Source organism: Equus przewalskii, chromosome 31 (assembly GCF_037783145.1).
Source record: "Equus przewalskii isolate Varuska chromosome 31, EquPr2, whole genome shotgun sequence".
Lineage (NCBI taxonomy): Eukaryota > Metazoa > Chordata > Mammalia > Perissodactyla > Equidae > Equus > Equus przewalskii.
The window spans coordinates 438,935-1,015,650 of NC_091861.1; the positions used below are offsets into that span (position 1 = coordinate 438,935).

Here is a 576,716-nt window from a genome sequence, read left to right on the forward strand (position 1 = left end):
AGCGGGGCTATTCCTCTGCGGGTCTCTGCGCTCCCAGGCAGGGAAGAGAGGGCACCTCCTCCCTTCCCCAGAAGCAGGGGCTGGCACCCACTGCCTGTGAGGGGGTGTGGTTATGCTCTGTGGCAGCTCAGGAGTTGTCCCATGGACTTGACCTCAAGAGGAGTACACGTGAGTCAATGTACGTGTGAGTACAAGAGGAATATTGGGTTTTAAAAATAACCTCCCAGCCCCCAACACAGATACATAACGGTTGCAGTCTCCCAGAGGTCAGAAAGCACTGTAAAACATTTCTTATAAAAGTATTTTTTTAATAAATTGATGTATTTCAATGTTGTTAACATGATAGATAGCCCAATGCTATATCAAGGTAGCAAAAGTGAAGATTCCTGGTATTTTTTATATAAAACACTATGAATGACAGTACATTTGCATACAGCTTCACAAGAAATTATCTTCAGGTTCATGAAGATTCTGTAACAGCTGTAACACCTTTCAAACAAGGAAGATGTATGTGTATTGACTGAGTCGACAACAGAAGTCTAATAACTGAGCTGCACTCTAAGACCATACTGAAGAGAAGGGGTACAATGGCAGTATGGCCAGCGTGCTAAACAAAACCCAAGTCTTTCAAACTTAGTCAGTGAAAGAAAATAGAGCCTGTATCAAAATGACAGAGTATCTCACAGGAATAGAGCCATGAGAAAGAGACAGACCGGAACCCTGAAGCAGTGAAAGTGTTTCTGCCTGCTTCGTGCTGGAAGCAGCCGTGGAGACAGAGTCCGGCTGTCCGCGTGCTGCGCCTCCCCTTGCACGCAGCGCCGGCAGCCGGCTGACCCAGAGCCCTGCTCTGCACAAATGCTGGTGTAGGGACTCGCACGAGTGCTGTGCAGCCGAGCTCAGGCATCAGCGCTGCCTGCAAGCCCGCAGGCCACACGTTCCAAAGCTGAGGCCCCTTTCTTAGAGTTGAAAAAAACCCTTCCGGGCATCGAAAACTAACAGTAGAAACTTGCAGCTTCTGACATTCTAGCACTGTATTACTGTCCAACCCACCGTGAGAAGCATGTTTTGCTTGGTTACAACTACAAAGAATACCTGACTCATCATATTGCATCTATCTCAGGGACTAGACTTTTGATAAAGGACTTTTCTTAACACAGATCAGGTTGAGAACAAGATTCCTGTCCACCAAGGGCAAGAAAAGGCTGGTTAAATGCTAGTTAATTAAATTCCTTCTCAATTTTGAATTGTAGAGAAGAAACTGACTTAAACGAGATTTTCTAAAGTAAAGACATTTATTTCTCAACTTCAGGTAGCATCAGATTGCAAGCAATCTCATGGCCAGGATTCTACCTGCTGATGGTCAGTATGATAATTGGCCTTAGGTCACTACTTATTTCTACTAGGACCCTTTATGCTATTTTTGAACTCCAAATGCTGCAGATCAAAGTAAATACAACAAAATAACAATAAAATCATTTGTGTGCTGAGGTGGATTCTGGATAAGCACACATGGGATGCTCCTGGCTTTTCACCAGAAATGTCCAACTAATGGCACTCTTTCATGGGTGTCAACAGCCCACATGTAAATCATGTGCATTTTAATGGATTAGAAAAAAGTGGTCCCCTACATTATTAAAAAAAAATCCCAAGCAAACTGCATCAAACACTGTTCACAAACCTGGGTTTTGGTGATAAGACCCTTCTTTTAGTGAACAAATTCACTACTAGAGTCTGAATTTTGAATCTCATTTTTAGACCTAAAGAAAGTTAACTTTCATAAAGATCATCTATTCCTTTCTTCTCTGTCACATCTCTTAAAACAAGTGCTCTGCTCCCTAAAGAACTGGGAATCCTTTGTTAAAGGCCTTCCTCTCCAGAAACAGAACAGTCAGAAGCATCGTTAGGTTCAGTGGCTTCATTTTCCTCAGGTCAATGCTTAGACCCAAGGTTTATTTCCCATATAAACAGGGTGTGCTTATGTTGATAAAATGAACCAAAATCTGCTTATGGAAAAGTTAAAAATGTAGTTTACTGAAAGATATGTATCTCTACAAAGAGCAATAGCAAACAGTCCGATCTAGAAGTTTAAATAAAAGTAAATGACCTTAAAACTACCAATATATATAAAGCTGAAGTCACTGCCTTGGATAATTTATACACTGCATCCAATATTTTACGTAGGACATTCATTCTTAAGGCAGAAGAAGTGAATCTGACATGTAATGACTGGGCTCTTACATCCAAGGGCCAAACTGGGAGTAGACGTGAGTAGAAAGGTTCTCTGCCAACAAGGACTCATCTGTGGGGACAATTCCATTCTTAGAGTATGTTATGTAAGAGACACATATTTGAGAGAACAGAAAAAGATGAATTTTAGGACACACAAATATGGTTTTCAACAAGAGGTCAATGAGACGCCGCTTCCCGGGATGAGGTGAAACTACTCCCATAACAAACTGACAAACTCCAACATACGCTTTCTGATACGGTACAGAAAATGTGTGAAATATCAAAGTATCTTTTTGGAGAGTGTTACTTTAGACTCTAGTTTTCAAGGTGTAGTATAAAAGGTAGCCTGAATAGTTAAAAAGCAGTTGAATGTCAACTCACACTGCTACTCAGAGGGCTACCACATAGAACATCCCTACCCTGTCAACAAAATCCTGAGCAGGGAGGATACAATATGTATTACGATAAAAATGAAGCTCCCAACACATGTGCAAAACACTCGTTACTAGCAAGAACATCTTTAACGAAAAACATCCTAATTACAGAATCAGAGGCATCAAAACCAGACAGACACAAGAATGTGCCACCCTGCCTAGGAGATGGATATCTGGGATGAAAGTCACCGCTCAACGGGACCTCGGGGGATGTGCTACTCAGAGTGGGAGGGAGCGCTAAGAGGAACGAGGCCCAGGGCCGGGCCACCTCCCATGCAGGCTGAGGTCCCAAGCCTGCAGGGCTGTGTGTGTGCTGCTTCACCGCCCTGCATCCTCGTGCCAAAACGTTAACAACACACACAAACCCAGAGGACCATTCTTAAGCAGGTGACGGTGACTGTAACCGTGCTTGTGTGTGCCTATTATTTATGCCACAGCTCGGGGAATTGTTGGAAGTGTAGAAAGATTACCTGCCTAGTTTTTGAAGACATGAAGATTTTCTTCTTTCACGGTGGCAGGAGTCCATGCAAGATTTGTAAACAGCGATACAAAATACTGTAAACATAACTTAACAGAGCTTGTATAAAAACAGAGGAAGTAAATCCAAATTTACAAGTGGGTAAAAAAAGAGGGCCGCTTCATATAAAGTTCTCCCTCCTGCGCCAAGTGATTCTTTTGATTACAAATATAATCCTGAGCTGAAAAACTGGGATTTGGGGGAGAGCCATCTTTGCATACAAAATATCCAAAGGACGCTTACTGTTTTACTTTTCTCTCGTGATACTCAACTGCCAGAGACAGTTCTGAATGTGTGACTTTGGAGACATTTATAGCTTAGTGTGGCGCCCGGGTCTGGAGCCCGCTGCTGTGCTCGCCATGGGAGCCGATGCGGCCGCGTCCTCCGCTTCCTCCAGTTCATCCTGGAGCTCCTGGCTGACGCTGGACTGCAGGGCTGCGGGAGTGAGCCACTCCTTTGGGAGGCAACTCTGTAGGAAGGGTATACAGGAGCTGAAGTAGGCCAGTCGATTGATCCAGCGCGGAATCTCCTTCCCACAAAGAATCTGCAGAGGAGAAAGAGTTTTCTATCAGGTAGGAGGGTAAGCTTATCTGGCCCACCGCCAAGGAGTGGGGGCGGGGGAGGGAGGCGGAGGTCTAGAAAGGCCACTGCACACTGGCCTTTGGAGGTTTTTTCAGGCCTTTGGTTTACAAGCAGTTCCCAACTCAGGAGCCTGGGCCCTAGTGTCGGCCCCATTCCTTCCTTTCTGAAGACCTTGTCAACTTGCTTACTTTTGACATGTGTAAAATCAAGCTAGTTTCACTTGGCTTTCTTCTTTGATCCTCTTGATTGCTTTCAGACGCATGTAAAAGTACTTTGAACAATACAGAAGAAAAGACTCTTGTTAACACAAGATATTATTAGAGTAACAGAAGTTCAAGCAGTTGGAGCAGTCAATCTTAGATTTTTTGCTATCTGTGAGTTCTCCTTTTTCAAAGATTCTTTCCTGCTTCCCTCCAGTCTCTATCATTCCATTCTTTTTGGCTTTTTTGCTGAGGAAGATTTGCCCTGAGCTAACATCTGTTGCTTATCTTCCTCTTTTCGTATGTGAGCTGCCTCCACAGCATGGCCACTGACAGATGAGTGGTGTTCCTATGCCCAGGAACAAAGTTGGGCTGCCAAAGTGGAACGCACCAGACTTAACTAGGCCACGGGGACTGGCCCCCTATCACTCCATTTTTCCTGGCCTGCATTTTACCCCTTTCCTCTGCCCTTGAACCACTTTTGCCAAGGAGCTCATACTGGTGAAGAAGCACCTTCCCAGACGAAGACCTGGCTTTGTGACCGTTGCACAAGTGGGGCTGTGGTCAGAACAAGGCACGAAAGCCTGCTGAGCGTGACAGGCAGAAATGGGGGCCAGGAGGGATCCCTCCCAGCTGTCGATGTGCTGCAGCCTCTCGCCCGCCTCCCGCCCTCACCCTGTCCTTAGGCCCCTAAGGTCCCCCTCCCCCGCCACCCCAACTCTGCATCCTTTCCCTGTATCCACTAGTAAGAAGTGGGTCTTTAATACTGACTTTACTCTTTATTACTCTCTTTCCCTTCTGCAGCAACACTGGGCTTAGCTGAGTCCAAGCTCTGCTGTCCCTTTGGCGTTTTTGCATCTGATCCTGTCAAAGATTATGAGCATGTGATCTGGAAGTACCATCTATCTTATCTTAGTTGATGACTTCAGAAGAGGTTTCAAAGTATCTTACGTCCCCAAATCAGCTAATATGTATATAAGCCAGCACCTATATCAAGAAACATAAATTTTCTTCCTAAGGGTTCAGCCCTAAACCTTAATGGTTATATTGACATTAATATTCTCTCTCTGTCTTAACTAAAGGGCAAGTGAGATGGTCTCACCTGAGGGAAGGTGGCATGTGTTGATCATTTCTGATTAATCAGCCTGGGGGCAGGGAGAGGCAGACAGTACTTAAAAATACTTGCAGTATGTGTACGTGCTCTAGATCTGGGGGAAGCCGCAAGGACCCAATGATCCTCTCCCCATCTGCCTACTCTAAACGCACAGGCAAACAAGGATAACACTGTACTTTACACCCAAGACGTATTCAGGGATGTCTGCAGGTGAACCACGGAGCAATGACCAGGAAGACAGGTTAATTAGGAGCTAATGTGGACTACTTGACAGCCATTCCCTCTTTCCACTTCCTAAATCCTGACCTTATTCAGTAATTTACCCTCCTCCATATATCCATGTGCTTTAAGGGAAGCTGACTTCATCCCAATCCGTGGGGGTATGGCTTGATTAACCTACAGCAGAGCTCTGTCAACTAAAGCCATCTGTTTTGTAGAGAACACTTTATTAAAACACAGCCATGCCCATGCAGTTATTCATTGCCTATGCTTCCTGGGCTACAACGGCAGAGGCAGAGACGAGTCCATGAACAGTCCACAAGCCTAAAATATTTACTATATGGCCCTTTCAGAAAAAGCACGGTAATCCTCAATGACGCCAAGGTCTTTTAAACTTTCAGTCAAGATCCATTAGCAGGCCTTTCAGCATTGTAACTTGAATTTTTTTTTCTTTTTTTTTTTTGGTGAGGAAGATTGTCCCTGAGCTAAGATTTATGCCAGTCTTCCTCTATTTTATGTGGGACGCTGCCATAGTGTGGCTTGATGAGCGGTGTGTAGGTCCACACCTGGGATCCAAACCCGTGAACCCTGGGCTGCCAAAGTGGAGTGCATGAACCTGATCACTACACCACTGGGCCAGCCCCTGGGATTTTAAAAATGAAACAGATGGTAGGTAATCGCATAATTGTGACACTTGTTTTAGTTATGCATAAATGTGTGTATATACTGGGTCATGATGTAAAATCTATTTCTTACTGTGGGTAGTAGTCAAAAAATATGTGGTTTATGTAGCAAAATTATTGCTGCATTTAAGCTTCAAATTAGTAATTAATCCCTCTTCTAGGACTCTATCCCAGAGACACACTGGCAAAAATATGAAAAGAGGTATGCACAGGATTATTCATTACAGCGCTTTTTGTAAACAGCAAAAGACTAAAAATAACCCAAATGTGATCAGTAGGAAAGTGGTTGAAAACATTTTGATACATCCCCATGAGGACTAATCAGCTGTGAAAAAAAATGAGGAATCTCTCTACATACTGCTACAGCATGAACTCCAGGATACACTGTTAAGTGAAAAAAGCAAAGCAGAGGAAAGTGTGTATAGGACGTCCCTAAGCTATACTGGTGGACAGGCACAGAATAACTTAAAGACATTCCCATTCCAAAAGGGAGGACATGGAAGGAAGAAAGGAATCACTAGCTCCGAGCAATGGTGAAATCTGACTGGGCAACCTCCATTACGTTTCAAGGCCTGGGCGTCCTCCTCTGTGGCCCTCAGTTCTGCCTTGTGGAACCTTCAGGTTATCCTTTTCCCCTTCCTGTAGAACTTTGGGACTCCAAGAGCATCTGTCCTCTATCTGTCCCTTTCAGTCCAAGCTGTGCTTCTGCTAATACGACACCCTCAAAAATGCTGTGAGTCTCCTGTGTAGCCATGAGATTCACTATTAGACCAGAACTTCCTCCACAGATCTTCCCTGAGAAATCTTACTTCGATTCCTGGCTTCTGCTGAGGTGGCTGAAAGGACCAGTGAGCCACATGTTTACAATCTGCAGCAGCAGCAAACAGTGACCCAGTCCTACCCTTGGCCTTCTCTCCACAGTGAGCTTTCCTAACAGTAAAGCTCCTAATTTTAGCATCTTCTGCAATCTGGGTAGGCTGAGAAATTCCAGAATCATCAAGTGCTGATTCCTTTTTCATTGACAGTTCTTCCCTCAATTTATCTTTCTTCTCATGTTTTACTATAAGCAGCAAGAAGAACCCAGGCCACATCTTCAAGACTTTGCTTGGAAATCTCCTTAGCTAAATATCCAGTTTATTGCTTAGGTTCTGCTTTCCATATAACTGTAGGATAAAATCCAGCTAAGCTTTTGTCACTATATCACAAAGACTCCCTTTCCTCCAGTTTCCAGCAGCATGTTCCTCATCTCCTTCTCAGCCTTTGCTGGTAGCACCTTTTATACCTCTATTTCTATTAACTGTCTGTTCAAGGCAATCTAGGCTTCCTCTATCAATACCTCCTCAAAATTGCTCCAGCTTTTCTCTAGCACCTAATTCCAAAGCTACTTCCACCTTTTTAGGTATTTCTTACAGCAGCACCCCACTTCCATCCTGCTCTGGAAGGGAGTTAGGTCATGAGGCCATGACCGACATCTGCATTGACTCCCCATGGCTGCTTTAACAGATTACCAGAAACTCAGGGACTGAAAACAACTCATGTTTTTTCTCTTACAGTTCTAGAGGCCAAGGAAGAAGGGTAGAGGGCAGTGGATGTGTAGAAGCTAGACGTCTATAAACACATTTTGTTTTTTTAGATTTGAGTTTGGAACCACGGAAAGAAAGATTTTATAAAACACAAACTTAAACTGAACAAAAACACAGCCCTGTCACCCAACCAAAAAAAGGATAAATGAAACGGAGGGCCCTAACTGTGTACTGAGTTGGTGGCATAACCACACAGAAATTATTCCAGTTAACTGTGAAACACTGTTATCTCTGCTGAGCCACACTCTAAAGACAGAAAGAACTGCCACGAACTTCAACTTTCCTGTCATCACATTGCTGGTTGCACTGGTGACACGCTATTTTAAGGCTGTTTTAGGTACAGAAGGATAAAACAAACGAGTATCACGCTGTTGTTGAGAACCGGGATTTTACACCCGGGGCAGAGAATCAGACACACTGTGGATGAGCTTAACTAAAAATCCTACAGCCTGAAGCTGAAGGTGAAACGTTACCGTGAACCTGTAAAAAAACATCCTAGCTCTGTCCCTGGGAAAAAAAAGATCTAGGAACCATATCAGGTCAGTAGCAATGAGCAACCCTAATGTCCAGATTAAGGTTTCTAAATGTTTCCTATTAGAAAAAAAAAAAGTTCTGAGGTAGGCAATATATAGATGAGCCTGGAACATTCTGCCATACCAAAAAACAAAAATCAAATATTATTAGGGCCATATCAAAAGACTCAGGAACCAACTTAAAGAGGCTCCCATTCATCAAAGATAGGACAAGAATACTAACTGTACCAAACTGAAACATATCAAATATTTTTAAATCTGGGGAGGAGGGGAAATCCATAATGAGACTAAATTAAAAAAAATTGGTTAGCTTTGGGGAATGCTAGGGGACTGCGTCAGGGGCATACAGCTGTAGTCACAGCCACGATCTATTACAGTGAAAGGATACAAAACGAAGTCAGCAAGGGAAAGGTGCAGGGGCAAGCCCAAGTAGGCACAAGACTTTCAAGGTCCTCTCCTTGTGGAGTCACACAGGACACACTTAATTACTCCAGTAAAAAGTTGTGACAACAAGTGTGAAATGTCTACTAGAGCAGCTCATTAGAGAGCCAGGGTCTAGGCTCTTTATTTGGGCCTGGTCATGCAGGTACCCCCTCCTTAGCATGTACGAAAATTTTAGATTCTCAGAACCAAGTGAGTACTTAGCACAGATCACACTGTTTGAACAAACAGGCTAGGCACAGTGAGCCCCTCCTACCCACTTCGGGAATGGCGGGAACCCTCCTGTGAAGTCCAGTGCTCACATGCCATCCAAGGCCGACTTTGTAAGCAGCAGCCTCAGGCCTGTTTTGCTGATTTTTTTGCACAGTCCACCCCCTTGGCCAAGCTGTTCTTACAGCAAAAATTACCAAAGGACCCCAGGCAGCAGGAGACCAACCTGAAATACTGATGTGAGTTATAGCCTTCAGGGGTCCTGGACTTAACCAGTTAAAACAAATACCATTAACTATCAAGCTTTATTTTAGAAAGTCAGGCGGCTTCCTCCTTAAGTTTTGGTGTGAACCCTTCTGTATCTGGCCTGTGGCATCAATTTAGGCACAGCACAACTCTAGCCAGTAAACTGAAGTTGACCTGAAGGATTTTCAGGGCTGAGGCAATGTCACTGATAGTCAGGGAGCACACAAAAGCAGGAGAATCCCAAAAGGCACACTGAGTTCACAATGTAAGGGCACCCCAGGCATCGCACACATCAGGCAGTACAAGTTAAAAGGGGCCCCAACGTGCTTTCCCACTGTGAGTGAGCACTGTGGGGCCTGCTACAGACGGAATATGTGTCCCCTCAAAATTCATGTTGAAATCCTAACTCCTAATGTGATGGTATTTGGAAGTGGGGCCTTTGGAAGGTGAGGGAGGTCATGACGGCTGAGCCCTCATGAACGGCATTAGTGTCCTTATAAAAGAGAGCTGAGAGCTCCCTCACCCCTTCCACCATCTGAGCACACAAGAAGATGGCCTATGAACCAGGAAGTAGACCCTCTCCAGACACCAAAATCTGCTAGCGCGTGGCGTCCCCAGCCTCCAGAACTGGAGAAGTTAATTTTCATTGTTGATAAGCCACCCCGTCCATGGTATTTTGTGATAGCAGCCTAAACGGACTAAGACAGGGCTTTCTGCTCTAGGGTTTCCAATCTAGTCTGAAAAATGAGTTGAATCTTGGTTTCAGAGGGACTGCCGGAAGGCCGTCAGTGTCAAACAGTTCTGTTTGTCCATGACAGCAGGCTGTCAGCCTCATCAGTATGGAAGACATCTGCAGGTGTTCTATGTGGAAAGTGCAAGAGCTGGGGCCACCCTCTGCTGTCTCTTGCTCAGCACTGTCTGTTTGCTTATAGGCCTGTTTGAATTCAAAATGCTTGCAGCAGCTTAGAAAGGCAGAATGTGAGGTTTTTCTTCAGAAAGAGGAAAAAGGCAGTACAATCACGCGCTGCATAGGGACATTTTGGTCAACGATAGACTGCATATATGATGGTGGTCCCAGAAGATCAGTACCACACAGCCTAGGTGTGTAGTAGGCCACACCATCTAGGTCTGTGTAAGCGCACTCTATGATGTTCGCATAGTGACAAAATCAGTGAACAACACGTTTCTCGGAACGTATCCCTGCCATCAAGCAACACCTAACTGCTAGGAATCATATCATATTAGACATCGGTCAGGATTAAATCCCGGGTTTTCAGAAAATTTCAAAATGAGTTTATACAGCCACCCACTCCTGTATCCTGATCATTTATCTAGTGAACAGCCTAGAAAAGAGCATTCTGTTTCCGGGACAGCTGCATTTAGTAACCAAACTGCCTAACTAAGGTGCGTGCACCAGGAAAAGGGTGGGAGAAGTTGAGTTAGGCTCCTGGTCCATTGCTGCAAACCGCAACTAATCCAGGAAGTCATTAAGTGAACTGCAGTGAATCATCCCGGAGAGGGAGGGGGGAGCAGGATCCGTCAAGTGTAGGCAGAGGGGTCACAGTCCTGGTGATGTGCTTTCTCCCAACTTACAGCTTTTGGCAAAAATCACGTTAGGAATGCAATCAGTCTCGATATTAGAAATACAGAGCTGATCAGCAGCTTGATTCAGATGGTTGCAGCAGACAAAAAACTCCTTTCCTATGTAGACCTGCAAGCGACCCAGACAGTTCAGTCCACATGCATGTTTTTACAGTGTAGGGGCCCATGCACGCTGTCCTAAATCTGCATTCGTTCCAAGTAGAAGCCTATCCCCTGAGCCTATCCCTGCTTTCAGTTTAGTCCACCTCGTGCTGAGGCTGAAACACAGCAGCGTGTAGCACACAGTCAGGTTTCAGCTTAAGACTCAAGTCCAGGCGATTGGAATAGTGAATTCATGATTTCAAAGAAAGCCCAGGGCTGCTCTTTGGCAGCAGTAGAGCCAAGACTGCAGGGCCAGAGAACCAGGTTTCTAAGGTCAAGTGATAAGCAAGGCTTTCTTAAGCCCTCTGTCAGACCCACTCAAAAATACGCACATCAGGCTGAAAAAAAATCAGCAGCCTCTGTGGGTCAGAATCTGATTTTACAAGAGCTCATTAGCAACTAAAAACTGCTTTTGACAACTTTAAAAGTATACTTCCATCTGGAGATTGTCTTTTTACATTGTCTCTCTTTTTCCAAAGGCTGCAATAGGCAAAAAATCATAGTAAAGACCAGCAGTTATGGAGACATTTTCTTTTAATACTTAAATGGATTTAAATTTCCATCCATCCTACTGCAGCAAAAAGCAAGGAAGCTGGTCCCATTGACACTCTTTCTTTGCAGCGTTCCGACAAGATGAGCGCTGTATCATCTCGAGCATAAAACATTTCTATCAGATATCCACAGATGCAAGAATCATAAAAGACAAAGCCATTAAAAAATTTCCCCTTTCTTTCCCCAATGCAAATTTACTCAAACTTGTGGCAGTAAATTTAGCACTCACAGGTCCAACGTTACAGCTGTCTGGGGAGATCCTGGCTGGCATGGGGAGTGCCTCAGCAGCAGCGAGGCTAAAGACAGACGGAGTGCCCCCACCACCCGCCTGTCACTTTGCTTGGCCCTGGGAACTGGTTTAACCACTTTTCCTCTCACTTGGAGGTGACAGCATTGCAAACATTCAGCATTCTTGGCTCACTCAAAGTTCAACTTTGGGAACTTTGGGGCTTTTTCTCTTCCTGCCTGGAGGAGAGAAGAGAAGCCTAAGGTATCACGTGGGCTGCCCTTCTTTTTGTCCTGTACTTCGGCCAGTATGGCCAAGCATCCAGCGTGTCAACTCTCCTCGAACTCATCTCTCACTTTCTAATTCTACAGGTAACTTTTGACCCCTCACAATAGCCTCCATTATAAGGGGTTTACTAAAAGCTCCTTGTACCCCTCACTGTCCAGAATTCTAGTCTCCAGCTCTGTCACTAACAACCTGGGTGGGCTTAGCTAAGTCATTTAGCTTCTGAGTCTCAGTTTCTTTAACAATTCAGCACTTATATGGGGGAAAGAATGAAAACTGTGACCTATAAAGATGGCTCCAGGGACATCCAGAATAGCTCTTTGGGCCCCCAGCTGTAACACGATTTCAGGGTTAGACTGGGGCTGCGGTGGTGTTACAGGTGCTCAATAAAGCTATCAATTTATTTGGGAAAGAGGGTAAATCAGAACTAGAGGAAGGAATGATAAAGCATAAGCAGCACTGGACTAAGAGGTCAAGGTCTAATCTGAGTTCTCCATAACCACCGTGGATAAGTCATTTCCCCAATCGGGGACTGTTTCCTTGTCTGTAAAACAAGCAGACTGGATTAAGTGCTGTCTAATCTCCTGCCAGTTTTAACATTCTATGGATCTCTGAATGCGATCCCTACAAATGTAATGTCTAGGGTCGAGAAAGCTCTGAACCACCTCTCTCTTCTCTGAAAATCACTAGGTCGTCTCTACGGTATCAAAGGACCCACTAGACTGGTGGTGCTTCTCCAACCGTCAGGTTCATGTGAATCATCTGAGATGACGCTAAAAGGAAGATTCTGATTCAGTACCTCTGTGGTGGTGCAGAAAGGGTGCCTGTTTCACAAACTCCTGTGATGCTGCTGCTGCTGGTCCTCAAAACATACTTGGAGAAGCACAGCAACGGTCCAAAGCTGCATGACGAAAGCCGCGAGGGGAGAGGAGGGGGCCGGGGAGCTCAGCAGCTCTGCGGGGGAGCTCAGTGAGAAGGCAGCACATTTCCCCTTGACGCCTCTCACAAGGTCTGCAGGGCCTGATGCTGTCACTGCAGCCATTTGCTAAGAGGCAGAAAGGTGGGAAGCTGTTTCAAGTGCTATTTAATTCTCTAGACCTAGTTTTACGACCTTCTGCTTTCTTCTCTCCATTTTACTTTTTAAGGTCCTTTAATTTTGATCTATTTTTGGTCTTTTGCTTGGGGTCCAAGAATTGAAAAGACAAGTTAAGTGCCTGTGTGGTAAGCCGGTAGAACAAAATTTCAAGATAGGAGAAATGAATTACTTATTAATAAGTAAGAGCCAGGAAAAAAACTTCAAGCTGGCAACTAAAATTTAAGAGAAGAGGAATCTTAGGGGCTAAGAAGCAGAAGTTACCAAGGCATTAATTTTTTTAAAGTGAAAGTTTCAGGTTATAATAAAATTAATTAGAATAAGAAGAGACAATTATTTCTACTCACTCTCTACCCACTGCAAAATGATGAGCAGAATTATAATTTAAAACTGTGCTGACTCTCAAGTTACCAACTTTGGAAAGGTCATTCATATCAGAGAAAGAAACCTAGTACCGTATTTTACACAACACGAAGAGTCAGAAAAAAATGAATCAACTGAATATAATGGGACAGCAAGTAGGCCAGTAAATGTTATTTACTTGAAAACTTCTAGGATAAAATTTAATTTACCTCTGATAAAGCTGAAGAAAAGTGATTGCAGTTTTTATGCATCAAATGATAGGCGTTGCCTTTGTATTCTTTTCCCAGTTCTTCTACAATTTTTTCTATATCATCTTCTAGGAAGTCAGTGCTTCCTAAAACAACAGCTTCTCTTAAAGAACAAAAACAAAAACAAAAAAAGAAAGAAAAAAAAGAACATACCTGTGTGAGTTTTAGGTATTTATAAAAAGCATGCTTAAAGACTTGCTTATTTCCAGGAATATTACAATTGATTTAACAAAGCAGGGTTAATGTAATAAGACTAAAAGGGAAATGAGATACTTTCAAAATTTCAATATGTTAGTTTCTGCTTCTCTGCAATAAACTCTTAAGTACACTACTTCTGAATAATACAAATGCAAAATATGTCATTTCTTTATGAGACAATGTCATTATATTATAAATGTAATATTAGTTATTTTTACAGTTAATGTCTTAGTAGTTACATTATGGAGAACCAGCTCGAGGGTGCAAATATTCCTGCTTCATTACACTTGTCATCAAAGGGCTGGTCACTTCTCCCTTAGAAATAACCTTTTAAGCTATCTGCCACTGTGCTGCAATGAGACGAACTGTCAAATAACTGAATTTTCAAGCCTTATAAAACCAAAAAAAAACCCCAAAAAACCCCCTCAAAACAAACACCACGCCCCCCCTCCCCCTCAAAAGAAACCTACTACCTTGGAAATGCAATAGACACTATTTAATAGAAAGTAGGATTTTAATCAGATACAAGTTAAGCATCCAATAAAACTGAAAATACTTCGAAAATCCTTTTACCTAGTAGCCTTGCCAAAAGGGAGACCTAAGGAATGGATTCAGGGTGGCTATATTATAGCACTCTCGTGTGTAAATGTTTCAAATTAGTGACAGGCTAAGAGAACCATGAACTTAGTAGCGATAAGAACGTATAGCCCTACAGTGAATTTCAATATTATAACCTCATTTCACTATTTTTCACTTGGCAAGTTAGCTATTATGGGCTCAGAAGTTTCTTTAAAGCTCCTTGAACCTAAGATTCTAAATATCACTTTAAATACAAACCTTAATTAAGGAATGGAAATTTGATTATTAGCATTCAGATTTTCAGTGCTGATTACTACTCATAAGGCTCCAGAGTACAGCACATCCATACGGTTTAGCTTTATCAATACATGCAGCGCAGGCACCTTAACAACAGTTTCCTGGCTAATCATAAACAGTGTCCCTTTCACTGGGAAATGAAGAGATTTTTAATCATGTGAGGGAGGTCACAATGAAACTTTCCTCCATCTCCTCCCAAACAGGAGACTGAGGGGAAGTAAACAGTAGATATGAGTCTTTTCTAAAGCAGAACCTGAGTTATACTAAGGTAGAAACATTTCTAAAGTCGACAGAATAACTTTTATGGCTCCTGAATAGAACAACAGATTAGCTTAGACCCCTTATCTGGCCGCTTCCCATCTTTACACAATTTAGACAGACTTGGTTTTAAAATAAAGTGTCAGCAACAAAACAATGTTAAAGAAACATTTTAACTTCCTCGATTTTAATCTACAAAGTTAATTCTGTATGCCTGAAAACAAGCTTTGGCACCTAAAACAGTGTAATAAAAATTATCCTCCCTACTTACTTAAATTTAAATGTTTCTCCTAGTTCAGAAGCATTTCCTGGGGAAATTTCAAATATTCCAGAAAAGGGGTAAGGATGGCCACCATAAGCAAATTCTGAAAAGAGAAAACTCATGATTTTTAGTATTTATCACATGAAATTTAACCAGAATGCTGAATCCGCTTCAATAAATGACAAGGATAATAATACCATCTAAATAGTTCTAGGTTTATTAATGCTTTCAAGAAATCTCATTTAGCTATCACTAGTATAGAACAGTTGACACAAGAGACCTGAAACTCAGATAGTGAAAGACACTTTAAGGTAATCCTGACTTCCAGATTCATGCTGCTAACACTGGCAGAAAGAGTGAGTCTTTGCCCATCTAGCTATCACGCCAGACCCAGGAGGTGGGCAGTTCAGTGTTTTGCCATTTTCTAAATTAAAGTGATCAAATTTCAAACTTGTACTTTACTGGAAAGACTGTCTAATAACGATGAGTGTTCATGATTCCTGGGATGAAGACTCTTGGTTTATCTTTGAGTAAGAGTAAAACATTGGCAAACCTGAAAAACTGAATTCAAGTCCCCTCATTCAAGAAAAAAGAAGCTGCCAAATTAACACATGCACCCACCCACGCACACAGACACACAGACTCTCCACAGCACGTTTTTTAGCTAGGAGACAACTACTGTACTACAGTGAATGTCCGTCCAGGCTCATCAGACAAACTCTCGTCCAGAACCAAAAACGGAGAATGGTTTCAAATCAGGAAGGAACTGAAATTTCTGGCTGTAATTCTGATATAAAATACTTACATATTTAAATGGAAAAATCATAGTGGACTTATTTAAAGAACTCCAAACACATGTTTAAATTAATCTCATCACTTAAAATTTGTTAAATATAATCTTAAAAGGTCTTAGAACAAAGCATGTGAAAGAACAGGGCAGAACTAAGTATACTTATGATTCAGACCTTTCAGAAAAAAGCAATGATGTAGGTAAGAAATAAGTGTTTAGCATTCAATTTTGAAATAAACATTTTTAAATTTTTTAATGATAGAATTTTATAAAACATTGTAGATGATCAGGTTGGACACGCAAAGATTTTAGGTCTGGATTTTAACTTTCTCATTTATAGTAAGGAAAGTCAGACCCGTTTACTCTTCTGTTCAAGAAGCAGTCACTCCCTCTCAGGAATGTACTTGGCCCTAGCTTTGCTAAGCTTACCTGGACATCTTTTGAACCACGGTTTTCATTATTCCTAAATCATTCTATGAATGAGATCAATGATTAGGCAGATAAAAGAACAATGGACTAGCACAAAAGAACACGGGCTCAAGTCCTAGTTCTCTTCTAGCAGTATGATTTTCAGCAGGTTTTAACTTTGTTTTCTTTCCATCTGAAAAATGGAGACAATGCCACATGCACTTATGTATCTCACAGCAGCGTGGTCACGTGGTTCAAACCTTGATGGCACTTTGAAACTTTTAAGATACCATACAAATTCAGTTAACGAGGAATACACACACCTTTGTCAAAGAAGGGAGCAAACCCAAGACTGGGATCCCACCCGCAGCAATACCTAACCACCGAAACCCTCAGCAGGAGCTGCCTGCTTTCTGGGATTATTTAGTAGATGCAGCCTTTCAAGTAAAATGGAGCTTAAACAGCAGATATTTATAAGCAACATTTAATATGCCACACTGGACCTAGATGCAGCTAACATGGAATATAAAAAAGGACAGTAAACACCAGACTGACAAGTTTAAGTAAACGAGACTTTTCTTCTCTTAGCTAAAGCTGGTATGTAGTCTGCAGGGGTAACTGAGTAAACTGCAGTTACATATCCTGAGAGGTCACAAAGACTGCCTAGCCAAAGCAAATAAAGGCATTTCTGCCAGAGGGTGAGTTTATGATTCAAACCAATATGTTATTACAACTCTGATGAAATCGGCAACATGACCCTCTTACGCAGACCATCACTGCTTACAACTTGATCAGGAGTAGATGATCTTGCACCAAGTGGCAATTAGAACAAAGAAAAAAGATGTTGAAAACAGAGCTGCTTGGTTTGAGTGGTTCCTGTCACCTTTATCATAATAAAGGGTAATAAAGAATAAAAAGGGCTGAGTTAATGACAAATGCCATCATTCTTGAGCAAAAATCTAAATGTAATCAAGGGCAGGAGTTGCTGTGATATTTTAAAACTGCATAACTATACACTTGTAGGTCTACAAAAACAAATCTATTTCTGAAATTCCTCAGGAAACTGGTATTTCATGTTTGACATTCTCCGGCACCAACCTTTTTCCAACCAAAATGATTGTTTTTACCAGACTATTTTTCAAAATGCAAGGTTTCTTAGGAACACCAATATACATTAGAGCAAAAGTGTCATGGTATAATAAACTCAAAAGGAAAAAATTTTTTAAGATATAGTATTTATTAAAAAAGATAACTAAATGAACCTGCATTCATGTACTTTGAGTACTTTTTCCCCAAATACATTCTACTTTGGGCATTTTCCCAAAATACAGTATAAACAAATATGGGGTGATTTTCTTCTACTTTCTGCAATAACATATGGAAGTGGTTAAAAAAAAGAATGAGCTATAGTTACGATTTTGTAACTCCTTTAAAGGACAAAAACCTTCAGAAAGTATATTTAGACTGTGTGTACACGTACCTCTGCCATATACTTCAATTCCTGAATGAAAAACTCCAATTCCAATGGATGAGGTGTATTCGTTCATCCAGTACTGAGAAGAGAAGAAAAGATTCAGAAGATCCGTCCATTGACAACGCAGCTGCACACTACAGGAGCTGCTACTCCCCAAAGCCTTCACTGAATGTTGAGGCCTTTCTAACCCCACTTCTGGGTTTTCCTGACAGTTCTGAAACCCCTATGACAATGACACATTTGTTCTTATCTCTGTGCCTTTGTTTGTGCCGCATCCCACATGAAGTGCCCTCCTGGATCAAAACGAATGTCTCAATTTGGGTACAAGCACATTATCTAAGATTTAGAGCATACCCATAAAATGTAAACCTGATCAGATCGGAAAAAAACTGATACAGAAGCTCCCTTGTTAGTGACTAAAAAAAAAAAAAATCATATAACGTCTGCTTTCATATCTATTTTTCTTCCATTTTATGCTTTCCTTTCCTTCTCTGGTGTGCTCCCTGAAGACAGGGATATTTTATTCTTTTTCAAAAAACACTTATGGCATGCGTGTCCTGATTCAGCTCCAAGTTTGATAATGACAATAGAGGAATAAATAATATGAGGCACAAAGGTCAGAACAATCTTCTTACTGTTGGCAGGAAGAAAAATGTCCCAGAAAAGGTAATATCTGAACTAGGTCTTTAGAAACAAATGAGATTTCCCTAGATAGAAAATTTGGGGGGGTGAGGTAAAGGGGAATGGGGAGAGGGAGGTAACGTGACAGGAAATTATGGTGGATGACCGTGAACCTGGTTAAAAGGGTGACTGGAGAGGGTTACACTTCAAAGAAGGTAAATGAGTTACCAGCTCATTAAACAAACACTGAGGTAACACTTAACAGTGCTCAAACCTATTAGATTTCTCCCAGGTTAGAGGAGAGATAATTTGTCTTTAACTTTTCTGGGTTTATTCAAGTCTTAACGTTGGCTCTGCACTCCTAGCCAGTTTCTCCCAGACCCGAGAAAACGCACGTTCTCATACACTGCTGGAGGAAGAATACATGAGTAAGTTGTTGGGCTTTTTCCTAAACTGTACATGGAAGAAAAACCGAGCAATGACAAAAAAGAAAACTCTGAAAAAGAACAAGGGACTTTCTCACCTAGACATAAAAAATATTCATTACAACGTTATGTACGGTACTGCTGCAGGAAGAGATCCTTGTGTCTACAAGAAATTGGTATATGATAAAGGTGGTATTTAAAATTAATGGTAAAGGATAAATTATTAAAAACGTGTTGACAAAACTGCATAAAAATACATTTCACATATCAAAAATTCTAGTGTGTCTAAAAATAATACACTAGAAAAAATTTAATTAGATTGAAAAAAATCTTAGATGAGAAAAGCCAACCTAAGTAAAGCAATACCTAGAATTGGTGAAGGAGAACAGACACTCAACAGAAACATTTACAGTTTCCTACGGTGTGAAACTACATACAGGAGATCAAAAGATAAGCCACACACAGGGAGAAGAAACTTGTAACACACGTAACCAAGATTAACACAAGAATACAAATCTCCCTCTCTAGCTGATTTTATCTCGTTCCTGATTTTGGACAGGCGTAATTTGAATGGCAAGTAAAGAAAGCGAGGGATACCTTTTTTCCTGAATTTGAATTTGGATGGAGAGTAGTGACAGCGCATATAGGAGATTCCTCAAAACATTTATCTAAATCTACTTAATTTTAGAGTTTGGGCAGTAAAAGTTCAGACAGCAAGGGGTACTGCATATAAAAGCTCCATTAAAAAAAATACCCGCCAGACAAGTGAGTGATCATAGAAGAAATTAGTAGCCAACAAACATGAAAAAACAATCTTACTGGTAAAAAGAAAAATACTAATTAAGACAATAAATTACTATTCTTTTTTTAATCTATCACATTGGCAAATGTAAAAAATACTGCTAATTCTTGGTGTCGGCAAGGGTGTGAAGACAACACTGCAGAAGTGTAAATCAATGACAGTTAATAATTCCACCTCCTGGAATCTATGCTACAGAAATACCTGAACATTTGCAAAGACGTCCCAGGATATTAACCATAGTCCATAAAACTGAAAGCAATCTAAATATCAGTAGGGGAATGGTTAAATAAATTACGGTGCATCCAAATCATGAACTATCATATAGGTATCAAAAATAATGAAGTAACTCAATAAATGTGGACATAAAAAGATATCCAAGGCCAAGTCATATATATTATCTGTAGCATGATATTTTTGTAAAATAAGTATGTCCTGTGTATGTTAACATGCTAAATATGGAAACATAAAATAAACCACTACCGACTACAACTACAGGTGTGAAGTGTAGAGATCAAACTACTAACAGTTTGGGGAAGGGGAGTAGACATGGTTGGGTTGGAAGAGGAGTATAAAGGGACACTTTCACTTTTAATTCCATATATTTCAGGATTATTTTTCTAAATTTTATGAAGAATTTGTCTTACTGCTTTTATAATTAGAAAAATATTATTTTAAAGTAAAATACTATCCTCTCTTAGCTTAACAGGTTTCATTCGAACCTTTACACTACCATAAGAGAATAGGTTGTATATATACAAAACATCATAAGTACAGAATTATTAACTGCAGCATTATTTGTGTTAGCAAAACACTGGTAACAACTTAAAATGTGCACCTACAGGGTACTGGTTGAATAAGCTATAATATATTCACACAACATTTGGAATACTCTGCAACCATAAAGAACGGGGGATGCTCCTGAGGAATTGATAGGGAGTAATTTTCAGGGTACACTTGCTAGGGGGAAAAAGCAAGGTGCAAAATAAAATATATGTAGTACATTATGTATATACTTTTGTATGAGAATATCTATATTTATCTCTATCTACATCTTAAATCAGAGCCAACAAACAACGTGTGCAGGCCAAATTTGACCCATCTCCTATGGCAGCCAATGTAACATAGTCATATCCATTTGTTTTACAAATAGTCTACAGCTGCTTTCATGCTACAATGGTAGAGCTGAGTAGTGTAACAGACACAAAATATTTATTATCTCACTCATTACAGAAAAAGTCTGTGTAGGACCCCTGGTCTTAGGCAAATGTCTATTTACATATTTTGCAAAAAAGAAACAGAAGAAGAACAAATCAGGATTGCTGGGAAGATGGTGGTGTAGGATGACTCTGAACTCACCTCCTCCCATGGACACAACCAATCTACAACTACCCTCGGAACAATGACTCCTGAGAGAGAACTGGAAACTGGATAAAAGGAACCCCTACAACGAGGAATGGTACTGACTGAGGTGGAAGAGGCAGAAATTCCTTCCTAGAGAGAAAAGCCTCATTCTAGCCACAGTGCTTCATGGCCGGCTGGGAGCAATCTTAAGGTACGAAGCCTTCCTTGGAGGAGTGGTGGATCTGAGTGGGGGAGTTATGCCACAATAAGCAACTTTTGGATTCAGCACAACCGAGACAGGGGTCATAATATCTGACTCTGCCGGCTATTAACTACAACAGGGAATACCTCCAGAAAAAGCTATTGAACATAAGAAAGAAAAGCCTGCTCTTAAAGGGCCCATGCACAAATTTACCCATATTGGAAAGCAATCTAAAATCACCAAAAAGTGAGGCACATAGTTCTTTGTGAAAAGAGACTCACTTGACAGGCTCTAGGCGCATCTTGCTGAAGCAGGAAGCTGCTGGAACCACCTCCCCAGGACTGGGACATTGGTGGCAACCATTGTTGTGACCTGGTACAGGCCAAGCATGCTGACAGACCCTGGTGGATGCCACTGGAATTCCTCCCCTGGCCTGTGAGCACAGGGATCTGCCCCACCCACTAGAGCACTGATTTAATCCAGCTCAGCCAGGTCAGGCAGCCTGTCTCAGAGACTGGCCCCAGCCAAGAGTAAGCCCTCAGGCAACTTGTGGGCCAGCATAGGCGAGGTGTCTGGGACCTCTAAAGTGTGGCAAGTGTGTCCACTTCTGCGGGGCAGGGCATGTGCATGAGGGGTGGGCCTGTGTTGGTGGAGTGTGTGGGGCCTCTGCAGCGGGGTGAGTGGGTCCACTTGAGCGGGTTGAGACGCGTGCAGAGGGCAGGACTGTGTTGATGGGGTGTGTGGGCCTGCGGGCAGTGGGGCTTGTCAGCTGCAGCAGACTTGCACTTCTCAAACAGCCACATAGGGGATCGGCCCCACTTTCCAATGCCTGAAACAACTGGGTGCTCCCATGGCTGGGGCTGGCCCTACCCAGCTGCACTACCGAGAGAGCTGACAAGAACCTTGCCGGCCAGAGGCTGACAACAAGTGTAAGCCCCTGAGCATAGCAACAAGCCATGCTGGGGGCCTACTCATTTAACAGAAAAACTGCAGCAGGAATATGCTGTTAGACCTTGCAGCCAACTGTGCTGGGGCTCACCACATCCGATAAAGTCAATGAAGAGATCATAGCAACCACATGCAACTGAGCATTACAACCAACCAGCCAGGGGGGCAGTCTGGCCTCCCCAGGCACCTGCAGCAATAGAAACTCTGCCACAACAGAAGGACACATGTAGCCCACACAGGGGACACTCCTGGAACATTTGGAACTGGTGATGAGAGGGAGGCACAGTGCTGGGCCTCATAAGGCATCTCTTACACAAGGCCACCTCTCCAAGACTGGGAGATATAGCTGATCTACCTAATACATAGAGATGAGCACAGAGAAAGAGGCAAAATGAGGAGACAAAGGAACATGTTCCAAATAATGGAACAGGACAAACTCCAGAAAAAGAACTAAATAAAGAGATAATCTATCTGATAAAGAGCACAAACAGTCATAAGGCTGCTCACTGACCTTGGGAGAAAAATGGATGAATACAGTGAGAACATCAACAAAGAATTGGGAAATATAAAAAAGAACCAATCAGGAGCCGGCCCCATGGCTGAGTGGTTAGGTTCGTGTGCTCTGCTTCGGTGGCCCAGGGTTTACCCAGTTTGGATCCTGGGCGCAGAAATGGCACTGCTCATCAGGCCATGCTGAGGCGGCATCCCACATGCCACAACTAGAAGGACACACAACTAAAATATACAACTATGTACTAGGGGGCTTTGGGGAAAAAGGAAAAAAAAAGATAGGCAACAGATGTTAGCTCAGGTGCCAATCTTTTAAATAAACAAATAAATAAGTAAAAATAAATAAATAAAAAAGAACCAATCAGAACTAAAGCACACAATAATGGAAATGAAAAATTCACTAGAGGGACTCGATAGCAGAGCAGATGGTACAGAAGAACGGATCAGTGAGCTGGATGGAAGACTAGAGGAAATCACCCAAGTGAACAGATAGAAGAAATAAAAAGAACGAGGACATTCTAAGGGACCTCTGGGACAACATCAAGTGCACTAACATCCATATTATAGGTGTCCCTGAAGGAGAAGAGAGAGACAAAGGGGCAGAGACTCTATTTGAGGAAGTAAGGGCTGAAAACTTTCCTAATTTAAGGAAGAAAACAGACATCCAAGTACAGGAAGCACAGAGAGCACCAAAGAAGATGCAACTAAAGAGGCCCACACCAAGACACGTTATGATTAAAATGTCAAGAATCAAAGACAGGGGCTAGCCCAGTGGCCGAGTGGTCAGATTCGTGCACTATGCATCAGCGGCCGAGGCTTTTGCTGGTTTGGATCCTGGGGATGGACATGGCATTGCTCATCAAGCCAGGGTGAGGTGGCATCCCGAATAGCACAACCAGAGGCACTCATAACTAGAACATACAATTATGTACTGGGAGCCGTTGGAAAAAAGAAAAAAGAAAAAGGATCAAAGATAAAGAGAGAATCCTAAAAGCTGCAAGAGAAAGGCAACAAGTTACATACAAAGGAAACCCCATAAGGCTATCAGCTGACTTGTCAGCAGAAACCTTACAGGCTAGAAGAGAGTGGTACAATATATTTAAAGTGCTGAAAGGAAAAAACCTATAGCCAAGAATATCATTCAGAATGGAAGAAGAGATAAAAGCGTTTTCCAGACAAACACAAACTACAGGAGTTTATCACCAAGAAACCAGCTTTACAAGAAAAGCTAAAGGGACTTACTTAAGTGGAAAAGAAAAGACCACAAATAGGAATAAGAAAATTACCCAAAACAAACCTTTGGGGGGGCAGCCTGGTGGCATAATGGTTAAACTTGTGTGCTCTGCTTTGGTGGTCTGGGGCTCACAGGTTCAGATTCTGGGCACGGACCTACACACCACTCATCAAGCCATGCTGTGGCCGTGTCCCACATACAAAATAGAGTAAGACTGGCACAGATGTTAGCTCAGGGCCAATCTTCATCCCCCTCGCCCCGTGAAAAAAAACAATAAAATCAATGGTAAAGGCAAACATACAGTAAAGCTAGCAGGTCACCTACAAAGCTAGTATGAAGGTCAAAGGAAAAAAAGCACTAAAATTATCTATCTTCAGGATAAGAGGGTAATGGATACACACACACAAGAAAGAGGTTAAATATAATATCAAATATGTAAAATCTGGGAGAGAAGAAGTAAAAGAGTAGAGCTCTAAGCAAAAGATCAAACTTAAGAGACCATCAACTTAACAGAGATTGCTATAAATGTAGGTTATCATACATGAACCTCATAGTAATCATAAACCAGAAACCTATATTAAAGGCACAAAAAATTAAGAGAAAGGAACCCAAACGTAATACTAAAGAAAGTCATCAAACCAAAAGGGAAGAGAGCAAGAGAAGAAGAAAGGAACAGAGAACTACTAAAACACTCCAGGAAAAGGGTAAGAAAACAGCAACAAGTACATACTTATCAATGGCAATGAAAAGAAAGCTGGGGTAGCAATACTTATATCAGACAAAACAGACTTTAAAACAAAAACTGCAACAAGAGACAAAGAAGGGCACTACATGAGGAAAGGAGCAATCCAACAAGAGAACATAACACTTCTAACTATCTATGCATCCAACATAGAAGCACCTAAATACATAAAGCAATTATTAACAAACATAAAAGCAGAAATAGACAGTAACACAATAATAGTAGGGGACTTTAATATTCCACTTACACCAATGCATAGATCATCCAAACAGAAGCTCAAGAAGGAAACAATGGCCTTAAATGACGCATTAGACCAGATGGACTTACTAGATATATACAGAACATTCTATACAGAAACTGCAGAATATACATTCTTTTTGAATGCACAGGGAACATTCTCCAGGATAAGTGACATACTAGGCTAAAAACAAGTCTCAAGAAATTTAAGAAGACTGAAATAATACCAAGCATCTTTTCTGATCACAATGGTATGAAACTAGAAATCAACTACAGGAAGAAAACTGGAAAAGCCACAATTATGTGGAGATTAAACAAAATGCCACTGAACAACGATTGGGTCAAGGAAGAAATCAAGGAGAAATCAAGAAACACCAGGAGAGAAATGAAAATGCGACAGGCCAATATTTATGGGATTCAGCAAAAGTGGTTCTAAGACGGAAGTTGATAGAAATACAAGCCTACCTCAACAAAGAAGAAAAATCTCAAGTAATCTTAACAGTGCACCTAAAGGAACTGGAAAAAGAAGAACATAGGATGAAATCAGCAGAAGGAAGGAAATAACAAAAATAAGAGCAAAAATAAACGAAATAGAGACTAAAAAAGAAAAAAAAAATCAATGAAACCAAGAGCTGGTTCCTTCAAAAGATAAACACAATTGACAAACCTTTAGCTAGACTCACCAAGAAAAAAAAGAGAGAAGGCTCAAATAAATAAAATCAGAAATGAAAGAGCAAAAATTACAATGGACACCTCAGAAATACAAAAGGTTATAATACTATGAAAAGCTATATGCCAAGAAATTTAATAATCTTGAAGATGGATAAATTCTTAGAATCATACAACCTTCCAAAACTGAATCAAGAAGAAATAGAGAATTTGAATACATCAATTACCCATAAGGAGATTGAAAGGTAATCAAAAACCTCCCTCAAAAAAATAAAAGCCCAGGACTAGATGGCTTCCCTGGTGAATTCTTCCATTCAAAGACTTAGTACCTATCCTTCTCAAACTACTCCAAAAGACTGAAGAGGAGGGGACACTTTCTAACTCAGTCTACAAGACCAACATTACTCTGATACCAAAACGAGACAAGGACAATACAAAAAAAGAACATTAAAGGCCAATGTCACTGATGAACACTGACACAAAAATTGAATACGATACATTAAAACGATCATACACCATGATCAAGTGGGATTTATTCTGCTGGGATAGTTCAAAATGCACAAATCAATCAATGTGATAAACCACACTACAAAATGAAGAGTAAAAATTACATAATCATCTCAACAGATACAGAGAAAGCATTTGGCTAGACACAGCATCCATTTACGATAAAAAAACTCTGAACAAAATGGGTGTAGAAGGAAAGTACCTCAACATAACAAAGGCTATATATGACAAACCCACAGCTAATAGACTCAACAGAGGAAAACTGAAAGCTATCCCTCTAAGAACAGGAACCAGACAAGGATGCCCACTTTCACCATTCTTATATAACACAGTACTGGAAGTCCTAGCCAGAGCAATCAGGCAAGAAAAAGAAATGAAAGGGATCCAAGAGGCTGGCCTGGTAGCACAGTGGTTAGGTTTGTGCGCTCTGCTTCGGAGGCCTGGGGTTCATCGATTTGGCTGCTGGGCGTGGACCTACTCACCACGTATCAAGCCATGCTGTAGCAGGTGTCCCATACATAAAGTAGAGGAAGATGGGCACAGATGTTAGCTCAGGGCTAATCTTCCTCAAAAAAAAAAAAAAGGATTCAAATCAGAAAGGAAAAAGTGAAACTGTCACTATTTGCAGATCACAAGATTTTATACATAAAAAACATTAAAGAATCCACCAAAGAGCTTTTAGAAATAATAAATGAATATAGTAAAGTTGCAGGATACAAAGTCAACATACAAAAACCAGTTGCATTTCTATACACTACCAACGAAGTAGCAGAAAGAGAAATTAAGAATACAATCCCACTTATAATTACAACAAAATGAATAAAATACCTAGGAATAAATTTAACCAAAGAGGTGAAAGATCTGCACACTTAAAACTACAAAACATTGTTGAAAAAAACTGAAGAAGACACAAAGAAATGCAAAGATATTCTGTGCTCTTGGATTGGAAGAACATAGTCAAAATGTCCATGCTTCCTAAAGCAATCTACAGATTCAATACAATCCCTATCAAAGTCCTAATGACAGTTTTCACAGAAATAGAACAAACAATCCTAAAATTCATATGGAACAACAGAAGACTCCGAATAGCCAGAGCAATCCTGAGAAAAAAGAACAAAGCTGGAGATATCACACTCCCTGATTTCAAAATATACTACAAAGCTATAGTAATCAAAACAGCACGGTATTGGTACAAAAACAGATACACAGATCAATGGAACAGAATCGAGAGCCCAGAAATAAACCCACACATCTATGGACAGCTAATTTTGGACAACGGTCAAAGGAAAATCTCTTTAATAAATGGTGTTGGGAAAACTGGACAGCCACAAGCAAAAAAATGAAAGTAGACCATTATCTTACACCATACATAAAAATTAACTCAAAATGGATTAAACACCTGAATGTAAGACCCAAAACAATGAAAGTTACAGAAGAAAACATAGGCAGTACACTTGAATACAATGTCTGACCAGGCAAGGGAAACAACAGAAAAAATAAACAAATGGTACTACATCAAACTAAAAAGCTTCTGCACAGCAAAGGAAACCATCAACAAGACAAAAAGACAACCTAGCAATTGGGACAAGTTATCTACAAACCATATATCTGATAAGGAGTTAATATCCATAATATATAAAGAACTCATACATCTCAACAACAAAAATACCAACAACCCCATTAAAAAATGGACAAAATATGTGAACATTTTTCCAAAGAAGATATATAGATGGCCAACAGGCACATGAAAAGATGTTCAACATCACTAATCCTTAGAGAAATGCAATCAAAACTACACTGAGATATTATTACCTCACTCCCGTCAGAATGGCTATAATTAACAATACAAGAAGTATGGGAGAGGATGAGGAGAAAAGGGAACCCTCATACGCTGCTGGTGGAGTGCAAACTGGTGCAGCCACTACAGAAAAGAGTACGGAGATTCCTCAAAAAATTAAAAATAGAACTACGATATGATCCAGTTAATCCACTGCTGGGTATTTATCTAAAGAACGTGAAAACAGGAATGCCTAAAGATAAGTTATTTGTGGCACCCCTATGTTCACTGCATCATTACTCAGAATAGCCAAGACTTAGCAGCAACCTAAGTGCCCATCAAGGGACAAATGGATAAAGAAGACATGGTATATACACAATGGAATACTACTCAGCCATGAAAAAGATGAAATCTTGCCATTTATGACAACATGGACAGACCTTGAGAGTATTGCACTAAGCAAAATAAGTCAGAGGCAGAAAGTAAAATACCATATGATCTCACTCATAAATAGAAGATAAAAACAACAAACACACACTTAGATACAGAGATTAGATTGGCGATTACCAGAGGGGAAATGGGGAGGGAGGTGAACAAAAGGGGTGACTGGGCACATGTGTGTAGTGATGGATTGCAATTAGTCTTTGGGTGGTGAACATGATGTAATCTACACAGAAATCAAAATATAATTATGTACACCTGAAGCTTATAATGTCACAAACCAATGTTACCTCAATAAAAATAATAAAACAGAAAAAGAATCAGAAACTCATGATAAAAATCGTGATGTGTGGGAGATAGGTAAAAGGGAAAAAGGAGACTTCCCAACAATATCTTTAGTTTTCACATTTGAACCATGTAAATGTTTCACACATTCAAAATTAAATTTTTTAAAAAACAGCATGCTTTAAAACTGAATTCAAACAAAAAGAAATGAACCTAATTGTGTAGCAAATTGATAACTACAGGGAAAAAAAAAAGATTTAAGTAACTTTTGAACAAAGTACTCTGCCTAAATATCCTTAACGGGATATATTCTAAGGACAAAAAGAAGTGCAAAGAAATCCTAAACTTAGATTTGTTGTTCATAGTGGTACTAGTGTGTAGTAATTCTAAAACTATTTTGTATGTACTGTAGGATAGAGCAAATGAGTAAACATACGGATACTGGTGGGAATCGAAGCTGTCAATGTAGGTGAAGGGAGATACAAATATGCAGGAGGGAAAGGAGAAACCCTGTGGTGTCCGATTTTAACTAGAGGCGCCATCTGTACGAACTCATGATTTAAAAAATACGTACGTATCACCTAGCTCTGCCCAGTTAAGTAGAAGCAATAAACGTACCATCCAGATCTTGGTTTCTCTACTGAAAGGAACCAGGACTCCTTGGAGAAACAGTCGATTCCAACTTGGGGCAGACAAAGTGCAAGGTAAGAAGTGGTCAAAGAATGACGGAGAGACAAAAGTGAAATAGAAATTGGCTTAAAGGGACTTCTATTGGTCAACTTTGGGAAAATCTGAACATTAAAAAGAGTAATGATAATAATAGACTATAACATACTTAATAAAAAGATAATCTCCAAGTACGTAGTAATAGAAAAAAAGAGAAAGAACGGAAAGCTCTTCTTTACAGGAGATAGACAATAGATGTAGATTTAAGGGCAGAACTAGGTAATCACTATTTTGCAGCCCCCAGGTGATTCAGGCAAGGATCATGGACGCTAAAACCACTGCAAGAAGGCTGTTGGAGAACATTCACATGGTCTCAAAATATCAACCCCACATTTTCCTAAATTATAAGGAGAAAAAGATACCTTTACAATGGAAGAACATGACTGAATATCATCTTATCTAAGTGATTAAAGTGAGTACTGTCAATAGTTGGACAAACTGAGGTCATGTGCCTCCTGATGTGACGAAACAGGCCGTAACCCTTCCCTTCTCAGCGTTCTTGTCAAACACTGTATGTTAAACAGATACAACCATAAGGAAACACCAGCTAAGTCTGCATTGTGGGACATTCTGTAAGGAAAGTGGCTTGGTCTTTTAAAAAAATAACGACATGAAAGTCAAAAGAAACGTGGCTCTTCTTTAAAGAAGACTAAAAAGACATGACAACTAAATGCACTGAAGGAACCTTGACTGAATCCTACATTAAGAAAAAAAAGCCAAAAAGGACATTACTGGGACAATTGGGGAAAATATTAATACAGCCTACACATTAGATATTATTCTATCAATTGAAAATACCTTGGGTGTGATACTAGTACTGTGGTTGGGTAGAGAATGTGTTCTTAGGAAATACACGTTGAAGTAATTTAGAGATGAAATGCTATGAAGTTTGTGACTTACTTTTCATGTGAGAGAGAGAAAATGAGAGTGAGTGCTGCGTGGGAGAGGGTAAGAGAAAGCAAGTATGATTAAAAAACTGGTGAATCTAGCTGAAGAGTATGTGGATTGCACTCTTCTTTCAGCTTTTTTTGAAAATTTAAACATTTTCAAAATAAAAAGTTGGGAACTAAAGAGAATGATGTCCTTGCCTCCTTATGACAGAAGAGATGCCTTTCCAAGTTTCTTGCTATCCTCCTTTCTTCCCCTTTTCACAGAAAGAGAGTGGAAAATACTACGAGGTGATCATGACAGTCTGCATAAAAATGCTGCTGGTGAGGGTTGACCCCATGGCGGAATGGTTAAGTTTGCAGGTTCTGCTTCGGTGGTCCAGGGTTTTGCCGGTTCGAATCCTGGGCGCAGACCCAGTACCCTCATCAAGCCATGCTGAGGCAGCATCCCACATAGCAGAACCAGAAGAACCTACAACTAGAATATACAACTATGTACTGGGGCTTTTGGGGAGAAGAAGGAAAAAAAAAATTCAGCCAGTCTTTCTCCAATCAGTGGTTTCCTCGGCAGCCAACTTCTAGGACTTAATTGCCTTTTCCAATTGAGAAATCCCATTGCTTATACTGTTTGCAACCAATAATTTGGTCTGTATATTGCCGATGTCCTTAACACCACCAACAGGCTTTTGTTCTGGATGCAGACAGCTCTATTTTAAAGTGACCTGTTCTCTTCTCACAGTGTGACCTTCTCTTTCCAAATATAGAATATTTTCCAAAAAGAGATATATACATAATGATTTGTCTGCAATAATCAAAAGGTTTTCAACTCTTAGAAAATTGAACATTTATTTCCATGTAATGTTTAATGTGACTTAATTGTAACAACTTATCTTTTTTTTCTTTTGCTGAGGGAGATTTGCCCTGAGCTAACATCTGTGTCAATCTTCCCGTTTTTTAGTATGTAGGCTCCCAGCACAGAATGGCTGCTAACAGAGCAGTGCAGGTCCACGCCCACAAACCAAACCTGGGCTGCTGGAGTGGAACGTGCTAAACTTAACCACTAGGCCACCAGGGCTGGCCCAACAATTTACCTTTTAGTTGAGCAGTAAACAGCCTTCTGAAAGTGCTTTTATAATAAATTTGTATAACGGGAATCCAAATGTTTTATTAAGAGATGAGAAAGATTTTCACACACAAAAAAATTATACACACACAGTGACTTTTGGCCAAACGGTTAAGACAGGGTTAGACTGGGAATGCACCTGTCCGAGTGGGGATCCTGAACTCAGAAATCTCTTATCCTCTGTGCTTTCACAAATGAAAATAATCTCTTCCATGCTTAGAACTCCTGTATGGTACCTGGGTTCACACTATACTACTTTAGTCTGAAATTTCCCTGCATTCAAGACTTTATGTTCTAAAAAATAAAAGGGTATGTTTGGACACATTTTATAAATTGAAAAATCCATAAAATGAGAGAAACTTAGAGAAATGTACCATCGCAAATTTCGTCAGTCCTTTGGAGTCACTATAATGAGATCTGGTCTACGTAAGGTTTCTAAAGAATTGCTGAGCCACTACAATGAAAAATGAATACCTGATAGCTTTGCAAGCAGTAGTGTTACCCCCATTCTCAGATGGAAAGTTGGACAACCGGGTCAAGTATTTCTGCTCCAGGTCATAGGAAGCCGTTAAGTTGCTAGGAAAAGGACTTCTTAACCTAGAGATAGTCCTTTTGACAGTATTACCTGTAGCTCCTAACATTACTATTTTTCCCCCCAGGAAGGAATTAGTGTTGATATTGTTTATTCACTGTTAGCAATAACAATGAGGAACTCAGCAGTTCTTTGCTTTTCATATTTCTTTGTATTTTCTATTTCTAGAAAGGCTCCCAAACTTAAGAGTTCATTTCTTTGTAAGATTCAAGTAACTATTTACTGGTTAGAAATCTATGAATACACACGTGTATTGACCTTACAGAAATAAGAGAGATTATAAGGAATACTATGAACAACTGTATACCGACAAGTTAGATAACTAAGATGAAATGGACAAATATCTGGAAAGACACAAACTACTCACACCCACTCAAGAATAAACAGAAAATCTGAACAGATCTGTAATGAATGAGAATGAAATAAAAGAGAATGAATTAGTAATTTAAAAACTACCCAAAAAGAAAAGCCTATGACCAGACAATTTTGGTGAATCCTACCAAATATTTAAATAAGAATCTATACCAATTCTTCACAAACTGCTCCAAAAGACAGAAGAAAAGGAAACACTTCCCAGCTCATTCTATGAGGCCAGCACTAACTTGACACATACACACAAAAACATAACAAGAAAACTACAGATCAATTATCTCTTACGAATACAGACTCAAAAATACTTAACAAAATACTAGCAAACTGAATCCAGCAACATATAAAAAAGATTATACACCATGATCCAATGGGATTTATCCCAGGAATGGAAGGTGGGCTTAATATCCAAAAAATCAATTAATGTAATATACCATATCAATAAAATAGAGGACAAAAACTACATGGTCATCTCACCACAAGGAGAAAACATTTGACAAAACCCAACAGCCTTTCTTGACATAAACACTCAACAAACGAGGACTAGAAGGAAACTTCTCCCTTTAAGGGCATCTATGAAAAATCCACAACTAACATTATACTTAATGATGAAAGGCTTAATGCTTTCCCTTTAAGATCAGGAACAAGACAAGGATGCCTCTCTTGCCTCTTTTACGAAAACACTGTCCTGGAGATCGTAGCCAGGCAATCAAAGAAGAAAAAGAAAGAAAAGGCACCTAGATTGGAAAACAAGAAGTAAAATTATCTCTACTTGCAGATGACATGATCTCACATAAAGCAAAGCATAAGGAAGCCACACAAACACTGTTAACACGAATAAAGAAGTTCAGCCAGGTTCCAGGGTAATAAGATTAATATACAAAAATCAGTTGTGTTTCTATATACTAACCAGGAACAACACAAAAATAAAATTTAAAAAATTGCATTTACAGTTGCATTAAAGAAGTCTTTAGGGATAAATTTAACAAAAGAACTACATGACTTATATCTGAAAATTATAAGACATTATTGAAAGAAATTAAAGACAACCTAACTAAAGGGAAATAGAGTTCATGCTCACAGATTAGAAAACTTAATATTGTTAAGATGGCAATACTCCACAAATTGACAAGCTGCTGCTAAAAATTCAAAGGACCCATAACAGCCAAAACAATCTTGAAAAAGTTGGAAGACTAACACTTCTTGATTTCAAAACTTAGTAGAGAGCTACAGTAATCAAGACAGTGTGTTAATGGAATAAAGACAAACACACAGACCAATGCAAGAGAACTCAGTTCAGAATTAAACCCTTACATTTATGACCAACAGATCTTTGATGAGGGTGTCAAGACAATTCAGTGGGGGAAAGAAATAGCCTTTTCAAGAAATGGAACTGGACAACTGGACACCCACATATAAATGAATCAAACTGGACTCCTACCTCACACCATATACAAAAATTAACTCAAAATGGATCAAATACCTAAATGTAAGAGGTAAAACTATAGAACTCTTAGAGGAAAACATAAGTATATCTTCATGATCTTAGATTAGCTTTCTTAGATATGACAGCAAAAGCACATGTAACAACAACAAAAAATAGATAAAGCAGACTTCATAAAAATTAAAACCTTTTGTGCTTCAAAGGACACTATCAAGAAAGTGAAAAGGCAAGCCAGAGACTGAGAGAAAACACTAGCAAATCTAAGGGACTTATATCTGGAATACGTAAAGAACTCTTAAAACTCAAGAACTAGACAAATAACAATTGAAAAATGGGCAAAAGATCTAAATAGGCATTTCTCCAGAGAAGACAGACAAATCAGAACGATTGTTAGATACCATGTCACATCTACTCAGAAAACTATAAAAAGACAGATGATAACAAGTGTTGACAAGAATATGAGAAATTGGAATTCCCATACACTGCTGATGGGAATTTAAAATGGTAAGATAGCTTTTGAAGTCTGGCAGTTCCTCAAAATATTAAACCTAGAGTTATTATATGACCCAATTAATTTCACTCCTGGGTATATACCCAAGAGAAATGAAAATAAACAGCCACACAAAAACTTCTAATCAATGTTCATAGCTGCATTACTTACAATAGCCAAAATGTGAAAACCACCTAAACGTCCATCAACTGATGAATGGATCAACCAAGTGTGGTATATCATAAAAAGGAATGAAGTACTGATGCATGCTGCACCATGAATGAGCCTTGGAAGCATTATGCCGACTGAAGGAAGCCAATCACAAAAAATCACGGATTGTTTAATTCCACTTATATGAAATGCCCAGAGAATAGGGAAATCCATACAGACAGAAAGTAGACTAATGAGTGCCTTCTAAGTGGGAGGTTTGCGGGGAAACGGGAAGTGACCACTAACAGGCACAGAGTTTCTTTCTGGGGTGATGAAAATTTTCTAATGTTGATTGTGATGATGGTTGTACAGTTCTGTGAATATACTAAAATCCATTGAATTGTACAGTTTAACAGGTGAACTATATGGTATGTAAACTATATTTCAATAAAAACTGTTTAAAAAATGCTAGGAATGGAAGTAAAAGATCTACTAACTTGTACCAATTGGCAGAAGAGTGTATTTTATGTTGGCAAATCTAAATAAAAATTATTTTACAAATAGCATGAGTCTCCCCAGGACAATTTCCCTTCAAATACAATACATACTTTGTTCCTTAAAAAAAAAAAAGGAATTTGGCATTGTAACAAGACTTTCCCTCTGTTAGCAAAATGAGAACCAAGAAATTAACGAAGAAAGTTTTCATTTCCCTGTTCTTTTTATAAGAAATGGTCCAATATAAACTTTACTATGAATGAAATAAAATATACAGACTATGAGTGTGGGGCTCTCAACCAAAAAAAAAAACAAGTTAAGTGAAGAAAAAGTACTATTACCCTAAAATATTTTCTAGTAATAGAAAAGATGGTCCAATTACTTCTTGAACTCTTATCCCCAAGCAAAAACCTTTAAACAGGTTACTTCTCAAATTACAGACTGTATGCCTAATTCCAGACAGTTGCCTTCAAAACATACACAAAACAGGATGCCAACAAGCAACATGATCAAGAGAAAAAACAACTTTAAATGCAGATCTTCCTCAACTTACAACGGGGTTATGTCCCAATAAACCCACTGTAAGTTGAAAATATTGTGTTGAAAACGCATTTAATACTAATTTACCAAACATCGTAGCTTAGCCTAGCCTACTTTAAACGTGCTCAGAACACATACATTAGCCTACGGTTGGACAAAACCATCTGACGCAAGCCTATTGTATGATAAAGTGTTGAATATCTCATGTAATTGATTGAATACTGTTCTGAAAGTGGAAACAGAATGGCCGTCAGTGTAGCAGTTGTTTCCTCTCGTGATGGCGTGGCTGAGTGGGAGCTGCGGCTGCCCAGCATCTCAAAAGAGGCTTGGACTGCACACCGCCAGCCCAGGGAAAGATCAATACTCACAATCTCAAGTACAGTTTCTACTGAATGAACGGTACTGCTTTTACAGCATCATAAAGAAGAAAAATCTAAGTCAAACCACTGGAAATCAGGGACTGTCTGTATATGTATTAGGGTCAGCCACCTCTTCATATATTAACAGCAGATAGTACGGAAGAAACTTTTAGAATTTACATTATAAAGTAAATTATACGTTTTTGTTTGTTGTGGGTTTTTTCTGAATGGATTCTGAAGAAAACGGTAAATCTTCCATGGAGAGCTGGTCAGGGAGACAGATGCTCTCCAAATGTTTCTGCTCCTGTTGGGGCTTCCTAGCTCTATTATTAGAGAACACACTTGGAAGGCTCAATCTTTAAAAACTGGGCAGGCTGCATGTGGGGGACAGGCATTTGACGCAAGGTCAGCATGCCTTACCGAGTCCTTCCACCTCAAAGTCCTGCCAAGGCCATGCAGACAACACGCACGATGCCCATTTTAAGTGGAGATTTAATGAGACAACTCTAAACAAACAAAAAAGTAATGAAGACTAAGCCTTTCATTGAATAATTTCAGTTGTGAAACTGCCCTACAATAATTGGCTGTGGGTAGTTAATCATGCTGAAGTAACTGCTATCCTCTCATAGTTTAAGATTTTTTAAATTAACAGTAGTGTTTCTCAATGCTTCTCTAACACTGTTTCCATCCTTTATCATTATTTTAAAAAATTATTTACCGCCATCAAACATTTCACATGCATCTCTGGGGCAAAAACCTCCCTACAAGGCTCGCCAGAGCTGCTCAGACTCACTGTGTGGAATTCACCGTTCTGCAGAGCAGAGATTTTCTAACAGAACATACATCCTAAATATGCAACATGAAATCACAGCCAAGAACACGTATTCACCAAAAACAAACAAACAAAACAAGCTGCTGAATCAGACATGACTGGATGTTAGCAACATTTCTGTTAATTTTTCTTGGATATGTCTTCACTGATTTTGTTGTCTAAATAGTAGCAGATGCCAAAAGTTTAAAACTACATACTTGGGAAAAATGGATAATTCAGGACAATTCATCCAAAAGCTTAGCTTTTTATGTGAACTGGGAAAGGACCACTTTTATTCCTGGAGCTTGGGCCAGGGTAGGACAACCAGTGTCGAGGAGACTAGTTTACGAACCACTGCTCCAAGAGAACTGCAGAAGCTGGGACGGAGGTACAGCTCAGGACGCGGGGCCAGCCTTCAGGGAAAGTTCCTCCACAGAGGCCATGCCGTGTGAGGGAGCAATGACACAACAGCCAAGGGCAGAGCCACTAAAGGAGGCTGTCTATCCAGGTTTATCCAGTGCTGACAACTACGTACTCCCTCAGGGATTGCATGAGAAATCAGATGTTTTCATTCGATACTTTACAGCTTGATTCTTCTCAAACCCTTCCTAACACACCAAGGGAAAACAGTAAACCAGTCAGACGCTACCACAAAATATTCTCTCAAATCATGAAAAAGCAGCCAAGTTCTCATGTCCACCACCTATCTAAACCCTCTAGAATGAGGCCATCGTTCGGTCAGCTTAGTCCAAGGTGCTCTCTCCTTTAGAGTCAGTGGGAAAGCCCACAATGTTCCTCTGTTCCAGTTTAGACCACAGAGGCATTGCTGCTGTTATATTTGAATTTCACTTCAGAGATTATTACTTGGATAAAAAACATTGGTCCAAGTATCACAAATTACACAATTTGAAGCACTTGAACTATAGTGGAAAAGACACTGGGCTGAGTGTCAGGAGACTGGGGTTCTTTGCCTTGGTTTCTTTGTACATATTTGATAACTTTTTAAGGTACCCAATCTGTTTCAAAAAGTGTTTGATTCCAATTCAGATCCTGGAGCCAGAATGCCTTGGTTCAAATTCTGGCTTCACCTTTTACTAGCTGTGTGACCTGGGGAAAGATAACTATCCTCTCTGTCCTTATTTATAAAAAGGGGATAATAAACAGTATCTACCACAGAGGACTATTGTGAGGACTGAATGAATGAATACATAGAAAGTACTCAGAAGAGCGCTTGCCATGAAGTGTTAGTAGCGGCAAACATGTATACTATTGACAATACATTCGCTCCCTAAGATTTTTGTTCTACATACTGGGAAAGGGCTGTACGCATGTGCGAATGAACAAATGAGCTCTGGGCATCTGTTAATTCTCAGAGGTTTCAAGCATCTCTGGGAGCTGCTGTCCAATTACCAGCAAGAGTGACTCACTAAATTGAACAGCAAACAACGGCAGAGTTAATTCGACTCTGCTTGAAGACGCCTACGAGCAATTGCTTACGGTCTTGACTAGTGCAGATGTGAGGCAAGGTCTCTGCACGTGAGGCAGGGGTTTTATGGGACGCTTCTACATTCATGAGGGACACGAGCAGAGGGCTGCAGAACCACATCTCACTTTGCTGCTAGGACCTGACAGCCTGGTCCTTCCTAAGTCCAGAGAGATGGTACCCACACAGAAGAGGGCCACGGAAGAACCACTGACCCGCGCTTGACCACCTCTGATAGAACCAGTGTCACCGAAGTCTAGAATGCTCCTCAAAGCACTCTCAAGTATTAATATACTAAAAGGTACGAGGAAACAATTCATAGAAAGATTACCATCTTAAAAAACATGGGAAGGCAATAAACATATAAATAAGTACGAGTACTTTTGAGCACAGTCTTGCCTCAATGCAAAAATTGGCCTAAATATTTCCATCAACTACTTTTTCTTAAAGGTTTCATTTGATTCCTTTCTCTCCCCAAAGCCCCCAGGTACATAGTTGCATATTTTTAGTTATTGGTCCTTCCTATTGCGGCATGTGGGATGCTGCTTCAGCATGGCTTGATGAGTGGTGTCGTGTCCACACGCAGGATCCAAACCAGCGAAACCCTGGGCCGCCGCAGTGGAGCACGCGAACTTAACCACTCGGCCACGGGGCTGGCCTCTCCATGGACTATTTTAAAGCACTGTGCACAGAAGTGAACTGACAGTGCTATATTACAGTCATATATTAAAATGTTAACGTATTCTTCTGATAGAGAACTTTCATTAAACTTCATTTTAGTCAATGATTTGCTTTATCAATTTAATAAAATTTTATGTTTCCTGTTTGAAAGCAACAATGATGATAAATGCTATCTCCCTAGTCTGGAACTTCAAACACTTAATATAACCACTTAGGGCCTGGGCCTGACTTCCTTCAAAGGTAGCAGATAATGATCTGAGTAAGCATAAAGTATGTTTCCCCTAAAAAGCTAGAACCAGTGTTCACGCAGATTAAAGCAAGTGTTTTACTTACTTCCAACAAAAAGGTGCTTAGGGAATAGAGAAAGCATTTCAATAACTGAGTTAAAAATCCCAAACAGGGGCTGGCCTGGTAGCACAGCGGTTAATTTTGTACACTCTGCTTAGGCAGCGGCCTGGGGTTCACAGGTGTGGATCTCTGGTATGCACCTACACACTGCTCATCAAGCCATGCTGTGGTGGCGTCCCACATACAAAAGGGAGGAAGGCTGGTACAGATGTGAGCTCAGTGACAATCTTCCTCAAGCAAAAAGACGAAGATTGGCAACAGATGTTAGCTCAGGGCCATACTTCCTCACCAAAAAAAAAAAAAAAAAAAAAACACCCCAACAAACAAAAACTTCAAATAAACTGTGAATAGTGAAGACTATGGGACAGTTACTATAGTGCCTTGCATATAAAACTGTTCACACTGTTAAACTACCATATGCTATCTTTTTGCTACCACAGGATTGAGTCCTAAGTAATCTCAGGACAAACACTACTTTATAGCAAATCACATTAAAATGCTATCTATAGGGCTTTAGCATTGGTTAGTCATAAAGCAAAGAGTCAATAAAAACTCACTGAATGAACTGACTGAGGTATTCTAGTATCGTTTAAAGATGAAATTATCAACATTCAGGACGATGTCTGTTAACCTGCTTTATACCATGAGAAAGATGGCAGCCCATATAGATTCTATTCATATTATTTCTAAGAAAACGTCCAGTCTTTTCACTACCAGAGAGTATTATCTAAAATAAAACATCACTCACTTTCTAAGGCTGAAACAAAAAACCTTTATATAACAAAAAGATTTTCATTACGTTATTTATAAATTGCTGATAACATTAGGTATTAAGCTTCAATCTTTGAAAGTAATCTCTCTCGATTATAGAACACCTGCAGTAATTCTCAGTGAACAGTGTTCCACGTTCTGTAAATGTTCTGCCAGCTTCTTTTCCTCTCTTTGAGACAATGCAGCCAAACATAAACACACGCACTACAGCTACGGTAGCCACACTTTCCAGTCAGCTGCGACAGTCCCAATTTACGTCGGCAAACTATTCACCCTGTACCCTCTTTCACACTCAAGTCCCAGTTCTGATGATAAATTTTAAGGTTAGCCTAAGGCTGGCCTTCTTTTTTTTTTTTTTTTTAAAGATTTCCTTTTTTTTCTTTTTTTTCCTTTTTCTCCCCCAAGTCCCCAGTACATAGTTGTATATTCTTCGTTGTGGGTCTTTCTAGTTGTGGCATGTGGGACGCTGCCTCAGCATGGTTTGATGAGCAGTGCCATGTCCGCGCCCAGGATTCGAACCAACGAAACACTGGGCCGCCTGCAGTGGAGCGCGTGAACTTAACTACTCGGCCACGGGGCCGGCCCCGAGGCTGGCCTTCTTAAAGACTGTACTTCGAGTCTGAAAACCTCCTAAGCATTGTCCTGAACTCATGCGTGTCAGAAGCATGCACTACATGTTTACACAATAACCTAAAACCAAGGAAAATGTTGTGCTATGCATTTTGTATACAGCTAAAGTTTCCTACTCTTTATCGACTAGGCAAACTAAATTTCAAAAACAAATTATCATGTTTACCAAAGGATCTAATTTTTAGGACCCACAACAAGCTAGACACAGGATCACTGTGAATTGTTAAATTATTTAAAGGAGAATAGATTTTAAAAAGTCAAATCAACAGCGAACCAAATGCTTCTTGAATATTTTTAAGACTAAACCTATTTTCTATAACCCACAGTTTGACTCTACTAGTGATAAGAAATAGGTGGGACATTGGGGCCGGCCTGGTGGTGTAGCGGTTAAGTTCGCACGTTCCGCTTCGGTGGCCCGGGGTTTGCCAGTTCGGATCCTGGGTGCGGACATGGCACCGCTTGTCAAGCCATGCTGTGGTAGGCGTCCTGCATATAAAGTAGAGAAAGATAGGCATGGATGTTAGCTCAGGGCCAGGTTTCCTCAGCAAAAAGAGGAGGGTTGGCAGCAGATGTTAGCTCAGGGCTAATCTTCCTCAAAAAAAAAGAAAAGAAAAGAGAAAGAAAGAAAGAAAGAAATAGATGGGACAGCGTACTGTCAATTCTTGGTCCTGATACCACACCTATACCAGAAAACCAAGTTTTTGGCAAATCTCTCCTATCAGGCTCTTACTTTAGTTGTGTCTATGGCTGCTGTCAAATATTTTGGTGAAATCCTGACACTTCTTTTAAGGACGCGTACTTATGCTAGACTATCAACCTCGACTGGGCTCTAAACTGCATGAGGTCTAAGAACAAGCCTTAGTCAATTCTGTATCCTCTATGTCGCTTAGTATACCGTATCACACCTAGTAGAGCACTCAAATACTTGCTGAGCTGAAATGCAGCAAGGATTATGTAATGCTTTCCCCTCTCTCATGTTCTTAAACGTGACCTATGGAAAAGAGCATCTCCATTCTTTCACTTATTCAAGAAATATTTATTGAACGCCTCCAATGTGCCAAGTACTAGCAACACAGACGCCAACATGATGAAGTTCCTGTTCTCAGAAAGCTTGCCTTCTTGAGAGGTACCTCTTAAACTGAAGGATGCAATCCATTAGAGAATTCTGAAATCATTTCAGTGAGTGGCACCAGCATTATTTTAAATGAATGAAAAATAACGGAATAGAACTTCGAGGACATCACACATAGCAAGGTGTTTCCTGAACATTTAGTTCCACTTAATTGTGTATATAATGGGTATGATATAAAATGTATCTCTTAGTTGGTCCAGGAGAAAGCTGTTCTGGGAGGATCCCCTAAATTGCATCTCAGTTTAAATCTCATTTTAAATGTTTACTTACCAGCAAAGCTATAAATAAAGCAATTTAGACAACTCTGAGTCAATAAAATATACGCACAAGCTCCTGTGTGTCAGGGACTCTGCTAGACACTGGGGATACAATGATAATTAATCCAGTCTTTGTCCATAAGGAACTCATTAGGAATGTAAACAATCAATCACAATTTGATAAGTGTTAAAACAGAAATATGTGCATATATAGTAAATTAATAACTCATTTTTTGGATGCCACTCTCAACATGCTTTCACTTATTCTGTCTTTCATCATGATAACAGTCCACGTAAAATACGTAAATCACTTTAGGAATGTTCAGGCAAGTAATCTGCCACGGTCACATAATAAGCGGCTAAGCTGTCAACAGAGACCAGGTTTGTTAGCCTTCACCGACTGCTTTCTCTAGCACACGACTCTATTTCCTAAGAGAGAGCCTTATGTGGTCTTGATTCTCCTCAAAAGATCTTGAAGTATCCTGAACAACTTCAGAGCAAGATGGAGATTATCACTATTAATTCATTTTTCCTTACATGTTAAATTATGGTGACCCCTCATGTACCATGACAAGTAAAACAGCTATCACCTACTATTTGCCTAAATGCCATGTAAGTGTTCACCTGATCACTAATTTACTAACGTAGAGACCTCCTATTCTGGGAAATACAACTAACCCTCCTATCTGAAGGAGACAGAAAATCTAGGATACGTTCCTTTTGGAAACTAGAATTTTAACTGTACTTCAACCAGACAACTTTTTTAATACTGTGCAGCAAACTAGAAAACACAACAGATTATACTGAGAACTGCTGGTGACAACTAACATATTAAATTCTTTATCTGGCGATTCTTTTAACATATTGTTGGACAGTGACCTACCATTTATAATCACACTATGGTCTACAAACAATCTCAGGTTAAATTGTTTATTTTCAAAAAGACTTATCAATTGGTTCCACTAAGTTCAACCGGCTGAAGACAGGCTGTCAGCTCTCACTCTACAAGGAGGGAAATGGCTACACAATTAACCCCAATGTTACATGCATACTATGAGGGAGACTGTAGAGCTTGTGTCAAACAGACAATAGCCTGCTTTCAAGGCTTCAATTCAGGCACCACCTTGTTCTCTGTAGTACAACACTTCTCTAGATGGAGTGAGGGAATTCCAAAGATTAAGTGACTAAGTGTTGCAACTGCTGAAAGCATACAAATGGGAGTTCATTTAGCTTCCATAATCCTGCAAATAACAACACTAGCAGTAACAACAGCTAACACTTTCTAGCACCTATCATGTGCCAGGCACCAGTCTATGCATTTTAAGTAAATTGACTCACATGATCCTTACAATAATTCTATGAGCATTAAATATATCACTATTCCCATTTTAGAAAGGAACAGGGGCACAGAGAAGTTAAGTAACTTTCCCAACGTCGCAGCAGTAGGATACAAATCCATGCAGTATTGATTCTAGGCTATACCATGAAGAATTTATTCTAACAGATTCCAGACAGCAAGCTTGACCAAGGAGCAGAAGGTTGAGTACAGCTTCTTGCTGCCCTGCCTCAGCTGTGACTCTTTCTCACATGGATATGCTTGTAAACCAGGGAAGGTGGTGGGGGCCCTTATCTGCCACCTGATAGGCTAGGCAGATCTGCCAGGATAGCAGGGAGGAGCAGGCCCCTGGAGGGGAGCGGCCAGGCAAAGGGCTGAAACACATAAGCCATCGCTGGGGTCCAGCAACACACTTCCACACCCTCTTGCAGGCAGCAGCAACGAACAAAATGACACAGTGGAGAAAGGAACTGTTTCAGGACAAGTCCTAGGGGAACTTCAGGCGAGTCCAACAAATCTTTTTAAAGTAATTACTATGTACCCAGCTCTGTGAATAAAGGGAAGAGGAAGACACCGTCTCTGCCCTCAAGCTCACTGCACAGTGAGGAACTTAAAAATTTATGCAGCTGCTTTACTGTTTGATACCCACAGATAAAATGGCAACAGGTCAGAATGAATGGGGACTGAAACATCACAGCTCTTGCTTCCTTTCTTATTTGTTAGCCTTTTAAAAGTAATACTTTTACTTTTAAAAGTTAGCCTTTTAAAAGTAAAAGAAGTTGATTTAAAAAAACATAAACCCTCCAGCATGGTATCTTATGGCAGATGGTAAATGGAGATAATATTGAAGTGTCCCACTAATTCTCCTCAGTTCAAATGGACAAGTACTGGAAAAATATGACAGCATATTCCTTTGCTGACGAATGACACAGTAGAGGGGAAAAACTGACAAGGCAGAAGAGACTGGTGACAATTCTGAGAGAAGTCCTTGCAGAGGAGAGGATGGGAACCAGCACAGAGTGGAAGGCGAGACCTCAGACAGGGACACAGGCGATGCATTCCTATTCCATGTAATGGGAGGAAGGGCAGACTACAGGAGTACAGCGGTGGTAGAGAAAATTCTCTTCAGTTGCTCCTTTTTTGAAAAAAATGAAATAAGCAGTGAGGTCATCTGCTGAGAGAAGGACCGGGGAGAGCATGAAATACTGTAGTTGTCTTGGAGAGTGGGAAAGTCAGTTGACCAGAGAAGTGGGGAAGCACTGCCAGACAGCATTTAGGGTCCTCATGGGGTTTGTGGTCACGATTTCAAAGTGAGATTAGTCACTTTGGTTGTGTGTTTTTCTCTAGCTGTGTTCAGCTGCTGACAGTTCAATTTAACTAAGGTTGCCAGACAGTATGACAGACGGAATGATTACAATGGAAGAACACAGACTCTAACTCAGATGAGGGGAGGAGTAAACGAAGGATCATTTTAAGGAACTGGCTCACTCAACTGTGAGGGATGCTCACTATGAAACTTGCAAGGCAGGCTGGCAGGCTGGAGGCCCAGGGAAGAGCTGATGCTGCAGCTTGTCTAGAGGCAGAATTCCTCCTTCTTTAGAGGGCCTCAGTCTTTTTTCTTAAGGCCCTAACCTGCGCAGATGAGGCTCACTCACATTACGAAGGATAGTCTGCTTTACTCAAAGTCCACTGACTTAAACGTTAATCACATCTAAAAAATACCCTCACAGCAACAGCTAGACTGGTGTTTGACTAAAAACTGGGTCTGAGCTTGGCCTAGTCAAGCTGACACAGAAAACTGACCATCACAGAAATATTCAGAGGGGCCGGCCCCATGGCCAAGTGGTTAAGTTCGTGCACCCTGTTTGGCGGCCCAGGGTTTCACCGGTTTGAATCCTAGGGGTGGACCTGGCACTGCTCATAAGGCCATGCTGAGGCAGCATCTCACATGCCACAACCAGAGGGACCAACAACTAAAAATACACAACTATATACTGGGGGGCTTTGGGAAGAGAAAGGAAAAAAATAAAGTCTTTAAAAAAAAAATAGAAATATTCACAGAGAAGGTTTAGGATATAGGGGATTTTTTGGTAACTGCCCATTCATGACTTCCAGACAGCACAGTGGAAATTAACTTAGGCAGGGGTGTGAAATTACGACAAATAAATAGAGAAACATAGCACTTTCCAGGGATGGGAGGAGAAGGAGAAATGTAATGTGGTGGTTAAGGGCACAGATTGCAGTGTCAGCTCTTGGTTCAAGACTATGCTCTACCACTTACGGCAGGATTCTGAGCAGCTTCTTCAACTAAGCTTCAGTCTCACCATCCTAAGGAATAACAGTATGAGGGAATAGGTTAGAGAAATGGTGGCACACAAAAAACACTCAAATGGTTACCTGTTACTATGGGAAGACACGATATTATAAATCTCAATTCTCCCCCCAAATTATTCACAATTTAGTATTACTACATTTAAAATTTCAGTTAGTTCTTTTTTTGACACACTGATTCTAAATTTAATCTGAAAAATGAATGTGAAAAAATAAAGAAAATTTTGAAAGTGCATAAGAGAAACCTGCATCACCAGAGATCAAAACACACTAGAATATTGCAATTAAACATCTGATAATGGTGCAAGACAGAGGCAACTAAATAAATGCAGGAAATAGACTTATATATCCAAGATAACTTAGTACAAGATAAAGGTGGTATGTACCGCCAATTAACGTGGGGAACCATGGATCATCCAATAAATAGTGTTGGGATAATTAGCTTTCCAACTGGGAACAAACATGAAGATTATTTCTAGAATTTGAGAGCAGGGAAAGCCTTTCTAGGGATGACATGAAGCTGAAAGGTCATAAAACGACGACACTTTTGACCACATGTAATTTAAAATTTCTAAGGCAAAAGACACTATACCCACATTTAAGCTTAATAAGGGATTTTATTTATTTACCGTCATTTCATAATTTATATGCTTGGTCCTACTGTTCTTCATTTTTCTTTTTGTTTTCGCTCTTACACCATATGGACTATGTTTTCTCTGCTGTTTCCCCTCTAGATAAGACTTTATCCCAAAAGTACTTATATTTACATGAAAGAAAAGTTTGCACATACACTCCAATACAATTTCCCAATATCAACGAGAATCAGTTGTATCTACTGACTTGCCTCCTCCGTGTAGGTATGCTTTTACCTCCTCCCTCTCACCCAGGGTTTGGTCAGTATAAGCTGAGACAATTTTTTTAATATCATGTTCATTCTCTTTGAAGAGTCATTCTGGATACTGGCATTGTTTTCAACCATATACATATAACAGGATTTAGCTACGTTAACTGACTCTTGATGCCCATGGCTTTTCATTGACACTGTCCTCCCCATTCTTAAGTTCTTGAGTGATCTTTTAGCTCTCCAAAGCTACCTGGATACTGTCCGTGTCCTTCTGCACATGAACGACAAATTGGGAAGCTTTGGTATTCAGACAAACGGTTTCCTTTTCAATACTCTGTAGATAATGCTCCATTTTATTAGGGCTTTGGGGTCATGAAAGAGAAGTCTGAAGTCAGCTTGGTTTTGTTCTCTTCTAAGTAACTTTTTTCCTGTGTGTATCTGTAGGATTTTTTGCTTTATCCTTAAAATTTGAAAGTTAAATCAGGCTTTGGTTGAATGTCCCTAATTTTAAAAATTCTGCCTAGCACTTGATCCTTTTGGATATTGGCACTGAGTCTTCTATTCAGAGTTCTGAGAGACTTTCTAAATCTCGCCATTTCCTCTGCTGTTTTCAATCCTCTGTCCATTAACTGCTATTGTAGTTTTAAATTAGGCAATGCTTCCCACCCTCGTGGAATCTATCCTAATCCCACACTGCTCCTTCTCTGGTACTGCCTGCTCTATTTTCAATGATCCCCACAAATCTACCTGAGAATGCAAATCAGAGCGTACCCTAAAAATGTCTCGTTTCTTGCTATACACTCACTTGAGAGGAGGCACGTGGCCTCATTTACTCTTTGTACTTGCTCACCCGCTCCCTGAAACATTCTTTTCCTGACTATCCACATGGTGGACCCCTTCACCTCCCAGGAATGCCTTCTTGGGGAGGTCTTTCTTGACCGCTCGGAAACTGTGGTAGAAACTGCCCCACGCCACCCTGACCTACACTGTCCCTCCCCCTGCCTTGCTATATTTTACTTATTTCAGTTTATTCTGTTAATAGATGACTCAGATATATGAACTTGGTATTAACTTATTTAACTACCTGCATGTATTTTCTGGATAAAAATCTCAAAAACCAAAAAGAAAAAAAGATTTATTTTCATCATTGGGGGAAAAAAAGGAATATGATAGAAAAGATGCCAATTCTTCCCAAGCTAATTTACAGGTTTAGCACCATTCCAATTTTAAAAAACTTACAGACTACTAGATAAATATCTAAAAGGACCTGAAAGCAGGGACTTGAACAGGTATTTGCACACCGGTGTTCATAGAAGCATCATCCACAACAGCCAAAAGGTGGAAGCAACCCGTGTCTGTCGACGGATGAATGGACACACAAAATGTGGTCTATACGCAAAATGGAATACTATTCAGCCTTAAAAAGGAAGGAAATTCTGATACACGCCACAACATGGATGAACTTTGAAGAAACTATCAAAGTAAAATAAGTCAGTCACAAAAAGGCAAGTCCCGTATAATTCCACTAATATGAGGTACCTAGCCAAATTCACAGAGACAGAAAGTAGAATGGTGGTAACCAGGGGCTGAGGGGAAGGGGAAACGGGGAGCTGTGGTTTAGTGGGCAGAGAAAAAGTTTTGAACATTGGTTGCATGACAGTGTGAATATATACTGAACTACTGAACTAGGTACTACTGAACTAGACAGCTAAAATGGTTCAGACAGTACATTTGACGTATTCTACCACCATTAAAAAAACCCAAAAGACAAATAAAAGGATGGAATTTTTCAGAGAGCCTTAATAGCCAACAAAACTTTGGAATAATAATGAACGGAAATTCTCCCAGACATATACTAAGATATATTGTGAAATTATAATAATTAAAATCGTGTAGTAATAAGACTAGAGTCAACAATTCTGTTTCAGCAAGAATTTAGTATTTTGATAAGGATGACATGACAATTTAGTGAGCAAAGACTTTTATTTCAAATAATGTGGAGTCAATCAGTTAGTTTTTAAGTGATTCTTCTCGGGGTAGGGAGCCATCACATACACCAAAATATACTCCTGGTAAATTGAAACTTAGAATTATTTTCATGTATCTCACTTACTTTTACTATTTTTCTGCCTTTCTTGTAGTTTATTTTGGGAGTCTTCCTTTACATTCTATTAACTAACTGAGTGACACTTGAACAATAATGTTGCTTCGGAATTTAAATAGTCTTATAGAAAAATCTGACAGTCAACAAATGGAAAGTATAAGTATATTCTCTCTTAAGAAAAATTCACTTAACAAAAGAATTCACCTAAAATAGTAGGCTCTCCTTGGTATTGAAAAACTATTTAATTGGTAAGTTTCATTAAATTCTATTTTGTTAACTTTATCCACTATCACAAATGTGACCTTGGGGCTGATATACACTATGCCACTGCAATTTGAAGGGCCTGTAATCACCAACATGCTTGGACCCTTGACGTCTGAGTATTTGCCAATCATAAAAGGGTTCCATACTTTACTATTATTATTGTGGTAAGCAAGATTGGCCCTGAGCTAGTACTTGGGCCAATCTTCCTCTATTTTGTCTATGGGATGCTGCCACAGCATGGCTAGATGAGTGGCGGAGGTCCACGCCTGGAATCCAAACCCGTGAACCCTGGCCACCGAAGCAGAGTGCACCGAACTTAACCACTACACCCTAGGGCCGGCCCCCATACTTTATTTTTTGAATACTTCAAATCTTCCATTTTAAGTTACTAGGTTAATATTTATTCCATGCCAAGTCAAAGGACTGCTGAAAGAGAACACTGACATTTTCAGGTTTACAGAACACCTTTCACAGATGTTGTGGTAGACTCCGTAAGATGTCTACACCCTAGTCTCCAAAATCTGTGGATATGTTACATTACACGGCAACAGGACTTTGCAGATGAAATTAAAGTTACAGACCTTAAGATAGGGAGATTATCCTGGAATATCCCTGTGGGTCCCATCTAATTACGTGAGCCCTTAAAAGCAGAGAGCTTTCTCTGGATGGAGGCAGAGGAGACGAAGTCTGAGAAGGACTTGAGGTGCTATGGCTGGTCTGAAGATGAAGGATGCAGATGAGGAACGCAAGAGGCTTTCGACAGCTGAGAAAGGCTCCCAGCTGACAGCCAGCAAGGGCCGAGAGTGAGCCCTACAACTGCAAGCAGCTGACTTCTGGGAACAATCTGAACGAGCCTAGTAGATTTGCCTCCAGAGCCTGGCCAGCTTATGCCTTGATTTCAGCCCTGTGAGACCTGGAGCAGGGGAACCAGCCTAGCCTGCCTGGACTTCTGACCCTCAGACGTGTGAGATAACAACTCTGCCTTTTTTTTCTTTTTTTTAAAGATTTTATTTTTTTTCCTTTTTCTCCCCAAAGCCCCCCGGTACATAGTTGTATATTCTTCGTTGTGGGTCCTTCTAGTTGTGGCATGTGGGACGCTGCCTCAGCATGGTTTGATGAGCAGTGCCATGTCCACACCCAGGATTCAAACCAACAAAACACTGGGCCACCTGCAGTGGAGCGCGCAAACAACCACTCGGCCACGGGGCCAGCCCCACTCTGTCTTGTTTTAAACCACTATTTTTGGTAATTTGTTACTGCAGCAATAGAAAACAAATACATAGATTGAATTCTTTTCTTACACTAAACTAAAAAAATAAAAGATAATACCATGGATAATGTAGGAGGGCAGATTTATGACTGTTCTTTTTTTCAGTTAGACACATGGGTCACTGCTTCTATGTCAAGTGGTGGAAGTGGCACTGGCCCAAGAAACATACTTGGTACAAGAAAATTCAGACTAGTTCCTATTAACTAGTTAATCTATGTCAGAATTCAGGAACTGACAATGTTTTCAGAAAGATTATCTTCTAAGGAGTGACTAAGATCCAACTTTAAAACATAAACATTTCCAGGGCTGGCCTGGTGGTGTAGTGGTTAAGTTCATGTGCTCGTCTTTGGCAACCCAGGGTTTGCAGGTTCAGATCCTGGGTATGGACCTACACACTGCTCATCAAGCCATGCTGTGGCAGTGTCCCACATAGAAAATGGAGAAAGACTGGCACAGATGTTAGCTCAGAGGATCCCATTCGAGCAAAAGAAAAAAAAAGAGAGAGAGAAAGATTGGCAACAGATGTTAGCTCAGGGCCAATCTTCCTCACCAAAACAAACAAACAAATTTCCTCAGTCTAGTCCTACAGTGTTTACACAAAAACAAAACAAAAAACCATGTCAAAGAAGAATAAGATATTTTCCCTATCCCATTCCCATGATTCCCACCCCTCATCATTTGCTCACCCTATTCCAAGAGTCAAAGCTAAAATCCAGCAAAATACTAAGTAAAAATACAAGGGAAAAAAATACAGAAATAGGTTCTGGCACAAAGAGAAGGGGGATCAGATGACCTTTCCACGCCATTTAAGTACTGGCACCATTCCCAACAAAAATGCATCGTTAAAATCCCATTCATTCAGGAAATATTTACTTACAGAACACCTTCTAGTGACAGGCTCTGTTCTAGATGCTGGTGATAGTATGACACTATCAAAGAACTTAGTCTAGTGGGATGCACAGAATTATAACACATGCAGTGACTGAGGCACACAAAAAGTACAACACAGAAGGGCAGAGTTCACCCAAGTCTGATAAATAAAGGCTAAGCTACAGCCAGATGGAGCAGGAGGGTGCAGCTGATGAATGTTTGAGTAAGACAGTCCAGACAGAAGGACTAGCATGTGTAAAAACACTGAGGTGTGAATCAGTATAGTACAGCCTGTGCGAATAACTAAAAATTTCATTGTGTGAGTATAAAGAACGTATGCTAAGGTGGGGTGGGAAGTAGTGCGGGATTGGTAGGAGATGGGCCTTTAACAGGCAGTTAGAGGTCATATCATAAAGGATATTAGACTTTATCCTATAGAAGAATTTTAAGGAGAGGAATGGCAAAATCATTTACATTTTACAAAGATTACTTTGGTAACAGAAGAGAAGATGGTATTACAGAAGTAATACCCAAGACTGAAACTAGTGAGAAAGCTATTATATTACACAAACAGAGATAATGAGGACCTGAACTTGAGAGGCAACAGTGGATTCCCAGGTAACCAATTTAAAGATTTTTCAGAAAGTAAAATGTGACAGAAGTCATAGGTTCCCAGGTAACTGCCATTTTCAGCTCCCTGCCTGCCTTACCCACAACTCACTAAAAGGCTAGAAAAGCCAGACATGCCCTTTCTCAGCTTCATCACAGCCACGTGTGAGCCAATTCAGGACAACCTCCTGGGAAATGGGGTGGCTCTGGCAAAGCCTCTCCCCTCTACTGACAGGGTAGAGGAGCAGGCAGAAAAAGGCCCTTCTCGCCCCTGGCTCCTCCACATCTGCTGGAGGATGCTGTTGGTGCTGTGACACTCATTTTACAACTGGGAACAAAAGCCAACACGCTGAGGACAGCAGAGCAGAAGGATGGAAAGTCTTGGCCTGATGTCCCAGCTGAGCTGCTGAACTAACCCCGGAACGATTTAGCTGAGGACTTAAGTATCCTTCCAGTTTAAGCCACTGATTGTCAAGCTCTCTGCTACTTTCAGACAGATCAACCGAACTCAGAGACACAGGGCCTGGTGACTTGACCGTGAAGGGTTTGCAACAAAGAGGAATTTAGTCTTACTCCCAGGGCTCTGGCTTGGGAAACTGAGTAGAAGAAGGTGCTAGTTATCAAGACAAAATTACAACACGGGAGGTTTGATTTTGGGAGTGGGGGGAGGTGCTGGATGGAGTAAGGGGGAAGGGTCTGAAGTGGGGAAAAGAGGGAAGGGAAAAAGTGTGTTCCTGGACGTGTTGATTTGAAGACATTATGGAATCATTTAGGTGAAGCACATATTTAGATGAATCTGGAACTCTTTCAAAAAGTCTTAGAGAGATCTCCAACTGTACGGGGAGTCAGATCCTATCACACCTGCACGACATCACACTCTCCTGGAGGAGTGTGATGGAGACGGAGGGTGGAAAGGATGGAGTCCAGACAAAAGCTTCCTCATTTGAAGAGTCCTAGAAAACGCTTCTTCACTATGAAGACTCTGAAAATGTACACATACTATTAAAAATAGGAAGAAAATTGTTTATAGAATTAATCTACAACTTTATCACACTACTGAATATTTTTATTTTATAACAATTCACTAATAGCCAAAATAACCTGAAAAGGACAAAATCTGGATCTATGGCAATGAAGACCTTGTGCTAAAGTGACTGTCCCAGAGACAGTCCCAGCAACTGAAACGAATCAGAATCACCTACTTCCCTACGTATGCCAGTAAATTAGGAATTTGAATAACCTCATTCCCAAGACTTGGAAAAATAACTCCAAGACATGTTTCATTGCTGGGGGAGCACCCAAAGTACAGAGAGGAAAATAATCAGTGAGAAGGCGGCAAGCAATAATTCAGCAGCCCTATGGAAGATTAAGAAACCCTTCCACAATTACAGTGTTCCTCCATGAGAAGGCAGTTAATACAGGTGACCCTGGTACAACTATTTTGTATATGTGGCAGAGTTATGGAAGAAAAGAAATGATCAGCGGTTCCCAATCTAGTGAAGGAAAAATACAGTCCGAGCTGGAGCAGGTGACAGTTTCAGAGACAGACAGACACAAGGCTACACGGCAGAGGTCCCTATAAACAGTGATTATAAGCGTGAACCAAAGGTTGCTTTTCGCTTTACGAAGTTTGGACTTGGTAGACAGCTGATATTCCGGGCCTGTGCGGATGATAGCAGTACTCATCAAAGGCATCTCTGATGAACAGAAAGTCCAACCAAAGACAAAAGGAATCTGCCCCTGACATAAAGCAAAAATGTTTCAAACACCAAAACCGACTTGAGGAAAACGAGTATAACAGATATAAACTTGTACCTCAACCCACCGGTCTTAATTCGAAAACGTAACTCTCATCACCTCGCTCCCTACCACGAAAACTTTCAACGGTTCCCGCGGGCTCCCAAACCCGTTCAGCCCTTCATTCCAGCCCCAAGCCAATAAAAGGTCTAGTTTTGTCTCCTTTCCTCATCCCACAATCCGGTCACCCTGGACAGCTGACGTTTCCCAAACCCGACCTGTGCTTGCCTACTCCTGCCGTTCTGTTCTTGCTGATGCTTCTGCCTGGGAGATCCTAGCATCCTTGGAGTGCCGCCCCTCTCACCGCTCACAGCGTTCCCTCACCCAGCACCACGTGTAGTCTCCTCCTCTACATCTTGTTCTGCTCTTATCAAAATTATGCTATTCTGTTCTAAATTGTCACTACTCCTGCACCTCTCCTATGATATTCTGAGTTCCTTAAAGAAGACAAGTAATTCATTTCTGTGACTTCTATAGGGTCATAATTGAATAAATAATTCTAAGTTGCCGAATTAGTGACATAAAGCAAAGACTGAAAGCCCTCAAAAGGACAGACAAGAGCGAGTTTATCAGAAGTCTAATAATTCAACTATTTACCATTCTGAGAAACATTCACACGCTCCTTTTCTTCCTGTTGAGAGGAAAAAGCAGTACACACCATACAAACACGGGAATTATTCAGTAGAGAAGATAATGAATCAGACTGTGGCCTATCTAGAAATTCAAGATCCTATTTTTAGCTATCTGGGCAGGTTTAACTTACCCTTTCTCTACCTACTTTCTCTTTCACTACTTACTTTACAAAAAGTGACATAAAGAATAAGATCTTTGTTAATCAGCTAATGTTTTTAACATCTTTCAGAACACTCCTCCCTTTAAAATATACTGGTTTGAACATCATCTCTAGCTTTTCCTATGTTTACCACAATTAGCAATGATTTTTGTGATTCACAGAATACCTCAAGTGTAAAGAAGCCCATTATATGCGAAAGAATGTACTTTCAGTTTTACTAAAAAAGCCAGCTTCTCTCTTCCTCTACTTTCTCCGATTTCTTTTAGGCTATGAAACCGTGGCCCCGAGGCCACTGCATAATCTTAGTTCATAAAGGGGTTTAATAATCTAGAAGAAAAGGCAAACTGTGCTCTCGAGAGCAGAATATATCTTGAGAAATGGTTGGTAACAGTCTTCATGAATAAACAGGAAACCAAATTCAGACTGGGGGCAGGGGGCTAGAGAAACAGTAAAAGGTCAATGAAAAGTCTTGAAAAAGAAAGGTATCCAGCTGAACAGAAAAAGTTTAAATCCAGAGAACGGTTTCTTAACCAGTGACATGGGCCGAAGACCTTACAAAGTGCCACGTTCCTAGGAACCCGAGTTCCGAGGATTCTTCCCTGTAACTGTTTCCACCACGTGTCACTTTTCTCAGCATGTTAACCCAACTCCTGTCACCTCCAAGCTCACATCAGAACTCAACTCCACCCAACTCGACTCAAGTCCCCGCCAGCCTCGACGCCATCCTGACATAATTCCCGGATTACATTACGAGAATTCCTTTCTACCTAAGATGCCACACTGTGAAGTTTAAGACTTATAAACAATGCAAGGGAAGAAAAAGTTTAGAGTTGAGAATGAGGACCAAGACGCCGACCTCTAGCGCTTCTGCTTTTCTGCATCTTCAAGCCAAGAGAAATAATGATAAAGATTTTTTCATTTGCCCATCCACTTACAAAAAACTTTAAACACCGCAGGCACAGATAGCCCTTTACAAAACAAAAAATAAAAAACCCAAAGTAAACAAACCCAGGCACGCGTCTCACTACAACAGTAATTCCCTACCGGGCGTTCCAACTGCACTTCCGAGACACAGCAGCCCTCAGACTCGCCCGTGTGCTCGCGTATTCCAAAGTTGGATGACTGCACAAACGGGCTCCCCCGCCTCCGCCGCGGTCACGCCAGACGCCTGTTGCATCACCTGGGCGGCGGGCTCGCGAACCGGGGGCGCAGCGCCGCCGCCCCCTCCCCGGGCTGCCGCGGGCTCCGTCCGAGGCGGACTCCGCCGCGCTGCCGACGCGCCCGGAGCGCGGGCGCCCCGCCCCCGCCGAGGCCCATGCGGGCGGCCACGGCCGGCCTTCGAGACTCGGGCGGGCGGCAGGGCGGCGGGGGGCGAGCCGGCCCTGCGCCCGGCGCCGGCGTCCGCGGCGACCCGGTGCAGGCCGAGCCGGGCGGCCGGCAGCGCGCCCGGACTCGAAGCAAAGCCCGCCGAGTCCGGCGGCCGCCGCACTCACCATATCGTACACGTTGAGCACCACCAGCTGGTTGGCCCCCATCCTCCCGCCGCGGCCGCCGCCGCGACCTCCAGCCGCTCGTCTCCGCGGGCTGAGGCCGCTCCCGCCCCCGCCGGCGCTTCCGGGGCCAGAGCCGGGCACTAAGCGCGCAGCCCGGCCCGCGGCAGCCGACGCGGGGGCGTCGGGGGCCGGGGCGCTCCGGGCGCCGCCGACAGGACGCTTGGTGCCGACGGGGCCGGAGCGGTGGCTGGCCCGTTGCGGCTCAGGCACCTCCCCTGGGCGGCAGACACGTGGGGAAAGGCGGGGCCTGGGCGAGGGGCGGGCGCCAGGCGCCCCGGGGCGGGGCCGGCCCGGCGCCGGGGCTGAGCCCGCCTGCGCGCTGGCTCTCCGCGGCCGCACCTCGGGACCTAAGATGGCGCAGCCTCGGCGCCTCTGCAGCCTGGAGGAGCGGGGTCCCAGGAAAACTACAGTTCCCGGCATGCACTGAGGCGCCCCCCCCTACCCCCCCTCCCCCCGCTCGCCGCTCGAAGCGCGGAGGCGGAGTCTCAACAACCGGGGTCCTTCGTCGCGGGCGCGCTTCCAGCCGTCGACTACAGCTCCCAGTTTGCCGCAGGGGTCACGATCCCGCCGCACCGGGCGGCCTCGGAGACCACAGCTCCAGGCATGCCGCGGGGCCCCGAAGCCCCCGCACCGGGCCGCCTCGGAGACCACAGCTCCCGGCACGCAGTGCTTGGCATCTGCGTCCGACCTTGTGTGGTCGCCCTTGGCTGGCGGTGAGGTCGTCTGCCTTCAGTCGCTCGTCGTTGGTGCTGCTGCTGGTTCTCTCGCGTTGATCCCTATGAAGCGAACAAAATGTGGCACAAGACCAGAGTGATGACCCTGTTTTCCGAATCCCCCCTTACTTTTTTGGAAAGGGGGCATGAGGAAATACTAAAGGAAGGCGGGTTATTGGGGGGAGGGGCGTAGCAGGCGTCCAGTTAACCCTCACTGTGGAATTTTGTATTTTATGAAACTGTCCTGCTGAGATAGGAAGAGTACAGTGCTCATAGGTTAGCACAACCCTAGGACACAGTAGGTGCTTTTGCATTCCTTCAGCAAATATTTGTTGTGTGCCTGCCATATGCCAGGCAAGGTGTAGGCTCTGGCGAATACGATAATAAACAGATGGGAGTGATGCGGGGTCGGTGAGCCGAGGAGTTGAAAGAAAGATTTCTTAGACTCTTAAGATCTGGCAGTAGTGCTCTTTTATTTAGAGAATAGTATAGAATAGCATGGGGACAGGACCCATGGGCAGTCAGAGCGTCTGCGTGGGGACAGGGCCCACGGGCAGTCAGAGATGCTGCTGGCATGGGGGGCTGCTGCTGCCGCCACTGGCATGGGGACAGGACCCATGGGCAGGCAGAGCTGCTGCTGGCATGTTGCTGCTGCTGCTGCAAAGTTGGGTGGAGAGTAAGGCTAAATTTAAGGCATAGGTATGTGAGTTATCTCTTTACAAGAGAAAGAATATGTAAAAAAGTTAAAATGGTGTCAGTGCCCATAGGGTCCGGCCATTTGGCGGTCCCACAAATTTTAGGTAAGAATCAAACCGGATTGAGTAAATGGCAGAAGTCACCGCTTGAATTTTATCCTCAGCTAAAGACAAAGGAGGATTTGGGGAGGCGGGGGTCAGTTACATGAGGTTGCCAGACAGTAACCAATTTAAGTTCTTGCCTCTGGCATTAAGAGTTTTTAGAGATAAGACCATCCACCTTCTTCCTGGCACAGAGAGGGAGGCATCTTTACAGATAGAGGTTTCCCTTAGAAATGTAAATGTTTCCCAACAAAGGGACAAGCAAATTCCACTCCTCGGAGCCTGCTTCTCATCTGTAGTTTTAAAATTAACCAGCCTAAAAATCCTCATCATAAACCGTTTTAAAATTAACCAGCCTAAAAATCCTCATCAGGAGGACAAACAAAATATCGGTGATATGTGCTTTGCAGAGAAAATAGGATGAAGTGATTGAGAGTAATCTTAGGTTGGCTGCAGCGGGAAGGTCTCGGTGACAAGGTGAGGTTTAAGCTGAGATATGAATGACAAAAAGCCAGCCCTGCACACATCGGGACAAATACACTATTAAAAGGGAATAGGAGAGCTAATTGATTCAACCAATTAGGATGCTGTTCCACAGGTGCGCGCCAGAAGGTGGCTTGGATATTGGGGGTAGTGGAGACACAGACTATTACACAGATTGAAATAGTGTGGTGTCCCAAACTGGCGCCTGCCACTCTACAGGACTTGCTAATGGATTAGATAATGAGTTTGTTAGAAAGAGAACATTTAAAGATAGCTTATGCATTTTGACTTGGGAAATTGTGTGGATTTTGGTCCTATTTGTAAGATGTGGAAATTGGGAAGAACAGGTTGGGAGGAGGGAAATCAAGAGTTAAGGTTTGGTCCTGTTAAGTCGGAGATGCCTCTTAGACGTCAATGGTGTGAAATTGGCATTTGGATAAACTGGAGTCACGGCGACTGTAGATTCTAAAGTCTTGGGACTGACTGGATGACCTGGGAAAATATGTAGCTAAAAAGAAGAGGAAGGGGCCAAAGAAAAAGCTGTAGGACCCTTCCTTTAGAGGACAAGTACAGGAAGAAGAGGGACCACGGAGACAGGAGGAGAGCAAGGTAACACAGAAGACTATCAGATTCAGCAATATGGAGGGTACTGGTAGGCTCGACCTGAGAGCAGTCTGAGGAGGAATGGGACCCACAGAACATGCGGAGTGCTCTGAGAAGTGAGTGTAAGGTGGAGAGATGGACGCAACTGGAGGCAGCTCGGGGCAATAGTGGGATAGGGCTGTGTAGTCGATGGAGGGCATTTTAAAGATGAGAGACACTAAGATGTACTTGTTTGTAGGGAGAGAGAAGTTGGTGATGTGGGAGAGGGGGAGACTTCCAAGGTCAAGGTAAGAAGGGGAAGAGATCCAGGGTACAAGTGGAGGGGTTGGCCTTTAGTAGGGGGGAGGCTTCCCCCATAGAGACAGCATATAAGGCAGATGCAGGTGCATAGATGGCATAGCAGATAGGAAATGCAGATGGAGTCAGGTTAGAAGTTTCGGGGTGGGGGAAATGTTGGTGTTCTCTTCTGATTTGCTTTGATTTTCTCAGTGATTAAGAGTCAGAGAGAGGAGGAGAAGGCCGGGACCTTGATTGTAAAATAGGGAAAACAAATATACTAGGCAAGTGGGGTTGAATTGCCAGGCAGTGTCCAGTGACAGTTAAGTGCTGTGTGCGTGACTGTTACTTGACTGTCCTCAGATGGGTTGTGGACCGAGTTCTGAAATTCATTTTTGGTGTACCCAGCTGCTTTGCTTCCCTTGCCCACTATGGTCTTCGTTTCCACCTAACCCACTGACAGACCACAGGCGTGGAGAGAGGCACTCGCCACTAACCCCTCCTTTAGTCCTAGCTGCACTGCTGAGGGCTCCAGCCGCTGCTTCACCTTGCCTCTTACTCTGTACACTGCCTTTGCCCTTTGTGATCTCGTCTCCTCTCTCAGTTGTAACTATCACACGTGTGCTGAAAAGTCCAGGGCCCCCATCTCCAACCCCCTTCTCCCTCCTGAGCACTAGGCTGGCATAATCTGTGGCCCATTGGACTTCTCTACCAGTTTCTTGTTGCTGCTGTAACAAATGACCACAAAGTTAGTGGTTTAAAATAAAACACAACGCAAATTTATTATCTTACAGTTCTAGAGGTCGGAAGTCCAAAAGGGGTCTCCCTGGGCTAAAATCAAGGACTGCATTCCTTCTGGAGGCTCTAGGAGAGAATCTGCTTTGCCTTTTCATCTTCTAGAGGCTGCTCTCATTCCCTGGCTCATGGCCACATCTCCCTGACCTCTATTCCCAGTGTCCAGTCTTCTCTGACTCCCCGCCTCCCCCTTCCCTTCTCAGGACGCCGGTGATTACATTGGACCCACCAGGATCATCCAGGGTAATTCATCTCAAGATCCTTAACTAATCACATCTGCCAAGTCTGTTTTTTTCTATGTAAGGTAATATATTTTCAGGTTCTGCAGAATTGAATGTGAGCATCTCTGGGGAGCTGTTATTCTGCCTACCACACAGGATGTCCCTTGGTCACTTCAAACTCATCAGGTACAAAATAAAATTCACTGTCTGATGATGGAATGAGTTGTATTGCTCATATAATTCAGGAGGCACCAATAACAACTTATCCATCATTCATTCACTGAACGAGTATTAAATGAGTACCTTTTATATGTCAGCTGCTGTGTATCTCTAGTACATTGTGATAAAACAGACATGACGCCTGCCCTCATGAAGCTTACAAACCAGTGGAAGACAAAAAAACTAGTATAAATTTACTCATTAATCTGTAATTTAAATTGAAGGAGATAAGCCACAGTAGAGCATAATAGGGAGACTTATTTGGGGTGGTTGTTAGGAGGCAGAAACCACACCAATAATTTTAACAAAGAAAATTTAGTATAAAGAATCCTAAGTTGGTTATTGGAGGTCTAAAAAGATAGAAAGGGATGTCAAAGTATCTGAGAGGAAGTAAGTGCCAGAAGCAACACTCAACCCTGGGCCCGGGGTGGGGGACAAAGCGGCTGGGACTTAAACATTTTTAAAGCTTGGAGGAGAGCCCTGTTGAGCTGGAATCCAAAACTCTGAAGTGAGGAGTTTGGCAAGCCAGCTGCTGGTGTCTCTGAGGGGCGCAATGATGCTGGTCCTGGACGTTTTTTAAAACTTCAAGCTAGAAGTCAGCTGCCACTCCTGAAACCCCGCTGCCGCTGCTGGGGTGAAGCAGCGTGGGTAGGTTCCCGGGAAAGGCGGGGAACAGGAAGGCCTTCCTTCTTTTCCTCCTGCCCTTCTCCTCCAGTACCTGGTACTGGGGAAACCTCCCAGGGAGTGGGTGGAGAGTGGAAATGTGGTTTGCAGAGTCCTGGCCCGGGCAATTAGAAAGGCACATTTGAAACTGAGAGACAGTGGCCTTGATACAACCTCCCACAAACGATTTCTTAGGCAACCTGGAGAGAGACATAAGTTGTTCAAAGCATTATAAAGGAAAATAAATTTTAATGCCTGTTGCTACCTGAGCTGTGTTGTAGAGGTGAGCTGAGTCCAGCTATGTCTTATTTATTGTTGTATACCAAATTACCTCAGAACATAGCAGCTGAAAACATTATTTTACTGTTTCTGAGGTCAGGCCTCTGAGAGCGTCTGTGCACGCTCAGGTGGATGTTTCTGGCTCAGGTCTCAGGGAGTTGCCGTTATCTGAGGGCTTGACCAGGGCTGGAGAATCTGCTCCCGAGCATACTCGTGCAGCTGTTGGCAGGAAGCTTCAGGTGTTCACCACGTGGGCCTCTCTGTAGGGTTCCTCATGACCTCGTGGCTACTTCTCCCAGAGTGAGTGATCCCAAAGAGCATGGGAGAGTGACAGAGAAGGCAGCCACAGTGTTTTATACCCTAATCTTGGAAGTGACCTACTATCAGTCCTGCTGTATTCTGTTGGTCACACAAACCAACTCTGGAGCAATGTGGGAGGAGACTACACAGGGTGTGGATAGTAGGAAGCAAGGATCATTGAAGGCTGGCTACCGCAGATGGCCACATAAAACTGTCACCTCCACTACAGTGGCTGTCAGAATGGAGCATGGCTTGTGTGTTCCAGAATACCACTGGTCTCCTCTCGGCTCTATCATGAGAAATTTTGGGAGGTCCTCCTCAGTTCCCCTCCTGCTCCCTCTGCCCCATCCTCTGCCAGATCAGTTGCCATTGGTTGACTGCACAGCTGCTTCAGTTGGATAAGTGTCAAAAGGTGGGCATGTGGATTCTGCAGTCGATCTTCAAACACTCCATTTCCTATTTCAAAATTGCCAGCTACCTGAGGAGAAAACACTTGGAAAATTCAGAGGTTAAGGGTGCTTTTTACTTAGATGTTTTTAGTTATGAAGTGACTTTTTAAGCCATTGGTAATTGTACCAGCTTGTTGATGTGGCAGTGAAATGCAATTGTCTTTGATCGTAGTGGTTGCAGTAGCTGCTCAGATGGGTCATTGCAGTGGAGAATTATTCCATATTGGTGCTAAGATAGAGATTATCCTTGTTGAAATTTGGGCAATCAGCTGTCCTTGTGGCTGTCTCATTCTTAATTGGTACAATGTGACGGGGGGCGCACAACAGCATTGCATCCCAGACCCCATCACCAGACCAGACGTGAGCTCGGTTAGCTGTTCAGGTCATCTGTCTGAGGCTGCATGCTGGGGCTTCCACAAGATGGGCAGATAGTTGAGTAATGTCTGTGTGAGTGTGAACTGTTTCTGTCTTCTCTTCTTATGGGATGGAAAAGAATGCATTTGCCAAGTAAGCAGTTGCATACCAGATACCTGAGGCCTGATTAACCTGCCTTGGCACTGATGCCACATCTGGCACACCACCTGCGATTGGCGCTACGACTTGGTTAGATCTGCAGGAGGCTACAGTCATTCTCCAGGATCCATCCATTTTCTGCAGATAATGAAGATATGACAGAGACCAGCAACCCTGCATTCTGAGGTCCTTAGTGGTAGCACTAATCTCTGCTACTCCCCTGGAAAACGATGCTGATTTTCTAACTTAGTTGGATGTGGGGGCAGGGCACAGTTTCAGAAGATCCCACTTGGCCTTCCCACAATGACTGCTCCTCCTCCACAGACCAGGGGCCCAATGTGGGCTTTAGCTGCCAAGTATATCAATTCCAATTATACACTTGGGGACTGGGGAAAGGACCCCTGGGTGGCTCAAACCACTGTGGCCCTCATAGTTCCCCACCCTAAAGGGGGGCTTGATGACACTTTGGGTGTCAGTGTCAACTCAGACCTGTATCTAATACTCTTAAAATATCTGGTTGTTCCCTTTTCCCCAGTACAATCACTTGAAGAAATGGCCAGAGGTCTCTGGGGGAGTTGTCATGGTATAGACTTGCCACAGTGTTGCAGGGTCCTTCCTGGGGACCTGGCTGCCTCTTCAGTCAGTGGATTCTGGATCTGAAGATCTACTCACCTCTGGAGACTGGAGCAAGGGACTGTAATATTTATTAGGATAATTGCCCTCAGTCTACTCCTCCATTTTTGTTTTTGTTTTTTTCTTTAATAGGTGTTAACCGACAGCCTTGTTGGCTGCCTGACAATTTTGCCACTAACACCACTGTGTTCTATTACCTATCTCCACAACTCCCCGTGATTAAGCCCTCGTGGCCATTCCTTTCCTGTTATGGTAATTGTGGCCTCCTGGCTTCTAGATGTGGTGCCACCACCAAGCCTCTCTTACTTTGAGGCCTCATCCTCCTCATGGGTGTTAATAAACCCAGCTTTGTGACCGCCTTGCCCACTGTCACCCCTGGCTGCGGAGAATAGCCCCCACTGGAGATTTTAGTGATGCTGGTGGTCCTCTCATCAGGATGTCCTTGGTGACTGTTGTGCCTTCTGGACCCTCTCATGAGACACAATCTGCTGGGTCTTCTGGCCTCATACCATGCATCTGTTCCTGTCTCTCCACCTCCCTGAGCCTTTCCATTCCTCTACCAGCTGCCAGGACACCCATACTTTTCTTCTTTGCTGAAAGTTGACCATCATTTTTTCCAGGCTTCTGAGAGCCACCCTAGCTCTGAGTTTGCCCCATCCCTTAGAGTTCTTGCAAGAGTGTTAGTTAAATCCCGTATCCTGAGAAAATGCCCCCGAGTCAGTGAGTTCTTGCTTATCCAGTCTTAAAGACCCCTTGGAATCCAATCCCGAGCCTACTCCCCTGGCTCCTGCCGGTACGTGCAGTTTTTGTACTTCTTCCCTCCCTTATCAGGCCAACTTGTCACCAGCTGCGTTATGTTGGGATTTAACACAAGAGAGGATGTGGGGGACATGTGTTATCTTGTTGGGGAGAGGCTTCTGCAGCATCTTCCAGCCCAGCAGAAGTGGTAGCTCTTAATAGAGAGGGATGGGCCACGTCTGCCTGCCCAGAGGGTGGGGGTGGGGGGAGCAGTGGGTGTGGAGAGAAGTCTGTTCAGAGGCATCCAGCCAGATGACCCCGTCCCAGTCTTTTAGCATCCCAGTTTTCTCTACCAGGATGTCACCCTTTCCTCACTCACCTGCTTGGTTGAGTGTTGAAACATCTCCAGAGGCCTGTGATTCCCAGGTCTTCAGCCTGTTGTTCACTTGTCGCTGCCCTTCCCTTTTTGGTGATGGTGATCTCTTCATAAGCTACTACTGAGACCCTCTGGTTCTCACACTTAATCTTTGACCTCTGGCTCTGGCTTTCACTAACCTTCTGCAGGCTATCCCTTGACGACAAGCATTGGTGAGGCTGTGAAGATAAGGGAACCCTTGTGCACTGTTGGTGGGAGTGTAAATTGGTTCAGCCACTATAGTAAACAGAATGGAGATTCCTCAAAAAATTAGAAATAGATCTACCATCTGATCCACAACTTCCACTTCTGGGTATATATCCATAGGAGATGAAAACAGGATTTTGAAGAGATATCTGCAGCCCATGGTTATTGCAGCATTGTTCACAATAGCCAAGGTATGGAAACCACCTAAGTACATGTCAACAGATGAATGGATAAAGGAGATGTGGTGTGTATCTACAATGGAAGATTATTCAGCTTTGAGAAAGGAGATCCTGCCATTTGTGATGACATGGATGGACCTCATTGAGGGCGTTATGCTGAGTGAGATAAGTCAGACAGAGAAAGACAAGTACTGTATGCTATCACTTAAATGTGGAATCTAAAAGAGCCAAACTCATAACAACAGAGAGTGGAGTGCTGTTTGGGTCCCAGAGGCAGGGGCTGAGGGAACTGGGGAGGTGTTTAAGGCACAAAGGTACAGCTAGTAGGTCACTAAGGCCTGGAGAGCTAATGCACAGCATAGTGATCACAGTCAACAGCGCTGTATTATAAACTTCAAAGTTGCCGAGAGACTAGATCTTAATTGTTCTGAACACGAAAAAGAAACAATAATTATGTGATGCGATAAAGGTGTGAGCTAACGCCACTGGGTAATCATTGCAACATATAAATATATCAAATCCACACTATTGTGTACCTTGAACTTACACAATGTTGTATGTCAATTATATTTTAATTAAAAAATATATATATATAACTTAGCAGTAACCAGCAAACTTGGCTGTCTTTGTTAGCCCCATGTTTATTTGTTTGTTTTTAAAGATTGGCACCTAACAACTGTTGCCAATCTTTTTCTTTTTTTTCTGCTTTTTCTCCCCAAATCCCCCCAGTACACAGTTGCATATTTTAGTTGTGGGTCCTTCTAGTTGTGGCATGTGGGATGCCACCTCGGCGTGGCCTGACGAGCAGTACCATGTCCACACCCAGGATCTGAACCTGCAAAAGCCTGGGCCGCTGAAGCAGAGCACGGGAACTTAACCACTCGGCCACGGGGCTGGCCCCAGCCCCAGGTTTTTCAAATGCTTGCTCCACTGGACCTGCCATAGCACTCCCCTCCACCAGGACATTTCCCCGGGTCACTACCAACGAAAACTTCAACAACTGAACCGCCACCTTGAGCCAGGAAGTATTGGTGCCCCACATACCCCTCAAGATGGTGCCCTCTCTGCTTGCTGGGTGCTAAGTGAGCCGGTCCCAAATCCCCTCTGACTGCCTGTTTTCTCAGACCACTTGCATTATTACTAGTAGTAGTCCAGGGCTCCTGAGAAACAGTCACCAACGTGGAATTAAATGTGCAAGGATTTTATTAGGGGAAATATTCGTAGGAAAGGAAATAGGAAGTTGTGGAAAGTTGGGAGAGTCATCATATCCAGAGAGAGAGAGAGAGACAGAGAGTGAGTCCTCAACTGCCATGCAGTGTAAGGAAGGTTGGAAAGCCTGCAGGAGGAGTCCCATTATCTCCCCAGGATCCAGTCTGCCTGTCCCCACCGAATTCAGGCCCTGGAGGGAGGAAGCAGCCTGGGGCGGTATGGTGGGTTTCAGAGGGCCGCAGCCGTGCCCTGCATTGTTACACTCCTGCCGGAGGCCTGCAGGGAGCATTCTCAGGGCTGCCACACACTGCTAAGCGTCCCCCTAGCCTACCTACGTCAGTACCTGTGGCCTCGGGCCTCCCTCCTATGAGTGGGCAAATGTTCAGTTCGTTGTGCCAGTGCTGGATCTCAGCCTTTCTTGGCTGTTCAAGGATTCTGATCCACCAGTGACCCTCTTTCTCTCCTGGATCATCCACTTTCCCTGGCCACTGCATCATTCCTATCAATATTCAGTAACATCTTCCTGACCTCACCTCTGCCTCCAGTTGCCCTCCATTTCTTTGTTCCGTGTCGCAGAAGAAAAGGAACTCCTTGAAAGAGTTGTCTACACTTGCTGTTTCCACGTCTTCCTTTCCCATTCTTTTGTTTACAATGAAAAGAGTTTTGTTTTACCTTGGCTTTTTTTTTCTCCCCAAATCTCCTCAGTACATACTTGTATATTTTAGTTGTGGGTCTCTCCAGTTGTGGCATGTGGGAGGCCGCCTCAACATGGCCCAATGAGCGGTGCCATGTCCGCGCCCAGGATCCGAACCCTGGGCCGCCCGCCAAAGCGGAGCTCGCGAACCCAACTGCTCGGCCACTGGGTGGCCCCAAGAGTTTTGTTTTTACGCTTAAAAATAGTATAAGGTCAATGCGGTAGGAAACAATAGCAAGAAAGCAGACAGCCCCTAGAATTACACCCGTTCAAGTTTGGTGGCAATCACCCTCTCGCTTGCCTTTCTGCACACACACAGTTTTACATAGGAGAAAAGTGTGCATGCTGTTTTTCTATTGTTTCCCCTTCCCCAGTTTTGAGGGTTTTGTTTATATCCTGCCCTGTCTCCATCTCTCACACACCGCCCCCCGCCGAGGTGTACACACATACACATGCACGCAGCCACACGATGTAAACAACATGGACATGTCCTTCCCTGCTTTTCTCCATGTTCTCATACACACAGCTTTCGTTTTATAAGACCGTACTGCAAATACTTCTCTGCAGCTTGCTCTTCTCATTTAACAAAAGCTTGTGGAGGATCTTTCACACCAACTAGTACAGATTGATCTACATGGTTAATGCACAGTCAACCATTTATTCAACCATTTATTGATAGGCATTAATTCTCCTTCTAGAGTTTTGCTACAACCACTAATGATATGGTTTTATATATATATGTACACACAAATCTCAAATATCCTGATGTAGCTCAAATATCCTGATATATTTATCCCCCGATCTCACGGATAGATTCCTGAGAGCGGAATTTCTGGGTCCAAGAGAATATATATTTTTAATTTTAATAGATGTTGCCAGAGTGCTTTCCAAAAAAAAGCTGTAAGAAGTCACATTTCCCTCAGAAATGCAAGAGAATTTCCTTCCCATCTCTGACCTTCATTTCTTCCCAAGTGTTACACTCCTGAGTTTTTGCCATCAGCTGAGAAATGCAGCCTCATTGTAACTTTGGTTTGTATCTTTCTGACTGCTGGTGAGGTTGAGCATCCTTTCTGGACAAGCACCTGATTTTGGAGACAATCTGCCTGAGTTTGAATTCCATCTCTATCACCAGCTGTGTGACCTTAGAAATATTACTTGCCCTGTCTGTGTCAGTTTCTTTGTCTCTATAATGTGATAATAATATTTCCTATCATAAGGTTGTTGAAGAGGATTAGATTATTAGAATAATTCCTGGCACATGGTAAACACTGAAAAAATAGTTGTTTTAAATATGTTTATTAGCTCTTTGTATATGCTCTTCTGTGAAATGACTATTTTTTGCTCATTTTCTATTGGGTCTTTTTCTTTCTCTTTTTTCTATGAAATATTTCTATCAGATCTTGATTCACCCCTTTCAATAAAAATTTTAAAGATGTTTTTCATGTATTTTTTTTTAAAGATTTTGTTTTTCCTTTTTCTCCCCAAAGCCCCCCAGAACATAGTTGTATATTATTAGTTGTGGGCCCTTCTAGTTGTGGCATGTGGGATGCCACCTCAATGTGGCCTAATGAGCAGCGCCACGTCCGCACCCAGGATCCCAACCAGGGAAACCCTGGGCTGCCAAAGCGGAGTGCACGAAGTTAACCACTAGGCCACGAAGCCAGCCCCTCATGTATGTTATACACCATTCATATTAAGTTTAATTCTGTGTAATTTGTCACTACAATGAATAGATTATTTCTTATTTCCATTGCTGTTATATAACTATTATAGAGAAAAGGTATTGATTTTTAAATATTTGCCTCATATTGAGCCATCAAATGATCTTATTTTACTTATTGTTACTAATTTTGGGTCTCTTAGGCATATAATCTTATTATTGAAAAAGAGGAGTTTTCCTCCTTTGCCCCAGAATTTATAATGGTTATTTTATTTTCCTCTTACAATGTCAGACCTTTGAAAACAGTGATGAGTAGCAGGTATCCTGGTCTCGTTCCCGACCTTTGTAAAATGAGAAATTCTGTTTGTGGGCAACAGCTGTGCTCTGTGCCCGTGGAGGTCCATCTTTCTTGTGATCGTCCGTTTCTGATGTTTGTGCTGTGGATTGAGGCTTGTTTACCTAGCCTCCACAATCACATGAGCCTCCACAATTCTTTTTGTGTGTGTGCAAAAGAAGCCAATTTATGAGATTAAATAAAGTCCATGGAGTAAAGAACATGGGGTAGTGCACCTCCACCCTGGCTGGACCAGCGCAGTGGGGTGGAGCACATGCTGCATCCCCTGCCTCTCCTCCCCTCCCATGAATAAATCTCTTCACACACACACACGCACACGCACAGGCACACACACACACACACATGCACACGGACACGCACAGACACCGCGCAGACACACGCAGACACACACACAGACACACGCACAGGCACAGACACACACAGAGACAGACACACATGCACAGACATGTGTACGCAGACACACACACAGACACACACACACAGACAGACACACACAGACACACAGACATGCACAGACACACGCAGACACAGACACACACAGACACACACACACAGACACACACAGACACATGCACACAGACATGCACAGACACACGCAGACACACGCAGACACACACACGCACAGACACACATACACACACACACACACACACACAATCTCCTACTGGTTTCTCTTTTCTAGTTGATTGTTGACTGTTACAAATACTAATTGTTTAGAAAGCTGTGATCACATTTGGACAAATGAAGACTATTTTGACCATCAAAATCGAATTTTAAAAACTTAAAATTAAGACTTAGAGCATCAGCTTATTTTCAATATTATAAGTTGTACATTTTATATATGAATCTACCATTAGAAAAATTTATGAAATATGTTTGACAGATTATTTAAATCCACACACATTAGTCCTTTATATGTAAATTAACTACAGCTATACAAGTCTTATGAAAAGTTTTATGCAAAATAATAATATTTGACACATTTATACATTTTCAAAAATCTACTTTCATTCTTAGAAAGGATTGTAATAGCAACATTTTGGGGTTTTTTAAATTTTTATTTTTTTTAAAAAAGCCATAGAAGATTATCTAGACTACCTTAAGATAAATGCAAACACGTTAAGGATTAATCTCATAACACACAAATATATGAAAATATTTCTGTTTTGGATAATTTAAGAACATGTTTTAGATCTTGAATTTGATGATACTTACTTTGAGCTTATACTTAGTATTTCTTGGTTAAACACACTCTCAATATAAGTATATATACACACTCCTTTTATGTACATATATCCATAGTAAACAAACCTTCCTTTTTTTCTAGTTAGTCTTTTGTTTTCTTTCAGGCTTGTGAAGCGGTGCATAAATATATCGTTTATAAATCCTCATATAATGGAAATAGCTCAAAACTAGAACACTGAAGAACAGGAGTGTCAGCAGAAAGAGGAGCGAGGCGACCAGGTAGACACTTGGACTGAAACGAGAAAAAAGTCCTTAGCGGCCATTGTTCACTGTGGTTATATATTTATTTAGTCAAACAGTTTTTCAATAGCTAGCTACTATGCCATTGACAGAGAACAAAGATTAATAAGACACCTTGTCTACCCTAAAGGCGTTTACTCCTTAGTGTTTGAGGCTGACCAGGGAGGAAAATAGACAGCGTGGTCAATACAATGAGAGAAGGAGGTATAAACTTCTATGGAAGCCAGGCATCAAGGAAGGCCTTCCACTGGAGGTCACCTTCGAACCGAGTATCTGTAGGAGTTGGCTAGCTGTGAATAGGATTAGGAGTATTAGTCAATACCTGGGAGTGGAAGAAGAGATTCAGGTGGGCATAAAGTTGCAGGCTAACGGAGATGCATATGCAAAGGCATGGAAGCGTGAGAAAACCTTAAGGTCACCCCTAGACATTCTGGAGCTAACACTAGTCAGTGTGACCAGAGCTCAGGTGGCAGGAGGAATGGTTAGAGATGAGGAATGATGGGTGGTTAGAGACGAGAAAGACAGCTTTTATCAAGCTATAGAGTGTGGATTTTAGCCTAAAGGCAAGAGGAATTTCAGAGATATGATATAGAACTGTCATTTTAGAAGGATGATTCTGATTGTTGGGTGAAGAATGGAGGAATGAGAAGCATGAGTGTCGAGGAGAAAAAGCAGTTATGAGGTTTTTGTAATAATCCAAGTATGATGAGGGTCTTAACTGACTTAGTGGCTGAAGAAATGGAGAGAAGCAGATAGATCTCAGATATATTTGGAAGTTAGATTGGATTGATCCCAGTGACTGTTAAGATGAGGGGTTTGAGAAATATGATGGAATAAAGGACGTCTCCCGAGTTTTGGGATGAGATAACTGTGAGGATGGTATCAGCATTCACTGATAGAGGAAATTCAGAGGGAAGAACACTTTATTGAGGGTGTGTGTGATGAATATGGTTGGTTTACTTTTGGGCATATTGAATTTGAGGTACCCGAAGGTCAACTAGGGGTGTGTGTTTGTGTGTGTACACTATTTATTAGATCCTACTTTCAGCTGGGTGGCTCTTCACCTGGGACTCTGCACGGGTGCCTCCCATCAGAGTGGATTTATTTCTTAAGCCAAACACTGTGCTGTTTTCCCTTTGGAGTCCTGGTATCTGACTTTAGTTCTTTGTTCCCTTTAAACCATGATTATTTGTTTGCAGTATTACAGCTTCCCCAGATTCCCAGACCCCTTAGTCTGACCTTCCTCCTCTGTGGATGCAAGTTTAATCTGGTTCCAGTGAATGGTTTCCCTCTTGGAAGTTAATTAACTAACTTAAACCATCTGATATGTGCCAGGTACTATGCTGGGTGCTGGAAAAACAATGATGAGTAAAAATAGACATGGTCCCCATCCTTAGAGAGCTTACATTTTAGTGGGGACATAATCATTAATTGAATAATGAGAAAATACATATAAAATTGCACTTGTGATGAGAACTAAGTGGGAGAAGTATACAGTGCAATGAAAGCTTACTATAGCAGGATTTAACCCAGTGATTGGGATCAAGAAATGCTCCCATGGGGAAAAGATAATTGTTCTAAAATTTGAAGAATTAAATGCAAGTGGAATTGGTAAAGTTAAGTAGGTAAAGAGGGGAAGGAAGAGTTCCAGATAGAGGAAATAGCATGCACAGAGATCGTGCTATGGGACAGAGTATGGAGAAGGCTGGGGATTGAAACAAGGTTGGTGGGTCTGGAGCTGAGAAAATGAGGGGAACATGATAGAAGATGAGATTGGAGAGGTAGGTAGGGGCTAGATCATAGAAGGTCTTGTAGGCTATGTTAATGAGTTTTCACATTAAGGAAGAAATTTAAGAGTTCAGTCTCCTAAAATTAGCATTTGAAAAGATTACTCTGGCTTTAGTGAGAAGAATGAATTAGAAGAAAATAGGAATGGATGAGGGGAGATCTGTTAGGAGTCTATTGCAGTAGTTGAGACCAGAGATAATGGTAGCTTGGATTAGAGTGCTGGTGATGGGTTTGGTAAGAAGTGGATTCATTCAAGGGCAATTTAGGAGATTAAATGAATGGGAGCCAGTAACTGGATGAGCTGAGAGAGAGAGAGAGAGAGAGAGAGAGAGAGATGGAGAGACACAGAGAATGAGAAATAAACGTGAACTCTAAGTTTTTGTTTTTCGTTTTTGACTCCTAGGTGTTTGGCTTGTACAGTTGGATGTGCTATTTCCTGAGAGAGGGAACCCTGGACAGCAGGGTCACATATTGTCCAACTCCAGAGAGCACCATTCGCATTATAGCCTATGTGAATGGATTCTCCTGGAGTTATGCAAGGACAATCAACAGGACTGTGTGCAATTACCCTGATGGACAAGTTTTAGAGTGGGACAAATAATGTGATAAAAGAATGGGTGGTAACTCATGAGTTCACTTTTGGACATGTCCAGTTTGGCTAGTCTTTGAACCATCTAAGAGAAGAGGTCTAGTAGACAGTGGGCTATATGACTCTGGACTGGACTAGAGGTATGATTTGGGAGTCATGTGTATATAGACGTTAAATGAAATTATAAGTATGGATGAGCTTGCCAGAGTGAGAAGCTCAGAAGACTAGGACTGAGCCCTGAGGAAAATCAACGTTTAATGGCTTGTGAAGGAAAAGTTGAGGCTCTCTCTACTAAAGAGAGAGAGAGGCTATGGAAGTTTAGGAAAACCCATAGAGCAATATAGCAGTCAAAGGAAAAGTCAACACTGACGAAAGATCAAATAAGATGAGGACTGAGACAGATCTGTCAGATTTAGTGTTGGCCAGTTCCAGTTCAAGATGGCAACATAGGAGGCTCCTGAACCCCCTCCTCCCAAGGACACACTGATGCTTCAGCTACATACAGAAGAGTTTCCTCTGAAAGAAACTGAGGAACTAGCTAAGCAAGTCCTACACATCCAGCAAACAAGAAAAAATCCACCTACACGGAAATAGGTAGGAGAGACTGAGACAATCTTGCCATAAACCCCACCCCTGACACAGCAGCATACGACCAGGAGGGAACTCAGCTCCCAGCTTCTCCCTGAGGAGCGAAGGGTCTAGACCCAACATCTAGCACCCCAGATTTTAAGACTTCCACCCAAGGGACGAGTGCCCCAAACACCTATCTCTGACAGCCAGCAGGGCTTGGGCCCACAAGACCACAAGGCTGCAGCAAACAAACCGGCTCTGAGGACTTGCAGAGTCTAACCCCTCTTGCTGCCTTCCTCTTGCTCAGCACAGAGGCAGCAGGCTGAAATACCCATCTTCTGGTCTTTCCATGAAAGAGGCCTATTTGCTTATCTTAAAAACTGCAACCTGAGGGGCAGGCTCCTAATTTAACACAAATCTAGGGGCCAACTGCAACCCTCTCCAGACCAGGGGGGCCTTCAGGGGCCGTCTTCGCGCTGTCAAATAAAAATGGCAAGTAATAGGATATATTGGAATATATGAGGAAGCCATTTTGGTGTAAACCTAATTCGGCCTGACCTTGTCTTTCCAAAAGGGCCTGACCGAGGCGGTTGAGCATGCATTGTATATCTGCTTTAGAGATTCCCTATGGCAAGAGCAAAAGGCCCTTGAGATAAAGGTGCAACTTCCCTCCCCCTCCCAACATTGGCGTCTCCTTAAGGATTAAGCATCTTTCCTTAGGCTAGAAACTGATTGCTGCGCTCACCTGTGACCGCCCAGCTCGAGACAATAGACTTGCCTCCTGCTACGCCCACCAAGATAGCAGACCCACTACCTGCTGTGTCCATCAAGCGCTGTGCCAACAGGGCAATCTTGTGACTATTGTGGGAGGGACATTTCAATCATATGTAAGGCACCCTCTTTGGGGGTATATAATCATTCTGTACACCTCATTTCTTTGGTGCCCTTTCGTCCCTTGGGAAGAACAGCCCCGGGCCGTGGTCCTCAGATTTCAGCTCAGAATAAACTCACCCAAATTTTCATTTATAGATTGGTTATGGATTATTTTCGTCGACAGCACTCTCCCTCTGTTTCTCCCCCGGTCACTGGGATCTCCCTGAAAGGAGCTTGTGCATACATCTGGCACCCCAGCTTCTACGGCTACTGTCCAGGGGACACACCTCTTGGTTGCCCTGGCTCTGGTGCCCAGCAGAGCTTCTGTTCCCCAGTCCCACAGGACTGAAACAAACGAAGAGACTATTCTTAATTGGCCATTCCTCCAGGGCTCAGGGCAGGGGGAACAGACAAAAATGCCCATCTCCCAGTCTTCCCCTGAAAGAGGTGTCTATGCGTACATTAGAAGAGGCTGCCCGAGGGTCCCGCTTCAGCCAGCCTGCATCTGGGTGCAGACCGAGAGGCTTCTTTCTGGGACACTGGTGTCTTGGTGCAGCCTCACCTGCTAGGAGACAGTAAGGGCTAAGAAGGCAGCTTGGACAACCATGAAGGTTTGAGAGACAACCAAGAGCTGGGACAGGACTGAACAATAAGTTCATCTCCTCCATGAGGCCACTCCTTCAAGACTAGGAGAGGTGGCTGTGTTATCTAGTGCATAGAAACCAAGAGAGAGTCAAGGAAAATGAAGAAACAGAGAAAAATGTTCCAAACAGAAGAATAAGATAAAACTCCAGATATAGACGTTGATGAAATGGAGACAAGTGACTTACCTGTGAAAGAGTTCAAAATAATGGTCATAGAGATGCTGAACGGGGGTCAGGAGAACAATGCACAAACAAAGTGGGAATTTCAACAAAGAGAAAAGGTGAGAAAGTACCCCACAGATTTAATGTAGGCAAAAGCTATTCTAATGAGAGGTAATTGGTGGAGTGATAAGATAGGAAGCAGACTGGATGGATGAGGAAATAGGGATGGAATATAGGGAAATGGAGACTAGGAGTGTAGACAAGCCTTTTGAGAAGCCTGTTTTGCAAGGAGGAGAGAGAAGGTGGTAGCTGGAGGAGGGTGTGAGGTTGAAGTTTTATTTATTTATTTAAATAAAAAACTTGAGGGTGATTAAAAGCCTGTTGGAAGGACGTGGTTGAGAGCAAAGTGGAATATACAGGAGAGAGAAGGAATAATTGATTTGGAAGTTTCCTTAGAAAGTGGGAAGGACTAGGGTTAAAACCATAAGTGGAAGAATTATATTTAAAGAGGAGGAATACTATTTCTTTTGTTGTAACAGGATGGAAAGAGGACACAATGGGTATAGATGTTAGTTGCTTTATATGTTTCAATCAGAAATGGAGTTCCTGTCTGACGGCTTCTAATTTCTTTGTAAAGATGGAAACAAGCTCATCTGGTGGCTGTTAAGGACAGGTGGTCTGAGGAGGAAGCTAGTTAAATAAGGTCTGAAGCAGTTGTTATGGAGAGTGGAAACAGTGGTTGACCAGAGAAAGATAGTGAGATTCCCAGGTACTGTTGGTGACCTCTTTGAAGTTGATGATCCATCTGCCCTGTTGTGTAACTTCCTTTACCAGTATCGGGCTGCTCAGGTGTAACCACAGAGAAACTAAGTAGTTGAGGACTTGCCAGATGGGGGGCCAAATCCAGGGGAGTATTAATAAGTGGTATTGGGTTAATAGACTTTGAAATGTAAGGAAACAGGAAGCAAAAAAGGAGAAACTGAAAGTAGAAGTGGAGGTCCCAATGAGGATGAAGAAGGGTTGTTGTGGGTGTAGCTGAATTAATAAGATGGAAGTTCAGAGAAGGGGATGTCTGAATCGATGCTTTAGGAAGCAGAGAAGTTATGATAGTGGGGGGGGATTGGAATTGGCCACCCCAAGATATGTCTCTTTGGCATGAGGATTATTTTGGGCCGGTTACTTTTAAAACTGCAGACATGAAAGAAACTCTGAAAAGTAGAAGTTATCCTTTGTTGAGAGACATTTACATTTGTAAAGGAAATCTCCGTCTGTAAAGGTCTCTCCCTCTGTACCAGGAAGGAGGGGGGATGACCTTATCTCTAGAAACTCTTAGCAACGCAGAAGGCAAGAACTTAAATCTGCATAATAACCTTACTCTTGTTTACTGTACTTTTCTGGTAATCTCCCATAACTAACTCCCCCCACCCCCAACATCCTCCTTTGTCTGTAGCTGAGGAGGGTATTTAAGATGAGAGCTTCCGCCATTTTGGTGAGTTGCTCAGTTTGCCGGAGCCTCTCCCATGTATACATGTTATAAAGCTTTGTTGGATTTTCTCCTGTTATTTTGTCTCATGTGAATTTAATTTGTTGTCCGGCCAGAATGACCCAGAGTGGGTGGAGGAAATGTCTTCCTCTCCTACAATAGGAATGACAATGACAGTGTGCAGGTATGACTGTGGGAGTGGATGGCTGAAGTACAGTAGAGGAGGAGGACGCCAATGATGAGGAAAGACTGTGATGTTGGGAGGGTTGGCCATGTGGACACCAATGGTGGGACTTGATGTGGAGATGAAAACAGTGTGGCAGGGCCAAAGTTGTCAATGAATGAAGGGGAGTTTGGAGAGGACACAGCAGTGAGGACAGAGAAAGGACAGGGGGCATAGCAGATGCCATGAGCCTCAAAGGATGTATGGTTTTGATAATTTTTTTGGTTTCGTCTTAGAAAAACCAGAATAAGTAATGGTCTAGGAGTGGTAATGGCTGCCTGAGGCACATGGAGGGTGTCAGATAATAAATAGCCATTCCTCTAGAGGGCAAAGGTGAAGCAGTGTCCTCAGGGCATAGAGGGAGATAGACAGAGGGAGAGCTCAGAGGACAGTTGAGGATTTAGGTGAGTTTGCTGGTTAAATGGTGGCAATTCCAAAGGACACAGGGGAAAATTTGGGGAAGTGGTTGGGCACTGGGCCAGAAGCAAGGAAGTACTGACATCGTTGCCTCCTACAAACAGATCCTTAGTCACTGCTTACTCGTGAAAAGGGCTCTCTTACTAGGAAGGTATTCACCACCAGCTAACCCCTGCTCTGCCTCTGGCACCCTTCAGGGCTCAGGCGAGAGAGAGACTAAGCTGTAGTCACTAGTCACTAACCGAGAGCGTGCAGTGCCACCTTCCCCAGCTGCTGAAATCCAGCCGCTGGGAGGGGAGCTGGCAGACAGGTGCTGCTCCTGCACTCTCCCCTCTTTTCCCTAACTCACCAGCTCCCCCTTCTGTTGGTGGATACATGTTCCTAATATTCATCTAAATCAAACACACCAACCTAACGAGAACTTGCTGCAAAAAGGCTACGCCGGTTTCCCAAAGTCACTTAGAAACAACTCTCATTTGCAGATTATTCGCACCATTAACCTCCCATTAGCACAAAAATTGAGGAGTCAGTAATATTTAAAGTAGGGCCATAAGTAACTTAATTGTTTGTCTTTCTCTTTTGTTTAACATTTTACGAAAAGCAAAACCCAAAACACCAGGCCCAGGACAGAGAAGCAAAGTCACGTGTGGCCCGGCGTCAGCAGAGTTAGGACTGTGCTCTGCTCTCCAAAGAAGCTGGAGCCGAGTCCACAGCAATGCCTTGACTGCCTGTTTCCTGGACGCATCCGGAAGATGGCCAGCAGTCAAGGGCTGACTCGGGGTCACTGAAGCCCAGCCTGTCTCCTCCCAGTCCCCACTGCTGCCGTCTGCCATCTGCCCCTTTGGCGGAGTTGGAAGACATGTCTGATGTTGAGTGGGATGGAACAGAAGGGGACCCTAGCGGCAGTTACAGTTCTCAGGAATTCGTTCCTTCTTTATCCCTGGTATAATAGATACGTATAATTTTTAGGATGTCACATATAGAGCAGGAGTATTAGGGTATCAGGAAAATGTGTACGAAATGCTTTTCCTTTTTAGCTGCCACCCGTGTTTTTTTTTACAACTTCCCTCCGTAAAGCTCGATTAGTCTCCGGTCATTACCTGGGAATCACTCCAAAGGTCTCTATTGCAAATATAGCCGTTAGGTTACAGAAACTGCAAATTAGAAAAATAATATTAAAGATTAAACCAAGTATAAGATATTAAAAAACTCCCTCCACATCTCTATGGTAACAATCAAATCATATCTTAGTTAAGGTGTCATTTTCTTGACAAGGGAGAGAATGGACACATTTATGTAACAGCTGGGAAGACTTTTTCCTATGTGTGACTTAGGCTGCTTGCTGCAAGTTTCCACAGAGCTTGTCAGTGCAACCTCACTGTCTTCCGAACAGCTTTACGTCATTTTGATAATGGTTCCCAAGGCAACAGCAGTGATGATATTAACAATAATTAACAATAATACGTATTGACAGAAATAATAAATAGTTATTTATTGAACATTAATACTTATTGAAAATGAACACTGATTGAGCATTTGCTAGGTTCCAGGCAGTGTATCAAATCTTTACATGAATTCTCTTGGTTAATCCTCAGAGCAACCCTTCGTTTTAGATGAGGAAACTGAGGCTCAGATAGGTTAAGCTACTTGCAAAAGTTTGCACAGTTGCAAGTAGCAGAGCTAGGATTTGAATTCAGGTTTTTCTGACCAAAGGGCCTGTGATGTTCCCCTGAGGTAGGCTAACTCCTTCCGAAAGCTGAGAATGCGAGGAGCTCAGGATATGGAACTGTGTTATTTTCTCTAAAGGTACTGAGTGTCTCTCATAATTTAGCATATTGCCTGGAATGAGGCAGGATATAGCTAAATAAGCACTCATGATATGTTTTCACCTTCCTTCATGTGGAAGAAGAGAGAGAAAAGGAGCTTAATTCTTAGTGTTTGCTGTGTGCCCAGCAAAGTTAGGAAATTTTACCCGGGTACTTCATTTAATCCTCAGAATACTGTAAGATAAGTATTATTGACTCATTTTACAGATTAAAAAATAAGCTCAGAGGGACTAAGTGATTTGCTTAAAACTACATAGCTGCTAGTGACAAAACTAGGATTCAAACCAAAGTAGACTCTCTAGCATAATGCCCTCAAGGTCCATCCATGTCATTGCAAATGGCAAGATTTCCTTCTTTTTTATGGCTGAATAATATTCCATTGTATATATACCATATTTTCTTTATCTATTTATCTGTTGATGGACACTTAGGTTGTTTCCATATCTTGGCTATTGTAAATAATGCTGCAGTGAACGTGGTGGCACATATATCTTTTCAAATTTGTATTTTCGTTTTCTTCAGATAAATACCCAGAAGTAGAATTGCTGGATCATGTGGTATTTCTATTTTTAATTTTTTGAGGAATCTCCATACTGTTTCCCATAGTGGCTGCACCAGTTTACTTTTCCACCAACGGTTCACAAGGTTTTTCTTTTCTCCACATCCTCACCATCAGTGTTATCTCTTGTCTTTTTGATGATAGCCATTGTAACGGGTATGAAGTGATATCTCACTGTGATTTTGATTTACATTTCCCTGATGATTAGCCACGCTGAGCATATTTTCATGTACCTGTTGGCCATCTGTATGTCTTCTTTGGAAAATGTCTGTTCAGATCCTCTGCCCATTTTTAAACTCGATTGTTTGTTTCCTGCTATTGAGTTGTATGAGTTCTTTTCTTTTCTTTTTTTTTTTGAGGAAGATTAGCCCTGAGCTAACATCTTCTGCCAATCCTCCTCTTTTTGCTGAGGAAGACTGGCCCTGAGCTAACATCTGTGCCCATCTTCCTCTACTTTATATGCAGGACACCTGCCACAGCATGGCTTGCCAAGCGGTGCCATGTCCACACCCAGGATCTGAAGTGGCGAACCCTGGGCTGCTGAAGCAGAACGTGTGCACTTAACTGCTGCACCACTGGGCCAGCCCCATATGAGTTCTTTATGTATTTTGTATGTTAACCCCTTATCAGATACATGGTTTGCAAATATTGTCTCCCATTCCATACATTGCCTTTTTGTTTTGTTGATGGTTTCCTTTGCTGTGCAGAAGCTTTTTAGTTTGATCTATTAACGCTTGTTTATTTTTGCTTTTGTTGCTTTTGCTTTTGGTGTCAAATCTAAAGAAATCATTGCCAAGACTGCTGTCAAGGAGCTTACCACCTATGTTTTCTTCTGGGAGTTTTATGGTTTCAGGTCTTTTTTCTTTTTTTGTGAGGAAGATTGGCCCTGAGCTACCATCTGTGCCAGTCTTCCTATATTTTATATGTGGGACGCTGCCACAGCATGGCTTGATGAGTGGAGTGTTGGTCGGCCCCTGGGATCTGAACCTGTGAACCCCTGGCTGCAAAAGCGGAGCACGTGCACTTAACCACGATGCCACTGGGCCAGTCTCTATGTTCAAGTCTTTAGTCCATTTTGAGTTAATTTTTGTGTGTAGTGTAAGATAGTGGTCCAGTTTCATTCTTTTGCATGTGGCTGTCCAGTTTTCCCAGCACCATTTATTGAAGAGAGTGTCCTTTCCCCATTGTATATTCTTGACACTTTTTCATAAATTAATTGACTATATATGTGCGAGTTTATTTCTGGGCTCTCTATTCCATTCCATTGATCTCTGTGCCTGTTTTTATGCCAAATTTATACTGTTTTGGTTACTGTAGCTTTGTAATATTCAGGCATACCTTGGATGTATTGTGAGTTCAGTTCTAGACCACTGCAATAAAGCAAATATCACAATAAAGTGAGTCACACAAATTTTTTGGTTTCCCAGTGCATACAAAAGTTATGTTTATACTATACTGTAGTCTGTTAGGTGTACAATAACATTATGTCTAAAAAACAATGTACATACCTTAATTAAAAAACACTCTATGGCTAAAAAATGCTAAATCATCTGAGCCTTCAGCGAGTCCTAATCTTTTTGCCTGGACGGTCTTGCCTGGATGTTGATGACTGCTTGATCAGGGTGGTGATTGCTGAAGGTGGGGTGGCTGCGGCAACATCTTAAAATAAGACAACAGTGAAGATTGTGGCATTGATTGACTCTTCCTTTCACAAACAATTTCTTTGTAGCATGCAATGCTGTTTGATAGCATTTTACCCACAGTAGAATATTCAACATTATAGTCAATCCTCTCAAACTCTGCTACTGCTTTATCAACTAAATTTATGAAATATTCTAAGTCCTTTGTTGTCATTTCAATAATCTTCACAGCATCTTCACCAAGAGTAAGGTCCATCTCAAGAAGCTTCTTTTTTGCTCATCCATAAGAAGCAACTCCTCATCTGTTAAAGTTTATCATGAAATTGTGGCAATCAAGTCACATCTTCAGGCTCCAATTCTAGTTCTCTTGATATTTCCACCCACATCTGCAGTTACTTCCTCCACTGAAGTCTTGAACCCCTTAAACTTATCCATAAGGGTTGGAATTAATGTCTTCCAAACTCCTGTTAATGTTGATGTTTTGACCTCTTCCCATGAATCATGAACGTTCTTAATGGCATCTAGAATTCTGAATCTTTTCCAGAAGGTTTTCAACTGACTTTGCCCAGATCCATGAGGGGAGTCACTATCTATGGTAGCTAGACCCTTAACAAAATGTATTTCTTAAATAAGACCTTAAAGTTGAAATTACTCCTTCATCCATGGGCTACAGAATGGATGCTGTGTTAGCAGGCATGAAAACAACATCCATCTCATTGTACATCTCCATCAGAGCTCTTGGGTAACTAGGTGCCTTGTCAATGAGCAGTAATATTTTGAAAGGAGTCATTTTTTCTGAGCAGTTGGTCTCAAAAGTGGACTGAAAATATTCAGTAAACCGTGTTGTAAACAGATGTGCTGACATCCAGGCTTTGTTGTTCTATTTGCAGAGCACAAGCAGGCTAGATGTAGCACGATTCTTAAGGTCCCTAGGATTTCCAGTGTGGTAAATGAGCACTGGATCCAACTTGAATTCACGAGTTGCATTAGCCCTAACAAGAGAATTAACCTGACCTTTGATGCTTTGAAGCCAGGCCTTGACTTCTCTCTGGCTGTGAAAGTCCCAGACGGCATCTTGTTCCAATGTAAGGCTGTTTCATCTGCCTGGGAAATCTGTTGTTTAGTGCAGCCACGTTCATTAGTGATCTCAGCTAGATCTTCTGGAGAACTTCGGCACTTGCTGCTTCACCTGCACTTTTACGTTATGGAGACGCTTCTTTCCTGAAACCTCATGAACCAACCTCTGCAGACTTCAAACTTTTCTTCTGCAGCTTCCTCACCTCTCAGCCTTCATTGAATTGAAGAGAGTGAGGGCCTTTCTCTGTAGCAGGCTTTGGTTTAAGGGAATGCTATGGCTGGTTTGCTCTTCTATCCAGACCACTAAAGATTTCTCCATATCAGCAATAAGGCTGTTTCACTTTCTTATCATTGTGTGTTCACTGGGGCAGCACTTTTAATTTCCTTCAAGAACTTTTCCTCTGCATTCATAACTTGGCTAACTGTTTGGTGCAAGAGGCCTAGCTTTCAGCCTATCTCAGCTTTCAACACGCCTTCCTCACTAAGCTTAATCACCTCTAGCTTTTGATTTAAAGGGAAATATGGGCACCTCTTCCTTTCACTTGAACACTTAAGAGGCCATTGTAGGGTTATTAACTGGCTTAATTTCAATATTGCTGTGTCCCAGGGAACAAGGAAGCCTGAGGAGAGGGAAGAGACAGAGGAACAGCCAGTCAGCGGAGCAGTCAGAACACACACGTTGTGTGATTAAGTTCTCCGACTTATACGGGCACAGTTCATGCCACCCCAAAACAATGACAATAGTAACATCAAAGATCACTGATCACAGATCACCATAACAAATCTGATGATCACGAAAAAGTTTGAAATATTGTGAGAATTACCGGAATGTGACACAGGGACATGAAGTGAGCAAAGGCTGTTGGAAAAATGGTGCCAGGAGACATGCTCAAGACAAGGTTGCCACAAACCTTCAATATGTAAAAAACACTGTATCTGTGAAGTGCAATAAAGTGAAGCAAATAAAATGAGGTATGGCTGTAGTTTGAAGTCAGGAAGTGTGATACCTCCAGCTATGTTCTTCTTTCTCATGATTGCTTTGGCTATTCAGGGTCCTTTGTGCCTCTATAGAAATTTAGGATAGTTTTGTGTATTTCTGTGAAAAATGCCTTTGGAATTTTGATAGAGATTGCATTGAATCTGTAGATTGCTTTGGGTAGTATGGACATTTTAACAATATTAATTGTTCCAATCCGTGAGCATAGAATATCTTTCCATTTATTTGTGTCTTCTTCAGTTTCTTTCATCAACATCTTATAGTTTTCAGTTACAGATTTTTCACCTCTTTGGTTAAATTTATTCCTAGGTATTTTACTCTTTTTGATGCAGTTATAAGTGGGATTATTTTCTTAATTTCTCTTTCTGATAGTTCATTATTAGAGTATAGAAACAATTGAATTTTGTATTTAGTCATGTGTCACTTGATGGGGATTTGTTCTGAGAAATGCATTGTTTAACAATTTTGTCATTATGTGAACATCATAGGGTGTATGGCCTACTACACACCTAGGCTTTATGGTACTAATCTTATGGGACCTCTATTGTGTATGCATCCATTGTTGACCAAAATGTCATTATGTGGCACATGACTGTATTGATTTTGTGTCTTGCAACTTTACTGAATTCATTTATTAGTTCTAGCAGATTTTTGATGGAGTCTTTAGCATTTTCTATATATACTGTCATGTCATCTGCAAATAGTGACAGTTTTACTTTTTTTCCAGTTTGGATGACTTTTATTTCTTTTCCTTATGTAATTACTCTGGATAGGAATTCCAATACGACGTTGAATAAAAGTAGTGGGCAAGAGTGGGCATCTTTGTTTCGTTCCTGATCTTAGAGGAAAGGCTTTCACCTTTCACTATTGAGTCTGATGTTAGCTGTGGGCTTGCCAAATACGGCCTTTATTATGTTGAGGTACATTCCCTCTATGCCCACTTGGTTGAGAGTTTTTATCATAAATGAATGTTGAATTTTGTCAAATGCTTTGTCTGCATCTATTGAGATGATCATATGATTTTTATCCTTCATTTTGCTAATGTGGTGTATCACACTAATTGATTTGTGGATATCAAACCATCTTTGTGTCCCTGGTATAAATCCCACTTGATCATGATGTGTGATCCTTTTAATGTATTGTTGAATTTAGTTTGCTAATATTTAGTAGAGAATTTTTGCATCTGTGTTCATCAGGGATATTGACCTGTAAGTTTCTTTTCTTGTGGCATCCTTGTCTGGCTTTGTTATCAGGATAATGCTGGCCTCATAAAATGAGTCTGGAAGATTTCCCTCCTCTTGTATTTTTTGGAAGAGTTTGAGAAGGATTGGTATTAACTCTTCTGTAAAGGTTTGGTAGAATTCACTAGTGCAGCCGTCTGGTCCTGGACTTTTGTTTGTTGGGAGGTTTTTTCTTACTGATTCAATCTCCTTACTAGTAATCAATCTGTTCAGATTTTGTATTTCTTCATAATTCAGTCTTGGTCAGTTATATTTTTCTAGGAATTTATCCATTTCTTCTAGGTTGTCCAACTTGTTGGCAGATGATTGTACATAGTATTCTCTTGTGATCCTATGTGTTTCTGTGGTATCAGTTGTAACATCTCTTTCATGTCTGATTTTATTTATTTGTATCCTCTCTCCTTCTTTCTTATTGAGTCTAGCTAAAGCCTTCTCTATTTTGTTTATCTTTTCAAAAAATCAGCTCTTAGTTTCATTGCTCTTTTCTATTGTCTTTTTAGTCTCTATTTCATTTATTTCCACTCTGATCATTGTTATTTCCTTCCTTTCCTGGGCTTTGTTTGTTCTTCTTTTTCTGGTTACTTGTGGTATAAAGTTAGGTTTTTTATTTGAGATTTTTCTTGTTTTTTTAATGTGGAGAATTTCCCTTTTCATGGCTGAATAATATTCCTCCATATATATATATTTTCTTTTCCTTTATCTACTCATTCATTGATGGACACTTAGTTTGCTTCAATGTCTTGGCTGTTGTAAATAATGCTGTAATGAACATGGAGGTGCGTATATCTCTTGAAGTTAGTGTTTTGTGAAACTCTTCTGTTAATGGTGACCCCAGACTCTATGACATTTTTTGTTCTTCCTACCAGAAATTTTCTTGCTTCTTGACTTAAGTGATGTTGCCATGTCTTAGTATATTTCTTCAACTTTTTAGAGTGAAATAAAAATTTTATTCTATCTCATCATTATCCCTTTAAACAAATTCTCTGTAAATTGTTCTTCTCTGCCCCTGGATAAAATATTGAGCAGAAGTTTTCAGGTAATAAAAAGCCTAGTCCAAACTACATATAAAACTTTAGTCTTTCAAACATTGAAAACCTTCTTTCCTCAAGGTTGGGCCTGAATCGTGCTTAAGAGGTAGCACTGGGGAGATGAGTGTGGCCATTCATTTTCTTATTTTATCCTTAAACTTCCTCTTCCACTTGCTAGCTGCTGTTTCAGAACTCAGAATTGGGTACATGTAGGAGGAAAAAATCAAAATTTTATGTGGCTGAGGGCTTTTGTGTATTGGATGCCCAAATATTAGCTTTTTCTCTTGAGAGGAGAGAGCTAGGACTCCGACATCCAACACACAGAATGGGTTCTTCATACACTCTCATCTTGTAACTGGAAATGTCACCTGATGTTCCAGGATTTAGACGATATGTTCTCTGTCTGGCCATTTGCCAATCACTCCTCAGCTCCTGGCTTCCTATGGTTTTCCCCACCCATTGTCTCTATTTGGGATCACCTCAACCTTGAGTTGGGTAGGGATGACCTTTCGTGATGACCCAAGTTCAGTTTCCTTTCCTGGGGTTCATATTTGCACCCAGCTGAAAGTGCACACATTTTCTCGCACATTGGTGAAAGCCCTGTTTCCATGCACTATATCACTCTTTAGCCTTCCTATTATCAATGTACCTGTAGGCAGCCTTTTACTTTCAAACTTTCTAGATAAGAGGTAGGAATAGTCTTTGCTCCCCCGTCTTCAAACCAAGAGACCTATGTTAGTTTTCCTGAGTGGTTCTCTGAAGCCCCACTTACTTGGGTGGAGGAGGGGAAATGCACAGCATTCAGAAAACTCTCAGAAGAAATCCTCACTATTAGTCTTTCTTATGAGCTCCCAGCCTTCTCTGAAATAGCTCATTGTGGGAAGGGACCAGTTTTGGGACATCCTCTTTTCAAATCCTGCATTGATGATCAGTTTTAGGACAGGGGATAAACTGGTTTTGGGGCTTCTGTTCAAACTACAAAGTGAAGAGAATCACATTTAAATGTCCTGTTTTACTAGGTTTTCCTATTAACTTTCTATTTTTTCTCTTCATTTTTTCTTTTATTTGTGGAGCTTTCTGCTGAGTCCCTTTTCCTATCTCCCTCAAGACACCCACTTTTGTATTTTCAATTCTTTATCATCAGCTATTCCTTCCAACTCAAGGCCCAAATCAGAATTTTTAACTGTTTATCAGGCATCTTCACTCATATTTCATTGTCCCCTCAAATGCAAAGTCAAGACTCTTATCTCAGTACTTCTCTCAAAGATAAACCACCCCATTATCTATTTTGGTCAAGGAAAATTCCATAATTTTTGATCACCTAGTCTAGAAAACTTGAGACCATATCGAATCCTTCTTTTCCTTCACTTGCCACATCAGATCAACAAAATCTCTCATTTCTGGAAACATATTTATTAGACTTTCTCCTTTCTTTCTGTTCTTATTGCCACCAGGCCTTCCTTTGACCTCTTTCCTTGTTAACTTCACTCTTCTCATTTATCTGTGTACAGTGTTTTTCCCTTTATACCATTCTTTATACTATTCTCAGGCTAGTTTTCCTAGAACTGGACTTTTATCACAACACTCCCCTGGTAAAGATGCTCAAGAAGCTCTCTAGGTCATGGTTTGAAATTGACTTCAACATGATGAATTGTCGTAAATTACTCTGCTTCCTTTGTTTCTACCTTCCTCACTCAAGGTATTTTCCACCCTCCTTCATGACTCCAGGAGCCAAGCCATAGACAGGATACTATGTTCAACTCCATTCCATGATTAGTGTGGTTTCTGTCACCTGAAGGGTGGATCCTAGTCCTTTGCAATGTAAATCCTACTAATGTTCCATATTCTCCAGGAGGTTTCCTTCTGATGCTCAAAATAGCATTGATCTTTCCCATCTCTGAGTTATTATTGTGCCTATCAATAATGCAAATGATGATATTTGGAAAATATCGCATGTATTTGCTCTGATTTAACCTCCCTTGATTTGTGTGTGTACCCCCACTCCTCCTCCAACTAATTTAAGTATAAGCACCTTGAAGGCTGAGACTGTGCTGCTGTTATATTTGCATCTATCACAGCAATGGAGCATTGTAAAGTACTCAGAATGCAATTGTGAATTGACTAACCTAATCAGTGTTTAACATGAACTCTTACCTCCCACCCCCATAGAATGTCTAATGTGATTGCTACAAGATGAAAAAGTAAATATGTAAATAATAACAATAATTGGATATCTGGATGATCTCCAATTAAATCAAGAAAATAAAAATTTAATTTTGAGGAACTAATGCTAAAACTATTATAATAAAACATTTGTATTCACCTATAGTTTGGATCCAGGATCTTCACACGAAACACATACATTCCGGAATGGTCCACGGGCCAAACTAAATGGTTATGGTTAGACTTGTTGATAATCTCATATGGTTGATTTAAGTCTCCCGGCTTTCCAATAGCATAAGAAAAACAGTGCTTATAGTTCTGAACAGGAAACAAAGACAAAAACCTCAAGGTCATTTTTTGACTTTAATGAACAAGATTATATTCTCATATATTTATCTTGGAAAATTATTTAGCAATGTAATGACTATTCCCTTCTATTCTACCATTTTATTTCTGTATAGTATTTTTAGAGGCTATATTGGGTTAAAGTTTGATAAAAAGTGAAGCTTAATGAAAGCAAATGCTGTATTTATTTTTTATTTGCAAACAATAATAAATTTGGGTGTTGAGAGTACGTAAGCATATTATTTCCCTAAATCAAAAAAAGCACAAAATCCTCCAAGGATGCTTAATTTGGGGACAGACACTATTTTGGTCATAAGGTATGGATACCATAGTCAAAGTGGAGTATATTTGGGTTTTTGTCTTCTCCTAGGACTTTTATTTACCTCCATTACCACTACTGTGTCTGGGTGGGGGGTGTCTCAAGATACAAACTAGAAAGAATACTTATCTCCTGTCCCCCTTTTTAAAAGCACAGATGAAATGAGCCTATATCTTTTAAAGTCACTTTGTTAAAGCTAAGAAAACGATTGTTAAAACTTACAGATTTCTGAGCCGAGGTTCTTGTAGGTCCTGTATGCTTTCACGCCCAACTTAAAGGATTCCTCCTCAAGCACCTGCTGTCTGGGAGGCTTCTTATTGGATGGAACGAGATGCCTTGTGGGGCAATTACTCTGGATGTGCCCGAACTGTTGGCTGTCAACATCCTTCATTGTTTTCTCCACCTATCTTTTGGGGCCCAGAAGTTTGTGCTTCCATCCATCATGGATAACATTGCTCATCTCTCTGTCATGTATTCTCAGTGTGACTAAGTTCTTTCTCTAGCCTTTGAGTGAGTAACTCCTGTTTGATTTATTCAAGTGGTATTTATTTCCTGTTCTGTCCTCACAGTCTCCCTCCATGTTGACATTTGCCAGTACAATGGTGTTGCAGATACAGTATTCTTTCTTAAGTCTACTTGGTTTTGGAGATAATCAGGAACAGATCATATAGCCTCTGTATTTGGTGACATAATCTCTGGTGTATGTAATGACCCCTTGTATAGCACTCTCATTTTATCTTTATTTGCATACACTCCAGGATTTGCTCTCCTGTGTGAATTTTTTTGAAGGTGAATATTACCTTCACACTGAAAATTACTTTCCTTCCCTTCTTAGCAGGTCATTTTCTTTTATATAGGTGAATCATTCTATAATAATGTTTTAATTATAAGTCATCCCTAAAACTCTTGGTGATTTTCTTTAATTTAATAGGTGTTACTGTATATCTTGATAAACCACAAAATACAAAAAACAAGAGGCTCATTATTATTATTATTATTATTCCTTTGGACATTGAAAAACCCATTTCTGCCTTTCTCTGTGTTATTTGTGTATTTATTTATTTATTTGTATTGAGCCATAATTGACATAACATTATATTAGTTTCAGGTGTGTAATATAATGATTTGATATTTGTATATATTGCAAAATGATCACCACAATGTCTAGTTAATATCCATTACCACACAGTTATGAATACTTTTTCTTACGATGAGAACTTTTGAGATCTACTCTTAGCAACTTTCAAATACGCAATACAGTGTTATTCATTACAGTTGCCATGCTGTGCATCACATCCCTATGACTTATTTATTTTATAAATGGAAGTTTGCACCTTTTGACCCCCTCACCTATTTCATCCACACCCTGCACCTCTGGCAACCACTCATTTTTTTGATGTATCCTAATTTGAAAATACGATACATCTTTTTTTCGTTTTCTGGTGGAGGGTTCTTCCAGGTCAAAACTGGCCTGTGAACTTCTTGTTCAACCAAGTTAGTTAACACATGGGACCATGAGCTTAATTGAAAGAATACGTGGTGTATGCAGAATATGTGCAGGATCGGACCTATATCATCACAACAGAGCACTGCTAAAAGGACATATGCATCTTCTAGCATTATCTGTCTTTTTTGTATATAGACACCTGGGAATATTTATATTGTTTCTAATTTCCTACCTAGTTATTTTCTAATGAGAATGATGATACCCACTGACTGTTGTTCCTATTTTTTGGTCATACCTGATATTTCCTGTTATCACACTTTTTTTTCAATTATTCGTTTTACCCCCTTCTTTTGGAGTTGAAAGTTTATTTGATCAAGTTATGTAATCTACGAAAAACCAAATCTTCCCTCGCCTCATGAATCACCCTTTATTTCTAGGTGAGGACTTCTCAGGTTAGTGTGCCAGTCACGTCCAGAAACTCAACTCCCACCCTGAGTTAGATGTACGTAGCCAGCCATTCAGTGCCCACATTTTCTCTTTCCTTCTCAAGCTCTAACGTTAACTTGAAAGAACCTGTGAAAATGCCACTTTCGCTTATGAGTCCTTCAGTTTTTCTCCTGAAAATTTATAGTCTGTGGAGCTACTTCCAAGATTGTTTATGTAAGTGTCCTTCATCCTTGTAGGATCTGAAGGACTATGTAGCAGTCAGCGCAGCTCCACGCATCGGAGGGCTATTTCATTCCAGGTGTCTTATGTTTCAGGAAGAGAGTGCCTCTGATTGCCATGCTGAATTAGTATATGGTGACATCCTTCAGCAAGGGCAGCCTCACTTACCAGGACCTAACTAGTCTTTTTGCAGGTGCCTGCCTTCTATTATATTCAGACTCCAGACTGAATTCACCCCTTTAGTGGTGAGCTTTGTGTTTCTCATGCAGTAGAATCGAACATTTAGGGCCTGGTGTGGGCACTTCAGACTCTTTCTAGAATGTGAGAACTATTTCAATGGTTCTTAATTGTGGTCCCCAGAGCATCAGTGTCCCCTGGGAACTTGTTAGAAATGCAAAATTTGTGGCCCCACCCCAGATCTACTGATTCAGAAACTTTGGAGGTTGGGCCCAGCGATCTGTTTTAGCAAGTCCTCTGTTGATTGTAAAATGTGGGAACCACAGCACAATATTACACTGATTGAGGCAAGCTCCACGACTGTCAATTACCAGGTGACTCATTGCTTCCTAGGAATATGTTATTTTGGCAGAATCTTAGGACATTTGGGTGACCTCCATGAGATTTTGGCACATAGAGTATCACTGACACCTAATCTCAACCCCAGACTCTTGGATGCCCTTCAACAAAAAAGTCAGGACGGGGCCAGCCCCGTGGCCGAGTGGTTAAGTTCGCACGCACCGCTTCGGGTTTCGCCAGTTCCAATCCTGGGTATGGACATGGCACCACTCATCAAGCCATGCTGAGGTGGCATCCTACACATAGCACAACCAGAAAGACCTACAACTAGAATATACAACTATGTACTGGGGGGTCTTTGGGGAGAAGAAGAAGAAAGAAAAAGAAAACCAGATTGGCAACAGATGTTAGCTCAGGTGCCAATCTTAAAAAAAAAAAACAAACAGTAGGAGGGTGAGTTTTGTGTTTAACTGATTCCATTACTAGTTTAATTCCTTATGATTTTTTAATAGTGGGATAATACTCTTTATAATAGGTGGGTGACCTATAATTGATTAATTATTTGCACAAATATTTATTGAGCATGCATAGTGGATTAGTTACTGAGGATGCACCAGCTAACAAAAAAAAATTCCCTTCCCTTATGTAGCCCACATTCTGGTGGGAAACCCGTTAATAAATAGGATAAATCGGTATACTGTGTAACGTATCAGAAAGTTATAAGTGCTAATGACATTACAGAAAACAGGGAATGGGGATATGGACTGTCATGGGGTGATGTTTAACTTTTTCGACAGAGTGGCAAGGGAAGTCTTCATTGACTAGTTGATTTTTCAGTAAAGACCTGAAGAAAAGAGATAGCTAGTCCTGATGGGGTGGGGTGGGCAGTAGGTCACGTAGGCCTTGTCATAACTCTAAGTGAGATGGGAACCATTACATGGTGTTGAGCAGAAGAGTGACATGTTCTCATTTATGTTTTAGTAGGATCACCCTAGCTGCTGTGTTGTGAATAGATTCATGGTGGGCAAGGCTGAAGCAGGGAGCCCAGTTAGGAGGCTGTGGTTATAACCCAGATCATTGGTGATGGTGGCTTGGAGCACAGCAGTGGCAATTGGGGTGGCGAAGAGTGACAAAATTCAGAATATACTTTGAAGGAAGAGCCAACAAGATTTTCTGAAAGGCCAAATGTGGAGCATAAGATGACACTTAGAGCCTTTATCCTGAGTATACTGGAAGGATGGAATTTCCATTAACCGAGGTGGGGAAGAATGTTAGAGGAGTATGTTTGGAAGGTGGATGTCAGGAGCTCAGTTTCGGACATGCTAGGTTTGAGATGCTAGTTGAATGATCATCATTTTTCTTTTTTGTTGGAACATTCCCATCAGTAATCATGAGGTTATTTCTCTCAACTTATAAAAAAAATAAGACCCTCTCTTCACCCCATTGCTTTCCAGCTACTACACTATTTCTTTCTCCCCTTTACTGCAAAACTTTTCATCAGAGTTGCTGCTTTGAATTCTTTTTCTCCAACCTAATTAAACCCACTTCGGTAAGGCTTGTCTCTCACTATTCACCAAAACCAATCCTGTCAAGGTTACTTGTTATCTCCATGTTGCTAAAGTAAATGATCAATTTTCAATCATCATCATAGTTGACCTATCTCAGTTGTGGATTTGATACAGTTGATCCCTCCCTCCTTCCTGTAAGATTTGCTTTTCATGATGTTCCGAACACCACGCTCACCTGGTTTTCCTCCTGCTTCTTGGATTATTCCTTTTTCATCTCCTCTGCCCCTCCTCATTTCCCGAATCTTTAAATGTTAGAATGACTCAAGGTTTAGTCCTTCTATTTTTTTTTAAAATTAAGATTATGATAGTTTACAACCTTGTGAAATTTCAGTTGTACATTATTGTTAGTCATGTTGTGGGTACACCACTTCACCCTTTGTGCCCTCCCTCCACCCCCCCCCCCCTTTCCCCTGGTAACCACCGATCAGTTCTCCTTGTCTATATGTTAACTTCCACCTATGAGTGGAGTCATACAGAGTTTGTCTTTCTCTGTCTGGCTTATTTCGCTTAACAAAATACCCTCAGGTTCCATCCATGTTGATGCGAATGGGACGATTTTGTCCTTTTTTATGGCTGAGTAGTCCTTCTATTTTTCTATCTATACCTGGGGTTCCTAACCTCTGGGGAAGCCTATGGATTATTATGGACATCTTCTCAGAATAATGTTTATAAAAACTTAATATAAAGTAAGTTGCATTACAAGGAAAACTAGTTTTGAAGAATTATAATTGTCAAAATATTAAAAACAATATGGCAACATATTGCACATTTAATAATATTTGCTTCTTTAAATAATATTAAATAATGGGATCTAGCACCAGGTTTAATAACTACCATACTTTTCTTGGTTATGTAGGAAGCAAGTTCATTAGATAAGAATGAGGATGGGGGAAGAGGTGTTGAGATTTTAGAAGAGAGGAGAAAATATGCAATAGCTATTTATGAGAGGGGGAGAGGGAATGAACTACAGAAATACAGTTATGTTTGCTGGGTAGTGTTATGGGACCATTTAAATCATGAAATTAAAGTGAAACAAGTCAGCATGGGAAGGTGGATAGTTGAATTTAACCAGGGTTGTGATGTAGTCACACATGTGAACAGGTGAGAGGAAGGCAAAGGAAATGAGGATATATATTAATAGAGTGATACAATTATTGACTCTGGAATTTAAGCTGGATATAAAGCAGGAAAAGAGACCTGGGGGTGAATGAGGGGGGCAGGATCAGTGGGTTGAAGGTTATGTTGGGGTTGAAGGATTGTTAGAGTAGAGCTGCTGGGTTATGTTGTTGATGAAAAGTGGAGTTGGGAATACACAGGACAACACCCATCGTTTGTATATTTCTCTGTCTTGGCATGCATAGATTCCGACATAGAGGAAAGTAACATTTTTATGGCAGGGTTTACATTTTACAGGCTGAGGTACCTTATATGCCACTTTTAGTTCATGAGATACGGTTTGATTCTCCAAATAACATAAATTAATTTCAATTCAGGAAAATTCAATTGCAAAAAGTTAAAAACAGTATAGGATGGATAAGTGGCATTCAGAGATGATCTTTCAGTTACACAAGAATTGAAGCTTCAGGCATTCTTTAGAAAGACTCACTATCAGTGCTTTCACGTGTTTGTCAGATGTTTAATAATCTGCACACACAGATTTTCAGCAGAGAAAATTAAAACAAAATTGTTAGGAACACAAAAGCAACAGAAGGTCAAAGAGAAATTAAGATGAAGCATTTTTGAAATCATAGTATAATCCAATAGAAAATTTGATTTGATTTACCAAAACAAATTTAAATCCAAAGTGTTTCCATTAAGCTTTCGTTAATACCGAAATGCCAAACCAGTTACTATAAATAGACAATGTGAAAGGCAACGTTCTTCTTACCTCCGGTCCCCAGGCATCTTCTAGTGGCAGGTGCTTGTTAAGTGTAGTCATTGACTTCCATGTCTGGGCTTCATTTAAACAACCACTCTGTCAAAAGATGTTACATATATATAACATACCAATTTACCCCTAAGTATTTAATATATTTTAATGTCATTGAAAATTACATATTTAAAACTTTTTCACTATTTAAGTGTTTGCTTATATATAGAGGAACAGTTGACTTTCACATATGGACCCTGTATGGAGAGAACTTCTTCTTTTTTTTTTATTATTTTTTTTATTGCGTTATTGATAGGTTACAATCTTGTGAAATTTCAATTGTACATTAATGTTTGTCAGTCATGTTGTAGGTGCACCACTTCACCCTTTGTGCCCACCCCCCCACCCCACCTTTCCCCTGGTATCCACTAAACTGTTCTTGGTCCATAGTTTTAAATTCCTCATATGAGTGGAGTCATACACAGATTATCTTTCTCTTGCTGGCTTATTTCACTTAACATAATTCAACCCTGTATGGAGAGAACTTCTTAAACTCACGTATTCACTTTGTTTCACGTGAACAGTCAAGTAGTCTGTGAATATGACAGTTTTCTTTCTTTCTTTCCAGTCCTTACACGTTTAACCTATTTTTATTGTTTATTGTTTGCCTCGTTACAAAAATCAGAACAATGTTGTATTCTGATTTCAGAGAGAAGGCTTTCACATTTTCACTGCTAAATATCATGTTTTCTATAGTTTTTTGGTATCTACATTTTATTAGTGTAGTTACTACCTATTTATAATTTTCTAAGATTTATTTTTAAAATAATGTTACATATGGAAAATTTTTTTAATCAAATGACTTTTCGTCAACTGTTACAATAATCTTATGCCTTTTCTTCCTTATTCTGTTAATACAGTGGATTCATTTGATTTTCAAATGATATCCCAATCTTTCATTTATGAAATAAGTGAAACGATGTGTTATTTTTAAATATATTGATGAGTTTGATTTGCTAGTATTTTTTTCAGATGTTTTGTATCTATGGTCATGAGTCAGATGGGCTTGTGATTCTCTTTTCTTTCCATGTCCTCCGCAGGTCCGCCTCGATTCACAAAGTTAGTTGGAAAGTGCTCCCTCCACCCTAATACTCTGGAAGAGTTTTTAGAAGGCTGAAGGAAAATTTTCCTTAAATGTTTGGTAGACTTCATCAGGAAAGCCATCTGGGATTAGTTTTCTAATTGTCTTGGAATACAAGAAACTTTGGTAAGTTGGTTTTTCAAGACATTTGTCTATTTTATCCATTTGTCCGTTGTCAAATTTGTTGATATAAATTTGTTTATAGTATCATGTATTATCTCAGGAATCAATGCTGGTAATTTCTAAAGAGGCTTCATCATGATGGGGGGCCTCAAGGGCACAAAGCCCCACGTGGGGCTGGGAGTGCAGTGTGGTGAATGGGAGTGGTAAGGCCTTTCTGCCGTGGCCTGCAAAGTGCAAGGGCCGAAGAAGGGAGTTCACGTGGAGGGCGAGATCTGCCAGTCCTGGAGGATGGAGCCGGTCGAATGACGCAAACAAGTCAAGATGCAGCCTAGAGGGTGTCCAGATGATTTACCACAAATGTGATGAATGTCCAAAAGCCAAAGGCAGACCCGTAAATAATCAAACATTAAATACAGTGTGGAGAGAAAAGAAAATATTCACCTATAATTGCATCATCCTACTATAAACATTATCTTATTTTTTCTGATCCCTTAAGTGTGTTTTATATGACATGGCTTCTTTCTTCATAAGTGAATTTTAGTAGTCATAGAATTAATATAGAGAGAATATGTTTTTTCTACCCACAGCTGACTGGTTCTATTTTCTTTAGATAATTTACATACAGATTTAACATAGAAAGACATGTCTAATCGCATGCTAAATTCTTTTTAAATTCAAAGATGCCATACCTTCTTCATAGTGTTGTTAAAGGTGTAGTCATCCCTGCCGTGTATTTCCCACACTATGAAATTTACTCCAACATCTTCAACAAAGCCGTTGTCATCGTATCTGAAAGAAACAGCAAACACAAAAATAATAGTTTAGTGTAGAATAGAGGGGTTAAGAGCTCCAGCTTTTGAATCAGATGGGCTTAGATTTAAATCCTGTCTTTATCCCTTAACAGCTTTGTGACCCTGGGGGAGTTACTTAAACTTCAAACCCCATTTTTCTCACCTGTACAATAATAACAATACCTACTGTGTAGGTTTCCTCCAGCTCTCAGAACAAGCCTAATGGTAAGGAAGCAGAAATCTGCACTCTTTAAACAGCTGGAACCATAAGTTCTCTTCACTTTGATAGGAACCATATACTGGTAAGGTGAAGGAAGCTGAGGCACAGCCGTCGCGGCTGGTAGCAGAGAGAAGGATGGAAGGAAGTGACGAGTGGAGGAAGGGCCAACCAAGGATCCCTTGGTGTCATTTAATTGACAAATATTTGTTGAGTGCCTGTTATGTACCAGAGAATTAAACCACAGAATTCCTAGGATGACAACTGAGCTGCTGCTGATCTCCCGGGAGGAACCAGGTGGAAGAGGTGGCCGAGCGTCAAAGGATCAGCAGCATCAGTCAGTGTTGAGCTGGGGCTGAGAAGCAGAAGTTGTCATGAGCTCCCTGGAGTGACGGTCATGCACAGCCATGCTCAGAGAACACATGGTGACTTCTGCCACCAGCAGACACCAGCAGACAGTCCAGCATGGAGAGGGAGCCCGCTTCCCTGATGCAGGACTGGAGGCAAAAGCCCTATTGAGCTTTACCACAAACTCAGTGAGTTTTAAAAGAGATGTGTTACTTCAAATTGTTAAGAATCTTTTCTTTTCTGCTACTGTATGAGAATAGGGGCTTGAGACAAGGGCTAAAGTTCAGTTACTGATAAAGCCATACCTTTGCGCATCAGAGCTTGTGACTGTTTTTTTTTTTTTTTTTAAATATTGGCACCTGAGCAAACAGGTGTTGCCAATCTTCTTCTTCTTTTTTTTTTTTCGCTTTTTCTCCCCAAATTCCCCCAGTACATAGCTGTACACTTTACTTGTGGGTCTTTCTAGTTGTGGCATGTGGGATGCCCCCTCAACACGGCCTGATGAGCGGTGCCATGTCCGCGCCCAGGATCCCCACTGGTGAAACCCTGGGCCACCACAGCTGAGCGCGCAAACTTAACCACTCGGCCATGGGGCCAGCCCCTTTGTGACTGTTTTAAAAATGGTTACTTGTCTTCCTTCTCCATCAGCTATTGCCCACTTTTCGAATGAAATTGTCCCTGCACCCCTGGGATGGATATTTCACTTAGGACCTGGCTCTCAGACCGGCTGCCTCAGTGTCTGGTATATTTTTTTGATTCTTTTTCTTGTCTCTTTGTCTATTCATCAAGAATAACAGATCCTGGACAGTGATGGGGTTCAGCGCAGGCCTCCCCAGGATGTGCCACTTTGGCAGGTGGGATATTTTGAGCTGAAGGCAATCGAGATGCTGTGGGCTCAAGAGGAACTTTTACCTCCACCTTAAAGAATTCAAATTAAGGGCGTGGCCCAGAAGGAAAGTTATTACCAGAAGTAAATTTTTATGACCTATCTGTAGGGCAGGGCAAACATTTAATTATCGAGCATCTGCTCTTCTCACTGTCTCGTGAATTGCCCTCCTCCCCTCTGAAGCCCCAGGCCCCTCTCCCATTCCTTGGCTCAAGATGGCATAAATACCTCATTTTACCTTTCTATCTCTGAACCTCTCATGTATTGGGGTCTCTGATTCTCTCATGTGTGTGGGGTTCCCATATGTACGTAGTAAGTTGGGTTTTCTCCTTTTGTCTTATTACATTTTAATTATTCGACCAGCCATTAGAACCAAGAGGAGCGGGGGGAGAATTTCCCTTCTCCCCCAACAGCATCTCTTTATGCACTGCCCAGATCTCTGCCTGACTTAGAAGTCATTCTGCCTGGCTTTGCAGTCTTCTACAACTTGCTGCCACCCACTACTGGCTATGAAGAACAGTTACTGTCCCATTCTCGCAAACCAGGCAGAAAGGTTCTTTTAATTGACTTCATAATAGTTTACATCATTGTGAAATTTCAGTTGTACATTATTTCTTGTCTGTCACCACATAAGTGCTCCCCTTCACCCTCTGTACCCATCCTCCAACCCCCTTCCCCTGGTAACCGCTGAACTGTTTTCTTTGTCCCAGTACTTGTTTATATTCCACATATGACTGAAATCATCTGGTGCTTGTCTTTCTCAGACTGGCTTATTTTGCTTAGCATAATTCCCTCTAGGTCCTTCCATGTTATTGCAAATGGGATGGTTTTGTCTTTTGTTTCTGGCTGAGAAGTATTCCATTGTATATATATATACCTCATCTTCTTTATCCAGTCATCAGAGATGGGCACTCGGATAGTTTCCGTGTCTTGGCTGTTGTGAATAGTGCTGCGATGAACATAGGGGTGCATATGTTACTTTGGATTGTTGATTTCAAGTTGTTTGGGTAGATACCTAGTAGTGGGATAGCTGGGTCATATGGTAGTTCTATTTTTAGTTTTTTGAGGAATCTCCATACTGTTTTCCATAGTGGCTGCACCAGTTTGCATTCCCACCAGCCGTGGATGAGGGTTCCCTTCTCTCCACACCCTTTCCAATATCTGTTATTTTTAGTCTTAGTGATTATAGCCACTTTAGCAGGAGTAAGGTGGTATCTTAGTGTCATTTTGATTTGTATTTCCCTGATGATTAGTGATGTTGAACATCTTTTCATGTGTTTATTGGCCATCTGTATATCTTCTTTGGAAAAACGTTTGTTCACATCCTCTGCCTATTTTTTGATCAGGCTGTTTGTTTTTTTGTTGTTCAGTGTGTGTGTGAGTTCCTTATATATTATAGAGATTAACCCCTTGTCAGATATATGCTTTGCAAATATTTTCTCCCAATTGGTCAGTTGTCTTTTTGTTTTGATCCTAGTTTCTTTTGCCTTGTAGAAGCTCTTTAGTCTGATGAAGTCCCACTTGTTTATTTTTTCTTCTGTTTGCCTTGTCTGAGAAGACGTGGCATTCAAAAAGATCCTTTTAAGTTTGATGTCAAAGAGTGTACTACCTATATTATCTTCCAGGAGTTTTATGATTTCAGGACTTATCTGCAAGTCTTTGATCCATTTTGAGTTTATTTTGTGTATGACATGAGATAATGGTCTACTTTCATTCTTTTGCATATGGCTGTCCAGTTTTCCCAACACCATTTATTGAAAAGACTATCTTTTCTCCATTGTATGTTCTCGGCACCTTTGTTGAAGATTAGCTGTCCATAGATGTGTGGTTTTATTTCTGGGGTTTCAGTTCTGTTCCATTGATCTGTGTGCCTGTTTTTGTACCAGTACCGTGCTGTTTTGATCACTATGGCTTTGTAGTACATTTTGAAGTCAGGGGTTGTGATGCCTCCAGCTTTGTTTTTTTTTCTCAGGATTGCTTTAGCAATTCGGGGTCTTTGGTTGCCCCATATGAATTTTAGGATTCTTTGTTCTATTTCTGTGAAGAATGTCATTGGGATTCTGATTGAGATTGCATTGAATCTGCAGATTGCATTAGGTAGTACGGACATTTTAACTCTGTTTATTCTTCCAATCCATGTGCATGGAATCTTTCCATCTTTTTATCTCATCATCTATTTCTTTCAATAATGTCTTATAGTTTTCATTGTATAGGTCCTTCACCTCCTTGGTTAAATTTATTCCTAGATATTTTATTCTTTTTGTTGCGACTATAAATAGAATTATATTCTTGAGTTCTCTTTCTATAAGTTCATTATTAGAATATAGGAATGCAACTGATTTTCCTTTTTTTGAGGAAGATTAACCCTGAGCTAACATCTGCTGCCAATCCTCCTCTTTTTGCTGAGGAAGACTGGTACTGAGCTAACATTCATGCCCATCTTCCTCTACTTTTTTAATGTGAGACGGCTGCCACAGCATGGCTTGACAAGAAGTGCTATGTCTGCACCCGGAATCTGAACCAGTGAACCCCAGGCAGCTGAAGCGGAATGTGCAAACTTAACCACTGCACCACCAGGCTGGCCCTGAAATGCAACTGATTTTTTTAAGTTGATTTTGTATCCTGCAACTTTACTGTAGTTGTTAATTATTTCTAATAGTTTTCCGATGGATTCTTTAGGGTTTTCTATATATAAGATCATGTCATCTGCAAACAGCAAGAGTTTTACTTCTTCACTCCCTGTTTGGATTCCCTTTATTCCTTTCTCTTGCCTAATTGCTCTGGCCAAAAACTCTTGTACCATGTTGAATAAAAGTGGTGAGAGTGGGCATCCTTGTCTTGTTCCTGTTCTCAGAGGGGTAGTGTACAGCTTTTCCCCATTGAGTATGATGTTGGCTGCGGGTTTGTCATATATGGCCTTCATTATGTTGAGGTAATTTCCTTCTATGCCCATTTTGTTGAGAATTTTTATCATAAATGAATGTTTCATCTTATCAAATGCTTTCTCTGTACCTACTGAGATGATCACGTGGTTTTTATTCCTCAATTTGTTGATGTGATGTATCACATTGATTGATTTGCAGATGTTGAACCATCCCTGTGTCCCTGGTATAAATCCCACTTATTCATGATGTTTGATCTTTTTGATGTATTGCTGTATTTGAGTTGCCAATATTTTGTTGAGGATTTTTGCATCTATGTTCATCAGCGATATTTCCCTGTAGTTTTCCTTTTTTTGTATTGTTCTTGTCAGGCTTCAGTATCAGAGTGATATTGGCCTTGTACAATGTGTTAGGAAGCATTCCATCTTCCCAGATATTTTGGAATAGCTTGAGAAAGATAGGTATTAAATTCTTTCTGAAAATTTGGTAGAATTCTCCAGGGAAGCCGTCTGGTCCTGGGCTTTTATTTTTTGGGATGCTTTTCATTACTGTTTCAATCTCTTTACTTGTGATTGGTCTATTCAGATTATCTATTTCTTCTTGATTCAGCTTTGGGAAGTTGTAAGAGTCTAAGAATTTATCCATTTCTTCTAGACTGTCCATTTTGTTGGCATATAGCTTTTGATAGTATTCTCTATAATCCTTCGTATTTCTGTGGTATCCATTGTTATTTCTCCTCTTTCATTTTTAAGTTTATTTATCTGAGCTTTCTCTCCTTTTTTCTTTGTAAGTCTGGCTAGGGGTTTGTCAATTTTATTTATCTTCTCAAAGAACCAGCTCTTTGTTTCATTGATCCTTTCTGCTGCCTTTTTTGTTTCAATAGTATTCATTTCTGCTCTGATTTTTATTACTTCCTCTTCTGCTGACTTTGGACTTCATTTGTTCTTCTTTTCTATTTCAGTTAGGTGTAGTTTGAGATTGCTTATTTGGGTTTTTTCATGTTTGTTAAGGTGAGCTTGTATTGCAATGAATTTCCCTCTTAGTACCACTTTTGCTGCATCCCATGAGTGGTATGGTATGTTTTCATTTTCATTTGTCTCAAGATATTTTTTGATCTCTCCTTTAATTTCTTCAATGATCCATTGGTTGTTCAATAGCATGTTGTTTAGTGTCCAAATCTTTCTTCCTTTCTCAGCTTTTTTCTTGTAATTAATTTCTAGCTTCATAGCATTGTGATTGGAAAAGATGCTTGTTATTTCAATCTTCTTAAATTTATTGAGGCTTGCCTTGTTTCCAAACCTATGGTCTATTCTTGAGAATGTTCCATGCTTACTTGAGAAGAATGTGTATTCTGCTGTTTTTGGATGGAGTGTTCTATATATGGCTATTAAGTCCAAGTAGTCTAGCTTTTCATTTAATCTCACTGTTTCCTTGTTGATTTTCTGCCTGGATGATCTATCCATTGATGTGAGTGGAGTGTTGAGGTCCCCTACTATTATTGTGGTGTTGTTAATATCTCCTTTTAGGTTTGTTAATTGTTGCTTTATGTACTTTGGTGCTCCTGTGTTGGGTGCATAGATATTTATAAATGTTATTTCTTCTTGATGGACTGTCCCTTTAATCATAATATACTGCTCCTTTTTGTCTCTCTTTACCTGTCTTATCTTGAAGTCTACTTTGTCTGATATAAGTATTGCAACACCTGCTTTCTTTTGTTTGCCATTAGCTTGGAATATCATCTTCCATCCCTTCACTCTGAGCCTGTGTTTGTTGTTGGCGCTGAGATGTGTTTCCTGGAGGCAGCATATTGTTGGGTCTTGTTCTTTAATTCATCTCACCACTCCATGTCTTTTTATTGGACAATTCAAGCTATTTACATTTAGGGTGATTATCGCTATATGAGGGCTTAATGCTCCCATTTTATCACTCATTTTCCAGTGCTCCTCCCTTTCCTTTGTTTCTCGTCCTGTGTATCTTGGTCTACCAATCGAGTCATGTAGTTTTTAATGTGGTGTTTCTTTGTTTTCTCATCTATTATTTGTGTCTCTGTTCTGCTGTTTTGTTTAGTGGTTACCATGAGGTTTGTATTCAAAATCTCGTGGATAAGATAGTCCCTTTTCTGATGGCCTCTTATTTCCTTAGACTAAACCGATTCAGTCCCTTTCCTCTTCCCCTCCTAAGTTGTTTTTCTCCCATCTTATTCCACCTTGTGTTGTGAGTTTGTGGTTAAAATGACAAGATTATCTTTGTTTTTCATGTTTTCCTTCCCTGTATCTTCAAAGTTATACTTGAGTATTTGCTAACCTGTTCTGATGTGTACAATTTTCTGATTTTGCCTACCTATTTATCTCTGTACTCCATGCTTTGTAACCCCTTTCTCCCTTTTTTTCAGTTATGAAGGCCTTCTTGAGGATTTCTTGTGTGTGTGTGGGGGGAAGGGGTGGGTGGCTATGAACTCTCTTAGCTTTGGTTTGTCTGGGAAAGTTTTTATTTCTCCATCATATCTGAAGGATATTTTCACTGGATAGAGTTTTCTTGGCTGAAAGTTTATGTCCTTCAAAGATTTGAATATGTCATTCCAGTCTCTCCTAGCCTGTAAGGTTTCTGCAGAGAAATCCACTGAAAGCTTAATAGGGGTTCCTTTGTAGGTTATTTTCTTCTGCCTTTCTACTGCCTTTAGTAGCTTTTCTTTGTCATTGACTTTTGTCAGTTTCACTACTATATGCCTTGCAGTAGGTCTTTTTACTTTGACATATTTAGGAGATCTGGTAGTCTCTTCCAGTTTGATTTCGACCTCCTTCCCCAGGTTTGGGAAGTTCTCTGCTATTATTTCTTTGAACAAGCTTTCTGCTCCATTCTCCTTCTCTTCTCCTTCTGTAATACCTATAATTCTTACGTTGCATTTCCTAATTGAGTTGGCTATTTCTCAGAGACTTTCTTCATTTCTTTTTAGTCTTAGTTCTCTCTCCTCCTCTATCTGGAGCATTTCAACATGTCTATCTTTGATTGTGCTGATATGCTCCTCTATGATGTCCACTCAAGCATTCAGGGAATCCATATTTTGTTTTATTTCTTCCATTGTGTCTTTCATCTCTAATATTTCTGATTGGTTCTTCTTTATAGTTTCAATCTCTTTTGTGAAGTAGCTCCTGAACTTGTTGAATTGTTTCTCTACATTCTCTTTTAACTCATTGAGTTTTTTGATGATAGCTATTTTGAATTATCTGTCATTTAGATTACATATTTCTGTGTCCTCAAGACTGATTTCTGGGTACTTGTCATTTTCTCTCTGGTGTGGAGATTTAATATAATTTTTGATACTGCTAGAGGGCATGGCTCTGTTTTTGTGCATCGTGGTATTATTTGGTCACAGTTACCACATATCACCACTGAGTAGGGTTCAAGAGCTGCGTATTCTGAGCCCTCTGCATTCCACCAAGATCCCTGGCACTGGAGCCAGCGCTGGGTGGGTGAGGGGAGGGGTGCTTTCTTCTGTGTGCTCTTGGGGTTTTCTTTCTCTGCTCTCCCTATCTGCTCTCCTGGGGTGTTGGCTTGATGAGGTCACCCCTGTGTTATTTTTCACCTTGGTAGGGGCTTTCCCATAGGCTGCAAGGGCCCTCAGGGATCCTTGATGTTCCTGCTAATGAGTGTCCCCTCCCTCCTGCCTTCCCTCTTGGAGGCCACCTGCTGTCCCAGATCATAGTCTTTAGGGGAGGGAGTGGAGTTTTCTCTTACCCCATTCCACCTCCTCCGAGGGGAGCTCCAGCCTCTCTGCCCTCTGTCATATGGCTGCATGGGTCTCTCAGATGTCTTTTGTGTTGTGTGGATGTCCTCTGTTGGAGTAGGAATGTCTTTTTCATTGTATGGTGGAGATCACCAGGAAAGCTCATGCTGCCATGCTGCTGACGTCACTCCAGCAGAAAATTTTTAAGTGTCAGAAAGTGGTATCTGAGAAGCTATTTTATTTCCATCTTAATTAGGTTTTAGAAATCAGAAGGAGATGAACTCAGGTGCGACTAACTAGGGATTGGAATACTGGTGTTTGACTTCTTTCTTGGCATGGGAGGAGGGTCATAGAGAACTCTAAGCTCTCATGAGATCTCCGGACCCTCCCCACGGGAAAATGCATATGTTGTGTGGGCACACACACCATTTTGTACGCAGCTTTAGAGCTTCAGCAAAGCTCTAATTCTAGGAGCTTTGGAAGGTGCAGCATGTTTGATTGCATCTTCTGAAAGCCATCAGATTCTTGAATTATTAAGAACTAGTTCCAAGGCCATACATTTTAATAAAAAAGATCTTAATTGAACTCTGAGCTGCTGTCTTTTGACACTCATAAAAGCAGTAAGCTACAGTGTCATCTACTGGCAATTAGGATAAATTGCATGACTCACACTTTCTGGGTTAATAATAATCTTTGATAATGTTGTATTTAATTCATTGAGAATATGGGACAAAAATAGTTGCCTGTGTAAACATGGCTTATTTTCCTTAAAGTAAGATATAATACTAATTAAACTTAAGAAATTCAGAAATGTCTCCAGTTGGCAACTACCCTACAGTTTGTAACCTCCCCCCATGGCAGTTAGTTTCTGAATTGTGATGCTTTAATATCTGAGGCCTTGCTTATCCTGGAGGGACTGCCCCTCCCAGCGTTAATTAATTCCTGGAGACAGTAAACAACTATCCCAGGAGTGCCTTTCATGTGAGCCAACCAATCCAGAGCCCATACGCCCAACCACCCCCTTTATGAGCTCTCACAACCTCGGCCACTATCCACCTGCCCTAATCACTCAGAGCCAGGGACTAGACAAGTAGGGACAGCTCTTATGCCCAGAGCCCACTGAGATTATTCAAAATGGCCATTCTAAGCCTGCTTATCCTGCCTTATCCATTCCTTCCTGCAGAAAATGCAATAAAGCCTCTTGCCTCATTTTCCCCTCTCCCTCTGCCTCCTGACTGACCCTGGTGCTTCTCCATGTGGCCCTGCATGGCATGCTGTGCTTACTGTTTCTAGGGATCTGTACGCATAATAAACTTCTTCCTTCATGACAGTCATTTCCATGTCTGTGTGTCTTACCCTATCTGATTACAGCAAATGCTGAGTACCCCTAAAACACCCATAATCCCTGTTCCTGAACTCCCTGCATCATAGTAGAGCCATTATGTCTCACTGTTTCCTCTGGGGTTGCTTCTGTGGCACCAAATTCAAGTTTGGGATGGGTTGTCATGCGAGTTGAGAAAGCAAAGAGGCAGCTGGTGTGACTTATACTCCCAGCTGATCATACTTGCTTCATTCTTATTAGTGTTTGATGGTGAGTCTGTTATTGTCCTTTTGTCTGTAAAATTCTGCCCACCCTTCTTCCTGAGCCACCCTCTATAAAGGTAATGCATATATTGTAATCTAGAGACCTAGACTAATTTCCTAGTGCCCGCCCTGTCTGCCTGTTTCTCGGAGCTTAATTAGCTAGCACCCAAATTCCCTCTGATAAATACTTAATTGAATACCCAGTTATCAACTATGTATTGCTATAATTCAATTGAACTGGGCACTGAACCTTATTGATCTGACTGTCCTTCTGTAGTTAGCCTCTAATATTTGGTTGATTATCCTCAAAGAATTGGAGGCAACAAACTTTATCAAATGATTCCTGGTAGCAGAGATACAAATAAGTTACTTCTGGAAAAAGTGCTGCCACAGCAGTCTACTCTTTGACCCCAGCCTCTTCCATCTTTCACATGTCTTCTCCTCTGTCTCTTGACCTCCTAGAGACTCTTTGTCCACTGATTGCTCCCTGCTTTCTGACTACACTGCAGTTTCCTCCTAGCCTTTCTTCCTTCCCTACTCAGCCCAATCTCATGGTTGATCATCTGACCCCTCTTTCACTAGCATCCTAGATATACTCAATTATTCCCCTTGCATTCAACATCAAACCCAAACCTTGGATGTTGCAACATGCCTTCTTCATTCATGCACACACAACTCCAGAAAGTCAGCATCTGTGGGGATTTGACCCACTCACAGTATCTTACCTCAAGTGTGCCTTTGTGTTGTCCAGTAATCTTTTTACCGGTCCTTAGCTGGCCTCTCTCACGTTACCCTCAGTGACCTCAGACATCCTCCTCAAAGTCCCTCCTCAACCTTTCCCTTCTCTCAGTTTACAGATGGCCCTCCTTCCTACTTCATGTAAGTAAATTGAGGCTATGAGACATGACCTTTTTCAATCCTGCATTGCTATTTCCACATCACATACACTCACATTCATTCATTTTTACTCCTTCACCTGAGTCTCAGAGGATAAAGTGTTCTTCCCCTTTCAACCTTTCCACCTGGGCCTTTGATCCTCTTCCCCAGTTTTCTTCATGGATCTTTCTACTATAGCTTATTTTATTTTAATTAGGAAATATTTCAAATATGTAGAAAAACACAGAGAATAATGTGAAAATTGTTGTATGTCATTTCCATCCAGGCTTTATACTGTACTTGTACATAAATCATATATGGTGTTCCTCTATGGATTTGAAAATATAGATATGTGATCTCATATTGTAAGTTTCTTCCAGCAACTTTTTTTCCCACTCATTGTTGGGTTTTGAGGTGGGTCCATAGAGATTTCTAGTCTCTTGATCTCTGTTTTCCCCATCAGCATCTCCCTCCTGACCTCTCTTCCTTCCCTACCTAACCTCATGGTTGATCGTCTGATTCCCTCTTACAAGCATCCTAGTTCATTCATTTTAACTGCTGTATAGTATTCCATTGTCTAAGTATACAATGTATTCATCCAAATGTTCACCATATTTTACTGTAATTAAAAAAATCTGTAGGTAAAAGACACCATAAACAAGCATTTCAACCACTTTTCTTTTTCACATTGTTTATAATGTCTTTTAGTTACAGATTTTTTTATTGTTGTAAAATATATATAACATAAAAGTTACCATTTTAACCATTTTTAAATGTTCAGTGGCATTAAGCATAATTACATTGTCATGCTATCATTACCACCATCCATCTCTATAACTCTTCATCTTGCAAAATGGAAGCTTTATACCCATTAAATGGTAACTCCCCATTCCCCTTGTCCCCCAGCCCCTGGCAACCACCATTCTACTTTCTGTCTACAAATTTGATTCCTCTGGCTACCTCATATAAGTGGAATCATACAATATTTGTCTTTTTGTGAGTGGCACATTTTACTAGCATAATGTCTTCAAGGTTCATCCATGCATAGCATGTGTCAGAATTTCCTTCCTTTTTAAACTGAGTAATATTCCACTGTATGTATGTACCACATTTTGTTTATCCATCTTTCTGTCAGTGGACACTTATGTGGCTTCCACATTTTGACTATTGTGAATAATGTTGCTGTGAACATGATGTACAAATGTCTGTTTGAGTCTCTACTTTCAGTTCTTTTGAGAGTATACCCAGAAGTGGAATTGCTCGATTATATGGTAATTCTATGTTTAAGTTGATAGTTAACTTGATAGTTCTTTTTTCCTTCAACATTTAAAAATGTTGTTCTATTGTCACCTGGTCTCTACTGTTTCTGATGAAAAGTTAGCTGTCATTCTTGTCTTCGTTCCCGTGACTGTAATGTCTTTTTTCTGTCCAGCTGCTTTTAGGGATTTCTCTTTATCTTTAGTTTTCAGCATTTTGTTTGTGTTGTGCCTAGGAATGATGTTTTTGAGCTTCTTGGATAATATTTTTCACCAACTTTGGGTAAATTTCAGCCAATATTTCTTCAAAAAATATTTCTCTCCTGTTTTTTTCTCTCCTCCAATTGTATTTCCATTAGACTGCTTGATATTGTCCCACAGGTCATTGAAGCAGTGAATTAAATTTTTTTTCTCTATGGTACAGTTGGGATAATTTCCACTGAATTATCTTTAGTTTCACTAATCCTTTTATCTGTTTAGCACAATTTGGTATTAAGTCTATCGTATGAATTTTTATTTTTAAATTTCAGGTGCTGTATTTTTTTTTATTCTAGCATTCTTATTTGTTTTTTTCAATAGTTAGCATTTCTCCACGGAGATTCCCCATCTGTTCACCTATTCTCTACACTTTTCCTGTGACTCTTTTAACATTTACACTCGCTGTATTAAAGTGCTTCCAGCCAGGGTCTGGATCATCTGTAGTCTGCTGCTATTGACTGCCTTTTATTGATTATGGATCATTTTCCTGCTTCTTTTGATGTCTATTAATTTTTAATTTTGTACTGTATAATTTAAAATTATACATTGTTGAAACTTTGAGTTTTGTTATTTTCCTCTGAAGAGTGTTTGTTGTTGTTGTTGTTCTGGCAGGAAGACAAATCACTGATGGATCTCTCCCATCCTGTTAAGTCTTAATTTTAGGACTTGTAGGGATTTTAAAATTTTTAGTTTTTCCCTTAATCCTAGGGCATAGCATTTTGTCCTTGGCTTACTTACCAGAAATCACCCTTTTGGTTTCAACAGAAAGACTAAGGTATTTTTCAACACCTTCTAAGTTGGTGGGACTTGGACTCCACACTTTTTCTCTCAAAACAGGTAGTGCGTGAAATCTGTGCTTCCTCTCCCTTCAGATTCACGGTTCAAGAGTTAGCCAAGAATTTGAGGAAAACATTTTCTGCATTTTCCTTGCACCCTTATATGACTCACATCTTTCCAGGATTTTTCATCTAAATTTACAGTTGCTTTGGCAGTCCCAAACGTCAATGTCTGTTTCTTAAGTCCAGTAGGACTGCCACTTTCTGTTAAAGCCTTGTTCCCTCATACCCTGCCAAAAACTGGGAAGTGACATCAGAGGACAAACTTAATTAGAAATTTTCTCTCCTTTCAAGGATCATGTCTTTTGCAGTTTTTGGTGTCCAAGGTATTTAAATAATTATTTATTACATTTTGTCAAGAGTGTATGTAATTGTCATTGGGCAGAATGCATGTCAAATAAAAGCTACTTTGCCATTTCTAGAACTTCAATTATGGAAGATATTTGTCTTACTATTTTCAGGCCATTGCTTTTCTATATAAAATTTAGGACCTGCTTGCCAAATTCTGCAAAAACCCTGATGGATTTTTTATTGGAATTGCATTGAATTCATGGCTATATTAGAGGAGAATGATGCATTTATAATATGGCATTTCTCTATCAAAACATATGATACTGTTCTTTAATTATCACAGTACTCTTTTGTGTCTTTTAATAATGTTTTAAAATTTTTGCCATAAATGTCTTATACATCTTTTATTAAATCTATTCTTACTTTATTTCATTTTTTCCATTGTGAATGGAATAATTTTTCCATTCTATTCTAGTTTACTTAGCATTTACTGATGTACAGAGACTTATTTATTGTATATTGATTTTGAATTTAGCAAACTTGCTGAACATTCTTCTGAGGTCTAACAGTTATTGGCAATTTTTCTCATAAACTACATATACCTAGATTTCATTAAAAAATGCATTTGGTCAGGGAATAGGGGTGCAATTGGACCTCCCAGATACCCCAATAGCTCTTTCTGATCACTCATAACTATTTTTAATATCACAAAATTGCTATGGACTTCCAATTATATATCTCTAGCTCAGGTTATGTGAACTTCAGATGCTTCAATTTAACGTTTTATTGGAATTTCCTTCTGGATTTTACACAGACTCCTCAAATCCAAGATATCTAAAACTCAACTAGTCATCTTCTCCCTTAAGCCTACCCTTTATTTTCTGTTTTCTATTATAATGGATGGTATTACTATTTGTCCAGGTTGGGGAAGTCATAAACATAAAATTCATGAGTTCATTCACCAAATATGTATTGGTTGCTTACTACGTGCTAGGCAATGTTCTAGATGTGGGAAGATATAGCAGCGAACTAAACAGAAGAAAAGCTCTTTTCTGTAGCTTACATTACAGTAGAGGAGGAAAGACAATAAACAAGCTAAATAAGTAAAATGAACAAAAAAGACAGGTGAGGTGTGAAAGTGGTGCAGAGAGAGTTTGTAATTTTAAACACAACAATCAGCATAGGCCTCACTGAGAAAGTGACATTTGAACAAAGACTTGAAGGAGGCAAGAGAACAAACTAAATGAACATCTAGGCACTGCACTGCAGGCACAGAAAACAGCAAGTGCAATGGACCTGAGGTGGGCATACGCTTGGCTTCCTTGAGGAACAGCAAGGAGGCCATGTGAATAGAGTGGATTGAGTGAGGTGAAGCTCAACGGGAGAAAGGTAACAGGGACAGCGATCACATGGAGCCCTTTAAGTCATTGTGAGGACTTGGCTTTTACTCAGTGATATGGGTTTGAGCTTAGGAGTGATGTGCTCTAACTTTGTTTTAAATGATTCACTATTACTGCTATACAAATGCAAGAGTGGAAGCAGGGAGACCAACAAAAAGGCTATTGCAATAATTGAAGTGAGTAATAATAGCTTAGATCAGGGTGGTAGCAGTTCAAGTGGTGACAGTCAGCTTCTATATGTATTTTGAAGATAGAGCCAAAAGGATTTGCTGATGGATTGAATGTAGGGGATAAGAGAAAGAAGAGTCAGGTGTGAGTTCAAAGTTTTGACCCAACAACCAGAGGATGGGAGTGGAATCATCGAAGTGGGCAAAGGTATTGATGGAGCAGGTTTGGAGGGGAAGATCAGGAGTTTGGTTTTGGACAGGTTAAGTTTGCTACATCTATTTAGTATCTAAATGGAAAAGTGATATATCTATTCAACATCTAAGTGAATTTGTGGGCCTGGAGTTCAGAATTTTAGCAGACACTGTTAGTGCTCACCAAATATCCTTATGCCTGTTTACATTTTCTAACTCACTGTGGAATTAGACTGGGGCTGTGGCATTAGGTTCCAGATAACAGGATGTGGATAGAAGTGATGTAAACCACTTCTAGGGCAGACCCTTTAAGACGTCCCACACAATCCTCCAGTCTTCTTCCACTTTTCTTTTTTCACAGTGGTAACCTAGGAGGCCACATCCAGATGATACAGCTATGATATATCTCAGACTGTGACAGGAAAAGAGTTAAGCACTGAGGTATTAGGGTTTATTTGTTACGGCAGCATAGCCTAACCATCTTTGACCAATACAAGGTGAGATATTCAGACTGGAGATAGAGTTTTGGAATTTATCAGTATCTTGAGACATTCAGGTCTACGAGACTGGATGACATCACTAAAAGAGCAAGTTGAGATGGTGAAAAGAAAAAAAAGCATTGGGTCATTCTTGCATTAAGAGATCATGAAGAAAAGGATAAACTAAGAAATTAAAGAGGAGAGGGGCCACCCAGTGGTCAAGTGGTTAAGTTTGTACACTCCACTTCAGCGGCCCAGGATTTCACTGGTTCGGTCAGATCCCTGGTGCAGACAAGGCAATGCTCATCAGGCCATGCTGAGGTGGCATCCCACATGCCACAACCAGAAGCACCTACAACTAGAATATACAACTATGTACTGGCAGACTTTGGGGAGAAGAAGAAGAAGAAAGAAAGATTGGCAACAGATGTTAGCTCAGGTGCCAATCTTAAAAAAAAAGAAAGAAAGAAAAAAGAAAGAAATTAAAGAGGAGCTACCAGTGACGTAGCAGGAAAAGTAGGAGAATGTGTTATCTTGGAAGCCAAATGAAGAAAATATTTCAAGTAGGAGGGAATGATCAACTTCATCAATTCTTGTTAATGAGATCAAGTAAGGTGAGACCTGAGAATTGACCATTGGGTTTAGCAATATGGAGGCCATTGGTCATGCTGGCCAGTTGTGCCAGTGGAGTAGTGGGGGTACAACCTTGACTGAGAGGGATTTGGGAGAGAATAGGAGAGGAATTGGTGACAGTGAGGATAGTAGCTAAAGGGGCAGCAAGGTCAAGAGAGGGATTTTGTTTTGGTGAGGGAAAGCACTGCATATTTGTGTGATGATCCAGTAGAGAGGGAAAAGTTGATGATGTTGGGGAGAGAAGGGAGAACTCCAGGAGCAATGTTCTTGTTTTTTATGTTTTGTTTTTTTTTGAGTAAGATTAGCCCTGAGCGGACATCCACTGCTAATCCTCCTCGTTTTGTGGAGGAAGATTGGCCCTGAGCTAACATCTGTGCCTATCTTCTTCTACTTTATATGTGGGACACCTGTCACAGTATGGCTTGATAAGCAGTGTGTAGGTCCGCACCTGGGATCCAAACTGGTGAACCCTAGGCCACCGAAGTGGGACGTGTGAACTTAACTGCTGTGCCACCGGGCTGTCCCCAGGAGCAATGTTCTTAATTTGGAAAGGGTGCAGGGATCCAGTTCACAAATGGAGGGACAGGCCTTAGGTACATATACAGTTCATCTATGGTGATAGGAAGATAGGAAGACAGACAGACAAAGTTCATGGGTACAGATGCTTGAAGGTGAATAGATATGGTGGTGGAAGTTTGTGGAACCTTTCTTCTGATTGATATCATCTTTGACTCATCACATTCATTTTGCTCATTCTCTTTCCCTCACCACTCACATCTATCAGTTATCAAGCCCTGCCTATTATAATCACTAATTTCTCTCACAAATGATTCCTCTTCTTTGTTTTTGTTGCTATTTCAGCCATTTGGTTTTTTCTTCCCTGGACCATCAATACAGTTTACTACCTGATCTCCTTACTTAGATTCATTTCCCTGAAATTCATCTTCTACACGTCTCCCAGAGAAGCGTAGTTAAAGTGAATATTTGATTTGATTTGAGCATGACCAAATATGCTCTACCATAAGAATGCACAGAAAGCATTCCATGATCTGGACTTCACCTAGCTGGTTTCCCAGCCTCTTCTCCTGACACTTCATGCCTCACTTTATGCCCCAACAACATTATACTGTTTGAACTATGAATTTTCTTCCTCAAACTATTACTTTTGCTTGAAAGGCTTACCCAGTGGAATGTACTATTACCTACCCCACTTCTCCTCTCCTTTCCTCCCTTGCCTTCAGGTAAATATTCATTATCCTTTAACACTCAGTGACTCAACTCAAATGCAAGTTTTCTAGGAACATTTCCCAGAGCCCCTCTCCCTCCCATAGCTGAGTTGGATTCTTTTCTTTTGAGTTTCAATACCACTACCCATGCCATTCCTGTCTATCATTCCACTTAGCCTATTAGCTCAGATGTCGATCTAATTCATCAGACTCTTGGGCCTTTCAAAGCGGATATCCTGTCTCACTTATCTTTGAATTCCCAGGGCCTAGCACAGTAATTGGTACAAAGTTGGTGTTTAATAATGATGAATTGAAGTGAAGAGTGCAGTTCTCTGGGAAAGAACATTAAGATTTTTTACCCCAGGGGGATTAGGCACTACATAAAGCAAAAACAAAATAAACAAAGACAAAACTAGGCCTCAGTGGGGGAAGAAGCGAAGGGTGCCCGGGAAAAGTAGTGGCATGATTAGATGTCTAGAAGAAGATTGAAACTAAAGAGGATAGCCAATTAGCCTGATAACTCAGAGAACCCATGACAGAGAGTTGTGGGAGGATAATGTAAGAGGGTGAGGGCACAGCGCAGAATCTGAGAGCGGCCGTGGGTGAGGAGTTGGGGGCAGAACATGCTGGCAGAGGCCTTCTAGATCCCGATAGGGAGAGCTCTGATGGCAAAACTAGATTGGAGCACCTGATTCATTACTCTACACCTACCCACCCTGTGAAATCTCAGAAGTGGTCTTCAGCCTAAGAGGGCCCCAAAAACTGACATCTGTGACTAAAGTTTTGATGTTTTATACATAGGAATTTCACTCCCAGTACTTTATCCTAATGGCATATCGGGACAAGTGTCTAAACATGTATGTAAATGGATATTCATCACAATTTCATTTATAATAGCAAAACAATAGAAATGTGGGTCATGTATCTCATATTTTTCTATATTTTAAATTTTTTAACAAGCTGTGTAACTTTTATAATCATAAATCAAGAATAAAGTCAGAGAGGCAAGCAAACTAATACAAAATTACTTGGAAAAGCCTTCCTCATAGCATTTTATTCATTTTTTATTATAAAAATATTGTTTATAAGAATTAAGTTAGAGATACTATTTTTGAAATTTCCCCAATGTACTGTCCCTTATTTGTAATCTAGTTTCTTTCCTTGTAAGCTTTCAGTTATTACTGGCCTGTGGAAAGAAAAGTCATTTGTCACCTGAGGAAGGTCATTCCTATCAAACAGGCAGGGGTGGCTGGGAACAGCCTGGAGAGAGATTTGGAGAGGATCTCTAAAGGGCGGCATAAGAGACTGCTTGCATCCCTGAAGAGTCTCAGCTCTCTTAGCCACTTAGGTCTCAGATGCTAAGTTGTAACCTCCCTCAACATGCAGGGACCGTGGGTTGTCCAACTCTGTGTAACTAGTACTGAAAACCTAGTGTCACATATATTGGGTGCTCAAAAATATTTATTATTAAATGAATCATTAATTAGCCTTCTTTTCATATTTTTACTTTGAAACTTTCAAAGTGAGTTGAAAATTTTAGTGAGAGTATACTTACAATTGAAGCAAAGGGTGAAACTTTTCTCTGAAATCAAGTCTCAATGGACAGCCATATTCTTTCCAATTATATCTTACTCTCTAGAAAAGGAAAAATGCTTTAGTTATTTTCTATATTTGGCTGATTGACAAAATTATAATTTTCTTACCAAGTTTTTAGATGGTCGATTCCTCAGAAATGACCTGTAAAAAAGACATTTTTTGTTACTTATCTTTCCTCTTTTCAAACTTAAGAATTAAAACCATTGCTTTGTTTGGGTAAGGAGGTATCACAAAAGTCAAATAGATAATGATAATTACAAAATACTCCCCAAATATGTGGAGATTAAACAACACACCTCTAAGTAACATATGGGTCAAAGAAGAAATCAAGAGAAATTTAAAAATATTTTGAACTAAATGAAAATGAAAACACAGCTTATCAAAACTTGTGAGATGTAGCAAAAGCAGTGACTAGAGGTAAATTTATAGCAATAAATGCATATATTAGAAAACATTGATGTTAAATAGGAGTAAATACTAACTGATTCTAAATTATTGGTAGTACATTATTATAAAACTCAGTGCTTATGTTAAAAAATATTTCTTACTTTTCGATAATGTAAATAAAGTCATGCCGAAGACATTCTTTTTTATTAAATCTACAAAAAATAAAACATAATGAAGCTGTAATAGCATCATTCCTTATATAATTGCACAGACATTTAACCATTTGACTCAGTGATTCTCAGACTTGAGAGTATCACAGAATCATCATATATTGAATTAGAATCTCTGAGGTTGGTGTTTGACTCTAGCATCTCTATTTTTAAAGATCAGCTTCACAGCTGTTTCTGAAGACACCAGAATTTATAATCTACTGATTTACCTTTTATATTTGATACATGTGAAAAATTCACAGAATATCTATCAAAATGAAGACAAAGCTTTTTGGACTGTTTTATTCCTTATAAACTTTTTTAAAACATGGATTTCTAATTGTCTAGGTACTCAGTTGTGCAGATAAGCAGCTACTTTGAGGATTCACATAATTTCTGGTTAGGGTTCATGCAGACATAAGGCTATCACGTCTATGAAATGATAGAGTTTTAGTAAGTTAAATTATTCATTCAACCATTTTTTTCTGGCTGCTTCTAGTGTAACTCAGAAGGAACCCTAGTCACCACTGTATTTAGATAGATATTGGAAGTCTAGACTGCCTCTCACCCTGAACCCAAATCAGACCTCAAGAGATGCCCTCCTTCATTGACAACTCTCCTGTCAGAAGTAACTTGGACCCTATAGGTGTCCTTTGGTGACTGTGAAAACCTTAGGTCCACCACAACCTGAATATAAGATATTAGGGCAGTTTTTAGGGTTCCAGAGCAGTGGGTCATTGACCAAAAGGCCTGAAGTAAGGTCCTGAAATCTATGTTTTTTAAACATGCTTCCCAGATGATTCTGATGAGCAATCAACCTTGATAATTGCTGTCTAGACCCTGCCAGAAACAGATTGATTCAAGCTGCTTGGCGTCTCACTGAAGAAGGAAACCTGCATGCAGTGGTACTGGGAATTGATGGTAATACGTTGCTTAGCAGTTATTCTCAAATTTTAATGCTTCTACTAATCTCTTAAAAATTTTGTTAAAATAGAGATTCTGACTCAGCAGGTGTAGGACGAGGCTTGAGAGCTTGCATTTCTAAAAGTTCCTGGGGGATGCGAGTGCTGGTCCATAGACTGTACTCTAAAGAGCAAGGATGTAGGCCATTGCAGAAATAGAATGCTATAGGCTGTAAAAATGTTAGCCTTTGTGATTCCTTGAAAAGGAATTACGGGAAATGCAAATTCCTTGCTGATTGAGAGGGGAATATTTAATTATCAATCCAGCTACTGATTATTACAATTCAGTACTCAAAAGGCTATTAGCATGACAGATGAGTAGACATCTGTTTCGGATGAGAACAAGTCCTTTCATAAATAGATGAGTCAATGTTCCCCCACTCTCACCCCACTCCTAACCACAGGAAACGAATCGCGATACAGTGCTTGTCTCTGTCATCCAATTCACCTCAGTTAAACAGATTTGAGTATGCTGACCTAGATTCTCTCCCACATAGAAGGAAGAGAGCTGTGGCAAGTGGATGAGACAAAATCCAATGTGCTTTGTTGTAAATCATGGTAGGATCATTAAAAGTCACACCGTGGGATTCTCTGGATGAAACACTGGTGGTTCTGTTAGGTTTGCTATAAAAAAGTTTCCCATAGAATATGGTACAGGAAATGAGGCTTCTCTGATGTGAATGTAAGCAATTTTCTGACAGAAAAGAAATTATAACTGGTTTGAGTAGGATGGAAAACAGAGGTAAGTGAGCTGTAGACTGAAGAGCTAAGGTAATGGTGAAGATGGACACTGCCTTGTTAAAGAGAAGGTGGAGAAAATGCTGGTAATAGAGAAAGAGGTTAATTCTTTTTCCTTTTTAGTATGATTCAAGTGTAATATTTGACTTGGTGAGAAGTTCAAACAAATTTGATTTGGACAAATTGTCAATTCAATTTTTGGACACCAATGTCAATTCAATTTTGGATTTCATATGGACATGTCAGTCATTAGGCTAATATTATTACTAGTAATTACCATTTAGTTCACCATTCGTTTTAAAATGTAAGGAGTAATACGGGTCAAGTGCAAATATACTTGCCCTTTAACAGCAATGAATTTATTACCATCACAGCCAACAGCTACTTGGAACACCTAAAAGGAACCAATTTGGGTGGTGAGTTAAGTTGTTATAATTCACATGATCTAAAATATTGCTACAGCTGCAAGCAATTATATTTCTATATGATTACATTTGAAGTAAGAACCTTTTAAATGTGGCGTTTTGTTGTACTGCTCTGTGCTGTTTTCTTCCTTCTCCTGTGATCACTTTTTCTCTGTCTTTCTTCCTTCAGCCCTTAGTGCTCGCAAGGTCCAAAGTTTGGTCCTCTGCTTTCTTACATCAGTATCTCAGAGAACTGATCCAATCTCATCTTTCACTGCTTTCAGCACTTCCACAACCATGACTATTAACTCTGAACTTCCAGCATGCATCTGACTCGAGTGGCAGGTTTCTATCATATATCTAGCTATTGATTTGACTTTTTAAACCAGAGTCCTGGTTCTTCCTTGACTTAGATGACTACTTCCATTTCTACCTGGCTCCAGGACACCTTACTCACTGCTGTCTCCCCCCAACCCCAGGCTTTATAGGTGGGGTATAGACACTTGCATACTGTCTTAAACATGTCCTGTATGTTGCATATTTCCACAAGGTGAATCTGAAAAAACTCTAATACTCTCTTCTCTAAAGAAGGACTTGGGGATCAGGAGGGTGGGGATAGAAAATGATGTCCAGCCAAGTTTGATGGATTTAAAGAGTTGTCCCTATTAAACCAAGACCTTTCAGGCTTCACTTGAAAGGCATGCTCCACAGCAGGAGTTCATGGATTTTATTTCCTGAACCACCTAATCTCACCCACAGGACATTATTTGTTCTCTCAGCCATGCTACCCACAGTCCTTGCTGTCTATTATCACTAAATCTTTGTTTTCCCATCAAATGTGTTCAGAAACATGGGCCAGCCATTTATCTTTACTAAATTATCCATATAACATAAAGTGATTGACCAAGATCCTCAAATCTTTCATAGTCAGGTCCCATCATCACTTGATGATCTTATGCATAACATACCTTCTCTTCTTGGTCCTAGTTGATAGAAATCACCCCTAGCCTCAGAATCAACAATCATGGCAATGATTAAGAATATAAACAGCAGTGTGAGTACAGAGTGTGGGAACCATGAATAAGCCTGTTTTCTAGGGTACCCACTGCTATAGGGCTGACACATTTTCCCCAAGACTGGACACCTAAATAGAGAAATTCTGACATATAGCCCAAATAAAAACAATGAGTGCATTGGTTTTCTTTATTTAATACTGTTCTCTGAAGTGCAGAAACAGGACAGGACTCAGAATCAGACACAGCATATTCCCTCTAATTAGACAGAACAATTGAACTGAAACAAGAATTCTAAAGGTCTTCAACACAGAAACGTTGGTAAATAGTGCATTGGACAGATTGTAGTCCTCTCTCCCTGGGAAAATTCACCTTGGAAGGAATTGCTAAGGCCCTCTAGGTACTGGCCTTCTAGCGTGGCCTCATTGCATTCCGGTTCTTGGTGCATGGTTAAAAACTGAGATGCAGCCCTGTTGGAGCTGCCTATTCTATTTGCTACTCTGCTGCAGGCTGTGAAGACTAAGTGAGAAAGATGTCAAAAATAAAAATAATAAGATGCCAAAAATATCTAAAGAAACCCACAATGTTAGAAGAATCAAGAGAGGGGTGGGTGAGGGGGAAAGGGGCTCAGTCCCTGGTCCATTTGGTCCAGCAGGTTTTAGCAAGGGCCTAACTTCATCCAGCTGGAGAATTCTGGGGGTCTTGGTTCCATGATAGCAGAGAGCTGGGCCCTGTGTCTCTATAATGTTTATCTGGGAGGCTGATGTCTTGCTTACTGGTCGGTGTAGGAGAACAAAGAAAGGTCCCTCTGGTTGTGAGCATACCTTGTACTTGTATTAAGGTTTTGATTTTCTTGAATAGCTAGAGGACACTACCTCCACAAGGCCACATTTTCCTGTTGCCTAAAGGGCTATTGCATATTTCTCCATTCTGTTTCAGTGAGCGGGTCAATACAAGCTACCTGCAATGGACACAGGTGGCGGCTAGATTTGAACTGTCCATGTCTTGGGGTGTGCCAAGGAGGAAAGGGAAGGAAGAAAACAGTAATGTTAGGTGATTACTCTGTGACATGCACTGTTCTGGGCACTTTATGTAAGTAATCTCATTTAGTACTCTCAACAGAGTGAATAAATACCGTGAGATAGATGCCACATTTCCCCTTTGATGAAGGAGGCAGCTGAGACTGAGAGTGTTTGGTAGCTTGCCCAAGCCAGTAAGGGGTAGAGCTTGGATGTGAACTCAGGGCTGGGCAGGATAGGGTGAATAGGGATCCCTAACAAATCTATTGATCAGACAGGGAAAGTGATGGAGGAAACTATGGTGACTCAAGAAGGCATCCTGTACAGAATATCTCATATAGATAGAAAACACAGACCAAGGATGGGGCAGGAACTCGCTAGGTTGCTGTTTCTTGCTTCCTCAGCAGATTAAGCTGGACGGGTGTCCTGGTATGCACCAGGGCAGTAGGGCAGTGGTTGGTATGCACCTGCAGGCAATTTCCTGGGGAAGAGATGTGTGTCAGCAGCGCTCAAGGATGGAGCACGTCTGCCTTGTTTCAGGGCTCCCTCTAAATTCTTGGAATCTTGCCCAGTAGGAACAGGTTCCTTATGCTGGGGTCCTGAAGGTCAGGGACAATGTCTCATTTGACTTTGAATTCTTCATGTAGGTATTCCTCATTGCATTATGCCTGGTGTACAGCAGGTGCTCAATATATGTTTATTGAATGTTTGTTAGGCTGTGAAGGAGTAACGAGAGGAGGCACCCCTCAGTGTGGAACACAGACTCAAAGAGGTGGTGGTGGTGAAGAATTTGTGTTTAATTTCATAACACCCACGGTTACCTGAACGTCCCATTGCTATTTCACATTGCTGTGCTTTTGCACATGTCTCTTCCTAGAATTCCCTTTGCATCTGCCTGCTCAACTTCTGCTTACTCTTCAACAGTCATTTTATACATCACTGTCTTTTCACCTTACCCCCATCAATCAAAACTGCTCACTCTTTCCTCTGGGCTCTTTGATAACTGTGTTTCCCATGGTCTGTTAGGCTGGCTTCTGTTTATCCCTGGGGAAGGGACTCTGTCTTTTCATCTTTGTAACTCTCATTACCTGGCACACAGGCTGACACATAGAATCATAGTGAGCATGCAACACATTTTTTTGAGTGAAGAAATGATCAAACTTTCTGAATAAATAAATGCAGGATAATATGGACATGTCTGGCAGTCTTCTCAGACAAACCATATCCAACTTTAGTTTTTCTCATTAATTTCAGTTTTCCTTTACACAGTTTTGTTTATTCTCAAAAACTAATAATTTTACATTTTTGTATATGTTTATATTTCACACTTGGGATAGTAAACTCGTGGAAGGCAGAAATCTAATCTTCTGTTTCCAAAGTAAAATAATGCTAACCCCACAGTGAAACATTACAAAACACTGCTAAGCGTCGGGGTGTGGTGTCATATGGAGGTAGTGTCTATTATTTAGCTTACCACCTATGCATTATTGAAGTAAATGTTTTGATCCTCTACTCATGTCACTTACATTTTGGGATCTTGGACATGTTCTTGCATATTCACTAGGCCTAATCTGAACAAGCAGAAGACCGGTGTTCTGGTGTCTAGGAGAAACAACATATACAGGTGATTATAGAACACAAGGGAGGAAGGCATGACTGTCTTTCTGTAGAGCAGAGGAAAAGTGCCATGGACACGATGTGATTGAACCCCCAGAGGAATCCCAGAGGCCTGGAGGGTGGTGGTGGTGGTGACTGCTTGCTGCTTTCTGCTAAGGCAGCTGTGTGGGAGGTCTTACCTTGAAGTCACTCCCACTTCATGATATTCCATATTGTGGCCAGCATGGGGTTGGCACAATGGGAAATAGAAGCTAGCATCTATCAGCATTTCAACCCCCCTATTTCATTAATGCCCTTGGTCTCCAGAGGAGAGGGCTCTGTGCTGACGTCTTGTCCTGCTTCCCAATGGTATTACAAGGCCAAGGTCACAGCATCAGTTCCTTCTCTAGCCTCTACAGATTTTTCCCTCCTATTGACAACACTTTTGGAACAATAAAGAGTAAGTTATGAAAGCAGTTTTCTGAATCACATTATGTTGCATAATATCATCTGACTGGCATCAAAAGGGAGACAGACTCAGTGCCCTCTAGATTATGAAGTACACATGAATCATTCTGTTCTCAGGCAAAATGGGAGGACTCAAAAGTCACAGAAGAAATTTGGAAAGCTTTATTCACACCCTGCCCCTACTAAGGCTTTTACTTTTTGAAAAAACTGGTGAGAAACAAACAAACTAACCACAAACAAATGTCCTTTTTCTCCCAGTGTTTGTTACATTTTAATATTTACCTATCCTATATTAGATATAAAATGTAACAAGTAAGCGATACAAATAGCATATTTTTATATTTTTTAATCATTACCATATTTTGTCAATTCTGATACATTTTTTCTCACTTAACACCTTTGAAATAATAATTACAAATTATTTTTTATAATTTGAAATTATAATTATACCAGTTATGGCTTTTTTTCTGTTTGATGGAATCTTTGATAAATTTGGTAATATAGTATAGATCTGTGAGGGACACTAAATTTTCATCTTCAATTTTCTACTTGATTTTTCTTATAGGTAGATTTTTTTTTTCCTACCATGGCTGATTTCAAAGCTTTTGGTATTTTTTCTCCAGTCTCAGCCTGACCTAAAGTATCCTGGACAATTCGATGTGTATTCTATAGCAACGGAATTCTGAGCACATATCCACAAAACCAAAAGCACCTAAAGAAACCCACAGTGTTAGAAGAATCAAGAGAGAAGTGGGTGGGTGAGGGGGAAAGGGGTGAATTGAGCCTCTCTTGGCTTGTGTGTCTAAAGTAGCATTTTGTCCCTGGTCACTCTCTACCACTTCACTCTGTTTTATTTTCTTCATACACTTTTCGGGGTTATTTGCTTACTTGCTGTTTGCTTTCTCCTGCTAGACATGTGCCCAGGACAACAGCTCTATGCCTTTCTTGTTCCCCGGGTGTTTGGAACGCCTAGAAAACACTGGGTACTCAAACTTACTTGGAGTAGCAGGACACTAAAGAAAAATGGATTTTTTTCCTAGGAAAACAATGCTCTTTTTCCAGAAAATATATTGAGTGAGGACATGATGGTAACCGTATAAATGCCGTAAGACGTACTCCAAGGTTGGTTGTCTTCCTGCAGAAACTAAGTGCTTAGCTGCTGCCTTCTTCCAAGAATCAAAGGTGGTGTTTTCTGATTCTACTCATTGTTAAAGACTTCCTGGGATATTAGAGCTCTAGTTTTTTCTTAAGGATAGTATATAGGGACTTTAAAATGGGAATTACTGATAAACCTTGCTCCAAAATTGTTAAGAGTGAGCCCATTTTTTGCATCTTCAATTGGATGAATGGGAACCTTCAGATAGATCATGTTTCCATTTAATTACAAGAAGTATTCTACATTTTTATACAGAATACTAATTTCAGATCTATCCATACATTTAAAGGAATTAGAAATCTGGATATTTAAAAGGATATGAGGTCATTTAAATAAAAGAATACCTGCAAATCAATAGCCTGAATAGCATACTTAATATTGAGTAAGATCTTTTAAAAGTCATACTTAACTGCAACTTGAAGTAATCATCAACTGCTTCATAATTTACATTCTGAGAAAATGTTACTGTCTGAAAAAGAAAATTGAAAAGTTCATGTAAAGCAGGAAAACTGGGAATAAGGTTGAAGGATACTTTCAAAACAGATTTAAATCTTTGTTTAGGTAAGAAAAATAATATATTTAGGATTTTTTCCAATTTCTTTTCTTTTCTATCTCAGAAATTCCAATTATGTATACATTAGATTTACTTTGTTACATTTTTGTTATTTTTCCTTTTAATTTTATATTATCATAGTCCTTTTATTTATATTACTTCTCTCTTTTCCCTCATTTGACTTTTGCTATTGTTATATTCTTATTTTTATTTTTCATTTATATGCTGAGCATAGCAAACTTTTCATTTTCCTCTGTTTTCTAATAACCTTTGTCTCTGGACCTTTTTATTTCTTCTTTGAGGTTTTAAATTATTACAGATATCTATTGTCTGTAATTTTTGAGACTATGAGAAAATATTTTTTATTTTTTTATTAATTGCAGTAACATTGGATTATAACATTATATAGCTTTCAGATGTACATCGTAATATATTTTGAATTCTGTGTAGATTACATCATCTTCCCCTCCCAAAAACTAATTATAGTCCATCACCTCACATGTGTGCCTAATCACCCCTTTGGCCCTCCCCTCCCTTCCTCTATGGTAATCACCAATCCAATGTCCGTTGCTGTGTGTTTGTTTGTTGTTGTTTTTATCTTCTACATATGAGTGAGATGATACTGTATTTGAATTTCTCCCTCTGACTTGTTTCACTCAGCATAAATACCCTTAAGGACCATCCATGTTGTCACAAATGGCCGGATTTCATCATTTCTTATGGCTGAGTAGTATTCCACTGTGTATATATACCACATCTTCTTTATCCATTGGTCCCTTGATGGGCACCTAGGTTGCTTCCAAGTCTTGGCTATTGTGTATAATGCTGCAGTGAACACAGGGGTGCATGTATCTTTATGCCTTTGAGTTTTAAAGTTCTTTGGATAAATACCCAGCAGTAGGATAGCTGGATCATATGGTAGATCTAGTCTCAATTTTCTGAGGATACTCCATACTGCTTTCCATAGTGGCTGCACCAGTTTGCACTCCCACCAGCAGTGTACAAGGGTTCCCTTCTCTCCACATCCTCTCCAACATTTGTTATTTCCTGTCTTGTTGATTATAGCCATTCTGACCGGAGTGAGGTGATACCTCATTGTAGTTTTGATTTGCATTACCCTGATAGCTAATGATGTTGAGCATCTTTTCATACGCCTTTTGGCCATCCCTATATCTTCTTTGGAGAAATCTTTGTTCAGATCTTTTGCCCATTTTTTAATTGGGTTGTTTTTTTGTTGAGCTGTATGAGTTCTTTGTATATTTTGGATATTAACCCTTTATCTGATATATGGTTTTCAAATAGCTTGTCCCAATTGTTAGGTTGTCTTTTCGTTTTGTTGATGGTTTCCTTTGCTGTGCAGAAGCTTTTTAGTTTGATGTAGTCCCATTTGTTCATTTTCTCTTTAGTTTTCCTTGCCCGGTGAGACTTGGTACTTGAAAATATGCTGCTAAGACCAATGTCAAAGAGCGTACTGCGTATGTTTTCTTCTAGAAGGTTCATGGTTTCTGGTCTTACATTCAAGTCTTTAATCCATTTTGAGTTGATTTTTCTGCATGGTGTAAGGGAATGGTCTACTTTCGTTCTTTTGCATGTGGCTGTCCAGTCTTCCCAACACCATTTATTGAAGAGACTCTCCTTTCTCCATCATATGCTCTTGGCACCCTTGTCGAATAATAGCTGTCCATAAATGTGTGGGTTTATTTCTGGGCCCTCAATTCTGTTCCATTGATCTGTGTGTCTGTTTTTGTGCCAGTACCACGCTTTTTTGGTTACTATGGCTTTGTGGTATATTTTGAAATCGGGGGTGTGATACCTCCAGCTTTGTTCTTTTTTCTCAGGAATCCTTTGGCTATTCAGGGTCTTATGTTGTTCCACATAAATTTTAGGATTCTTTGTTCTATTTCTGTGAAAAATGTTGTTGGAACTTTTATAGGGATTGCATTGAATCTATAGATTGCTTTAGGAAGTATTGACATTTTAACTATGTTAATTCTTCCAATCCAGGAGCACGGAATATCTTTCCATTTCTTTGGGTCTTGTTCGATTTATTTCAACAATGTTTTATAGTTTTCAGTGTACAGATCTTTCACCTCTTTGGTTAAGTTTATTCCTAGGTATTTTATTCTTTTTGTTGCAATTGTAAATGGGATTGTATTTTTTTTTATGCTGGGAAAGTATGTTTATTCAAGATGACCTGTAAGGGCTGATGGTTGGAAAGTACAGAAAGCTGTTGTGTGCTTTAAAAAGGAAACACATTAATATTTTACTAAATTCTAGAGCAGGATGTATGCAAAATGCACAGTACTGAGTAATGCTCAGGCCAGCCACATCATAATGGTCATACTGCTGGAGAGACATATATGTGAAAATAGATGTCATACATATGAACATCCTCCAGCCAGAGTCTACGCAAGGCACTTTATCAAGTCCAATACGAAATGAAAGCAGAAAGTGTCAGACCAGTTTTTCTTTTTTAAATAATTCTGAAGTCAAAAGACAGAATTAGCATCTGCGTTAAAGGCTGACATTATTTTATCACATATTTGCTCTATATAGGTTTGTTGTTGCTTTGTTTGTTTCTTGAGGGATGTTATTTGAATTCTGTCTTATCGGTAGGTCTATAACAACAAAGTGTGCTGTAATAACATCTACTACATTTTGAGATCTATCCCATTTTACCAAAGTTTTTGTTTTTTAAAATTTTTATTGACTTAATAAGTTACAATCTTGTGAAATTTCAGTTGTACCTTATTATTTGTCAGTCGTCTTGTAAGTGTGCCCCTTCACCCTTTGTGCCCACCCCCCACCCCACCTTTCCCCTGGTGGCCACTAATCTGTTTGCTTTGTCTGCATTTTTAAATTCCTCATATGAGTGGAGTCATACAGAGATTGTCCTTCTCTATCTGGCTTATTTCACTTAACATAATTCCCTCGAGGTCCATCCACATTGCTGCAAATGGGACGATTTTGTTCTTTGTTTACAGCTGAGTAGTATTTCATTGTATATATATACCACATCTTCTGTATCCAGTCATCGGTTGATGGGCACTTACGTTGCTTCCACATCTTGGCTATTGTAAATAATGCTGCAATGAACATTGGGGTGCATGAGACTTTTGGAATTTCTGACTTCAAGCTCTTTGGATGGATACCCAGTAGTGGGATAGCTGGATCGTATGGTAGTTCTATTTTTAATTTTTTGAGAAATCTCCATACTGTTTTCCATAGTGGCTGCACCAGTTTGCATCCCCACCAACAGTGTATGAGAGTTCCTTTTTCTCCACAACCTCTCCAACATTTGTTACTATTTGTTTTGGTTATTTTTGTCATTCTAATGGGTGTAAGGTGATATCTTAGTGTAGTTTTGATTTACATTTCCCTGATGATCAGTGATGATGAACATCTTTTCATGTGCCTATTGGCCATCCGTATATCTTCTTTGGAGAAATGTCTATTCATGTCTCCAGCCCATTTTTTGATCAGGTTGTTTGACTTTTTGTTGTTGTGTGAGTTCTTTATATATTATGGATATTAACCCTTTGTGGGATGTATGACGTGCAAATATTTTTTCCAGTTAGTGGGTTTTTTTTTTTGTTTCAATCCTGTCTTCCTTTGTCTTGAAGAAGCTTTTCAGTCTAATGAAGTCCCATTTGTTTATTCTTTCCATTGTTTCCCTTGTCTGAGAAGACATGGTGTCCAAAAAGGTCCTTTTAATACTGATGTCAAAGAGTGCCTACATTTTCTTCTAGAAGCCTTATGGTTTCAGGTCTTACCTTTAGGTCTTTAATCCATTTTGAGTTTATTTTGGCAAATGGTGAAAAAGAATGGTCAATTTTCATTCTTTTACATGTGGCTTTCCAGTTTTCCCAGCACCATTTGTTGAAAAGACGTTCTTTTCTCCATTGTATGCCCTCAGCTCCTTTGTTGAAGATAAGCTGTCCATAGATATGTGGTTTTATTTCTGGGCTTTCAATTCTGTTCCATTGATCTGTGCACCTGTTTTTGTTCCAGTATCATGCTGTTTTGATTAATGTAGCTTTGTAGTATGTTTTGAAGTCAGGGATTGTGATGCCTCCAGCTGTGTTTTTTTTCCCTCAGGATTGCTTTAGCAATTTGGGGTCTTTTGTTGCCTCATATGAATTTTAGGACTCTTTGTTCTAATTCTGTAAAGAATGTCATTGGGATTCTGATTGGGATGGCGTTGAATCTGTAGATTGCTTTAGGTAGAATGGACATTTTAACTATGTTTATTTTTCCAATCCAAGTACTTGGAATGTCTTTCCATCTCTTTGTGTTGTCATCCATTTCTTTTAGAAAAGCCTTGTAGCTTTTGTCGTATAGGTCTTTTGCTTCCTTAGTTAAATTCACCCGGAGGTATTTTATTCTTTTTGTTTGATTGTGAATGGTATTATGTTCTAGAGTTCTTTTTCTGTTAGTTCATTATTAGAGTATAGAAATGTTACTGATTTATGTAAATTGATCTTATATCCTGCAACTTTGCTGTAGTTGTTGATTATTTCTAAGTTTTCCAATGGATTCTTTGGGGTTTTCTATATATAAGATCATGTTGTCTGCAAACAGCGAGAGTTTCACTTCTTCCCTCCCTATTTGGATTCCTTTTATTCCTTTCTCTTGCCTAATTGCTCTGGCCAAAACCTCCAGTACTATGTTAAATAAGAGTGGTGATAGAGGGCATCCTTGTCTCATTCCTGTTTCCAGGGGGATGGCGCTCAGTTTTTGCCCATTGAGTATGATGTTGGCTGTGGGTTTGTCATATATGGCCTTTGTTATGTTGAGGTAATTCCCTTCCATCCCCATTTTTTTCAGAGTTTTTATCATAAATGGCTGTTGGATATTGTCAAATGCTTTCTCTGCATCTATTGAGATGATCATGTGATTTTTATTCCTCAATTTGTTCATGTGGTGTATCACATTGATTGATTTGTGCATGTTGAACCATCCCTGTGCCCCTGGTATGAATCCCACTTGATCATGATGTATGATCCTTTTGATGAATTGCTGAATTCAGGTTGCCAAAATTTTGTTGAGAATTTTTGCATCTATGTTCATCAGCAATATTGGCCTGTAGTTCTCCTTTTTTTGTGCTGTCCTTGTCAGGCTTTGGTATCAGTGTGATGTTGGCCTCGCAGAATGTGTTAGGAAGTGTTCTATCCTCCCTAATTTTTTGGAATAGCTTGAAAAGGATAGGTATTAAATCTTCTCTGAAAGTTTGGTAGAATCCCCAGGAAAGCCATCTGGTCCTGGGGTTTTATTCTTTGGGATGCTTTTGATGGCTGTTTCAATCTCTTTTCTTATGATTGGCCTGTTCAAATTGTCTGCCTCTTCTTGAGTAAGCTTTGGGAGATTGTAGAAATCCAAGAATTTATCCATTTCCTCTAGATTATCCATTTTGTTGGCATATAGGTTTTCGTAGTATTCTCTTATAATCCATTGTGTTTCTGCGGAGTCTGTTGTTATTTCTCCTCTTTCATTTCTGATTTTGTTTATTTGAGCTTTCTCCCTTTTTTCTTTGTAAGTCTGGCTAGGGGTTTATCAATTTTATTTATCTTGTCAAAGAACCAGCTCTTTGTTTCATTGATCCTTTCTACTGCCTTTTTTGTTTCAATAGCATTTATTTCTGCTCTGATTTTTATTTCTCTCCTTTTGTTGACTTTGGGCTTTGTTTGTTCTTCTTTCTCTAATTCACTTAGGTGTAGTTTAAGATTGCTGATTTGGGATTTTTCTTGTTTGTTAAGATGTGCCTGTATTGTGATGAATTTTCCTCTTAATACAGCTTTTGCTGTATCCCATATGAGTTGGTATGGCATGTTATCATTTTCATTTGTCTACAGGTATTTTTTGATTTCTTCTTTAATTTCTTCAATGATCCATTGCTTGTTCAATAGCACATTGTTTAGTCTCCACATCTTTGTGCCTTTCTCAGCTTTTTTCTTGCAATTAATTTCTAGCTTTATAGCGTTATGATCAGAGAAGATGCTTGTTATTATTTCAATTTTTTCAAATTTGTAGAGGCTTGTCTTGTTTCCCAACTTATGGTCTATCTTTGATAATGTCCCATGCGCGCTTGAGAAGAATGTGTATTCTGCTGTTTTTGGGTGAAGTGTTCTATATATGGCTATTAAGTCCAACTGTGTTAGCTTTTTATTTAGCTCCACTATGTCCTTGTTGATTTTTCTGTCTGGATGATCTGTCCATTGATGTGAGTGGGGTGTTGAGGTCCCCTACTATTGTTGTGTTATTTTTGATATCTTCTTTTAGGTTTGTTAATAGTTGTTTTATGAACTTTGGTGCTCCTGTGTTGGGTGCATAGATATTTATACGAGTTATTTCTTCTTGATGAAGTGTCCCTTTGATCATTACGTATTGGCTCTCTATGTCTCTCTTTACCTGCCTTATCTTGAAATCTGTTTTGTGTGATATAAGTATTGTGACACCTGCTTTCTTTTGTTTGCTATTAGCTTGGAGTATTGTCTTCTACCCCTTCACTCTGAGCCTGTGTTTGTGCTTGGAGCTGAGGTGTGTTTCCTGGAGGCAACAAATTGTTGGATCTTGTTCTTTAATCCGTCTTGCCACTCTGTGTCTTTTTATTGGAGAGTTCAACCCATTTACATTGAGGGTGATATTGATGCATGAGGGCTATCATTCTGTTGTTCATTTTCTGGTTTTCCTGTGTTTCCTTTGTTTTTCATCCTGTGTGTTGTAGCCTACCCATTGACTTCTGCAATTTCTTATGCTGGGTTTTTTAGTTTTTTACTTATTTATGTTTTGTGTCTCTGTTCTGTTTTTTAGTTTAGGGGCTACCCTGAAGTTTGTATTCAGAATCTCATGTATAACATAGTCCATTTTCTGGTGGCCTCTTACTTCCTTAGTCTAAACTGATTCAATCCCTTTCCTCCTCCCCTCCTAAATTATTATTTTCATCTCTTATTCCAACGTGTGTTGTGAGTTTGTGGTTAGAGCGATAAGATTGTCTTTGCTTTGGTGATTTCCTTCCCTTTATCCTAATGCTATAGTTGAATATTTGCTATCCTATTCTGGTTCTATCTATTTGTCTCCCTACTCTGTGGTTTGTGACCCCTTTCTCCCTTTTTTTCTTTTTTCAGGTATGACGGCCTTCTTGAGGATTTCTTGTAGGGGAGGGCTGGTGGCTACAAAGTCCCTTAGCTTTTGATTGTCTGGAAAAGATTTAATTTCGCCCTCATATCTGAAGAATATTTTTGCTGGATAGAGTATTCTTGGCTGAAGATTTTTATCCTTTAAAGTTTTGAATATGTCATTCCAATCTCTCCTAGCTTGTAAGGTTTCTGTAGAGAAATGCGCTGAAAGTCTGATGGGGGTTCCTTTGTAGCTTATTTTCTTCTGCCTTGCTGCTCTGGGTATTCTTTCTTTGTCATTCATTTTCTCCATTTTTACTACTATATGCCTTGGAGTAGGTCTTTTTACATTGACAAATCTAGGAAATCTGAAAGCTTCCTCCACTCACACTTCTCACTCAATCCCTAGATTTGGGAGGTTCTCTGCTATTATGTCGTTGAGCACACTTTCTGCTCCATTTTCCTTTTCCACGCCCTCAGGAATTCCAATGATTCTTCAGTTGCATTTTCTCATTAAGTCAGCTATTTCTCTGATATTTTCTTCAGTATTTTAAATTCTTAGTTCTCTTTCTTCCTCTGTCTGGAGCCATTCAACCTGTCTATCTTCGATGATGCTAATTTTCTCCTCTATGGTGTCTACACGGGCATTCAGGGAGTCTGTATTCTGTTTTATCTGATCCATTGTATTTTTCATCTTTAGTATTTCTGATTGATTCTTCTTTACAGTTTCAATCTCTTGTGAAGTAACTCCAGAACTTGTTGACTTATTTCTCTATATTTCCCTTTACCTCATTGAGTATTTTGATGATAGCTATTCTGAACTCATTTTCACTTAGTTTACCTATTTCCAAGTCCTCAGGACATAGTTCTGTGTTTTTGTTGTTTTCCTTTTGGACTGGAGCTTTTATAAGTTGCTGGATGGCAGTTGCAGTTACACCCTGTCACCACTAGATGGGGGGGGGGTCGAGAGCTGTGCTTTCTGAGCCCTCCACCTTCAGCAGTGATGGCAGCATGCAGTGTGGGTTGGAGGAGGAGGGGCACTTTCTCTCGTGTGCAGACTGGGATTCTGATCAGCTCTTGCTCTCTGGTTTCCTGGGGCCCTGGCTTGATGGGGTCCCCACATGTGAAAGCTTTCCCCTGTTAGAGAGTTTCCACTGCACAGGTGGTGGGAGTCCTGGATGATCCCATGGATCCATGGCCCCACCCCCACTCGTTCCCTCACCCACGGCAGCGATTCTAGTCTTTAGGGGAGGGAGCGAAATTCTCTCTTACCCCGTTCCAGCTCCTCCAAGGGGGGCTCCAGCCTGCCCACCCTCCGTCATCTGGCTGCTGTGGGTCTCTGACAATCTCTGTGTTATTAGGATTCCTTTGGTTGGAATTCAGTTGCTCCTTTTGGTTGTAATTTGGAGGGGAGAGTCCCTGGGCGAGCTCACTCTGCCATGTCGCTGACATCATTCTCTGTAAATGGGATTGTATTCTTAATTTCTCTTTCTGCTACTTCGTTGTTAGTGTATAGAAACACAACCGATTTTTGTATGTTGATTTTGTATCCCGTGACTTCACTGTATTCCTTTATCGTTTCTAAAAGTTTTTTAGTGGAATCTTTAGGGTTTTCTATATATAAAATCTTGTTGTCTGAAAAGAGTGACCATTTCACTTCTTCTTTTCCAATATAGATCCCTTTTATTTCTTTTTCTTGTCTGATTGCTCTAGTTAGGACTTCCAATACTATGTTAAATAAGAGTGGTGACAGTGGGCATCCTTGTCTGGTTCCTGTTCTTAGAGGGATAGCTTTCAGTTTTTCTCTATTGAGAATGATATTTGCTGTGGGTTTGTCATATATGGCCTTTATTATGTTGAGGCATTTTCCTTCTATACCCATTTTATTTAGAGTTTTTATCATAAATGGATGCTGTATCTTGTCAAATGCTTTCTCTACATCTATTGAGATGATCATGTGATTTTTATTCTTCATTTTGTTAATGTGGTGTATCAAATTGATAGATTTGTGGATGTTGAACCATCCTGCATCCCTAGAATGAAATCCACTTGATCATGGTATATGATCTTTTTAATGTATTGTTATATTCGATTTGCTAGTATTTTGTTGAGGATTTTTGCATCTATGTTCATCAGTGATATTGGCCTGTAATTTTCTTTTTTGTGTGTGTTGTCCTTGTCTGATTTTGGTATCAGGATAATGTTGGCTTTGTAGAATGAGTTAGGAGGCCTCCCCTCCTCTTCAGTTTATTGGAAGAGTTTGAGAAGGATAGGTCGTCTTTGAATGTTTGGTAGAATTCACCAGAGAAGCCATCTGGTCCTGGACTTTTATTTTTTGGGAGGATTTTGATTGCTGTTTCGATCTCCTTACTGGTGACTGGTGTATTCAAATTCTCTACTTCTTCTTGGTCTAGTTTTGGAAGTTTTATGTTTCTAAGAATTAATCCATTTCTTCTAGATTATCCAATTTGTTGGCATATAGCTTTTCATCGTATTCTCTTATTATCTTTTGTATTTCTGTGTGTCTGTTGTAATTTCTCCTCTTTCATTTCTGATTTTATTTATTTGAGCCTTCTCTCTTTTTTGATGGTGAGCCTAGCTAAGGGTTTGTCAATTTTGTTTGTCTTTTCAAAGAACCAGCTCCTGGTTTCATTCATTTTTTCTATTTTTTCTTTTTTAGTCTCTATTTCCTTTTTTCTACTCTGACTTTTATTATTTCCTTCCTTCTGCTGATTTTGAGATTTGTTTGTCCTTCTTTTTCCAGTACTTCTAGATGCAGTGTTAGTGTTTATCTTGGATTTTTCTTCTTTGTTGAGGTAGGCCTGAATTGCTATAAACTTCCCTCTTAGAACCACTTTTGCTGTATCCCATAGATTTTGGCATGTTGTATTTTCATTTTCATTTGTCTCCAGGAATTTTTTTTTATTTCTCCTTTGCTCTTCAGTGACCCAATCGTTGTTCAGCAGCATTTTGTTTAATCTCCTCATATTTGTGGCTTTTCTGGTTTTCTTCCTGTAGTTGATTTCTAGTTTCATGCCTTTGTGGTCAGTAAAAATCCATGGTATTATTTTGACCTTCCTAAATTTATTGAGACTTGTGTTGTGACCTAATATGTGACCAATCCTGGAGAAGTTTCTGATTTGTGATTACCGTGAGGATCCTATATAATATTCTATGTATATAAAGTCTATATTGAGTTGATAGACTCTTTAGCTTAACCTGTTTCTAAAAGCTCTACTTTTTCACTCCCCTCCTCCTACATTTTATTTTTTTGAAATCATATATAATCTCTTCTTTAGTGTGTCTCTATCCATTACCCTCCTATCATTGAAATAGGTAATTTAAGTACCTTTGTCTTTTAATGTTCATATTATCTACACAGGTAGTTGATCTGCTACCTTTACTATATTTTTACTTTTACCAGTGATTTTATTGCCTTTTTTTAAAAATCTCTATTTGTGGTCATTGATTTCCCTCTCAAATAAGTCCCTTCAGCATTTCCTGTAGAACTGGTTTCTTGGTGATAAACTCCTTTAGTTTTTGCTTGTCTGGGATACTCTATCTCTCCTTCCATTCTGAATGACAACCTTGATAGATAGAGTATTCTTGCCTGTAGCTTTTTCCTTTTAACACTTTAAATACATCATGTCATTCTCTTCTTGCCTGTAGGGTTTCAGTTGAGAAGTCTGCTGATAGCTTTATGGACTTTCCTTTGTATGTCACTTGCTGCCTTTCTCTTGTCTCTTTTAGGATTCTCTCTTTATCTTTAATTTAGGACATTTTAATTATAATGTGTCTTGGTGTGGCCCTCTTTGGGCTTATCTTCTTTGGAGTTCTCTGTGCTTCCTGTATGTGGATGTCTGTTTCCTTCTTCAGATTAGGAAAATTTTCAGCTACTCCTATTTTCTGCCTCTTTGTCTCTCTCTTCTCCTTCTGGGACACCTATAAAACGAATGTTAGTGCACTTGATATTGTCCCAGAGTTCCCTTAGACTGTTCTCATTCTGTCTGATTCTTTTTTCTTTTTTCTGTTCAGCTTGGCTGATTTCCTCTAGTCTTTCATCTATCTCACTCATCTGTTCATGTGTATCACTTACTCTGCTATTGAGTCTCTCTAGGGAACTTTTCATTTCCAGTGTTGTATTCTTCATTTCTGACTGGTTCTTTTTTATATTTTTCAATTATTTGCTGATGAGCTCACTGTTTACATCCAGTCTTCTCCCAATATCTGTGAGCATCCCTCTGAGATTTTGTTTGAACTCTTTGTTGCATAGGTCACTTATTTCTGTTTTATTTAGTCCTTTTTCAGGTGTTTTGTATTGTTCCCTTGCTTTGAAAGTATTCCTTTGCCTCTTCATTATTCCTCTTTCTCTATGCTTATTTCTATGTATTAGATGGGTCAGCTATGTCTCTTGATCTGGGACAAGTGGCCTTATGTAAGAGATGCCTTTTGAGGCTCAGCAGTGTGCTTCCCTCTTGTCACTGGTGCAAATGATCTAAGAGTGACCCCTTTGTGAGCTACTTGTGTCTTTCAGCTGTGGCAGTATTGCTCTTAATGCAGCTACCGAGGGAGTCTAGTCTTTCCTTCCCTGGCCAGCTGTTGGTAAATCCAGTTTGGGGATCCTCAGCACTGTTGGCCACAAGGTCTGACAGCACACTCCTGTTGCAGTTTTCCTCTTAATTGTGTTGGTACCCAGTATAGCTGGTTGCTAGGCTCAGGGACTTACAGTTGCTATAGGCCTCAGGCCTACAAGGCTGTTGTCAGTTCTCTTAGGAGTGCAGCTGAGTGGGGCTGGCCCTAGGCATGGGACCACTCAATTGTGTCAGGCTTTGGAAGGTGGGGCTGCTCCTTTTTATGGCTATTTGTGAAGCACAGGTCTTCTGCCTCTGACAAGCCTCACCCCTACAGAACCACACACACTGTCAACACAGTTCTGGTCCGTGCACACTTCCCAACCCCCTGGAGTGTACCCAGATGCCCCACTGCAGAGGCCCCCACCTCTCCACCAATGCACCCCCACAGTTCACCTTGTTCTCACACAGGCCCTACCCCACAGAGGTGGACACACTCGCCTGCCAGTAGAGGATCAAGGCACCTAGTCAATGCAGGTCGACAAGTAGCCTGAGGGCTTGCTGTTGGGTGGGGCTGGTCCCTAGGGTGGGCTGCCTGCTCTGGCTGAACTGGATTAAATCTGTGCTCTAGTGGGTGTGGCAGACCTCTGGGCTAACAGGCCAAGGAAAGAACCTTAATGGCATCCACTGGGTTCTGTGTCAGCTGCCTGGACTAGTTCAGAGCAATGGCCCCCACTAATGTCTCAGTCTCTGGAGAGGTCCCTCTCCTCACTGAGGTGCCTCTGGAGCCCATCAGGTGAGTCTCTTTTCACCAAAGGACCATCAGCTGTCTCTCTGGTGATTTTAGGTTGCTGAGATGAGTGAGTTTGTGCATGGGCCCTTTAAGACTTAGGTATTTTTGGCTTTCATCTGATAGTGGGGGGGTATCCCCACTGCAGTGAATAGCCAGCAAAGCCAGATAGTAAGACCCTCATCTCAGTTGTGCTGAATCTGAAGGGTGCTTATAGCAATATTGGTCCCTGCTCTGGACCTCACTCCTCCAGGGAGGGCTGCATACCTTAGAGTGGCTCCCGCCTGGCCAGCTGAAAAACTCCACTGCTCCTGAATGTGGCTTTTTCTTTTCCAGCAGGGATTTCTGCCCCTTCTGCCTTAGTCTGTACTGTCCCTTGTTGTCAGGGTTCTTTTTATCCAGTTTTCAGTTTTCTATCCAGGGTAATTTTTCCAAAAATAGTTGTAACCTGATTGTGTTCATGGGAGGAGATGAGTTCAGAGTATGCTTATGCCACCATCTTGACGAAATACCTCCAGAAATTATTTGTCTGAAGCTTTCCTCTATTCTTTTTGAGTATTTTAGGGAAAAAATGTTCATTTGTCTTTTGCATATGGTCTTGTTTTTTTTTTCCCTCTGTGGCATCTTTCAACTCAATTTTCAGCATTACGTAAAGTTGCTATGTTCTTAGGGTAAAGCCATTTACAGAACATATATGATATTAGAGGCAGAAAATTGTAAAGTCCATAGTTTTAAAGTATGGTTTCAACAATCTCTATATCCCTAAATTGCTTTTTGGTAGTTCTTTGTTATATATATAACAAATATAAATATATAAAAATATATTTATATATATTAATTATATATTTAAAAAATATATATATAAACTATATATTATATATATAAATATATATATATCTTGATATATATATCTCAATTGAGAAAGATCAATTTGGTTATGGCTAATCTGTTGTGATGAAAATAGAGACTTTGGGCATCTAAAAAACCTTAGTGAAAATTCTTATTTCTGAGACAGGGTGTATTTACTCATATGCTGGATGCTAAGTGGTATGACACAAAATATACAATCTTTTGTGATAAAATTTAAGGCTGTGAAAGTAATTACATTAAAAGTAAATCTAGATCCAAGTTCAAGGAAAGAAACTAACTGTCAAATTTACACCTGACTCTATTGAATGCTATACTTTTATTAATATGTAATTATAAAGTAACTTACAAGAATGTTCTTGCACATAATTGGATTTGAAAAGTTTAATATTCTCTTTTGTGAAACATAAGGATATTCGCCAAGCTTTGCTTATTAGTTGTCATTTAAATGGTGCTCAAATTTGGGTCTGTAACTCAACCAGCACATATGTATATTATTTTAGATTTTAAACACTGAAAATAGCTACACAGTGGAACTATTTAAAAATATACTTTGTGAATGTGATCATCTATTTAAAAGCCACTTCATTATAAATAATTTAGGAATGATTTGGAGACTTCCATTTCTAGTAGTAGTGGGCTAGGTTATATGAACAAATCTCCTTCTTAAAAACAAACAAATCAAGAAACCTAAAAAAATCAGCATTTTAAAAAGTCATCTAAAAAGCATCAAATAACTTATGAGAGAATAGGGAAATGTCAGTCCAAATATTGAGGGAAATTAGGAATCTAGAGAGTAAAGCAGAACATCAGAGCCCATAATCTACTTTTCCCCTAAAGGCATTTGTCAACCTAGTCAGGAGAGGGAGAATTCTAGTTAGAGAACCAAATTGGATATCCTCTCCACATTAACCTATGTTATCAGAAAACTACTCTCTCAGGGTAAAGGTAAGTCAGGATTAAATTTGCTCTCTCATTAATTCTCCAGTGACTTTGAATCAGAAAAAGCAAGAAAGGGAAAAAAACCTGTCCTAACAACTTGTGGCTATGGCTTTGTATCCCAGAATTTTTTGCCTGGATGAGCCAGGGGATTCAAAGCAGTCTCAGAACAGTAGGGGCTGTAGATTTCTGACAGTAGCAAACACAGATCATCTCAAGATCAAGGTATATTCTTACTAGACCTCAGGGATTCATACAAGTACTTTTTCAAGTGTAATGAACAATACATAATCAAAAATAACCAAGCACACAAGGAAATAAGGCATGTATGAATAATAACAAGAATGAACAATGATGGAGGAGAAGAAATAGATGAAACACACATGTTCAGATTTCAGATATGGAACTAATAGATGCATATTATAAGACACATATGCTTACTAGTTTTGTAGGAATAAATGACAAACTTGAAAATATCTGTAGTGTAAAAGAAACTATAAAATGTGTCAGTGTACTTTTAAAAGGGACAAATAAAATTTCTAGAAATTAAAAATACTGCAATGAAATTAAACACACAGTGTATAATTTTGGCATCAGAGTAGGCACTACAAAAAAGGAGACATAGTGGGGCTGGCCCCATGGCCGAGTGGTTAAGTTCATGTGCTCTACCTTGGTGGCCCAGGGTTTCACCAGTTTGAGTCCTGGGCACAGACCTAGCACTGCTCCTCAGGCCATGCTGAGGCAGCATCCCACATAGCACAACTGCAAGGACCTGCAACTAGAATATACAACTCTGTACTGGGAGTCTTTGGAGAGAAGAAGAAGAAGAAGAAGAAGAAGAAAAAAGATTGGTAACAGATGTTAGCTCAGGTGCCAATCTTTTTTAAAAAAGGGAGAAGTAGTGAAATGGAAGATAGATAAGAAGAAATTACAAAAATGTATCCCAGAGACATAAAAGGATGAACAATAAAGAAGAGAGTTAAAGACTCATGGGGAATAGTTTAAGAAGGTTTAACATGTTTAATCATCATTATAGAAGGAGAGAAGATAGAGAAAGAGGCATAGATGATATTTGACAAGATACCTGATGAAGATAATAATCCACAAATTCAAGAGCACCAAGAAATTTCAAGAAGGATAAAGGCAAAGAAATCCACTTCTAGACACATAATAATATAAGTGCAGAAAACAAAGAATAAAATCTTTTTTTTTAAGAGGAAGATTAGCCCTGAGCTAACTACTGCTAATCCTCCTCTTTTTGCTGAGGAAGACTGGCCCTGAGCTAACATCCATGCTCATCTTCCTCTACTTTATACATGGGATGCCTACCACAGCATGGCTTTTTGCCAAGCAGTGTCATGTCCACACCCGGAATCCGGTGAACTCCGGGCTGCTGAGAAGTGGAACATGTGAACGTAACCACTGTGCCACCCGGCTGGCCCCCAACAAAGAATAAAATCATAAAAGCAGCCAGAGGGATTGGAGTTAAAATTACAAGTGACTTCTCAGCAGCAACAACGAAAGCCAAAAAACAATGGAATAATATTTTCAATGTGCTTTAAGAGAATAATCACCAAACTAAAATTCTATATCCAGGAAAAATATTTTTCAAGAATGAAAGTGAAATAAAGATGTTTTCAGACAAACAAAAACTGAGTATGTAATCACCAGGAGCCTTCCACCGAAAGAAATACTAAAAGATGTACTTAAATCAGAAGGAAAGAACTACAAGATGGAAGCACTGAAGATTTAAAAAAACGATAAAGATAGGGTATACATAGTCATGTGTCCCTTAATGACGAAGTTATGTTCTGAGAAGTGCGTTAGGTGACTTCATCATTGTGTGAACATCACAGAGCACACTTACACAAACCTGGGTGGTACAGCCTACTACACACCTTTGCTAGATGACACTAATCTTATGGGACCACCATTGTATGTGTGGTCTGTTGTCCACCAAAAGGTCATTATGCAGTACATGACTGTATAAAATTGTGATATATAGTTTATAGCTATATAAAATTGCTTTTTATTACTTTAAAATAGTAATTGTATCTAAAATAGTATAAAATTGGTGTATAAAATAGTAATAATACTGTCTAATAGTGTAAAACAAGATGGAATTAAAATCCATGAAGTAAATAATATATGAGTTGAGGAAAGATTAAAATAGTCAATTCAATTTAGTGTTGGATAAATTAAATATTCATGTCATAATTTCTAAGGAAAACTGACTAGAAATACAAACAGAATGTATAAGTGCTAAATCAGTAGAAGGTGAAAAATGTAATGATAAAATATGCAACTAAACCTAAAAAGGCAAGAAACTACAGGAAAAAGCATAGAAAAGATGGAAAAATAAAAGCACAAAATAAGACGGAAGGCAAACAGACTAAACACTCCAATTAAAAGACAAAGATTTTCAGGACTGGACAAACATAACAAAAAGTTTAGAATGTGGGGCCGGCTTAGTGGTGCTGCGGTTAAGTTTGCACATTCCACTTTGGCTTCCCAGGGTTTGCTTGTTCAGATCCTGGGTGTGGACCTACACACGGCTTGTCAAGTCATGCTGTGGCAGGCGTCCCACATATAAAGTAGAGGAAGATGGGCACAGATGTTAGCTCAGGGCCAGGCTTCCTCAGCAAAAAAGAGGAGGATTGGCAGCAGATGTTAGCTCAGGGCTAATCTTCCTCAAAAAAAATTGTTTTTTATTTTTATTTTTATTTTTTTGAATTTTTTTTGAGGAAGAATAGACTTGAGCTAACTACTGCCAGTCCTCCTCTTTTTTGCTGAGGAAGCCTGGCCCTGAGCTAACATCGTGCCCATCTTCCTCTACTTTATATGTGGGAATGCCTACCACAACATGGCGTGCCAAGCGGTGCCATGTCCGCACCCGGGATCCGAACCGGTGAGCCCCAGGCCGCCGAGAAGCTGAACATGCAAACTTAACCGCTGCGCCACCAGGCTGGCCCCCCAAAAAATTGCTTTTAAGTTCAAATATATGGTGCTCACAGGAAACATAGATAAAACATAAAGCAATAGAAAGGTTGAAGATAAAAAGATAGAGTATGGAAATACTAAGTAAAAGAAAGCTGACACAACTATATTAAATATGAAACAAAATAGACTTGAAAGCAAAAAGTATTACTACAAAGAAAGATGGTCATTTCATAATGTTTAAAGTTTCCATTCACAAGAAAGAGAACTTATAACTTGAATGCATTTAATAACTTATTTTCAAATATATAATGTAAAAATTGACAATCAGAAGGAAAATGATACCAGATGAAAATCTGCATCTACACAAAAGAATGAAAAGCACTGGAAATGATGAATATGTGTATAAATATACAATGCTTTTTAAAAATTGAAATATCTTTTAAAAGATAGTTGACAAACACCACATGATTTCACTTATTTTTGGAACATAAACTTGTGGACAAAGAGAATGGTTTACTGATTATGGGGCGGGGCACAAGGAGTGAAGGGGCACATTTATACGGGGTCTGACAAATAATAATGTACAACTGAAATTTCACAATGTTACAAACTATTATGACCACAGTAAAAAAAAAAGCTAATTGAGTATTTAAAGCAAAAATAATAGCAATGCATTGTAAGGCTTATAAAACATGTAAAAGTAAAATTTATCAACAATAGCATAAAGGCTCTGATAAGGAAAATGGAAGTACAGTGATATAAGGTTGATATATACTGTACATATAAGTATGATAATACTATATACGAAGTGATATATTTTATTTGAGGGAACACTGAGATAAAGATATGTACCACAAACCCTAAAGCATCCAGTAAAAAACCAAAACAAATAGGAATAGCTAAAAAGCCAACAAAGAAGATAGAATGGAATCACATAAAAATACTCAATCAAAAAGAAGGCAGGAAAAAGTGGAAAAATTTAAAAAGAACAGAAAACAAATAATCAAATGGTAGATTTAAATCCAACCAGATTCTAAAACTCACATTAAATGCACCCAATAGAAAGGCAAAAATGTTCAGATTGGATAAACAAGTAAGACCCAATATTAAAAAAACTTTACAGACACAAAAGACTAATATTAAAAAATGGAAAAAAATATATATTGTGCTAACATTAATCTAAAGAAGCCTAGAGTGGATACATTATCTCACAAAGTAGATTACAGAGCCAAAATTACCACCAGAGTAAAAAGGGTCATTTTATAGTGATAAAGGAGTAGATTCATCAAAGGATATAACAATTCTAAATGATTTATACACCTGATAACAGAGCTTTAAGATACACGAAGCAAGAACTTAAAGAATTGAAAGGAGGAATGGATAAATCCACAATTATACTTGGAGATTTTAACATCCTTTTTTCAGCAATTGATAGAACAAGTTGACAGAAAATTAGTGAGGATATAGAAGACTTGAACAATAAAACCTAACTGACATCTATAAAACACCTCAGCCAACAGAAGAATACACAAAGTTTTCAAGTATGCATGAAACATTTACCACAATAAACCATATTCAGAGCTATAAAACAATTCTGTATAAATTTAAAAGGATTAAAAGAAAAAATATCTTTTCTTAATATAATGGAATTTAATTAGAAATCAGTAACAGAAAGCTATCTAGAAAATCACCAAATACTAGGAAACTAAAAAACATTCTTCCAAATAACCCATAGTTCAAAAAAAAAATCACAAAGAAAATGAGAAAATATTTTGAACTACATGAAAATGAAAACACAAAATATCAAAATTTGTGGTATACAGCTGCGCAGTTCTTAGAGGAAAATTTATAGCATTAAAGTCCACAGCAGAAAAGAAGAAAGGCCTCAAATAAATGACCTAATCTTTCATATTAAGAAACTGAAGGGACTGGTCCCATGGCTAAGTCGTTAAGTTCACACATTCTGCTTTGGAAGCCTGGAGTTCGCTGGTTTGGATCTTGGGTGCTGACCCACACACTGCTCATCAAGCCATGTTGTGGCACCATCCCACACAGAAGAACTAGAATGACTTGCAACTAGGATATACAGTTATGTACTGGGACGTTGGGGAGGAAAAAAAAAAAGAAACAGAAAGAAAACAAATTAAATACAAAGTAAGTGGAAGAAAGGAAATAATAAACAATCATCAATGAGATAGAAAATAGAAAATCATTATAGAAAATCAGTAATATCAAAAGCTGATTATTTGAGAAAATCAATGCAATTATTAATCTCTAGCTAGACAGATTAGGTGAAGAGAGGAGAAGCAAATTACCAATACCAGGAATGAGAAAGTGGATATCACTACAGATTCTACCAACATCAAGAGAATAACAAGGCAATATTATGAATACCTTGTGCCTATAAACTTGACAAAGTAGATGAAATGAGCAACTCCTTGAAAGATACAAACTAACAAAATTCACTCAAGAATAAACAAATAACCCAAATAGCCCTAAATCAATTAAAGAAATTAAAGTTATAGTTTAAAACATAACCGCAAAAAAAACTCCAGGCCCACAAAGTTTCATTGGTGAACTGTATTAAACATTTAAGGAGGGGATAATACAATTTCTACACCAATTCTGAACAATGGGAGAGGAGGGACCTCTTCCCAAGTCATTTTGAATTGCCAGCATTGCCTGATACCACAACCAGAAAAAGACATTACAAGAAGACTACAGACTAATTTCCCTCATGAACAGAGAAGCAAAACTTTTAAACAAAATTTTAGCAAATTGAATCCAACAATATATAAGAGGATAAAACATCATGACCAAGTGGGATTATCCTAGGAATGAAAATCAATCATTGTAATTCACCATATTAATAGATTATAAAACCATATGATCATCTTAATATGCTGAAAAAGCATTTTTACAGAATCCAAGATCTGTAAATGACAGAAACTCAGCAAACTAGGAATAGAGGGGACCTTCATCATTCTCATCAAAGGCATATATGAAAAACCTACAGCTAATGTCATACTTAATTGTGAACGATTGAATAATCTCTTTCTGATTGGCAACAAGACAAAGATCTCCACTCTCATTTCTTCTAATCACCATTACACTGGGAGATCTCATCAAGATGGTGGCACAAGCAGACTCTGAAATTATCTTCCACGAACACAACCAGGTTACAACTATTTTTGGAGAAATTACCCTGGATAGAAAACTGAAAACTGGATAAAAAGAACACCCACAACAAAGGACAGCCCTGACTAAGGTGAAAGAGGCAGAAATTCCTGCAGGAGAGGAAAAAAGATACCTTCAGGAGCAGTGGAGTTTCTCAACTGGCCAGGTGGGAGCCACCCTAAGGTACCCAGCCCTCCCTGGAGGAAAGAGGTCTGGAGCAGGGGCAATACTGGTATAAACATCCTTCAGATTCAGCACAACTGAGGCAATGATCTTTCTATCTGGCTTTGCTGGCTATTCACTGCAGCAGCGACACTCCAGAAAAGCTATCAGATGAAAGCCAAAAAGACCTAGGTCTTAAAGGGCCCACACACAAACTCACCTAGCTCAGCAACCTAAAATCACCAGAGAGAAGGCTGACAGTCCTTTGGTGAAAAGAGACTCACATGGTGGGCTCTAGGGACATCTTGGTGAGGGGAGAGAACTCTCCAGAGACTTAGACATTGGCGGGGGCCATTGTTCTGACTTAGTCCAGGCAGCTGACACAGACCCAGGTGGATGCCATTGAAGTTCTTCCCTTGGCCTGTTAGCCCAGGGGTCTGCCACACCCACTAGAGCACAGACTTAATCCAGTTCAACGAGGGTAGGCAGCCTGCCCTAGGGACCACCCCTGCCCAACAGCAAGCCCTCAGGCTACTTGTCAGCCTGTATTGACTGGGTGCCTTGATCCTCTACAGGCAAGATCTCTACAGGAGTCTGTCTGCCTCTGTGGGGCAGGGCCTGTGTGAGAACAAGGTGAGCTGTGGGGTGCATTGGTGAAGAGGTGGGGGCCTCTGTAGTGGGGCATCATGGTACACTCCAGGGTGTTTGGAAGTGTGCACGGACCAGGACTGTGTTGATGCTGTGGGGGGTGAGGCTTATCAGAGGCAGAAGACCTGTGCTTCACAAATAGCCATAAAAAGGAGCAGCCCCACCTTCCAAAGCCTGAAACAATTGAGTGGTCCCATGCCTAGGGCCAGCCCCACTCAGCTGCACTCCTAAGAGAACTGACAACAGCCTTGTAGGCCTGAGGCCTATAGCAACTGTAAGTCCCTGAGCCTAGCAACCAGCTACAATGGGTAACTAACCATTTAAGAGAAAAACTGCAACAGGAGTGTGCTGTCAGACCTTGTGGCCAACAGTGCTGAGGCTCCCCAAACCAGACTTACAAACAGCTGGCCAGGGAAGGAAAGACTAGACTCCCTAGGTAGCTGCATTAAGAGCAACCCTGCCACAGCAGAAGGACACAAGTAGCTCACAAAGGGGTCACTCCTGGATCATTTGGACTGTTGACGAGAGGGGAGCACACTCAAGGGCCTCAAAAGGCATCTCTTACTTAAGGCCACTTCTCCAAGATCAGGAGACATAGCTGACTCATTTAATACGTAGAAATAAGCACAGAGAAAGAGGAATAATGAGGAAACAAAGGAGTACTTTTCAAACAAGAGAACAGGACAAAACCCCAGAAAAATACATAAATGAAACAGAAATAAATGACCTATGCAACAAAGAGTTCAAACAAAATCTCAGAGGGATGCTCACAGATATTGGGAGAAGACTGGATGTACACAGTGAACTCATAAACAAAGAACTGGAAAATATAAAAAAGAACCAGTCAGAAAAGAAGAATACAACACTGGAAATGAAAAATTCACTAGAGGGACTCAATAGCAGAAGAGAGGATACAGAAGAATGGATGAGTGAGCTAGACGAAAACTAGAGGAAATCAGCCAAGCTGAACAGAAAAAAGAAAAAGAATTACAATGAGAACAGTCTAAGGGAACTCTGGAACAATATCAAGTGCACTAACATTCGTTTTATAGGTGTCCCAGAAGGAGAAGAGAGAGACAAAGGGATAGAAAATTTATTTGAAGAAATAATAGCTGAATATTTTCCTAACCGGAGGAAGGAAACAGACATCCACGTACAGGAAGCACAGAGAACTCCAAACAAGATGAGCCCAAAGAGGCCCACACCAAGGCACATTATAATTAAAATGTCCTAAATTAAAGATAAAGAGAGAATCCTAAAAGCAGCAAGAGAAAGGAAACAAGTGACATAGAAAGGAAAGCCCATAAAGCTGTAAGCGGACTTCTCAACTGAAATCCTATAAGTGAGAAGAGAATGGTGTGATGAATTTAAAGTGCTAAAAGGAAAAAACCTACAGGCAAGAATACCCTATCCGTCAAGGTTGTCATTCAGAATGGAAGGGGACATAAAGAGCTTCCCAGATAAGCAAAAACTAAAGGAGTTTATCAACAAGAAACCAGTTCTACAGGAAATGCTGAAGGGACTTACATAAGCGGAAAGTGATGACCACAAATAAGGTTTAAAAAATTATCAGAAAAAAAAACCCCAAAAAGCAGGTAATAAAATGACTGGTAAAGGTAAAAATATAGTAAAGGTAGAAGACAAACTGCCTGTGAAGATAATATGAAGTTTAAAAGACAAAAGTACTTAAATTACCTATTTCAATGATAAGAGGGTAATGGATAGACACACACTAAACAAGAGATTATATATGATTTCAAAAACATAAAATGTGGGAGGAGGGTAGTGAAAAAGTAGAGTTTTTAGAAAGAGGTCAAGCTAAAGAGTCTATCAACTTGATATAGACTTTATATACATGGAATATTACATAGGATCCTCACGGTAATCACAAATCAGAAAGTGTTAATAAGTAAGCAAGTAAGTAAGACAAAAGAAATCAAGCATATTACTAAAGAAAGCCATCAAACCACAAGGGAAGAGAGCAAGAGAAAAAGAAAGGAACAGAGAAGAATTACTAAAACACCAAGAAAAAAAGTACCAAAATGGCAATAAATACATCTTTAGCAATAGCTACTTTAAATGTCAGTGGACTAAATGCTCCAATCAAAAGGCATAGGGTGGCCGATTGGATAAGAAAAGAAGACCCATGTATATGCTGCATACAAGAGACATACTTCAGACCTAAAGACACTCACAAACTGAAAGTGAAAGGATGGAAAAGGATATTCTATGCAAATGGCAAAGAAAAGAAAGCAGAGGTAGCAATATTTATATCAGATAAAATAGACTTTAAAACAAAAACTGTAACAAGAGACAAAGAAGGGCACTATGTAATGATAAAGGGAACAGTCCAACAAGAAAATATAACACTTGTAAATATCTATGCACCCAACATAGGAGCACCCAAATATATAAAGCAATTATTAACAGACATAAGAGGAGAAATGGACAGTAACACAATAATAGTAGGGGACTTTAATGCTCCACTTACACCCATGGATAGATCATCCAAGCAGAAGATCAATAAGGAAACACTGGCCTTAAAGGACACATTAGACCAGATAGACATAGCAGATATATACAGAAGATTCCATCCAAAAACCACAGAATACACATTCTTTTCAAATGCCCATGGAACATTCTCCAGGATTGATCACATATTAGGCCACAAAACAAGTCTCAATAAATTTAGGAAGGTCAAAATAATACCATGCATCTTTACTGATCACAAAGGCATGAAACTAGAAATCAACTACAGGAAGAAAACCAGAAAAGCCACAAATATGAGGAGATTAAACAAAATGCTGCTGAACAACGATTGGGTCAATGAAGATAAAAGGATAAATCAAAAAATTCCTGGAGACAAATGAAAATGAAAATACAACATGCCAAAATCTATGGGATACAGCAAAAGTGGTTCTAAGAGAGAAGTTTATAGCAATTCAGGCCTACCTCAACAAAGAAGAAAAATCCCAAATAAATACTATAACACTGCATCTAGAGGAAAAAGAAGAACAAATAAAGCCCAAAATCAGCAGAAGGAGGGAAATAATAAAAATCAGAGCAGAAATAAATGAAATAGAGACTAAAAAATAATAGAAAAAAATGAATGAAACCAAGAACTGATTCTTTGAAAAGATAAACAAAATTGGCAAACCCTTAGCTCCACTCACCATCAAAAAGAGAGAAGGCTCAAATAGATAAAATCAGAAATGAAAGAGGAGAGATTACAACGGACAGACAGATACAAAAAGTAAGAGAATACGATGAAAAGCTATATGCCAACAAATTGGATAATCTAGAAGAAATGCATTAATTCTTAGAAACATACAACCTTCCAAAACTGGACCAAGAAGAAGTAGAGAATTTGAATACACCAGTCACCAGTAAGGAGATCGAAACAGCAATCAAAAACCTCCCAAAAAATAAAAGTCCAGGACCAGATGGCTTCCCTGGTGAATTCTACCAAACATTCCAAGACGTAATACATATCCTTCTCAAACTCCTCCAAAAATTGAAGAGGAGGGGAGGCTTCCTGACTCCTTCTACAAAGCCAACATTATCCTGATACCAAAACCAGACAAGGACAACACAAAAAAAGAAAATTACAGGCCAATATCACTGATGAACATTGATGCAAAAATTCTCAACAAAATACTAGCAAATCAAATACAACAATACATTAAAAAGATCAATACATCATGATCAAGTGGATTTCATTCCAGGGATGCAGGATGGTTCAACATCCACAAATCTACCAATTTGATACACCACATTAACAAAATGAAGAATAAAAATCACATGATCATCTCAATAGATGCAGAGAAAGCATTTGACAAGATACAGTATCCATTTATGATAAAAACTCTAAATATAATGGGCATAGAAGGAAAATACCTCAACATAATAAAGGCCATATATGACAAACCCACAGCAAATATCATTCTCAACAGAGAAAAACTGAAATCTATCCCTCTAAGGACAGGAACTAGACAAGGATGTCCACTGTCATCATTATTATTTAACATAGTATAGAGCAATCAGGCAAGATAAAGACACAAAAGGAATCCGTATTAGAAAAGAATAAGTGAAACTGTCACTTTGCAGATGACATGATTTTATATCTAGAAAACCCTAAATATTCCACTAAAAAACTTTTAGAAATAATAAAGGAATACAGTCAAGTCGAAGGATCCAAAATCAACATACAAAAATCAGCTGCATTTCTATACACTAACAACAAAGTAGCACAAGGAAAAATTGAGAATACAATCCCATTTACAACTGCAACAAAAAGAATAAAATACCTGGGAATAAACTTAACCAAGAAGGTGAAAGATCTGTACACTGAAAACTATAAAACACTGTTGAAAGAAATCGAAGAAGACAGAAAGAAATGGAAAGATATTCCGTGCTCTTGATTTGGAAGAATTAACATCGTTAAAATGTCCATACTTCCTAAAGCAATCTATAGATTCAACGCAATCCCTATCAAAGTTCCAACATTTTTCCAGAAATAGAACAAAGAATCCTAAAATTTATATGAAACAACAAAAGACCCCGAATAGCCAAAGGATTCCTGAGAAAAAAGAACAAAGCTGGAGGTATCACACTCCTTGATTTCAAAATATACTACAAAGCCATAGGAACCAAAAAAGCATGGTAGTGGCACAAAAACAAACACAGAGATCAATGGAACAGAATCGAGAGCCCAGAAATAAACCCACACGTTTATGAACAGCTATTATTCGACAAGGGTGCCAAGAGCATACGATGGAGAAAGGAGAGTCTCTTCAATAAATGGTGTTGGGAAAACTGGACAGCCACATGCAAAAGAACAAAAGTAGACCATTCCCTTACACCATGCACAAAAATCAACTCAAAATGGATTAAAGACTTGAATGTAAGACCAGAAACCATGAACCTTCTAGAAGAAAACATACGCAGTACGCTCTTTGACATTGGTCTTAGCAGCATATTTTCAAGTACCATGTCTCACCGGGCAAGGGAAACTAAAGAGAAAATGAACAAATGGGACTACATCAAACTAAAAAGCTTCTGCACAGCAAAGGAAACCATCAACAAAATGAAAAGACAACCTAACAATTGGGAGAAGATATTTACAAACCATATATCAGATAAAGGGTTAATATCTAAAATATACAAAGAACTCATACAGCTCAACAAAAAAAAACCCCAAAAACCCAATTAAAAAATGGGCAAAAGATCTGAACAGAGATTTCTCCAAAGAAGATATACGGATGGCCAACAGGCGTATGAAAAGATGCTCAACATCATTAGCTATCAGGGAAATGCAAATCAAAACTACAATGAGGTATCACCTCACTCCGGTCAGAATGGTTATAATCAACAAGACAGGAAATAAATGTTGGAGAGGATGTGGAGAGAAGGGAACCCTTGTACACTTCTGGTAGGAGTGCAAACTGGTGCAGCCACTATGGAAAGCAGTATGGAGTATCCTCAGAAAATTAAGACTAGATCTACCATATGATCCAGCTATCCCACTGCTGGGTATTTATCCAAAGAACTTTAAAACACAAATGCATAAAGATACGTGCACCTCTATGTTCATCGCAGCATTATTCACAATAGCCAAGACTTGGAAGCAACCTAGGTATCCACCAAGGGACCAATGGATAAAGAAGATGTGATATATACACCCAATGGTATACTACTCAGCCATAAGAAATGATGAAATCCGGCCATTTGTGACAACATGGATGGTCCTTAAGGGTATTATGCTGAGTGAAATAAGTCTGAGGGAGAAAGTCAAATACTTTATGATTTCACTCATATGTAGAAGATAAAAACAACAACAAACAAACACATAGCAATGGACATTGGATTGGTGGTTACCATAAGGGAAGGCGGGGCAAAAGTGTTGATTAGGCACACATGTGAGGTGATGGACTATAATTAGTTTCTGGGAGGGGAACATGATGTAATCTATACAGAACTCGAAATATATTACAATGTATATCTGAAAGCAATATAATGTTATAATCCAATGTTATTGCAATAAAAAAAAAAAAAACCCATTACACTGAAAGTCCAAGATGGTATAATAAGGAAAGAAAAAGGAAAGTCACACAGATTAGAAAGGAAAACTGTATGTGTACATCAAATGATGAAATGATTACCTATGTAAAAACTAAGAAATTTACAGAAAAGCTACTTGAAATAATTAATGAGTTTAGCAAAGTGGTAGGATACATCATTGATATATAAAATCAATTATATATCTATATACTAGTGATGAACAATCAGAACAGTATCATTTATAATACCATCAAAAATATGAAATTCTTAAGGATATATCTGACCCAAAATGTACAAACTTGTACCCTGAAAAGAAGAATATACTTGGAGTACTTACACAACCTGATTTCAAGAATTGTAAAAGTACAGTAATCAAGACAGTGTGGGATTGACATCAAGATGGAACAGAATAGAGTCCAGATACACACTCACACACATGACAAATGTTTTTACAATGTTGCCAAGGCAGTTCAGTGGGGGCAAGGATAGTCTTTTCAACAAATTCTGCTGGAAGAGCTGGCTCCTTATATAAAAACTGTATCTTGGGGCTGGCCCTGTGGCTAAGTGTTTGGGTTTGCGAGCTCTGCTTCGGCAGCCCGGGGTTTCGCTGGTTTGGATCCTGGGCGCAGACATGGCACTGCTCGTCAGGCCATGCTGAGGCGTTGTCCCACATAGCTCAGCCACAGGCACTCAAAACGGATGTGTGGCTATGTGCTAGGGGGCTTTGGGGAGAAGAAGAAGAAAAAAGAAAAAAAAGGTTTCTTGACTTTTACCTCACAGTGCATGCAAATGTTAATTTGAAGTGGATCCTAGACCTTTAAGTAAGAGCTACAACTATAAAGCTTCTAGAAGGAAAAATAAGGAAAGTTTACTGACCTTGAGTTTGGAAAGATTTCTTAAATACAACCAAATGTACAAACTATATAAAAAGAAGCAATAAGTTGGACTTCATCAAAATAAAAAAGAAAACTTTTCAAAAGACATTGTTACGAAAATGAAAGCATAAGCCACAGACTGGGAGAAAATATTTGCAAAACACATATCCAACAATGGATTCATATCTAGAATACATAAAAAACTTACTACTTAATTATAAGAAGACAACCTGTTAAAGTTGGGCAAATAGTTTGAATAGACACCTCACCAAAGAAGATCTACAAATAGAAAATAAGCACTTGAAAAAGGGCTCAATGTCAGTAGTCATCAGAGAAGCATCCAGGAAGTGCTAATTAAAACCACAACGAGATATCAGTACATATTCACTAAAATGACTAAAACTAAAAAACAAAACAAAACAATAACAATAAAAAAGCCAAAATACAGATCACAGGAAGTGTTGGCAAGGATTTGTGAAGCACCTAGAACTGCTAGTGGCAATGTAAAATGCTACCAAAAATTTGGAATACAATTTGGCAGTCTTTAAAAAAAATTAAACATACATCTATCTCATGATCCGACCTTCTGCTCCTAAGTATTTACCCAGGAGAAATGAAAGCCGTGTTCATAGCTGTTTTATTAGTAACATCCCCAAACCAGAAATAATCCAAAAGTCCATTTAACAAACTGTGGATAAACAAATTGTGGTATATCCATACCATGGAACACTACTCAGCTTATTGCTGAGAACAAACTATTAATGACCAAACATCATGGATAACCTCAAAGTGATTATATTGAATGAAAGAAAGCAGACAAAACAGAGTACATATTGTATGACTCCATTTATCTATAATTCTAGCAAAAGCAAACTGATCTATAGTGACAGAAAGCAGATCAGTCACTGCATAGGGATGAGGATGGAAGGAGGGTGGATTATGAAGGAGCATGAGGAAGCCTCGGGGGCTGATGGACATGTACATTATCTTGAGTGTGGTTATTATTTCTTGGGTGTATACATATGTCAAATTTTATCAATTTGTACACTTTAAATATATGCAATTTGCCAATTATACATCAATAAAGCTCTTTAAAAAGACAATATTTGAGATAGGCAAAAAAATTCAGTAAGCAAAAGGCACACAACCCAATAGAAAAAGTAACGAAAACTTGAATTTCTTGGAAGTGGGAATCTAAATAGCCAATAAATATGTGAAAAATTGTTCAACCTCATTACTAAGAGAATATAAAATAAAATATAATACACACACATTAGTTGGGCAAAAATTAAAGTCTGACTATACCAGTTATTGGCAAGTGTATTAGTCTGCTGGGGCTGCCATAACAAAATTCCACAGACCGGGTGGCTTAAACCACAGAAATTTGTTTTCTCACACTTCTGGAGGCCGGAAGTCTGGGATCAGGGTGCCAGCAGATAGGTTTCATTACGAGGCCTCTTCTCTTGGCTTGTAGGTGGTGGCCATCTTGCTTTGTGCTCATATGACCTCCTTTGTACACACAGGGAGAGAGAGACAAGCTCTCTGGTGTCTCTTCTTATAAGGACACTAATCCTATCAGACAAGGGCCCCACCTTCATGAACTGATCTAATCCTAATCACCTCCCAAAGTCCCCATCTCCAAATACCATCACTTTGGGGGTTAGAGCTCCAACATGAATTTTGAGGGGCATGGTCAGCTCATAACAGCAAGGATGTGTAACAGCAGGATCTTTCAAAGACTATTGGGGATGTAAATTGTTTTAACTATTAAAGTTCACCATATGCATACTCCATGTGCTGATTATTAAGCTATTGTCTTTTGGCTCCAAACCCACTCCTCTGTACTCAGCTTTTTGGTACTGGGTTTGAGATTATACAAATCACATTTTTTCCTTTGCTAGCTGGCTCTCTTTTAGATCCTGCAAATATGGGGTACTGGAAGGAGTCCAGAAGACAAGAATGGGAGAAAATTTGCTCCTTCCTGTTTTTCTCATTATTTCTCTCAGTGTCAACCTGGCAATTCTTCTTCATCTTGGCAATAGCAGTTGGTATAGGAGCTAATGAGTGGGAAAACACACTCCCAGAACCGGCCTCACTCATCCTCCACTTTGAGGTACCAGCACTAACTGGCTGGTACCCCATTTCAGAGACCTGAGTTCCAGCTTCAAGGGTGCCATCTTGTGAGTTCCTGAGGCACCACCACCAGGCGATAACATTTCCTTCTCAGAGGTCTGGGTCCCAGGTCGGGGGGGTGGGGGTCCCTCCCTTGGAGTTACTGAGATACCACACCAGCTGAGCAGTACCTTCTCCTTCAAGGTATGGCTTCTAGCTCTGTGGAGGCTGTCTCCTAACTTTCTAGTCTGTAGTAACCCAAATGCCTTCTGTCTGTCCCCTCATTCCAGCCCTAGAGGTGGAATAGCCACTTCTCAATAGCCACAGAGTTACTGGCTCTGTGTAATCTCCGTGTTCATTTTTTTCTTTTCATTCCTTTCATACATCCAATTTCACTAATTCCATATATTAAATTACCTCTGCTAAGACAATTGCTTGATTTCTGTTTTTCTGACCAAAGGCTCACTGATGTGGTTCTTGGTATTGGTTACTCCCAGGAAACCAACCCACAAAGATGGGATTCTGGGATTGATTTGGTTGTGTTCTTCTCCTTGAACACAGTGCTAAGCTCTCTGCCACAGGAAAGGGATTCTATTAATTCATGGTATGCAGCAAAACATTGCACATAATCAAATTATCACCTGTGGTAGATTGTAATAAAATATTTACTGAGGTAAGTGCCTTAGGTAACCAAGTAGATGCTGAATCGAACCATTAATGGCAGTAAAGATGACTGAAAGGTTGGCTGCTTATGAGGGTACTGAAACATTTCCAGAAAGAAAATAATGTTAGATCTTTAAATCACAAGTTAAGTTCACTATTACAGAAACAGGCTTTTATGGTATTTCTAAAAGAATCTTTTATTTATGGTAGCCACAGAGTTGGCCTCACTGAAAATCAGACACAAAATTTAATTGTGCCAGTAATCAAAATAGCATGGTACTACCATAGGATTGGCAAGTACATCAATGGAACAGAATAGACCACCCAGAAATAGGCCCACACTTGTGTGAACATTTGATTTTCAATAAAGATGCCAAAGTAATACAAAAGGGAAAAGAAAAACTTTTCAACAAATGCTGAAAGAACTGGGTATTCAAATAGAAAATAACTTTGATCTTTACTTGATCAAAAGTCACCATACAGAAAAGTTAATTTGAGATGGACTTAAATATAAATGCCCAAACCATAAAGCTTTGAGAAGACATAAGAGAACTACATTTTCATGACTTAGGGATAGGCAAAGGTATCTTAAAATACAAAAAGCAATAATCATAAAGGAAAAACCTTTATCCAAATTAAAATTTCCACTTATAAAAGTCACCATTAAGAAATGAATAGGCAGAGTTCTGGTTCAAGATGGTGACGTAGGAGGATTCTGAACTCACCTCCTCCCGTGAACACCCTGAATTTACAGCTACGTATGGAGGAGTTTCCTCTGAAAGAAACTCCAAAACTAGCTAAGCAACCACTACATATCAGGTCAACGAGAGAAAAACCCACATCGATTGGGTGGGAGAGGCTGAGACATAGCCTTGCCCTGATCCTCACCCCTGGCATGGTGACCCACAATCAGGAGGGAACTCTAAACCTGAGTTTCTCCCTGAGGAGCAAAGGGTTTGAACCCCACATCTGGCACCCCAACTTTTAAGATGTTCACCTGTGAGACAAGCCCTGAAAACATCTGAAAGCCAATTGGGTTTGTATCCAGGAAACTCACAAGGCTATAGCAAACTGAGAAACAGTTCTGAAGAGCTCTCACGCACGGACTCATCCAGCCAAGGGCCCAGGCAAAGCCACCAACTGAAAGGCGCCCAGACTGTCTGTGAAAGAGGCTTATTCACTTAAAGCGTCAGCCTGGGGTCAGCCATCTAATTTAACGCACATCCAGGGAGGGGCCTACTGAACTACTCCCAAGATGGAGGCTGGTGGGCACCATCTTTGCCTTCTCCCTCTGCCTCACTCCAGGTCACTCGTATCTCCAAGAAAGGAGCTTGTACACTTGTCTGGCACCCGACTTTTGTGGTTACTGCCCAGAGGATGCTTCCTGATTGCCTGGGTCTGGTGGTCAGTGGGCTTTGTGCTGTGGGTCCTGCAGGACTGTAATGGAGGGATGAGGAGGAGGTCTTAGCAGGCTGCTCTGCCAGAGCACAGCAGAGAGGAGACAGACTGATATGCCAAGTCCTTCTGTGAAAGAGGCTTATTCGTTGATAGCCGTGGCCTGAGGGGCAGGCTTCTAATTATACCCACATCTAGGAGCTGACTGTAATCCTCTCCAGAGACCTCAGAGGGGAGATGCTGTCTTTGCAGGCTCCCTCTGCCTTGCCACAGGTCACTGGCATCTCCTGAAAAGCAGCTTGTGTACATATCTGGTGCCCTAGTTTTTGTGGCTGCTGCCCCAGGGATGCTCCTGGATTGCCTGACTCTGTTGGCCAGTAGGGCTTATGTTTTCAGGTCCCATAAAACTATTACAAATGGAGAAACAGTTCTTAGCTGGCAACTCCCACTGACCCAGGGCAAAGTGCAGAGGTGGTAGACTAAAATGTACCCCAAGTCTTTCTGTGAAAGAGGCCTATTACCTTATCATCATAGCTGTGGCCTGAGGGGCAGGCTTCTAATTAAACACACATCTAGGGGATGACTACAATCCTCTCCAGAGACTGGAGATGCCAGCAGGCATACTATCATTGTGCTCTCCCTCTGCCCTGACCCAGGTTATGGGTGTGTGTAAGAAAGGAGCTTGTATACACATCTGGTACCCTGGTTTTGTGTCTGCCATCCATAGGACACATCCCTTTATAGGCTGGCTCTGGTGGCTAGTTGGGCTTGTATTCATGGGTAGCAAACAAATAAACAGTTCTTAACTGGGTATCAGGCCAGGGCTCAGCACTGAAGGAGCAGAAAAAAACATCCATCTCCCAGTCTTCCCCTGAAAGAGTTATATTTGGATACTTTAAAAGCTGCTGCCTGAGTGTCTGGCTTCCAATCAGCCTGCATGTAGGTGCTGACTGAGATACTCCCCTCTAAGACACTGACAGGTCTGGCACACCCTCGAGCCACTAAGAATGAAGTTGCTGCTTGGACAATCACAAAAGTTTGAGAGACAGCCAAGAGCTAGGACAGGATTGAATGATAAGGCTCATCTCCTACATGAGTCCACTCCTTCAACACCAGGAGAGGTAGCTGTTCTAACCATTGCATAGAAACCAACACAGAAAGTCAAGTAAAATGAAGAAAGAAAGGAATACATTGTAAATGAAATAACAAGATCAAACCTCAGAAAAAGACCTTCATGAAATGGAGATAAGTAAACTACCTGATAAAGAGTTCAAGATAGTGGTCATAAAGATACTCACTGAGTTCAGGAGAAGAATGGATAAACAAAGTGAGAATTTCAACAAACAGAAAATATAAGAAATTACAAAGTAGAAGTCACAGAGCTGAAGAACACAACAACTGAACTGAAAATAAAATAGAGGAGTTCACAGCAGACTAGATGAAGCAGAAGAAAGGATCAGTGAACTCAAAGACAGGGCTGTGGAACTCACCCAATAAGAGCAGCAAAAAGAAGAATGAAAAAGAGCAATGATCCCTTGGGGACTTATAGGACATCATCAAGTGGAGCAATGTTTGCATTACAGGGGTCTCAGGAGGAGAAGAGGAAGAGAAAGGGGCAGAAAACTTCTTTGAAGAAATAATGGCTGAAAACTTCTCTAACCCAGGGAAAGAAATGGACATCCAGATCCAGAGAGTTCCAGAGAACATGAACCCAAAGAGACCCACACTAAGACACATCATAATTAAAATGGCAAAATTAAAGACAAGGAGAGAATCTTAAAAGCAGCAAGAGAAAAACAACTTGTTACCTAGAAGGAAGACTATCAGCAGATTTTTCAGCAGAAATTTTGCAGGCCAAAAGGGTCATATATTCAAAGTGCTGAAAGAAAAAAAATTCCAATCAAGACTACTCTACTTGGCAAAGTAATCATCAGAATTGAAGGAGAGATAAAGGGCTTTCCAGACAAGCAAAAGCTGAAGGAGCTCATCATCACTAAGCTGGCCTTACAAAAAATGTTAAAGGGACTTCTTTAAGTTGAAACAAAAAAGTGCTATTAATAACAGGAAAATATATGAAAGTATAACTCCAACTGGTAGGGGTAAATATATAGTAAAATTCAGAATGACCTAGTGTTGTAAAGGTGGTGGGTTAATCACTTGTAAAGCTAGTATGAAGGTTAAAAGACAAAAGTAGCAAAAATAACTATAGCTACAATACTTTGTTAATGGATACACAAGATAAAATGATGAAATTGTGACATCAAAACCTAAAACATGAGAGGGAGAGTAAAAATGTACAGCTTTAGATTGCAATTAGACTTAAGTTGTTATCAACTTAATAGACTGTTGTAAACATAATTTGTCTTATGCAAGCCTCATGGTAACCACAAAGCACAAACCGACAGTAGATACACAAAGGGTAAAGAAAAAGGAATCTAAGTACACCACTGAAGAAATAATCACCACAAAGGAAGAGAGCAAGAGAAGAAGAAAGGAACAAAGCAATTATAAAACAGCCAGAAAACAATTAACAAAATGGCAATGAGGACATACCTATCAATAGTTACTTTAAATGTAAATGAGTAAATTCTATAATCAAAAAACATAGAGTGGTTGAATAATAATAATAAAAAACCAAGACCCATCTACATGCTGCCTATAAGAGACTCACTGCTGATGTAAGGACACATGCAGACTGATAGTGAAGGGATGGAAAAAGATATTCCATGCAAATGGAAATTAAAAGGAAGCTGAAATAACATTACTTCTATCAGAAAAAATAGACTTTAAAATAAAAACTGTAATAAGAAACAGAGGTCAATCCAACAAGAAGATATAACGTTTATGCACCCAACATAAGAATACCTGAATATATAAAGCAAATATTAACAGGCCTAAAGGGAGAAATAGACAGCAATAAAATAATTGTAGGGGACTTTAATATCTCACTTTCATCAATGAATAGATCATCCAGATAGAAAATCAATAAGGAAATATTGGCTTTAAACAATACGTTAAAACAGTTTGTCTTAACAGACATATCCAGAATATTCCATTCAAAAGCAACAGAATACACATTCCCCTGAAACACACATGAAACATTCTCCAGGATAGATCATATGTTAGGCCACAAAACAAGTCTTAATAAATTTAAGATGATTGAAATCATATCAACCATTTTCCCAACCACAATAGTATGAAATTAGACATCAATTACAAGAGGAAAACTGGAAAATTCATAAATATGTGGCGATTAAACAACATGCTACTAAACAACTATTGGGTCAAAGAATAAATCAAAAGGGAAATTAAAAAAATATTTTGAGACAAATGAAAATACAACGTACCAAAAATTATGGGTTGCAGCAAAAGCAGTTCTAAGAGGAAAGCTCATAGTGATAAATGCCTACATCAAGAACAAAGAAAGATTAAAATAAATGACCTAACTTTAAATCTCAAGGAACTAGAAAAAGAAGAATAAATAAAGCCCAGCGTCAGTAGAAGGAAGGAAATAACAAAGATCAGAGCAGAAATAAATGACATAGAGACTAAAAAGACAGTAGAAAAGATCAGTGAAAATAAGAGGAATTTCTTTTTGAAAAGATAAACAAATCTGACAAACCTTTGCCTAGACACACCAAGGAAAAAAAGAGAGGACTCAAGTAAATAAAATCAGAAATGAAAGAGGAGACATTACAACTGATACCACAGATATACACAGGATCATAAGAGACTACTATGAACACATATGCCAAAAAATTGGACAACCTTGAAGAAACAGATAAATTCTTAGAAACATACAACCAAGACTGAATCATTAAGAAACAGAAAATATGAATGTACCAATTACTCTTAAGGACATTGAATCAGTAATCAGAAACCTCCCGACAAACAAAAGCCCAAGACCAGACGGCTTCACTGGTGAGTTCTACTAAATATTCAAAGAAGAATTAATACCAATCCTTCTCAAACTATTCAAAAAAACAGAAGAAGAAGGAAACTTTCAAACTAATTTTACAAAGCCAACATTACCCTGATATCAAATCCAGACAAGAATGCCACAAGAAAATAAAATTAGAGATAAATATTTCTGATGAACATAGAAGCAAAAATTCTCAACAAAATTTAGGAAACTGCATTCAACAATACAGTAAAAGGATCATACACAATGATCAAGTGGGATTTATTTCAGGGATGCAGCTCGGTTCAACATGCGCAAATCAATCAATGTGATACACCATATTAACAAAATGAAGGATAAAAAGCATATGATATCTCAATAGATGCAGAAAAAGCATTTGAGAAAATTCAACATCCATTTATGATAAAAACTCTCAATAAAGTGGGGATAGAAGGAATGTACCTCAGCATAATAAGGGCCATCTATGACAATCCCACAGTTAACAGGGTACTCAACAGTGAAAAGCTGAAAGCTTTTCCTCTAAGATCAGGAACAAGACACAAATGCCCACTCTCACCGTTTTTATCCAACATAACACTAAAAGTCCTAGCCAGAACGAGTAGGCAAGAAAAAGAAATAAAAAGAATCCAAATAGGAAAGGAAGAAGTAAAACTGTCACTATTTGCAGATGACGTGATATTATATATAGAAAACCCTAAATATGCCACCAAAAAGCTGTTAGAACGAATCAACAAATTCTGTAAAGTTCCAGGATACAAAATCAATATACAAAAATTTGTTGTGTTTCTATACACTAACAATGAACTACCAGAAAGAGAAAGAAAAAAATCCCATTTATAATTGCATTAAAAAGAATAAAATACCTCGGAATAAATTTAACCAAGGAGGTAAAAGACCTCTACATTGAAAACAAGAAGACTGATGAAAGAAACTGAAGACGACATGAGTTACGGAATGATATTCCATGCTCATGGATTGGAAAAATTAATATTGTTAAAATGTCCATACTACCCAAAGCAATTTACAGATTCAATACAATATTTATCAAAATTCCAATGATATTTTTCATGGAAATAGAATAGACAATCCTAAAATTTGTATGGAACCACAAAAGACCCAGAATAGCCAAAGCAATCTTGAGAGAGAAGAAGAGGGCTTGAGGCACCATATTACCTGATTTCAAACCATATTACAAAGCTGTGATAATCAGAACAGTGTAGTACTGGCATAAAAACACACACAGTGATTAACGGTACAGAATATAGAGCCCATAAATAACCCATGCATTTATGGTCAATTAATTTATGACAAAGAAGCCAAGAATATACAATTGAGAAAGGATACTCTCTTCAATAAATGGTGTTGGGAAAACTGAATAGCCGCATGCCAAAGAATGAAAATGGACCCCTATCATACACCATACACAAAACTCAACTCAAAATGAGATTAAAGACTTGAATGTTAAGACCTGAAACCATAAAACTCTGAGAAGAAAACATAGGCAGTAAGTTTTTTGACATTAGTCTCAGCAATGATTTTTTTGGACTTGACATGAAAAGCAAAGGCAATAAAAGCAAAAATAAACAAATGGGACTACATCAAACTAAACAGCTTCTGCACAGCAAAGAAAACCATCAACAATATGAAAAGGCAATCTACCAAATGGGAGAAAACAGTTGCAAATCATATATCAAGGAGTTAATATCCATAATATATAAGGAAGTCAACAGTGAGAAAACAGCCCAATTAAAAGATGTGCAGAGTATCTGAACAGATGTTTTTCCAAAGAAGACATACAAATGACCAACAGACACATGAAAAGGTGCACATCATTACTAACCATCAGGGAAATGCAAATCAATACCACAATGAGATTTCACCTCACACCTGTTAGAATGGATATTATCAAAAAGATGAGATAACAAGTCTTGGCGAGGATGTGGAGAAAAGGGAACGCTTGTGCATTCTGGTGGGAATGTAAATTGGTCAGTTACTATGGAAACAGTATGGAGGTTCCTCAAAAAGTTAAAATAGAACTATCACATGATCCAGCAATTCCACTTTTGGGTGTGTATCAAAGGAAACAAAAACACTTTCAAAAAGATATATGCTCTTCTATGTTCACTGCAGCATTATTTAGAATAGCCAAGATGTGGAGGCAAGCCAAGGGTCCATTGATGGATAAATGGATGAATAAAATGTGGTATATGTACACAATGGAATATTATTCACCTGTAAAAAGAAGGAAACCTTCCATTTGTGACAATATGGATGGACCTTGAGGGCGTTGTGCTAAGTAAAATACGTCAGACAGAGATAGACAAATACTGTATGATGTCCTTTATATGTGGAATCTAATTGAAAAGAAAAACCCAAACCCTCACAAACTCATCTACAGAGAACAGATTGGTCGTTACAGAGGTGGGGATGGGGGGTTGGCCAAAAGGGTGCAGGTGGTCAAAAGTTATAGACTTCCAGTCACAAAATAAATAAGTCCTGGGGATGTAATGTACAGCACAGTGAGTATAGTTATAATAACACTGTATTGCATATTTGAAAGTTGCAAAGAAAGTAGATCTTAAAAGTTCTCATCACAAGAAAAAAAATTGTAACTCTGTGTGGTAATGGGTGTTAGCTAGGCTTATTGTGGTGATCATTTTGCAATATGTACAAATAGTGAATCATTATGTTGTACCCCTGAAACTAATATAATGGTATATGTTAATTGTATCTGAATGTAAAAAAAAGGAGTTAGATTAATTAAGGTATTCAAAAATAATTTTTAAAATTTCAAAACTAACTTTTGGTGTAAATATCACTATGAAACCAGCTAGAAGCATTTAAACTTTTCAAAATTAAAGTTATCCACTTTTGTACATGGGTGTTATATTCTGTTTTTTTTTCAAAAGTGAATGCTTAGCACCATACTAGCCAATAATTAGTGTATGAAGGTACAGTGATCCAATCTGCACTATAGAAGCAAGGCTATAATAACACATTATTTACACTACTATAATTGATCAAATCTAAGATGCCATAGGTCATAAGACTCATCCTGATTTCAGAGATGTTAAATGTCAAAAAAAATCTGCCTTCAGAATTGATGAAATATGGTGGTGGTAGTAGTAGCAACAGCAGCAGCGGGCATAGTAGGCGCAGTAACACACATACAGTGCTTACTATGTGCCAGGCGCTCTTCTAAGTCTTTTCCATATATTAACTCATTTCATCCTCATAATAATCCTGCGAAGTAAATACTATAATAGTCATAATTATTATCATTACTTTGATGAGAGTACTAAAGCACAGAAAGATTTGAAAACTTGCTCAATGTTATCAGCTAGTAAATGACAGAGCCAATATTTTATTAAAACATGGGCGAAGAAAATACAGGGAAAACGTAAAATACATAAATAAAGGGAGACTGAATCAATTTAAGAAACAAGGAGTCTATTTAACTTACTTTTCTGAGGCTGAGGTGCCCTCTCTTCCATTTCCCTGGGCTGAAGAATCGTGTAAATCTTTTCTGTTTTGTTCTTCCTCTATGCCCTTCCCCCATAACAGGCATAATGGGTATCTTTGCATCCTTGTAAAATGAATAATGCTTTTTTCTCGCTTGAGTTTTTTTGGAGCTGTTCGTAATTTTCATAAATGTTACTGTATGATGGATCTTAGATAGTTTCTTACTCAACACTGTTTTTCACTCATTATATTTTAAGATCTAGTCATGTGACCATGCAAATCTAAATCAACTTTGTTTCTAAATCTGTTTATGCCAGATTGCATTATTATTGTAATTGTGGGATTAAATTAAATTTTTTGGACTGATGAAATATGAATATAAAAGGAAACTTGAGTTAATGTTTTTCTGAGAACTAAGCTGATTGCTTTGGAAAGTTTTAGTAAAGCAAGTCATTGAAGAAATTGCAGAACTAGGTATGAGCAAGATAACAGTAAAAGACTGGAAAAAAGTTATAAAAATCTAGAACTTTGGTTGCTTTGCCAGTGTCTTAAATTCTCTTTCCCCCTCTATTTTAAAGAAACTGAGATGGGAACTCAGAGTTGATGCACTGTTAATAGGTTATGCAAGAAAGGAGATGAGGAACTCCAATAAGTGTATTTATTTCAAAGGAAAGTCTGTGGTCTTGTATTAAAAGATTGACTAATAAGTGTATATTCATTTATTTAAACTATAGTAAAATATTTCACACATATCAGTTTCATTTTTTATGATTCTCTGCTTTAACTGACTTGAAAATTAATTGAACATCTCCATTTCATTGTGTCAGTTAAGAGGCTCATTACAGTCCATGCTTAAGGAAGCTGAGCCTAGAAAGCGGAAGTGGAACAGAATACACAACATTTGAGAAGAAATTGTGGTAACATGTAAAATTCTTGTGCTATAATATTAATCAGAAAAGTAGTATACAAAATAATATATACAGTACCTTTATATTTATTGTGGTAGATTGTTTGCAAAGATGGCGGTACTAATTCCTCCCCCTCCTGCATGCATGTCCCTTTACTGTATACGTTTGCTGTTCTTCCATTAAGACATAGAGTCTATTTCCCCATTCTGTTAATCTGGGCTGGCCTTGCGAATTGCTTTGACGAATAGAATGTGGCCAAATCCAGGCCTCATGAGGCCTGTGGCTTCTGCTCTCGCCATCTTGGAACACTGCTGTGGGACTGCCACACTAAGAAGCCAGGTCTAGCCTGGAGAATAGAGGCCACCTACAGCAGAGACAAGTGCTCCAGTTGACACCCCCATACTAACAAGCCAGTGCTTGCAGCAACCACTTGACATGTGAAGGAGGCCATCTTAGATCATACTGTCCCAGAGAAGCCACCAGATGACCACAGCCTCATGTATGAACCCAGATGACACCAGCAGAACTGGCCAGCTACTCACAACCCAAATTGTTGACCCATAGAATTGGTTGTTGTTTGAAGCTATTAGGTTTTAGGGGTGGTGTTATACTACAATAGAAAGCAGATAGAACTCTGCAGAAAAGCCATGCATTAAAAAAAAAAAAAAAGAAGTGCACAACATAATTGACAGTCAAAGAGTTCTGCAAGAATGTACTCTTTTAGGGGGCAGAGAGGCTTTGGATATTGAAAGTGAAAATTGTGGCTCAGGAATTGATGACTCATATTATTATTTCTTAGAAACTTTTATATTTCTTAACATTTTCCAAGCTAAACCTAGAAAGGAAATCTGTTTTTTAAAAAATGTTAATATTATACTTTTATATTTATTAGAATCAAATGAAGAAATTTGAAAATATTAACTTACCATGGTTTTAGTACAGTATCCTGAGGCAATTTCATAGTGAACTTGTTCTTTTTGTTCTAGTATTTTTGGGCCATAAGATTCCACAATAATATACAGACCAACATTTTCTGGATAGACTATTTGGGCCCAAACTGACAGGTTCTGTCCCTTGTCCAAAAAGTAAAAAACGGTAAAAATATTATTATGAAATGCTATGTAGGGGCATTTCTCTTTTCTTTGGAAAGCTATACTTTCTGCTTCCAGTTTTAAGGGATATTCCTGTGGGTGTATTGTGCCATTTTCAAAAACATATATGAGATATACTTGACCCCATGCATTCATGGAAGTCACTGATTTTATTGTACTATTTGTCCATAAATGTAGCTTTACTGCATCTCTAATATTAATCTTGAAATAAAACATTATATTATTTTCCATTTTTACCACAATATTTCCAAAATAATCTGGAAAAAAGAGAGAAAAGTTTGTGTTATTCTAGGTAACCATAAATCCATGCTGTTTTATTTAAATGCACTTTTAACAATATAATTTCTTTTATGATGACTATTTATATACTTCAAGAAAAGTAGAGTGTGCAGGCACAAACCCCAAACCTCACATGATGCTAGAGAGCTTCTCTCCCACTTTATAGTAGAGCAGTTTTTTTTCCTGTGTATCTTTCTCCTTGCATTCATTATATCACTTTTATCTACATAGGAAAAAGAGCTGGAACTAGTGTATTAAATAATAGTGAGGATGAGCATGACAGGAGTGGCATTATTAGGAGCATTGTGTTTTGGACTGAATCGTGTCCTCCAAAAATGCATCTGTAGAAGCCCTAACTCCCACTGTGACTAGGTTTGGAGGGAGAGTCTTTAACAAAGTAATTAAGGCGAAATGATGTCATAAGGGTGGGGCCCTCGTCCAATATGACTGGTGTCTGTATAAGAGGAGGAAGAGACACCAGAGATCTCTCTCTCACTCTGTGTGCACACAGAGGAAGGGCCATGTGAGGACACAGTGAGAAGGTGGCTACTGTCTCCAAGCCAGGAAAAGGGTTCTCACCAGAAACTAACCTTGATGACACATTGATTTTGGACTTCCAGCCTCCTGTGTTTAAGCCGCCCAGTCGGTGGGATTTTGTTATGCCAGCCTGAGCAGACTAATACAATTGGGATGAAGAAATGAGGGAGGGAGGTGGCACTTCTCCAGATTCACTTTGTAAATAACAGTCAATGTTTCTCCCTTAATAGAGTCTTATGCCTACTCATAGAGGTTGATAGACAATAAGTCTCTTAACCTCTTTGGTTCTGTATTCATATCTGTAAAATGAACAGCTGGACTAGTCAATTTCCTAGTTTTATTTCCAGATACAACATTCTCTTCTAGCGGTATACTTCCTTCAATTTTCAAAAAGTAACACTTAGAGAGGACTGGCTGAAAGGAGGAAGGTGAATTCACAGAGTTAAGGAGGTTCAGAGTGTATTGTGCTTATACATTTCACATTTGGAATCTGAATAAATAAGTGACATTTTCACAAATTACCATAAATTATATTCTAATCAAGCTCCTAAATAGGAAATGCCATTTTTTTGGATCAAAATACTTTAATGAGATATTCGTGTCAACATACATTTCCTTATAAAGTTAAGCTCCCATATAGTTATAATGTAAGTAGGAATTTGACAATATAATAATGTTCATGAAATTGTTACATTGACAGGTAAGGTTAATATGAAGTGTGGGATACTTTTTAGAGTGTTTTAGTAAAAGTGCAAGGGTAAAACACCCTTAATGCTGAGGCAGCACACACGGGAACCAAACCCCAGCGTCAACATGCCTATAGCCCTTCCCGTTCCGCTGCTGTGCATGGGGCAGAGCTGGGGGCTAAAGTGAGCTGGGAAACACAGTGACTGGGTCATTTTTCTCATATAACTTAGATTTCTTTATAAATTTAATTTTGCTTAGTTTTGGCAATAAGTTTAGCCAGGTTTCCTGCATTCTTTGCCTGCTGTGCTTTGTGTGAGTGTCTCTAGGAACAACACAAGGTTGGAGGGGAGAAAAATGTGGGTGGATGATGTAATAAAATATATCTCTATATTGAATGAAAAAAATAATTGCAGGATACATACTATATGATGATATATAAAATTTAAAACCTCACGAAACACCAAATATATATAGTTTTTGGATTTTATATAATGTCCAGCTCACTTGGTGATAGGGTCCCTGTTTTCTTTAGCTGGTCTTATCTCTCGCCACTTTCTGCCTCACACTCTACCATCTACTTCACACTGGACTAATTTCAGTTCTACAACTTGCTATGTTCTCTTCCACCTCCAGGTCTTTGTGATCTCAACCCTCTATCCCGACTAATGATCTAAGTTTTCTAATATATACTCTCCCCTGGTTTCGGTTTAGAAGTCATTCCCTCCATGCTGATTTTTCTGATCTCATAAATCTGGATTAGATGGTCCTTCTATGTGCATTCCAGCACCCTTGCTTTTGCCTATCACATGCTCATTAAAAATATCATTAAGTGGGTCTGGCCCATGGCTGAGAGGTCAAAGTTCCAGGCATTCTGCTTCAGCTGCCCAGGTCTGGGGGTTTGGATCCTGGGTGCAGACCTACATCACTGGCCAAGCTGTGCTGTGGTGGTGACCCATATACAAAATAGAGGAAGATGGGCATAGATGTTAGCTCAGGGCTAATCTCCCTCAACAAAAGAAAGAAAAAAAAATTTAAGTGAATTTTGGATTAAATATGAAGTTAAAGTAAAAATTAGGAATGATTTTAAAAGTAATAAGAATAAGAACACTATATAAAGAAGTTTGTGGGATGCAGCTAAAGCTATACAGAGAAAGATTCATGGCCTTATGCTTATTTATAGCCTGAAATGCTTAGAAAACAAGAAAGAATGAATGAACTAATAATTGAACTTAAAAAGCAGGCAACATAACACCAAAGTTACAAAAAGAAAGCAGAAGTGAAGAATCAATGATGACAAAGCAGAAATTAAGGAATTAAATAAAAAAAGAAAGTAGATTTGATAAATAAAATTGAGTTCTTTTCAAAGGAACAGAAAACAAAACTAAAAACTTCTAAAAATAATAAGCAATATCTTGCAAGCGAAACTAACTTGGGGTGGGGCATGAAGAACATTATAAGTGAGAAAGAGAATATAATTATAGACACATAAGAAATTTAAAAATTAAAATGGGAAACCTTTCCAATATTCAAAAATGTAGATGAAATGAATGATTTCCTAGGAAAATACAAACTTCTAAAACTGACTCAAGAAAAGATGAAAGATTTGAATAGATCAATTAGAGAAAATAAAAATGATGAAGAGATGTGACGTTTTTGGTTGGGAAGACCTGATGTTGCAAATATGCAATCATCTAATCAATAAATGTTTATTTAATGCCTGCTATGGCTGCACACTGTTCTAGATACTTGGGAGGGATGCATTAGTAAAAAAAGAGAAATATCTTTCTCTTGTGTAGCTTACAATCCTGCAGGGAAGGCAACCAACAAACATGAAAATAAGATTGTGTTTGGTGATTAAGGCTACAGTAATCAAAACAACGCAGAGCTAGTGCGGATAGATGAGTGGAATGGAACAGCCTAGAAACTGAACCCAGTTAACATGAGGAATAAATACATAATAAAGATGGCATTTCGAATCTGTGGGGCAAATTTTCTTAATAAAAGAGTGATTTGAAGGCAACACCAGCTTCCACTGGAAAAAATAAAAATAAAAAATAAAATGAGATTCCTAGCTTAAGCTAAAAATAATTCTAGGTGAATTCAAGATTGAAATATAAAAATTAGAATAATAAAAGAAAATATAGTACAATTTTTTTTAATTGGAAAGACTTTTCAAATTATGGTATTACGTCAGAAGTCACAAAAAATTTTTTAACAAATTTGACTGCATAAAAACACAAATTCTAAATACCAGAGTCCCTCCAAAAAGGTACAAGAAATTACACACAAGAGAAAATATTTGCAGTATGTGTCAAAGATAAATGGCTAATATATATTATAAGTAAAGAGCATATCAATATCAATAAGAAAATAACCCAATGCAAAAAATATTTAAACAGCATGAATTCACAATCATAGAACATGACCAATAAACACATAAAACTAGATATAACCTCTAATTATAAAATGTGTAATAAAATGAGAGTTATATATTTTTCTTCTTACTATGGGTAAATGTTAAGCAGACTGTATGAAAACATACATTTTCAAATACTTTTTGGGAGAGTTTAGACTGTGACAACTTTTTCTGGAGGACAATTGGAAAGGATTTATCAGCTTTTTAAATATTCAGAGCTCTGATTCACGAATTCTATATCTAATAATTTGTATTACAGGAATACTTGTACAGGTGTACAAATATATATGTATATAAGCAGATTCTCTGCAGCATTATCTGTAATAGTAAAAGAGCTGAATCCTAATATCTGTTTATCCAAATATATATATTCTTATTAGCTTAAATAATAGTGTAGATAAACAATGGAATACTAAGCAGCAAAGTGGCATTGTTTTTATATGTATTAGATATATTGTTTTGAAAATATGCCTATTGTGTTTTGAATTTGCTGTTTTGAAAGTCTCAATGAATTCACAGGAAGTTGTTAATAGTGGGTTATTTGAGAAATGGGAATGAGGGCTGAGGGCCTTTAAATTCCTATCTCATACACTTAGGAATTGTTTAAACTTTTTGTTGTTGTTGTTAGGAAGATTCACCCTGAACTAACATCTGTGCCAATGTTCCTCTGTTTTGTACGTGGGACGCCTCCACAGCATGGCTCATGTGTGGAATATGTCCGTGCCCAGGATCTGAACCTGTGAACCCAGGCTGCCAAAGTGGAGCATGTGGAACTTTAACCACTCGGCTAAGGGGCCAGCCCCTGTTTAAACTTTTCATTTCAGTATTTCTGAATGGCCTTCAGTAGAGCATTCAAGCTTTAAGGTCCTCTAAAATCTATCCCCAATTTATCATTCTAACCTTATCTCCTTATCATTGTGGCCAGTGACACAACTATGACCCTGCTTCTCTCTTGCTTAAAACTCTTGAGAATTCCCTAGGGGCCTTAGGAGAAGGTCCAACTTCTTCACATGGTTTATGAGGACTTTCATAATCTTGACTCTATTTCTCCAGAAGAGACTCCTCCCTTTCTTCTGGAGAACTCCGTTTCAGCCGTTTATCCTCTCTTGAGTCCTGAAACGTATCCTGTCCTCTCTGTCTCAGGGTCATTGGGCACACCATTCCCATCATTGTCTTCACTGCCTAACGAACCTCTACTTGCTCGGCAGTAGATCTCAGCTTAGACACCACTTCTTCGAGGAAATCTTCCCTGCCTCCCTGCCCCCAAATTTGGGTATGGTACCCAACCTATGTGTTTCTATATTGACTTTGTTATAGAATTAAGCATGTTGCTTTTATTTGCATGTTTACTTGTCTTTATCCTCTGCAATTTTGTAAAATCTGAGAGGGTGGGAATTGTGTCCAATTTACCATTCTATCTCCAACCCTGTGGAAAGGTGACTTGACTTGTTCATGGGTTTGAATACAGGTCTACTTAACTCTACATAACTTAACTCTAACTCTCAACCTGTTATAAGTTGAATTGCATCCCTTCAAAAGACATGTTGAAGTTCTAACTCCCAGCGCTACCTCAGAATGTGACCTTATTTGGAAATAGGGTCATTATAGATGTAACTGGTTAAGATCAGGTCACACAGGAGTAGGGTGGTCCCTGGTGTCCTTATAACAAGACAGCATGTGGAGACACAGAAATTGCTATGTGATAACCCAGGCAGAGATTGGAATGATGCAGCTGCAAGCTGAGGAATGGCAAGGTTTGACAGCGAGCCACCAGAAGCTAGGAAGAAGCAAGGAAACATTTCCCTTAGGTTTCGGAGGGAGCACGGCATTGCCAAAACCTTGAATGTGGACTGCTAGCCTCCAGAACTGTGAGACAATACATTTCTGTTGTTTTAAGCCAGCCGGTTTGTGGTACTTTATTATGGGAGTCCTAGAAAACTAATACAACGCTTATGCATATGTCAGTTACTTAGTAAATATCTGCTGACTGACCAAATGAACTTCTGAAAAATGAACTAGAGTTTGCCATTTTGCCATGTGAGATCAGAGTTACCATTAGTAGAATTCATAAGCTATCCATTTTTATTTATTTATTTTTTTGAGGAAGATTAGCCCTGAGCTAATATCTGCTGCCAATCCTCCTCTTCTTGCTGAGGTAGACTGGCCCTGAGCTAACATCCATGCCCATCTTCATCTACTTTATATGTGGGACGCCTGCCATAGCTTGGCTTGATAAGCAGTGTGTAGGTCCACACCTGGGATCCGAACTTGCGAACCCTGGGCCGACGAAATGGAACATGTGAACTTAAGTGCTGCGCCACCGGGCTGGTCCCCAAAAGCTATCCATTTTTAGTTGATAAAAAGTGCACCTTTACCTGTCCAAAACACCATACATTAGTGTACTTAAAATTGTTACATCTTTATAAGGAAGATGTCTATTATGAAATCTAGAAAAATCTTTTCAGAATAAGAATACCTCACCTGTAAAAACATCATGAATAATGCTGTTATCTGACAATCTTGATAGATTTCCAGATTCTGTAGGTGTCTGTAAAACTCCAGTAATGGTGAGATTGTGGTAATAATAGTAGATCCTATGTTTGTCCCATAGTATGAATTCTGGCATTGCTGAATACAGAAAACGTGGAATTAAAAAGCTGTCAATAGCGACATCTAATGCAAAGTCTTGGTGTGCCCATTCTTTGGAATCTTCGTTATATATCACAAGGTAAACCTTTTTGCTAACTGTACATGTAACGCAGTAATTTAATAACAAGGCAAGTTCCAAAGGGTGCGCCGTATACTCAACATTGTGTATAGTCAGAGTAGTAGCTGGTGATATATTTAGAAGTTTTTTCAGGTTTTCAGTAGTTATTATTTTGACAAATTTAAGACCAGTATATCCAAGATAAACTTCATTTTCTGTCCAGATTGCCATGCTGCTTCTTCCTCTTTTGGCCTGTGACAAAATTGAAAATAATTAGAAAATCTTTGATGGGACAGCCCTAACAATTTCTGTCTTCTAATTTGCTATATGGGAAGAGGAATCCATCATAAACATATTAGATGAGAATTCCAGGGAGCCCCAGCTGTGGAATGAGTTTTCACCCACCCACAAGCTCTTTTCCATAGGTCTTCACTTAGGGCTTGGATGTAGGAAGCCAAAGTTCTTGGGGCAGGGCAGGAGAGCTGAGAGATCCCCCTGAGGCATTCAGAGCCTCTCCCAAATATAAAGCAATAACCTTCTGAAGATAGGGAGGAGGCGGGCAGCAAGGCAGCAAAGTTGAGAGAAATCCATCTGCATTCTGGATTCTCAGCTACCATACCCAGGAGAGTGGGACAGGAGAACTGAGAAAAACTCTCCTGAGACATGCTTGGCCTCTACCCAGAGCTACCCAAAGCAGTTTACTTGCCAAGATTAGGGGCAGGGAAGCAGGAGAGAGAGAGAGATTTCCCAAGGCACAAAGATCCAGGGCAGATGAGAGAGGAAAGAGAATTCCTCAGCAATCAAAGCTAGCAGTGACAGCTCTCCCAGAGTTTGGAAAGCTGGTGGCTCAGTTATAAAGTATGAAGAGATCTCTAGAATCTTGTCAGTGCTAAGATCCCAAGCATGGCCAAAGAGAAAAAAACTATGATAAAACACTGAAGGATCTAGTGGAAAAGATGGGCAACATGAGTGCAGAGATGGGAAATTTCAGCTGAGATATGTAAATGATAAAAAAGAACAAAATGGGCTGCTGGCCCTGTGGTGTAGTGGTTTATCTCACGCACTCTGCTTTGGTGACCTGGGGTTTGCAGGTTCAAATCCTGGGCATGGATCTACACCTGCTCATCAAGCCATGCTGTGGTGCCATCCCACATACAAAATAGAGGGAGATTGGCACAGACGTTAGCTCAGTGACAATCTTCCTCAAGAAAAAAAAGAGGAAGACTGGCAATGGATGTTAGCTCAGGGAGAATCTTCCTCTTCGAAAAAAAAAAGAACAACAAAATGGAAATGCTAGAAATAAAAAAATATGATATCAAGAACAGAGAAATTATTAGATAGATTTAAGAGAAAGCTGGGAAAAGCAGTGGAAAAGAGTGGTGAACTTGAAGACAGATTAATAGCATGTATACAAACTTAAATACAAAGAAAAAACCAGAGCAAAGAAATAAACAAGTCACCTAAGATCTGTGGAACAATATTAATTGGTCTCATTTATGTGTTTTAAATCCTAGAAGGAGAGGAAAAAGAGAATGGTGCAGAAGAAATATTTGAAGGGATAATGTCTAAGAATATCTCCAAATTAATGAAAGATGTAATTCTAGAAATCCAAGTTCAGTTGAACCTCAAACAGGATACATACAAAGGAAATCACACCTGGATACATAATAAAAGTGCTGAAAACCGAAGATAAAGAGCCAATTCTAAAAGCAGCTACAGCTAAGAAGATATTATATATATGAGAACAAAGACATGAGTAATGGCTGACTTCTTACCAAAAATGATGGAGGCCATAACATAATGGAATGATGTCTTTATAAATTGCTTTAGAAACAACAAAAAACAACAAAAATCGCCTGTTATCTTATACTTCCTGTATTCTGTGAGACAGTCCTTCAAAAATGAAGGCAAAAAATAAAGACACTTTTGTACAGACAAATGCTGAGAGAATTTGCAATATGGGAAATTTTAAAAAGGTTTTTCAGTCTGAAGGGAAATGAAATCAGGAGGAACTCTGGATGCGCAGACAGAAATAAAGCATACCCAGGAAGATGTATATAACAGATTTATTTTGCTATCAGCTCATCTATATATCTATTTATCTTTATGACAACTGACTTTTTAAAGCAAAAATATTAACAAATATCAATAACTATTTTGGGATGTATAGCATATTTAGAAGTAAAATATGAGACAAGAGCACAAAGGGTGGGTGGGGTATGAATGGAATTGTGCAGTTCTAAGGTTCTTACACTGTTGTGAAGCACATATTATTTGGAATTAGATTCTGATGAATTAAAGATGATTATTATAAAGCCAAGTGCAACCACTAAAAAATGGCTTTGAATAAAAAATCAATATAGGAGACAACATAGAAATACTGAAAAATACATGATTCATCCAGAAGAAGACAAGAAAGGAGAAACAAAGGAACATAGAAAAAGTGAGATTAATGGAAACAAATGCCAGAATGGTAGACTTAAACTCAACCATAGCAATAGTCATATTAAATCTAAGTGGGCTAAATACTACAATTTAAAAGCAGGAATTGTCTCACTGGAGAAAAGGCAAGTGCAGTTTGTAAGAAAGGTAAAGTCACAGGTTGATAGTAAAAAGATAAACATACAGCATACAAACACAACACATAAGAGAGCTGGCACAGCTGTGTTATTATTATACATAGATAAATAAAGCCCAAACGAAATATCACTTCACACACGCTAAAAGAGCTTCGGTAATAAAGATTGGACACACTAAAGGTTGGTGAGATGTGGAACTAAGTGAAAAAAGCTGCTATAAATATTTTATAATGTCTTAATTACTACAGCTTCATAATAAATTTTGATACATGGTAGAAGCACTCCTTTGCTACCCTATGCCCTCCAAATCCTCAGCTCTTTATCCTTTCACATGTATTTTAGAATCAGTTTATTTCGTTCCACAAAGTAACATTGGGATTTTCATTGGAATTGCATCAAATCTATAGATAAATTTGAGAAGAAATGAAAATTTTATAATATTGTGTTTCTACTCATGAACATAACTATTTATTTAGTTATTAATATTTTTGATAATATTTTATTTTTATCTCCACCGAGATCTTGTACCTTTTTAGTGACATTTATTTCCAGATATCTGTAATTTTTTTTGTTCTATCTTGAATTTCTGCATGACTTTTAGAATCAGCTTCTCAATTTCTATAAAAATCCCATGGAGATTTAATTGCTGTTGTGCTGAATTTCTCAAGAACTGACATTTTAAGAGTATTGACTCTTCTCACCCATGACATGATATATGTCTCCATTTAAGTCTTATTTCACTCAGTAATGTTTTATAGTTTTTAAGTGCATAAATTTGCACCTCTTTTTGTCAGACCTATCCCTAAGTATTTAATATTTTTAAATTATTGTAAATAGTATTTTTGAAAATTTAAATTTATGATGGTTCATTTGTATGTTTGTGTATTTCATAGACAAAATTAAATGGTTTTTATATTTCATATAGAAATTTAGTTGATTTTTTTATATTAATCTTGCATCCTGCAATCTTGGTAAACATACTTATTAGCCTTGATAGGTTTTGTATAGATTCCATCAACTTTTCTACATCTAATAATGTTGTTTTGTGAATAAAGACAGTGTTACTTCTTCCTTTCCAATATCGACGCATTTTATTTGTTTCTTGACTGCAAGAACTGCCAGTCCAATGTGGAATAGATGTGGTGTGAGCAGACATTCTTGCCTTGTTCTTATTTTAAGTGAGAAAGGCAAGAAAGAAGCAAAGGAACAAAGAAAAAACGATGCTAACAGAAAACAAATACCAAAATGGTAGTAGACTTAAACCTAACAGCAGCAATAATTACGTTAAATCTACGTGGACTAGATAGTCTCCTGTCATCACGTTAAATCTACGTGGACTAGATAGTCTCCTGTCATCACGTTAAATCTACGTGGACTAGATAGTCTCCTGTCATCACGTTAAATCTACGTGGACTAGATAGTCTCCTGTCATCACGTTAAATCTACGTGGACTAGATAGTCTTCTGTCATTACGTGCAATGTCAGCTACAAGTTTTTCATAAACGTCCATGTTAAGTTGAGGAAGTTCTCTTTTATTTTACTGATTTTTAAAACTAATTATGTATGTTGGATTTTGTCAAATACTTTTGACAAAATTGTGTTGGATTTTTTCAAATATTTTTGTGGTCATCTATTGAGATGATCATACGGTTTTTCTTTTGTTGTTTTATAATATGGTGAATTACATTGATTGATTTTCTGTTGTTAACCACCCTTTCATTGCTAGGATAAACCTTACCTGGTCATGATGTGTTTTCCTTTTTATATAATATTGGGTCTGGTTTTCCAAAATTTTGTTTAGGAGCTTTAAATCTTTGTTTAGAGAGATATTGGTCTATAATTTTATATTCTTGTGATGTGTTACTGTTGGTTGTGGTGTGAAATAATGCTGGCCTCATAGAGTAAATTGGGACCTATTACCCCTCTTTAATTTTCTGAAAGAGTTTAGATGTGGTGTCATTTATTTTTTAAATATACGGTAGAATTCACCAGTGAAATCCTCTTGACCTAGAGTTTTCATTGTGGGAAGGTTTTTAAAGCTTTTAAAAAATAAATTCAATTTCTTTAATTGATATAGGGGTATTCATGTTATCTATTTCCTCTTAAAGAGGCTTTGGTAGGGGCTGGCCGGGTGGCACAGGGTTAAGTTCACAAATTTTGCTTTGGTGGCCCAGGGTTTGCTAGTTCGGATCCCAGGTGTGGACATGGCACCGCTTGGCAAGCCATGTTGTGGCAGGCCTCCCACATAGAAAGTGGAGGAAGATGGGCACGGATGTTAGCTCATGGCCAGTCTTCCTCAGCAAAAAGAGGAGGCTTGGCAGCAGATGTTAGCTCAGGGCTAATCTTCCTCAAAAAAAAAAAAAAAAAGGCTTTGGTAGTTTGTGTCTTTCAAGATATCTGTCCATTTGATTTATGTTTTAAAATTTGCTTTAAATTTGTTTTAACTTTGTATTTAATGTTATTTATAACATTCTTTTATTATCTTTTTAATAGCAGTAGACTTTGTAGTGATTCCACTTCTTTCCATCCCAATATTGGTCATTTGTGTCTTCTCTTTTTTTATCCTTAGTCTGACTAAAAAGTTATCAATTTTATTGACCTTCTCCAAGAACTAGCTTTTTGGTTTTACTGATTTTCTTGCAGTTTTTCTGTTTTCTATGTCATTAATTTACCCAATGATTTTTTTATTATTTCCTTTCTTCTATTTATTTTTGGTTTAATTTGTGTTCCTTTTTTTGCAGTTTCTTAATGTGGAAGCTGAGATCATTGATTTGCGACATTTCTTCTTTTCTAATATAGGGGATTAATACTATAAATTTTCCTCTAAGTATCTCTTTAGTAGTACCCCACCAATTTTGACATGTTCTGTTTTCATTTTCTTTCAGTTCAAAAACACTTTCTAATTAGTTTTGAAAATTTATCCTTTGACTTATAGATTATTTAGAAGTGTGTTATTTAGTTTCCTAATATCTTGGGGGATATTGCAGATATCTTTTTGTTATCATACCTAGTTTAATTCCATTGTTGTTAGAGAACATACTTTGTATGATCTGGATACTTTTAAACATATCAAGACTTGTTTTATGGCCCAGAACATGAGCTATCGTGGTAAATATTCCATGTACATTTGAAAAGTATGTGTATTTTGCTATTGTTGGCTGTTCTGTACATGTCAATTTGACCCAGATGGTTGATAGATAGTGTTGTCCACGTCTTCTACACCCTTACTGATTTTCTATTTTTCTATCAACAGAACACTGTCAGTTATTGAGAAGTGTTGAAGCACTTGACTATAATTGTGGTTTTACCTGTTTCTCCTTCAAGTTCCACATTTTGCTCCATGTATTTTGAAGCTCTGTAATTAGGTTCATAGACATTTATGATTTTTATGTGCTCTTGATGAATTGTTATTATGAAATGACCCTCTTTATCCCTGGTAATATTCTTTGCTCTGAAATATACTTTAATACTAATACAGCTCCTCTAGCTTTCTTTCTTTTTTTTTGAGGAAGATTAGCCCTGAGCTAACTGCTGCCAATCCTCCTCTTTTTGCTGAGGAAGACTGGCTCTGAGCTAACATCCGTGCCCATCTTCCTCTCTTCATATGTGGGACGCCCACCACAGCATGGCTTGCCAAGTGGTGCCATATCCGCACCCGGGATCCAAACCAGCGAACCCCAGGCCACTGAAGTGGAACATGTGCACTTAACCGCTGCACCACTGGGCTGGCCCCAACCTCTAGCTTTCTTTTAATTGATGTTATCATGTACACTTTTGTCTATCCTTTTATTTTATGCTATTGTGATTTAATGTTTAAATGTTTCTTGTAGGCACCATCTAGTTGGGTCTTGCTCTTTTTAATCAATCTGATCATTTCTGCCTAACTGGAATGTTTGGGTCATTTACATTTAATGTGATTATTTATATGGTTAGGTTAACCCTATCATCTTGCTACTTGTTTTCTACTTGTGTCAGCTTTTCTTTGTTTCCTTTTCTCTTCTTTTGGATTAACTGAATATTTTTTATGCTCATGTAGATATAATTTTTATTTTGTCATTTTAGTGGATGCATTAGGGTTTATAGTACACATCTCTAATCTCTCACAAATCTGTAAGTGCATTATACCACTCTAAATGTAGTATAAGAGCATTACAAAAATATATTTCCACTTTTTCCGTCATACTTTTTTTTTACATATATTAACTCCACACTATATTGTTACTATTTTTGTTTAAACAATCACTTATCTTTTAAATAGATTTAAATAATAAGGGAAAACATTATACATGTAATCTTATAGTTACCATTTCTAATGACTTTCACATCTTTGTTTAGATCCATATTTCCTTCTGGTATAATTTCGCTTCTGTTTGAAGGGCTTGCTTTAACCCATTTATTCCTGTGGGTCTGCTGGTGATGAATTAACTCAGCTGTTGTATGTGTGAAAAAGTATTTTGCCTTCTTCTTTGAAAGATATTTTCATAGCTATAGAATTCTGGTTTGACAGGTTTAAAAAATATTTTATTTATTTTTTTTCTGCTTTATCTCCCCAAATCCCCCCTGGTACATAGTTGTATATCTTAGTTGCAGGTCCTTCTAGTTGTGGCATATGGGACGCCGCCTCAAAGTGGCCTGATGAGCAGTGCCATGTCTGCGCCCAGGACCCGAACCAATGAAATCCTGGGCCTCCGCAGCGGTGCGTGCGAACTTAACCACTCGGCCACAGGGCCGGCCCCTAAAAAATATTTTAAACATGTTGCTCTATTGTCTTCTCACTTGCATTGTTTCCAGTGAGAAATCTGATGTCATCTTTCTTCTTTTGTATGTAACATTTTTTATTCTTCTGGCTGCTTTTAAGATTTTCTCTTTATAATTAGTTCCAAGCAATTTGATTATGTGCCTTGGCATAGTTTTCTTCATATTTCTTGTGCTTGGGGTTCACTGGGCATCTTAGATCTTCAAGTTTTACTTTTAATCAAATTTAGAACATTTTGGCCATTAATTTTTCAAAAAAAATTTTTTCTGTCCCTCCTCCCCTCCTTCAGAGATCCCAAGTACCTCCATGTCAGGCTGCTTGAAATTTCCCAATCACTGTGATACTCGTTTCATTTTATTTTTTTGGGTGAGGGGGTGTTTGTTCTCTCTGTATTTCACTTTGGATAGTTTCTACTGCTATGTTTTCATGTTCATTAATCCTTTCTTCTATAATGTCTTCTGGTAATGCCATTTAGTGGCCTTTTTTTTTTAAGGTCTCAGACATAGAAGTTTAAATCACTAGAAGTTTGGTTTAGGTATTTTTTGTATGAAATATTTTATCTCTACTTTATGTGCTCATTTTTTCCTGTAGCTTTTGAATATGTGAAATATATCTGCTAATTCTAACATCTGTGTCAGTTTGGGTTCAATTTTGATTGGTTTATTTTTCTCCTCATTATGGGTCATATTTTCTTGTCCTTTCTATGTCTGGTGTTTTTGATTGTATGACAGAAATGTTGAGAAACGACTCAACTGTGTTGAGTGCTGAATATTTTTAAATAAATGTTCTTGAGTTTTGTTTTGAGACGTAATTAAATTACTTGGAAACAGCTGGATCCTTTTGGGTCTTGTTTTTAAGATTTGTTACATGGGACCAGAGAAGCATTTAGTCTAGTGACAATTATTCCTCAGTATCGAGGCGAGAGCCTTCGAGCACTCTACCCAGTCCTCCATGAATCGTTCTCCGTGTTTTCAGTCTGGCTGGTTAGAACAGGTACTATTCCCATCCCTGTGTGACCCAAGAATTCTATTCCCTAGTCCTTTCAGCTGGTTCTTTCTCCACACTTGAATAGTTTCCCCTCACATATTAGTATTCTGCTCAATGCATGAGGGGAACTCTTTGCAGATCTCTGAAATTCTGTGTGGAGCTCTTTTATCTCTGATATTCTGCTTTGCAAACTCCAGCCACCTTAGTCTCTCCTGACCATCAGCTCTACTTCCTCAACTCAGGGAATCTGCTGGATTCCGCCTGGGTTTCCCACTTCACTCTTCTATGATCTGGGAAATTTCTAAAGAAATTAAGTGAGGCAATTTCAGGGCTTGTCTTGATTTCCAATGTCTCGAGAAGCATTGTTTCATACATTCGTTCAGTTTGTTTTGGTTGTCATTATTTCATGCAGGAGGGTAAATATATAGTTTTTGTTTTTTATTCAATCTTGACCAGAAGTGGAAATTTCTAATATAAGCATTAAATGCTATAAATTTCCCTCTAAGCACTGCTTTAGTAGCATTCCACAAAATTTGATATCTTATATTCTCATTTTCATTCAGTTAAAAGATTTTCTAATTTCCTTTGAGATATTCTATTTAACTCATAAATTATTTAAAAGTGTGTTGTTTAATTTCTAAGTATTGGGGTATTTACAGATATATTGCTGCTATTGACTTCTAGTTTATTTCAGTTGTCATTAGAGAACACACTTTATATAATTTAAATTCTTTTAAATTTGTTGAGGTTTGTTTTATGACATTATATAGTCTATCTTGGTAAATATTCCATGAACACTTGCCAAGAACATGTAATCTGCTGTTAGTGGGTAGAATGTTCTGTAAATATCAATTAGATTCAGTTGGTTAGTCAGTTCTTCTATACCCTTGCCTAATTTCTGCTGTTATCTTCAACTATAACTACAGATTTGTCCATTTCTTCTTTCAATACCATTAGTTTTAATATGTTGTATTTTCATTTTCATTCAGTTAAAAATGAATTCTAATTCCTCTTGAAACTCTTTGCCCAAAAGGTTATTTAAATGTGTATTTGTAAAATTTCAAATACTTGAGGGCTTTCTACATCTTTAAAAAATTGATTTCCAGTTTATGTTAAAATCAGAGAACATACTCTGATTTCTAGTCTTTTAAATTTGTTAAAGTTTATTTTATGTTCCAAAATATAGTCTATCTTGGTTAATATTCCATGTCCACTTGAAAAAAAATGTATTTTCTACTGTTGTTGGGTGGAATATATTCTACAAATATCTATTAGGTCAAGTTGTTTGAAGGTTAATACTAATAATATTTCAGGGCTCAGCAAACTTTTTCTGAAAAGGACTATATAGTAAATATTTTAGCTTTTGGGCCACATAGTCTCTGTTGCAAATTTTCCTCAGTGTCATAGTGTAAAAGCAGCTAGAGATAATACAGAAACAAATGAGCATGGCTATGTTCCAATAAAACTACAAAAAAGTGGCAGGCTGGATATGGCTGATGGTGACAGTTTTCTGACCCGTGGTATTGTTTATCCTCATATATCCTTGCTGATTTTTTAAATTTTCATTATTTTTTACTGAAAATGGAGTGTGGAAATTGTCTAATAAATTTTTGGATTTATCTGTTTCTCTTTTCAATTCAAATAATATTGGTTCATGTATTTTGAAGCTCAGTTGTTAGGTGCATACACAGTTAGTATGGTTATGTCTTTTTGATGAATTGACCCTTTTATCATTATATAATATCCCTCTTTTATCCCTGATTGCTTTCCTAGTTTGTCTGCTATATTAATAAAGCCACTCCAGCTTTCTTTTAATTAGTGTTTGCATGATTATATCCTTTTTCAATATTTTACTTTTAATCCAACTACATTGTTATATTTAAAGTGGGCTTCTTAGAGGAAGCATACAATTTGGTCTTTTTTTAAAAAAATCCAATTTGACAATCTCTGCCTTTTAAAGATTTTTATTTTTTCCTTTTTCTCCCCAAAGCCCCCCGGTACATAGTTGTGTATTCTTCGTTGTGGGTTCTTCTAGTTGTGGCATGTGGGACGCTGCCTCAGCGTGGTCTGATGAGCAGTGCCATGTCCGCGCCCAGGATTCGAACTAACGAAACACTGGGCCGCCTGCAGTGGAGCGCGCGAACTTAACCACTCGGCCACGGGGCCAGCCCCGACAATCTCTGCCTTTTAATCAGTGTTCTTGGGCCTTGTACGTTTAATAAAATTATTGATATATTTTTATTAAGCTCTGCCATTTTATTGTTTTCTGTTTGTATCCTCTGGTTTTTGTCCCAGTGTTTCCCTTTTCTGCCTTCTTTTGGATTATTTAAATTTTTTTTTAAGTATTCAATTTTAACTTATCTATTAGATTATTTTACTCTATCTTGTCTAATTTTTTTGTAGTTGCTCTATGGGTTACAACATATGCACTTAACTTTTCACAGCCTACTTAGAATTAATACTTTAACATTTCAAGTGGAATGAAGAAATCTCACTACCCTATAGGTCCCTTTACCCTTCCTCATTTATATTGTAATTGTCATATGTATTATATCAACATACATTAAAAACCCCACCAGAAAATATTATATGTTTTAAGTTTTGCTTGTACCTTTTATACATATTTTGAGGAACTTAAGGTTATAAAAATAATCTCTTATATTTACCTGTATGTCTATCATTTCTGTTGCTCTTTATTCATTCCTGAAGTTTTAAATTTCCCATTTCCCTTCCACCTGATAAGCTTCATTAGGCACTTACTTCTTTTAAAGCAGGTCTGCTGGTAACAAATTCTCTTTGTTTTCCTTCATCTGAGAACATCTTTATTTCTGTTTAATTCTTGAAAGACATTTTTTTCTGGAAAGAGAATTCTAGGTTCTTTCTTTTTTTCAGCACTTTAATAATATTGCTCCATTGCCTTCTGTCATCTGTGGCTCCTCATGAGAAATCTGCCATGACTTGAGTAATTCTTCTCTTATATATGATGTGTCATTTTTCTCTGGCTACTTTCAAGTTTTTTTTCTCTTTAGTTTTCAGTAGTTTGATTATGATTTTCATAGCAATTATCTTGTTTGGAGTTTGCTGAGCTTCATAACTCCGTAAGTTTATATCTTTTGCCAAACATGGCAAGTTTCTAGACATTATTTATTCGGATATTTTTTCTACATGATACTCTTTCTCCTCTCCTTCTTGGACTCCAGTGACATGAATGTTAGACTTTTTGGTATCATCCCACAGGTCTCTGAGGCTTGATTCAATTTTGACAAATTTTTTCTATTGTTTAGATTGGAAAATTTCTATTGATGTAACTTCAGTCTTATTGACTGTTTCCCCTGTCATGTCATCTCCATTCTGCTCTTGAGTGCATCTAATAAATTTTTATTACAATTATTCTATTTATATTCTAAAATCTCTGGGTTTTTTTTTCTTCTTCTCCCCAAAGCCCTGCAGTACATAGTTGTGTATATTCTAGTTTAGATTCTTCTGGCTCTGTCATGTGGGATGCTGCTTCAACATGGCTTGATGAGTGGTGCTAGGTCCGTACCCAGGATCTGAAATGGCAAAACCCTGGGCCACTGAAGCAGAGCATGCAAACTTAACTACTTGGCCACAGGGCCAGCCCCTAAAATCTCTGGTTTTGATTCACAAAGTAGTTTAAAAAAACTTGTTCTTGAGGATAGTTTCATTGAATATATATAATTTTAGGTTGACAATAACTTTATCTCAGTTATTTGAGTATTTCACTATCTTCTGGCTTCTATCAATCCTGTCTCGTTTTATTGTGTTTGTTTGTAATTTGTCTTTTCTGTCTGGATACTTTTAATATCTCTTGTTAGTCTTTGATACCCTGCAATTGCATTATTTTGTGTCTAAGTGGGTTTCCTTTTTTCCTATATCAATTGGGATTTATTAGTATTTCTGGATTGAGGATTGATACCTTTCTTTTAGTCTGAAATCTCAGCTGTTTACCATTTTCTCTAATCTTTTATTTTGGACTTCTGGTTTAAATATATGTTGGATCTCCTCTTTTCTGTTTTCTCCTTCATCTCCGTTACTCTCTTTTTCTTGTTTTCTATTCCTTTTTCTCTCAGTTTTTCATTTTGTTTAATTTCTTATCTAATTTATAATGCATTAGTTATTTTTCTTGTATCCAATCTTCTATTTAAGGTGTCAATTGAATTTTACATTTCAATTGTTATTAGTTTTACCTAAGTTTATTACATAAAATATAATAAACATTTATTTTTACATTTTAAAAAATTTGAAATATAATCCACACAGAAAATAGACCAAATAGAAATAAACATAGCTGAAAGATTTATCACAAAGCAGTAGGCTGCGTATGACTATATAGATTAAGAAACAGAATATTATCAGAACTTCCAAACACCACCCATGCTGTCTTCCAATCGCTGCATCTTTTTTTTCCAGGATAACTACTATCCTAAATTTTATGGTAATGACTTCCTTGCTTTTAGTTTTACTCATTGCTTTGTCATTTGATAGATTCCTTTTTCCTTATGTTTTCCATTTATTTAAACACATTAAAGATATTTTATATTCTGTCAGTTCCAATGCCTGATTTCCTTACAGGAATGATTCTGCTCTTTGTTGTTTCTGCTGACTCTCTTGGCATCTTGTTTCTTCATTTGTTTTGCTATTTTTCAATGTGAGTTTAATTTTGTCAGAAAGTTATTCGTGGAAAATTTTCAAAGCCTAACTTGAGGGTTTATTTCTCCCTAAAGAACTCATGTTTCCTTCTGCTTGGTGCTAGGCTTAATGTCTTTTTAGAACCACATAAGTACTGTGAATTTGGGCCCCAAAGTACATGTGGGTTGGCTTCCGATCATGAATTCCAAAGACAGACTTTTTCTCTCCTTCTAAGAGTTAAAGCTGGGGCCGGCCCAGTGGCGCAGCGGTTAAGTTCATAGTTCTGCTTTGGTAGCCCAGGGTTCGCCGGTTCAGATCCCTGGTGTGGACACGGCACTGCTTGGCAAGCCATGCTGTGGCAGGCATCCTACATATAAAGTAGAGGAAGATGGGCACGGATGTTAGCTCATGGTCAGTCTTCCTCAGCAAAAAGAGGAGGATTTGCAGCAGATGTTAGCTTAGCGCTAATCTTCCTCAAAAAAAAAAAGAAAGAGTTAACACTAAGACAGACTTAATTATATAGGGAAATTTTTGAAGCTTCTTGTTTTAGGCAAAAATTATTACCAGATGCCCTACCTTGCTCAGGCCCAAAAGTTTGTCTCCAAGTACCAGAAGTCTAAATATCTAGAATCAGCATATGGCCTCAGGGCAGCTGAGATTTTGGAATTTGCTTCTGCCTCTGGTTTAGTGCTCCAGGACTCCCCCTTCCACTCTGGATTTCCCTTACTTCTGTATAAGATCAGCTATGTGCTTAGAAGAAGGTTTAACATTTTTATGCAGCATCTTAGGTGTTTTGTAATGTGATAGCATCAGGATATCTTATTCACTATATTGTCAGAAATGAAAGAGTTAATTCATATTTAAAAGCACATAGAGTCTTTGTTTGGGGAAAATAAGTTTTGAACTTTTTGCCCATTTCAAGGTAAAACAAAACTCTCATAATATGACTAAGTGACTCGGCAAAATAATATACAAGGTTCATTTTATCCTCTATTATTGGAGGTACAGCTCTGTAAAGAGATCTCTGAGAAGTTAGGTCTGGAAAATAAAGCTATTTACAACCATAAATAAAATAACTCTGTAAAGTGTTGCATAGTATAGTCTGATATATCACTGAATCAAATAGAATGGTAAATATATCTAAATGTGTAGGTATAATATACATATGCATAATCTTTTACTAACCTTCATTAAATATCTGACCCAACACCATTTTCTTGATGTAATGCCAATAATTCCACCATCAGGAAGATCTACATTTCTTCCCAGTCTCGTAAATTCATGAAAACTTTTTACGTAAAGAATACCATTTATTAGAAAAAATATTCCATCCTGTGATAGGTTCATATCAGACACACTGTGTCTCTCATCGTCAGTCAGAATGTTTGGAGGCACTCTGACTCTGGTCCAAGTCCGGAATGAATCATTTGTTTGAAAGGTCTCCATATCGGCTACCACAACGACAAATGAAAGAACACAATCATACCAGTCTGCCATTAACTGACTACCACGTGGTGAGGAGATCGGTAAAGAACCAGGGATCTCAGGGATGGTCAACAAAGGAACAGTCAGCAAGAAAAGAAAATCTGCAATGAAGCAATCTTGAAAAGCCACTTGATTTCCTCTAATCTCCTTTAGCATGTCACCTGCTGTCATTGGTACTGAGATATGCCACGTCCTAAGAAGAGAAAAATAGAAAATATAAGAATAAAATGGTCTCTTTCTCTCTTCTCATCCTTTTGCACAGTACTGAATTTATCATCTTTTTACAAGTTTTTATTTTTATCAACATAAATCTGGGTAAAACAAAGCAAATAGTACTAAGATGCTATTATTGCCCCATTTCTCCTCATTCTTCACTCTTGTTCCCAAAGGAAAACAATATTGACTCTTAAGCTCTTTCTTCTGTGATGTGTCTCCATATTCTCAAATAAATATTCTTATATTGCTCTCAATATATAATTTTTATACATTATCTATGGGCTTCTTATATGACAGATGAAGATGTTCTCTCATATAATATACCTACCCGTACATCTTTTCCTCTTCTCTCAAACTAATATGACAATGTTTAGCTAAATCTATAGTGTTTACATTGTTATTACTATGTAAATATTTTTTACTACTGAGCCAGTTATTATACTATGATTACCTTTTCTTTCATATTTATATTTATTTATAATAGTTCCACTGGAGTTAATAATTATTTCATTTTGGAAACGTGTTTAGTTTTCTAAGTTTTCTATTAGGTAATTAAGATGGCACTCCATAATATTTTCCATGTGGTACATGCAGAGGCAATCTAGCGCTTGTTTCCTGGGATTTCCCTTCATTACTCTCTGGATTGAAGCCACCATTTACTGGATCCAATGCTTTGATCTTTCTTGTTTTGCTAAAGCATATTCTTGAGTACCTCTCTGTGAATGGGTAGATGAACATAAATCTTTTGAGACCCTAAATATGCAAAAATATCTTTATTTTATACACTTGCTGGATAATTTGGTTAGCTGGAGACTTCAGAACTTTGAAGGCATTTTCTCCAGTCTTTTTGTATTTAGGTTTACTACAGAAAAGTCAGATGACACATTGATTCTTGTTATTACTTAAATGGGTTGCCTTTCTATAAGTTTTGAAGATCTTCCTTTTTTCTTGGTATTCTAAAATTTGACAGGACTCGGTCTATCTTTTGAAGTGGACCCATAGAGAAATTTGTGAAAACAAACACTCTGATATACATCTTAGAAGTTATGAAAAGTTCTAAGGAGAGTTTCTCAGCAGGGAAATCCAGGATACATCAGGCTGTAGGATGTTCTGTAAATGCTTCTTGAGTTTCCTGTTTCCTCAATGAATACATATTGGGTTGGTGGTGCTGACATTTTACCCACTCAGAATGAGATCCTGCCAGGTCAAGAGGACCCCATGTTGGGGCAATTGTAGAGTTGTTATCAAACCTCTATGCCCTAAACCATGCCTTCATGAAATTTGGTGCATTTACTGCTTTTTTCAAGCCATACCACTGACTCTAACATTGGTTTCAAGGATAATTTTTTAAATCACCGGTACCATTTTGTTACATTGTCCACTGGCTATATAATAATCTCTTATATGCAGCGACACTACAACTAGGTATTGGTGGCTATTTTGTTTGAATAGATAATTGGTTATCTACATGGCTTAGGATGGACCCGCATTTAAGGCCTGGCCAGGGTATACTGAGCTTTTCAATTGTCTATGTCTATCATTTTGTTTTCAAATCTTTGACATTTTTTTTTTACCCTGACTAAACTTCTCAAATTTTTTTCTTACTTGTTTCCCATTTTATAGCCTTTTAATCTTCTTTTATGTTTATATCTTCTCCCATTTCTGTGAAGATGCTATTTATACTCTTTTGAGAAGGTTTCTTTTGCTCCCTGCTGTGTGCTGTTTCCTTTGAGTTCCATCGTTCTCTTTACTGATTGAGGTCTCTGACATTCATGCTGGAGGCCTTCTCTGTCTGCTGGTCCTTGGCTGTCCACTGCGTTTAAGAGAAGCAATAGCAAGCTGTGAGTCAGCTTTCAGGGGTACCTCTTACTCCCCTCGGGCCCCACTGTGCTTCTCTCCACCTGACTGCAAATTTGTGTTCTTTCAAGTAGGTCTGATCAGTTAATCCAAAGAAGAATCCACTTCTATCTTTCCAGGAGGATGTATGGCAGGTTTCCGTATTCAGGGAGCAGGCTAGAGGACAGGAGTGAAGGCACGCTGAGGTGTTCTCATCACTTTACAGTTCCCTCCTGCAAGCTCTTCATTAATGGAATTTCTGTGCTCCACTAAGTCAGTTACCAGCTCTCTCTCTGCTTTCTGTCCTCTGTTCTTGCTTCCCTCTCCATTGTTTGTCCTCATAGGCATGCAGTTTAAGAATTTTTCTCTCAGTCATATTAGAAAGATTATGGGAGAAAATAGAGATAAATAAATGTATTTTATCTGTCATGTTTTAATTTATTTTCTCTAAACTGAATTTCATTAAGTCATGTTCTGCTTAGGAACTTCAGTGGCCCTTTAATTATATCCAGGAGAAAATTTAAACTATTCCAAGTGATTTTCAGGGAATCTTCATATTTTTTCCTATTCAGTTTCACTTGCCATATTATATTTCAGGGGTGTTCTTTCTTTTTGCCTTTGCAAACTGTGTGCACTTTTCCCGTCTCTTGGGGTCCCCATTCCCTCTCCTCCGTCTCTATATTCTACTTGTCCTTCAAGTCCTGCCCAAGAATTCTCTCTTCTATTTTGCTTTCCTGTTTTACCACGCAATATATCTTTTCTAAGCACATATTAGTCAATCATGTGGATGGCATTTTATGGCATCCAATGCAACATTTTTTTTAATGGACCTTTGATATTCTCTACATACACATATTTTTTTATATTTCTTTAAACTATATGTTAAACTATATTAGACTATATTTCTTTAAATTGTGTGTGTGCATCATATAGTCTTTTGTATACGAATGTATTATATACACAAAAAATATATATACAGAAGACTATATGATGCACATACACAGTTTAAAGAATAATACTAAGATGAACACCTGTGTACTAATACCTAGATCAAGAATCAGAACATTATCAATACCTTGGAAATTTCTTGTGTGTCTCTCCTTCTCCCTAGTCCTACCTGCTTACAGGTAATCACTGACATGATTTTGTAGTTGTATTTGTGTTTACATTCCTGTGCTTTTTAAAAACTAGTTTTGCCAAATGTAGGTTTTACGAACCAATATAGAACTGCAAGGAAAAATAGAAAAATTCAGTAGGGGACTCCAAACCCTTCTATCAGTAATTGACATATCCAGCAGGCAGAAAATCAGTAAGGACACAGTTGAATTGAACAGCACCATCAACTAACTATATCTAATTGACGTTTAAAGAATACTTAATCCAACAACAGTAGAATACACATTCTTCTCAAGTTCATGTGGAACATTCACCAAAATATACCATATCCTGGCTCATAAAACACACCTTAAGAAATTTTAAAAAAATTGAAATCATACAAAGTATGCTCTAAAGACACAATAAAATTAAACTAGAAGTTAATAACAGAAAGATAGCTGGAAAATCTCCAAGTATTTGGAGATAAAACAGTACACTTCTAAATAATACATTAGTCAAGAAAGAAATTGCAAGCGAAATGTAAAAATATTTAGAACTAAATGAAAACACAACTTATCAAAACTTGGCTGCAGTGAAAACAGTGCTTAGAAGGAAATTTATAGCATTTAATGCATAAATTAGAAAAGAAGAAAGATCTAAAATCAATAACCTAAACTTCCACCTTGGGAAACTAGGGAAAGAAAAAGCAATATAAACCTAAAGCTAGTGGAAGAAAAGATAATAAAAATTAGAGCAGAAATCAGTAAATTGGAAAAGGAAAAACAATAAAGAAAATTGATGAGACCAAAATCTGGTTATTTGAAAAAATCAATAAAATCAATAAACTTCTATCTGGACTAACTAAGAAAAAAAGAAAAATCTGGAGATAATTTACTAATATCAGAAATGAAAGAGGGGCCATCACTACTGATCTCATTGACATTAAAGAATAATAAAGGAGTACTATGAACAATTCTATGCCCACAATTTGATAACTTAGATGAAATGGACCAGTTGAAAGACACAATCTACCAAAATTCACATAAGGAGAAATAGATAATGTGAATAGGGATATATCTATTAAAGGAATTGGATAAATAGTTAATAACCTTCCAAAACAAAAAGGACCAGGCCCAGATGGATTCGCTGGTGAATTCTAGCATTTAAGGAACAAATGATGCCATTCTCTATGATCTCTTCCAGAAAAGAGAAGCAGAGGGCATATGTCCCAACTCATTCTATGAGGCCAGCATTACCCTACTACCAACGCTAGATAAGGACATTAGAGATAAAGATACAGACAGTGTAAAAATAATTATATACCATGACCAATTGAGATTTATTCCAGTTATGAAGTGTGGTTCAACATTAAAAAATCAATTAAGGTAATCTATCACATCAACAGGTTAAAGAGGAAAAAGTGTACAATCATATCAACAGATGCAGAAAAAGTATTTGACAAAATCCAACTGTCATTCATGATGAGAACTCTCAGAAAACTTGTAACAGAAGGAAACTTCCTCAACTTGATAAAGGAGCATCTACAAAAAACTTAATGGTGAGAAATTAGAAACTTTCCTCCTAAGAACAGGAACAAGGCAAAGATATCTCCTCTTACCACTCCTTTTGAGCATCATACTATCATACTGGAAGTGCTGGCTAACACTTTAAGATAAGAAAATGAAATAAAAGGTATACAAGATGGGAAGAAAGGAATAAGAATGTTCTTTGTTTGCAGGTTACATGATTATTTATGTAGAAAATTCTAGAGAAGATACAAAAAAAAAATCCTGGAACTGATAAGCAATTATAGCAAGGTTGCAGGTTGCAGGATACAAGGTTAATATAAAAGTTAATTCCCATTCTTTAAAAAACCAGTTTACCACATATATATATTATTGAACAATTTATTATTTAATTTTTCAAGTTTTTGCACTTTATATAAATGGAATCATACTGTATTTTTCTTCCATGACTTGTTTTCAGTATTGTTGGTGAAATTCATTTATGTTGATTTGTGTCACTGTATTTGATTCATTTTTCACTGCTGTATAATGTGTATATATATATTGATATTAGAAAATGCTGCTACAAATATACTTTTACATGTGTTCTGGTTTACCTGTGTGTGGGTTTCTCTAGGGTATAACTGACATTGAATTGCTGAGCCATTGGTATGTGCATCTTCAACTTTGCCAGATAATGTAAAATTATCTTTCAAATTGATTGTGCTAATTTACACTTCTACTAGCAATGTATGTAATATGCAATTGTTACATATTACTATGGACTAAATGTTTGTGTCCTGCTCAAATTCATATGTTGAAATCCTAATGCCCAATGTGATGGGGATGCCCAACAGGTGGGGCCTTAGGGAGGCTTAAGTCATGATGGTGGAGCCTTCATGAATGGGATTTATGCCCTTATAAAAGAGGCCTGAGAGGGCTCCCTAGCCTTTTCTGCCAAGTGAGGATACAAAGAGAAGTCTGCCACCCAAAAGAGGGTCCTCACCCAACAATGCTGGCACCCTGATCTCAGACTTTCAGCCTCCAGAACTGTGACACATACATTTCTGTTGTTTATAAGCGTTTATTAGTGGTTCTTTTGTTACAGCGGCCTGGATGGGTTGAGACACATTTTCACCAACAATCTCTAAAACATTAATATATTTATCAATCTGGTGTGTGTGAAATGGATCTCATTGGGCTATTACTATTTTCCTTTGATTATTAATGAGGTTGAACATCATTTCACGTACTTATTAATGAGTTGAGTTTATCAAATCTTTATTTTTATAGTTTGAGCTACTTTCGATTTATTCTAGAAATCTTTTTCTACCCTGAGACAATAAAGACATTCTTCTATTTCTTTCTAAAAGTTTTTCAGTTTAGCCTTTCATTTGTATGCTTTCTGAAATTATTATTATTCATATGAGATTATTTTTATGTAAGATATGAAGTAAAGAACAATTTCATTTTTAAGTAAAGCTTTATTCTGTCCCTATTGAGATGATCATGTAGTTTTACTCCTTTAATCTATTAATGTAGTAAATTACTTAAAACGTTTAAAAATATTACACCAATCTTGCATTTCTGGTATAAACCAACTTGATCATATGTCATATCTTTTTTCATATATTGTTGGATTTAGTTTTCTAATATTTTATTTAGGATTTTGCATCCAGGTTCATGAACGAAATTAGCCTATAATTTTCCTTTCTCTTATACTCCTTGCCTGAATTTGGGTATGCAAACTTCATTTTGCTGTTTAGGACTTGAATTATTTGTTTGTGCTAGTGCTCTTTCCCCTCCTTAAAGATTGTTAAATACTGATTGTCTCTTTTTATTTAGAATATTACTCAACTTCTACATTTCCTTTTGAGTCACTTTTGAAAATCTGTATTTTTCTAGAATTTTTTTTTCCATTTAAGTTCAAAATTATTGGTCTGGAAGTGTTCATGCATCTGTTACATCTCTAATCTATGTTCCTTTTAAAACACCTAGATTGGTCTTTCCACAGTTTTTGCATTGCTGGTTCACGCATATCCTTTATGTCTCAACTCAATGCCACCTCTAAGATGCTATCTAAATGCGTTTCTCTCTATATTATCACCCAGTGTATTTCCTTCATAGTTCTTGATACAGCATAATGTTATCTTACTTATTTATTTACTTGTTAATTATCCATCTTCCATATTATAATTTCAATTAGAAGAAACTTAATTCTTGAATTCCAAATTAGAATTTGAATATAGAAGGTAGGCATCTTGACTATAACCCTAGTTTCTAACAGTGGCCTGATATAAAGTAGATGTATAATAAATATTTGTTCAATCAATTGTGAAAACCTGTTGGCATATGTGTTGCCAAAAAAACTAAGGTAAATCTATACTCATTCTGTATGTAGTTATCATAAAGTTGCATTTCTGAATAAGTCTTCTTGCTAAAAATGGCAAACAGCTTTTGTGTAATGTCCAAAAGTTTATTTAATAGTTCTACGCATATTGGCATATAAGCTTGAAACTATATATTTATTTGAATATAGTGGAAAATTGTGTTAGTTCATTATGTTTGTCTTAGGAGACTGATTTTTACCCACAATGTTGGCGATAATTAACTCACTATGCTATTATTAATTTAGCTCTAATTAACCCAACTGGGTTAAAAAAAAACTATGCAAATATTCTTAAAAGGAACACAGCTTAAAAAGGAAATACATGAAAATATATTTCTTCATGAAAAATGTATTTATAAGTAAGATAATGTGACTTACAGCAGTTCAAAACAATGCAAAATCTCAATTTGTTGAGCAGAATGGATTCCCCAGCTGATAAGCTTTTAAGTTATCTCTACCTTTTTTTTTTGCTTGCAAGATATTCTTTAAAAATTGAAATTTAAAAAAATTTCAGCTTTATTGATGTATAGCTAACAAACAAAATTGTCAGATATCTAAAGTGTACATCACGGTGATTTGATATACATACATATTGTGAAAGTATCCCCCTCCCCAAAACCTGGTTAATTAACACATCCGTCATCTCACATATTTATGTGTGTGTGTGTGAGAGGACATTTAAGTTCTGCTCTCAGCAAATTTCAGTTACACAATACAGTGTTATCAATAGTCACCACATTTTACATGAGATCCTCAGACCTTGTTCATCTTATCCTGAAAGTCTGTACCCTTTTGCCAACCTCTCTGTATTTCAACCTCCTGTCTCCCTCAGTTCCTGGCAAGCCCTTTTCCACTCTCGGTTTCTCTGAGTTTGACTTTTTTTAGATTCAGCATGTAGGTGATACCATGCAGTGTTTATTCATCTTGTCTTTCTCTGTCTGGCTTATTTTACTTAGTAAAATACCCCCAAGCTCCATCCATGTTGTTATAAATAACGAGATTTCCTTCTTTCTCATGGCAGAATAATATTCCATTGCATATATCTATAATATCTATATTCTTCTTATCTTCTTTATTCATTCATCCATTGATGGACACTTACGTTGTTTCCATATCTTGACTATTATGAACAATGCCGCAGTGAAAACAAAAGTGCAGATACCTCTTCATCATCCTGTTTTCATTTCCTTTGGATATATACCTAGAAGTGGGATTCCTGGATCATATGATAGTTATATTTTTAACTTTTTGAGGAACCTCCATACTGTTTTCCATTGCACCAATATACATTTCCACCAAGAGTGCACAAGGATTCCCTTTTATCCACATCTCCGACAACACTCGTTAACTCTTGTCTTTTTGACAATAACTGTTCTAACAAGTGTGAGGTGGTATCTCAGTGTGGTTTTGATTTGCATTTCCCTGATGATTAGTGATGCTGAGCACCTCTTCATGTACCTGTGGCCAGTTGTATGTCTTCTTTGGAAAAATGTCCATTCAGTTCCTCTGCCCATTTAAAAATTGTATTGTTTGTTTGTTTTGCTATTGGGTCATATGAGCCTTTTGAATATTTTGGGTATTAACCCCTTATCAGATATTTGATTTGCAAATATTTTCTCCCATTCTGTATTTTACCTTTTCATTTTGTTGATGGTTTCCTTTGCTGTGCTGAAGCTTTTCAGTTTGATGTAGTCCCACGTGTTTATTTTTGCTTTTGTTGACACCGTTTTTAGTGTCAAATTAAAAAAATTGCCAAGACTGATGTCAAGGAGGTTACTGTATATGTTTTTTTCTTGGAGTTTTATGGTTTCAGGACTTATGCTCAAGTCTTTAATCTCATTTTGAGTTGATTTTTGTGTATGGTATAAGATAGGGGTCCAGTTTCATTCTTTTGCATGTGGCTGTTCAGTTTTCCCAACAACACTTATTGAAGATACTATTCTTTCCCCATTGTATATTCTTAGCTCCTTTGTCGTAAATTAATTGACCATATATGCATAGGTTTATTTCTGGGTTCTCCATTCTGTACCATTAATCTATGTTTCTGTGTTTATGCCAGTACTAAGCTGTTTTGATTACCACAGCTTTGTAGTATAGTTTGAAATCAGGAAGTGTGATGTCTTCTGCTTTGTTCTTCTTTCTCAAGATTGCTTTGGCTATTTGGGGTCTTTTGTGGTTCCACACAAATCTTAAGATTGGTTTTCCTATTTCTGTGAATGGAATTTTGATAGAGCTTGCATTGAATCTGTACATTGCTTTGGGTAGTAGGACATTTTAACAATATTAATTTTTTCCAGTCCATGAGCACAGAGTATCTTTCCATTTATTTGTATCTTCTTTAATTTCTTTCATCAGTGTCTTAGTTTTCAATATAAAGGTCATTCACCTCTTGGTTAAATTTATTCCTAGGTATTTTGTTCTTTTTTATGTAAAAAAGGTTGTTTTCTTAATTTATCTTTCTGATAAGACATTGTTAGTGTATAGAAACACAACAGACTTTTGTATATTGATTTTGTATCCTGCAACTTTACTGAATTTGTTGATTAGTTCTAACAGTTTTTTGGTGAAGTGTTTAGGGTTTTCTACATATAGTATTATGGCATCTGCAAATAGTGACAGTTTTATTTCTTCCCTTCTCATTTGGATGCCTTCTATTTCTTTTTCTTGCCTCATTGCTCTGGCTAGGACTTTCAATACTATGTTGAATAAAAGTGATGAGAGTGGGGGCCGGCCCTGTGACTGAGTGGTTAAGTTCATGCACTCTGCTTTGGCGGCCCAGGGTTTTGCTGGTTTGGATCCTGGGTGCAGACATGGCACTGCTTGTCAGGCCACGTTGAGGCTGCATCCCACATGCCACAACTAGAAGGATCCACAACTAAAAATATACACCTATGCGCTAGGGGGATTTGGGGAGAAAAAAGCAGGAAAAAAACCCCAATTTGCAATAGTTGTTAGCTCAGGTGCCAATCTTTAAAGAGAAACAAAAAGTGATAAGAGTGGGCATCCTTGCCTTGTTCCTGATCTCAGAGGAAAAGCTTTCAGCTTTTCACTGTTGAGTATGATGTTAGCTGTGGGCTTGTCATAGATGGCATTTATTATGTTGAAGTATGGTCCCTATATAGTCCACTTTATTGTGAATTTTTTTCATGAATGGATGTTCAATTTTGTCAAATGCTTTTTCTGCATCTATCGAGATGATCATATGATTTTTATCCTTCATTTCATTAATGTGGGGTATTACTTTGTTTGGTTTGTGAATGTTGAACCATCCTTGCATCCCCGGAATAAATCCCACTTGATCCTGCTGTATGATACTTTTAATGTGTTGTTGAATTTGGTTTGCTAATATTTTGTTGAGAATTTTTACATCTACGTTCATCAAGGATATTGACTTGTAATTTTTTTTCTTGTAGCGTTCTTGCATGTTTTTGGTGTCAGGGTAATGCTCGCCTTGCAAAATGACTTTGGAAGTATTTCCTCCCCTTCTATTTTTTGGACAAGTTTAAGAAGGATCGGTATTAATTCTTTAAATATTTTAAAGAACTCACCACAAACTATTCTTAAATGAACATACATATGCAAACACTTTACATAGTCACGCTAGTATTTCTATAGAAAGAATTCTTAGAAATTGGAATAAGTCACAGATTACATATATTTAAAATATACCTATTGCATAAATCTCCCTCCGAAATATTTTTAACCAATTTATATTTTAAATTTACCTGTTTTACCAATTTACACTCCAAATATTTCCCTCTCCCTCCCCAAACCTACATCTTCTCCTTCTTTCTTCTCCTTCTTCACCTCCCTCTTTCTGCTCTCTTTCTAATGTTTTTCTTCTCATTGCCCTTCTTTCTTTGGTTATATTACATTGGTTAGGATTATAAGGACAATGTGGGAAAACAAGTAAAAAAGGGCATACTTTTATTGTTCATGACATTAATGAGAATGTTTCATGTTTCACCAATTTATTTGTTCTTTTTTACTGTTAGTCTTATGTGTATATTTGTTTTAAGTTAAGGAAAATTTCTCCGGATTTTTTAAAATCAAGAATGGATGTTAGGGGCTGGCCTAGTGGCACAGCAGTTAAGTGTGCATGTTCCACTTCTTGGTGGCCTGGGGTTCGCCAGTTCAGATCCCGGGTGTGGACATGGCACCCCTTGGCCTGCCATGCTGTGGTAGGAGTCCCACGTATAAAGTAGAGGAAGATGGGCATGGATGTTAGCTCAGGGCCAGGCTTCCTCAGCAAAAAGAGGAGGATTGGCAGCAGTTAGCTCAGAGCTAATCTTCCTCAAAAAAAAAAAAAAAGAAAGAATTGATGTTGGATTTAATAAAAAGTTCTTTTCACACCTGTTGTGACAATTAGGTAGTTTTTCTCCTTTAATCTATTACTATGGTAAATTAAATTAATTTCCTCATGTTGAAACATCTTTGCATATGTGATCATGTTCTAGAATTTCTTTAAAGTAGTGTTGATTTTAATATAGTAATATTGTATCTGTATTAAAAAGAGAAATTGATCTAATTTTATGCTCTATATGCCCAATTTTTAATATTAGGGTTACGCTAGTCTTATGTAATGAATTGGAAAGATGTCTATATTCTTAAACATATGGAATAGTTTAAATAATATAGAGATTGTTATTTTATGCCTCTAGGCTTAGAATTTGTTCACAAAACCATCTGGGCTGGGTGCCTTGGAGAAAGAGATTAATTTTCTTACCATTTTCACTTTTATGTAACTTTAAAAGATAAAGACTTTCTAAAAAACAAGTGACATCAAAGTCACCACATAACATTTAAAAAATAATTCCTTAATATAGTCAAATATCTAGACAGTCTTTAAATTAAATATCTTTTAATTTATAGATTCCTCCACCTTTTGTTCTTTTCTTGCCTTGTAATTTAGTTTTTGAAGGAATCAGTTTACTGAGGTAATATTTTGAAGTATTAAACAATGTTCTTTTTCCCTTTCCCCTTCTCTGGCTACTGTCATACCAGCCAGGCTGACAGTATGATGCCCAAGGCTGTGCCTTCTGACAAACAGCATCAGAGGCTTCATAACGCAGGGTGACAACTTTCACTAAAATAGTCTAGCCAATCACTCAAAAATAAAACAACAATAAGAAGCCCAAGAGAGGGCAGTATCTAGTGTTGCTAAAATATATTATTTAGATGACTGGTTTTCAACAAGTAAAAAAGACATGCAAAGAAACTGAAAAATGTGATCCAAACAAAGGAAAAAAGCAGGCATCAGAAACTGCCTGTTAGAGGGACCAGATGTTTAATACAACAAAGATTTCAAAGTAGCCAATATAAATACGTTCAAAGAACTGAAGGAAAACATGCCTGAAGAAGCAAAGGAAGGCACAATGTCTCATCAAATAGACGTATCAAGAAAGAGCCAGGAAAGGTTAAAAACAAACAAAACCATGGAAAACATGGAAAAAAATGGAAGCTGTGGAGTTAAAACTATGATAACTGAAATGAAAATTTCACTAGAGGGGCTCAACAGTAGATCTGAAATGTCAGAAGAAAGAACTACTAAGCTTGTAGGATAATAGAGATTATGCAATACAAAGAAGAGGATGAGAAAAAAAATGAAGAGGAATGTATGAGCCTCAGAGCAATGTGGGACGTCACTAACTGCATCAACGTATGTATAACTGGAGTGTCAGAAGGAAACGAGAGAAAAAGAGGAGCAGAAAATACGTGAATAATAGCTAAAAACTTCCCAAATTGGATGAAAATCATTCATCTATACATCTAAGAAGCTCAACAATCTCCAAGTATGATAAATACAAAGAGTTCCACATGTATAGATTATCATAGTAAAATGCCAAAAGCCAAAGAAATGGAAAATCTCAAAGAAACCTTCCCCTGACTTCTCACCAGAAACAGTGGAGGGCAGAAGGCAGTGGGATGACATTTTCAAAATGTGGGGAATAAAATGTCAACAAAAAAATCCTACAACCAACAAAACCATTTTTCAAAAATGAAGTAGAAAGTAAGACCTTCCTAGATGCACAAAAAGGAGAGAATTTGTCATAGAGTACCTGCCTTATAAGAAATACTAAAGGAAGTTCTTCAGGTTGAAAGCAAGTCACAGGCCAGCCCCAGTGGCCTAGTGGTTAAGTTCTGTGCACTCCACTTTGGCTGCCCACATTCCATTCCCGGGCATGGACCTACACCAAACTCGTCTATCAGTGGCCATGCTGCGGTGGCAACTCACATAAAGAAAGACGAAGATGGGCAGTGGATATTAGCTCAGGGCGAATCTTCCTCAGCCAAAAAGAAAAAGAAAGCAAGTCACAGAAGACAGTAATTCAAATCCACGAGAAAAAACAAAAAGCATTGGTAAAGGTAATTATATAATTATAAAAGACAGTATAAATGCATATTTCTTCTTTTTTCTCTTAATTGACTTAAAAAGCAACTTTATAAAACAATATGTATTCAATTATATTATTGAGCCTATAACATGGAAATGTAATATATTTGCTAATAATTACACAATGGAGAGGCTATATTGGAGAAAGGAAATGACAAGAGATGGTAACTCAAATTCACAGGAACAAATGGAGAGAACCAGATATGGTAAATAAGGACATTAATATAACAAATACTATACATATATACTGGCTCTCCTTTCTTCCTTCAGCTTCTTTAAATGACTTAAATAAATTACTTAAAATAATAATTATAACAATGTATCATTGGGTTTATAGCATATATAGATGTAATACGCATAAAAATAATAGCAAAAAAGAGGGGTAAGGAAATAGAGCTATATAGGAATACATTCCTATATGTCACTGGAATTGTTAGTATAAATCTGAATTAGATTCTGATCATACATATGTGGTCAGCCCTGGAGGGTAAACTAAGAAAATATTTCAAAAATATAGTGAAAAAAAACAAGGTAATTAAATTATTACACTAGAAAATATTCACTTAATGCAAAGGAAGCAGTAAAGGAGGAATAGAGGAACGAAAAAGACACGAGAAATAAGGAAAAATAAAGTGGCAGACACAAATCCAACTATATCAGTAACAATATTAAATATGAATAGACTAAACAGTCCAATCGAATGGCAGAAATTGTCAGAATGGATAACGAAAGAGGATCTAACTCTATGCTGTCCACAGGAGAGACATTTAGGTTCAAAAATACAGTGGAAAGTAAAAGGATGGAAAGGCAACCATAAGAAAGCTGGAGCGGCTGTACTAACATCAGATGAAATAGACCTTAAGACAAAAAGTTACAGAAACAAAGAGGAACATTTTATAATGTCAAGATGGTCTGTCCATCTGAGAAGTATAACAGTTATAAACATAGTCATCTAACAACAGAGACCCAAAATGCATGAAGCAAAAACTGAACAGAATGAAAAGAAAAATAGACAATCCGACAACAATAGTTGGAGACTCCGGTGTACCACTTTCAGTATGGATAGAACAACTCGCAGAAGATCAACAAGGAAATAGAAGAAGACCACTATAAACCAACTAGACCCGAGGACACCTGTAGATCAGTCCACACAACGACGGCAGCCCATACGTTCTTCCTAAGGGCGCATGGAAAATTCTCCAGGACAGACCACGTGTTAGGCCATAAAACAAACCTCAATACATTTAAAAGGATTGAAGTCATACAAAGTATTTTCTCTGATCATGAAGAAATTAAATTAAGTATTTTCTTTGACAATAAATTAATAAGCTGGTACCATAAGACTCAGCAATTTCACTCCTGGGTATACACCCAAGAGAAATGAAAACATTATCTTCACATGAAAACTTGCATATAAATATTCATAGCAGCATTATTCATAATAGTCCCAAAGTGGAAACAACCAAAATGTCTATCAACTGAAGAATGAATAAATAAAATATTGGTGTATCCATATAATGGAACGTTATAGGACAATAAGAAGGAATGACATTCTGATAACATGCTACAACTTGATGAGCCTTGAAAACGTCATGCTAACTGAAAGAGGCCAGTCACAAAAGAACGTATATTGTATGAGTCTCTTGATGTGAAATGTCCAGAATAGGCAAATCCATAGAGACAGAAAATAGATTTGTAGTGCCAAAGGGTTTCTTTGTGGGTTGGTAAAAATGTTATAGAATTAGAAAGTGGTGATATTTGCATAATTCTTTGAATATACTAAAAAACATTGAATTGTGCACTTCAAAAAGGTGAATTGTGTGGTATATGAATTATATTGCAGCAAAACTGTTAAAGATAGAAAAGAAACAAATAGTGCCTTTAACTCTCCTACCTTCCTGCTAAATCAGACAAGGCCTGTAGTTTGGTTTTACAGCAGCTGTTTATCCCACCTCCTTACCCCGCAAAGTTTTATAAAGTCAGCAGAAATATTAGCTCCAGATTAACTGTTTTAAAAATATCCTCTCTCTCTGAATGGTGCCCTTTACCCATGAACTGATCTTGTGCGTCCACCAGAATTCACCTGCTTTCTCAGGCATGTCTGAAGCCCTCGTATGTGTTGCCTCTCTGTTTGGAATGCCCCCCCACCATTGGCTAACTTTGGTTTCTTTTCAGTAATGCAGATGTCACTTCTTTAGGACAGTCCTCCTCGATCCCTCCAAGCCTCAGCCGGCACACTCTCTATGTATTCCGTCGCACCTGGGCTCAACTCTGTCATAACATCTGTTTGCTTACTTGTCTCCCTCACTAAACTGTCAGGCCACTGAGGGCAGGAGTTGTATCTTGCAGCTGTGAACACCTTGCCCTGCGCCTAGGTGCTCAACAGGTGAAGAAAGGCTGTCTAAACCCCATGAGAACCTGCAAACTTCAACAGCAGCACATTTTACTCCTCAGGTGGAATTTGTGGGGGGGTGGGGTGGGCACACTGATGATGGTGATGATTGTGCCATTAGTTATACCACGGTGTCTCACTTTTATGAACCAGCAGAAAACAATATGATTGCCAAGATTTGCCACTATCCTGAATGAGGCTGTTGGATTGAGGTTTAGCTACTAATACAAATTGCAACTATAATCCAGGAGTCTGACTGGCACTTCCTGAATTGGTAACTAGTTCTCATTATCACAATTTTTTTTGTACATCATAAAAGAAGCTACTGGAAAATTACATATAAGATGTTCCATGAAATTCAACTAGGGCTTTAAAATTTTTACTTTAAGTTTCTGATTGTTACTTTACAGGTTAACTTTATATTTGAAATTTAAAAGTTAAATACCCATTCTTCATTCTTGTATGTGGAAAATAAACTTTTCTCCTCAGAATTGTATATATGATAGGTGTCTGTCCCAAAGTAGCCAACTGCTTGGTAAGTATTATCGAATTCTGTAAAAAAAAAAATCTATTTGATACATTTTACTCTTTTTATGGCCAAAATTATTCTGTAATTACATCATGTTATATTGAATTTATTATTTTAGTTAAGACATTATTTACATTTATAAATTTACCACATTTTCAAGATTCAGGTTTGTTTTTTTCCTACCATATAGCCTCCCCCCCATTGGAACTTTATGAATTATAAATAAGTCTAACATGTCAAAAATACTGTGCACAATCAGAATCCTGAATGAATTGAGACTATAGGAACACTTTAATAAATACCCTTAGTTTTAATCTCAATGAAGTACATAGTGGAGTTTCTAAAACTAGTCTGCGAGAATTATTTCTATGTGAGCCTGCCTTCAAAACAACATACTTTTTCAAGGCAGATTTCAAATGATATCTGGACGCTTTAACAAAAATTCTCTTCATAGATAGATAAATCTGACATACTCCCTCTTTTTCCCATGAGATTTAATTTGAATTGACTGGAATTATCCCTAATAAGGTGTTTTTAGAATAGGGGCAATGGTTTCATTATGGGGCATCCCCAGAATGAAAAATCAGATAATGAGAGCCAGCCTGGAATTCTGCGGCTTCCTTCTGCCCTAACCCTCCAGTGACGCTCTTGCTTAATTTCCTAGAAATATGCTAACCACTCACAAAGGAGCCTTGGAGATCGCTATGATGAGTGTCAGTTAGAGTAGAGTTGGGACTATGGGATTGTCTAATAGGAAGATTTAACCTATTTTTGAGAGTGGGGATGATAGTTAGGGAAGGCCTCCCTGAGAATACACATTTAATGATTTTGATGAAGAAATATAGCTTTGCCTGGTAAATTATAAATAATAGATTTTGTTTTTAAAGATTGGCACCTGAGCTAACATCTGTTGCCGATCTTCTTTTATTTTTCTTCTCCCCAAAGCCCCCCCAGTACATAGTTGTATATTCCAGTTGTTGAGTGCCTCTGGTTATGCTATGTAGGACGCTGCCTTAGTATGGCTTGATGAGCGGTGCCATCTCCCGCCCAGGATCTGAACCAGCAAAAACCTGAGCTGCCGAAGTGGAGCACACAAACTTAACCACTCCGCCACAGGCTGGCCCCAATAATAGATATTTTAACCTTGTTTCTGAAAATCTTATTCACTATTCAGATTTTAAATACAACTTTATTTCACATAACTGCAAAGGAAAACAGTAAATGAAGCATTCTTAATGTAGCACAGAATAAGATGGAAATAAAATATAAGTAACACATACAACAAGGTGATAGAAAAAAGGATAGGACAAGAAAAAGTTAAGACAATCACGTAAACAAGCTTAAAAACATTTTTCCATTAAGAGGGTAATTCATGGTCATTAAAAACAATTTTATAAATATAGAAAAAAATCACCACATAGAAATTATCAAAAATATAAAAAACACACTTAGTATGTTTTCTTAGGATTACTGTTATATATTCATGTTAGATAACCTGAAGTCTATATAAACTTTATTTGCAGTGATAGCATGATATTCCACTGAGTGAATTTTCATCATTGACTTAACACTCCCCTATTAAATTTAGGTAGTTTTTTCACTATTGTAAATATTATTGCCATGGACATCACCAGATATACAGTCTTTTCCACAGTTAGGTCTATTTCTTTTGATTAGATTCTCGGAAGTGTGATTACTGGGTCAAAAGTTATGAACACTTTAAAAATTCTTGATAAATATTACTAAAATGATTTCTAAAAGGACTATGACAATTTATTTTATTACTAGTAATCTATGACAGAACAAATATCACAATGCTAGTGCCAAACTTTGTATTATTATTTTTAAAAGTATTTTTCTAGTTGTAGCATCAATATATGGTTATACATGTTGTTAAATTTAATAAACATTTTTGGTCTTACTTGATTTTTCAGCAGCATTTGATATGTTGGGCTAATCTCCATTTTTGAAACACCCTCTTACTTGGCGTCCATGTTACCATTCCCTCCTGCTCTATTGGACGTCCCCAAAGCTTGACCCTAGACTCTCTTTGTCCCAGTGCTCTTCTCATAGTATATTCTCTTCCTAGGTGATCACATCCAATCACACGGCTTCAAGTATTGTCCAATCCTATAGAAGTCCTCAAATTGTATAGCCCAGATCCCAGATTTTATATCTAGTTTAAGATCCATGAATCTAATTAGATTCTTAATCTTGACTTCTGGTTGTCTGGCAAGCACATCAAACCAATATGTCCCAAACTGAACTGCTTCCTGGATGCCCTGCCTCCCAAACCTGCATTTGTAAATATTTGTTGAATAAATAAAGGAGAAAAAAATCTCACCACCAAGAAGAGAGTATAGCTCTTTTACAATACAGCTTTGAAAGAGTCCTTACACAATGAAAAGCACTTACACAATTCAGATAGAATGAACAAGAGTTACAAAGAGTCTGAGAGGGGAGAGGATTATTATGAGTGAGAGACCAAAGCCAAGATAATGGCTAGTGTGTAGTAAGTAAGGCAGAGACAAGTCCAGAAAAAGCTTAGAGAAAAGATAGGTGGGAGCCACATCATGGTAAGCATTGTAGTTCTGGGAAAATAATTTGGATCTTATTCTTAGTACAAATATTGGCAAATATTGACAGAATTTTTAAATAGAATTATAACTATTTTATTTTGAAATAGTTTGACTCACAAGAAGTGAGTCAGCTTTCCCCAATGACAAGAGCTTAAAAACCTTAGTGCATTGTCAAAACCAGGAAATTGATGTTGGTACAACACTATTAACTCAGGTACAGACCTTACTAAGATCACACCATTTTTTTACGGGCAGTCTTTTTGTTTTTGTATAGTTCTATAAAATTTTATCACATGTGTGGTTTCATGTAAGCATCACCACAATCAGAATATAGAACTATTCTACCACAGAGAAGAAACTCCTTCATTTCACCCTTCACAGTCACAGCTGCCACCGAATCTAAGTTCCGGCAGCTACTTATCTGCTTTCAGTTACTACAGCTTTGTCACCTCTAAAGTCTTATATAAATGGAATCACACAGTATGTGACGCTTTAACATTGACTTTTTAACTCAGCATCCATCCAAGATGTTAGGTGTATCAATAGTTAATTCCTTAAACATAAGAGCTAAAACTATAAAACTCTCAGAAGAAAACAGAGGAAAAGCTTCATGACGTTGGATTTGGCAATGATTTCTTGGAAACGACTCCAAAGGCACAGGCAACAAGAGGAAAAATAGACAAATTGGACTTCATCAAAATTAAAAATCTTTCATGCATCAAAAAACACTATTAACAGAGTAAAAAGGCAACCCACAAAATGGAAGAAAATATTTGCAACACACACATGATAAGGCATTGATATACAGAATACATAGAGATCTCCTAAAACTGAACAACAACAAAAACAACCCAAATAAAAACCAGGCAAAAGACTTGAATAGCATTTCCCAGAGAAGATTATAGAAATAGCCAATAAAGACATGAAAAGATGCTCAGCATCACTAATAATTAGGGAAATGCAAATCAAAACCATGATGAGGTACCACTTCACACCATCAGGATAACTATTATTAAAAAAGCAAAATAGATGGCTTCACTGGTGAATTTTATCTAACATTTAAAGAAGAATTAATGCTAATCCTTCTCAAACTCTTCCAAAAAGTTGAGAGGAAGGAACACTCCCAAACACATTTTATGAGGCTAACATTACCCTGATACCAATGCCAGAAAGAACACTACCTGAAAAGAAACTACAGCCAATATCCCTGATGAATATAGATGTAAAAATTCTCAACAACATACTGGGAAAGCAAATTCAACAGCATATTAAAAGGATCATACACGATGATCATGTGGGATTTATCCCTGGTATGCAAGGATGGTTCAACATACACAAATCAATAAATGTGACACACTACATTAATAAAATGAAAGACAAAAATAATATGGTCATCTCAGTAGATGCAGAAAAAGCATTTGACAAAATTCCACATTCATTCATGATAAAAACTTTTTCTGTGTTTGAGGAAGATTGGCCCTGAGCTAACATCTGTTGCCAATCTTCATCTTTTTGCTTGAGGAAGATTGTTGCTGAGCTAACATCTGTGCCAATTTTCGTCTATTTTATGTGAGATGCCGCCACAGCATGGCTTGATGAGCTGTCCATGCTGCACCCAGGATCTGAACCTGTGAACCCCAGGCCACCAAAGTGAAGCGTGCAAACTTAACCACTATGCCACCGGGCCAGCCCCCCAATTCGTGATAAAAAAAATCTTTTAATGAATTTGGTATAGAAGCAATGTATCTCAATATAATAACGGCCATATATGACAGACCCACAGCTAACATCATACTCAATGGTGAAAGGTTCAAAGCTTTTCCTCTAAGATCAGGAACAAGACAGGGGTGCCCACTCTAGCCACTCCTACCCAACATAGTACTGGAAGTCCTAGACAGAGCAGTTAGGCATGAAAAAGAAATAAAAGGCATCCAAATTGGAAAGGAAAAAGTAAACTGTCTCTATCTGTAGATGATATGATTTTATATAGAGAAAACCCTAAAGACTCCACCAAAAAACTGTTAGAACTAATAAACGAATTCAGTAAAGTTGCAGGATATAAAATTAACTTACAAAAATCAGGTTTCTATACACTAACAAAAAATTATCTGAAAAAGAAATAAAGAAAATGATCCCATTTACAATATCATCAAAAGAATAAAACACGTAGGAATAAATGTAACCAAGGAGGTGAAAGGTCTCTACTCTGAAAACTATGACATTGATGAAAGAAATTGAAGAAGATACAAATAAATGGAAATGTATTGCATGATCATGGATTGGAAAAATTAATATGTTAAAATGTCAATACTACCCAAAGCCATCTATAGAGTCAATGCAATTCCTGTCAAGATTCTGATGGCATTTTCTACATAAGTAGAAAAAACAATCCTAAAATTTATATGGAACCACAAAAGACCCCGAATCACCAAAGCAACCCTGAGAAAAAAGAAAAAAGCTGGAGTCATCACACTCCTGATTTCAAGCTATGGTATAAAGATATAGTCATCAAAACAGCGTAGTACTGGCATAAAAAGAGACACATAGATCATTGGAACAGAATGAAAAGCCCAGAAATAAACCCAAACACACATGGTCAACTAATATTTGACAAGGGAGCCAAGAGTACTCAATGGAGTAAAGATAGTCTCTTCACTAAATATGCTGGGAAAATTGGATATTCACATGTAAAAGAATGGAAATATACCCCTATCTTACACCACTCACAAAACTTAACTTGAAATAGATTAAAGCTTTAAATGTAATTCCTGAAACCATAAAATTCTAGAAGTAAATAGGAATAAAGATCCTTGACATAGGTCTTTAGTGATATGATACCTAATGCACAAGCAACAAAGTAAAAAGTAAACAACTGGGACTACATCAAACTAAAAAGTTCAGCACAGCAAAAGAAACAATCAACAAAGTGAAAAGACAACATATAGAATGGGAAATACATTTGCAAGGCATATATCTGATAAGGGGTTGATATACAAAATATATAAAGGACTCACACAACTCAGCAGTAAAAAAACAAACAATCCAATTAAAAAATGGACAAAGAACCTGAACAGACATGTTTTCAAAGAAGACATACTTGTGCCCAACAGGTACATGAAAAGATGCTCAATAGCACTAGTCATTAGGGAAATGCAAATCAAAACCACAATGAGATAACATCTTCTATATGTTAGAATGGCCGTCATCAAAAAGACAAGAGATAACAAATGCTGGTGAAGATGTGAAGAAAAGGGAACCCTTGTGCACTGTTGGTGGGGTTGTAAACTGATGCAGTCACTATGGAAAAGAGTATGGAGTGTCCTCAAAAAATTAAAAATAGAAAAACCATATAAGCCAGCCATTCCACTTTTGAGAATATATCCCAAGGAAACAAAAAGACTAATTTGAAAAGATATCTGCACCTCCACGTTCATAGCAGCATTATTTACAACAGCCAAGATATGGAAATGACCTAAGTGTCCACCAATGGATGAATGGATAAAGAAGTTGTGGCATATAGGTACAATGGAATATTATTCAACCATAAAAAAGAAGGAAATCTGCCATTTGCCACAAGATGGATGGACCTCAAGGGCATTATGCTAAGTGAAACAAGTCAGAGAAAGAAAAATACTGTATGATCTCATTTATATGTGGAATCTAAACAAAAACAAAACCAAAACCAACCAAACTCACAGAAAAACAGACCAGATTGGTGGTTACCAGAGGCAGGGCGTGGTGGGAGGGGAAATTGGAGGAAAGTTATCAAAAAAGTTATAAACTTTCAGTTATAAGATTAATAAATACCAGGAATGACATCAAGAAAACGTGATGACTATAGTTAATACTGCTGTATAATATAAATGGAAGTCATTAGGAGAGTAAATCCTAAGACTTCTCATCACAAGAAGAAAAATTTTCTCTTCTTTTACTTTTCTTTTAACCATTTCTATATAAGATGATGGACATTTGCTAAATGTATTGAGGTGAGCATTTCACAATACATGTAAGTCAAACTACTATGCTGCCCACTTTAAATTTATACAGTGATATATGTTAATTATATCTCAATAAAACTGGAAAAAATTTAAAACCAAAGTGAAAAAAAGAGTGACATCAGCAAGACAGCAGACTAGGAGTTCCTCTCAGAAAAACAATAATTAACAACTCTCCATGGATGAAAATAGCTCTGGGAGATCTCCAGAGTACAATTAAAAAGCTGCAGCAACCCAGCAGGGTACAAAAATTGAGGTTAGCACCAGAAAAGTGTAGGAAGCATTCTAATTGCATTACTCCAACCTGCAGGCCAGCACAGCTCAGTGCCAAGAGGAATCCCCTCGGCTACAACTCCCTATGAGGGAAAAGCTGCAGGGGAGCCCCAGCAGCCCTCACTGCCACCACGGGCTTCCACAGCCTTCACCAATGTGAACAGCATATAACAGCATAAATCTGATTTGGAAAGGGAACTATACAGACAAATACGGAACAATGTAACAATGCAATGGCTGTACATAAATGACTTTTACCCCTAATATAAAAGTTAAAAGAGAAAAATTTGTTAATGGATGCACAGCATAAAAACAAGTAAACTCTGACTACAAGAACACAAAGGGTGGGTAGTAAAAGTATAGTTTTGTTTGTGACTGAAGTTAAGTTGTTATCAACTTAAAATAAGCAGTCTAACTACAAGATATTTTATATAGGCCTCAAGGTAATTACAAGCAAAAAACCCTATAATGGATATACAAAAGATAAAGAGAAAAGAATCAAAGCCAAGCACAACAGCAACAAAACATACCAAATAGCAAAGGAAGACAGCAGGAGAGGAAGAGAGAAACAACAGAACTGCCAATCAGACAGAAAATCACCAACAAAATGGTAATATGACGTCCTTACCTATCAATAAACACTTAAATGTAAATGGACTAAACTCCCCAATCAAAACACATAGAGTGGCTGAATGTATATATAAAAAACCCAGCCCCAAGATCCAGCAATATACTGTCTACAAGACACTCATTTTAGATTTAAAGACACGCATAGGCTGAAAGTGAAGGGAGGGAAAAGATATTCCATGCAAATGGTAAGCAAAAGAAAGCAGGAGTGACTATACTTATATCACACAAAATAGACTTTAAGTCAAAAACTGTCTGTATAGACAAATAAGATCGTTATATAATGATAAAAGTGTCAATTCAACAGGACAATATCACAATTATATATGCACTCAACATTAGAGAACTGAAATATGTAAAGCAAATAATGACAGGTCAGAAGGGATATACTGTAATAATAATAGGAGGAGTCCTCAATATTCCACCTTCAATAACGGATAGAACATCCAGACCAAAAATTAAAAAAAAATAAAATAAAAACCAGCTCACTTGAACAATACTATAGACCAAATGGACCTAACAGTCATATATAGGACTTTCCACTCAAGAGCACAAGAACACACATTATTCTCAAGCGTGTATTCTCCAGGATAGATCACTTGTTAGGTCATAAAACAAGTCTTAAAAATTTAAGAAGATATATTCTTCTTAAGAGGAAAATAATTCCATGTATCTTTTACAACCACAATGGAATGAAACTAGAAATCGATAACAGTAAGAACACATGAAGATTCACAAATAAGTGGAAATTAAACAACACACTCTTGAACAATCATTGATCAAAGAGGAAATCAAAAGGAAATTTAAAAAATGTCTGAAGACAAATGAAAATAAAAACAAAACATAACAAAACGCATGGGATGTGTCAAAAGCAGTACTAAGTTCAAGATGGCCCTGTGAGCAGACGTTGAACTCGCCTCCTCCCATGAACACAACCAGGTTACAACAATTTTGGGAAGAATCACCCTGGATTGAAAACTGAAAACTGGATGAAAAGAACCCCCATGACAAGGGACAGTCCTGATGAAAGCAGAAGAGGCAGTAACTCTGGCAGGAGAGGAAAAAGGCCACCTTTGGGAGCAGCGGAGCTTCTCAGCTGGCCAGGCGGAAGCCACCCTAAGGTACAAGCCCTCCCTGGAGGAGTGAGGTCTGGAGCGGGGGCAATACTGCTATAACCATCCTTCGAACTCAGCCCAACTGAGAGGGGGTTCTTACTGTCTGGCTTTGCTGGCCATTAACTGCAGCGAGGACATCCCAGAAAAGCTATTGGCCGAAAGCCGAAAAGATCTGGGTCTTAAAGAGCCTACGCACAAACTCACTCATTGCAGCAACTTAAAATCACCAGAGAGAAGGCTGACTGTCCTTTGGTGAAACAAGACTCACCTGGTGGGCTCTGGGGCCATCTTGGTGAGAGGAGGATCCTCTCCAGAGATTGAGACATTGGTGGGGGCCATTGTTCTGAGCTGGTCCAGGTGTGCTGATATGGACACCGGTGGGGGCCATTGAGGTGCATCCCTTGGGCTGTTAGCCCAGAGGTCTGCCACACACACTAGAGCACAGATTTAATCCAGTTCAGCCAGGGCAGGCAACCCACCTAGGGACTGGCCCCACCTAGCAGCAAGCCCTCAGGCTACTTTTCAGCCTGTGTTGACTGAGGGCCTTGATCCTCTACAGGCAGGCAAGGGTGTCTGCCTCTGTGGGGCAGGGCTTGTGTGAGGACCAGGTGAACTGTGGGGGGCATTGGGGCAGAGGTGGGGGCCTCTGCAGTGTGGTGTTGGGGTACGTTCCAGGGGTTTAAGTAGCGTGCATGGACCAGGACTGTGTTGACAGTGTATGTGGTCCAGTGGGGGGTGAGGCTTATTAGAGGCAGAAGACTTGTGCTTCACAAATAGCCATAAAAAGGATCAGCCCCACCTTCCAAAGCCTGAAACAACTGAGTGCCTCCATGCCAAGAGCTAGCCCCACTCAGCTGCACTCCTAAGAGAACTGACAACAGCCTTGTTGGCCTCAGGCCTATCACAACTGTACGTCCCTGAGCCTAGCAACCAGCTATACTGGGTACCAACCCAACTAAGAGGACAATTGCAATAAGAGTGTGCTAATAGACTTTGTAGCCAACAGTGCTGAGGCCCCTCCAAACCGGATTTATAAACAGCTGGCCAGGGAAGGAAAGATCAGATTCCCTGGGTACCTGCAGTGGGAGCAACCCTGCCACAGCAGAAGAACACAAGTAGCCCACAAAGGGGTCACTCCTGGTTCTTATGGTCTGGTGACGAGAGGGAGGCACACTGCTGGGCCTCATAAGGCATCTCATACATAAGGCCACTTCTCCAAGATCAGGAGACATAGTCAACTCACCTAATACATAGAAATAAGCACAGAGAAAGAGGTATAATGAGAGACAGAGGAATAATTTCCAAGCAAGGGAACAGTACAAAACCCCAGAAAAAAGGACTAAATGAAACAGAAACAAGTGACCTACTCAACAAAGAGTTCAAACAAAATATCATGAGGATGCTCACAGATATGCGGAGAAGAATGGATGAAAACAGTGAGTACATCAGCAAAGAACTGGAAGATATAAAAAAGAACCAATCAGAAATGAAGAATACAATACTGGAAATGAGAAATTCACTAGAGGGACTCAATAGCAGAGTAGAGGAAGCAGAAGAACGGATCAGTGAGCTAGATGAAAGATTAGAGGAAATCACCCAAGCAGAACAGAAAAGAGAAAAAAGAATTAGACAGAATGAGAATAGCATAAGGGAACTCTGGGACAATATCAAGTGTGCTAACATTTGGATTATAGGGGTCCCAGAAGGAGAAGAGAGAGACAAAGGGGCAGAAAATTTATTTGTCGAAATAATAGAGGAAAATTTTCCTAACCTGAGGAAGGAAACAGACATCCAAGTTCAGGAAGCACAGAGAGCTCCAAACAAGAGAAGCCCAAAGAGGCCCACACCAAGACATATTATAATCAGAATGTCCAAAATTAAAGACAAAGAGAGAATCCTAAAAGCAGCAAGAGAAAGGCCACAAGTGACATATAAAGGGAAGCCCATCAGGTGGTCAGCGGACTTCTCAGTCAAGACCCTACAGGCGAGAAGAGAATGGCACAACATATTTGAAGTGCTAAAAGGAAAAAACCTACAACCAAGAATACTCTATCCATCAAGGCTGTCATTCAGAATGGAAGGAGAGATAAAGAGCTTCCCAGACAAGAAAAAATTGAAGGAGTTTATCACCTAGAAACCAGTTCTGCAAGAAATGCTGAAGAGACTTATTTAAGTGAGAAAGCAATGACCACAAATAGAGATAAAAGAAAAAAATTATTTAAAAAACCCAAAACAACAACAAGAAAAAACAGGCAATAAAATCACTTGTAAGGTAAAAGTATAGTAAAGGCAGCAGATCAACTACCTGTGAAGATAATATGAAGGTTAAAAGACAAATGTACTAAAATTACCTATTTCAATGATAAGAGGGTAATGGATAGACACACACTAAACAAAAGACTATATATGAAGTGAAAAACATATAATGTGGGAGAAGGAGAGAGAAAAAGTAGAGCTTTTAGAAAGAGGTCAAACTAAAGAGTCTATCTACTCAATATAGACTGTTATATGCATAGTATATTAAATAGGATCCTCATGGTAACCACAAACCAGAAACCTATAACAAGCAGGGAAAAAAGTAAGACAAAAGAAATAAAATATATTACTAAAGATAGCCATCAAACCACAAGTGAAGAGAGCAAGAGAAAAAGACAGGAACTGAGAAGAACTACTAAAATACCCAAAAAAATAAGAAAAAGAGACAAAACGGCAATAAATACATGTTTATCAATAGCTACTTTAAATGTCAATGGACTAAATGCTCCAATCAAATGCCATAGGGTGGCCAACTGGATAAAAAAAACAAGATCCATGTATATGCTGCATACAAGAGACACACTTCAGACCTAAAAACACTCACAAACTGAAAGTGAAAGGATGGAAAAAGATATTCCATGCAAATGGCAAGGAAAAGAAAGCAGGGGTAGCAATACTTATATCAGACAAAATAGACTTTAAATCAAAAACTGTAATAAGAGACAAAGACAGGCACTACATAATGATAAAGGGAACAATCCAACAAGAAAATATAACACTTGTAAATATCTACGCACCCAACATAGGAGCACCTAAATATATAAAGCAATTATTAACAGACATAACAGGGGAAATAGACAGTAAGACAATAATAGTAGGGGACTTTAACACTCCACTTACACCAATGGATAGATCATCCAAACAGAAGATCAATAAGGAAACACTGGCCTTAAAGGACACATTAGACCAGATGGACTTAGTAGATATATACAGAACATTCCATCCAAAAACCACAGAATACACATTCTTTTCAAATGCCCATGGAACATTCTCCAGGATTGATCACATATTAGGCCACAAAACAAGTCTCAATAAATTCAAGGAGATCGAAATAATACCATGCATCTTTTCTGACCACAAAGGTATGAAACTGGAAATCAACTACAGAAAGAAAACCAGAAAAGCCACAAAAATGTGGAGATTGAACAAAATGCTACTGAACAACGATTGGGTCAACGAAGAAATCAAAGAAGAAATCAAAAAATTCCTGGAGACAAATGAAAATGAAAACATGACATGCCAAAATCTGTGGGATACAGCAAAAGTGGTTCTACGAGGAAAGTTTATAGCAATTCAGGCCTACCTCAACAAAGAAGAAAAGTCCCAAATAGACAATCTAAAAGTGCACCTAAAGGTACTGGAAAAAGAACAACAAACAAAGCCCAAAATCAGCAGAAGGAAGGAAATAATAAAAATCAGGGCAGATATAAATGAAATAGAGACTAAAAAAAAAAAAAAAATAGAAAAAATTAATGAAACCAAGAGCTGGTTCTTCAAAAAGATAAACAAAATTGACAAACCCTTAGCTAGACTCAACAAGAAACAAAGAGAGAAGGCTCAAATAAATAAAATCAGAAATGAAAGAAGAGAGATTACAACGGACACCTCAGAAATACAAAAGATAATAAGAGAATACTATGAAAAGCTATACGCCAACAAATTGGATAATCTAGAAGAAATGGATAAATTCTTAGAAACACACAACCTTCCAAAACTGGACCAAGAAGATGTAGAAAATTTGAATAGACTGATCACCAGTAAGGAGATCGAAACAGCAATAAAAACCTCCCAAAAAATAAAAGTCCAAGACCAGCTGGCTTCCCTGGTGAATTCTACCAAACATTCAAAGAAGACTTAATACCTATCCTTCTCAAACGCTTCCAAAAAATTGAAGAGGAGGGGAGGCTTCCTAACTCCTTCTACGAAGCAAACATTATCCTGATACCAAAACCAGACAAGGACAACACAAAAAAAGAAAATTACAGGCCAATATCACTGATGAATATCGATGCAAAAATCCTCAAAAAAAATCGTAGCAAATCGAATACAACAATACATTAAAAAGATCATACATCATGATCAAGTGGTTTCATTCCGGGGATGCAGGGATGGTTGAACACCCGCAAATCTATCAACGTGATATACCACATTAACAAAATGAAGAATAAAAATCACATGATCATCTCAATAGATGCAGAGAAAGCATTTGACAAGATACAGCATCCATTTATGATAAAAACTCTAAATAAAATGGGTATAGAAGGAAAATACCTCAACATAATAAAGGCCATATATGACAAACCCACAGCAAATATCATTCTCAATGGAGAAAAACTGAAAAAAATCCCTCTAAGAACAGGAACCAGACAAGGATGCCCACTGTCACCACTCTTATTTAACATAGTATTGGAAGTCCTAGCCAGAGTAATCAGGCAAGAAAAAGAAATAAAAGGGATCCACATTGAAAAAGAAGAAGTGAAACTGTCACTCTTTGCAGACGACATGATTTTATATCTAGAAAACCCTAAAGATTCCACTAAAAAACTTTTAGAAATAATAAAGGAATACAGTCAAGTTGCGGGATACAAAATCAATGTACAAAAATCGGTTGCGCTTCTATACACTAACAACGGAGTAGCAGAAAGAGAAATTAAGAATACAATCCCATTTATAAGTGCAACAAAAAGAATAAAATACCTAGGAATAAACTTAACCAAAGAGGTGAAAGATCTGTACACCGAAAACTATAAAACATTTTTGAAAGAAATCAAAGAAGACACAAAGAAATGGAAAGATATTCCCTGCTCTTGGATTGGAAGAATTAACATTGTTGAAATGTCCCTACTTCCTAAAGCAATTTATAGATTCAACGCAATCCCTATCAAAGTTCCAACAACATTTTTTACAGAAATAGAACAAAGAATCCTAAAATTTATATGGAACAACAAAAGACCCCGAATAGCCAAAGAATTCCTGAGAAAAAAGAACAAAGCTGGAGGTATCACACTCCCCAATTTCAAGTTAGACTACAAAGCCACAGTAACCAAAACAATATGGTACTGGCACAAAAACAGACACACAGATCAATGGAAAAAAATTGAGATCCCAGAAGTAAACCCACACATTTATGGACAGCTAATATTTGACAAGGGTGCCAAGAGTATACGATGGAGAAAGGAGAGTCTCTTCAATAAATGGTGTTGGGAAAACTGGACAGCCACATGCAAAAGAATGAAAGTAGACCATTCCCTTACACCATGCACAAAAATCAACTCAAAATGGATTAAAGACTTGAATGTAAGACCTGAAACCATGAGACTTCTAGAAGAAAACATAGGCAGTACGCTCTATGACATTGGTCTGAGCAGCATATTTTCAAGTCCCACATCTGACCGGGCAAGGGAAACAAAAGAAAAAATGAACAAATGGGACTACATCAAACTAAAAAGTTTCTGCACAGCAAAGGAAACCATCAACAAAATGAAAAGACAATCTAACAATTGGGACAAGATATTTGCAAACCATTTATCAGATAAGGGGTTAATATCCAAAATATACAAGGAACTCATACAGCTCAACAACAACAACAAAAAACCCCCAACAATCCAATTAGAAAATGGGCAAAAGATCTGAACAGAGATTTCTCCAAAGAAGATATACGGATGGCCAACAGGCATATGAAAAGATGCTCAACATCATTAGCTATCAGGGAAAGGCAAATCAAAACTACAATGAGGTATCACCTCACTCTGGTCAGAATGGCTATAATCAACAAGATAGGAAACAACAAATGTTGGAGAGGGTGTGGAGAGAAGGGAACCCTTGTTCACTGCTGGTGGCAGTGCAAACTGGTGCAGCCACTATGGAAAGAAGTATGGAGTATCCTCAGAAAATTAAGGATAGATCTACCATATGATCCAGCTATTCCACTGCTGGGTATTTATCCAAAGAACTTGAAAACACAAAGGCATAAAGATACTTGCACCCCTATGTTCATTGCGGCATTATACACAATAGCCAAGACTTGGAAGCAACCTAGGTGCCCATCAAGGGATGAATGTATAAAGAAGATGGGGTATTTATACACGATGGACTACTACTCAGCCATAAGAAATGACGAAATCCGGCCATTTGTGACAACATGGATGGACCTTGAGGGTATTATGCTGAGTGAAATAAGTCAGAGGGAGAAAGTCAAATACCATAGGATCTCACTCATAAGTAGAAGATAAAAACGACAAAAATAAAAAAACACATAGCATTGGAGATTGGACTGGTGGTTACCATTGGGGAAGGGGGTGGAGGGAGGGCAAAAGGGGTGATTAGGGTCACAGGTGAGGGGATGCACTATAATTAGTGTTCGGGTGGTGAACATGATGTAATGTATACAGAATTCGAAATATGATGTACATCTGAAAAAAATTAAAAAGAAAATAGAAAGGCATCATGACATACCACTTTGTAAAGTTGAAATATAGAAGGAGATGAGGAAAAAACTTGTATTTCTTTTTCACTTTCAAAGTTCCTATATGTTGCGCACCAGAAAATAGACTCTGCTTGTGTTCAAAAAAAAAAAAAAGCAGTACTAAGAGGGAAGTAATATATGCCTACATCAAAAAAGAAGAAAGATCTCAAATAAACAACTTAACTTTACACCTTGAGGAACTAGAAAAAGAAGAACAAACTAAGCCCAAAGTGAGCAGAAGGAAAGAAATAATAAAGGTCAGAACAGAAATAAATCAAGTAGAGAACAGAAAAACAATAGAAAAAAATCAAAACTAAGAGTTGGTTTTTTGAAAAGATAAAATTGACAAATCCTTAGCTAGACTAACTAAGAAAAAAGAAAGAAGACACAAATAAATAAAATCAGAAATGATTGAGGAGACATTGCAACTGATGCCTCAGAAATAAAAAGGATAGCAAGGGTCGATTATGAACAATCATATGCCAACAAACTGGATAAACTAGAAGGAATGGACAAACTCCTAGAAACATACAACCTCCTAACAGTGAATCAAGAATAAACAGAAAGCCTGAACAGACTAACAAATAAGGTGATTGAAGCAGTAATCAAATGTCTCCCAACAAAGAAAACCCGGGACCAGATGCTTCATGGGTCAGTTCTGGCAAACATTCAAAGAAGAATTAATACCAATCCTTCTCAAACTCTTCAAAAAACGAGAAGAGGGAACACTTCCAAAATCATTTTATGAGGCCAGCATAACCCTGATGCCAAAGCCAGAGAAAGACATCATAGAAAAAGAAAACTACAGGCTAATATCTCTGATGAACATAGATGCAAAATCCTTAATAAAATACTAGTAAACCAAATTCAATAGCACATTAAAAGGATTGCATACCGTGACCAAGTGGGATTTACCCCTGGGATGCAAGATGGTTCAACATATGCAAATCAATCAAAGTGATACATCACATAAACAGAATGAATGATAAAAACCATATGATCAGCTCAATAGATGAAGAAAAAGCATTTGATAAAATTTAGCATCCATTCATGATAAAAAGTCTCAACAAAAGAGGTGTAAGAGGGACTTAACACAGTAAAGCCTACTCTATCTCATCTCCACAGCTAGTGCTAAAATCAGTGGGGAAAAACTCAGAAGTTTCCCCTCAAAGACCCAGTACAAGGTAAGGATGCCAAATCTTGCCACTTCTATTCAACCTGGTAATGGAAGTCCTAGACAGAGCAATTAGACAGGAAAAGGAAATAAAGGGTATACAAATCAGAAATGAAGAAGTAAAATTATCTGTTTACAGATGACATGATGATATATGTAGAAAACCCTAAAGAATTAACAACAACAAAAACCCTGTTAGAACTAGTAAATGAATTCAGTAAAGTTGCAGGATTAAAAAAAATCAACATTCAAAAATAAGCTGCATTTCTATACACAAACAATAAACTATGTGAAAAGGAAATGAAGAAAATAATACCATTAACAACAAAAAGAATTAAATACTTAGGAATAAGCTTAACCAAAGATATGAAAGATCTGTACACTAAAAATCATAAAATATTGATGAAGAAAAATAAAGAAGACATAGATAAATGAAAAGACTTTCCATGTTCATGGATGTAAGAACTAATATTGTTAAAATGTCCATACTACTCAGAGTGGTCTACAGATTCAATGCATAGAAAAAGCAATCCTAAAATTCATATGAAACCACAAAAGACCCCACATAACCAACACAGTCTTGAGCAAGAAAACAAAGTGGGAGGCATCACACTTCCTGATTTCAAAACATATTACAAAGCTATAGTAATCAAAGCAGTATGGTACTGGTATAAAAACAGACTTACAGACCAATGGAACAGAGTAGAGAGCCTAGAAATAAATCCACACATTTATGGTCAATAGTGAACATACAATGGCAAAAGGATAGCCTCTACAGTAAAGGGTGTTGGGAAAACTGAACAGACACATGCAAAAGAATGAAACTGGACCACTATCTTACATCATACACAAAAATTAACTCAAAATGGATTATAGACTAGAGCATAAGACCTGAAACCATAGAACTCCTACAAGACAATAGAGGTGGTAAGCTCCTTGACATCAATCTTTGTGATGATTTTTTGGGTTTGACACCAAAAGGGAAGGCAATAAAAGCAAAAATAAACAAGTGAGACTACCTCAAACTAAAAAGCTTCTGCACAGCAAAGGAAACCATCATCAAAATGAAAAGGCCAAACACAGAATGGGAGAAAATATTTGCAAAGCATCTATCTGATAAGGAGTTAATACCCAAAATATATAAAGAACTCATACAACTCAATAGCAAAAAAGCAAAAAATCCAATTAAAAAATTGGATGATTTGAATAGACAAAGAAGACATACAGATGGCCAACAGGTACATGAAAAGATGTAGAAGGACATCACTAATCATCTGGGAAATGCAGTCAAAGTCACAGTGAGACTTACACCTGTCAGAATGGCTATCATCAAAAGGATACAAGGTAAGTGTCGGCAAGGTTGTGGAGAAAAGGGAACCCTTGTGCACTGTTGATGGGAATGCAAAATTGGTACATACCTTACGGAAAACAGTATGGAGGTTCCTCAGAAAATTTGAAATAGAACTACCATATGATTTAGCAATCGACTTCTGGGTATATATCCAAAAGAAATGAAATCGGTATTTTGAAGAGATATTTGTACTCCCATGTTCATTGCAGCATTATTCATAACAGCCAAGATATAGAAACAATCTAAGTGTCCGTTGATTGATAAAGAAAATGTGGTGTGTATATATATACACAATGGACTATTATTCAGCCTGAATAAAGAAGGTAATCCTGCCATTTGTGACAACATGGGTGAATCTGGAAGACATTATGCTAAGTGAAATAAGCCAGACACAGAAAGATAAATACTGCATGATTTCACTTACATGTGGAATCTAAAAGTTGAACTCATAGAAGCAGAGAGTAGAATGGTGGTTGCCAGGGGCTGGGGAAGAGTGAAATGGGGAGACATTGATTAAAGGGTACAAAGTTTCAGTTACGCAGGAAGAGTAAATTCTGGAGATTTAATAACAGCAATGTGACTATAGTTAACAATATTGTATACTTGAAATCTGCAAAGAGGGTAGATCTTGTGTTCTCACTACAAAAAAAAAAATGGTAACTATGTGAAGTGATGGATATGTTAGTTTGATTGGGGTGATCATTTCACAGTGTAGTTGTGACATATGTGTATATATGATCATTTCACAGTGTATATCAGAACATCAAGTTGTACACCTTAAAAATAAACAATTTTTGTCAATTATAGCTCAACAATCTGATCGAGAAAGTAACAGAAAGTAAGTGTTCTTGAGGTTATGGAAAAACTGGAACCCTTGTGCACTGTTGGTGGGAATGTAAGATGGTACAGCTGCTATAGAGAATAGTATGGCTCTTCCTCAAAACAAGGAGAGAATTACCGTAGAATCCAACAATTCCACTTCTGGGCATACACTCAAAAGTTTTGAAAGCAAGGACATGAACAAATATTTGTATACTGATCATCATGGCACCATTTCACAATAGCCGAAAGATAGAAGGAACCTAAATACCCACTGATAGATGAATGGGTAAACAAAATGTGGTACATATACACAATGGAATAATATCCAGCCTTAAAAAAGAAGGAAATTCTGACACGTGCTACAACGTGTATGAACCTTGACAATATTATGCTAAGTGAAGTCAGTCAGTCACAAAGGGACAAATACTCCATATTCCACTTATACAAGGTATCTGGAGTAGTCAAATTCTTAGAGACATAAAGTAGAATGGTGTCTGCCAGGGGCTGGGGGAAGGAGAAAATATGGAGTTACTGTTTAATGGGTACAGAGTTTCAGTTTTGCAAGATAAAATTATAGACATGGATGGTCGTGACAGTTGCACAACCATGAGAATGTACTTAAAGCCACTGAGCTTAAAATAGTTAAAATTGTAAATATTATTTATGTGTATTTTACACAATTGTTTAAAAAGTACATTCCCCTAAAGGTCTAAAGAATCCTGGAGTGGGCCTGTTAGGCAATACTCCAGGATGACACTGAAAGAACATGCAGTTGTCTTTTTGCTTTATTTCTAAGTTTTGGATATTTTTTCTTAATAGATATAAGTTCCCAAGAGATTTCTCCCTTAAAGGTAAAAGAAATCAAGGAAAACACTTAAGATTCGAGTTAATATCAGCTCTGCATATATGTTTATTAAAATATTTGTTTATATATATAAAATTTTATATATGTAATTACGAAATCCTGGTTAACTGTCTCATAAAATTCAGAAGACAGCATTGAATTCTAAACAATAGTATATTTCTTATTAAAAAAAGTTTAAAACTTATGCTTACTTTTACAGTGATTTGCTACAAGAAATTAATAGGAAGAAAACTGATTTATAACCAAATACCCTTTATAACAATAAATCACTGTTAGAAAAACAAATCCTGAGGCAATGATTAAAGCCAGGAATTATTATAAATCCAAAGAGATTAAACGCAAACTTACATTACATCTCATGTTCTCCATACTAAAATAGGTTATATCTTTGAAGATTTGGCTACAGTTTAGAAATGTTTATTACATTATTTATTCAAATTATGACATTTTAGTTTATGTAATATTTAACCAATGATAATCACACCTAGATTCTTGTTTTTCCCATAATTCTATTCCCTTACTTTTTATTAACTAAAAGAGGGATACTTATCTTTATTTCATAAATATCATTTTACATTTGTACTTCCATATGAACACCATTTGTTTCATGGTAAGTACTCCATCCTGGAGATATTCTTCAAGGACCTTCTCACTTCCTATTCCAATTTAGAGATAGGCTTTCTAGACCTGCTCCCCAAAAAGCCATACTAGGATTTCTCATCACACACCTGAGTTTGTTACACCGTGTCATGAAGCCCCTGGCTTCCTCTTCCTTGGGTTCACTTTTCATTTTGCTAGAGTACATTTTTGAACTCGTTTTTGCCAAAAAGATACATAAGTCATTTAGTGGGCATCGGCCTTTTGTTTAGCTGAGCACCTGAGCCCCCTTCATATTTGGAGATTCCCTGCCTCCTGAGTTTTGGTGCAGGCAAGGCTTGCCTTCCACTGTAAAAAGTGACAGAGGAGAAAATACTCATCTCCCTTGCCACATGTGAGCTAGAGCAGGCACACCCTGCCTAGGCGTGGCCAATCTGACGCTCCCTTTAAGAGCCTTGAGCGTGGAGCAATTGTTGCAGAGAAGTAGAAAAAAAGGGGACTTCGCTTAGGTGACAATAGTGGTGGCAATGGCTTCCAGATTCTGGAGGCAGCAGCGCTAGTGTATGGCATCCATGCCCGGTGCTAGAGGTCAGAGGGCCAGTTGCAGTGCCGAGCACAGGCAGCGCCATCCATACTAGTTGCTCCAGTGGCGTGACTTTGGCTGTGGCATTGGAGCTGGTCCTTCTCAGTACCCACCCATTTTACAAGCCTTCTTGGCAATTCTGTGAACTACCCAAAATCTTTGCAAGAAGTTCCTTTTATCCAAAAGTAAAAGTTCGTTTCTTTTTATTGCTAAGTCACATTTCATTGTACGTGTGCACCACAGTTTGTTTATTCATCCATCCTCTGAAGGACATTGGGGTTGTTTCTAGTTTTTGGCTATTACAAATAAAGCTGCTTTGAACATTTGTGTACAGGTTTCTGTTTGAAGATAAGTTTTCATTTCTCTACGTCCAGGTCTACAATAAATAATCAGAAATGAGATTGCTGGATTATTTGGTAAATATGTGTTTCAATTTTTAAGAAACTGTCATACTGTTTTCCAGCGTGGCTGTAGATTTTACATTCCCTCCAGCAATGTCTGAGAGATCCAATTGCCCTGCATCCTTGTTGGCACTTGGAATGACCAGTATTTTAGATGTTAGCATTCTGATAGGCATGTAACCATATCTTGTGTCTTTAATTTGTATTTACTTAATAGCTAACAAAGCTGAACTGCTTTCACAGGCTTATCTGCCATCCATATAGCCTCTGTCATGAAGTATCTGTTCTAATTGCATAGTTTTAGAGCATTTTTTGTATATTCTGGCTACCAGTTCTTTGTTGGATATGTGATTGCAAATATGTTCCACTAGTCTGTGACTTGTATTTTCATCTTCTTAAAGGGTATTTTGTGGAGCAAAAGTTAAAGTTTGATGAAGTTCAATTTATTGATTTTTTAATGGACTGCACTTTTGGTGTCATTTCTAAGAACTCTCTGCTTAACTCTAAGTCATGAACATTTTCTACTATGTTTCTTCTAAAAGTTTTATAGTTTTTTGTTTTATGGGTTGATCTATTAAACATTTTAACATTTTGAGTATTATGTAACAAGACTCTGACTCTTATTTAAATCTTTCATGTTATCAAACTGTTTAGGTTCAGAATACATATCCTAGGTCACTTTTGTGGGTTGTGGTCCAAACAGTAATTTAGTTTATAGAGCTTCTGCAGTGCTCTTTTGGTCTTCTTGATTCTGTGTTAATAAGAATACAGGACTCCACCCTGTAGGCTCCACAGCACCACCTGGGGAGGGGAAACTGTGTTGCCTTGTTACTGCAGGGTAGGGATTAAAGTCAGAGTCCTGCCCAAAGGTGCCACAGGGGAGGGGCACTCTTCGCTGCTTCTTTGCATCATTACTGCAGGGTAGAGTTGACTTGGAATTCCATCCACAGGCTCTGCAGGGGAGGGGCCCCACCTATTACTGGGGGCAGGGGTGGAAGTCAGAGCTGCACCCACAGGGGCTACAGGGCCCTCATTTAGTGTGTGTGTGTGTGTGCGTTTGTGTGTGTGTGATGAACAAATGGAAGTGAGAATTAGTTTTGCCTTGTTGCTGCAGTGTGGAGATGGAAGTCAAGAGTTCTGCCTGCAAGCACTGTGGGAGAGGGACACTGCCTTATTATTGCAGAGGGGCGAACGTCAGATTTCCACCCACAGGTTCTTCAGGGGAGGGAAACCTCCTCATTACTGCAGGGGAGGGGGAAAACAGGGTTCTGGCCAATAGCTCCGCTACTGCAGCACCTGTTGTAGTGGGCAACAGGAGAAAGTCTAGCTTTTTTTCGTATGATGGTCATTTAAATAAAAGGCAGGTATGTTAACAGGTTTCTGTCTTTCTGGGCCAACTTTTCCCTGGCCCTTTGGCTAGAGAGTTCAGGCCTTTCTTGGGGCTTGTTTTCTTCTGTGCTTTCTTGCATAGCTAAGATTTTTTTTATAGGGAGCAGAAGTTACTGGAACCATCAACTGGGGGAGTGCTTAAATAGTAATTTTGACCACCTGTGGGAGGCTGAGTGTGAGGATGATAAACTCCATGTGGTCAGATTCTTAGAGAAAACTCCACCAGGTTCTCACAGTGAAGATCTGAGAAAGACCCCCTCCTGGCTCTGGCAGGGGAAGGGGAACAGTAATCCTTGTGAAATATACCCAGAACCCTTTCCATAACAAAGGCCTACTCTCCACGAAGAAAGACTTTACCAGATCCTTGTCCCAAGCCATAGGGGAGGGCATTCCTCTCACTCCCAATCCCTCTAGACTGTCTCACATAAGTTGGGGGGAAAAGGCTATACAAGAAGAAACATTTGTGAAGGTCACATACCAGAGACACAGGCCCAGTAAAAGACTGGCATTTAACTGGGAGATTATACAAGGCTCCTGCTCATTCATAACTTACCACCACATCAAAAGGGCTTCAGTATAATAACAGTAGATCGCAACTTAAAGAGCTGCAAGACACATACTCTGTCTGAGGAGGGGGACTTAGGGAAGCCTGAAGTCAAAAGGGGAGACAAAAACAAGAAGCTTAAAGGAATTCGAAGCTTCTGGCACCTATAGCTACAACAAACAGAGCCAAATTCCTAGCCACATTAATATAAATACTAGATGCCTATTTACCTCAGTTTCTATCACCCAATACAACATATCAGGCTTTCAACAACAACAACAACAAATTCCAAGTATACCACAATGCAAGCAAAACTATAGTCTGAAAAGAAAAAGCAAGTTTCAGAACTAGAATCAGATAAGACACAGATATTGGAAGTATCTGATAGGGAACTTAAAATAACTATGATTAATATGTTAAGAGAGCTAATGGAAAATTAGACATGTAGGAAGAGATGGGTAATGTAAGCAGAGTGATGGAAATTCTAAGAAAGAATCAAAAGGAAATGCTACCAATCAAAAACAGTGTCACAGAAAGGAAGCATGTCTTTCATGGGCTCATTGGTCGACTCTACAGACCTGAGGAAGGAATTAGTGAGCTTTAAAGTAGGTCAAGAGAAACTTTCCAAACTGAAATACAAAGAGAAGAATGAAAAAATAGAACAGAACTTCCAAGAACTGTGGGATGATTTCAACAGGTACAATATATACACAACTGGAATGCCAGAAGGAGAAGAAAGAAGGGAGCAAAGGAAATATTTGAAGTAAATTAATGGCCAAGAACTTTCCAAAATTAATGACAGACACCAAAACACAGATACTCACACAGAAGCTCAGAGAACACCAAGGAGAACAAATGCAAAACAACTCCTCTAAGGCATACCATGGACAAACTGCAGAAGACCAAAGGCAAAGAGAGCATCTTGAAAAAGCACCATACCTATAGATGAACAAGAATAACAATTAAAACAGATTTATTGTCAGAAACCATGCAAACAAGAGAACAGATGAGTCAAATATTTAAAGTGTTCAAAGAAAAAAACTCCACCAACCTAGAGTTCTATATCCAGTGAAATTTTCCTTCAAAAGTGAAAGAGAAATAAAGACTTTCTTATAAGTCAGACAGAGAAAGTCAAATGCCATATGATTTCACTCATAAATAGAAGATAAAAGCAACAACAACAACAACAAACATATAGAGACAGAGATTGGGTTGGCGGTTCCCAAAGGGGAAGCAGGGAGGGGAGGGTGAAAGGGGAGACTGGGCACCTGTGTGTGGGGATGGATGGTGATTAGTCTTTGGGTGCTGAACCTGATGTAATCTACACAGAAATCAAAATACAATGAGGTACACCTGAAATTTATATAATGTTATAAACCAGTGTTACCTCAATTTAAAAAAAGAAGTAGAAAAAAAGGGAGACCTTCTCGGCAAACAAAAGACAAGGAAATTTCTTACCACTAGACCTTCCCTGCAAGAAATGTTAAAATATTTTCTTCAGACAGAAGGAGAATAATAAAGGTTGGAAACTTGGATCTACACAAAGAAAGAAAGAGCATTAGAGAAGGAGTAAACAAGGATAAAGTAAAATCCTTTCAGGGCCGGCCCTGTGGCCTAGTGGTCAAGCTTGGCGTGCTCCACTTTGGTGGCCTGGGTTTGGTTCCCAGGTGCAGACCTACACCACTGGTTGCTGGCCATGCTGTGGCAGCGACCCACATACAGACTAGAGGAAGACAGGCACAGATGCTAGTTCAGGGAAAATCTTCCTCAAGCAAAAGGAGGAAGATTAGCAACAGATATTAGCTCAGGGTGTCTCTTCCTCAGCAAAAAAAAAAAAAAAAAAAAATCCTTTCTTTTTATTGAGGTAAAGTTCACATAACATAAAATTAATTACTTTAAAGTTTGCAATTCAGTGGTTTTTAGTACATTCACAACGCTGTGCAGCCACTACCTCTATCTAGTTCCAAAACACTTTCATCGCCCTAAAACAAAACCCTGGACTTATTAAGCCATCACTCTTTTTCTTAAATTAATCTAAAAAAACAATTGTTTCTTTAAAGTAACAATAGTAACAATGTATTGGACTACTATACTATGTGGATAATTAAATGAATGTCAGCAATGTCACAAGGTGCAGGAGGGAAGAATTGGGAATACTCTGTTATAAGGTATCTGAACTACAGTAAAATGAAATAGTGTTACTGGAAAGTGTACTTAGATTAGTTTAAAACGTACATTGTAGAGCCAGCCCTGGTGGTCTAGTGGTTAAGAATTGGCACTCTCTGGGGGGCTGGCCCCATGCTGAGTGGTTAAGTTCACGCTTTCCCCTGCAGGCTGCCCAGTGTTTCGTCGGTTCGAATCCTGGGCGGGGACATGGCACAGCTCATCGAGCCACGCTGAGGCAGTGTCCCACATGCCACAACTAGAAGGACCCACAACTAAGAATATACAACTATGTACTGGGGGGTTTTGGGGAGAAAAAGGAAAAAAATAAAATCTTTAAAAAAAAAAAAGAATTGGCACTCTCACCCCTGTGGCCCAGGTTCGTTTCCCAGTCATGTAACCACATCACCCATCTGTCATTTGTCATACTGTGGTGGCAGCTCACATAGAGAACTAAACTAACAAATAGGATATACAACTCTGCACTAAAGCTTTAAAAAAAATATACATTGTAAATTCTGGGGAAGCTACCAAAAATTTTTTTAACCAATATAATTGATGTGCTAAGAAAGGAGATAAAATGGAATCATATATAATGCTCAATTAAGATAAAAAAGGCAGCAAAAGAAGCCTCTGGCAATGAATAGAAAACAAGTATAAACACGGTTGATATTAAGCCAAATATAGCAATAATCAGTTTAAATGTTGATGGCATAAATCAATCAGTTAAAAGGCAGAGATTGGAATCAGCCCAGTGGTGTATTGGTTAAGTTTGCGTGCTCCACTTCAGCAGCCCAGGGTTCACAATTTCGGATCCTGGGTGCAGACCCAGCACCGCTCATCAAGTCACACTGTGGTGGCATCCCACATAAAATAGAAAAAGATTACCACAGATGTTAGCTCAGAGCCAATCTACCTCGCCAAAAAAAGTAAATAAAATAAATAAAAGGCAGATTGCCAAAGCTAGTTAATAAAAAACCAGACAAGGTGCAACTATATGTAGTCCACAAGAAACCTGCTTTAAATATAAAGACTCAGATAGATCAAAAGTAAAGGAACAGAGACAAAATACTATGCTAAAACTAATCAAAAGAAAACTGGAGGAACTATACTAATTTCAAACAAGGTCAACTTCAGAGTGAGGAATATTATTAGGGACAAAGAGAGGCAACACATCAAAATAAAGAGGTTAATTCTCCAAGAAGATATAACAATTCTAAACATGAATGTAGCTAAAATCAGCACATCAAGGCAAAAAGTGATAGAACTGAAAGAAGAAATAGAAAAATCTACTATTATAGTCAGAGACTTAAACATGCCCCAGTAGTTGATAGATTCAGCAGGCTGAAAATCAATAAGGATATCCACTTAAAACTATCAACAACTTAATCTAATTGTCTAATACAGAACACTTGATCCAACCGTAGTAGAATACACAGTCTTCTCAAGCTCACATAAAACATTCACCAAGATAGACCACATTCTGGGCCATAGAACATACCTTAACAAATTTAAAATAATAGAAATTATATAAAGCATGTTCTCAGAGTATAACAGAATTAAACCAGAAGTCCATACAGAAAGATAGTTGAAAAACCCCAAATATTTGGAAGTTGACACACTTTTAAATAATGTATGGAGCAAAGAAGAAGTCTCAAAAAAACTTAACATTAAAAAATATTTAAAACTAAATGAAAATACCATAGCAAATAGAATCCAACAATGTATGAAAAGAATTATACACCATGACGAGGTGGGATTTATTCTAAGTATGCAAGGCTGGTTCAACATTCCAAAAATCAATCAGTGTAATCCACTACAACAGACTAAAGAATAAAGATCATATGTGCACAGCAAAGGAAATCATCAGCAAAATGAAAAGGCAACCTACTGAATGGGAAAAATATTTGTAAATCATATATCTGATAAGGAGTTAATATCCAAAATATTTAAAGACTCATATGACTCAATAGGAAAAAACCGAACAATCTGATTAAAAGTAGGCCTAGGATCCAAATAGACATTTATCCTAAGAAGACATACCAGGGAAGATGGCCAAGAGGTGTGGGAAAAGATACTCAATAGCATTAATCATCAAGAAAGTGCAAATCAAAACCACAAAGAGATACCATCTCACTCCTGTTAGAATGGCAATCATCAAAAAGACAGGAAATGCAAAGTGTTGATGAGGATGTGGAGAAAAGGGAATCCTGGTGCACTGCTGGTGGGAATGTAAATTGGTGCAGCCGCTATGGGAAACAGTATGGATGCTCCTCACAAACTTAGAAATACCATATGATACAGCTGTCCCACTACTAGGGTACTCATCCAAAGAATATGAAAACACTAATTCAAAAAGATAACGCACCCTCTTGTTCACTGCAGCATTATTTACAATAGCCAAGCTGTGGAAACAACCCATGTGTCCATCAAGGGATGAATGGATAAAAAAGATGTGTATATATATACAATGGATTATTATTCTGCCATAAAAAGAATGAAATCTTGCCATGTGGGATCGCATGGGTGGACCTTGAGGGCATTATGCTAAGTGAAATAAGTCAGACAGAAAAAGACAAATACTACATAACAATACTTGTATGTGAAATTTAAAAAATGAGCAAACAAAACCTACTCAAGCTCATAGATGCAGAGAACAGACTGGTAATTTCCAGAGGCAGGGAGGTGGGATGGAGGTGGGTGAAATGGGTAAAGGGTGTCAAAAGGTATAACCTTCCAGTTGTAAAATAAATAAGTCCTGGGGATGTAATGTAAAGCATGGTGACTACAGTTAATAATACTGCATTGCCTATTTGAAAGCTGTTAAGAGAGTGGATCTTAAAAGTCCTCATCACAAGAAGAGAAATTTTTTTGTAACTATGTATGATGACGGATGTTAACTAGACTTATTGGGTGATCATTTTGCAATACAGTCGTGTGCCACATAACTACGTCTCAGTCAATGAGAGACCACATATCCGATGGTGGTCCCATGAGATGAGTACCATATAGCCAGGTGTGTAGTAGGCTATATCACCTAGATTTGTGTAAGTGTACTCTGTGATGGTCATACAACGATGGACTCACCTAACGATGCAATTCTCAGAAGGTATCCCCATCGTTAAGTGACACATGACTGTGTGTGTGTGTGTGTGTGTATATATATATATATATCTCAAATCATTATGTTGTATAGCTGAAATAAATATAATGTCAATTGTACCTCAATGAAAACATAAATAATTTTAAAAACCCAAAACAATCTGCAGGTAAATTTCACAGTTAAAAACAGATTCTCAATAAAATAGGAGATCAAACATATCCGTAGGCAGGAATACAAATTAGAAAGCTCATGATTTACGGATCTCTGCATGCTGTAAACTCTCAAAAGGAATCATGCTTTTTTTAATAGTGTTTTTTGCCTCATCAGAATTCTTTGAATATAAAAGATCTAGTACATTTAACTCTGGTTTGAAATACACAAATTCTAAAATCAAACTTGTGAAAAGTAATCTATTTTAATATATTGGTTACCCCAATTATAAAAAAAAATCATATGATCATATCAATTGATACAGAAAAAGAATTTGACAAAATTCAACACCCATTCATGATAAAAAAACACCAGGAAACTAGGGATAAAGGGAAAATTCCTCAATTTGATTTAAAAAAATCTACAAAACACCTGGATTCTTTCTCCCTAAGTTTGGGAATAAGGCAAGGATGTCCTCTGTCACCACTTCTATTCAACATTGTATTGGAAGTCCCAGCTAGTAGAATGAAACAAGAAAAGGAAATGAACTGTATGCAGATTGGAATGGAAGAAATAAAACTGCCTATATATGCGTATGATATGACTGTTAAGGTAGAAAAATCACAAAGAATTGACAAATACCTCCTGAACTAATAGATGAGTATAACACAGCCACAAGATACAAGGTTAATATACAAATAAGTCAACTGCTTTGCTATATAGCAGCAATGTACAATTGAAATTTGAAATTAAACAAATAACATTATTTACAATACCACCCGCAAAATGAAAGCTTAGGTATAAATCTAACAAAATATGTACAGGACCTATATGCATAAAACTACAAAATATTGATGAAAAAATAAAAAAAGTCTAAATAAATGGAGAGATGTCCTGTGTTCACGGATTAGAAGATTCGATAGTGTTAAGATGTCAATTCTTCCCAACTTGATCTATACCTTCAGGGCAATCTCAATCAAAGTCCTAGCAAGCTACTTTGTAGATATCAACAAACTGATTCTAAATTTTAAATGGTGTTATGTGTTGAACTGTATCTTCCCCAAAAAGACATAATGGAGTTCTAACCACCAGAGCTTCAGAATATGACCTTATTTGGAGATAGGATCTAATAGGATACTAATTAAGTTAAAATGAGGTCATTAGGGTGAACTTTAATCCAATATGACTATAATCCTTACAAAAAGGGGGAATCTGGACAGAGACAGACAGGTTTAGAGAGAAGACAACGTGAAGACACACAGGGAGAACACAGCCATATAAGAGCCAAAGAGAGAGGCTTAGAACAGATTCTCCCTCACAGCCCTCAGAAGGAGCCAAACCTGCTAACACCTTGATTTTGGACTTCCAGCTTCCAGAACTGTGAGATGACAGATTTGTTTAATCCATCTAGTTTGTGGTACCTTGTTATGCCAGCCCTAGAAAACTAATACATACGGAAAGGCAAAAGATCGAGAATAGTTAACACAATACTAGAGAACATCAAAGATAGATGACTCGCACTACCTTATTTCAAGACCCACTGTAAGGCTACAGTAAGCAAGAGTATGTAGTACTGGCAAGAGAACAGCTAAACAGCTCAAAGAAACAGAATAGAGAGCCTAGAATTAGATTCACACAAATACTGTCAACCGATCTTTGACGAAGGAGCAAAGGCAAGTCAATGAAGAAAAGAGCCTTTATAACAAATTATTGCTGGAACACTTGGATGTCCATATGCAAAAAAATAACCTAAACATGGATCTTATATTTTACACAAAGATTAACTCAAAATGGAGAATAAATATAAATATAAAATGCAAAACTATAAAAATTTTTAAAGGAGACAGGAGAAAATATACATAACTTTGGATTTGGTGATAAAATTTTAAATATAATCCCAATAGCACTATTCATGAAAGAAAAATATTGTTAAGATGAATTTTATTAAAATTAAAAACTTCAGCTCTGCAACAAATACTGTTAAGATCGTGAAAAAACAATCCATAAACTGAGAAAATATTTGCAAAATACATATCTGATAAAAGATATTTATCCAAAATATACAAAGAATTTTAAAAACTCAACATTAAGAAAACAAACAAAAAAATTTCAAATAGGCAGATACCTCATCAAAAAAGATATACAAATGGCAAAGAAGCATATGAAAAAGATGTTCAACATTGTATGTTATTAGGTGGTTGCAAACTAAAACAATGAGATGTAACTACACACCTATTAGAATGGCTAAAATTTTTAAAAATTGGCAATACCAATTACTGCCGAGGCTGTGAAGCAACAGAAACCCTCATTCATTGATGGTGGGAACGCAAAATGGTACACCCATTTTGGAAAATAGTGGCAGTTTCCTACAAAACTATATATACTTTTACCTTAGGATCTAGCAACTGCACTCAAGTATTTACAGAACTGATTTGAAAACTCACGTCCACACAGAGACCTGAATGCTTATAAAGGTTTTTTCATAACTGCCAAAAACTGGAAGTAACCAAGATGTCCTTTAATAGATGAATGGGTAAACAAATTTTGGTACATTCATACAATGGAATATTGTTCAGTGATAAAAAGAAATGGACTACCAAGCCATGAAAAGACATGGAGGAGCCTTAAATGCATATTGCTAAGTGAAAGAAGCCAATCTGAAAAGGCTACATACTGTATGATTCCAACGATATGAAATAGAAGAAAGTGCTAAAAACCCCTCCACAATGATGGAAGTATGTCAAAGGGATACAGGAGCCAACTGAAAGAGCCCTCAATAAATAGTGCTGGATTATAACACAAAGTATAAAATAAATATCCGTGAGTCCACACTAATATACATAAATGATTGAATAAATAAGTAGATCAAGGACGATAGACAAGTCTGCTACGGAGAAGAATTCCAAACAATTTATATAAATACTCTGTCCTTAAGAAGGTGGAGCACAGCTGCACAAAGTGACATTCTTCCAAGGAGTAAAGAATGGAAAGGGAGAATAAAAGAGTGACTTTATGGGAGAGGATCACTACCTCCGGCCAGGGATGAGGAGTGACGTTAACAGTGGTAAGTCGTATTGATAGTATGTACCCTGCATACGGTGTGATGACAATGGCACTGTAACTCTGTGGTCATCTTCCCAAAACACATAACTCCAGTCTAATCATGAGAAAAATCTCAGACAAATCCTAATTGATTGGCATTCTACAAAATATCTGACAGTAATCCTCAAAGTTGTGAAAGTCATCGAAAGCCAGGAAAGACTGGAAACTGTCACAATCAAGAAAAGCCTAAGTAGACATGACACCTAAACATAATGTGCTATCCCGGATGGGGCTCTGGAACAAAAAATAGATATTGGGGGAAAACGGAGAAAATCTAAACAAAGTCTGTCTCCTCGCTTCCATTGCTGCTATTAGGAAATCATCTTTCAGCCTGTTACTCCTTTGAAAGTGTCTTAGCCTGGGTTCTCCCAGAAAACACAGCCTGCGATAAGGGCTTATATGCTGGTAGTTTACTTTTTTAAAGTGATACCAGAAAATAAGAGTGGAAAAATGTAAAAGAGAAATCCAGTTTTTAGGTTGTTACCATTGTAGGCCACTATAACTCATTCTCACTGGGCCCCTCTGAGGAGCCATGCAGAACATGTCTAAAAATTGTCCACAAAGGAACAAAACATGCCTCAGAATTAGCTTCACAAAGGAACGAATGGCTCCCCTCCCTCACTGGTCACAGGTATCCCCAGGGCTTGTTAACTCCCTTGCACTTCCAGGTTGTACACATGTAAGTGCAGAGCAGGTTTCCACACGTGGCCCAAGACAGTGACAGAGAGGACCTGACACAGAAAGAAAGAGACTCGCGGTACAGCTGAAGTGGGACACCATCAGGCAACAAATGTGCGAAGATGGTTGTCCCAGCAATGGCTACATTAAAAGATGTGTGGCAGGTTACAAGGGGTGTAGAATACATAAAGTAATCCATCTTTTTTCCTCTGGCTACTTTTGAGAATTTTCTTTTTCTCTTTTGCTTTCTGTGGTTTCATTATGAAGTATCTAATGTGGATTTCTTTTTATTTGTTCTGCCAGGAATGATCTTCTTGATGAATCTGTAGATTGGAGTCTTTCATCAGCTCCTGAAAATTATTGGTCATATCTTTTCAAAAATTGTTGGTGCCTCATCATTTTTCTCCTTTTCCTGTGGAGTCCCAAATAAACATGTTAGACTTTCTCACTCTATTTCCTTCTGGGATTCCACTTCACTGTATATTAGACCATCTCACTCGTATGTTGTCTTTTACCTTCTTATCCCTACATTCTATTTTTTTATTCTCGGTGCTGTTTGGCACAAGGACTTTGACCAGCTTCCAGAAAGACATTCTTTTCTTTTCTTTTCTTTTTTGCTGGGAAAGATTTGCCCTAAGCTAACATCTGTTGCCAATCTTCCTCTCCTTTTTTTCCTCCCAAAAGTCCCAATACATAGTTGTATATTCTAGTTGTAAGTCCTTCTAGTTCTTCCATGACAGCTCATGGCATGGCTACTGACAGATGAATGCTGTGGTTCTGCGACCAGGAAATGAACCTGGGCCGCTGAAGCAGAGTGTACCAAAGTTTAACCACTAGGCCATCGGGGCTGGCTCAAAAAGACATTCTTTCTAAACTTGTATTCAACTCACCCACCATTGAGTTCTTCGTATCAATTATTGCAAATATTTATTTGGCTGTTTAACAAAGCTTCTATTTTACTTTTACAGTTTCCTATTACCTGGAGATGTTTTCATGCTTATTGTTTATTAAACATAATAACCACAGTAGAACATAAAACCAGTGTGGAAAATCTAAATACTCTGTTTTTACTATGTTTAACAAATAAAAGCCAAGCATGAAAATATCCAACTATTTATCTTCACTTGAAATTATCAGGGCAATGCCTTGTTATTTATTTTGCTTCATATCTAGGCTTCTTGAAAAAGTTCTTTTTTTTTTCCAAGAATACACATGCTTTTTTTAAAAAAAAAAAAAGATTGGCACCTGAGCTAACAACTGTTGCCAATCTTCTATTTTTTATTTTATTCTTTTCCCTAAAGCCCTCCAGTTAATAGTCGTATATTCTAGTTGTAGGTCCCTATGGTTCTGCTGTGTGGGACGCTGCCTCAGTGTGGCCTGATGAGCGGTGCCATGTCTGTGCCCAGGATCTGAACCAGTGAAACACCGGGCTGTCAAAGGAGAGCGCATGAACTTAACCACTTGGCCACAAGGCCAGCCCCAAGAGTTTTTTTTTAATTAAAAATATAGGGTTTATATTTCCCCATCTTGCCTTCATTCCTTTAAAAATTAAACTATTTTAGAACAGTTTTATATTCGCAGAATTATTGCAAAGAGAGTAGAGAGTTCCTGTAGACACCACACTCAGTTTCCACTATTATTAAGACGTTATACTTGTATATTTGTCACCATTACTGAACCAATATTGATACATTATTATTAACTAAAGTCCATACTTTATTCAGATTTCATCAGTTTTTCCATTAAGGAATATTTTTACTTTGAAAAAGACTAACAAAATTGATAAATCTATGACAAAACAGCTCAAGATTTAAAAAAAAAGGGCAAAGGCACAATATCTAATACTAAGAAGGCATAAAAGGATAGTAACACAGACAGGTGCTCCAAACATTAAAAACAAATGAGGTTATATTATAAAAAAAATTTATGCCAAAAATTTGAAAATTTAGTTGGAATAAAAATATTTCAACAAAAATGAACTTATAAGAGTGACTGAAGAAAAACTAGAACAACTAAATGGTCCTAGAACCAATAAAGAAATCTTGAATTTGGAATGGAAAAATTTCTAGAAATAGGAGTTGTAAAATGAAAAAAATGCTAAACAGTAACATGAAAAAGTGAAAATATACAACGCACTGGTGAAAGTAGGTATATAGCCTAATTAAGAATACTCTAATGCTGTAATATAGTGGTGTGTTAATAAACTCTAGTAAAAAACTTAAAGAACGAGTGTTTAAAATAACTATAGCTACAATAATTTGTTAATGAATGTACCATATAAAAAATTGTGACTTCAAAAACAAAAAAGGGGAGAGTAAAAGGGTAGAGTTTTTGTATGTGATTGAAGTTAAGTTGCCATCAGCATAAAATAGACTGTTATATCTATAAGATGTTTTATTCAAGCCTCATTCACAAAAGATAAATTCACAAAAGATAAATAGAAGGAAATCAAAGCATACCCCCATGGAAAATCATCAATTCACAAAAGAAGGGAGCAAGAGAGAAAGAAAGGAGCCAGCAAACTACAAAACAGCCAGAAAATAATTAATAGGATGATATTAGTGTCATTATCTATCAATAATTACTCTAAATTTAAATGGATTGAATTCAACAATCAAAGGGCATAGAATGGCTGGATGCATTTTACAAAAACAAGACTCAACTATATGCTACCTACAAGAGACTCGCTTTAGTCTTAAGGACACACAGAGGCTCAAAGTCAAAGGATGGAAAAAGATATTGCCTGTAAGTGGAAACCAAAAGAGAGCAGGGGTAGCTATACTTATATTAGACAAAATAGACTTTAAGCCAAAAACTGTAACAAGAGACAAAGAAGACCATTATATGATGATAAAGGGGTCAATTCATCAAGAAGATATAACAATTGTAGATATATATGCACTCAATATCAGAACTCCTAAATATATTAAGCAAGTACTAACAGATCTTAAGGGAGAAACAGATAAAAATATAATAACAGTAGAGGACTTCAATACTCCACTTTCAACAATGGGTAGATCATCCAGACAAAAAATAAATGAAGGAGCGTTGGACTTGAACCAGACTTTAGATGAAATGGACCTAACAGACATATACACACATGCCCTGCAAGAGCAGCAGAATGCACATACTTCTCAAAAGCACATAAAACATTCTCCAGGATATATCTACAATAGGTCAAAAAACAAATTTAAGGGGCTGGCCCCTTGGCCAAATGGTTAAGTTTACATGCTCTGCTTCAGTGGCTTAGGGTGTCACCACTCCGGATCCTGGGCACGGACCTACACACCGCTCATCAAGCCATGCTGAGGTGGCGTCCCACATAGCACAACCAGAGGCACTCACAACTGGAATATATAGCTATGTACTCAGGAACTTTGGGGAAAAGAAGAAGGAAAAAAAAAAGAAGATTGGTAACAGATGTTAGCTCAGGTGACAATCTTTAGGAAAAAACAAATTTAAGAAAACTGAAAATTGAAATCATACCAAGTATCTTTTCCAACCACAATGATATGAAACTAGAAACCAGTAACAGGAGGAAAGTGAAAAAATTCAGAAATATATGGGAATTAAACAACACCCTCCTGAACCAATGAATCAAAGAAGAAATCAAAATAAAAATCAGAAAACATCTTGAAACAAATGAAAGTGGAAATTCAACATAACAAAACCTATGGGATACCTCAAAAGCAGTTGTAAGAGGGACATTTATAGTGATAAAAGCCCACATTATGAAAAAAGAAAGATCTCAAAGATTAGAAATTAAGATCAGTAATGCTTAAAGTGTTTAATTACCATTAATTTATTTTATTCCCTCTAAAGTCAATTGCCAAAAAAACAATTAATTGACTGGTTGTCATTCTGATTTACCAGTCCATCCCTTGACTCATTAAGACGTAGACAGTCCCATAAGAAACTAAAACTGCTTAATTTATATTTCTCTTCAATACATCTTAATTGTAACAGAAGACAGAACTTTAATGTTGAAAAAGGTAAATTTGTAGCAAATAAAAGAAAGGACTTATTTATCTACTGCGTTGCACCTTTAGGAACTTCATTAGTCTCCAAGTGGTAAAGGATTCAGTAAGGGACTGGACTTCAAGATAGATGCTCAGGGAACTCCCTTAAAGCACTTTAATGGCCAGCCTCCTCATGAACAACGAGGTTCACAGATAACATGGAGGGTGCTCAATAAGAATTCTAAGGAGAGATTTATAATTGTAGAGATTGAGTACAAGTTCAAAATCACCATTACAGCTAAACAATTTAATGGATAATTAAAGTGTATTTAGTTAGTTCTGGGCCCTTAAAATAAATTATTCACAGCCCTTAAAAAAGAAATGTAGCATATTATTTTATGTATGATAATAATAATGTTTCCACTTACTAGTGAAGGCTCATTTGCATTCCATAGCAACTCACTAGGGTCTGCATTTTCTGGATCGTATATCCATATAACGATAACCTACAAAAGAAAATGTGTTTGCATTTCTTTACATTTTGGACAAATGTCATTTTTAGTTATGGCAAAACATAACTATAACAATGTTTTTATTTATTTTAAAACTTTTGATTATACCGTTTTAAAAAATCAAAAGCAATATGTGTTGTTTTTAACGAGTGAGACAATCCAAAGATACATGGAGGAAGAGTTAATAATATCCCGCTACACTCCTGAGGTAGCTACCGTTAAAACTTCGTATGAATGCCTGCATTTCCTTCTCTACTCTCCCAGATACAGCGCCCCACCCACACTCACACACTCCTACAAAAGTGAAAGCACACCACACATGTTGTCTGTAACTTGCTTTTGTCACTTGGTACACGACGGCCATGTCAACAGATGTAGATTGGAAGCTTTTTTCTTATTTTTTCTTGAATAGACAATTTATTCACATAATTAAAAACAAATTAAAGATGTAGTGAAATTTCTCTTACCCTGTACTCCATTACTTAGTTCCCATTAGTCTACTGTACCACATGAGTAACTACTATTAGTAAATTCTTGTTTATATTTCTATCAAGTTTTTGTTTAATTAATAAATATGTGTTTTCCTCCTTTTTATATAAATTCTAGCACACCAAACAAATTTTTTCAAACATTACATTTTTCACTTAAGGTTATATCTTAGAGATATTTACATATTCTCATTAATTTTTCACCTGTGTATTATTCCAAATTACGAAGGAACCATAATTTATTTAACCAGTAACCTACTGATAAACATTTGTTTCCAGTCCCTCGCCACGACAATCAACGCTATAGTGAACAACTTTGTACAAATATCATTTTTTGCCTTGGCGTTTTCCTAAAAGTGGAATTGTTGAGTTACAGAGCATATGCACTCATAATTTTATACATATTGATAAATTTTTCTCCATAGCACTTGCGCCAGTATACCCTCTCACCAGCAATGTAAGAGATTTCTTCTTTCCTCACAGCCTTTCCCACCTAGTGTGTTATCTTACATTTGGATATTGTCAGTCAGATGGTGACAAACGGTACTGTGACGCAGTTTTAATTTGCTTTTCTTTTATTATAAGAAAGTTTGAGTAGCTTTCCATATGCCCAAGTTCCACTTGTATTTCCTGTCTAATTGTTCATTTCCTTTGACCGTTTCCCATTTTTCTATTAGGTTGTTAGTCTTTATTTATTAATTTGTGGAAGTTGTTTATGTTAAGACTTCTATATTTATATGTTTTATATCTTGCCCTGGGTGGTGGTTACATGGATTCTTTAGGGTTTTCTATATATAAGATCATGTCGTCTGCAAACAGTGAGAGTTTCTTCTCACTCTCTATTTGGATTCCTGTTATTCCTTTCTCTTGCCTAATTGCCCTGGCCAAAACGTCCAGTACTATGCTGAATAAGAGTGGTGAGAATGGGCACTCTTGTCTTGCTCCTGTTCTCAGAAAGATGGTGTTTAGTTTTTCCCCATTGAGTATGATGTTGGCTGTGGGTTTGTCATATATGGCCTTTATTACGTTGAGGTAATTTCCTTCTATGCCCCTTTTGATGAGAGTTTTTATTATAAATGGCTGTTGGATCTTGTCAAATGGTTTCTCTGCATCTCTTGAGATGATCATGTGGTTTTTATTCCTCATTTTGTTGATGTGGTGTATCACATTGATTGATTTGCAGATGTTGAACCACCCTGTGTCCCAGGTATAAATCCCACTTGATCATGACGTATGATCTTTTTGATGTATTGCTGTTTTGGGTTGCCAATATTTTGTTGAGGATTTTTGCATCTATGTTCCTCAGAGATATCGGCCTGTAGTTTTCCTTTTTCGTGTTGTCCTTGTCAGGCTTTGGTATCAGAGTGATGTTGGCCTCATAGAATGTGTTAGGAAGTATTCCATCTTCCCTAATTTTTTGGAATAGCTTGAGAAGGATAGGTATTAAGTCCTCTCTGAAAGTTTGGTAGAATTCCCCAGGGAAGCAGTCTGGTCCTGGGCTTTATTCTTTGGGGTGCTTTTGATTCCTGTTTCAATCTCTTTATTTGTGATTGGTCTATGCAGATTATCTGTTTCTTCTTGATTCAGCTTTGGGAGGTTGTATAAATCTAAGAATTTATTCATTTCCTCTAGATTGTCCATTTTGTTGACATATAGTTTTTCATAGTATTCTCTTATAATCCTTTGTATTTCTGTGGTATCTGTTGTTATTTCTCCTCTTTCATTTCTAATTTTATTTATCTGAGCTTTCTCTTTTTTTTTCTTTTTAACTCTGGCTAGGGGTTTGTCAATTTTATTTATCTTCTCAAATAACCATATCTTTGTTTCATTGATCCTTTCTACTGCCTTTTTTCTTTCAATAGCATTTATTTCTGCTCTGATTTTTATTATTTGTCTCCTTCTGCTGATTTTGGACTTTGTTTTTCTTTTTCTAATTCAGTTAGGTGTAGTTTGAGATCGCTTATTTGGGATTTTTCTTGTTTGTTAAGGTGAGCCTCTATTGCGATGAATTTCCCTCTTAATATGGCTTTTGCTGCAGCCTATATGAGTTTCTATGGTATGTTTTCATTTTCATTTGTCTACACATTTTTTTTATTTCTCCTTTAATTACTTCAATGATCCATTGTTTGTTCAATAGCCTGTTGTGGGGTGTGCACATCTTTGTCCCTTTCTCAGCATTTTTCTTGTAATTAATTTCTAGCTTTATAGCATTATGATCATAAAAGATGCTTGTTATTATTTCAATCTTCTTAAATTTATTGAGGCTTGCCTTGTTTCCCAACATATGGTCTATTCTTGAGAATGATCCATGCTTACTTGATAAGAATATGTATTCTGCTGTTTTTGGATGGAGCGTTCTATATACGCCCATTAAGTCCAACTGGTCTAGCCTTTCAATTAATACCACTGTTTCCCTGTTGACTTCCTAGCTGGATGATCTATCCATTGATGTGAGTGGAGTGTTGAGGTCCCCTACTATTATTGTGTTATTATTAATATCTTCTTTTAGGTTTGTTAATAGTTGCTTTATGTACTTTGGTGCTCCTGTGTTGGGTGAGTAGATCGTTATAAATGTTATTTCTTCTTGATGGAATGTCCCTTTGATCATTATATACTGCCCCTTTTTGTCTCTCTTTACCTGTCTTATCTTGAAGTCTACTTTGTCTGATATAAGTATTGCAACACCTGCTTTCTTTTGTTTGCCATTAGCTTGGAGTATCGTCTTCCATCTCTTCACTCTGAGCCTGTGTTTGTCATTGGAGCTGAGATGTGCTTTCTGGAGGTAGCACATTGTTAGTTCTTGTTCTTTAATCCATCTCGCCACTCCATGTCTTTTTATTGGAGAACTCAATCCATCTCCCTTTAGGGTGATTATTGATGTATGAGGGCTTAATGCTGCCATTTTATCTCACATTTTCTGGTTCTCTTGTATATCCTTTGTTTCTAGTCCTGTGTATCTTGGTCTAACAGTTGAGTTATATAGTTCTTTATGTTGTGTTTCTTTGTTTTCTCCTTATTTATTATTTGTGTCTCTGTTCTGCTTTTTTGTTTAGTGGTTACCATGAAGTTTGTATTCAATATCTCGTGCATAAGATAGTCCATTTTCTGATAGCCTCTTATTTCCTTAGAGTAAACCTATTCAGTCCCTTTCCTCTTCCCCTCCTAAGTTGTTTTTCTCACATCTTATTCCATTTCATGTTATGGGTTTATGGTTAAAATGACAATATTATATTTGTTTTTGGTGTTTTCCTTCATTTTTTCTTTAATGCTATACTTGAGTATTTGCTATCCTGCTCTGATTCTGTCCACCTATTTATCTCCTTACTCCATGCTTTGTAACCCCTTTCTCCCTTTTTTTTCTAGATATGAGGGCCTTTTTGAGGATTTCTTGTACGGGGGTGGGGGGGTCTTGTGGCTACAAACCTCCTTAGCTTTGGTTTGTCTGGGAAAGTTTTTATTTCCCCATCATATCTGAAGGATATTTTCGTTGGATAGAGTATTCTTGGCTGACAGTTTTGAATATGTCATTCCAGTCTCTCCTAGCCTGATAGGGGTTCCTTTGTAGGTTATTTTCTTCTGCCGTGCTGCTTTTAGTATTCTTTCTTTGACTTTTGCCAGTTTCACTACTATATGCCTTGCCATAGGTCTTTTTACATTGACATATTTAAGAGATCTGGCAGCGTCTTCCACATGGATTTCCATCTCCTTCCCTAGGTTTGGGAAGGTCTCTGCTATTATTTCTTTGAACAAGTTGTCTGCTCCATTCTCCTTCTCTTCTCCTTCTTGAATAGCTATAATTCTTATGTTCCATTTCCTAATTGAGTCAGATATTTCTTGGGGATGTTCTTCATTTCTTTTTAGCCTTACTTCTCTCTCTTCCTCTATCTGGAGCATTTCAATCTTCAATTATGCTGATACACTCCTTTATGAAGTCCAGTCGAGTGTTCAGGGAATCCATATTTTTTTATATTTTCCATTGTGTCTTTCATCTCTAATATTTCAGATTGATTCTTCCTTATAGTTTCAATCTCTTTTGTGAAGCAGCTCCTGAACTTGTTGAATTGTTTCTCTACATTTTCTTTTAACTCGTTGAGTTTTTTGATGATAGCTGTTTCGAATTCTTTGTCATTTAGATTACATATTTCTGTGTCCTCAGGACTGATTTTTGGGTACTTGTCATTTTCTCGCTTGTGTGGAGATATAATATAATGTTTGATATTCCTAGAGGGAGTGGCTCTGTTTTTTTGCATCCTGGTGTTATTTGGTCACAGTAACTGCTTATCGCCACTGGGTGGGGGTCAAGAACTGCATATTCTGAGCCCCCTGCCTTCAGCTAAGATCCCAGGGGCTGGAGCTGGCACTGAGTGAGTAGGGGTAGGGCACTTTCTTCTGCATGCTCTCGGGGTTTCCTCATTCTGGTCTCACTGTCTGCTACCCTGGGGTGTTGGCTTGATGAGGTCACCCCCGTGAAAGCTTTTGCCCCAGTAGAGGGCTTCCCTCTAGGCTGCAAGGGCCCTTAGGGATCCTTGATGTCCCCATGAAGGAATGTCCCCTTCCTCTTCCTTCCCTCTCGGAGGCCGCCCACAGTCACGGATCACAGTCTTTAGGGGAGGGAATGAAGTTTTCTCTCATCCCATTCCACCCCCTCTGAGGGGGGCTCCAGCCTCTCCGCCCTCTGTCGTATGGCTGCGTGGATCTCCCCGATGTCTTTTGTGCTGTGTTTGGATGGCCTCTGTTGGAGTATGAGTGTCTTTATTGTTGTATGTTGTAGGGGAACGATTACTGGGAAAGCTCACTCCACCATGATGCTGATGTCTGTACACGTGTTTTAAGAGTTTTTTATAAATTGGATCATATTATACACATTTTCCACATCCTCCTTTTATCACTCAAGTATACACCATTGAAATTCCCAGTGTCAACTCTTATAATGTCTGAATATTCTATGATGTGGTTATACTGTAATTTACAGATCAGTTTCTCTAATGATGGAGATTTACTACAGATCTAGTTTTGTTTTGTGGTTTTTTTTTTTTTACCACTATTACAATGCTGCATATTACAGATCCTTTTTCATATGGCCTTATGTACTGGAGGTTTCACTTCTGTGGAGTAGATTCCGAGGAGTGGTATTGTTGATCCAAGAGTATACATATATGTTTAATTTTAATAGATGTTGCCAGATTACTCTCCAAAAATTTGATCAGGCTGTAACTTCACATTTTTCACCGGCACAGTTTGAAATGTACCCTTTTGCCCAGATCCCCTCTAGCAATAGCTATTTTCTCTTGTTTGAGTTTTATCAGCATGATGAGTGGACATTTCATTGTTAATTTGAATTTTCCTGAGGTTAAGTGAATTTCAGCATCTTTTCATGTTTGTTAGATTTGCTTTTGTGTGCATGGCGTTTTCACATTTTTCAATTGACACGTGCCATTTTCTTCTCCTTTGTGAGAGTTCTTTGTTTTGCTTGGACTTCAGGCACACAGATTCAGAATCAGAATAACCACAATCCTTAGCTCATGTCACACTGTCATTATTGGCACGACCCTCTTTTATGTAATTATTTAAATTTTAAATTAGTAAAATGAAAACCAGGACCTCACCACCCTACTCAAGAACTAGAACCTTACAAATATCTTTACCTGAGTATTCCTCCTCTTTCTGGTTCCCTGTTTCTGCCCAGAGCTACTCACTTTTCTGAATTCTGTGTTTTTGATTAATATAGGGTTTAGTTTTTGGCTATTTTTTAACTTGATCATCCCATACACAGCCCCCTAGGACCTGATTTTTGTCTTTCAACATTATGTAACTAGGATTTATTCTAGTTATTGCCCATAACTTATCTCATTCATTTTCATTACTATTTAAAATTCCATCATGTGAATATACCACAATTTCTCCCTCCTCCTATTAATGGGTATTTGGGTTCATTCTGTTTGAGAGGGATAGATTTTATGAGCAGATCTATTATGAACATTTTTGAAAATGTCTTGATGAATGAGTGCAAGAAGTTTTCTTGAGTATATACTTAGGACTGGAATTGCTGTGGTGCAGACTATGTGTAAGATAATGCAGAATCATTTCTCAAAATGGCTATACCAACTTACATCCAAACCATCTCTGAACACCAGGGATATTAGCTGTTTAGTGTAAAATTTATGTAAAATTTTTTCGTAACTATTTCTTGTCTAAACTAACTTTGTTTATGGTACTTTTGGGATATGAAAGTTTTTAATTCTCACATTTTCAATTATGACTATCTTCTTCTGTGTGTGTGTGTGAGGAAGATGGTCCCTGAGCTAACCTCTGTGCCTGTCTTCCTCTACTTTGTATGTGGGACACCACCACAGCATGGCTTGATGAGTGGTGCAGAGGTCCTCACCTGGGATCTGAACCTGCAAGCCCTGGGCCATCAAAACAGAGCCTGAAAACTTGTCACTGGGCCAGTCCCTTGACTATCTTTTTATTTATAGTTTCCAATATTGAATAAGATTTCCCTTGAGTCTATATGGAACAGCTTCAAGACTCTCCCCTCCACCCCACAATTTTTTATTTTGCATTTAAGTCTTACATGCCAATTGAAATTTATTTATTTTTGTATACAGTATGAAAGAGGATTCTACTTTCATTTTCTTCCAGGAGGATAGCTTATTATACTATATTATTCCATATTAACGTTAAGATATTTTTTCAATCAAAAATTGGACTCTGGATTCCAATTAAAAACTTAAAAAGCTAGATTTTTTTAAGTCATTCAAAATTCCGAAAGTAGCTCTTGATACAGCTTTCTTGTTAAGCTTATTCTTAAGTGTTTTATAGTCTTTATTGCTATTATAAATTTACAATATTGTACATTTCTTTTTCCTGTCTTATTATTTACACTGTTATATTCAAGCCTAAATTAAATAATAATGGTGATATTAGGTATATCTGTCCAGTTCCTGATTTTAATTGAATTAGAAGTATTTCACAATTTATAATAATGATTTTTAGTTACTTGGGAAGTAAATTTTTTATTAGAATTAAGTGGTTCCCTTCTAAACTTATTTTACTTAGTGTTTTCATTAGGAATGGTTGTTGAATTTTTAAACTTACAGATATGATCATTTATTTTTTTCTTTCATGTGTTGATGTAATGGATATTGTTGTCAGTTTTCCTAATAGTGAACCAGTGTTGCATTCCTGGAAGATACTGGCCCTTTTCAGTTTGTTCTTTTAGCATATTGCTGGATTCCATTTGCTAATATTTTATGTAGAATTTTTGCACTTATATATACAAGTATATTGGTTTACGTCTTCTTCCTTTCCTCCCTCCCTTCCTTCCTTTCTTTCTTTTTCTTTGCCTACTTTTGGTATTAAGGTAGTGTTGGATTCAGGAAATGAATTGGGGGAATTTTCTATCTTCTTTAGGATTGGATGAGGCTATATTATTAGGTATATATGATATCATAATTTGTTTATCTTCTTTGTAGATTTTTCCTTTATTATGAAGTAATTTCTCTCTTTATATCTGTTAATATCTTTTGGGTTTCACATATCTTTTAGTTTATATTCATATCATCACTCTAGTTTCCTTTTGATGGTGTTAACCTGTTTGCATCCTTTCTTTCCAAATTTTGTGTTACTCTTTGTTTTAACTAGGCAACTTTTATAAAAGTCAGATTTCTGGAGTTTTTGTCATTTAATAGGTGAATTTAATCCAATCACATTTTCATTACTGATCTAATTTAAGTGATTTCTTAATCTTATTTTTGTGTTCCTATATTCTATGTTTTAATTTCTCTTTATTTCATTTTTCTTCTTATTGCCTCCTATTAAGTTGCTAGCATTTTAAAAATTGTTCTTCCAGAAGTCTACTTTTTAGAAACTATGCATTTATTTCTATTACTTTAATGGACAGCCTTAAATTTTTACATGCATTTTTAATGTAGGCTAAAGTTAATCAGTATCTTATCTTGAATATTTATAAGGATCTTAGACAATTTCAAAAGCAAATCTCCCTTTATTTTCCATTCTTTGTTGGCTAATATTTTAACTTCACTTTGTTTAAGAAAAAACATTAGTCATTATTGAAGTATTTTGATTGTGAATACTTATTTAGATTTATTAGCATATTATATAGTTTACTTTCTCACCATTATTTACTGCATCCTGTACTTTAGTTTTTCAATCTGAGAACTCATGTCTTCAGTTGTGAAAGAGTCTTCATAATTATACCCTTTCAGTATTATCTCCAATTCCTTTTCTTCCCCCTTTTGGAACTCCTATTATGTGTATGATAAGCTGTCTCAGTCCATCTTCTATGTCTCTTAACTTCTCTTTGGATATTTTCCATCTTTTCACTTTTATGTGTTGCATCCTGCATGATTCACATTCCAAATGACTAATTCTGCCATTTTCTCAATTGTATCTATTCTTCTATTTAACCTGTTATTGAACTTTAATTTTTAGATGCCTACTTTTTCATTTCAAGACATTTTAATAGGATGTTTTAAAATTTCCAAATGTGTAATTGTGAATAATTCCTGGTATGTTGGTTTCTATTCTTTCTTTTATCTATTTGACTATTTCAAATATGAATTTAATAATCTTTCAGATGGTCTTACTTTTAGGTTTTTTTTTTTTTATTTTAATGATTGGCCCTGTGCTAACATCTGTTGCCAATTTTTTTTCTTCTCCCCAAAGTCCCCCAGTACATAGTTGTATATGCTAACTGTAGGTCTTTCTGGCTCTGCCATGTGGGACACTCCCTCAGCATGGCCTGCCAAGCAGTGCTAGGTCTGTGCACATGATCCGAACTGGCAAAACCCTGGGCTGCTGAAGCAGAGTGCACGAACTTAACCACTTGGCCATGCGCGCCAGCCCCATTACCTTTAGTTTTGAATCATATAAATTTTCTCCATTTTCATGAGTGTGTCTATTCCAGGCAGTTGTGTTTTTTGTGGTTATATCACTTATTTTATGATTATTTTCAGAGGGTTTGTTTTCTGTGAGAATCCTGTACAGTCTTGGTTACGGAAATGGGTTTTCAATCACCTCTGCTGGGCCTTAGGTGTTTCACTGCTTGCCTTTTTGTGTTTATTACCTAGCTGTAGGTCTCCAACCTCTTGGGCTGTTAAACTTGGACATTCACCTGAGATTTTGTGTAGGTAACTCCCTGTCCATTTAAAGCCCCAAAAACATGTATCATTTCTTTACAATGACTCTAAGCCAGTGAGTGGGGCTTTATGAGTTCCTATTTTACAGACCTTTGATAAATTCTAGCTTCATGTAGGGAGGTTAGTTTCAGCTCCTCCCTCTCCCACAGATTGGAGGCTTCATTTTCTATCCCCTCACACATATTAAAACCCCTTGTCTACTAGCGATTATATTCTGTCGACTACCCTTAGTTCATAATTCAATCTTATACTCTGGATTTTAGTTCTATTATTGCTGACATCCAGGAAATTCCTTTAGTTGCTTTTAAAGTTTATACACAGAGACGTCTATATTCATGTAAAACTCTGTACTAGCATTATATACACATGTATATTTTCTAAAGGCATTTCTATGTGTTTTGAGTGAGACGGAGGTTACTCTGATTACTTGGGTCTGTAATATGTATTCTACTTCTAGAATATTCCCTCTACTTTCTATATTAAACTTCCTTATCCACTGATAATACTCTTCATTGTTTTTTTGTGCTGCTATAATTATAGCCTTAATAAATAATTCTATAATGTCAGTTGGATTTGGGATAGGAGTACATATGGACACATGGGCTCATTCAACCATCTTGATCCAATACTGGAAGTTTATTTATTATTATTATTATCTTTTTTTACCACCTCTTTTTTCCAGTAAATCACTGCTTTGAGAAAATTAAAATAGTTATAGAACTTTAATTTCCAAATATTATCACTTTATTTCAATTTTTAGAATTTTGAACGTATCTATCATACTTCTAATCATTCTCTGATCCTAATGTTAAAAGGTTTTGATCTCATGACCACTTCATAGTCTTAAAAATTACTGATAATCCCACAGAGCTTTTGTTTTATGTTTATTAGATCTACCAATATTTACCATAAAACAAATTTAAACTGGTAACATTTAAAGATATTTATAAATTTATTTTTAAAACTATGATAAATCATCACATATTAACATATCTAACATTTTTTTTTGAAAAAATAGCTTTTCCAAAACAAAAAAAATTAGTGACAATGGTTGTTTTACATTTTACATTACAAGATCTCTTTAATATCTGGCTTAACGGAAGACAGTTGGATTACCATTGTGCTCCTGCATTCAAGCTGTTGACATATGTGGTTTTGGTGGAAGTATCTGGGGAAAATCTATCCTCACACAGGTATGTGGTTGAAAGGGAAGACCTCATGGACCTCCAGAAATGGTCTGTGGAGTCCTCAAATCATTCCTTAAGTATCAGTGCTCTGAGCAAATTTTGTTGAAAATTTACTTTGGGAAATTGTTCCTCTGGTAAACATAGATAAGAGGGAAATAATATAGTAGCAATATATAAGGGATATACAAAATTTTAAAAAAATATTTTACCTGGGTTAAATTGTGAACAAAATTTCTGTTGGGAAAAAGAGGAATTGTAGTTTAGTAAACAGCATGCTAGATATTAATCTGAATATTCTACTTTCAATATGCATGTTTCTAAATCTTTGAATATTCTCTTTATATTCCATTACAGATACACAAATGATTAAATGCTAAATGTAAACAAGATACAAATGTCTATAATTAAATATAATTATTGATTCTCATGTGTCATCACAGAAGGCTGAGAGGCTTGAATCTGCTTGCTTACCTAACAATAGTACAAGCTCAGATGGCCAAAGTTGCATGACTAATCCTCTTTAAAAATTTGACATGATCATAAGAGAATACTATGAAAAACTATATGCCAACAAATTGAACAACCTAGAAGAAACGGATAAATTCCTAGACTCATACAACCTACCCAAACTGAATCAGGAAGAAATAGAGAATCTGAATAGACCAATCACAAGTAAAGAAATAGAAATAGTAATCAAAAACCTCCCAAAAAATAAAAGTCTAGGACCAGATGGCTTCTCTGGAGAATTCTACCAAACATTCAAAGAAGATTTAATACCTATCTTTCTCAAACTATTCCAAAAATTTGAAGACAACAGAATACTTCCTAACACGTTTTACAAGGCCAACATCACCCTGATCCTAAAGCCAGACAAAGACAACACAAAGAAGGAAAATTACAGGCAATATCATCGATGAAAATAGATGCAAAAATCCTCAACAAAATATTGGCAAACTGAATACAGCAAAACATTAAAAGGATCGTACACCTTGATCAAGTGGGATTTATACCAGGGACACAGGGATGGTTCAAAATCTGCAAATCAATCAATGTGATTCACCATGTTAACAAAATAAGGAATAAAAAGCACATGATCATCTCAATAGATGCAGAGAAACCATTTGACAAGATCCCACATCCATTTATGATAAAAACTCTCAATACAGTGGGTATAGAAGGAAAGTACCTCAACCTAATAAAGGTCATATTTGACAAACCCACAGCCAACGTCATACTCAACGGGGAAAAACTGAAAGTCGTCCCTCTGAGAACAGGAACAAGACAAGGGTGCCCACTTTTACCACTCTTATTCAACATCGTACTGGAGATTTTGGCCAGAGCAATTAGGCAACAAAAAGAAATAAAAGGAATCCAAACAGGCAATGAAGAAGTGAAACTCTCACTTTTGTAGATGATATGATTTTATATAGAGAAGACCCCAAAGCAATCTACAGATTCAATGCAATCCCAATCAGAATCCCAATGACATTATTCATGGAAATAGAACAAAGTATCCTAAAATTCACATGGGGAAACAAAAGACTCCAAATAGCTACAGCAATCCTGAGATAAAAGAACAAAGGTGGAGGCATCACAAACCCTGACTTCAAAATATACTACAAAACTATAGTGACCAAAACAACATGGTCCTGGTACAAAAACAGACACACAGATCAACTGAACAGAACTGAAAGCCCAGAAATAAAACCACAAATCTATGGACAGCTAATCTTCAACAAAGGTGCCAAGAACATACAATGGAGAAAGGAAAGTCTCTTCAATAAATGGTGTTGGGAAAACTGGACAGCCACATGCAAAAGAATGAAAGTAGATCATTATCTTTCCATACACAAAAATTAACTCAAAATGGATTAAAGACTTGAAGGTAAGACCTGAAACCCTGCAACTCCTAGAAGAAAATATAGGCAATACACTTTTGACATCGCTCTTAGAAGGATCTTTTCAAATACCATGTCTACTTGGACAAGGGAAACAAAAGAAAAAAGAAACAAGTATGACTTCATCAGACTAACAAGCTTCTGCAAGGCAAAGGAAACCAAGAACAAAACAAAAAGACAACCCACCAATTGGGAGAAAATATTTTAAATCATATATCCGACAAGGGGCTAATCTCCAAAATATATAAAGAACTCTCACAACTGGACAGCAAAAAAAACAAACAACCTGATCAAAAAATGGGCAGAGGATATGAATGGACATATTTCCAAAGAAGATATACAGATCTCCAAAAGGCACATGAAAAGATGTTCAGCATCACTAATAATCAGGGCAATGCAAATCAAAACTACACTAAGGTATTACCTTAACCTGTTAGAATGGCTATAATCATGAAGACAAAAAATAACAAGTGTTGGAGAGTATGTGGAGAAAAGGGAACCCTTATACACTGCTGGTGGGAATGCAAACTGGTGCTGCCACTATAGAAAACAGTATGGAGATTTCTCAGAAAGTTAAAAATAGACTGGGGCTGGCCCCTTGGCCGAGTGGTTAAGTTCGCGCGCTCTGCTGCAGGCGGCCCAGTGTTTCGTTGGTTCGAATCCTGGGTGCGGACATGGCACTGCTCATCAAACCACGCTGAGGCAGCGTCCCGCATGCCACAACTAGAAGGACCCACAACGAAGAATATACAACTATGTACCGGGGGGCTTTGGGGAGAAAAAGGAAAAATAAAATCTTTTAAAAAAAAAAAAGTTAAAAATAGAAATACCATATGACCCAGCTATCCTTCTACTGGAGAATTTTCCAAAGAACTTGAAATCAACAATTCAAAAAGACTTATGCACCCCTATGTTTATTTCAGCATTGTTCACAATAGCCAAGACGTGGAAGCAACCCAAGTGCCCACCAACCGATGACTGGATAAAGAAGATGTGATATATATATAAAATGGAATACTACTCAGCCATAAAATAGACAAAATCATCCCATTCATAACAACATGGATGGACCTTAAGGGTATTATATAAAGTGAAATGAGCGAGACAGTGAAAGACAAACACTGTACAATTTCATTCATATATGGACGATAAACTAACACACGGAAAAAGAGAATAGACTAGTGGTTACCAGAGATGAAGGGGGTTGGGCAGTGGGCATAAGGGGTAAAGGGGCATATTTATATGGTGACTGACAAATAATAATGTACAACTGAAATTTTATAATGTTATAAAGTATTATGACCTCAATAAAATGAAAAAAAACTGGACAATTCACAAATATGTGGAAACTAATGACACACTTCTGAACAACCATTGGGTGAAAGATAAAATTAAAAGGAAAATCAAAAAATATCTTGCAAAAAATGAAAAAAGAAGCACAATATAACAAAACTTACGAGATGTAGCAAAAACAGTTCAAGGAAGGAAGTTTGTAGTGATAAATGCCCATCTAAGAAAAACCTCAAATAAACAACTTAACTTTACCCCTCAAGGAACTAGAAAGAGAAGAAGAAACTAGGCCCAAAGTTAGCAGAAGAAAGGAAATAACAAAGATCAGAACAGAAATAAGTGAAAAAGAGACCAGAAAAAGAATAGAAAAGATCAATGAAACTAAGAATTGGTTTTTTGAAAAGATAAACAAAATTGACAAACCTTTAGCTAGACTAAGAAAAAAAGACAGAAGACTCAAACTACTAAAATCAGAAATGAAACTGGAGACATTACTAACAATTCTACAGAAATACAAATGATCATAAGAGACTACTATGAACAATTATAGGCCAACATTTTTGACAACCTAGAAGAAATGAATACATTCCTAAAAATATACAATGTACCAAGACTAAATCATGAGGAAATAGAATATCTGACAGACCAATAACAAGTCAGGATATTAGACCAGTAAGTAAAAATTTCCCATCAAAGAAAAGCCCAGGACTAGATGGTTTCATTGGTGAATTCTACCAAAGATTTCAAGAAGAATTAATACCAATCCTTCTCAATCTCTTCCAAAAAACTGAAGAGGAGGGAACACTCCCAAACTCATTTTACAGGGACAGCATTACCCTGATACCAAAGCAGAGAAGGACACCACAAGAAAAGAAAACTACAGGCCAATATCTCCAATGAATAAAGATGCAAAAATTCTCAACACGACACTAACAAACTGAATTCAACAGCACAGTGAAAAGATCATACATGATGATCAAGTGGGATTTATCCCAGGATGCAAGGATGATTTAACATAGGCAAATAAATAAATGTGAATACACCACATTAATAGAATGAAAGGCAAATATCATATGATCATCTCAATACATGCAGAAAAAGCATCTGACAAAATACAACATCCTTTCTTGATAAAAACTCTCCAAAAATTTGCTGTAGAAAGAACATACCTTAACATAATACAGGCAATATATGACAAGCCCACAGTTAACATCATACTAAATGGTGAAAGTTTTTCCTCTAAGATCAAGAACAAGAGAAGGGTGCCCACTCTCACCACTCCTATTTAACATAGTACAAAAAGTCCTAACTAAAGCAATCAGGGAAGAAAAAGCATCCAAATTGAAAAAGAAGAAGTAAAATTGTCTCTGTTCTCTGATGACATGATTTTGTATATAGAAAATCCTAAAGACTCCACCAAAAAATAGTTAGGACTAATCAAAAAATTCAGTAAGTGGAAGGATACAAAATCAACATACAGAAATCAGTTGTGTTTCTATACACAAACAATAAACAAGCAGAAAAAGAAATAATCCCATTTACAATAGTATCAAAAACAATGAAATAATTAGGAATAAATTTAACCAAGGAAGTGAAAGATCTGAACACCAAAACTCATAAGACACTGAAGAAAGAATGTGAAGAAGACCCAAATAAATGGAAAGATATCCAACTCATGTTAATGGATCAGAAGAATCAATATTGTTAAAGGGTTCACACTACCCAAAACCTTCTATAAGCTGCTTCTATAGATTCACTGCAATCCTTATCAAATTTCCAATAGCATTTTTCACAGAAAGAGGAGAAAAAATTCTAAAATGTGCATGGAATCACAAAAGACCCCAAATAGTCAAAGTAGTCTTGAGAAAGAATAAAGCCAGAGGCATCATGCTTCCTTATTCCAAACTATATTACAAAGCTATAGTAATCAAAACAGTATGCTACTGGCATAACATAGATACACAGACCAATGTAAGAGAATCGAGAGCCCAGAAATAAACTCAAGCATATACAGTCACCTTATATTTGTCAAGAGGGCCAAGAAATGGGGAAAGAATAGTCTCTTCGATAAATGGTGTTGGGAAAACTGGATATCCATATGAAAAAGAATGAAACTGGAACCCTATCTTACCTCACTGAAGGAATTAACTTGAAATGAACTAAAGACTTAAATGTGAGATCTGAAACTGTAAACTCCTAGAAGAAAACATAGGTGAGAAAGCTCCTCGACATCAGTCTTGGCACTGAGTTTTTGAATATGACACCTAAAGCACAAGTAACAAAAGCAAAAATCAACAAGTGGGACTATATCAAACTAAAAAGCTTCTGCACAGCAAAAGAAGCAATGAACAAGATGAAAAAGTAACCTATGGAATAGGAGAAATTATTTTGGAAACCATATACCGGATATGGGGTTAATATCCAAAATATATAAGGAATTCCTACAACTCAACAGCAAACAAAACAAAACAAAGCAAAGAAAATCCCTGCCAATCTGATTAAAAAAATGGGCAAAGCGCCTAAAGGCACATGTTTCCATGGGAGATATACAAATGGCCAACAGGGATGTGAAAAGGTGCTCAACATCACTTATCACCAGGGAAATGCAAATCAAACCCACAATGAGATATCACCTCACATCTGTCAGAATGGCTATCATCAAAAAGACAAGAAATAACATATGTTGGCAAGGCTGTGGAGGAAAGGGAACACTTGTGCGCCGTTGGTGGGAATGTAAATTGGTGCAGCCACTATGGAAAATAGTATGGAGGTTCCTCAAAAAATTAACAATACAACTACCACATGATCCAGTAATCCTACTTCTGTGTGATCTGCACCCCTATGCTCATTGTAACATTATTCACAATAGCCAACATATGGAAACAACCTAAGTGACCTTCAACAGAAGAGTGGATGAAGAAAATGTGATACATACATACTTTTACTTTTTTGCGTGGACCTTGAAGATATTGTGCTAAGTGAAATAAGTCCAATGGAGAAAAACAAATACTCTATGATCTTCCTTACATGTGACCTGGGTGAGGCCCTGGGCTCAGGTGTGGGAAAGTAGTCAGTGTAGGGTGTATGAGTCCTGTGGCATGTTGGAGTCAGGCATGGCAGCAACTGTCCCACCCATAGCTAGCAGTATCGTGGTGTGGCAGATGGAGGCCCCATCTTGGCAGGGGTAGGGCTCTTGCTCACTTCCAACCCAAGTACCTGGTGTGTCCCAGTGCAGAAGTGCAATACCCTTGGGAGTTGCCCATCTGCCATGACTTGATGTGGTAGGCTCACTCTATGGAAAATACGTGGCTTGACGATTTCAGACTCTAGGCTTGGCTGGGGCAAGATGTGTCAGTTCAATGGCTATTGAGAAGGGAAACGACAGCTGGTGGGCTGCACACATGCTGAATCACCAGGAGACTATGAGGGTCTGTACTTGGCTCAAAAGTATTCTCACATCCATGAGAGCATGACACATAAAAAACACAATGACAGGTAGAGAATGACCATGGAAGAAAGGGAAAACTTTATATATAATACTTTTAACAGTATTTTCCCCCTGCCTTTTGAACAAGAGGACTCACATTTTCATTTTGCCCTGGGCCCAACAAAGATCCAATTCTGGATGCAATGATGAAGAAATGGCAGAATAGTATACTATGGTAGTTCCCTCTAGATTGTAGGATTTTAGTCATTAAAAATTTTAGAAACAGATGATGAATTAGTGAACTGAAAGAAATATATGAAAAAATAGTCTAGAGTAAATCATGGGAGACAAAATGATGGAAAATATAAAAAGACCTGAAGAGTCAGGAAGGATAGAATGAAAAATGTGACATACATTTCTATTATGAAAATCTAAAAAGACAGAAGAGAAGCAATGAGAGAGAACAAATACTTGAAAAGATAATGACTCAATTTTTCAGAATTGATGAGAGACACTAATCTTCAGATTCAAGAACTGCCAGAAATCATAAGTAAGATAAATAAAAAGAAACCTACAATAGTGAAACAGCACAGGCAAGGATAAGTTCTTAAAACAGCCACAGAGAAAATACAGATTACCTGAAAAGATAAACCATCAGACAGCAGAGTTCTCAAGTGCAATAGTAGAAGCCAGAGGACAATTGAAAATAATTGTAAGCCTTGGGAGAAAATATAAACCAACCTAGACTTGTATTCCCAGAGAAACTATTTTTCAAGAATGAAGATAAAATAAAGACATTTTCAGAGGCACAAATACTGTGAAAATTTATCCCTAAAAAATACTCCCTTAATGAACTCTTAAAGGATATACTTCAGAAAGAGAAAGTAACGTGAGAAAGAATGTCTGAGATACCAGAAGCATTGTTCAGAAAGAAAATGGTAGACCTGTGAATAAATCTAAATAAAAATTGACAGAAAAAAATGTCTAACTTGGAGGATAAAGTAACAACTAGATAGAAACAAAATAGAGAAGAATAAGCCAAAGCAAGAAAGGGAATATTTGGAGTTAAAGAAATTGTATTTTACAAAAAGAAAGTAAAGATGTTTGCTAACTAAAGTTTGCAACACCATTTACAATAGCATGAAAAACATAAATACTTTAAAATAAATTCAACAAAATATGTATAAGACCTCTAAACTGAAAGCTATAAAACTTTGAAGAAATAAACCAAAATAGACCTAAGTAAACAGATATACCATGTTCATGAATTAAAAGACTCAATATTGTTGTTATGTCAGTTTTCTCCAATTTGATCTATAAATTCAATGTTATGTCAATCAAAATCTCAGCATTCTTTTAGTAGAAATAAGCTGATATTAAAATTTAAATAGAGAGGCCGGCCCCATGGCCGAGTGGTTAAGTTCGCATGCTCCGCTGCGGTGGCTCAGGGTTTTGCTGGTTCAGATCCTGGACGTGGACATGGCACCGTTTGTCAGGCCATGTTGAGGTGGCATCTCACATACCACAACTAGAAGGACCTGCAACTAAGATATACAACTATGTACTGGGGGGATTTGGGGAGATAAAGCAGAAAAAATAAGATTGGCAACAGTTGTTAGCTCAGGTGCCAATCTTTAGAAGAAAAAAAAATTTAAAGAGAAATGGAAAGGACATAGAACAGCCAAAGTAATCGTTAACAAGTAGAACAAAGCTAGAAGACTTATAGTGTCTGTTTTTAAAACATAATAACCATCTGGAATAATCAAGAGAGTGTGGTATTGGCATTAATGAGGGACAAATAGAACAACAAAATAGAACAAAATCCAGACATAGACCCAGATATAGACAATTGACCTTGCAACATTAGTTGACTCTTTACAAGGTAACAGAGCTAATCAATGGGAAAAGAAAAGTCTTTCAACAAAGAATGCTGTAAAAAGTGCCATATAAACATAAGAGAAAAAAATGAAACTTTTGACCCATTCTCATACCATACACAAAAAAATAAAGTCAGGTGGATCATAGATCTAAGTGGACAAGCTAAAATGACAAAGCTTCTAGAAGGAAACTTAGGAGAGTATCTTTGTATCTCTGGAGTAGACAAAGGTTTATTAGATAAGACTCAAAAAGTACTTACTGTAAAAGTGAAAATACATAAATAGAACTTAATCGAAAATTAAAATTTCTGTTTATCAAAAGACACTATTAAGCAAATGAAAAGGCATGCCATACACTGGAAGACAATATGCACAACACATATATTTGACGTAGAATTTGTATAAAGAAATACTACACATCATTAGTAAAAAGACAAACAACTCAATTAAAAACTAGATAAAAGACTTGAACATATACTTTACAAAAAACCATATAGGAGTGGCCAACAAGCTCATGAGAAGATACCCAACATCATTAGTCATGAAGGAATCCCAATTTTAACCACAATGACATAGCATTTAATTCTTACTATCATGACAATACTAAATATTGGCAAAAATATGGAGCAACTGGAATGCTCATAAATTGCAGTAAATAATTGCTTTGGAAAATGATTTGGCTTTTTCTTACAAAGTTTGATACTTGCCAATCCCCTAATCCAGAAATTGTACCCCAGATATTTACAAAAAAGAAATGAAAATCTACGTCTGCAGAAAGACTTGTACAAAAATTTACATAGCAGCTTTATTCATAAAGGCCCCAAACTGGAACAACTCAAATGTGCAACAAAAGAAAAATGGATGATCAAATTGAGGTATAATTATACTACTTAAAAATAAAAAAGAACAAACCATTGAAACATACAACAACGTGAGTTTGTCTAAAAAGTCTTATATTGAGGATAAAAGGCCAGATACAAAAGAGTGTATACATTATAACTACATTTATATAAAACTCAAAAATGGAAAACTAAGCTCAGATGATTAAATCAGAAAGAAGGCTGCCTCTGGGTGAGGGACTGTCTGTAAAAGTGCACAAGAAAACTTTTGGAGGTGATTGAAACATTCTCTAAGTGGCTTTAGTGATGATTCTATAGGTATATATAATTGTCAATCCCAACCACAAATCAAAGTACTATAACCTCACAAATCATAGCAATTTAGCAAATATTTAGCAAATGTGGAATATTTCAAAGCAGACAGAAAAAAAAGAACAGATCACCTACAAAGGAAATGTAATTATCCTGATGGTTGACAATATCGAACAAACATATAGTGGAACAATTTCTTCATAACCTGAGAAAAAATAACTGCCAAACTAGATTTACCCAGAAAAACTCTTTTTAGAATAAAATTAAAGACATTTTATGACAAACAAAATCTGAGTATTTACCATTGACAGATGACGTCACTAAACAAAATTCTAAGTGATGTACTTCATGCGGAAGAAAGTAAACCCAGATAGGACGGAGACAAAAGAGGAATGCTTCTATAAATGTATAATATGCTGATAACAATGTCAAATTTGAAAGGGTAAAAATAAACTAATAAAGCCCCATAATAAAGCCAGCCCCATGGCTGAGTGGTTAAGTTCTCAAACTCCATTTCGTCAGCCCAGGGTTTCACCGGTTTGGAGCCTGGGCACAGACATGGCACAGCTCATCAAGCCATGCTGAGGCAGCATCCCACACGCCACAACTAGAAGAACTCACAACTAAAAAAAATATAGAACTATGTACCGGGGGCTTTGGGGAGAAAAAGGAAAAATAAAGTCTTTAAAAAAAATAAAAATAAAAAAACAATATACTGGATACAATGGGATATAAGTTGAGAGAGATATAATCAGAATTAAACTATTCTAAAGATTCTTGTATTGTTTGAGAGAAGAATAAACGTATTGATTAAATTTAGACTTTATATATGTTGAAATTACTGGAGTGTCATGTTAGACAGACATAGAGTTTATAATTTCTAAACAAGTATGAAGAAAAATTGAATAAGGAATAAAGGAGAAAAGAACTGACAAGAAAGAAAATATTAACTAAGTCATGATTAGAATTAAAACATTCTAAAGATGTAAAGAGTTTTAAGAAGGTAAATAGAAAGGACATTTATTTCTACCATAGATATAAATTTAAATACATAGGTAATCACTAAAGATAAATGCACTAAACTGCCTAATTCAGGGACAAAGACTGTCATACTAGAAAACACAGCAAATCCAGTTTTACATCATTTACAAATGAAACACCTAAAATATAAGTTTATAGAAAAATTGAAAATCAAAGGATAAAGACACATGAATATATTACCATATGACAAAACAGAACATAAGGCAAAAAATAAAAAGCATTATAAGTAAGAAAAAAGGCCACTAAAAATAAAGTTCCAATTCTTCAAAAGGGCTTAATAATTTTAAAATCATATATGCCTAAAAGATAACTTCAAAATATAAAGCAAAATGTAGGTACTTACAAGGAAAAGTGACATGTCTGTCATCATGGTGGGAAGTTTTAGCACAGCTCCCTCCTTAATGGATAGATCAAGTTGACAGTGAGTCAAACACACAGAAGATTTGAACAGTGCACTCAACACACCTGGCCTACTGGACACGAATAGAATGCTTCACCCAATAATAGGAAAATATATTTTCTTTAGGTACACATGAGACACTTGTAAAATTGTCTACATGCTGGGCCAAAAATTAGATTCCAGCACTTCTCTGATCACAATACAATTAGGCTAGAATTCAATAACCAAATAATAATTTAAAAGACTCATATGGGGACTGACCCCGTGGCCGAGTGGTTAAGTTTGTGTGCTCTACTTCAGTGGCCCAGTGTTTTGCCCGTTTGGATCCTGGTCATGGACATGGGCACCACTCATCATTCCATGCTGAGGCGGCATCCCACATAGCACAGCCAGAAGGACCTACAACCAGAATATAGAATACTTACTGGAGGGCTTTGGGCAGAAGAAGGAAACAAGAAAAAGACTTTTCTTCAACAGATGCTAGAAGAAAATTTATTCCCTTAACACATATGTTAGAAAAAAAGAAAGCCTCAAGCCTACTGGGATAAATAGCCAATTTAATAACTTTTAGAAAAACAAACTCAAAGAAGAAAATAATGAAAAACATGAGTTAAGGTAAAATGGACAACAAGAGAAAAACTCAACAAAGCCAGTTCTCTGAAAAGATTAATAAAATAGAAATATCTCTAGGAGGAACAAGAAAACAGAAGGAAGGCACAAATAAAAATATAGGAAATGTTAAAGAGAGGCATAACTACAACTACCTCAAAGGTTAAACAAATATAAAAGGATATTATAGACAACTTTATGACATTAAATTGATACTAAAATTGATAACCAAAGACATGGATAAACTCCTAGAAAAATACTAACAAAAATGGATTTTACAAGAATTAGAACTCTAAAATAGCCCTATGGCCATCAAAGAAATTGAATTAATAGTTAGGAAACCTTCCGCCTCACATACACACGCATGCACACACACACACACACACACACACACACACACACAAACAAATCCAGATCCAAGGATTTCTATGCAAGTTTACATCAAATACTCAAGGAACATATGTTTCCAATCTTATACAAAATCTCTCAGAGAATAGAAAAGAATGACTACTCCTACTCACATGATGAATCTAGCACAGTCTTGACACAAAAACTAGAAAAGGATAGTATGAGGGAGGAAACCACAGGCCACTCTCACTCATGAATATGCGCACACACAAAAGCTAACAGAACAAGACCACAAACAGCGGTAGTGTAAACAGAACCCACCTATGTCTATGAACATTAGACAGTTTAAAATGATTTTAAAGTTTAAAATAACTAAAGTTTAAACAGAATTATTAAATTTATTTAATAATTATTTCTACTTATAAATAATTTATTATTATTATTATATAATATTATATAAACAGTATACAGAACCCACTAATGTCTATGAAAGATGATTCATCAAGACCAAGTTGGCCACTTCCAGAAATACAAGGTTAGTTTAATATGGAAATATTGATAACTGTTATTCATCATATTAGCATAGTAAAAGAGAAAAAACACATAACTTTTAAGTGGAAGCAGAAAAAACTTTGAATAAATTTCAACACTGATTCATAAGAAAAATTCATCACCAGTTTGGAAAAGAAGGGAACTTCCTCAACCAGGTAAAGGTCAACTCGTAGTGATGAGGATTTTTAGGCTGCTTACTTTTAAAACGGTTTATGATGAGGATTTTTAGGCTGGTTACTTTTAAAACTGCAGATGAGAAGCAGGCTCCGAGGACTGGAATTTTGCTTGCCCTTTTGAGAGACATTTGCATTTGTGAAGGAAGGGTGGATGAGCTTGTAGGGACCTGAAATTGGCCACCCCAAGATATGTCTCTTTGGCATCGGGATTGTTTTGGGCTGATTGCTTTTGATAAACTGGGACAGGGAGGGAAGCTCTGGGGAATGGAACTTGCCCTTGTTGGGACACATTTACATTTGTAAGGTAAATCTCTATCTGTAAAAGGTGCCTCCCTCTCTGTACCAGGAAGAAGAGGAGAGATGACCTTATCCCTAGAAACTCTTAATGGGGAAGGCAAGAACTTAAGTTGGTTGCTGTCTGGCAATCCCATGTAACTGATTTAGGGTGGTGGCTTCTGACCTTTACTTAATCCGCTTTGATTCTGGTCTAAAAGTCATGGGATCACCCAAAGACCAGACCCCACCTGCACTGATACCATTTTAACTTTTTTCATGTTCTTTCCTTTGTCTTGTAAAGAGATGAATCACATACCCATGCCTTATAAAATTAGCCCTAACCCTCAACTTGGGGCAGCAGCAGGAGCTCTGACTGCCCGTGGGTCCTGTCCCCATGCACCTGCTCTGCCTGCCCATGGGTCCTATCCCCATGCCAGCAGGGGCAGCAGCAGCGGCTCTGCCTGCCCATGGGCCCTGTCCCCATGCCAGCGGGGGCAGCAGAAGCGGTGGCAGCAGAAGCTCTGACTGCCCATGGGTCCTGTCCCCATGCTACACTATTCCCTAAATAAAAGGGCACTACTGCCAGATCTTGAGAGTCCAAGAAATCTTTCTTTCGACTCCTCGGCTCACCGACCCCGCATCAGTAGCCTGTAACAAGTATTACACAAAATAGGGAGAGCCTCCCTTTTGAGGCCAGGAATCAGACAAGGAGTCCTGCTATCACCCTTCTAGGAAACCGTGTTTGATGTTCTAGCCAGGCAGTAAGAATGAAAGAATAAAAGGTATATTTATTGGACAGGAATAAACAAAACCATCATTATTCACAGGTGATATGATTTGTAAAAATTCCAAGAGAATATATAAGTAAATTATCAGAATATAAGAATTCAGCAAGGTTACTGAATATGAAAATCAACATTCTGACAAATAAAAATGGCAAGCAATAGGATATATTGGAGTATATGAGGAAGCCATTTGGTATAAACCTAATACAGCCTGACTTTGTTTTTGTTTTCCAAAAGGGCCTGACTGTGGCTATTGAGCACGCATTGCATATCTGCTTAGACATTTCCCATGGCCAGAACAAAGGCCCTTGACATAAAGGTGCAACTTCCCCCCACATTAGCATTTCCTTAGGGATAAGCATTTTTCCTTAGGCTAGGAACTGATTGCTGCACTCACCTTTGACCACCCAGCTCACCAGTGACCACTCAGCTGGAGACAACAGACTGCCACCCTGCTGTGTCCACCAAGACAGCAGACCTACCTGCTGTTTCCATCAATCGCTGTGCCGACAGAGCAGTCTCACGACTACTGTAAAAGGGACATTTCAATCCTATGTGAAACATCCTCTCTGGGGGTATATAACCAGTCTGTGCACCCCACTTCTTTGGTGCCCTTTCTCCCTTCGGGAAGAAAGGCCCCGGGTCATAATCCTCAGATTTAAGCTCATAATAAACTCACCCAAATTTTCATTTATAGATTGGTTATGGATTATTTTCATTGACAATTCAAAAGTGCATTGTAAGGGCCGCCCCGTGGCTGAGCGGTTAAGTTTGCACGCTCTGCTTCTGCGGCCCAGGGTTTCACCAGTTCGGATCCTGGGCATGGACATGGCACTGATGAGGATTTTTAGGCTGCTTAATTTTAAAATGGCTTATGATGAGGATTTTCAGGCTGGTTAGTTTTAAAACTACAGATGAGATTCAGGCTCCAAGGAGTGGAATTTGTTTGCCCCTTTGTTGGGAAACATTTACATTTCTAAGGGAAACCTCTATCTGTGAAGATGCCTCCCTCTCTGTGCCAGGAAGAAGGGGGGGATGGTCTTATCTCTAGAAGCTCTTAATCAATGCCAGAGGCAAGAACTTAAGTTGGTTACTGTCTGGCAACCTCATGTAACTGACCCCACCCCCAAATCCTCCTTTGTCTTTAGCCGAGGATAAAATTCAAGTGGTGACTTCTGCCATTTACTCAATCCGGTTTGATTCTTATCTAAAGTTGTGGGACCACCAAATGGCCAGACCAAACGGTCACTGATACCATTTTAACTTTTTTACATATTCTTTGTCTTGTAAAGAGATAACTCACATACCTATGCCTTAAATTTAGCCCTAACCCTCAACTCGGGGCAGCAGCAGGAACTCTGACTGCCCGTGGGTCTTGTCCCCACGCACCAGCTCTGCCTGCCCATGGGTCCTGTACCCATGCCGCGCCCATGCCAGCGGGGGCAGCAGCAGTGGCTCTGCCTGCCCATGGGCTCTGTCCCCATGCCAGCGGGGGCAGCAGAAGCTCTGACTGCCCATGGGTCCTGTCCCCATGCTATTCCACACTATTCTCTAAATAAAAGAGCACTACTGCCAGATCTTGAGAGTCTAAGACATCTTTCTTTTGACTCCTCGGCTCACCGACCCCGCATCAGCACCACTCATCAGGCCATGCTGAGGCGGCTTCCCACATGCCACAACTAGAAGGACCCACAATGAAAATATATAACTATGTACTGGGGGGATTTGGGGAGAAAAAAAAGAAGAAGAAGAAGAAGAAAATAAAGGAGATTGGCAACAGTTGTGATGAGGATTTTTAGGCTGCTTAATTTTAAAACGGTTTATGATGAGGATTTTAGGCTGGTTACTTTTAAAACTACAGATGAGATTCAGGCTCCAAGGAGTGGAATTTGTTTGCCCCTTTGTTGGGAAACATTTACATTTCTAAGGGAAACCTCTATCTGTGAAGATGCCTCCCTCTCTGTGCCAGGAAGAAGGGGGGGTGGTCTTATCTCTAGAAGCTCTTAATCAATGCCAGAGGCAAGAACTTAAGTTGGTTACTGTCTGGCAACCTCATGTAACTGACCCCCCCCCCCCCACAAATCCTCCTTTGTCCTTAGCCGAGGATAAAATTCAAGCAGTGACTTCTGCCATTTACTCAATCCGGTTTGATTCTTATCTAAAAGTTGTGGGACGGCCAAATGGCCAGACCAAACGGGCACTGATACCATTTTAACTTTTTTACATATTCTTTGTCTTGTAAAGAGATGAATCACATACCCATGCCTTATAAAATTAGCCCTAACCCTCAACTTGGGGCAGCAGCAGGAGCTCTGACTGCCCGTGGGTCCTGTCCCCACGCACCAGCTCTGCCTGCCCATGGGTCCTGTCCCCATGCCAGCAGGGGCAGCAGCAGCGGCTCTGCCTGCCCATGGGCCCTGTCCCCATGCCAGTGGGGGCAGCAGAAGCGGCAGCAGCAGCAGAAGCTCTGACTGCCCATGGGTCCTGTCCCCATGCTATTCTATTCTCTAAATAAAAGAGCACTACTGCCAGATCTTGAGAGTGTAAGAAATCTTTCTTTCGACTCCTCGGCTCACCGACCCTGCATCAGTTGTTTGCTCAGGTCCCAATCTTTAAAAAAAAAAATTTATAAAAAAAAAAGTACATGGTATTCTGGGGCTGACCCCGTGGCCGAGTGGTTAAGTTCGCGAGCTCCGCTTCAGCAGCCGAGGGTTTCGCTGCTTTGGATCCTGGATGCGGACATGGCACTGCTCATCAGGCCATGCTGAGGCAGGCGTCCCACATGTCACAACTAGAAAGACTCACAACTAAAATATACAACTGTGTACTGGGGGGATTTGGGGAGAAAAAGCAGAAGAAAAAAAAGATTGGCAACAGTTGTTAGCTCAGGCGCCAATCTTAAAAAAAAAAAAAAGTACATTGTATTCTATACAACAGTTTAAAAAATGTAATTTAAAAAAATTGACTATAATAGCAACAAAAATATAAAGTACCTAGGAGTAAGTCCAAATAAACATGTCCAGGCACCTCTATGAAAAATTACAAAATATTATTGGCAGACATGCAAAAGGACCTAAGTACATGGAGGGTTATATATTATTCTTGAGTAGAAAGACTCTCCAAATTGATTAAAATATTTAGACAAATTATAAAAATCCCAACTAGAGCTCTTGCAGAATTTGACACACCAATTCCAAATATTTATAGGAAGGAAAACCAGGCCCAAGACGTAACAAGACTCTCCTGAAGAAGGACAAGAGTTGGGGTCAGACTGGGGTGGGTCCTTGCACTATCACTTCTCAAGATTTAAAAAATGAAGTTATAGTAATAAAGAGAATGTAGTATTTGTTCAAGTATAGAAAAACAGATCAGCTGAACAGGACAGTCAGTCCGGAAAGAAACCCACGCATACATGGAAACGTGATCTATGAAGGAGTAGGCATTATAGATAAATACATTGTTCAACAAATGAGTCTGAGAAAATGAAGTATTTCTGCAGAAAAAATAAAGTTGGATCTCTATCTCAAAGCATGTACAAAACCTAATTCTAAGTGGATTACGGACTTAATTGTAGCAGGCAAACTATATAGAACTTTTAAAACACAACACAGGAGACTAATTTTATGACCTTGGAGGTAGCGAAAGATGTTATCTATTTAAAGATAAGGGAAAGAGTGGATGAATTCACTTACAATAGTAAGGACCACTGTTATCAATAGAGATCATAAGAAGTGAAAATTTGCATAAACTAAGATAAAATAATTTCTACAAATATGATAATGTCCTAGTAATTAAAATATAATGAAATCTTAAAAATTATTATGGAACATAAAAATAATTTAAAAATGGGTAAAAATGCTCATTTAACAGAGAAGGAAAAGAATTCCTCGTGAGTATATGAAAATGTGCCCAATCGCAATCAGAGAAATGCAACTAAAAAGTGCAATGACATAATTCCACACCTGCTAGATCAGAAAAATTATAAAGATAGTAAGTGTTGGTGAGGAGCTTTCATCTACTGCCGACATAAGTATAAATTTGGACAACCTTTTCAAAACTCATTTAGGCCTTGCCTATATAGTTGAACCAGAGCATATTCTATTTTTAGGCAATTTTACTTTTAGGTCTATACCCTAGAGAAACTTTCATTTGTGTGCCTTGGATTGATACTTCCCAAACACTAATGTCCATACCAATGGCTGCAGGATCTTGTGAAAATGCAGATTATGATCCCACGGGTCTGAAATGAGGCCCGAGATTCTGCATTTCTAACAAGTTCCCAGGTGATGCTAGTGTGCTGGTCCTTGGACCACACTTCGAGGAGCAAGGCACCATGCTGCGAATAAATGCAGCAGCAGCAGAATGAGCAAAAACAGACACACAATGGAATACCATCGAGCAGTTACAATGCAAGAACTAAAGATTCTTGTTTAAACATGGACGAGTATCAAAAACATAATGTTTAGAGAAAGAATCCACAGATGAATACATACAATATCATTCAATTTAAATAACATTCAAAAACTGACAAAACTAAATGATTTAATACAATCAGTTATTATTGGTAAACTATTTTTTAAAAAAGCAAGGGCATCATTTATTATACAATATTCAGGATCGTGGTTAACTCTTGGGGGATAAATAGGATGTGATCAGGATGGACATAAAGCAGATTCTAAGGTCCTGGGAATGGGTTTTGTTTTTTGATTTGTATGATGGATACAGGGGTATTAGTTTTATTTTTATTTGTGAAATGGTATTTTTACAGGAGATAGATTGTGAACATTTTTACAACCTATGTAACAGAACAACAGCTCCCACTGATTTCTCTCTTTTGGGCTAACCTGTCTGTCCCCCCGGGTAAGTGCTTCTCCTTCTGTTTTTGCTTTTGTGTAGGGAGCATATCTGGATCAGAGCAGTCTGGAGGCCTGTCTCTTTCACCAGCTCTTGAGGCTCAGAGTGAGACTGGAAACCCATGAAACTGCCTATAAACACTTTCTTGGCAGATTCTCCTCTCTGATGGTTCCCAGGGTCACTCTCCTCAGGGAAGTAGACAGTAGCCCATTTGGAAACACAGGCAGGTTCTATTCTCCAATTCAGCTGTACCAGAAGTTTTTATCACCATATTTTCACTTTTCTATTTCTCAAGTCTTCAAAACACACAGGGGAAAAGCTGGTAATTAGCATCTCCCAAACTCCCAAAAAGGACAGAAGCCTGCCAGTGTCATGAGTACCAGAGACTCAATCCTTGCTTCTTGGTAAGACTCTGGGAAGGTGGCAGTAATTCAGAGAAGAGTGGCTAAATGTGTACTCCTGGTGGGGCTTTGCTGAAATCTAGTTATTAGAACTTTCAATCCAAAAATTGTACATAAACTGCAGAGCCATCTGACTTAAGGAACCATGTGAACCAGGATAATGACACTATCAGCAACAACCATGCTTTACTGAAGATATGAGTATTCTGACAGCTGCTGCCTGGGTCATGTGCTAGTCCTCGAATAATCACTGTGGCCAATGAAATGTGGAGTTGTAGAGTTAGTAACACACAAATCACATGAAATTATCAATTTCATCACAGAATACGGGAGGCATGGTTCCCCCAAAGGAAGGGATGTTAAGTAGATAAAAAGAACTGGGTATGTTACAGTTGTCTGGAGAGCAGAGGCCACACAAGACAGTGCTTAGAATACTGCCTTGACTATGATACTAAGAAATATTCTGATTCATTGATGCTTTTTACTTATCGAATGATTTTATAATGCAGTTAATTCTTTCTTCTTGTACCAGTTTTCCCTTCTTAATGTTCATTCACTCTTATGTTAAAACAAGTTTGAAGAGCTATCCAAGACAAGTCCTTTTGGAATACAATATATGTAATAGAAATAAAAGAGCTCTGTACTCTTAAAAACCAGAGTCACATAAAGTGCTGTCTTTTAGAAGCTGTGTTTTTTTGTGCAAATTATTTGAACTATCCAAGATTACATTTCCTCACTTATAAAAAAAGATGATAATACTTATGTTTATGTTGTTACAAGAAGTGAGAGAGATATTTACATAAAGTATGAACATGTAGAAGCAGAATATGTTCAAATAGCAGTTGCTATTGTTATTTTTACTGTTTCTTCTTCAATATTAGTTTGGCAATATATTTGAGGATATCCTGATTGGTGAATGAAAGCTTATATGGAAACTATAATGTAGATAATGAATTTGTGGTTAGTAACTAAAAGTTAAAGCTAAATACTCTTCAAAAGCATTAATTACCTTTGTATTCAATATTGCATTACTTACATAACTTTATAATACCACAGAAAGCAAGTATGAGAACTGTCCACAGATAAATAGCGTTCTTCTTCTAAGTCCTAAAAGAAAATGCAAAAGAAACTATGATATATTAAATTAACTTTAAATAAACACAAATTTGGACACAGACATAAAAGTCACAGAGGAACTAAATTAATTATCTAAAGTTAGAGGAAGTACAATGAATAAATTTCAGAATAGAACTAATAAATATTCATATAATACCAGTTCAATTCTTTAGCTACTCTTTATATTAAGAATTTATCATGATGAACCCTTAGCTAGACTCACCAAGAAAAAAAGAGAGAAGGCTTAAATAAATAAAATCAGGATGAAAGAGGAGAGATTACAACAGACACCTCAGAAATACAAAAGATAGGGGCTGGCTCTGTGGTGGAGTTGTTAAGTTCGTGTGCTCCACTGCGGCGGCCCAGGTTTCGGATCCTGGGCGCGGACATGGCACTGCTCTTCAGGCCACGTTGAGGCGGCATCCCACATCCTACAACTAGAAGGATATGCGACTAAGATATACAACTGTGTACAGGGTGGGGTTTGGGGAGATAAAGCAGAAAAAAAAAAAAGATTGGCAACAGTTGTCAGGCCAGGTGCCAATCTTTGAAAAAAAAAAAAAAAGGAAGATTGGCAATAGTTGTTAGCCCAGGTGCCAATTTTTTTAAAAAAATACAAAAGATAATAAGAGAATACTATGAAAAGCTATATGCCAACAAATTGGATAATCTACCAGAAATGGATAAATTCTTAGAAACATACAACCTTCTAAAAATGGACCAAGAAGAAGTGGAAAATATGAACAGACCAATCACCAGTAAGGAGGTCGAAACAGCAATCAAAAACCTCCGAAAATATAAGTCCAGGACCAGATGGCTTCCCTGGTGAATTCTACCAAAAATTCAAAGAAGACTTAATACCTATCCTTCTCAAACTCTTCCAAAAAATTGAAGAGGAGGGGAGGCTTCCTAACTCCTTCGACAAAGCAAACATTATCCTGATACCAAAACCAGACAAGGACAACACAAAAAAAGAAAATTACAGGCCAATATCACTGATGAACATTGATGCAAAAATTCTCAACAAAATACTAGCAAATCAAATACAACAATACATTAAAAAGATCATACATCATGATCAAGTGGGTTTCATTCCAGGGATGCAGGGATGGTTCAACATCCACAAATCTACCAACGTGATACACCACATTGACAAAATGAAGAATAAAAATCACATGATCATCTCAATAGATGCAGAGAAAGCATTTGACAAGATACAGCATCCATTTATGATAAAAATTCTAAATAAATTGCTGTAGAAGGAAAACAGCTCAACATAATAAAGGCCATATATGACAAACCCACAGCAAATATCATTCTCAATGGAGAAACACTGAAAGCTATCCCTCTAAGAACAGGAACCAGACAAGGATGCCCACTGTCACCACTCTTATTTAACATAGTATTGGAAGTCCTAGCCAGAGAAATCAGGCAAGAAAAAGGAATAAAAGTTATCCACATTGGAAAAGAAGAAGTGAAACTGTCACTCTTTGCAGACGACATGATTTTATACCTAGAAAACCCTAAAGATTCCACTAAAACACTTTTAGAAACAATACAGAAATACAGTCAAGTCGCGGGATACAAAATCAACATACAAAAATCGGTTGCATTTCTATACACTAACAACGAAGTAGCAGAAAGAGAAATTAAGAATACAATCCCATTTACAATTGCAACAAAAAGAATAAAATACCTAGGAATAAACTTAACCAAAGAGGTGAAAGATCTGTACACTGAAAACTATAAAACATTCTTGAAAGAAATCAAAGAAGACACAAAGAAATGGAAAGATATTCTGTGCTCTTGGATTGGAAGAATTAACATCGTTAAAATGTCCATACTTCCTAAAGCAATCTATAGATTCAACGCAATCCCTATCAAAGTTCCAACAACAATTTTTACAGAAATAGAACAAAGAATCCTAAAATTTATATGGAACAACAAAAGACGCTGAAGAGCCAAAGGATTCTTGAGAAAAAAGAATAAAGCTGGAGGTATCACACTCCCTGATTTCAAAATATACTACAAAGCCATAGTAACCAAAACAGCATGGTACTGGCACAAAAACACACACACAGATCAATGGAATGGAATCGAGAGCCCAGAAGTAAACCCACACATTATGGACAGCTAATATTCTACAAGGGAGCCAAGAGCATACGTTGGAGAAAGGAGAGTCTCTTCAATAAAGGGTGTTGGGAAAACTGAACAGCCACATGCAAAAGAATGAAAGTAGACCATTCCCTTACACCATGCACAAAAACCAACTCAAAATGGATTAAAGACTTGAATGTAAGACCCGAAACCATGAAGCTTCTAGAAGAAAACATAGGGAGTACGCTCTTTGACGTCGGTCTGAGCAGCATATTTTCAAGTCCCATGTCTGACCAGGCAAGGGAAACAAAAGAAAAAATGAACAAATGGGACTACATCAAACTAAAAAGCTTCTGCACAACAAAGGAAACCATCAACAAAACGAAAAGACAACCTAACAATTGGGAGAAGATATTTGCAAACCATTTATCAGATAAGGGGTTAATATCCAAAATATACAAAGAACTCATACATCTCAACAACAAAAAAACCAACAATCCAATTAGAAAACGGGCAAAAGATCTGAACAGAGATTTCTCCAAAGAATATATACGGATAGCCAACAGGCATATGAAAAGATGCTCAACATCATTAGCTATCAGGGAAATGCAAATGAAAACTACAATGAGGTATCATCTCACTCTGGTCAGAATGGCTATAATTAACAAGACAGGAAACAACAAATGTTGGAGAGGGTGTGGAGAGAAGGGAACCCTTGTTCACTGCTGGTAGGAGTGAAAACTGGTGCAGCCATTATGGAAAGCAGTATGGAGTATCCTCAGAAAATTAAGACTAGATCTACCATATGATCCAGCTATCCCACTGCTGGGTATTTATCCAAAGAACTTGAAAACATAAAGGCATAAAGATACTTGCACCCCTATGTTCATTGCAGCATTATACACAATAGCCAAGACTTGGAAGCAACCTAGGTGCCCATCAAGGGACAAATGGATAAAGAAGATGTGGTATTTATACACGATGGACTACTAGTCAGCCATGAGAAATGACGAAATCCAGCCATTTGTGACAACATGGATGGACCTTGAGGGTATTATGCTGAGTGAAATAATTCAGAAGGAGAAAGTCAAATACCATATGATTTCACTCACAAGTAGAAGATATAAACAATGACAAACAAACACATAGCAACAGAGATTGGATTGGTGGTTACCATAGGGGAATGGGGGAGGAGGGTGGGCAAAAGATGTGATATATATATATATAACATTTGGTCTTTGACCCCAGTTCCTGACATAGACTCTTAAAACTCTAGTAATTTCCAGAGTAATATGGGTGTCTGACACAAGTGCTCCTAAATCCCTTTTGTTCTAATGAGGCAATTCCGGGTGGGCTCTTGGATAGGGAACTGGTCACCAGAAAGAGCAAGCCAGGATTAGAAGCTTGGAACTTTCAGCTGAAGCTCCCATCCTCTGGAGAGAGGGGAGGGGCTGGAAAGTCAGTTAATACTACGTGATGAGGCCTCCACGAAAATCCTAAAGCATGGGATTCGGAGAGCTTCCAGGTTGGTGGACACGTGCACGTGCTGGCAGGGTCACGCGCCCCAACTCTCGAAGACAGAAGCTTCTGCACTCAGGACACTTCTGGACCTTGCCATATATACCTCTTCATCTGGCTGTTCATCTGCATCCTTTATCATATCCTTTATTATAACAGGAAAATGTGTTTCCCTGAGTTCTGTGAGTTCTTCTAGCAAATTATTGAGCCTAAGGAGAAGGCTGTGGGAATCTGGAGTTATAGCCAGTCAGTCAGAAGTACAGGTGAAAACCTGGGACTTGTGATTGGCATCTGAAGTGGGGGTGGTCTGGTGGGACTGATCCCTTAACTTGCGATATGTGACATTAACTCCAGGTAGACAGTGCCAGAACTTTAAATTGTAGGACACCCACCTGGTGTTAGAGAATTGGTCAGTATGTAACCATCCCCACCACACGCACCTGGTCACAGAAGTGTTCTCTGTGAGTGTATAAAGAAAAATGGTGAGTTTCCTGTACAGTCTTTCTCACCAATACACAATTCGATTAATTTTCTCATTTAATGGTTTTCCACCAGGGATGTTTTGCTCACCAGGGGACTTGTAGCAAAGCCTGGAGATATTTTTCATTGTTATAAGTGAGTGCTTTTGAGTGTATTTCAAAAGTCTCATATTCCTTCTTAAAGGTTGTAAGATCTGATGACACTATACATAAATAACAAAGATATTCCTATATATGCACATATTTGTGTATGCATATTTTTTACATAACATTACACATTTATATGGTTTCCAACATAGAACAAAAGGGAAAGAAATCCTTTACTTCCTCAGGAGTTGTGTTCTTGAAACTGGTAGACACTTGTAAACTCAAAAAGCCAAATTCAAATATTTTTTGCTCTATAGGGATTAAAAAATGAATTAATATTTATCTGGCCTCTCCTATATCACTGTCTACTTGTTCCCTGAAAATAATATTATTAAATAAAAAGAAGGCACAAGTTCTAAAGTTTAAAGGCGGGATTTGTCACAATGAGTCTCTAGATTAGTGGCTTTAGACACTTGTGTAGGAACCTCAGCTGTGAGGTGTGTCGACAGTACTTTGTTACTAATTAATAAAGTCCCAATTATTTAAAATGCTTTACTTTTTTTGTAAACTAGAGAGGATTCAACACCATTCTCATTTATTTGCATTCACATATGCTTTCTTGAATTGAAGACAATATAGTGGATTAAAAACAAATCTGCTAGAAATGGCTCTTAATTCTGGGTATTGTCATAAGAGTACATAACATGAGATCCACTCAGCTGGGAGTACTATTATCATTAAGGTTGTAACTGGGGCTTTAAAATACTTATTAACAAAAAGGCTAAGGTAAAAATCATATCTCATTTCATAACATAACATGTAAAAATTAGTGACATTGATAATAATTTTAAAATATCTCATTTATAGTTACAATTTATACTATATAAAACAGGTTAAATTAGGTTGAAAGCTCAAAAAAAGGCAAAATTAAATGTAACATGGATGGTTATTCAGGATTTCATATGTTGAATGTAAGATCTGAAACCATAAAATTCCTAGAAGAAAAACATAGGCAGTACATTCTTCAACATTGGTCTTGGCAGTACCTTTTTGAATATTTTGCCTCCCCAGGCAAGGGAAACAAATGAAACAATAAACAAATGGGACTATATCAAACTTAAAAGCTTCTGTACAGCAAAGGTAACCATCAACAAAATGAAAAGACAACCTAATAATTGGGAGATGATATTTGCAAATCATATATCTGATAAGGGATTAATATCAAAAGTATATAAAGAAATCATACATCTCAACAACAGAAAACACACAACTAAATTAAAAAATGGGCAGAGGATCTGAACAGACATTTTTCCAAAGAAAGTATACAGATGGCCAACAGACACATGAAAAGATGTTCAACATTACTAATTATTAGGGAAATTCAATTCAAAATTACAGTGAGATATCGTCTCATGCCAATTGGAATGACTATTGTTAAAAAGACAAGAAATAACACGTGTTGGAGAGGATGTGGAGAAAAGAGAACCCTCATATACTACTGGTGGGAATGTAACTGGTGCAGTCACTATGGAAAATAGTATGCAGATTTCTTAAAAAATTAAAAAGAGAAATACCATACAATCCAGCTATTCCACTTCTTGTTATCTATCTAAAGAACATGAAATCAACAATCCAAAGAGATCTATGCACCCTTATGTTCACTGCAGCATTATTCACAATAGCCCAGACTCCGAAACAACCTAAGTGACCATCAATGGATAATGGACAAAGAAGATGTGGTATATATACTCAATGGAATACTCCTCAGCCATAAAAAAAAAAGATGAAATCTTGCCATTTGCAACAACATGGATGGACTTTGAGAGAATTATGCTAAGTGAAATAAGTCAGACGGAGAAAGCCAAATACCATATGATTTCACTCCTACGTGGAAGATAAAAACAACAAACAAACACATAGATACAGAGACTAGATTGGTGGTTACCAGAGGGAGAGGGGGAAAGGGGAGAGTGAAAGGGATGACAGGACACATGTGTGTGGTGACAGATGGTAATTAGACTTTGGGTGGTGAACATGATGTAGTCTACACAGAAATCAAACTATAATGATGTACACCTGAAATTTATGTAATGTTATAAGCCAATGTTACCTCAGTTTTAAAAAACGATTTCATAAGTTATCACTAAAATCAACTTACTGGGCCTGTCACAATTGGTTTTATAATCTGAATACCAGGAGGACAACGCAGTTCTGTCTTGGGTGATCTAGCAATCAAAAAGGACAGAAAAGAGAAATAAGAATAGATGCAAATGAGATTAATAAAAATTCCCCTACTACTTTTTAAGCCTAAAAATTTGAATTGTATGCTAATAAGAAAAATTTTTAAATATAGCAATATTTTACTTCTATTTTTAAAGTGATTTTGTCTTTCTTTTCACATCTATTTAATGGGAAGAAATTTACATTAAATTACAGTCTCAAATCTGAATGTCCACACTATATGAATGCTTTTTTGCATGTAAATACACACATACATTGACATTCACAGCAAAAATCTTACCTTTTATTTTTCATAGAACAAGTTCCTGGCACACTCCACTCAGAAAATAACGTTCCTTCATACTCTAACTTAATCTAAAAAAAGAAAGTAAAAGAGTTCAGACAAAAAATCTGTTCTAAAATTTTCATCTCATTGTTCAGATGTAAGTTTCAATTTTCTGGGTCCTTATTATTTAAAGAGAGAATAACTAAAATTTGATTCCTTTGTAACTGTACAAAGTAATACAACAAAGGAAAAGTAACCTAACCTTTCTGGGATACTTCAGTAGTCTCTTCTGAAAAACTATGATTTTTATTTTATTTCACTTCAAAAATAATCTAAGTGCCTAGGAGGTGACTGGTACTCCAGTAGCTTCTGAGGATAAAAAAAGATAAATGAGACATGGTCCTTCACTTAAAAACAAGTAATTTAAAATTCTGAGATTCCATTATTCACACAGTACTGACTCTATCATTGTAACTTTCATCAGTCACATTTTCCTTATTTCTACGTTTTTTCCTGCTTCCACATTCTTTCATTTGTAAGTTCCTTCCTTCCTCTCTCAAAGAATACTGACCCACTTTGTAACATCATCAGTCTTAGTCTCAACATTCGTCCTCTTCTTCAGCCAAGCTGGAACCCAATTTCACCTTCTGATACTGTTACATAAACATTATTTACACATACATATGTATACTTTTTATGGAGATATACATATATAAATATTGCTTCAGTGTTTTTACTCACAAAAAGGGGACTAGAATACCAGTTGTCTCATAGATTTCATATTATAGGATTAATGACAGTGTATAAGAAGAAAAAAGAGAAAAATTCACCAGAAGATATAAAATAACCCTGAAATCAAGCAAAATCTGAAAGAATTACTAGAAGTCATTTTGGGTTTTTTTTGCTGAGTAAGATTGTCCCTGAGGCAATCCTGTTGCCAATCTTCCTCTTTTTGCTTGAGGAAGATTTGCCCTGAGCTAACATCTATGCCAATGTCCCTCTGTTTTCTATGTGGGTCACTGCCACAGCACGGCTACCAATGAGTGGCATAGGTCCATGCCCGGGAACTGAACCCAGGCCACTGATGTGGAGCATGCCAAACTTAACCACTAGGCCACGGGGCCAGCCCCTAGAAGACATTTTAAAAGGCACAAATACAGTGGTAGATTTTTAACACACTTGTTTTAAACTATAGATAAGCCTGAAAAAAAAGGTAGTATTATATATTCCTAACATAACATATATAGTCCTAAAATTAACCAATATTAAATATATTCTTTTCAGTCTCACATAGAACATTTACCAAAATTGACAACATTTACAAAAGCAGTCTTAGTCAATCTCAAAGAATTATTATCACACATATTATGCCCTTTGATATTAATGAAATAAAATTAGAGTTTCTTATAAAGTTAGCCAGAAAGATTTTTAGGATATTTATAATCTTTTTTTAAAGAGAAACTGTACTTCTGAATGGTTCATGGGATAAAGCAAAAATCACAATGGAGGGGCTGGCCCCATGGCGGAGTGGTTAAGTTCGCACACTCTGCTGCAGGCGGCCCAGTGTTTCGTTGGTTGGAATCCTGGGCACGTACATGGCGCTGCTCATCAAACCACGCTGAGGCGGCGTCCCACATGCCACAACTAGAAGGACTCACAACGAAGAATATACAACTATGTACTGGGGGGCTTTTGGGAGAAAAAGGAAAAAAATAAAATCTTTAAAAAAAAAAAGAAGCTCGTCTTTCAAAAAAAAAACACAATGGAAATTACAAAATATTTATAAATAAACAATAAAAGCATTTGATATTATCAGAACTTGTAGTGTATAGTGTAAACAGGCCCTAAAAGGAAACTTATAGCCTTAAATATATACAAAAGAAGTAAGGTGGTTTGAAAGTGAATAAACTCAGTTTTCAGTGTAAGATACCAATAAAATAACAACAGAGAAAACCCCCAAAAAACTAAAAGCTTGGATATTTTTAAAAAGGGGAAAAAATAGGGATTTACAAAAGAAAACAAATTGGGAAAGGTTAGTAGTGATGTCGTTTTTTAATCTACTCAAATTTCCTTATAAACACAGAGAGAACAAATAAGATAGCACCAAAAAAAAAAGAAAGAAAAAAACACTGGACAACGTCAGCAATGAAACTCAGTGACAAAGTATCCCTCAAAATCCCAAAATATACGTGAGTTAAACAAACCAGCTAAAACTACCAGCCTCATGTGATATCAGCATAAGGAAGCAAGAGAAAACAAACATGACAGGGCTTAGAAGAGAGCACCCACACCAGCGACAGGCATTCAGTGGAAACCATGGCGGCCAGTCTGAGGACGGCAGCCCTAAGCAAAGGGCTTCTGCCCTTTCCATCTCTAGGTGAGTGCGAGAGGCCACAATGGTGTCTGGAAGAGCAAGAGGAGGGCCCGTGAGCTCCAAAGATGCCTCCAGGACAAAGAGCCACAAAGAAGAGAGATACAGGGAAAAAGAGTCCCAACTGAGCTGGAAAGCGACAACAAGGACAAAGAGAAACGACAGATGAATGATGGAGGGAAACAGAACCTGGAGACCTCAGATACTTTTAGCCTTATTTTTGGACACTTTACCAAACAACAGAGGGGTTAACTCTAGAGCCGTGAAGTTAGAACAGTTATTTTAACCCACCCCTCCCTCCTTAAAATCAGGAAAATTAATTTCATGTGAAAACATGAGCAACAGAAAGAGAATCACAGTCAAATCTCACATAGTTAAGAAAAAGAAGAGAATAAGAAGCATAATAACATCTCTGTAAGAATATACTCAATAAATAAAGGAAAGCTATAACTGAATGTGAAGACTAGTTTTATTTGTCAGCTTGCCTAGATTATAGTACCCAGTCATTTAATCAAATACTAATATAGATTTTGTTGTGAAGGTATTTTATAGATGTAGTTTGTGCCTGCAAGCAGTTGACTTTAAGTAAAAGAGAATACCTTTGATAATATGGGTGGAGCCTCTTCCAATGAGCTGGAAGCTTTCAGAGCAAAACTGAGGTTTCCTGGAGAAGAAATTCTGCTTCAAGACTGCACTATTAACTCTTACCTAAGTTTCCAGCCTGCGGGCCTGACCTAAAGATTTTAGGCTTGCCAGTTCCCACAATCACATGAGCCACTTTCTTAAAATAAGTCTCTTAATATACACATGTATAAATTCTATGGGTTCTGTTTCTCTGGAGAACCATTGACTGATACACCTGCTATTTCAAAATGAGGCAAAATAAATAAGAAAATGATACAAGTTATAAAAGAATAATATAAATCAGAATTTGAAACTCACTAAATAAGCTATAACTCAGGAAAAAATAGAAATAAAAGAAAAAGTCATATCAGAAATGAACTAAATTAGAAGAAACACAATTGTGAAGAAACATAATAGATAAGGCCTTGAGATAAATAGGAGGTTTTTAAAAATAAAAAAGATAAAAAGTGATTCAAGAGTAAATGACAAATATAAAAGATAAGCAAATAAAATCATATGTATAGTTGGAGATTCTGAAGAAGAAAATCAGTGTTTGGAACAGAACAATAATGTTAACATTAACTATAATTCAAAAATAATATGTGAAATGAACTTGAAACAACACATTGAAAGCACACAGCTCATACCTGGGAAAACAATTAAGAATGATTTTTTAAAAAGCAACCCAGGACAGTCATTAATAAAAGCACTGGACATAAAAAGAAACCCCTTGGGGATCTTGACAAAAAGAACAAGGAAAAGAAATTAAGATTTCCACCAGACTTTTCAGAAGCAACTCTTTATGTCAGAGACAACAAAGCAATACATATAAAAGGAAATTAAACATTAGCCAATAATTTTTATATCAAGATACACCAACTTTTAGATATAAAGGCCATAGCTAAGCTCTTATGACCATAAAATAACTCAGGAAATATTGTTCCTCTGAGCCCTTCCTGAGGAATCCACTAGAAAAAGAGCTTCAGATCACCAAAATGATTGCAGAGACATCAACACAAGGACTGATACTAAGTATTAAATACGAATTTTTCTGTAGAACTATGTCTACATGCTGACTATAAAAAAAGGAATATAGTTGCTAATGACTATACTCTGACAATGTATCAAAACATGAGTGGTGGGAGAATTATGGTCAGCCCAGGTAACGGTGGCCATGTAAGGTTGACTCTCTCCATACATTTCCAAAAAAACTATGCAGATCAACAAATAAAACCAAGAAAATTCTACATTACAGCATAACAAGAAGAAGCAGCACACTAAAACCTCAAACAACCTGTAAGTGGAAAATAAACAATTTTTAGCAGAGCTCTCACTCAAGCTCTTGTCATGATCCTCTGTGGAAAGTAAGAGGGCTCCTGAGAAAAGGAGGAGAAAAGACAGGAACGAAAGGTTAGGACTGAATTAAAATCACTGACAGAAAGAGAAAGTATACCCTAAGTGCAAAAATACTGCAAAAAGACTCCTCCAAGATCAGAGCACTGACTCGGAGGAAGAGAATTAAAAGTGTGTGAGACTTGAGGTGTGAGCCTGAGAAAGGCATCACTTCTCAAGAGAAGAAGATAAAAGGAAAGAAGAGACACCATTTGGAGAGTGAGTAGTGAAGGGAAAAAGAATCAAGAGGGGGAAATTTAGGACATTACAAGTCCCCTCCCAAACAATCAAAGGAAAATACAACACCCTCAATTAAAGAAACTGCACTTTGCTATAATGAAAGAAGAAAATAAACCTTAACTAGGAATCTTTTAAACCAAACCAAGCTGCCAACCTGTCCATGTCATTCATAGATATAAGTAGTCTTTATCTATACAAACTACTCTAAGAGAATAGAAAATGAAAATCAAAACATTTGAGTCAATAAAATTGCCTTCAGGGGCTGGGCTGGTGTGTAGTAGCTGAGTTTGCACCTTCCACTTTGGTGGCCTGGGGTTGGCGGGTTTGGATCCCAGGCATGGACCTACACGCCACTCATCAAGCCATGCTGTGGTGGTGTCCCATACACAAAATAGAGGAGGACTGGCACAGATGTTAGTTCAGGGACAATCTTCCTCAAGCAAAAGGAGGAAGATTGGTAACAGATGTTAGCTCAGGGCTAAACTTTTTCACCAAAAAAAAAAAAAAATTGCCTTCAAAACATCAACCACAAAGCAGAAGAAAATTGCAAACTAACGTCCTAACTTGAATTAAATATCCCCAAACAAGAATTTGGTGATAACTGAAAGAAAAATCTTGAATTAAAAATTCACAAACTAGGAACAGAAATGAGCTGCAAATAAAAATAAAAAAAGAGTTGAACTAGGAAATGAAACAGGTGATTGTAAAGGAAATGAAGGCTAAATTAAAAGATACCCATGGGAGATTATATTTGAATGAAAATTGCATAAAAGACATTGGAGAAGGGCAAAAACAAAAAAACAGTCAAGAGAATATAAGTGAAATAAGTCAAGAAAAAAAAGGAACCAGGGAGAAAGTGATTGAAATGGAAGACAGACAAATAAAATCCAACACGTGTGTAATTGGAGTCTCTGAAATTGAAAAATAAAACAATGAAACAGAACTAACATTTAAATTTGTAACTAAGAAAACGTTTCACAAATAAAAGACGATCTGAATATATACATAAAAAGGCATCACCTGTACCTGGAAAAATTGATCTTTAAAGGTCAACTCTGAAACATATTTGAGTAAATCTGTTAGACTTTAAAGATAAAGAAAAATCCTTAAGCTTCCCAACAAAAACATCAAATAGGATACAAGATCATCAGAATTTTCTGAAGCAACATACAAAGGAAGGTAACTCAAGGAATGAAAGTATGAACCCAAGACCTTATATCCAGCCAAGCTCCCCTTTTAAGGCCACAGAAAAAACCCACTTTTAATAACAAGAATTCAGGAAATGCTATACCTAGGATCCCTTTCTGAAGAATCTACTAGATTAGGGTCAGCAAACTATGGCCTGTGTACCAAGTCCAAAACCACCTTATTTTGTAAATAAAATTTTATAATAATATGGCCACATGCAATTTCTTTATTTAGTGCATATGGCTGCTTTCATATTACAACAGCTGAGTTACGTAGTTGCAATAGAGATCATTTGATCTGCAAAGCCTAAAATATATACTATATAGCAAGTACAGCAAAAGTTTGCCAACAACTGTACTGGAGTATAGGATGAACTTCGTCAAACCAAGACATGACTCAGGTAACAGGCAAAAGGATTGATGGTGAGCACTAATATATTTGATTGTAGATAAAAGATTAACATGTGGAGATAAAGGCAAAGGATAATATATAAAGGTATATTCTAACCAAGTAGAAATAATGCAACTAAAAATTTGGGAGGAAGAAGGAGATGGATAAAGGAAAGTAGAACAAACTCATTGAATGCTGACCAGGGAATAGGTGGAAATTAAATGATACCATTAAAAAGTGAGAAACCAGATAGTAAGAAGAGTAAATAAGAGAGCAGGGCACTAAAGTTGTTCAAAAGATGCAAGTACTAGGTAACAACTAAGATGAAAATACAATCCTTCCTAAATACAGAAAGACTTTTTTTTAAAGGAGAGAGAAAATAACCAGGCAGAGAAACAGTAAATATAATGCGCATAATTATAAGATAAAATAAGAGACTTGAGAGCAAAGATAACAGTCATATAAACAAAGCAAGATGCAATACATGCTGTGTAAAAGAGGAACACTCAAAGAAAAAGGTGACCCAGACAGACTAACGATAAAGTAATGGGAGGAAACCTAGGTGACCTTGGGTTTGTCAATGACTTTGTAGATAGAACACCAAAGGCATGATCCATGGAAGAAAATTTGATAAATTGGACTTCATTAAAATTAAAAACTTCTGCTTTGTGAAAGTCACTGTTAAGAGAATGAAAGATAACCCACAGACTGGGAGAAAATATTTGCAAAACTACTCACATCTGATAAAGGACTAGTATCCAAAATATGCAAAAAACTCTTGAAGTTGGACAATTAGAAAACAAAAACCCAATTTAAAAAATGGACAAAGTGGGTGCCAGCCCCATGGCCTAGTAGTTAAGTTTGGCATGCTCTACTTTGGTGTCCCAGGTTTGGTTCCTGGGCACAGACCTACACCACTTGTTGGTGGCCACACTATGACAGTGACCCATATACAAAATAGAAGAAGACTGGCACAGATTTTAGCTGAGGGTGAATCTTGCACAAGGAAAAAGAGGAAGATTGGCAACAGATGTTAGCTCAGGGCAAATCTTCCTCAGCAAACAAACAAGAAAAATAGACAAAGGATCTGAACAGGCACCTCACCAAAGAAGATATGTAGATGACAAATATGCATATGAAAAGATGTTCAACATCATATGTCATCAGGGAGCTGCAAATTAAAACAATGAGATATGACCCCACAACTATTAGAATGATGAAAATCCAAAACACTGACAAGACTAAATGCTGATGAGGATGTGGAATATCAGGAACTCTCATTCACTACTGATGGGAATGCAAAATGGTACAACTACTTTAGAAAACAGTTCTGTAGTTTCTTCTTTATTTAAATATATCCTTGGAATATAATAATCCCATTCCTAGGTATTTAACCAAAAGAAATAAAAATATATGTCCACACATATGTACATGAATGTTCACAGAAGTTACAGTCAAAATAGCCCCAAACTGGAAACAACCCAAATGTTCATCAACAAATGAATGTATACACAAATTGTGATATATGAATGCAATGGAATACTATTCAGCAATAAAAAGGAATGAAGTACCCATGTACACAATATTATAGATGAATCTGAGAGCACCAGACTAAGTGAAAGAAAAATGACCCAAAATGGCTATATGTGATTTCATTTATATGACTATCTCAAAAAGACAAACTACAAGAACAGGAAACAGATTGGTGGTTGCCAGCAGCTGAAGATGAGAAGGGCAAGGATTGACTGCAAAGGGCATGAGAGAACTTTCTGGGCGATATCAGTGTTCTATATCTTGATTATTGTGGTGAGTATGCTATTTTATGCATTGTCGAAACTCATCAAACTATATGCTTAAAAGGAGTACATTTTATTGTATGTACATACCTCAGTAAACCTGCCTTTTACAAAAGGAATTAAAGAGATAAATAAACTAATAATCATGTATAAAAACCCCGGATAATCTTGATCCTGATTTACATAAACAAACTGGATCTTATCTGGACTCTGATTTACATAAACAAACAAAAAATGACATTTACAAGACAATTGGGGGCCAGTTCAGTGGCCGAGTGGTTAAGTTCGAGCGCTCCGCTGCGGCGGCCCAGGGTTCGGATCCTGGGTGCGGACATGGCGCCGCTCGTCAGGCCACGTTGAGGCGGCATCCCACATCCCACAACTAGAAGGACCTGCAACTAAGATATACAACTGTGTGTGTGTGTGGGGGTGGGGGGGGGTTGGGGAGATAAAGCAGAAAAGAAAAAAAAAAGATTGGCAATAGTTGTTAGCTCAGGTGCCAGTCTTTAAAAAAAAAAAAAAAAAAGACAATTGGAAGTTTGAACACTGGCTAGATATTTGATGATATTAAGGAATTACTATTAATTTGTGGTTATGATTTTGTAAAACACCTTTATTGAGATATAATTCACATACTGTACAACTCACTCATGTAAAATGTACAATTCAATGGTTTTTAGTATATTTACAGAGTTGTGCAACCATCACTATGGTAAGTTTTAGAATATTTTTACATTCTACAAAAAACCCCTGCATCCCTTTAGGGGTCACCACCTCCATACCTCCCAGCCGTAGGCTACCATTAGTATACTTTCTGTCCATATAGATTTGCCTATTCTGAACATTTCATATGGATAGAATCATATATATGTGGTCCTTTGTGTCTGGCTTCTCCCACTTAGCATGTTTTCAAGGTTCATCCATACTGTAGCATATCAGTCCTTTATTCCTTTTTATTGCCAAATAAATATATAATTATCCATTATGAGGATATACCACATTTTATATATTCATTCGTCATTTGATGAACATTTGGGTTGTTTCCACTTTTGTGCTATTATGAATAATACTTCTATTAATGTTCATGTATGAGTTTTTGTGGGGACATGTTTTCATTTTTCTTGAAATGTACCTAGAAATGGAATTGGTGGGTTATATGGTAACTCTATGTTTAATAATTTGAAGAGCTATCAGATTGTTTTCCAAAGTGGATGCACCATTTGACATTTGGCAGCAATGGACGAAGGTTCCAATTTCTCCACATCCTCAGTATTACTTTTTATTATCTGTCTTTTAGATTATAGCCTTCTAAGTGGGTATCTCATTGTAGTTTTCATTTGCATTTCCCTAATGGGAAATGGGCTTATTGGCCATTCTGATATCTTCTTTGGAGAAATGTGTATTCAGATTCTTTGTCAATTTTTTAAAAAATTGGTTTGTTTGACTTTATTATTGAATTACAATACTTCTTTATATATTCTAGATACAAATCTCTCATCAGATACATGATTCACAAAAATTTTCTCCTATTCTCAGGATTGTCTTTTTACTTTCTTGATGATGCCCTTAGAAGCACTAAAGTTTTTAACTTTGAGGATGTCCAATTTATTTTTTCTTTTGTTATTTGTGTTTTGGAGTCACATCTAAGAAACCATGGCCTAATCCAAGATGATGAAGACTTTTCTTTATGATTTCTTCTATGAGTTTTATAGTATTAGATCTTATATTTAGGTCTTCAATCCATTTTGAGTTAATTTTTTACATATGGTCTGAAGTAGGGGTCCATTTTTATTCTTTTTCATGTGGATATCTAGTTGTCCCAGCACCATTTGTTGAAAACACTATTCTTTTCCCATTGAATTTTCTTGTTGTCATTGTCAAAAATCAATTGACCATAAATATGAGGTTTTATTTTTTGGAATCTCAACTCTGTTCCATGGATCTGTTTTCCTATCATTATGCTTATCCCACAGTGACTCAATTACTGCAGCTTTGTAGTAAGTTTTGAAGCCAAGAACTGCGTCTTCCAACTTTGCTCTTCTTTTTCTAGACTGTTTTGTGTATTCTGGTTCTCTTGAATTTCCATGTGAAATTCCACATGAATTATCATATGAAATTACTACACTCACTTAGTTGTTTTAATAGGTTTTAGTGGATTCTTCGAGGCTTTCTACAATACGTCTGTAGAAGATTATGCCATCTGCATATAGGTAGTTTCTTTCTCCCTTTCCAATGTGGATGCATTTTATTTCATTTTCTTGACTAAAAGCCATGGCTGAGATCATGGTGTTTGGTTTTTTTAATTTAAGCATCCTGTCATTTTAAGACAAACACTGAAATATTTGTGGATGAAATGATATGTCTGGGATAGTTTCAAAATAATACAGAAGGGGAGAAAGTGGGTGGTAGAGTCAATGAAACAAGATTGGCCATGACCTGGTAATAATGAAGCTGGGTTTGGGGTATATAGGGGCTTATTAAGTATAATATAATAAATTCCATACTTTTTGTGTATGTTTAAATTATGCTAACCTCTATACCTTTGTGCAGGGTTAAATTTTTCCATAATAAAAAGTTTTAAAAATGTGCATTCAAAACTGAGAACAAGTTTTGTAGAAATTACCAAGTTTATATATAAATCTCTCTAACGGGGAATTTAAAATGGTATAGTCAAGTGCCTGTAGACTGTTTCCACTATGCTTACCAACTTTGAACTTTTAGGTGATTTGGGGTTATTTAAACAGAAAACTGATATTCTATTTAAATTCACATTGAGTGGAGAGGGATTTTTTTTGAGGTGTAATTGACATATAACACTATATTAGTTTCAAGTGTATAACATAATGATTCAATATTTAATACATTACAAAATGATCACCACAATGTCTAGTTAACATTAACCGCCATATATGTTAAGAAAATTTTTTTTCTTCTGATGAGAACTTTTAAGATCTACTCTCTCAGCAACCTACAATATGCATTATAGTAGTTTTACTATAGGCATCATGCTACACATCACATCCTCATGACTTATTTTATAACTGGAAGTTTGTACCTTTTGACCCTCCACAACACCCATTTTGCCCACTGCCATCTCCCATCTCTGGCAACCACTAATCTCCTCTCTGTATCTATGAGCTTGGGTTTTTTTCTTTATTTAGATTCTATATTAAGTGAGATTAATGTGGCATTTGTCTTTCTCTGTCTGACTTATTTCATGTAGCATAATGCCCTCAGGTCCATCCATGTTGTCACAAAGGGCAAGATTTCATTGTTTTTTATGGCTGAATAATATTGCATATATACATATATATATATATATTTACACACACACCACATCTTCTTTATACCTTCATCCTCCAATGGACATTTTTCTCCATGTCTTGACTATTGTAAATAATGCTGCGATGAACATAGAGGTGCACATATCTTTTTGAGTTAGTGTTTTCATTTCCTTTGGATAAATACCCAGGTGTGGAATTGCTGGACCATGTGGTGGTTCCAGTTTTCACTTTTTGAGGAACCTCTATACTGTTTTCCATAGTGGCTGCAGCAATTTACATTCCCACCAACAACCTACAGGAATTCCCTTTTCTCCACATCCTCTTCAATACTGGTTATTTTCTGTCTTCTTAATTATAGACATTCTAACAGGTGTGAGGTGATATCTCATTGTGGTTTTGATTTGCATTTCCTTGATAATTAGTGATGTTGAGCATCTTTTCATGTACCTGTTGGCCACGTGTATGTCTTCTTTTTAAAAATGTCTATTCAAATTCCCTGCCCAGTTTTTCATTGGACTGTTCGTTTTTTTGCTAAAGAATTATATGAGTTCTTCATATATTTTGGATATTAACCTCTTATCAGATAAGTGATTTCCAAATACTTTCTCCCATTCTGTAGGTTGTCTTTTCTTTTTGTTGATGGTTTCCTTTGCTGTGCAGAAGCTTTCCATTTAATTTATTTACTTATTTCAATTATTTTATTGAAATCATAAAGGTTTATAACATTGTTTAATTTGGGGTGTACATTATTATTTATCAATTTCTGTATAGACTGCATCATGCTCATGACCAGAAGTCTAATTTTTATCTGACACCATACATATGTGCCCCTTTACCACATTCACTCACCCCATACCCCCTTTCCCTCTGGTAACCACTAATCTGTTCTCTTTATCCATGTGTTTATCTTCCATATGTGAGTGAAATTATGGAATATTTGTCTTTCTCTATCTGGCTTATTTCGCGTAATATCATACCCTCAAGTTCCATCCTTCTAGTGGCAAATGGGAGGAATTTCTCTTTTTTTATAGCTGAGTGGTATTCCATTGTATATATCTACCACATCTTTATTCATTCATCTGTCGATGGGCATTTAGGTTGCTTCCATGTCTTGGCTATTGAGAATAATGCTGCAATGAACATAGGGGTGCATAAATCTCTTGGATTGTTGATTTCAAGATCTTTGCATAAGTACCCAGTAGTAGGATAGCTAGATCATATGATATTTCTCTTTTTAATTTTTAAAGAAATCTCCATACTGTTTTCCATAGTGGCTGTACCAGTTTGCATTCCCATCAGCAGTGTATGAGGGTTCCCTTTTCTCCACATCCTCTCCAACACTTACTATTTCTCGTCTTGTTAATTATAGCCATTCTGATGCGAGTGAAGTGATATCTCATTATAGTTTTGATTTGCATTTCCCTAAAAATTAGTGACATTGAACAGCTTTTCATGTGTCTGTTGGCCATCTGTATATCTTCTTTGGAGAAATGTCTGTTCAGATCATCTCCCCATTTTTTTGGATCAGGTTGTTTGTTTCTTGTTGAGTTGTATGAGCTCTCTATATATTTTGGAAATTAACCCTTTGTTGGATGTATGATTTGCCAATATTTTCTCCCAGTTGGTGGGTTGTCTTTTCATTTTGTTCATGGTTTTCTTTCCTTTGCAAAAGCTTTTTCATCTGATATAGTCTGATTTGTTAACTTTTTCTTTTGTTCCCCTGCCTGAGTACACATGGTATTCAAAAAGATGCTGCTAAGACCAATGTCAAAGAGTGTATTGCTTATATTTTCTTCTAGGAGGTTTATGGTTGTATGTTTTACAGTCAAGTCTTTAATCCATTTTGAGATAATTTTGTGTATGGTGCAAGGTAATGATCTACTTTCATTCTTTTCCATGTGGCTGTCCAGCTTTCCCAACACCATTTATTGAAGAGACTTTCCTTTCTCCACTGTATGTTCTTGGCTCCTTTGTCAAAGATTAACTGACCATAGAGATATGGTTTTATCTCTGGGCTTTCAATTCTGTTCCATTCATCTGTGTGTCTGTTTTTATCCAGTATCATGCTGTTTTGATTATTATAGCTTTGTAGTATATTTGTTTTGTTTGGGGAGGAAGATTGTCCCTGAGCTAACACCTGTTTCCAATCTTCCTCTTTTTGCTTGAGGAAGACTGTTGCTGAGTTAACATCTATGCCAATCTTCCTCTATTTTGTATCTGGGATGCCATCTCAGCATGGCTTGATAAGTGGTGCATAGGTCCACACCCAGGATCCGAACCTGTGAACCCTGGGCCACTGAAGTAGAGTGAATGAACTTAACCACTACGCCACTGCACCAGCCCCGTGAAATCAGGGATTGTGATGTCTCCAGCTTTATTCTTTTTTCTCAGGATATCTTTGGCTTTCCAAGGTCTTCCTTTTTTTACTGTAGTAACATTGGTTTATAACATTATATAAATATCAGGAGTACATCATTATATTTCACTTTCTGTGTAGACTACATCTGGTTCACCATCCAAAGGCCAATTACAATCCATCACCAAACACATGTGCCTAATCACCTCTTTTGGTCTCCTCCATACCCCCTTCTCACATGGTAACCACCAATCCAATCTCTGTTTCTATGCGTTTGTTTGTTGTTGATTTTATCTTCTACTTATGAGTGAGATCATACAGTATTTGACTTTCTCCTTCTGACTTATTTCACTTAGCATAATACTCTCAAGGTCCATCCATGTTGTCACAAATGGCTAGATTTCATGCTTTCTTACAACTGAGTAGTATTCCATTGTGTACATATAACACATCTTCTTTATCCATTCATCTGAGTAGTATTCCATTGTGTACATATAACACATCTTCTTTATCCATTCATCCCTTGAGAGGCACCTAAATTGGTTCCAAGTCTTGGCTATTGTGAATAATGCTGCAACGATCACGGGGGTGCATGTATCTTTATGCATTTGTGTTTTCAAGTTCTTTGGATAAATACCCAGCAGTGGAATAGCTGGATCATGTGGTAGTTCTATTCTTAATTTTCTAAGGAATCTCCAGACTGTTTTCCACAGTGGCTGCACAGTTTGCCCTCCCACCAGCAGTGTATGAGAGTTCCCTTCTCTCCACATCTTCTCCAACACTTATTATTTCCTGTCTTGTTAATTATAGCCATTCTGATGGGAGTGAGGTGATATCTCATTGTAGTTTTGATTTGCATTTTCCTAATGATTAGAGATGTTGAACATCTTTTCATGTGTCTGTTGGCCATCTGTATATGTTATTTGGAAAAGTGTCTGCTCAGATCTTTTATCCATTTTTGAATTGGGTGGTTAATGTTTTTGTTGTTCAGGTGTATGAGTTCTTTACATACTTTGGATATAAACCCCTTATCAGATATATGGTTTGCAAATATCTTCTCCCAATTGTTAGGTTGTCTTTTCATTTTCTTGATAGTTTCCTTTGCTGTGCAGAAGATTTTTAGTTTGATGTAGTCCCATTTGTTCATTTTTTATTGTTTCCCTTGCCCTTTCGACATGGTATGTGAAAATACCCTAAGCCCAAGTTGAAGAGGATACTGTCTGTTTTCTTCTAGAAGTTTCATGGTTTCAGGTCTTACTTTCAAGTCTTTAATCCATTTTGAGTTTATTTTTGTTTATGGTAAAAGATAATGGTCTACTATCCTTCTTTTGCATGTGCCTGCCCAGTTTTCCCAACACCACTTATGGGAGAATTTTCCTTTCTCCACTGTATGTTCTTGGCTCCCTTGCCAAAAACTAGCTGTCCATAGATGTGTGGGTTTATTTCTGTGCTTTCCATTCTGTTCCATTGATGTGTGTCTGTTTTTGTGACAGTACCATGCTGTTTTGATTACTTATAGCTTTGTAGTATATTTTGAAATAAGACAGTGTGATATCTCCAGCTTTGCTCTTTTTTCTCAGGATTCCTTTGGCTATTTGAGGTCTTTTGTTGTTCCATATAAATCTTAGGATTCTTTGTTCTACTTCTGTGAGGACCGACTTTAGGATCCTGACTGAGATTGCAGTGACTCTTTAGATTGCTTTAGGAAGTATGGACATTTTAACTATGTTAATTCTTCCAATCCAAGAGCATGGAACATCTTTCCATTTCTTCATGTCTTCTTCAATTTCTTTCAATAATGTTTTATAGTTTTCAGTGTACAGGTCTTTCACCTCCTTGGTTAAATTTATTCCTAGGTATTTAATTCTTTTTGTTGCAACTATAAATGTGATTGTATTCTTAATTTCTCTCTATGCTACTTTGTTGTTAGTGTATAGAAATGCAATGGATTTTTGTGTGTTGATTTTGTATCCTGCAACTTTACTGTATTCACTTATCATTTCTAACAGTTTTTGATGGATGCCTTAGGGTTTTCTATATATAAACTCATGTGATCAGCAAATAGTGACAGTTTCCCTTCTTCATTTCAAATTTGGATCCCTTTTATTTCTTTTTCTTGCCTGATTGCTCTGGCTAGGACTTTCAATACTATGTTAAATAAGAGTGGTGAAAGTGGGCATCCTTGTCTTGTTCCTGTTGTCAGAGGGATAGCTTTCAGTTTTTCTCCATTCAGAATGACATTAGCTATGGATTTGTCATATATGGGCTTTACTATGTTGAGGTAATTTCCTTATATATGCATTTTATTCAGAGTTTTTATCATAAATGGATGCTGTATCTTGTCAAATGCTTTCTCTACATCTATTGAGATGATCATGTGATTTTTATTCTTCATTTAATGAGGTGTATCATATTGATTGATTTGTGGATGTTGAGACATCTCCGCATCCCTGGAATAAATCCCACTTGATCATGGCGTGTAATCTTTTTAATGTATTGTTGTATTCGATTTGCTAGTATTTTGTTCAGGACTTTTGTGTCGATGTTCATCAGTGATATTGACCTGTAATTTTCTTTTTTCCTATTGTTCTTGTCTGGTTTTGGAATCAGGGTAATGGTGACTTCATAGAATGAGTTAGGAAGCTTCTCCTCCTCTTCAATTTTTTGGAGGAGTTTGAGAAGGATAGGTATTAAGTCTCCTTTGACTGGTAGAATTCACCAGGGAAAAAATTCAATCCTGGACTTTTATATTTGGGGAGATTTTGGATTACTGTTTTAATCTCCTTACTGGTGATTGGTCTATCCAAATTCTCTATTTCTTTTTAATTCAGTTTTTTCTGATTCTAAGAATTTATCCATCTACAGGATTACCCAATTTGTTGGCATATATCTTTTTGTAGTATTCTCTTATAATCTTTTGTATCTCTGAGGTGTCCATTGTAGTTTCTTCTCTTTCATTTCAGATTTTATTTATTTGAGACCTCTCTCTTTTTTTCTTGGTGAGTCTGGCTAAGGGTTTGTCAATTTTGAATTTCTTCTCCGAAAATGAGCTCTTAGTTCCATTGATACTTTCTACAGTTTTTTCAGTCTCTATTTCACTTATTTATGCTTTAATTTTTATTATTTCCCTCCTTCTGCTGACTTTGGGTGTCGTTTGTTCTCCTTTCTCTAGTTCTCTTAGGTATAGTTTAAGATTACTTGAGGTTTTTCTTGTTTGTTGAGGTTGGCCTGTATTGCTATGAATTTCCCTCTTATAACCACTTTTGCTGCATCCCACAAGAATTGGTATGTTGTATTTTCATTTTCATTTATCTCCAGGTATTTTTTTTATTTCTCCTTTGATTTCCTCAATGATCCAATGGTAGTTCAGTAGCATGTTGTTAATCTCCACATATTTGCGACTTTCCCCATTTTTTTCTTTTGGTTTATTTTTAATTTCATAGCATTATGATCAGAAAAGATGCTTGATATGACTTCAACCTTCCTAAGTTTATTGAGGTTTGCCTTGTTTCCCAACATATGTTCTTTCTTTAAGAATGTTTCAGGTATACTTGAGAACAATGTGTATTTTGCTGGCTTGGATGGAATGTTCTATGTATATATATATATATCTGTTAAGCCCACCTGCTTAAGTGTTTCATTTAAATCCACTATTTCCTTGTTGACTTTCTGTCTGGATAATCTATCTATTGATGTAAGTGGGGTGTTGAAGTACCCGACTATTATTTTGTTGCTGTTAATTTCTCCCTGTAGGTCTGTTAATAGTTGCTTTATATACTTTGGTGCTCCTGTGTTAGGTGTATATATATTTAAAAGTGTTATGTCCTTTTGGTGGACAGTTCCTTTTATCATTTTATACTGCCCCTCTTTGTCTCTCATTGTCTTTTTTATGTTGATGTCTGCTTTGTCTGATATAAGTATGGCAACACCTGCTTTGTTTTGTTTGCCATTTCCTTGGAGTATTGTCTTCCACCCCTTCACTCTGAGGCTATATTTGTCTTTAGAGCTGTGTTTCCTGGAGGCAGCATATTGTTGGGTCTTATTTTTTAATCCATCCAGCCACTCTGTGTCTTTTGATTGGAGAATTCAATCCATTTATATTTATAGTGATTATTGATATATGAGGGCTTAATACTGCCATTTTATCTTTTGTTTTCTGGTTGTTCTATATTTCCATTGTTTCTCTTCCTTTGTATTTCTCACTGCCATATCTTTTGGTGGTTTTCTGTGGAACTTTTCTCTTTTTTAAGAATAGTGACTGTGCTCTGGTTTTTTATTTAGTGGTTACTGTGAGATTTGCATAAAAGATCTCTTAGACAAGATAGTCCATTTTCTAATAGCCTCTTATCTCCATCAGCCTAAGCAGATTCCATCCATTTCCTCTTCCCCTTCTGAGTTATTGTTGCCAAAAACGATTCTGTTTTGTGTTTTTTGTGACAAAGTTAAAGTGTTTATAGTTACTTTTGATGTTTTCCTTCTTTATATCTTTTAAGTTATAATTAAGTATTTGCTACCCTGTTCTGAAAGAGAGCCACAGTTTTCTTAATTTGTCTATTTATCTCCTTGCTCAAAGCTTTATAGACATTTGCCTTCTTCTTTCAGGTACAAGGGCATCCTTAATCATTTCTTGTGGGAGAGGTCTACTGGCAATGAATCCCTCAGCTTTTGTTTATCTGGGAAAGCTTTTATTTCTCCATTGTATCTGAAGGATAGTTTTGCTAGATAGAGTATTATTGTCTGAAAGTTTTTGTCTTTCACTATTTTGAATACAGCATTCCACTCTCTCCTAGACTGTAAGTTTTCTGCTGAGAAATCTGCTGAAAGCCTGATAGGGGTTCCTTTGTTGGTTATTTTCTTCTACCTTGGTGCCCTTAATATTATTTATCATTGACTTTCACCAATTTTACTATTATATGCCTTGGAGAAGGTCTTTTTGCAATGATGTAATTAGGAGTTCTATTGGCTTCATGTATTTGTACATCTGCTTCCTTCCCTAGGTTTGGGAAGCTTTCAGTTATTTCTTTTCTTTTTTTATTGAGTTGTTGATAGGTTACAATCTTGTGAAATTTCAATTGTACATTAATGTTTGTCAGTCATGTTGTATGTGAACCACTTCACCCTTTGTGCTCACCCCCCACCCCACCTTTCCCCTGGTATCCACTAAACTGTTCTTAGTCCATAATTTTAAATTCCTCATATGAGTGGAGTCATACACAGATTATCTTTCTCTCGCTGGCTTATTTCACTTAACATAATTCTCTCAAGGTCCATCCATGTTATTGCAAATGGAATGATTTTGTTCTGTTTTGCAGCTGAGTAGTATTCCATTGTATATATGTACCACATCTTCTTTATCTATTCGTCTGTTGATGGGCACTTAGGTTGCTTCCACATCTTGGCTATTGTAAACAGTGCTGCAATAAACATTGGGGTGCACAGGACTTTTGGGATTGCTGACTTCAGGCTCTTTGGATAAATACCCAGTAGTGGGATGGCTGGATCGTATGGTAGTTCTATTTTTAATTTTTTGAGGAATCTCCATACTGTTTTCCATAGTGGCTGCACCAGTTTGCATTCCCACCAGCAGTGTATGAGGGTTCCTTTTTCTCCGCAACCTCTCCAACATTTGTTGCTATTAGTTTTAGATATTTTTGTCATTCTAATGGGTGTAAGGTGATATCTTAGTGTAGTTTTGATTTGCATTTCCCTGATGATCAGCGATGATGAGCATCTTTTCATGTGCCTATTGGCCATCAGTATATCGTCTTTGGAGAAATGTCTGTTCATGTCTCCAGCCCATTTTTTGATTGGGTTGTTTGATGTTTTGTTGTTGAGTTGTGAGAGTTCTTTATATATTATGGATATTAAGCCTTTGTCAGATATATGACTTGCAAATATTTTTTCCCAGTTAGTGGGTTGTCTTTTTGTTTCAATCCTGTTTTCATTTGCCTTGAAGAAGCTCTTTAATCTGATGAAGTCCCATTTGTTTATTCTTTCTATTGTTTCCCTTCTCTGAGAAGGCATGGTGTCCAAAAAGATCCTTTTAATACTGATGTCAAAGAGTGTACTGCCTACGTTTTCTTCCAGAAGCCTTATGGTTTCAGGTCTCACCTTTAGGTCTTTGATCCATTTTGAGTTTATTTTGGTGAATGGTGAAAAAGAATGGTCAATTTTCATTCTTTTACATGTGGCTTTCCAGTTTTCCCAGCACCACTTGTTCAAAAGATGTTCTTTTCTCCATTGTATGCCCTCAGCTCCTTTGTCAAAGATAAGCTGTCCATAGATGTGTGGTTTTATTTCTGGGCTTTCAATTCTGTTCCATTGATCTATGCACCTGTTTTTGTACCAGTACCATGATGTTTTGATTAGTGTAGCTTTGTAGTATGTTTTGAAGTCAGGGATTGTGATGCCTCCAGCTGTGTTTTTTTTTCTCAGGATTGCTTTAGAAATTCGGGGTCTTTTGTTGCCCCATATGAATTTTAGGATTCTTTGTTCTAATTCTGTAAAGAATGTCATTGGGATTCTGATTGGGATGATGTTGAATCTGTAGATTGCTTTAGGTAGAACGGACATTTTAACTATGTTTATTCTTCCAGTCCATGTACATCGAATGTCTTTCCATCTCCTTATGTTGTCATCCAATTCTCTCAGAAAGGCCTTGTAATTTTCATTATATAGGTCCTTCACTTCCTTAGTTAAATTTACCCCAAGGTATTTTATTCTTTTTGTTGCGATTGTGAATGGTATTGTATTCTTGAGTTCTTTTTCTGTTGGTTCATTACTGGAGTCTAGAAATGCTGCTGATTTATGCAAATTGAGTTTATACCCTGCAACTTTGATGTAGTTGTTGATTACTTCTAACAGTTTTCCAATGAATTCTTTGGGGTTTTCTATATATAAGATCATGTCGTCTGCAAACAGCGAGAGTTTCACTTCTTCCCTCCCTATTTGGATTCCTTTTATTCCTTTTTCTTGCCTGATTGCTCTGGCCAGGACCTCTAGTACTATGTTAAATAAGAGTGGTGATAGAGGGCATCCTTGTTTCGTTCCTGTTTTCAGGGAGATGGGGTTCAGTTTTTGCCCATTGAGTATGATGTTGGCTATGGGTTTGTCGTATATGGCCTTTATTATGTTGAGGTAGTTTCTTTCTATGCCCATTTTGTTCAGAGTTTTTATCATAAATGGCTGTTGGATCTTGTCAAATGCCTTCTCTGCATCTATTGAGATGATGATGTGGTTTTTATTCCTCAGTTTGTTGATGTGGTGTATCACATTGATTGATTTGCGGATGTTGAACCATCCCTGTGTCCCTGGTATGAATCCCATCTGATCCTGATGTATGATTCTTTTGATGAATTGCTGAATTCTGGTTGCCAAAATTTTGTTTAGAATTTTTGCGTCTATGTTCATCAGTGATATTGGCCTGTAGTTCTCTTTTTTCGTGGTGTCCTTGTCAAGTTTTGGTATCAGCGTGATGTTGGCCTCATAGAATATGTTAGGAAGTGTTCAATCTTCCCTAATTTTTTGGAATAGCTTGAAAAGGATAGGTATTAAATCCTCTCTGAAAGTTTGGTAGAATTCCCCAGGAAAGCCATCTGGTCCTGGGGTTTTATTCTTTGGGATGTTTTTGATTGCAGTTTCAATCTCTTTCCTTGTGATTGGTGTGTTCAAATTGGCTGCCTCTTCTTGAGTGAGCTTTGGGAGATTGTAGGAGTCCAAGAATTTATCCGTTTCTTCTAGGTTATCCATTCTGTTGGCATATAGTTTTTTGTAGTATTCTCTTATAATCTGTTGTATTTCTGCAGAGTCTGTTGTTATTTCTCCTCGCTCATTTCTGATTTTGTTTATTTGAGCTTTCTCCCTTTTTTTCTTTGTAAGTCTGGCTAGTGGTTTGTCAATTTTATTTATCTTCTCAAAAAACCAGCTCTTTGTCTCATTGATCCTTTCTACTGCCTTTTTCGTTTCAATAGTATTTATTTCTGCTATGATTTTTATTATTTCTCTCCTTCTGCTGACTTTGGGCTTCATTTGTTCTTTTTTCTCTAGTTCAGTTAGGTGTGCTTTAAGGTTGCTTATTCAGGATTTTTCTTATTTGTTAAGATGTGCCTGTATTGAGATGAATTTTCCTCTTAATACAGCTTTTGCTGTATCCCATATGAGTTGGTATGGCATGCTATCATTTTCATTTGTTTCCAGGTATTTTTTTTATTCCTTCTTTAATTTCTTCAATGATCCATTGCTTGTTCAGTAGTATGTTGTTTAGTCTCCACATCTTTGTGCCTTTCTCAGCTTTTTCTTGTAATTAATTTCTAGCCTTATAGCACTATGATCTGAGAAGATGCTTGTTATTATTTCAATTTTTTTAAATTTGTAGAGGCTTGCCTTGTTTCCCAACATATGGTCTATCCTAGAGAATGTTCCACGTGCACTTGAGAAGAATGTGTATTCAGCTCTTTCACAGTGGAGTGATCTATATATGTCTATTAAGTCCAATTGTTTTAGTTTTTCATTTAGCTCCGCTATTTCCTTGCTGATTTTCTGTCTGGATGATCTGTCCATTGATGTGAGTGGGGTGTTGAGGTCCCCTACTATTATTGTGTTCTTTTTAACATCTTCCTTTAGGTCTGTTAATAGTTGCTTTATGAATCTTGATGCTCCTGTGTTGGGTGCATAGATATTTATAAGCATTATTTCTTCTTGATGAAGTGTCCCTTTGATCATTATATATTGCCCCTCTGTGTCTCTCTTTACCTGTCTTATTTTGAAATCCACTTGGTCTCATATGAGAATTGCAACACCTGCCTTTTTTTCCTTGCTATTTGCTTGAAGTATTGTCCTCCACCTCTTCACCCTGAGTCTGAGTCTGTGTTCGTCCTTGGGGCTGAGGTGTGTTTCCTGGAGGCAACAAATTGTTGGATTGTGTTCTTTAATCCATTTTGCCACTCTGTGTCTTTTTATTGGAGAGTTCAATCCGTTCACATTGAGAGTGATTATTGATGCATGTGGACTTAATGCTGTTAATCCATCGCTCATTTTCTTGTTTTCCTGTGTTTCTTTTCCTGTGTGCTTTAGACTACCCATTTAATACTGCAATTTCTTATGCTGGGCTTCTTAGATTTTTCCTTATTTATGATTTGTGACTCTGTTCTGTACTTTATTTTAGTGTCTACCTTGAAGTTTGTATTTAGAATCTTGTGTATAATGTAGTCTATTTTCTGGTGGTCTCTTACCTACTTGACCAATACTGATTTAGACCCTTTGCTCTTCCCCTCCTAAATAATTATTTTCATTTTTTATTCCAACTCGTCTTATTAAATGGTAGTTAGAGTGCTAAGATCGTCCTTGTTTTGGTAGTTTCCTTACCTTTACCCTAATGCTATAATTGAATATTTGCTATCCTGTTCTGGTTCTATCCATCGGTCTCCCTAGTCTGTGGATTGTGTCCCCTTTCTCCCTTTTTTCTTTTTTCAAGTATGAGAGCCTTCTTGAGGATTTCTTGTAATGGAGGGCTTTTAGTTACAAATTCCCTTAACTTTTGTTTGTCTGGAAAAGATTTAATTTCTCCCTCATATCTGAAGGAAATTCTTGCTGGATAGAGTATTCTTAGCTGAAGGTGTTTATCCTTTAAAGCTTTGAATATATCACTCCATTCTCTCCTAGCTTGTAGGGTTTCTGTAGAGAAATCCGCTGACAGTCTGATAGGGGCTCCTTTATAGGTTATTCTCTTTTTTTTCCTTACTTCCCTGAGTATTCTCTCCTTATCATTCCTATTTGCCAACTTTACTACTATGTGCCTTGCAGTAGGTCTTTTTACATTGACAAATCTAGGAGATCTAAAACCCTCCTCTACACACATTTCTCCGTTGATCCCTAGATTTGGGAAGTTCTCTTCAATAATTTCATTAAGCACACTTTCTGCTCCATTTTCCTTTTCCATATTCTCAGGAATTCCTATGATCCTTATGTTCTTATTCCTCATTGAATCCATTATCTCTCAGAGATTTTCCTCATTTTTTTAAATTCTTAGTTCTCTTTCTTCCTCTGTCTGGCGCCATTCAGCCTGTCTATCCTTGATTATGCTCATTTTCTCCTCTATGTTGTCTACACGGGCATTCAGGGAATCCGTATTCTGTTTTATCTGGTCCATTGTGTTTTTCATCTCAAGTAATTCTGTTTGATTCTTCTTTATGATTTCAATCTCTTTTGTGAAGTAACTCCAGAACTTGGCTTGTTTCTCTATCTTCCTCTCTACCTCATTGAGTTTTTTGATTATAGCTGCTCTGAATTCATTATCACTTAGTTTACCTAATTCCAAGTCCTCAGGACTTAATTCTGTGTTTTTATTGTTTTTCTTCTGGTCTGGGGCCTTTATAAATTGCTGGATGGTAGAGGAGCGGTTTTTTCTCATGGTGGTAGAATTCAGTTGCAGTTACAGCCTGTCGCCACTAGATGGGGGTCGAGAGCGGCGTGTTATGAGCTCTCCGCCTTGGGGCAAGATGGCTGCGCCCACTGGCTTTGCTGGGGGGGAGGGGCTGTTACTCACACGCGCCAGTCTGGGTTCAGATCAGTTCTGTTCTCTGGTCTCCCGAGGCCCTTGATTTATGGGGTCCCCGCGGACAGAAGCTTTCCCCCGTCAGCGGGTCTCCACTGAATCAGCGGCAGGAGTCCTGGATGTTCCCCCGGTCGCGCGGCCCCTCCCCCGCTCCCTCCCGACCGCGCCGCAGCGATCGCAGACTCTAGGGGAGGGAGCGATGTTCTCTCCTACCGTTCCCGCGCCTCCGAAGGTGTAAGCAAGGTTTATGATCCCCGCCTTATTGGTATTGTAGGTCTCTAACGAGCTGGCATTATGTTTATTCTCTGAAATTCAGTTATTCCAATCTTTTGTTGTATTTTGGAGGGGAGAGAATCCCGGGTCAGCTCACCCCGCCATTTTGCTCTGCCCCCTTCCTCAGCTATTATTTCTTTGAAGAAACTCTCTCTTCCTTTTTCCTCCTCTGCTCCCTCTGGAATACCTATAATCCTTATGTTGCTTTTCCTCATTGAGTCAGATATTTCTCAAAGAATTCTTTCATTTAAAAAAAATCTTATTTCTTTCTTCTCCACCTGAAGCATTTCTATATTTCTATCCTCTAACTCACTAATTCTTGCCTTCATAACGTTAGTTTCTTTTTTAAGGACTCTAGATTAATTTGTAACTCATTAATTCTGTTCTCCATATCAAGAATTTCTGCTTGGGTTTTTCATATAGTTTCAATCTCTTTGGTGAAGTGTTCCTTCTGTTTATTAATTTTATACCTGAGCTCATTGAGCTGTCTTTTTGAGTTTCCTTATAACTCATTGAGTTTCTTTATGACAACTATTGTGAATTATCTGTCATTTAGATCACAAATTTCTGTGACTTCAGGGTTGGTTTCTAGAGTTCCTCATAGTGTTTGATGAGCTAATCTTTTGGCAGCACATTTGTGGTAGTATCTGGTCACAGATTCCACCTGCAACCACTTGGGGGAAGCAGCTGTGTTTCTGATCCTGTCTCATTTGTTGGAAGTTGTGCAAGTGCTGTGGATGGTCCCACCAGCTGGGAAAGCATTCACATGCAGGCTCAGGGCTGTTGCCATGCTGAGGCACATTCCCACTTGTGGGGCTTCAGTGGTACTCTGGGCTCTCGTACTGCTTGGAAAGCATTCACATGCACATATATCTGCTGCTGCCTCTTCTTACTGTCATGCCAGCTGCTGTGCTTGGTGGGTGGGGCTTCTTTGTGGAGTCTGAGCCTGAGTCATTCGTTGGGACCACAGTCACAGGGTGAGTTTTCCCACTGGCTGGGAAAGCATTCATGCCCTGGCCTTGGGCTACTGCTGCCCCTTCCTACAGTCGTGCCCTGATGCATTCCCACTTTTAGGGTGGTAGCAGTAATATGGGCACTCACACCAGCTGGGAAAGCATTTGGGCATGCACACATGGCTGCCGGGGAAGGGTACGGGGCTGATCCCCTATTTTCACCACTTCCTAGGGAACGAGTCCACCCACCTTCAGATGTATAGCTGCGTGGGTCTCTCAGGTGTCCTATTGTGTTGTGTGCATATACTCCACTGGTCAATAATGGCCATTCTGTTGTAGTTCACAGCAGGAGACATAAAGGAAATAGCTCACTCTGCCATGTTGCTGACATCACTCTGTGTCCAGAAGCTTTTTAGTTTGATCTAGTCCAACTTGTTTATTTTTGCTTTTGTTGCCTTTTCCATTTGGTGTCAGTTTTAAACAATCATTGCCAACACTGATGTCAAGGAGATTCCCACCTATGTTTTCTTCCACAAATTTTATAATTTCAGGTCTTCTGTTCAAGTCTTTAATCCATTTTGAGTTAATTTTTGTGGATGGTGTAAGACAGTGGTACAGTTTCATTCTTTTTCATGTGGCTATCCAGTTTTTGCAACACGATTTTTTAAATAGACTATCCTTCCCCATTGTATGTTCTCGACTCCTTTATCATAAATTAGTTGATTGTATAAGCACGGGTTTATTTCTGGGCTCTCTGTTCTTTTCCAGTGATCTATATGTCTGTTCCAATGACAACACCATATTGTTAGGATAACCATAGTTTTGTAATATACTTTGAAACTAGGGATTGTGATACTTCCAGCTTTTTTGTTCTTTCTCAAGATTGCTTTGCCTATTTGAGGTCTTTTGTGGCTTCATATAAATCTTAGGACTGTTTGCTCTATTTCTGTGAAAAATACCATCAGAATTTTAATAGGGATTGCATTGAATCTGTAGATTGCTTTTGGTAGTATGGACATTTTAACAATATTAATTCTTCCAATTCATGAGCAAGGAATATATTTCCATTTATTTGTGTTGTCTTCAATTTGTTTCATTAATTCCTTACAGTTTTCAGTCTATAGGTCTTCAACTTCTGGCTAAATGTGGCTAAATTTATTCATAGGTATTTTATTCTTTCTGACATAATTGTAAATGGGATTACTTTCTTAATTTCTCTTTCTGATAGTTCATTATTATGCATAGAAATGCAACAGATTTTTGAGTATTGATTTTGTGTTCTGAAACTTTACTGAATTCATTTATTAGCTGCAACAGTTTTTTGGGTGAAGTCTTTAGTGTTTTCTATATATAATATCATGTCATCTGCAAACAGTGACAGTTTCACATTTTTGTTTCCTATTTGGATGCCTTCTACTTCTTTTTCTTGCTTAATTGCTCTGGCTAGGACTTCCAAAACTATGTTGAATAAAAATGTTGAGAGTAGGTATCCTTGTCTTGTTCCTGACCTTGAAGGAAAAGCTTTCAGTTTTTCACCATTGAGTATGATGTGAGCCATGGGCTTGTCATATATGGCCTTTATTATGTTGAGGGATGTTCTCTCTGTACCCACTTTGTTCAAAGTTTTTATCATAAATGGATGTTGAATTTTGTCCAATGCTTTTCTGTATCTATTGAGATGATCATATGATTTTTATCTTTCATTTTGTTAATGTGGTGTATCACATTGATTGATTTGTGGATGTTGAACCATCCCTGCATCCCTGGAATGAATCCCATTTTATCATGATGTATGATCCTTTTAATGTATTATTGAATTCAGTTTGCTAATTTTTTGTTGAGGAGTTTTGCATCTACATTCATTAAGGATATTACCCATAATTTTCTTTTCTTGTGGTGTCCTTGTCAGGTTTTGGTATTGGGCTAATGCTGGCTTTGTAAAATGAGTTTAGAAGCACTCCCTCCTCTTCTATATTTTGGAAGAGTTGGGGAAGGATTGGTGTTAATTCTTCTTTGAATGTTTGGTAGAATTCACTAGTGAAGCCATCTGGTCCTGGACTTTGTTTTGAGGGTCTGATTACTAATTCAATGTCCTTACTAGTAATCAGTCTGTTCAGATTTTCTATTTATTTATGATTCAGTCTTGGAAGATTGTATGTTCCTAGGAATTTATCCATTTCTTCTAGGTTGTCAAATTTGTCAGAACATAATACTTCTCAGTAGTCTTTTATGATTCTTTGAATTTCTGTGGCATGAGTTGTAACATCTCTTTCATTTCTGATTTTATTTGAGTCCTCTTTTTTCCTGGGGATTCTAGCTAAAGGTTTGTCAATGTTATCTTTTAAAAAAAACCCATCTCTTAGTTTCATTGATCTTTTCTATTGTCATTTTAGTCTCTTTTACATTTATTTCAGCTCTTATGTGTGTTATTTTCTTCTTTCTACTAACGTTGGGCTTCATTTGTTCTTCTTTTTCTAGTTCCTTGAGGTTAATGTTATATTGATTGAGGTTTCTCTTGTTTCCTAATGTAGGCATTTATCACCATGAACTTTACTCTTAGAACTGCTTTTGCTGCATCCCATAAATTTTGGTATGTTGTATTTCCATTTGCATGTTTCTCAAGGTAATGTTTATTTCTCTTTTGATTCTTTCTTTGACCCACTGGTTGTTCAGTAGCATGTTGTTTAATCTCCACATATTTGTAAAATCTCCAGTTTTCTTCTTGTCATCAATTTCTAGTTTCATTCCATTGTGGTGAGAAAAGATGCTAGATATGATATCAATCTTCTTAAATGTATTAAGACTTGTTTTGTGGCTAACATATGATCTATCTTGCAGAATGTTCCATATGCACTTGAGGAGAGTGTGTATTCTGTTGTTTTTGGATGGAATGTTTTGGATACGTCTGTTAAGTCAATCTGGTCTAACATGTTAAAGCTAATGTTTCCTTACTGATTTTCTGTCTGGATGATCTATTCATTGATGAAAGTGGAGTATTAAACTCCTCTGCTATTATATATTGCTGTCTACTTCTCCCTTAACATCTGCTAATATTTGCTTTATTTATTCAGGTGCTCCTATATTGGGTACAGCAATATTTTCAAATGTTGTAACCTCTTGTTGGATTGACACCTTTACCATTATGAGCTTCTTTATCTCTTATTACAGTCTTTATCTTAAAATTTACTTTGTCTGATATAAGTACCCTAGCTTTCTTTTGTTTCCCATTTGCATGGAATATCTTTTTCCATCCCTTCACTTTTAGTGTATGTGCATCCTTACATCTGAAGTGAGTCTCTCATAGGCAGCATATAGACAGATCTTAATTTTTTATCCATTCAGCCTATGTCCTTTGATTGGAGAATTTAGTCATCTACATTTAAAGTAATTATTGATAGGTATGTGCTTATTGACATTTTGTTAATTGTGTTTTGGCTGTTTTGTAGTTCCTCTGTGTTCCTTTCTTCTCTTGCTCTCTTCCTTCATGGTTTGATGATTCTCTTTAGTGGTATGATTAGATTCTTCTGTCTTTATCTTTTGCATATCTATTCTAGGTTTTTGCTTTGTGGTTACCATTAGGCTTATATTTAACAACTTATGTTTATAATATTTTATCTTAAGCTAATAACAACTTACACTTGATAGCAGTCTTAGGTTCTATATTTTTATAATCCCCTCCCATGTTTTATGTTTTTGATATCACATTTCACATATTTTTATCTTGTGCATCACTTAACTAATTATTGTAGTTATAGGGTTTTTTTTTTTTTACTACTTTTGTCTTTAATCTTCATATTAGCTTTATAAGTGATTATTCCACTAGTGAGACTTATACTTTCATATGTTTTCCTGTTACTAATTAGCCTCTTTTCTTTTCAGCTTAAAGAAGTCCCTTTAACAATTCTTGTAAGGCCAGTTTACTGATGATGGATTCCTGTAGCTCTTGCCTGTCTGGAAAACTCTTGATCTATCTTTCAATTCTGAATGATTACTTTGCCTGGTAGCATATTCTTTGTTGGAGATTATTTTCTTTCAGCAATTTGAATATATGGTGCCACTCCCCTTGGCCTGAAACTTTCTGCTGAAAAATATGCTGATAGCCTTATGGGAATTCCCTTACATGTAACAAGTAGTTTTTCTCTTGCTGCTTTTAAGAGTCTCTCCTTGTGTTTAACTTTTGCCATTTCAATTAGATGTCTTGGTGTGGGTTTCTTTGGGTTCGCCTTCTTTGGAATTTTCTGAGCTTCCTGGACCTGGATGTCTGTTTCCTTCTCCAGGTTAGGGCAGTTTTCAGGCATTATTTCTTCGATTAATTTTTCTGCCCCTTTCTCTCTCCCTTCTCCTTCTGGGGTCCATATAACACAAATGTTAGTCTGCTAGATATTGTCCCATAAACCCCTTAAGCTGTCTTCACTCTTTTTCTCTTTGCTGCTCTGATGGGATGAGTTCCACACTCTTGTCTTTGAGTTCACTGCTCTTTTCTTCTGCTTCATCTAGTTTGTTGTTGAACCCCTGTAGTTTGTTTTTTGTTTTGTTTTGTTTTGTTTTGTTTTAGTTTGCTATGGTATTCTTCAGCTCTGTGTCTTCTATTTGGTACTTTTTATATTTTCTATCTCTTTGTTGAAGTTCTCACTGCATTCATTTATTCTTCTCTCAAGTTCTGTGAGATCTTTATGACCATTATTTTGAACTCTGTATCAGGTAAATTACTTATCTCCATTTTATTAAATTCTTTTTCTGAAGTTTTCTCTAGTTCTCTAGTTTTGAATATATTCCTTTGTATCTTCATTTTCCTTGACTCGGTGTTGCTTTCAATGTGTTAGATGAAATAACTACCTCTCCCAATCTTGAAAGAGGGGCCTCATGTAGGAGAAAAGCCCTATTGTTCAACACTGCCCTAGCTCTTGGTTGTCTCTCAAACCTTAGTGATTGTTCAAGCAGCCTATTTTATCTTTAATAGCTCCCAGTAGTTGAGGGTATGCCAAGATGTATCAGCGTCCCAAAGGGGAGGATATCATTCAGCACCTAGATTCATGTTTATTGGAAGTCAGACCCTCAGGTAGCAGCTTTTAAAGTATGCAAATAGATACAGCCCTGTGGGACCACAAGCATAAACTCCACTGGCCACCAGAGCCAGGAAATCTGGAGGTGTGCCATGGGCAGCAGCCACAAAAATTGGGGCTCCAGGCGAGGGTATAAGCTCTTTTCTGGGAGATACCAGTGAGTTGTAGCAAGGAAGAGTGAGAGCACAAAGATGGTGCCCATGGCCTATGTTCTCTGAAAGCACCTCCACAGGCCTGTGGATGTGAAGACTGCCTCTTAGTCTGAAGCTCCAGGAAAAGCAAATAGGCAGAGAGGAATTTTAAAAAAATCCTTTCCCTCAAGGAGATTCATGGGCTATTTAATGCTTAAAGTGTCTTCTGCACACTCAATATTTTCTTTATTTCTCTGAAGATCATGTTTAATATCATTTTCACCACTGGTTTTTATCATTTATCATCTCTTGCCTTTATCTACCTTCTTTGCTGATAAACAAACTCTGGCTCTCAATTTGCATTTCTGCAATGACATAACTCCACTGTTTAGGTGGCCATTTATCAATTAAAGATGGAACAGTTCTGTCACCTACATAAAAATGATAAAGGAACAGTAGAGATTTAAAAAATCAATTTTTAAAAACACTAATAAAATGGTCAATTATATAGTAAATCTGTTCAAGAAAATAAAGTGCATAAATAAATAATATTAGAGAAATAAAAATAACCACAAATAGAAATTTAAATGGTAAGCAAAGATTATAATGAAATGGATAGCAATAAATTTGAAAACAAATGCACATTTTCAAAGAAAATATAGTTTACACAGATTACTTTTTGCCTAGTTTTGAATAATGTAAATACAATGATATATATAAATATGAGAATAATATGAAGCCTATACAACTACTTTGCAAAATCTTTTGGCACCATTTACTAAAGCTGAATATAGCCATATATCCTATGGCTTATCAATTCCACTCCTAGGTATATATCCCAAAGAACTGCATACATATACTAACCAGAAGATAGGCATAAGAATGTTCGTAGCAGCCCTAATCATAGTAGACTAAAAATGGAAACATTTTTGCTTATCTACAGTAGAATGATATACATATTGTAGTATGCTAATTCAAGGACAAACTATACAGCATTGGAGCTGAACTTCAACTACATGAAACAACATGTAACGAACAGGATCAGTCAAATCTGCCAACAGGAGAGAAGAGAGTTCAGAAATCAACCATCTACATATGTAACAAAGATGATATCAGAAAAACAATAGGGACAAGGTAAGTTGTTTAATAGATGCTGGTTCGTTATATGAAGAAAGTGAGGTGAATGCCTACCTTATACTATATGCAAGATAGGCAGGCTTCAGATGAGTTTATGACCTATATTTGAAAGGTAAAAATATAAGGCACATAAAAGAAAATGTAGGGTAAAAATCTTTGTAACTCAGGGTAGGCAAGGATCTTTCTCAAATAGGACTCCAAGAAAGTATAAACTATAAGGTCAAAAAGGAAGGGGTGTGGCTCAACAAAAGTCAGCTTTTTAAAAAAAATTAAGTATCCAAGGGTAAAGTTAATGATTAGATGAAATGATAGATGATTGAAAACCAACATCTGCTTAATATTGAGAGTGGAAAGTAGACATCACTCTGTAAATTGACAAGAAAAGGGCAGAAAAATTAAATAGAAAATGGGCAAAAGCTATAAACAGGCAATTCACAGAGGACAGCCTACATAAATATGGGAAGAGATGCTCAAAATCAATAGTCATCAGAGAATTGAAAATAACAACAGCAATAAGCTATTACTATATATTAATGAGATTCGTAAAAAAAATAGAAAATTCAATAATACCTAATTTTGGTGAAGATGTGCACTGGGTGAGGGTATAAATTGTGATTGCCATTCTGGAAACAATCTTCCAGAATTTAATTAAATTAGGTGTCTGTATTCCTGATGTCCCAGCAACCATAGCAGAAAAGTTATTGCACAGATCTATAAAACGACATGTAGAAGGGCATTCATCACAGGGTTGTTTCTGGTGGCAGGAAGCCATGTATCCATCATTAGGAGAATATATAAATAAAATATACAGACACATAATATTGAATAAAAACAGTAATACCGAGAATGAAGTCTACAGCTTAGATGACCCTGCATCCTGGTTTGTGTAGGCAGTTCCAATTTATACCTGTTGTGCCAGTGTAACTATTAATAGCATAAATTTTCATTCTCAGTAGTTTATATAGAATATTGTATGGTCACCCTATCTGTATCATAACACCATTTTATGAACATAAAATCACAAAAACAGAACAACACTACCTATTTTTGCTACATACATATTTAAGGATGTTTATTGGAGAAGGAATAGGAAAATAAACGGGACAAAGGAAATGAAATAAAAAGAATGACACTGTGCTATACAACTGAGTATGAGTAACTCTGCTCTAAGGTAAAAAAATTAATACTAGGACATCAGCAACATGGTGGAGTGAGCTGTTCCTTTTGTCTCTCCCCTTTTTGAACTACAACTAAATGGTCATTCACTGACCAATGAAGGAAGCCTATACAACACAACAAGATGCCTGAGAGACACATGCAGCTATACATCTGAGAGTAGATGGACTTGCCCCCAGGAAGTGCTGGAGATAGGTGAGCATGACATGCTCTCCCCCGGTATCCCTGTGCATGCACACGAATGCTTTCCAACCTGATGCAAGCACCCAGAAAGTGTAAACATGCACCAGGGTGACCGCAGGAGGAGGCAGGGGTAACCCTTAGCCCGAACTCATAGTTGCTCTCCCAGTAGGGAGGGAGAGTCCACCATGCCCTTGTGCCACCAAGGAGGAGCCATAGCTCAGATCCCAGTGAGGAAGCCCCGCCTGCCAGGCACAGCAGCCCCGTGGACCTCAAACTGTGAACAGAGACCTCAGCAGATCTACGTGCTGGTGCAAATGCTCCTCAGGCACGCATGAGCACTCACAGTACTGCCGAGCTCCCAAAGACGGAACAGGTCTGGGCGGCTGTGGAAATAGGAGTGGCAGCTTTGAGCCCACTTAGGTTCACTTTCCTGGTGGGGAGGGGGAGCCCACCATGCCCCAGTGCTGTCAAGGAGCAGCCATAGCTTGAGACCCAGCAAAGAAGCCCTGCCCACCGAGAACAGTGGCCCCTGGAGCATAAACAGACCACAGCAAATCTACACGCTGGGGCAAGTGCTCCCCAGGGCAACACATGAGCACTCATAATGCTGCTGAGCCCCCAAAGAGGGAATGTGTCCTGGGTGGCTGTGGGAAGCAGCAGCAGCAGCTTTTAGCTCACTGGTGATCACTTTCTGGTGGGGAGGAGGAGCTCAGAGAGCCCTTGAGGTGCTAAAGAGTGGTCCTAGCTCAACGAGGAAGCCCCACCCAACGAGGATAGTCCACACAAGTGCCTGAAAGCACCCCAGGCTGGGGCAAGCAGCCATAATACCCCCACAGCTTCCAGCAGATGGAATGGGGACAGAAATTCTGCTCCTGCTTCCCCCTAGGGTAACAGGTGGAATCTGCATCCTAAGAATACCACAAACGACCCAAGAAAAGATGAGTTTGTCAAACACCATGAGAAACTGCAGCAACAATTCAGACCAAAAGGAAAATGACAATTCTCCAGAAACCAAAATTGAAGACACAGAAATATACAACCTAAATGACAGAGAGTTCAAAATAGCTGCCACAGGGCTGGCCTGGTGGTGTGGTGGTTAAGTTTGCACATTCTGCTTCAGTGGCCCAGGGTTCACCAGGTCTGATCCTGGGTGGAAACCTATGCACCACTTGTTAAGCCATGCTGTGGTAGGCATCCCACATATAAAGTAGAGGAAGATGGGCACAGATGTTAGCTCAGGGCCAGTCCTCCTCAGCAAAAAGAGGAGGATTAGCAGCAGATGTTAGCTCAGGGCTAATCCTCCTCAAAAAAAAAAAAAGAAAGAAAAGAAACAAAATAGCTGTCATAAGGAAACTCAACAAATTACAAGAAAACATGGAAAGACAATTCAAGGAGCTCAGCAATAAAATGAATCTCTTCACCAAAGAGATTGAAAGTATAAAAAGAAATCAAGCAAAAATTCTGGATATGAAAAACAATTAATGAAATAAAAAATAATCTAGAATCATCAAGAAATAGAACTGATCTTATGGAGGAAAGGATTAGTATTCTTGAGGATAAAAATGTGGCAATTCTACAGGTGGAGGAGGAGACAGAACTAAGATTTTAAAAATTGAAGGAATTCTTTGAGAAATATCTGACTCAATTAGGAAATGCAACATAAGGATTATAGATATTCAAGCAGGAGAAGAGAGGAAAAAAGGAGCAGAGAGCTTGTCAAAAAAATACTTGCTAAGAACTTCTCAAACCTGGGGATGGTTTCAGATTTACAGATAAATGAACCTAATTGAACACCCAACTTCATCAATGCTAAAAGACCTTCTTCAAGGCATATAGTAGTAAAAATGGCAAAAGTTTTGATAAAGAAAAAGTATTAGGAGCAGCAAGGCAGAGGAAAATGACCTACCAAGGAAACCCTATCAGGCTTTCAGTGGATTTCTCAGCAGAAACCCTACAGCTTAGGAGAAAATGGAATGATATATTAAAAATCCTGAAAGACAAAAACTCTCAGCCAAGAATACTCTATCCAGTGAAACTTTCCTTCAGATATGATGGAGAAATAAAAGCTTTCCCAGATAAACAAAAGCTGAGGGAGTTTTTTGCCACTAGACCTCCCCTACAAGAAATAATTAAACATCCCCTCACACCGGAAACAAAAAGGCAAAGGTCTACAAAGCTCTGAGCAAGGAGACAAATAGACAGACATGATCAGAAACCTGCAGCTCTCTACCAGAACGGGGAGGCAAAGACTCAATTACAACTTAAAACAGAAAATGAAAGAAACCATCAAAAGTAGTGATAAACACTTTGACTTAGCCACAAACTCACAAAATTAAAAACAGAAGAATTTATAACAGCAATTACTCAGAAGGAGAGAGGAAAGGGACGGAACCTGCTTAGGTTAATGGAGATGAGAGGCTATAAGAAAATGGGCCATGCCACAACTAGAAGGATCCACAAGTAAAAGTATACAACTATCTACTGGGGGGGATTTGGGGTGAAAAAGAAAAAAAAGACAGATTTGCATATTGTTAGCTCAGGTGCCAATCTTAAAAAAAAAAAAAGAAAAGAAAAGAAAATGGACTAGCTCATCTACAATATCTTTCATACAACCCTTATGGTAACCACTAAACAAAAAATCAAAGCAGGGCCACAAATCACAAAAAGAGAGAAAACTGAGATATTCTCCTCAAAAATCCACCAAAATGAAATGGCAGTCAGAAATACAAAGGAAGTGAAGCAGTGGAAACATAGAACAACCAGAAAACAAGGATAAAATGGCAGTATTAAGCCCTCATATAACAATAATCACTCTAAATGTAAATTGATTGAATTTTCCAGTCAAAAGACACAGAGTAGCTGGATGAATTAAAAAACAAGACCCAACAATATGCTGCCTCCAGGAAATGCACCTCAGCTCCAAAGACAAACATAGGCTTAGAGTTAAGGGATGGAAGACAATACTCCATGCTCATGGCCAACAAAATAAAGCAGATGTTGCCATAATTATATCAGACAAAGCAGACTTCAACATAAAAAAGACAATGAGAGACAAAGAGGGCCACTATATAAAGATAAAAGGGACATTCCACCAAGAGGACATAACACTTATTAATATATTATGTACTTACCACAGGGGCACCAAACTAAATAAAGCAATTATTAACAGACCTAAAAGGAGAAATTAACAGCAACACAATTATAGTAGGGGACCTCAACACCCCACTTACTTCAATGGACAGATCATCCAGACAAAAAGTCAACAAGGAAATAGTAGATTTAAATGAAACACTTGACCAGATGGACTTAATAGATATATATACAGCATTCCACCCCAAAACAGCAGAATATACATTCTTCTCAAGTGCACAAGGGTAATTCTCAAAGATAGACCATATGTTGGCAAACAAGGCAAGCCTCAATAAATTCAAGATTGAAATCATCCAAACCATCTTTTCTGACCACAGTGTTATGAAGCTAGAAATCAACTACAAGAACAAAACTGAGAAAGTGAGAAATACGTGGAGACTAAACAACATGCAATTGAACAACCATTGGATCATTGAAGAAGTCAAAGGGGAAATTAAAAAATACCCAGAGACAAACAAAAATTAAAATATACCAACTCTTATGGGATGCAGCAAAAGCAGTCATAAGAAGGAAATTTATAGCAATACAGGCCTACCTCAACAAACAAGAAAAATCTCAAATAGGTAATTAAAATGCACCTAACAGAGCCAGAAAAAGAAGAACAGACAATGCCCAAAATCAGCAGAAGGAGGGAAATAATAAAAATCAGAGCAGAAATAAATGAAATAGAGCCAAAAAAAAAAAAAAAACAGTGAAAGGATTAATGAAACTAAGAGCTGGTTCTTTGAGAGGCAAACAAAATTGACAAACCCTTAGCCAGACTTACCAAGAAAAAAAGAGATAAGTCTCAAATAAATAAAATTAGAAAAGAAAGAGGAAAAATTACAACAGATGCTACAGAAATACAAAGGATTATAAGAGAATACTATGAAAAACTATATGCCCACAAATTAAATAACCTGGAAGAAATGGATGAATTCCTAGACTCATACAACCTCTCAAAACTGAATCAAGAAAAAATAGAGAATCTGAATAGACCAATCACAAGTACAGAGATTGAAACAGCAAGCAAAAACCTCCCAACAGGGGTTGGCTCAGTGCCTCAGCAGTTGGGTTTGCACATTCTGCTTTGGCGGCCAGGGGTTTACTGGTTCAGATCCCGGGTGTGGACATGGCACCGCTTGGCAAAAGCCATGCTGTGGTGGGCATCCCACGTATGAAGTAGAGGAAGATGGGCATGGATGTTAGCTCAGGGCCAGTCTTCCTTGGCAAGAAGAGGAGGATTGGCAGCAGATGTTAGCCCAGGGATAATCTTCCTCAAAAAAAAATGAAAATAAATGGAAAAAAAAAAAAAAAAAAAAACCTCCCAACAAACAAAAGTCTAGGACCAGATGGCTTCTCTGGAGAATTCTACCAAACATTCAAAGAAGATTTAGTACCTATCCTTCTCAAACTATTCCAAAAAATTGAAGAAGATGGAATTCTTCCTAACACATTCTATGAGGCCAACATTACCCTGACACCAAAACCAGACAAGGACAACACAAGGAAGGAAAACTACAGGCCAATATCGCTGATAAACTTAGAGGCAAAAATCCTCAAAAAAATATTGGCAAATCGAATATAGCAACACATTAAAAGGATCATATACTACGATCAAGTGGGATTTATTCCAGGGACACAGGGATGGTTCTACATCTGAAAATCAATCAATGTGATACACCACATTAACAAAATGAGGGAATAAAAATCACATGATCATCTCAAGGGATGCAGATGAAGCATTTGACAAGATCCAACAGCCATTTATGATAAAACCTCTCAATAAAATGGGTATAGAAGGAAAGTACCTCAATGTAATAAAGGCCATATATGACAAAACCACAGCCAACATCATGTTTAATGGTGAAAAACTGAAAGCCATGCCTGTGAGGACAGGGAAAAGACAAGGGTGCCCACTCTAGCCACTCCTATTCAACATAGTACTCAAGGTGTTGGCCAGGGCAAGTAGGCAAGAAAAAGAAATAAAAGGAATCCAAATTGGAATGGAAGAAGTGAAACTTTCACTATTTACAGATGATATGATTCTATATACAGAAAATCCTAAATAATGCACCAAAAAACTATTAGAAATAACCAAAAGCTACAGCACAGTTGCAAGGTACAAAATAAATTTTAAAAAATCAGTTGCATTCCTATACACTAACAATGAAAAAGAAATCAAGAATACAATCCCATTTACAATCGCAGCAAAAAGAATAAAATACCTAGGAATAAACTTAACCAAAGAGATGAAAGACCTGTAGACTGAAAATTATAAGACACTGCTGCAAGAAATTGAAGAAGATATAGAGAAATGGAAAGATATTCCATGTTCATGAGTTCGTAGGAAAAACATAGTCAAAATGTCCATACTACCTAAAGCAATCTACAAATTCAATGCACTCCCAATCAAAACCCCCATGACAGTCTTCATAGAAATAGAACAAAGAATCCAAAATTTTATATGGAACAACAGAAGACTCCAAATAACCAAAGCAATCCTGAGGAAAAAGAACAAAGCTGGAGGCATCATAATCCCTAACTTTAAAACATACTACAAAGCTATAGTAATCAAAACAGCCTGGTACTGGTACAAAAACAGTCAAACAGATCAATGGATCAGAATTGAAAGCCCAGAAATAAAACCACACATCGATAGACAGTTAATATTTGACAAAGGAGCCCAGAACATACAATGAAGAAAGGAAAGTCTCTTTGATAAACGGTGTTGGGAAAACTGGACAGCAGCATGCAAAGGAATGAAAGTAGACCATTATCTTGCACCATACCCAAAAATTAACTCTAAATGGATTAAAGCTTTGAAACCATAAAAATCCAAGAAGAAAATATAGGTAATACACTCTTTCACATTGGGCTTAGCCACATCTTTTCCAATACCATGTCTACTTGGGTAAGGGAAATAAAAGAAAAAGTTAACAAATGGGACTACATCAGACTAAAAACCTTCTGCAAAGCAAAGGAAACCATCAATAGAATAGAAAGACAATCCACCAACTGGGAGAAAACATTTGCAAATCATTTATCAGACAAGAGGTTGATCTCCAAAGGATATAAAAAACTCACACAACTCAACATAAAACCCCAAAAAACTGATCAAAAAATGGGCAGAGGATACGAACAGGTATTTTTCCAAGGAAGATATACAGATGGACAACAGACACATGAAAAGATGCTCAACATCAGTAATCATTAGGGAAATGCAAATCAAAACTACAATGAGATATCACCTCACGCCAGTGAGAATGGCTATAATTACCAAGACAAAAAACAACAAATGTTGGAAAGGATGTGGAGAAAAGGGAACCGTCAGACACAGCTGGTGGGAATGCAAACTGGTGCCGCCACTATGGAAAACAGTATGAAGATTCCTCAAAAAACTAAAAATAGAAATACCATAGGACCCAGCTATCCCACTACTGAGTATCTACCCAAACAACTTGAAATCAACAATCCAAAGTAACATAATGTACCCCTATGATCATTGCAGCACTATTCACAGTAGCCAAGGCGTGGAAAGTGCCTATCAACTGATGATTGGATGAAGTAGATGTGGTCTATATACACAATGGAATACTACTGAGCCAGAAAAAAAGACAAAACCTTCCAACAACATGCATGGACCTGGAGGTATTCTGGTAAGTAAAATAAGCCAGATTGAGAGAGACAAATACCAGATAATTTCACTCATATGTGAAATATAAACAAACAAATGGAAAAAGAAAACAGTTCAGTGGTTACCAGGGGACAGGGGTGGGGGTGGGCACAGGGCATGAAGGGTAGCACTTGTTTGGTGACAGCCAAGAAATAATGTACAACTGAAATTTCACAATGATGTAAACTATTATGAAATAAGAAAAATTAATACTTAAGTATAGTTTGAAAAAATTAAACACTTACAGTACTTCTGGAACTAAAAATGTGGTAGTTTGGGCTGTTACTTGAATACCTGTAGAGGAAAAGGTCAAATATGAATATTAAAACTAATTTTTCCTCCAAATAAGCAGATTATATATATGGTCAGTGCATGACTGGGATGCTGAGAGCTTGACATTTCTGCCCAAGCACCTTTCTGGAAAGTGTAGTCAGAGCTAAAACTGGTGATATCAGTGACCTCTACCCACCATGCAAGGTGTGTTTGGGTTTGCTCAGTATCTGGAGACACTACAATGAGAAGTAAATACTTTCACATCTTGTTTTCATTTTTGTTTTTAGGATGAAAACTCTTGAAGAATATTGGCCAAAACTCCTTCATTTATAAACTGAGTTAAAATAGAGTGAATAAAAATTGAAAATCAAGAAAACAATATTTCTTATTTGAAACACTGAAGTAAAGAGCAAATTTCTGTGAGTCTTTGTTCATTATCATTTCTATTATGAAGGGTACTTTAATTTCTGTTGTTATGATCTATCTAAAGCTGCACAGCTCAATAAAAATATAATGCAAGCCATCTACATACATAAAAACTTATGTGTTCATAGAAATTTATGTGTATAGAGTAATCACATTAAAAGAGCAAGAAGAGGAGGCATGACATCAGCCTCATGGTAGAATGAGGTCTCTCAAAAATCTTTCCCCTCCAATATACAACGAAAGAAACATCCATACTCCAACAGATGACATCCAAACACAACACAAAAAACATTGGAGGGACCCATGCAGCCATAAGACAGAGAATAGAGAGGCTGGAAACCCCCTCGGAGAAGGTGAAATGAGGTAAGAGAAATCTTCACTCCCTCCCCTAAAGACTGAGCTTGGGACCACGGGAGGCCTCCTAGAGGGAACAGATGGGGAGGGGACGTTTGTTCATGGGAACTTCAAGGACTCCCAAGGGCCCTTGCAGCCTAGGGAGAAGCTCTCTACCAGGGATAAGCTTTTGTAGTGGGTGAGCTTATCAACCCAACACCCCAGGAGAGCAGAGCAAGAAAGCCCCAAGAGCACACAGGAGAAAGTGCCTCTCCCTGACCCACTCAGCGCGACTCCAGCCCATGAGATTTCAGTTGAAGACAGAGGGCTCAGAATACGTGGCTCTTGACCCCCATCCAGTGATGATAGGTGGTAACTGCAACCAAATAATATCAGGATGCATAAGAACCAACCCACTGCCTCTAGCAATATCAAACACTATATTAGATCTCCAGATCAGAGAGAAATGGCAAGTACCCGGAAATCAGTCCTGAGGACGCAGAAATATGTAGTCTAAATGACAAAGAATTCAAAACAGGTATTACCAAAAAACTCAACGAGGTAAAAGAGAATGTAGAGAAACAATTCAATGAGTTTAGGAGCAACTTCAGAAAAGAGATTGAAACTATAAAGAAGAGTCAATTAGAAATATTACAGATGAAAGACACAATGGAAGAAAATATACAAAATGTGGATTCCCTAAATGCTTGAGGGGATACCATAGAGAAGCGTATCAGCATAATCAAAGATAGACACGTTGAAATGCTCCAGATAGAGGATGAGAGAGAACTAAGACTAAAAAGAAATGAAAAAAGTCTCTGAGAAATATCTTACTCAATTAGGAAATGCAACATAAGAATTATAGGTATTCAAGAAGCAGAAGAGAAAGAGAATGAACAAAGAGCTTGTTCAAAGAAATAATAGCAGAGAACTTCCCAAACCTAGGGAAGAAGATGGATATCCATGTGGAAGATGCTGCCAGATCTCCTAAATATGTCAATGTAAAAAGACCTACTGCAAGGCATATAGTAGTGAAACTGGCAAGACTGAATGACAGAGAAAGGCAGAAAAAAATAACCTAAAAAGGAACCCCCACCAGGCTTTCAGTGGATTTCTCTACAGAAACTTTACAGTCTAGGAGAGATTGGAATGACATATTCAAATCATTGAAGAAAAAAACCTTCAGTCAAGAATACTCTATCCAGCAAAAACATCCTTCAGATATGATGGACAAATAAAAACTTTCCCAGACAAACATAAGCTAAGGGAGTTCATGGTCATGAGCTCTCCCCCACTAAGAAATCCTCAAGAAGGCCCTCATAACTGAAAAGGAAGAAAAAGGGGAAGAAAGGGGTTACAAAGCATGGAGTAAGGAGATAAATAGGTGGATAGAATCAGAGCAGGATAGTATACTCAAGTATAGCATTAAAGACAAGGGGAAGGAAAACGCCAAAAACAAAGATAATCTTGTCATTTTAACCACAAACTCATAACACAAGATGGAATAAGGTGTCCCCCCCCCTTAGGAGGAGGGGAAGACGAGAGGGACTGCATTGGTTTAGTCTAAGGAAATACAAGGCCATCAGAAAAGGGACTATCTTATCCACGAGATCTCGAATACAAACCTCAGGGTAAACAAAACAAACACTAAACAAAAAAGCAGAACAGAGACACAAATAACAAATAAGGAGAAAACAAAGAAACACAACATAAAAAACTACACAACTTGATTGGTAGACCAAAATACACAGGACGAGACACAAAGGAAATGCAGGAGAACCAGAAAAAGAGTGATAAAATGGCAGCATCAAGCCAACATATATTGATAATCACCCTAAACAGAAATGGATTGAATTCTCCAATAAAAAGACCAAGTGGCAAGATGGATTAAGGAACAAGACCCAACAATATGCTGCCACCAGGAAACACATCTCAGCTCCGGTGACAAACACAGGCTCAGAGTGAAGTGATGGAAGGAGAAACTCCAAGCTAATGGCAAACAAAAGAAAGCAGGTGTTGTAATGCTTTTATCAGACAAAGTAGACTTCAAGATAAGACAGTAAAGAGAGACAAAGTGGGGCAGTATATAATAATCAAAGGGACACTCCATCAAGAAGAAATAACATTTATAAATATCTATGCACCCAACACAGGAGCACCAAAGTATATAAAGCAACAATTTACAAAACTAAAAGAAGACATTAATAATAACACAATAATAGTAGGGGATCTCAACACTCCAGTCACATCAATAGATAGATCATCCAGGTAGAAAATCAACAAGAAAACAGTGGAATTAAATGAAAAGCTAGACCAGATGGACTTAATAGACATATATAGAGCACTCCTTCCAAAAACAGCAGAGTACACATTCTTCTCAAGTGTGCAAGGAACATTCTCAAGAATAGATCAAGTGTTGGGAAACAAGGCAAGCCTCAATAAATTTAAGGAGATTGAAATAATAACAAGCATCTTTTACGATCACAATGCTATAAAGCTAGAAATTACTTACAAGCAAAGAGTGGAGAAAAGGACAGAGATGTGGAGACTAAACAACATGCTATTCAACAAGCAATGGATCACTGAAGAAATTAAAAGAGAAATCAAAAAATATCTGGAGACAAATGAAAATGAAAACATACCATACCATCTCATATGGGACACAGCAAAAGTCGTATTAAGAGGGAAATTCATTGCAATACAGGCTCACCTTAACAAACAAGAAAAAACCCGAATAAGCAATCTCAAACTACACCTAACAGAATTAGAAAATGGAGAACAAAGCCCAAAGTCAGTAGAAGGAGACAAATAATAAAAATCAGAGCAGAAATAAATGCTATTGAAACAAAAAAGGCAGTGGAAAGGATCAATGAAACAAAGAGCTGGTTCTTTGAGAAGATAAATAAAACTGACAAACCCCTAGCCAGACTTACAAAGAAAACAAAAGAGAAACCTCAGATAAATAAAATTAGAAATGAAAGAGGAGAAATAACAACAGATGCCACAGAAATGCAACGGAGTATAAGAGAATACTATGATAAACTATATGCCAACAAAATCGACAATCTACAGGAAATGGATAAATTCTTAGACTCTTACAACTTCCCAAAGCTGAATAGAGAATCTGAATAGACCAATCACAAGTAAAGAGATTGAAACAGTAATCAAAAGCATCCCAAAGAATAAAAGCCCAGGACCAGACTGCTTCCCTGGGAAATTCTACCAAACTTTCAGAGAGGACTTAATACCTATCCTTCTCAAGCTATTCCAAAAAATTAGGGAAGATGAGACACTTCCTCACACATTCTACAAGGCCAATATCACTCTGATACCAAAGCCTGACAAGCACAACACAAAAAAGGAAAACTACAGGCCAATATCACTGATGAACATAGCTGCAAAAATCCTCAACAAAATATTGGCAACCTGAATACAGCAATACATCAAAAAGATCATACATCATGAACAAGTGGGATTTATACTAGAGACACAGGGATGATTCAACATCCGCAAATCAATCAATGTGATACACCATGTCAACAAACTGAGGAATAAAAACCACATGGTCATCTCAATAGATGCAGAGAAAGCATTTGACAAGATCCAACAGCCATTTATGATAAAAACTCTCAACAAAATGGGGATAGAAGGAAACTACCTCAACATAATAAAGGCCGTAGATGACAAACCCACAGCCAGCATCATACACAATGGGGAAAAACTGAATGCCATCCTTCTGAGAACAGTCACAAGACAAGCATTCCCACTATCACCCCTCTTATTTAACATAGTACTGGAGGTTTTGGCCAGAGCAATTAGGCAAGAGAAAGGAATAAAAGGAATCCATATAGGGAGTGAAGAAGTGAAACTCTCACTGTTTGCAGACAACATGATCTTATATATATAAAACCCTAAAGAATCCATCAGAAAACTATTAGAAATAATTAACAATGACAGTAAAGTTGCAGGGTACAAAATCAACTTACAAAAATCAGTTGCATTTATGTACTCTAATACTGAACTTACAGAAAGAGAACTCAAGAATACAATTCCATTTACAATTGCAACAAAAAGAATAAAGTACCTAGGAATAAATTTAACCAAGGAGGTGAAGGACTTATACAATGAAAACTACAAGACATTATTGAAAGAAATAGATAATGACATAAAGAGATGGAAGGAGATTTCATGCACATGGATTGGAAGAATAAACATACTTAAAATGTCCATACTACCCAAAGCAATCTACAGATTCAATGCAATGCCAGTCAGAATCCTAATGACATTGTTCACAGAAACAGAGCAAAGAATCCCAAAATTCATATGGGGCGATCAAAGACCCAATTGCTAAAGCAATCCTGAGAAACAAGATCAAAGCTGGAAGCATCACAATCCCTGACTTCAAAATGTACAACAAAGACATAGTGATCAAAACAGCATGGTACTGGTACAAAAACAGGCACACAGATCAATGGAACAGAACTGAAAGCCCAGAAATAAAACCACACATCTATGGACAGCTAATCTTTAACAAAGGTGCCAAGAACATACAATGGAGAAAAGATAGTCTCTTCAATAAATGGTGTTGGGAAAACTGGACAGCCATATGCAAAAGAATGAAAGTAGACCATTATCTCATGTCATACACAAAATAAACTCAAAATGGATCAAAGACTTGAAGATAAGTCCTGAAACCATAAAACTTCTGCAAGATAATATAGGTAGTACACTCTTTCACATCGAACTTAAAAGGTTCTTTTCGAATACCATGTCTTCTCAGACAAGGGAAACAGAAGAAAAAATAAACAAGTGAGACTTCATCAGACTAAAGAGCTTCTGCAAGGCAAAGGAAACTAGGATCAAAACCAAAAGATAACCCACCAGTTGGGAGAAAATTTTTGCAAATCATATATGCGATAAGGGGTTAAGCTCCATAATATATAAGGAACTCACACAACTGAACAATAAAAAAACAAACAGCCTGATTAAAAAATGGGCAGAGAATATGAACAGACATTTTTCCAAAGAAGATGTACAGATGGCAACTAAACACATGAAAAGGTCTTCAACATTACTAATCATTAGGGAAATGCAAATCAAAACTACACTAAGATACCACCTTACGCCTGTTAAAATGGCTATAATCACTAAGATAAAAATAGCAAATGTTGGAGAGGGTGTGGAGAGAAGGGAACCCTCATACACTGCTGGTGGGAATGCAAACTGGTGCAGCCACTATGGAAAACAGTATGGAGATTCCTCAAAGAACTAAAAATAGAATTACCATGTGACCCAGCTATCCCACTACTGGGTGTCTACCCAAACAACTTGAAACCAACAATCCAAAGTAACATATGCACCCCTATGTTCATTGCAGAATTATTCACAACAGCTGAGACAAGGAAACAATCCAAGTGCCCATCAACTGATGATTGGATAAAGAAGATGTGGTATATATACATAATGGAATACAACTCAGCCAGAAAAAAAGACAAATTCATCCCATCTGCAACAACATGGAAAGACCTGGAGGCAATTATGCTTACCAAAATAAGCCAGACTGAGAAAAACAAACACCAGATGGTTTCACTCATATGTGGAATATAAACAAGCACATGGACAAAGAAAACAGTTCAGCAGTTACCAGGGGAAGGGCATGAGGGTTGGGCACGAGGGGTGGAGGGGAGCACCTATGTGGTGACAGACAAGAAATAATCTACAAAAGAAATTTCACAATGACGTAAACTATTATGAATTCAAGCAAAAACGAAAAAGAAAAAAGAGCAAGAAGAAACTGAAATTGATTTTAAAAATATATTTTATTCAACATGTAATTGATATAAAAAATAACTACTGATGAGATATTTTACATTCTTTTTTTAAAAAAAGCCTTTTTAAAAAATTTTCCCTTTTTCTCCCCAAAGCCCCCCAGTATATAGTTGTATATTCTTTGTTGTGGGTCCTTCTAATCATGGCATGTGGGAGGCCGCCTCAGCGTGGCTCGACGAGCAGTGCCATGTCAGCGCCCAAGATTCGAACCAACGGAACACTGTGCCGCCTGCAGCACAGCGCGAGAACTTAACAACTCGGCCACGGGGCCAGCCCCCATTCTTTTTTTTTTTTATACTAAGTCGTTGAAATCCAGAGTAATTACAGTTACAAAACATCCCAATTTGGACTAGCCACATTTCGGAGGAGGAGGTGCGGTCCCACAGTACCAGAGGGAGGGCGGGTAGGCGGTTTGTATCTGGGCTGTGAGGCGCTCCGAGGCTCCGCAGACCTCGCTGCCTCTGTCTCTTTAACGCGAGAGGAAGCGATGCGGAGGGGTGGAAAACGGCAGAGCTGCAGATGTTACTAGAGGAGGAGGTCACGTCTGGGAAGAGGGCGCTGATAGAGTTACCAGAACCTGACCCGGGTGGCCAACTGCTGTGAGAACAACTATATACAGGCTGCAGACAAGAGAAAAGCTTTAGAAGAGACCAAAGCCTACACAACGCAATCCCTAGCTAGTGTTGCTTATCAAATAAACGCGTTGGGCAACAATGTCCGCCAGTTGCTGGATATCCAGGCCTCTCAGCTTCGGAGAACGGAGTCTTCCATCAATCATCTCACAGACTGTGGACGTTCATAAAGAGAAAGTGGCTCGAAGAGAGACTGGTATTTTGACAACAAACAAGAATACATCAAGAACGCACAAAATAATAGCACCCGCAAACGTGGAGCGCCCTGTAAGGTAGTTTTGGAAACCTATTGACTGTACCCTTCTGGATGATGTGGGCCATGGTGTCAAGCATGGAAATAACCAGCCTGCAAGAACTGGCACTCTGTCGAGAACAAATCCTCCTACTCAGAAGCCACCGAGTCCTCCCACGTCAGGCCGGGGACGCTGGGGCGGAATACTCCTTACAAAACCCTGGAGCCTGTTAAACCCCACCGTTCCTAGTGACTACATGACAAGTCCTGCTACGCTCGGAAGTCAGCATAGCCCAGGCAGGACAGCTTCTTTAAATCAGAGACCGAGGACACACAGTGGAAGCAGTGGAGGAAGTGGAAGTCGAGAAAACAGTGGAAGCAGCAGTATTGGCATTCCCACTGCCGTGCCTACACCCTCAGCACCCGCTGTTGGACCAGCAGCCCGCGGCTCAGCTCCTGGTTCCCAGTACGGCACAATGACCAGGCAGATCTCTCAACACAACTCTACCACTTCCTCGACATCTTCTGCTGCATACAGACGAACTCCGTCTGTGACTGCTCAATTTTCTGCTCAGCCTCATGTTAATGGAGGTCCACTTTATTCTCAAAATTCAATTTCTATTGCTCCACCCCCTCCCCGTACGCCTCAGTTGACTCCACAGATACCTCTCATAGGCTTCGTGGCCTGGGGGCAGGAAAACATTGCTGATAGTCCAACTCCACCCCCACCCACCTCCACCAGATGGCATTCCCATGTTTGATGACTCTTCACCTCCACAGCACCACCTCCAGTGGATTATGAAGACAAGGAGGCTGCAGTGGTTCAGTATAATGATCCAAATGCAGATGGGGATCCTGCTTGGGCCCGCAAGAATTATATTGAGAAAGTTGTGGCAATATATGGTTATACAAAAGACAAAGATGATGAGCTATCATTTATGGAGAGTACAATCATTTGTGTAATAAAGAAGAATGATGACGACTGGTATGAAGGAGTCTGCAATCAGAGTGACTGGTCTGTTCCCTGGGAACTATGTCACATCAATCATGTACTAGACTGATTAAATTCTTTTGCTTTTAAAGTAGGTTCTTACTACTCATTCATACTGTGGGACTATTATGGTTAACAGAATTGTCTTAAGATGTTTTAAGATGTGCCCATATTTTCAAGACTTGCTGTTTTACTGGTATAATTGAATGTCTGCCTATAAGCATAAATCTTGGAGGCAGTTTGTGATTGCTAAATAGCAGTTCATACAGGAGGCTGTCCATAACTGATTATGCTTATGTACTTACACATTGTTAACTTGATGACCAGCCTAAATATTCTGGGAGTGTGGGGTATAATAGTGAACAAATCATGGCTCAGATTGTACCATTACATGTTTCAGTGCAGCTTGGTTACTAACGCTATGTCAGACTAATATTAAAATCAGAAAACTTAAATGCTGGTGCTGGTCATACTTTTTGTTTAAACTCTCTCATTCTTGAAATATACTATTTGCTTAAAGCATGCATTCAAATTTATGAATTGAAATATACTTTTAAAAAATCGAAGATGCTTCCAATTTGGGTAATATTTACTTGGAGTACCCGTATTTAGGTCTCTTGAAATGAATTGAGTCTCTAAGGTCTCCATGTGAAACAAAACAAAAAAGGGTTATCTGTAATGTTGTTATTTGTACTTGAGTTTTTTAATGAGTGAATTTGCATTATAAATTTTTTCCATTCATAAATATATAAGTGAACCAAAGATTTTTGTCCTTTCCTTCACTGGTTTGCTTTTTTTAAAAAAGGAAAGAAATAAAAGATACTGATTTATTGCAGAATTATGGTTTTATTTTCTCAATATATTAACTTGGAAAAAAGTTTAGCCTTATCTCAATCTGTCCCAAAGCAATGTGACCAATTTTTGCAGATTTGAAATCTGAGATGTTTATTTACCAGTCAATCTACTGAATTCCTTTCCTAAAGTAACTTTTTCAAAGCTAAGAAAATGTGTCCAAGTGTGTACATTCAGTCCTTCAGTTTTACGGTGGACTACTGTATACTGCTGGTTCAGTGAAAGGAAATGATCTTTTCTGTATTGTTTTTGTAGAGGTGGATGCAGTTGATTTTTGAATAGACACTATTTAATCCATTACCTGGCACTAGCAACATAGATTTAAAAATAATTGGGGGAAAAGGTGGGTCATGTATTAATCAGTGAACAGGGATATACCTGACCAACAGATTTGTATTATCTTTTGACATAATTGAAATGCAACACATGCACTTTATGTGTCCCCTCTTAATTTAAGGGAGGGTTAGAGGGGTTTTTCTTATTTTGTGTCTAATTCTCTCCTGCCTAGGATATATTAAAATAGAGCACTCAAGTGTGGGTTTCTGTGTACTGAGGATTTGTTTGGATTTCAAGTTACAGTTATGTACTGGCATTACAGACTTAGCATAGTAAAATGGTAAGACTAGTGCAAAATATTTATTCCTGAAAATCAAAGACCATTATTGCTACCAAATCAATGTGACTGTTTCATGTGCATTTTGCCTTTGTTAACATGATTTCAGTATCACTAGTGATCAGCTAGCTACCTTCTTCACATTTTTTCAAGTGGAATGTTCTCTTAATTTTGTATATAACCTATTGTCTAAATTTTATGTACAGTCTTTTATAATAAACCATTCTCCTATATGAAAGTTTGGATACTGTTAAAACCTAACTAGTGTGGACTGAAATGTAGACTTCACAATTTTCTGACCTTTACTTCTATGATGAAACAAGATAAACCATTTGAATTTTAACATTATTTATTTGTGGAATGGCTTTACATGTGGATATTAACAGGGTAAGCAATACCACACATAACCATCAAGATACCTCGATTAGAATTTACAGCACAAGAATGACAGATTCAGATGGTTTAATTACATTTAAAAAGTTTTCTGAAAAACTTTGCCAATAAAAAATAATTGCCCATGGACTAGCCACATTTCAAGTGCTCATAAGTCACAGGTGGCCAGTGGCCAGTGGCCATCCTAAAGCACCACCTTAAAATTCTTTCACCTTTCCTCTGCTTCAACAATCTATTCTATGTCTACATTACACACCTAATTGCCATCAGAATGGCTCCATCTCTAAAATATTAAATCAGAGGCAATTTCTGTGTGTATGTGTGCATGGAACTGCTGGGTCATCACTATGTAACTCCTTTATCAGAATTATATAGGCCTTAATAGCATTCTGAATTCTTATTTTCAACAGAAGTCAGTCACCATATGAAACACATTTTATATCATACAGATCAAATATGAAAACACGTTCATGTATTTTTATATATCCCTATAAATTAAAATGAAAAATATTATCATCAAAGGCTTTTTTTCAAGTATGAACCACCTCCCACTTCTTATGAATCCAACATAATGCCCCTTGCATTACAGAAAGAAAGAAACCTCAGGAAAGAGAAAAATACAAGTGGCAGATTTTGTATTTTAATTTACAAAGTTAAAGTATGTAGTTTAATTTGTGAATGAAATCTGGTAAGTAAATGATAAAAATACGTTTCCCAGTGAGCCCTTTTCCCTGATCTGCTCCTTCATCAGCTTCCAACCCTAGTGGGGCTGGGAACAGGGTACGGAGGGAACAATAGCTAAAGGAGTCATATTTAATCTATTAACTTCATCACAGACAGGTATGATAACACCTTCTTATCCCTGCTTCCTTAATTATGCCACACATTTAATGTATTATTGCTGGAAGTGGACCTGGGAGGACCACAGGTGAGCAGTGTGCACACGCACCATGTGCTGATAACTATTTTTTAATGAAAAGGGCACTGTCATCTCACTCTTGGACCATAAGGATGTGTCTTTCCTATTCTCTCCATATATTCCCACTCTACCAGTTCCTCAAAATCAAAGACAATTCTTGACCTTTACCCCCTCCTTCATCTCCTTATAGATAAGTCCCTTCTTGGCTTAACTTTTTTGTCTCTCTATCCAGCCTAAAGAATATCCTCTTTGGGTAAACTTCTCTCAAATTCCCTGGTCGTCCCACTCTATCTAACCAGGAATTGGCCCTAGATAGGTCATACTCTTTGGCATTTGATAGAAGCTTGTGCTAAATCATTTGTGTGGGACAACCATATATTGCAGGAAGTACAGGATTCCAACAGAAAGTCCAAACCCCATTAAAAATATGGTGAATATATTAACATAACACAAAAAAGACTTTGAGACAAAAAGTATTTTCAGAGACAAAGAAGATCAATCCATTATAAGGGTGACCCGACAGAACTAGTGGAGCATGAGAAAACACATTCTTTTCAAGCATACATGGAACATTTATAAAAACGGATCCTCTACTAGGCCGGGAAACAAGTCTCCATAAATTTCAAAGAAGCGGTGTCATGTGGACCCTGCTCTCTGATTATAGTACAATTAACGGAGAAGTTATTAACAAAAAGATAATCACAATCTCTACATATTTGGAATTAAAAAACAAACTGTTAAATAATCCAAGGGCTATAAAAGAAATAATGATGAAAGTTAAAACTACCTAGAAGTGAATGATAATGAAAAGATTACATATCATTTCTTATGGGATACAGCAAAGCAGCACTACATGGGATATTAATACATTTAAATGTCATATTAGAAAAGAATAAAAACCAGAAACTATTAGCTAAATGTCTGGCTTAAGATGTTAAAGAAAGAGTATCAGAATAAGCCCACAGAAAATAGAAGAAAAGAAATAAAAATGAAAAAAGAAATCAATAAAATAGAAAACAAAAATATAAAGATGAATAAAACAGACAAGCTTATCAAGACTGATCAAGACAAAAAAGAGAAAGAATATACAATTAAATAACATTAATGAAAAGGGACCATAATTACAGAAAAAGTAAAACATAAACAGATATGGAAATATTCTCAATTATGTGACAATTTTGAAAAATTACATGAAATAGACATTTTAACATATATTACCAAACCTGACTCCAGGAGGAAAAAAAAGGCCAAAATGGTTCTACAGCCATTAAAGGATCTGAAGCAGTGGTTTAAAGTCTCCCCTAAAACACAGGGCTCAGGGGTTTTACATGAGTCCTATCACAACTTTCACAAACAAATTGTTCCCAGCCCCATACAAACTCTTCCAAACAGCTGAAGGGGAGAGAGTCCTCCCCAACTCATTCCGTAAAGCTAGTCTAACACCGACATCAAAACCAAACCAAGACATCATGAAAAAGAAAAATGTAGATATAAAAATCCTAAGGAAAATATCTTGCAATTGGATACAACAGGTATAAAGAGATAATAAACCCTGACCAAGGTGGATTCATCCTATGTATGCAAAGATGATCAGAAAACTCTACAAATGAAACTGACTGCACATACTAAAGAGGAAAAAAAATACAACTGTTTCAATAGATGAAAAAAATATGATAAAATTTCATATAAATTCATAATTTGGGGGGCCAGCCCCGTGGCCGAGTAGTTAAGTTCACGTGCTCTGCTTAGGCGGCCCGGGGTTTTGCCAGTTCGGATCCTGGGCGTGGACACCGCACTGCTTGTCAGGCCACGTTGAGGCGGCCTCCCAGATGTCACAGCTGGAAGGACTCACAACTAAAAATGCACAATTATGTACCGGGGGGCTTTGGGGAGAAAAAGGAAAAATAAAATCTTTAAAAAAAATTCCTAATTTTTAAAACTTAGTAAATCAGAAATGCAAGGAAACTTCCTTAACCATGATAAGAGTATCTACAGAACAGCTAAAGCAAACGGTAGCCTCAATGGGGAGACAGTAGTATCTGGAATGGGAGAAGCATGCCACTGTTACCATTTCTATTAAACATTTTATTGGAGGTCTTAGCCAATGCAATAAGAAAAATAAATTAGAAGCATGAGATTGAAAAGGCGGAAACAGAGCCCATTTTTGCAGGAGATCTAAACAGAGATACACACTGTTCTTTGGATAGGAAGATTTAATATTCATAAAGATGTCATTTCTTCCCAAAGTGCCCGACAGATTCACTGCAATTCCAATCAAATCCTAAAAGAGTTTTTCATGGTACTCGATAATCAGATTTTAAAATTTATGTGAAAGTGTAAACATTCAAGAATGACCAGGACACTTCTGGAAAAGAACAGGGAGGGGAAGACTTGCCTACTAGATATCACGACTTATGAAGCTACGATAACTAAGACATTGTGGTATTGGTGCAGCAATGGACAAACTGACCAATGGAATAGAACAGAATAGCAAACTCAGACGCAGACCTATGTTCACAAGGAAGTTTTATATGGGACAGAGGTGATACGTCAGACCAGTTCAGGAAAAGATGTTCTATTCAACGAATGGAGCTGGAAAAATGGATCTGGATTCATAAGGAAAAAGAATTGCATTCCTACCTCTTTCATCTAAGAAAACCAATTCCATTGGGATAAGAAATGTCAAAAAAAAAAAAAAAAAGATGTTAATACTCTTAGTAGAAAATTTAGGTAAATATCTCTTAGAACTTGGGGCAGGGAAGAATTTCTTAAATAAGACATCTACCCCGCAAGTGTCCCCCCGGAAAAAGCTAACCATAAAGTAAAAATTCATTATATTAAGTTTAAGAAATTTTGCCCTTTAAAAAACACCTTATTAATAAATAAAATTCAGGGAGTCTGTGACTATCTTGAGAAAAAAGAACATCTTTGTCTTCTTTAACCTCTAACTGAAGTTTAGTATTTTCTTCAATTATGAATGTAGACTAAGAGTTGGCAAACTATGTCCTGTAGGCCAAATTCCACCTGTTTGTGTAAATAAATTTTTACTGGTGCACAGTCACACCCATCTGTTTACCTTTGTTGGCGTGGGCTTTCCCCTACAGTGGCAGCGTCCAGTAGCTGCAACGGAAGATTGTATTGCCCAAAAAACCTAAAATACTTAGCTATCTGGTCCTTGACAGAAAAGTTTGGCGCCTGTGGTGTACAACAGAACGAAGTCCATAAACCCCTTGAGGTCACAGGCCATTCTGGACGATATCACCTACCATTATTTGGGTCCATTGTTTGCCAGCTGTGTGCTGAGGGCTTTAAACGTATCATTGCTTTCAGACCTCACGACAACCCCATGGGACAGCTTTTACTCACTTTATACACGAGAAAATCGAGGCTTACAAAGTCGTCAGAAGGCCACGGGCTTTTTGCTCTTTCCCACTACTTCACCGACCCTTTCCGAGGGCTACCCTCCCTCTCTATGCGACCCCTCCTTCTGTCCGTCGAGGTGCTGGATCCCTGCCCTCTGAAACCTCTGTCATGGTTTGATTTCTTGTTGGTATTGTGACATTTTAATGTTAGCGGGTAATTATAGCAAAATCTCCATTAAACAAAATTTTCTCAGAATGTGATTTTTCTGGTTAATCATCCGTATTTTAACCTATGTTGAAAGTCTTTGTAAAATATTTTGATACACTTTCCAATCCAGCGGTTACTGAATACCAAGCAAAAATCTCCGAACGTCAAAGTTTTCAATCCTCAAATCAACTCCATACAGGAATTACATTTCCTGACCCCGATGCAGCGTTTACAGTTTATAAGGCGCTTTTTCACAAATCATTCAACCACGACTACAAAATATAAACCGTCAACTACCCAGCGGTGCTCGGTTACTGCCGCCCTCCGTCACCCCGCCCCGCCCGGACCGCGCCCCAGCCCCCCTCGCCACCCGCCATGCCCCGCCCGGACTGCGCCCCCGCCCCGGCGGCGACCCCGCTCCCCTCGCCACACCCCCCCTCGCCCCGCCCCGACCGGCGCGGCGCCCCCGCCCCCCTCGTTCCCCCCCTCCCCCTCCCCGGGGGCTCGGCGCCGCTCGGCAGCTGAGGGGGCCGCGGGAGGAGACGAGCTTCAGGAGGCTGGGCGCTCGGCTGTCGCGGGGACCGCCACGGGAAGGGCCCGGCCCCACTGCGGGGCCTGTCGGGCGTAGCCCAGTCCTCCCCCCGACCCTCATTCCCCGCCCTCAAGCCCCGGAAAACTGTCGGGAGGGGGGTGCTCCGGGCGGGGCGACGCGGCGGCGGTCTGAGAGGCTGGGGGCCCCGCCCGCGCCCGGCGGCCCCGTACCTCCACAGGGCCGAGGCGCCGCAGCTCAGCCCCCACAGCAGCGCCGCCACCCCCGCGGCCGACATGGCGCCGCCGCCTACGCCCAACCGCCGGCCGCGCGCCCGGACCCCCCGCGGCTGCAGGACCGCGCGGGCGCGCCGGAGACTCGGTCCGGGGAGACCACGACGAAACCCGGCTCCAGGAGAGGCAGAAGCGGGGTGTTTTGGAGTGAAATAGCAAAACCAATTGGGAAAATCCGAGTTGACGGAGTGAAGGTGAAACTTCTCCGTTACTCTTTTAGCCCAAATCTTCGTTGTGACTCTATTTCGCAGTCCCTTCCAGGGAGCTGGCGCTCCGTAAGTGATTTTTAAGTTGAACGGAAATGTACAGTAACGTGTGCCTACTGAGCACCTGCTTTATGCCCAACACTACGTCGTGCGCTTGAGTACAAAGAACTGTGACAGCACTGGAGTTTACAAAGGGGCTTGCACTCTGTGGTAAAGCCAAGGTAAACTCACCAACGTTATCACATAGGATTACTTATCAGTTTGTCAGTAGGCAATCTGAATTCTTGAGTGCTGCAGTTGTATCTTTATTCCTCCTTACGTCATCAGTGCCAGCACAATCTTCGTTTGTAGTAGGGTCTCAGTACTTACAGACCAAATGAATCACTGAATAAAAATAGTAGTAAAGTGCTAAAATACACTCTAGGAACCATCAGAGAACTAGATTGAATATATATAATTTGGGAAACACTACCTTTAATGTGATTCTATTCCCACTTTTTCCAAAGCACCTTTACATTAGCATCAGATGCCATAGTTAATTCGTGTTGTAGCTGGAAGAGCATTAGATGAGCAGTAGGTATTCTCCAGAATCCAGCGGCGGATGAAACATCAACAGGAGTGGAATACAGAAAGGGCCTGGGCTCTGGACTCAGACTAAGTACCAGTTCAGCTCTTACCAGCGCAAGTTAACTAACTTTTAAATCCCGTAAAATATGGGTAAGATAGTATTACCTACCACACGGCTGTGGGAAGTAAGAGCTAAGTGCATTACCGTATCCGGCATATACTATATGACATCGATAATTCCTTCCTCTCTGAGCCTCTGTTACATGAGGCTAAAGTGTAACATGAGAAGGGTTAGGACTCTACTTGATCTCTAGATTTTCAGGTCTGAAGACCTCTATCTTAGTGCTTTACTTCAGTCAGCTCTGTTTGATCCCTGTCCCCATCTCTGTTCTTATTTCCAGCACTTTACTTTCCAGTTCTAAACCTATACGTTCCAATTCCATCCCATTTATATTTTGAAATTCCACACTTTGCATCTTGTACACATTACCTCATCCCTTAATTAAAAAAATTATTTAAAGACAATTTTAATAAATGAACTCTTTCAGTGAGTGAAACCGCAGACGGCGGGCACCATGGCCGCAGAATACGTCCCTTCAGCCCAGAGCGTTGCATGCCGGGAGTTGTAGTCCGACGCGCGGGCACGCACCCCCGCGCCTCTCCAGTTTGAAAAGCGGGAGGAAGGACGGGTGGGCGGGGCATTGAGGCTGAAGCGCGCTCGAAGCCTCGCCCCCGCCCTTCCGCTCGCGGGGTAGGCACTGGAGTGGCGCGGGCCGCGGGGGGGCGTGGCCTCGGCCCCGCCGGCCGCTGTTGCCTCTTCCTGCGGGCGGTACCACCGAGGCCGGCCCGCGCGCGGCAGGACTGGTCCCGGAGTGGGCTGTGGCGGGGCGCGGGGCGGGCCGGCGGAGGGCGGCGGCCGGCGGGGGCAGGGGCAGGGGCAGGGGCTGGGGCGGGGCGGGGCGGGGCCCGGCCTCTGGCTCCTTCTTCCTCTGCATGTGCCGGCGGCCGCCGAGCAGCTCCGTGCGCGCACCCCGGGCCGCTCTCCGCGGCCGTCCTCGCGTCGCCCGAGCCATGGCGTTCTCCGAGACCAACCCGGCGGCCTCCTCCCTGCCCAACGGCGACTGCGGCCGCCCCCGGGCGCGGCCCGGAGGGAACCGGGTGACGGTGGTGCTCGGCGCGCAGTGGGGCGACGAGGGCAAGGGGAAGGTGGTGGACCTGCTGGCGCAGGACGCCGACATCGTGTGCCGCTGCCAGGTGAGGCGCCGGCTCCGGGGAAAGCCGGCCGAGAGCTCGGCCCGGAGCCCGGACCACCGTCCAAACTGGGGTGTCACCTTGAGGCGCTCTCGCTGTGAGCTGCGGCGCCGCGGAGAAATGGCGGGAGGCCGGAGACCCCCGACCTGGGAACTGGGGGCTGGTGGCTCCAGGGGACAAGGCGGGTTGGCCGGAGCCCTAGGGAGATGCGCGGCGCCTGGGGAGATGCAGGTTTCTGCCCGGGGGCCGGCGCGGGGAGGTGGGGTGCGCTCCGAGGCCTGCTCCCGCTCGCGCGGGGACGGCGCGGCCCCGGAGCCTTCCGCGCTCGCCCACCCCGAGGCCCCGTGGGTCGCGCTGTTCCGAGACGCCCTGCCGTCCGGATCACCACTCCCCGGCCGCAGGCCCGAGCCGCCGGCCTCGCCTCCTGCGTTCGCTTTGCTGGCGTGAGAGCCCACCTCCCGCTTCGGACGGTTGCGTGGCTGGGGGGTTTGCTCGGTGCCGCGTCTGTCAGTGCTGAGCGGAGCTGAGTTCTGTTTGCTGGCCCCGGAGGAGGGAATCCCAGCCGTCTTAGGAGGGAGGCGGGTAAATACATGGGTGTCATATTTGTTGTTTAGAAATATTTGCAGTGTTAGGTGCACGTTCGAAGTGAACTTTCGGGAAGCAGTGGTAGTGTACTTCCTCCCTGGAGACACGTGGTTTTCAGTGTAAGCTTTCTTCCCTATTTGTCGTTTGCTTTGAAGCAGCTCAGAGGCTAGGCCTTTGTAAAAGCTTACCAGTTTCAAAATCGAAGCCGTTGGGCAATAACCACTTTCACAACAAATTGTAATGTAGTATTTGAATTAACTGCAATCTGTGCAGGTGGCGAGGATATTTCTTCTTTATTGAATATACAGGGCACAATATAATGATGCTGTGCTGTATTGTGCTAACAAGTTAGCAGGCCCACTTGATTGGAAGGTTTCTACCTAAAATTGAATACCATTTGAGCATGCAGAAACAAGGTAATCACAGGTACATAAAAAGCTAAATGCAAATATTCTGACTTATCTTGCTTTTTGCATGCAGAAGTCAACCCTGCCCTTCCTTGGCTAAGATAGCTGTTGCACCACACCACCTCTCCCTCCCTTCCCACCTTCTATTCCTTCACCCCTGTGGCAACATACAGACCTTCCTTAATAACACTCCTAAAAGTGTTGCCATGGAATTCCTGCCTTAGGAGCTGCTCCTGGAGCCCAGGCTTCACCTTCCCTTTGTCTTAAAATCAGATCTAGCCATACTGTGGGGAAAGAAGTCTGAGAATTCCTATCTCTTGCTGGGTAGAAGGGGAGAGAGCCTGAGGCATGCCTGTCTGCTTCCCTGTCGTTCTTGACATCTTCCTTACCTGGAAATGATAGTACTCAGGTTGAGCTCCATTATGGGTTGTGAGAAGGTTTTGGGGAATGTAACCATCATGGTATTTATTCTAAAAGATCCTCAATTTTAATATCCTTTTGAAACATAGTAGAGTTAGTTTGTAGAATGAAGAAGGTGTTCTTATGAAAGTAGTCTGGAAGGAGGTCATAGACCAGTCTGATCTGATGCCCTTGGAAAGTCTAGAGAGAAGTGATTAAGAAGGAGCCAAGTTTGGCTTTGAAATATTAGCTGAAGATAGACGAGAAATGTATGAGCAAACTTGTTAGGCAGACTTTCCTCACCTGTAAACTTGTGACTTACTACCTTCCTTATGTAATTCTAAAATCTGTATGTTTTTCTGGTGCCTTTTGAGAGCTCATCATTCTCATCATTAGAAGGAGTCTTATTAGTCTTGTTAGTAAAAGTAGATAAGTATGAATAGATGTAAGCGTCTCTTATGATTCACCTGGTAACTTTATATTATTTGGTCAGTCCTAATAAGCTGATAATCACGTAATGAAAGTTCTCCTAGTTTATAAAATTGAATGCAGAATGTTGAAATTCTTAATGTGTGTATAGAGAACTGGGAAAAGCCAACCTTAGGAAAGACATTTCGAGTTTGAATTGCCTTGTTTGATGATTCAAGTTTTGTTTTATTGAAAATAAAACACATAGTAGAGCTTAATACATACTTTTATATATATCATTTATCTGACATATATGATACATGTGTCATATTCATGCCATAAGCTCAAATTTTATGATTATTTCTCCAGAAGTAGTGTATACATAATGTATTCATATTTCAAGAACAGAATAATAAAATAAGGACTTTGTTCCAATATAAAATACAGGTTTTTTTTTTTTTTAAAGATTTTATTTTTTCCTTTTTCTCCCCAAAGCCCCCCGGTACATAGTTGTGTATTCTTCGTTCTGGGTTCCTCCAGCTGTGGCATGTGGGACGCTGCCTCAGCGTGGTCTGATGAGCAGTGCCATGTCCGCGCCCAGGATTCGAACCGACGAAACACTGGGCCGCCTGCAGCGGAGCGCGCGAACTCAACCACTCGGCCACGGGGCCAGCCCCTAAAATACAGTTTTTAAAAGAAAGACTGACATTGCATTTAACGGTATATTGTAATATATAATATATAAAATGCCTTTTTGGAAAGAATAGATGCAAAGCTAGTGGCATTTTCATCATCATAGCACTTAAGACGTATATTTCAGATTTAGGATTTTTAGGAGTTATTTATAACTCAGTAGATAGTCTAGATCCATAAATAAGTGTGTAGGACTTTTATAAAAGGACAACTAGTACAGATGCCTCAATTTTAAATTGATAGGTCTTTTAAGAAAGAGAAGAATTAAGTATAGGACCAACTCCAGGCACAGTTCATTCATCCGGCAATCGCCTGAGTGTCTAGGGGACCACTTAGCTCCACAATTCAAAAGCAGAAAAAGGCAGGGATTGTGCCCATGAGGAGCTTGTATTCCAGTGGACAGCTCTCTCATCAGCAAGCATGGCTGGGGTGGGGGTGGAGAAGGTTTGAAGGATGCGAATAGGAAGGCCCCTTTCTGGCAGCAGGAAAGTAGTTTTGTTAGGAAGGCTGTTACTATTTTTCCCCCAAATTCTTTCAAACTGTTACATTTTATCCCCTTTATTTTGTTGAGTAGAAACTACAGGGATTTTAGCTGTTGTGGTTTATACTAGGCCTTAAGCAAGGGCTTGTTTCTTGTTCTTGGAGAAAGCAAGTTTGGTAGTCTGGTTATAATGACGGGCATGAAGTTGCCCGTGATCAGGAATAGCTAGAATGGTATTTCTTTTCTTTGTGTTTATTTTCCAGGGTTTTAAAGTTAATATAAAGAGAAAATATTAAGCAAAATCAATTATAAAGGGAAAGTATATGCTATCACTTGTTATATGTAAAAGCTTGCCATAAAAGTAAACACAATGAAAAAAATGTTAATTTGTAGCTAGATGCTGGCATCTGCTGAAGGCTGTGAAACCTGCTATTAGTAAGTGATAAAGAAATGTAAAAGACATGCCAGCAGGAAACTGAGACTCCTCCTTGAAATAGCAGAAAAGTTGAAAGATAGTTTAGAAAGGAATAACTTCAATGTTATTTAAAACCTTGACCTTATACAGCTAAAATTATCTCCCAGACTATTTCCCACAATTTTGAAGATGGTAGAGAGTTAGCATTTAAGGTAAAGCATTCTTCCAGGTTTATAACAATTGCTGTTTCTGCCTCTCAGTGTTGCTTTTTATGTTGTTGATAGTATTTCCCAACTACGTGTGTACCACTTGGTAAGTGTGGTATGCTTGGTCAAATCTTGCTTTCTTGGATTACCGTGCTTTCCCTACTAGAACATAAGTTTTCTCGAAAAGAGGACCTGTGGAGCCAGCCCAGTAGTGGTTAAGTTTGCGTGCTCCGGCTTGGTGGCCTGGGGTTCAGGGGTTCAGATCACAGGCACGGACCTATGCACTGCTCCTCAAGCCATTCTGTGGTGGCATCCCATATACAAAATGGAAGATTGGCACAGATGTTAGCTCAGGGCCAATCTTCCTCAAGCAAAAAGAGAAAGACTGGCAGTGGATGTTAGCTCAGGGCCAATCTTCATCACACACACACACAAAAGAGCACTTGTTCCTCTTTTGTTTTCTTCCATAGCACCTAGTACTGTATGAGGCAGAGAGGAAGTAAGCAGTCAACACATATTTACTGTTGGGTGACTGGATCACCCCTAGAAATTTCTTTAAAATCAGTCGTTTCACCCTTCCCTGTAAATTATTTCACCATCTCCCTGGACAATTTAATTGACTGTTGGCATGAGTTTAAGGTGGAATCCCCAGCATTCCTTGGATTAACATTTGTAACTTAGGATTATAACTAGTATTTTTTTACATTGTACCATTGTATTCAAAGGCTGTAAGAGTTTATATTAATGTCTTATCTCTTATGTCAAAGGGAAAATAAATAATGGATACTTGTATCCTTTTTGTGTTTCCTCAGCATGTTTCAGTTGAATGTCATGTAATTCTAGTAAATAGTTTTTCTCTGGTGAGGGCAGTAGAGCTCAAAGTTTGGTTAATGAAGATGTCCCAAGTTGTTCACTCTTTGAGCCTGTGTTGTATTAGTATATAAAATATACCATTGTCTCTACTTATGAGTCATAAATTTTTAAGTTATATAAGGTCATCTCAGTGGTTTCTGATCAATATTATTCTGTTTCTTTGATTTTAGTGGGAAGGGGTGGATTAGTTGGATAGTTTCAAGTATCCCTAGGAAAACTGTTGCCTAGTACAAATCTAGAGTGAACTGGTTATATGCTTACTAGCTTACTTACTGAAACTGGATACAAATCCAGCTATAGTATCTTTTGGGGACCATGTCAGATTTGACACCGAAGATTAGTGTGGATGACCTACATACCAGTAAGTGAAGACTGGTGACTATTAGAATACTTTTATCAGTGGAAAAAGGGACGTTGAAGTATTCAGTATGGCCTGATGTAAGCAATTGAAGAGCACAGTTCCCATGGCAACTTTGGCTCCAAGATGGGATGGTTCTTCACATCGAATCAACTTTTAATTATATTTAATTCAATATAATAAAATTCTTCTTTATAAAAAAGGAGGTTCCATGAAAATTTTAAAAATAGGATTTTTGTCTGATGTCAAGCTTTTAAAACCTTTTTAAAGGGAGAATTTTATTTGTGAAAGGAAACTTTTTTGACTTGAAATCTGCAGTTCAATTTCAGTGTATTTTTTTTTTCTGCTTTATCTCCCCAAATCCACCCTGGTACATAGTTGTATACGTTAGTTGTAGGTCCTTCTAGTTGTGGCATATTGGACACCGCCTCAACGTGGCCTGACGAGCGGTGCCATGTCCGCGCCCAGGATCCGAACCCTGGGCTGCTGCAGCGGAGCGCGCGAACTTAACCACTCGGCCATGGGGCCGGCCCCCCAGTGTGTTTTTAAGAAATATCTTCATAAATGTAATAATCAGGTGAATTTTTATCAAGCATTCACAAAAAGCTGCATAACATTGGTTTATCCGTCTTTTTGGTTTCATGTTTGATCTTACTGTCTATGACCCTCGTCATCCCTGACTCTTGTTTAGTAGGTGTGTTTGTTACCTAGAGTCTAAAGCTTCTTAATTAATTAGGAGCCGAAGATCCTCCAAGGCAGTACCCCTTTCCACTTTCTTTATGAGAAATTGTTTCATCATGGTAATTTAAGGTATAAAATACAAGGTACCTGAGATTTTCATCACTTGTGTGACATTTATCTGTGTATGAAACTGGAAGCTAACTCTAATAGTGTAAGGTAAAGCAGATATGTTAGGCTTTTAAAAGATAACTGAGCAGTGTGCTTGGGTGTCTTTGCTAAAAAGAAATTCAGATACCCTGTATATATTTTCTCTTCCTATCTAGTGTGTCTGGTTCCTGTTGAATGGTTTAATTTGATCAACTTACTCGTGATAACTTAACCTGCTCTACTTGGAAATCATAAGCTAATTGCATTTATATGAATGTTTTCATAAAAAACCAGCCATCCTTCTTTATAATTATTGCCGTGGATTGACAGGTGTTTTAGTTTTGGCAAATAGTGAAATGTTTCATCTGGAAAGAGAAAGACAGGTCTTAGAGTGTTTACAAGGAAGCAGCACAGGTAATAAGCATTGACTCGAAAGACTGTTAGGTTCCTAAGAAGTTTGAAGACTCTCGACGAGAAATAGGAATCGTTTTTTGTTTCTGGAATAGTTCAAAGGCATGGGGTCTGGGCCATTGCTGCTCTCTGCTGTAAACCACAGTGGTAATGCTGACTTCTTGATTGATGTTCATTTGGAGCTCTGTCAATACACTACAGTGTTCATGTATTCAGAGCAAAAAGGACAAAGAGAAGACACAGACTGTTTCAGAAGCCCAATTAAGTGGCCTGAGAATTGCCTCTGGGCTATGGCTGTTAAACTGTTAGCCCTCAACACTTGGGCCTCTACTGTTGCTGGAGAAGAGACACCATTGTTTAGGTTTATAACGCTGTCAGGAGGCGTCCGCTGCCTTCATCTCCTTTATCACAGCAGGAACTCACTTAGCTGGGGGAGTGATTTGGAGAGGAGGAAGACCTAATAGCCACCTAACTTAAGAGTCAGGAGTCACTTTTGTCATCAGGAGACTAATTTCATGTCATTTCATTCCCTGCCAAATCTTTTTTTTTTTTTGGTGAGGAAAATTCGCTGAGCTAACATCCGTTGCCAGTCCTCCTCTTTTTTTTGCTTGGGGAAGATCAGCCATGAGCTAACATCTGCACCAGTCTTCCTCTGTTTTGTATGTGGGGTGCCTCTCCAGCATGGCTGATGAGTGGAGTAGGTCCAGACCTGGGATCTGAACCCGCGAACCTGGGCTGCTGAAGCAGAATGCACGTGGGGCCGGCCCCAAAACCTTTTTATTTTAAATTTCCCCTGGACCTTTGGAGCTTCTTAATTAGAAACTTACACATGTCAGCGTTTCCTGATCCAAATTTTTATTCTTGAGTTGGGCTTGACAGCCTCTGGTTCTGAGGAGCCATGGAGAGAAAATTCAAAACACTTGTCTTCTGACTTTCTTGAGCTTAAAATGAAATTGGGAAGAAAAAGTATACATGGAAAAACTGACAACAGTTATGAAATAACTAAATACTATTATATCATCCCTGTCCTGGAGTATTGTGTTTTAGAGTTTTGTTCTTGACAGCATAAATATTAAAATTTAGAAGTTAATCATTTTTGTATTCAGTTATGACTAGTGCAAAATGTGAACTTAGGGAGCCAACTGTATACATACTATGTTGCAATGAGTTTGTTTTGTGAATCATTTGGATTCTTTGTTGGCAGACAATGGAAAGAGACTATTTTAAGCAAAATGGGGATTTGTTTGAAGGAAGAGCAGGATGGCCAAGCCTCAGAGTGGCCTGAGACAGAGGCAGCTCCTGGGATCTCAGCACCAGAAATGGCAGCCTTTCTCTTTAGGATACTCCCTTAGGTGACAGATAGCTCTAACTCCTCGCTACCTTCATTTCTGCTCAAATTCCCAAGAGAGGGGAGCTTGATTGGCTCAGCTGGATCAGGTTTCCTCGTCTGGATCAATTACTGTGGCCGCAGGGGATGATTACCGTGCTTTGCAAAGTAAGTGGGGGATGGGACTGAATGTATAAGAGGGATAGCTGACCTAGAATTCATTTCATCCAGGAAAATAAGGAATGAGGAGACGTTGGTTCTAGGTTTCTTGTTTGTCAGTTATTTCCTAGTGTTCTCATGCACTGTAGATCTCTACTGCTTTTCTAGAGGGAAGAAGGTTTGAAGTTAAAAATGTTTTTATTATTTTAACTATAATTAAAACAATGAAAATTAGCTATCTCTGTACTGGTTTTAAAAAACTAATAGTATACACCAGAAACTGTGCTTTTCAGCTTTGAGAACATAGAATTTTAGTTCTGCTTTTTCCCCCCATCATAATGTTCTAGTCTATTTCAAGAGATATGTTTTTTCCTGGTTATTAAGAAGCTTATTTAATATTTTATTTACATTTAATCTTAATGTAAGAATAATAGTCAAAGAAAATTGGTAAAATAAATACCAAATTAGAGGATGTGTTATGACTGTGGTGAAAGCTGATTGGATTTTCTTTCATATATTTATTCTTCACTGTAATACAATTAATTTGCATTTACTTTTAGTAGTTAATATAAGAAAAAACATCATATAAGGCCTTGTAAACTTTCCTCAGAGAAACTTGCCACATAACATGCAGCCGCTTTTGGGCTCTCACTGTTTTGTGTCTTGGGATTTTAGAGGGTAGATTTCAAAATTAAAAATGTTCAAAAAATTAAGATCTCTGAGAATTATTAAGAAATATTTTGTGTCTTGATATAATTGTTCTGGAAAACAACATTAATTGCTATTCCACAGCTCTTCGTATAACAATTGAACAGATTCTGGTTTTTTGGTTAATATAAAATATGCAGCTGTGATAATTAAAAGTCTTTGGTAAATGCTGTACGAGTGACCTTGTTAAATGCTGTACGGGTGGCTTTGTTAAATGCTGTATGAGTGACTGGGATCACAAGTGTTAGGGGAATTTAGCAGAGCAGCAAGAGGTAGTTACATGTAACTGTTAATATGAATATATGATTAATACTATATCTGGGGGGATAATGTACCAAGTTTGGTTTGGGGAAATTTTGGATTGAGAAGAGAATTTATCTCCCAGCATTTATATAGTACCAGCTGGCCTCCCAGTATACTTAGGAGAATCATTAAACATGACTAAACAAATATGTCCTTGCTCCCCTTCCTGGCACACACTACATTGAGTTGCCCACATGAGAAGCAGTTCCATCACAAGTGTGAAAGCCTGCAGGTCAGAGTATCTGCCCTGTAACTCGTGGGTGGGTGTGGATGGGTGGGTGGTAGTTGGCGATGATTTCATACTGAAAGCACTTTGTTCTGCTGTCTGCTAATATATGTGACCTCTCCTTGGACCGGTATAATCTGTGTTTGAGGACAATTGCCTGAGCTCTCAAGGTGAATTTTGTATATTCCACACAATTTATAAATATTTTAGGTTAGCATCCAGATAGGCACTTTGACTTTGAAGCTTTATCTGTTGCATTTTGTGAAGTATGACTCTGTGCCAAGACTTATCTCATACATAGATCACCTTGTCAAGAAACGCCTTATGAGTAAGTAGCTCCGTGCAGTTCACCTCAGGAGTCTTTTCTGCATAGTGTGTTTCAAGGGAAGAATCTGTCATACCCCAGCTCCCCCGGAGGGCACTAGTGAACAAAGAAGCACTTATATTTTCTCCCCTAGCTCTTTAATAGGGTAATCCGGAGTTCTTCTGGGCATATTTAACCGTATTTTCACACTCAATCAGACAGAATTTAAATGAGATTTAAACCATATAGTAATCCTTAATAAGACATTGGTTATTGAGAAATGTTGGTTAATGTTTGAGTGAGTAAGCTGTTCACTAACGTGTGATCTGAAGCCTTAAGCAGCTAAATTTTTCCAGCATAAACCACCACCTGTAAACTTGGAAGAACTTAAAAGAATTAAACAATGTATCCCCCTAAAGTCATCTATCACCACTGCCTGCCTCAAACATACAAACATATCAACCATCATCTCTCCACCTGGTTATTGCCATCATTACTGCCTGTCTTGGCAAAATGTTCTCCAAGAGAGTAGGCTTTTGTTACACAACAGAAACATTGTTATGCACCACCAAGTTAATGATTGTTTCACTAAATGATTATATATCTATAAAAATAATTTTGCAGGGGTTGGCCCTGTGGTGTAGTGGTTATGTTCCATTCGCTCTGCTTTGTTGACCCAGTTCCCAAGTTCAGATCTTGGACATGGACCTACAACACTTATCACTTGTGCTGTGGTGGTGACCCACATATAAAAAAGTGGAGGAAGATTGGCACAGATGTTAGCTCAGGGCTAATCTTCCTCAAGCAAAATAATACTAATAATAATTTTGTGTAAATTAGGAGACTGACTTTAAAGGTCTACTCCAAAAATTACAGAGTAGTTTGTTTTTTATGTTAGGAAATGATAGATTTAAAAATAAACCAGTTTTACTTAAATAATAATGCTTTATTGGTTGTCTCAAAATTACTAATACTTGTCACAATTTAGTAAAAATTTATTAAGTTTAGTGATTTATAACCATTTAGAATTGAATAATTATAAGAATTACAAATTAGCATTTTCCTAGGATTTAAAGAAATTTTCATGTGCTTCATTCGCTGAAAAGATTTTTCTCTGAAAGTTTAGGGGAGGTTTCCTAAATCATAAAAAGTTGTGATAAAAAGGCTAATATTGGTATGAGGGATAGAATAAAGAAAAACTATAAAAACCAAGTAAGACTGGTCTTGTGAGTTATTTTAAAAAGACTAAGTTAACATCAGTATGTTCTTTTTGGTATGTAATATATGTTTTAGGGTTTTATCAGAATTGGTTTTAAAATTACACGTGTGTAGGGGCAGGCCGTGTGGCTGAGTGGTTAAGTTCGAGAGCTCCGCTTCCGGCTGCCCAGGGTTTTGCCAGGGGGGAGGGGTAGGAAGGGGAAGCAGAAGAAAGGGGAAGGGAAAGGAAGGGTAAGAAGAAGGAAGGGGAAGAAGAAAGGGGTAGGGGAAGGAAGGGGAAGAAGAAAGAGGAAAAAGAAGAAGAAAAAAGATTGGCAAGAGATGTTAGTGCAGGTGCCAATCTTTAAAAAAAATTACACAAGTGTGAAATAATAATAAAATATGTGCTAGGAAGTGTATTGCAACATTATTTGTAATGACAAAAGATTGGAAACAACCGGAATGCCTCTTTTATGGGACCAGTTTAGTAAGTTGTGTCCATATAAAAGGAACACAGTGCAACTATTAATGAGATGGTTCTGTTTACAAGGTTATGGAACGAGCTTCAAGATTCGTTGAGTAAAACAAGCTGCCCAGGTGTATGTAGTTTGCTGCCATTTATATACATGGAATAAAACAGTATATAAATATGTTTGTGTATGCAGAATTACCTCGGGAGGTCACAAACTGGTGGTAACTGGTTGCCTTGTTACAGGGAACTGGGCTGGCGTGGAGTGTGAGACTTCACTTTTTACTGTGCATCCTTCTGAGCCTTTTGTATCATATGCAGATGTTTCCTATTGAAAAATCAGTAGTACAAAGATTCACCTGTTCCCTTGGTGGTGTCACAGAAGGAGACAGGGCTTGACGCCGCTCTGTCTTCCTGTTTTGCCCCCGCCTGTCCTCTCGTGGACCGCAGAGCAGCGCTGTCAAGTCTCTTTAACATCCGTGACGTACACTAGTCTTCAAGTGAGGGATTCTTTGCTTTGTAGAGTGCAAAACACAGTGCAAGTAGGCATTGGCTTTGCTGAAATTTTTTTTTTTTTGCATGAGCTATGTTTCTGGCATTTCTGTGAATTCATGATTGGTGATGATTTGGTAAAAAGTAAATATCATTCATTTTGTCAAAAATGATCAAGTTAAACTAGTCATTTTCAGGAAATACAGTTTTGATTTGTATTTTTTTAATGTCCCACAAGGATATCATTAAACTTTTTGTTTGTTGCAAATATATCCTTAGCTTGTTGTTTACTTTAAAATTTTTGTTAAATATTGGGTAGAAGTTTAAACATATAATCAATTGATTTGTTTTCTCTCATGCTTTTTAAACTTTGAAATTAGGAAAATTATCTGGTCACTTAATATTCAGTCTCCTTTTACCTGATTTTCAAATTTGACTTCCTGTTTTGGTTTTGCTTGACCATTTAGGCATGAACTTGATAGAGTGGAAGTTTCACCGTAGGTCAGCAGTGCAGTTCCCTCGGCCCAGTGACTTTGTCCAGACGGGAGCAGATTGAGAGCACCTCTCACTAACCAAACCCACGAGACTGCCTCATGAGTTTAAAAATTAGAGTCTCAGGAGAAGCAATATTTGAGGGAATTACTTGGGAGATTTCCTAGTTTCAAAGTCCACGTGAGAATACAAATTTCAGGTCACAAAGTTGCTTGATACACTCCTAGGACAATGGAAATGGTATGAGTGTTTACATCAAGTTCGGGTAACTGGATAGGTTGCTTTTTGTATTTTAGGGGGTTTTTGGTTTAGATAAAATATCATGGATAATTAGATTGCTCCATGTCCTACATAGGAAACAGAAGAACAAACTAATCGTTCCCTGCACTTTTTTCCTCTTTCAAGAAGGCATATGTCCGGCGGGCCTGGTGACGTAATGGTTAAGTTTGCACGCTCCGCTTTGGCAGCCAGCCTGGGGTTCGCCGGTTTGGATCCTAGGTGCAGACCTGCGCGCTGCTTATCAAGCCACGCTGTGGCAGGCGTCCCACATATAAGGTAGAGGAAGACAGGCACAGATGTTAACTCAGGGCCAGTCTTCCTCCAAGAAAAAAAAAGGAAGAAGGGATATGCTTTCCTATTTTCTAGGAACCTGAATTCTCCAGTTTCCAGATCCTGTCAGGAAGCCACTCAAGTGTACTACAGTGGTGAAAGGAGGAAGGATGCCAAGCCGTTGTAAAGCCTCTAAAGAATGAGTTTGTGACAAATACTTGGGTTTCCTTAAGTTGACATTTTAGCAGTAAATCATTAAGTCACTTAGGAAGGAGATATGTAACTTGTCGTATTTATTGTCAGGGTCAATTTTCCCCTGTCTTATATTTCAGGGAGGAAATAATGCTGGCCATACAGTTGTTGTAGATTCTGTGGAATATGATTTTCATCTTCTACCCAGTGGAATAATTAATCCAAATGTTACTGCATTCATTGGTAAGTATAAACTGAACCGCTTGGGGATTTTCCCCTAATTGATAATAGTGTTCATTTTTCATTATCTAAACTGATTTCATCTCTCGCTAATCAAATGATTCATTGATCCCTTATTAATCTTGACCTTGATAACTTCTGGAATATACCTAACTTTGGCTATTTTACAGCTCTTTTAGATCTTTGCACTAATACTTTTTGGAATGATTACTTTGCATTTATCTGTGATCACTGGAAATCCTAATTCTATAAAGAAGTGTTAGATCATCAAATCAGTTTTTCAAACACTGTGACAGTGCACAGTAGGAGATAGAAGAGGTCTGTGTTTCATGGATTGATGCTGAGCCCTTATGATGCAATCTGATACTATTCTAGTTTTTTATTTTTAAAAATGCTAATCACAACCCACAAAATTGATTTTATGACCACTGATAGAGTGTGATTCCCCAATTTGAAAGACATTCATGTAGAGTCTACTGTGACCTGGGTTCTGTTTGCTTAAAACTACATAACTAGTTTCTTTCAAAATAATAGTTTCACTTTGTTTCAAAGAAATTTCAAATTATATTGAATGTAATTTTAGTATTTTGTATTTTGTATATTATGTTCTATTATGTATTTACATTATACTGCTGTTTAAAACTTGGAATCGTTTCTGTGGTAACTCCCTGGTAAATCAGAAGAATATTCTATTAATCAAAGTCCCTCACTCTTCTACTATTCTAGATAAAGGGTTATTATAGGTATCTGTATTTTAATATCATTATGTATGTCTCTATTATAATATAGATGCTTAAGGTTGGGATTTGTTTGTTTTCCTTTAGGAAATGGTGTGGTAATTCATTTGCCCGGATTGTTTGAGGAAGCAGAGAAAAATGTTCAAAAAGGAAAAGGTATGAAAGAACGAGTCTGCTTTGCCTGGTGCCTGGTTATTCTTTTGTAAAGTTTTATTGGGATCTCATGCCAGACAGATTTAACAAAAATGTCGTATACTTTAAAACTACAGATTATTGTAGGACAAATTTTTTAATGTCAGTTGTTACATTTTACTCATTATAATCAGTATTTTAAACAAAAGACAAACATAATAAGGGCATTGTGTCAGTCCTGATTTTTTTACACATGGGTCATCTGCAAACTTTGGTAGCTAGAATTACTATATATTGGTGAGAAAACTCTAGGAAATTTGTGAGTTCCTTTTGTCATTTGTGCTTGTTAGCATCCTCTTCTGCCCAAACCAAAAATTAGCTTAGGGCAGCCAGGAAGCCCGGAGACCCGTTCTGCACGCTGTCGGTCTTGCTTTCTGGAGGGTCTGGAGCCCCTTGGTTACTGTCACCCAAGGATAAGGAGGGTTGTTTAAGTCCCACCCTCCAAATGAGAGAGAAGCTCCTTCTGTGCCGTGCGTCCACTTCCATCTCTTTAAAAAAAATGAAATAAAAATCCCTCAATTTCCTGCCTTTCCTAGTCTCTGGACTTTTGGAAGTCTCATTACATTCAGCCTTGGCTGTGTTGCTAGGGTTGGAGGGGGGTTTGGCAATGCAAATAGTATACAGTTGAGGAGAATCGTTAGTGTGGTTTCTCCTTAGCTTAACTCCTGTTTAAAATACTCAACTCGACTCTGTTGTTAAAGGTTCTTGTTCAGGTTTACAAGGAGCAATCTGTCCTCAAGTGTTCTTAACTAAATCTGACTTCACAGAGTCCTGTCTTGTGCCCCTGCATTTTTCCCTGTGCACTGGTGTCTGCTTTTTAAATTATCAATTTGAGATTCCCATGCTTGTCTGTTCTCCTTCATCCCTTTAAAAATTGTGCCCTGCTCTTTTTCCGTCACTTGTATAACCCAGCTGAATCCACTTTACTGAGTTTCTTTGTAATATTTTCTTTATGATATGCCTTAAACTAACTTTAGAATTCATATTTACATGTCAAAACAGCTATCGAGGGGGAGGCTTAATATTCCGGTTTGTCTGTTAGCACATCACCAAGGAGATTTTCCTTTTTAGTCTCTAAGGAGTAATTTTCAAAACAAATCTTTGGATATTATCAAAAATAACAACTAATTTTTAATACACAAAGATTAGTTTTGAAAACGTTTGGAGCTTGGCAGCTTATCCTTAGAATGCATATAGCCTGCTAAGGTACTGTCTTTAAAGAAAAATATCTCTTTAGATTCATTTATCTATTCATTCAGCAGTCCTTTCTTTGAACACTTACTGGATGACAGGCCCTGTGCTGTGAGCACTCACGCCGGCTCTCAGGTATTCACAGTTAAGCGGGGAGAGATATTTATGTATCTCGTTACAATTCAGTGTGCTAAGTGTGGTAATTGATAGTCCTTTGGAGGAATTAGTGAGAACGTTTTGTTATTTTGTTTACTCACACTTTTTATAGTTGTCTTTTGGGGAAGAGTGCCATTCCCTTACTCCCTTTGCTCAAAATTCCCCCTTCTCTGCACCTGACTCCCCCTCCCCCCACCTCCAAGAAAAATAGTATGTTCCTACTATTTGCTTTTTGGATTCATAGAAGTATTTTGTGTGGATATGGCTGGCTTGACTTTGGTGCTTTTTAGAGTGAAACATTTAGAAAGATAGAATTTGTGAATGAATTTTTGTATGTATAATGAATGACAGGTGAGAGAATTCTTGTTAAATATGTTTCCTATGCAGAAGAAAAGATACAAAAGAGGTTACTTCAGTGAAAAACACTTTTAAACATTGTGTTTCTAAAGAATTTTAAGATTTAAAAATTATTATACAAAATATTCAATTAAATATATCTTTTCCCCCTTCCCTTTAGGTCTAGAAGGCTGGGAAAAAAGACTTATCATATCTGACAGAGCTCATATTGGTAAGGGGGACATAATGCATTTATTTTTAACGATCTTTTTATCAGAAATTGATCACATGAAAGCATTTAGTAACCATTTTGTCTTTGAATTTTAGTGGAAACTAAGTAGGATGGATTGTAACATAGTCATGAGCCACATAATGACGGTTCCGTCAACAACAGACCACATATATGGCGGTGGTCCCATAAGATTAGTATCACACAGCCTAGGTGTGTAGTAGGCTATACCATCTGGGTTTGTGTAAGTGTGCTCTGCGTTATTCTCACAGCAACGAAATCACCTAACGAGCGTGTCTCAGAATATATCCCGATCATTAGGCGATGCATGACTGTAATTGGGTTCCAACTACTGAAATCTTATTAATTTTTTTATTTTTTTCTGTTTTTAATGAGGGCTAGGCTAAAATTTACCTATTTCTGAATAAAGAGTTAGGTAAGCAAATGGATAATATAAGCAGTATTTCATGAGACATTGCTTTTGTTGACCATTTTAAACTCCTGATTTAAAAAATAATCATACTCTCAGCCTGTCACCTATATAGTTTAAAATATTTTTTGGTTATTAGCTTGTCTTAGTAATTTTATATATCGTCGCTATACACTCATGTGCCACATAATGACATTTTGGTTTGTGACAGACTGCATATATGATGGGAGTCCCATAAAATTAGTAACATCTAGCCTAGGTGTGTAGTAGGGTATACCACCTAGGTTTGTGTAAGTGTGCTCTGTGATGTTCACACAATGACAAAATTGCCTACTGATGCATTTCTCAGAACACATCCCTGTCATTAAGCAGCGAGTAACCGTAGTGCGGTAACATAGAAAACAATATAGTGTTGTTAATATTTTTTCTTACTGACAGTCTCTTAGGTATATAATGAAAAGTGTTTTTGTGGATTACTGTTGTAGTATTTTTGTCTGCTTACACTCACTAATTGTTAACCTTATACATGTTTTATTCTGTTACCATGAGTCATCTTTAGCTTCTTTTCCTTTCCTGGTTTTAATGTATATAGCCTTTTGGTATTCTTTGCGTCTGTCTTGTGGATAAAGTGTTAGATGATTAAAGCCACTGCTTATCTTCAGAACTTTCCAATGGTCCTTTGTCATCTGCTGTGTGAAATTCAATCTTAATTTGAGTACCACAATTAAGGATTGCAAAATAGGATGAAACTTGGTCTGTCCCCTTTGAGTAACTTATAGCCTTAATATACATAATCAGATAGTTAGTTTGCTATGTGTAGGTGTAAACATATACTGATGGTATTAGTCTCTTGGAATAAACATAGTGTTTAGAGATACGTCTGTTCCTGCTTGGATTCTCCCCTTTCTTCTTCATTAAAATGCTTCAGGTCTGTCACTTGACAGTTTGTCTCCTTGGGAATAGCACAGTGGTTAAGCAAGTTACTTAACTACTTTAGACTACAAAAACCAAAGAAACTGGTAATGCAGAGGGGTCAAAGGACCAGAGTAATAGGTAAGTAATGTGGTATAAACCATAACAAATTTGAATTAATTTTATGATTTTGTTATATTTCTTTAATAATGATTTTTCCTTTTCCATGAACTTGTGTCCTTAAAAGAAAGTATTTCTGATAGAGGAGGACTGAGCCCAGAGAGGATAGCTTGAACTAAAATTTAGATGTTAGTAGTAATATGTGTAATAGTGTGCTTTAAGCATGTGTTACTAAAATGTCTATAAGAAACGTTTTTAGTACAGTCAATTCTAAAATGATGAAAAGAAGTAAATAGTGTCATAAAAAAATCAAATAGTTAACTGGAAAATTGCTGAGAATCATTGCTATAAAACCACCTCAGTTTTTTGCCTGACTCTCTTACCATAGGACTGAAAGGACAGTCCTGTAAGCTCCATTGTAATTACAGCATCAGAACCCTCATTTCAGAGCTAAGCACGGGACCTAGTCTGGTACATAGATGTTTAAAAATTAATTTATTTCTTTCCGAGGCTTTTCTAAGTTTCCCGTAAAATCATGAGATTAAGTCAGTACAAAGAATAAGCATTTGATTTTGTTGATTGTCTCTATTTGTTTACTGTTTCATTGGTTTTTGCTCTTTATTATTCCGTTCTTTCTTTCTTTGGGTTTAATTTACTCTCTTCCTAGCCTCTTGAGAAGTTTGTTAGATCATTGACCTTTAGACCTTTATTTTCTAATACAGTGATGTGCTGCTTAACAACGTTTCAGTCAGTGATGGAATGCATATACCATGGTGGTCTTACAAGGTTAGTTCCATACAGCCTAGGTGTGTAGTAGGCTATACCGTCTAGGTTTGTGTGAGTACAGTGATGAAATCAGCTACTGTCACATTTCTCAGAACATACACTTGTTACGTGGCGTATGACTGTATGAGCAGTCAGTGCTATAGACATATCCCTCTAATGCTACCTTAGCTACATTTTACAAATATTGACATTTTGTATGTTTATTTCTGTTCATTTGAAAATACTTTGTAATTTTTTTGTGATTTCTGATTGACCGTGAGATATTGAGGAATATGTTGTTTATATTTCCAAATACTGGAACATTTTCCTGATCTCTGTATTATTTATTTCTAATTTAGTTTTGTTGTACACAGAGTATACTGTATGATCTCAGTCTTTTTAAATTTATGGAGACTTGTTTTATGGCCCAGGATGTGGTCTATTTTGGTGAATGTTCTCCATGCACTTAGAATATGTGTTTTGTTATTTGTTGAATAGTGGTTTTTTTTTTTAAATTAAGATTATGATAGATTACAACCTTGTGAGATTTCAGTTGTACATTATTGTTAGTAATGTTGTGGATACACCACTTCACCCTTTGTGCCCTCCCCCCACCCCTCCTTTTCCCTCGTAACCACCGATCGGTTCTCCTTGTCTATATGTTAACTTCCACCTATAAGTGGGGTCATATAGAGTTCATCTTTCTCTGTCTGGCTTATTTCGCTTAACATAATACCCTCAAGGTCCATCCATGCTGATGCGAATGGAACAATTTGTTCCTTTTTTATGGCCGAGTAGTATTCCATTGTGTATATATACCATATCTTGTTTATACAGTCGTCAGTTTCTGGGCATTTAGGTTGGTTCCACGTCTTGGCTATTGTAAATAATGCTGCGATGAACATAGGGGTGCACGGGATTCTTGGGATTGCTGATTTCAGGTTCTTAGGATAGATACCCAGTAGTGGGATGGCTGGATCATAAGGTGTTTCTATTTTTAACTTTTTGAGAAATCTCCATACTGTTTTCCATAGTGGCTGCACCAGTTTGCATTCCCACCAACAGTATATGAGGGTTCCTTTTTCTCCACAACCTGTCCAACATTTGTCACTTTTGGTTTTGGATATTTTTGCCAATCTAACGGGTATAAGGTGATATCTTAGTGTAGTTTTGATTTGCATTTCCCTGATGATTAGTGATGATGAACATCTTCCCATGTGTCTGTTGGCCATACTTATATCTTCTTTGGAGAAATGTCTGTTCATGTCCTCTGCCCGTTTTTTGATCGGGTTGTTTGTTTTTTTGTTGTTAAGCTGTGTGAGTTCTTTGTATGTTATGGAGATTAATCCTTTGTCGGATAAGTAGCTTGTAAATACAAATGTCAGTTAAATCAAATTGGATGATAGTGTTGTTCAAATTTTCTGTATCCTAACTGATTTTCTGTTTACTTGCTTTGTCAATTACTGAGACAGAGGTGTGTTGAAACCTCCAACAGTAATTGTGGATTTGTTTATTTTTCTCTTCAACTCTGTCAGTTTATGCTTGGTGTGCCTTGAAGCTCTGTTAGGTACATGTATATTTAAAATTATGTTGTGTTTTTTCTTTTTTTGAGGAAGATCAGTCCTGTGCTAACATCTGCTGCCAATCCTCCTCTTTTTTGCTGAGGAAGACTGGCCCTGAGCTAACATCCATGCCCATCTTCCTCCATTTTATATGTGGGATGCCTACCACAGCATGGCTTGCTAAGTGATGCCTTGTCCACACTTGGGATCTGAACCAGGGAACCCCGGGCTGCTGAAGCGCAACATGAGCACTTAACCACTGCTCCACCGGGCTGGCCCCACCACTAGAGCTTTCTTAAGATTAGTATGGTGTATCTTTATGCACAGTGTATCTTTTTCAATCCTCTGATAATCTTTAACCTATCTGTATCTTTGTATTTATGGTGCATTTATTATAGACAAAATATAGTTGGGTGTTGCATTTATTGATTGTGACCATGTGACTTTTAATTGGAGTGTTTAGACCAATTACTTTTTACTACAGTTAATTATCAGTATGATTGAATTTATATCTGCTCTTTGTTTTCTGTTTGTTCTATCTGTTCTTTGTCTTTTTTCTTCTTTTCCTGATTTCTTTTAGATTTAATATTTTAAATATTATCTCCATTATTAGCTTATTAGCTATACCTCTTATTTTATGAATTTTAGTAGTTGCTCTAGGGTCTACAGTATGCATCTTTTAATTATTACGATCTATCTTAAAAGAACATAACATTTAACCTAAGGTCCTTACAACAGAATGCTTGCATTTCCCTTGTCCACTCCTTTGTGTTACTGTCATACATTTCACATCTACATTGTTATAAATGCCACAACACATTGTGAATATTTTTGCTTTGAACAGTCAGTTTTCTTTTAAAGAAATTTAAAAATGAGTAAGTTGTTGGCCCCCTCTTTACATTAGCATACTTCAGCAAGTATGCAAAGAACTTTCTGTTACCTTACAGTTGTGCCCTGTCTCATTAAATCCATAACAAAGTTTGTAATATAAGAGGTGCTTATTAAGGAAAAGAAACTTGAGAAATGGCTGAGACTTAAAAATTTTTTTTGAACGTTTGAAATCTAAGTTTGTTGTTGTCTCTTCTTTGATTCAACAATTATCTATTGAATGCCTACTCTGCCAGGTACAGTCTGGGCGCTGAGGATCCTGCAGTAGCAGAGACTAATAAAAATCCCGTAATGGAGCGTAAGGTATAGTAGTGAAGACAGATAATAAACACAATAAATAAGTAAATGTACCATAGCATACAGTGATGAGTTCTGAGGAGATAAGGTAAATCAGAGGAAAGAGTGGGGTAGTGTTGGGAAGCAGCCGAGGAGGTTTCACAGAGGTGACATTTGAGTAAAGACCTGAAGGAGATGCAAGATGAATAAGTTCTACAGGTGTGCTCTATGAGACTGACGAGCTGATAGGAGGCTATAGATAACAGATTTTTAAGTCACAATACAGCATTGCTAAGAGGGTAGATCTCATGTTAACTGGCAACAATTTTAAAAAAAGAAAGACCTGAGGAGGTATGAGAAGCAAGCAAAGTGGATATTACATGCACTGAGGCTCACACTGGACACGGTAATGCATAAAACCTTCATAGTGTCAATAAAACTTAACATATAATAGGGAAAAACAAATAATAAAGTGGTATTAATAAAATGACTAAAGGTGCACAGTTATTTTTAATGTTAAAGATTAGATCAAATCCCCAAGGTGGTATTTTTTTATTTTCACTATCTAGGCTCTAGAAAATGGAAGAATATTCAAAGCGACTTCAGACAAAGACTGTTCCTTCAAAAATGGTAATAGTGGAGGTTTTAAGGCTCCATGCCACAATGAAGCTTTATGACAGTAATTGTTCTGATTGCACTAATAGCTTCCTGGGGCCTAGAAAAACTGGCAAGGTACTAATTTCTGAAAAATATGGTTCACCTGTTTTCCATCAACCTTTTATTTGTGGTTTGCACGTTGCCTTTGTAACTTCTTTGAACATAGAAAATAAAACAAATATTAAAATGCAAATGCTTTTTTTATTCAAAAGAAATGGTGAACTCTGTGATCTCAGTCTTGTCATAACTGATTTGCAAAGTCCGAGTTTAAGGAACTAACTCTTAAGAACTATTCTGGCCCCTCAAAAGTAGATAAGAAACGCTGTTGGCTGGGCACCAAAATAGGAATATGATAATAAAGTACATGATCCTATAGTATATGATACCTATTTATTGGCCAAGGTCTAAAATCTGTGTGATAGAAGTGAGTAAGCATTTTAATGTACAACATACAGCAAAGTGCACAAAAAGTATACGAGTATTTTACCCCTTTAATCATCTTATTATGTACCTTATTTTACAGAGCCTTCCTGGTACCCTATAAAGCTATTTTGTTAACCAAGGACATGAAAAACCTGTACACTGAAAACTGTAAGACACTGATGAAAGAAATTAAAGAAGACACAAATAAATGGAAAGATATTTTGTGCTCGTGGGTTGGAAGAATTAATATTGTTAACTTGTCCATACTGCCCAAGGCAATGTACAGATTCAATGCAATTCCTATCAAAATTCCAATGGCATTTTTCACAGAAATAGAACAAACAGTCCTAAAATTTGTATGGAACCCCAAAAGACCCCTAATAGGCAAAGCACCTTCACAGCTCGAGGCATCATGGTCTTTGATTTCAAACTATATTAGCGAGCTATAGTAATCAAGACAGTGTGGTATTAGCATGGAAACAGACACACAGATCAATGGAGTGGAATAGAGAGCTTAGAAATATACCCACACATAAATAATCAATTAATTTACAACAAAGAAGCCAAAAATATGCATTGGGGAAAGGATAGTCTCTTCAGTAAATGGTGTTGGGAAAATTAGACAGCTATATGCAAAAGAGTGAAACTGGACCACTATCTTACACCATACGCAAAAACTAACTTAAAATGAGATTAAAGACTTGAATGTAAGGCCTGAGACCATAAAACTTCTGGAAGAAAATATAGGTGGTAAGTTCCTTGACGTCAATCTTGGTGATGATTTTTTGGATTTGACACCAAAAGGAAAGGCAACCAAAGCAAAAGTAAACAAATGGGACTACATCAAACTAAAAAGCTTCTCCACAGCAAAGGAAGCCATCAACAAAACGAAAAGGCAGCCTACTGAAAGGCAGATCACATATGGGGTAAGGGATTAACATCCAAAATATATAAAGAATTCATAGAACTCAATAGCAAAACAGCAAACAATCCAATTAAAAAATGGGCAGAGGATCTGAATAGACATTTCTCCAAAGAAGACATACGGGTGGCTGACAGGTACGAGAAAAGGTGCTCAGCGTTGCTAATCATCAGGGAAATGCAAATCAGAACCACACCTGTTAGAATGGCTATTATCAAAAAGACAAGAGATAATAAGTGTTAGCAATGATGTGGAGAAAAGGGAACCCTTGTGCACTGTCAGTGAGAATGTAACTTGCTGCGGCCACTATGGAAAACAGTATGGAGGTTCTTCAGAAAATTAGAATTAGAACTACTGTGTGATTCAGCAATTCTACTTCTGGGTATTTATCTGAAGGGAACAAACACTAACTTGAAAAAAGTATATGCACTCTCATGTTTATTGCAGCATTCTTTACAATAGCCAAGACATGGAAGCAACCCGAGCGTCCATCGATGGATAAATGTAGAAAGAAGCGTGTGTGTATGTCTGTATATACACATGTACCCAATGGAATATTATTCAGCCATAAAAAAGAAGGAAATCTTGCCATTTGTGACAACATGGATGGACCTTGAGGACATGCTAAGTGAAATAAGTCAGACAGAGAAAGGCAAATACTGTATGATCTCACTTATACGTGGGATCTAAAAATGAAAAACTAAGTTTATGGACACAGAGAACAGATTGGTGGCTGCCAGAGGCATGGGAGGGGTGGGCAAAATGGGTGGAAGTGCTCAAGAGGTACAGACTTCCAGTTACAAAGTAAATATCTTATGGGGATGTAATATACAGCATGGAGACTATAGTTAATAATACTATATTGGATATTTGAAACTTAAGACAGTAGATCTTAAAAGTTCTCATCAAGAGAAAACAGTTTGTAGCTGTGTATAGTGATGGATGTTAACTAAACTTATTGTGGTGATCATTTAAGGATACATATAAATATTGAATCGTTATGTTGTACACCTGAAACTGTTCTATGTCAGGTATATCTTGATTACAAAAAAAAGCTACTCTAATGATCTTTCCTAGTCATTAGCTACTCCCTTTCACCAAGGGTAAGCGCTATTATAGTCAGGCGTCGCTTAGTGTCAGGGATATGTTATGAGAAATATGTTGTTAGGTAGTTTTGTCGTCGTGCGAACATCGTAGAGTGCACTTACAGAAACCTAGGTGGTATAGCCTACTACACACGTAGGCTAGATGGTACTAATCTTATGGGACTCCTGTCATATATGCTTTCTGTCGTTGACCGAAACATGAGTTATGCAGCACATGACTCTATTACTTTTCTCACCCTAGGTTAGTTTTGCCTAGTTTTGAACTTTATGTAAAATTATACATTATGTAATCTCTTGTAGCTGACTTCCGCTCAACTTCATGAGATTCATTTTTGTTACACGAACAATATTTTATTCTTTTCCATTGCCATATAGTATCCCATTATATGAATGAATATGCCAGAATTTATTTATCCATTCTACCATTAATGAATATGTGAGTCATTTCCAATATTGAGTTATTACAAATAATGTTGCTCTGAACATTCTTGTAGCTGTCTTTTGGTGTAGAGTATGCCACTGTGGTTTAAGGAGGTTATTGCCACCTAGTGCTGTGGCACTGAGGCAAATAGTGATTTACGGGATAACTTTAAATCACACAATAAAAATTTAGTTTCTGTATCGTAATTAATGTACAGAAATGTCAGAACTCCCCTACTAGACCACCAGGGAAACCTGTTGATCAGACACAGCTGTGCAGAGGGGACTGCCTTGACAGTCCTGTAGGGCCTCAAGAGGGGGAACCAGGGTGGAGGACTTCGGAGGCTTTAGGGGCCAGGGTTAACCAGAGGGTGGTTTTAGGTCAGGTGTCCTCGAACTTTTCTAGTTTCACCATCTGTAACTACAATATTCTAATGCTAGAATCTTCTAATACTTCTAAATAGTTCTTTTACAGATGCCACCACTAGTTCCAGGAACCTTATATCAGTCATTCTCTTTGACATTTACACATTTCAGCTTATTTCGAAACAATAACAATCATTAGTGAAAAAAAGCCATGGTTAAATATACTAAAATGATGAAATTGCATACTTTAAATGGATGGATTTTATGGTATGTAGATTATATTCCCACAAGGCTGTTTAGAAAACAAATTAAAAAAAGAAGCCTTGGTTAAAAGTCCAGAGACCAAAATTCTAGGCCTTGCCTGTTCCATAAACTAGCTATTTATTCAGTCAGTAAATATTTGAGAACTTGTAGACAGAAAATCAACTACTAAGCTAAACTAACATGGTCTCAATACTCATAAAGTATTGGAGACAGAGGGCACAAGCTCCATGGTGCATCCAGGCATAGGAGGAGGCATGTTCAGACAGGAGAAGCACATGCCTCGTAGCCAGGACTTAAAAGAAGGCCCGTGTGCCCAGAGGGGCCGAGCCTAGTGTAAGATGAAAGGGCAGACTGTGCAAGGAGGACGTGTGAAAGAGTGGTCGTTTTCTTTTGAGCAATAGAGAGTCATTGAGTTTAAAAGTAAGGGAGTGGTGGCATCATACTTGTGTTTTGGGAGGAGAGCTTTGGCTGCATTAAACACTATGAATTAAAGATGTCCAGGAGTGGAGATAGGCACACTGATTAGGGGACTACAGTTTGGTGAGAGGTGATGGAAGCTTGGGCCTACTGCGGGAGAGGGAGATGTGGGAATAATTCCCGGATTTCTGGAGTTCAGAACTTGAAGAAAAGAGATACCTTAGTAAAGTGAGGTTTATAGAATTGTAGGGTAGGGTGTTCCAAAATTACCCTCTTAAGGACTCATTTTTAAACTAGCATAGACTGCAGTAAATAGGAACGAACAATCAGTTGTATTTTCATATTAATATAGCAGTTGGCGTTATAACCTTGACTTTCACCATTATTGTCATGTTTTAAAATGTATCCATTTATTTGTCATAATGATGTTAGGCTGAAGGGATTTATATCTTCAGTGATTTAAAATGCATTATCTTATGCTTTCCTATATTTCTTTCAACAACAACTGTGATTTTGCCTTTTTTCTCCTCAGTATTTGATTTTCATCAAGCAGCTGATGGTATCCAGGAACAACAGAGACAAGAACAAGCAGGAAAAAAGTATGATATTTTGTGTGTGCACAGTTTAAGCATATCCAGACCCTTATGTTTAAATTCTAGGCCAGAGGATTAAGGAAAAAAGTATTAGAATATCGTGTTTAGATTTCAGAGAAAATCAATAGGATTATGAAAAGAAAGTTAGGAGAAAGTTTTGCTAAACTTATAACAAAAACAGAAAATAGTCTAGTAATTTCATTCAGTGTGAAGATCCAACCACAAGAACTGCATCTTTCTTGTCTAATTCAAAACTCGTTTTGATTTGTTTTTAAGTTTGGGTACCACAAAAAAGGGCATTGGCCCGGTTTATTCCTCCAAAGCTGCTCGCAGTGGACTCAGGATGTGCGATCTTGTCTCTGACTTCGATGACTTCTCTGAGAGGTAATGAACTTGTGTTTCAAAATGGAGAGCGAATGGATTTTTAGAATCTTTAAAACCCAGGATACACATTGGTAAAATCAGTATTCTAGTTGAATAGTGGTGGTTGGCTTTTTTATTTGGAATATTAAAGTTGTTTTTTATTACATTCTAATTGGTCCTTAATTTCCGGTTAACTTCATGAAAATAACATGATGATGATATCATAGTGGTACCTCAAGAAGACAAAGCCACAATTATAATTAAGGATTGGAGTTTAGAATGGTTTGCTAGGAAATAGAGATGTTTTCAGAGGGATGTTTCACTACTTTGGTGGGGTCACCATATCCTAGAGTCTTGGTCCTTAGATTTTTAGATCCAGAGGCATTATGTCCTCCTGCCTAGAAATAATTAGCCTCTCAGGTGCTAGTGAACTATTGTGTACCAAGCTCACCTTGAAAAATAGAAATGCGACATTCACACTTACTCTCTGTAGAAAAGTCTCCATGGGAAACCTAGTGATCATCAGAAAGCTATCTGGTGACTCAGTGATGGGGAGTCTGTTGGTTGCGTTTAATTACAGGTGGCATCAGAGGTGTGATGTGCTGTATCTGTTTTCGGTCAGCACTGTGTCTGTACTGTCAGGCCCCCACACTGGAATCTCGGAGGCAGACTGCTAGGGTCTCTTGGAAGTATCATGTGGACAGTACGCTTTGTTCTTCACACACTGTAACAATTAATTCAGATTTAAGTCTTATGGTTACAGATTTCAGTCATTCCCCCCCACTTGCACATATCACCTTAATTATATTGTTGATATTCCTGAACTTGAGTAAAAAATATCTAAGTGTATCATTTATTCATGAGACTGATAGCTCCTTTATTAGATTTAATGTCTCAGTGTAATTTCAGTTTGGGGTTTAATTTGTAGTTAAGACCACTTACGTACTGAAACCATTTGAATCATATATAATTATTCGGAATATTTTTAAACAGAGGTAACGTCTTGATTTATCTGTATTTCTCAGGTTCAAAGTTCTGGCTAACCAGTACAAATCTATATACCCCACTTTGGAAATAGACATTGAAGGGGAGTTACAAAAACTCAAGGTAATGCTTTCTGACCTTTATAATGACCGTTTTGAAAGTTGCTTGCCAAATTGGTACCTAGATCTTTATTCATTTAGACTTAGTGTTTGGAACTGAAAATATAAGAATAAAGAACATGTGGTCTTTAATTTCCTTTATGGAAATTACATTATGACTGAGAAGATAGACATTAAATAGTTTATAGTATCAGTACCAGACAGATACGTGTAAAGTATTATGGATAAGAACTGATAAAGCAAATCATTTGTCCTGTTCAAGTCTGAAAGCATATAGGCCTAAAAGGACATGGCACGTTTGAGTAACTTCACGTGATGCGGCTTCAGGAAAAGCTTGTGCAGGGAGCAGGGGGCAGGAGTAAGTCCCTGAAAACACGGTGAGACGAGCAGGGATCGAATCCTCGGTCTGGTATTGGCTTTAAGTGCAGTGACAGGGATGTCAGCTTTTATCTTGGAGATCATGAAAAGCTGCTGAATAATTTTGAAGCAGAAAAAGGACTAGATTTGTATTATGTAAAAATCACTCATAGCAGAGTGGAGGCCAGATCAACAAAGGGACAAATGAGGGATGGTAACTTTTCAAGCTAACCAGTCCATTTAGGAACTAAACCCCATAAGATCAATCTCTTTGGCGCTGTCCTCTTAAGAGACAGTCAGGTAATTAGCCAAAGATGAGACCACAGTTGGCAACTGCTAGGGCTCGGTAGTGCCTGAGTCAGTCAGTAGTCAGGCCTCCCATCCTTTCCACCCTTCCTTCCTGTACAGTCTTTGGAGAATTTCAGGCGGCTTCCTGAGTATCTGATTATTACTCCTTCTCTTCTATAAATAAATATGTACATCAGTTTCAGAACTGAATAGGAATTGATAAGCCTCATGCCATTCTAGAACAGTTGCAGACCTTAGGTCTGTCCACTCACTAAATTCCTAAAAAAATTGACCTTCAAGGAATATTCTAAATATTAGGTATTTGCATTTCATTGTATTCATTGTTGCTTAAAATAGACTGCCATTTTCTTTTCATTCTGTCATGCAACAAATATTTTAAATTTATTATTAGCAGCTTGGAAATATTTTTGTGCTAAAGTATGGGTATGGCTTTTCGATTTTATTTTATACATGTTCCATGTGAATGTAATGTAGATGAATAATGAACAGAACTGAGTAAGAAGGTTCTTAATAGGTGATATATTTTGAACCAGGGCTTTAATGAACAAGGGACGTGATGAATAGTATGTTCATTTCAGGCAAAAAAAGGACTAAAATAGGAATAAGCATGAGATTGGAGATTAGAGGCAAGGGGGGACCATACTTTGATCAATGGTCTAACATACTCAGGTGAGCTCTTGAGTGCATCTCAGAACTTCCGTACTTGTCTGGCTAAATATTTAAACATAGTTGCAACTAGGTTTTACTGCAGTTATACTATAGGCTTTTGGGGAAACTTTTTATATTACATTTTTAATTGACTTCTAAAATTAAGCAATATTATTAACACTAAATATGTTTTGAGAAAGTTTTATAATGCTCATGTGTAAAATAGTATTTGATATTCTTTACTAGTAATACTGCTGAGATATTTTACTGTAATGGAATACAATGGCACAAGAATATTGGCAATCAGTGATTGATATTTGCCTGCTTGACAATGTCACTTGTGGCCCTCACCACGTTTTAAGAATCACCCTGATGCAAAACTCATGGTTACATGGATTATAAATGTAGGTTTTAAAAAACCTCACAAAGTATAAAACACAATGTAATGTAGTCACTTCTTTTCATTTTCCTGAAAGCTGGTTTATGAAGTATGAGTACTTGGCTGTTGGGAAGGTTGTCATCATTATTTGTAGTGAGGTTGATATACAACCTTTGAGTTTCATTCTCTCTCTGCTTTTCTTGAGCTAGTATCTTTTTTCGGGCTCTGGAGAATCAGCATGAGAGACCAAAGCTAACCCAGATGTTCAGTAGGGTGAGCACCATCCCTAGTCCCTTTCCACTTGGCATCTGTCTGTTTTCACTCTCATAAAGTCAGGTGATTTGTACTCATATATGTTATATTGTAAATTTCTTAGTATAAATTGAAATTGGTTTTTGTCTTCCTATATAGGGTTATATGGAAAGGGTTAAACCGATGGTGAAAGATGGAGTTTATTTCCTCTATGAGGCCCTACATGGACCACCAAAGAAGATCCTGGTAGAAGGTGCAAATGCAGCGCTGCTAGACATCGACTTTGGTGAGTGAGACGGAGTCGCTGAGAGCTTAACCGAGCCCTGAAGGGCCTCAGATGGAATACTTAATGTCAGCATTAAGGAGTTTTGAAACAAGGCTTTTAGCTTGTGTGTTCAGAAATGATTGAAGTTTGTCATCTTATACTCATCTTTTCTTTAAAGGAGTGTTTTGGAAAACACAATACATGTGTTAAGTTTTGTAGTTCATTAGAAAAATAAAATCACTATTCAGGTCAGTGGGTTTGGGATTCTGTGAACTGTGATTTTTATTGTTTGGTCCTTGGTTCAACTATATAATGATTAAATGAATCCTATGGAAGGACCTTTATCTTTAATAATTCTGCCTTTTTTAAAACATCAGGAACCTAATATACATTGTTATTAAACATGCATATTCTAAGATCTATGGAAGATAGATTATAAGTCTCCAGAGTGGATAACACGAGGATTTTGGCATTAAACTATTTAGCAGTCCGTTAGATGAGTGCCCGCCATGCAGAGGCTGAGCAACTCAAGGAGCCTCTCCAGTGTAAGCACCATAGTTAAGCTCTAACCACCTGTTTCTATCTTATTAAAAGAGACAAAAAGAATTAAGAACATTGGGGCTTTGAGAGGGCAGTTACGGTTATATTCAAGTCTGTCAAATACCTAAAATATATTCAAATGCAGAATTTTCCCAGTAATTCTGTTTTAAAATTATGTGTGTATATATTATAATACTTGTTTCTATTTTTAGGAACTTACCCTTTCGTAACCTCTTCAAACTGTACAGTTGGAGGTGTTTGTACTGGATTGGGTATGCCCCCTCAAAATGTTGGAGAAGTGTATGGAGTTGTGAAAGCTTATACAACTAGAGTTGGTATTGGTGCCTTTCCTACAGAGCAAGACAATGTAAGCCTCAGTAAATCTGATCCAAAAAGTTTTAAAATAAAAATGCATGCTTTTTTTTCCTTAATGAATTCTTGTCTTCTGTGCATTTTACTTAATGTACAAGATTGATCAGAGCAATGTTAAAAAAAATTATACACACTTTTGTTGTTAGTGGCAGCAGCGTGGCAACCAAAGAGGAGAGATTAGAGGGTCCATAAAGATAACTAATTGCAGGGCTAAAGAAGCTGGGTTCACGAGGGGATTAAGATAGTGGCAGAGAAGGAAGAAGTTAAAAATAACAACTACCTTTCACCAAGAGCTTCCTAGGGGCCGGGGCTGAGCAAAGTCATCTCCAGACATTGTCTTGTTGCAGCCAACACTTATGCAAGTGGTGGTTACTCGGGCCAGGCACTGTCTCAGTGCTGGAGAATTAGGAGCTCTTTGGATCCTCGCCGTAGCTCAGGGAGCTGGGTAGTATCACCGTCCGTTGTACACACAAGGAAACTGAGGGACAGAGAGCTAAAGTAACTTGCTTAAGGCCACAGAGATAGACAGGCCTGGGATTCAAACCTGACAGAGCAACATTTAAAAAAACACATAATTGTAATGATGTCAGAATACAAGAGGTAATGAAATGATGACTTTAATCAGAAAGGTGTAAATTAGGGAAGAGATAGATCACAGGTGGGAAAATTAGGTTGTAGGGAGTGGCTGTATCTTAGATCTTTGAGCATCATTTTCAGCCTCACTTTTGAAAAGAGCGTTGTGATCAACAGCTGCCTACAGGTGAGAGTTTGCCTCCTGGCTTCCAGGAAAATTAGCAAATGCAGTTGTTCTTGGAACAGGTGGCTTGTCTATTTTAATGAATGCTTATTAACAACCTAGTATTTAAAATGCAGCCTGTGTAGTTTTTATATGTTAATCTAAATTTTAAGAGGTTATCTATATAACGTCATAAAAAATATTGGTTTTTAAAAAATGGTAGATAAATGAAGCAAAAAGTGAACCTATTCTCAATAATGCTTCCCTAACATAAAACCCAAGTTATTTTCTAAAAACTGTTTATCTCAAAGAGAATTTGATTTGTTATTTGATCTTAAGTCTAATTCTACTGGATTTACAGCATTGGTATTCTAATCCTAAAGTTCTATTTTCTATTCCCTAGGAAATTGGAGAATTGTTACAAATGAGAGGTAGAGAATTTGGCGTAACTACTGGAAGGAAAAGAAGATGTGGCTGGTTGGACCTCGTTTTGCTCAAATATGCTCATATGATTAATGGATTTACTGCGTGAGTATTCTTAGAAGCGTTTATTTCAGGAAATAATAGGACAGTTCATGGCCACAGGTTAAATTTTGTGGAATGCAAACTTGAAGTAGTACTGTAATAGAAAAATTTCGCTCTTTAGCCTCTGAATGAAATTGCAGTTCAAGGTAGAAGTGGACCAAGATATAGAGGAAGGGTGCACAGGGAGAGGGACCCCAAATTATCTTCCTGGGCATCCGAGAATGGGAGAAAAGAATCATAATACTCTTGCATATGTATAAGTATAGAGGGAAGTAAGATAGGTAGGTAGGTAGGTAGGTAGATGGATGGATGGCTGGATGGGTGGATAGACAAGGCAAGCATAGAGTATGTATACAGAGGGGAGGCAGTGTAACAGTGATTTATTGCATGGGCTTGATTGATATCTGACTTCTGGATTCAAATCTCAGATCCATGCATAATATTGTGTGACTTTGGGCAAGTTAATCTTTCTGTGCCTTTTTCATCATCTTTAAAATCTAGATAATGATATTACCTACTTATATTATAGGGGTGTTTTTAAAATTAGATGAGAAATGTAGTGAAAGCATATAGCACACTGCCTGGCTCACTGAAAATTCTCAGTAAAAGTTGTTATTAACATATATACATAAAATATGTAAATAAGTGTATTTGTGTCTATATTAATTAGGCTTAACTTCTAGCAAATAACAGAATAAAGGACAAAAAAATAATTTGTGGACAAGAATTCCAAACCTAGTGTTTTATCTAATTTCCACAGATTTTTCCTTAAAACTCTTTTCCAGTCAGTTTATTAGGAGATTTTGATCTATCATGAAGAGATCCTTGGTGTGGTTTCCTCACTCTCCTTTGATGATTTCTGACCAGAAGGGTGGAGGTGATGGTAACCAGAATGAAGAAGTGGGTTGATGGCATATGGGTAAATGTGCACATGTCTTGTGGTCATCCACATGGAACAGTGAGCTCTGCTGTGCCCCACAGTGACAGAATGCATCCTTTACTCCAGGCAGCCCTCCCACAAATACGTTTTGATCAATCATAAGAAAGCTAAGGGAAAGGGTGTGGATCAATGAGTGAAAATCTGTTATAATTATTAAAAGGTAACTCACTAGTAGGTCAGTTAAGTCATTTTTTATTTTGAGGAAACTATATCAGTATATTGTCTCATAGTGTTTTATGTGTGGCATGCTTTAAAATATAATCCTAACCAGTTTTCAGAATTGCTTTAGAACTTTTAGCTTGTACAAATTTTCCTTTACTTCCTCATCAAGTTAGAAGTTAGGGCTTGTAACAGTTGGTTTTAATGTTGCCTTTTCTTCCAAAATTAGGTTGGCACTTACCAAATTGGATATTTTGGACGTGTTTACAGAAATCAAAGTTGGAATTGCGTACAAATTATTTGGTGACATCATACCTCATTTCCCAGGTACTCTTTTTAGGCTTTATATAAAGAGTTTTATGAGGTGAATGTTTTCGAGCAATTTCTTAAAGCTCTTCTGTATAATTTATGATATATAGCCACAGGCTTTGCATTTGAATGCTGATTCAGGCAAGCGTGTACTCAAACTCAAAATAGGAAAGCAGAAACATGGCACCTCTGAGCCCTGCTATGCTGCTTCTGAACCTCATCCTCCCTATTTTCAGAGTAACTTCCATGTAGGCCCTCCTCCCTTCCTTGGGAAATAAGGAGTGGGGGACAGAGCACTGCTTGTCAGGGTGAGCAGGCTCCCGATACAGTAACCCACCCTGTCCTTAAGCCACGTGAGTGGTGTTCTCTGCCCTCTGTTCTGTGTCTGAAGTGGATGGAGGTCAGGTAGGGGGACTTCCTACTTGAGGCAGTGTGTGTTTTCAGGCATATCTTCAGTCGTGTGATTTCTTCAGTTACTCAGGAAGTTCCATAAACATTTCTGGCTTCCACAAATAGGAACTGTTAATTTGTTCAGTCGTCCTATAAGACTGAGAATATGCCAAATGAAGGAATCTTAACTAGCTTAATGAAACTTGGTAGGCTGGTAGATTTTGTGACTTGCTAATAACGACCAGTCTTTGGGAAATGAGGATAGCTGCAAGTTGTTAGAAACATGTTTAAAGTCATTATCTGTTAGTTCAACATCTGGGCCATCTCCAGTTTGATTTCTCTTGACTATTCTTTTCCTTGATTGTAGATCACTGTTTTTGTGTCTAACAGCTTTTGGTTGAAAATTGGACGTTGTGGATAATATATTGTAGAGGCTCGGATTCTCTTGTCTTCCTCTGAAGAGTACTGGTTCTTGTTTTAGGGGACAACTGAATTACAGGTTGGTCATCTCGAACTTGAATGGCTTGGTTTATGATTTGTTAGTATAGTTATGTGGAGAACCCAAGTTGTTTCCTAAACCTCTCTAACTTCGTATGAATCAGTCCAAATTCCGTCTCCTCTGTGCATCTTGGCAGAGTTGGTTTTAGGCTTCATTTTGGGGGTTCTGTAGGAGATTTTACTCTAGAGTGTGGTTTTTGCTTTAAGGAGCAGCCTTTCTGGTGTCTTAGCTGGATGCCAGAAGAGTTAACAAGATGTAAAGAGATCTCTCCAATCTGGCAGTGCTGGAGCTCCAGTGTGTTCTGTCCCTTCCCTTCCACCAGCACTGCTTGACCTCTAGAACTTTTGTCCACGCAACTGTGTAACAACTGATAACTGGTAAGCCTCTGATGGTCCCATTCTTTGCATGTACAGCTGAACTTCAGCCATGGGACTTTCACACGGACTTGGGTTTGGGGGGCCCTCTCTGTATAGCTCCTTCCTCTCTGACGCTTGATCTCGATGATTCTAGCTGCTTCAGCTTCCCTGAAATCCTATATCTGCCTTCCTCAGGTCAGCGGGACCACTGTTCCCTGCTGACTCCAGTGGTCAGGAAATTGTCCCTGGGCAGAGAGCTGAGTAGTTTCGGGACTTGCTTGTGAGTTTTCTTTCTCTCAGAAACCACAATTTTATGCTGCGTGTTGTCCACTGCCCGTGAAGAGCTGTCATCTATTTTGCCCAGTTTTACAGTTGTTTATGCTGGGAGAGTTAGTCTGGAACCATGTGCTGCCTCATGGCTGGAAGTAGCAGCCCCACTGAGTCTCTTGACTCCTTCTGTCGTCTGGCACAAGCAGTTCTGAACTGTCTGCCTAGTGTGGCTCTTCACTTTGTCTAAGCTTCGAAGAGCATTCCTAGCAGTATGCTTTCATCATCTCTGTTTCATGGGTCATGGCAGAGCAGTATACTTGCTTATTTGACTTGAGTTTCCGTCACGCGCTGTACCCTTCCAGCACCCTCAGGATCTAGTCCCATACGGACTCCTTGGCTCCTGCTGGTAAGTGTTGGCTCAGTCCTGCAGATCTTCGGAGTGTAGTCCCTTCCCTCCGAACTTAGCCAGCCCAGCGCTTCTTGGCCAAGTTGTGTTTTGACTTGACCCTAGATGATGTTTGCTGGGCAGGAGGGGAGGTAAAGGTGGAACCTGAGAGGGGCACCTGCCCCCTTGTAAGGGAGCGCTTCTGCTTCTTCTTCAAACGGGAAGCCTTAGCCTTTAACAGGAAGTAGTAGGGCATTCTGCAGGCCATCAGCGAAGCTGTGGATTCAGAATTTTCATGTACATCAACCCAGATGTTCCATCCACAGTCTCAGGGTCCCACTTCTCAAACAGCATGCTGGATTTGAGAATTCACCTTTCTCTGGAGCTTCTGCTGTCTGTATTAATGAGTCTCGAGCCTGATCCTCAGCTTTTTCTGCCCTCTGCCGTAGGAGATGAGATTCTCTCTAGATGCCAAGGAGGCCTTCTGACTTGCACACTTTGTCTTAACTTTCATTGTCTTTCTCCTGTTCATGACTGGCATTCATCTGGAGCTGTCCAATTCCATTGTTCCATTGTGCTTATTTCTCAAAGCCTCAGATATTGCCACTGCTTTACTTTCCCCCCGTATGGCAGCGCCGTTTACCTCCCATGGAGGTTTTCACAATTGCAGTACTGCAGCATGACAGAGGCTATCCATACTCTACCTCCCTTCAGTGATGGTCCTCATTGCCTGCCAGCTGTGCAGTGATCCAGCTCCAAGATCCCATTTTAGAGCCTTCTTCCTCACACCACTCTGGCACCAACTGTCTTCAGTGGCGTTCCTTAGGAAACAGACTCTGATAGAGAGATTTGCATGCAAGTCGTTTGCTCATAACTACTCTGAGCAACAACATATGTGAAGGAGTGAGAGAAGGAGGAGTAGGCAGAGGGAGAAGCTGAACTGCAAGGTAGTTACATCACAAGCCCTCAGCTGATCCCATGAGGAGCTCTGGGGCTGGAATGGCCCTTCAGAGTTGTCCCAAATTAAGGTAAGTGGCCAGGTCCTATATATATACCCACATTGACCAGTCACTGGATACGGGCTGGTACAGGGAGGCAACTCCCTTCAGTGGAGGGCAATTTCTGGGGAAATTCTGGACTGTGAGTTGTCAGCAGGCAATATTCCCACAGCTGGCGAAACGAGTGTCTCGGTCCTGCAAAGGGAAGTCGACAGTGTACCATAGCATGTGCTGCACCGTCTCAGTCAAAGGGACCGGTCTCTTTTAGCACATTTTCAGTTTCTATTAGGGGATATGGAGAAAATGCTTAGGTATATAGTGAGGACAATTTCCAGCTGAGCTTTTGTGCACAGTCACAAAAGCATTAGAAGCTTTCCCAGATGAGAGCAAGTAAGGGAGCCTTCTTTCTGTGAGACTGCTGCCATCATGCAGACCTGCAATCCCTAATCATAGTGTAGAAATCCAGAAAAGCTCTAAAAATTGAAAGTTTTTTGTTTGACACCAAAATTCATTTGACAGCAAAACCTGATTTAAACTGATGTTAGAACTAATAATCTACCTGCTTCGAATGAATAATCCTGTGTTGCTACAGAAATATGTTTGATTATAAAATACTACCCCAGATGGTCTTTATACTGTTATCTTTCTAAACTCTAAAAAATTCTAAATTCCCAAACACATTTGGCTCCAGGGATTTTGATAAGATATTGTGAACCTATATCAAAAAGTCATCTGACGGGCTGGCCCTGTGGCCTAGTGGTTATGTTTGGTGTGCTCTGCTTCGGTGGCCTGGGTTTGGTTGCAGGTGTGGACTTACAGCACTTGTCGGCAGCCATGCTGTGGCAGGCGACCCACATACAAAATAAAGGAAGATTGGCACAGATGTTAGTTCAGGGTGAATCTTCTTCAGCAAAAAAAAAAAAAAAAAAAAAAAAAGTTTGACAATAAGCAGTGTCCACCATGAACAAATATACTTCCTCTTTAACTTTCAGCAAACCAAGAAGTCTTAAATAAAGTTGAAGTTCAGTATAAGACTCTCCCAGGATGGAACACAGACACATCAAATGCAAGGACATTTAAAGAACTACCTGTTAATGCACAAAATTATGTTCGATTTATTGAAGATGAGCTTCAAGTTCCAGGTAAATAGAAACACTTGATAAACAGCCATCTTTGCTTTTTCTAGTTTTGACTTAACTGTCTACTTTTGAAATAGGACAAAGAGAGACGATTATGCCTTTGTAGAATGCTCATGATTTGCATAAATGCCCAGCAAGATGTATGAGAATTTTGTTCCTTAGAGTAAATGGACCGTCTTTCTCCGACTCTTCAGATGACTGAGGACGATAGATCACGTCTCTCCCTTTGTGACCCTGTCTTAGTTTGGTTAGTCTGTTTTCTCCCCTGTGACATTCATTCTCGGTCCTTTCTCCCTCTTAAGAACAAGTCCTTTTGTAGCTTCACCACCACCACCAAAAATGGTGTGTGGTTTTTTCATTTGGAGTTAAAATACCCTTGAGAGTTGGGGGTGTTTCTTGAATATATATTAGGAAATAATAGGTATGGAAAATAGGAAATCTAATTGGAAAAAATAGAAGAATAAAAAATAAAACTTCTTTAGTAAAAACAACTGTTAGCTGGCCAAGGAGTTAGGTATAACCAAGTTATGGCCATGACTAGTTATGTGAAGTCTTTCTTTAACACATTGCTTTCTTCCTTTTATTGGCGCTGATGGAGATTTGAGAGAGCAGAAGTGCCGTGGGTGTGAGGTGTCCTCCGTGTAAAATCTACCATGTACTTAGTCTGATTTTGTATTGTCGTTCATCTCAAACATGAACCTTGTTTTCCATTTTACTTGCTGTCCCACCTCCCACAAGATGTCAGATTTAGTATGTTTGCTCACTGCTCTTAGTGAACATTTTTTGGAATATGAACGAAGTGAATTGAACAGTGACATCTGTAAAATACCATAGAGGTTTACCCATGTAGTGCACGTGATTAGAGATTTGCATAGACTGGTACAGTAGGCGGTTCCTAAGGCTGTGCAAGGTAAAACAGTGTTCTCTTCCAGATATTGCTACTGTCTGAGATACAAAAGTTACAGTGACACTTCAATACTCTGTTAGCATCATCCATTTATCAAAGATGCTTATCTTTTCTACTTATTAGGAACTTGATCAAAGCTTCTTGAAGTCTCTACTGCTTTGGGCCAATATTTTACTATCCTAATTATTAGGAATTGAGGAATTGTAAATATCGTGCGATTAAAACAGGACATGGTAAGACAGACTACCCTGTGTTGGATCTCGACTGCGCACTCTGTTTAGAATTGGCACAGTCTGCTAAGAGGATAAAACAAAGAGATAGCACAAGGCATGTGGAGAAAAGTTAAATGAGGACACTGAGAGAGTGGGGGAATCTGTTAATCCCAGAGACTGAACATTATGAATGAGTTAATAATGTTATACTTTTTTTCCCCTCCCAGTTAAATGGATTGGCGTGGGTAAATCCAGGGAGTCCATGATTCAGCTCTTCTAAGGATTTCCAGCGACGGAGGAAACACTCCTTGATGGGGTGAAAAGAACTTTCTTCACTATTTTATTTGTGATCTACACATTTCAAGAATAAAGACGTTAAAGTGAGTTTTAAGCCCTCCAGTTGTTTCCAGTCTTTTAAGGTGGCTGGCTGGTGCACAGAGAAGCTCTGGCATGTTCCGGGCCAGCTTCCTCGGCTGGTGTCATTGCTGAGTCCTTCGCTGCTCCTGCTGCTCATGGTGCCACGTGTTCTTTTAATGTTGAGTAATGGTATAATCCATGTTGTTTGGAATCTAAAGTAGAATTACTTCCAATGTGGGTTTTTTTTCATTATTGTCATTACGTGTTCCTAAGTTTTACCTCTGTTAAATGGTAAGAACAATTAATGCAGTTTTGCACAAATGTTTTTACATTCTGATCATTCAGTCCTGTCATTGTAATCTTTGCTGTTAGGGAGAATGATGAAAAGAGAAATTCTGTAAACTTTTGTAATGCTGTCAATTCTGTTTAAATTGCAAACTGTTTATTTTCTGCTGAGACCATTGCAAATTTGAACTGTGGCAGGGGGAGGGGGTTATATTCATGAGTCCTTTAATTTGTACAGAACACAAAACTTATTTAAAACAATTAGTCATTAAAAGATCTGTTGTGATATTTGGTAGATATTTTTTTTTAGTTTCAGACATGAACTCTGAAATGTGTAGCTTTCTTTTTTATCTTACCAGTATTTTCAAATCTAGTGGATTGATTTTTCAACATCGTGCCTGCCAGTATGCCTACAAAATCCTCTATAAGTGTTCACATGAACCCAATTATTGTTCATAATTTTGATTATGCCTTTATTTCTCCTTTCTTGCCAAAAAGGAGGTGTTATTTTGACGATTAGGCTTAACGTATTGTGTTGTAGATTATCCTTCAATGAACTATTTTAAATGTTTAAATTAGGTGCCACTTTATTTTATTATACCATCAATAGCTAATTAAAAAGAACCAAATATTTCTATTATGCTTTGTGTGTTGTGTTTTTGTTCTGATGAGAGAAGTATTATAACACTAGTATACAAGAAGGCTTTCTCCCTGCAGTATGTGCAGAGAAGGTGGGGAGAGACCAAAAACAGAAGCTTTGAAAGGACCTAAATCTCTCTTATCTTTACTACATATATAATAAATATTTTTTACTTATTCTAATGGAAATTGAATGGGCTTTTATTTCTCCGTATTCTTTCATCTTCCTACTTGGTCTTCAAATTAAATTAGCTATCCAGAGGTGAAAGCTCTATTTGAGGTAAGCATTCAGCTCTTCTAAGGATTTCCGGTAACGCAGGAAACACTCCTTGATGGGGTGAAAAGGACTTTCTTCACTATTTCATTTATCTTGGCTATAAGCATTGCACATTAAAGCATATTTTTAGTAATGGTCCATAAGCAGATAGAAAGATCCCATTCTCTCGGTCACAAGTTCTCTTATTTTTTACCAAAAAAGATTGTCTCCTATTGATGTTGACAGACATTTACTCATTTTTGACCAGTTTGAGTGGTTCTCTCCTGTTTGTCTTAAAAGTGAGCTGTTTGCTAACTAAATTGGTTAAAAGAAAGGATCTGTTCTTCACATGTAGTTCAGTCTTTAAAATCATAGAGAGCTGTATTAAAATAATCTCTATTGAACAGTATATATGCTAGATTCTGCTACATGTTGGGTACGTGGTGGTGACAAGTACACCATGTTCCTGAAATTTATCATAGTGGGAACAGCATGTTAAACATGTATTTATAAGTGATGTTATGTGCTACGATGGAAAAGTCAGGTGCTGTCAAGGATAACTGAATCTAAATTTGAAAAGGGGTAGAGAAGGCCTTTAACAGAAATAACATTTAAACAGACCGGAAGGATGGGTCGTCAGAGGGACAGTGTGCAAAGGCCCAGAGGCTGGAAGGAATTTGGAAGGTTGGAGCAACTGCACTAAATGAGTGAGGAGCTGGAGGTGCTGGTGAGATTGGCAACAATTGGAGGAAGACTAAGCCAAACAGCCAAAACAAAATGGAACCATATATGTTATAGGAGGCATAATGGGAGTACAGAAAAATTGCTGAAACAAAAAACATGCACTTTAAATTTTACACCAAAGTAGAAGAGAACTGGATGGCAGAAAAGATATTTCAATGTAGAGGGCCTATTTCATGTATATTTTTTACATATTAATTGATTAATATAGTTGAATGAGAATGCCAGTCCTTCATAAATGAGTATATGAATTTAATGCCATTCCAATCAATTGCCATGAGGTCCTCTGTAACTGGACAAAATTATATTGAAGCTTAGGTGGAAAAATTAATATGCAAGAATTCCTAACATATTTTTGAAAAAGGAACATAAGACAGGAGGTATTTCCCCACCAGATGATAAAACATTATAAAGCTACAATAATCTAAGTATGTGGTAGTGTCATGGGAAAGAACAGATACATAAGGGAAGTGGACTAGACATTCCAGAAATAGATGCAGCATATAAGGGAACTTAATATAGGCTAAAAAGGGCATTTCCTTTCATTGGGAAAAGAATACATTAAAAAAATAAATGAGGATAGCAAAAACAATCTCAACATAAAACATGGATTTCAGATAGAACAAAAACTAAATTATAAAAGTTTTAAGTAATAATATATAAGAAAATATATAACCTCAAGGAGAGGCTTCTAAAGCAAAACAGGAAATTCAGAAACCTTAAAGAAAAATGTGCAGATTTGACCAAAGTTAAAAGTTTTTAAAATACCGTAAAGAAAGTTTTCTACAGAAAGAAAACCCTGAGAAAACAAAACAAACTTGGGAAAAAACATTTCAATACATGTCCCTAATACACAAAGAGCTGTCACAAATAAGAATATGACAATTAATAGGAAGATGGGCAAAATCAACACATATGGGTCAATCCACAGAAAAATAAATGTAAATGGCCCAAAACATGAAAAGGTATTCACCTTCCCCTGGAGACAGGAAAATGTAAGTTAACACAAAGAGATACCACTTTTCCTCTCTCGTTGGTAAATATGAAAAGTAAAGTCAGTGCTACCGAGGGTGTGGCGAAACAGGCGCTTTCATATCCTGCTTGCACAAGGGGACTTACTCCAATCTGGGGGGAGAGCAATTTGGCAATTTCTGTTACAATTTGTATTTTCAAATCCTTTGACCCACCAGCAATCCCACTACGGGAAGAAAAAAAAAGGAGCCCTATTTCACATGTAATTGCCTAACTGGAAGCACATGAATATCCATTAGTAGCATGCCATAGTCCTCTAGGAAACCTTTAAGAACTGACCTACACATACTGATTATAAGCTTGAGCATGCCTTTTGGACATACAAACATAGCAAGTTTTCTACAGTATGACACCATTTGGAAGGAGTGGGGGATGGAGCAAGAAAATTTAAAACTATGTATATATCTGTTGGTTTACTAGGACAAATATATAAGGGTATATATCAGTTAACACTGGTCACTAGGAGAGGACTGAGGTTTTCCTTATACGTTTTGTATTGTGTAGATTTTTTTAAAGCGTATAATTTTAAGTATTTAAGAAATGAGTTATAGCAGTTACTGAGAATAAATTACTATTTCAAATATACCTGAGAACTGAGTATATTCAGTGATGAATAATTTCAGAAATTCACAGTATGCATCATGGTCAGTATATCTTTGGAGAAGTAGGATTGGGATGTCGACATTTGGCATCATTTTACAGACTCAATCTTCAGAAACACTGAATGAACATCCACAGTGACACAAATACACAGATTGTGAATGAAGGAAGAACCATGCTTTCACTAGATTCTGAAGTTGCAGCATATAAGCTAAGATGTTGCCTGTTTGGGAAATGCTTCTAGAATCTTGGGGAAGAGACTATTAACTCTAACTTATTTCCCACTCTTTTTTCCTTCTCAAGGTTAAAGAATAGTTTTGTTTGGAATCACCAACATAGACCATTAGCCTCGCTGTTCATCTAGGACAGAATCACCTGTAGAGAGTCTACCTGAGAAGGAAAGGACGATTGGGATCACCCTCATGCACATCGTCGATCCATCTGTCCTCCTTACCTTCCTCAGAGACTTCTGGTCTGATTTTGTTTTATTTTTATCAAAGTGATACATACATATGGGTTTTATTGAAACAACTTTATTGAGGTGTAATTTATGTACCATCAGATTCACCTGTTTTAAGAATACAATTCAGTGATTAGGAAGTTCACAGAATTGTGCGACCATCACCATAATCCAGTTTTAAAACAGTTCCATTACCCTATAAAAATCCTTTGTGCTCATTTGTAGTCACTCCCCATTCCCATTCTCAACCCCACAAATCTGCTTTCCGTCTCAATAGAGTTGCCTTTCCTAGACATTTCACATGAATGAAATCATGCAATATGTGATCTTTCGCATCTGGCTGTTTTAATTTGATGTCATGTTTTGAGACTGTACCATGTACTCCATCCCTTTTTATGGGGGAATAGTATTCCATTGTATGGATATTCCACATTTTCTTCATTCATCTATTCATGGACACTTGGATTATTTTCAGTTTTGGGCTCTTATGAAAAATGCTACCATGAGCATTTGTATGTAAGTCTTTGTGTGGATGTATCTTTCATTTCTCTTAGGTTGATACCTAGGAGTGGAATTTCTGGATCATCTACATTTATATTTGATTTTTTAAAGAAACTTCCAAAGTGACTGCACCACTTTACACTCCCACCAGTAATGTATAAGGGTTCCTGTTTCTCCACATCCTCATCAATACTTGTGACTGTCTTTTGATTGTAGTCATTCTAATAGGTGTGAAGTTGTCTTCTTGTTTTAATTGGCATTTTCCTAGTGTGACTAATGATATTCCAACATCTTCTCATGGCCATTTGTATATCTTTGGTGAAGTGTATCTATTCAAATATTTTGCCCATTATTGAAGTAGATTATTTGGGTTTTAATTATAATTTCTTTATCAGATATATCATTTGCAAATATTTTCTTCCTGTCTGATGGCTTCTCATTTCATTTTCTTAGTGGTATCTTTTGAAATGTAAAAGTTTTAAATTTTGAATAAGTCCAAGTTATTAATTGTTTCTTTTATAGATTGTGTTTTGGGTATCATGTTTAAGAAATCATTGCTTGGGACCAACCCAGTGGCATAGTGGTTAAGTTTGCGTCCTCCACTTCGGTGACCCAGAGTGATTCAGATTTCGGGCATGGACCTACACACCACTCATCATGCCATGTTGTGGTGGCATCTGGCATGCAACATAGGGGAAGATTGGCATAGATGTTAGCTCAGTGACAGTCTTCCTCAAGCAAAAAGAGGAAGATTGGCACCAGATGTTAACTTGAGTCCAATATTCAACACACACACACAAAAATCATTGCTTAACCCAAGGTCATGAAAATTTTCTCCTTTGTTTTATTCTAAATCTTTAATAGTATTAATTCTCACATTCAGGTCTGTGATTTGTTCTGAATTCATTTTTCTGTATTGTGTGAGGTAAGAGTCTAAAGTCTTCTTGTGTGTGGATATTCAATTGTCCCAGCACCATTTCAAAAAACTGTCTTTTCCCCATTGAACTGCTTTAGCAACTCTAACCTTATATCAGTACCACATGATGTTGCTACTATAGCTTTACAGTATATTTTGAAATTTACTGAGTGTGTAAGTCCTCTAACTTTGTTCTTTGGCAAGATTCTTTTGTCTATTCTGGGTCTTTTGCATTCCGTATAAATTTTAGCATTAAAAGTGATGTCAACAAAATGGCAGAATATACAGCTCCCAATACCCTTCCCTCCACAGAAACATAGAAAACCAAGGAGGGACCATCAGAACCAACTTTTTCAGAACTCTGGAAAACAGTTTTACAGCAACTAAACAAATGCTGATCAAGAAAAAGGCAAATTTAAAACAGTAGGAAAGTTTTGTAGTGTTTTTACTTGCTCTTGCCCCATTCCCTCCCCAGCAACCTGTGTTCCCAATGTGGGACTCTGGTCCTTCGTTCTGGAGAGAGGGAGCAAAGCAGACCTTATCTGCCAATTATTATGTGTTTCTGTCTAAACCTGTCTGGGGCTACCTGAAGGGCTGACACAAGCACTCATCTCTGTTTTACCTAACTTGGAACTCAACTAGGGTGGAAAGTAGTGGGCATTGCTCAAAAACATTGTGAGGCAAACAAAGACCCATAGCTACCTAGGACAAATGATTACAGTTGAGGCATACAGTAGACTGTCTAAAGCCAGGCAGGAAGTACAGGGGAGAGTTTCTTTAAGAAATTAGTTCATTCAAAAGTGCCCATGTATATTGGGGAATATAGAAAACCACATGCATGCCCAGGGCAGGAGACATGCTCAGAGAAGACCTGTGAAGACCATAAGCTTTCACCTTTGACTGATCTGTAGGTTCAGTATAAGAAGGAAGGCTAAGGCAGAGTTTAAATGGCCTGGCTAAGTGTTGAAGAAATGCCCCAGGACAATCAATCCGCCAAGACTAGCTTATGTGTGTGTGTGCACGCACGTGTGTGTGTGTTAGCTCCTAGCATTAAAGGAAATCTTTTTCAAAACACTAGGTGAACACAAGCTAAAGGTACAAAGATTTCAGTGACCAACGTGACAAGGAGTAAAGTCTTTGCAAAAATAGTTTGGAAAATTCACTAAACAAACAGATGACTTTAGCCTTCAACAGTCAAGAACAGCCAACTCCAGGGAAGGGAGGGAACCTGTTTCCAGAGTTACCACATTATAATATTCCAGTGTCTGTTTCTCAACAAAAAAAAAAATCTCAGAGAAATAGGAAAATATCACCCATTCACAGGGAAAAAAAATTGAAACCACCACTGAGAAAGCCCAGATACTGCACTTACTAGACAAAGACTTTAAAATGACTGTCTTAAATATGCTCAAAGAGCTAAAAAAAAAAAAAAAACCAAATAAAACCACGTACAAAAGAACAAAAGGAAACCAGAAAAAAATGATGTATGTATGAACAAAATGAGAATCTCAATAAAGAGAAATTATAAAAAGGAACCAAATAGAAATTCTGAAAAATACAGGAATTAAAATCAAAAATTCACTAGAGGGATTCAGCAGAAGATCTGAGCAGGCAGAAGAAAGAACCAGTGAACTTGGAGACAGGACAATTTAGATTATCCAATCTGAGGAGCAGAAAGAAAAAAGAATGAAGAAAAGTGAACAGAGCCTAATGGACCTGTGGGACACCACCAAGTGAGCCAACATATGCACTGTGGGAGTACTAGAAAGAGAAGAGAGAGGAAAGAAATATATGAAGAAATAATGGTAGAAAACTTCCAAATTTTGATGAAAAACATGCATCTACAAATCCAAAGAGCTCAACATACCGCAAGTAGGGTAAATTCAAAACAGATCCACACTGAGACACATAATCAAACTGTTAGAAAAACAAAAATAGGGAATCTTGAAAGTGGCAAGGGAGAAGTTGACTCATCATTACAAGAGATCCTCAGTAAGATTAGTAACAGATTTCTCATCAGACACTATGGAGGACAGAAGGCAGTGGGATATTTATTTAAATTGCTTAAACAAACAAAAGCAAACCAAAAATCCCAGTACCAACCAAGAATTCCATATGCAGCAACACTATCCTTCAAAAATGGAGAAATTAAGACATTTCTAGAATAACAAAAGCAGAAGGAGTTCATTACCCATAGACTGCCCTTCAAGAAATGCTAAAGAGAGCGCTTTAGGTTGAAATGAAAGGAAACTAGAGAGTAACTTGAAGCTGAATGAAGAAGTAAAGATCTCCAGTAAAGGTAAATACTATGAGCCAGTATTAACGTATTTTTGGTTTGTTAAATCCACTTTTTATTTCCTATATGACTTAAAAGACAAATGCATAAAAAAGTTATAAATTTATGTTATTGGCCATACTGTATAAAATGTAATTTGTAACAATAATAAGAGGAAGGGGAATTGAGCAAAGTTTTTGTATGCCATCAATGCTGTTGATATCAATTAAAATTATATTGTTATAAATTTAGGGTGCTAATTGTAAATTTAGAGTAACCACTTAGAAAATATCTAAAAAACATACAAAAAAGGAAATAATAAGAGAATCAAAACACTACAAAAAATCAACTAAAAACAAAAGAAGGCAGTAATGGAGGAAATGAGGGATGAAAAGAGGTATCAGTCAGAAAACAAATAGCAAAATGACAAAAGTAAGTCCTTCCTTATCAGTAATTACTTTAAATGTAAATGGATTAAACTTTTCAATCATAAGGCAAAGATTGGTAGAATGGATTTTTTTAAAAAGTGACCTACACTTGATCTTAGCCAAAAGGCTGAGAAGCAATTAAAGACAGGAAACAACAAATGTTCGAGAGGATGTGGAGAAAAGGGAACCCTTGTTCACTGCTGGTGGGAGTGCAAACTGGTGCAGCCACTATGGAAAGCAGTATGGAGTATCCTGAGAAAATTAAGCATAGATCTACCATATGATCCAGCTATCCCACTGCTGGGTATTTATCCAAAGAACTTGAAAACACAAAGGCATAAAGATACTTGCACCCCTATGTTCACTGCAGCATTATACACAATAGCCAAGACTTGGAAGCAACCTAGGTGTCCATGAAGGGACAAATGGATAAAGAAGATGTGGTATTTCTACATGATGGACTACTACTCAGCCATAAGAAATGATGAAATCCGACCATTTGTGACAACATGGATGGACCTTGAGGGTATTATGCTGAGTGAAATAAGTCAGAGGGACAAAGTCAAATACCATATGATCTCAATCATAAGTAGAAGATAAAAACAATGACAAAAAACACATAGCAATGGAGATTGGATTGGTGGTTACCATGGGGGGGAGGGGGGTGGGGGGAGGGCAAAAGGGGTGATTAGACTCACATGTGAGGGGATGCACTATAATTAATTTTAGGGTGGTGAACATGATGTAATGTACACAGAATTCGAAATATGATGTACATCTGAAAATAAATGAATAAATAAAATAAAAAATAAAAATAAAAAAGTGACCCAATTGTATGCTCTCTACAAGTGACTCACTTTAGATCCAAAAATACAAATATGTTGAAAGAGTGGAAAAAGATATTCTAATATCATACAAAATAGACTAAGTCAAAAACTATTACAATAGACAAAGGACATTACGTATTGATAAAGGGGTCAATTCTTCAAGAAGATGTAACAGATATAAACATAAACTGACCAAACAACAGAGCCACAAATATATGAGGCAAACATGGTAGATTCTAAGGGAGAAATAGTTGTACAATAGTTGGAGACTTCATACCCCACTTTTAATAATTCATAGAACATTTAGACAGAAGATCAATAAAGAAATAGAGGACTTGAAAACACTATAGACCAACTAGACCTAACAGACATCACTAGAACACTCCACCCAAATGTAACAGAATATACATTCTTCTCAATGCACATGGAACACTCAGCAGGATAGACCGTATGTTAGGTCACAAAACAAGTCTCAGATTTAAAAATGCTGAAATCCTACAAAGTATCTTCTTTGAGCACAATGGCATGATGCTAGAAATCAATAAGAGAAGGAAAACTGGAAAATTCACAAATACGTGGAAATTTAAAAACACACTTAAACCAATAAGTCAAAGAAGAAATCACAAGAGAAATTAGGAAATACTTAGAGATAAATGAAAACAAAAGCACACCATACCAAAACTTACAGGATGCAGCAAAGGCAGTGCTCCATAGGAAATTTATTGCAGTAAAAGAAGATCTCAAATCAACAACCTAGCTTTATAGAAAAAGAAAGCAAACTAAACTCAAAGCCAGCAAAAGGAAGGAAACAATAAAGATTAGAGTGGAGAAAAACAAAATAGAGAATGGAGAAAAGACAGAAAATCAATGCAACCAAAAGGCTTTTATTTTTTTTTTTTTTTAAATTTATAAATTCTTTCATGTGCTGGAGAACAGCAGAAGCCCTTTCCTTTGGGAGGCTTCCGGTCCTAAGCTCTGTGAAAATGCTTCCTTGATAATTTTTTCTCTGTTCTGTCTCTAGAATGCTTATTAGTCAGATGGTGGGTCTCCTGACTTACTCTATGTCTCTTCTTTTTTAAAAAATCATTTTACCTGTTTTTCTATTCTATATAGAGTTTTTCAGAATTTTCTCCCAATCCTGTCAAATTTTTAATTTCAGTAATCATATGTTTAATTTCCGAGAGCTTTGGAAAGATTGCTTTTCAATGTTTATGGATGTCATTCTTTTGACACATCCCTTTGTCAAATGTTAAAGTTCTTAGGTTGTTTTGTGTTCCCTGAATTCTCCTTCCTCTGGAATTGTTTCTTCCATTTATTTTGTCTTTGTCTTTTATGTTGCATGACTTTTTCAACTCTGATCACCCTTGCTTGGCTCTTCTCATCTAAGACTAAGGCAATGGGAAGCTATATGAAACTGTTCTTGTGGGAAGTTTGTTAACTGGTAGGCTTCACTTTGGGATATTGAGTAGGGAACCAACTAGCATGCTGGGGGATTCCTAGGGGCCAGATGAAGGATTCTTTTCTTTGGGATAGTTTCATTTCTTTAGAGAAGACCCTCTAGCTTTTTTGCCTGGGGAGTTGATGCCTAGTTGTCAGGCTTTCTTCTTGCCAACGTAGGGGTGCTAACTCTTCTGTCTACAGACTTTCAATGAATCCTTCTCTTGACCAGTCCCACATCTCACTAAAGCCCTGTGCCGTATCTGGGTTTCTGCATCCAGAGCACCTTCAGTCTCTGGTGCTGGTAGTCTTCTCCCTTGGCTACATACCCAGGTTCTTTTTTGTTTTTTGTTTTCTAAGCAGTCATGCAATTATTGAGCAGGCGACCACTGGACTAAATGGAAGAAGGTTTGCCAGCACCAGCAACAACACTAGTCTTGAGGCTGAGAAGAGATGACGAGTCCTCTTAAGGCTGGATCTTGATTCCCTGCCCTAGGCTGACCCACTTAATCTGAAAAGAATTTGCAACATGTAAATATTTTAGGATTATAGCCATCCGGATACACACTTAAATTAAAAGTAGTTTGGTAACCATTATTTTAGTTCCGAAGAGCCACCTAAGAACATCACATGTTGTTTTGTTCAAATGCCATGGTCATTTTAGCTAAAAAGCTTTTCTTTCAGAGCTTCCTCTCTTCACAACAGTAGAGCTCAGGCAGTGAATTAAGCGGTCTAGGGTTCGATGAAACTGTGGCTAATTTCTGGTCCCAATCTGGAATTTAAAACAAATTAATGATTTATTTTAAGATTACTCACTCCTAAATTTTAACACATTGTCCTTTCAACAACAATTGTGTGCAACAACAAGCTAATTTATGAGATTTAAGACAAAGGAATATATTTTTAAAATGTGCAAATAAAGGGCTTAGTCAAAATGTTATTTCTGTGGTTCAATCTCCGATGCAGAGGTAAATTATTGAATTATGCCAAGATGTAAGGAAAATGAAATAAATCACAAATTTGCATTCTAGATATCCAAACTCTTTAAGTCCTACATTATAAACAGGCCACTTTGTATCATCTTCGTATCAAACTGCAATTGTTACCATCCCGAAATTCACACCCACTGGATTTCCTCAGACCTTACCTGCAGATCTCGTAGGTAATCGAGAATCCCTAACAGCTCTGCTTATCTAAAGGTAAGGGTTCAAGGAGGGCTAGGGTCGCTGGGGTCGAGCACATCAATCGTGCATCTGCTCTTACAGAACCAAGCCACAGGGTCCCCATGATAGCAGTGTAAACAAACTGTCGTATGTTCAGTGCTGCGCCCTGTGTTAGGTGTCTTTTCACGTTAACTCTAATATTCACAGTAACCTTCAGAGGCCCACTGATATTATCACCAGCGGCAAGAGCTTAGTTAACTAGCCCAAGCTTACAGGACTTGTGAGATGAGGAGCCCACATCTGACCCAGGCTTATCAGGCCCCAAAGTCCCTAATCATTTCGCTGTTCGATTCCACCTTCCACGGCATTTCAACAGCATTGAAAGAAATAAACATTTCATCATATTAAGAATGGATAACATTTTATTAACCCAGGTAGTATGATTAGAAATGCCATCTCTGGAGGATTTTTTAAAATCTAATTTAGTTTGTAATCTTTTTTAGTCTGTCTGTAGTTGGTAACCATATAACTTCTCAAGGCTTATTAAAAGGAGTTAAATAGCAACTCTGACTGTCTTGAGGATTGCATTGTATTCCAGGGAAATATATTAAAGTAGTTTAGAAGCATGAGGAATCCTAGTCAACAGCCTTTGTGATCCTTGTTGTAGGAGTTACAACAGAGCTGAATTATACGCGCATTTAACCAGGAAATTCAATAAACGTTCTGAGAACATACAACAAACTTTTTGAGAGTTTCCTTCTGTCATTCCGCTTAGTGAGTATATACGCGGACGGTGGATGCTATCAAGCCCGAAATATGCTATCCAGGTCTAGGGTTGAGGAGGACTCAGGAAAGAATGTGTGAAATGATTTTTTGGATTTCCTTACCATTTGACAAAGTGAAATTATTGTTCAAGTGGATTTGTGGTGGTGATTTCTTTGAAAGTCATCATTGAAAAATAAAATGAAGAATTAATTGAGAACCACAGAGAAAATATAACCAACTTGCTGCAGAATCCCACATATTTCAAATACTTTAATTAACATCATTTAATATTATCACTTTGAAGAGTTTGAGATTTTCAAGCATAACTTTGATTACACGTGATTATTACCTTATGCACTACTTTTAGAATTTATATCTCAGTATAAGATGCAACTCCATTGTATTAGGTTTTTAAAAAAATATTTACAATGGCACATGTTTACTCTTGATCAATAATTAATAGCTAACTTTTTGAAGGTTTATTAATGTTAGGTACGGGCACAATTCTAAATCCTTTTTATGGCTATCTCAATTCTATTAGGAAGCTCCCATTTTCATCCCTTCTGCAGATGAGAAAACTCAAGGTCAGAGAGGCTCGGGGTCACACTGCTACTGAAAGCATATATTTCACTTTGGAAAAATGAGTTCTTTGAATTATTTGGCCCCTTATATATATATAAGGGTAGCTCTCATCTGATGGGCCCTCTCATCCTCCCAGGCTAGGAGTTCTCCACTGTGTCTTGCACACCGTCAGTGCTTAATAAATGTTTCCTAAACAAACAAATGAACTCCTATGTGCTGAGAAAGAATTTCTTAAGCAATAGTCGTGATCTATCATGATCTATATTTAATCTATTCTTCGACAATTCCCAAATAAGAAATAAGAACTGAACAAGAAATGCAAATCATTGCTAATCTAGGCATATGCTCTGCCCTTATAATCTAATCACAAAGACTGGTCAAATGGTTAAGATAAAAAGCCTACACAGGGCCGGCCCAGAGGCATAGTGGTTAAGTTCGGGCACTCTGCTTCGGTGACCAGGAGTTCATGGGTTCAAATACTGGGCACAGACCTACACACCACTCACCAAGCCATGCTGTGGCAGTGTCCCATATATAAAACAGAGGAAGATGGGCACAGATGTTAGCTCAGGGCCACCACAGCATGGCTTGATGAGAGGTGTTGTAGGCCTGTGCCCAGGATCTGAACCCACAAACCCTGGGCTGCCAAAGTGGAGCCTGCAAAATTAACCACTACACCACTGGGCCACCCTCCAGAGTCAGTCTCTTGATTTAAACAAATGCATGATTCAGTCTCAGCTCTTTTCTCCATCAGGGCTCGGATTTGTAACATCTCTCAGTTCAGTCTCTTGCAGACCAGCTTTTTGCCTGCCTGATTGTTGTTTACGACATAATCGCCACGTAAGTATCTCTCAGATCCACCTAATACTCTCTCTACTGCTACCACCCGTCGTAAGTTGCCTAAATCACAGGTTCGGAAATTTGGCTGCACAATGGAATTATCTGGGGAGTTTTAAAAATTATCATTCCTGGTACCCACCCCCCGGGGAGGTGAGTCTGATTTAATTGCATTGGGTATATCCTGGGCACGTGGATTTTTAAAGAGGTATAGCTGAGGTTAAGACCCTCTAGCCTAACACTGCAATTGCCTCCTGACTCCTACATATTCAACCTCGGCCCCACTCTACTCCCTTCCTGCCTCCTTTTCTTTCTCCAGGTAGAGTAATCCTTTCAAAATGCAACTTTAATCATGTCACCTCCACCCTCCTTAAAACTTTTCAGTAGTTTCCCTTTCATCTCAGACTAGAGGCCCCCGAACCTGAAAACGACCTGTGAAGCCCTCTAATTCTGGCCTTGTCATCTCTGCAGCCACACCCTGCTCTGCCCTTCTTGATCTCTTCTTTTTTCTCTTGTTTATTTATTTTATTGAACTTTTTACCTTGAAAAAGTTTCAGACCCCAGAAAAATTACAAGAATATTACAGTGAACTTCTAGATTTTGCCACATTTCTTTCTATATATAATAAGTATAGTTATAATTTACTAATATGCGCAATGTTTTTTATTCTTTTCATCTTTAAAAATTTTATCGAGGTCATAATAGTTTATAACATTGTGAAATTTCAGTTGTACTTTATTACTTGTCAGTCACCATACATATGTGCCCCTTTACCCCTTATGCCCACTCCCAATCCCCTTCTCCTCTGGTAACAACTAATCTGTTCTCTGTATCCCTGTGTTTGTTTATCTTCCACATTTGAGTGAAATCATATGGTGTTTGACTCTGTTTGGCTTATTTCACTTAACATAGTACCCTCAAGGTCCATCCATGTTGCTGTAAATGAACGATTTTGGTTTTTTTATGGCTGAGTAGTATTCCATTGTATATATATATATATATATATATACCACATCTTTATCCATTCAGCAGTGGATGGGCACTTGGGTTGCTTCCACATCTTGGCTATAGAGAAGAATGCTGCAATGAACATAGGGGTGCATAAGTCTCTGTGAATTGTTGATTTCAAGTTCTTTGGATAAATACCCAGTAACGGGATAGCTGGGTCATATGGTATTTCTGTTTAAAATGATTTGAGAAATCTCCATATTGTTTTCCATAGTGGCGCTGCACCATTCTGCATTCCCACCAGCAATGTGTGAGGGTTTCCTTTTCTCTACACCCTTTCCAACATTTGTTGTATTTGTCTTGGTGATTATAGGCATTCTAACAGGTGTAAGGTGATATCTTAGTGTAGTTTTGATTGCATTTCCCTGATGATTGGTGATGTTGAACATCTTTGCATGTGCCTGTGGGCCATCTGTATATGTTCTTTGAAAAAATATCTGTTCATATCTTCTGCCCATTTTTTGATTGGGTTGTTTGTTTTTTTGTTGTTGAGTTGTATGAGTTCTTTATATATTTTGGAAATTAACCCCTTGTTGGATATATGAGTTTCAAATATTTCCTCCCAGTTGGTGGGTTGTCTTTTTGTTTTGTTCCTGGTTTCCTTGGTCCTGCAGAAGCTTTTAGTCTGATGAAGTCCCATTTGTTTATTTTTTCTTTTGTTTCCCTTGCCCAAGTAGACATGGCATTTGAAAAGATCCTTCTAGATCCTTCTAAGACTCATGTCAAACCGTGGACTGCCTGTATTTTCTTCTAGGAGTTTTATGGTTTCAGGTCTTACCTTCAAGTCTTTCATCCATTTTGAGTTAATTTTTATATATGGTGAAAGACAATGGTCTACCTTCGTTCTTTTGCATGTGGCTGTCTAGGTTTCCCAACACCATTTATTGAAGGAAATTTCCTTTCTCCATTGTATGTTCTTGGCTCTTTTGTTGAAGATTAGCTGTCCATAGATATGTGGCTTTATTTCTGGGCTTTCAATTCTGTTCCATTGATCTGTGCACCTGTTTTTGTACCAGTACCATGCTGTTTTGATTACTATAGTTTTGTAGTATGTTTTGAAGTCAGGGATTGTGATGCCTCTAGCTTTGTTCTTTTTTTCTCAGGATTGCTTTAGCTCTTTGGGGTCTTTTGTTGCCCCATATGAATTTTAGGATTCTTTGTTCTATTTCTATGGAGAATGTCATTGGGATTCTGATTGGGATTGTACTGAATCTGTAGATTGCTTTAGGTAGTATGGACATTTTAGCTATGTTTATTCTTCCAATCCATGTGCATGGAATAACTTTCCATTTCTTTATGTCATTATCAATTTCTTTCAATAATGTCTTATAGTTTTCAGTGTATAGGTCTTTCACATCCCTTGTTAAATTTATTCCTGGATATTTTATTCTTTTTGTTACAATTGTAAATGAGATTGTATTTTTGAGTTCTCTTTCTGTTAGTTTGTTGTTAGAGTACAGAAATGCAGCTGGTTTTTGTAAGTTGGTTTAGTACACTGCAACTTTGCAACAGTTGTTACTTCTAATAGTTTTCCGATGGATTCTTCAGGATTTTCTATATATAGAATGATGTCCTCTGCAAACAGTGAGAGTTTCATTTCTTCATTTCCAATTTGGATAACTTTTATTTCTTTTTCTTGCCTAATTACTCTCACCAAAGCCTACAGTACTATGTTGAAGAAGAGTAGTGACAGTGGGCATCCTTGTCTTGTTCCTGTTCTCAGTGGGATGGCTTTCAGTTTTTTCCCCATTGAGTATGATGTTGGCAGTGGGTCTGTCATATATGGCCTTTATTATGTGGAGGTATTTTCCTTCTATACCCATTTTATTGAGAGTTTTTATCATGAACAGATGTTGGATCTTGTCAAATTCTTTCTCTGCATCTATGGAGATGATCATATGGTTTTTGTTTCTCCTTTTGTTAATATGGTGTATCACATTGACTGATTTGTGAGTTTTGAACCATCCCTGTGTCCCTGGTATGAATCCCACCTGATCATGGTGTATGATCCTTTTAATGTATTGCTGTATTCAGTTTGCCAATATTTTGTTGAGGATTTTTGCATCTATGTTCATCAGCAATATTGGCCTAAATTTTCCTTCTTTGTGTTGTCTTTGTCTGGCTTTGGGATCAGGGTGATGTTGGCCTTGTAAAATGTGTTAGGAAGTGTTCTGTCTTCTTCAATTTTTTGGAAGAGTTTGTGAAGGATAGGTATTAAATCTTCTTTGAATGTTTGGTAGAATTCTCCAGAGAAGTCATCTGGTCCTGAACTTTTATTTTTTGATTACTCTTTCAATCTCTTTACTTGTGATTGGTCTAATCAGATTCTCTATTTCTTCTTGATTCAGTTTTGGGGGTTGTATGAGTCTAAGAATTTTTCCATTTCTTCTAGATTGTCCAATTTGTTGGCACATATTTTTCATAGTATTCTCTTATAATCCTTTGTGTTTCTGTGGTGTCTGTTGTAGTTTCTCCTCTCTCAATTCTAATTGTATTTATTTGAGCCTTCTCTCTTTTTTTCTTAGTGACTCTGGCTAAGTGTTTGTCAATTTTATCTTCTTAAAGAACTAGGTCTTAGTTCCATTGATCCTTTCTACTAGTTTTTTTTTTGGTTTCAATTTCATTTATTTCTGCTCTAATTTTTATTATTTCCCTTCTTCTGCTGACTTTGGGCTTTGTTCTGGGCCTGTATTGCTATGATTTTCCCTCTTAGGACTGCTTTTGCTGCATCCCATCTGAGTTGGTATGGTGTATTTTCCTTTTCATTTGTCTCCAGATATTTTCTGATTCCTCCTTTAGTTTCTTCCCCATCTGACTGGGTCATTCCTTTGACTCTGATCCTACAATGACTCTGACTGTCCAAACTCAACTTTCCAAACTCCTTCAACTCCAGCACTCTATCCTACTCTGCCAGTCCTCATTTTAATTCCACTTCCTCTTTCTACCAGTCAGGCCAGCATCCTCATCACAGGGCTCCTCCCTGCTTGGCCACCCACCACAAACCTCAGCCTCCTTCTTCCCATCCACTGCCCCTAGTTGCAGTGTCCCCATCTGTGGTGTCCCCTTGTTTCTTCTCCACCATGCAAATCCTATCCTTCAAGACTCAGCTCAGTTCCCCATTGATGCCTCCTGTTTTCCCACTCTTCTGAAGCCCAGTGATCTCATCTTTCAACTTCTGCTGCTCTGCTTGCTCATAATCATTCTCTGATAGGTTGGTTCCTGCCTTGTCTGCCCAATTAGATCGTGAGCTCCCTGCAGCTGAGATCATAGCCTGGACTTCCCTTCATCTCCCTCGTGGCACCTTGTTCAATGCTGGGAACATAGTAGATGGTAAATCTTGAATTCCTTTGCTAAACATTCACTTGGTTCTACAGATTTGGAAAGAATTAAGAATTGTCTTCTAAAATAAGCAAGGGAGAAAAATCTTTTGTGTCTATCTAACAAAATTTCCTCATAGTAGAGGAATTGCAAAGAAGGTCCTGTTTGCAACCACTTTGGAAACTAGAGGCCCCCTAAATTCCCTCCTACAAAGGAGACATTTCATACACAGTCAGCCTTGAAAGGACAAGCTGCTCAGCCAGTTCTGTGGGGACAGGGGCCCAGTGACCCTCCCTGCTCACTGATTTCCAATTGCTCCTCAACTCCTGGCAGCTTCTATTCCCCCAGGCCTCACACATCCTTCAGCCCTAACATATGCCCTACCCTGCCCTGGCTCCTTTTAACATAATCCCCCTAAGGCCCCTGTGAGACCCCAAATCCTACAAGCCTACACTTTCTCCCAGTGCCTCCTTCCTTGAATGACCTAATCTCGGCCACCAGCCTCCTCTCCACTCCCTCAGTTTTCTGCCCTCTCAGGCTCCAACCTTCTCTCATCTCCCAGAACCCAGCTTTGCCCTGCTTGTAACCTCTTATCCCAAACCCCTCCTGTCAATCTCTGGACTCCATGACAGCTTCATCTGTTGCCCCCCATCCCTGGCTCAGCCTTCCCAAGATCTGCCTGGTCCTGGCTGGTTCCCACCCCGCTGACTGCGGTCGTTTGCTGTTCCCTTGGAACCTGAGTCCCAGCCCTGCCTGGTATTCTATCTGGTCTGCAGCCCTTCTCTCAGGGGAAAAGGAGGAAGGGCAGGTCCTTCCTACCCCACACCTGCTGCACCCCACCATCCTTCTACTAGTTTTCTGATTTTTTTAAACAAAAAGAAAATGACTTACTTTAAGGAAAACTATTAAATAAATAGCAGTACAGTGACACTGAGCTGTGACAGCACAGGGGAGCTTAAAGGCCAGGCACAGAGATTGGCTGCCTTCTGTGTGTGAAAGGGCCTGGGTCTAAATTCTGCTTCTCCAACCTACTGCAGTATGATGTGAGGCGAGTTAATTAACTGCTTCTGCAACTTGGTCTCTCTACTGTGAAATGGGGAAAATAATATCACTTACTTCAGAGAACTGTTATGAGGACAAAATGTGTGCCTGCCACAGTGTGAGAGCCCCAGGAATAGCATGGTTTACTCATTTAGAAAGTCTGTCAGTGAAGTGATTCATTCAATGTACTAAAATTCAAAGCATCAATGACTACAGGAAGGTAATGTCTAAATTGATGTCCATGTGTCTACCCCCAGGGTCCCATCTGTGGGGGAGCCTTGGTCCCCCAGTATTCTCACACATGCTGCAGCATAGAGAGATAGAGAGATACTACACAGGGAATTTAGAATTTTTGAAACATGACTCCAAATGTGAAATAATTGTCACAAAACCATTTAAAATAAGAGAATGAGAAAGAAGTTCCCTCAATAGTATGTTTAGGCACAATAACAAATTTGTTGAGTGACAAGGGGCTCAGTAAGTAGTGGTCAGACTTGAGCCTGCTTCTTAGCAAGGACATTTATGTGTTTTCTTCCTTGAAGTTCTATATGGAAAGGTAGGAAAGGAGGAGAGGAAGAAGCAGCCCTGGGAGCTGCCTTCTAAGCTCTTCCTGCACCTGGTCACACGTGCATACCCCTCCCCTGAATCTGACTGGTCCCAGATATGCTCTCTGAGACAGCAAGCCCATGGGAGGTGCTCATCTGTTGCCCAGGTGAGGCTGATCTCAGAGAGTAAAAGCAGTTGACCTGACTTACCCATCTTGTAAAAGGGCAGAGAATAGTCTCTTTGGTACGTGGTTTCTTTATACCATGGTTCAACAGGCTTTGAACGTCTTTGAAAACAAATATATCGAATGAGAGTTTGTTGATCTAGTTGAGGTTGATACTGACTTGTTCTCTTGGGTGGAATTGCCAAGTCTATGAGAGGTCTAAATGAAAATAGAAACAGCGTACTGAAAACCCAGTAGAAAAAAAGCATTTCATTTTCTCATCAGTTGAAATCCCTCCCCTAGAAGTGGCTAGGAGGCTAAAATATAGTATTGGCAAGACTCCATAGCTCGAAGGCCAGCCCTAGCACAGCTGTCAGTGGGTGGTTCAGGGACCCCAGTCCTCTGCTCTTCCTTTTAGCATCACTCCTCCCAAGTCACAAGTCGCAGAAGGTGACCTACATCGAAACTTCCACTGGATCTTCTCACATATGGCTACTTCCCATATTCCAGATCCTCCTGATGCCCTTCCCCATTGTAATTTTTCTATGGATGTTTGGTTCCCCCAAAGAACCAATGCTTCCTTTTGGCTACACTAACCATTATGGTGCATAATGATGTTTGATGAACTTGAAGTCAGTTATAACCTTCCTGTACCTCTACTCAGGTGAGTACCCTTTGAAAGTAAAAGTAAAGAAGAATCAAAATGTAATGGTGAAATTTTCTTACACTTGAGGGAGTATACATTCACTGGTGCAATTTGTTTGAGAACACTTTGGTGATAGGTATTAATACCTTTAAAATGTGCATATATTTTGTCTCAGCAGCTCCAGAAACTAGCAATGTCAACAAAGACTTAGCTGTAAGAATGATCATCAAAGTATTTCTATGATAAGAAAAAAATTGGAAACAATTTTCATGTGAAAATATGGAATTATTAGGCAATGATACAGATGTGTACAGAAATACCATGCCACAAGCGATGCTGTGGAATTATAATTTTTGAGATGGAAAAAGGTCCATGATATATTATTAAGTTTAAACAAAAATTTCACTTGAATTGTACACTTTAAATTGATTAATTGTGTGCTTTGTGAATTATCTCAATACAATTGTTATAGAAAAAAAGATATCAGTCAACAAAATATTAGCAAACTGAATTCAACAATATATTAAAAGGATCATACACCATGATCAAGTGGGATTTATTCCAGGAATGCAAGGATGGCTCAACATCCACAAATCAATCAATGTGATACACCACATTAATAAAGTGAAGGACAAAATCATATGAACATCTTAGCAGATGCAGAAAAAGCATTTGACAAAATTCAACATCCATTCATGATAAAAACTCTCAACAAAGCTGATATAGAAGGAATGTACCTCAACATAGTAAAGGCCGTATATGACAAACCCATAATTAACATCATATTCAATGATGAAAAGCTGAAAGCTTTTCCTCTAAGATCAAGAACAAGGGCGCCCACTCCCACCACTTTCTTTCAACACAGTATTGGAAGTCCTCGCCAGAACAATTAGGCAATAAAAATAAATAAAAGACATCCAAATAGGAAAGGAAGAAGTAAAATTGTCACTATTTGCAGATGACATGATATTATATATAGAAAACCCTAAATACTCCACCAAAAAGCTGTTAGAACTAATCAATGAATTCAGTAAAGTTGCAGGATACAAAATCAATATACAAAAATCTATTGTGTTTCTATACACTAACAATGAACTATCAGAAAGAGAAATTGAGAAAACAATTCCATTTACAGTTGCATCAAAAGGAATAACATACTTAGGAGTAAATTCAACCAAAGAGGTGGAGACCTCTATATTGAAAACAACAAGACGTTGATGAAACAAATTGAAGAAGATACAAATAAATGGAAAGATATTTCATGCTCACGGATTGGAAGAATTACTATTGTTAAAATGTCCATGCTATCGAGGGAAGATCCAAGATGGCGGTGTGAGTAGTCTTCTTTGTCTCTCCCCCTTCGAATCTACAACTAATTGGACATTCATCGCTTAACAAAGAATATTCATATAGCATCTCAGGATGCCTGAGAGACCCACACTGCTATACATCGGAAGGCGGACGGACTTCTCTCCGGGAGGAGGTGGAGATAGGTGAAAACTCTCCGACCCCGACCCCGAGCAGCCTAGTACCTGCAAGTGGCTTTCTTCCAGAGGACGCCCCCAGAACATCGACACACACCTAGGGCAGGAGGGAGTGCACACCAGAGGAGCGACAGTGGAAACAGGTGACCAGAGCCCTACCTAAGCCCCCCGTAATTACACCTAAGCCCAGAGGGAAACTCCAGAGTTACACACCTGAGTCTGCGGGGAAAACTTCTACCCGCCATTAGCGGGGAGGCCACGCCTAGCATACACAATGCCGGGAGGGTCCCGGAGAGAATTGCAAACCGTGTGGCGGCCCACCAGCTGCCGCTGCCAGCCCCACTGACTGCCGGGCAGGGCTCAGGACTACTGGAGACCTCCTGGGAGAGGACTGGGGCTGGGTGGAGCTCCAGCGGCCAGCTCTGCAGCCCAGGGGGGAAGCTCCGGAGTTCCACCTGGGCAGCAGACAAAGTCTCTGCCTGCCAATAGCGGAGATGTCCCACCCAGCATCCACAATGCCAGGAGGGTCCCAGAGAGAATCCCAAACGGGGCGGCGGCCCGCCAGCTGCTGCTGCCAGACCCAGTGACTGTGGCTATCGTGGCTTGGGGCTCAGGGCTAACGGAGATCTCCTGGGAGAGGACTGGGGCTGGGTGGAGCTCCAGAGGCCAGCTCTGTGGCCTGGGGGGGATACTCCAGAGTCCCGCCCTGGCAGCAGGCAAAGTCTCTACCTGCCATTAGTGGAGAGGCCTCGCCCAGCATCCACAACACCGGGAGGGTCCCGGAGAGGAGAATACCAGGCAGGGCAGCAGCCGGCCAGCTGCCACTGAACTCAAGGCCTCCGGCTGTCCCCCAGACAGGGCAAGGGGCTCCCAGAGATCTTGGGGGAGAGGACTGGGGCTGGGTGGAGTTCCAGCAGCCTGGCTCCGTAGCCCAGGGGGAAACCCTACAGTCCCACAGCAGCCTCAGTGAAAGCCTCTGCACAGCACTAGTAGAGAGCATCCATCCGGCAGCCACAAGGCTGGAAGACCCTGGGACAAAAGTAGCATAGCTAGGTGAGCTAACCACAGACTGCAGAAGATGCCAATAGCTCTGCTGTGACCCATAGTGGACAAGTGAGATTTTGTGGGCGCCGACAGTGATGGAGCTGCAAATATAAGTGATCCTGCCCCTGGCCGCTGGAAAAGCCCATAACACTGCTGCAGACCCCAAGGAGGGAGCACGTCTAGGTGGTCTGCAACAGTAGGCACCAGCAGCCTGAAGCCCCCCTGTGACAGCCTCCACAGCTGAAGAGGGAACCGACAGGACCACTGTGACTACGAGGAGGGGCCCAGGCCCGGTTAGCAACAGCTGATAGGGTTCCTGGTTGGTGCAGTATAAATAGCTGTTCCCCCACCACACCAGTAGAAACAAGTGGAAGCAGTAACTAAACTCTATCTCAATGCAGAGGCACAAATCTACAACATCAAGCAATATGAAAAAATATATTAAATCTCCAGAACAGAAGGAAAATAACAAATACACAGAAAACAATCCCAAAGAAAATGAAATATATAACCTAAATGACGATGACTTCAAAACAGCCATCATTAAAAAACTCAATAAGTTAAAAGAGAATTCAGATAGACAACTCAACGAGTTCAGGAGCTATGTCACAAAAGAGTTTGATACTATAAAGAAGAACCAAACAGAAATACTGGAAATGACGAACACAATAGAGGAGATTAAGAAAAATCTAAACGCACTGAACAGTAGGGCCGATAATATGGAGGAAAGAATTAGCAATTTGGAAGATAGGAATATAGAAATGCTGCAGGCAGAGGAGGAGAGAGAAGTAAGACTAAAAAGAAATGAAGAAACTCTCCGAGAATTATCAGACGCAATTAGGAGATGCAACATAAGGATTATAGGTATACCAGAGGGAGAAGAGAGGGAGAAGGGGGCAGAAAGCCTATTCAAAGAAATAATGGCTGAGAACTTCCCAAACCTGGCGAGAGAAACGGAACTTCATGTGACAGAAGCCAATAGATCTCCAAACTTTATCAATGCAAGAAGACCAACCCCACGGCATATAGTAGTGAAGCTAGCAAAAGTCAGCGACAAGGAGAAAATACTAAGGGCAGCCAGGCAGAAGAAAATAACCTACAAAGGAACCTCCATAAGGCTATCAGAAGATTTCTCAGCAGAAACTTTACAGGCTAGAAGAGAGTGGAATGATATATTCAAAAATCTGAAGGACAAAAACCTACAGCCGAGAATTCTCTACCCAGTGAAAATATCCTTCAAATACGATGGAGAAATAAAAACTTTCCCAGATAAACAAAAATTAAGGGAGTTCATTGCCACAAAACCTCCTCTTCAGGAAATGCTCAGGAAAACCCTCATTCCTGAAAAATCCAAAAAAGGAAAGGTGCTACAAAACCAAGAGCAAAGGAGATAAGTAGAAGGACAACAACAGAGAGTAGCAGCTCTCCATCAGAACAGATTAAACCATGGGAAGAGAAACAAAGGAAATTGAAGAAAACTGGAAAACAAGACATAAAATCACAGCAGTAGGCCCCCACATTTCAACAATCACTCTAAATGTAAATGGATTGAACTCCCCAATCAAAAGACACAGAGTGGCAGGATGGATCAAAGAACAAGACCCAACAATATGCTGCCTCCAGGAAACACACCCCAGCCCCAAAGACAAACACAGACTCAGAGTGAAGGGATGGAGGACAATACTCCAAGCTAATAATGAACAAAAGAAAGCAGGTGTTGCTATACTAATATCAGACAAAGTAGACTTCAAAGCAAAACAGATAAAGAAAGACAAAGAGGGACAGTATACATGATAAAAGGGACTCTCCACCAAGAAGACATAACACTTATAAATATATACACGCCCAACACAGGAGCACCAAAATTTGTAAAGCAACTCTTAACAGAACTAAAAGAAGACATCAACAACAATACAATAATAGTAGGGGACCTCAACACACCATTAACACCAATGGACACAACATCCAGACAGAAAATCAACAAGGAAATAATAGAATTAAATGAAAAATTAGACCAGATGGACTTAATAGATATATAAGAACACTTCATCCAAAAACAGCAGGTTACACATTCTTCTCAAGTGCACATGGAACATTCTCAAGGATAGACCATATTTTGGGAACCAAAGCAAACATCAATAAATACAAGAGAGTTGAAATAATATCAAGCATCTTTTCTGATCATAATGCTATGAAACTAGAAAGCAACTACAAGAAAAAAGCAGACAAAGGTGCAAAAATGTGGAGACTAAACAACACGCTTCTCAACAAACAATGGATCATTGAAGAAATTAAAGAAGAAATCAAATATTATCTGGAGACAAATGAAAATGAGAACACGACATACCAAATCATTTGGGATGCAGCAAAAGCAGTCCTAAGAGGGAAATTCATTGCAATACAGGCTCACCTCACTAAACAAGAAAAAGCTCACATAAGCAACCTCAAACGACACCTAACAGAATTAGAAAAAGAAGAAAAACAAAGCCCAGAGTCAGTAGAAGGAGGGAAATAATAAAAATGAGAGCAGAAATAAACGATATTGAAACAAAAAAGACAGTAGAAAAGATCAACGAAACAAAGAGTTGGTTCTTCGAAAAAATTAACAAAATCGACAAACCCTTAGCCAGACTCACCAAGAAAAGAAGAGAGAAATCTCAAATATATAAAATTAGGAATGAGAGAGGAGAAATCACAACAGATACTAATGAAATACAAGGGATCATAAGAGAATTCTATGAAAAACTATATGCCAACAAATTGAACAACCTAGAAGAAATGGACAAATTCCTAGACTCCTACAACCTCCCCAAACTGAATCAGGAAGAAATGGAGAATCTGAATAGGCCAATCACAAGTAAAGAAATAGAAACAGTAATCAAAAACCTCCCCAAAAATAAGAGTCCAGGACCAGACGGCATCTCTGGAGAATTCTACCAAACATTCAAAGAAGATTTAATACCTATCCTTCTCAAACTATTCCAGAAAATTGAGGAAGATGGAGTACTCCCTAACACATTCTATGAAGCCAACATCACTCTGATCCCCAAATCTGACAAGGACAACACAAAGAAGGAGAACTACAGGCTGATATCACTGATGAAGATAGATGCAAAAATCCTCAACAAAATTCTGGCAAAACGAATACAGCAATACATCAAAAAGATTATACACCATGATCAAGTGGGATTTATACCAGGGACACAGGGATGGTTCAACATCCGCAAGTCAATCAACGTGATACACTACATTAACAAAATGAGAAACAAAAACCACATGATCATCTCAATAGATGCAGAGAAAGCATTCGACAAGATCCAACATCCATTTATGATAAAAACCCTCAATAAGATGGGTATAGAAGGAAAGTACCTCAACATAATAAAGGCCATATATGACAAACCCACAGCCAACATCATACTCAATGGACAAAAACTGAAAGCCATCCCTCTGAGGACAGGAACAAGACAAGGGTGCCCACTTTCACCACTCCTATTCAACATAGTACTGGAGGTGCTGGCCAGAGCAATTCGGCAGGAAAAAGAAATAAAAGGAATCCAAAGAGGTAATGAAGAAGTAAAACTCTCGCTGTTTGCAGACGACATGATCTTATATATAGAAAACCCCAAAGAATCCATAGAAAAACTATTAGAAATAATCAACAACTACAGCAAAGTAGCAGGGTATAAAATCAACATACATAAATCAGTAGCATTTCTATACACTAACAATGAACGAACAGAAAAAGAACTCAAGAACTCAATCCCATTTACAATCGCAACGAAAAGAATAAAATACCTTGGGGTAAATTTAACCAAGGAAGTGAAAGATCTATACAATGAAAACTACAAGACTTTCTTGAAAGAAATTGACGACGACATAAAGAGATGGAAAGACATTCCATGCACATGGATTGGAAGAATAAACATAGTTAAAATGTCCATACTACCTAACGCAATCTACAGATTCAATGCTATCCCAATCAGAATCCCAAGGACGTTCTTTACAGAAATTGAACAAAGAATCCTAAAATTCCTATGGGGCAACAAAAGACCGCGAATTGTTAAAGCAATCCTGAGTAAGAAAAACAAAGCCAGAGGCATCACAATCCCCGATTTCAAAACATACTACAAAGCTACAGTGATCAAAACAGCATGGTACTGGTACAAAAACAGGTGCACAGATCAATGGAACAGAATTGAAAGCCCAGAGATAAAACCACACATCTACGGAGAGCTAATCTTCGACAAAGGAGCGGAGGGCCAACGTTGGAGTAAAGAAAGTCTCTTTAACAAATGGTGCTGGGAAAACTGGACAGCCACATGCAAAAGATTGAAAATTGACCATTCTTTTTCACCACACACCAAAATAAACTCAAAATGGATCAAAGACCTAAAGATTAGGCCTGAAACAATAAGTCTTCTAGAAGAGAACATAGGCGGTCCACTCTTTGACATCAGTTTCAAAAGAATCTTTTTGGACACTATAACTCCTCAGTTGAGGGAAACAATAGAAAGAATAAACAAATGGGACTTCATCAGACTAAAGAGCTTCTTCAAGGCAAGGGAAAACAGGATTGAAACAAAAAAACAGCCCACTAATTGGGAAAAAATATTTACAAGCCACTTATCCAACAAAGGGTTAATCTCCATAATATACAAAGAACTCACACAGCTTAACAACAACAAAACAAACAACCCGATCAAAAAATGGGCAGAGGACATGAACAGACATTTCTCAAAAGAAGATATAAATATGGCCAATAGACACATGAAAAGATGTTCATCATCGCTAATCATCAGGGAAATGCAAATCAAAACTACACTAAGATATCACCTTACACCCGTTAGATTGGCAAAAATATCCAAAACCAAAAGTGACAAATGTTGGAGAGGTTGTGGAGAAAAAAGAACCCTCATACACTGTTGGTGGGAATGCAAACTAGTGCAGCCACTATGGAAAACAGTATGGAGATTCCTCAAAAAATTACAATATGATCCAGCAATTCCACGGCTGGGTATTTATCTGAAGGAAACAAAATTACTATCTCAAAGAGATATATGCACCCCCATGATCATTGCAGCATTATTTACAATAGCCAAGACATGGAAACAACCTAACTATCCATTGACAGATGAATGGATAAAGAAGGTGTGTATGTACATACAATGGAATACCATTCAGCCACGAAAAAGAAGGAAATCTTGCCATTTGTGATAAAATGTGTGGACCTTAAGGGCGTTATGCTAAGTGAAATAAGCGAGACAGAGAAAGACAAATACTCTATGATCTCACTTATAGGTGGGATCTAAAAAAACCAAACTCATAGAAACAAACAACTGAATGGTGGTGGCCAGAGGTGGGGTTGAGGGGTAGGGGAAATGGATGAAGGGAGTCAAAAGGTAAAAACTTCCAAAAGATAAATAAGTCTTGGGGATGTAACATACTGCATGGTGACTATAGTTAACAACACTGTATTGTATATTTGAAAGGTGCTAAGAGAGTAGATCTTAAAAGTTCTCATCATAAGAAAAAAATATTTGTAATTATGTGAGGTGATGGTTGTTAACTGAACTTACTGTGGTGATCATTTTGCAATATATACATATATCAAATCATTGTGCTGTACGCCTTAAACTAACACAATGTTATATGTCAACTACATCTTAATAAAATTAGGGAAAAAAGATTTTCAAAATAGCACCCCATCCTATTTTGTGTAGGTCTGGAAGATTCTGCGTGATTATCTCTGGGTGATAATATTATGAGCAATTTTCAATTTTTTCTTTTTTGGTTATCAACGTCTTCTACATGTTCTAATAAACGTGTGTGTTTTAAACTATCAAATAGATGAGCTGAGCTGCTATAGATGTGAAAAATATTAAACGTCGGGGAGATTTAGGAACATCTAAATCCGAACATTCAGTAGTAGGATGTAGTCTTTCGTGACTGTATTAATCACACTTAAATAAGGTGACTGAAACTGTTTAATCACAGTGGATTGTGTTTACACACCTTGTGAAAAACTTGATTGTAATGCATCTTCTCTAGAGAGAGAGTGTGTGGCAGAAATGGAGCGGGTCTGCCTGAAGTTCAGAAAAAGCAAGAGCAAACATGAGACCGTGCGTGGGTGATGCAGGACTGAGAGAGAGGCTGCATGGGCAGAGGGGTGCTCTGTTGTGGATATGCATGGAGAAGCACCAAGAAATTCCCGCCCACCACTATTTGCTTACTAGGTACAACGTCCTGTAAAGTGGGTACCTCAAAGAGGGGAGCACTTCTTTCCCTACAAAAGCCTGCCTCTCAACGTCAATCGAAACATTAGCTGTCTCATGAACGCGTCAGTCTCTTGTGAGTCTAGGTTCTGTGTGACCATCGCTGTCAGTCTGGTCATTTCTGTGGCTTCTGAACCAGATCCTAGTGATTGTCCCTAGGTCTGCCCCTGCTGGACTGGCAGCCTGCTCTGCTTTGCGTTGGGTGTTTCTACGGAACCCGAATATTCTCTGTTTTCAAGGAATACATCAGTGTCTTTCTGAAGACGAGACTTTCGCTCTCAGGAGGGACTCTAACACTGACACCATCAAGTTGGTGAAGGGCTATATCTGGGGAGGGTGAGCCATCACCTGTGAAGTTATATCCTGACTACAAAAGCTGAACTTAGAACTGGTCTGAAGCACTGCATCATTTCCTGGTTTGTTTGTTTGTTTGTTTGGCTCATCTTTTCCTTCTTCTTATTCTTAACCAGAAGCTTAATAAATTCATTGATTGACATTCGCACTAAGTTTTCCCCTTAAGGCTAATCTTGCGCAGGCACAAGTGTTCTCAGAGTCAGGGGGAGTCAAGGTTCCTTTGCCTGAGCCGTGCTGTGGTGGGAGGACTGACATCTGGGTGCAAGGCACTGGGGTTGAAGGATTGCTGGAGCCCACAGGACACATGTGAAGAGTGGAAATTTGTAATTTTACTGAAAAGGAAAGTGAGTCTCAGGAAGGTTAAGTTATTGGCCAAATTGAAACTCTAAACTCACGGTGTTTCTTAAACTTCTTTGATGATTTAATAAAATTCTGTATGTATTGCTGATTATAAAAGTAATATACGTTCATTAGAGAAAATCTGGAACATAGACCAAAAGATAAAAAATAAAATAAAAATACCAATCATCTTACTATTCATAAGAAAACATTACCAGTTTGGTGTATTTCCCTCCAAACTTCTATCCATTAAATAATATTTATTATTATTGTTATCATTACAAATTGTGATTCCCATTTTTTTCACTTATTCTAACTTCAGTGACATTTTTGAAAATTAAAATTCTGGAAGGTGTCTCACCTGGGAGACCTCCTCACACTATAATCAGGATGGACTCTTGCCAGCTGCCCAGGGTAATAGCCTCGGAGGTCTTGTCCTTGACGAGCAATGAATATACTAGTGGATAAAGTAAGGGATGAGAAAAGAGCAATTATTACGATTAGTTATTTGCAGAGGAACACCAGCTGTGGTATAATAAAAAATATGTCCAGTCTTTGTCCCCAGTCCCCGGCATGGAGCTTATAAAACCCTTGGGATTTCTTGACAGGAACGTCTTTTGTTATCCACTTTTCAGGATTCATAAGGAAATATTTGACTTGTCAGGTATTAGTTTCAAAATATCAGGAAAAAAAAGAATAAGAGGATATATAAAACCAGTGAGGCAATGTTGACAATTGTTGAAACATGCGAATGAGTAAATGGTGGTCCTTAAACGATTTTTTTCGACTTTAAATAAGTTTACAAACGTTCACAATGGTTTTTTTGAAACTGTAATACTTAAGTATGTTGAAGCTAAAAATGAAGAAGCACTGTGATGTCAAAGAACAAGGTGCCTGTGAGCCCGTGGAGGACTCTCACCCTGCCTGGGAGGGCTCGTTCTGAAGCACAAACCCAAGTGGAAGAGGTGGAGAACGGGAGGAAGTGCTTCCGGGCGTGGAGGTGAGACGGGTGTGGACGGCTGACATACAGGGGCTTGGGGGAGACAGGCGAGGGCGTAGTGGTGGCCAGACTTCACACTTTGAAATACATCTTATTTTATAATAAACTCCTTTTCCTCTTAGATTATAGTTACAGCATTATATTGATATTTAAAGTTATGTGTAGTTAATTATGTTACAGATTTTATTTCAGAAAAGTAGTAGGGACATTACAAAGTATTTGTTACTAAAGAAAAGGGAGTCTAACAGGTTGAGAACCACTGATGTAGGTGACAGGGAATCTTTGTAGGATTTTTAAGAATATTGATGATGTAACGCAATTTTTATTCTAGAAAGATTTTCGCTGGTGGCGGTGTGGAAAACACATTTAAGGACAATCTAATTAGAAGCATAAAGACCGGTTAGGTGGTGGTTGCAGTAACTTGGGTGGGACATGGTGAAGCTCTGAACTATGTGGCGGCAACGTGGACGGAGAGGAGGGGACTGACTGAGGTGCTTTTGGAGAGAGGAGTGAGGGTAGAATAGAGAGAGTGCCCCAGCCAGGCTCAGGCTTTGGGCACGCTGTCATGCCCCAGGAGAGGCACACAGGGAGGGGACCACTGTAGAGACGGTGACCTCATAGAGTCTGTGATCTGTGGGGTCTTTTGGGACCCTCCACAGACTTTAAGCACTCAGTAGGTGCCATAAAAATTCAGGAAGAATCATTAGAAAGTAGTACATAGTTTTGGATGAAGGAGCTCACCAAATATGTTTTGGATAATGAATGAAAACTTAAACTATGCCTCCAGTCCAACCAGCATTTATCGAAGACACATAACGTACCCCTCTCACTGCTAGGTTCTGCAGACGAAAAGCTAAGAGGAAGTCCTTGTCTTCAAAATGCTCTCGATGTGCTCAAACAGTGATGGGATAAAGGGTCAATCCCCACTGATTGGCACAGAGAGGGAGGGGCGTCCAGGGTTCGGGCAGGCAAATCGGATGGGGAAGAGATGCCAGCTGAGGGAATTCTAGGAGCCCAGACTTGAACAGAGTTGGATCAGAGTGGAGCGTGTGGGGGCCAGTGGAGATCTCGCTGTCAAACTAGTATGAAAGGCAAGCACTGTGAGCAGGGCGGGTCTGTCTGTCTATGCAAACAGGACCTCAGGGAGCTCTGATTTTCAGAAAACCACAGGCTGTCTGGGCTTGTCCTGTGGCTGGGATCATATGACTGCGCCGTGAAGAGTAAACAATAGTAAATAACAAATGACATTTCTGAGTGAGTGGGAATGGGAGACAGTTTTCTTAGGTGGCCGTCCAGTTTCTGAAGCACTGCCTTGAAAGATTATCCCAGGGCCATGTGACAGTCTGTTAAGATCCAGCTGGAGTTCCAGCATGACACTGGTTTCGCACGCTTGCTATGCGGCTCGCAGTAGGCTGTGTTTTGAACACGCACACAACAAAGGTCTGCTGAGTACAGGTGAAGAGCCCGAGCGCTGCTCCCTAGAAGCTGCCTGCAAAGCTGTTGGAGAGCCGAGAAGCCCTTCCCCAGCACCGGGGAACACGCCCTGCCCGCCGTCCCTTGCAAGCGTCTCTTGCCAGACAGAGTGGGAAAGCGTGTAAGCAGGTGATGCCGGAGGAGGGAGTGGAGAAGTGGAGAGGTTTGGGGAGTGAAAGGATGGCACACTTTGCCTCCGCACTTTGGGTAGACTTTCCAAATTCCCCCACGTGGCCTTCTCCTCAAACAGGAGAAAGCTCCCAATTAAGAGGTTAAAACACCAGTTGTTTGGGAGAGAATTTTAATCCCCTAACGGGCAATGCCTCGCCTGCTGTGTCAGTCAGAGTTCCCAGAGGCTGCACGGTACTCCGCCTCTCCTGAGGGGAGTTGGATGGGGGGCAAAAACAGGTTAATGGCTAGGAAAGCGGTGCTGGCTCTGCAGACCCGGCCACTGTATTGACTCGGCTTCCACGATTCTTGAATCAGCTGCAAAAGGCCTTTCCCGCTCCTTGGGTGGGACCAGCAGATCAGCTGTGGCCAGCCCCACTGTGCATTGCTCACCATCCCTGAGGTGTTCAGTCCAGACAAGAGCATGCCTGCCCATGGGAGGGCAAGTGTAGCTGGAGCGGGATCTGGGCTTAGCCAAGCCAAAATTCCATATGCACAGTGGGGGTTGTGCGTGTCTGTCCCTCGAGAGCCTGGCCCTGCGGCCTACCGTGGCACGTGTTCCCGTGACTAGCAACTCTGCTCTGTCTGCTTCGGGCCTCATGCTTTACAAGGTGGCTTTACAGAGGCATCCTCATCTAATTCTCACAGTCACCTCCCCAGGTAAATATTAACTCCTCGTTACAGAAGAGGAGACAGGCTCAGAGAGGCTAAGTGGACTTTCTAACATCACCTGGCTAGTAAATGCCAGAGCCATGAGTCAAGCCCAGTTCTCTAAGCTCCACACTGCATCCAGATTCACGTGTGTGTATACACGATGGCTTTTCTTCAGAAGAGTTCAGTGCTGTTTTGGTTTGAACTCTGTGATTCTCTCGCTTCCAGGCAGACAGGAAGTAGACGTTGTGTACCAAGAGAACAGGAAACGAAATAGACGCGGCAGTGTTAGCCGGAAGCTGCTTTCAATTCCATAAAACAAGCTCTCGCTGCAGGCTCACACGTGTCCGCCATGTGCTGTGGATACAGTGATGACAAGTACTGTCTTTCCACCCGGGAGTTCCTAACGTGGTAGGGAAAACCAGCTTTAGACAACTAACGAATCACCGACAGTCTGTGAGTGCTGTCCACTCAGGAAACTGAGGCTCAGGGGGAATCAGTAACTTAGTCAGGACGTGAACGGATAAGTACACAAGATGGGGGACAACCAGGCCCATGCTCTCGTCTCCCAGACCCCCTGGCTCCACAGTGGCTCCTTAAGGAAGAGCGGAGCCTCAGTTCCTCATCAGTAAAGTAGGGGTGACACTATCGTCTCCACCCATTATTACATGGGCGTCCAGGAGACATCTGTGAACATATTTGGTGACTAAAACATCCCATCTGTGTTAGGTGTCGCCATCATTCTAGGATGCACTGACCCCACCGCTGCCTTTTGATCTCCCAGAGACGGCTTCAATCAATGTTTTTAAAATCCATTTAAGTCCAACACAAATTCCATGCCACATCGAGTGTAGTTCACCTCAAGTGGTCTTTTCAAGAGCATCCTGGGCTCCACAAACCAACACAACAACCAGCCCTGTGCCTCAGGGACAGGCCTGTAGCTTGGGGATGGCACCAGTTCCATCTAATATAATGCTTTTTTTTTTGCTGATGAAGATTTGCCCTGAGCTAACATCTGTGCCAATCTTCCTCTGTGTTGTATGGGGTTGCTGCCACAGCATGGCTGCCGAGTGGTGTAGGTGTGCACCCAGGAACCAAACCTGTGAACCCAGGCCGCCAAAGCAGAGCATGTCGAACTTAACCACTATGCCACAGGGCTGGCCCCACAATATAATTTTTATTATGAGAATTCTGTGAACCATTTACTATTTAATTTTATTAGGGGCCCCTACTGGTTGTAACTCAGTTTCCCTAGGATAGCCCCAAGGGTTAGGCATTCAAGGATGAACTGGATACATGCTTGTGTGAAAGCAGGGCAGGCGTTCTGCAGGCGCGGGCGGGCACCAGGAGGCCAAGCCGCAAGTAAATGACAGAATCATCGTTTCTCGTTGACTCATTCATTTTCAGTTTTTCAACAAAGTTGCATAAAGGGCCCACCACATGTGGCCATCTACTGGGCGGAGGTTAGGATGTGGGTTGCCGAGGGAGGCAAGCCCCCAGGGGAGCTAACTTAGAGATGCAGTGAAGTGCAGGGATCCAGGGCACCGATGCTGGAGCCACACCCGTTGGGTCAATACTGCCTCTGCCCGTTACTTACTGGCTTGTGGGATCTTGGGAGTCACTTAACCAGTCTGTGTCTCAGTCTCCTCCTCTGGATCTCACAGCTGCCCTGAGAGTTAAACGAGTCAACGCACACCTAGATCAGTGCCTGCCACGCAGTAAGAGCTGCGCCAGTGTTCGCTATTATTCCAGTGGCTGAGACAGACAGGAAACAAACAAAGTAATTGGAAGTTGTGATAAGGGCCAGAAAGAACACCAAAAAGGGTGTGAGATGGAGAATAACGGAGGTGGAGAGGAGGGCAGAGGCAAAGATTCCTCTAGCCGGATGGTCAGGGAACGGCTCTGTGAGCAGCTGACCACAGAACTGACACATCTGGTTGGGGGGGAAGGGAGCTAGTGGGACAGGGGCCTGAGGTGGGGGAAGGGAGACATCCAGGGAGCAGGATCACATCCCAAAGCCCTGAGGTATGGAGGAGGGTACCTACTGAACAAAGCGAAGAGCTGGGAGAAGCCAGGAGGGGCAGCCAGGCCCGGTTCACCCAGCGCTCTGTAGGCCCAGCAAGGAGTTGGGATTTTACAGAAAATGCAATGATTGCAGGGTTTCATGCAACGGAGGTCTTTGATGCAATTCACATTTTATGACGCCCAATCTGGAGAATGGACTGTAGGACAAGAGAGGTGGTCGCTGAGGGTGAGCAGGGGAGAGGCAATGGTGGTCTGGACCAAGGGGTGACACTGGAGCCAGGGAAGCGCATTCCGACAGGAGACACATCCTGGAGGCGGAATTGAGGAACTTGCTCATGGACTGGACTCACTGCTGTTGCAAAGGCAGGCGAGGCATAAAGTAGACAGCCCAGCTCCACGGTGGGGACTGCCGTGCAGGGTCGGGGCACCTGTCTAGTCTAGGAGCGGTGTGGACGAGTACAGGGAACTGAATGCAGCCCAGCCTCAGGACCTCAGCGGGCCCTGGTGCCTGCGGTGTGTGACCCACCCGAACCCGCAGGCTCCCCACAGTCGGCTCAGGCGGGGCCCCTGCCTCTGGCCTGGTCCCACTGAGTCGCAGGAAGCAGCGGCCGAGGGAGGCTTGTTTCCATTTCCCCAGGAGATGAGACCACAGGTCAAGGGGCCTGACAGGGGGCAAAATAGATCTCACACACACACAAGGCCCACGGGCTTGTGGGGAGCGAGAGACCAGGAAACGCTGGGACCCGCCCTTCTCCCTCCCCCTGCCTCCTCCTCCCGAGGTTTCAGTGAGGTAAGGGCAGGCTCTGTACTTCCCCTCAAAGAGGGCTCCTAAAGTGTCTGCAGTGAAGCATCCTTCACTCACCGCCCCTTCAGTAATTCCCGGAAGCAAAAGGTCTTACCTCTGCTGACAAAACACTGTTAAAAATAACTAAATACTAAAATAAACACGAGGCTTGCTCAAAACCACACAGCCAATGGGGCTGCAAGAGGCTGACCCCAAAGTCACCTGCTGTGTAGGGTTCCTACCCCTATTTTGCAGCTTCTGAATCTCTGCAGACCCCATAGCCAGTGGTGAAGGGAGAGGGGGATAGGATTTGTCGATTGTTATCCGATATTGCTTACAATAAAACATGTCTAGGACTTGTTATTCTCGGGCCAATGGATGAACTTCGTGAATGAGTGAAACCCCTACTTAGTTTCCATCTGTGCAGTCACCTCCCGTGTGCCAGGCACGGGAGTGGTTTCCTTTGTCTCAAGCAGAGTAAAGGGGTCCCCTCTAAAATTTGACCTTGGGTCCCTCAGACTTCTCCCCAAGCAAAAATCCAATATCCTTCTAGTCTTTGGGGAATGTGGAGTTGCCTGTTTGCTTGGATTCTGCCATGAGGGTGAGATTTCTTTTACAACTTTCCCTAAATACAAAGAAACTTCTCTAGATCCCTCTGGCAGCAGGGGTCTCTCAATCACAGAGCAGCAGGTGAGCGATGCTAATTCCCCGGGTGCCTGCCTGCCCTGCGGTGGCTCCGGACAGCGTCTGCATCCGGGGGAACGTCACCTGGGTGGGATCACTGGGCGGCGGTCAATGAATTCACGGAGCCGGACGGCAGCCATCATGGACGCGATTCTGAAAAAAACATTGCCGAGTGAAGGTTCGTACACCTTTCCGAACCTGTCCTGTCTAGTACTACAAAGTCTGTCTTGAAAGAAATCACGGTGAGAAAACTCATATAGCAGAGGACTATCCATGTCTTCTGCTAGACTACGTAGGGAAGGAAATAAACTAGTAAAGGGGCAAAAGTGGAAAGCATAAGCCAATACATACAGACATGCTTTTCTTTAAAAATAAAAAGTACTGTGCCAGCCGGGCACTCGGCCTCCTTTCTCACCCTTCCGAGGGGGCTTTCCCACTGCACAAGCTTGCAGGCTGGGTATCACATTTCCCAGACTCCCTTGCACCTAGAGTTCTGCATGTGAATTAGACTCCTCCAGTCAGATGTTCTGGAGTGAGATTTGGCAAGCAAAGGAGACAGAGGCCGTTTCCTGCTGCTTTGACTTTTTCTACTGGCCAGCAAGGTTGTGAAGATATGGGGTGATGTCTTTCCACCACAGAACTCCAGGGTCCTACCCCCAGCTTTAGGGATGTCAAGAAGAAGTTGCGTTGAAGGCATTGGCTGAACCCCGTGTTCCAGTGTTCAAACACCGGCTTTGTGAGCATGGAGAGGGAGCTGCAGTGGCAGTGGTGGTGGCTTTGGGAGTAGGTTATTGAACTCAGTTGTTCTGGAACCAGCTTCCTGATTAGGGCAGAGGTCACACTTTCCATGATGGATCAGTTTTGTGGCGGTTTTCCAGGATCTTTCTGGAGGCTTTCCCCAGAGTCTGTTCCTCTAGGCCTTCCAATGATTTTTTAAGCACCTCATTATCTATATCAAACCCTTTCTGTTTCCTGTACTGACCCTGGACTTAAATGTATAATATGTATTGTTTCTAGTCTAAAATTTCATATTGCATCTGTTCATTTGCTAGAGGAGATGACTTGCCACAGAAAACCACGACATCTAAATGTTTGCTTGAGAAAGCGTCAACAATAGGGAGGGGAACTGCGCGCCTGGGGGACAGAGGTGGGAGAAAGCCTTACTCTTTTACAGTTTACCTTTTGTGCACCTTATGAATTTTGTGCTATGTGTATGTGTTATGTGTATACAAAGACAACTGGGCCTTTGATTTGCAGAAACATGGCCAATGGTCTAGCAGGAGAACACTGGACTGAGACCCACGTGATCACCGGCAGGTCTTTTCCCTGCTGCAATGGACTGAAAGTGTCCTCCCCCAAATTCAGACGTTGGAACCCTATTCCCAAAGCGATGGTGTTAGGAGGTGGGGCCTTTGGGAGGTAACTAGGTCATGAAGGTGGGGTCCTTCTGAATGGGGCCGGTGCTCTTATGAAAGAGACCCCAGAGAGCTGTCTTGCCTTCCTTCTGCCATGTGAGGACACAACAAGAAGTTGGCAGTCTGCAACCTGGAAGAGGGTTCTCACCAGATCTTGAACATACCGGCACCCTGAGCTTAGACTTCCATCCTCCAGAACCATGAGAAATGATAGTCTGTTGTTTATAGACCACTCAATCTGTGGTGGTTCCTTATAGCAACCCAAGTGGACTGAGGTACCCACGCTCTATATGGATGACTTTGATCTCTCTGTGGAGGGGTGAGTGAGGCAATAATGTGGCCCTGAGTGTTCTGTAAGCTAAGACGTACCTTTGAGAAAAGAGAAAGATGAGTTTCCATTTATAAGCATGTATTATGTGTCAGATAACCTGTATTAACTCACATTAGCCTCCCAGAAACCCTATGAAGTATTATCACCATGTTACTGACAAGAAAACTGATGTACTGAGGAGTAAAGTCACTTGTACAAGGAAACAGAGGTGGACCTCTCCTGATCGAGAAACGTTTTTCTTAACAACTGTGCTCTATTGAAACAACCACAGAGCACCGAGACCTCCAGCCAAAGCAAAACTGGGATGGCGCGAAAGAAGCAGGAGGGAGAAAGGGTTGGACAAAGCGCCAGCCTCCCTCTCTGCCCTTTCTAGTCAACACGCGTGAACTCCTCGTCCACAGGCCAGCGAGCTGCTTTACTTCAAGCGTGTTCTTCAAGCAATGTGAAAATTTTCAGACAAGATTACCCTTTAGCAGAATATTTTGGCTATCCCGCAGAGCCCATTCATTATACAATGTGTTTTTACCTTTGGCATTGGTGGGATTGTAAAAAAAAGAAGAAAGGAAGAAAGAATGAAAGAGCAAAGCTGAGTAAACACAACTGAGCTCTTGCTGAAACTCAGAAAGCTGTGACTGCTGGGGTTTTACTTCATTGGAAGTGACACGCTGGAGAGAAGGGTGCAAGGCGTTCAGGACATTTGTGCTCATAACAAAGACAACACCAAGTGCGCCTTTGATGACAGAGTGATTGCTCAGTGCCTAGACATTCTGAATCAGCACCCTAGGGAGTAAACTGGTCATGGGTTGCATGCTTTGGTCATGTCCCGAAAACATTTTCAGGGGAAGATATTAACAGGTCACTTTGGGTCTAAACCTGAGCTCCAGAGTAATCAGCAGACCTTGTCTGGGAGTGATTCCAGACCCGCATTCTGCATCTTTGAGAATTCCTCTACCATGTATATAAGGGATACCAAGTCACACGTTGCAAGGTAGTTATCTCTTGATAAGATACATAAGAAAATGTAGTTTGCAAACAAAACACTTGTCACCGTCTGTCATACTGTGTGTTTACTTGTGTTTCTTGCTCACATCTGTTTACCCCATTAGAAAGCAGTCTCCACGGGGGCAGGAGGGTTATCTGTTTTGTTCACTGTCGTATCCCTGGGGCCAAAGGTAACTTTTGGCCCAATAAATAGTAAATATTTATTGGATAACTGAATGTGCCATAATTTATGAAACCCAATCCCCTAATGTTGGACATTTTGGTCATTCTGAACATCTATAGGAATATATTTTGATTCTATTGAAATTATTTCTTAAGATATGTTCCTAAGAATGAGTCGAAGTTTGGGCATCTTCAGGGCTCTTACTTAGGAAGATTTTAGCCACTTTCATTAATTAGTGCTGGCCCATAAACCACTTTGGTTAGAGTCCCAAGGCAAAGAAATTAAAATTTAACAATAGAATTTTTTATTATGCTGATATTCAGAAGGTGAACTAAAGTAAATGAATAACAGATGTACATTGCAACAAATTTCCTCAAGGTTAATATTCAACATGCTAACTTCAGGAACAAATGTATAAGATTTATTTTGTCAATTTTCTCAGCAATTTTTTGATATTATAGAATATATTACTGATCAATCAGATTTCTATAAAATACATTAACATTGCAAAAAAGCTGATAAAATCTGCACATTTATGGTAAAATTTCTTAGCAAATAATGATGGAACTTTCTCAACCTGATAAAGAATATCTGCAGAAACCTACAGCTAGCATCATACTTAATGGTGAAAGACTGGATGATTTATTCTCAAAATCGGGAACAAAACAAGGATGTTACTCTTGCCACTCCTATCCAACACTGTGCTGGAAGTCTTAGCCAGTGCAATAAGACAAGAAAAGGAAATAAAAGGCATAGAGATGGGAAAGGAAGAAAACTGTCCCTATCTGTAAGTAACACAATTGTCTGTGTAAAATCTTTGGGAATCTACACATAAACTCCCCAAACCAATTGAACAAGACCACAGGATACAAGGTCAACACATAGAAAATAATTATATTTCTATACTTTAAATCAAAAAGTGGGACCAAAATTTAAAGTACAACTATTTACAACCACTGAAAAAAAGAAAGGAATATGAGGCATGAATCTAACAAGATGTCAGATGCACAGGCTGTATGTGCCGAAAACTACAAAATGCTGATGAAAGAAATCGAGAAGACCAGAGACACATACTGTGTTCATGGATTGGAAGATAACATAGTAAAGATGACAGTTCTCCCCAGATAGAGCTGGTTTACCTGATCAAACTTCCCAGCAGGACTTCTTTTTGTGGGTAGAGACAAGCTTATGCAACAATTTATTTGGAAATGCAAGGGAACTAAACTAGCCAGAGCAGTTTTGAAGAAGAACAAGCACCTTCTGCCAGAAAGGGATGGAAACAAACTGGTCCTCAGCTGACACCCACTTACTTCATTCAGTGCTCACAAGTCCTGAGAGCCGTTCATGACTATCTTGAATTTGTATAAGATGTTAATGACATGTGTAAGGTCACACATCTAGTCAACAGAAAAGGCCAGGTGGGTCTGACTCCAGAGCCCGTGCTCCTTCTGCTGCAGGGCCACTGCGCCACGGATCCACTCAACACATATTGTTGGTCACACACCTCCGTCTTGCACCAGACCAGCCAGTAGAGAAAGAGAATTTAGCAAAAGCTATGTGGTTCTGCCCTCATGCTACTTACACAGTGGAGGAGATGAAGTCAGATATCCATCACAGAGTTGCACGAGGCCACATAAAATTAAAGCTCAGTAGTTCCTAAAACAGAATCCTCTGACCAGTTGTTTTTAGGTAGCTGAGCAGCTGTGTCCCTCCTCCATGGGAATTCACAGGAAAGGCTCTGAGAGCAGATAAGTTACATTTGCTTCGGAACACCCAAACATCTCCCTTGATTTGAAGCACGTGAAATGCTCTCCTTAGGACATGGGCTTTCCAAGGGCTAGAAAACATTTCTAAAAATTGGCATCTATTTTTAGGGTAGGAAAGAGTTAAAAATAACATTTAAGTCAGAGGTTGGGTCCTCCCAGTACAACACCAAGTGGATCCAGTAGTAATTACCTGGTAAGTTTAATCAACTTTTGAGCTTCAATTAAATGATAACTAGCATGTTATCATTTAGTTAATCTGTCCCAAGAAGGGGCAGAGGCAGGATCTTAGAGTCAGGGTCCCAAGACTCCATGGCCTGTCTAGTAGTTTTGGGGAAATTCGAGGACTAGTCGGGCAGTGACATTTAAACTGGTGTCTGAATGGCAACAGTGGATTTTCTGGATGTACTTTATAACCCCGAGCCCCGGGTGCCCTTTTCCTTGGAGGTGTGGCATCGGTATTCTGTTGGGTTCGTGGGGAAAGCCATGCCCTAGTGACCTGACAGTGCAGAGAAGGTGTGGGGGGATCTGACCCCCCTCAGCAGTGGGACGTCTACCCTGGCTAGGAGTGTGACAGCAGCCTCAGTGACTGCAGGATTGCTCTCTAGCTAGGACAACTGCTCCCAGCAGCTTTTGAGCACTTGTGTCGTGACAGAACATGTAGAGAAGGGTTTTCAGTAACTGAGTTCCCTTGACGGTCTCCTGTTGCTTGTGCTTCCTCAGGAAGCTGCTCTTCCCAGTTCAGGAAGGCTGGTTGCCTGCCTCCCCCCGCCCCCCGTCAGTGGATGCTTTTCCTTTCCTTCTTCTCTAGTCTAAATTCCACCCATTCTTCAGGGCCTTGTTCCAGCCCTACATCATCTCCTACAAGGCCTCTGTTCTGAGTTCCAAAGGCCCATTGCCCATCTCTGAATTCCCAGTCACTGATTCATGCTGTCATGCATTTTGGTTCTAAGGGCTTTCTCCATTGGTTTGTTGGTTTCTGAATTCATTTACTCATTCTATCATTTAAGAAAATATTTAATGAGGGGCCAGCCTGGTGGTGTAGTGATTAAGTTCGCACACTCCACTTCGCTGGCCTGGGTTCGCAGGTTCAGATCCCTGCTTGTCAAGCCATGCTGTGGCAGGTGTCCCACATATAAAATAGAGGAAGATGGGCACAGGTGTTAGCTTAGGGCCAGTCTTCCTCAGCAAAAAGAGGAGAATTGGCAGCAGATGTTAGCTCAGGGCTAATCTTCCTCAGAAAAAAAAAAGAAAGAAAAAATATTTAATGAGTGACAAATTTATGCCAGGCCTTGGATAAGGCTCTAGAGATTCTTCAAAGAACAAGATGTGAGTTTCGCACAGTCTTGCCTCTCCAGCTGAAATGTAAGTTCCTACATGTTGGAAGCACATTGTTTTGGAGGCCACTATCTTCACTCTCCTTGTCTTTCTCCTACCTCACTGTCTTGCAAAGTGTTTGCTATCCAAGGAAATGCTCTCTGCATACTTTAGAATGAATGAATAAATGAAAGATTCAATCAATCAGTCAACTCAGTAACCTGGTAATCCAGTTAGCAGTTTTTAAGCTTTGTTCTTCTTGTATCATAGGAACCAGATACCTTAATATAAGCATACCTGATTTCTAAGAAAAAATCCACAAAGTTTCTTTAAATTGTGAGCTCCATCTCCAGAACATTCAAAATGCACTCAGCTATTGGTAATGCAACCGCTAAGAGAGTGGAGAGAGCGGGACGGCAGCAGCACCATCCTGGGGTTACCTGCTCGGGCCGCAGCAGCTGGAGGCCTCCTTGTTCTTAAAAGCAGTCCTCCGAAGACAGCAGTTACTTCAGCTGCCTCCTGGTGGTGGCTATACTGCAGAGGCACCCTGCAGAGTTGTAGCACTTGATCCCTTTACATCATTCAAAGGGTATTGTGATGCATTGTGGGTTAGGCAGTTTTGCTAGGTAATGCCTTTCAGGTCTCCGGCTCATAAAAAGCAACGATTCTTAGGTCTCTATGAGAGCGCAGCTGCATGTGCAAGAAAAGGTGAAAATTAGTGTGGAAAGGAAAACCATGTAGACAAATAACCCAGACTGTTTCATCACTAGAACTTTCTTTCCTATAAAGATTATTCCAGGGGCAGCGTTAAGTCAAAGATCTAGGTGGTGCTGTACCTGCAAGTACCGCCCTCCGTGGGAGTGGATCGAGGGGGCAGGGGCCGGCACAAGGGACAAAGGAGTCCAGCTCTGCGTGGCCCAAGATAGATTAGGCTCCATCCTGCTGCTATTAAGGCATCGAAGAAGGCTTTTAACTGTTTAAAAATAGACTTCAAACCGATCCACAAAGCAGGATAGCAGCACTGCTGTAGAACAGCAGGTCATAACCTGAGAGCAGAATGGCGAGAATGTGCGTTCAACCAACCTTATCAAAACCAAAAAGGAAACGAAACACGAGTGTTATCCACAGCAGGCTGGCCTGCGTACAGGAACACCTCTTAGTTAAATCATGTTCGCAGCTACAAAGTAAAGCGTTCCCATAAGCTTCCAGACGGCACTGAGGAAAGACCAAAGACTAGGCTGGGGTTCCCATGGGAGCCTAACCTGCATAGAACAGACAGATAATTTAATACCAGAGTCTTAGTGACACAGCATTTTGTTGAAAGCAGATATGCTAGGGAAAATTTAATTATAAGAACAGAACTGACATAGTGGGCTCACACTAGTGGAAATGATAAACGGTTCTCATTTGTTGAGTAAGCACCTTCTATGTGCCAGGCATTGGGTTAGCTATCCGATATATATCATCTCACATCCCCACCCTGACCACGGAAGGTGAAGATATCCACATGAAATTGTAGGCTGAGAGAGGCTGAGGAACTTGCCTGAAGTCATACAACGAGGCTGTAATCAATCTAGGATTTGAATCCAGCTCCTCCTGACACTGAAGCCCAGGAGGAATTACATTTTAATTAAAATATGTTCGTTTTTAATTTTAAGAATAATAACCCATATTCTTCATGAAGAAACAAACAAAAACTCCCCATGTTATTCATAGAAATATACTTGGGAATACAAAAAAAGTACAAAAAAGAAAGTTAAAAAATGAACATAGGGTCCGGCCCTGTGGCGCAGTGGTTAAGTTCGCACATTCCACTTTGGTGGCCCGGGGTTACCCGGTTCGGATCCCCGGTGCAGACCTAACACTGCTCATTAAGCCATGCTGTGGCTGGAATTCCACATACGAAATAGAGGAAGATGGGCATGGATGTTAGCTCAGGGCCAGTTTTCCTCAGCAAAAAGAGGAGGATCGGTCACAGATGTTAGTTCAGGGCTAATCTTCCTCAAAAAAAAAAGAACATAAATCTCACTAATCCAAAATTATTGTTTTCCACAATCAGTGAACAACAGTTTAGACATCATTCTAAACATATAAAGGGATTGACACTAAGCTTTATAAACAAAAATAATTTTAGAAAACTAGGGTCATACTATATGTGCCACAGATATAAAATATAAAAATATAATTTAAGTAAATTTTAAAACATTAACTTAAAATTCAAATAAAAAATTATGGTGACTAATCTACACAGTAGACGAGGTCATGTGGATTAGTCATAAATTCCTCTAAACAGTAGGGACTGCTTCTGCATGAAGATGCTCGCTCATATACATTTCCTCAAGCTTATCCGAAACTTATTGACCTCTCATACATAGTTCTCCGTTCTCTTCTACTTAACAATGTCCTCCGAATTTCGCCTCTGGGTTTTGTAAGTGGTGAGCTAATGGTTCCTTTCAGAAAAGTGTTAGTGAGATCATCTCGTAAAATCTGGTTATGAGGCCATCAGTCTATCTTTTCACAGTGCTGTGTTGCCATTTGACTCTCTCAAGGGTCAAAAGATTGCCAGGCCATCCTGAGCACCATCCATGGAAGAAATCATCACCTTTTCTTCTAAGTCTTAGCTTCTAGCTTCAAAGGATATTCGTTAAAGAACTCTTCCCCAGTTAGCTCACTGGGGGGCATCTCTCCTCGTAATCTCATGTTTCTTCCCTGGTGACATCAGAGAGCTCCGAGACTTTCCTCATCTGCATATGATGCGGGGTCGGTGAGCCGAGGAGTTGAAAGAAAGATTTCTTAGACTCTTAAGATCTGGCAGTAGTGCTCTTTTATTTAGAGAATAGAATAGCATGGGGACAGGACCCATGGGCAGTCAGAGCTTCTGCTGCTGCCGGCATGGGGACAGGACCCATGGGCAGTCAGGCTGCTGCATGGGGACAGGGCCCACGGGCAGTCAGAGATGCTGCTGGCATGGGGAGCTGCTGCTGCCACCGCTGGCATGGGGACAGGACCCATGGGCAGGCAGAGTTGCTCCCGGTATGTTGCTGTTGCTGCTGCCGCTTCTGCTGCAAAGTTGGGTGGAGAGTAAGACTAAATTTAAGGCATAGGTATGTGAGTCATCTCTTTGCAAGACAAAGAATATGTAAAAAAGTTAAAACGGTATCAGTGCCCCTAGGGTCCGGCCATTTGGCGGTCCCACAACTTTTAGATAAGAATCAAACCGGATTGAGTAAATGGCAGAAGTCACTGCTTGAATATTATCCTCAGCTACAGACAAAGGAGGATTGGGTGGAGGGGCGGTGCGTTACATGAAGTTGCCAGACAGTAAACAACTTAAGTTCTTGCCTCTGGCATTGATTAAGAGTTTCTAGAGATAAGGCCATCCCCCTTCTTCCTGGCACAGAGAGGGAGGCATCTTCACAGATAGAGGTTTCCCTTAGAAATGTAAATGTTTCCCAACAAAGGGACAAGCAAATTCCACTCCTCAGAGCCTGCTTCTCATCTGTAGTTTTAAAATTAACCAGTCTAAAAATCCTCATTACATAGAACCTCTAAATATCCTATTTAAAATAATACATGCCCTCATAGTTCAGATAATACGGAAAAACATAGTTAGGAACACTAAAATAATCTGAAATCCTTCAATCCAGAGACACTACTATTACTGTTTGAGCTCATTAAATATATCACAGCTATTATTAGGGTGGGGAGCCATGGTATACTTGGATCCCTACGCATTGAGGGTTGTCACAGGAGAAGCTGTGACTTCTAGTTACCCAGACATTATTCTAGGAGAGAGCAACTCTGCTGAGTATTCCTCACCTACTTTCCTGAAACATCCTCATCCTGGCTGCCTTTGAACATGGAGTCAGCTCTAGCTGGCAGGTTCCCTGTCACTCCTCTGGTCCCCTTGCTGGCTTCCTCCACCTCTCTAGTCTAAAGGTGCCCTTCAAACAGAGGAGCCCTCTAGCCCCAAAGAGGATGAAGATCCCTGTAGCAAAGACTGTGGTGTCCTACCCAGATTCCGCCTTCAGGACTGAGGCATTTCCGTATCTGCTCAGAGTGTGTGTTGCCTCTTGGTGACTCACAACTGAATCTCTCTCCAAGAATTGCCCTTGGCCGTAGGAAACTGTCTTCCACACTTTATGCTCCCACCTGCAGGCAGCCTACCTCCCATGACTTGTCAATATGAGGACACCAAGGTCCAGCCCCCTGGGGCTGGACAACTTTGGACAACTGTGAAGGGCCATCTCAACTCTAGTGGTCCCTGGGAATCAACTGGCTGAGGCTGAACTGCTGTGTCTGAGTTCAGTTTCTCCCTCATGCAATCCTGCTCCCTTGGTTCAATTGCAGAGACAGTTCCTGACAGCATTCCCCAGGGAACCACCTCTATGCCATGCTCTGTCTTGATGAGGATTTTTAGGCTGCTTAATTTTAAAACGGTTTATGATGAGGATTTTTAGGCTGCTTACTTTTAAAACTGCAGATGAGAAGCAGGCTCTGAGGACTGGAATTTTGCTTGCCCTTTTGAGACATTTGCATTTGTGAAGGAAGGGGGGATGACCTTGTAGGGACCTGAAATTGGCCACCCCAGGATATGTCTCTTTGGCATCAGGATTGTTTTGGGCTGATAGCTTTCGATAAACTGGGACAGGGAGGGAGGCTCTGGGGAATGGAACTTGCCCTTGTTGGGACACATTTACGTTTGTAAGGTAAATCTCTATCTGTAAAAGGTGCCTCCCTCTCTGTACCAGGAAGAAGAAGAGAGATGACCTTGTCCCTAGAAACTCTTAATGGGGAAGGCAAGAACTTAAGTTGGTTGCTGTCTGGCAATCCCATGTAACTGGTTTAGGGTGGTGGCGTCTAACCTTTCTAACCTTTACTTAATCCGATTTGATTCTTGTCTAAAAGTCATGGGATCACCGAATGACCAGTCCCCACCTGCACTGATACTATTTTAACTTTTTTTCATGTTCTTTCCTTTGTCTTCATAAAGAGATGACTCACTGGGGCTGGCCCCGTGGCCGAGTGGTTAAGTTCGCGAGCTCCGCTGCAGGCGGCCCAGTGTTTCATTGGTTCGAATCCCGGGCGCAGACATGGCACTGCTCATCGAACCACGCTAAGGCAGCGTCCCACATGCCACAACTAGAAGGACCCACAACGAAGAATAGACAACTATGCACTGGGGGGCTTTGGGGAGAAAAAGGGAAAAAAAATAAAATCTTAAAAAAAAAAAAGAGATCAATACCTATGCCTTAAATTTAGCCCTAACCCTCAACTCGGGGCAGCAGCAGGAGCTCTGACTGCCCGTGGGTCCTGTCCCCATGCACCAGCTCTGCCTGCCCTTGGGTCCTGTCCCCATGCCAGCGGCGGCAGCAGAAGCTCTGACTGCCCATGGGTCCTGTCCCCATGCTACACTATTCTCTAAATAAAAGAGCACTACTGCCAGATCTTAAGAGTCTAAGAAATCTTTCTTTCGACTCCTCGGCTCACCGACCCCGCATCAGTCTCACAGGCTACCTCCCAGTGGAGCTAATTTAAAAGAGTTGGTTCTGGGAGATGTCCAAGGATTTTGGATTCTGGAATTCCCTCACCTACTGGCAGACTGTCAGGGAGCACCTCCCCACTGGTGGCAGGTGAAGCAGGGACAGCCCCTGGCATTCTGTAGTGAAAAGATTGTTAAGACTTCCACTTATGTTACCAAAGGATAGGATGTGAGTAGAAGGAAACACACTGGCAGGTGCAGTTTCTCAGGTGTTGGAGAGGTTGGAGGAAGAAGTCATTCTGAGATCGTTGAAATTGGATGGCTCTCGATGAGTACCATCTATGTTTTGTAGTAAGACAGTGAATGTCTGAGTGTGACTAATCATGAATTTAGGCAAAATGTGAAGGCAGGGGACCCTCTATGCAGCATACAGGGAGACTCGTTTGTTGCAGCAGGAGGGCAGAAACAGATGAAAATCAGGCTCAGTTCTTAAATACAAGTCTAGCAGAGCCCCAGAGAATAACCGCAACAACTTCGCCAGGCCAATGTTAAGGCCATAGATGGAAAGGAGAGGCGACCTAAGATTTGGGATGAGGAAAAAGGGGTCAACGCACTTGAGAACCTTGAAGACTCAGACTCCTCTGAATTCTCTGGGCCTGCAGAAGTGGCCCACCCCTCTCAGTTAAGAGTCATTGTTCCTCCCTTGTTGATTCCTTGGAGACAAGGCAGTGACGGCCCCTGCCCCTCCTTCAGAATTTACCCCCTTCTCCCCTTTTGGCCACCAGACAATAATTAGACCAAGTAACAACATAATCTGCCGGGGAGGTACTGGACCTGCTAAGAGAGAAAAGAAACTATGAGTCAAAAGAATATAAACTGAAATCTAATCGTGAGGAAAGATTAGACAAGCTTAAATATTCTACAAAATAACTGGCCCGAACTCTTTAAAAATGATGAAGTCAAGAAAGATTGAGAAAGGCTGAGAAACTCTTCTAGACTAAAAGACTAAAGAGACGTGACAAATAGAAGCCCTATGTGACCTTGGACTGGGTTCCGGCCCGGAGGTGACAGGGCTTTGCAGCAGATTCAGACTGCACTTCCAAACCCCACTTAGGACTAAGGTTCTCCTTCCCCAGCTGAAGGTGCTGCCTGCTGACAGATCACAGTTCAGTCCCTCCCCAGGAATTTCCCTGAAGTGAAAAAAGTTTTCTCTGCCAAGACTACACCCTTCCTGGAGCAGCTCACACGCAATGAAGGTTAACACGGGCCCATAAAAGTCCCACCTCCTGGCCCCAGCTGGAGGCGTCTCTGAACTTCGTTCCAGCCTCAGAGCTCTGCATGGCATTGGCTGGGGCCTCATTGGATGCAAGTGGCTCACAGTTCAGCTGACCCCTCTGCCACATCCTGTTTCCTTTGCTCGCTTACAAGGGTTGCTACTGGAGCGGCCCCAGCAGACGCCCTCATGTAAATTTCTGTCTGAGTGCGTTTCCTGGGAAACTCTATCTACGAGCCCAGCCCAAAGGCGAAATTCTTCTCCCTTTAAAAGAACCGCAGTCCTGCCTTCTCTGCCTGCCTCCAGTCAAATGTTGGAGAGAGGTTGAGGGAATGGTGACTAAAGAGTATTCCATTAAAAGAAGGCTTAAAAGATGTCGGCACAAGGAAAAAACTTCCCAGTGATCCAGAAATTATTCTCAAGTTTCTGGTATCCTGAAATCTTATTAAAAAATCCAAAATTTTCAGAGTTATCTAACACTCCTTAGAAACAATTTAAGAATTTCTCTTTATCGGACAAATGTTACATCAATGTTTAAGGAGAACCCACCAGGTGCACATTACCGCACTGGCCTGCATTTGGAACCAAGCACACGCCAGAATTTCCCCCTGGCTGGAAACTAGGGCAGTAAACCTACCACAGGAGGGTGGGCCTTCGCACAGGATCACAAGAGGTGACACCTGTGGCAGCACTTTGTTGGTTTGCAAAAGTTGGTTACAATGATATGGGACAGTATAGACCTCAGAAACTCTATGGACTAGGATGGCTCACTGACTCACTAGGTGAATCCACCCTACAGGACAATTGCATATGGGACACTTTCCCTAGACATTTTATTGAGAAAAATTTCAAACTTACAGAAAAGTTGCGAGAATAATGCAATGATCATCCACGTACCTTTCATTTAGTTTTGCCAGTTTTTTGTCTTGTTTTTTAAAGATTTTTATTTTCCTTTTTCTCCCCAAAGACCCCCAGTACATAGTTGCATTTTTTTAGTTGTGAGTCCTTCTAGTTGTGGCATGTGGGACGCTGCCTCAATGTGACCTGATGAGCGGTGCCATGTCTGCGCCCAGGATCCGAACCAGTGAAACCCCGGACCTCCAAAGCGGAACGGGCGAACTCAACCACTCGGCCACAGGGCTGGCCCCTTGCCAGTTTTGTATATTTTGCTATATTACATATCTGTTTTCCCCAATCATTTGAAAGTAGACATCATGACACTTAACTCTAAACATTTCAGCATGAATCTCCTAAGAATAAAGATATTTTCTATTAACCCCAGGATGTTGTCTCACTTAAGAAAAATAACTCTAATTCTATAATACCATCTCATATACAGTCCAAATTGAACCAAAAGTGTTTTTTAAAGCTGATCTTTTTTTTTTTTTTTTTTTGAGGAAGATTAGCCCTGAGCTAACATGTGCCGCCAATCCTCTTTTCGCTGAGGAAGACTGGCCCTGAGCTAACATCCATGCCTGTCTTCCTCTACTTTATCTGTGGGACGCCTGCCGCAGCATGGCTTGCCAAGTGGTACGTAGGTCTGCACCCACATCTGAACCGGCGAACCCCGGCCACTACGCCACCAGGCTGGCCCCTGCTGATCTGTTTTTTTTAACGATCCAAGAGCCAAGCAAAATTCACCCATTACATTTGTTCTCTTCTAGCCTATAATAATTCTGTCATGATTTTCTTGGCTTTTCATGGTAATGACTTGCTTTGAGAGTCTGTATCTTGTAAAATATCTCACAGTCTATTTTTTCTCATTTCCTGGTGATTGGACTCCAAGTAAACTTTTTTGGAAAGAGTATCATTCTGGGGTATTGTGGCATACTATATAGTTTTTAAGACCAAACCAAGATGTATATCAATTATAGCTCACTAAAAGTAAAAGAAAAAAGACATAACCAAGAAGTTGGATAAAGTTCTTTTGGTTTTAAGTTACACAAATGATTGCTATTAACTTGATGAAAAAATTAATTTTTTGGAAGGCTATTAGACTGGACTGCAAAGTTGGAGGAAGGATGAGAATCCCCAGCTTCAGGAGACAGGCATCACTGCAGATCTCGGGGCCCCAGAAGCAGGGCTTCCCCGTCCCAGGGCGCTGAAATTGATGTGATAACGACACAGCTCATCTGTCAGGGGTTAGGATCACAGAGCAGGACATAGAAGCTGGGGAAATAGGATCAGGCAGCCACTCCAACGGCTTCCTATTTAACTGATGATGACAATTTACTGTTAGATGAGGCTGATATAAAAATGCTTTTCCTTGCTTTATTTCTTTGATCCTCCCAACAGAGTAAGAGATAGGAAAGTCTCTGAAGAATCTCAAAACAATAGACTGTCCCCTAAGTCATAAAGTCATTTTATGCATGTTATGAACTGAATGTTTGTGTCACCCCAGAATTATTATGTTGCAGCCCTAACCCTCAATGTGTATTTGGAGACGGGGCCTTTTGGGAGGTGATTAGGGTTAGATTAGGTCATGAGGATGAGTCATGAGCGATCTCTCTCTCCATGTGCACAACAGTGGAAGATCCATATTAGGACATGGCGAGAAGGCAGACGCCTGCAACTCAAGAAGAGAGCTCCCACCAGGAACCGAGTCAGCCAGCGCCCTGATCTTGGACTTTCCAGCCTCCAGAATGGCAAGAAGCAAATGTCTGTTGTCTAAGCCATTCAGTTTGCTGTCCTTTGTTATAGCAGTCCAAGCTGCCTAAGACAATGCATCTCATTAGCCCACTTCCAGCCCTAACTCTTTGCCACCTGATTAATTAGACCACTGACATTCCAGTCACCCAAGCCATAAATTTGGGAATCACCCGAGAATCCAGCATCTCTCTCAGCCCTCACTCCTATTATCTCACTAAGTGATTTCAGTCCTTCCTCTTGTTAGTCTCATCGTGCTGTCGTCTCTTCACCCTCTACTTTCATGTGAAAGGCTGTGAGCTTGAGCTTACTGGTTGCCTCCCCACCACTCTTCCCCACTCCTTCTTTGCTGGTACAACCCAAGTTTCGCAGATTGCAACAGGCCCAGCCCCAGTGGATGGTTCACGGTTGATCTCAGCCCTTGATGACTTTTCTGTCCTTCCTTACAGCTCGGAGTGACCTTGTGACTTGGTTCTGGCCTATGAGATGTAATGAAAAGTCTGCTGGGGAGTATTTTCCTTACTGATAAATGAAACATCTTTTCTCAACCCCACTTCCTCTCTTCCTGATTGAGAATGCAATGTCTGGAGCCCAGCAGCCACTTTGCAATCAGTGAAGGCTGTCTCATTACATGTGATGTTTCCTTGATCTAGAACACTTCTCTCCCTTTGTCTGCCAGGTGGATTTCCATTCATTCTGGATTGAGGGAGCCTCCTCCACACCTGGCCTTGTATATGTCTGGTCACTGTGTCTACCTGTGTGTCAGCCCTTTTACATCTGATGTTTTAAGGTGGCACGTATCTTTTCTTCTTTGTGAGAAACAGCATAAGTTATTTAAGAGCAAGAAATTTGGTCTCCCAAAGACCTGGGTTCAGATTCTCACTGTGCCACTTTACTAGTTCCACGGCTTATTTCTTAACCTCTAGGTTCTAATGTCTCCTTTTGTTTGAAAAGTGGCAATAATAATATTATTATTATCTATATCATAGGATTGTTGTGGGGCATATAAAGCACTCAGCAAAGTACCCGGGACACTAGGTGTTCATGCTGTAATTCTGATTTCTGTCCTGGTGTCTACACAAAATCACTTGCTTGCTAGCTGACAAGCTCTGCTTCGTAGCTCAGTCAGAGCTCCCCGGGCGAGTCCAGTGCCCTTTGCTGAACTGTGGGTGGGAGGTAAGGGCACAAATGCTTCCTGCCATCCCAGGCTCGAGTGTGCTGCGGCTGCTGGCTGTGAGGCGGCACGTGTGTAGGGCCCCTGGTGTCACTGATTTAGAACCAGACGACACTCGGTCATGGGCCACTTGGGCTCCGGATAAGATTGCCTGAAGCCCACAAGGTCATGACATGAGGAAGTCCAAACCCTCTCAGGATTTCAGCAAACTTGGGGCTGGTGAGATAGCTGGGGTGCCATCAAGTTCTCATGTCATTTTTTTACTTTAAACTCCAGCTTCCTCAATTTATGGGTATGACAGAGACTGCTGTTTGTCCCTCAATATCCATTCTGTCCCTCCTCCTCAGTAATAGAATCCTCAGTGTTTTAGCTGAGGTCAGGATGAACTCAACGGAAGACTATATTTCTTAGCCTTCCTTTCATTTGGTTTAAGAAAAATACAACATGGAGACTAAGCGACTACAGATAGAGCATTGAGTGTAACAGTTGTGCTCTCAACAGGGAACCTGGTCCAGCAGAGATTCTAGGCTCTGAGGGGAGAAATGCAGTAGGTTTTTTAAAGCCAAAGTGTCTGAAGTTGATGGCGGGCTGGCGACATCTAGGTTTGTTGGTTAGGAAAGCATTGAACTGGCTGGAAGCCGTGCTGTCTGTGTCGGGGGCCTGCCTGGGATCACGGCTGCCAGCCGCCTCTGCCCAGTGAGGTCTGCACCAGTGTCAGCAGCCTGGGTGGCCAGGCTGGCATTTATCACGTCTACATGTTGGCTGTATGTCTGATTCTGGCCAAGTAAATGCACTGGGATTGTTTCGTGCTGTCTCTGGGGAATATCTTTAAAGGGAGATGCATGGCTTTCTCCTTCCTGTTGGGTGAAAATAAGATAAGATGCTAGGATTTGAGCAGTCCTGGGGTGATGCGATGGAAGCCATGCGTTTAGGATGATAGAATATTAAGTTTGAAGAGGGCTGGCCCCTCATGATTTTGGAGCCACCCAAACAACCCTGGCCTGCTTTCCTTTGGACTCTGGATGGGAGCAGGGTGAGCTTCTGTCCTGTTCAAGCCCATCTCTGCAGAGCCAGCCCACAGACTGCCAGCAGCACGAGACCACCTGCCTCAAAGGCAATCTTGTTTTTAAAGAGGATTTTTCCACCCACTTACTCCCCTTCATTCATTCATTTGTTGAAAAAAATGTTAAGTATTGTGTACCAACACTTCCTTCACTTTATACTAAGGAAAAGACAGGAATTTAAATACAAAAACAGTGGCACTGAGAAAGAGGCAGAGGTCATTGTCACTAACATCCTTTTTTAATTCTCAAGCTTAGTGTGGCCTCTGGGGAGCAAGGATTGACTAATAACATGGCTGTCACAGCACAATCAGATTGCACTGTCATGTTTTTCGTGCTAATAATAGCCAGGCTAGCACAGGAGTGTTTGTACTGTTCTATTGTGGAAACTTGTTTCATTTCTCTTCCCTTTCTTTGTAGCACCACACAGCATGCAGGCAACTGCAAATATTTCTCCTTGCCTCCTAGGGGGCTTTGAAAATTAGGTCCAGTTTTTCTGACGTTGATCAGACTCTGGCTCCCTGACACCGTGTCCTTGGAAAGTGGCAAGACCCTGGAGAGAAATGCCTGAGATGGGAACCTAGAATGGGGACGAGAGTAAAAATTAAGTTTATGGAAAATAAAGGAATGCAAAAAAATTTGTTGACGTCAGTTTTGGAGCAAGAGTCCTACTTGCTAAGTAACTTTCAGTTGTTGAGCACTTAGCACAAGTCTGACATGTTGCTGAAGTACTTTATAGGATTCTTTTTATTAATTCTCACAATGTTTGAGATGGGAAAGGCAAAATCCATTTTGCCGCCGAAGCAAATGAGGCCTGAAGACATCAGTAACTCGCTCACTGCGACACAAGCAGAAAAGGCAGAGGCGGGCTCTGAGCCAAGGCGCCCCATGCCCTTGCTTTGATCCTTCACTTTTCTCTCCTCTGCGGAGCGTCCTTAAGCACAGTGGAAGACAGCGGTCGAAGACCTGGGCTGGCACTCAGGAGCTCTTTGGCTTTCAGTGGTGTGTTTAAACTCTGGGCTTCTGTTTCCTCATCTGACAGCAGGAGCCCCCCGTGTGCCCAGCAGCAGCAGGAAATCGTGGCCCCGGGCCCAGGCCCTGCTCCTGTGGCTTCCCATCTTGCAGTCTCAGGCGATGACTGATCAACGTGGAGAAAAGCCCTGGGAGGGGAGGTGACGTGGGGAGGTTCCTGCAGGAAGAGAGGGCGCTGCTTGTAAACCAAGGCTTCCCTCCCAGCACCGCTCCCTCCACCACAGCCCTTTGTTCCCGAATTGGGTGACTCAGCGCTCTCGTGAGGGGAGCCGAGACTGAAGTTGCCAGAGGAAACCAAACAATTCTTATTTACCAAACTGTCAGAATCCTGTCATCGCAATTAAGGAGATAGGCAATTAACTGTGTCTTAATTACAGCAGCTGCCACTTCATCTGAATGCTGTAATTTACAGAGAGAATGGGAGGAGACTTTAAATTAATGTGTGTCTTTAAACAACGAAAAACATTGATGGAGCCTGAAGAAAATTGTCAGCAGTGGTGGCTGAGGCCCCTGCTGAGAAGAGGCATTGTTAGGAGAGACGCTCACAGAACGCCACGATTTCCCTCTGCCTTTGTTGCCTAACGGCTGCTTTCTTAATAAATGCCAGAGTGGCATTATTATGTCCTATTTTGTGTACAATGAAATTTAGTGATTTCAGTAGCAATACTATCTGTGAAATCCTCTGCAAGAATCATCTCAGTTTTTTTCTTTTAAACTCAGTTTTAAAACAAAGATGTTTAAACAATGAGTCCAGACTTACGGACAAAGGAAGAAGCTTTTAAATTCAGGACTTTCAAAGGTAGTCAGGTTTGCATCTGTACAAACACTCACTGAGGCAAGTTTTGTCATCACACATTACATATGAGGAAACCGAGGTTCAGAGAAGCTAAGAAACTTGCTCAGGGTCACAGAGCAAGCTATGAAGTGTCTAAGTCGATTTCAAGCCTAGACAGGACTCCAGAGTTTGCTTTTTTCCCAAAGGCTGGTTGGCAACATAAGGTCAAGTTACCACACTGAGGGATCCCAAACCAGTGAGAGGACAGAGCCATGGCCTGCCCTGGGCAAGCAGCATTTGGAAGTAACTGGGCAGTAGGCAGGGTGGCTGGCAACTCAGGGCCACACTCAGCTGCGTTCAGAGCTGGGCTTCAGTCCTGAGAGGCCCGGGGTGGAGTGGGAAGGGCATTAAGCTTTCAGCCCCGACTGACCATGCTTCAAGCCCCTGCTCCTCCACCTCCGAGACTGGTGACCTGGGGAAATGTCCTTACTGTCTCTAAGCTTCAGCAGCTTCGATGTTCATCATCTGTGTATTGGGAGCTAGACTGGCCTTGCACAGCTGTGGTGAGGATATAAAGGGGTGACAGAGGACAAGGTGGCTGGAATGGTGACAGGCATGCTGAAGCCACTCAGCAAATGTTAACCCATCCCTTCTCTTCCCCAGGAGGGGGCTGGACAGGGCCTCAGATCCAGGAGGCATGGGGGTGGTGATGTCTCTGGGAGGCTACCAGAAAAAGGAAAACTCCAGGGGCCTGTGACAAGGACTAGACCACATGTTCGGGGAGGGCGGGTCAGTCTTAGGAACATAGCGGATGTCAGGTTAGCATCGTCCGGGACTGGACCAATGCTGGACAGCAAGTACCACAGACTGCGTGTTGGGTCTCAGAGAGTCGAGTTCGAGGCTGTTAAAGTGCTCCTGCTTCAGAGCAGCATGAATCCTAGGCCTGTGCGTGACACTAAATGGCTTAGCTGAGGGGAGAGGTGGGATGCTGAGCTGTGGGGCTGGGCAGGCGCCCATATCAGAAGGCCAGCTGTGTGGCCCTGGGTCTGGGCTTTCTCTTGGCAAACCCCTACTTCTCAGTCCTGACAAAAGTCTGCATCCAGGAAAGGAGCTGATGTCAATCATCTGGATCCCAGCGTAATCTGAGGTTTGGGTAACCTCTCCCAGAGGAACAAGCATCTTAGCTTCTCCATTTGTGGCCAATATAATTATAGAGCCACCACTCCTCTAACCAGCAGAAGTGCTTAGCCAGGAGACTGTGATGCTGTGTCTCGGAGAGCTGCTAGGAGTTTCCCAGAAGGGGAAGATGTGAGGCCTCGGCTGCTGAGGAAAGGCTACCTGACCAAGACGCGTGTTCACCTGAGCAGCATTGTCCTGCTCTTTCCCCGAAGGCTCCCACATTGCCTCTTGGGCGATGAGAAAGTATCCAAGGAAATCCTCCCTTTTCACAACAAGGATGTTTCAGCTGATTCAGAGCTCTCTCTCAGCCTTTGCAGACTCGCACTCCCAGGTAATCCCCAGGGCTCCCAGGGTTAGGGGGTAGCAGAAGGCTTGTTGGCACCCTGGGAGAGGTGATCCTTGGGAACAGGTGTGGCCCTCATCAGTCAAGCAGAAGAATGGGGCTTGCTGAGGATATCAAGGATCTTAACCATTTGCAGAGAGTTAATCCATTCTCTGGTTGTGAAACTAAAATTATTACTTTAAAAACACTTTTCAGCTGCAGATGTGGAAGATAGAAATCCTGCTGTGGGAATTAATTCCTCATGGTCACTCCCTACAAGAAGCAGTGGGTGCTTAGAGATGGCCGCCTCTGCTCACTGGCCTACTGCTCTCCTCTCAACACTGTTTGTGAACCCTGCATTATCTGCTGAATACGGAGCAAACTCCTCGATGTGACAATCGCAGTCCTCCATCAGCTGGCTGTGGTGCCATCTCCTATTCTAGTTCCCCCTGATACCACACTCCAAGTATGCCACGCTGTTTGTGGTTCCCTGAACACATCATAAAGTTTGTTTCAGTGATTTTATTGCTCCAACCTGATGTGCTCTTCCTTTCATTGTCCAGTTATTAAATTTCACTAATTCACTTGCTTAAGCAATTATTGAGTATGGGGAATATAGTTACGAGTAGAATGTGGACCTTGTCCTGCAGGAGTTTAGAATCTAAAAAGAGAGAAAGATGTAGAAATAAATAAGCTTTCTCCATCTGGCTAACTCATTTTTCTCAGGGTTCTTGTATTCATGTCCTCTGGAAAGCTTTGATTGACCAGTGAAGGTTGAATCGTGTGCCATAATTATCAGTAATTGCCTGAGTGTCTGGTCTTTCTCTCCCCGCTAGGCTGTAGGCCTTCTTATTCACAATGATTCCCTCAGTGCTTAGGAGAGTGGTTGTCCAATCCATGTTTATTGATAGATGAATGAACTGCTAGATTGGAGGAAGCACATGGTGCTAGGAGAGCAAACGGAGGGGCACCCAGCCCGGGCATGAACGTCAGGGAAGTTTCCCAGAGGACGCCGAGTTCAGAATGACCAAGAGTGAGAATAACTAGTCAAGGACTTCAGTTTTCTGGTTCCACAGGAAAGAAGCTTAGAAGTCTCCACTTACTCCATTGTAGCAACAAATGAAAAGCTGAACAAACTGAAAAAGTGACAACTCTTCTTAAATCTGTAAGAGAAGTGAGGTCACAGGGCAAACTGCTGCCACCAAAATTGGACGGATAGAAAGGCAAACACAGAGAATCACAACTGACTGGAGCAGAAACGCGGGAGCAGAAACTGCCGCAGGAACCAGTGGCAGGCAGGAAAATCTGAGCTGTAACTGATACATTACGGGAGGCTCAGCCTGGGCAAGTGTGGGAGAGAAACTCTGGGGGGACCCAATCATAAGGCGACTCCCACACTTTTGTGAGTTTTACTTCCAAGTTCTTGACTATGTTCTCACAGCAAATATAGGAGAAAAATGCCCTCATTCTTCTGTGAGGGAGCAGGGAAAAGGAATCACTTGAAACACACCAGAGCAGTCTGTTCTTTTTAATATGGTCTGCCCGCAGGAGAAACTATTTACCAGAGACTAATCTGCTAGGATATTATCAGAGCCTAATTGACCTGGAGGAAGGTCCTTTTTAGTCTGGAAGCTCCACTGAAACCTGTCCAGCATGAGTGACCCTGCTGGTGTTTGAAACACCAGTGGCATAGCTTTCAGCATCACAGCAACCTGCAGCTGCCACAGTATGACAACTGAGAGATGGGTGGTATGGTTCCCAGACTGGGAAACAAACCTGGGCCATAGCAGTGAGAGCCAAATCTTAACCACTAAACCACCAGGGTTACCATATACTTGAATATATATGCTTATGTATATGTGTGTGTGTGCGCGCTTATATATGCTTATAGATAAATGAAATGAATGACAGCAATGATACAAAGGATGGCAGGGAGGAATTAGAATTATTTCATTATTCTAAGGTACTTGCACTACCCAGGAAGTGATGTAGTGTTATTTGAAAGTGAAGTTGGAATATTTGTAAATATGTATTGCAAACTAAAGGGCAACAACTAAAAAGACTTTAAAAAAGAAGTATAACTGATATGTTAAGAAAAAGGAGGGAAAAATGGAATCATATAAAATGCTCAATTAAAACCACAAAAGGTGAAAAAGAGTGGAAGACAAAAATAGGAACAAAAATTAGAGGCAACCAGTAGAAAACAGTAACAAATACGATAGACATTAATCCAACTATATCAATAATCACTTTGAATGTCAGTGGTCTAAATGCACCACATAAAAGACAGACCTCATCAACGTGAATCAAAAACGAGACCCAGTTATATGTAGTCTGTAAGAAACCCACTTTAAATATAAAGACACATATAGATTAAAAAGAAATTGGTAGAAAAAGATATACCATATTAGTACTAATAAAAATAAAGTGAGAGTAGCTATGTTAATTTCAGACAGAGCAGACCTCAAAGCAAGGAATGTTATTAGGGCTAAAGAGGAGCATTACATAATGATAAAGGGGCCAATTCCCCAGGAAGACATAGCAATTCTTTTTTTTTTTTTTTTTGAGGAAGACTAGCCCTGAGCTAACTACTGCCAATCCTCCTCTCTTTTTGCTGAGGAAGCCTGGCCCTGAGCTAACATCCGTGCCCATCTTCCTCTACTTTTTATATGTGGGATGCCTACCACAGCATGGCGTGCCAAGCAGTGTCATGTCCACTCCCGGGATCCGAACCGGTGAACCTCGGGCCTCTGAGAAGCAGAACATGTGACCTTAACCGCTGTGCCACTGGGCCAGCCCCAAAGACATAGCAATTCTTAATGTGTATGCACCTAACAACAAAGTGTCAAACTGCATGAGGCAAAAGCTGATAGAACTGCAAGGAGAAATAGATGACTCCACTATTTAATTGGGGATTTCAAAATCCCCTATCAGAAGTGTACAGATACAGCAGGCAGAAAATCAATAAGGACACAGCTGAACTCAACAATACATAAATCAACTGGATATAGTGGACTTCCGTAGACTACTTCATCTAACAACAGAAGAATGTACATTCTTCTCAAGCTCACTTGGAACATTCACCAAGATAGACAACATTCGGCACCATAAACACAACTTAACAAATTTTTAAAAATAGAAGTCATACAATGTCTGCTTTCAGACCACAATGGAGTTAAACTAGAAATCAGTAACAGAAAGATAACAAGAAAATCCCCAAATATGTGGAGTTTAACCAACACATTTCTAAATAAAAAAATGGGTCAAAGAAGAAACCCCAAGAAAAATTTAAAAGTATTTTGATCTAAGTGAAAATGAAAAATCAACTCAGCAAAATCTGTGGGATGCAATGGAAGTAGAGCTTAGAAGGAAATTTGTAGCTGTGAATGCATATATTAGGAAAGAAGAAAGACTTAAATCAAGAATCTGTGTTTCCACCTTAAATAACTAGAAAAAGAACAAATTAAATCCAAAGTAAGCAGCAGAAAGGAAATAGTAAGATTTAGAGCAGAAATCAATAAAATTGAAAATATGAAATCAATAGAGAAAAGTAAAAAGAACCCCAAAGCTTGTTCTTTGAAAATATCAATAAAATTGATATGGCTTTAGCCAGGCTAAATAAGAAACAAAAAGAGAGAACACAAATTGCTAATATCAGAAATGAAAGAGGGGCCATCACTATAGATCCCATTGGCATTAAAATGATAATAAACAAATACTATGAACAATTCTATTCCCACAAATTTGAAAACCTAGATGAAATGGACCAATTCCTTGAAAGAAAGGATCTGCCAAAACTGACACAAGAAAAAATAGACAATCTGAATAGACCTAAATCTATTTTTAAAAATTGAATCAATAGTTAATAACTTTCCAAAACAGAAAGTACCAGGCCCAGACGGGTTCACTGGTGAATTCTACCAAATATTTAAGAGACAAATTATACAAATTCTTTATGATATTTTCCATAAAATATTTTATTTTTCCCATTAAAAATTTTATTTTCCATAAAATATGAAAGCAAATCTTCATAATTCATTCTATGAGGCCAGTATTAACCTAATATCAAAACCAGACAAAGACATTTTAAGAAAGAAAAGTACAGACCAATATCTCTCATGGACATAGATGCAAAACTCCTCCACAAAGTACCAGCAAATTGAATCCAACAATGTGTAAAAAGAATTATATACCATGCCCAACTGAGATTTATCCCAGATATGCAAGTCTGAGTCAACATTTGAAAATCAATTAGTGTAATCCATTACATCAATAGGCTAAAGAAGAAAATCTCATAATGAGATCAATAGATGCAAAAAAAGCATTTGACAAAATCCAACATCTACTCATGATAAAACTTTCAGTAAACCATGAATAGAGAGGAACTTTCTCAACTTGATAAAGACCATCTACAAAAACCCTACAGCTAACATCATACTTAATGATGAGAAACTAGAAGCTTTTTTACTAGCATCAGTTTCAAGGCAAGGATGTCCCCACACACCACTCTTTTTTAACACCATATTGGAAGTCTTAGCTAATGCAATAAGACAAGAAAAGGAAATAAAAGATATATTGACTGGTAAGGAAGAAATAAAACTGTCTTTGTTTGCAGATGGCATGATCATCCATGTAGAAAATATGAAAGAATTGATTAAAAAAAAAAAACTCCTGAAACTAATAAGCAATTATACCAAGGTTGTAGGATACAAGGTTAATATACAAAAGTCAATTGCTTTTCTATATAGCAGCAATCAATTAATGGAATTTGAAATAACAAAAACACAGCAGCATTTACACTAGCATCCCCCAAAATGAAATACTTAGGTATAAATCTCAAAAATAAGTACAACATCTATGTATGAGATCTTTTATATGAGCAACTCTGCCAGGGCATATGTAGTCCCCCCAAACAGGGGACACTACTGGAACATTTGGCATGGGTAATAAGAGATGAGCATGTTACTGGGCCCCATAAGGCATCTCTTACATAAGGCCACATGTCCAAGATTGGGGGATGTAGCTAATCTACCTAATACATAGATATGAGCACAGAGAAGTAGGCAAAATGAGGAGACAAAGGAATATGTTCCAAAAAAGGAAACAGTACAAATCCTTAGAAAAAGAACTAAATGAAACAGAGATAAACAATCTACCTGATAAAGAGTACAAACTAATAGTCAAAAGGATGCTCACTGATCTTGGGAGAAGGGTAGATGAACACAATGAGAACTTCAACAAAGAATTGGAGAACATAAAAAAGAATCAATGAGAACTGAAGAATACAATAATGGAAATGAAAAATTCACTAGAGGGAATCAATAGCAGAGTAGATCACACAGAAGGAGGGATCAGCAATCTGGGTGAAAGAGTAGAGGAAATCACCCAAGCTGAACAGAAAAAAGAATTAAAAAGAATGAGGACTGTCTAAGGGACCTCTGGGATGACATCAAGCACACAACATCAGTATTGTAGGTGTCCCAGAAGGAGAAGAGAAAGACAAAGGGGCAGAGAACCTATTTGAAGAACTAATAGCAGAAAACTTCCCTAATCTCAGGAGGGAAACAGACATCCAAGTATAGGAAGCATAGAAAGTACCAAATAAGAGGAACCCAAAGAAGCCCACACCAAGACACATTATAATTAAAATGTCAAGAGTCAAAGACAAAGAGAGAATCCTAAAAGCTGCAAGAGAAAAGCAACAAGTTACATACAAAGGAAACCCCATAAGGCTATCAGCTGACTTCTCAGCAGAAACCTTACAGGCTAGAAGGGAGTGCTATGATATATTTAAAGTGCTGAAAGAAAAAAAACAAAGCCAAGAATATTCTACCTGGCAAAGTTATCATTCAGAATAGAAGGAGAGAATAAGAGTTTTCCAGACAAGTAAAAACTAAAGGAGTTTATCATCACTAACCCAGCCTCACAAGAAATGTTGAGACTTATGTAAGCGGAAAAGAAAAGACAACAAATAGGAATAAGAAAATTATCACAGAAAAAAATCACTGGTAAAGTCAAATATATAGTTAAGGTATTGGATCAGCCACCTATAAAGCTAGTATGAAGGTCAAAAGACAAAAGAACTAAAATTATCTATTTCCCTGATAAGAGGTTAAGGGATACACAAAAATAAAACAGGCAAAATATGATACCAAAAACATAAAATGTGTGGGTGGGGAGTAAAAGTGTAGGGCTTTTAGTAAGAAGTAAAACTTAAGAGACCATCAACTTAGTAAAGATTGCTATTTACATGGGTTATTATATATCAGTCTTATAGTAATCACACCAAAAATCTATAATAAATGCATAAAAAATAAAGAGAAAGGAATCCAAACATAATACTAAAGAAAGCCATCAAATCACAAGGGAAGAGAGCAAGAGGAGAAAGGAACAGAGAAGAACTACAAAACATCTAGAAAAAAAGTAACAAAATGGCAATATGTACGTACTTATCAATAGCTACTTTAAACATCAATGGACTAAATGCCCCAATCAAAAGATATAGGGTGGCTGAAGGATAAAAAACAAGACCCATATATATGGGCATACAAGAGACACTCTTCAGATTTAAAGACACTCACAAACTGAAAGCGAAGAGATGGAAAATGATACTCTATGCAAATGACAATGATAAGAAAGCTGGAGTAGCAATACTTATATCAGACAAAACAGACTTTAAAACAAAAACTTTAATAACAGACAAAGAAGGGCACTACATAATGATAAGGGAACAATCCAATAAGAGTGCCTAACACTTGTAAATATCTATGTGCCCAACATAGGAGCACATAAATACATAAAGCAAACATTAACAAACATAAAAGGAGAAATTGACAGTAACACAATAGTAGGAGACTTTAACACTCCATTTACATCAGTGGATAGATCATCCAAACAGAAGATCAATAAGGAAACATTGGCCTTAAGTGGCACATTAGACCAGATGGACTTAGTAGATATACACAGAACATTCCATCTAAAAATTGCAAAATACACATTCTTTTCAAATGCACATGGAACATTCTCCAGGAGAGATCACATGTTAGACCACAAGACAAGTCTCAATAAACTTAAGAAGACTGAAATGATACCAAGCATCTTTTTGGACCACAGTGGTATGAAACTAGAAATCAACTACAGGAAGAAAATCAAAAAAGCCACAAAAATGTGAGATTAAACAAAATGCTACTGAAAAACAATTAGATCAACAAAGAAATCAAAGGAAATGAAAAATACCTAGAGACAAAGCCAGCCCGGTGGTGCAGCAGTTAAGTTCACATACTCCACTTTGGTGGTCTGGGGTTCACTGGTTTGGATCTGGGGTGTGGACCTCTGCACTGCTTATCAAGCCATGCTGTGGCAGGCATTCCACATAGAAAATAGAGGAAGATGGGCATGGATGTTAGCTCAGGGCCAGTCTTCCTCAGAAGAAGAGGATGATTGGCAGCAGATGTTAGCTCAGGACTAATCTTCCTCAAAAAAAAAAAAAAACCTGGAGACAAATGAAAATGAAAATATGACATGCCAAAATTTATGAGACACAGCAAAAGGGTACTAAGAGGGAAGTTTATAGCAATACAGGCCTACCTCAACAAACAAGAAAAATCTCAGAAAACAATCTAACAGAGCACCTAAAGGAATTAGAAAAAGAAGAACAACTGAAGCCCAAAATCCGTAGAAGGAGGGAAATAATATAAATCAGAATGGAAATCAATGAAATAGAGACCAAAAAAAAAAAAGAAAAAATCAATGGAACCAAGAGTTGTTTCTTTGAAAAGATTAAAAAATGGACAAACCTTTAGCTAGACTGACACATAAAAAAAGAAGTCTCAAATAAATAAAATAAGAAATGAAAGAAGAGAAATTACAATGGACACCTCAGAAATACAAAGGATTATAAGAGAATACTACGAAAAGCTACACGCCAACAAATTGAATAATATAGAAGAAATGGATAAGTTCTTGAAATCACACAACCTTCCAAAACTGAAACAAGAAGAAATAGAGAATCTGAATATATCAATCCCTACTAAGGAGATTGAAACAGTAACCAAAACCTCCCCAAAAGCATAAGTCCAGGACCAGACGGCATCCCGAGTGAAATCTACCAAACATTCAAAGAAGACTTAATACCTGCCATTCCCAAACTCTTCCAGAAAATTGAAGAGGAGGAGATGCTTCCTAACTCATTCTACAAGACCAACATTACCCTGATACCAAAACGAGACAAGGACAACACCAAAAAAGAAAATTACTAGCCAATATCAATGATGAACATAGATGTAAAAATCCTCAACAAAACGCTAGCAAATGGAATACAGAAATGCTTCAAAAGATCATATACCACGATCAAGTGGAGCTTATTCCAGGGACACAGGGATGATTCAACATCTGCAAATCAATCAACATGATAGACCACATTAACAAAATGAAGAATAAAAATCACATGATCATCTCAATAGATGCAAAAAAGCATTTGACAAGATACAGCATCCATTTATGATAAAAACTGAATAAAATGAGTATAGAAGGAAAATACCTCAACATAATAAAGACCGTATATGACAAATCCATAGCTAATGCCATTCTCAATGGAGAAAAACTGAAAGCTATGCCTCTAAGAACAGGAACCAGACAAGGATGTCCACTGTCACCACTCTTATTTAACATAGTATTGGAAGTCCTAGTCAGAGAAATCAGTCAAGAAAAGGAAATAAAAGGGATTCAAGTTGGAAAGGGAGAAGTAAAACCATTACTATTTGCAGATGACATGATTTTATATACAAACACCCTAAAGAATCCACCAAAAAACTATTAGAAATAACAAATACAGTAAAGTTGCAAGGTAAAAAATCAACATGCAAAAGTTAGTTGTGTTTCTATACACTAACAATGAAACAGCAGAAAGAAAAATTAAGAATACAATCCCATTTGCAATCACAACAAAAAGAATAAAGTACCCAGGAATAAATTTAACCAAAGAAGTGAAAGATCTGTACACTGAAAACTATAAAACATTGTTAGAAGAAATCACAGAAATGGAAAGATATTCCATGCCTGTGGATTGGAAAAATTAATATTGTTAAATGTCCATACTATCAAAGTAATCTACAGATTCAATGCAACCCCTATCAAAATTCCAATGGCATTTTTCACAGAAATAGAACAAAGTATACTAAAATTTATGTGGAACAACAAAAGACCCTGAATAGCCAAATCCTGAGAAACAAGAACAAAGCTGGAGGTATCATGCTCTCCGATTTCAAAATATACTACAAAGCCATAGTAATCAAAACAGCATGGTACTGGCACAAAAACAGATACACAGATCAGTGGAATAGAACTGAGAGTCCAGAAATAAACCCACACATCTATGGACAGCTAAATTTTGCCAAGGGAGCCAAGAGCATACAATAGAGAAAGGAAAGTGTCTTCAATAAATGGTGTTGGGAAAACTGGACAGTCACATGCAAAAGAATGAAAGTAGACCATTATCTTACACAATACACAAAAATTAACTCAAAGTGGATTAAAGACTTGAATGTAAGACCTGAAACCATAAAAATTCTAGAAGAAAACATAGGCAGTACGCTCTTTGACCTTGGTCTTAGAAGCTTAGTTTCATGTACCATGTCTGACCATGCAAGGGAAACAGAAAAAATTAACAAATGGGACTAAGTCAAACTAAAAAGTTCCTACACAGCAAAGGAAGCCATCAACAAAATGAAAAGAAAATCTAATAACTGGGAGAAGATATTTGCAAATCATATGTCTGATAAGGCATTAATATCCAAAATATAGAAAGAGTTCATACAACTGAACAACAAAAAAACAAGAAATCCAATCAAAAAATGGGCAGATGATCTGAACAGACATTTTTCCAAAGAAGATACACAGATGGCCAACAAGCACATGAAAAGATGTTCAATATCACTAATTATTAGGGAAACGCAAATCAAAACTACAATGACATATCACCTCATGCTTGTCACAATGGCTATAATTAACAAGAGAAGAAATAAATACTGGAGAGGATGTGAAGAAAAGGGAACCTTCATACACTGCTGGTAGGAATGTACACTGGTACAGCCACTATGGAAGACAGTATGGAGATTCCTCAAAAAATTCGTAATAGAACACCCTTACGATCCAGCTGTTCCACTTCTGGGTATTTATCCAAAGAACACAAAAACATGAATGCATAAGATATATTCACCCTTATGTTCATTGAAGCATTATTCACAATAGCTAAGACTTGGAAACAACCTAGGTGCCTGTCAGTGGATGAATGGATAAAGACGACATGGTATATATACACAATGGAATACTACTCAGCAATAAAACTGATGAAATCTTGTCATTTGCAGCAACATGAATGGATCTTGAGAGTACTATGCAAAGCAAAATAAGTTACATGGAGAAAGTCAAATACCATGTGATTTCACTCGTAAGCGGAAGATAAAAACAACAACAACAACAAACAAGCACATGGATATAGAGATTATATTGATAGATCCAGAGGGCAATTGGGGAGGGGGAGGGCAAAAGGAGTGAAAGAGTATGGTGATGGATGGTAATTAGTGATTTGGTGATGAACTAGATGTAATCTATACAGAAATTGAAATATAATGATATACACCTGAAATTTGTATAATGTCATAAACCAATGTTACCACAATAAAAATAAATAAATAAATGTTAAAGAGTTTATAACCATTCTCTTTCATCTACGTACAAAAAGTACAATTCAATTCAAAGTGCTAACTGTGGCCCATATGAAGGCACACGCATACTATAGAGAAAAGCCTCTTTTATCTGGATGTCTCCAAAAAAGTAGACCTAATTAGGAATCCTGGTAAAAGTGTGATTATTAAACTAAGCATTCTTATGATAAAAAAAGAAAATGTTGTAAACAATTTTATTCCAATAAATTTGACAATCCAGATAAAAACGGCAAAATCCTTGGAAAACACAAATTACCAGAACTGACCAAAGAAGAAGTGGAAAACTTGAACGGCAGTATATCAATTAAAGAAATTGAATTCATAGTTAAAAACCTTCCCACAGAGAAAACCCTAGGTCTAGGTTGCTTCACTGATGAGTTCTTCCAAACACATAAGGAAGTGATAATAGCGATCCTACACGAGCTCTTTCAGGAAATACAGAGGGAAGGCTTTACAAGTCATTTTATGAAGCTTGTGTTACCTACATTCCAAAACCAGATGAAGAGGTCACAGGAGAACTTCAGACCAGTATTCCTCAGGAACTTAGATGCAAAAATCCTCAAAAAAATTACCAAATTGAATCCAACAGTCTATAAAATGGATAAGACATCATGACCAAATGTTATTTATCCTGGGAATGCAAGATTGGTTTAACTTCTAAAAATGAATCAATGTAATTCACACTACTAATAAAGGAGAAAAACCATATGATCATTTCAATAAAGGTAGAAAGAGCATGTGACATATTTCAACAACCTTTCATGAGAAAACCGTCGGGAACTGGGGAGAGAAGGGAACTTCTTCAATCTAAAAATATGTGTGAAAAACCTATAGCTAATGTCAATGCTTTCTACCTAAGATCAGGGACAAGACCAGGATATCTGCTCTCATCACTTCTATTTAACATTGCACTGAATGTCCTAGGCAGTATAATTAGACAAGAAAAAGACATAAAATATAAATATTGGAAAAGAAGTAAAACTCTGGTGGGAATTCCAGATGGTACAGCCACTTTGGAAAATAGTATGACTGTCTCTTATAAAGTTAAACGTGGACTTACCATATAACCATATGACCTTGTAATTCTACTCCTAGGTATTTATTCAAGAGAAATAACTACATATGTCCACAGAAAGATGTGCATATGAATATTCATAATAACCAACACTGGAAGCAGCTCAGATGTCCATCAGTTGGTGAATGGATAAACATATCCATACCAATGTATCCACACTATGGAATACCACTCAGCAAGAAAAAGGGACAAATGTTAATGTATGCAACAATATGAGTGAATTTCACGGACGTTAGGCTGGGTGAAAGAAGTCAAACACAGAAGACAAAAGACTGCATACTGGGTGATTTTACTATAGTGATGGAAAGCCGATGGAAAGTCGGTCGGTGGTTGCATGTGGGCAGGGAGAGGGATTAACTATGAAGGGGGCACAAGGAAGCCTTTAAAGTGAGAGAATTATTGTATACCTTAATAGTGCTGGTGGTCACATGATTTCATACCTTTATCAAAGTTTATCAAACTGCACACTTAAAATGAGTGAATTTTTTCCTATGTAGTACCTTAATCTAAAAAAAGAATTTTTTAAAGTAACTGGGCAGGAGCTTGGGCACAACAAACCTGGTTTGACTCATCATCTGTGGGCAGTGGGAAATGTATTTAACCTCTCAAGGCTCACTTTACCCTTCTATAAAACAGAAATAAGAGTATACAGAGTTATGACGATGAATAAATGGGACAATTAACATACCTGCCACCAAGTAAATGCTCAACATGCATACGTCATGATAACAAAGGGAGGCGAGTGGGAGGGTGGAAAGTGTATTCCAAGCTGAGCAAGCCGCAGGCTCAGAGGCGTGGGGATGGATGAGTGGGAGCAGCAAGCCGCCCGACCCGGCGGGGGCACAGAAAAAGGGGGATGTGGGAAATGCGGGTCAACAGTAGCCAGGGGCAGACCGGCAAAGCCCTCTGTCTGCCACATTGATGAGTTTAGATTTTATTTTGAAGGAGAGTTATTAAAGGGGTAAGTACTATGCGGTGCTTGATTGTGTCTGAGCGCCAGACTTGATCTGAATCCTGCTTTCGTCACTTACTAGCTGGGAAACTTTGGAAAGTTCCTTAAGTTCTCAGTAGTTGCCTTATCTGTAAAGGAAATAATAACAATAGCTCCCTCACTGGGTTGTTATGAGACTGAGTGCCGTGTGTTTTCTACAGTCCCTGGGACACCACAAGCGCTCAGTCAAGGTGATTAAACTTGCGCTTGCGGATGCAGAAAGTGGTTTGCAGACAACCGGCCGCAGGCAGACCTGTGAGAAAACTGTTTCGTTATGCAAGAGAGAATTGAAGGTGATCTGGGCGAGGGCAGCAACGATAAACACAGAAAAGAGACAGGTGGGAAATAAACCCACGAGGTCGAATCAACACAGCTCCGAGGCTGAGCGGAGGGCCGTGGGGGAGAGAAAGGAATCAAGGACAGCGCTCACTGGGGTTTCTGGTTGGAGGGGTGGCGTCCTTTATCTACACGTGGGAGACAGGAGGCCTCGTGCTCCCACGTCAACTCCTCCCTGACGGAGATGACTGTGAGGGCTCAGGAGGGGCACTTCCCGCACTACCTCTGAAGTCCCCCAGCACACGCGTTTACATCATCTCACTGCCTCTCCTCTGTATTTCCCTGTGTGACTCCAAAAACTACTCAAACACAATCTAGGTGAAAATTAGCCCTAGGAAAAGGAAGAGAATCTTACTACAACACAAAGTGAAACCTACAAGTCGGCCCCTTTCTCAGAAGACAAGAAAACAATGGAGAAGATGCCAGCTCCTTGGGCCGAATGTGGCTGCCCACAGCATGACCGCACGCACACGACCCTCCAATTCACCGCGACTCCTGTGGAGGAATGGCGTCATATCTTACGCAAATGTGTAATATATAATGTAAAAAACATTATATTTTGTTGCTTGCTTGGCTATGTTTACTGAAATATGTACTTTTCCTACATGTTCTGATGACTTTGTAAATAATTCAGAAGGTTAGTTTTTAAAAAATGTGTTCCTTGAAAACTGGGTTGTGACATAATCTGTGTAACATACATGGTAAGAAATACAATATCCTCTAGTGAGAGGGACGGTGTGACCCTAAAAACCTGATGCAGGTCACACTGTGTGGCTGATATATAGGACACATCAAGCGGAGGGCAGAGTGAAGTGAGGCCAGAAAGAGAGACTGGGGCAAGATTTTCAATAAGATAATAATAATAAGAAGAACTAATGATAATGGCAAATGGTTGAGCAGCTGTTTTATTTCAGCCACTATCGTCAGTATTTCACATATATTAGAATATTGAATCTTTACCATTTTTAGATATGTGAAAATTGAGGCACAGAGAACAAACTTTCCCCAAATTGCTCCAAAAACTGATTTATAAACAAAGAAAGGCCAGCCCTGTGGCTCAGCGGTTAGGTGTGCACATTCCGCTTCGGCGGCCTGGGGTTCGCCAGTTCGGATCCCTGGTGCAGACCTAACACTGCTTATCGAGCCATGCTGTGGTAGGCGTCCCACATATAAAGTAGAGGAAGATGGGCACGGATGTTAGCTCAGGGCCAGTCTTCCTCAGCAAAAAGAGGAGGATTGACAGCAGATGTTAGCTCAGGGCTAATCTTCCTCACAAAAAAAAAAAAAGAAAGAAAGAAAGAAAAAAAAGAAAGATGAAGAAAAGTCACAATTTCTGTGGGGCAGGCAAGCTGCTCTAGTCAGGTTTCTGGAATCCAGCTCACTGTGACTCCTCGTTAACCGGCCCGGTTTTTTTTCTCCCCTGGAAGCCGACTGGTCAGGGAGCTCTGAGTCAGGACTGAGTCAGACCTGTGGTATGTTCTCCAACCTGAAAACAAACTTTGTTTTTTAAGCAACCAAGGAAATGCTTGAATAAACTAAATGTACTTCCGTAGTTATATATTGTCTCTGATTTATGATTTTTTGAATGGTTCACTTGCAAATAATCATTCTGTTTACAAAGAGTTGGTATATCACATATTCTTTACACTTAAAAGTGGTCTTGTATTGTTTTTCCCAGTCCATCCTGGCACCATTCTTTGAATGTCTTCTCAAAACCAATAAAAAAATTTACTAATAATTCCAAAGCTGGGCAAACCAGTTCAACAGGCCTCGGTGCAAGAGGAAAAAGGAGGAGAATCTAGTGGAAGGTTATTCTTTTCTGATTAGTGATATAAGAGCTGTGGCTTTGTACAAACACTCCCTCTGGTCTTTCTGAATTACTCCTAAGAGCCAGAAAGTCCAGCCAGGTCTGGGGACAGAGAGAATTCAGAGAAGGAAGATCCAAGTCATTTCTACTAAGGTTTTTGGGTTTTGTTTCTGTTTTCCCAGACCCGGGGACATTACTCAGAGATGTTAACTATAACGACACTCTTTTAGATAAAGCGATTGAGCAGCCTTCTCTGACTGCCGACGAGGCCATCAGACGATGCACTTTAGTGATCTTAGAATCACAGAATCTCACGTGGAAAGCAGCCTCAGAGAGTCCCTGGTACAGCTCCCACGTGTTAGGAGACACAGAAGCCAAGGAAACAGCAGTGACTTGCCGGGTCACAGAGCTCGACTCTCTGAATGAGATTCCATACTCTCATGCATTGAATGTCTGCGAATAAATATCATAGTGGGGTGGAACTTTGCAAACAATAAAAGCTGAGGTATAAGAAATTTTTTTTTTAAATAACACTTTTAAATATCATTTTGTCTTAGAAATTCACCAGGTCACATCTAGAGCTGGGGACACCATCGAGCCTTTTCACGGACTCAGAAATGAGGGAAACGCTTGATGTGTTTGAGTACACATTGGTTCATACCTTGGCCCAGGAAGGCCCAGGAAGACTCATGTTTCCTGAGTATTTTTGGGTTGAATTTCATGATTGCTTTCTTCAGGGCTGTCATTTCTACATGCTTCTTTTACGTTCTCCTCCTCGCCCACCCACTTCACTGAGTCAGCGCCCTGCTCATGAAGCATCAAGCCGAAAGGCAGCCCCAGGTCTGGTTGGGAAGAACAGTCGGGAGAGCGGGCCCTCTAGAAATCGCTTCCAGGACACAAACGCAGTTGGAGCTTCCTTGTTGACGATGACAGCTGCTCTGGGAGTTCAGAGGACCACGTGAAAGACAATTATGTTAATCCTCTTCAAGGGAGAGCTTTATTGACTTTGACTATTTTTCTCCAAATGATGATTCAGCTGTCCCACTATCGTTGATTGAAGACTTTACGCTTCACTTTTATCAAATGATTATACCATAGAAAGTGACAGAGACTTTTAATACCGTTTCTTTGATCTGTCAATCCTGTAGCTATTGTACACAGTTTTAATGATTGTAGCTTTATGCACAAGGCTCCCTTACTACCTGGATGGGCAAGTAGAGACGGCATTTGTTGCCTTGAAAGACCTGTGGGCACTTGCCCCTTGGCACTGATCCATGGGGCCCAAGGACCCACAAGGTGTCGTTGGATGTTCTGTTGCTCTGCTTTGACCACGGCCAATGGATCTTTCTGCCAGACCTCCCCATGGAGAGTAAGTTATTCACAATGGAGGCTCACTCCATCTTTCAAAATTCTAAAACCACAGGTCAACATTAACATCATCCATTTCTTACTGGAAATAAACATGGCATTTGCCATCACGCTGCGCCCTACTCCTCTTGGACTGCAAATCAGGACCTGTTTGTGAGCAGTTATTTGCACTTTGTCTCAGTCATCGGCCAAGTCAAATCTCCTGGGCTACGTTGGCATCTAAGCTCCACTTAAAATTTACTTTTACTGAATTGGGCAGTCCAATTTTGTTTGGCTGTCTAACTCAGTTTCAGTTTCCTCTTTGTCACGTCTCCTTTCATGGTTTTTTGGGCTCAGTACCCTTCCTCTTATTGTCATAGGCAGCCGCTTGTTGGTTCCCCTCACCTTGAAAATCCCTCAGCATAATCCAACAGTTTTCACTTGAAAATACAGTAAGCTTGCCAGATAAAGTACAGGATGTCATGCACTATTGGGACATACTCTATGGGATGCCATACAATATCTGGGATATACTTACACTAAAAATTATTCATCGTTTATCTGAAATTAAAATTTAACTGGGCACCTGTATTTTTATTTGCTGAATCTTTCCACCCTAAAATACAACTGCCTCTGTGCCTCAGAGACATGACAACGTACAAACGGGGCCCATGTCCAACTCATGACCTGGGCTTCCCTTCACTTTTTTATCTCTAAATACTAATGTCCTTTCACTGTTAAGGACATTGGGTAGTGTGGGGACAACAAGATAAACCCAAACATATTTTATTATTACACTGTTGATATTTATAGTAAAATTTAATTGAAAAATTGATTTATTTTTCTTCTGACTTACAAGCAAAATGGAAAAAAAAACCCCAAATTCAGCTCTCCTCTTTGGGTTCACCTTACATCCCAGACTGATGTGAACTGCCACTGTGCACCCCGGAACATCAACCTGCCTGTGCACACTGGAATTCCTGTGGAGCACAAACATACTATGGCTACTGTGCACACATCATTTCAGTCTCAGAGTCAAAATGACCCCTCCTGGCCTCCCAGCCCATGCGTTTAGGTTGAACTTGAGACAATGCCTTTTTATTCACACCTGAGATGGTCTAGCTCCAGAGAAACCAAGCAATCTTGACACTCTGATCAGTGGCTATGAAAACACAGGGCAAATTCCTTTTTGGCAAAGGCTTCTTGTGAAAAAATATCTTCAGGGCCTAGCCAATGATCCTCTTGTATTGAGCAAGGTTTTCTAAAAAATGCCCTCTGTGTCAAGAAGGAAACACCTCTCCCCGCAAAACTCTTTAAACCTGGAGCAAAACAAAAAGACAACCCACCAACTGGGAGAAAATATTTGCAAATCACATATCTGACAAGCAGTTAATCTCCAAAATATACAAAGAACTCATACAACTCAACAAAAAGAGACTAGCAACCTGATAAAAAAAAATGGGCAGAGGATATGAACAGACATTTTTCCAAAGAAGATATACGGATGGCCAACAGGCACATGAAAAGATGTTCAACATCACTAATTATTAGGGCAATGCAAATCAAAATTACAATGAGACATCACCACACTCCCTTCAGAGTGGCTATAACTAAGAAGACAAGAAGTAAGTGTTGGAGAGGGTGCAGAGAAAAGGGAACCCTCATACACTGCTGGTGGGAATGCAAACTGGTGCAGCCACTATGGAAAATAGTATGGAGACTTCTCTCAAAAAATTAAAAATGGGGATACCATATGATCCAGCCATCCCACTACTGCATATTTATCCAAAGAACGTGAAATCAACAATCCAAAGAGATCTGTGCACCCTTATGTTCATTGCAGCCTTCTTCACTATAGTCAAGATGTGGAAGCAACCCAAGTGCCCATCCACTGCTGAATGGATAAAGACGTGGTATATATATACAATGGAATACTACTCAGCCATGAAAAAAGACAAAACTGCCCCATTTGCAACAATGTGGATGGACCTTGAGGGTATTATGTTAAGTGAAATAAGCCAGACGGAGAAAGACAAACACCATATGATTTCACTCAAATGTGGAAGATAAACACATGGATAAAGAGAACAGATTAGTGGTTACCAGAGAAGAAGGAAGTGGAGGGGGTGGGTGAAAGGGGTAAAGGGGCAGATACGTATGGTGATGGATGAAACCTAGAGTATTGGTGATGAGCACGAAGCAGTCTATTCAGAAACTGATATATAATAATGCAAGCCTGAAATTACACAATGTTATAAACCAATATGACCTCAAAAACATTTTTTAAAAAAAACTGACATTGGTATAATATTAGTAAAAAAAAAAAAAAGAGAGAAATGAGCAAGAATGATTGAAGGCTGGTTTCATTTAGTTTTTACCTACTTTTGGAACCTCAAATGGCAACTAACTTATCAAATAATTTGCATATGTACACACGTGAAATGTTAATAAGTGTCACATTGTGCTTCCAGTTGATAATAGAATCCTGGTGGGTAGGGTTGTCCAACAATCCCTCTCAAGTACTTCAAAGCAAAATTACCAGCCTTCTGGATTCTGAGCCTTCAGATCCTGTTCTTAAATGAGTGCAAGAAATATTCCATTTAGGTTAGCACATCTGTCTCTAGAAAAATTACCTATGGGAAAATGATGCTCCCATTCCTATTCCTTGCCTTTTAGACCCATCAAAAATCCTGGTATTTAAAGTCCTAAAGTTAAACAATTCTGTCGTAGAGGATGCAATGTTAAATAATCATAAAAGAGAGACCATATGTCCAAGTAGACAGCATGCGCCTTGATGTGGGAATGAGCTCGTTGGGATTAATCATGTCCAGATTGCGAGGTGCAGGATGGTATGGTCTCCGTCCAGATTCCCCTGCAGATCTGAAGGGCTCTGAGAGTGCTGCTGGCTGAGAGCCTTCGGCTGTCAGCTCTCTCCAGAAATTACCCTTGGCTGCAAAGGGCCACCTTGTCCAAGGTCATGTCCTCTTCCTTGGGCAGCCTGGATCCAATGACTATTATTTGTAGGGATATAAAGGCACAAGTCCCTTTCCCCAAATCGTGACAACTCAGAAGGACCATCTGAGCATCAGAGTTCCCTATAGGGTCAGCTGAGGCCTTTGTTAAGACCACAGCACAACCCAACTTCTCCTTCTAATCATTTCCTTCCCTTTTTCCAGGAGCATTAATCCCCAAAACACTCTCTAATAAGCTTCCTGCATGTTAATCTCCGTCTCAGAGTCTGTTTCCCAGGGAATCAAACTGTAACTGTCGCTACCAGGAATAGTCCAAGAAGCAGACACGAAATGGGATTCTGCAGCTGAGCCACCTGCTGTCTGGCTTGCAAAGTTGACCTCATAACTGCTGGTAGTTTGGGCACAGATCAGCCCTGGTAAAAGGTAGCAGGGCAATTGTTAAAACTTCTGCCAGTAGTGAATTTGGATGGTGTACCAGTGAAAGGAAATATACTAGTAGGTGAAACATATTAGGCATTTAGGAAATATGGAGAGACTAGGAATTAGAAGGACAATTGATTTGGATGAGTGTTGCAGGGGGCAATTGATGCTTTGAAAAATGAAAGGCTGACAGTGGTGACACAAATTACAAGGTAGGTATGAAAGTCAGAGGCCTTCTTGGCAGCATGGAAAGGAATCCCCAGCTCCTGTAGCCAGAAGGCAGAAAAAGCGGAGGATCTGCCCAGGAGTTGATAACGAGGGGAGCAGAGCTCTCGAGGGGATTGCACACTCAACCTAGGTAGGTCTGCCGTCTCCAGGTCAGGGCTCTGATTAGTCAAGAATGGGATCTGGAGATAAGAAGTGGGAACATCTGGGTTGATACACTTGAAAGTCCCGATTCCCTGAACCTTCCAAGCCTGCAGAATTGGCTGCCTCCTCCATATGAAAGGCTGGCATCCACCCCACTTGCTGGAAGACATGGCAAAGGCCATTCCCCTGCAAGGCAGGCACCCTCATTAGGGTCTGCCCTCACCTGCCCTTTTGGACATTAGGCCAATAACTGGCATGAAGTCACACTATAACCCAGCTTGGGAAATGCTGGACCTCCTGAGGAAGAAAAGGAACTATACACTGCAGGACCTAGCCAACATGTCCTGGAGGGAGCCAGCAGATTATAGAGCTGGGTTCTGAGAAGCCTGAATCAAAGAGGGGGGATAAGGTGGAAGGTTGGGGGGTGTACTGACTATATTTTCTTATTTTCTGTATTCTTGATGCTCTGGCGTTGGGGGCCTTGATCCTGGAGAGACTGCTACTCCCAGGGCTAGTTAATCCTAGACAGAGCAAATAACTAACCTGCAAGCATGCCTTTCGTGCAAACCAACCGATCCCAAGCCCATACCCACCAACCATCTCCTTTATCAAATCCTCACACACCAACCCAATATTCCTCCTGCCCTAATCATCCAAGGGTTGGGTGCTAGACAGCTGTGGACATCCCTATAGTCCAGAGCCTGCTCAAATTATTCAAACTATCCAATCCTAAACTTACACAAAGTGCCTATCCCGCCTCATAATTCCTTCCCACAAAAACCGCAATAATGGCTCTGGGCCCTGCTCGCCTTCTCACTCCTGACTTCTTCTTCTGACTCCCTCTTCCTTCCCCATGTGGCCCTGTAGGGTGTGCCGTGCCTCCTGTTTCCACATATCTGTGAGTATAAACTTCTTCCTTCATGAAAATCATTTCCCCGTTTGCTGTCTTATCAAACCTGATTAAACAAATCCTGGATACATTTTTAATGTAGGAGCGGAATATAAAGTTGAGCAAGGGAAATTTTATAGATATGGGAGCATTCTCCTAGGATATAGGACCTAAGACTCAGGCAAGGATCTCAGGAGACAGAGCGAATATGTTGCTCCTATAGCTCCTAGAAGGTTGGAGAAAGCAATGGCCCATGTTAAATCAATAGATGCACCAGAAGTATTGTTTCCAGACGTGGAAGAAAAGATCAAAAGAATCATAGAAGTGGGCATGCTGGAGTATATCCATACTATGTAAGGCTGGAAAACCACACACACAACTGTATTCTATAGGAGGTAGGAAGCAGGTGTCTGAAGGACACTCCATTTACTAAAGTGATAAGGAATGAAGGGGGGAGAGGGACACCAGCATTGTTGAAAAGCTCAGTGGTAACTGTACTCAATAGACTAGTGCTGATGGTAGGAGACGCTATTATATAACTAGGATCGCTGATGACAATGAGAATGATAAGATCCCAAAATAGTAAGGACCAGGTGGTTACACTTACCTGTCAGAAGTCAGGTGACAAAATCAGTGGCCAGTTCACTTGGTCAGCTAAGGGACCAAGCCCACATAGCGTTATGGAGATGGTTCACAGAACATGGTGTTCCCTTAGGAAGTACTATAGATCCACCACTATACATGGGCACCAAACAAGGGCATTATGCAATTTATACAACCGAAAAATAAAGGATGGACGAGGGCAGCTGCCATAATTTTCATTATGATTAATTAATTAAATATGTAAAACTAACCTGAAATAATTGTCAGACCCAGAACCCATTGATTGAAGAAGGGGCTGGGTCTTTACGAGGAAACCCCTGCAACATCACGATTGTATGTAGCAATGTTTGTCCCAGTCTTTCTCCAATGATTCTGTGCTTATTTCTTTGGATAATGACATTGATCATTCTCAGAGCCAAAAAGCATGTTCATGGCACCCCGTTAGAAGGGAGGCCTATGGAGACCAGGGAGTAAATGGAATTCTGGCCCAAATCTGGCTCCCAGCGAGTCCACAGGCCCACTCATGCATCTGGTGGTTATTTCTCCAGAGCCTGATTGTACAGTCGCAATGGACATACTCCGTGTCGGCTTTACCCTCACAGTGGTTCCTTGGCCATCAGGATAATAGCTATTGTGGTTAAGAAGGAAGAGAGGAAGTCTTTGAAACTCTCTCCTCCGTCCCCCGATTAGCCAAGATAGTAAAGCAAAACCTGTATTGCATCCAGGGGAAATGGCAAAGGTTAGTGATACCCTGTAGGCCATGTGGGGCTGGCAGACGGAGAGCCAGGGGCAGGGAATGAAAGAAGCCTCACTATCTGGAGGGAAGATGGGCCTCCCATTCTTCTCTGAGTATGACCTTCCAAGTGCATCTGGGACGTACAGAATGGATCCTCACACAGAGGTTCACCCTGAAGTTGTTTTCAAAGCCTGTTCAGAATAATCTCTATATTGGCCAGTTTTCCAGGCCTGTTCTAAGGAGGGAAGGGAGCCTGGAGGACCACATACCCAGCAACCTGTATGGCCTGCCCAGAAGGGAGGTGGCACAACTTGGAAATAAGCAGATTGGAAACAGATAGGAAAGCAAGACTTGCCGTGGGCCTGAGGACCGTGCCTCTGCAGAGTGCCTACCTGAGACTCAGGGCCAAACAGGTCACCAAGTCCGGGCCAGGCCACTGTCACCTCCTTCACCACATCTTTCTGGCTGTGACGAGACATGTCACAGCATGATCCACTCAACAACGTCTGGCTAGATATTGAAGAGCACTGATTTTAACACACAAAGGATTAGATTATGTGAGAAGGAAACAGTAAGATTTCCGAGAGAGTTTTAGCCCTGCAATGGATGAAGGTTCCGAGCAGAGGACAAGAACTCTGGCAGGGTCCTCCAGGTCGGGTGCAAGCCAGGCTGGAGGCTTTGGAGACAGTGAGAAGACAATCCCCCATGTCATCCGCTCTGAACTCCTCACCCCTGGGACGACCCTTTTCTACAGCACTGTCAAAGCAATCACTGTATGAGGGCAGGAAGAAAAGGAAAAGAAAGAAAATTCGGGTTGGCTAATAAAGGGGAAATGGGAGTGTGAGAGATGAAAGGTAAAAATTATAAGAAAAACGAAATAAAAATGAAGTGAAATTTATGCAACAAAATAAACACACTGAATCTGAAAGGTAATGAAAGACAACAAAAGAGAAAATGTTTGAGATTTAAAGCAGAATAAAAGGTGAAACCCTTTTATTAGCTAAAGTAAAAGGTGAAGAACATGGGGAGATAGATTTTAGTTTGAGAGTAGAAATATGTGTAATGGGCAAAAAGGAATTGCATTTCTCATTTTTTTTTTCCTTTTTCTCTCAAAGCCCCCTGGTACATAGTTGTGTGTTTTTTAGTTGTGGGCCCTTCTGGTTGTGGCATGTGGGATGCCACCTCAGCATGGCCTGATGAGTGGTGCCTCGTCCGTGCCCAGGATTTGAACTGGTGAAACCCTGGGCCACCAAAGCAGAGTGCACGAACTTAACCACACAGCCACGGGGGCCGGCCCCACATTTCTCATTTCTCACTGGCATAAATAGGAAGATCGGGAAAGACAAAGTAGGAGTGAAAAGGCTCAACATAAGTCAAATTTAAAAATAAAAATTGAGGGTGTTCAGTACACTTGGCAACGGCGGTCCATAGACCAAGGCCTGGTCGGCAGGGAGCACAGCGCCGCTCCAGGCTGGGACCAGGCGAGCCCTCCCACCCTTGTTCCCTCACCAGCTTGGGCAGATGCTCTCAGGGCCATCACTAAATTCTAAATCACCTCCCTATGAAAATGGATCTCATCCACCCAAAAAGAATATTTAAAGCTCTTGAAGAACTCAGAAAATCCAAAAAGGCAAGGCATTAAGAGGAGAGGGAATTCTCGTGCTCCTTCCCACCCCAGCAGGGAGGGCCATCCCCAGTCTTCCAGGCGCTCGGACAAGACGAGGAATGGTGGCAGGACCTGCGGAAGCTCAAACATTTGACATCTTGTCTTATTCTTTCCTGAATGTTTCCCCCATGAAAACCTTCAAATAATATCAAAAGCAGGTTTAAAAATTTTTTTTAACGATTTATTTTGAAATAATTTCAAGTGTATAGAAAGTTGCAAGAACAGTACACAAAGGATTCTTGATTTTATTTTATTTTTTTTCCTTTTTCTGCCCAAAGCCCCCCAGTACATAGTTGTGTACTTTTAGTTGTGGGTCTTTCCAGTTGTGGCATGTGGGACACCATCTCAGCATGGCCTGACAAGTGGTGCCACGTCGGTGCCCAGGATCAGAAGCAGCGAAACCCTGGGCCAAAGAAGCAGAGCGCGCCAACTTAACCTCTCGGCCACGGGGCCGGCCCCCATAAAGCATTCTTGAATCCCCATTATCATTTTCTGAGCCATTTGAGAGCAAGCTGCACACACAATGCCCTGTCACCTCTAAATACTGTGCATTTCTTGATAGAACCCTGTTGTGGGTTGAATAATGTCCCCCCAAAGTTCATGCCCACCTGAAACCTCAGAATATGACTTGATTTTGAAATAGGGTCTTTGCAGATGTAATTAAGGACCTCAAGACGAGATCATCCTGGGTGTAGCGTGGGCACTAAATTCTGTAGACTAACATCCTTATGATGAGAGGAGAGGGCAAAGAGGGACTCAATCTCCTTCACCATGGAATAATTTCTCTCTTTCATGTCCTTCAGCTTTAATGAGTACAGGCTTTTATTCTGTAGAATGACCCTAGACTTGGTTCATCTGATATTCTCTTTTGGTCAGAACTTGTCATGTGTTCTTTTTTTTTTTTTTAAAGATTTTTTATTTTTTTCCCTTTTTCTCCCCAAAGCCCCCCGGTACAGCGTTGTATATTCTTCGTTGTGGGTCCTTCTAGTTGTGGCGTGTGGGATGCTGCCTCAGCGTGGTCTGATGAGCAGTGCCATGTCCGCACCCAGGATTCGAACCAACGAAACACTGGGCCGCCTGCAGCGGAGCGCGCGAACTTAACCACTCGGCCACAGGGCCAGCCCCTGTCATGCGTTCTTGACAGTAATACCACAGCCAGGATGCTGGGCTCTTCACACTGCAGCACAAGATGTCATCTTGTCCCATCAGTGGTGACATTAATCTTGATCACTTGGTTCTGTTGATGTCTTCCAGATTTCTCCCCCATCAAGTCACTACTTTCTCTTCTGTAATGATACACATTTTGGGGGAGATTTTCTCAAAGGATACCAACAACCTGGTCCTACTAACCTCCACTCACCAGCCTTAGCATTCACTGATGACCGCTACCCGAATAAATCATCCCGCGGCGGTGTCATATGGCGGTTTTCTATTTCCATCATTCTTCCTACGTTGATTACTTGGCAGTTTACCACAAGAAAGAACTTTCACCACCACCCCTCATTTACTTACTTATTCATTTATTTGTCAATATGGAGTCCTATTTTATTTAATAAGTCAAAATCTGATACTATCATATTACTTTGATGTTTGGATTGTCCCAGATTTGACCAGTGGGATCTCCCTCAGCTGGCTCCTATGTCCCTTTGCCATGTGCCTATTGTTCTCTAAATACCTCCTTACTTTCTGGCTCAAGATGCTTCAGGCTCGCCTTATCTTTGTTATACCCCTGGAGTTAGCCATTTTCTGACTCCTTTCAGTGGAGAATCGTATTTAGAAACCAAGAGTAGATGTTCCATGTGCTCATTGCTACTGAGGGGTTATTGTTTCTGGGTCCTCTCCATGACAGCTAGAACTTGTTAGTATGTATACACACACACACATAACTATATCTGTATATATATTTGTGTGTTTATACATTTAAAAACTACAAGTTCCCATTGTACTTCCGATTATGATCTAATGCCTCAGTAACCCCTCAAGGTTCCCCCAGGCCTTCCACTTTCGCTTTCTGTCCCTTCTCCACCCTGGCTCCCATTGTCCTTCCTACATTCACTGACTTCCTCAAGTCACTTATTTGCTCAATGTAACCAATCTCAAAGTTCATCTCTGCCTCTGTGGGGACACCTGCCACCACCACCTCCAACGAGCTCAACTCCTAGACACTAGTGCCTCTGAGAGGGGAACAGAGGGAGGGGAAAACTAAGAAGCGGTTCAAAAGAAAAACAGGAAAAAGCTAACTCCACTCTCTTGGGAGCCAATGGCAGAACGTGAACCTGGGTTTCGTTGTATAGGTTTTGCCCGTGTGGGAAGGAGGAAGCGAAAGGCCTTCGTGAATTCAGTCAGCAGAAGAGTCTTCTGGTTCCCCCATGATAGGCGCGATTAAGTAAAGCCAAACAGAAAAAGAAAGTGGACTGGTGTGGGAGGAGAGAGGGAAAAAAAAGAAGGAAAAAGGAATGTTAGGGAAGTCAGGAACCACAGTGGCAGAGACAAGGCACCAACACTGGCTTTTCAGAAAGTCCTGGAGGCAGATTCCCTTCCTGGGAGGAGGCACCTTGGGAACAATTCCTTCTCCACCGGAAATCTGACAGTGGCCACTCCTGGGCCCAGCCTTTCCTTTTCCCCAGCACCTGTCCTGCCCTGGCACCAACACTGGGGCACCCTCAGCGTAGCCCCAACATGGGCCCTGAGGCTCGTTTTCCTTTCATCCCCAGAGCTCCCACCGCCGTCTTTAACCCTTCGGGTTTTCCTCCTCCTAAATTCTTAAGCTGTAGGAAGCAAAGTGGACCTAGAGTCAGGCAACCCTAAGACTGAAATCCTACTTTTTCTGCTTTCCAGCTGTGTGTCCTTGGGCAAGGTATTCTCTGAACGTCTATTTCATCACCTTTGAAATGTGCAGGACAACATAAACCTCACAGGGCTGCTTGAGCACAAAGTGGGTAAACCAGCTCTTCCTCTCTTCCTGCGCAAATCAGGAGGGCTGGCCTCGGGCTGCTTGTAAGTTCCCATCTGTCCAGAAGCAAAAGTTCAGTGCAGTCTTGGCAAAGACTCAGAGAAATGTCCTTGTTTGTCTACACTGAAAAACTTTCTTAAGAAAACATTAGATATTAGGAAGGCAACAGAGCTAATGGCAAGAGAAAATTTAGCCATAATAAACTTCCCATTACTTTGCCACCTGGAGTACATTGATAAGAAATAGTTTACTTCTGTTTTGAAAGAAGAGAGATACAAATTTTACAATATTGCAAGAATTACATACCGAAGTATGTAATTAAGTGGATTCTGGCAGTAGGAATCTGGCATTCAAAGACTTAGGTGGAGTCCTAATTCTCAAAACAGCTTCCCTTCAATTTCTGGGGTTCCTGTTTGTTGCTTCCTTCCTGGGTTGTGTTGTAAGTCACAGGGCCGTTAGGGAAAAGAAGGTACTGGAAGGATCTGTGCAGACTGACAGGTCAGCTCTGACGGCCTCTCTCCACTGTCTGTCCAAGAGACACTTGCTGTGTCCAGTGTGGGTGAGGACGTCTGAAGGAAGCAAGACCAGACACCCGAACGTTCACTGGATCCAGACGAGCCCGCGTCCTTCCTCTGAGCAATGACTACCCTTGACTTTGGCACAGACGCTGATGTGCAAATCTGTGGTGGGACAGATTTCAGTCAGGAGCCGGGGTGCCTCTCCAGCTCATCCAGGGAGATTTTATTACTAAAGCAACTCAAGAACCTCCTCATAAATCAGCCCTGCCGAGGGAAGAGGGGGAGGCCAGGCCACTCCTAGCACACCCACTTCCTTGAAGCTTTGTTCTTTTTGGCCTATCCAAACAAACAGGTCACTTTTCCGGGAGCACTAAAAATCACTCTGTGGCTTTCCGCTTTGCAGCTTTGATTTCAGAAGGAAATCCGTCATCTTTTGGCGAACTGCTTCTGTAATCGAGGCTGGCTGCCTCCAGGTGGCAGCAGTGTGCCATTGTCCGGAACTGAATCTGCCCCAGGATGGAAGCAGGAAGAGTTTCTCCCCGGTCCAATCCATTTGAGGAACTACTGCCAAGGTGAATCTTCCTAACGATGAGGTTTCTTCTCTGCTCAAAGCCCATCAGAGGCTCCCTGTTGTCTGCTGGATAAAGCCAACCATCAGTGGTCTCGGCTTGAGATCGAGCTGAGACACAGTCTGGTCTGAGCAAGCAGGACAAAGGAAGAGGCGTGGGGCTCTCCGGTTGGAGTAGAGGGAGGAGGGTGCTTGAGTCTGGGGAAAAGAGCTGAAACAAGAAAAACAGTGAGCATAAGGAGAATCCCTGATGCCTGTCTTTGCGTGTCTGCGGAGAGCACTGCAGACTGCAACAAGGACCTGCTTTCACACAGGACTCGGGACTCATCCCCTGGGGCTCGCTACTCCTGTCATGAAACGCGGCACAGAGGGAGGAGGCAGAGGAGGAGACGGGCTTTCTCCTCCGCCTGTCCAGGAGACACAGCATGAGCTCAGACACGTGCAGCAGCTGCGACAGGCCTGTGGCTGCCCTCAAATGGCTTCATAGGCAACAAACAATAATGAGAGGTCTCTGTGAGCAGATAAAACCTGCCAAGGCCCCACCTCCTAACACTGTCCCATTGGGGATTAGGATTTCAACTCATGCATTTTGGGGGCAGGGGACCCAGATATTCAGACTGTAGCAGTGGCCATGTACCTTATCATCCTGGGAGGTTTTTCTACTGAAGTAACTCGAGAACCTCCTTATGGTGAACCAGTGAAGCTCTCGGGAGCTTGTCAGTTCTGCTCAGTGACTGTCCCTAGTCCCTACAACAGTGCCTGGAGCACAGTGGCAGCTCCATAAATGTTAGTTGAGTGAATGCAGTTTGTAACATCCCAATAAGAAAAGCATTGATTGTGCAATTCGTAAGCCTGTCTCCTACCTCTCTGTGTCCATCTGACATGCACTGCTCTGGGCCTGTTCAAACGCATTTGGTATTACTGTCTGGCTGTGGTCAGACGGAGACATGATGATAGACGTGGGGTCAGAGAGATGCTGGCTCCGAAGATGGAGGCAGGGGGCCATGAGCCAAGGAATGTAGGCAACCTCTAGAAGCTGGAAAAAGCAAGGAATGGATTCCCCCCTTGCCCAAAGTACAACGTCCACATCAAGTGTTTACAGCTGATTCATAGCTCTGCCTAGTTCATATGTAATTTACCAATCAGAGACAATTTCACCATAAGCGATATTGCCTGGCAATATAACGACGTTCCCATTTTATCTGGCTTCCAGGATGTGGTAGGAAGAAAAATGAATGGCCTCCCGAAGATGATGCCCATGTCCTAACCCCTTGAGCCTGTGAACATGTCCCCTAACACAGCAAAGGGGAGCCACGGCAGCCGATGTGGTTAAGGTTGTTAATCAGCTGACCTTAAAACAGGTAGGTTACCTTGGATTATCTGAGTGGGCCCAAGGGAATAACTAGGGTCTTTAGAGTGGAAGAGGGAGGCAGGAGCATTAGTGTCAGTGTGATGCAACGTGAGGAAGACTTGGCCGGCCATTGCTGAGGCCACGAGCCAAGGGGTACGGATGGCCTCTCAAAGCTGGAAAAGGCAGGAGAACAGATTCTCTCCAGAGACTCCAGAAAGGATCACAGCCCTGGCAATGCCAGGATCTCAGGCCAGGGAGACCCACTTTGGTTCCCCAAACAACAGAACTGGAAGGTAACACATTTGTTTGGCTTAAAGCTGCTAAATTTGCGATCACTTGCTATTGCAGCATTAGGAAACTGAAAAAAGGCTCGCTGGACTTCGAGTCCGACAGGCTGGGTGAAAATCTCAGCTCAGATGTAGACATGTATCAAATCTTTATGCTGTACACCAAAAACTAATACAATGTTATGTCAATTACATCTCAATTAAATAAAAATCCTGGCTTAGACATATGTTCCCTATGCTATGGCAACAAATCTGTTCCTTTGTCTAAAACTAGAGGTAAAAATCCCCGCTTCTGAAATGCAATTCAAAACTACAATGAGATATCACCTCATACCCGTTACAATGGCTATAATTACCAGGACAAAAAAAATAAACGTTGGAGAGGCTGTGGAGAAAAGGGAACCCTTGTACACTGCTGGTGGGAATGCAAACTGGTGCAGCCACTATGGAAAACACTATGGAGATTTGTCGAAAAATTAAGAAAGAAATATCATATGACCCAGCTGTCCCACTACTGGGTATTTATCCAAAGAACTTGAAATCAACATTCCAAAAAGACTTATGCACCCCTATGTTCACTGCAACATTAGTCACAATAACCAAGATGTGGAAGCTACTTAAGTGCCCATCGACAGATGATTGGATAAAGAAGATGTGGTATATATATACAATGGAGTATCACTCAACCATAAAAAAAGACAGAATCATCCTATTTGCCACAACACAGATGGACCTTGAGGGTATGACGTTAAGCAAAATAAACCAGAAAGAGAAAGACAAACACTGCATGATTTCACTCAACAGATTAGTGGTTACCAGAGGGGAAGAGGGTTGGGGAGTGGTCATAAGGGGTAATGGGGCACATATATATGGTAATTCACAAATAATAATGTACATCTGAAGTTTTACAATGTTATAAACTCTTATGACCTCAACAAAAAAAATTTGCAAATGGTTTTCACATATCCACAGTTAAAATTTTAAGAATAAAAATGGTACTGAATAGAAATACTTCAACATCATCATATGTGTGCTCTACTCACAACCTATCATCATATTTTAAAGGCTAGGATCTGTGAAAAACTGACTTTCTGAGTCCAACCTAATTGTCTCAGTATTGAATCTTTTTGAAGACAAGTCCTGTAAAAATTGGTTGCATATTGTTCAAAATCAGCTGGAAATCTTTAATGAATGATTAAAGTTCAATGAATAAAGTTCCAAAGAAACTTCAAAAAAAAAAAAAATCCCCATTTCTGAGGGTTGTGGCGATCAGACGGGATGCTGTGCAGTCCACGCTGGTAAGCCTGAAGCTGTGAAGTGGCGCCTTCTTCCCTCCCTTTACAAAGAAAACTAATGGTGGCTGACACTGATATGGGGGATCATTGGCATCGTGAAGACAGTGCTATTAAAAGCAAACAAAAGATGATACAAGTAATACATGTGCATTGTAGAAAAAATAGAAAATACAGATAAACAGCAAAACCCCCCAGGGTGCTCTGTATATTCCTCTCTTCCAGCTTTCTCATGTGCTTATTCATTTATTTGACATTTATCAAGTGTCTACAAAGTACCAGGGTCCCAGAGTACTGAGACAAAAGTTCTTGTACTTGAGGAGAGAAATGGAGCAGGTCCAACTGGGGCCCTGCATTGGAGATATCCTCAAGGTGCATGGTGGTGGGGGCGGGGGAGGCGGGCGTCAGAAGGCGCCTCCAGCAGGCCTGGGAGGGCGGGGAGAGGCCCCTGAGGAGGCTGTGCTCTGCTGGTACCCAGAGAATAAGAGTGTCCACCTGAGGACTGAGCTGTGAGGAGCGGAACCGCACCACCATGAGCCAGAGCTCTGGGTGCCCGGACAGGGTTAGCTGGGAATCCCCACCCCGTCTCCCAGGAGGACGGGCTGCACCCCAGCTCAGCTTTCCATGGAGAGAGGCTTCCTCCATTGCCCCCATTCCCCACCTCCCTAGCCCACGGCGGGTCTGCAACTTTTCCCAGACAGCTCCTGAGAACAGCCGACACCCACGTCTGGCTGCTTGCTCCCGTTGGGCCTGTGCAGGCCTCCACTGAAGAGGTTGCTTTCTCAGCTCGCCCCGTAAAAAGGTAGAAGAGCAGGGCTGCTCCCCTTCCGTGGACCCTTCGGCACCCAGGCCCTCCGGTGCCTCTCTGCAGGAGGTCAGGGCCCCACACCCATGCTTTTGTTGCTGACCCTTGGCCTGTCTGCTTCTCTTTTCTCCAAAAAAGCATATTTCTTAACAATGTCCTGGGACAATCTGGAATTTTCCCTGAGCCCTGATGCATGGAGACCCAGGAAGGAGCCACCTTGCACAACAGGGGCAAGTGAGGAGGAGCGTCCCAGACGAGATCGTGCATGTGTGCAAGTGGGTGTGCAGTGCACGTCGGGCCGAGCCGTGTGGTGGGCAGGTGAGGCTGCGGGGGCAGCACTGACGTCCAAATGCTCTTGCCTGCTGCGCCCAGGGCTTAGATATCCATCTGCAGGTCTTCACTTCTCCATCCTGCAAATACTTACGGAGGGTGGCATTGGTGTCCTGGGACTGCTGTAAGCAACCTCTACAAACACGCAGTTTACAACAACAGAAACTTACCTTCTAGAGCTCTAGAGGCCAGAGTTTGAAATCGAGGGGTCCACAGGGCCACGCCACCTCTGGAGACTGCAGGGGAGAATCCTTCATTGCCTCTTCCAGCTTCTGGGGGCCTCAGCTGTTTTTGGCATGTGACAGCACAATGCTAACCTCCGTCTTCACAGGGCCCTCCGTGTCTCCACGTGTCATTTCCTGTCTCTTACAAGGAAACTCTCATTGGATTTGGACCCGGCCTAATCCAGTATGATCTCATCTCGATTCTTACCTTAACTACAGATGCAAAGATCCTATTTCCAAATAAGGTCATGTCCCGAGGTTCTACGTGGACAGGAGACTTGGGGAGACACGATTCAACCCAGTGCAAGGATTCGCGATATCTTAGGCACCCTGCCAGGATTGGAGGAAGCAAGTCCACAAAGTTCTTAAACAAGCCAGAAAGCCAAGTAGGATTGCGCTAAGTGCTGTGAAGGCCGCAAATGGGGTGAGGAGGCCTTAGAGTGAGAGGTGAGAAGGGCCACTCTGCAGAGATGACTACTGAGCTGAACTCCAAAGGCCAACGAGGACCAGCCATGCAAAGGTTAGCGGGAGAGCCTGCGCAACACGGGAAAGGCAGGAGCAGAGGAACTGAGGGGCCTGGCAATCTCCCAGAAGAGGAAGAAATCCTGTGAGACTGGGGCCGAGTGACAGGGAGGGGAAGGGGCGTGAATTGAACATGCCTGGGGCAATCTTTGAAGAATCTGGAGTAGGAGAGAGGCAGATGAGACTCCATGTGGAGAAGACGATGAGGGCTGGGCAGTGCCAGGTCCCCAGGATAGGGCCGGGGAGGCTGTGAGGGGCTCATCGGTGGTAGAACCATCAGGACCTAGCTGGTGGTTAGACTTGAGGCCAGAGAGGAAGATGAACCAAAGAGGACTTCCAGGACGTGGTTTTGAGGACGGGGTGAAAAAGAGTGCCATTTACTGTGAGGGAAACGTAGGAGAGAAAGTGCCCAGTTATTTGGGACCCCTTGGAAACTGCTGGGTCACTCTGGGGAGCAAGTGGGCCACCGGGGAGTGCCGCACACCCAGCACTCTCCTCCAGGAGCTTGCCACCCGCCCCATCTGCCCTGCCTCAGGAGCACAGGCAGGGGAGGACCACGGTGCTTCCGTGTGGATGGCAGTTCTGCCCCTGTCGGCCTGGTGTCAGGAGACTGAGCAAGAGCAGCCCTCCTTGCTAACAGTCTCCGGAGCAGGTGCCCACTGTTTGAGTGGGGTTTAGAATTGTGGACAAAGAGCCTTGTGGTAGCACTCAGGCTCTCCAGGGGGCAGTGAGACAGCACTGTGGCCATGTCTCTCCCTGCAGTCTCGTTTACTTCTCCAAATAGCCCGTTCAATGGCGGGTGTGGTCTGCATTTTGAGAGATGAGGTTCCGTTAAACATCTTGCTCAAGGTCACACACTAGTAAGTTGCAGAGCCAGGACCCAAGCTTATGTTTCCTGGTCTGGGCAACTCCACCCTCTTTCCATGACCTCCTGTCATCGTTATGGGTAAGAGGTACAAGAAAGGTCCAGGGGCCCGGGGGCCGGTATTCAGGTAGGGGTCAGGGTGAGCACCCAGCGATGCAGGCCTGTTTTCATTAGGTCGATTTGATGCAGAAGGATGAGGTCTGTTCTAGAGACCCCACTTCCATGAGGACTGGTTTAAAGACGGTTGAGCGTGAAGAACTTCTTTCTGGAGTGTTCATGGAAAACCTTCAGGCATTACTTCCTCTTTTATTCTGCTCCCAGGCACAGAATCAAATTGATAATATTCATTAATTCATAACATGCTATTATCATTGTCCCTACAAGACTCTTCTTCTATTTTTAAATTAGTTATTATTTTCCCCCATAGTCTTCCAGCTCCAACTCCATCACCCTCCCTTGTCCCTGCCCCCTAACTGCGTACCCAGCCGTGTATTTAGTGCCTCTCCTTCCAATCCACCTTCACCGCACATATGTACGTGTATATCCTCAGTAACATACACTATTGATTTGTATATTGTTTTAAAATTCTTATAAATGCTATTATGCTATAAATATTCTGTTTCTTACATTTTTGGTTCAATATTATAATTTTGAGATTTATAAATGTTTTATGTAGTCTAAGCGATTCCTTCTGTCTACTGCAAAATTTTTCACCAAATATATGTAATCTATTTTCTTGTCCATTTCCCTAGTGAGAGCCGCCAGGTAGCCTCCAACTCTGCTGAACATACAGCTCTTCCCGAGCCTCTTTGTGCACGTCTCTTTGCGAACTTGTGTCTTGATTTCTCTAGTGCACATACCAAGGAATGGTTTTCCTGGAATCTAGGCAACACATCTAGAAAACACTCTTCAAAATGGCAGCACCAGCTAAATTTCCAATCAACAACCCTCAAAGGTCCCATTTCTCCATGTCCTTGCCAGCACTTGATAGCATCCAACTTTCTAATTTTTGCCAACTTGATGCATGTAAAGTGGTATTTTGTTAATTCAGTGAGTCTCCAAAAATCTTGGTATCCATAATCATCATTGCTAGGACTGAGGTGAACATAATTAATGCATCAAATGCTGTGCTGGCTGAGTTTCTATCCATCTTGTAGCCTTTCCTTCCCTGACTTAGGTTCATAAGTGCGTAATAAAAGTGCCTGCCTCATATCTTGTTGTGAGGGTGACCTAAGGCTCTGGCCCATAGTTAGTGCTCAATAAAGGAAACACTATTATAGTCGTCATTACTGTGAATATAAAGTAACTAGCACAGTGTTTGATACATGGCATTCTACTAGAGGGTGGGCTCCGTGAGAAAAGGGATTTTGTGTCTCTCTTGTGCACAGCTGTATCCTTAGCACCCAGAACAGTGTTTGGTCCATAGTTGGTGCTCAATAAAAATTTGTTGAATGAATGTATAATAACTGGAAGCTGCTATAACGATGGCGATGATGCAAATAAAGTGGATGGTACATAAGGGCTCAACAAATGTTAGCTAATACATGTTAGCTCTTATTATTATTAACCCATGTCACAAAGGCCCCTGTGTCTTTGCACACGCTTAATTCACAAGAAGGAGTTAGGCCACAGGTTCTCAAAATTGGTTGCACTTTGGGATCACCTGGGGAGATGTAAAAATAACCAATGCTGGTCAGTCTCCCAGGATGCAACTCACCTCTTGCCTCGCATCACGAAATGCTAGTTATTTACAAAGGGAAAAGGAGCAACTTTACAGTGGAGAAGGCTGGCAGGCACCATCTTAATCAAATGATCAAAGTGAATGTCATCAGTAAGGGACAAATCAAAATTGTGAGTCACCCAACAGGACGCGATGAAGACATAGCATGGTTTCTGTGATATTCTTGCCAAACATGAATAAATTGAATCTACTCATAAAGAAATTACTGACAAACCCAAGTTGAGGGATATTCTACAAAATCATCTTCAACAGTGTCAAGGTCATGAAAGTCCAAGAAAGACTGAGGAACTTTCTCCACTGAAGGAGACTAAAGAAACTGTACCTCATGATTCTGAATTGGATCCTTTTGTTGTAAAGAATATCATTAGGACAATAATAACATTGTTTATTATTAAAACAATATTGATGAAACTTGGATAGAGTCTGAGGATTCTATTAGCAGAATTCTATTAGTAGAGATGTAATGATGTTAATTTCCTGATTTGGGGTTTTTATTGAGGTTATATAGAAGAATGTCCTTGTTTAGGAAATAGACCTAATGTGTTTGGGAAAGGTGGTGCACTAAGTTGGCAAATTACCCTCAACTGTTTCAGGAAAAAGTTTTTTGTTTTGTACTTGTGTCTTAATCATTTTGGGCTGCTATAACAAGATGTTACAGACTGGGCAGCTTACACAACAGACATCTATTTCTCACATTTCTGGAGGCTTGAAGCCCAAGATGAACATGCCAGCATGGGTGGGTTCTTGGTGAAGGCCCTTTTCCTGGTGCGGAGGCTGTGTCCTTGTACGCAGAGAGCCGAGAGAGGAAGCAAGCTCTCATGTCTCATCTTATAAGGGCACTAACCTCGCTCCTGAGGGCTCCACCCTCAGGACCTCATCACTTCCCAAAGCCCCTACCTCCAGATGCTGTCTTATGGGAGTTTAGGGTTTCAACACAGGAATTTTGGAGGGCACAAACATTCCGTCGTTAGCCACTTGCAACTGTTCCTTAAATTTGTGATTGTTTGAAAATTTTAAAATATTATTAAAAAATTCTGATGCTTAGTTCCCCATTAAATGCTGCCTTAGTTGGTATGGGGTGCAACCTGGTCTTTAGGACTTAAAAAGTCTCCCCAGTTAACTAGTATGTAACCAAGTTTGAAAACCACTGGATTAGATCAAGACGATCAGTTAATTTTCTGTGATGAGTTATTTCCCATCATCACTGCAGTGGGCAATGTTTTCCGGGCATGGCAGGCCATTGCCGTCCCTCCCTGTAACCTCAGGAAAAGGGTGTGAGATGGGTGAGTGTGAGCTTCCCTCTGGCACGTAGGTGCCAGGGGCTGGTGAGGGCTGCCTCGCATGGGTCAGCAATGCCGTACAACAGCATTCGACCCCCATCACAGAGAGGGTCTCAGGCGACGGCCAGCAAGCTCCTGGCTTTGCCACTTACTGTCGGGTGACCTGGGTTATTCACTTTAGTTCTTGAGCCTTAGATTCACCCTGCACACATACTAACATTTTGTTTGTTGTGAGGATTTGATTGCTGTGAGGATTAAATGAGATCATTAGTGCAAGAAAATCACCTAACACAGTGCCCAGAATGAACTAAGCATTCAAGTCATGCTGGCCAAGTGTAAGAAGGACCTATGTGATTTCCTGAAAATATTAATATCACCGAGAGCTTTTGAGTGTGTGTGTGTCTGTCCTGGGAGATGTTGCAGCCACAGAAGGGGAACGTGCTAATAGCTACATCAGTTAAGAGAGCTCAGACCCCAAGTGACGGAGAATAACCTCGCCAGCTGTCCTTCCCTCCCTGCTGGCCAGCCTGGCAAACTCTTGAGAGGAGTGTGGGGCCCAGCGTAAGGGCCTAACTGTGGCCAAACTCCCATTGGCTACAGCCTCTTCACGACCTGGGCACTAGAGAAAATCTCTGCTCTTAGGAGGTTTAAGTGTCCAGAGGGGGGAGGTGAAATTAGTAGGGAAGAGAGGGCAGCAACGGCAAAAAGAGGGCCCGCGGACAGGCCTCATCTGCCTTTTGATCTGAAGGTTTCAAAGGGTCGAGAGAGTCCACTTTTGACATTGCGCCTTCGGGTTGGATCTGGCTGGGAGAAAGCTGCGGAGAACAGTTGTTTGAAGGGGAAAGGAGGTTAATTGTTTTAACTTGAGCAGAGTAAACTTGGAAAGTGAGAAATCCTCCCTATTCCAATAGGTCTCTGGTCCAAAACCACACCTGGCCTCGCATCCTTCTAATGATAATCCCCACAGAGTTCCAGGTGTTCAGCCCAGTGACTGATGGCAAGCCCTGCCGAGTTCAGAGGGACAAGGTGGAGGCTATGTATAAATCCGACAAAGTTTCAAAAGGCAAAAAGACGTGTGCCCGATTATGAAAGCTCACATCGCTCCGGGAGAGCACTGAAGCTTGTATTTCTGCCCTGGCTGATACCCTGCCTTTGTGCCTTCTTGGAAGACAAGGAGGTCCTGCGGCCACAGTTCCCCATCTGTGAAATGGGGTGAGATTATCAACCCCGTGGGAACTCATCTGTGCGAGGCCCCTTTGAAGGCCCCAGGGTACAACAGCTCAATGTGCTCTGAAGAGTTGGTGCCAGTATCCCCAATGACTAAGGCACCAGGGCCAGCTGACACTTCAGGTGGTGTCTGAGAGGCGGGTGGGGGGAGAGCTGGTGGTGGGTAACACCTGCGAGTCATTGGTGAGGGTTGCCAGGGAGGACTGCAAAATGGCGGCAGCTGTGGGAACAGGTCAGCAGGCAGCCCCTGTGTCAGGCAGGATGATGCCTCTTGGAAGGTGGTGGCTGGCATCCGCTCTGCTCTCAGTCTCTGCTGCACACACATATTGAACCACACGTACCGACAGAAGGAGGCGAGCACTTGCTAATGCCAGGAGGAAGTAAACTTGGAAAAGTCATGAAAGGTGAACGCAGCTACTCAACAAAGTACAGTCTCTAGAATTGGGATGCACCCTGTTAAAGCCGACAGTCTGGGGCAAATCACGGACTCTTAAGACGGAAGTGCTGTGAGAGGTCACCTTCCCTAATTCCTTTATTTTACAGAGCTGGGAACTAGGCTCAAAGAGTGTTGCTGGCTTGCCCAAAAGTCTCACAGCTAAATAACAACAGAACAACTGGTAATTTCCTAGTTGTTTACTTTTTTCAATAGAACTTAGCCTCCCTAAATGGTACAGCATATGTTAAACTTCTGGAATTTACTTTCTCCAGAATAAAGGTAGCTTTAAGAGGCAATGTGTCATGGTAGATAGCACAAGAGAATGGAACTCTGCTCTGTCAGGCCCTCACCCATACTCTGCTCCCATACCAGAAGATTCTTAGACATGGCAGTTAGTGCAATAATTGAAAGCTTGGCTTAGTCATGGAGCCCTCCCAACCCGTTGGTGGTGGGCAGTGGGAGGTGCCCCTCCCCTGGGGAAGCAGTGAACTGACGCCCAGTGGGAAGGTGTGTGTTGGTCCTGTAACACAGGCAGGCATGGTGAGGGCTGATTATAGAGTCCTGAAGTGTGGTTTTCAGTTCACTACCCTTCAGCGCAGTCTCTAGAACACACAATTCACAAGCAAAACAAGGCTCCCTTCCAGGGGGCCTGTGGGCTGAGATCACTCTTCCTCCAATCTCAAGGCAGTGCTGACGGGCATTGTCAGGAGCCGTGGTGACAAGCCTAGTGGCAGAAGGGGTGAGAGCTCAGTGGTGCTGCATCTGGGCCTAGAATGACCACAGTGACAAGGTCCAAGTGGGACCTAACCCCACTCACAACACCAAGGACCCTCATGAAGGGCGAGGTCCCCAAAATGTACTGAATGGTCGATCGACAGCTTTGGCGTTGGACAGTCTGGGTGCTGTTCCTCACCTGTGGCTCTTAGTGGCTGGATGATCTTGAGCATGTCATTTCACATCTGTGCTTTGGTGTCTAAAACTGCAGAGTTACTCTGCGATGTCTAATAGCATCATAGAGTAAGTAGGGTTATTGTAAGAGTTAAATGAGATAACACAGTAAATGCACCTAGAGTAGCCCCAGAGTGTCAGGAGCTGCTCAAACAATGACATTTCCTTCCTTTTCCCCCCTAGGGTTAAATATCATTGAAATTGTCACCTTTGCCCTTAGTCGTCCTCCATTTGGGCAAATAAGCGTTATACACACACACACACACACCGGATACTCACACATATATTCTTGTACGTAAATTCTACAATCAAAGAATCACAGACTCCCAGTGCTTCAAGGCACCTTGGAAATGCCCGAGCCTTGAGCTCTCCTTACATAGGTGAGGTGTTGAGACCCCAAGAGGTGACATGGCTTGGCCAGGGTTGTGAAGGCCCAAGGGCATAACTTGTACTCGATTCTAAGTCATGTTATGGTGTCCAAAAGTAGCTGTGGGATGTTTGGGAGTGCGACTCCTGGTCTTCGGTGGTCAACGTCAAGGCAATGAGCTGCGTCTTTGAAAGCTGGGCCAGGGATGAGATATGAGGCTGATGCATTATCTGGCTCACCCAGAATGTCTGGTATATTTTCTTCCTCAAATACTTTTGAGATCATAGTATGTCAAGCCTGGCCTCATGCAACTCAAGCTGGTGGCAGAGAGATTTGAAAACTTACAATCTTCTGTGCACCATAACTGTGGCTTCCTCAGCTTTGTGGGGGTTGATAGGAGATGAGGGTGAGTGTCAAGGTCTCGCGGAGAATTTGTCCTTGCTTAGAGCAGATGGTTCACTCAGGGCATGGGAAGGAGGTGTTGTCTCCCTCCGCACACACAGGCATACGCACGCACATACATACACATGCAGGCTCTCCCTCGCATGCTTGCCAACACCCAAAATCCAAGCGTCGCCTCTCTGACCTGGTAAAAGGGAAATAAGAACACGCAAAAGCGAAATAGAAGGAAATCACCTACCAGTTCAAAGCCCATTTCAGAAGAGAGTCTACATATATTTTTTCTCAAGTTCCTCTCTCTCTCCTCTGCTTTTTTCTTCCCTTTTTTTTTCTCCTGACAAGACTGGAGATCCCCTCAAAACAGTCAGACCTCTTCTCATCTTTACTAAACAAATGTTGCTTTACCTAAACTAGTATAAATAAATCATGACCAAACCTCACTAAAGGGTCCCATCCCTCTCGCTCATCTCTCCTGTGTCCCTGCCAAGTAAACCAGCTCACACAAACAAACTCCACTCCTACGCTTCAAAAGTGACATTACTTTCTCCTGATTGTAACATATTTTTGCTCATTATGCAGAATTTGAAAATCATGCAGAAGTAAAACAAAAAAAGACAAGTCACTTATAATCCCTCAAACTCTGGAATGATCTGTGTTAAAATTTGCATCTTCTTTTTCTTCAAGAAAAGATCACTTATCAAAAAAAACCAGGAACTAATTCCAACAGTCACATTTTGAAATTTTTTCTTTTCTTTACATTACAGTAGGAGCTTTCCCATGTCGTTAAATAGTCCTTGACGACATAATTTTTCTTTTTTTTTTTTAAGATTTTATTTTTTCCTTTTTCTCCCCAAAGCCCCCCGGTACATAGTTGTGTATTCTTCGTTGTGGGTTCTTCTAGTTGTGGCATGTGGGACGCTGCCTCAGCGTGGTCTGATGAGCAGTGCCATGTCCGCGCCCAGGATTCGAACTAACGAAACACTGGGCCGCCTGCAGCGGAGCACGCGAACTTAACCACTCGGCCACGGGGCCAGCCCCCTTGACGACATAATTTTTAATGGCTACATATTATTCCTCATTTAGCTCTCCTTCAATTTATTTACCAGATCTCTATTTTTGTACACTTACGTTTACAATTTTCCAATGTTATATGTAATTCTGTGATTAACATCCTTGTACACAAATTCTTGCCCACATGTCCGATTAAACCAGACATCAACCGAGATTGTCCAGGCCGAAATGGTCTCAAAATGCCCAATTCTGGAAGTGGTGGAAGCCAAGATATCTTAAAGGTCCCTGCTCATTGATGGGGCCTTGGGTCCCCTGCCTCCTCTGCCCTGGGTCTGGCTGACCCCCCGGGCTGCCTCGGTCCTGGGCCATGTTTACCTTGACATGGAACTCAGCTCTTTCTTTGGCTTTCACAATAGAAAATTGCTCACACAAGGCAATAATGTGTCTAGAAGATGTTCCCAAAGATTTGGGGAGTCTCGGGATGGTGCCACTCGGTGGTCCTTGCCCTCCCTTCCCTTCCTGCTCTCCTTGCCCAGTCCTCCCCTTCAGCTATGCAGCTCTGGGACCTTGAAATCAACGGACATGGGGCCACCTGACACCAAGTCCTTCCTAGTGGGGCTCATCTTCTACTCAAGCACTAATCAAGACATTTTTTCTCAGCAAGACAGTTCCCATCCTAAGAGGAACTCTGGTGCCAGCAGTTAATTCTCATACTTAGAAGAGATTGTAGCATAGCAGGAGAATTACCGGCTTGAACAATATGAACACTAGGTGCTGAAAGGTGTTTAAAGCCAAGAATTAGATGTGGGATAATATAAATAACAGCACAATTGTTTGTTTACATTGCCAGACTCCAGAGTCACCATTTTAATGTGAAAGCTGACTTAGCACCTGGGAGTTACATTTGCATATTAACAATCTGAGAATCATTCATCAGAAAGGGATTTATACATCATCCAGAAAACTCAAAGTCAGAAGGAATTCTAGGCTCTGCCTAAACCACCCCCCGACCCCCCAGGCCCTGACCCTGCCTTGCCCAGGTGACCTAACAATATATTATGTAGTGGTGCGTGTCAACTCGTCTCTCTGGAAGAACCACTTTTTAATCCAGTGTTAGGTCCAATTTTAGATGTTTCTAGAAATCTGTTAATTCTGTGACTGATACATGTATTACAGTGGAGATGAAATATTTCATCACGCTAAGCTTATCAATTAGAAATGAACATCCAGAAAAGTGTGAATTCAGTCACTCAGCTCCAAGATCACGAGGCTGACAGAACGAGCCTCCTGGAGGTCGTGTGAACAGGGTGGAGCCGCGGGCTCGGCAGATCCTCTGGTTACATCAGTCGGTTCAGAAAGTACTGATGAAGGTCCAGATGTGTTTCCAGACATGAGAGGCCCTGTGAGGGCAACAAAAGCTTTTAAGGAAAAAGATCTGGGAAGCTCTGGGGCCCAATAAGTCACAACCCAAATCCCAGGGGAAAGAGACACAGGCGGGGACCCCATGCAGGAAGAAATCGTGGATCCTGCAGGTCCTGAGGATGCAAGCATTCTGAGGTCAGCAGAGGGACGGCAGAGGGACCTAACTGGGTAGGACAGGAGAGGTTCTGCAGAGTGCAAGCAGCGAGGCCGTCCTGGCCAGATACGGGTCTTTTCCCACCTCTAGTATCTGTGCCACTCTGTCATCTACCAATTAGACTTCTCTAAGGCCGCTTCCGTTCATGCTCTTCCCTTGGTGTCGGTGGCTCTCAGCTCTGTTGGTTGAGTTTGGTGTCTCTTTTTCATGAGGTTGGTTTTTCCACATGAGTTGGTGCTGGTGGCAGGTTCAGAGAGCACTCAGGATCTCCTCTCGGCCTGTCTGGGAGTGCCAGTCAGTGGCCCGCAGCCCACTCCAGCTGACTGCAGGATGGAAGGCAGCTGTGAGGTGGGCACGCCAGCTTGAAGGCCTCCCTCTTTGTCAGGGAGTCCACTTCTCACGTCTAAACGTCCCAGCTTGTGAGCCCACAAGGCTATCCCAAACCAGCCACAGCGACGGCACGCCAGGCCCCTCTCCGCGCTGGCGCCTCTGTCCCTGGCCTGGGCACCAGGAGGGGCTCCATCTTTTGGCAGCAGGCCTCTCTTGTTTGTACTTTGGGCTGTGACTTCCTCCTCTAATCCCATCCCTGCCTGCTTTCTGGATTTCTAGGATTTGACATAATTTCTAGATCCTTAACAGCAATCCTTCTTAGTTTCCTGTGCTTTCATGATTTCACAAATGTCTTTTCTGTAATGTTTAGGGATTTGTGGGTGGGAGGGGGGTAAGGCCTGTGTTCCCGTGGTTATCATAAGTGAGTCTCCCAGTCATACAGTCTAAAGTTCCAGTTCACGTGAGAAGATGTCAACATCACTAACCATCAGGGAATGCAAATCAAAATCACAATGAGGTATCACCACGCACCTGTTAGAACGGGGACCATCAGAAAGACAGGAGTAACCAGTGCTGGCGAGGGTGTGAGGAGGAGAGAGGCCTTGTGCACTGCTGGTGGGCATGCAAATTGGTGCAGCCACTAGGGAAAACAGTATAGAGTTTCCTCAAAAAATTAAAAATAGCACTACCATATGATCCAGCAATCCTACATCTGGGTATTTTCTGAAGGAAAAGAAATCACCACCTTGAAAAAGGTGTCTGCAACCCCATGGTCATTGCAGCATTATTTACAATAGCCAAGACGTGGAAACAACCTAAGCATTTGTCAGTGCATGAGTGGATAAAGAAAATGTGAGATACACACACACACACACGCACACACACACACACACACACACACACACACACACATGGAATACTATTCAGCCGTAAAAAAGAAGGAAATCTTGCCATTTGCGGCAACACGGATGGATCTTGAGGGCATTATGATAAGTGAAATAAGTCAGACAGAGAAAGACAAATACTGTATGATCTGACTTATATGTGGAATCTAAAAACAGCTGAACTTACAGATGCAGAGGGCAGACTAATGGTTGCCAGAGGCTGGGGTGGCAGGAGTAAGAGAAAGGTACAAGGTTATACGATGAATAAGCCATGAGGATGTAACGTGCAGTATGGAGACTACAGTTAATAATACTGCATTGTACATAGAAGGTTGCTAAGTGGGTAGATCTTAAAAACTCTCATCACAAGAAAAAAATTTGTAACTGTGTAAATATGTGGTGAAGGACATTAACTAAACTTATTCCAGTAATCATTTCACGATATATACATGTATCAAATCATTATGTTATACAATTAAAACTAATATAATGTTATATGTCACTTAGATCTCAATAAAAAAATAAACTTCCAGTTCAAATGAAGAGTGTCTCAAACATTCAGACACGCCTACCAGCCCCTCTCCCTAGTAGGTCCTACTCCAGGGAAGAGAACTAGTTCTCTAGTTCTGTGTTGCTACTGGTTTTGGCGTCTGGTATAAAGCGCCACTAAGTTCTTCTTGGCTCATTTGTTGTTGTTAGTGGCCTGGAGTCAATTCTGACTCCTAGCGCCCTGTGGACAGCAGAGGAACCCTGCCCTGTCCTTCTGCGCTGTCGTCACCTTCTGGAGCTGTGTCAGACAATGCCCTGCTGCTCTTCATAGGGTTTTTATGACCCATTTTTTTGGAAGCGGGTGGCCAGGTCCTGCTTCCTAGTCCGTCTTAGTCTGGAAGCTGCACTGGAACCTGTTTACCATGGGTGACCCTGCTGGAATATGAAATCCTAGTGGCACAGCTTTCAACATCACAGGAACGCTCAGCCCCCACAGTATGACACCGACAGACGGTGGTGTGGTTTTCTGACCGGGAAATGAACCTGGCTGCAGCAGTGAAAGCACCCAATCTTAACCACTAGACCGCCAGGGCTAGCTTCCCGGCCCATGCCGTGGGTGAAGAGAAGTGAATGAAAGTTCATGTAGGAGGGAGTCCAGTGTAAAGGTAAAGAGAGAGACAGACAGACAGACAGAGACAGGGACACCCTCCCCAGGGCACATGTAAGCTCAAGGACACAAATGATACTCAGCAGGGTGCAGGTGCGGAGGGGCTGATGTGGGAGGTCAAGGAGCAGGACCACACTCACGCTGAGACAGCGGGCAGTGAGCCTCCTGCCGCGTGATTAACTCACTCTTTCAACCAACATCCATCACTGGACGCCTCTTGCATGCGTGGGAGGCGGACACGTGAACAAACGTGCCCAGACCAATGCACTCTTCTGTGAATTTCCCCAATGAGTATACATGATTGGTTTCACAGTCCAATGCGCTTCTGACACTAACTGCCCAGGGTTAGGTCACGTTTCCCAGGGTCAGGGCACACTCCTCCACAAGACTTGCCTCTCTTCAGACATGAGCCGCAGGCTTGGAGCTTCCCAGGCCGCCTGCACGTCTGATCGACTGGCTAAAAATTTAAGAGTTCCTACTTGCCCCTGAGACTCAATAATTTTCTAGGATGGCTCAGAATTCAGGGAAATGGTGTATGTATAGGATATAGTGTAGTGTAAACATAACTCTTGTATGCACTGGCAATAAAAAAATTTGTGTGATTCACTTTATTGTGATACTGTTTACTTTGTGTTGGTCTGGAACTGAAACTGCAATATCTTCACTATTTGCCTGTAGTTTTATTGTAAAGGACACATATCAGGACCAGCCCAACTAAGAGTTGCATAGGGCAGGTCTGGGAGACTCCTGAATGTGGAGCTCTGGTGTCCTCATGATGAATTCCTATGCCAGCACGTCGACACGATTACCAACCAGGAAAGCTTGCCCAAGCTTCTGTGAATAGAGTTTTTATTGGGGTTTCGTTACATAGGCGTGATTGATTGAATCATTGGTCACAGTGATTGCACTCAAGCTCCCCTCCCCAGAGGTTGGGCTGACATCACGTGGCTCCAAGCCTCAGTGCTCTTATCACATGGTGGTCTTTCCAGCATGGCCAGGCCCCATCCTGAAACTATCAAGGGACCCATCGTGAGTTACCTTATTAGCATAAACTCAGGTGTGGTCTGAGGCGCCCACCATGAATTAATAAGACACTCCTGTTACCCCAGAAATTCCAAGGGCTTAGAGGCCCCCTCCCAGGAATCAGGGACGAGGCCAGTCAAATTCTTGACTCTACATCACATACCGTATTGCCAGTTTCCAGATATTTCCTCTACTCCTTCTCCTTACACTTTGTGAGATTTAACATGTAGGATAGGTATTTTATCTACTGGGTTATATCAATAAGCGTATCCAAAACAAATCTAAAAATTATCCTAAAAATGAGTATTTATCCAAAAAAATTAATTCATTGCTTTCTGTTGAAAGCTGGCAGTGCCCCTCTTCCCTTTGCCAATTATTGTTGCCCATGCGGACGTGAAAGTGTCAGCTCCCGCAGCACATTCTGAGACCCTCATACCGTGACTTTCTGTCACCTCCTGGCCACGCGGCTGGCACTCACACCTAGATGCTTGAATTTCCACAGCCTGTCTTTTTCAACACACCACAGAAAACTAGTAATTTTGTGGCAGTCTTATCGTGCCCACAATCACCTTTGCCCTTGTCAGACCATATGTGCTTCAGCTCAGAAAGTTTAGCTGCCATATCTCTAATTCCTCCTCTCATTTGGCCATTATAAGTAGTTAATAAAGATGGAAAAGCTCTGAGGAAAAACCTCACCCTCTTGTACTTTCCTGAGGGAAGACCCTGATGCTCTCACTCTCCCACTGACCACAGGAAGAAGACCCTCCTATTTTCAGAGGCAGCCTGAGGAGGAGTGAGCTCCATCTACAGGTTTGTCTCTCTGGAAGTTTCTGGGGCAGCCCAACAAGAGTTAGGTGGGTTATGAGCGGCTTCTCTGACTGTGGGGTTCCGGCATGTCACCTCTAGGGAGGGACACACTCATCCTGCAGGGGATGGGCACGACCTTTCCTTCCATTCCCCCTGACTGCCACAGGACCCTCCTGGAGACACAGCCGGCTCCCTCTTCTGTCTCCCTCACCACCTAAAACACTCAGGTTCACTGGTGACATTCAGGATCCTAAAGGTGGCTTCCCGAGGTCAGGCCTAGGTGAACCAAACTCAGAAGCAGGTGAGTCTGGAGACAGCTGAGCCAGCCTTGGGCATGCAAAGCTGAGTCTTAACTCCTCACCACTCACCCGAGGATTTGGAGTCCTTCTGGCTGGTGTGCTATGTTCTCTTTGCAAAACTATTGAGCCTACTGCCAAACATCCCTGAAGCCTGCCTCCCGCATCAGCGAGATGACAATGCTGAGTGACTGGAGGGCTCAGAGAGGGCTGGCCTGAGGGGGACCTCTGAGCTCTGACCAGCACCTTGGACGCTTGCTCCATCAACACAGCCAGCGCTGGCTGGCCAATCGAGCCAGGCAGAACCGAAACATAGCTCGAGCTGAGGACTGCAACATTTGAATTTGTCCACCAAGTCCAGAGCAGACACCAGAAATTCTTGGCTTCCTCCGACAGCTGCACAGAAGCAGTGGCCAAACCCATCTTGTGTGTGATGAGTCATCTCGCGTCAGTGTTGCGCGGCACAGACGTCCTATGGGAGCTTCCTTAGCTGCTGGGTCTGGCTCGAGCTTTTTCCAGACTGAGGCAGCCAAATACCCAAGCCCCAACCCTAACGGGGTTTGCGATTCCATGTAAGCAGGCTTTAACCTCCGAAGGCTCATCTACATTCCTCATTAATCATTCGCTGGCCCAACGAAGAAAGGCCCAAGAAACTGGTTTTCCTTAAATCAGAGAAGCGAAAGCTAAGAGAATCTGACAGTCTGTGCATTTAGGAAAGCATGTGATAGTGCGGAGTCCTTCTCTCTTCTTAGCCCGGGGCTGGGCTTCTACTGTAGGAGGGGTAGACAGCAAAACAGGTTTTGAGCCTCTAAAAAAGTTTTACCAAGTATGATGGGAGAATCTACTTTTTTAGAGATTTTTAATATATTTATGTGTGTTTATGTATAAAGTTAAGTCACTTTTTATATGCATTATCTTATTTAAGCTTCACAAAACGCTAAGAATCACACATTTATTATGACCTCCATTTTACAGATGAGAAAACAGGTTCACAAAAATGAAACGATTTGCTCAAGCACGATGCCACAAACAGTTGACTGGCACATAGAACCAACATTCTGATTCCAAATCCAATCCATCTCCTCGAGATGGCTTAAATGAAAGCCTGTCTAAATATTTTGAAGAATCCTTCAAACAACCTGTGTTTTATGGTACTTAGAGGTTGATTTGATCTAAACTTGCGCATCCCCAGTGTGGCCACAAGATGGCAGGGTAGCCCCGAGGATTGAGAGAGCGGCTGCATCCGGGCACCAGCAGAGGGCAGTAGCTGCTCGTTTCAGAAAGTGAGACCTGAAAACAAAACAATAAAACTTCAGTGTCTACGTTGGTGAAACAGGACGGTGGGAGGCTTGCTTTTATTTTTGCTTTTTCTTTTTGAAATTAGCCAGTGAGAGTTCAAACAAACAAGTCTCCATTTTCACCGCTGTGTTTGCTTTTGGAGGCACGAGGTCAGGACTGGGCCAGCCGCCTAGCCTACATTATTCATCTGTCCAGCTCCAGCCCTGGAACAAACGTGAAGAAATGAAGTAGCTTCAGTCGAGGGAAACAGTGTTGTTATTGTTGCTGGTGACAGTGCTATTTGCCAACAAACATAAAAACATACTTTGGAACCGAAATGGGCTTGTCAGAGGGAACTTTTGTTGCATGTTTGGGCTGGGATGCTTCCAGATAGAAATCGGGCTGGCATTTGAACTTCAGGAGGTGGGGAGAGGGCTGCGCACAGTGGCCACTGACCCAAAGGCCCAGGCCAGCAGCTGCAGCTCTCATCTGGGTGTTGCTGGACGGCTGTCCCTGAGGCTCCACGTTGCCAACTGGAGTCCCTGCCCTGACTGGGCATTATGGGAAGACGTGCAGGGCGTGCAGTCCAGGACGAGGGGCTCTCCACCAAAAGGATAAACAGACTCTGGATTCTGAATCTTGGGAAGGTAGTCCTCACGTTGGGGCTTTGGGAGAGCAAAAGTGGTCCTGATTCTGCAGGGTTTATTTGCCGTCAGGTCCTAATCATCTCAAGATTGTTGGCAGCACCTTTAGGATCCTTTGCCACATGAATTAATCACTCCAGGAATAAAGCCACCCTTGCTGTGTCTGCTGGTGAGAGTTTAGGGTAGGTAAACTTAGGGTGATGCCTGGCTAAATGGCACAGTTCAGAAGGCCAGTCTGCACATCCCCGGGGCTGAATGCACTTCAAGGTGGAGAGCCTGTCCTGAGCTGTCTGGGGCTGCCTCCTCCCTCTGCAGGTGGGAGAATCTCGCGGGATGGACTGGACTCACACCGACACAGCATCTACTTGGAAAGAAGAGAGTCGAAGAGTGACTGCCGTGGTGATGGCCCTTCAAACACGGCAGAACGGAAAGCACTCCATGAATGTCAACTCCCTGCTCCTCACATCACCGTTATCCAAGGCCCCGGTCTCACCGAACATTTTAAATTGAGCATAAAGCTAGAAAGGCCTCTTAGAGATAATCCAGTCCCAGACTTCCACGTCTAAGCCAGCGAGGTCCCCATAGGGGAGGTCTAGAGATGTCCAGTGAGTGGATGAGCCCCTGGTTTTACAAATAAAGGAACAGCTTCCAGGAAGCAGAGCAATTCCCACAACCCTGTGCCTGCCTGTGCCTGCCTGTGCCTGCCTGTGCCTGCCTCTGCCGACCCAGGCCGGGAACGCAGCCGGTAGGTGAGGCTGGTGCTGCCTCGACTCCATCTTGCTTTCTCACATTTTAAAACCCTCACATTTCTTTTCAAGCTTTATTTTAATCTACACTTTGCTTCAGGACTACGCAGTAGGCAGCCAGAGGCAACCCAACCTCAGATTCATTTGGGTCTCAGCTCCAACCGTTGGGCCTTGTAAACCTTAACTGACTCTAGAGCTAAACAATTTAATTTCTGGCATTCAGCCTCAGGTTTACGGATATTTGTAATAGAGGAATGGAAAGTATTCAATAGAGCAGACATTGACAAATGTTTTTCTGTAAAGGACCAGATAGTAAATATTTTAGGCTTTGCAGGCCACACACCCTCTGTCACAACTCAATTTTGTGGCTCTAGGGTGCAAAGAGCCATAGAGAATGCATAGATGAATGAGCAAGTCTGCGGTCAATATCACTTTCCTCACAAAAACAAGCAAGAAGGGGACCAGATTTGGCCCTTGGGCCAAAATCTGCTGACCTCTGCAATGGAAGACTTGGTCTCTGACTTAGTCTTCTTCAGCATATTTCAGATCTAAGCAAAGGAATATTATCCATCCTTGCAGAATATATTGACATTCAGTTGTCTTCACCCACCTTAATAGATAGCATTCTTAATTTTTTCAATCAGAGACTTGACAGTCCTAATAAGGCCATTTATTTGCATGGTGCTCTTGTGTTTATGTGCTATGCAGTTTGAGCTGTGAGATGGGGAGGTAAAGCCAACACGATGATAGACTGCAGAGAGGAGGAAACTGAAGGAGAGGAGTGGAGACTGGAATCTAACACCGTTTCGACTGTCTGATGTGGACCTGACACTGTTACGCCGGGCACTGTATATGCATTATCTCATTTCCTCCTCAAGGTCCCGGGAGGTTTCTGTGATTATACCGATTTTATAGATAACTACTCAGAGAGATTAAGTAATGCGGTCAAGGCTTATTCTACTAAGCAGCAGAGTTTCTCCTGAACCATCCTGAGTACTGAATTCCGAGGAATCATCATCTGTTCTGGGGAGTCATACTGATAATCCTAGGAGCTCAACCCCTGCACATTCATTAGCGCTCAGGAAGTGTCTGTTGAATGTTCAATGAGTATTTGATGGGATGACAGGATCTTTTAACGGTACATTTTTATCTGATGCTATCTTTAAAAGTAACTGTCCACTCCTGTCCCACGACGGCTGGATCCCCACATCTGAGCTATTAGGTGCAGGATTCCCCTTTATTCCGATGGACATCAGCGTGGCGGCAGGAGCCCTGCCCAGCCCCTGGAGGCCGGAAGCCGCAGGCCGGGCTGGGGGCAGGCGTGGGAGGAGGTCTCTGGAGACCGGCTCCTAGAACCCACGAGTTCCCGCCTTCCACTGGAGTGGGCAGAGGAAGTCACTGATGGAAACAAAGGGCACCATCTAGAACCTCAAAGACGCATTCTTTCTTAGAATTCACGGCAACTGTTGCCGTTCTCGGATAGCCACAGGGGTCTTGGGGCCCGCGCTCTGTCGTCGGGCGGGCCGGCAACTGCGGTCTGGGCCACGCGACTTTGGGGAACTCAGTTTCAGTTTCCTCACGGGGCGGCCCAGGCAATCCCCCAGGACCCCGTCCGTTAGAGGAACAGAGAGCAGCCGGCGACCTGCCCGTCCTCGTGGGAAGGCCCGAGGGCCAGTGAAATCATCTTCAGATGCAGATGTGACCCCCGCGGCCGCAGTGCGCGCCAGGCTTTGCCACCGCTCCAGGGGCCGCTTTGGGCGACAAACTCCAGACACGTCTTTGCATCTGGACTTCTCCTTTTTTGGAACAGACCTCAAGCCATCCTCCAAGAGGACTCTGAAACAGCAAGTGGCAGTCTGGGTTCCAACAAGATCCAGGGAAGAGGCACTGTGTTAAACCTCCTTGGGGACAGTGATGGAGCAAGGGGGAGGTATATCGCCAATTCCAGAATGCCTTCCCTTCAGGAGGCCTGGCGAGGCCGAAGACTGCGGGTCTGGGGGCGCTGCAGCTCCCCACGGCAGCTTGCTCACGGAGTCCCGGGGCCTCACCATCTTTGTGTCAGTTTTCCGCGTGTAAAATAAGGATAATTTCACACGTATCTTCCATGCCGAGCAGCCTGGGCTGAATGTCTGGAGGGTCACGGCTTTTGGGGGTTTCGGTAGGGGGTGGTGATATAATTTTTAAAATCTTAATGAATTTTGAGCAGTTTGTAATAGAAAAGATTGTCATACTTGGTGCTAAATTATTATCCAGTTTTTATTTACCTTTTAATTTTGTTTGTACTTTTTTGGCATTTAATGAAGTTAATTCTAAAAATACTTTATTTTATTTATTTTTATTTTTAAATTTTCTTTTGGTGAGGAAGATTGGCCCTGAGCTAACATCATTGCCAGTCCTCTTTTTTGTAGGTGGGACACCACCACAGTGTGGCTTGATGAGGTGGTGTGTAGGTCCGCACCTGGGATCCAAACCTGCGAACCCCAAGCCACTGAAGCAGAGCGGGTGAACTTAACCACCACGTCACTGGGCCAGCCCTTAGAAATACTTTCTTTTATGATTTTTTTATTACTTTCAAACTTTTTTTCTCATACAGAGACCAGGTATTCATGTATTATTTTTAATGGTTTTATTCTTTACATTTAACTTTTAAAATATTTTAAAATTTGAAATTAATATATATCCACTTAAAAAAATCAACTAGCATGTGTATATATATGTATTTTTTATAAAATTTTCATAAAAAATTAAAATGCCACATTCACACCCAATCCCATTACCTTCCCCGGAGGCAACTACTGTTAACAATTGATGTGTGAATTCCTCAGACTTTCTCTAAATTTGTGGCATATGTTTGTGCGTGCGTGTATGCGACATTTATTTTTACATGAGTAACATGCATCCACGTACATAAATATACATATCGCTCCACAGCTCGGTTTTCTTTACATAGCACTCCCTCTTGGAGATCTTTTCATGCCAGTGCACAGAGCTTTCAACGGCACAATGTTACCTATTATACACGTGCTGTAATTGACAGTTGACTTTTAAGTTCATCTAAAGCTTGTGTCAGTGATGGTATGAGATGAGTGTCCAAATGGATTTCCCTCCCCGGAGCAGCCGATGCTCCCAGCGGGAGCTCTGTCCCACGTGTGGGGGTGGGGATGTCTTCTTTCATAGTCTGCTTTCTAAGGTGCCACAGTGGACAACACGTTTTAGAAAGAGCGACAGCAAAATGTGTACCCTGTGCCACTCTGCCGTCGGAAGGTGTGTCCCCATATGCAATTCCGTTTGCATTTCACCGTGACTCTCTGACAGGGGAAGTATTACTTTTTCTGTTTTACACCTGAGCAAGAGAGGTGTAAGGTGTGAGATTCGGGGTCAAGGAGCTGCCCAAGGTCATGCAACTAATTGTGGGCAGGGCTTGAATTCAGGTCTTCCGACTTCCGAGCTTTCCCTGCACGGTGGCCATGACTTCAAGGAGTTTCAGCAACTGCAGCAATCGAGAAGGAGACGGCCTCCCTGCCTCGCTGCTGCCTGCCCTTCCTTCCTTCTTCCCTTTAACAGTCCTTTATTGAGATTCTACTTTGTGACAGGCCCTGTGCTAGGGTTTGCCGTGAAAAAGCTTCAGAACATTCAGAAGTTAATTATTCTCGGCTTCAGCTTTCTCATCTGTCAAGTGACCTGTGAGGGACGTTTAGACTCCAAGATTCTATAAAAACGTCTCTTCGAATTAACTAGGAAGTTAAATTCAGCAAATCACAAATTTCTTTGAGCATTTTGTTTGAGATCAAGGATTTGTTACACTGTTTCGAGAATTTCATAGGCTCCAGCCCTGGAAGGGCGTCTGGACAATCAATTGTTCTTGTCTGGCCTCTTGCCTCAGACGGATGATCAATAAATTTTTCAGGAGAGATGTTGCCTAGTCTTTCTGTTCCTTTTTTAAAAAATATTTTTTTGGGGGAAATATTGGCCCTGAGCTAACATCTGTGCCAGTCTTCCTCTATTTTATGTGGGATGCTGCCACAGCATGGCTTGATGAGTGGTGTGTAGGTCCACACCCAGGATCCAAACCAGTGAACCCCAGGCTGCTGAAGCAGAGCATGTGAACTTAACCACTACACCACCAGGCCAGCCCCTCTGTTGCCTTTTCTTGGAGGTTTAAAACAACAAGCATTCATTATTTCACAGTCTCTGTGGGCCAGGAGTCTGGGCCTGACTTAGCTGTCCCTCTGGTCGGGTCTCTCACGAGGCTGCCCTCAGCCTGGGCTGGCGTCAATCTGAAGGCTCTCCGAGGGAAGGGCCCACTTCCAAGCTGACTGACTAGCTGTCAGCAGGATTGGTCGGCAGGATTCAGGTCCTCATTGGCTGTTGGCTAGCTGGAAGTGAATTTCTTGCTCTGAGGGCCTTTCCACAGGGCAGCTCACAACACAGGATACGACGTGACTTCCTTCAGAGCAAGAGAGCAAGAGATGGTGTGCCAAGATGGAAGCCACAGTCCTTTTGCACCTGATCTTGGGAGAGACATCTCATCACCTCTGCCACGAAGATGGGGAGGCTGCCACGTCGTAGGAATTGCTGTTCCTCAGCTGAGGCCTAGAGAGGGCAAGTCGCTTTGCTGAGGTTACGCCAGTGGCAGTGGAGGAGCTGGCGGACAGCCCAGGTGCTCTGGTGCAGAAGAGTTCTCGTGAGTACTTTGCTATACTGCCTCGAGGTCAGAGGCAGCTAGAGGGCGAGTTGCTTAGTTCTAGTAGGGCTCGTTGGTCTTAAAATTTAAAATACATGCAAATAACAATAATTGTAAAAGAAAAAGTGCAAAATAATATAAAGAGAAGTGTATCTGCCCCTGTCCTTTCCCCTGGTCCTTGAGGGTCCCTCCTCAGAGGAAGCCCTGGGACCAATGTCTTGTGTGTCCTTCCAGAGACTTCTATACATGTACGAGCCTGTGAGAACACACTTTCTTCTTCTTCCTTTTTAAAAATACACACATAGGAGGAAAAAAGCAACACACAGACTGGGAGATGATGATATTCATTCAGTATTTGTGTTGGTTCGCACCCTTGGGAGCTGCCCGGGTGTCATCTGAAACGCCCTTCACACGAGGACAGACAGAGACCAAAGACAGAGACAGACACTCCAGAATGGTAGGTGGCAGGTTCAATAAGCCAGGGGACTGGCTTACGAGACTTGTCTTGGGTGGCCACAAGATGAGTAGAGCTCTGCACTCATCTCCCAGAACCTGAAAAGTTCATATGGAGACCTTAACTGGGTTCATCACATACTCAATCCAGATGGTCTCAACAGCACCTTCTGTCTCATGGCTGTGCCCTTGGAATGGCTCCTACTGTGGGAACCACGGGTAGAGTGTACAATCTAAGGACAGGGGAGTGTGTGAGGGGCCTCTGCTTGCCCAGGTCCAGCTCAAGGGTCAACTAGCCATCATGTTCTCTCTGTGATCACTTCCATCATTTATTAAAAACAAACAAAAATCCTATAAATCAAGAAGAGATAGATGACCCAACAAGATAGCCCAACAAGAAAATGGACAAAAGACATTTTACAAAAGAGAAAAGACAAATGGCTACTAGACATATAAAGCAATGCCAAACTTCATCAAGGAAACGTACAAAGCATCCAGGACATCCCAGCACAACCCACAGAACGGCAACAATGCGGGGGGTGGACAGAACCAAGAGCTGGTGCCCTCAAGTGCTCTGGTGTGCAAGTGCTCTGGACGCTCCATGGCCCCGTCAGCGGGTGGGGTGTCCCTGTATCTTATTTCAGCTGCTCTCCTAGTCTGCATCCATATGGCTGCAGCCTGCCTGCCCCTGAGGACGCTGACCGTCCCTTCACGTGTTCACATGCCCTCTGTGTGTTCTTTCCCCTACAGGTCGGTTTTCCATTATTTATTTGGATTGTCTGTCCTTTTACTGTTGAGTTTTGAGAGTTCTTTGTATATTCCAGGTTGCTCCTTTTTAAAAAATTTTAACGATAAAAATTTTTTGAAAAGCAATGAATGTATATCGTGAAATTTCTGTTTATTTGTGAGGATAAATCAACATTGCTTCTGCAGGCCCAGAGATACGTGCTGCTCTGGACTTGCTGTTTCTCATTTCCGTGAATGTTTTCATCTGATTTCTAGCCATAATAATATATAATGATGGTTTTCACGTTTTAAGCTCCACCTACATGTTATACTGTACATATCACCTGGCAGCATGTTTTTCTTCTTTTTTTTAACTCGAAGTTATGTTTTTGAGGGATCTTTGTGTTAATATATAGAGATGTTAATATAATGTGATGTTCCCTGTGGGCTTTTTGGAGATTCCTGTTATCAGTTTAAAGCTGTGTCATTCTCTTCATCGGTTGCCAAGAGTTTCTATCATGAATGGATGTTGAATTTTGTCAAATTATTTTCTGCATTTATTAAAATAATCGTATGACTTATCTCCTTTATTATGTTTACAGGTAAATTACACTTTTTTCTTGAAACTTTTAATTTTGATGTAATTTAAAACATATAAAAATTGCTTTGGACAAGGAACTCTCATAACTCTTTACCCATATTTACCAGCTTTTTACATTTTGTCTCATTTGCTTTATCATTCTTTCTACATAAACATAAATATGTGCACATTACTTATTTTTTCTGAACCATTTTAGACCAGATTGGAGATACTATGTCCTTTTACCCCTAAATACTTCAATGTCTGCTTACTAAGGACAAAGACATTTTCCTATACAATTGGAGTTCAATAATCAAGTCAGGAAATTAAACACTGGTCCATTAGTATTCCTAAGTGTGAATATTAAACCAACCTTGCATTCTTAGAAAAAACTCCACTAGACATGACATTTTATTCTCATTATATGTCATTGAATTTGATTGGCTTTTTAAAAAAAAATCTATGTTTATGAAAGAGCTTGGCCCTATAATTTTCTTCTTGGTAATGAATGATCTTGCTCAGTCTTAAAAACTTGGGAAGTATTCTCTTTTTTTCCATTGTCTGTAAAAGTTGTAAACAATTGGTGCTATTTCTTCATTAAATGTTGTAAAGAATATACTCCTGAAGGAATGGGAAGGTTTTAAATTTTGGATTCAATTTAATGGATATAAGACTAGGTTTTCCCTCTTTTTTGTGTCCATTTAGTAAATTTTTTTTTAAAAACTGTCATTAAACCTAATTTTCCAGTTTAGGAAAATTGTCATAAAGTTGCCCGTAATATTATTCTATTATCTTTTTTAGTATATGAGGATATATAGTCATGTCCCCTTTTTCATTCCTGATGTCTTTGTTTGTGCCTTCTTTCTTTTTTCCTTGATTGTTTTTTACTATGGATTTATTAGTTTTGTTAGTCTTTAAATAACCGCCTTTTAGCCTTGCTGATTCTCTCATATATTTGCTTTCTATTTTATTATCTTCTGTTCTTATGTTTTTATTTTCTTCTTTTTGCTTTCTTGGGGTTTAATTTGCAATTCTTTTCCTTTTCTTAACTTCCTAAGATAGATACTTAGAACATTGATTTTCAGCCTTTCTTCTTGTCTGATATATACTTCTAAGGCTATAAATTTTCTTTTAAGCACAGCTTTAGCAGCTTTCCATAAGTTTTGATATATACTACTTATGATGATTTCCAAATAGTTCTCATTTCTATTGTGATTTCTTCTTTGATTCAAATAATATAGCAGTTTATTACTTAACTTATAAATATATATGAGGATTTTCAAGTTTTTATATAATTGATTTCTAGTTTAATTTTACTGTAGTGAGAGAATATACTTTATATGATTTCGATACTTCCAAATTTTTTGAGACTTTCTCTATGGTCAGTATTGGTAAAGGGTACAGGTATACTTGAAAAGAATGTGTATTCTTTAGTTCTTAGGTGCAATTTTCTTAATACATCAATTAGTGCAAGGTTCATATTGTTCAATTCTTTTATATTCTTACCAGTTTTTTTTGGTCTTCTTAATCTATTAGCTAATGAAAGAGGTGTGTTAATATCTCTCTCTATGATTTTGAATTTGACTGCTTCTCCTTTAGTTATGTCAATTTTTGCTTTATATCTTTTTGGTCTGTGATATAAGCTACATACAAATTTAAAATTGTTATCTCTTCCTGACGAATTGAATCTTTAATATATGGCTGCAAAATTCCAATCTGATGACCTTTGTTTTTTGTTGAGGCTAGTCGGATTTCATTTTTGTGATATGTTATGATTTATGTTTTCCAATCTTTTCTTTAAGTGTCTTTTTCGGCTCCTTTTATCCCCCTGATTCCGCTTGGGAGGTTGATTGCCCTCCCCACCCCTCCTCTAACTTTGTCCCTTTGCTGGTTTGAAATTCTTCGAGTATACATTGAGCACATTCACACCTACCTCCTTTTTTTTGCTATGATTGGAAACACTTTAACTTTACTTTTTAATAAAACATTAGATTTTATTTGTATTTTTCACTTTCCATAGTTGCGATTGATATTCTATCAATCTCCGTACTCACCATTTTTTTCTTGCTTGCAAACCATAGTTTATTTTTGGATTTAGTTTTGTTTTCTTTTTTCTGGCTAAGGAACATCTTACAGTGAGAGTCTGTGCGGGTGTAAGAGGTCTTGATCTTTGTATATCGGAAAATATCTGCATACCACGCTCATTGCTAAGTGGTGGTGGAGCTCAATATAACATTCCGAGTTGACGCCTAGTTTTCCTCAGCACTTTGAAGCTATTCCTCCCCTGCCTTCTGACCTGGGCTGATATGGAGCTGCTACGAAATTTTCTGAGTGTCTAATTGTTATTTCTTTGTAAATAATTTGTCCTTTTTCTCTCATGGCTTTTATCTGTGTAGTTCTGTAGTTTCATTTTGATGAGTCTAGATGTGTATTTATATTAGGGAGCTGGAGAACACTTTTCTTTAAGATTTCTTGTCTTCCTTCCATTATGAAAAATTCTTAATTATTAGCATTACAAATATTACTTCTCTGCCATTCCCAATATCCACTTATTTTTGAAATCCTATTTAAGGAATGTAGGAGTTTCTTTATCTAGCCCCTTTATCTCTTAACTGTGTGTTTATATATATTACTTATATATATATGTATTTATATACAATTACTTTTTTTTCTGTGCTGTGTTCTGGGTGAATTTTTCAATATTCTAATCAGCATATTCTTTCTTTTAAAGTGTCTAGTCCAGAGTTGCTCTCACATATTGAGTTTTTAAAAATGAGTCTATTTTTTGTATTCCAAGCTTTCCAATTGATTATTTTGCATATACACCTGTTCTTCTTTTATTTCTGCTCTCTCAACATTTTCTTGGTCACTTAAAAGGAAAGTTATTATTCTATTTATGTCTTTGTGTGTTACATACTTCTTTTAATCTAAAAAGAAGTCTTTTCTAGACTGTTCCATAAAATTGATTTAATTAGAAATGAGTTCACATTCAGACTCTTGATTTCGTTCTCATCGGATTTCCTCACATCTGGGATTTTGGTCTGCACCCTGATTGTGAGTGGGAGATCTTGGTGTATGTTCTCTCTCTCTCTCTTACCAACTCACACTCCGCACCCCCCCCCCCCCGCCCCAATAATTTCCTCTCCCTACAGTGATTTTACAGTTGTTCGGAGCTATTGTCATCCAGGTCTCTAATCCTGAGCCATTTCTACTATTTCAGGGCTTTCCTCCCATCTTAGTATTGGCGACATCATATTCACAGTCACTAAATTTGACTTAGGTTCTTTGTCACAGAGCCTTTTCCTTGTCTTCCTGTATTCCTAAGCTATAAAGCCAAAGCTCCAGACACTATCTTGTCAGATTTCCTCATGAAGAAGACCCACCCCAGCCCTTGCCTTGGCCAATGAAAATGAGTCTGGATTCCCCTCACATGGAGTGTTAGTAGTCTCCTCGCTCTGGAGAGTTCGATTCTAGACCATCACCACCTGCAGCCCTGTGGTTTCAGTCGCTGCTCACCACATTTTGTTTCCATTGAAGAGGTGATTATTTTGAGCCCAGTTATTTTGCTTTTTTTGTTTCTTACTTATCACTGCTGTGTCTTTGCAGCAAAGGAGTGTGAGGCACAGCATGAACCCACTGCCCTGGCTTGACCAGGATTCGATCCTATTCTTGAAGGTCTCCTCATTCTTCTTCCTCAGTGAATGTACATGCTTCTGGTCAGGTGGTTGTGGACACAGCCTTGATGCCGGGCCTGGGTGAAAGTAGAGGAGTCTTTCTTCTGCTTCCAGCTCCCAAAGGATATCCTGAGTGACATCTCGGGGACCCTTGCCTAGGAAAGGAACAGAGGAGTAAACGGAGGCATCAGAGGCAAAGACCATAAGCTTCACTGTAAGGGGGCTTCTGGAGGAGAGCAGGGGGTAGAGGGTACGGGGCTGGGCTTATTCTCCACCTTGCTCTGCTCTGCCAGACCTCCCAGAGAAAAACAAATTTTCAGCTGCCAGAAACTTAGACATGGAAATGTTGAAAGAACAAGAAATTAGTGGCCAAAATTGTATCACATTTTTATATTTATTATGACATTGTAAGCAATCTCAAAAATTCCCAAGTAGATAGAAAATAAAAATTATGAACATTTTTGATGTAATTGACTAGAATATGAAATAGAGTGGGAATTTAAAATTTATGCTGTCATTATTTTATATTACTTGTTCCTAATGAATTTTCCTTGAGGAATATTTGAAAAAAAATAGCATATGTAAATGATCTAACTTGTATATTAATTGGTTCATGATATTTCTTAAATAAAAAATTTCTAGTAAGTTTGAATTACAACTGAAACTGTACATTGCCTAGAACTCTTGAATTGGAACAAATCTAGATTAAATTTTTTCCAGGAAAAAAACTGAACAATGTCTGGTTCAGTGTGAATCGTCTCTTTGTAGCCTGTTAAAACAACATAGAAGTGCATTCAATTTTGTGTGCATGTGTATGTGACTACAAGGGGTTAAAAATCCTGGGTTCTCTTGATTCTGAGAGCATGTGGTGGCCAGCCCAGAGCCAGATTGAGCCATGTTAATTTCCCAGAAGATTTCAAAGAATTATCTTTTGAAAAGGGGAAGTTTGGGCTAATAAAAACCAGGATAACCTCCGGCAGTCACAGGGAGAAGAATAGAAACAAATTACTCCTGGCTTGTTCGACATTGGTGCAGGGGGGCTTTCTCTGGCCAAACCAGACTGCTTTGTTTTTCCTTTATTCCAAAGACAGAAGTTATTTCAGTGATGTCCTGAGAAGGTAAGAGCAGCCAAGTTGTGCCTGGTGCTCATCTGTGTTCTTTCTTGGGCTTAGCTCTCCGGAAGGCGTGTAAGGATTGTAAGGGCCTTGGCGCCATCAGGTCCTGGGTTGGGATTCCTGTTTTGCCACTGATACCTAGGGAATCAGGGAAATTTATATTTCTGCTCTGAGCTTCAATATCTGCATCTCTTAAAGAAGATAATTAATGCCTAGCACATGACCATGACGGCAAAGATTTGGATATGATAAGGGTTGTCATATGCACTCAGACATAGCGGATACAGAAAAAATGCATAGAGGTGCCCGGGTTCCCCTTATTGGATCAGCTCCTCTCATCCTCTCTGACAGTTCCTGAAACCTCACCTCTTCTGTAAGTAGATTCTTGAAGTTTGGGGCCAGAAAATTGTACAAGTTTTGTGTAGAATTAAGGAGTTTAAAAATAAAATTCAGTTACCTATTGGCTGTGTAACACATTGCCCTGAAACTTACCAGCTTAAAACAACTATTTTACTATGCTCATAGATTCTGTAGGTCAGGAATTCAAAAAGAGCACAGCTCCATGATGTCATGGCCTCAGCTGGGAGAACTCAAAGACTGGGGGTAACTCAGTGGCTGGGGGAGGGAACCCTCTAGAGGCATCTTCACTCACATTCCCAGCTGTCAGTGAGGCCCTCACATTCGGAACACCTACACGTGGCATCTCCATGAGGCTTGGCCTTCCTCACAGTATAGCAGCTTTTACTTTTAATGTGACAACTAAGGGTCTGAAGGCAGGTTTCTGAAGAGAACCAGGCAAAAACTGTAACATTGTTTAGTTCCTAAGCTTTGGAGTCACATAGCATCACTCCTGCTGGGTCTGAGCCCCTCCAAGTTCAAGAGGAGGAAACGTAGACTCCACCTCTTGATGGGAGGAATGTCAAAATCCCGTTGTAAGAACACATGGACTCAGGACTAGTGTTACGGCATCTTTAGAAAATACAATTTGCTACAGAAGTGAGTCAATAAGTCCTCAACATTTTTGACTGGATCTGGCAGGAATGTGAAGGATCTAAGGAGAATGGATACAAGGCCATTGCCGCAGAGATTGAGGTGGGAATGAGGAAGGCCAGGCAAAAACAGTAACAGAGAAGATGGAGAGAAGGGGGTGGAGGTAAGAGCCGGCATCAGAATAGGATCTGTCTCATACAGGCAGTGAGGAAGAAGATGAAAAGGGGAAAGAAGAGTCAAGAGATCTGAGGTTTGAACCTGCGTGCTGAGAAGGCTAGGGCTGCCATTACCTAAAACGGGGAAGTCACAGGGAAAAGCAGAAACCTCCTCTTCCCTCTTTGCTCACCACACACTTGCTCATCTTCCAACAACTCGTACGTACAGTCTCAATCTATTTTGCATGCCTGCCTTCTGCTTTCCCCAGTTCGCACATTAGCTCAGATCCTGAGGCCTTGGTAACTCCCTAAAGGGCTGGGACGAGGACTCTTGGAGAGATGACATCAAGGGCTATAAGTGGAAATGAGGCCATTTAAGAATCTGATTTTGAGTCAAGATCCTGTGTTAACTAAGCTTACCTACAGAACTAAAAATCCAGGAAGAAACAGCTGCATGCGTGGAGCTTCTCCAAAATGTTTGAATCCCATCATGAGAGGTGTGATCCAAACACTGGTGAGCCGCCCCTTCTCTCCATCTTCTCTGTTACTGTTTCTTCCAGGCCTTCCTCATTCCCACCTCAATCCCTGTGGCGATGGCCTTGTAGCTATTCTCCTTTTTTATGACATTATCTGTCCTTGGAGGGTAGGCCCTTAGGGCTCCATATTTGGTTGCGTGTTCATGGCTTCACTGGCAGTACCCTCTTCTGCCTTGATCTCTGCTACCCAGGGCACAGAGATGGTTTAAGTACATGGCTTAACTTTGTTTCATTCCAGAGAATGTTGAGGTCACAAGAGATGTTACAAAGAAATTAGTTATAAGATCATTTAAAAACATTCCAGATGAATGCTATCCTCCTTCTAGTGGTACCAGGAGAGGCTAAGCAATTATTCCAGTGAAACTCCCCTTGCTCCAACATTTCAGGAACTGGCCATTAGGAACTGCTTTTAGAGTCACTCCATGAACCCTCATCACTACATTCCTTGATTTTGACCCCAAAATGCCTTACTCACTAAGTCAGAACTCTTTTATTTGCAACTGACAAGGATTAACTCAATTTAAGTGAAAAAGCAAGTTTATTGGCTCACATAACTGGAAAGACTGGAGTGATCTAGCATCAGGTATGACTGGATCTAAGAGTTTAAATGGTATGGGGTTTCTGCCTTTGTCACTTCTCTCTGTAGGTTCAATTCATTCTCTATTGCTGCAGATGGGCTTCCTGCATGCACCAAGGAAGATGGCTCCTAGCAGCCCCGAGACGCTATAATCCCAGTGTAGTAACCCCAGGGAAAGGAGGGCCTGCTCCCCACTCACCCCCACTCCCCCATTCCCACCATTGTCCTTACAGCGTTCCCAGGCAGGACTCTGATTGTCCCAGACTGAGCCAAATGCCCATTGCTGTGGCTGGGAGGGAAAGATTTCTCACTAGGAAAAAACCCCCACAAAACTCAGGGCAAGCACGTGGTCTGGGAAGACAGAAATAGTGGTGGCCAATGGTATCTCACCTGCTCTGGGCATCATTCTTGACAGTGATTAGCCTTCAACTGTTTCAAAAACCTACTCTTGGGAGCTTGTTAGAAATGCAAACTCTCAAGCCCCTGCCCAGCCCTACTAAATCAGAGCCTGCAGCTTAACAAGATGCTCAGGTGAGCCTCACATACATTGAAGTTTGGGAACAGCTGGGCTAAAGGAGAAAGGATGGGGCAATGGCTCTGAGGAGCTTTCCAAAGAGGAGTTTGAGAAGGTTCTGCACACGGCAGCGTGCTTGGAACAGGCAACCAGCCTGCTCAGCTAACACCATAAGGAAGGCAGCAGGCCTGGGCACTACACTGATGTCCCAGGCAGGGACACAGAGACCAGACTGGGGCCCAAGGACAGAGCCTGGATAAGCGAAGGTGGTGATACCGGTTCTGCTCAACTTCTGAACAAGGCACTCCTTGGGCTCCTTGAGTGCAGCAGAGTGCGTTCTGGAGCCTGAGTGGGCCACGTCTGAGGGAGGTGCCACCAGTGGCTTCCAGAGAGTAGAGAAGAAAGCTTCAAGGCCAGGAGAGTCTGTTCCGGGGCTATGATAAGGCAGGCAAAAGGTGCCGTGACTTCTCTGTCTTTTTTATTTAATGAACCTTTGCTACAGTCGGTCGTTGGATTTTGGATCCTGTCTAGTTGCAAATAGAGCCACTTCATACATAAGGATTTGTGCAAAACCCAATCGTTCCTAGACAGCCCTTGTCCTTTCCGAAGCAAATTAGTCATAGGAGTTAGATGCGGAAATTAGATAAATTCTCAGTTGACTCCATCAGTCCCCTCTCTTTTATTTACTTATTTTTAAATAGAGTATTCCTGTAAGAAGGTCTGCGGAAATGGAAGCCAACGGAAGTGTAATTACATACAAAGGTTTGGAGGACTCGAGATCTGGACCAAAGACTGGAGCTATTTCCTGCTGCCCCTCTCAGGCCTGGGAGGCCTTGAGAGCACAACCCTGCAAGGCCACACAGGCTGTAAACCAAGGTGACAGAGCAGATTCTCCTGGGTCTCTGGGCTCCTGTGTCTCCTCACAGATGGGTCTCACCCATGGTGTTCTCCACGTGTGTGTCTCTCCTCAGGATTGCCTCACCGTCCTGTGAGCTCAGGAGATGCTTTTGCTCCCAAAGACCGAGTCCTCGAGTGTGGGGTTAAGGACACAGGCTTCGGAATCGGATCCACTGCATCTGAATCCTTTCTTTGCCACTTATTACATGCATCATATGGGCAAATCATGTAACTTTGGTCTCCTCAACCATAAAATAGGGTTCGTGATAGGATCATTGTAAGGATTAGATGAGAAAATGTGTTTGAGGTGAGGCAGCAGAAGTTGTGTGCTGTGCGAGAACTTGGCACAGAGAAGGTGTTCACCTTTGAATGTTAGAGCACTTTGCCCCACGCTCAGAGCATGGGAAGTGCTTCATCAGGAGTGGCTGTTACTATTCCCTAACCTTTGTTCGATTTTGCACGATACTTTCCCTCCAGATGCTGCAGGGTGAGCACACACATGCCATTCACGTATGATGACTATGAGCTAACATTTACTTCGTCTTGAGAATGTTATGACATCCCTTTCTTGAGATATTTGGAGACACACTAAGGTTTTAGAGAAATGAGGAGTCCTGAAAGAATTTGGCATTCACAATACGCAATTATTGGTCTTGGTCACATTAGTAAGAAGGTTCTGGCATTCCCACTCGTTCTTTCAGGTCCCTATGGCTCCTCTCGTAAACAACCCCTTCCTGAGCACAGCCACACAGGACTCAGGGGCTTGAGTTAGTGACTCTTTGAGAAAGAACACTTTATTATATTCTCTTTTGTTATTTTTAGTACTGGGCCTGTGCTCGTAGGCAACAAGTATTTGGCTTCCTTGCTTGAGTCAATTTTCCTTTATTCGTTTCACACAGTTGTTGAGCACCTCATCTGTGAAAGGCAGGGAGCTGTGCGTTGGAGGGAGATAGCAAGGCTGACTTAGGTGATCCCTTTCTCCTGCACGCCTCTGCCTTCACCACTCCCTTGGCCACACTTGGGCACAAGCGCACAGGATTCCATCCACTTTCCCTTCCCTCTGCAGTGTCTCTCCCTGCATGGCATCCTGGCCACTGGAAAACCGATGCTCCCACACTCTGTATCTGCATCCTGAGTTCTTCCAAACCCAGGATTCACATTTCCAGGTCTGCGGACACACTCACTGGCTGTAGGCTGAGCTTCATTCTCAAGGCCCTTTGCATATCTTCTTCGTGAAGTCTCCCTGGTTTCAGTCCACCAGAATTTTTGAAGGGCTGTGAAGATCTAGGTTGGGTGTATTTGCTGGTTTGTTTCTTTATTGGTAGTTTTTCCCAAGCATGCCTAGGCCCTTTCTTCTTTACTAACTTAGCCAAGAAAGTCTCCGACCCTAGAATGCTCCGCTCTTCTCCTTTCCCTGCCCTCATCTGTTGATGTCCCTCCTAAAAGGGTCAGTTCAAATGCTTCTCCGAGAAGCCTTTCGGGCACAGCCTCACCTCCACCAGAATAAACCTCCTCTCCTTGAACTCCCTGGAGTGGGCCTGGGCGATGACTCCAGCTTCAGGACCCAGAGTGTTCACGTTGGGGTTACCTGGTGCTTGTTTCTTCCCCCTCCAGATGGGAAGCCCCAAGAGGGTGGGGGCCTTCTGCATCTTTCCATCTCACAGAGCCTCTAGCAAAGATTTCCTTAGCTGGATGACGTAGGCGAGTTATTCACCGTCTCTTTGTTACCCAACCTCACAGAATAGTTCTTCTGGCCACCTGGCTCAATCCCCACTCCCACTCGGCGTTTGATAGGTGTCTGCTTTCCTTCCTCACTCTGTGTGCCTCTGAGATGTCCAACATATTCCTGAATGAATGAGTTAGCTAATAAATACATAAATCAGATGGCTTTCTGTTCCAGAGTTCTCACAGCCCTGTTGATGTTTACTTTCATTGATGCTGACGACATGATTATTATGTAAAATACAACGGTAACTATGGACTATTTCTCCTCTTTCTCTCTTTGGTGTTGTTTAGGGTTTGGGGCAGGACGAAAAAAGGAATTCAACCTATGTAAACACTGGTTGTTATTTTTTTAAACTTTTGCAACCCCAATAGAAGAAAAAGGTTATTTCGTTGTTATAGTTTATGTTTCTCTGATTACCAGTGATTTGAAGCACTTGTGGAAAAGCAACAGAAATATGTGTTTTAAACCACTTGAAAGCTGCTGGGTACTTCTGTGAGACACCAGGCACAGGATTTAGAGAGGCCAGGCATGCCTGCCAATGCAATCAACTTCCCAGGACTTCCCAGGTTGTGAGGTCACACAGAGGGTAGTTGACCAATTGTGTGGCCAGAGAAGATTGGTATTTCAGTGAGGGCAGCTCCCTGGCAGCCCTAGGAGCCTGGTGTGGTCCTCCGACTGCCCATGTTGTGCTTTGCGCCTGTCAGTAGCCATAGCCATCCAAAGAGACTAGCCTCCTTAGAAATCTCTCTCCAGTTCCCCAGCCTATGGCTAAGTTCCTGGGGCCATCTTACCTCAGTCACTGGGAGAAACCTTGCGCATGTCTCTCCTACCCAGAGTCAAAACTTTAGTCCTCAAGGTCCAGGGTATTAGTGACCACCTTCCCTCAAACTGAAGCCCACCTTCTAGGTGCTCACCCCTGTGTCAGGACAGACTGCTTCTCAACATGGATGACAGTGAGAGCAAATACACTGTCCCGCAGAGGGGACCCACGTGCTACCTGAGAAGTCTGGCCTTAGCTTTGGACTTCTCCTGAAACAGCCTTCATGATACAATGACCGGGCTATCCAGTTTTTGATAATCCTGCCTGTGGGGCTCTTGTGGAAGGTCAAGATGGGCTTCAGCAACCCCTGTCTGGTCTCTTTGTGGGGGAATCTTGCCTGCCTGAAATGATGATTGGCTTCCTACGTCCTCCCAGTCTCTGCTCCCTATCTCCTGCTAGCCAGCGCTTGGAAGATAAATTTTAAAGCCTATCAACCAAGAACAGAAAATAATTTTCAGAGACTGTATAATCTAAGCCCTTTTTTAGGAAAGTAAGAGCAAAATGTGCCCACCATGAACAACCTTTTACATGATTATGCACAGCATTTGACCTTCCTGTTCTGGAACCGGATCTCTGCTATACCGCTGCCTGACTGAAGGACCCACTGAAGTGTGTTTTCCTAACATAAAGAAGCAGAGGTGAATGCAAACTTTGTTACGTCTAGATAAACCAGTTCACTGTAAGCTATGTTAGCTTTTCTCTGACTTCTAATGATAAAAATTACTCACATGCTGATAGATGATTGATAGAGAGATAGAGGCAAACATAGATGTGTATATGTATGTAGGTATGGTTTCAGCTGGGTTCCGCGGGTACATGTATAGCTGTGCACCAAGTTCTTCATTGTCATTTCTAGTAGTGATTCCGTCCAGCAGGCAGAAGCCAAGGTCAGTGTCAGAAGTGGATTCAGAACACCTCTAAAGAGGGTTATCTCCTGCTGAGGGCTATATCTGCCCATACTTGAATAATGGGGACAGAGGAGCCAAAGGCTAAGGCTTGGAGGAGTGCTGGCGGCCTAGTGCTGTCCTTGACCTTCTCTTCTAGGTGATTACCTTATAGTAAATCAATCAATCAACAATCATCAAGTGTCTGTTAGGTACCAGGCACTGACTTGGCCTCTGAGAGAAATGCAGAAAAGAAGGAACAATTGCAACTCACCTTTATTCACACAGAAAGAGTGCTGCTAGGGTTTAGTCAATTTCACGTAAGGCGGTGAAGTGGCCTACACCATAAAACACCATCAACGCCTTTCTAAGAGGAGCACTATGACCGCAGGTCATGAGCCCCGCGAGGCTCTTTACCCCAGTAATTAACTGCCTGGACTGAAAATCTAGCTGTGCCACTGAAGCTGAGTGGCCTTGGCCACATTAACAACTCTGGGTCTCAGTTTTCACCTCAGTAAAATGGGGATAACAGTAGCTGATTCAGCCTCCACATAGGGCTGTGAGGATCCAATGACGTAATTCATGCGAAGTGCTTAGAATGCTGCCTGGCACGTAGAGAAGGTGCCGTGAACGTTAGTTAGAATTACCATGAAACCCCCACTGGCTGTGAATGTCTGGGTCCTGGGCAACCCAGACTCAGAGCTCAAGGGGAGAGGGCCAGCAGCAAGGAATGCTGAGGAGGCTGGGACTGCTCTGATGCAGGAGATCAAGGAACCTGCAGGCAGGGGCCATCCTGGAGTTTTTGTTCTTTCATTAAGAAAATATCCAAACACACAAAACAGTAGAGAGAAACGTGTAATGGACACTTACCAACCCATTTCCTGGATACTACAGTGGTTAGCATTTTACCATATTTATTTTATCTATTTTTTAAAAGTTTCACTGAAGTATTTTAAAGTAAATAAGAAATATACCACCACATTTCATCTCTAAATATTTCACTGCTCATCTCCAAAACTATGAAGACATTTTCTTCCAGAACCACATTATCATTATCCCACCTAACGAGTCAACAATTTCCTAATCTAACATCCAGGCATCTTGGAGCGTTTAAAGACCCTTTTGATTTCAAGCTAGATTATGCTGGGGAGGAGACTATCCTGAAGACAAGATACACGTCGCTGTTTGTAGGAAAGAACGTCCTGAGCATTAGGAGAGAGAGGAGAATGTACTGCTGGCCAGCGTCCTTCTTGTGGATACTCCATACCCTTGTGGAGAAACACAGACTGGTCTGGGATCCTGTGTGAGAACACCCCATCACACTTTCCTCTTTCTAAAGGAGGAACACATGTTTCTGAAGGCTGCTTGACAGACAAGAAGGATATTAATAAATGACATGCAAATTTCCTAATTTCACTTTGGCTGGATATGTGATTGCTACTTCTGAAATACAGGCTGGTGATGGAGCTTCTTTTTTGTGAAGATTTCTTGAGCTCCGTGTATATGTTGGATTGTCCAGCTGAACTTGGCTGGTGGCTAGGGGCGGGCTCCTTCTCATCTGAGATCCGGTAAAATGACACTTTTGAATGAAAACTGGCCTTAAATAAGAAGTTGAGAGGTTAATGTTGAGACCGTTTCTTGGGTAGAGATACTGCAGAGGTTTGACTGAAAAGCTGGAAAGTTCTTTTTATAGCTCTGTTGCTCACACATGAGAAAGCAGTTTCATTGATCGGCCTTTTTACACTTAAGCTTTCGTGTTGCTTTTCCTCTATTTGCTCCTCCATTCCATGAGTTGTTGGGTGGGAGCCACTCTCCTTCACCCAGGTGGGGGTGGTCTGGGCTCTCCAGTTCAAACAACTCTTTCCCTTTCTCCCCAGAACAGGGTCAGGTGGCTCCCCATCAGTACGCGGCATATGCAGAGTTCCCTTTTGTCTTAGTGCTGGCATGCAGTGTTGCCGGTGGGAACCCTGTCGTGGATCCGAGTGAAGGGCATGGGCTCTGGATGGAGACAACTTGGACTCGAAGCCTGCGTTCACCGCTTACTGCTGGTTCTGCTTTTTTCAGGGCAGGGAGGAGCCAGGATTTCAAATATCTCATTCTCTCATATTTACATTTTTGTGAAGATATTTTCATTTGTTCTGGAAAAGATTGTCCTTCGCCAAGAATGAGTGAATTTCTTTCTTACATAATGAAGAAACACCACAACTATAAACTGAGGGCAAATGTTAACACAAGATGACCATTCACATCCTGCTAAGTGTTCTTAACTGCCTGGCTTGTTTAGTTTTAGTAGAAGGAATTCAATTTTCATCTCTCCTTCTTTTAATAGCCATGTTTTCTCTCACCTGTGAATTTTGTGTATTTAGAATAAAAACCCACAGTATCCTACTTTCAAGACAGAAATGTGACTGGTTCTATAAAGGAGTACATTTATATGATCTGGAGATCATAACCAAGTATAAGCCAAATACAATTTGATTGTGTAAGGTTATTATTTGAGAAGTAACTCACTACTTGGATTTATGACTGATACTGTTCCGCCTTCCATAAATTTAAAATAATACCACCAGCTATTAGTAAATCATGAACTTTGAATAATTCGTAAGATAGTGTTTTTAGATGCCAATAATGATCTTGAAAAATGTGAATGTTGAACCTTAAACCTAGCTTGTTCAGAAGTCGACTGATTCAACAGGTCCTGGGCAGGAATCTCCTCGAGCAGACAGATGACAAGCAATGCTAAGGCAGAATTCTAGATAGTTCTTTAAGCAGGTCATGAGAGTACAAATGTTTCAAAAGATTGAGAACAAGGAGAAAGTACTGAGAGGTGTAGTCAATTGCTTAAATCATTGGAAAAAGGGAATTTAAGTAGCCTTGTGTAACATTCAGCATGAAGGAAAAGAAAAGTGAGAGAGAAAAGGAATCTCTTCCTCTACTTGGCCCTAAATGAGAGCTCGTGTATCCAAGCATGAGCCATAGGAATGAGCCACCTTATTGGAACACATGCTAATGATTTCATGATGCACCATTAGAACGGAATTAGAGGATACTGCTGGAATCTCATTCTTTCTCTCATTCAAGGCCCAGACATCACAGATCTTGGGCTCTGTGCCTTTGCTCACATGTCGTGTCACTGTAGGCATGGATTGGCCGTGAACCTTGTAGACAACCGCTGAAATTACGTTTGCTAGGATTGATCCTGGCTTATATACAGGTAATATACAGGTACCAAAATTGCAGATCCAGACGCCAGCTCCCAGCTGCTGTAGCAGATACTCCTGATTGTTTCCCCAACATCTATGTCTTTGTCAGTCTTCCTTACGTAGAGAGCTCCGATTTTGCTTGGGATAGCAGTATGGCGGACGAACACTCTTTTTCTCAGCCTCTGTCACAGCTGGTGGAATCCTCTTGGCAGTCTGGTCAATGAGATGTGAGAAGTCCTTGGGAGCATGTACGTTTTCAATAAAAAGGCTAAGCTTTCCCAAAAGAAAGCCTCTTTCTATCTTTTGTTGTCTCTCCCGACAACCCCCCGAATGCAGATGTCGAAGACACAGGTAATAGTCAACAAGCGAGTGTGAGGGCCTGACTGTGTTAAGAATGGAGTGAGGGGTAGAAAGGTGGAGAAGGCCTGGGTGCCTGAGAGCATCACCGAGTTAGTGCACCTGCCCTGGACTGCAACCTCTGCACCTGGTCGTGTGAGAGAAATAAAGCCCTGCTTTTCTAAGTTGCTATAGCAATGTTTGCTTTTGCTTATACGCAAATGTATTCATAACTGATACTGATCCAAAGAAAAGTTCTTCCAGAAAACCTGAGCCTGAGTCACTTAGTAATTTGTTAGTGGCTACTTCTAGAAAACAGCACATTTTCAGCCCTAAAAATCCAATTTAAAGGAAATTTTTACTGCTCCTTTTTTTTTTCTTTTCAGACCAGGTGATTCCAGATATCACTATTTCAAGTGTGTAAGGAGCAACAGTTCTGTGCTTTTGACACTGTTACTTCATCCTTCTAGTATCGCCACCTTAATGAAAAAAAGCAAGTTGACTGCAATAATTCTGCTTAGTTTCTTTGCTCTCTCCATTGTTGCCACAGCCCTTCGTATTGGGCACCCAAAGAAAGGTTGTATTACTTTCATTTATCTGGCATGACCTTGGCCACATGTCAGATAGAGGAAAAGTCTAAGGACAGCATCAGAAGTCCCCACGTATGTTTCAAGAGTCTTCACAGGCACCTCACCGTTCACAAAGGAAGTCTGCTGGCCCCGAGATGCTCAGCATCTTAAGCTGTACTCCACTGGAGTGATTATTTGTGTCTAAGTCCATAAGTTATCATGCCTGACTCATTCCCCAGCGTATATGGGCCAAAGCCAATCTTTTTCAACTTAAACAATTAAACCACGCTGTTGGATATAAGATGAGAACTAGAAAGTAAACCAGAATGTTTTATGGACATTCAATAAACATCTTTATCTCTATTGACTACGAGAATGACCCCAAAGTGTGATGAGTGTCACCTGAGCGTGGAGGGCGGTTGGCTCTTCCTGAAGTCCTTGAAGCACGCAGTATGGCGCTATGCGTTGACCGTAAGTCTGATGAAAGCTGAAGTCGACAGCCGCGTGTGCTCTGTCTTGGCCGTCTGTCAGTGGTGTCAGCTGTTAGACTCAAGGTGGCTCATCTGGGTCACAAGGGCTTAAGGATTCTGGTCACAGGACTGGTCAAACAGGTTTTTCAAGTCCTGAAAAAGCTGGAAAATAGAACAAAAGCCAAGAAGTATAAATCCTTAGTCCAAGGGGCCAAAACCATGTCTAAGGTATCTGTAGAATCTCATCAAAGTGGAATTATTAATGCAGCAGAACTTTCTAGAACCTGCAAGTTGTTTCACAAGCAGTGCTAGTTGAAGAATTCTGATACATTTTAAGTAAGCCCATTTCAAGCTGACCTGACCAGCACTTCCAGGTTTGAAGAGCCCTGCATCACTTTCCAGGGAAAACACCACAGGAGGAGGCTAGCAGAGTCTGAAAGTCTATGGAGCTGTGCTCTGGACCCACTGTCACCTCCTTGCTGCCCCTCGAGGCCTGAGTCCTAGAAACCCTGACAGTCTACACGGAGAGGCACAGGACAAACCTAGAGTATTTTCCTGGAGCATTAATTGGCTTGATGATAAATAACCAAGAGCATTTTTATGCTTAAATAATATATTGTAGATTATAATGCAAAATTTGTCTGGATTCTAAGGAGAAAGATTCTGTCGCTGTCGGTAGGTTCTGTCAGGTGCTCAGGTTCCCTCCAGCAGGAGTTACCTGTGAAAGTTCTGAAAGCAGTGAACAGGTGACGGCCCTTCACTACGAGTTGCTGAATTGCTAAGGTAACAAAGATGTTACCTTAGATCAGCAACTCCTTGAGGACGGGGCCACGGGTTGTTTATCTTTCTCCCTCTAGTCTCTTCCCAAATAACACAGAAGAGATCAAGGGGCAAAGAGGAAAAACTACTCAAGATCTCAGGCTCTGAAGAAAGCTACAGGTGACATTTTGGTGAACATCTTTCAGGATATGTCTCTATGCGTGCGTCCGGCTTAGATGTGTGGATTCCCTCTTACATAAAGAGTGAGCTTGTTTGTCTGTGTGCTTCTATAATGGGCAGGGAACTTTTTAAATGTTCACATCAATTTGACTTAGCCTGACTCAAACAAACTAACGTTTCCAGATACCCACTCTAGCAAACCAGATCACACACCAATGTGAATTGGGAAAATCTTTTACATCTAAAACAACAACAACAACAAAATGGGACTTGCAGGTGCTTAATAAATGATTGTTGGATGTGCTTCGAAGGCTGGAAGTTAAGGTGCCCTCATCCTGCAGGTCAGAAGGAGAGTGTACGGGTGAAAGGGGCTCTCAGATTTCTTTGGTGTGAGGCCTGGCCAGCTGGAGCATCATTTGCTGGCATCTTGCCTGGTTTCACCATCACCAACAGCCTCCCATGAGCCTCCAGTGGTGGAGTGAGACCCCTCAGAAGGAACCTAGAGAGCCGAGCCCATCTGCCCAGACTGACGGCTCCCGATGTGACACGAGCCTGCTGTGGTGGACATGTGCCAAGAGTGGGCAACAGCATGAGGCCCGAGAGAGGGAGGCGGGCAGAGAGGCAGTCCCTGAGGGCCTGATACAGCTGCTGCCTGCACGGGCCGCAGCTCTGTGGGGAAGCCCCGCCTCAGACACGCCTGCCCAGCCTGAGGGCGCTTTGAGCAAAAGCTTTGTTCTGAGAGTGACTTTGCCAGGTGGTTCTGCAAACAGTGGCAGGAACTCAGATGGGGACTGCAGCTCCAAACCCCTCTCCTCTGTGTTCTGTGTGCACTGCTGGAGGGTGAGGCCTGAGGTGCGGGCTCTGTCTGACTCTCAGGGCCTGCTAGAGGATTCTCCCCCCGACTCAGTCCCCCCCCCCCCTCTCTTCGCTCTCTCTCTCTCTGTCTCACACACACACACACAAGCACACACACAGTGCTACCTCACTCTCAGGTCCATGACGGGGAATTTTAGGTGCCAGCTTTCCTTTGAGCTCGTGTCTACAAAAAGGATGGTCTCCTTAAGGGTAATACATAAATATGGGTCCTGGGGCAAAAGTGGAGAAATTCTCCAAGTGCCTAGAAATTATGAAGTACGAGTCATGACTAAGACACTGGTTTTTGAATCAACCTGCACGCGGCCATAGTTGTTCCACCTGTGAACTGTAAGACCTCGGCCACCTTAGCTTGCACGAGTGTAGGATGGGGAGGCGACCTCAGAGAGCAGTGAGGACGAGACACGCTCACATGTCCCAAGCACCTAGCAGAGCGTTGGCCCATCCTAAGTGCTCAGGAGGTGGCAGCCGCCAAGAAAAGTCAACTTGAGGGCTGGCCTTCCCAGGCCCCAGACTTCTCGGAGCGGGGAACTCAGCTGAGTGAGGATGTCACCTTGAAGCTGTGGCCACGCTCACCTGGTCCCTGCAGGCTTCTGGGCCTGGCTGCGCCTGTGTCCACGGCCGGGCCTCCCTCTCGAGGACGTCCTTCTCTGCTCTGTCTCTGTGTCGGTCAGGGCTCCTGCTAGCCTTTAAACTGAGGACCTGGGAGTCACGCTTGTCCATCCCTGCTGGAGTCCGGCACTGTGTGCTTCTCCGTGGACAGTGCCATGTGAGGGGCAGTGTGGCTCATTGGCTAAGAACACAGGATTTACATTCAAACAGAAATGGGTTTGGATTCCAGCTCTGCACTAGCCAACCTGTGCAACTGTGTGCAAGGTTTTTTTAAGCCTTCTCGGATCTCCGTTTTCTGAACAGTAAAATGGGAGTAATAATAACATCTAAGTGTTCTTATAAGAATTAAGTTAGTAATATTTATAAACATTTGTAAAGCACAACACCTAGTACATATTAGCTATTATTCATTTTACTGATACTCATTATTAATATATTTTAAATTAGTGTAGTGCTAAAAATCAGACAGGGCAGGGCTGATGGGTTTGACCTTCATAAAAGAGAGCAGCAGCTTGTTACCTTTTGCACATGCCCACCATGCAGCGTGGGTTCATTTTTTTTTTTTAGCTGAGGCAGATTCACCCTGAGCTAATATCCACTGTTACGTTCTTCCTCTTTTTGTACGTGAGCCACTGCCACAGCACAGCCACTGACAAAGTGCTGTAGGTCTGCGCCTGGGAACCGAACCTGGGCCACTGAAGCAGAGTGCACCAAACTTAACCACTAGCCATGGGGCTGGCCCTGCTCGTTCTTATCTTTCAGGTAGATAGAGAAAAAGGAGAGAGAGATGCCCTCAACTCTGGCCAAGAAGGAGGGACAAGTGCCCTGTTACTCATAGGGACTTACCACTTTGCTCAAAGCTCCTGTTGTTGCCTTGTGGCACGTTCTGCTTTCCAAGACCATCGGCTGTTTGTAAGCCCGTTTGGAGAAAGACGTTAGATCCATACAAGGTTAATTACTATTATGCAAAGGAGGAAACCCACAGCACTGTTCCTGGTCCTTTTGGGTGGCATATACATTCATTTCCATTTCTTTTTAAAATTATGTCTCTTTTTACTCATTTGGTATCTTCTCTCTTCTTTTCTCTATTCTGTTTCTGAAAAGAATAAAAATGCATCCTCCATCATGTCAGGTCATGCAACTCTGCTTAAACCCCCCCGAGGGTCTCCCTTTCGCTCAGATGTAACCCCAGGCGCTTACGACAGCCCACGAGGCCCTGCGGGACCTGGCCTCTCCTCTCGCTCACCTCCTTCCCTCCCAGCCCTCTTGGTTGCTGGGTCCAGCTGCACTAACTTCTTGTGGTTCCTGGAATACGCTGAACAAACTCTCCTGCAGGGCCTTTGGCTCCTGCGGTTCCCTTGCCTGGCATGCTCTTCCCTCTGGTGTCCTTGTGGTTGGTCCTTCACTTTTCTCAGGCCTCTGTTCAGAGGTCATCTTACCAGAGCGGGCTTTCCCATCTAAACCAGCGCCAGTCCCCCTGTCACTGTCCCCTTTGCCCTGTTTTGTCTTTCTGCATAGCGCTTACTGCCTCCTGAAGCGTGTGTGTCCAGGGGAGGGACCATTGTCCAGCTTCTCTGACTCGAATAAAAGCCCCTGAGGGCAGAGACTTTTATTTTGTTCACTGCAGTAGACCCAGCACTAGCACCATCCTGATGCACAGTGGGCACTTGGTAAATAAAGAATGAATGAATGTTGCATGAACAACCACAGTCACATGACTCTTGAGCTTGTGCACATGAGCATGGTGGAGGGACGACTTTTGCAAACTGGCTGCATTATGAGAGGTTTCAGGAGCCTCATGGTCAATGCCGACCTGCTCCATGGACGAGAAGACCTGGTGGGTGCCTTATTCCACTGGGATCTCCATGAGTATTTTGAGTGTTGGACGTGAAACAAAGCCCAGCCAGAGATGAGGGGGTGGCTTTCTGACAGAAGGTCTTACATATTGTACATGCTCAATACATGTTTCAATGGCAAAAAAAAAAAAAAGAAGAAATGGCCATGCAAAAATAGCCCTTAGGAGATATGCGTCAGTTTTCTTTGCCAGAGGCTTGGAAAGAGGATGTCTTAGAGTCACGAGAGATACTTTTGATGGTGTCTTACATAATGTCCCTTCTCCCCAGTATTTTATGATATTAGGAAATCAGAAAGGGTTCTATTCTCTATGTTAATCACGGCATGTCTTGGAAGATCAGGAAAATGTTCAATGCTCTTCTCACCGCTTAATCACCAATTTTCACTAGGATAAAAAGGTGAAATCTTACTTCTTACAGACATGGATTTTTTTATGATGCCTTTTTTTAAAGTAAGTGCTCCTTGTAAGAAAAAGAAAAGTCCAATAATACAGAAGAGAACAAGGAAGAAAGAGAAACGATGGATCGCTCAAGATCTCCTCCCCTGAGAATACCACAGACAACATTTGGTGACCACGTTTTAGGAACAACCTTGATGCACGAATACAGCATGGAAGGGTGGATTCCCTTTTACATAAATGAGTTCACAGTACACATTTTATAGACACTGCTTTCTTCACCCAAGACTGTATTTTGAGGATGTTTTCTATGTCAAGATATGTAAGTGTTTAACGTCACTTTCAGTAGCCTTCAGCGGAAAGATGATATTCCACTGCATGTAACCGGTTCCCTGCTGGATCTTCAGATTGTCTCCAATTCCTTCTATCAGTTGAGATCGTATATATAGGCTACTCCATAGGCGTGTTCCGGGCAGCTCTTGTCTCAGCTGAACCTTCCCTTGCCTGTGGCACTATCACCCTGGAAGTCTGTCATCACCATTGACAAATGGTCTCTCTCCCCATGCCTAGCCCACAAAACTCTGTCTTAAAGCCTCCCCAAACCCACTTCTTAAGAACTTATCAACCGAATAGGCTCTATTCAATCCACCTGCCACATGTGGAGGAGGGCTTGCTTACTTATTTTTGATTTCCTAGAAAAATTGAGAAATGCTTGTATATTGTACTTGGCATCAATTGTTTGTGCCTCTCTAGAACCCATCCCGTCACTTTCTGATAAGAGCAGTTTATGAAGAGTTACTCCTTCTTGCTGGATGCAGTCCTGATGGACCTGGCGGTGGGGACAGGCGGATAGTCATTAAAACCTTGTGTGTGTTTCCCTGAAACAGCCAGCCTCTACTTCTGTTCCTTCCCTCTGCCCTCCTGGTCCCCACAGCCTCCAGGTCACAGGTTTGGAAGCGACTAGGGTTGGTGTGAGAGCCTTTTACAGGACTGACCACCTTCAGCAGAGATACCAGGGAACCTCCAGGAGGAGGCGTGTGTTATCTTCATGGCCTTAAACATCTCCTTTCCCTTGTTTCAGGGCACAAGGAGAAGCAAAGGCTTGACATAATAGACTTCAATGCTAGGTGGGGTTGTTTTTTAAAAATTTCCTCTCATCATGTCCCATCATTGAACATGTTAAGGTGGCTTCTCTTTGCTAAACCTTGCTGCCCTGGGTCAAAGAGCGCCTCACAATTACTAACCTGTTGGACAGCTGAGGACACAGAAGCACCCAGAAGCTATGGGACCCACCCAGGATCACGTGGCAGCACCCTGAATCCTGGGACTCAGGCTTCTGATGGCAGGCGCTGCTCTCGGCTCAGGTGGAGCTGCCAGCGGGCACAGCGCAGCAAGGGAGGTGGCTCACGTTGCGGGACCAGGTCTCATGCTGGGGGTGTGCTGCTCTCTTTTTCGCCACCCAGTGTCCAAACAGGCATGGGAGGAGGTGGCAGGGCACTCTGGTGGTCTTCTTTTAGAGGGCGTCTAGTGGCAGAGTCTAGTGACGTCTTCTTTAAGTCTGTCAACGGCATGGGTAGATTAGGAGGTCCCAGGGTGGGTAACTCAATAGTTCGCTGTGGCCCTCCACTGACAACACCACTTCCTGAAGGCTCTCAGCTGTTCAGCCCAAGTAGTAAAGTTATAGGGGAAGAGGAGGTGGGGGCCGGCCAGCAGGAAACGCACCCTACGGAAAGCCCACTCTGAGTCCAGCGTCGTGCTGGCGCTTTCCCATAGATCGTTGCATCTGCTCCTCATACCGACCCTGAGAATTCAATCAACGGCTTCGACTTTCTTCCTCCTCCTTTGGGTCGAGGAAATAGGATGATCAGAGCTGCAAAGTGGAAAGTTGCTATTATATGATAGAGATGGGGTTTTAATTCTTTTCTGTCTTGATTCCGAAGTTCAGGTCTTTTCTGATACGCACTCCCTCAGGAGCACCCCAGGACTGCCTGAATTTTGCGATAAATGTCTTTGGTGTGAGACTCTCCCCGTGGAGGAGTACCGCTAAATCTCGCGTGGGCTCCCCACCCGAGCTGGCTCCCTTTCCTAGCTGACTGTCCTCAGAGGAGAGCACAGTCAAAGCTGGTGTTTTTCTCTGGAACTCTGGGTGAGTCTCCCTCCAGACTGCAGCTGGCGCAGGGGCACCATTTTGGCTGCAACTCTTGCAGAGTTTCATTTTCACTTTTTTATTGAAAAATCGAAATCTGGGGAATTAGAGCCTTTCCATATTGATTTTTCAGGGACAAGTGAAAATTACATTCTTTACAGGACCAAGAAAGTGCCACCTTGAGTGGTGACAGGGCCGACGTCGGAGTGACGTGCAGTGAGGGGACGAGGGGCACGCAGATGTAGTTTCTGTGTGATCTCTCTGGGCGGCAAAGCAACAACTAAATTTGATCCACATAACATGATTTTTGGAAGTAGAATTTCATTTTAATTTGTTTTTAGTAGAAAGGAAAGTTGACGAAAGCGACCCAAGTGAGAAGAACTTTGAAACTACCCGTCTCCAGTTTCTCCTTTAAGTGTCGCAGGGTGGGGGTAAGGTCCACACTTAGCCCTCATCTCCTCCCAGGCTGATACCTTAGGACGTGAAGACAACTAGCCAGAGTTCTGGTTTATTCCTTCACTTTGATGCCCAGACAACTCTGGGTTCAGATCTTGCTCTGCCACTTACTGCCTGGATGCCCTTTTGAAAATTACTTAATTTCCTGAACCTTAGTTTTTTCATCTGTGAATTGGGGATAATAATAAAAACTACAGCATAAGGTGCGATAAGGATTGACAATAAAAATTAGCTGACTGACTAAATGAATAAACAAGCGGATCTGTGGAAGCGTTTGGGTTTGATGAGACAGGTGTCTGTTGTGTGCAGTGACCGTCCCCCATTTCTAAGCTGGGCCAACCCCCAAGAAGCTTGAGGGATGGTGGAGCTCATGGCACTGGGGACAAGTGGACCTGTCTGTGGTATACTCTGCTATTACGGATTTTATTCCCTTTTTTCTGTTGCATCAGGATAAATGCCTCATACCTGGTTGTGGGTGAAACTACCTGTTGTCCCTGTGAAAAAGTTCCCTCTGGGGAAAGACATCCTGTGAGTTAATATCCAGAAGCAATTTGCCCTTTTCTTCTTTCCTCCTTCTCCCTCCCACCCTCCTTAGCACCTGTGAAATGTTCTATCTGTTCCCTTTTCCACATGCCGGTTATTTAACGTCAACCAAAGCCCCAAAAGTGATTCTAGCAGGAAATGAACAGATCTCTGTGAAGTGGAAGGAGAGTCTGGTACTTTGGAATAGAACATGCCAGCAGCATGGGGATGAGACGACCACACCAGGCCGGGGGGCTGAGCCACATGGCAGGATGCCTCTAGGTGTCTCCCAGGCACCCCCACTTTGAAGGTAACCCCTCGACCAGACCAGGCATCCACAAACGTTGCAGCCAGATGTGCAGCCCTTGACCGGAGAGCCGAACAACTGCTTTGAAGATGAAAAGCCCTTGGAGCACGCTAAGCAGCTTCCTTACTGCCGGGTGGCGTGTGTAAATGCAGAGGCATCGCCTCCCAGCACTGTTCCTGCTCGGAACCGGTGAAAGGCAAGCTCAGCTGGAAACGCCAAGTGCAAAGAAGAGGAGCAAATGAAATGCTGGGGGTGGAAGGAAGTGGAGAGGTGGGTGCCTATGCTTTGAAATTCTGCCACAGAAAGTTCTCTTCAATGGATCCTCCTCCAACCTGCCTGAGCACAGCAACTGGACGTGGCGTGTGACAGCACTGCAGACAGACCATGCTTCACACCTGCAGCTGTAGTATCTGGCGCACAGGTGTTTAGCTGTGATTGCCAGCTGCTCTGCAGCACCCTGCTTCCCCGGATGGGGGGAGGAGGGGAAACCCTCACACTTGTTGCTGCTGAAAGTGAGGAGGGGGCTGGAAATTTCTGTCACCAGGCCAAGTGCTCAGCATTCACGTCAGTGCTGGAGTCTCCCTGTGCCTGCCTCTGAGGGTCCCAGGGCCTCTGCTCACGAGCTATCCGGGGACAGGAACTGTGACTTGATGGGAGGTGAGCAGCGGGACCAAGAAGCAAGCTGGCCAAGGTCCAGGAAGGCTGGTCAGTGGGCCCTGAGCCCAGGGAGAGAGGCCCCTGGGCTCGTGAGCCAGGAAGACCTGAGTTCAGGTCCCAACTTCACCTCCAAGTAATTGTGAATTTTCGGCTTATTTCTTAGCCTGTCTGGGCCTCAGTTTCCTAAGCTATAAGATGGAGTATGTCACACCTGATCCCGGGCCCTTCGTAAGGATCACATGAGACGTTATGTAAAGTGCTTGGGAAGCAGTGCTCCTGAGAAGGGGGGCAGGGCAGGGACCCCCAGGCTCCGGGCCACTGCTCTGGACCCTGTCACACAAGCTTAGCCAAGCAGTTCTGTGTCATGGGGTGACTGTGCAGGCCCAGGTACCACCCGTGTCAAACACGGATAATTGGTTTCCTGCTCTTTCTCCTTCCCCAGGGAGGAAGAGGGCTCTCCATTCAGGAAACTAACATCATGGAGGAAAGGCCCCGTGTCACTCCCCCGCCCTCAGACCTGCCCCCCGTCCTCTCCCACCACCTCTCCCCAGCTCTGTTCTGCTCCTCTCTGTGCCCACACCTTGTCTTCTCCTCTAACCGCCTCTCTCTGTCCACACCTCCGTCTGCCCTGCCCCTGTCTCTCCTGAGACTGGGAGATGGGAGGGCCAGCCAGAGTGAGGTTGCAGGAGGAAGAGAATGATGTGGATCCAAGGGTGGGGGCCATGCCAAGCTCTGTGCTTCCTTCTGAGTTTGCTTCTTGGAGGTTGCAAACTGTCTGTTGAATGAGCATCCTCTGTTCTATATTCCTCTTGTGTATATTTTTTTAAAAAATCACCCCAGTCCGATCTCTCTCAAGGAGTTTGTTCTTCCTTAGCTAGGCTGGGCAGCTTCCGCCACAGTCCTTCCCACGGCTGGGTCTCCTGCTTGACCTGTGCATGCTAAGCTAGATGTCTGTCCAAGGAGGGCCTCCCTATCTAGCTGAAACCCTCTCAACCATCCTCTGTGATCACTGCCAAAGTCCACTAACTGTCCCTTCTCGGGAGGGGAGGAGTGTGGAAGTTGATGTTTCTTCAGCACCTGTTACGGGCTGAAACTGCGCTAAGTTCTTCATCGTCAGTGCGTCACTGAAGTAGGTACAACTACTCTCCCCATTTTACAGATAAGAAAACTGAGGAACAGAGGGTTTAAAACTTTCCCAGCATCACACAGTTTGAATCCTGGCCTGGAGGACACCTTCCAGCTTGGCCCTTTCCATGTTATTCACCATCGCTAAACAACCTATACACTAATTCGTGCAGATAGCCACGGGCCGTGCACCTACAACCTTCCTTTCTGGGTAACAGTGTCCTCTTGGGGGATAATGCCATTCACTCATCCAGTCATTCACGCAACAAGTAGATATTGATCACCTGCTGTGTACAAGGCTCTGTTGTGGTAGCTGGAGATAAAGTGGTAAACTGGACTGACAGTCTCCCTATAGGGAGCTTATAACATAGCAGAGAGGCCAACCCTAAATGGACAAGCACGTAGCTCCGTTAATTGGTTGGTTATAACTGTGTTAAGTGCTATGAAGGAAAAGTGCCAGGAAAAACCTGTCTGGGGGAGTCAAGGCAGGCTTTCCTGAAGAAGAGACAATATTCCTATTTTGCTGTCAACCGGGCAAGTGGCTTCAAAGGCAGTAACTTCGAGTGAGGACGGTCCCGGCTGACAGCGGAAGGTGTGCCCAGAGGAGCACTCGGGCGTCATCCAGCTCTCACGTTCAGCTCTGAAGGGAGTAACCAGCACGTTTTAAAACTCCCCAAGAGGGAAAACCCCACACCCCAGCAGAATCAGGGCTCTCACGGCACTGACCGGCTGACGGGTCACGCTGCTTCTGTTTGGGTCTATGTTCCCAGAGCCTGAGGGATGGTCTCAGCGAGTCTCACACAGCACCCCACCAGGAATGGGAAATCACTTGTGGAAAACCTAAACAGAGCATACGATAATTGGCAAGACACGGATGGCTAACCACCATTCTCTCTCCTCTTGCCCTTCCTCTGATCCTGTTTCCGAGATGTATTCTCCATGCTTTCTATCACATTTTTGCTTTGCTTTTGAAGACAGACAGAACAGCTCCTATAAGCCCTTGATTTAATCCAGGTTAGAATCTCTCTGTGTCACAGGCTGCAAATGCCCTTCGGTGATGCAACAGAACACAGAGAAGGGAGAAGGGGGGGACAAGCCCAGGCTGCCCCCACCTTTCCCTCCTTCCCTGAAAACTCTGGTTTCTGATGAGGTAGAGCAAGGGCCCCTCACGTCCCTCATCATCATCATCCAATGAAAACCGCAGAGATTCTGTTCCTGCCACATCTTGAAACTTCCCGCAGAGTTATTTTGGGCAAGCTGGACATCAGATCTCTGTTGATTTTGGTTCCTTCCAAGATACGAACTAGCAAGAGGGACATGCAAGATGCTTTGCCAAGCTTTCCTATTAATGAGGTATTTGGGGGGTATTCTGGGCTTGAAATATTTTCTGCCAACCCCCAGAAAGGAGCAGCACCTTCCAGTCTTGTCCTCACTCAGCAGGGCAGGCAGCTGGGCCTGGCACACGTGGGCAGACACGCTCTCCCCCGAGCACTGTAGGATGCAAGGGCTCAGAAAGACCAGAGCCACTGCTTCCTGTCAAGAGCCTGGGACCCCAGCTTTGCAGAGTCGCCACTTCCAAGCAGCCAGCGCTCCGGCTGAGTTACAGTCTGGCCCCAGGAGGGGAGCGGAGAGGCTCATGTTGGGAGATGGGCTCTCAGTTGCTGGACCACGTGGTGAACTTAGCTGACTCACGCTGCCCCCACACAACGCTTCTTTACCTGGTGGGAGAACCAAAGCTTAAGTGCTGGCTGGTGGTGCCCATAGGATGAAAACAACTGGTGGAATTGTTTTATTTCCAACGCTTCTGAACGACTGGTAAACTCAGCCTTAGTCAGGGCGCCTGGCTCTTCTTCCAGGCCGGGACACCTGTTCACTCTTCAACTTTTAGCAATCTTTCTACCCTATAAGCCTCAATGTCCACATCTATAAATCAGACTTCACTCTAAAGACAAATGAATTTCCCGAAGTGTTGCACTTCTGGATTGAAAGGCAGGAAGACTACCTGGTCGCCTGTCCCAGCAGTTGCATCGCTGCTGCCTCCAGTCTACCTTGGGGCCGTTTCTCCATAACTCAGGGAGCTGTCTTTCCTCTTGGCAGCTCTGCAGATGGGCAGGATGCGGGACAGGCGAGTCTCGTGAAGTCTCGAGATAGGAAGGGTTGACGGGAGGTTATTGAAGCCATGCCTCTGCGTACTCTGAAATCAGCCATCTGACGTGTCATTTCAGCCTTCATGGTCTAGAGATTTACAAGGAAAATTGCTTTTTTTTTTGAGAGGGAACTTAAATCTCCCATTTTCCTTTGCCTTCTACATCTGGCCAATAGAGTCTTTGTTGTCTGTGTAGCCAGGAAAAGCTCTAGAAGTCTGTTTACAGATCCTTTCTTCTTTAAAAAAGTGTGTGTATGTGTGTGTGTATATATATTTGACTAAGTTATTAGTGGGGCAACTGATGATTCCAAACAACAAACAACATAATACCCCTGAACTGACTCATGAGGCCTCCCCTGCCCTGGGCACTTCCCAGCTCCCAGTGAGGAGGGCTCTGTGAGGATCAGACTTTTGGTTTCACTCAGGCTCTTCGAACATAAAGATTTAGAGTTTGGAAACTGGCTCGTCCTCTCCCTGAGCAAAATGGAACGGACCACTCTATAGGTTCCATGTCAAGGAAACATGTCAAACAAATTCAGGCACTAAAGGACTTTTCTCAAGTGGGCTGATGCGTCTTGTTTTCTGCTCTAGCATTTGCCATATGATGCATTCGAGGTCAGTGGAATGTTCTAGTTTCTTCTTGCTTGGGAAAGTTAAGAAGAGCCGCTGTCTGTTGAACTACAGGTAGAATTGACGCATAGTCAACTCCCAGTGATAGACAGATCTCACTATTATTATTATTAACTCTGAGAGTTGCCACAGATCTCAAGAGTTTCCTCCAGCTCAATCAAAATGGAGCCCAGTCTACCAGCCTGACTATTCGTTCTAGGTTCACTCTTCAGAACTGTGGAGAATTAACCCCCTGCCTCCCTCCCACCGTGGTCCCTGTGTCATGTGTCTTGAAATCCCATGTCCTATTCTCTAGGAAGGCTGTCTTCCACTGGGTCCAGACCACTTAGAAAGAGCTCCTTCCAGATTTCATCCTGACCAGGGACTCCACTGCTGGCAGGGAGCATCTGTGTCTGGCTCCAGCATCTCTGCTGCGATTCCAGCCCTGCTGGGCAGACTTCCTGCAGTTCTCTACCAACTCTAATGCTTCTTTTCCTCAACACGAATAATGGAGAACTGATTGTACCACCTTGACAATGGGCCTATTTGGAGACCTGGGGTTCTGAGTTCCATCTCTGGATTTCTGTGAAAAAGTTCAAGGAAGGTAAAGGAATTCAGCAGAAATGTGAGTGCAGGAAGACAGACATGGACGAGGACTCTTGCAGGTCATGATGCAACGCCTAAGTAAGGAAAAGAGGAAATTCTAGTCGACCTTGGTTTATAGAGTTTTTAGATAGTCAGGAGAATGGAGCAGTGTTCTTTCTCTCTTGAAGAATTTTGTTGGGGGATGTGGCGAATGTTCTATTGACACAAAACCTCACAAACTGAGGCCCTTGACCAAACAGATTCTTGAGAAAAGAGCAGTTCCATGTTAACATGAGACTAAGCTCCAGCCTATTAATTGCCCTCCAAAGCGTCTAGTTCAGCATCCTGATTCCTCTTCAATAACGTCATTGTGAGTATTTAAATCAGCAGAGTTCTCATGGAAACAGCTCTTATTTTTGACTTGTACAACCACAAAGGAGAAAGTGGCATGTATTTAATGGTCAGATTTCATTTTACTTCTGGGTCCTGTCAAATTTTGAGTAGTAGCTAGTATTTTCTGAATGTCTCTAATAAGAATTCTCAAAGAGGACGTGGGCACTGCATCAGGAACTCACCATCAGCAGAGGCTCCGTCCTCACTGGAAGTGAGCGTGGCTGCCCGGCCCCGGGGAATGGAGGGAGGGACATGGGAGACCATCTCAGTTTTCACGTTCCCTACTTCCCACTCTCATGACCCAAATCACACCTTCATGCGGAGACTCCTACTGTGTCCTTTCAGATCTCCCTGTTTCTGTTCTTTCCAATCCACCCTTCCCATTGGTCAAACTAATTGTCTTAAAGCATTGTTTTGTGGATGTCACTCCCCTCCTCAAATGACCATTAGCTTACAGCAGCATTTCTTAAACTTTGTAAAGATTAATAGCCACTCCAAAAAAAAAAAAAGGATTTTGTAGACAAAACAAAATTAAAGATTTTCTTTACAGCAGGACTTTTTGGAGCCTTAAGATGCTACTAAGCATTGCAAATTTTCCAGTATTTCCCCCAAATTTACTTGACTGGGATCCTGGCAGGAAACAGATGGCTCATTCAAAGGAGTAATTGCAGGGACTATTAGCAAAAGTGTGAACAGATTAAGGAAACCAACAAGGGGATGATGGAGCACCCAGGGACTAGCAACAGAGGGAATTTGGGATAAGGAAGAGAACGGAGCCCGGGACAGGCGTGGGTTTGGAGAGGCACAGGCACGGAAGCATCTTGCAGAGGGATTTGCCACCACCTAACACAGCATGGCAGGCAAGAGGCAAGCCATAAATACTTTGGCCTCTTTCTCCTCCTGAGTTCCAATCACATGGCAATCCTCGAGTCGTCAGAACACAACCCTAGACCAAAGGGCATGCAAATCCAAACCATACAGTTCCAGGGAACAGAGGCAGAGAGCAAAGAAGGGTGGAGAGCGGACACCTGCATACCTTTTCCCCTCCCTGGAACATCTGTTAACATCTGGTAGAATACTGTGTTTTCCAGTATACCATCTGGCCGACTCTGGCCTAGACCATTATGTCCACACCTCTAGGCTGGGTGTTTGAGCTCCTCCATCATTTGCTTACAATCTACCTCCCCAGCATCTCCACCCCGCACCACTCTGCCTCCACATGGCCCCTGGAACACGTTCTTGGCTGTCACCGCTCAGCCTTTGGCTCACACCATTCTTTCTGTGCAGTGATCCCGTCATTTGCAACTACTCAGCTCAGGCCCATCCCATTTCCCTTCTCCTCTAGGGAGCTTGCTTGGCCACCTCACATAAATTTCATTCTTATGTCCTCAGTGTCAGGCACCACAGTGTCCAAATTCAAATAGACGTTGAAAAAGGATTTCGTGTGGCTTCCAGAAGCAAGAGGCAATCTAAGAGATGTGGTTTAGGTGCCCCTAAATATCAGAAACTTGGAGTGTTTCAGTGGCTTATGGGGACAGAATATTTGAGACCAGGGCTATCCTGGGTAACGCAGAAGCTTGGGCCACGGGTCCTTTCTCACTTGCCATCTGGGCTACTGATTTTGCAGATACACTCAGTGCCTGGATTTCTGCGTAATCTTTATGAATGTTATGTATAAAAAAATGTTACGTTCTATGAAAAGCTCTGTGATCCTTGAGTCCGCGGACACTTCCCTGTGCCTCTTTGCCCTGAGCTGTCATAGTAGCGTGGGTGCGTTAACGGTGTCCCTGCGGCCTGGGGCGGGGCCTGGAGGATCAGCAGTCAAGCTGCAGCTTAGAAAGGAGATGCCCTTGCTGTTTGGGAGTTCATTTTTTTTGGAGGCTGTAGGAGGCGGTGTTTCTGATCTGTCCAGCCACGGTCAGGCAGATCCGTGTGTATGCGGGACCTGCTGGGCAGCCGTTAGTCGGGCCCTGACACTTCCTGTCCCCTCCTCTTCCGCCTACTCAGCTTAGGAGCTGGGCCCAGGGCTCTCTCTCACAGCTCTCCTCCACACCATTTTGTTCTCTCACCTGAGTTCCAGTGTAACTGCACGGCAGGTGCCAGACCCTCTGGCTGCCTCCCCCCTATTCAGCAAGAGGCTATTTGGGAGAGAGTGTGACATTTCGTGGGAACTGGGGATTCAGGAATGTTAATCTCCCTTCTTCTAGGCTTACAAAAAGACGCCGGCTTCAATATTCCAATGATTCCCACATTATCTGAGCTTTTCCAAATTGCCTGATTGGTGGGTACACAAGGCGTTATTTATCTGGTGCCTAACAGCTGGGATGAGTGCTCCCACGGAACGATTCCTGCTCCTTTGAGATAAGGCTCACTTGCGGGCTCTAGATCGTAAGGGAATCAATGAAAAGAATTGTGTCCCCTGCAGCGTAAAGTTTTAATGAGACGTTAGGTCCTCAGCTTTTCCTGGCTGTTTAGGAAGCTCTCGTGGAAACCTCAGTCTTGAAGAGTCCGAGGGAAGACACTTCGCAGGGAAGTGACAATGTTATGTGTGGGGGGGGGGCGGGGTGCAGGGAGGGGTGGACAGCAGAATGCAGAATAGTCATTATTGTCCCAGGGATTCATTTTCAACAAGAAACTCAAAAATGAGTCCTTGCTACTTTCCTCTTCTCTTTAAATGCCCCGTTTTCTCCTTCGGGAGGGGTTGGGAGAAATAAAGAGATCACCTGCGGGAGGACCGATTTCTCAGCCTTGCAGAGGGGGACCTGCGCGGCCTTTCCGCCCTTAACTTGGAAACCGACATTCCTGCCCCACATCGTCTCTCACCGCGGCCCCGGAGCAGACGTCATTGCCCTCTGTGTGCGGTTCCGGGCTGCTCAGGAACCCTTCCCTGGACAGGGAGTGGGCGGGAAGCAGGCCTGGGACAGCGGACAGGTGTTTCCCCACTGCCACCCTGGAGGTTCCACGGGGCGCAAGAGATAACAGTGATCTCTATGGTCCTCCAGTCTCTGTGCAAAGCTGGACCCTACTGCCAAGCCCTACAGTCAAGCACCGCTGCTTAAGCAGGACAGCCGCTCAGCTCCTCTCTCTCTGGGGCAGGAAGCTGCCTGCACCAGCTGGTTTCCAGGAGTGATGCTTCCCGAGAGCCAGTGGCTCACACTGCTCCTTCCCTTCCTCGGTTAGGGTGCAGGGAGCCCTGGGCCCCAGAAGCCTGGCCGGCTCTTCCTCCCAACCTGAGCTGCAGCAGAGCTCCTTTTTCTGGAGGTGATGCTTCTCCCCAGAGCAGGCACACCCCCCTCCCCGCACCCCCTCCCAGGGGAAAGATGTGTCTCCTCCCCCTTCCACTTCTGCATCCTCCTCCTGGTGCTCCGGGCCAGCCTGGTTTCCCCAGCACTCTGCGTGCCACCTTCTCTTCTGCTGTAACTGTGAGTGTTCATGTAATCCAAGGGAAGACCTACACCTTGTCTCCCCTCGGGACTAGTTAGAGGACTCCACACTCCTTTGTGACTCAGTAACCTGTTTTACTCCATCACTCACTGGTTTTGTGAGAGATGGGCCAGAAAGCAGCTCCGAGGCTATGTGTGTGACATACTCCTGTTCCTCCTCAATTGGATGTTTCGAATGTCAACCATTTACAAGGCACTGAGCTCAGAACTCCGGGGGGCTCAACAATGCTTAAGATATATTCCCCACTCTCAAGGAGTTTGACCTTTAGAGGGGCTAGTCAAATAATCATACTAGTCTCCCAGGCCAGGCAGACCAGGGTGAGTGGCCTACAGAGAACCAGTCCCAGCTCCGGAACAGCCAGAGCCGGCCCGGCAGGGCCCTTGAGGCGGTGGTGGGCCAAGGAGGGATGGCAGAAGCAGCAGCTGTGTCAGCCAGGGCCACCCCTCCCTGTGGGAGGATTCTACAGCTGGACAGAGGCACTGCAAATTTGAGCTGTCTTTAATTCTGCGATTCCCCGATCCCTATGCCCCCATCCGCGGCTTGTTCTTGCTCTTTACACCCAACACAGCAGGGTGGGCACAAGGTCTGTGTGGGCAGCTCAGGGGGAAAGTTCTGGACTTGAGATGGAGCCGCAGGCCTTTTTCCTCAAAGCGGGATTTGTCACGCATATTTCACTCTGTCTATTAAGTGGAATAGAGTTCTTCCAGAATTCCCGTTTTGCTAGGAAATGCCCCTGATAATGTACACACTCTTGACAATGGGAGACAAACAAGTTAAGAAATGAGGGCTTCCTCTTTCTCCTTTTCGGCAGTGTCTTCTTGCTCTGCCCAGCAAGTACAGTGATGCAGGTGAGAGAGCATTTCATTGTTTTCTATAGTGCACCTGCTTCCTCACAGGCTCCCTCTGGCCTCTCTTTAATCTGACAAAGAATCTCAACACAGCAAATTACCCGATGTAGGACAGGCAGAGAGACAGCACTTATTATAGTGCATTCTTCTTCCTCCCAGCCCCTGAGGCCAGTGAGATTTGGTGCCCCAGCTCCTCCCCACGTGTGCATGTTCAGCCTCAGATCACAAAGGCACACACTGTAGTCCCTAACAGATCAGGGTGGCCCAATAGATACCACTCACAGCACTTGCGTGTCTCCGGGAAGCTGTCACTCTCCCTCCAGACAATTGGCGCGTGGAATCAATAGCCACATGGTCTCCTGGGATGTGCGCCTTGGTTCAGTCCAGCCACACTGGCGCCTCCCCACCCAGCCCTGCCGAGGGCTTCTCCATCAAGGTTAAGGTCAATGCCTCCCCTGGGTGGGGTGGGGCAGGAGAAGTTTCTGATGCCACGGCCCTGACACAGGACTAGGAAGAGATGGCAGCTGACTTCTGACCCTCCTTCATTGCCCCAGACTCTGTGATTAGAAAGCAAAGAAGGGGAAAAAAGTTCACAGACATGAAATGGGGCTTTGATCGATCGATCGATTGATTTAGATAGAACATATTAGTTTCAGGTGTAGACCACAATGATTAGATATTTGTACGTATTGTGAAATGATCACCATGATAAATCTAGTTAACATCCATCACCGCACATAGTTCCAAATCTTTCTTTTTTTTTGTGATGAGTAGTGTATTTTATTTTGATTATTTGCTAAGCACTATTGACCAGAAGGAGATTAGCATCTTCACTGTGAGATATCTATTAACTGGTGTGGAGGAGGGGAAGTGTGAATTCATTGGTGCCTCAGTGTGCCCAGTGCCATTGTTTCCTGAGTTCGTGGCGCTATGACATTCGATGCTGCTCACCCCACTTCTCTCCCACCTGCACCTGCCCACGTGCTCCTAAAAGTGCTGTGAGGCATACACCTTCACACGAAGTAACATGTGTTCTTGTGCATTCTTTCTACCAACATCCATCCCACATTTATACTCTACATCTTTTTGGAATCATCCAAATTTTAAAACTAAAGTGAAACGAAATTGATTTTGAAAACTTTTTGAGAATTTCAGCACTCACCCCATGATAACTAGATCCCCTCACCCACTGGTGTCAAGGCCTAAAGCCCGGGAATTCCTCTCCCAGGAGGGCCGTGATGGACCCTGGCCCACTGTTCCAGCATCCTTAGCCTGATTGGCAGAGGCCTGAGAGGTGCAGTGTCTTGGTCGGCTTGGGCTGCCGTCACACAGTACCACAGACTGGGGGCCTTCAACAACGGAAGTTTATTTTCTCACAGTTCTGGAGGCTGGAAGTCCTCGATCAAGGTGCCAACATGGTTGGGTTCTAGTGAGGATACTCCTCCTGGGTTGCAGACAGCTGCCTTCTCCCTGCGTCCTCACGTGGCAGGGCAAGAAAAAGAGGGCACGCTCTCTGGTGTCTCTTCTTATAAGGACACTAATCCCATTGTAAGAGCTCTACCCTTGTGACCTAGTCAAACCCTAATCACCTCCCAAAGGCCTCACCTCCAAATACCCTCACACTGGGGGTTGAGGCTTCAATATGTGAATTTTGGGGAGACACAATTCCATCCATGGCATACAGGTTTTGTGTGTTTTAATGTTTCTCCTGTGTTAGTGGCAGAAGTATGAGCCACTGTGCCAGAGCCCCTGTGGTGGGCACGTCCCTGAAAGAGGTGTCTGTGTGCAACGTCAACTGACTTCTCACCCCCAACCACACGTGGCCTCGCTGGGTCCTTGCTGGGTCCTCGCCGTGTTCAGATGAGGAAACTGAGGTTCACTGGAATTAAGGGTCTGAAGTTCCTTCTGAAGTAGAGCAGAGGTGCCACGAGAACTCCTGTTGGCTCGTCTAGTCCCTTTTACCAGGCATTGTGCTTCTGCAGCCTTCTCTCTAAATGGGAGGCCAAGATAAGAACAGAAAAAAAGTGGAAACAATGAAGAAGTCACTAAGGATAGCCACACAGACAACTTCGTTGTTTCCTGGCTTGTGGGACGAGAGTGCTGGTGGCACAGTTGGCACAGGGTCATTTGCTAGAAAAAGACCTCACTCCCCCTTCCTTCGTGTGCTCAGACTAGAGTTGCTTCCCTCCTGAGGGCCTGGAACATAGCTGCCAAGGTCAGTGACAGGAAGGCCCAGGAGAGCAGGCGACTGTCCTCAGCTCACCACTGGACCCTGGGCACATCGGCACCCCCTCACCCGGGCTCCAAGATGCCCTTGGAGCCTCTTCTCCCTCCCGCTGGCCAGAAGACGTGGCTGCCCCTTGAGGTTGTTACTTGTGGCACTTTAGCGACTGGCTCCCCATGGGGTCTCCTCTTAAAGAATCTTGGCAAAAGCTGTAGCCTCTGGTTTCTGATTTTAGAAACAGCAAAAACAACACGAAAGGACAACGCTTCTCTAATTCTGGGCCACCTGATAAATATTAGCTACCATCGCAGTTGCAAATTGGGGGTCTTTTCACTGCCCAGGTAGGCGCCGGCACTCAGTGTCACAGCCCTTCTCTGCCAACAGCAGCTTCCCCTGCACCGTGTCCCCTCTGCCAACCCTGCCTAGGGTCCCTGAACCTCGTGGTCCAAATCAGAATATATATATGATATATATGTGTGTGTATATGTGTATATATATAAATAGATACACTGTATATGTGCACATATGTCTATATGGGTTGATGGATGCATTGTATATGATGCATACACACATACGTGCCTATGTGCACATGTATACACGTGTACACATATGTACGTGTGTACCCATCTTTATTGCTGTTTGCAGTGCGCCCCAGCACTGTGCTGAACGCTTTGCTTTCCTAGCTCTCAGGCCAGCTCTGTGGAACAGGGTGGGCCATTCTACAGATGAAGAGACTGAGGGTGGGAGACCTCATTGGCTTGAGCAGCGGAGTGGGGGCTGAATCCGGGGCTTGCTCTCTCAGAGGGCTGGGCTCTATTGGCCTTCCTCGGTCCCGGTGGCCCATGGGGTGAAACCGGCCCTCCAGACTCCCGGGCCAGCACTGGCTTGAATTCCCTTTGGAATAAACCAATATGGCTGAGCTCTTGCTCCTTTCTCAGAATTGAACTTTTTTCCTTCCTATTCTCTAATGTTATCAAAACAACAGAAAACATGGTTTCTGGTGAACAGAGCTTAATTTCACATAATATATAACCCCCCCCCCACACATCCCTCAGGAATCCATTAAGTTTAGCTGAGTGCGGGCTGGAGACCACGTGTGAGGAAGGGCCTGAGCCACCACCGGCCGGGTTCATCCACAGTTCACGTGGCAGAATGGAGTGAGTCACTCGTCAGTGGCACGGCCAGGGCTGGATTACCCTGCGGCTTCCTTCCTTAAATGGACAGAGATTCCAACTGCTGCGTGAATAACAAAGACCATAATGTCCCGCTGGCCAGTGGAGACCAGGCTGGAGGAGAAGGAACCGCAACAGCTGTTTTTTTCCAGAGTGCTGAAGGCTGCAGTCCTGGCCCTCAGCTGTCACCGGCAAACCTGGTGGGTTACATGGAGAGCACAGATGGCCCAGGGCCACCGGTCCCCCCCGAAAAGCCGCAAGCAGCATCCATGTCCTGTGGACAGGTCTCCCCAGCGCGCTCAGCGGTCCGCTCCCCGCCCAGGGAATGCGGCTCTCATATTTGAAGCGAAACAGCATTGGTTGGCAGTGCTGTGGGCACAGGACAGCAAACCTCATCTTCTCAAACCTCTACTCTCAATGGCTTCTTTACTCCTCACTGTCTCTTCTTGGACTTTCGTTCTTAGCTCTCTGTCTGTGGCTGTCTTTTGGAGTACTGGCTAAGTGTTAGATAATTATTAAATGTTGAATGCATCGAATAGGCCTCATGCAATGTGCTTCCTTGTTAATTAAGCACAGCAGAGGGATATGAGAGATCATCTCTAACCTGCGTCTGGTTCTTGTCTGCATGAAGTGTGAGTCTATGAAAAACTAAGCTTAATATTCACTATAATCACCTATAGAAATCCATCTTCTTTTTTTCTTTTTTTTTGGTAAGGAAGATTGGCCCTGAGCTAACACCCTGTGCCAGTTTTCCTCTGTTTTGTATGTGGGATGCCACCACAGCATGGCTTGATGAGTGGTGTGTAGGTCCGCACCCGGGATACAAACCCATGAACCCTGGGCTCCCAAAGTGGAGTGCACGAACTTAACCACTACACCACCAGGCCAGCCCCCCATCATTCTTTTTTATGAAAAGGAGAAAAGAATCAATGGGAGAGCAGAAAGAGCATTGTAAGGGGATTGGGATCAGTCCTCAGAGTAGAGATTAAGAACATGTGTTCTGGAGCCAGTGCCCAGGACTTCCTGTGCCAGCTCTGTCACTTTCTTGTGGGACACTGGGCAAATCCCTTAAGCAATCTATACCTCAGCTTTGTCATCTCTGAAATGAGAGCAGTAATACTGAGCCTCCCGGGCTACTGTGAGGTTTAAATGAGGAAACAGGGATGCCCTGTAGGTAGTAAGAGCTCAGGAAATGGGAGTTCCATTGGCCCCTCTTTTTTCCTCTAAAGTGTTGATATTTTCCAACGCTGGTGCAAACATCACTTGGATACACTTTGGCAGATAATTTAAGGCAAGTTGGCTGTCCAGAGGAATGTGCTGCAACCCTGAGGCCTCTCCATATTAACAGGCCTGATTGTGTCAAAGCTGATGGGGCCTTTGGTTCCTGGCCAGAATGCAGAGGCATGAGGACCTCTTTCATGCTTGTGAATGGCTGGGCTTGCTGGGCTTCTGTGATGAGCTTCTTTGTCCATATTCAATGGGGTCAGTGTCCAGACTCTAGAATGGGAACGGGGTCAATGTCCCCTCCCTAGAAACACCACACTCACGTCTTCGCCCTGTAAAGAGGCTGCTTTGTTGTTGTTGTTTTAGCTAAACTTTCTCCACAGTGTGTGCTAAAATTCTGGGGCCCTGATCACGTGTTTCTGAAAGGAGCCCTAATGTCTTTGGTTAAATGCCAAAGAAACAACTCTTGGGGAGGGAGAGGCCTCTCTTCTGACACACCCAAAGCCGTGCAGAGCACAGGGACGCTGAGCACTGGGCTTTCTGCGGACGGGAAGAACCCCAGGGTCTCTCCTGCAGCGAAGAGAGCAAGCACAGTGCCTGCCGCTCTGTGGGCCAGCTCCACCTCCCTGCTCTTTGTCTGCCTGCCCTGCAAGGCGCTCCTGCCCTCTGGCTCAGCTGCTGGTCCAGGATCAACAAACATGTTGACTTATAGTAAGTCCTGTTGGCTCCCCAGTTCTCTGCTCCCGCCCAGTGTTGAGAGCTATTACATGGAATTAAAATGTGGCTGAGAACCCAATGAAGCTATTGTGGTTTGAACCTAGCAAGCATGACCCGACACTCCACAAGGCTTGTTGGGTTTCACTGGCTAAAACTGTCCAATATGCTCATAGTTATTTCTTGACACAGATTTCCCCCTCTAAGATGGCCTCACAAATATGGATTGTGAGCATTATGATCTCATTTTGAGGATGAACTAGAGAAATAAAGAAAGAATGATCTGGAAGAAAACAAACCAAAATGTCAACAGAAGTTACATCTCCACTGTGGGATTATAGTTCATTTTCTTTCTTCCTCCCTTCTTTCTTTTCTTCCTTCCTCCCTCCCTCCCTCCCTTCTTTCCTTCCTTCCTTCCTTCCTTCCTTTCTTTCCTTCTTGCTTTTGTTTAGCTATATTTTGTAAATTTTCCTTAATGGTCAGATTTCATTCATGTAATTAAAAAAAGATAAAAATTTACATTTTAAAGTAAAGATTACTAAAACAATAGCATGTAAATACATCATTCTTTCCTCCAGGACAAGCCAATCGCTGACAGTTTTCCCTTTTTTCAGGTATAAATCATTATTTGCTCTGTGTGAGTTGGTGAGTGCTATTTACAAGGCTATTTTAAACTAACAAGCTTGTGTTGGAAGGTTATGATAGACTGAGAGGGAATGACAGGGTCCGAGCTGGGCAGTGTCTTGGACGCAGGGCCTGTTTTGATGGAGAAGAGAAGAAATGACTAAGTGCCTCTTTGGCTGAGAGAAGCGAGATCAAGCCTCTTCAGGTTTAGAATGCATTCAAGTAATTACCTTTTCACATGGCAATTAACAATCCCACACCCCCTAAAGAGGCCAAGCATGGATCACATAGTCCCAAGACTATTTGGTGAAGGAAGGAGTGTGGCTTGATTACAACTCTTAGTGCTTGCAAGTGTGTGTGCTGAGGTGTTCCTTGGTGAGGGGCTAACTCATTTTTCAGAACCTCAAGGCAGAATTTGTAACATAAAGGAAACATGTACGATGTCTTTCTGTGGAAGCTGAAGCTCTGGGCTGAGGTATTCGAAGATGCTGTAGGGACGCGCAGAGGTGCTGTATGACCTGCACTGAAGCCCGGAGAAGGTAGAGGGCGCTGTGGTTGGAGTTCCCACTTGTTCCCCCATCCACTCTCAGGACGGTGTCCGCTCTTTCAGCTCCACTGCTTTCTCTCTGGGACTTGCTGATCCAGTGTTGCATTGAGTGTTTTCGCTCTGCCTCCCCTATGCCCCAGAGAGGCGCAGATGCTCCAGTGCCCAGGGCCCATGTTCAGAAGCTCTGAGTATTGAGGCTGCTGCTGAATGGCTGGCAGAGGAAGCCGGACTGGGGGCAGCAGCGTCTGAGCCGTGGGATGCCAGGTCTCAGCAGAGCAGATAAGGCTTGATGGACCTCGGCTCTGGGCAGGACGGGGGAGAGCCCTCCGTTTTGGAAAGGCTTAGGAGGTGTTGGGGGAATCTGGCAAGGTTCAGGCCAGCTACAGAAAACCCATGCCTTTCCACCCACTTGGATTTGGTGAAGACTTCATAGACGGAGGAGCCCGTGCCAGGATTATAACTAAATAGTCTTCCAGAATATCCTGGGGCTGACCTGAGGGAAAACTGCCGGAGAATTCCTCTCAGGGTGGCAGGGACGGAGCTTCTGATGTTTTCACAGGAAATGATCTATTTCCTTTGTGTGGAAAACACACATGCAATCACATCACTGCTATTGTTATAAACGGTCTTATGCACAGAGCCAATGGGGCGGCTTGGGATCTGTGCATCCAGAAGAATCATGAGCGCTGTCCCCGTGTGCTAAGGCAGCTTTTAAAAAGAGAGCATTTAGTATCAGGCACTCTTCACCCCATGAATAAGATCAAACCTAAGGTTAGTTCCAATATGTGACCTGATATGGCACACTGGGAAAACTGTGCTTTATATAATAGGAGATTCCATCGAAATTTTTTGATAAATTGTTCTGTGGTGGTGGTAGTCATGTAAATCCTATTTTCTTGTTGACCGACATGGGAAGTTCATGGACTGCCAAAATTAAAAAATGTCTTAATTTGGAATATTATAAATTCAGAATTTGTGATAACTCAAATGTGATCTGTGAAAGTTTATCTTTGTCTACTCAGCTAGCTGTTTCTTCATTTGTTGTTCATGCCCTCAAGTGGGTCCCGACCCCCAGCGCCCTGTGCACAGTAGAGCGGAGCCCTGCCCCAGCTTCCGGCGCACTGTCAGATGGGGCCCCGCTACTGGCCACAGGGTTTTCAGGGCCAATTTCTTCAGAAGTGGGTGGCCAGGTCCTTCTTCTCTGTCTTAGTCTGGAAGCTCCTCTGAAACCTGTCCTCCATGGGTGACCCTGCTAGAATTTAAGATACCGATGGCATAGTTTTCAGCATCACAGCAACATGCAGCCCCACAGTAGGACAGCTGACGCACACGGCTGATCTGGTTCCCTGACCAGGAAACGAACCTGGGCCGCCGCCATGAGAGCGCTGAATCTTAACCACTAGACAACCAGGGCTGTCTGTCTCTTCGTTGAGAGGGCTAATTAATAGAACAAAGAAACCCTGATGAACAATGTTTGAAATCATTGATGGAAGAAACTATTTCCAAGCACTCTCAAATATTTTAGAAAAACTAATGACAGAAAAATTACTATTGTCCTAAATAAACAAACATGGATTGAAACCCCTGCTGATTCCTATGGGAAGGGTGGGTGAGGACATAAAGAGAAAGAAGACAGTCTCTGCTCTCAGCACGTAAACCCAATAAATTGGATACAAGACAGAATGTTTGAAATACATCCCTTTCTCCCCCAGCCTTTTGAAAAGGAGGTGGCACATTGCCTGCTGTCTGTCCTGCACCTCCATTCAAACCTCGAACCGATGAAGCCCTATTTCTGATCCTGCCAGTCAACCGAAATATTTAGCTTTCACAAATCAATGGGCAATCAACAGCCTCTCTTCAGTTTTCTTCTTGCTTAAACTTTTAGCGGCATTCAATGCTATTGACTGTTTTCAACTTCTCGTTACACTATCATCCCTGTCTTCTTCTTTCTGGTTTCCATCCCACCCCTGTGAATACTCCTTTTGAGTCTCTTACTAGCTTTTCTGCCAATCTTATAGTGCAGTTGTTTTCCTAGGGTTCCATTCTCATATGTTCCTTTTCTTATTCTGGATAGCTTCTCTGAACAAGCTCATGAGCTCTGGTCACTTCAACCACAAATTGTATCTGCTGTGACTCAGAAATCTGCCCGTAACACTGACCTTCTCATAGATAAGAGTCAGCCACCTAAAGCTTCTGTGCACTAAGTGACACAGCGGGAGGAAGCTTGTTATGATGGCAGTGTGAGGCTGGACTGGATGGGGGTACAAGAGAGAAGGGATGTGGGCCAGGGGACTTTTGTGTGTAGGTGAGAAGTTACAAGATGCTTTATACATCTTGATCTATTGTGTCATTGACTTCCATCACATCTGTTGCCACAGTATCTTGAGTCACCTGTTTATGTGCCTGCCTCCTCTACCAGGCTGTGAGCTCTCTGGGGGGAAGGACTATGACTCTCATCTTTGTATCTTTAGTCCATAATAAACATTGTAGTATGATTACTTGTGCCGATAGGGCAGCAGTGGGATTATAAATGAGAGGCTGGGGAAGATGTTTTAGATGTTGGTGGGATTTGTTGACCAGTTGAATGTGGAGCCTGAGGAGGTAGGAGGAGTTGAGGAGGACTCTGAGCATCAGGTTGAAGAGACTGGCGATGGTGAGATGATTAACTGAGATCAGGCACATAGAAAGAAGAGGGCAGTGGAGCCAATGTGTTGGGTTTAGGATGCATAGAGATTGAAGCCCAGTGGAATTTGGATGTGGAAATGTTCGGGAAGCAGATGGAAGCACAAAACTGTACTGATATGCTGTGAGTTGTTCCATGAAACTAAAAGCATTGAAACTGGGAATGTAAAAAATTATATTACCAATTGAATTATGGCTTCTCTAGCGTTAGGAAGGTCTTTAAAAATCATGTAGTCCAGTCACCTACCAAATGCTTGAATCCTCTCTAGAACTTTCCCACTGAACTTCCTGAGCTTTGGTCTCAGTTGTCAAGCTTTCTCAGCATATACAGCATTTTTACTTTTTGATTCATCTTCAAAGACTGTGGTTTCTTTTATTCCCAGTTTTAAGCTCCTCTGGCATTTTTATCATAACAGATTTCTATCAGTCAGCTGTTTAGAAAAATCTTTTATTGAACATGCATTTACCTGCCTTGAGTGCCCATCATTTTACTATTGGACGATATGAAAATAGGGTTTTTTAAGACCCTGTAAGAGGAACTTTGGGTTAATTAGGAAACAAAAGGTAAGAACTAACTTAGCTCACAGCAGCTACCTCTTTTTAACGTCAAGGTTTCTACTACCTTTGGATTTTCTAACTCTCAGGGAAGTGGGACGCAGACTACCTGAGAGCAGATGTTGGCTGCACGATCCGCCAGCTGAGACACATCGGGCAGCTTACTTAACTGCTCAGAGCTCTGGCTTCAGTGAACAGAGATGCTGACGGTATTAATCTCATAGTGTCATGTAATGAATATTAGCTCTTATTATTACTATCTCAAGCACACCAATCCACACAAAGAACAATCACCACTAGGGGAAATGTCAAGAGCATGAGGAAAGATGGCAGAAGCAGTCCTCACCTCATCTAATGACAAAGAAAGGAAATGACTACAGTCAGTGGGGTCTGAATGTAACGGAGAGGAAGCTTCAGCACTGAGCCAAGAGTCACTCAGCTCACGGTTTTCCGAGGGGGAGAATTACGGGAAGACGCAGCTTCCGGCATTTACATTTAGAAGTGAGAATGTTTTCATCATCACTGTGAAGTTTATTTTAAATAGTTTGGCTAATTAGGTGATGATTAAATTACACCGCTCCCATATGCTTGTGCTGTCTTCCGTGCAGAATGTATCTGCCTGGAAAGTGGTAGATGAGTTATGTGTTCAAATATATTGAATGGTAAATTATTTTATAAAGCTAATAATAATAATAACAGCTAATATGTTTGAACCCTTACTATGTGCTTCATATAATTATCTCATTTACTCCTATGAAGTTAGTGCTATTATTATTTCCAATTAACTCTTGAAGAAACTGAAGTCTGGAGAGCAATGAATCCTTGGTATCATCAAGATCTCTCTGTCATTTTTTTGTTTGCATATTTGCGTTTTTGTTATTGGGAATTCTTAGAACAGAAAGCACCTGCAGGAGAAATGGTAGAAGTGACTAACGGCTAAGCTGAGGGTAGGAACCATGGAGATGGTGTGGTGGCTCTCAGCGTATGATGGGCAGAGAGAGGAGAGGAGGAGGAAGAATGAGGAAGACTGGGCTGAAGCCACCTGTGAAAGCAACTGCAGAGAGCCCTTGGGCAGAGCAATTATGAGGAAGCCTGAATGATGCTGGCCTTCTCTTCCCCAAAGACAATACTAGCCCATTACAAACTGCCCCAGTCAACCTGTGCAGCCTCATCTCTTATTTCCCCCTCTCAAGCCCTACTTTCCCAATGCGGTAAACTACTTTTTGTCACCAAAACATACTCTTTCTTTTCACACGTCTCTGTTTTCACACATGGTATACCCTTTATCTGAAATGCCCTTCTTCACAGCCCCAGCTGGTAAATTTAATAATGCTACTACTTATTTTGTGCCTATTCCCTTGCCAAACATTTAACATAGATTATCGCTAATTCTTATACAGTTCTGCAAGGTAGGCATCATTATTTCCGTTTTGCAGGTAGAGAAACAGAGGCCCACTAAGGCTAAATAATTGACCCAAATCTACACAATTGGATCCAGGGCTAGAATGTAGGTCTGTCTGACTTTAAAATGTGTCCTTTTCTCCTTTTCCCATTGCTTTAGAAATGCCCAGTCACCCTTCAAGATGCAGCCCTAATACTATTTCCTCTGTGAAACCTTAAAAGAATTCCTGAGATAATTTCATATTCCCCTGTCGTCTTGTAGTACTTTGTACGCACCTACAGAAACAGTGCGTATTAAGGTTGTGTTCTAATTATACGTCTGTATGGCTGTCTCGCTCCACCAATACAGGGTTCATAAAGAGAGGAAGGGGGCCTATCTTTATACATCTTTATAATAATATATTCCCTCCCCTCCATCTTCCAACCACGCCTCCCACATTGCTTGTCATATCATATGCCCTTACCAAATTCTTGTTGAATTAATGAATAAATTAATTAATGCTAAGGAGTTCATTTGTGAAGCTGTGAACTTCCTCCTCTTTGCCAGATTATTGATTCTGCCTCTAAGTATGTTCCCTGTCTGCATCCCACACTAGTGCGATGAACGTTACCCAGATGGCTAGCCACAGAGGCGTCCATCCTTGGAACCCAAAGCTTGCTTCCCAAGCCAGTGTGCTGGAAATAACTGGAGACCATACCAGGTCCTTGAGCACCTTCCCTGCGGCCCCGGCAACAACAACAGCACCAAATCTAAGGACTATCTGAAGCTCTGGATTAACCTCTCAGGATCTGACTGGCAGCAGAAGTCCTTGGCTTTTCCACTCCAAACCTGTCTTATAGCATTTGCTGAGTCACCTCATGTCGACATCATCCAGCACAGACATGTGTTAAGTGCAGTGGCTGCTCTGACTGATGGTTTTCCAAATGCACGCTGGAGCCAAGCATCCAAGCTCCAGCACTAATCTGAAGTTTATGCTTTTTGTGTGTGTGTGTGTGAGGAAGATTGGCCCTGAGCTAACATCTGTGCCAATCTTCCTCTATTTTATGTGGGCTGCCACCACAATATGGCTTGAGGAGCAGTGCTAGGTGCGCGCCTAGGATTTGAACCTGCAAACCCCTGGCCGCTGAAATGGAGTGCACAAACTTAACCACTACACCACCAGGCCAGTCCCTTGAGGTTTGTTTTAATATAAGCAGGATCACTTAACCTCTCAGAGGTTCACCTACATTTCCCGTCTGTCATTTCCTGGCCTCTCTGTTAGTTTTTGACCTACCTTCTTTTAGATTCCATTCACCTCTCTTCCTTCAAAACACAATGTGGCTTGTTTCCAGAACACTTGTCTAGAAATGAGATGATCATATAATGAGCTGAGCCAACATCCATCATTGAAAGGATTAGCACCCCTTCCCCAGTGACTGACCAAAGCTGAGCTGCCACCCAGGTGCTGATAGTGACACGTCTATACAATCAAAACGGTGCCACACAGGCACCCTGGGTCCTGAAGAGGTATTTGCACCAAGCTTTTGGCTATAATATGCGATGGCATTTAGGCATTTAGCCTTGATTCTCGGAGTTGTTCTACCAGGAGCATAGACACCTTGCTAGAGTGACCATCTATCTTGGCTTACGCCAGTTGTCCCAGTGTCACACTGTCCAGGTTTCCATTTTTCACAGACAGAAGTGTCCAGGTTTGGAAGACATAAGTTTCCCCACTCCTTGCTGTCTCTTCATCCAGTCCCAGTCCACTAACAGGACACAAATTCAGCTGTGCATTAACTGTAGCCAGGGAGAGTATGGTGCTGTGCCTCTGGGCATGGCGAGAAACCCAGCTGACACAGGGCAGGCGGCTCAGCAGACGTGTGCACACAAACGGGGGTCTTGACAAGTCAAGCAGACCTGGGCCCAGCACAGGCAGGCTGGGCTGCCATTGGGGAAGGTAGGGAGCAGAGGCCCCTACAGGTGGCCCCTGTCACCTGGCAGGGCAGCCTCACCACGGAGGCACTTCCTCCGAGCCTTCAGGAGACTGGGCATTTTTTTCTGGCTAAACACATTATGCAAATACTTATGGAAGAGCCATTAACTGATTAACAGATTAGTACAAATTGGCTCGTATGTTTAAGTGATTAATACCTATTGTGAACTAGCAGAACCCAAAGAGAATAGAGTCTGTTGAAATAAGACTAAACATTGTGCCTATGCCATTACAAGGTTTTCAGGTAGATGTGTGGCATCTCATTTGGATGTGATTTCTTCTGTTATTTTCTCACAGAGAAAGAAGAAATGATGAAGAGTTGGTGCTAACCAATCTTTAGTAAACCTAGATGCATTGTACACACCATTGAATTAATGCTCCCAGAAGCCCCATGAGGAAATGGCTGTCATCCTCAATTTACAGTGAGGTGATGGGGCTTGGAGGGACCAAGCAAATTGTCCAAGATGGCAGAACCAGGACTCACAGCAAGGATAGACCCAAATCCAGTCGCCTTTCCATGGGACCACTGGTGATCAGAAATTTAAAGGAAAAGGATGGCTTGTTCTTGTTTTTTTTTTTTTTTTAAGATATGAGCTTTTCTTTCTTTTTTTTGGTGAGGAAAATTGGCCCTGAGCTAACATCTCTTGCCAATCTTCCTCTTTTTTTTTCCCTCCCTGAAATCCAAGTCCATAGTTGTATATCCTAGCTGTAAGTCCTTCTAGTTCTTCTGTGTAGGACGCCGCCACAGCATGGCTTGATGAGTGGTGTGTAGGTCTGTGCTCAGGATCTGAACCGGCGAACCCCAGGCCACTCAAGCGGAGCACATGAACTTAAGCGCTCAGCGATGGGGCCGGCCCTGGGCGGCTTGTTCTTGAATGAGTTATAAGAGTTTGTGATGATTATGAAAATGCAGAGGAGAATGTGAGGTTGGTGACGGGGGTGACCACCTCAAATCCTGTGTGCTGGGCTCCCTGCCAAGCTTTGCATGTTTATTATTTTATTTCATCCTCACAAAACGCCCGTGTAGTAGGTGTCATGAACCTCCTTTTGCAAATGAGGAAGTCAAGACAATAACTGAGTGGTTGTGCCAGAATTCAAGATCAGCTCTTTCTGCCGGCAAAGCCTGTGTTCCTGGCCCCTGGTACGCTGGAGCGGGACCCAAGAACAGACGAAGGCTCCCAACTCGAGCCCAATGCCAAGAGGCCTTGAAGGACAAACTCTGGAACAGAGCTGGTGCTGGACTTGTTCTCCATCAGGATTTCGACTCAGAAAGAAAAATCCTGAGTAATATGATACTAAAAAAGAGTCTAGCATTAAATTCAGTCCTTAATCAAATATTAGCCAGAAAAGTATAGAATTGCATCTAGAAATAAGTATTTTCTTAAATTCTATTCTATCATTTTTGTCAATAAAGATTGGCGGTCACGTTTAGCTAACTTAATTGATTACCATTGAGATAAAGAGAGATAACAGACCCGGTCAAGGCCTATGACAGGAAGAGATTGAATATCCGATGGGCGGGACGAGGCCTTGGGTGCTTATGGGCTGGGACCCACCAGAAGAGATCCAAGCTGAGGCTGGAGTGCTGAAATACAATTCGTCTTTCTTTCTGAAATTGCCTAGGGATGGGCCAAAACAAAATCCAGAGTATTCTACTTGGGAAAAGCAAATGCATGAATACAAAATGGAATAGTGTTAATTTTGCATCTGTGACCTAGACAACAGCTCAGCCAGCAGCACAGCAGCCTTAGCAAAGTCCTGAGGCCGGGCGGTTTTCTGTCCGTTTTCCCTAGTGCGATTTTCAGTACCCCTTCACTGAGATTCCGGGCATCAGGACTGCTTCTGGAGACCCCAAAAGCCTCCCTGTGGAGAGCTCTGGCTCAGGCTTCTCCCCCTCATCGGACCCCGAACCTCTGCTGTGGGACAGATTTCAAGTTAACTCATCAGATGAACAAATCCATGCGTGTACTTGGCAAGTTGCTGTTAAACATTAAAACAGGAGTTGCTTCGCCGAGAGGTGTGCTCTGATGCCAAGCTTTTACAGACGAGGGCAGGCTGCTCAGGAGCGGTTTAGGGTGCTGCCCTGTGTAGGCCTGGGCGGGTCCTCAGTGAGGGAGGGACTGTGGAGCCAGACCTGGACCCGGGAGCAGGGGGGCTGCCACAGGACAGGCGGGGCAGGGGGGAGCTTGGCACAGCCAGCAGGTGGAAGATCAGGCACTGCCCGGACTCCCATGAGTGCCTAGCCTCTGACCTCAGACTAGTCACCTTCCTGATCCCAGCCTGCTTTGCCCCAATAATTTGTGCCAGGACTCCATTTGGAGAAATCCCTTCTGTTGGCCCCCACCCACAGCTTCTTGAAGCCAGGCTGTGTCTTGCCTCATGAGGAGCCGGACCGGGCTCACAGAGATGTTGATGAGTGCCACCAATGCCAGCGAGGAGGGGTCAGAACCCACCGGGCCACCGCCTTGTCATCCGAGCAGCCTGCCAGCCACGCATCTCCCTGCGGGGTTTCCCTCCCGTTCTAAATGTGCCGTCTCTGACTTCCGTGGATCCGTCTATAGTTTTAGATTCTACCACATATATTCTTGTAATCCACTCTTGAAATAAACCAATGTGTAAATAAACCAATAAAAAAAGTGCTCAGATTTTAGGACTATCACAAGCTATTCCCTGGCCATATTTAAAACCCCCATTGAATAAACATGACACTATTATGACAGATCATCTGCTGCCTGGGTCCTCAACACGATCTTTCCTGGACCTCCTCTTGCTAACATTTCATTAGAATAAGAGGCCATTGAGACGTCCACATGGTGCACATGCTTCCCCTGACACCCCCATCCATCCAGTAAGTATTTTCTACATGTGGTGCTTTAGGAAACCTCCACTGAAGGCCCCTGACAAACGCGAGTGCTCTGAGCACCACACCTGCATTCAAGCTTCAGGTTTTTCAATATTTGCAAATAAGGTTGAAAGATTGCTTACCCCAAGGGATGAGCCATCAATTCTGTGGAAAACTAGGGCACAACAGCATAGGGGACCTGGTCCCCGGGTCCCCGAAGCAGGAGAGCAGGTAAATCAGAGCCCGGTTTATGCCCAGTGTTGGCCACGCTATCCCTGTCACTGGGGTTGGGAGGCAGCTGAAGCCAGGTGGGCGAGGAGCAGAGCGGCTGCGATCTCTCTGAGGTAGCCAGATGGCAGGGAGCTGCCTGCTGGGCACAGGGATGGCCAGCCTAGACATGGGCACTTTTTGCTGGAATTTGCTCTCTGTTATCAGGGCGCCAGGTGACACGGGTCATCTTCCGCTTCAAGCCAAGTAACAGGACAACAGGAGAAATCCACCACCTGGCCAAGACACCTCGGCCGAGACACCTGAGCGAAGAGCCTCACATGGGCTGAGCTTCAAGTCCACGTTCGGAGAACAGAACTCTTTCTGGTCTGGTCCTAAAGGCTCCTCCTGTTTAGCTCTGTGCAGGAGCCTGGCCGCCTGCTGCCCTTTGAGGGCTGAACTTTAAGTTCATTGACCAGCCGAAGCTCCCAGCTGACCCCGAGGGGCCCCGCTGCTGCGCTGCAGCCCGTAACTCCGTCCCCGCCCCACGCCCCATTCGGCCCCTCTCCCCCACCATCTGTTTCCTTGTATGCTGCTCGTTGAAGGAATGTGAGTCGCAGTAGGTTTAGCAGGGGGTGAACAAAATGTCTTTACAAAGCAAGACAGTTTTCTATAAAAATTATAGCCTAGAAAAGAGAAGGTGGGTGCGGAGGCAGGCGTGAGTGGTGCTGTCCGACAGAGGCTGCAAGCTCTTCCAGCCGGGGATTCGGCTAGGCGAACCAGGATTTCAGTAAGATCTGCCTTACAGCTAAGCCGCCCTCCGGGATTAAAGACCACAGCCTTTTCTACCACTCCTCTGGCCTGCACTCCTCACTGACTGGCGGGTGCTAGGAACAGCGGCAGAACAGAGATGGGACGAGCACCTCACACCCTCCCTTTGGGGAGCTAAGGCACCGGTGTGTGTTAGTGTTTAAGATGGCGTTTCTCCCCACAGATTTCATTAACGTTTGCATACATTTTGGGGCCCCCCTTCCCCTCCCACTCCTGACAATAATTTGAGAAAGCCCCTGCAATATGCAACTCACGGCAGAGAGAAAGGATGGTCAAGGCCCCACAGAGGGAATTGTGAATTTCATCTGCTCTGAACTCCAGGTTGTAAGCAACAAACCTTCCAGAACGAGCCTGGCAGCCTTGGCTCAGGACGACAGCCTTGGTTCTAGTCCTCTGAGATCAGTCCTTTGTTTCCTGCAAACACATCTTCAGATCTCTGGAGAATACACGCTGACTTGGGGCCTAAGGTGAACAACCTGATAGGCGTCAATCTATCCAGGAATAATACTAAAAGTGGCATGATCCGAGGACTTCTCAGCAGGTGGGAGTTAGGATCTGGAGAGGAGAGCTGCCAGAGCAGGGGGGCTCTTTGAAGGAGGGCCAGGGCGCAGGGGTTCCTGCAGCGGCAGCAGGCCCAGGCCACACACCAGGCCCGAGCATGTGACGCGTGTGCACTGCTGGGAGGGGGTCAGGCCTGACCCCAGGAAAGGGCCCAGGCAGCAGGGAGGGGATGGGCAGAGTGGCCCGGCCTCCAAATGAAGAAGGACAAGCACACAGGTAAGGTGGGATGACAGTGAAGAAGGGGCCCACCGGGTGATGGCCTTGCAGAATGTTCTCTGCAGGGCAGCTCCTGTTCCATCTCAGAGCCCTGCCCTGGGTCATGTCAGCTTCCGCCTGCAGGTGTCTGGCAGTGTGACAAGTGCCAGGAAACTGCTGGTTGGAGGACCAGGCTTTGAGAAGTGGGAACTCAGTAGCCTCTTTGGGCCCCTTTCACCTGAGGCAGGTGATTCTGGAGAGTCTCTGAGGGAGAAACCTGGAAGCCTGGTGCAGCCTTTCTGCTACACGGTCACTCCGGGAAGGTGGCCCAGGAGAAAGGAAATCCCAGCCCGGCTGGAGCCCTCGTTCAGGGCCAGAGCCAGGTGACCCCCAGAAGCCATGCTTCACAGGCGCCCTTGTGCTCCCAGGTGACCTATTCTGAGCTGCGCAGCAGGATGGCGGGCTGACCGCCGGTTTACCTGGAGTCCTTGCCCATCTTTCCCCCTCTACTCACCTTCCTCAAACCACCCCAGTTTTCCAGGTTCCTGAGCTCTTTCCTCCCTTCTATCTATGGAAATCTCCTCCCCTATAAATAATTTTATAAATTCCTTTATGCGGGGGTGTAAATGAAGTCTTACCCATTTCAGAAGGATTGATATTTTGAGAATGGCAAAACTTTGACCCAAGTGAAGGAAATCATGGCAGGGTTAAATCAATTCAGGCCCGAACAGTAGTGCACAGCTGAGCAATTCGAGGGAATCCTCGCAGGCACGCGGACTGACTGGGATGGGGGGGCAATTTTTAATCCTATATATAAGGAACAAGCCTGGCATTTTTGAGGTGTGGCTATGTCATGTGGGGTGGTGGAATACACCCTGGACAGGCGGTCTGAATACCTCCCTCTTCAAGGCTACATTCTCAATCTACGAAGTGAACAGTGAGGCCCACGTAGATGACATTTAAGAACTTTCCAGTTCTTGAAGTCAACCATTTTTTTCTTCACATGGAATCCACTATCCGGACCAGGAGGAGCAGCTAAGAACCCTGGATGCTAGGTCAGGTGCCATGTAGATAGAGATCCCATCAGAATGGACCCCGGAGGAATTCGTGCTTTTCAGAGTAACGTCAAGGCGATACTGGCACCTGGCGATCTCTTTTCAAATAAGGGGGAGGAGCGAGTGGAGGTAAACACCAGGAGTGGGAAATAATCTCTGTGCTCCTACCACTGACCCCAGGCCAAGACCAGACTGTAAGGGTGGATATCAGTGATGTAAGGCTTGAAACTCGAGCCTTCCCAGGGAACAGAGTGGGGAAGCGGCTCCTGAGAAGCCGCACTGAACAGACATTATTAGCCTTCACCAGCTGCTCCTGTAATGACACTGAAATTCAGTTAAACTAATTTCTTACACTTGATGAAAGCCATTGTCTTTCCAAATTATCCTCAGACTCTCCTAGTCCAAACACAATGCAACTCATGTAGGGCCAGGTTAGAAAAGTCTTCCCCTCTGGTCTCTCTGTCACCCTTGTTCTGCCCGGCCCTTGGCCAGGACGCAGTTTTTTGTTAAAAGCTCAGAAAGCTGAATTACCCTATTAGCATAAGATTCTGTGACTCATCAACTCACAGATTGTAAATCAGACTAACATTGGATTTTAATTAATTATATTAATTTTAGGGGAAACAACAAAACTGAAAAGTCTGCAGTCTTCATTTACTGAGAAACTCTGAAATGTCTTTTATTTTTAGCAAGAGCCTTAAAAACATCTCATACTGAAATAACGTAAAAATCAAGGAAGGGTTGTATTACTCAGCGTGATCGCGCCCTTTAAAAGGCTTTGACATTTTCTTTATTTTTGTAAATTTTTTTGGAAAGAAAAAAATAGATGTATATTATATTACACACACATCCACACAAGCACACGCTACACCAGACCCTCCCTGCAAGTGTTCACTACTGACTGTAATTCAGGGTAAGCTGTTTCTATCTTGAATCCTCTCAAAGGGAGATTAATTACCAAATTATCATAAAGATCCCGCAGTTAGTTAGCTTCATTTAAGAGACTGTCTGTGGTGAGAAACTCTCAAGCGCCTCTTGTATACACATGTACAATTCATTCATTCATTCTTTCTTTATTTTGAGGAAGATCAGCCCTGAGCTAACATCTGCTGCCAATCCTCCTCTTTTTGCTGAGGAAGACTGGCCCTGAGCTAATATCTGTGCCCATCTTCCTGTATTTTACGTGGGATGCCTGCCACAGCATGGCTTGACGAGTGGTGTGTAGGTCTGCACCCAGGATCCCAACCAGTGAAACCCGGGCCACCAAAGCAGAACATACGAACTTAGCTGCTGTGCCACTGGGCTGGCTCCTATTCGTTATTTATTATTCTTTGATTTTACTCAAGCTAACATATACTAAAGCCTACTGTGTGCCCTGCATCTGTGCAGGTGCTGAGAGCATAAGGGTGAATTTGAGAAGACTACAGTCTAGAAGTGGAGGCAAACTGAGCTGAGCATGGTTAAGTAGCAAAATAGAATTAAGGACACAGGGCTCTGGGAGCAAGAAGGGAGCATCTGGGAGCACCTGGCAGAAATGGGAAGACCCAGAGGTGGTGACATGAAGCGAAGCCAATAGTGGTTCAGGGAGTGACTATGACCTGCTGTGTGTGTGCTGGATGCTGCCCAGGTGCTGGGGACCCTGCCATGAACGAGCTCAACACAGTCACCACCGTGTCGAGATTTGTAGTCTAGCTGTGAGATGTTAATCAAGAAATAACACAAGAACTAAAATGCTATTTTGGTAAGAGCTTTGAAGGAAAAGTGCAGGTGCTTTGAGAGTAGACTCCGTGGGGAGCTGAGCCACACGGTGAAGGTAAGGGCAGACTTCCCTGTGAAAGGGACATCTGAGCAGAGACCTGACAGATGAGGAGGGGAGGCCAGCCGGGAGGAGGGATGGCAGAAAGAGCACTCCAGGCTGAAGGAATAGCTATGCAGAGCACTGACAGGAGAGGAAGCTTGGAGTTTTCTGGAAACTAAAAAGAAGCCAGGGAGACTAGAACACAACAAGGTGGGTAAGAGTGTCTTAAGACCAGGGCTGGAGAGGTGGGCAGGGGCCAGGTCATATAAGATTTGGTCTTTGTGATAAGAGCAATAGAAGCATCATAACATACTCCTAAAAAAAAAAAGAAAGAATTTGTTTGGCGAGGAGAATTATGAATTTAAAAGTGCCTAGCACTGTGCCGGAGGCATAAACAAATTAGCTATTCTGCCTCTTTCTATACCCAGCTTAGGTCCCTCTACTAGGCTAATCTATGTACCTTGCACCTTCGTCTTGGTCTCCAGGAGTGTACTCTGTCTTGTTGGTTCTGATTTTGATTTCTCACCTAGTTTTTCAACTCATCCCCTGCCTCTCTGCCACCCTATGATTTCTGCTGTGATTAGCCATGTGGATGATGGAATAGCTCATTTATTCAATTACTCATTCGACTCACGCTTATTGAACACCCTTTTTGTGCAGTGATCCATTCCTTGCTGAGCTTACAGTATCACAAAGGTATAAGACACATGCATAAAAATTATAATATTGAATATGATACTGGAGGCCCTGGACAGTGCACTAAGGCAAGGAAAACAAAAGAGGATAAGACTGAGTTCATAGGAAATCCAAAATAGCCTACAGATAAATTAAAATTAATAAGGGTCTTTACCAAGGTAGCTGGATACAATAGCAATATACAAAACTCAGTTGTAGTCCTATAAATCAGCAACAAAACATATAAAAAATATGAAGCAATTAATATAAATATTTGTAAAGGTATTTAAGATCTTTATGGAAAATTTAAATTTCCAAGGTTTTAAAACTGTATTGAGAGATGTTAAAGAAAACCTAAATAAATTGAGAAATATACCATTTTCATGGATGGGAAGACCTAACATTGAAAAGATAATAATTTTCCCAAATTGATTTGTGGATTCCATGTAATTTTAATCCTAGTCAAAATCCCTGCAAGTTTTTGTGGAATTTGACAAGTTGACTCTAAAATTCAGACGTAAGTACAAAGGGTATCTGACTCTCTTGAAGAAAAACAATGAGACTGAGGACTTGCTCCACCAGACACCAGATTTACTCTAAGTTATAGTAGAGACCGTGTGGTATCAGCACGGAGATAGCCGAATAGACCAATGGGGCAGACTAGAGAGAACAGGAAAAGGACCTGAATGTGTGTGGACACTTGACAGGTTACAGAGAGGCATGGCAGATCAGTGAGGGAAGGAATGCCTTTTCCATGGTGAATTCCAGGTACATTAAAGATCTAAATGTGAAAGGTAAAACTACAAGCTTTTAGATGATAATATAGAACATCTTCATATAGGAAATACATGCAATATCTCCTTAAACAAGATTTAAAAATGCAAAATGTGTAAGTCTGACTACATTAAAATGTAGAACTTGTGTTCGTCAAAGGATATCAAAAAATAATAAAAGGTCATACTGTAGTGGAGGAAGATATAAATGTTATGTGTTGCAATATTTGTAAGATATAATTGCCAATAAATTGAGAATATATTTTAAAAACTACTCCATATCAATAAGACAAACTCAATCTAATAGAAAAATGGGCACGACCCAACAAAATACCGAAGAAGTCTGAATGACTAATAAATATGTGTAAAAGCATTTTATTAGTAATGAGGGAAATGCAAATTAAAACCACAAAGAGATGACACTACACACCAACCAGATTGGCAAGAATTAAAAAGTTTGATAATACCAAGTAAGGGCAAAGATGCGTAATAATGAGAAGTCTCATACACTTCTGGGGGGAGGTATAAATTGGTGTAACTGCTTAGGAAACAATTTGGCATTATCCTCTGCAGTTGAAAATGTATACAGCTTATAATTAAGTATCTCCTACTAAGCGCGTCCTAGAGAAACTCATGTGTATGTCCACCAGGATATATGTACCAGAATGTTACATTGGAACATTCAAAACTGGAAACAAGCCAAACGTTCTTCTACAAAGAATGGAGAAATAAATTGGGATATTCATACAAAGGAGAACCACATGTCAATAAAAATAGATGCAGCTATTTACAGCACAAATGGTTCTCAAACAGTGTCGAACAAAAGATAAAAGACAAAAGAATACACGCAATATGATTTCCATTAACATGAAATTTAAAAACTGGTGAAATCAAACCATATTGTTTATGGAGACATACCAAAGAGGTAAAACTATCAAGTAAAGCCAAAAAAGAATTATCGTAAAAATCAGATGGGCAATTTCTTCTAGGTTAGAAGGAGAGGGGTAGGACTGGGGAAGGAGGCTAGCTAGAAGCTTCTAGACTGCTGGCAATATTCTAATTGTTGACCCAGGTGGTGGTTATAATAAGTTTATTTTCATTTGTTAGACTGTTCACACATATTTAAAATTTTTTCTGAATAAACATTATATATCACAACAAAACTTTTTAAAAATTGTACATATAATTTGAATGTTCCCAAATATTTCCAGTCTTCTGGAATTCCTCTGCCTTTTAATATCCAAATAAGAGTAATGAGTTTCCATCCTAGGTGACGGTGGGGAGTCTAGTCCCCATCATTGCGAAATGCTGTAAGTCTCCTGGCCATTTTAAGTGGTCTCTCACTTCAAACAGCCGTGTGCGCCTGGCCACCTGACCACTGCCCTCCCTTGCAATGGTGGCGTGGCAATCAGCTGGCCTCAGAACAGGAGCCTGGGCAGTCTCCACTACCCCCATTCCAGCACAGATGCAGCAGTCACCAATCCTTATTGATCATGCAACCGACCAGTGAAGTATTTTTGAGAATGCGCAAATATATGAATATTGGCTTATTTACAATTTTTATAGATGCACTACCATTATTAGCTAACATTTCAAGTGGAGTAAATCCGTATTTCAAAAACGTTGACATTTTTGGTCACCATCTTGACAGATCTGATTAGTATTTTTTTCCTTAAAATATACTTTATGAAGAGCATTTTTCTTGGGTCAATTTGTCTGTATCATCAGCATTAGCTTCAATCTCCAGTTTCTGTACAGGACTCTTTTAAAACCACGTGCCCATTTTTCGTGAGAATGAATTTAGTTAAAACTAGACGATGTAATCCATAAACTCACTCAACTGCCTATGTGTAAATTACAATACATCTCAAAATGTCAGAAGTAACGTATAACAATATATTAGTTATCTTTTGCAGGGTTAAAAAGTATCCTCACAAACTTGGTGGCTTACAACGACAGACATTTATTGTCACATAGTTTCTGTGTGTCAGAAATCCAGGCATGGGTTAGCTAGGCAGCCGTGCTTCAAGGTGTCTCATGAAGCTGAAAGTCCCGGCAGGTCTGCAGTGTCATCTGAAGGCTCGCTGGGATGGAGCAAGGCTGGGGGCAGGGGGGTTATCCGCTTCCAATCTCATTTGTGTGGTTGGAAAGCATCAGTCCCTCGTCACATGGCCTCTCCCAAGGCTTGCCTTTCAACATCCCCAGGTGAACAATTGAAGACCTGAGCTAGAAGTCACAGTTTCACCACAGGAGTGAGCCCCCCGCCAGGACCCGCTTTGGGGGCATGGGACTTGTGTGGTCACTCAGGGCCCTACATGTGGTTTAATACTTTGCTGTACCATCTTGAAATTCTCAATAATTTTTGAATAAGGGGACCTACATTTTCATTTTGCACTGAATCCTACAAATTATGCAGCAAGTCCCGCTTTCTAGAAGTTATGTTTTTGTTAAATGTCATTGAACTCGTATTAGAGCCACATTGCACCAGTTGAGGACACCTAACTTGAGGGCAATCACATTCTCCCCAGGAATTTCAACTAGCATCAGAAACTGGGAGTGGAAGTCAAGTCACAAAATGACAGAACTCTGAGAGAAGGTCCAGAAAATGCTGCTTCTGAGGTCGCCAAAGCACTGTTGGTGCTTCCCAAGTCTTGGACATCCACCTCTTCCTTGGAGTCCATGTTTTATCCCAGATTCTTTTCAATAAGTTTCTCTTTTTGCTTCATCTAACTGTATTTGGGTTCTGTTCCTTGTAACCAAAGAATCTTAATGGATTCAACCAACTTTGTTGGTGGCCATGCTTTGGCTAGGACTGTACAATAGGTTCCAACCTAGTCAATGGTATCCTGGAGGAAGTGGCTTGCACACACGTGCAAGAGTCAATTTTGTACATTTCTTCCCAACTTGTGTTCAGTGATGTCATAAAGATAGCTTGAAATGAGCCATGGTGGCAGTATTTGCACCACAGAAACCAGGAAATGCTGCAAATCAGGAGTTTACCCCCAAAAGATCCAGTTGTTAAACATTTACCAGCTCACCACTAGATCTAGTCTTGCTTAAGGATGCAGTGAGGGAGTTACACGGGAATAGGCTCTATTGGGATAAGGCAGGAAAAAAGAGACAGCTCACAGACATGACAACAAAAATTCAAATCGTAAAACTATTGGTGTAACGAGTGTCTTAGGTGAGTCTTTCCAGCTCACAATGAGAATTGCTCCCATCATATGGCTGCCTTTAGCAGCCATGAGCTCTTTCCATCCTGATTATTGGGACAGGAGTGAAGACGTCATCTGAGGTGGACCAATCAGATTCTCTCTCTTGGAATTTGAAATCAGGACTCAGAAATTTCCTGCTCAAGATGGAAGAATGAGCAAAGTATTTATTTCTATTGCCTACTGAGACTCCAATAGAATGTAAAGGAATAAATCCACAAATGTGAAGAGAATCACCAGCAGACAAGCTATTTCAACAAATTTGTGGAATATGAAGAGAGTTTGGAACCCTACTGACAGACAAAACAGAGAGGAAGCTCATCCCAGACAACCCAGGAGCTACTGCAACAGAGAACCTGCCCCCAGAAGCCAGAAATGCTCCAAGCTCAGTCAGCACAAAATTCTACTTAGTCAACGACTGCACCAATTGTTTCTTCATGCTTCCCTCCCCTCTCCTCTCCACCATCCCTAGGAAGGTAGCCCAGTTCTTTACCCACACAGGCAAAACAAAAGCAGGGCCAGCCTAAAGACTGAGGTCTGCTCAGTGGATGTCAGCGCCCCTGGGTAAAGATCTCTCCATTCTTGTATTTGGAGGCCCTCCCAGCATCATATCTGGTACCCACTTCGCCAACTCGTCCTTTGCTTTCTGAAGTGAGACCTGCCAATTGTTGAGCCCTGCTCATATCTACAAATTCCCCAGTCAATCTGTTTATGAAAAAGTAGGAAAACAGACATATACATACAATAGCAGAGAAAACCCACCTAGCAACCTAGAAACAAATCAAGTCCTTCTCCCATCCTTAATTATAAGCAGACAAGCAAAGTTAATCAGACCTCAGAATAAAATGAGTAGCACAAAAACAGGATGAAACAATAAACCAACCCCCAAAAAAGAAGATAATGAAGAGAATACAAGAGAAAATTGAAAATCAAATAAACGACATAAACACCTAGTTAGTATCCTAAGTGAGATATGAAAAGAATGAAGTTCATCTAACAAGAACAGGATGCTCTGAGAAAGGAACAAACAAGCAGACCAGCAGTGCAAAGGAGACAAGAGTGAGCCCCGGCATGTAGCCGTGTGAGTGCCAGCATAAAATTCGAATTCAGAGCTGGCCGTTTTCTCTGTGTGGGGTGGAATTCAGGAACATTGTAAAACTCAAGAGCTGTGTTTACTATCTTCCCCCTGGGAAAGCAGCAGAGGAGAAAGCCAGCCTGCAGAGAAGAGTGAAAGAATGGAATGAACGCAGAAAGGCAGACAGAGCTAGAGTCGGGCTGATGCCTAGTCTCCTTCTGGCTCCCATTCCCTGCTCTACGAGAGCTCCCACAGCCTTCGGGTTCTGTGAGATACCCCAGTAACTTTTTAATAAAACTCCCCTCTTGGTTCAAACTAGGTCAAGTTGGGTTTTTTTAGAGGACGAAAGAGTCTTAACAAAGACAACGGGGTTGGGAGTTGGAAGCCCATCCAGTCTCAAGTCCCTTAGGATCAAGTGTAACTGAACGGAGTTCAGAAGGTGAACCAAGCCCGGGGAGAGCCGTGCGCCCTTGTTCTTGTGGTTAACTTTTCCTAAATATTACACTGACATTCAAATTGTAAAGTTGGACAGCAGATGCCCCACATGCAGTGTTTCCTGCACTTACATTTATTTTCTTAACATCTTGAAAGAAAGATGGGGCTTAGCCTGCCAACTCTCTAAGCACCTTATAATAACCTATTCAGACATCATGTGGAAGGATTAATTTAGCCGTTTCACACATTAATACGGTAGCTAGCAAACTAAACTACCTTTTCATGTATCTAAGGCAGCTTGGGAATTTTAAATGCAACTGTAGATTTACTTGAAAATAATATATTTTTATCCTTAAAGCCAGACTTGGGAAAAAACAACTTGAGAGAGTGAGCCTCAAATTAGCAATTTGACTGGAGACCATTACATCAGCCCCTAGTTCTCTTCCTTTCTCCTCAAGATGTTTTCCCCAAATGTCCTTCCTTCACATTGCCCTCTGGAAGGCACTGGAAACAAGATGCAAAAGAGGCAGTTGATAAGGGACCTTGGTGTGCTCTGACACAGGAATGATGTTCATGTCCCTGGTGAGATCCAGCTAAAGAGGAGCCATACAGCTTTGGTGAGAGAAAAAGAAAAAGAAAAATTAGCAAGAAAATGGAGATCCCACAAAATGAAAGATGTAGGTATTGGGGGAAAGGCGCTTTCGGACCCTAAAACTGGCTTTGCCTTTTTCAAATCACAGTAATTTTATTTTCCTTTGTTGATTCTGGTGCTGTTTGTTTGTTTGTTTGTTTGTATTCCCGGCTTGAGACAAGTTGCCTTCTCAGCCCAGCCACGGTCCAAGAATTTGCTATCTAACCCAAATCCAATTGAGTGTTGCAGGAGAGGGAAGAGGAAACATCTCACACCCAAGTGGCCCACACCAAACACAAAGAGGAGTCTCGCTGTGCCAGCTCTTGGCTTCGGCGTGGCCCAGCGGGAAGCTGATGTCCCTGTGCCAGGGTGAGGGCAGCCACCGAAGCAGATCCTGGGCAACTGAGAACTATTGATTTCAAATGCTCAGATTCCTCGGGGTGGCTGCCCTCCTCCTCCTCTCGGTGGGAGGGCGGAGGTAGCTGGGAGCTGTCAGCACAGCTCGAGTTGGGAGAGTTGTCACCAGCCTCTGGCTCCAGGCAGGAGGTTTGTTAGGAGTCAGCGTTGTCTATTTATGAAGATTTATGGAGAAGCCGACAGACATTAGGCTTTGAAGCAGAATTCAGGTGAGCTCTCTCCCCTCCACGGAGGATTCAGGAAGGCCGTCTGGATGATCAAGAATGATGTCCTTTCCCCTCCAGTTCCCATTGGTATTCCAACCCCAGGCCTGGCCCGCGAGGGAAAGCAAAGGTGAGGTGTGCCTGGCGTTCTGGCTACATCCATTCTTCTTCAGAGAGAAAGAGAGAGACTGGCACTTTTTGTGGCATCTCACACGGAGGGGAAAGGCCAAGATAAATGGATAGTTTCAAGGTCATTAGCTTCCTGAGCTCCCAGCTCTCTTTCCTGTGCCAGAGGACTGCTTGGAGAGGTTATAAATGTTTTGCGGCTGGACCAGGGGAGTCCATTGTTGGACCTGGGGCCCTGAGACCTGCTGCCAGTGGCAAATTTGGACTCTGGGGCTGTGGAGTGTGCCTTCTCTCCCTTCACATGCTTGCCCTGAAAGAGCTTAAGCCACAAAATGCAGGGTCGGGGCTCTTGGAAACTCAAGAGCCCTCATCATAGTGATTGGCCTTCCAAGAAGCAACCCAAGAAAGAGGCAGGGAAGAACTCAGAAAGGCTCCCTTGGCATTCAGTGTTTCTAACCTCAGAGAAAAACAGACCTGAATTAGAAAGTGAACCTTTCAAAAGCAGAGGAGGTAAGGTGGATGGCCTGATAGTGAGTGGGGCGGAGGTGGGCAGACAGGCAGGGTGCAAGGAGTCGGGGGGACAATCGGGATCCTCATGCTGACTCCACTACGGTTGGAGTTTTAGTTGTGTTTCTCTGAATCTCTTTCTGGGCCTTCCAAGTTGTCTTTGGCTATACCACACCCTCACACTTCTCTTTCTAAATTCAAAATTTTTATTGTTCTCTTAAATATTTGACAAGAAAAAAAGAAGCAAGGTTGAAGTTTCAACTGTTTTCATGGTTCCAAATTTATCCCTAAGCTTTGAAATGGTACACGGACACATTTTTACATCAGTGTGCAGATACGATGTTGTGCTCTGTTTTGTCCACATAATGTGATTTATATACATATTTCCATATATTAGTATAGACCCCATTCTTATCTCTTTAGGCGGCCACAGAATTGGTGACAGAAGTGATATCTTAGGGCCTTGGTCCTTCAACTATTTCTAGATAACGGGTTGAACATCTATCTATAGACCTATATCTATAATTCCATCCCAAGATGAAATTTATCTATATTGCACTTTTCAAAAATTTCTTCTTGTGACAGAGTTAGTCCTTTTCTTTTTTTTTCTTTTGCATCACTTTTCTGGGTGATATTCTTAGAGGTTAAATTACCAGGTCAAAAATATAAATCTTTCATCATCCTCATTACCCACCACCACATGGATCTCCAAGAAATTCAAACCAAACCCTAAGGGGCAGTGTTGACAGCAGTGTGCAAATGAAGGCGTTTTCTCTCAGCACAGCCGGCATTGACTTTTATCATTTTTCATTTACTTTGATGAAGGCTGCCCTCTCCCATGTCTTTTTTTCTCTAGTTCCCCTTTTTCCCTGACACTCGTTTTTCCTACCACTCTCATATACATTCTGTTTTCTCTCCTCACAACCTGTCATTCAGTGAAGCACCCAGCACCCTGTGCACTTGGCAAACGACTGGCCCCCACGCACTAGCCCCACATAGAACGGCCTAGAGAAGTGCTTGTTCCTGGCCCATTCAACAACCGCTTGTGAGGCTTGATGTCCAGACGCAGCATTTCCAGGCAAGAAGGTCTCCTCATTTCTGCTACGTGTGGAGCCTGGGTGTTTTCCAAATTCACCTTCAGGGTGTCGTCAGTGGGTTGGTGGGGGAGGGGGCGGGGCGCTTGCCACAGCCCGTGTCCCCTGGTTCAGCTTTTTGGATGTGGGGAGGCAGGGAGCAGGATGATGTGATTTCCAGAGGGGTCTGTCTGCCCCATGGTTCACCGCTCAGAAAAGCCCCCCAGATGACTGTTCTTTCCCTGCACCAAGGTCACAGACACACTGCTTCCCCTGAGATGAACGGGGACAGGCGGTTTCCCACACATTCTGCACGGCTAGAAACATACACCATGGTGGTTTTTTCTCTTTGGGGGTAGGAATGGGGGGATTAAGGCCCTGGAGGAAGCACTCAAACCAGAGTTTTCTTGCAATGTGGTGACTTCCCAGGAGTCTAGATTCACTGGGAACATCCCTCAGTCCCTCACTCACAGAGTTGATCAGATGGGATTGAACCAATGAGCAGGCACTGATAAAGTGTGGAAAAAAACCTAGAAGTGGCATTGCCAGCGTCTTGGTACCCGTTGGTACCCACATGTCGTTTGGATCTGCATGTAACTGTGGGTTTACGATGTCCATATACATGCTATCTGAGCAGTTTAGCTCGTGGGTGCCTAGGAAAGAGCAGCTGAGGCCTCTGAGGCAGATCTCAGGAGAGACATTGAAAGGATCTGCGGAGTTCCAGCTGGAGCAGGCCCTTCCACCTCTCTCTGCCAGCACCCATCAGGTGCGCCCACCACATTCTATACCCCACACGGGGCGGACGATGCAAGAGGCTGTTGTACACAGGTATTGAAGAAACGAGTGAGCAAAATTGTGCTTATCGTACTCACTTTAGTGACAAGGGCACTTCAGTCAAGAAAAAGTTCGACAGCTTGCAGCAGGAACATGGGTCTCTCATCGGACACCTGGACCAGAATCAGGCCTCTGCCTCTGGGCTGCGTTCTCTCCTCTCTGCCTGTCTCAGGAGGTGATGACGTGTCTTCATAGGACCAAATTTGAGAAATTAAAGCAGCATAAAGAAGAACTTACCCACCAGGGTAGCGTCACATCAGACTGTACCAGAGGAAAGTTCTGGAATCTCTCTCCTGAGAGAGACTTTAAAAGAAAGAACAGACCAATCACCTGTTCTAGACAATATCCCCAGTCACCACACGCCACGTCGTGCTGTGTGGCTTTGTGCTGTTCACAGAGCACTTTCACCCGCATTGCCTCCTCGATTCTCATAACAGCCTTGCACACATAGGTTTCCTTGTCGCATTTACTGACAAGGGAACTGGGACGCAGAGTGGCCATGTTCTCTCTGTGATCACACAGCTGGTAAGAGGCAGAGCCAGGATCAGAATATTCAGAATCTCCCCTCAGCAGCCAACACTGAGGATCAGAGTGCAGTCCCCAAGAGTAGTGGTCTATGGGTCATTATACTAGCTAACGTTGCTTACGCGCTGATGTGCCAGATACTAACTCATCTCATTCTCACAGCAGCCCTCCGAAGCGGGCATGATCTTCATCTCCACTTCTCAGATAAGAACAGTGAGGTATAGAGAAAGTAATAATGTGGTCAAGGTCACCCAGCATAAGCTGCAGAGGCAGGATTTGAAACCAGATGGCCTGACATTAGATCTTAACCTCTAACCACACATCTCCAACAAGAGGCAAAGACGCGTGTGGTCACAGTTATCAAGTAGCTCCTGGAGGGTCCGCTTGCTTCTTTAAGGGCACTGTCAGGGTTGGCCCCGTCAGGCAGGGGAGGACAGGCTGACACAAGAACTGTTCCCACATATCAGGAGCCTCTGTGACCCTAAGTCCTAAGCTCTCACGATAGGGAAGAGAAGAGTATTTAAAGCTGAATGAAAATAAGGGAGAATGAACTGGAGAAGTTGGCCCCCTGTTCAGCCCCAGACAACAATCAGGAGTTCTCAAAGGACAGGAGCCCCCCGAGCAGCACCCCCAGGAATGTGCGCAGTGACTTGGCATTAGGGGTGTGCCAGGCTGCAGGTCTGGGGCTGGGCGTGGGCCAGTGTGGTGTTCCTGAGAGAGAATGGACAGCCCCACAAAACACAGAGACTGTTAGTAACTCACATGCATCCATAGTCAGCAGGTAGCCCCTACAGAGTAGGGGTCTCCCTGAGCCAAAAGAAAAGGAATGGCTTTTGCATTTTTCCTTGAAACGGCTCACGGTGGGCTGGGAGCTGCCATCCCCCAAATGTCAGAGAGGGACAGGGGTCTGGAGAGTTGCTGCATGAAGTGACTTGGCCCTGGTAGCGGAAGGTAAATTGGCAGGGCTCCGCGAGGCCTGGGCTGCTGAGGTAACATGCATGACTGCTCCCGGCAGCAGCATGGCTCTGACACCGAGCCCGGGGAGGCCTGGCGGCTCAGAGATTGGGGACTGGCGCCGAAAGCCCCAGAGTTGGACAGTTGGACTGTTCTCAGTGGGACCACTTTGGGCTGCTACTAGTTCCGGCTTTTGCTGAGGCCATTTTTCCTTTTCAGAATCCTCTCCATTCAGGGTCCCCTTATCTTTCCTCCTGTTTCCATCCTCGTCCTACACAAAGGATAAGGCTAAATGTTCAAGGGTTCCCTCCCCAATATCCAGCCAATTAACTCGTTCACTTATTAATTCACCCATTAATCAGTCATGATTAATCACCTCATCATTTACTGGCCCCTGAGTCTATGCAGAGCACGGCGCCAGACACCATATACACCTCACAAATGTGAATAAGAAATGGTAGCTCCCTCAAGAATTTGCTAGACTGTTAATCTGGGAGGTCAAAAGCAAAGGTCAGTTTCAGCAGGAAAATAATTAAGCAAGGGTCTGTGAACCCCATGAACCACACTGGAGTGAGAGGGGGGGCTGAATCGAGTTACACAATAGTCCCTAGGAAGATTGTCCAGTTGCTCCAGTTGCTGCCCCATGAGGTGGCCATCCTCATACGTCTCTGCGTCCTCAGAGAGGTGACAGGAGTTGAGATCAGAGCATATTGTAGTCCAGTTTCCTGGCTACCATAGTGACTTCCATGTGAGGCTTTTCCAGCTTCCCTAATCCACTAACGGCCTTGGAGAGAAGCAGGATGTGGCAGGCCAGCACACCCAGATCTTCCGCCAGGAGGGAGGAAGTGCGGGAAAGGTGTGGGAAGATCTAGATGGGGGTAAGCATTGTTTAAAAAGAAATCTCACTATGCAGGATACTTTTTTGAGTGCCTACTACATCTCGGGGGTTTTCTATCCATTTTCTGTAATCTTGGAACGAGGCTGCAAGGCGGGAACTGTTATCTCCACCTTGCACGTGTAGCAGCTTGAAGCCCAGAGAGGTTAAAGTGCCCACAACGGGTCTCACCACTAGTTAGGGACCCAGCAAGTATTTGAATTCATGTGAAGAGGTTCCTCCGAAATAGACAGGAGCTTCTGGTCATCTGTTCCCCTGATGACTGTGAAACTGGAGCACACGGACTTAGGCAAAAAGGTTCAACCGAGAATTTCCAGGGAGGGATCTGTCAGCTGAGCTAAGATCCTTGATGAAAGGATGATTTTGAGTTTTGTTTTGTTGGGCTTCGTTATTTAAGGAGAGGGTATGGAGTAGCAGAGCTCTGCCCCACGTTCCTGCAAGGGAGAAATAACTTGAAGCTGTCTGAGGGGCTACAGCGGAGTAAGTTTATCAGACTTACCTGATCAGCTACAGAGCAAGTACCCGAAGAAAGGACATGAGAATAAAAGTGGGGACGGAGGAAGGGCCTGCTGAGAGCTCACGCCCCGGCAGAGGTGCTCTGGAGGCTCGGTGCCAGGTGATGTGGGAGGGCCCCGGGTTGCTGAACGATGGTGAGGGGGGTTCCTGACATAAAGGAAGAGGATGGCACCAGAAACTTTCAGCAGCTTCATCATTTGCTTAGAGCTGGTCCCAGAGGGAAGGAGACGGTGGGACGTATCTCACTCACAGATCACAGAATTGTGGTCCTTGAGAGAAACTTTGAGATCACACAGGCTACCTCTCTTGTTTTACAGAAGAAGAAACAGGAGGTAAATGACTTATCCAAAGTCACAGAGGTGATGAGAGATACAGCTGAGCCTTGGTCACTGACTTTTCCACTCCTCGTCACGTGCTGTTTCTACAGTACTCTGGATCACAGGTCAGCAAACTCTTTCAGTGAAGCGGCAAATAACACATTGTTAGACTTCGTGGACCAAAAAGCCTCTGTGGCCACTACTCAACTCTGCTGTTGTGGCCCCGAAGCAGCCACTGGCAATACACAGACAAATGTGCGTGACATGTTCCAATAAAACTTTATTTAAAAAAACGAGGTGACAGGATGGATTTGGTCCATGAACCATAGTTTGCTGACCCTTGTTCTAGATATTTCCCTTCTCCAAAAACACCCTCTGTGGTAAGGAAATGGCCACAGTTTAGAGCCAGTGATTGGGAGTTTGGAGGACAGAGCTTCACCTTCCAAAACTCAGGGCATTGAGAGCAGCCAAGGCCCTGTGCTACAGCCTTAAATGAGAAAAAAGCAGTAGGGTGCCAACTTTGCAGACTTGAACAGAAAGAGATCGTTTGAGGAAAGAAAGAGCGAGGAAAGACAACCCTGACAATTAGTAATTTCTAGCTCAAAGAGAATCACTAATGAGTGATGATGTCCAATTATAAGGCAGGAGTAATGCGTGTCAATTTTCCAATTTACCTCCAGCAAGCCTCTTCTTAATTCTAGAAGGGGTTTAGATTATAGTTGATTGAAGAACTGAAACAGGTAGACAATTGTTCCCCAGACCATCCGTCTTGCCCTCAAGGGCAAATGGGTTCAAAAAAACTCATTCCAAGGCCTGAAAGTGTCTGGCCATGTTACAACTCAGCCATGGGAAGAAGGAACAGCATGCAGGGGTAGAGATGGAGGGAGCAGTAGTGTGGACCTGAGAAGTCCTTTAATTGACACAGTTGTATATTAAATAGAAGAAGAACTCCTTTGCTCAAGACATTGCAATGATGGATTTATATGAGTTTTCAAATTTGGAATCTTAGGCCTTAATGGGATAAATCTCCAAAACAGTAATTTTCTTTAACGGCATCCTTTTATCTTTAGAATTTATATCTTTCTGGTAGATGATATTCCCTCTACTTCCTAATGACCTTTGAAGGTCATTCCTTTAAGACTCAGGATTTCCTAACGAAAAGTCTCCAAAGGGACTCATAATCTCTTGGTGTTTGGTTCACTTGGAAACATCTAGAATGTAAAGGGTAATAAAGATAAATTTTATTGGCCACTTCTAGTTCTGAAAGCAAAGTCTATATAATTCCAGCCTCTCGCAACTTCCTGTTTTCCCATCATGGAGGTTACTAAGAGTTCTCGGAGCCTGCAAGACACACAGATCCCCTTGAATTTTCTGGTCTTTGTCACTACATCCAAAATCAGGGAGATGAGTGACGGCAGCAACTGAGGCATTGGGTATTTTGACTTGATTACAAGATTCCTCAGATGCATCACTTAACGGGACACAAGTATAGCTTATGGACTGGCTCAAAACAAATAATTTTGCATGACTCCTTCAAGAGTTTAGAGGAGAAGGGACTGATGATAACTACTCCTATAAACCACTATCTGGGCAGCATCTTGCTAATGGTATTGGCTACAACCCTAAGCTTTTAAATCAACTCTTTTCATGCCCAGAGACAGCGATCTCTCGGGCTTAAAGCCTGTGAGTCTGCAATGCTCATGTGAGTACCTCTGGCACTCCCTTTATCTGTTCCATATCTTCTCCCTGTTGGAAAGCTTTTGACTACCCTGAATGGCAATGAAAAATAGTTGCTATTCCCATTTGGTGATCTCAACTTACTTTTGGGTGTTGTGAAGTGAATTTTCATTGCTAAGAGCTGCTTCCTTTTTATACAAGTGGAAAGAATATGGAAACATTTCTGCCTTGCCCTTCACATTTGATTGATACTTTTCACTTTGAAAGCTAATTATATCTGATGTGAAGGAAAAATGGAATTCAGAAATATGGATGTTCTTTTCATTAACTTTCACTCTTAAAATGTGGGTCATCTGTTCAGTTTTCTCATCCCTCAGTTTACTCATCAACCAGCTAAGGTAATATTAGTTATCCTCTAAGAAGAGTGTGTCGTGTAACTGACCATCATAACCCATGGTCTCACAGAATCTCAGCCTGGGAAGGACCTCCTGTCATTTCAGGAATGCTGTCCACAGTGTCCATGACTTGGCCCCTGTGTAAACTCTTCCGGATACTGGAGCCCTCCGTAGTCAAGGCGACCATTTCATTTCTGAATAGGTCTAATTGTTAGAACCTTCTTCTTGATACACAAATGCCTTCCTACCACATCTACCTATTGGTTTTGGTCTGCCTTTTGAAGAAGAGCAAAACAGACAGAATTTCAACTTTTTGGTTTAACTTCTCTTTGATAGGCGTATTTGTAAATTGTTTGAGACAAGCGTAGAAGAGCATTTTGAGAAAAATAAACGTATTGTTATATTTGTCGTGGTCATTCCTGTTATTAGTGAATTCTCAATTAAACAAACAAACAAAATGTGTTCTAGTGAAGTGGAAAACCTATTGGGTATGTCTGTGCAATACATCAGGCTTTTGAGACACAGGTAACCCAATTTCTGTACCACATATCACTAAATCCTGCCCGGATGATGGCTTCTCTCTCATCTGCAATGTTTACACAGCTAATGAGATGGCTGCATTTCCAGTCTGACTAAAACGTAAAGGACCTGGGAGTCTCATAAGACTTTCAGATGAAATACCTTGGATATGTTTATAAATGTTAGCATTTACTATCAAGAGATTACAGCACCCGTTTGGAGAAATTTTTACTGAAGCCGCCACCTTCAGGACTAGAGAAAGGATTGTGATTTCTTTACTCAACAAATATTTGTTGAGCGTCTATTATGTACTATGCAATGTTCTAGATGTTTGCGTTACATCAGAGAACGGGAAAAAATTCTTGCCCTTATGAAGCTTACATTCCAGTGAGGGGATTTTAAAATTGTGTAATAAAATAGAATAAATAGGTAAATTATATTGTGGGTTAAAAGGCAGCAAATAGTTAAAGAATGAAAAACAGAACAAGGTTAAGGGCAGGAATACTGGGAGGAGGGGTGTAAATAGGGTGTCAGCGTGGGCCTCCTTGAGAGTGTGACAGTTAGACCAGGAGACTTTACTAGGAATCACCGGCGAGGCAGGAGGAAGACCAAAGAGAGTAAAATCTAAAAATGTTGCCTTGAGTATTTTAAAAGTCATGGTAGAAACCTTCAAGGGTTGCTTTAAAATGCTGAGCATGATTTGGTCGTTGTGAACCATAGTTTTGTGAAGGGAGGTCTTCTCTTGGGTGTGAGTGTGGGTGTGTGTGCTGAGAGGGGAAGAGTGAGATTTCTGCTGGGCTGAGCATAGGGGTGCCCGAGGGTAGAGTGACACAAAGCCAAGCTGTTTTTGTGAAACTCTGGAAGATACGAGAGATAAGTCTGCATGGTCAGAGTCACAGCCCAAATGAACAGCCTCCAGCAACAAGGATGGACCTAGTCCAAGATGGGGCCTCCACAGGACAGAAGAGGAGAACGGAGCCCACCGGTGTGACCAAAGACGAGAAAAAGACAGAAAGGAGAGCTCCCAGTTCTGCTTGCTTTAACTGGGGGTGGTTAACACACACATCGCAGGGATGTTTCTCTGCATTGGTCTGAAAAAAGAATAAATCAAAGAGACACTCCTCTGAATTGTGCTGAGGGAGGTATTTGCACATTCTCTTAGTTTCTACCAAGCTCAGAAATGTTGGAAATGTTGTACCTAGGGCCTAAAGGAAACTCACTGTTGAGCCAACAGACAGGATGCAAATTCAAAAGCATGCCTTGAGTCTAGAAAGACAAAGGATGGAGCCTCTGTCAGAAGAAAGCATTATCTCAAGGGTTAACAGTCTATTGAAAAGGAGATCAAGAAGGAGGGAGCACATTAAAGGACTGATGTTCTCTGAGTCTTTGAGGCACACTTGTGACAGATCTCAGCAGCAGACTGTATGGGCCCTGGTACCCTTCCACCGCAGGAGAGCATCCTTAGGCACCTGAATGCATCTGTGTGCTCTGTTGTGAGAGAAACCAGAGCAGCGGCACCTAGTTCACAGCAGGCAGAGTTTAATGAATGGAATCCCCAAATACAATGCTTTTACTCTTGAGGACTTGGGACAGTTCAGTCCATCCATTGGGCATTACACAATGTATTGAGGGACCCAAGTAAATATTTGAGAACTAAAAAATTTTTTGGACCCCCAAAAAACTATAAAATTGAAATTAATAAATATTTAACTTGCAGAACATGACATGACCACTTCTTTAATTGCTAAATTTAGTATTAATAAAATTAGCCTACCCTTGAAAACAATGCATAGATTTTCTCTCTTTACAAGAATTCCCATGTAGGCAAGAGCAGCTGGGAGACCACTGCCAATCACGATTTAAATTACTCACAGCCAGAAAATTTCAAAAGCAAAATCACAATTTTAAATTTCATTTTTATAGCAAAAAGAAAATACCCTTTAATGTGGGTACATTTTAATATGTGTGATACGGAGCAGGGTGGGGACCTCCAAAAGGAAGTCAAGGGACTAAGAAGGTGTGAACACAGCCCTGACCTGAGGTCATATGCTGGATGTCCAGGGGACAAGCACCTGTTTAATCTGTATGGTTGGGAAGGTAGATAAAGACAAAACAGCAGTGTGCCACTCTAGGCCCTAGAGAAGCAGTCTTCAGTTTAGGCGCCAGGGCTCTGCATCAAGAAAGGCTCTTTGCTGCAGCTTCCTGTGCGCTGGTTCTGCCCAGCCCCCACCCGCACCTCTACCCCCGTTCTTTCCGTAACATGGCCTCATCCATTTACTTCAGTAGCTCCTTTCTGGAACAAATTCTCACACAGCAATCCTTTCCAGACTGCTGCCGGGACAGAGTTCTCAAAGGCTTTGATGGATGGGATTTGAAACACTCTTTCTTTTCGGAAATATTTATATTTGATCCCTTTTGGACAGACTGCACATAACTAGAGCTTATCACATTGCTGGAAATCATGGGCAGACTCTGAGAGACAGCAACTCTGCGTCGGCCGAGGCCTGGGAGAGCAAAGATTAATATCCATTTGTGCTTTGCCATCCTCAACCCCTGATAACTGTTCATAATGTTTGGAGAAGATCGGGCTGCAGCGTGATCTATCACCTGGTGGCGGTGATTGTGGTGGTTAGGTCTTCAACAGTGATTTATCTTTCTCTGCAGTGACACAAATCATGGTTCTTGCCTGACACTCTGGAATGTACGTATGATCTGCTGACTATAACAATGATGAATTTGTGTTTATAGCATAACATTTTTAACCTGAGTTAAACCTGACCTCCTGCTCCAATTTGGAAATGTATTGAACATAAATTTTTGAAAATCTCTTTGGTTTTGCTGGTATTATAATAAGACTCTCTTTTCCACTTCTTGGGAGGACTAATGAGAAGCAGTGTAAATAGTAAGAAAGTCAGATTTGAGATAAAAACATTTTCTCGACTTCTTCGTACCTGTTATCCTTTTAGCATAAATCATATAGTGAGTAAGAGATCAGCACAGACTTGCCTCCGCCCCGCAATCAACGTCTTATTAAGCAGAAGAGAGCCGGGTAGTCTGCTCTTTCAAAATCTGAACATTGAGGCGAGGCCTCAGAGCTCTCCATGTCTTTCTTTGGAGTGTGTGGGCCTTTGTGCACACGTGTTGTGTCTGTGTGCGTGCACACTTGTCCACGAGTGGGCACGACTTGCACCTGGTCTGTTTGGGCTGCCCCTTCTTGCAGTAATTTTCTCTGACACGGTCCAGGATCGAGAAGATCTTTGGGAGGTTCTGCACGAAAAAGCTATATTTCTCTGGATCCCTTTCCTTTCTGTGAAGTGTGGGAGCAGGATGAAATACAAAAAAAAAAAAAAAAAAAAAAATTGAAAATCTAGTCTTTCCTGTCTGGAATGATCTTTCATATTCTATTCAAATCAATTACCTTTTTTCATTCATCTGAGGAGCCCCAGGATCTCAGGTTAAGAAATAATATTTGAGTTGCAATTATTCACATTTAAATGAATAACTTAGAAAGTAAACAGCTGCATTTTACACTAAAACCATTTTTTTAAGTATCTGTCCTAGATTCTCAGTTTTGAGACAGAAAATAAAATAAAGCTGCAATGTGGTAAAGCAACGAAGAGGGTGAATTTTTTCCCCAGGTTCCCCTCCACCCTCAGTCAGTACCGGGCTCCAGGCTTCCTCACCTGATGCCCTCACAGTGTCCTTGCTCACCCACAGATTGTCCCCTGTTTTCAAATGTCTGTCGACAAGCTAAGATGACAAATTTGCCTGTGATAATGTGCTGAGGCAGTATGCATCTTAGCTGAAGCCTCCTGGAATCTACTCTGCTTGTGCTGCCGAAGCCTGCAGTGGCTCTGAGGGCGGAATTCCAGGTGAGCACAAATCCGGGGAAATGGAAGCACACTGGTACAGCTTACGCCCCTCAGCTCGCTTGACAAAGAAGATACGATCTCTTATTCTGCCTTGTTTTTCTAATTTTTAGATGTAGGATTCTGAGTCACTCTCAAAACAATAGAAATTTTACAAGTATTATTGAAAGTGACATTCATTTTCTAATTTAAAACCCAGATGAAGAGGAATGACAATGAATTTTCACTACATACCAGTACTTTGTCATCTATAGAGGGTTATTAATACCACCCTGGAGCCTTGGCAAACACCATTCTTCGCCACGTTCTACTTTCTCATAAACATCTTATCTCATCCAACCTCACGTAACTCCTAATACTTTATATAACCATGAAATTCAACACTCCACCTTCTGCGGATAGTTCTTTTTCAAAGCCCAATCTTTCTTAAATTCACTTCATATGACAACAACATTAATTGCTATTTTATGCACATACACAGACAGACTTCTTCACAACTTTACTTCTTGGTAACTTACAAGTGCACTGGTGACAGCATCCTCAATTAGCAGAGTCATTTCCATATCCTGGACATATACATTGATCAGAAAAGATGACAATTTATTTTTAGACAGACGCAGACTGCATATTTTAAATATATTTCCCATTTGGCAAAAATGGTGTTGTAGCTAATGTATGTACAATATTTCCAAAAACATTGGTACTTTCCCATAAATATCTTCCATATTTTTTTTCAGTGAGTAATAAAAAAGGTTGAGGTGGGATGTGTTTTATCCCACCACATTATATCATTCCTATTTTTCCTCTTTGTTGGATGGCAAGCAGGGGCCCTGATGCCAAGCTTTGGAAGCAACAGCATCTGGCTCCTTGGCACATCCTGCAGGCAGACTTGTTGCCAGCCTCTAAGCTGTGTCTGGGTCTGTTGCATGGTTTGGCTGCAGATGGACTCTCTGGGTTGCCTCGTGCTTCTGGAAGCCAGTCCTGGCTTTCCTTTGATTCTGAGGACTTTACTCATTTTTATTCATTTGTGAAGAAGGGCCCATCCAAATGCTTTATGAAACCAACACTGGAGAACATTAATGGATCAAATTCTGCCTTTGAAAAGGAAGAGGTCAGTGTGTATTTGGATAGGAGACATGGCATTCTGAAGATGGGTCAATACATGTCTATGTGTCTTTCCATAAACTTCTATTCTGAGGAGCTTGAAAAGAGACCAGTTACGAGTTACCATCTCTCCCCACCCCCAGGATGAGGCTGTGTGGTTACCTGGAAAGACGGAAACACGGGAGAGCTCAGATTTCCTCAGATCAGTAAAACCTCCCATTTCTTTTGTCTTTTCAATAAATCAGACCCTGAGGAAATGAACACACACGTCGGAGGTCCTCCCACCTTCTCTCCTGTCCCATAGTATTGCCCATGTGAGTATGGGGTTACACCGTGGCTAGAAAGAAGGGTGAACATTAAGTCTTAGTTTAGTCTGAACTAAGCACACATAGCGAAGCCAGAGCACTTCTGTTAGCATTCCCGGAGACTCTGCCTCTAGGGAAAGGCGTCCCATTTTCTTAGCGTTGTGAAACCCTGTCACCATTGATGTTTTTTTTATCACGCCAAGCCACTAAAAAAACTCTATGCCCTGCACACACATACATACCCATACCTTAATTCAAATATAATTTATTTTTGTTTTAAGGATTATTGTAAGAATTTCATATTTCTTGAGTGTATTCACTCTGGCATTGTTTCATTTGTTAGCAGCTATTTATTGAACATCTATTATTTGCTAAACAGGAAATCCTGCCCTCATAGTTTCCATTCTACTGGAGGAAGGTGGGAAATAAAACTGGTAAAATGAATTAAAATAATTTTAGATAGTGACATGATGTGAGGAAAATAAAACGGAGTCATTTGATGAAGAGTGTTTGTGGGGTAGGAGGAGAGCCACTTAAGATTGATCAGGAAGGATTATTCAAGGAGGTAACATTAGAGCTAAGACCTAAATGACAGCGAAAAGGAACCAGCTAACCTGGGAGAATAGTGTTCCTGGAAGAGGAAATAAAGGCAGAGGCACTGGAGTGGGCGTAATCTTGGCACATTTTAGAAACAGAAAGACGTTAGACGTTGCCGTAGAGAGTAAGGAGAAGAGCGGTCAGACCGGAGAGTGAGCAGGGCTAGTCACGGCGGAAGGTGCCGCGTCACTGTGAGTCACGGCAAATGCATGGAGTTCTTCTGAGAGCAATGGGAAGCCACTGGTAGTTTTCAGTAGGGGAATGACATAACCTAATTTATATGTTTATAAAAGGCACTCTGGCTACTCTGTAGAGGGGAAAGAGTAAAATCAGCGAACTAGTTGGATGGTTGTTGCAATAGTGCAACAGACGGCTTCGGATAATAATGCTGTAATACCTACATGTATTGAGTGCTTACTGTGTTTTAGGACTGGGCACCCTTTATCTTAGGTGATCCTCTCAAAAACCCCCGACTTAGGAGCTATCTTCCTCATTTAATAGGTGAAAAAACCATAGGATTTCAGCCTATATATGTCTAACTCAGGTGGGCATGCTGCTGTTCATGCTATGAAACCAAACCAGAGTAGAAAACCAATGCTTTGTTTTTTCTGTGTGCTTTCAAATAAGAAAGATATGACGTTGAAAAGGATGCATCCAGTTGAAGTGGATCAAGGCTGCCCCAGGGAGAGAAGCCCAAGGCGTCCTGGCCTACATGCCTATCTATATGACCCAATTCATAGCTAAAGTTATATGACCACACAATAACCAGAGCCCACCTGCACCGATACCATTTCAATGACTTTTTACATTATTTTTCCTTTGTCTAGTAAAAATAAGTCACGTACCCATGCCTTATAAATTTAGTCCTAGTGCTTAACACATTGCAGCTCTTCACTGCATGTGGGTCCTGTCCCCATGCCTGCAGCTTTACTGCCCGTGGGTCCCACCATCCCCATGCTGCAGCCTTTCACTGCCCACGGGTCCTGTCCCCACACCTGCAGCTCTTCCTGCCCATGGGTCCCGTTCCCATGCCTAGAGCTCTTACTGCCCACGGGTCCTGTCCCCATGCCCGCAGCTCTTCACTGCCCATGGGTCCCGTTCCCATGTTATTCTCTGAATAAAAGGAGCACTATTATCAGATCTTGAGAGTCCAAAGAATCTTTCTTTCGACTCCTTGGCTCACCGAGCCTGCATCACAGTCATCAAAGCCTTACATATCAATAAAATGAACAAAGTTCTTTCACAAACTATTTGGGATTTTTTAAAAAGCATGGCAGATTGCTCTCAGAAAACATGAAGGACTCAGGCAGGCAGAAGTTAACAGAGGCCTACAATACCTTTTAGTGCAATTTAAGAATCGTGAATGAAATTCTGTTTCGAATACAGAAAAGGTGGGTTTTCTTAAAAGAGCTCACGAGGCTTTTCCTTCATCCCTAAATTCCAATCTTTGAGTGCCTCTTAGTATAGCCGTGGGATGTAGAAAAGAATTGCTTCCCTTAATTTATCAGGTGATATATTTCACATCTGTTTAGTCACCAAAGTTATCCTTTTACTTGAGTTGAAAGCTTCTGGAGACATTAAGAAAATTAGGTTCTAGTGAACCCAGAGGCAGGAAAGGGCTCTGTCAGCGAACATGTATATTTCCTGCTGTCTACTGTTGTACACGTAACAAAAACGCGGAAGAACTCGACCACAGCATCACTGCCGCAGAGGCACGACAACCGACGGGGGAGTCGGCGCTGCAGGGTGGGGTGCCAGGCGGGTTCTCCGCCAGGTGCTCACATCTGTGGTAACCTTGACAGAGAACACTGCTCTCAAGTCATCACTACTTAGTTAGCTTTTTCTTTCTTTCTTTTTTTAATCATTACAAATGTCAATTGCCCATTACTTTTTATATTGGTTCCCGCTTCTGGTATCTTATCAATTTCTATAACAGCAGTTTATTCTCATAAACTATACTAAGCATCATCAAATCCTCAATTAGCCTAAATAAGTCTAATCCAATTAAACTAAAGTTTTTATCCTTATTGAGCAAGCAGATGCCTCAACCAAGATACTGTGTTCATCTGAACTCAAGTGATCAAATCATTTGAATCAAACAATCAGACATTTCTTTTTTTTAATCAAATATTTGAATTGACTGGTCATTTGCCTAAATGTATCAGTTAATTTAATTAGGAAAATAGAACCGATTATGTATATATGCTCAATAGTGCTATTGACATCACTTTCCTTTAAAGTTGATTTTTACTAATGCCTTTGGACAAAATATTTTCCTTACACGAAAACGTTGTGTACTCCACCTGGGAGCAAATACTCCCTCAAAATTCTGCCACTTAGTTTCCATCAAATGAAAATGTTATGTCAGTTTCAGCTATTATGAAGCCTTCACTACAACTTATTATTGAAACGTAGTTAGTTTCACAGCCTATTCTCACAGACAGTAGGATCTGGGTACAATGGCCTTGAGAGTCCTCACTGTGGCGTGAGCAGTGACCGTTACTACTCTAATAAAAATACCGCAAAACAGAACAGGGAATGGTCTTGGAAACTGAAGTGTTCTCTTTACTAAATGGCTCAGAACCTTCCTAGAACATTCAACTTTTCTGGCCTGAAACCTAATAGCTTCTGGGTTTCTTCTCTTACATATGGCGTTCTTTGAAAGTGTGATGTTTGAGTTGCGGTGATCAGGATGAGCTCCAGGAGAGAGGTCTGGTCAGAGAGGCGGCAGTCAGGGCCCCCGCGTTCCACAGATGTTTCCCTTCATTGGGGGCTGCCTTCAGGTGGGTTACAGCCTGTCATGCTATGTGAGTCCTCATTACAGCATTTCGTAGGCAGCCTTGTGGCACATTTACAATTATAAGTCTTTCAGAGCCTGGTCTCCTGGATACAGTCATCCCCTTTTATCTGCGGGGGATCGTTCCAAGACCCCCAGAGGATGCCTGAACCACAGATAGCACTGAACCCTGGCTAGGCTACGTTTTTTCCTATACATACATACCTATGCTGAAGTTTAATTTATAAATTAGGCACAGTAAGAGATTACCAACAATAACTAATAACAAAATAGAACAATTATAACAATATACTGTAGTAAAAGTTACCATAGGTCTTAGCAACCTCAGCATATGACCTTTTTTTCTTTCCCTATTAAGTCAAGAACTTTCACCTTTTCACCATGTCTCTTTGACATGTCCAAATTGCCAGCATCAGTACTCTTGCGCTTTGGGGCCATTGTTAAGTAAAATGAGGGTGACTTGAACACAAGTACCGTGATAGCAGTCAATCTGATAACCCAGACAGCTACTAAGTGTCTAAATAGCAGGCAGCATGTACGGCTTGGATCCGCTGGACAAAGGGATGATTCCAGGTGGGACAGAGCAGGACAGTGCGAGATTCCATCACACTACTCAGAACGTCGTGCGATTTAAAATTTATGACTTGTTTATTTCCGGAACTTTCTATTTAGTGTTTCCAGACCATGGTTGACCGCTGGTAACTGAAACAGCAGAAAACAAAACCTCGAATAAGAGGGGACTACTGTATATCATCTCTATGGTGTGGTGAGGGGATTGACGCTGCTGGTCCCTAGTCCTAAGACCCACCTAACACAAACAAGGTAGGACCTGTGGAATATTGTGAAGATTTGTGGCTCCCAGGCAAACAGGCCTGATGGACTGGAAAAAGAGGTTGGAGCATATCCTAGCCATCCTACAGAAATGGTCTTAGTAAACATTAAGAAACGTGTTTCCTCTCTTCTTTCCCCATATGAAATTTCCCACCCACTTCCTGCTTTCATTGACAGCTGATGGTGTTCTGAAGACCCTGCTTTCCTTGAAACTCTCACAAGTGGGAGCTGTTCTCACACCACACCCTACATGTCACAAGCCCTAGACGTGTAGTGGGTGCCCCTGCTCCAATTGCTGCTTCCTCTTTCCTTCTGCAAAATCATCCTTTGAAATAAATATCATCAGACTTTGCCACTCATTGCTCCTTCTCATCTCTTAAGCCTACTGACCTCCCAGTTTCTCTCAGTCATTCAGAGATGAATTTGGCACCTTGCTTTCTGAACCCCTCTTCATTCATGGTGACTTTATCCTCCATGTTGATGATCCAGCTGTCATCCTGCCTTTTAGTTCCTTGATCTCCTTTGCTCCAAAGATCTTTTCCTCTAGAGGTCAGCAACACACTCCCATGGCTGTACCCTAGACCTTGGCATTAACAACAACTGCACAACTTCCAAAATCTCAAGTTTAGGCATCTCACTCTTGGACCACCATCTCTTGTCTTTCCTGTTATTGTTCTGTTATCCCTCTCCAATTGTACCGTGACACTAGCATGACTGACAGTCCATTGGCCCAACCTCCACTTTTTCACTATTCATCACCACCACGCCACCACCGCCCACACACAGATATTCTCACTTCCTTTCTTAGCTCAGATTCCTGGCCCAGCAGTATAAACATTCCTTTGCAAATGCCCTTAACAACTGTGCCTCTTTCTTCCTCGATTATGCATGCTTATTAAAATTCCAATACTTGCTCAACCTACCTATCCACTTATTCTATGCCGAGACTCAAGAGCTGAAAGTTCCTGGGCTGAAATCACTTTGCCTCCTTTTAAATGGAAGTATACCTACTTTTTCCTAAGACCAACTCCTCCATTTATGATTCAAATCTCACCACTGTGCTCTTCTCAAGGACTTTGCTTCTGCGATTATTTCCTCTCTCTCTTTCTTCCTTAATTTCCCCGTCTGTCTCATATTCATTTCCACCAGCAAATAAACAATAATTAATAGCATATATGTTAAAAAACAAAGTCTCTTGACGCCTCTTCCCATTCTAGGTCCAGCCTCGTGCCTGTGCCTCCTTCAGAGGAAAAGCTTTAAAATGATTGTTATGACTCATCTTTTTCATTTCCTACCTCTCAATCTCTCCTAAAACCAGTCCAATCCGACTTTTGTCCCCTCCATTGCACTGGCATGGCTTTGATCAAGGTTACCAGTTGCCAAAGGCAGGAATCAGCTCTGCTCTCCTCCTCTTCGACCTCTCAGCAGCATTTGGTATGGGTGATCAAACACCCCTTCTGGAAAGGCTTTCTTCCTTGGGCCTCTAGGACACCACGTTAGTTTGGTTGTCCTCCTACTTCACTGACTCTGTGTCAGGCTCCTCTGATGGCTCCTCCTCTCCACTTCTCTCCAAGTGTTGGGGTGCCCTGGGACTCTGTTCTTGACTTTCTAATTTATCTGCATTCCCCCAAGGTGATCTCATCCAGTCTCGTAGATTTAAGACTTATCTTTATGCTGCTGATCATTACATTTATTTATCCCACTCTGACATTCCTTTGAGCTCCAGATTCAAATACTCATCTTCCAACTCAGCATGCTCACTCAGATGACTAACAGGTCCCTCACAATTGACAGTGTCAAGATTGAACTCTTAATTTTTTTCCTCACCTCAGATTACTTCCTCCCCCTCAGAACCAAGCTTTCCCCCTTTCAGGATATGGCATCGCCATCCACCCAGTTGCTTAGACTAAAAACCTAGGAGTCATTATTGATTCTTCTCTTTCCCTCAAACTCTACATCGGATCCCATTGGCGCTACTTCTAAAATATAGCTATAAACTGACCACATCTCACCATCTCGACTGCTACAACCATGGCCCGAAGTCCTGTCACCTCTCATCTGAACTCTTTCCCTGCCTCCCTTCTTGCCCCTAGTGTCCATTGTGCACAGAGCAGAGGAAGTAATTTTTCTAAAGTATAAATTGGACTTATGTCACTCCCCTGCTAAAGCTCTCTCATGTCTTTCAATTATTCTTAAAATAAAATTCAAAGTGGCCACCATGGTCTGGACCCTGCCCTCCCCTCCAGCACCCCTGGAAGCCCCTCCCCCTGTTGCTCTCTATCCTCCAGCCTCACTGCACATTCAGTCACCCTTGTTCTCATCTTGAGACCACTGGCAGCTCAAAGGGTTCCCTCAGAGGGACTTCTTTACACCTTGCCTTCCAAGCCCACTCCCCAGGTGCTCTCTCTCACGGTGCCCTATTTTATCTTAGGACACTTAGGAGTGCCTGAAATGATCACATCTGTTTGTTTTTTGCGCTTGTTCCCCAACTTTGCGCTTGTCTTCCTCAACTTGAAGGTAAGATGTTTGATAGACTAAAAGCTAAGATTTTATTTCTTTCCATCTATCACAGGAAAATGTTGTAAGATTTAATAAAGTCAGTGTATCATCTCTTTAATGTGACCATTCTCATCAGCAATTCTCACACTAATGAAAACATCAAAAACACCCAGTGTACTACACTACCACCCTCAGGGTGAAATACGACTAGACTGCAGACATATCTGTCTATGTATAACTGATTTCTTTTGTATGTCATGATGATTACTTGGCAAGAACAGGAGTCTGGAAGGTAGACTACCTCTTCGAGAGGCTTTAGTAGGCTCTAGAGTTTAGTTTAGCATCAATCATGTGAGAACATGTGAAGTACATGATTAGGGAGGGTATGTTCCTGTGAGCTCTTACAAGTTTGCTTTGCTACTTTCCAAAGTGTAGCTTTTGTTCAGACTGATGCTAGATGGATCTGATCCCCCCTGAGGACGTGAGAACTCTCTCTGTGTTTTGGGCTGCTCCAGGCCTGCCTGTCTAGTATGTGCGAGGGCCGGAGGGAGCTCTGATGATGGAGCTTCCTTACCCAAGCGACCACCTTATCTGTGCCCAGTGAAGCCTATGGCAGGTGCTGGGTGACTAATCCCCAGAGACCACCCCAGGGCGAAGCCAGTATGGATGATGTCAAAGGCTATGGAGGTGGGGTCATGTGGCCAGAAGCATCTCCAGCAAGGCCTACCTGAGTCAGAGGGGGTAATGGCAAAGGCCTTCAGAGAACTGCTTCTCGCTGGAGCACACGCGGGAGGAAGTCCTCTCCGGGAGGGGAGGGGAGTCAGAGCTTGCTCACAGCACTGGAGGAGGAGGACAAGCGTGTTTTACAAGAGATTTAGGTTATGTCCTTGGACATTCAAAAATGCTTAGATTTTTTTCTCGTTCCCTTGTTGAGCCCTAGAAAAGGTGTCTCTGGAATGGTCTTTAGGAGAACCCGTTAGTAGGGGAACGGACAGGTCTGGGGCCACACTCTGAAGGACAGCCGCTATGGACAGCACTGGGAGTGGCCTCTGGAGGGCATTTCCGGTGTACCCAGGGTCTCTCTGGCTAGTTGGCAGCAGTTCAAGAACTATGCCTTAGTCCATCTTTCAGAACATAAAACTAATGCTGGATACGGCGCATTTAGGGAGGAGGTCTGTAGTTCACATCATACTTAAAATTCCTGAAACCACCTACAGAAAATGCTTGAAATAAATTGTGGGAAATCACTTAAATAATCTTGCAAACGTCCAACTAATACTTAAACAAAGGGCACCTACAAACGAGGGGCAGGCTGCCAGGAAGTGGCGTGCGGCTTACCTGGGAAGCCCAGGGAACCACTGCCCATCTGAGCGCCCAGCAAACTCCATTTATTCTATTCTCCTTTCTTGGAATACTTTATACAACCTACTATCAACCTCACTCTCAGAAACGGAGGGAGAATCCCTCCAATTTTCACAGAGTAGCTGATTAAAACATCTCTGAACACTGAGCAGTTCTGTTTAAAGGATAAAACTGAACATGTCATTTCCTCCTGGCCACAGAGGGCCTTGTGGTGACTCATTCTGCCATTTGGTATGAAATTCTCTTGTGAACCTTCAATGGCCTGGAGGAGAGAGGCTCCTTAAGCCACCACTCATCTCCTTACGAGGAAATGGCCAGCTAACTGTAAAAGCAAGCAAACAAGCCGACAGCACCCCGGGAACCAAGGATGAGAGGGGACAACATGCCCGTCTGCCTTGCCTCACAGTGGCCTTTCAAGGGTCCTCTCAAACCTCTGTGGGGAACTGGTCTTGGCCACGCCAAGATATGTCTCTTTGGCATGAGGATTATTGGGCTGGTTGCTTCTGATAAACTGCAACAGGGAAGGAGGCGCTGAGGAGTGGAACTTGCTTGCCTTTTGTTAGGAGACATTTACATTGTAAAGGAAATCTCCATCTGTAAATGTCCCTCCCTCTCTGTACCAGGAAGAAGAGGGGGATGACCTTATCTCTAGAAACTCTTAATCAATACCAAAGGCAAGGACTTAAATCTGCATAATAATCTTATTCCTGTTTCTGGTAACCTCCTGTAACTGACTCCTCCCCTCCCACCCCCAACATCCTCCTTTGTTGTTAGCTGAAGATGATATTTAAGGTGGGGGCTTCAGCCGTTTTGGTGAGTTGCTCAGCTTGCCTGAGCCTCTCCCACGTATACATGTTATAAAGCTTTGTTTAATTTTCTCCTGCTATTCTGTCTCATGTGAATTTAATTCGTTCTCCGGCCAGATGAACCCAGAGAGGGTAGAGGAAATGTCTTCCTCCCTTACACCTCCTGTTTGGAATTTCAGTCATTCATTGTATAATGTTAAGGGATGATAAGATGTTTGTTACTCGGATGGGTTCAGACTCTTACTGTATGCTACATCTTGAAAGATTATTTCAACTGTGATTTAGCAAAATTGTTTGAAATTTATTCACCAATCACTTGCCCATTCTCTATGGGCCAAACTTGGGGAATCCCTGGGCATGTGGAGAAAGAAAAAACACAGTTCCTGCTTTCAAGGAGCTCAAGGTCAGTGAGAAACACAGATTGGCAAGTCAGCAGTGACAATTCTGAGGGCCATGCTGTCAATGAGACGTAGCAAGCATGTTACGGGGGTACACATCAGGGTAAAGGTAAAGACACTTAAGCTGAGCTTTCAAGGAGAAATAGAAGTTAGCCAAGAGAAGATGAGGAGAAAATGCACTCCTGGCCCGGGAAGAGCTAATGCTGGGGCTTGGATGTCTGAGGGAGCAAGGATCTCTTCCAGAGATCCGGCTGGAGGGAAGGGCAGGTGTGGGCACCTGGGGAAGCTGAGGTAGGCAGCAACAAAGACCCTTCTAGGCTAGACTAAGGATGTTGACATTTACTCGGAAAGCTGTGGGGAACCTGGTATGATCAGGCTTATCTATTAGAAAATTCCTCCTGGTAGTAGTAGAGGGACAGAACAGAGAGGAGTAAGACTAGAGGGTTAGGATGAGGATGAAGGCATGGGATTGAAAGATAGTTCACAAATAGAATTGACTGGAATTGATTATCCACTGAAGACAGAGGGAAAGACAATTGGCCATGATGTCCAGGTTTCTGATTTAGACAAGCCCACTTTTGCTTATAAATGCAACATTGAAGGAATATTTTTTAAAGGAGACAAAACTTTAAAAATTTCCAAAGTAAACTTTTTTAAATTCCTAAGGTAAACTCAAACATCTTAATTAGACAAGCCTATTCTAGGTTTCACTTTGACTCTGAAGCAAGAGGCAGAGAGTTTAAGCACCCAAGAGGAATTTGGATTGCACAGTTGAGTTATGAGGGCTTGATGTTCTCAGGGTCTATTACAATTCCCACTTAAATGGGGTGTGACCTTGAATGCACAAAGGACGAGGACCCCAAGAATAGAGATTCTGCTGCCATGTGAGCGAGATATATAAATATGAATGTCAAGCCACTCCAATGCATGAAAGGCTTTTAAATTGCCTGAGAGTTCCAAAGTGCACTGGGCCTCACATAAGCACAATGAGATGATAATGAAGACAACCAGCAGCAGGGACCACCCACCAGCGGTTTTATTGCTGTAACTAGGAATGAAGGGTCTCCCTGGAACTATTGACACTGGATGGCATTGTCATTTTTAGCACATGCGAAAGCTGTGATTGTGAAAGGAATTGTCTCTGTTAAACTGGAGCCAGACTATTTATGGACACCCCTGCTCCCATCACATTCTTGTGCCATGGCCATAGGTAAGAAAAAATGGAAAATGGCTGCTTGGTTGCCACACATTTTCCCAAATTCCCTGTCCATGCTTAATTAACCAAGGAAGAAATATGCTTCAGAGGCCTCTTTTTGGAGGGCCTCAAGCTTAAGTTCTGCACAGCCTCCTACCTTCTTATTCATTCCCTTGTCTTCTGGAAAACCTTGGGTCAGAGTTGTTACTTGGGCCACCCACAAGGCTGTAGGTCAAAGGACTGCCCTTAACCCTGATGCAAGTTTCTTTCCTGAATTCTAAGAAGAGATAAAATCACTTGCTTTAGTATGTGGAAGGCAAATATTAGATAATAATAACTTCATTGTCCCTGCTTTAGAAACACTGACATGTGTGAACACGCATGTGTGCATGCACATATACACACAAAATACTCCCACAATCTATGCTCCAGGGAGCGAACACAGGGAAACGGTTTTTGTGCCCATCTTTTCATCATTCAATAGTTAAGAATACTTGGTGCAAGAAGAGGGTGGTAAAACTCTAGAGGTTTTCAAGTCCTTCCTACTGGTATTTCAGCTTGATAGTCCAAATAGATGGCCAAGAAGGAAGACTGAGTGGTGATAAGTAAGCGGTCAGTTTTGGTTTCAGTGTAGTCTTGGGGGCAGGCCAAGAAAAGGACTTTGGGGTCAAGGAAGTTTATGCATTTTCTTCTCCTCTAAGAGGTGTGGTTTCTTTCATCTCAAGTGCTCCATTCAGCTGCATATCCAGCTTTTCTTTTTTTTTTGTTTTTGGGTGACTTCTAGAATGAGGGATCCTTTCACTCCAGAAATGTTGTGTGCCAGGCACTGGAGTGAGTGCAGGATGGCAGGGCTGACACAGTGTGGGCTCTCTGCACAGCATCCACTAGGGTTGCTCCGCATAGCAAGAATTCTGTCAGGACTGACAGACCAAGACGAGGTCCTTAGGACCAACAAATCTTGCAAAGACAGACATTCATCCGACAAGAATTGAAGCCAGAGATTGTTGATGTAAAACAAAAATGAATCTCTACCAAGTAGGTTAGTCGTTCCATCAGGACTCGAGGGACAGCAGCAGGAGGGGAAAGGCATAGTGACACCAAAAGCCGCAGCTGGTGCATGATCTGTGGTTTCAGAGGCACCCACAGAGCTCTTGCTAATGACTTAAACTATGGCGGGCTGCAGAGACAGTGCCCAAGCACAGTGGAGCGTGTCAGCTGGAAGAGTAAGCTCTGGACTGAGACACACCTGGCGGGGATTTCCCGTTTTTCCCTCATGAGATGTCAGTCTCCTCAAGCCTGAGTTTCCTCATGGGTAAAATTGGGTATGAACATAATATAACTTGCTCATGGAGTTATTGTGAAGCAATGTGAAATAGTGCCTGGAGCATCATGGTTCAATAATGAATTAGCTGTTAGCATATGAGTATACTACATGGGGCCAGAGCCAGGAGTATGGATAGGTGATACTCCCCGGTGTGGGCACAGGGAATACATGGTTTGTGACCCTGAATTTTGACCCGAATTGTGACTTTCAAATTAGGCAAACCTTTGGAATAGATTCCTATTCTGGATATGGCTGGCCTTGTTCATCTCCAACCCCACACACATACACTGCCCACCTGCCAATGCCAGTGCATGAGGGTTCACAGGACTGGGTCAGGCCACTGTCACCACCAGATAAACAATCTGTAAAACGTTTTGTTTCAGCTGCCTAAACCAACAGGAAAAGTAAAGGCCTGAGAACCCACTACCCTTATTTCAACACTTCCAGCAAGTTTTTACATTGTTTACAGCACAAATTTGTGCCATTCTGAGCAAGAGCCATATACACAATGGGCCCGAGATTATATACTGCTAAGAAAACTCTGTTTCTCACCAATGGGAAGTTTTCTTTGACTGGAGCTCTGCAAACACCTCCCCAGATTATAGTTCCAACTTTGGAGGAGTCTCAGATGTGTCTACATCTCCTGGACAAGGAGAGTTCCAGGTAAGTAAGAAGATCCTAGCAAATATGCATAGCTTCCCACTTGCTAAGGGTGCAGGATAGAGGAGAGGTGAGGGGAAGAAGGAAGAGGGTGGTAAGGAGAGGGAGAGGAGGGAGATAAAGAAGGTAGACAGGAGTATGACAAAATTACCTAAATACTTATTACAAATGGAATCCGACATGGCTTTAGAGAAGAAAACTCCTGAATTCAGAAAGGGCACCCTTTCTTACCTAAGGACTCCACCCAAAAGAAGAAGAAGTTTTATTGCTAAATTTGGTTATTTTTGACTCATAATTTCTAAAGATGAACATGTATTTTACCTCTGATGCAGTATTATAACTATCACAGAATGCAAAATTGAGGATATAGTATGGCAAATCATAATTCACACAAAAAAATTGGACATTTCTGCCAAAACAATGATTCCCTCTTACCTACTGTCACAGAAAATACTCTGGGCCCATGTGTAACGTCTGGATATTACTTACTGCGATATTGGGTGCATCTAAAAGCCATGGGACTGTGAGATGGTAACTAATAATTCTTGGTATAAATTCTATGGTGTTCTCTGATTTTTTTTTTACTAGCTTTTGCAATTCGGTTGGTATAAAACTCAGTTAATAGGCACTTGCATACACCCAAGGACTCTGAATACTTTGAGCTAGGTTAAAAATTTCTCAGAAAATCCTCAGGTACCTTTGTTTCCAGTTAGATCTAAGCTATTTCTCCTCCAAAATCAACCAGACATAGCAGAATTATTCATAGTAGTCAAAAGGTGGAAACAACTTAAATGTCCATCAACAGATGAATGGCTAAACAATGTGTGGTGTACACATACGATGGAATATTATTCAGTCATAAAAAGGAATGAATGGGCCAGCCCAGTGGTGTAGTGGTTAATTTTGCACATTCCACTTCAGAAGCCTGGATTTTACGGGTTCGGATCTTGGATGTGGCCCTACACACTGCTCATCAAGCCATGCTGTGGGAGCATCCCACGTACAAAATAGAGGAAGATTGGCACAGATGTTAGCTCAGGGTCAATCATCCTCACCAAAAAAAAGAAAAGAAAAGAAAAGAATGAAGTTTTCCTACAAGCTACAACATGGATGAGTCTTGAAAACATTATGCTAAATGAAATAGGCAAGTCACAAAAAGGCAAATATTGTATAATCCCAGTTATACGGGTGCCTAGAATAGGCAAACTCGTAGAGACACAAAGAGTAGACATTACCAGGGGCTGGGGGAGTGGAGGTATTGTTTAGTGGCTACAGAGTTTGCTCCAGATGATGAGAAAGTTCTGGAAATAGGTAATAGTGATGGTTATACAGCATTATAAAAGTACTTAATGCCATTGAATTGTATACTTAAAAATGACTAAAACAGTAAATTTTATGTTACACATAGTTTACCAAAATTAAAAAAAAGAAACAAACAAATAAGCCAGAGGAGTATCACTTAGCTCTCACTATTTGGGGGCTGGTCTTTGCATCCAAAACTTCAGA

At 40.5% G+C, this 576,716-nt stretch overlaps 4 protein-coding genes, 1 long non-coding RNA gene and 1 pseudogene across 26 annotated transcripts; 2 read left to right on the forward strand and 4 right to left on the reverse strand.

The window, feature by feature from the left end:
- Positions 1-287: 287 nt before the first annotated feature.
- Positions 288-55,935, reverse strand: DESI2 (desumoylating isopeptidase 2). 5 transcript variants are annotated; one of them, XM_008542540.2, is made up of 6 exons: positions 55,059-55,293; positions 45,414-45,460; positions 17,774-17,846; positions 15,105-15,198; positions 13,463-13,604; positions 288-3,724 (listed from the first exon to the last, which is right to left on the reverse strand). In XM_008542540.2, the coding sequence occupies exons 3-6, from the start codon at positions 17,838-17,840 to the stop codon at positions 3,491-3,493; spliced, it is 537 nt and encodes a 178-aa protein (XP_008540762.1). In that variant the 5' UTR covers positions 17,841-17,846; positions 45,414-45,460; positions 55,059-55,293; the 3' UTR covers positions 288-3,490. The 5 variants fall into 5 exon arrangements, with proteins under 5 accessions (XP_008540762.1, XP_070458216.1, XP_070458214.1 ...); XM_070602115.1 differs by lacking the exon at positions 45,414-45,460 and adding an exon at positions 12,597-12,842 and having other exon boundaries at positions 55,059-55,195; XM_070602113.1 differs by lacking the exons at positions 45,414-45,460; positions 55,059-55,293 and adding an exon at positions 55,508-55,935.
- A 12,829-nt stretch (positions 55,936-68,764) lies between these two features.
- Positions 68,765-332,420, reverse strand: CATSPERE (catsper channel auxiliary subunit epsilon). 15 transcript variants are annotated; one of them, XM_070602095.1, is made up of 22 exons: positions 332,259-332,418; positions 316,679-316,727; positions 276,535-276,608; positions 276,172-276,238; positions 269,753-269,823; positions 249,841-249,865; positions 238,712-238,789; positions 201,949-202,055; positions 185,377-185,869; positions 170,994-171,471; positions 164,408-164,850; positions 122,733-122,791; positions 120,629-120,704; positions 117,008-117,060; positions 114,919-114,969; positions 114,478-114,511; positions 114,330-114,409; positions 95,418-95,517; positions 93,483-93,569; positions 86,894-87,051; positions 77,303-77,356; positions 68,765-69,445 (listed from the first exon to the last, which is right to left on the reverse strand). In XM_070602095.1, exons 1-22 carry the CDS (start codon positions 332,321-332,323, stop codon positions 69,292-69,294), a joined length of 2,856 nt encoding a protein of 951 aa, XP_070458196.1. In that variant the 5' UTR covers positions 332,324-332,418; the 3' UTR covers positions 68,765-69,291. The 15 variants fall into 15 exon arrangements, with proteins under 15 accessions (XP_070458196.1, XP_070458197.1, XP_070458201.1 ...); XM_070602096.1 differs by lacking the exon at positions 316,679-316,727 and having other exon boundaries at positions 332,259-332,355; XM_070602100.1 differs by lacking the exon at positions 249,841-249,865 and having other exon boundaries at positions 332,259-332,353.
- Positions 323,694-325,223, forward strand: LOC103542831 (abl interactor 1 pseudogene; annotated as a pseudogene).
- Positions 332,421-333,950: 1,530 nt separating the features above from the next.
- Positions 333,951-373,721, forward strand: ADSS2 (adenylosuccinate synthase 2). Of its 4 annotated transcripts, XR_011535255.1 has the most exons (14): positions 333,979-334,345; positions 346,965-347,067; positions 347,889-347,957; positions 349,858-349,908; positions 359,966-360,032; positions 360,303-360,410; positions 361,415-361,496; positions 363,597-363,723; positions 364,455-364,609; positions 365,754-365,878; positions 367,204-367,301; positions 368,041-368,172; positions 371,174-371,323; positions 372,667-373,721. XR_011535255.1 is itself a non-coding variant. In XM_008509762.2 (13 exons), the coding sequence occupies exons 1-13, from the start codon at positions 334,085-334,087 to the stop codon at positions 372,717-372,719; spliced, it is 1,449 nt and encodes a 482-aa protein (XP_008507984.2). In that variant the 5' UTR covers positions 333,951-334,084; the 3' UTR covers positions 372,720-373,721. The 4 variants fall into 4 exon arrangements, 3 of the variants coding, with proteins under 3 accessions (XP_008507984.2, XP_008507985.2, XP_070458223.1); XM_008509762.2 differs by lacking the exon at positions 368,041-368,172 and having other exon boundaries at positions 333,951-334,345; XM_070602122.1 differs by lacking the exons at positions 333,979-334,345; positions 346,965-347,067; positions 347,889-347,957; positions 349,858-349,908; positions 368,041-368,172 and adding exons at positions 351,755-352,153; positions 354,819-354,885; positions 355,428-355,488; positions 356,039-356,864.
- Positions 373,722-382,638: 8,917 nt separating this feature from the next.
- Positions 382,639-416,093, reverse strand: SPMIP3 (sperm microtubule inner protein 3). The gene is made up of 5 exons (XM_070602123.1): positions 415,975-416,093; positions 409,628-409,696; positions 403,120-403,215; positions 392,663-392,835; positions 382,639-383,965 (listed from the first exon to the last, which is right to left on the reverse strand). Exons 2-5 carry the CDS (start codon positions 409,684-409,686, stop codon positions 383,874-383,876), a joined length of 420 nt encoding a protein of 139 aa, XP_070458224.1. The 5' UTR covers positions 409,687-409,696; positions 415,975-416,093; the 3' UTR covers positions 382,639-383,873.
- Positions 416,094-522,441: 106,348 nt separating this feature from the next.
- Positions 522,442-537,549, reverse strand: LOC139080583 (uncharacterized). Its single transcript, XR_011535193.1, has 2 exons — positions 537,201-537,549; positions 522,442-523,089 (listed from the first exon to the last, which is right to left on the reverse strand). It is a non-coding gene; the product is annotated as an uncharacterized lncRNA (long non-coding RNA).
- Positions 537,550-576,716: the final 39,167 nt, after the last annotated feature.

What these genes read in the sequence shown, in the direction of transcription:
- DESI2 (XM_070602113.1), bottom strand. Translation starts at nt 55,549, where the DNA reads ATGGGGGCCAACCAGCTGGTGGTGCTCAACGTGTACGATATG. An exon ending in GGAGAAACATTTAAATTTAA is followed by an intron (nt 13,605 to 15,104) that starts GTAAGTAGGGAG and finishes TTGTTCTTTAAG; the next exon opens with AGAAGCTGTTGTTTTAGGAA. An exon ending in TTTCTTCAGCTTTATCAGAG is followed by an intron (nt 3,725 to 13,462) that starts GTAAATTAAATT and finishes TCTCCTCTGCAG; the next exon opens with ATTCTTTGTGGGAAGGAGAT.
- CATSPERE (XM_070602095.1), bottom strand. Translation starts at nt 332,323, where the DNA reads ATGTCGGCCGCGGGGGTGGCGGCGCTGCTGTGGGGGCTGAGCTGCGGC. An exon ending in CTGTGGTATTATAAAGTTAT is followed by an intron (nt 249,866 to 269,752) that starts GTAAGTAATGCA and finishes TTTTCCCAACAG; the next exon opens with AAATTTTGTTCACAATTTAA. An exon ending in GATGATTACTTCAAGTTGCA is followed by an intron (nt 120,705 to 122,732) that starts GTTAAGTATGAC and finishes TGTTTCTCCTAG; the next exon opens with ACACCAGAACACCGGTCTTC.
- SPMIP3 (XM_070602123.1), bottom strand. Translation starts at nt 409,686, where the DNA reads ATGATGGCTGCCGTCCGGCTCCGTGAATTCATTGACCGCCGCCCAGTG. An exon ending in AGTGTGAGGAGGTCTCCCAG is followed by an intron (nt 392,836 to 403,119) that starts GTGAGACACCTT and finishes ATTTTCATTTAG; the next exon opens with ACCTCTCATAGACTTGGCAA. An exon ending in TCTGCCCTTTTACAAGATGG is followed by an intron (nt 383,966 to 392,662) that starts GTAAGTCAGGTC and finishes TTTAAATTCCAG; the next exon opens with ATTGGGACCAGAAATTAGCC.
- ADSS2 (XM_008509762.2), top strand. Translation starts at nt 334,085, where the DNA reads ATGTGCCGGCGGCCGCCGAGCAGCTCCGTGCGCGCACCCCGGGCCGCT. An exon ending in TTCCTACAGAGCAAGACAAT is followed by an intron (nt 364,610 to 365,753) that starts GTAAGCCTCAGT and finishes TCTATTCCCTAG; the next exon opens with GAAATTGGAGAATTGTTACA. An exon ending in CATCATACCTCATTTCCCAG is followed by an intron (nt 367,302 to 371,173) that starts GTACTCTTTTTA and finishes TTTAACTTTCAG; the next exon opens with CAAACCAAGAAGTCTTAAAT.